Source organism: Microcaecilia unicolor, chromosome 7, assembly GCF_901765095.1.
Source record: "Microcaecilia unicolor chromosome 7, aMicUni1.1, whole genome shotgun sequence".
In the NCBI taxonomy this organism is placed as follows: domain Eukaryota; kingdom Metazoa; phylum Chordata; class Amphibia; order Gymnophiona; family Siphonopidae; genus Microcaecilia; species Microcaecilia unicolor.
The window spans coordinates 178,750,895-179,327,610 of record NC_044037.1 but is presented as its reverse complement, the minus strand read 5'-3'; the positions used below and the strand labels follow the sequence as shown (position 1 = coordinate 179,327,610).

Genomic DNA, 576,716 nt, shown 5'->3' with positions numbered 1-576,716 from the left:
ACAGAGAGTGGCAGGCGCAGCTCTGGCCACCTTGATAGGCATACTGGATGGATTAGGCAGGTCTCTATCTGCTGTCATTTACTATGTTATGCATTATTTTACAGAAAAGATGTTTTGTTTGTTACAGTTTTGATATACCACCCTTCTGTAGATAAATATGTGCACAAACAAATTGGCCCAAAATCCGTGAGTAAAATGTATCTTCAAACTTTGTCCCAAAGTGGTCAGTTTAAAAGTTGCCTTATAAATTAATATCATAATGCACATTTCAATCAAGGCTGTGTACTTAAACCTGAGGCAGCATATGATGCTTTTTCTTTCTCCCTGTATGTGTACTACTGCAGTCTGCTGGGAAAGAAAAAGAAACAAAATGTTTGTAAAATGGAGAAATGGTATGAAAGATGGGATTAAATTTTACATTTATTACTCACCTTTTCCAAATCCATCTCAAAACGAATTAAATTCAGGTATAATGGCATGGTGACAATGAAAATAAATTTGTTGCATAAAGAACAGTGGAATTGAGCCAACAAATGTTAGATGCTTTGATTCTATTAAGTGCAAGTGAACTTTATGGATCAGGGGAATAAGGTGAATAAAGCAGAGTGCCAGCTGATCCAAAACACTGTAGTTAACTTCAATTGAACATATTTATAAGACGGAGGTAAATTGGAAAGAAAGGGACTGTGGAAAAGCTTTTAAAACTCTTAATCTGTCTTTTTTCCAGTAATGGTCTTGTTTCTCTTTTAGGTTTGAAGTGTTGAGTTTTCTTTTGCTATGCTATAATTCGGCGATTGTCTACATTCCTGCCTCCTCATATCAATCCCTTTGTAGGATGGGTTCCAGGTAAGGCAGCTGTACCAACTGAGCCTTTTCTGCTTCCTTGAGGCAAATATTCCATCCCATTCTATCACTATGCCATACACATGGCTATATGTCTCAAAAATATTATGCATGTTTTATATTGTATTGTATTTTAATGTCCATTATTGTTTTAATGTCTATAAATATTTGTAATTCTGTCAATTTTGCTTGGAGATTATATAATAATCAGATGAATTATGTTTTGTGCTGGCCCCAAGTCTTCCCTCTGATCTGGTCCCACCTATGTAGAAACAGGAAGTTGTATCAGGGGGACGGCTTGGGGAAGGCACAGACAGTGTGTACGAGTCTCTACTGGTGAAAAATTGAAGGCTTTAAAAGGTATCGGGAGGTTGGGGGGAGTGGAGTTGAGACCTGATCGCCTGTGAGGGAGAGGAGGGATAGATGCTGGGTAGAGCATGGGATTGTCATGCTTACCTACTGTGGGCTTATGCTCACTCAAAATTGGGTGTGTGGCTATGCCCCTGTTTTAGAAATCATGTACAAATTGCGTAAGGCCTTGTTGAGTGGGAGCTGGGTGAGAGAAAGTGGAGAATGTGCATGGACAGCACAAACTGCATGATATGTTACTGTACACTTAACTGTTATGTCTGCCAATAGTATGGGTGCATTTAATGCAACTTCAAGAGGTGGATGTAAGTATGCCTGCACTACCATCAAGCAGTTTATGCAACCAAACAAAAATTGGCTGATGCCCTGACCCCCCCCCCCTTTTTTTTTTTTTTTTTTCAGAGCATCACCTGACCTCCCACACTTACTGTTGGTTTTCCCTGGTGGGATAGTATCAGAGAAGGAACTGTCTTGTGTTCAAAATAGTAAAATAATGGCTCTGACCCTTAGTGGTAGTCCCATTGTGCTATCCAAGAAAGTTTACTTGTCAGGAGAAAGTGTCATGTGATAAGGCTAAAGCTGTAGTTGCCATCTTGATACCCAAAACAAAGCAAACTATTGGTCCTCGCCAAGCCACACATAGGCAGTCCTTATTTCTAATAAGCATTTGCTGTTGTTTTGGGTGACTCAATATGATGGCAAGCTCCACCTACTGGCATCAGACCAGATAATGGGTCAAGCAAGCTCCCATCATCTCCTGTCAAGCCTCCTTGGCACCATCGCTAAAAGTCAAGCTGTCAAATTTCACCCTTATTTTGCAATTTGACCCCTAGCAGTTTCTCCATGAGGCTGCCATTTTAGACCTGAGAATGTTGTGGGGCAGGAGTATCTGGGGATTGCTCCTGTCAAGACACTATTCCACCAGAGAACAGGGGGGTCTGGTGATGCACTTAATGGGGAGTGGGCTGGGGAGGTTCCAGTAGTCATGTTTTTTTAAGAGCTAGGGCTCATGTTAAATGCATGGGCACATATTGCATATATACCTGCACATTGTGTCAGTGCATTTAGGGCCCTGTTTAGCCATGTTGTAGGCGCACTATTGTTTTTAGCACTGTAATGGAAGTAAATTTTGCTCTAACTAATTTGGTATGCAAAGGGGAGGATGGCACTTATTTCCCAGGTCCAGCTTGGCCACCTGGACTTGGGAAAGCATGTGACCACATTCCCACAGTATGGCTTGTTTACCTAAACAGAGAAGCATTCTGTAATTTTCCATAAAAGCTTTCTGTAACTTTCCTTACCTCTGGACATGAGTTAAGAGCCTAATAAAAAGGAAGGGCTTGTCACAGCAGAGTCGGGGTTCATCTGTGGGCAGACGTGTCATGTATACTCTGGAGGAAAGGAGAAACAGGGGTGATATGATACAGACGTTCAAATATTTGAAAGGTATTAATCCGCAAACGAACCTTTTTCGGAGATGCGAAGACGGTAGAACGAGAGGACATGAAATGAAATTGAAGGGGGGCAGACTCAAGAAAAATGTCAGGAAGTATTTTTTCACAGAGAGAGTGGTGGATGCTTGGAATGCCCTCCCGAGGGAGGTGGTGGAGATGAAAACAGTAACAGAATTCAAACATGCGTGGGATAAACATTTCAGAAGGAATAGATCCTCAGGAGCTTAGCCGAGATTGGGTGGCAGAGCCGGTGGGGGGAGGCGGGGCTAGTGCTGGGCAGATTTATACGGTCTGTGCCAGAGCCGGTGGTGGGAGGTGGGACTGGTGGTTGGGAGGAGGGGGTAGTGATGGGCAGACTTATACGGTCTGTGCCAGAGTCAACTGGTGGGAGGGTGAGGCTGGTGGTTGGGAGGTGGGAGTAGTGCGGGGCAGACTTATATGGTCTGTGCCCTGAAGAGGACAGGTACAAATAAAAAGTAGTACATAAGAGTTTATCTTGTTGGGCAGACTGGATGGACCGTAAAGGTCTTTTTCTGCCGTCATCTACTATGTTACTATGTAGAGGGTTTGTTCCTGGTTGTAAGGAGACTTTGAGCCTTCGCTGTAACGGACCTCCCAGCTGATGAGATAAGGGCCTGAGCTTCCTGACCAGTGATGATTGTATGTATAGTGTAATTATTGTTTCTTTCCTGGTCTAAGAACTCTTTGCTTAGATGTAGAGACCAGTGATGTAATGATTGTTTATACAGCTAACCATTGTATATATCCTAATCATTGTAGAATTTAGCTCCTCTAATAAAGGTTTTCATTTACTTATTACGAAACCAAAAGAATCCACGGTAATTATTGAGCAGTCTGTGTTAGTGAGACAGGCTGTAAATCCATAGCAGTTCATCTTGGCGACGGGCGTAGGGATTCGTACAAAGAATGACACCTTTGTAAGAGGAATGCAGGGGAGAGTTGAATTCCAAAGCTGGAATGAGGTTCTATATGTTGTTATAGCCACTGAGTGGTCCTAATGGGAGGAACAGGATTCCGGTTTAAAGGAATCATTGCCTTGCTGCAGGCAAAATGCTGAAAACAGAAAGGGAGAGGGAATTACTATGTAAAAATGAGTTTATCTTGTTGGGCAGACTGGATGGACCGTACGAGTCTTTATCTGCCGTCATTTACTATGTTAATATGTTTTGATTTCTTTTTCTAATTTCTGTATCTGAAATTCACCCCCCCCCCCCCCCCCCCGCCAAAACAGGAAGGCAGTCAGTCGGTCCACAAGATCCAGAATGGCAAAAAAGCGAACAAACCAGAATGTAGACTGAATTGATCCAAAGTAGAATTTATTGAACAAGCAGCAGACCCTGTATCTGTGAGGGAGAGAGATGTGCTTTTATCCAGCCTGGTGTTTGCAGTTACCCCACACCAGTTTGGTATTTCCAGCCCAATACAGGGCAAAACTTGGCTAAGTTGGGCGTATGTTTACCCCTCCAGTTCTGTTGCTCGTTCAATAAATTCTATTTTGTTTAAATGAAGTCTTTATTTACCTCGATAACGGAACAATAAACTCAGGAAACATTACAGATAATCTGAATTTGACTTATACAAGCATATTCCATCAACTTCAACACTTTTGTTCTACTTTATCAAGTTACATATAGAGATCTATGAGATACTTCAATTTTTTAATTTTTTACTGATGGATAACTTGCAATAAATTCTATTTTGGATCAATTCATTCTACATTCTGGTTTGTTCACCTGTTTGGCATTCTGTGTCTTAAATACTGCAGACCACACCAAGGAGATAATTCTATAAAAAGGGTGCCAACATTTAGGTGCCAAAACCAGGGCCGCTGAGAAACACTACCGAGGCTGGGGCAGGACTGCCTATCCTCCTATCTGGGCCACCGCCCACCCCACCCCTTTCCCTTCCCTTTCTGTATTTGCTCCTCCCTCAGGTCTTCTGCTCCTGTGTGCTGGGACCCGGGTTATCGCGTTAACTCAATCATCTAGGTCCTGGCACAGAGGAGCAGGAGAGAGACGGACCTGGAAGCAAGCAGGCAGGAAGAAGCTTCTCCCTCAAAACCTTGCCAGTGCTGGACCCCCCCCCCCCCCCCCACCCATTTTGGAGGGCTTTGCCCCCCACCACTCGGCGGCCCTCACAAGAACAAACGTAAATAACCTGAATGCTTGCACTTATATTCATAAATGCCAGTATTCCGGCTATGTGGTATTCTATAAAATGATGCCTAAACGTGATGGTGCGTGGTTTGAAGGTGGGCATACATTTAGGTGGTGTATAGACAGGGCTCACAGTTGCATGTGTAAATTATATAATATTATTTTTTGCACACTTATATTTAGTAATCTAGATGTGAGCGTTTAACGCCATCTTTGTGGCTGGTGTAAGTGGTTGCACTTAAAATATGCACATGCATTTGCCCTGCTATGCTAGTATTCTATAAAGGAGAGTAGGTCCCTACTTTCCTTTATAGAATAGGCTCCAAGTAAGCACTGCTTTATAGAATTACCCTTTACTTACTAAAACCTCTTATAAATCACACTGACCGAATGCATTGAGTTCATGTTTGCATTGAAAGGGGTTACAGAAACTCAAATTATTCTCTGAAGACATGCAGTTCACATTGGTCCACATATATGGGCAACAACCTGCTGACGTCACTGGCACAGATGTGTTCCAGAGCTTTCCAGCAAATTCTTAGAGATCTTTTCGGCATGCCTGGTTGGTCCTATGATTGTGTGAAATGATCAGTTTGCTTTCTAATGTCAGTATTACCTACTTATTGGGAGAAATAGCCAACTCTGTATATGTTTTTACATCAATGATTTATTTGCAGAGGTTTCAAGGCAGAATTAAAATTTTGGAATGGATATGTTCCCAACTCTGTGGGGCATGAACTTTATCAGTTGAGCACTTCACTAGACTTGTGTTCAGAATTTCAAATCTTCAGTGGCATAGAGCACAGTGTGTATCATGAAGGAAAAAGCCTTGGATATAGTGCTGACATTTAAAATTTGTCTTGCAAAACATCAGTAGTGGGCAAAAAAAACCTTCAAACATCCATGGGCACTCTTTGGGGCACAGGAACATTGCAGATATTCTGAAAAGGATCCCTAAGTTAACCTGTAATGCAGATCTCAGGGAATGTCAGTTTCATGTAATCCACAGAGCCTGTTTCACACAACAGCAGATGTTCAAGACAGGCAGGATAGATTCTCCCCATGCTTGAAGTGGCACAGAGCAGTTAATAACTTCTGCTGTGCTTTCTGAGGATATCCTGAGGTTTACACTTTCTGGATAGATCTTGCCAAGTTTTTTTTTTTTTTTTTTTTAATTTTTATTTATAATTTCAACATTTTATACAAGCATTCAATCTTGTTCAAGAAAAACAGAATATATATGGTAATTAATAGGAAATAAAACTCTCCCCTCGTACTCTAAGGGAGGTATAAAGAACATAATATTTTCAATTCTTTCCTAGACCACCAAAAAAAGGGGGGCATAACATTAATGATGGAATTTAAACATGTGGTAAACAAATTTTAAATGAATATGGCCTGGATAAACTCCACACTTTTATATATTAATCCTGATCTTATATTTTTTTTTTTTCGGACACTATCTGGTTATCTTTTTCATATCTAAAAAGACTCTCAGTTGTTCCGGTTCAAAGAACACATATTTTTTATCTAAGTAATTTATCATACATTTACAAGGATATGACAAAATGAATCTTGCCCCAAGCAATCGAGTTTCTTCTCTATAAGCTAAAAAAGCTTTTCTTCTATCTTGTGTGGTTTTCACCACATCTGGATATATCCATATCTTTTCTCCAAGAAACATTTTAGTTGAGTTTTTAAAGTACATTTTCAATATGGCATTTACATCCTGTTCAAAGACTAATGAAACAAGCATAGTTTTTCTAATTTGAATTTCAGTATCTGATTGTTCCAAGAAGGCTGTTAGATTTTGTAAATCTCCTGGAGTCTTCAATTTTTCTCCCCTTTTCAAATCTGGTAAGTAATATATTTTGTTAATTGGGGGAATCAATTCTGGGGAGTATAGAAGATTTTCCATAAGAAATTTTTTAAACAATTCCTTCGCATTAAATTCAGAGGAAACAGGAAAATTCAAAAACCTTAAGTTTAAACGTCTATTATAGTTTTCAAAGTATTCTATCTTTCGATGAATTGCCATCTTATCCTTAATAAGCATATCAGATTTCTCCTTCAAAGTACTTAAGTCTTGTTGAACAGCTATATTAGTCTTTTCAGATTCTTTTTTAAAGGTATCCAACGCCGAAGTTACCAAGTCTAATTTACTCACGATTGGGGTTACAACAGACGTTAATGTCTGTATCGCTGTCCAGATAGTGTCCAAAGTTACCGCCTCGGGGATCTTAAACTCCACTTTATTCAGTTGTTGTCCCAGGGCCTCATTTTGAGCTCCGGTGTACAGGTCTTCTGTTTCGCCGTCTTCCGACGTTTCTAGAAGTCCTAACCCACTTCTGAGGCCTGCTGGGCAAGGCGGGGGGTTAATTTCCGGCGAGGATAGTGAGGTCTCAACTCCCCGTGAAAAAGACGATCCACCTTCGTCCTCCACTGCGGGGAAACTCAAGCCGGTTCTACGTGGAGTGCTGGCGGCAAACCTCTCCATCGTCGTCTGCACTAGGGCGGCATCGGGAATTTTCACCGGTAAGCCCTTTACCACCCCTTTCCGTTTGGTGTGAGGCATTTTGTAGGAAACTTTGCTGTTGCAATCGTGCACCTAGGGAAAGTCAGCGTCGGTGTTGAGCGTCTGCCAATCCGTCCGCCATCTTGGAACGCCCCTCCTAGATCTTGCCAAGTTTTTAAGTTCTATCGTACATCAGCATAACCAGAAGGGTTTCTCATGGATATAGTGGTGAGTTTGGGGGTGCAAGGGGTGGGCTCATAACTGTCACGAAGGTGGGCTTAGTAGGCAATAAACATATACTAAGATTCTGGACACAAAGGAGTCATCTTCTTACACTTATTTTTATTTATTTATGTATTTATTGCATTTGTATCCCATATTTTCCCACCTATTTGCAGGCTCAGTGTGGCTTACATTATTCCATCATGGCGATCGCCATTTCCAGAGTGAGAGATACACATGGTATTATATTAGAACATGATTGACATAGTAGATTAAACAGTCAGTTATAAAGAGTTCATTATCGGAATTAGAGATAGGGTGGTATTGCGTTAATTCGTGGTAGAGTAGTCTTTGGTAGTCCAGTACAGTGAGTTGGATTTTATCTGGTTCAGGCTTGAGTTTCGTTGTGGTATGCCTTTTTGAACAGGTTGGTCTTCAGTAAACTCCGAAAGTTAGGTCGTGGAATTTTCTCATGGCTAGTGGTAAGGCATTCCATAGCGTGCTGATCTATTAGTGTTCCTGGGTGGTAAGTCTATGAGGTCTGACGTGTAGACTGGCGCCTCTCCGTAAATGATTTTATGAACCAGAGTGCAGATTTTGAACGTAATACATACTTTTATTGGGAGCCAGTGTAATTTTTCTCTTAGGGGTTTGGCACTTTTGTATTTCATTTTTCCTGTGTTTTGGGCTGTTTGGAGCTTCTAGATGATTTGTTCTTTACATCTGGCATATAGTGAATTGCAGTAATCTAGGTGACTTCGCACCATTGATTGTACCAGATTGCAAAATATTTCCCTTGGGAAGAAAGGTTTTACTCTTTTGAGTTTCCACTTTGCTTGGAACATTTTCTTTGTTGTATTTTTCGCGTGACTTTCTAGTGTAAGATTTCGGTCAATTGTAACTCCGAGTATTTTCAGGCTATCTGAAACAGGAAGGGTATGTTTTGGGGTGTTTATAGTGGTGGGTTTGCTCGTGTTGCGATGAGAGGATGAGGCATTGTGTTTTTTCTGCGCTATGTTTTAATTGAAATGCATCCGCCCATGAGTTTATGATTTGGAGGCTGTGATTAATTTCATTAGTGATTTCTTTTAGATCGTTTTTGAACGGGATGTAGATCGTGACATCATCTGTGTAGATGTATGGATTGAGGCCTTGGTTGGATAGTGATTTGGCCAGAGGTATCATCATTAGGTTGAAAAGGGTTGGTGAGAGCGGTGATCCTTGGGGTACACCGCATTCTGGTTTCCATGGTGCTGATGTTTTCGAATTTGATATCACTTGGTAAGTTCTTGCGGTTAGGAAGCCTTTGAACCAGCTAAGAACGCTTCCTCCAATCCCGAAGTACTCTAGGATGTTTAATAATATTTTATGGCTTACCATGTCGAATACGCTTATGATGTGGGAGGAAAGGGGAGTACATCTTACTCCTAAGTGGAGAAAACATTTTCTTTCAGTGTGAGAACCTTATATTCATACATTGCCTCCATGAGCCAGGAGTTTGAGTCTTAATAATTTGGTTTAGGTAGTGAGGAGATTTTTGATTTTAGGTTTCTTTGGTCCAACAGGGGTCCCATTGAAGATGTGGGGGGAGGGTGCAGTGAAAGGGTGTAGGGGGATGGGCTGAGCGGAGAAGGTTGTTCTCATAGGCAAAGAGTTATGAGTCACAACTCTTTTCTTTTTGAGAGATCTGCTGTTGGTGGTGGTGAGGTGGGGAGGTGTAGGTCAAGGGATAGGGTGGTTCATATGTTGAGTTTTACCAGGCAGTCTTCATGTACTTACATGCAATGCTAATAATATTGTGATTTTTCAGTTTGTGCAGTTATACTGAAATAATTGTTTTACACTAAATGTTTGTCTAAGGAAGTTTGTGAGGGTCTCTCATGTATACATTGGCATGTTGTGTATACCAGTCCAGTGAGAAATATTTGTAGATTTGTAGCAGGGTAATTTTGATGCTTATTTTTTCTTCTATTCTTTTCTCCATCATTAATTCTCGTTATAAACAATACAAACCCAAAACACAGACATTCAACAAATAAAGACCATCAAAACCCCTTCACCCCCGGTCAGGAGTGTAAGGTTTGACAAATATATATTACAGTAATCAACAGCGTTGGCTCATACTCTAAACCAGTTTTTCTCAAGTTGGTCCTGGAGTACCCCCTTGCCAGTCAGGCTTTCAGGATATCTACAATAAATATGCATGAGATTGATATGCATACACTGCCTCCATTGTATGCAAATCTCTTTCTTGCATATTCATTGTGGATATTCTGAAAACCTGACTGGCAAGGGGATACTCTGGGACCGACTTGAGAAACACTGATCTAGGCAATACATAGACATTGAACAGTTTGCTGCTCTTTAGAACCTTTGACTTATGGAATGGAGTTCATAATTAAGCCAACTCCTGATTATTCCAATCTAAAAATGGAGCACAAGTTTTGTTAAAGGCCTCCTTTTTTTATCCATGTTTTAATGCATAAATTACTTAAATAGTATGCTTACTAAAGATTTGACCTTTAGGGCACACCTCCAGTTCTAATATCTGGCTACTTCTCTAAGAGTGATAGCTAAATCTAATCTTGGTATCACTAAATTCCTCTAATGGGTCCAAAATTGTATTACTCAAGAATACAATTGAATAATCATGTATACAGAAGCACAGTCATAATTATGGTGCTAATTTTCAAAGTACTTAGACTTACAAAGTTCCATAGTAACATATGTAACTTTGTAAGCCTATGTGCTTTGAAAATGAGTCTCTGTGTCATTCTATTTCACTAATGCTCTTGCACTATAATTCAGAGTGTCCGTCTCTTCACTGACAACACTATTAAATCAATTTCAACAGCATTATGTCCTCAGAGTTAGGTGAAATTTAGCTAGACTTTTTGCCTTATCCTTTCAAACCCTGGTAGAAATATCAATACTTTGTTTTAACAATGAGGTAAGATTTTACTAAAAGCCAAGTCTTAAGTACTTCCCCTTTTATCTCTTCCTTGGTGCCAGCTTGTCCATTTGTTTTGCTTTCAAATCCTGATGGCTGTGGATTAGTTGTAGGCTCATGCTATTCTGTAAAGCCTGAGGTTAAGTAAATGTCTCAAGTGCACTGAAGTCAAATTCACAGCCCTTTATAAAATGTTTAGATTTTTACAGCAATGCACCAGATGCTGGTGAGTAAATTTAAGCATCTAGTACATGGAGGCATAATTATTTCAGACATCTTTAAGCTGATATGTTTATCCCCACCCCCACCCCACCCTTCTGGACAGTTTTTCAGTGAAAGTAGCTCTAATATGATATTGTCTGACAAAGGCAAAAGATCACCAATACTATCTACTACTACTTATCTAACACTAAACAGGTTTTTAAAAACCTAGTATTCTTATTTTAGAGAGAGAGAAAATACTTTGCTAAGCAATATTTATACTTTATAATGAAATGTTTGTGCTGTCTCTTTTATTGCTTTTACCAGGCTTTGTGTGAGTGGATTCCCACGACAACATGAGAAACACTGGAAAGAAGTCTGTGGGCGAATAGTACTGGACCCCAGTTTCATGGTGCAGCTGCTTACAGGGGTTTATCATTCTATGTAAGTGTTGTAAGACATAAAAGATGTAGCACATTCAGATGAATTTAAATTCAGATTTTATTCCATGACCAGGAGGACCATACAGTGCTATGAATTTGTGAACCCTGGATATAATAATAAGAATTTAAAGTTCTTATCGTGATGCCCTTATTTAATTAAAACCAGCCTTTCATTATGCAATAAAAACTTGATAAATCACAGTTCCATGTTAAAATTCAGAATCAGTATAACAAATAGTAAGTGAGTCTCTAGTTTTCTTTAGTGCTGTTAATTAGCTAACTAGAATTAGATGTTTAAAAAATTGGGTATTACCTGCTTCATTGAGTTGGAGCATAATTTTTATGTTATGATCAAAAGAAATATCAGAGGTGCTACAAAGAATAGTAGTTGATGCTCATCTGTCAGGACAGGATCCAGACAATTTTTTTTAACATTTTGGACTCCTTCCACTGTCAGCCTACAAATGGAAAACATTGTAGATTACGGTGACTCCAGGAGTCATTGTCTTGATGTAAGATAAGAAGAGTATATAGACTCTTGTGAAGCACAAGCCTATGCTGTTCAACATATTTATAAAATACACCTTGTGTATTTTTTGTTGCTCCATTTCAAAATGGATAGCAGAACTACAAAAAGCCCAGAATAAGGGCAATAAAAAATAAAAGGGGCTCAAGTGCCTTCTTTAAGAAAAAAAAAGTCTAAATAGATTAGAGTTTTTCATTTTGGAAAAGAGATAACTAGAGGAAATATGATAGAAACTTGTAAAGTCATGATCAGGGTGGAAAGGCTAAATAGGGGATGGTTGCTTTAACCTTTCAAACATGAACAAGAACATTGCTTGAAATCAGTAGATGTGAAAAAAAATTGTAGACAGTGTGGGGGTGGGGGGGGGGGGGTTCCACACAAAAAGCTGTGTTGCTAGGGAATGTAATCAAGTTAACAAACATGGGGCCCTTTTACTGAGCTGCAGTAACAAATGGCCTTAGTGCGCCCTTAGCGTGGGTCATTTGCATGTGCCAAAGCCATTTTTACTGCAGTCATAAAATATGCAATTTTCTATTTCAGTAATAGCCGTGCGCTAATGTTGCCATTAGCGTGTGACCATTTTAAAAAATTGTGCATTATCTGTGCGCCTAACCAGTTAGCATGCGAAAACGTAGATGCATTAACTGGTTAGTATAGAACACCCACTCTTCACCCTTGACATGGCCCCTCAAACACCGCCCCCCCCCCCTCCCCCCCCCCTCCCCCCCCCCCCAAAAAAATGTAAATGCATGCATATCCCAAAACTAATGCAGAAAGTGCATCCCTTGTTAGCCTTTTTTTGCTCCATTAGGTGTGTGTTAGTGCCTAATGCAACTTAGTAAAAGGACTTAGTAGTGGAGTTGAATACAGATTTCAACAAGTTCTAGAGAAAAAGCTATAAAAAAAAATTGCTAGCCTGGTCAACTTAATAAAGCCATTGCTTATCCCTGGAAATGATCTATCAGAAATGGATCTACTTTTTGGGATCTGCTGGGTACTTGTGACCTGGACTGGCTAGTATTGGAGAAACAATGCTGGACTTGATAGACCTTGCTATGAGTCTGCATGGCTTTTCTTGTGATCTAAATCAGGAAAATCATCTGCAAAGTTCAAGAGTCCTAGAATAACATCTAGAAATCTGCAGGCTTCTTTTGCTGCAGTTGATTTGAGAATTCATGCATGAGCCTTCAGGAAAATATTTTACCATTCACAGAAGTTGTTGGATTATGTGGTAAAAGGTTAGCATAGCTAGGTTTAAAAAATATTTGTACAAATTTCTGGCGGAAAAGCCCATGAAATGTTAAGGGAGATCATGGGAATATAACTGATCCTCCTTGTGGGCAAGTAGCATGGAACTGTCTATTTTTGGGGATCCTGTCAGGTACTTGTGATCGGGATTGGCCACTGTTGGAAATGGGATTCTGGGCTTGATGGACTTTTGGTCTGACACAGTATGGCAATTCTTATGCTGTTATGGGAGAAAAAAAGTGATGGAAATGGTATTTGTAGGAGGACAGCTAGGAACTGCTCTCTGGCAAATCTGAGGAGGGCAGCAATGTTAGTAAACAGCCTTTGGATGACCCACAAAACTTCTATAATAATGTTTTCTGGACAGATGAATCAAAAATTGAACTATGTTTCTTTTAATTTGGTTCATGCCTTTTTCAGTTGTAGCTTAAGACATGTTGCATTCAGCTACAGAAACAATTTAGTCACAGTAACAATTATTTTTTATTTTGAGGATACCAAACTGCCTTCCGGAGTAAGAATCACATCCCAACCATCGAGCATAGTGGTGTTAGTATCATGATGTGGAGCTTGATTTGCTGCACCAGCAAACACCCATCATTGATAGAACCATTAATGCTGTATTATATGAGAAATTGTAAAGGAGACCATCGGGCCTTCTGTCCCTAAGCTTTAGCTGATCTATTTATTTATTTGTTACATTTATATCCCACATTTTCCCACCTATTTGTAGGCTCAATGTGGCTTACATAGTACTGGAGAGACGTTACAGACTCCGGTGTAAACAAATACAAAGTGATGTTGTGGTAAGATAAAGTTCATGTGGCACAGCCACACTAGGGAATCGTACAATGGAAGAGTTGTGTTATATCCATTACGTTCTTTAGTTTTGTTGTGTTGCAGAGATCAGGCATTTATGTTGGATCGGTAGGGTATGCCTTTTTAAACAGGTTAGTTTTTAGTGTTTTCCGGAAGTTTAGGTAGTCGTTTGTAGTTTTCAAGGCTTTTGGTAATGCGTTCCACAGTTGTGTGCTTATGTAGGAAAAACTGGACGCGTAAAACAATGATCCTAAAATTCAAGTGCATTTATAACAGAATGGGTAAAGAGATTTTATGCTTTGAATTGGTCATGTCCTAGCCTAAATTCTGTTGAAAAATTGTGTCAAGACCTGAAACAAATTATTAATGCTAGCACTGAAGCCGTTCTGTATGGAAGAGTGGGCCCAAATTTATCAAGGGTGATGTGAGAGGACTGAAATAATTATGAAAAATACTTAGCTGAAGCTGCTGTTGCTTCAAAGAGGTGCTACCTGTTAGTGAATGAAGGGTTCATATAACTTTACAAGCAAGAGTGCTGATTGTTAAATCTTTTTTTATTTAAAAAATGATCAAAATATATCCTCTTTTTCTCTGAGATATTTAATGGATTATCTTTCTCTTTATTAGGGCTTAGATAAGGATCTAATCATGTTTTGAGTATAAATTATGCTGAAATATAGAGAATCCTAGGGGGTTCCCAAACTTTCCCTCACTACTCTGCTAGTCTAGACTGGACAGTTTCAATGCTAATGAATGATTGGAATCTTTGTAAAAAAAACTATCACTACCATTACTCTTATTGTCAACCTTTGAAAGAGACCAAGAAAAATCTATAGTGTATGTGCTCTTCTATAGCTGTGGGAAGAAGTAGTAGATTAAAGTAATATTTTAAAAAGACTGAAAAGGTGCAGTTGTATACTACAAACAATTTAATATAGGTGTTATACTCCACTCATAATCATAATACAATAAACACAGTAAAATATTAAAAACACATTTATTTACAAAATTCAACAAAAATCTGCCCCCTCACTTTCAACCTCCAACAATTCATAAAAGTACAAGTACTTCCACTTTTTGATATTATATAGCCGTAAAACAATCATATTTTTAGTTGTCTTTGAAACGTGCCGTAATTTGATATACTTTAACTTTTCTTGAAGACTGTCCCATAGCTGAGGGGTCAACCCTTGAAAAACAACTTTTCCTGTCCTATCCCAAGTAAACTCTGTGTAGAAGGGATAGGGAAGTTACCAGCAGTACTAGAATGGAGCAATTTGGTGGATTATTAAGGTATTAATTTAACCTTTAATAATGTGAGGTTGGATTATTTTAAAGTTCAAAAGGCCAAACAACCACCCTTGAATCAGATCCTTAGTTCTATTGGGAGCTAATGCAGAGCTCGTAGAAAGGTCTCTGGTTATTTCTGTTACTGTAAGTAGATCGGTATTCTTTGCAACCTAGAAGATGATTATTTTTTTATCAGGTCAAGATATATCACATTACTGATACCTTGTACCATTATCTTGTTCAGAATTGATCACTTATTTTGAAGCAAAGTTTATTCCTCTGTATTGCTGAAGCATTCAGTCAGATTTTGCTGCTTCTTGTCCAATACTTGCACTTTATGAACTGTACTTGAATAGACTTGAGCAGAGGCTCAGAAGTCAAATTTAAAATACGATCTTGCCCTGGGGAATTAAATGATACTGTAAGCATGGAGAGACATTTTCTCCCTGCTCCAGATGCCAGCCCACCCAACCTCCCAAACAAGCAAATAATTTCGTTAATTAAGCCCCCAGTTTCTTTTGGTAATGGCATCATACCCTTCTTCTCACCCTGGTTTCAGTGGTTTTAGCCTGCATCACATCCAGTTGTGTAAACACATGCAGAGAATTTCACTACTGCCAAATTGGGGTGAAAACCTACCAGTCTAATAAAATGACTCTCCAAGCTACCAAAACTCCTTCCTAAGCAGTAGATGGGTTGACCCTCTCCTTTATAGATAAGCATAAATCATTAAATATTATCACTTCTACCAGTGGCAATATTGTCTGCCCTATAAAGCTGCTCAAATATTTCCATAACCCCTCCCATGAACAGGATCAAAAAGCATTCATTTTTCACACACTATTTCCTAGACATAAACTGCCTTGCACGTCCTTACATTAAGAATATTGGAGGGCAGTTGGATGTGGTTTAGGATAGGGTTTATTGATACTGTGCTGTGTTTTTGATCAGGGGCATGAATGAACCTTGTATGCCAGACTGCATACTTGGACACTTTTGCGCTGCTTACTGATGAGTAGGAAGGGATGGGGCTTGGGGGAACAGTTAAAGGAAAAAGTTAAAATGTGCACTACAACACTAAAATGTTGGCTATCTCTTTTCTTTCCCTTGTGCTTTGTATGCCATTGCATTGTGCCATGGATGATATTCTGAAGTCAATAAATAGACTAAAATTAAAAGGTTACGTGATGCCGAGCTGGTGGAGTGAGCTCCCGAGCCCCCGTCCTCCTATTTCACCCTCTGGGCTAATTTTTAAAATTGTGTGGGCTGTAAGACTTTATCAGATTGCTTTGGGGGCCTCAGACACTTGCATTGATAGCACCCAGAGGATATGATGATGAAGCCATCATGGAAAGAGAAGAAGAAAAGTCGCTAACCAGAAACCAAGATGGCAGACAGACACAGCAGGAGCATCCTCAGTCAGTTCTGCTTGAGTAGCCAAAATTATCACTGAAGTCAGGGCCGGTCTTAGTAAGTGCGGGGCCCTGTGCAGACCAAGTTGGTGGGGCCCCATCCTAGCTCCCACCCTACCTCCACCCCATTGATACGATTATTCAATTTTTAGAAAATTTTTTATTTATGAAATTTCAAATAAAGACAAATGAAGCTAAACTTGTACAGAAAAACTGATTGAAATAATGAGCATAATGCTATCACGAAACCCCCCCTCCCCAGAAATTATTCAGTTCAAGTCCACTACAATTAGTAGTTCCAATTCTCATAACAAAGGAGAATAAAGGAAACATATTAAGAAAAGATCCAGTACTTTCAAATTCCCCTATTACTCTGTAACCCATCAAACCAGAGAGGCAACACAGAGATCCCCAACCCCAAGTAGCCAAAAAAGATGTAAGTGCATAGGTTCTCATTAAAGACAAAACCACAACACATTTACAGTACCAGATGTTTCCATAAATCTATATTAGAGATAGACTTTTAATTAAATTTAGATATTAGATATGTATCATATGACAAAGAATAAAGTGGTTGCTCAAAGCCTATACTAACAACAATCGCTCAACTGCAAAACACTATGCACAAATTTGTGCAAAAACACACTCAGAACCTTACTGTATCATAAATATTACATTGGGCAGACCCTAATACATCAATATACCACCCATAGGGAAAATGCAGACCGCCAACAATATGAAGCAAGGGATCATAATATCACAATTCTCATGTAGAGCCACAAAACACCCTTCCATAGCGTCCCTCCGGACCGGACCAGGATTGGACTGATGGGTTGTGCTCGCCTACCAGCAGGTGGAGACTGAGAAAAAACTCTGACTCTAGAGAGCCAATAGGAACCCTGGCCATGTGACCTTAGCCTCAGTATTTTCTCAGTCTCCCAGCAGGTAGGAAGTGAGCCCATTAGTCTCTCTCCTTTTCTCTTTAGATATTACAGATATTTGTGATAATTTTTCTGTGCCTGGAATCTTATTTAGAGGCTTGACAGGGTTTCCTTTCTCTTCTTTCTTTGACAGCCTCGGGGGTGTTAAACTCGGGTGTCTCGAGTCCACCCCCCTTCCTCCCTATCTCCCTGGCTTAGCAGGGAAGGGCCGTCCCTTTCTCTGGAAAGGTGTACCGTCTTTGGGAGAGGCAGCCACTTTTAACAGGTAGCTGCTTTAAAAGAATTAAATCAAATAAAAGGAAATTCAAAGAAGCAGCCTTTCTTTCCCCAGACTTCTAACGAGCAGGCAGCTCCAGTGTTTTATTATGATTGAGGGGTTATAAAAAAAAAAAAAAAAAAAAAACAGAAGAAAATAATTCAGTATCTGTGACTTTAAACAGCGATTTTTCTCATCAGATTTAATTTCCTCCATTTTCTTGCGTTTTGGCGGCGGCAGTTTAAACAAATGAAAAAAAAAAAAAAAAGAAAGGTGCGAACCGCGTAAGCGCGGCCACCTGTTTTTTCCGATATGGCTTAAAAGTTCAAATAGCTGCTGTCGGTCAGCGTCGCGCAGTTCACGCAGCCGGAACGTGTAAATTTTGCTCTCCCTTCAAGGTTTCTTCAGGTCCGGTGCTGCCTCCAGTTTTTTCGGGGCCTTTTTCGCCGGCTGTTGTTTCTTCGCCGTTCCACTGGGCTCCGCTTGTTCGGAGGTGTCGGGCGCGCTGTCGACGATCGCCACAGGGCCAGTGGCGCGAACGGCGGCCATTTTGTTTCTCCCTCCCTCCATCTTATCAGTCGGGGATCTCTCTGCTGAAGGTAAGGCTGCAGTTCATAGAGCAGTTCGGCTCCAAGATGTGTACACTTTTGTATGTGCTGAACGGCGTATTCTAAAATGCTCTTCACATCAGCAGGCAATATTTGGTTGAAAGGGGGCTCCTTTCATATATGGATATATAACAAGCTTTTCTTCTTTTAAATTTCTATGTATCACGGGGCTGTTAACACTAGTTTTTTCTGGTGCTCAGTCATTTTTCATTGCCTGGTGGAAAATCTACATCTTATCATAATATCATAATTCATTTCAAGCATTTTCCTCAATAGCTGTAGTATTATACAGTGTTTTAAGAACTTTAGAAACTTTCTCTATAGGCATAGAGTACATTTCTGTCTTTCTCATTCCCTGGTGAATAGGACTACATTGTCTAAGAGTCAATTGATTGGTACTTTGCAATTCTGACCATAATATCTTAGTTCCTTTCAAGCATTTTACTCCATGCCTATGATGTTATATAGTGTTTTAAGAACTTAACAGACACTCTCAATGGCTGTAGTGTTATACAGTGTTTTCTTTTTCCGACTTTAAGAAGCCTTCTCTAGAGGCATACAGTATATTGTTCAGATGCCATGGGGATATATCAGCTCTTTCATATTCTCTGAGGGACAGTCCTGTCTACCAAGCTCCCAGTCACTCAGCTGCCTTAGCAGGCATGCTTTATTCATGTCTTCCCTTCTTTTCCAACTGCCTTGAAGCCTCTCATATTTCATTTTAGCTTTCTTCTGGTTTTTACAGGACATATGGTCACTTAGAGAATAAAGTCATCCTTTCACTTAAAGATAGTGGACGGTCCTCAAACCATCTACTCGTGTTTGTCTCTACTCTATCAGTTCAGCATTGGCAGATTATAAACATCCTGGTCTGGTCCAGTATGCCTATACATACCATCTGCTATCTCTTCCTCTTCCTTAGAGACCTGATGTTATATCAAGCTTTCTTGAATTCAGATACAGTCTTGTCTACACTGCCTTCACCAAGTGGCTGTGGCACAACTTCACTTTTTTCGTTACAGGTAATTTCCAAGTTTGTCCTTTTTCATTTTCATTCTATGCGCCTTCACTCCAGAGTGTTCTTTCAATTGGAAGGGGATTCACTCACTTCCTGTGTATTTATACCATAGGTACATAAGTATGGTTATGCTGGGTAAGGCCTAAAGTCCATCAAGTCCAGCATTCATATCTAATGGGCATAGGTACATAAGTTTTGCCATTCTGGGGAAGCTCAAATGTCCACCTTTCTACAGCCAGAACAGCATTAAAGAAAAAAAAACAAAAAAAAAAACTCTCACGAGAGTATCGAACAGAAATCTCTGCTCCAAAAGCAAGGCTTTGCAGTAATTCTGCAAACTAACGCATACAATATTTGCCATGGCTGTTCACCACTAGGAACACCGGGGACCCTGGGCCTAGGTTCGGTGTTTTAACCTGAAACAAGCTCAACATTCATATCTATTGGGTGTGAGTCTGGTACTACTACTACTACTACTTAACATTTCTAGAGCGCTACTAGGGTTACGCAGCGCTATACAAATTAACAAAGAAGGACGTTCCCTGCTCAAAGGAGCTTACAATCTACATCTCAGTGAGGGGGGACGCATGACCGTGGTACGTGGATTAGTGGTATGTGGATTAGGGAGATCCAAGAAATTACAGGCCGGTGAATCAGACGTTCATACTGGGACAATTTTTTTCTGTCCGGAGCGTACTACCATAGCTGGTGGACTCCTATATTCAGAACTTTCTATATTCAGAACTTACCCAACTATGGAACGCCATAGAGATAGGGTTGGAGTTTGTAGCCCTATTTAACTGGTGTCCTTGGTCACCCTTCCTCTTCTCCTCAGGATCCAGAGAATGGCTAGTTTTTTGCTTATGCATTAACCGGTCATTTTCAGCAGTACTCTCTTTTCCGTTCTTTTATAGATCTAAGAGGATGTTCATTGCGCTCTTAGGGTCATTTCATTCTTACCTAGACGACTGCCTAATTGGAGAAAGTCTTATCAGCAGAGTTCTCAGGTCACTCACCGGGTGTTGCATTTCTTACAGTCTCTAGGTTGGGTGGTGATTGTAGCCAGGCCTCTCATTTGATCTCTCATTTGATCTCTCATCAGATATCTCTGATTTTCTCTTTGTTTAGTCAGGTTGGCGCACAGTCTTTTGTCTCCTCTGCAAACATCCCAGTTTATATTTTTCTTGGTGACCTTGGGCCTTCAGCCATTTCCTCGCTCTATTCTGCAGAATGCAATTTTACTTTCTAATGCCCAAGAAGGAATTTTCCTTCATCCTATTGCGAATCTCAGGGTCATCAATCGCGCTATTTAAGTGTCATCTAGTTATCTCAAGAACCTTAGTTCTGTCATTGGGATGCTTCGTGCAGTACACTTTTTGGCAGAAGCTTGTTTGTATATATTTTTTTTCTGGGGGACCTCAGCAATTCGTTTTACCTTCGGGTGAATTTTGTTTTCCCTACTGACAAACAAGGCGGAGAGAGCTATGTTGGTCCTTGCCATGGCAATGGGTTATGTCATCTGCCAAGGAGGAGTTAAGAGTATACTCTTGAGTTTGTACTCATTTTTTCTTAGTTGTGTCACCCTGCGTTTAGGTGAATGGACTCTCATTTTTTCAGCCTTACTTCCTCACTGCGACACTTCAGGGCTATCTCTTTTTGCCTTCAGGCTCACGAACATTTCTTGCTTCTTCCGTTCAGCAACAGTCTTGACGGAGACAGGGACAGATGCCAACGTCCAGCAGGGGTTTTTCAACCTTCTTTATGCGTTTCTTCCATCATCTCACTAGGTGTTTACGCAGAACCAAGGCACCCTTCTACATCCGGACCCCCAGTCACTCAAACTTATGGCGTGGTTACTGGGTCTGCAACATCTTTGATATTTTCGCAGGAAGTACTTCAAGTTTTAATTGCTTCCAGACAGAAATCTACATTAAAGTCCTATGAATCAAAGTGGCGACGGTTCACTCTGTGGTATTCCTCTCGCCACTTCATTCCACAAACAGTATCCATTTTGCATGTTTTGGAATATCTTCTGCATCTTGCGAAATCTTGTCTGTCTTACTCATCCATTAGAGTTCATTTGGCAGCTCTATCAGTGATGCATGATACTGTTGACAACCGCACGCTTATGCAGCATCCACTGTCAAAGCGGTTTCTTAAAGGAGTCCTGCACCTGTACCTCCCGCTTCGTCCACCAGCTAGGTGAACTAGGTGAACAGACTCTTAAAGTTCTGTTTTCTAGTAGCCATAACTTTTTCTATAAAGTTTTCCTCTTCAAGCAGTGTTTCCCAGTAGCCATTGCAGTAAGTAGATCTATGTGTGGAATACTTCTACGGTTGGTAACTTCTTTTCGGTCTGCTGTAGTTTAAAGTTTTCACCTTTCCCAATCGGTTTTTTCTTATTGGTTTTGTCCTTCTAGCCAGTAGGCTTAAAAGTTTTTCATTGTTTCTAACCCGCTATATCGCGAAGGATCAAGGAAATGAGAATGTCTATTTCTCTTCTCGCTGAGAGGGCAGTTCCACAGCGTATTACAACATATTCCACAACTTCAGAAGCGGGCTCTATTCTTACTACGGCGATTTTTGGTGCTCTCGGTGCACATTGGTAAGTTGGCAACTTAGTCCTAGTTTCATTTTATTTTGCTCATTGGGACACACTACATGTTAGTTGTCGCCAGGTGGCCTATGCAGCATGAACATTTCTTCAGTTTTCATAGGGTCCCTCCCTTCAGATTACTGCTTTGGTACTTCCCATCAGTCCAATCCTGGTCCGGTCCGGAGGGACGCTAAGGAAGGAGAAATTAGATCTTACCTGCTAATTTGCTTTCCTTTAGTCCCTCCAGACCGGACCAGGCCCCTCCCATGTTCTCTCTACTCTTTAGCTTCTTTTATTAAGTAGGAAGTGTATTCAGTAGGAAGTGTATTCATTCCTTTACGATTCGTGGAACAATACTATATATATACAGAACTTTACGTGGTCTATACCACTTCTCTGGTGGTTGCTGGTGAGCTCAATTGCTGGAATCTATCTATAAAACCTTAAATACGCCATACCACTTCTCTGGTGAGAGTTGTGGCTGAGCTCAGTTGCTGGAATATCTATAAAACCTTAAATATGATTTACCACTTTTCTGGTGAGAGTTGCTGGTAAGCTCAGTTGATGGAATATATATAAAATCTTAAGTGGGCCATACCACTTCTCTGGTGAGAGTTGCTGGTGAGCTATAAGACAAGTGAGCCATACCACTTCTCTGGTGAGAGTTGCGGGTGAGCTATATTATACGTGAGCCATACCACTTCTCTGGGGAGAGTTGCTGGTGAGCTATATTACATGTGAGCCATATCGCTTCTCTGGTGAGAGTTGCTGGTGAGCTATAGTACAAGTGAGCCATACCACTTCTCTGGTGAGAGTTGCTGGTGAGCTGTAATACATATCGGGCCATACCACTTCTCTGGTGAGAGTTGCTGGTGAGCTCTGATACTTGGCATTGCCGAGTGCTTTGTGGCTGCTAGGATTCCATACGGCACAGAAGGTCTTTCTTTCTTTCCTGCTTTGTTATTCAAATACTGAGGCTAAGGTCACATGGCCAGGGCTCCTATTGGCTCTCTAGAGTCAGAGTTTTTTCTCAGTCTCCACCTGCTGGTAGGCGAGCACAACCCATCAGTCCAATCCTGGTCCGGTCCGGAGGGACTAAAGGAAAGCAAATTAGCAGGTAAGATCTAATTTCTCCTTTTAGGGTGGATAGTGTTCACAATGAGTGCCTTTTATTAACGACCATATGTAGATCCTTCATGAGGCAGTGTGTCATGATTTAGGCTCTACACCCTTTCTGATGTTTTGGTGCCACCTCAGTAAGGCCAACACACAATCTCTCCACTGCAAAACACTATACACAAACTTGTGCAAAAACACACTCATAACCTTACCAAACCATAACAGTACTAATTCCAAGGACAGAACGAGCTACAACCTTATGCGTGGAAAGGCAACTAACTCCTGGTTTTAAATTAACAGACCCAAAAGTTTATACAGAAACACCAATTAATCACCATGCTTAGTGCAAATATACCTACAAAAAGATGGTAACCCCAGTGACAGAAGTGAGAGGGCATTGCTACCTACCAAGATGGGAAATGGTTGTCCAGACCCTATTTGGGCTGCTAGGGAATTAATGAAGAAACAGATGGGGGGGGGGGGGGGGATGTGGGGTCCAGTTCAGCCATTAGATATATTTTTTTCTCCATGGACAGTGAGGACTTCTACAGCCACCCAGATGGTGATGTTATTGCATGACAGCATCATGTCAGACGTACCTTCCAATGCTTAGAGAACTCCAAAGACCTTTGTGAGCCTGCGCAGGTGTTCTGTGCTGCTGCTAGTTACAGTAAACGTTAGTCTATTTAATCTGTGATAGCGTTCAGTTGGATTTACCTTCCTTTCATCAGTCACTCAGAAATATATACAGTTTTAATCTTTGAGATGTTCTTCGGCTTGCCAAAATTCAGTTCAGTTGAGCTGACAGAGTTTTCATCCTGCCTGAGGTAAAACCAGAATTAAACAATGACCTTCCTGTGACAGGAAAATGTTTGTGACAGATGCCTATGAATGGTATGTCTGTTGTATGGGAGAAAATCATCAGGTGCAGGACTGCTGTAAGTGCACAGAGATGTTGCCAAGAGCCAGGAAAATATGTCCTCCCAAGCAGGCTCCAGCAGTGCTGAGGAGGCAGAGTTTGGCACTAATGCTGCTTCATACTCTTTGCTGAAAAGGCACCAACAAGCCAATAAACAGAAACTGACAAGCTAAAAATGAATCATCTGCATGCATGAGATTGTCAGCAGAACATGTCAAAGGGATTCTTTATCAGGAAGGAAAGTGGCCAGTTATAAAAAGAGTGAATTGAGCTCATCTTCTCCTCTACTATCAACTCAGTTTCATGGCCAGGTCTCCACTGCAGCCTCATCTGATCATAATTGAGGTGTGGTGTGAATTCCTGAAGGAACACTATGGCACAGATAAATCAAAACTATGCTTTCCAGCCCTTAAGTCTTCTACTCGCAAACAGAAATGTCCTCTCTTCCTCCTCAGTGCTATCTTTAGAGGAAAGGTGGTTAGCTCTTTTTGACCAAGAATTCTCCTCTGCTAAATGGATGTGTGAGGTTTCTAGAAGCACATCAGCCTTTCTATTAGCAAATTGCTCCCCTGATCTACCATCAGACCCTTCTCTGCAAACAATGAAACTCAATCTGAAATTCCTACAGAACATTTTTAAAGTTGTCAGGAAGTAAGAGGCAGAATATGAAGTGGCTGAAAAATTAGGATGGGTTTTTTGACTACTGTCTGAGCTTCATCAACTCAATCATTTTCTGACTTACCCCTGTCCTGTCCCTCCGAGTCCGACACCGATTCACATAGCCTGCCTTCTGCCAGCATCGGAGCCTCTCCCTCAGACACGTCCTGCCTCCTCTAATGAACTTCCTGTCTTGCGCAGAGGTGGGACGCGTCTGAGGGAGAGGCCCCGCCCCGGCGCTGGCAGAAGGCTGGCTATGTGAATCGCCGGTGTCGGACTCGGAGGGAGAAATCCGCCGCCCTCAGGGCTTTTAAAACCAGCAACCACGCGGATGGGCGCGAGCGGGGAAAGGCGCAAAACTCACGCGGGAGGGGAGGAGGCAGGCAGAGAAAGGTATTTCAGGCATTGAGGCGCGCCGCGCGGGGCCCCCTTAAGCGCGAGGCCCTATGCGGCCGCCTCGGCCTAAGACCGGCCCTGACTGAAGTGAAACTAGCAATTGAGACATTGTTGGATAAAAAAAAATTGCAGAATATTCAGACAAGCTGGACGTTCTAGACAGCCTAAATTCTTTGAAAGGCGAGGTTACAATATGTTGTCAACAGGTGTCCGATCTTGAAAACCAAGTGCAACAAGTGACAACTTCTCAAAACAATCTATAAGCTAAAATCACCCCGATAGAGGGAAATCTGGATGACCTTGAAAATTGCATTTAGTAAGCTTGCATGAATCTATTATGGCTGCGACACTGAGAGGTTTCCTTGACATGGTTGGCAAAATCGCTGCAACTCCAGTCACTAGCAGGCCCTTTGAGACTTGAACAGGCATACCATTTGGGCCTGCGAAGAAATGCAGATGCATGTCCAAGGGTGGTGATCTTCATACTCTCAAAACTATGCACACAAGACAGAAATTTTATGCACCTTCTGCACAAAGGGGACATTAAGCTATGGTAACAAAAAGTTGTTGTACTTTCAGGATTTTACAGCTACAGTGACTGTAAGAAGTATAGTAAAAAAAAAACTGTCTCCCTCCTTCTGGGGGTCCAGCATCTCTTCTCCCCCTCTATTCCCCACTAGTGCTGTCAAATTTACGATTTGAATCAATTTGTTTCAGCAAAAAATTGGGAGTCCCAATTTGGGACTTCCCACCTCCCTCTCACTGTCACCCTAGCTGCTGCTGCTGTTGCTTCCCTCGGCGGCGGCAGCAGCAGCAGCAGCAGCAGCAGCAACAACAAAAGAAGATAAACCCAAAAGGGCCAGTCTCTCTATTGGCACAGGCTGCCGTCTGTGCCCCGGAACAGGAATTGACATTGGGGGCGGGATCGGCAGCCACACCAATGGAGAGTCCAGCCCTGTGTTGAGTTATTTTCTTATGACGCCGCTGCTGCTCTAGAGAAGCAGTGGCAGAGGTGTCGGGGTAGGAGGGGGCACAGAGAGGAGGCAGATGCTGGATTGGGAGTTACAGATGGGACAGTGGCTGGATAGAAGAGGTGGGGGAGAGAGAGAGGGAAAAAGCTGGATGGAAAGGAGACAGAAAAGGGGGGCAGACGCTGGATTAGGAGTTACAGAGATTGAACGGTGACTGGATAGAAGAAGTGGGGAGAGAGAGAGGGCAAAGGCTGGATGGAAAGAGGGCAGACAATGGATGGAAGGAAGGAGAGGAGGGCAGAGGCTGGATGGAACGGGAGGACAAGAGAAAAGGAAGGGAGATGCTGGTCCTGGGTGAGGAAAGACTAGAGGGGAACAGGGACAGGAAGGAAGGAAGAATAAGGGGAGAAGCTGAACATGAGGAGGGATAGGGATATAGAGATGTAATGCAGGGCATGGGGAGGGGGCAATAGAGACACAGAGGAGTGTTGCTGGACAGAGCAAGAATAAACATACTGAGTGGGAAGATGCTCAACATGGCAGGAAGATAGGGGCAGGAACACAGAGGGGAGTTGAATGATGGATATAGACACAGCAGAAATGCCAGATGGACCAGGAGACCCTGGCAAAAGAGTTTTTGACCCTTATAATGTATCTAATCATACTATGATATGGATTACTGTGGATATTGAAAGTGTGGTACAGAGAATCCAATATCCACAGTAATCCATATCATGTTTCTGGATAAGTGAACTTTTACTCCATGGGAATATGACATCAATATTTAAATCATGGCATTTTAAGTCTGATGCATGCTCCTCTAGGATCCTACTAAGTTATCTCTGAAAAAAATGTTTTGCTCCATCCCCTGTGTGATACATGGCATGAGCTGGAGGAGTGGCCTAGTGGTTAGGGTTGTGGACTTTGGTCCTGGGGAACTGAGGAACTGAGTTTGATTCCCACCAGAGGCAGCTCCTTGTGACTCTGGGCAAGTCACTTAACCCTCCATTGCCCACCGCATTGAGCCTGCCATGAGTGGGAAAGCGCGGGGGAAAAAAATGTAACAAAAAAAAAACTTGGGGGGGAGGGGGAAAATCGGTAGTGTTGGATCATCTTCCCATATGGGGTAATATCCAGTTTTCACCGGGCATGGAGAACAGTTTTATCTGATGTGCATAGAACGGGATTACACTGTTAGAACACATATTGCAGAACAATGGGTCCATGCACTTTTAGGCAGACTTTCAAAACCAACATGTTATAGGCCCCAGGGATTTTTTTTTTTGCTTACCAACAGTTACAATGTTATGTCATGTCCTTGGATCCTTGGAGTTTGGGGTTCCATACGGGTGATTATTTGAAAGAATTTTTGGCCAAGTTTTCAGAGGCTGGTTTTTCTGTGGCTGCACTTTATTGCAAATTGCAAAAGTTGTCAGTGATCAAAAGACTAGGATGTATTACGGGTGTGGTGGAGTATAGATTTAGGAATTGCTCTGGAAGCTTTGTATTTGGGTCAATTAATCAAAGGAATGCCAGAAATTTCAGTGAGTGTGGAATTGAGTTCCAATTTAGATTCCTTCATAGTGCCTGATTCACTCAAGAAAAAGGTTATAAGTTAGCCACCCCAATCTGTTTAAAGTGCACCCAAGGAACTAATTTTTTTTCATACATTTTGATCTTTCTCAACAATAACGTTTTTGGCATGCAGTACTGCGCTGCATCACAAGACTGTTATGCCATTCAATTCCTTTCTCGTCAGGTAGGCTACTCTTGGATAAATATAATGCATTTAGTCTCAACTGGGGTCACCTCCTTTTGCTTTGGAAGGTGGTGGGACTGGGTAAAAAATGATACTTGGTTTATGGATCAGCAAGGATGTGCTTTCTTTTTGGGTATGGTGCAACCATTATGTGCTTAAGTTTTTGAAGTAAAGGCAAGCCAAGTTTACTATTAATCATAAAAAGCTCTTATGTCTATTTGGTGGGTTCTTTATATAATCATTCATGCATAGGGCATGTAGTTTTTAATTCTCAATTCATTCTAATTACCAGAACCTAGGTTGGGGGGGGGGGAGACCCCCCCCATGCTATCCTTATTATAGCAAGAGCTTTAGGGTGGCTCCCCCCCCCCCCCCCCCCAAAAAAAAAAATGGCCACATGGCAAGTGCTTTACTTGCCTCCTGGCCATTTCCTGTAAGAAAGTGAGGCTTCCCTTTTACCAGCTGCACTAAAAGGGGGCCTCGGCGTGTGTGTAAAACATGGGCTGACACCAGCGCCAGCCCCCTTTTGCTGCAGCTTGGTAAAAGGGGTCCTTAATGTTTTTGTTGTAGTTGTTTCTTATTATCATTAGTTATACATTGTCTGACCGATAATATGGTATCCAATTGCTATTTTTAACTCACCACAGAGTGAGTAACTCGGGACTTGTTGGTTTAAATTATTATATTCTTTTAGTGAAAAAAGTACTTGGAATGTTATTCAGTTCTTATTAATGCTGAATGTCTTATATATTCTGCTTGTTTGACATACATGTTTAATAAACAGATTAAAATATGAACTTGCCCTGAGAATAAAAGAAATATCATTTTTTTCTAGTTACGAAGGGCTAGATGCACCTAAGTAACATAACCCTAAAAATCTGTGTGTACCTAATAGGAGTACATGATTTGTTAGTGCTTATTCAGTTGTTAGCGCACCTTAAATTTTATGCGTGTTAAAATTGATTTAATGGACGTTAACATACGGATTAAAGTGGGTTCAAAAAAATTCTGGTGGTGCACATCAATTAAAAAGGATGTGTTGAAACTGATTTTTATAGGGGTCACTGTTAGGATTGAACAAACGCTCAGTGGTGGTTGGCAATTTACTCAGACTGTCTGAACATTCCTGCTCATATATTGTGAAGACACACTTTGACCCCTGAGGCAGGCGCTTGTGCGCCGAAACACGGCCCGTGTCAGGTCTTTTTCACAATAAAGGACTGCCATTGTCTCTTTCTTGAAGGCCCAGTGTTGCTTTTTCTTGTCTATATTGTATGCTTGTATGCTGTATTACCCTCTCTTTTATGATTACGTATTGAAACAGATTTTTAAAATCTCTGAAAATGACCTGAAAACGAAACAATTTTTTTCCATGCATATCCCTAGAGCATTCCAGCATAGTTGATCAGTTTTGTGGAAATATTGCTTTAAGATTCTCTCCTGTTTTCTTTGCCAGTTGCAGCACATCCTATTATCCTGTCCTTATTACAAGCAGGATATGCGGCCCTCAGAAATGAGGGATGTTAGACAGTGTTCAGGCCAGAGGGGTAAAGAAGGGCCTCAGCATTTTCTAGAGAGGAGCAACATGCATATGAAGGACTTTGTCACCTCAGACCTATTTTAATAGTGAGCAAAATGGATTTGACTTTGTCTGAGACTTATGGCCCAAAACTTCTCTTTAAAAATTGTGGTTGAATTGGATCACTTTGGTATCAGACTTGTTTCCCCCGAGTGATCCCTTATTTAGGGTTTGATATATTTTTTAAGTTCTCTTAGTTATTGATACAGCTGCAACCTGTATCAGTGTATTGAGAGGCATGAAGGTATTTTGCGTTATTTTGCATTGTCTACTTTTTCTTTCAGTATCCTAGATGCAGAAGACCCCCCCCCCCCCACTCCACCTCTCAAGTAGCTTCAAAATGTGCCAGTGGTACAGCAGTAGAATGTTGAAAACATATGTAACTCATGTCTGATGTGCCTTGGGCCTGAATATGATCTCCCTAGTTGCATCACCTGTCAAAATTTGGTACCTAGAGATCTTGCCTCTGAACCTTTTCCTTCGCTGGAGGTTTCTACTGGAAGGACATCTTTCACCAGTTTTGTCAGAGAAATAGAAGAGAGTATATCATTTAAGTTAGAAAAGGACATAGAACCCACAGAGCAAGTTCTGAACAGCTTACATCTTACTCTGTTAGGTCTCATGAGTTAAAACAGGAAAAGTTAGCCACTTGTGATGGAAAGGCCCTAGACCTTGTTTGCTGTCCCACACAAAAACTGCTTGTATACTTATTGTCTGTCAGGCTTAAAAACCCAACTCAATTATGTTTTTTCTTAATGCAATTGGTACATATCACTGCTTTGTAGAGAGTAGGCCCATCTTGGTACGTTCTTTAATTGTTTGATATATGTAAGGCATGCTTCCTTTAGTGTTCCCACCAGCTTCCCCCTGTATCTTGGGCCTTGAGGTGGTTCTAATCCATCTGATGAAAGCTTTTAACCACTAAATTCTATGAGCTGAAGTACTTGACCTGTAAGGCTCTATTTTTTAGTATTGGCAGTGAGCTCTAGGCTTTACTGAGAGAACCACTCTCTAGAAGATTTTATAGCAAAGATTCTTTGTATGTATCCTACATTTCTGCCTAATATGGTACCGGATTCCCATCTTAACAAACATATTTTTTTCTCAGGTTACCTGTTCATGAGGTTGAATGTGCCTTGCACAAGCTTGGATTACAAAAGAGCTTTACCTTCTGCTTGGAGCAGACTGTGAAAACCTTAACTGGTCCACCTAACTTTTTGTTTGACCCCAATAAACCTGAGACTACCATAGCTTAGTGCATTGATTAATTGACTGACAGATTGCATCTTTTTCATTTATACCCAAACAGGGTTCTCTCTGTAAGGGCATGGCAAGGTTCATAATGTCAAAACCATGAGGTCAAGTTCCACAGAAGAATTAGTAGGACTGTGTCATAAACATTTGTCCATAAGTTCACATCTTGTTACTGTTTGCACAGAGACTCCTAGTCTGGTCAGTCTGTCCTTCAGAATCTCTTTGATGTTTAGAATCCAACTTCATCCCTCTCAAGAGTCCCCTGTTGCCTTAATTAAAACAAAACAAAAATATTATATAGGTGTGTTAACAGAAGGAATCCATATTTTGCTTCTCAGAGAAAACAAATTGCTTAACTGTAATAGATATTTTCAGAGGATAGGAGGATATTGGTCCTCATAGAACCCTCCCACCTGCCCCAAGAGTTGGCTTCTCCTGGTAATAGCTTTGTACAGGACTGAAGTATCCCTGTGCAATGGTGCTCTCTCAAATGTATGGTATATTTCTTTAGATAGCTCTGGGTTTTGTTTACTCATGCTAAGCTCTGAATAGGTTTGTATTTCCTGTGTGGGACTGGGCCACATGGGACCATGTATTTCCTGTGTGGGACTGGGCCACATGGGACCAGGTACATGATCCTTATAATCATGTACCTGGTAGGAAATGACCACATCTTGGTAGAGAATCTGAGCTGAGTCCTTTAACCGCTTTAAACAGTTCATGAACTGAAGGATTTGCAGACATTTCACACCCTCAGTAGATATTTACATCTCATTTGATCAGGAAGATTCCTCTTATAACAGGGGTTGGGAGAGAAGAAGCAGCACTATAAACTAGCTTCATGTGATGCTGTCTTAGATAGGGATAGAGGTTTTTCTGTATGCGTGACTTGCAGTGGTTTTCAAGCCTGTCACTAGGACATACTTAGGCAGTTGTTAGTGAATATGCTTAAGATTTCCATCCATTGCCCGTACTGTATGCAAGCCTGTCTTGTGCTTGTTCATTGTGGGTGATGTTACTCCATTGAGGACTGAGACCCTAATGTCTTCTGAGAGCACATTACAGGTAAGCAACTTTGCTGTCTAGACATAGGGTGATGTTTGAGGAATGTAGAAACAGGTCCCAGTGCAGATTTGTCCAAAAGTAGGTTTTTCTCTGGATTATAATTCAATTTGATCACTAGATATTTTGATAATAAAACATCCTTAATCAGTGATTTAATACTTTATAGTTTTAGAAGAAGACATTGCAGTTTTTAGGATCCAAAATGATGCTGGATAGTCCCACAAAGTCTTTATTTTCATTAGTCTGCTCTGGACCATCACTTGAGTACTTCTCAAGAGGTACCCATTTGATGGGATGAGGCATGTTGGAGGAGAGGAGCGAGGATGTAGCCCTACCAGCCATCCTGTTCTTAGTTAATTTAGTACAAACAATTGGCTTCTATTAAGTTGATGAAGGCAAAGCTTTAAATTTTTGTAGTAGACATCATGTGTTTCTCCGTAACATCTCTCCTCTGAGTAAAAATAATGCACAGATCACAGCCATTTGCGGGCTGTCTTACTGCTGATCTTTCTCCAAGCCCCTTGTCACACTTACCCACTTTAGCCCTTTTACACCACTATTCTTTCACCACCTCGTAAACTGCTGTTCAAATTACATTTCCGTGGTTATCAGGGATGATACAAAGAGTATAATGTGCCCTAGGCAAATTCTTAGGCTTGCACACCGTCAATAGCTGTTAGGACTCTAAGCTCTTACCTTCCATCCCAGTTTTTGTTAATTGTACTTAACAATTATGATCAATACCATCCTTCCTAAAATGATCCTGTAAACATGCACAAAACTATAAAAATGTGCACTGGTGGTTCTTTAAGTTTGTGTGGCTGGCAGGATCTATTGTTTTGCTTCAACTGCAGCTGTTCTTTGCTGCCCCCCCTCCCCTCCCGGTGACTGCCTGGTCTATCTAATGGCTCTTTACCCTGTGTTGTGACTCATCCACTTCCAGAACCCTAGACCGTATGTCACTTTTTGGGAGCAGTTTTACTTTTCATACTATTTTTCTAAAATTGCACTGGAATGCTTTCTTTAGGTGGATGCTCAGTATAGTTTACATTTGGAGCTTTTGGATGTTAATGAGCATATGAGGAAGAAAATATTTGATCTCATTGCACAGCAGATGCTAATAAAGTATGTGTTTTTTCTTTAGATACAATGGCGAGTGGGACCTCGGCCAGGAGGTGCTTGATGATATCATTTACCGAGCACAGCTTGAACTTTACTCGCAGCCATTACTGGTAAGGCAGGATGCCAATATAGTCTATTTGTTTCTTTTCAAAAAAGAAAAAAAACCTAATCTTTTACAGGTGTTGACTATAATTTTAGGAAATGTAAAACAGTATTGTATCAGGCTTCCTGAGGACGCCTGAGGAAATTAAAAAGTCAAGGGATAAGAGGCAGTGTCCTATTGTGGATTAAGAACTTATTAAAACATAAAAAAAAACAGAGTAGGGTTAATAGACAATGTTCTTGATGGAGAAGGGTAAATATTTAGTGGGGTTCCCCAGGGATCTGTTGTAGAACTGTTGTTTTTTAAACATATTTATAAATGATCTGGAAATAGGAGTAGAGAGTTGATCAAATTTGCTGGCAACACAAAGTTATTCAAAGTTGTTAAATCACAAAAAGATTGTGAAGAATTACAAGAGGATTTTGAGACAGAGACTGGGCATCCAAATGACAGATGAAATTTAATGTGAGCAAGAGCAAAGTGATGCATGTAGGGAAGAGGAACCCAAATATAGCTACATGATGCAAAATTCCACATTAGGAGTCACTACCCAGGAAAAGGATTTAGATGTCAACATTGATGATACATTGAAACTCTCTGTTCAGTGTGTAGCAACAGCTAAGAAAGCAAATAAAATGTTAGGAATTATTAGGAAAGGAATAGAGAACAAAACAAAGAATAATTTATAATGCCTTTGTATTGCTCCATAATGCAAATGCACATTCAATATTGTGTGTGATTCTGGTCACCACATCTCAAAAACAATGTAGTGGAGTTAAAAATTGTTTTTTTAATATTTATAGATATAATAAAAATAAATAAATATACAGAGGCAACCAAAATGATAAGAGAATGGACAACTTCCCTATTAGGAAAGGCTAAAGAGGCTAGTGCTCTTCAACTTGGAGAAGAGACAGCTAAGGGGGAATATGATAGATCTATAAAATACTGAGTGGAATCGAACAGTTAGATGTGAATTGCTTGTTTACTCTTTCAAAAAGTACAAGGACTAGTGGGCATGCAATGGAAGCTACTAAGTAGTACATTTTAAACAAACCACAGAAAATATTTCTTCACTCAACATATAATTAAGCTCTGGAATTTGTTGCCAGAGAATGTGGTGAAAGCAGTTAGTGTAGCAGGGTTTCAAAAAGGTTTGGACAGGTCTCTAAAAGAATAGTCCATAAACCATTATTAAGATGAACTTGGGAAATCCACTGCTTATTCCTAGGATAATCAGCATTAAATGTATATTACTTTTTAAGGATCCTGCCAGGTATTTGTGATCTGAATTGGCCAGTGTTAGAAACGGGATACTGGGCTTGATGGACCTTTGGTTTCTCCCAGTATGACGATGCTTATATGCTAATGTGAAGGCCAGCTAGTAGAAGTTCTTGTCTCCTGCTGTAGGATTTTCTGCTTCCTGTGGAATTGCCAAAAATGTAGGACCAAGCCATTTGGTTATTTTTCTGTCTCTTATGTTGATCAGCTCCAAAACCCACCCCTATTCACTTCTCCTGTCAGGCTGATAGAGTGGCTTCTCTTCCGTTAACTTTTCCACCATGATCTTGAGTTAATCATGGCTGGGCTGATGCATTGCTGGGATAGCAAGTTCTTTGCTTGGATGGAGGGGAGTCAACAAAAACTTGAAATGCATGAAGTCAGCATGGATGTGGGATTTTAGCCAAAGGCATTCTGTAGACTAGGCATAAGAACATAGAAGCAGATTCTGGAGGTCAGCCAAGGCTGGGTTTGGTGTGCCTCACAGAATGGGGAAAGAGGAGTGAGAGAGTTCAAAATAGAGGAGAGTATAGTGTTATAGGAAGAGACTGCCTGATTGAGAGACTTGAATAGCATAGTGGATGAGAGAAAAGGTAAAACAGTGGTGGAGAGAGCACATTCCTGAATATGTTGGTGGTTATTGGATAAGACTGTGGGGGAGGGTGATTTAAGTGTGAAAGTTAACAGACGATGGTCAGAGAGGGAGCTATTGAGGTGGAGAAGTTTGAGATGTAGCAGCTAGAGAAAACTGAGGCAGTGACCATGCTAGTGAGTAGGAGTAGTGGAGCATAGCTGGAGGTTGAATATGTGAGTTTAAGGCAAGAAACTTAGGCCCAGATACACAAAACTTTAACAACCCTTTATCGAAGAAATTGCCAACCGTTTCATGTACTAAAGCCCATTTTTCGAGGACCGTAGCAGCTAACGAAAATGGAATGCAGATGAGCAATTAGTGTAGAAACCCTTTTGAAATGACATGCACTAACGTTTTCCCGATTGGTTTAACGAAGGAAAACACCGCGAAATCTAACGAGAGGTCTGTACCTCTCGATAGGGCTCTCCGGCTAAAAGCTCTAATGTAGAACTAAAAAAAAAAAAAGAACAAGGGGGGTGAAAACACGCGCCAGGGGCGTCCTTTATTGATGCCCCAGGTCGCCGCTGCTCCCCGCTCCCTCTGCAAGCAATCCAGAAGTTAAAAAATAAAGGACCGGGAGGGGGCAAAGGCGCTCGTCAGGAGCGTCCTGTTTGAACGGCCTTGCTCCCCCCATCCCCCCCATCCCGTCCGAGGTCGCCGCTGCTCCCTGCATTATAAATTTAAAAAGCAAAACGAAGAAATCCTTACTTTAGAAGCCCTGGCCGGCCCCCCTCCATTCCTCTGTACTCTTCTGTCAACCCCACAGCTCCGCCTCCTGACTGACACCCTCCGCCCTGTGCCCCGCCTCCTCCGCGGGTCCTCGCCACCATTCCCCCCCTCCATCGGGCCCCCCTCCCTCTTACCGGGCCCGTGTAAGTAACGTCAGACGGGGGCGGGCCCAAAAGGAGAGAGACGCAAAGGAAGAATGGAAGACAGAGGCGTCAGCTGATCTTCTTGCCTGTGCAGCGCCTTCACATAGAGGCGCTGCACGGGCCCGGTAAGAGGGAGGGGGGCGAGGACCCGCGGAGGAGGCGAGGCACAGGGCGGAGGGTGTCGGTCAGGAGGCGGAGCTGTGGGGTTGACAGAAGAGTACAGAGGAATGGAGGGGGGCCAGCCAGGGCTTCTAAAGTAAGGATTTCTTCGTTTTGCTTTTTAAATTTATAATGTGGGGAGCAGTGGCGACCTCGGACGGGGTGGGGGGGGGGGCAAGGCCGTTCAAACAGGACGCTCCTGACGAGCGCCTTTTCCCCCTCCCGGTCCTTTTTTGAGTTTTGTTTTTATTTTGGGAGCCACATGTTTGTTTTTTTTGTTTTGACAGTGGCATGCGCGGAGCAGCCAGCATAACGCTTGGCTGCTCTGCGCATGCTTTAGGGGCCTTTTACCGACGGAGATTACGGACGTATGATACCTTGTACTTTTCAACATAAAAATTGTAACAAATCATCACATCAAATTGCCATGCTCTTTTTGTACAGAGGTCCTCAACGCAAGTCAACAAGTTTTAACATAATTCTCCCTTACTAACACCCCTTCCCTACACTCCCTCCCTCCCCTATAACTCCCCCCTCCCCACCCTTTGCCATCAGGTATAAACAAGACACCTCTAAAAATTTAACAGTTTGCTCCTGGCAGCTGGGGTCAGTGTATTTAAAAGTGGGCTCCAGGTATTTTGGAAGGTCCGTCCAGTTTTGGATTTAAAGTCTCTCACGCCCATTCTTTCAGTTCGCATGAGCGTTATCATACGAATCCGCCACTGAGCGTAAGATGGATAGTGATGTGATATCCACTCCGATAAAATCACTTGCTTAGTCACTATGATTGTTTTTTGTACAAATGCTGTAAATCCAGATGGTATGGGGTGGACAAATATTGGATGGCCTAACAACAATCCGGAATTATATTTCCACCTGGTCTGCCAAATGTCAGAGACGTATTGTATTATCTGTTTCCAGTATCGTACTATTCCTCTACATTTCCAAAGCATGTGTCCCAGGGTGGCCCCAGGTTCTCTACACTTGGGGCATTCTCCCCATGATGAAAGTCCTATGTGAAAAGCTCTTCTCGGTGAGATATATAGCCGAAGCGCCACTTTGTACTGCATCTCCCAGTGTGAAATCATAACTGATTGTTTCAAAGTTAATACGTGTCCTGTAAACTGAGGCAATGTAAGATCTATCGATATGTCTTGCTTCCATTGGGACAGTAGTTTAACATAGTCCAACTCCTGAGCAGTATCTCTGATTTGTCTGTGGTGGAATTTAAGTGGCACCCGTTGTTGCGCCGTTAAAGAATACGCCAAGGCCAATTCTTCTTGGACGTCTTCAGCCAGATCTTCCAAGGATAAGGATTGTATATAATGCCTGAGCTGACAGTAATGGAATTCATCTAAGGGGGATAGTCCATACTCTCCTTGGAGCTCCCGGAAAGGTTTTATCCGCCCCTCGAGATTGGCAGCTTGTAGTAAGTACACCATTCCTTTTCGTTTCCAACGTTGGAATGCTGGGTATAGGGTCCCGGGAGGGAAAGCCGGATTCCCACAGATTGATTGGAACGGAGTAGTTTTTGCAGAAAAGTTATGCAATTTACAAATCCATTTCCACACAGCTTTCGCCGAGCCCATTATTCCTGTTCTTTTTAATATGTATGGTATAGGGGGCCCAGACGCGTGTAGGTAGCTGCTAAAATGTACTTCTGGGTACAAGCCCAACTCTATTGATGTATCAGTGTAATCCTGAGTTCCCCGGAACCAATCATTGATGTGGCGCATTCCACTAGCCACTGTCATGTGTTTTATGTTTAGCAAGCCCAAGCCGCCATACTCCACTGGGACACACAATGTAGCATAAGGGAGACGAGGCCTTTTTTTCTTCCACAAGAAATTTTGCACCATTTTAATCAGTTTCCGCTCATCCTTCCTCTTTAAATATAATGGAAGAGATTGAAAGGTGTATAACCATCTGGGGGCTATGACCATATTGTATAGGGCAATTCTACCCAAGAGAGAAAGTGGAAGGGGCCCCCAGGCCTCCAGTTGCTTGTTACTGTCTTGCAGCAGCCTTTGCATATTATGTTCATAAAGCTTTGACAAGTCCATAGTAATATGTACTCCCAAGTATTTTAAGAAAGTTTGTGTCCATTGGAAAGGAAAGTTTCCTGACCATGTTGTCTGCACCTCCGGGGTCACCGGAAGGGCCATAGATTTGTGCAAGTTTAATCTGAAGCCAGAGTACTTCCCGTATCGCTCAATTATTTGTAGCAGAATCTTTAGAGTTTTAGAGGGCTCTCTCAAAATTACTAATAAATCATCTGCATAAGCTAAGATTCTAACATCCTGTCCTGCCAGACTAACCCCCCGGAGATCTGGAGCCGAGGAGACCCTTCGCAACAGGGGTTCCAGAGACAACAAAAATAATAGGGGAGACAAGGGGCATCCCTGTCTTATACCACGATGGATCTCAAACTCCGGCTCTCTGGAGCCATTTATCAGCACAGCTGCCCTGGGTTGATCATATAGTGTTTGGGCCGCCCGACTAAACCACCCCTCTATGGCCATGGCTGCCAAAGTCTGAAACATAAACACCCACCCAACCTGATCAAAAGCCTTTTCAGCATCCAAGCTCAGTATCAGGGTGGGTGCCCCAGTCTGTTGGCTAGCAGCCATGGCCATCAGGGTCTTCCTAATATTGTGGCCCGATTGGCGACCTTTCACAAACCCAACCTGCTCTGAACCTATTAATGATGGAAGGCATTCCGCTAACCGTTCAGCCATTATCTTTGCCAGGATCTTCGTGTCAACATTTAGTAATGATATCGGCCGATAAGATTCTACTTTATCTAAAGGTTTTCCGGGCTTTGGAATTAAGGTTATGAGCGCTGAATTGGCATAACTCGGGAATTCCCTCCTCTCCACCACCTCCCGGTAATATTCTAACAAAGAAGCCAGGGCCTCCCCTGTCAATAGTTTATAGTATTCCCCGGAAAATCCATCTGGTCCAGGAGCAGACCACAACTTCAACGTTTTAATCACGTGCTGTAACTCTGTCATTGTTAAGGGTTTGTTCAAATTCTCTAGCTGTGCCTCTGTTACCCTCTGTAGCCCCGCCTGGGATAGATATTCTCGTATTTCCGAATCGGGGAGAGGTGAGTTCTTTTGATAAAGTGTTGCAAAATATTTTGTGAATGCCTGTCCAATCTTTTGGCTATCAGTTAGTAGATTCCCGTTAACATCTGTCAGTGTGGTAACCGTCCTTGGGGCTCCCGTATTTTTAATCAGGCGTCCCAGCATTCTACCTGCCCGGTTACCATGCCTCTGTAGTTTATATTTATAAAAGAGAGCTGATTTCATTTCTTTTTCATGTAGGAGACTATTCAACGCCACCTGAGCAACTTTTAGGTTTTCTAGAGTTATTGCCGTCGGGTGGTGCAGGTGAATTCTTTTTGCCTTTTGCAATTGGCGTTCTAAACTCAGGATGGCTGCCATTCTCTTTTTATTTTTAATGGTACAATAAGCTATAATAGCCCCCCTTACAACTGCTTTAGAGGCGGTCCAAAACAGTTCAGGCTGGTGCATAGCATGCCAGTTATTGTATGTCATGTATTGTTCCCAACTTTTCCGTATGTGTACCCGCAGGCGTGAGTCCTGGTATAGGTGTGCTGGGAATCTCCACCCCCTGCTCCCCCTAGCCTCTGTGTTAATGTTAAGATCCATCCACACCAACGCATGGTCTGCCACTTCCTCTGGGCCTAGTGATGTTTTTTCTACCAGGTGAAATAGAGAGCGTGTCAGCAAAATATAGTCTGTTCGAGCAAATGTACCATGAGCTCTCGACCTGTGCTTGTAGTCTTTCTCTCCTGGGTGGTGTATTCTCCAAGGGTCTACCAGGTCAAGGGTCTTATTAAATGACTGAAATTCTCTAGCCCTTGTTCCCCTATATTGTGATTCTTTTGTACTTGAGCAATCTTGCCGAGGGTCAATCACCGCATTAAAATCTCCCACTACAATCATATTCCCATTCCTATTTTGCAAGCATTTCCCTGCTAGTTTTGGGAGGAAAGATGCATCATGATTATTAGGACCATAAAGAACCAAAAGTAGCAATTCCTTACCCTGCAACCATATATTTAACAATATGTAATCTCCCTTGGTTCCCTTATCTATCACAGTTGCTTTATATGGGAGTCCTTTCCTAAACAATACCGCCACCCCTCCTTTGCGGCTTTGAGATGATGCCGCAAATACCTCACCAACCCAATATTTTTGCAGTTTAGAATGTTCTAGATCAGTAAGGCGTGTTTCTTGAAGGCAAGCAATATCGGCCTTATGCCTCTTTAACGCTGAGAGAATCTTAGATCTCTTGATTGGGGAACTAATACCCCCAACATTCCATGATATTATCCTAGTGGACATCTCCCAGGGCTTCTGTTTTCAGTGACCAGTCTCCTCATTCCCAGCTTACTATCAGTACCCCCCAGCTCCAAGATCTCAGTCCCAAAACTTACCACTAGAAATCTCTTTAGTTCAAACAACTCCCCCAATCTGCCCTGCCTAAGTGTATTCCTAACCCACTGGTGCCCTGCTATTACTTTCATGTTTTTAACCCCTGTATCCCAACCTCCCTTCATATCCAACCCTATAGCCATGCTCCTAGGTCCAAGCCTGGAGCTGGTAAGAGATCACCTGAAGTGCTACGAGCCCTCAACTCCAATAAAACAATAACTTTAACATTATCTGCTCACCACTGCCATTATAGATTATAGTCTTATGGTCAGTAAAGTTACCATGCACTCTAGTCTCCTGCCAGGGCGTCCTGATCACGGAGACCAATTTTTGCTGCATCTGGTGTGTTGAATGACCGCCATTGTCCTTGAATTTGTACTTTCAAAGTTGCTGGGTATTGGAGAACAAAGCGGATTTGTTTTTGAACTAGCGTGGAACACAGAGAGTGAAATTTACGTCTCCGCTCCTGAACTCCTGTTGAATAGTCCTGGAACATCAGAATTTGTCGTCCTTCATGCTTTAACTCTCCCCTGCGGATCTTGAATCCTTGCAGTACTTCCATTTTGTGCCGATAATTTAACAGCTTTGCTATAATCACTCGTGGTCTTCCCTGGGGTTCTCTGCTGCGGCCCACCCTATGCGCTCTTTCAATGATCAGGGGCCCAAAGGAGTCTGATAGCGCCAGTTCTTTTGATAGCCATCCGGTAAGCCACTCCACCAAATTTTTATCAGGTATGTTTTCCGATAGACCTACAATCCGCACGTTGTTCCTGCGGGAGCGGTTTTCAAGATCCTCTAACTTGTCCGCATGTTCTTGGAGTTGTTGTTTGATATCATGTAAATCTACGCCATAGCCGCGGGAATCATCTTCCAGAGCAGATGCCCTGGTCTCAAGGTCCTCCGTTCGTGTCTCTAAGCCTTCCAATTTTGTGTGGAAAACGTCCAGCTTTTGATCTAGTGCATCCCATTTGGGTTGCCAAGCCTTTGCCACCGCCATAGTTAGCTGCTCGAGTTGCGACGCCGAAAAAGTCTGGCCTGCTAAAAGCGGGTCCTCCGCCATCTTGGATTCCAGAGTGGGCGCTTTAGTCTTGTCTTTTTCTTTTTTCCCCGTTCGTAGCGCCATTCCAGGGGGAGATTGCTTAAGATATTTGTCCATACAGGTATATTTCGCCCGATTTCGGTCTCCGGATTTTATGCTTTGCAGTGGTTATATAGATTTAGGAGCGAGGGCTCTCGAGCTGCAGCAGAACACGTCTGTTCAGCTCATCGCGTCACGTGATCTCTGAGCTGTTTTTTTAATGCATTCTTCGTTTTTTAAAATTTGCTAAGTACTTTTACGATTTTGATTTTTTTATGTTTGGTTGATGCATCTGGGCCTTAGAGACATGTGAGTCAGAGTGGTCAGTACTCAGTAGCATGAATATTAAAGTCCCCAAAAATAAGGAAAAAAGGAGGATGGTTTCAGAAAGAAGGAAAACCAGGAGACAATTGGTGAGAAAGGAAGAGAGGGACCTAACAAGGTGTCAATGAATAGCAGCTACCTGGAGTGAATACAATACATTCTCAGTGCAATGGGACAGTGAACAGCAGTGAGTCCCAACCCACTCAACACATCCACAAACATGCAACCATTTAAGTTTTTTGTTTTTCTTTATACCATCAATTTTCTAATTAGAGATCCTCTGTGTTCATCCCATGTCTTTTTGAATTCTATCTTTTGTCTCTACCATCTCTCTTGAGAGGGCATGCCAGTCATCAGCCACCCAATTTCCTGACATCACTCCTTAGTCTATCGCCCTGCAACCTCAATTCATGACCTCAAGTTTTACCATTTCCCCTTCTCTAGAAAATATTTTTTCTATGTTAATACCTTTCAAGTATTTAAATGTCTGTATCATATCTCCCCTATTGCTCCTTTCTTCTAGGGTGTACATATTCAGGTCTTCCTGTCTCTTCTCATGTCTTTTGGCACAAGCCCCATACCATTTTTGTCGCCTTCCTCTGGATTGCTTCAAGTCTTTTTACATCTCTAGCAAGATACGACCCCCAAAACTGAACACAATACTCCAAATGGGGCCTCACCCACTCCCCATTACCTGTGTTAAACCTTTCCCCAGCCTTCCTCATCTCCCAGCTCTTTCCCTATCCACCACTTCATCTGCTTCCAGTCCCTTTCTTCTGTCTCTTATCCACACCCGGTCTCCAGTTACGCTTTTTGTATCCTCTAGCTTTTTGTATTCTTCTCTTACTCATCTGCTTGCCAATTTGCCCCTCCCATATGGTTCCCAGCATCTTTATTCTCTCTCACCATCCACCCAGCATCTGCCCTTATCTCTCTTCTGCCCCGCTCCCCCTTCTCACGCCCTCATTATGCTGGAGCAGACATCTCTGATGTTCCATTTCCTGATCCTGGCCTCTTTGTAATTGCAGCTCAGACACTAGCAAAAATACAGGCAAGAAATGGGGATCTTTGAGCCCATGAGCACAGTCAAGGCTTGCCTTGTCCCCACCCCTCAGAAAGAGGATATCTGATATATAGAGCTTGACCTTGTTCATAAGTTTACAGGCCCCATACTTGATTTTGTTCACCTCCTGGCTGCCCCTCAAGTGCCTTCCACTTAGGCTGACGTCCCCTGAGGCTTATTTCGCTCTCCATGGGTTTTGGTAATGCTTATATAATTATTATATAATGATACCTTTTATTGGGCTAACTTAAAATGATATAGATGGATCTTGAAGCACACGTAGGTTTCTCTCTCAGATGCCATAAGATGAAATTCCAAATAGTTTTTTTTTTTCTTGGAAAAATATCACTTCATTATCAAGGCTCTGTTGAATGTATAAACTAGCAATTAGTTTAATGCCTTAAATCTTAGGTGCCAGGCATCCTACAGTATCATCTGGGCCTGAATAGAGGTCTCATATCTTTCTGTTTACAGCTTGCTTTGAGCAAGTTGCTGGCTGTGCACTCTGTGCATCTGGCTTTTGTTGGTGCACTTTCTGTTAAGGAACTTGAATTCCTTTAGGAAATGACTCATTGCACCATTAGGTTTTAAGAATGAATTATTGGACCCAAGGAGCCTGTTACCATTTGATACACACTATAACAATAAAAGTTATTTCTTGTAGGGAGAGATTTGCAGTTGAGTTCAGCAGATGGTAAAATTGCTTTTAGAAATCATTAAAGCTGAATTGGCAATAGGGCTATGTTCCCAACACGTTCTATTCCAGCTAGTGTCTTGGGGAGCAAAGCCTGGAGTATTTATGATCATAATAGATTTTCTTTCCTTGCCTCTGTCCCTACCTTAACTTGCATGTAAATTTTTAATAATTTAATTTACTGTTTGAAACACTTCCCTTGACTCACATAAAATAGAGATTTACTGTTGTAGATTCTGCACTGCCAGAGATGTCTAGCTCAGTGAATTCTCATGCTAATGTAAGAGTTTGCTAAAATTAAAATATGTTTGGGGGAAAACAAATTAGTGCTAAAGTGAGAGGGATGTGATTGTTTCTGATACCTATCCTTTTTTCTAATAGGTGTCAGGCTTTGATATTGAAAATACAGAAACATTCTGTTTCAGGTTCCAAGCTACACGTCAACAGAGGGATAACACAAGCATACATCTAGTAGTAGATTGAGATATGTTGATCTAATCACATTCAGCAAACAAGATACACTGGTCAACATATTCATATATCATATACCTCTCTTATTTGGGCTCTGCATATTCGTGCTCAGTAGTTCAAATCAATGGGAACAACTTCCCTGTACCCAGAAACCCCTCTTCTATTCCTTAGGCTTGATCCAGTTATTCAGATACAGAAAATGTCTGTCAGCAGACTGATTCATTAGTATCAGCTTATTTTATTCAGTGTCCCTTTATTTGCACAGAGGGTAAAACTCAGGTCTCCAGCCTATTAGTCCCTGGTTCAAGCCCCACTAGCAGCCACTCCTAACAGTTTGAATTACACCATCTCCCTTTGTTTTTTTTAGTGTGGGGAAGTGCATAGGTAAAAATTAAGTTTATTGTTTGGAAAATGTATCTGGCTCAATTTTAGAGACAGTTAGCTAAAGTGCTGGGCCTGTCTGTTGAGAAAGTGAAGGTAGATATGCCAGTGTATGGCTGCTGTTGTTTGTTGATGCAAATGACCAGCTTGGAACAGCGAAGGTTGTAAGAACACTTGATGAAGATTCTGTAGCTGAAAGTGCTCTTTGTGGGATTTATTTATTTATCTTTTAGGGAGATATGATTCATTAAATTAGGGATTCAGTACTGAAGAGTGTTTAGAAGGAGTTGTATTTCTTTGTGGAATATCAGTTTTACCTCTCAATCTTACAATCTCTTTGGGATATAATAACACACTTAACAGCAGTGGTAGCTATGAAATTGGGCAGGGTTCTGTATGTGCAGAGCAAGTTGCTAAAATATGTGCTAACAGGTACACATTGATTTCATGCCTAATTCATTAGAATAATGGCATATACGTGTGTACGTGTGCACATATACTTGTAAACAACAGAATTCCACCTAAGCTCGGTTCTGTAAATGTGTGTGTGTGTTTTGCAGGTGGGTGTATACATAAACAGAGTCTGAGTGAAGCATGAGCATAGCTCACATTTTGTGTCCACAACTCCAGCACTTAGGTGTGCACACACTTACGCCAGCTTTGTGGCTGGCATAAGTGCCCATATCAAACTTATAGATGCATATTTTCACTGTTACACTAGTGTTTTATAAAATGTTTACACTAGTGTTTATGTTCCACTCAGTGAAAACGGAATGTAGCACAGCGTACTTTACTTTTTTAGGTTTGTATTTTAGATTTATTATGTGCCTTTTCCATATCCAAGCCCAGGATAAATTACATGCAGGTACAGGAATTATTTCCCTTTCCAAATAGGCATACAATCTGTTGTACTCGAGTCAATGGAGGATGAAGGGACTTGGACAAGATCAGAAAGTTGTACACCCAATTTTACTACTACTACTACTACTACTTACCATTTCTAAAGCGCTACTAGACGTACGCAGTGCTGTACACTTGAACATGAAGGGACAGTCCCTGCTCGACAGAGCTTACAATCTAATTAGGACAGACAAACAGGACAAACGAGATAAGGAAATATTAAAGTGAGGATGATAAAATAAGGGTTCTGAACAAGTGAATAAGGGTTAGGAGTTAAAAGCAGCATCAAAAAGGTGGGCTTTTAGCTTAGATTTGAAGACGGCCAGAGATGGAGCTTGACGTACTGGCTCAGGAAGTCTATTCCAGGCATATGGTGCAGCAAGACAAAAGGAACGGTGTCTGGAGTTAGCAGTGGAGGAGAAGGGTGCAGATAAGAGAGATTTACCCAGTGAACGGAGTTCCCGGGGAGGAATGTAGGGAGAGATGAGAGTGGAGAAGTACTGAGGAGCTGCAGAGTGAATGCACTTATAGGTCAATAAGAGGAGTTTGAACTGTATGCGGAAACGGATAGGAAGCCAGTGAAGTGGCTTGAGGAGAGGGCTAATAGAGCATAACGACACTGGCGGAATATTAGTTGTGCGGCAGAATTTTGAACAGATTGAAGAGGAGAGAGATGGCTAAGTGGGAGACCTGTGAGAAGCAAGTTGCAATAGTCTAAGCGAGAGGTGATAAGAGTGTGGATGAGGGTTCTGGTAGTGTGCTCAGAAAGGAAAGGGTGAATTTTGGTGATACTATAGAGAAAGAAACGACAGGTTTTAGCAGTCTGTTGAGTATGTGCAGAGAGGGAGGAGTCGAAGATGACCCCAAGGTTACGAGCTGATGAGACAGGAAGGATGAGAGTGTTATCCACAGAAATAGAGAATGGGTGAGGAGGAGAGATTGGGTTAGGGGGAAAGATAGGAAGCTCAGTCTTGGTCATGTTTAGTTTCAGATGGCGCTGAGACATCCAGGCAGCAATGTCAGACAGGCTGGCTGATACTTTGGCCTGGATTTCGGCTGAGATTTCTGGTGTGGAGAGGTAGATCTGGGAGTCATCAGCGTAAAGATGATACTGAAAACCATGGGATGAGATCAGAGTACCAAGGGAAGAAGTATAGATGGAGAAAAGAAGAGGTCCCAGGACAGATCCCTGAGGTACACCAACTGACAGTGGGATAGAAGTAGAGGACGATCCACTAGAGTATACACTAAAGGTACGCTGGGAAGATAAGAAGGAAACCAGGAAAGAACAGAGCCCTGAAATTCAAGTGAGGACAGTGTATCAAGGAGTAGGCTGTGATCAACAGTGTCAAAAGCAGCAGATAGATCGAGAAGGATGAGATTAGAATAGAGACCTTTGGATCTGGCCAGGAACAGGTCATTGGAGACTTTAGCAAGCACTGTTTCAGTTGAATGAAGGGGGAGAAAGCCAGATTGAAGTGGATCAAGAATAGCTTGAGATGAAAGAAAGTCAAGGCAACGGCGCTATACAGCACGTTCAAGTATCTTGGATAGGAAAGGGAGGAGGGAGATGGGGCGATAGTTGGAAGGAGAGGTAGGGTCCAATGAGGGTTTTTTAAGGAGTGGTGTGACTACGGCGTGTTTGAAGGCATCAGGAACAGTCACAGTGGACAGTGAAAGATTGAGGATATGACAAATAAAAGGGATGACAGTAGGAGAGATGGTGTTAAGTAGATGGGTGGGAATAGGATCAGAGGAACAGGTAGTTAGTTTCGAGGAGGAAAGAAGATGTGTAGTTTTCTCTTCAATGATTTCAGAAAAGGAAGAAAAGGAGGCAGGGGTTGGAGGGTTGAGAGAATGGACTAAGGGAAGGAGAGGTGGAGGTGACCTGGTTGAGAATTCAAGTTTGATCTTGTGAACCTTATCATGAAAGTACTCAGCCAGAGTCTGGGGGGGAAAGTGAAGGGGGAGGGGGGTTGGAGGTGAAGGCACTTTGAGGAGAGAGTTCAGTGTGGCAAAGAGACGTCGAGGGTTTGAGCCAAGAGAATTTGTCAACTGGATGTAATAGTCCTGTTTGGCAAGTAAAAGAGCAGACTGGAAGGAGGTCAGCAAGAATTTGAAATGTATGTCAGCATGGGCATGGGATTTCAGCCAAAGACGTTCGGCAGAGCAGGCACAGGAACTTAGGTAGCGGATTCTAGAGGTCAGCCAAGGCTGGGGTTGGGTATGTTTTACAGAATGGGGAATGGGAGGAGCGAGGGTATCCAGAGCAGAGGAGAGAATAGTATTATAGGAAGAGACAGCCTCATTGACAGACTTGGATAACATAGTGGTAGAGAAGAGATTTGAAACACTGGAAGACAGAGTAGAAGGGTCAATAGCCTGAAGATTCCTAAATGTATTGGTTAAGATTGGACGGGACTGGGGAGGAGGGTGTTTAAGTGTGAAAGTTATCAGATGATGGTCAGAGAGGGGAAGAGTTGAGGCACAGAAACTGGAGAGTGAGCAGTTTGAGAAGAGGATAAGATCAAGACAGTGGCCATTCTGGTGAGTGGGGGCAGTGGAGCACAGTTGAAGATTGAAAGAGGATGTTAAAGCAAGAAATTAAGAAGCATAAGAATCACAGGGATCATTAGCATGAATGTTAAAATCCCCAAGAATGAGGGAAGGAGATGAAGGTTCAAGAAAGAAGGAAAGCCGGACATCAAAGTCAGTGAGAAAGGAAGAAAGGGACTTATCACTTATCAGGGGGTCGATAAATGACTGCTACTCGGAGAGGCAGAGGAGCAAATAGACAGATGGAGTGGACTTCGAAGGAAGAAAAACAGTGAGACTGAGGTGGAAGAAGAGGTTGAAATCTACAAGAGGGTGAAAGGAGTAGCCCGACACCAACTCCGTGGCCAACCGGGCGAGGAGTATAGGAGAAAAGAACCTCCATGGCATAGGGCTGCGACTGAAGCAGAGTCTTCAGGGTAAAGCCAAGTTTCAGTTAGGGCAAGCAGATGGAGAGTACGAGAGATAAAGAGGTCATGGATGTAGGAAAGTTAGTTACAGACAGAGCGGGTATTCCACAGAGCGCAAGAGAAAGGCAGGGAAGAAGGGGGGAGGAGAGGAACAGAAATTAGATTGGAGATATCATGCTGTGACATGCACAAATAGGATGCAAGCTGATGTGGAGGACCAGGATTGGGATTAATGTCCCCAGCAGAGAGCAGGAAAAGGAGCAAGAGAGTACGGAGAAGAGTAGGAGAAGTATGACGACAGCGACGAAGGCGAGATGTACTCGGATAGAAAGGAGCTGGATGAATGGAAGGAAGGAAATGTTGAAGGTTGAGAGCCGGGAAAAAGGAAGAGGAAAAAAGAGATGGTGAGATGATGAATACAGAGGGTGGACAGTGTGTTCCTGCAGTGTACAGTGGTTTCAGATGGAGAAACAGATTAGGAAAGGACAGTACCAAGAAGAAAAAGTGTACTGGAGCCATAAGTAGCAACTGGGAGAAAAATAAATGTAAAGAGAAAAATGCCCTGCGCGCGGCACCTAGAGCAGAGGCCCTGAGTGGATCATAAGCATTGCCATGCTGGGACAGACCAAGGGGTCCATCGAGCCCAGCACCCTGTCACCGACAGCGGCCAAAAGAACAAGCAATTTGTCCCGCCCATCCTAGAAATACTGTATTATTCCCTCGTCCATTCAATAACATTCTATGGCTTTTTCCTCCAGGAAGCCATCCAACCCTTTTTTGAGTCCGCTAAGTTAACCGCCTTAACCACTTTTTTCCAGCAGCGAATTCTAGAGTTTAACTACGCGTTGAGTGAAGAAAAATTTCCTCCGATTTGTTTTAAGTTTACCACACTGCAGCTTCATCACATGCCCCCTTGTCCTAGTATTTTTGGAAAGTGTAAACAGACGCTTCACATCAACCCGTTCCATTCCACTCATTATCATTATCGGAGTGGACCTGGGAGTCCCCAGCACACTTCTGAGATGAATGTGCAAATAAATTGGATAATGTGCTCTGAACCATCAATAATTGGGTACTAACAACCAATTATTGATTTTAATTGGCACTCTTTAAAATTTGCATGTGCATCAAGTCCCATGGCGCATATCTCAAAAAAGGACATGGCCATGGGCATATCGGGGGCGTACCGAAAAGTTGCATGCAGAAATATGAGAATACCGCCTAATCTTAATTTGGGTGCTGGCATTTACACCAGGTTTCTGCAGACATAAGTCTGGAGCCCAAAAGTTAGACACAGGATCCATGCTAAACTTTGTTCTATATATGTTGTGTGCCATTTATAGACTAGCGCTTAGCACTTAATTTATTCAACATCTAAGTTTGGCACCAATTGTTGAATTTCCTCCTTACTGCAGAGTGCTGAGGGAGTTCTTGAGAATGTATTAATAGGTTTAATGAACAGTTCACTCAGGGTATGAAGGTTCCTGGACACCCTGAAGAAAACAATTGGTCGCCTGCTGTTAAAGAAACCTGAATTGTATGTAAATCAGCTGGTGAATTATTGCTCAACTGCTCATCTGTAGTTTACTGGAAACATTTTGGAGATGGTATGGCATTCCAGTTGGAAGAGTTCAAGTTCCAATTTCAAATTTGATGTACCACCCTTTATTCAAGTCATCAAGACATTTTTCATAAGTATATTTAGGGTAATCCATTGGATAGCAAAAGAATATGGAAGCGATACAAACAGGAGGAAGGGGTAAGCGTTACAAGTCAAGAATATAGAAGAGAAAAAAGAAAGGGTTGCTCATTAATGTGAGATACTAGTAGCAGCGCTGCCCCAATACCTAGCTGCTAGGAGAGTATTTAATATCAAAGCCTTGTTGTAAAAAGTGGGTTTACAGGGATTGTTTAAATTGCTGGTGGGAGAATATCATATGGAGATGCAATGGAATTCCGGGCATTCCATAACGTAGGGCCAGCAATTCTGAACATAGTCTGTATATGTATCCAAAAATATGTGGCGGAAGGAGGGAATTGCCAGGTGGTTCTGCTGTAAAGAACAAAGGGTTTGGGTACTAGAGTAAAGGGTTAAATAGCGAGAGAGAAGGATGGCCCAAATAATGAATTTTATGCAATAATTGGAGAATCTAATAAACAACTCTGAGTTCAATTAGCAGCCAATGCTCCATCTTCAACAGCAGGGTAACATGATCAAATTTAATTTTTCCAGTTATGAGTTTCACAGCAATGTTTTGTATAACTTGCAGATGTCGAAGTTCTTTTTGACATAGTCCTGTAGTTAAATTCTTTTTGTTAGAAAATCTAATAATTATACAAGAAAATCTAATAATTGTACAAAAAGTATCCATTAACAGGATACATGTTTATAAAAGTATGAAACCAGAAAATAACAATAGAAAGTCTTCTCCATCTCACACAATAAACCAACTAGCATGAACAGCCCTCTAATCGATGAAGGGTTGATGTAGTCCTTTAAAGAGAGCATTACAATAATCCAGGTGAGTGATTACTAAAGCATGGATGAGTTTCTGGCTGATATAGATTATTTGCATAAATTTCAGTCATGATTTAGAGATATGTATAATGCTGAGACTTTGCTTTATTTAATGTTCAATGGATTACATATTGATTTTAGTGGCCCTCCTTGACTTTTTAGTTGCCTTTGTGATTGATCATGTTTTACTGCTTCATATGAAGGCAGCCAAAATCAAAGGATTGGTCTTAGAATAGTTTTTTGTCTTATGTGAGAAATTGTCTAGTGGCACCAGGTTCCTATCATTCCATAAACTTGTTCTCCAGGGGGTGCAGGGGAGGCAAGATTTGGGCCCAGCCTCCAGGTGGGGGGGGGGGGGGGGGGGGGGAGGCCAGCACCAGCAGCCTAGGTGAGATCCATTGTCTTTCTCTTCCTTCCAACCTCCCCCCCCCCCCCCCCCAATCCTCTACTTGCCTGGAGTCATTGAATGGCAGGCAGCAGCGATCAATAGTCTGCTCTGCTGGCCACGGGTCCTTCTTACCACTGCATTCTGCCTCCGCGGAAACAGGAATTTACTTCACAGGAGGTGGGATGCGGCAGGAAGAAGTACTCTTGGCTGTCAGAGCAGTCTCTGATCACTGCTGCCTGCCATTCAGTGACTCTAGGCAAGTAGAGGGGAGGGGGGCCTCCTTAATATTTTTTCCCTGGGCCTGGCTTTGTCTTTTGGCAGCAATGGGGCAGTTCTGTCTGTCTTTAAGTTCAATATGTTGGTCTTGAGTATTTTTGGGGGAGGAATGGCCAGTCATCTATATGTGGATGTTACAGGTGATGTTTCAGACCTGATCACAGGGTGTGGAGGAATGGGGAAAAATCTCTTTCCTCTTACTCAATCCCCACAGTCCCTGCTGCTTCTTCCAAGTTTGCATTCTGAGACTCACTTTCACAGTCACCTCTCAGTCCCTAAATTAGTCTGAATCCCTGTTTTTTTCCTCCTCAGGTATCTTTCTTCCCATCTTTATTTCCCCTCTCTGCTCTCCATATCCCTGCTTTCCACTCATCCCCTGGGTTCCGCCCCTTCCATTAGCAGACCTTTTTCTTCCACCAGTCTCCATTTTTTTCTTCACTGCTGGGATCTACTCTTTTCCTTTAGTCATCTTCCAAAATCACCTTGTCCCCACCCCTCTTTATGCAATGTGATCCCTTGTTCTTTCCTTTTCTCCACATTCTAATTGTGAATCCCTACTAACTCCTTCCTCTAGTCATCACTCCCTCAAATCCAAGTCACTTCTCTTTCACCCCCTGCTTTCCACTAAATTTCCAGTCTAATTCCCTCCTTCATGTATCTCCTTCCCCCTTAATGCCTTCCTTAGCATGTGCCTGCTTTCTTTTTCTCAATCACTCCTACTACCCAGCAGAGGTCTGCCTGCATCTTTTGAGCATGCTTGCATGCAGGTGGATGGGGTCTAAACAATAGCCGTAGCTGACACAATAGTTCCTATGTGTCCTGCGCAGCTGTGCAGGCATTCACCAATATTGGCCCCAGCACAGTTGGAGGAGATTGGTCACGGTTGTCCTACAGGGGATCATAGACTACACTCCCAGAAACCAGAAGAGAAATAAGTTATATGTTAGCAGAGGAGAAACAGTTGGCTACATGCCACAGGGCTCCGGCAGAAGAGGATATGGCAGTAGGCTGCCAGGCTTCATGTCACACAGGTTGAGATTCTCTGCCTTAACTGGAAATTATTTGAATGGTTCTTGAGTGGATTTCTTGGTATGATTGTTACCTTTACTATCTTTTTAATGGAGTTCCTTTCCTAATTTTATGACTGCTATTTTAATAGTTTTGTGTTTTTTTGTAAACTGCTTTGATTTGTCTTCAAAAAAGGTGGTATAGTATGTTTTAATACATGCTAAATGATGCAAGTTTCTGTGCTTGAAAAACTGGAGCTCCTCTACTCATAGAAATGAACTGGACTATTTTTTAGGGAGCATATTTTTATAGAACCCTCGTTGGAACTGGCCCATTTTTGAACTTTTTTACCAGTTTTACTTACACTTGTGGAAAATGTTCAACCCATTCCATTTTCAGAAAGTTATTTTGCCCACATACAGACAGTAAGACATTCTCAACTCCTTACATATAATTGAAAAATAACACATAAGCATAAAAAGCATGGATAAATGGGGACACCAGTAAGATTTTAATGTTCATATGACACTTGGGAACACATACTACAGAATGTTATATGCGTGAGAGAAAAGCTAGGGGCTTGAGGCTTGATATTCTACCAGCGGCAATTGGCGTTTAAACCCAGAAATTCAATGCCAAGTCATGTCCATGCACCGACATTGAATTTCCAGGTTTGTGAAGCCAGCTAACACGTATCTGGTTAAGTTCAATATTCAGCACTTAACTGACTACGGAGCACTGCATAAAGATAGGACTGACTTTTATGCAGTTCTGTTGATGTCATTACCCTGGCTGGTTAAGTGCTGAATATCAGCATTTAACCGGCCAAATACCAACTCCGCCTCTGGAACACCCCCTAAATAGCCGGTTTTCAGTTCGGCGCGAACCTGTTATTTTCAGCGGCACTAACTAGTTAAGTGCTGCTGAAAATTAGTGATTAGCCCTGAACAGGCAATTTAACTGTCCAGGAGCCATTTTTAACTAGTTAAATCACGTTAAATTTTAGGTTAACTGTGCTCCACTCAGTGGGAAGTGAATTCCACAGAGCAGGAGCCAGAGTGCTGAAAAACTATTGGCATGCCCACTCCAGATTAATTCTACTGGGTGGAAGATCTTAATGGTTCAACTAAAACTCTTCAGAAACAAGTAGCTTGCATATGTACTGAAGGTTGCCAGCATGGCTCAGTAATAAAATTGTGAACTTGAGCTTATGTATAGTTGGTAACCAGTGTTGGTCATAGAGCAGAAGAGAGGCATAGTCAAATCTAATATCTACTGTTAAAGGGTTTACATGTAGAAAATTCTAGATAGGTAGACATTTGAAGTGAACAAGGTACAGAGCCACCACTGATGTTCCTTAAAGCAGTGGCGTAGCCAGACCTGACATTTTGGGTGGGCCCAGATCTACTGTGGGTGGGCACTATGTATATATAGGTGTGAGTAGTGTTTTTGGGGATCCTAAATAATTTTTAATAAACAGTCTGCCCAACAGCTGTCCTACAGTAACATAAACCACATACATATTCTGAACCTATGTTGCAAACTTTAACACCACCAGTTCTGAACACTCAAATACCAATAACAGCACCTTTAAAAAGGCAATAGCAATACGTGTCCCGTTGGAAAAAACAGACTGATACAGATCCCCACAAACGCCACATGCCAGCAGAATCTCTTACCTTGGTCACATACAGAACACAGATCAACCATCATTAATTGCAGAATAAAGAACCAAAAATTTGAATTTGTCCTGTAGCTCGGCATCAGCCATACCCTTCCCTTCCCCATCACTCCATCCTTGTAGCCCACCATTGGCCCTACCCGCATCATCCAGAAAGAAACCCACCAGTGAGATGGAAGAGCCCCTTGCAGGATGGGAACGGCTCCCTTAACCTCCTGTAAACCTAAAGGGGGCGAGTCCCTGTACAAAGCCCCGTACATCCTGCCCGAGAGAACTGTTAGCGTCCGCTGGTAGAAAATGCTGCATGCATACATACCCCACTCTGCAGCTCAAAGGGTGTACGTGAGCTGCAGGGAAAGAGTGGCGCTATGTGCGCTGGCTGCAGGGGGAGATAGGCACTATGTGCATGGGCCACGAGGGGAGACACTGGCCCCTGGTGTGCAAGCTACAGCTACCAGCATGCAGTAGCAGCAGCCTTGATGACAGAGGTAAATACAGATGTGTACCCAATGCCCGATTTTCCGAGCGCTGCAGCAAGAATCTCAAACACCACCCACGTGCTGCTGCCCTTAAACCCTTCATACCTGTTGTTGGCTAGGGGCAGAGTGACCAGGTTGGGCAGCCCTCACAAAGCGCCGGTAGCGATCTGGCTGATCCTGTTGCCGGTGATGAAGGTTGAGGGTGTAGCCGGGGATATCATTCGGGACTCACTGAAGATCCCGCTGGATGCACTTCACGGTTTGGGCCGCTTCCGAGCACTCGCAAGAGACCGGGCAGAGCTGGCAGGAAGTCGGAAAGAAGAAGAGGAGGAGCAGCAGCAGCCTGGGCACCTTGCAGGAGACTCCTGGAGCCCACGAGTAGGGCTGCCCCAGGAGCAGGAGATCCGGCATCATGTCCGATTCAAAACAAGTTCTTCATAAATGGAGGTCAAGCAAGGAAAAAAAAATCGAAGAGAGATCGTAGGACCGACTGGAGAAGGTGTCAGAGCGCCCCGGCTTTCCCGCTCCCTGTTCCTTCCGTGCAGACCTGCCGGGTCTCAAGGCCCCTTCCTCCCAAAGGCAGGCAGGAGAGCTTCTGTTTGCTTGCTGCCGCTGTGATGGAGGTTTCCACATGGCTGCATGCTGTTGTGCAGCCTAACCGGCACCTAAAAAGACAGGCAGCGATTGGTGGGTCAGAGAGAGACTGGGTGGGCCTGTGTTGTGATTGGGTGGGTCTGGGCCCACCCAGGCCCACCCGTAGCTACGCCCCTGACTTGAAGGCTCTTTGGACTGTGTTTGCAAATGGATTTTTGTATGTATATCTTGTCAGGAATAAACATTACCCTTCTACCAGGGTATGCTAGAGCCTCAATCTGTGCTTCACTTGTATAGAATTCAAAAAAGCTTATTGCAACATTTGCATTGTTCAAAGAGAGCTACCTCCTGGAGTTTGTAAGTGTAGTATCAAGATTTTTTTTTTTTGTTACATTTGTACCCCGCGCTTTCCCACTCATGGCAGGCTCAATGCGGCAGGCAATGAAGGGTTAAGTGACTTGCCCAGAGTCGCAAGGAGCTGCCTGTGCCGGGAATCGAACTCAGTTCCTCAGTTCCCCAGGACCAAAGTCCACCACCCTAACCACTAGGCCACTCCTCCATTGGAAATTCCTTTTATTCAGGCTGTTGGCACCTGGTACAATTTGGACAATTTCTGTATCTTCAACTTTTTCTTGTTCTGTGATTACATTTGTTGGTATTTAAGAATCTTTCTCCACACATAGTACAGTATAGTCACTTGGTACTGACACCTCTGTTAGTAGTAATGTTCTTGTACTTTACCACAATGTCCAGGTTTCTTGCATCAAACTTTTTATTGTTTGAAATCAGAATGTCACAAGTGATCAGATCTTCTTCCTTCTCCACAATCCGTTAGGACCATGATTCCAGTGTGTGAGTTTTTTCCCCGCAGCAATATTAAGTGTTTTTACATAATTTTCAGTGGAAGAGATGTGCTCCCTTATTATTCCTTTTTGTATAAAGGCATTCTGACATCACCACATCACATCTTGCAATAAGATGCGGGACAGTTCAGTGCTGCAAAATCTTCATTTGTCTGTATTTATAAGGTTGTTTTTTCTATGCTGGCTATGAACCATCTGTAGTTCACTATCCTGTGCTGTAATTATCGATCTTTCTTCCTTAGATTTAAATTCTTGTCTCCTAAACCATTGATCTGTTCTTTGTTTCTGAAGTAAATTTCCTGTCATGCTTGTGTAGTAGTTAATCATTTTTCTTCATTTGCTGGTCAAAGTCCTTTAAATAGTCTCTTGTTTTGCAAATTTTGTTGCTTCCTTCCTCATAGGTGCTGGTCGATATTCCCTCATTCCTTCTGTCTTTTGGAATGCTTGTTAGTTTATGAATGGAGACAGATTGTGAATGTTTACTTTTGTACTTCAATACTTACTGTGTATTTGAATCTGTTAACCCATTAGTGCCCAATGTTCCCATCAATTTGTTCCCATATGGCTTATTATGGGAACATTGGGCACTAATGGGTTAATGCTGTTAAAATGTTGCTGGAAGCTGGTGAATATTGCTCTGCATATATAATCTTCTGTGTTCTTGGAATCATGTTACCAATTCGTTTTCAGTTCTTTATGCTTTTAAACCTTAACTACAACTGCACAAGAAACTGTCCTTCTCAATTCTAAGTTTTCTTTAGAAGGAACACCTTAAACAAATCATTTCAAAATATAAATGTACATCACATATCAAATGTCACTAAGGGCCATGAACTAAAATGCAAAGTATTACACTTACCTACTGTTGATCATTATCTGATCCATTGCACTATATATATATATATATATATATATATATATATATATATATATATATATATATATATATATATATATATATATATATATATATATATTTTTTTTTTTTTTTTTTTTTTTAATTATAGCAAGTGAAACATATTTTTATAAATTAATACTCATTCCACAGTAGATCAGGATCACATTCTAAAAAAGACAAGCATGGCATTAGTATTTAAGATGGTGGCAAACTCAATCATCTATTACAGTAAATCACATAGTGGCTCAGGATTAGTTCAAATACAGCTATGGTTACAATGAACTTTGCCATTCCACTTCTGCATTCAGTCCGTGAGGTGTAACTTTAAAAATCTCCAGTCTTCCTTGATTCTCAAAGTTATTGCCAAAACTGTATTCCAGTTCACCAGCAGACACATGAAATTCAGTACCGAAAGAATTTGTGTAATAAAATAGCATGAAGCTTAATGACATGACATAGTTACTGTGCATTTGCAAGAGGCAGAGCATGAAACTGAGGTTCTGGTGCTGAAATATTAATACACACCGCCTATTGTGTTCAGCAGTTTTGAGATTTCATTTTGATATCCACTACTGTTAAAATCCCTTCTTTCGTACAAGTAAACTGTGGTAAATGCTAAGAGACTACAGAGGTCATGTGGTAAGAGTAAGGTGGCCCTCCAGACCGAACACCAGAATTCCTTCTAGATTCTTTGTCTTTAATGATTTGTTCACCAGTCAAATTATCTTTGTCATGTCAGTATCGTCCTTTTTGAGGTGCTGAGAGGAAAAGCTTCATACTTCCGTTGCTCTACTGGGTATTTTGCCCAAAACTGTATATTCCATATCATCAAGCAGATCAATCCATAGACTGGTGGGTTGTGTCTATCTACCAGCAGGTGGAGATAGAGAGCAATCTTTTGCCTCTCTATATGTGGTCGGTCATGTGCTACCAGGAAATCCTCAGTATTCTCTGTGTCTAGCAGGTGTGTGGTCACACGCAGCAGTGCTGGCTTGGTCTCCACGCCTATTTACTTAGGCTTTGTTGAGTACCTGGGGTTGAGGGCTCTTCGTGAGCAAGTGCAAACCTGGTGGTGCCAGGTCCCTCCTTTTCTCCTCCCTCCCGCTGGCTCCGCTAAAATAAAACAAAAAACATAACAATCTTGAAGCAGTAAAGATTTTACTTGCAGCTGCTCACTAGGACACAATTCGTTGCAGCTCGGAGCAAGAAGCAGGTAATTTTACCTTTTCCTAGCGGGCAGGGGGTTCCCCAAACGTTTCCCTCGTGGATCATGGCGTCGGATGGTAAGGGCGTGAAAAAGCGCTCCCCGGACCGCAATCGCGCGGCTAGTGGGGATGCACGGGGATCGGAGGCAGAGAAGCCCTTTTTGGGTGCCCTTCCGGACTTTGCTGATTTAGCTGGTTTTTCCTCCGCCCTTCCGACGTTGGCTGCCCATGCAGCTCGGACGGCCTCTGGTATGGCCGCCTTTGAGTTGGGCAGCGTTAAGAAGATAGCAAAGTTTAAGCACCATGCTTCCCGCGTGGCTCCTTCGAGGAGTGACGCGCCGGACGCCATTTTGGATGCGTAGCGCGCCTCTCCCCCGCTCTGTGGCCCAGGTTGCAGAGGTGCACAAACGGGGTTTCTCTCCCGAGTTTATTTTGTTGCTGCATCAGGCCTTTCAACTGCAAAGCGCTGCTCCTGCTCCCCTGTCAGATATGGGGGAAGAGGCTTCCCTGATCAAGCGCCCTCGGGTGGATCTTCAGGTCTTGGGGGACTCTGTCTCCTCTGATGTAGATGAGGGCAGCGTTTCTGAGTTCTCCCAAAGGTCCCTTGGGGATTCTTTGGAGGAGGCTGATCCTCGCCCTGATGGGGGAGATGACCCCTCTGCAGCGCGGCTTTTTCGCTCAAAGGAATTGCCTAACCTGTTAGTTCAGGCTATGAGCATCTTGAGTATTTCCTCTCCGGAGGAAGGCCCTTCTTCAGCCTCGGCGGGTTCCGCTATTATGTTGGGAACCAAGCGCAGTTCCTGGACCTTCCACATCCATGAAGCCATGAAAACTCTAATTTCGGCTCAATGGGATTCTCCAGAGGCGAGCCTCAAGGTAGTCAGGGCCATGACTCGTCTGTACCCTCTTCCAGAGGGTGAACAGGAGGCCTTGCGCTGGCTGGCCATGGACAAAAAAGACGGCTTTGCCGGTGGAAGGTGGCTCTGCCCTTAAGGATTCACAGGACAGGAAATTGGAAGCGGCCTTAAAGTTAGCCTTTGAAGCGGCCGCCTTGAGTTTGCAGGCCTCGGTTTGCGGCTCCTATGTGGCCAGGGCATGCCTGACGGTGGTGCAGCGGGCCTCCCCCTCGGATCCTTTCTTGAGGGCGGATTGGCCGGTCCTGGAGTCGGGCTTGGCTTACTTGGCAGACTTGCTGTATGATGTCTAAAGGTATGTCTCAAACAGTCTCTGCCCGTCGATGGCTATGGCTTAAGCATTGGTCAGCTGACCATGCCTCCAAATCCCGCTTAGCCAAGTTGCCTTTTAAGGGCAAGCTGCTCTTCGGGGATGAGCTGGACAAGATCCTGGCGGATCTCGGCAGTTCTAAAGGCAAGAGGTTGCCGGAGGTCAAGGCAAGGACCAGCAGTGCTCGCCCTGGTTCCTCTAAGGGCTGTTTTCAAGAAGCCCGTCGGTATCGCCTGGGCAAGTCGGGCTCCTCCTCCTTCAAGCAGAGGTTCTCCCCCAGCATTCCTTTCGCAGAGACCGTCGCTCAGGAGGTTCTTCCTCCGGTCCTCCCTCAGGGTCTCGTACCCAATGACGGGGCCCTGGTCCATGGCCCAGAGCAGATAGGAGGAAGGCTGTCCTCTTTTCTGGGCAAGTGGACCAGGGTAACTTCAGACGCTTGGGTTCCAGCAGTCATCAGAGATGGCTACAAGTTGGAGTTCTGCCAGCCCCTGAGAGACGGGTTCGTGAACTCTCCCTGCAAGTCTCCCCTCAAAGTGGCAGCAGTTCATCAGACTCTGGACAACTTGCTCCGCCTTGGGGCGGTGGTCCCAGTGCCCGTAGAGCAGCGTGGCACAGGACGTTACTCCATTTACTTTGTGGTGCCAAAGAAAGGAGGCTCTTCTCGGCCTATTCTCGACCTCAAGGGAGTCAGTCGGGCCTTGCGAATACAGCATTTCCATATGGAGACTCTCCACTGTGATTGCTGCGGTACAAGAAGGAGAATTCCTGGCATCCTTGGAAGCTTATCTGCACATTCCCATTTGGCCGCCTCATCAGCGCTTCCTGCGCTTTGCAGTGCTGGGCTGGCACTTCCAGTTCAGAGCCCTCCCGTTCGGGTTGGCTACGGCTCCACGGATCTTCTCCAAAGTGATGGTGGTCATTGCGGCTTATCTCCGCAAGGAAGGAGTGCAAGTCCATCCCTACCTGGACGACTGGCTGATTCGAGCTCCCTCCTTTGCGGAGTGTGGGAGAGCGACGGACAGGGTCATTGCTCTTCTGAGCTCCCTGGGATGGATCATCAACCGGGAGAAAAGTCAGCTGCGCCCGACTCAGTCCCTGGAGTATCTGGGTGTTCGGTTCAACACCCAACCGGAGCCTCAAGCTTCAGGCCCAGGTGGGCCGGTTCCTAGCCTTCTCAGCTCCTCGGGCTTGGGATTATGTGCAACTGTTGGGCTCCATAACGGCCACGATGGAGGTAGTGCCCTGGGCCTGGGCCCATATGAGGCCACTACAGCACTCTCTTCTGAGGCGCTGGACTCCGATTTCAGAGGATTACGCAGTTCGCCTTCCCCTGGACCCGGCGGTGAGAAGGGCGCTAAGTTTGTGGCTGATGTCAGACAAGTTGTCAGCCGGTATACCTCTCACGTCCCCGGAGTGGATTGTGGCACGATGCCTGCTTGACGGGCTGGGGAGCCCACTGCCTGGGAAGGACAGCGCAGGGGATATGGTCACCGGCGGAGGCGAAGTGGTCCATCAACCTCTTGGAACTTCGGGCCATTCAGTTGGCGCTTCAAGCGTTTCTTCAGGTACTGATACTGAGGCCAGTTCGAATCCTGTCAGACAATGCCACGGCCATGGCCTATGTCAATCACCAGGGAGGTACCAGGAGCGCCCCCCTAGCCAGGGAGGCCATGAAGTTATGCCAGTGGGCAGAGGCGAATCTGGACCAGCTGTCGGCGGCTCACATTGTGGGAGTCCTGAATGTCGAGGCGGACTTTCTCAGTCTCCATACCTTGGATCCCGGAGAGTGGCAACTGTCTGCTCGGGTGTTCTTGGAGATCACGAAGCGTTGGGGCATGCCGACCTTGGATCTGGTGGCGACCTCGGCCAATTGCCAAGTGCCGCGGTTCTTCAGCAGGGACCCTCGATCTCTGGGGGGTCGATGCTCTTCTCCAGCAGTAGCCGGTACAGGAGCTTCTCTACGTGTTCCCGCCTTGGCCTATGCTGGGCAGAATTCTCGGCCGGGTGGTGAAACACCCAGGCCGGGTGGTCCTGGTGGGTCCGGACTGGCCCAGATGCCCTTGGTATGCGGACCTGATCCGGCTTTACATAGACAGTCCTCTGCGGCTTCCAGCGGAGCAGGACCTCTTACATCAGGGTCCCGTGGTGATGGAGGATCCCTCCCCCTTTGGTCTTACGGCCTGGCTCTTGAGCGGAGCGGCTGAAGAAGAAGGGCTTCTCGGACAAGGTCATCGCCACTATGCTGAGAGCACGGAAGCGCTCTACTTCTACTACATATGCCAGGGTATGGCGTACCTTTGTATCATGGTGCGAGGCAGGACCCTGTTGCCCTTCACGGCGCCAATTGCTTCAGTGTTGGCGTTCCTGCAAGAAGGCCTGGAGAAAGGCCTGTCGCTCAGCTCTCTTAAGGTCCAGGTAGCGGCTCTAGCTTGCTTCACAAGTCGCCTGAAGGGTGCTTCCCTGGCTTTTCAGCCAGATGTGGTGCGTTTTCTCAAAGGGGTTAATCACCTATGCCCTTCTCTGCACTCGATAGTGCCTACTTGGAATCTCAATCTGGTGCTGCGGGCCTTGCAGAAGCCGCCCTTTGAGCCATTATCACAGCTGTCTCTGAAGGACCTGACGTTGAAAGCGGTCTTTTCGGTGGCAATCGGTTCAGCCAGGAGGGTTTCCGAGCTCCAGGCGCTCTCGTATAGAGAGCCGTTCCTGTGGTTCAAGGAGGCAGGAGTGTCTATTCGCCCAGTGCCTTCCTTCCTGCCCAAGATTGTTTCTTGCTTCCATGTGAATCAGCAGCTTTGTCTACCCTCCTTCCGTAGGGAGGATTATCCAGAGGAGTATCGTGCTCTCAGATGCCTGGATGTTAGACGAGCTATCATCAGATACTTGGAAGTGACCAACAATTTCCGGAAGTCGGATCACCTGTTCGTGCTGTTCGTGGGCCCCCGTAGGGGTCTGCAGGCATCTAAACCTACCGTGGCACGTTGGGTCAAGGAAAGGATTGCGGCGGCTTATTTGGCCGCAGGGAAGGTGCCACCTATCCAGCTGAAGGCTCATTCTACTAGAGCACAGGCGGCTTCGATGGCAGAGTCCAGGTCCGTTGGAGGAGATTTGCAGATCGGCGACTTGGGCGTCGGCTCATACCTTCTCACAGCATTATCGCTTGGACGTGGCAGCACGGGCCGAGGCCCAGTTTGGAGTTTGTGTTGCGTTCTGGGATTTCCATGTCCCGCCCTGGGTGAGTACTGCTTGGGTACATCCCATCAGTGTATGGATTGATCTGCTTGATGATATAGAAGGTAAAATTATGTATCATACCTGATAATTTTCTTGCCATTAATCATAGCAGATCAATCCATAGTCCTTCCCGGATACCTGTACTGTTCTAGTTCAGTTATATTTCAGGTTCAAGTTTAGACTTCAGTTCCTGTTCAGGAGGACTTCAAGTTCAAGTTCTTCCACTTGGATTTCCCTGGAGTTGGGACGACTTTGTGTTACAGTGAGCTGCTGCTTCTTTCTCCCCGTTTCGACGGTGGTTGGATTCATAACTAAATTATGCCAGTGCTCCCTCCCGCTTCGTGCGGTAGTAGGGTAGCTTTGTTTCCCTCTCGCCAGGGCCGTGCCAACACGGTAAGCGAGGTAAGCATGGCAGGAGGGTGCCATCCTCTGGGGGGCGCCCCGCCGCACCATGCTTACCTCGCCCTCTTCTCCCCAGATACTTTTTCCTTTTTTTTTTGTTTACATTTACCTCTGTCCGGCGGCAGCGTAACGTTAGTGAGAAGGAGGCGGCGCTCCCCCGCCCCCGACGTGTCAGTCTTCCCTTCGCTCAGTTCCGCCTTCTTCTGACATCAGAAATGACATCAGAAGAAGGCGGGACACTGAGCGAAGGGAAGATTGACACGTCGGGGCGGGAGAGCGCCGCCTCCTTCTCACTAACGCTACGCTGCTGCCGGACAGAGGTAAATTTAAACAAAAAAAAAAAGGAAAAGAATCTGGGGAGAAGAGGGCGGGTAGTGTAGCGATCGTTTTCGGGGGGCGGGGCCAACTGCAGGGGGGCGCTGGAGACCCTAGGCACGGCCCTGCCTCTCGCTTTGGCGGTGATGGGTTAAGCCAGCTCCTCCCGCGGTTGCGGTAGCAGGACATGCCAGTTCCCCCCTCGTCAGCGGGTGTGGGTGCCCCCCCCCCCCCACTTTGGCGGTGGTTGGGTGACGGAGTGTCCCTTTGTGGGTGTAATTATCTATGTTTGGTGATTCCTGTGGATGGAGCTTTGATATCGACTATACTGAGGATTTCCTGGTAGCACATGACCACATATAGAGAGGCAAAAGATTGCTCTCTATCTGCATCTGCTGGTAGATGGACACAACCCACCAGTCTATGGATTGATCTGCTATGATCAATGGAAAGAAAATTATCAGGTATGATACATAATTTTACCGTGTATTGGAGCAATACGGTAAAAAGTAATCTAGAGCTAAAAAATCTCTCTTATTTTACTTCAAAAAGTTATCAACAAATGGCAAATTGAATTGCAACTTATCTGTGCCGTGCTGTAAGCTATGGGCTGTTCGTTGCTGCTGTCTCCCAGGGTGAGGTCCCGATGGACCTGTTTCGCGCTGGCTTTTTCAAGAGTCCTCACCAAAATTCCCTGGAAAGCTCTCGTCTATCGTCTATAGAGCAACGGAAGTATGAAGCTTTTCCTTTCAGCACCTCAAAAAGAATTGTGAAGGTGATTTCAATGTGTTTTTGATTCATGTTTAGTTTTGTTTGACAACCGTATACATTGAATCATATTCATATATTTGCACCTACATGTCAGTATCATCAACATTCAAGGTCAAGAAGGAATGACTTACAATTAATGCATCAGTCTTCAGCTGTTCTGAACCCAAACAAAATTGAAATTGTTTTTTTCAAAGTTATTAAAAGTAAAAAGTTACTTCCTGATGTGATTTTAACATCCTCATCCACCAAAAGAAGCCCTTCTATCCTTGAGAAATGTGCATAATTGTTGTCATCCAACCAACTTTTCCAGCTGTCAATTTGTCCAGAAGTGATTTCAGCTTCTCATCAGCATTCATGAAAGGTGTATCAAGCCCCTTAATTAGATAATTTGGGTCATTCAAATGAGAAAAATATCCTGCTAAATCAGTCATGTACAGGGCAAAATCTGCATTCTCAAATTTTCCACAGAGCTTCTTTTTCTTGGACTTTGAGAAAGCTGGTAACCTTTCTTTAGTGTTCTAGGAGCTCAGTAGAACCTTGACCTTCTGAATGCCAGAACTAACGTGCAGAAATATATTAAAGAAACACAGGTGTTTGAATGGGGGAGACATTTCATTTTTTGTGGGGGTGGGGGGTGTAAACGGAGTAGAGGCTGAGAGGGAGGTATATGAGGTGGTATGTGTTGTGGGGTTGTAGGAAGGAACAATGAGAAGGAAATGGCCATACTGAACTTATATGCACCAAATGAGGCTAAGGATAACTTCTTTCACTGTCACATGTTACACTTTGAGTTGTGAGCAAAAGGGTTGACCTTGCTGGTGGGGGAGGGAGGCAGGATATGACTTGCATGTTGGGAGAGGGGGATGGAATGGGTGGGGGGAAAATCCTTGGATGATCTAGAGGGGAGAGTGCTCAGGACATACGTGGCTAAACATGACTGGCTGGTGTGTTTTTCAGACTGTACCGACTTCTAGACTGCAAGACAGCTTTAGGTTTGGATTCCAAGCCCAAGTAAAAGGGGGAATTACAAAGTTAACAAAGGGAAAGGGAAATGGGACATGAAATACCGCTTTTCTGAGGAAATCATGCAGACTCATACTAAGATATCATAGAGAGCCAATACAAATTAACACCATCTACTCCTGTGTATCTGTCTTGGAATTTTTTCTGCTTGCCAAAATCTTGCTTAGGTGAGTAGGATCCCAGGAAAACATACGTAGTAAACTCAAAACGTATTATACTCTTGCATGGATATTCCAAATAAAAAGAAGCCCTCATTTAAAAATCTCCAGGAAGAAGTAGAAAAAATTGCTTCCGTCTCTTCTGTGTCTCATGACAAACCATAGGAAATACTATCAATTTACAATCCATATTTTGTCTTTCTCTTTTTTAAAAATATAGTTTAAGCATGCAGGCCCTATAAAAACTATTGCCAAAAGTCACAATCAGAGTTGCTCAAGAAACTTCAATATTAGCTACTGAATCTTGAGAGAATTCCATAGAGTCAACCATTATGTCTCCATCCTTTCCCAATGCCCCATGTCTCTCTCTGGTATGCTGAAAGAATAGGTTCTGAGATATCTTAAAATATTTAAACACCATTTCTTTTGGAGACATTCTCACTAGCTGGGGAAATTAATTTCTCAAATTAACATTCCTGATAGTTATTTTTATATTTATTTATGCATTCTTTGTATCCCACTGTTTTCCAAAAACAAGCTTCGGTTCAAAGTTGCTTACAGTTTACATTTAGGTGAATTTACAGTGGTTCTTTACATTTTTGACATAGAGAAATTACAGTGGTGGTTTACATTAATGACGTAAAGAGGTCATCAATAGCTTATGTGGTTAACTGTAGAATTTTTTGAAGTGGTAGGTTTTCAGTTCTTTTCTGAACTGAAGATAGTTAATGATACTTCTTGTGGCTTTTGGTATTGAATTCCACCATTTAGAACCTAGGTAGCTAAATTCTGTGTAGATGGTTTTGTAAGTTATGTTTCTGCAGTTGGGTAGATAGAGAAGTAAGTAGCTTCTGGTATCTTGGCTTGTATTTCTTGGGGATAGTTCGATCATATTGTGCATGTACACAGGTGCCATTCCAAATAATATCTTGAAAATGAGGTTGCTGGCTTTGAAGAGTAGTCTTGCCTTGGTTGGCAGCCAGTGTAATGTTTCGAGTAGTGGAGTTGCTCTTTTGTATTTCGACTTTTTGAAAATCAATCTCACTGCTATGTTTTGGATGGTTTGCAATGATTTTAGTGTGTTTTCCTTACACCCTATGTATGCTGTATTGCAGTAGTCTAGTTATAGTATCATTGATTGTATCATTATCGGGAATGATTGTCTGGGGAAATAATCTCTTGTCCTTCTGTAATGGAAGTGAATTTTAAAGATTGTTTTTCAACTCTGTCTTTGACCGAAAGTAACTTTTCTTGTAAATACAAAAATAAGTTGGAATGCAGAAGATAAGACACAGCTCTTACTAATTTGGTATGCAAAGGAGAGGATGGTTCTTGTTTCCAGGTCCAGCCTGGCCACCTGGAGTTGGAAATCATGTGATCATGTTCCCACAGTATGTCTTGTTTACTTAAACAGAGAAGCATTTTGTAATTTTCCTTAGCTCTAAACATGAGCTCAGAGCCTAATAAAAAGGGAGGGCTTGTCACAGCAGAGTGGGGGCTCATCTGTGAGTAGAAATACTGCGCAGAGGATCTGTTCCTGGTCCAAGAAGCTCCTGGCTTTTGCTGTGAACCGCCCCCCCCCCCCCCCAGCTGATGATAAGAGCCTGGATGTAAGGACCAGTGATGATTGTATATATAATGTATTATTGATTCTTTTCCTGGTCTAAGAACTCTTAGCATTGCTTAGATGAGACCAGTGATGTAATGATTGTTCAGCTAATCATTGTGTGTATAGAGTTAATCATTGTATATGTGCTAACCATTGTATATATCTTAATCATTGTAGAATTTAGCTCCTCTAATAAAGGTCTCATTTACTTGATACTAATCCATAAGAATCCACAGTAATTGTTGGGTAGTCTGTGTCAGTGAGGCAGACTGTAAATCCATAGCAGTTCACCTTCTCAGTTTCCATAATGTTCTGAAACATTTTGATGTTACTGCTGATATTTGACTGCCCAGTGTTAGATATTTGTCTAGGATAATTCCCAGTATTTTTAGTTATGTTTTGATTTGGTATGTTTGGTTGATTGTGAAATTTTAGTGAACTGTGGGGTTCTGTGAGCTGGAAAGAACCAGGAATTTATTTGAGTTTTCCATAAGGTCCAGGCCTGTTTTGACTTTGTCCAGTATTTCTGTGATGTTGTTAAAAGCTATGTGGATGGTGACATTCAAGTATTTTGCTGAGTGGTGCTATCATTACATTGAACAGTACTGGTGATACTGGAGATCCCTGTGGTACCCCACATTCTGGGATCCAGGAAGCTGATATTTGGTTGGACATTTTTTACAAAGTAGGATCTGGTCCTTAGGAAGCCATTGAACCATCACCACTCCACCTAGTCCCATGTTGTCGAGTAGGGCCATTTAGAGTAGTGTGTTTTACTAGGTCAAATGCACTTGACATATTGAATTGTAGTAGTAATATGTTCTGTCCTTGGCATATTAGCCTTCTGAACTTCATTATTAGGGTGGTTATGACCATCTCATATTTTCAACAGTTCCAATTTAGCTTTAATTCTGGAGATATCTTTAATCAAAGTTTTTGAACTTCTTGACTCTGCATAACTAAAGGCTTCAAACACCCCAGTTTGTTCTCTAAAGAGCCAATCTTCTGTAATTAATTCTCAAAAAGAAGTATTTTAGACTGCATATGCTTGTCTTGGGAGAGCAAAGAACTCTCCTCAGGAAGCATAATTTTAGCAGTATCAGAGATTGTAATCCAAATAGATTCCAAAGACATAATTTGTGGCTTACTCACAAGTGTTGCAGGAAACAAATTAACAACCCTGCCCTCTTCTCCACTCTCCAAACCAGCACTTGCTCCTAGGAGTAACTGGGGTAGCTCACCTTGTCAGGTTGTTATTAATCCCTCAAAGCCCGTATTTAGCCCCGCAGCATTCTCTATCAGTGCCAAACCCGGCACCAATACTTCCTTGTCCTTTTCAGTCCCCCAGGCTCTTTTCTGCTCCAGAAACTGCACAACAGGGAGAGTTGAACTAAGCTGCTCAAAGGTGTTGAGGGGGTGTTCTCACGTCTGGACTCAGTTACCTTCGGCCTCTGAGAGCATTTCGCCTCTCCTCCCAGGCCTTTTGTTCCCTGCGGACACTCTTCCATGCTGTCACTGCTCTTCTTGGAGGGTCAGAAAGGAATCAATGGGTTCAGCAACTGAAGTCACAACCGGGTGAACAGAATGCTTTGCCTTACGTTCCTTACACTCACCATCTCAAGGAAGTAAAGAAAATAGGATGGATACCGCCACCGCAGCTTGGCATGTGGTTGCCATCTTGGATCCCCGTCTGATAGCTGTGTTGATTTTAACCATACTTACTTTTAGAAATTTCTGAAACTTTCTATTTCTGGTGACATGACTAGATTATAAGCTCCATGAATCAGAGACTGCCTCTTAATGTGCATCTATACAGCGTTGTATATACCTAGTAGCAGAGTGGAAATGAAGAGCAATATAGTAATTTGCCTTTCCTGTCAGAAACATGTACATCGTTTCTCAGGTCCAAAATGCTAATGAAGACAGAACATTGTAGTTCTGTTATTATACCAGGTGTGTGTTGCTTATATTGGAAATTTGGGTTGTACTCATCTGTAAGTTCAGCCTGAAACTAAAATTTTTACAGATCATTTTTGCTGTTTTAGGTTGCAAATGCAATGAAAAATTCATTACCATTTGATGCCCCAGATACTTCTAAGCAAGGCCAGAAAGTGCTGAAGGTGGAAGTAACTCCCACAGTGCAAAGAATTTCTCGAACTGCTATCACCACAGCATCCATCCGCCGCCATCGCTGGAAAAGAGAAGGTAAGCATGCTTGCTCTGTTGCATTCCACATAGTCCTCTCCATGTTGCTCTTTCATTGTTATGTGAAGTGGCTTCTGAACTTGTGTGTCTAAAGAAAAGATTCTTGAAAACCTTTGCCACAAGTAACTGTACCCTCTAGTTAGCTGGTTTCTCTACTTTTGTATTTGGATGAGGTGGGAGAAAGACCAATATGTATGTGAGGGTGAAATAAAAAGTGTAAGAAGAGGAAATATAGCAAGAGGAGTCTCCATCCTTCAAGAAGTGGGTTGGTGTTTCTAACAGTAGTCCAAGAACAGTAGAGGATGACACAAATGACGATCAGCTGTGGTGATGGAGTCAGCAAATCTTTTTTAGAAGCATCAGCAAATGCTTCTAATAAAGATTTGCTGACTCCATTCCCATGGCTGATTGTCATGTGTGTCATCCTCTACCCTTCTTGGACTACTATTGTACGGACATAGAGGCTTTTTCCTGTTTTTGTTTCTGATTTGCTTAGTGTTTTTATTTTTATTTATTTTGACATTTGTTTATTGATTAGGGTCACAAAGCAAGTGGAAAGAGTGTGTGTGTGTAGGGGGGGATAACATGAGCTTTGCTTGGTCTGGTATTTGGTGTGCTTATACGGTGAGGAACAGAAGCATATTTCTTAAAAAAACAAACAAACATTTGTTATATTGGATATACAATGCTAATATATCAGTGTATCAAATTGCTCTGCATCAGACTGTCAATACTGCTGAATATCTACTTATTGACAATTACTTTTAAGACGGGACTGATTATTTGCGCTGATATCACCAGGACATTGTCCCATTTCTTAAAGCTGTTAATGCATTAGATTGGTTTCTTTCTCTTTTTCTCTACTTAACCCTAAGCGCCCATTCACTGTAGCTCACACTGCAGAATTGTGCAGTTAGGAGTAAAGAGGTTAAGAGGTGTATTTTCAAAGCCACTTAGACTTTCAGAGTTGCGTAAAGGGGCATTTTCGATATGATATCAAAAGTCTAACTTAGACGTTTTGCCGTAAACATCCCAAATCTGAATAGCACCGTTTGTAACAAGGTTTTGTGCTCTGTACGTTTATCTTTTCAGACCATTTTCGAGAAAAAAAAAAAAAGCACAAGTGAAAAGTGTAGAAAATCAAGCCGTTGGGATGTAGGAGGGTCCAGCATTTTTAGCAGACTGGTCCCCCAGACAACCCAAGAGAGCAATAGAGCACCCTAGGGGGCACTGCTGTGGACTTATAAATGCTCCCAGGTACAGATCTCACTGTTGCTCCCTTATCTTGCCTGCTGAGCCCTCCAAAACCCACCCAGTGCCCCCAACTGTACACTACCACAATAGCCCTTATGGGTGAAAGGGACACCTGTATGTGGGTACAATGGGTTTCTGGTGAGTTTTGGAAAGCTCACAGTTTCCACCACAAGTATAACAGGTGGGAGGAGGTATGGTCTTGGGTCCACCTGTCTATAGCGCACTGCACCCACCACTACACTATGGACCTGGCTATAACGTCTGATGATATCATAGAGGCTGGTGAGTACCATTTTTATTCACATTTTTTTTTTGGGGGGGGGGGGGAGTCAGTGACCACTGGGGGAGTATTAGACGGTCATCTCTGAATCCCTCCAGTGGTCATCTGGTCATTTAGGGCACCTTTTTGTGCCTTATTTGTTAGAAAAACAGGTCTAGACCAAAACATTGAATTGTTTGCCCTAGACATTTTGGTTTTGTTCCATTATGGCTATAAACACATCCAAGTGTTAGGCATATCGTAAGCCCTCCTTTGAAATGCCCCCGACACCCCCCCCCCCCCTTTGTGGTTTGGATGCATTGCAGACAAAATGCATAGATCGACATGTTCAAAGCAGGTTTCGAAATTACCAATTTGGATATTTTGAGAAGAAATACGTCCAAATGGTGCTTTGACACTCTTTGGATGTTTTTCTCTTTCAAAAATGAGCCCCATAGTACCCTATAGAACTTTGTAAGTCTAAGTGCTTTGAAAATGAGCCCTTTAGTGTTGTATACTTTTGTTTAATATGCAAAGAAAAAAAAACCTTGAGCATTTTCTCTGAAGGTAAGTGGAATTTCCATTCACTTAAGGGGTGATGTTGCCTTGATTTTATATTTCCAAAGCTTTTCTAGAAAGTGTTTGCGAACACTAGTGAGTATGCATCATAATTCTTGTACTTCTGCAGCTTCATGGCATTCCATGGTGACTTCATTTAGAGTGCTGCAGTTACCAGCTGCCCTTAAGAGTATATGGGGGTAATCCTGTAAATGTTGCCTAGTATTAGGCAGTGAAATGGTGGGCACTAAGCACAAATCCTATATTGGCATTTATGCACATAATTGCTATTATAGAATACTAGCATAAGTATTCATTTTAGAACCTAACTTTAGTAACGAACACTTACAGATATCAAAGGCTCACCGCTGTCAGTTATGTGCCTGACCCACCCATGCTCCTGCCCGGTCCATATCCCCTTGCATTTACATGCTTCAGAATAAGCACTAAGGTTATAGAATATTGAGTAAGTGTAGTTAGTTCACATAACTGCAAATTGATACCAATTAATGCCAGTTATCACCAATAATTGGATGTTAGTGCCAATTAGCTGCTAATTTGTCAGTTGAGTTATGTGCTTAACTATAGGTGTTCTAACATCTGTGCATGCAGTTTTGCGCAAGAAGCATACAATTGTACATGCAAGATTAGAGAAAGAGGGGGTATATGGCAGTTTTTTGTTATAAAAAAAATTTTTTTTGGCTACCAGTGTGCTCCAGAAAGTGTTTTTTTCTTAATAGCTGTTAATGTCAAAGTTTTTGCAAAAACCTGAACAAGGAATCTTTCTTTTTGGATGATTTTGTAGGTGAGTTTGCCATTTGTAGCCAGGAGTTCCTTTGAAGAGACCAGTCATTCAAGATTTTCTGGTTCAGGTTGTCCTAGATAAATTTCTTATTTAGATTTTTGCCAATTTTTCACACCATGTCAAGAAATTGGGCCAGTAGCTGCCAGTTTTTTTTCCCAGCTGGAGACCAATGATGTCCATCACAGTCCTATCAACTCTTCTTCAAGGTGCTTAGAATAGTAACGTGATGCCACCCTTAGTATCATCTGCTCAAGGATGTCATTGAAGGTGATCAAGTACTGCAAGGCTATGCTGGACTCCTGTATTGCAGAACTGAAGATTGGATCCACCAAACTGATGCCAAAGGCAAACAGGAAAGATTATGTAGTTGCATCAGTCAGTGGTGGCACACCTTTGCTGCATTCACTTCGGCAAGCTGCAGGCATGATAAATCTCCCACTTCTGTTTGAACATTGGTCGTTCAGTGCTTGAGCATATAATCACGTATGACCAAGAATTTGAAGAATTAACACCTCCTGTCAACTTTTATGCCTTGTTCTAGGAAAGTTGCATTCTGATCCACAAAGCAGCTGTACCTGGTCAATAATTTTTGCTTCCTTTCCAGGGCTTGTAATGTAATGGTCTCCAGAGGTCCAACTTCGGGATCCCTCAAAACCTGAGGAGAAGCCAATTTATTTGCTTTTGTACCTTACACCTTTGATTCTGTAGTTTGAGGAAGAACTTCAAAGCAGAGTAGCAGGGGAGGTAGCACCACATGTGAAGAATGCAGTGCAGCTTGCATTACTAGCTCTACCCCTCTTGGAGTGCATGATGACATGCCTTCAACTGCCTTCCTATTGATGTCAAGTGTGCTAAATTAGAGATGAGTTGGCTCAAATAGGAAAGATTTTCTCGCTTCATGATACTGTTTCGAGGCTTCAGGAATCAATATTCAGTGTTAAAGGGCAGTCGATTCTAGGTCAGCATGCATTCTGATCTCACATTATGAATTTTAAGAGTTTTATGCCCTGATGCTCAGAAATAAACGTGAGTGCTAGAGGTCATTAGTGCCGGACTAGCGCCCGTATTTATCTGTGCAGCATGCTCGGAGACCCTCGCCGCGGGAAGAGACAACACAAATGGCACGCTAATGTATGTAAGAAGATGTAAATGGGGGTCATCTCCTGTTCCCTCCGATGTTCAAAGAACAGTACAGGGAAGAAGGGCACCCATACCACTGCAATCCCTACACCAGCTCAAAGCTGGCATTAGGGTGTCTAGCGGTCCCTATTCTATTTAAAAAAAAAAAAAAAAAAAAAAAAGCCAGCCTGACGATTTTGGTCTTTGGAGAGGGTGGGGGGGGGGGGGTCTGGGATCCACCAGACAAGGGCTTTAGGTCTTTGGAGGAGTGGAGGAGGGGTCTGGGGTCCACCAGAGCTTTAGGCCTTTGGAGGGGTGAGGGAGCCTGGGGTCCATCAGGGCTTTAGATCTTAGGGGGTGGCTGGCCACCAGACCACCAGGGCTTTAGGTTTTTGGAGGAAGGAGTGGGCCAGGCCAGGTTTTCTTTCTTTTTTTTTTTTTAATTTAAGAGGGAAGAGGTTGGGGTTAGAACTGCGATATGTTTTTGTGCACATGCCCAGACACTACCCTCCCACTGACCCCCCCCCCCCCCCCCCCAATACTGAGTGCTATGAGCATGCCTACATTTGCTTCTTAGAGTTGTTCTGGGGCACTGTTCCAGTTCTATTTCTAGTTTTGAGCATCGGGGCCTTAGATCCCCATAAAGAATAGAGGGTATGGTTGTCAACCACCCACTCTCTGAGCTCTCTGCTCCATAGCAAGTACTTAAGAATGAAAGCTGGCTATGCTATCTAGATTTGAAGAAAGCCCACACTCACCTAGAAATATTTTTGCGTGTGTGTGTGTTTTTTTTTTAATTAAAAGAAAGAAGCCAAAAGTACAGAAAAGAGAATGTGGTTATACCTACAGTGATATGAAAAATTCTCCTCCCCTCCTGATTTTCCCTATTGTATATATGTCGCACTGAATTGTTTCTGATCTTCAAACAAAATGTAATATTAGACAAAAAGAACTTGGGTAAACACCTGTTTTAAAAACCTTTTGAAAAATGATTTCATCTTTGGTGCCCCAAATGCTCAAAATCATTGCTCATACTGTACCACAGAAAAACTTGATACCACAGTAATACAGCATATCAGGCAGTGGTCCTAGCAATCTGTGCCTGGATCAGTATTTGTCATAATTTGTTGTGCCAGTTTTTGCCAGCATATAAGGGATCTAACAGAAATAATGATCTGTTAAAAGAACTGGAACAATCTAACAGATAAGGAAACTCGGTGCAGACTAAAAAAAAAAATGAGATAAAGGAACATGAGTCTTATATTCATAAGCTCCCTCTCCCAGATTTTCTGTAAACCTTTGCAAATCTGGTAGCAGTTTATAAAACTGGGAAGCAGTGTGTTTAAGGCTGCATTATTTGGTGCAGGCCATTACATGATTGATCTTGCCTGTCATAATGCTATGAAAAAAAGGTAGCCTGGCGTTCAAAGCAGTGCTACTGTTGTATCCATTTAAATTTGTGAGAGACTGAGACACCTATATTTATTTTAAAAAAATTGTACATGCTTTTTTAACCCAGGTATGATAAAGTGGAAAAAATACAAAACATACATACAATACACATTCTTCTGGTCCATTAATAGGAATCCATCCACCTCTCCCATTGAACCCCTCGCCTTCTCTAAAACAGCTGAATACAAATTAACTTCACTGTCTGTCTTCAACGTGGCACTTTGGTTGAAACTGCAGCTGCTCCACAATACAGCAGCTCGGCTAATTTTTGGAGCTAAAAAATATGATTGCGTTATGCCACTAATCCCACCCACCCAAGCAAGCAAAAAAAAAACCATAGAACACACACCACATTGTTTGTGACAGTTTAATTGGCTCCCTATTAAGGAGAGAGTTGATTTTAAATTGGTAACATTAGTATATAAACGTTTGTATGGTATGAGTCCAGGTGGTTTGTTCACTATCTCTCATTTCCAATTAACCGTATAAATTCCCACTACCAAGCTTTGTTGAAACTTGACTTTCCTTCAGTAAAATCTATTTATTTAAAATTCTTTTTGGATATCATGGAATTAAGCAGTGGAATAATCTCTTGGTGGGTTTAAGATGAATTTCATCTTCATTTCTTTTATGAAAAGTTTTTAAAATGTATTATTTTAATTGTTATTATGATGCACTTGCTTAAATTGTAATATACTATTATTGTCAATTTGTGTATCTGGTTAGATGTCTATGATTTATCCACCTAGAATCTATTGATGAGATTAGTGTAGACTATAAATCACTAGAATAGACTAGAATAGGCCACAAGCTGGTCCTTAATCCTCAAAAGACAACAGCTTGTTGGATTTCTGGTCACCTAACCGCCTACTATTATTCACGTTCTATTTGATGTACCAGCTGAACCTGTCAGCAGTCCAAATACTTGGATGTGTTCCTTGACTCTAGACTGCCTTTTTCAGCTCAAATTGCTTTTGTTTTGAAATCATGTTTTTTTAGCACTTCACAAACTTAGGGCCCTGTTTATTAAGGTGAGCTAGCGTTTTTAGCACACGCTAAACATAGAGACATCCATATATTCTTATAGGTGTCTCTAGCATTTAGTGCACGCTAAGAATGCTAGCGTGGCTTAGATCACAGGGCCCTTAGGTTCGTTTTCAGTTATCTCGAGTTCTTCTCTTAACACCTTATTCCATGCTTTTATTGGCCCTCAACTTGATTACTGTAACATTGTGTATGCGGGCAATTCCAAATCTAACATAAAAAAGAAGCCAAATGTTACAGAATGCAGCTAAAGAGGATCCACGTACTCAATAGATCCCACAGGGCAGCAAACAGAGAAAAGAAGTGGGAAAAGTAAACCAGGCTTATCCAAAGAACTGGGACCAAACAAATAATTAATAATAAAATCAACACAGTTTATTAATGTTTCCTTAGAAATGACTTGACACAACGTTGTGTTTCGGCCTGGCGGCCTGCATCAGGAGTCTTATGTCTTAAGGAAAGACTGATGGTCTAATTTTACATTTAGGTTAAAAACAGAAGGCCTGAAATAGCAACATAAAGTTGGTCTTAAACTAGACCGTTGTGTCAAACCGTAAGGCACTGGAATAAGCACTAATGCAATAGTGAAGCAAAAAAAAAAAACAACACAGAATACAGCAGCATGAGTCTTGTGTAGGGCAAAGCAGAGACCATATCGCTCCCCTTGTCAAGAATCTTTACTGGCTCCTGGTTGAATAAAGGATACATTTAAAAATTTTCTTTAACACACAGGGCACTTCACATGGGTTTACCTGACTACCTTGCCCCGCTTATGATCCCTTACAGTGTGGTACTTTACCTCTATTCTATTAATGAATATAGACTTGTTCTTAGTAGTCCTGCTAAGGCGTATTGGGAATCTATTAGAAAGAGCGCCTTCTACTTTCTGACTCCATTTTTATGGAACAGCTTACCTCTCTGACTACATTCAGAGGCCTCTTATAAATAGTTTAAAAGTGGGTTAAAATCCACTTGTTCTCTCAGGCCTTTCTGACCTTAAAGTTTTTATTGTACAATTGCTTTGATTTGTGCTATAAAAAAAGGCGATTGTAACAAATACAAATAAACATGAATATATTTCACAGTACAGGTGTTGCTATTGAAAAGGCCCTATTTTTCCATTGCATTTTCTGAATCTGGCTTTAGTAAGTGTCACGCCAGAATAAAGAGAATTGTCTGACTAGATTTTAATGCCCTAGTCTTGCCATTCTATTTTTTTTAAACAAGGTAAACTAGATGATTTAAACCTGGTATGTTGAATAGCAACACTAACAGTTGAAATTATACTTGCTTAACTATTGGTAACCAGTGTAGAACAATGAACAGATATCTGCTTTAAAAGCATGGTTTTCTTGCTTTCTGTGATTTAGACATATCTTTAGCTATTCCTCTGTTGCAAGAAAACACCACCTCCAGTATAACACACACAACCTATGGGCCTGGCATCAGCTCCCTAAGTATTTACAAGGTATCTAGTCAGTGGTGTGCTGGAGCCGGTTGTTATGTTTTCTGAAATTTTGTGAGCTGGTTATTGCGCCAGATCAGCTAGGGCAGGAGCGATTTTGTGTTTCCCCTTTGTTTCAAAACAACTCTTAGCTAAGGACTTCTGTATATGTGACTGGTTACTCTTTGTCTTCAGAGAAGGTATAGTTTCTTATTTGCTTTAAAAAAAAAACTTCCATAAAGATACTTTTTTTTTTTGCCCTTTAGTTAACCTTTAAGCACTAATGCATATTGTGGGGCTGCAGGAGTGCAGGAACTATGGTGTTATGATCACAAGTATTTATAAACATTTTGTTAGAAAGTTCTGGAAATTGTCCACTTGTTGCCAAGTCAGTGATAATGAGATTAGTGATTTTCAGCTTTTGCAGGCAGGTAGCTATGCTTTATTTAAGGTAGTACTTCACTTGTTCCTGTTGTTCTAGCCATTATACTTTTATTATTTATTCTACTTGTATTGATTTTAGTATTTTGATTATTTTTTGGAATATTTATTTTTACTGTTTGTTGATGCTGTTGTGGTTTTGAAATATAGCACCTCACCTTGGGTTTAGTATGATGTAAAAAAAAGATGTCTTAAAAATAAGATGATGATATATTTATAAACCTGATAAACTACTGAGTACTTGAACAAAAGTTTCTAAATGTTCTGTGTATTCTTTGAAACTGTTTAGCTTACCAGCACCATTAAAAGCTCTGATTTGTAGCTTCAATTGACTGGAAAACATTGTGAGATCAGTTTTAGCTGTGGGTTGTTTACAAATATAAACCAGTGCTATCTGTTTAAGTACCGCTGCAGAAAATCTACAGATAAAGCTAAACTGATAGGATGTCAGTTTTAGAACTTTCAGTTTATGAAGTACTATCGAAGTAAATCAGTTTTTTTTTTATCCATGTAGCAGCTCAGTATTGATGCTTAAACAAATGTTTTTTGCTAACCCTGGAACACCTCTAGCCACACTTTTTTTTTTTTTTTTTTTTTTTTTAACCAATAGCTTTGGTCATTTAGGAGCCATTTTACCAAGCCACGCTAAAAAGTGGCTGGTGCTGTTGTCTGCACGTGGGTTTTTCTACTTTTAGTGTGGCGATAACCGGCTAGGTCTGCAGCACCAACACCCCCCCCCCCCCCCCCGGAAATTCAGTGCTGGTGGCTGGATACGGCCCTGGCATTGAATTTCTGGGTTTGCCAGTGACAGTGGGAATTACCCAGTCTAATTCCTTCAGTTTCAGTATCAGGGACTAAGTGTCTTCAATAGGTATGGAAAGTACAGAGAAAGCATGAAGCTGATTAAAAAAAAAAATAGAGAAAATAACTCCTCACTCCCTAACTGCTGACTAACTCAGCATCTCATCTCTAGTCATTCTGTGACACCTTTCAGATCCAGCTCCTTCACTCACTTTTGATGTATCTACTTTCAAGCTTCTTCGCTCACCTAGTGATGTCTCCATTTCCTAATTCCTCCAGTAACCCCTTAACCTCTTCTCTGGTGACTTGCCCATCTTGTCACTGCCACACTGAGGCTTCAGCATATGCCACTTCACTACCTCTTCCACACTACTGACGCTTCCGTTTTCTTGCTATATTTCTCCTCCTCTTCCTCTTTCTTACCCCAATGCAGGGACCCACTATCCCATCCTTTTCCTTCCCTTCCTAACAGAACCTGGTGCAGATTTTTCTTTTCATCCACCCTCATTTCTCACACCCCCTTACCAGTCCCCAACATTCCTGACCACGAGTGTAAGATATTTAAGGGTCCAGGAAAATGGGAGCCTGGACAAGCATCTCACAAGAGGGAATAAGTGTCATTGGGTGGATGACCCAATGGATGAGGAGGTGGGTTGTAGTGGAGAGTTGAACATTGAAGCAGAAGGTGAGCCCCTGGCGTTGGTGGGTGGATGAGCACTAGGAGATGATAGGAGAGGACGGAATAGACCTGTAATTGGGAAGGGGTTATCAGCCTGTGAAGAAAAGCAGACGTCAGTTTAGGGGTGCAGTGAAGCAGTACCTGGGGATGAGGCACATCCCAACTTGAAGAAGTCTATCATTTGGAGCATGCATGCTGAGCACCCTTGTTACTTGATTTTTAATACATCTATTTCACACACTGTTTACTATTACACAATTACTTAGTTTTTGTTTCTAACCTGAAATTCTTAGTGCACACTGTGTGCTCACACTGTGCTAGAATGCCATTTCCCTTGTTGAGCAAGTACATATAAACTTGTTGAAAATCATACTGGTCAAATTGACCCAAATACAAAATGTGGAATAATTTTGTTATGCATATCTAAAAAAAGTTAGGAGGGGAGACTATTATTGCATAGTAGTTCAATATTGGATCCTTTTCAGATTATTTTTATATATTGTTTTTAATTCATCAAATATGTGAACCTCTTGTTATGATGCACTTGAGTAAAATCAAATACATTTTTTGGAGCTAGAAAAATGTATTGCCACATTTTTCTTATGTCTGTTTTTAAGGCTGTCCTATGTTCCATTGGTGACACTCAACCTCTAGTTTGTACTTGGCTTTGTGACTGTGACCATGAATGAGAGGTTATTTCTGTACATAGCACAGTCATCTAAAGTTTCTCTTTACTTGTACCAGGGTCGTGATGCTTGGCAAGAATTGGAATAGTACAGAAGCACTAAAATATTGTATGTTGAATCCCAGATGGCTTTGACTTCTCAAACGAGGTTGACTTCAGCACTCCTGATTCCCTGATCCAACTCGGCTTCACAGACCTAGGGATCAAACATGAGCGAGAGGTACTGCTGCGCAGGACCCTTGAGCATGGCTCACCGGAGCCCATCTCTGCAGTGGCCACGACTGAGGGTAGGCCAGTGATGAGGAGGCAGAAGTCAGTGAGGCAGTTGCTGGAGGAAGAATCTGGTTCTTTATCCCCAGGCAAACTTACATTCCATTTTAGGGTGGATTTCCATTACCCTCAGGTGAACTAGCTTCTCCTTGCAATGCAAACAACCCCTATATGTCCTGCACCAGGTCAGGTACTATGTTTTGCTTTAAGTGTACAGGTCTGGATTTTGCATCCCTCTGTGCTGAAAAGAACAGCTTGGCATGGCTAAAGATGTTAAGGCAGAAGACGTTGTCCAAAAGCTACGCAGTTGCTTGGATATTTCTCATTACTGAGCATGTTTATGCTTATTTCAGAAAATAAAACACAGAATAATGTAGGTATCATTCAGCATAGTTTAGATAAGAGATATACAGATTTCACAGTCATTTTGCATGGGCTAAGGCAAGTACTGCCTGTTATCTGACTTTTAGTACTGGATGACTCTTCTCATATTTTAATTTCTAATCTTTCTGATATAAGACTTATCATCCAGTAGTTAATTTATATTGAATGGGCTAAGTGCTGTAACTGGAGATACAAAATCTTTGCTTCCAACCATCTCACTTTGAGTTGTGACTTGTCATAGGCCTATAATATTGAAAGTTGTTGCCAAAATAAATGTAGGCCTCCATAATAATTGGCATCTTCTATGAATGTGTGTGAACTTGATTTGAGCAGATAACTTACATCACACCTGAACCATGTTATATGGATCTGATCTGTGGCTTTCACACCTGGAAAGAAATGGGGAACACGAGCATTTCTCTCAGATCAGATTGTTCCTCTGAAACAATTGGAATTGCCAAGTTAATGGGTGGTACTTCAGGATAGTATACCACCAGATCTCCCTTCTTAGAGCAGTATTATAGGAGGATATACCATACATAGCTTTTTACAGAGTGAGTTTGATCATGCTCAGTATATAAGAAAGCCCTATTCTACAGTGGCTTTATCAGAATTAACCATGAGTTGCATGTGCATGATCTGAGGGATATGGCAAAGTCTTGCCTGCATTGTGATGAAAAAAAAAAACAAAAAAACAACCTCCCGAGAATGGTTGCTAGATTTCCTTTTCCTCCAGTTCTTTTGTCTTTAGCATCCCTGTTGTTTGGTTTGATCTTGGATGCATTTTATATGTTGGATTTATCATACGAGAATATGTGCCTTCTGTGTTTCTATATTGAGAATGCTTGCCATATATATGTCATTTAGTTTCAGTTCTGCTTGTGAGTATTTAAGTGTTCCCTAATTTGTGAATCACTGTGAAGAAATGAGAGCTCCCAATTGCTTGTGAGGCTTCTTTCTGACTTCCATTTAATTGTCTCCCAATATATGAATGAAAATGACACAGTTTAAAGTTGATGAACAGTGAATTAGCAGTTTGGAGCTCAAAAGATGTCATTTGTGCAACTGTTAAATTAGAACATTAATTTTCCACATGAAAGGCTGAAGCATTCAAGTGTTGACTTTCCTTTATATTCCTCTATAATCAGTGACAACACCATTCTGTTCCCTTATTTTCTGATAACATTGATTATATAAAAAACACATTTTAACCTTGTATTTTATTTGCTCTGTGTCGTAAGAGTGGGCAAAAATGATTTTTATCACTTGAAAGTGGAGCAGATATCTCATCTTTAAAGTATAAAATAGCAAAGTAATATATAATTGAATCATGTAGAAAATTATAATTCATATATTTTTGCATTGTGAATATAAATGAAGTTGGCAATACTGTGTAACAGGTAGTTAAGATGTTTCATTTTTAATCAAAAAGAACCACAGCCTGGAAATATTCAGAGCTTGTATTTATATTTTAAATGCAGGGCTGTTTTTGAGGGGGGTGGGTATTGAGTACCGGCACTTTTTCCATTGTCTGCTAAAATTGACCCATGGTCCCCAAGTTTTAATGAAAGAGCTCAGACTCTACACAACAATTCTGCCTTGCCATAGATTCTGTGACTGGTTGCAGGGGGCCTGGCTTTTGTGGAGTGGGACCCTCAGTGATCACCCCATTCCTGAAGGGTGGCCTGGCATTTAAGTATTGGCACCTTTTTTGCTAGAAAAAACGCACTGTTTAGATGTAATCGTTTACCTTTCCAAACCCAGGCTCAAGACAGATTACATCAGGTACAGTAGGCATTTACACTCCTCAGAAGGTTTACAGTCTTACAGCCTCATGTAATAGGACTGCATTAAAATCAGCATCAGATTTGTTTTATACATTTTTTAAACTTCCATGTTAATTTTTTACTTTATTCAGATGTGATAAGCTGACTATATGCAAATGAACAGCAAAGTAAAACCATGCTATAATGGAAGTAAAGTTTAAGAAAAAGGAGGTGAGCACAAAATCAGAAGTAATGCAGTAACTTTTGTTTTGACTTCAAAGTAAACTATTTCAACAATAATTTTAGCATTAAGAAGGAAGTAAAGTTAACCATATCTCCTGTTTTTAACTGAAGGTGGGGAGGAGTTTTCTGATCCAAGAACTCTTCTCTTCCACTCTCCTTGGATGGGGCACCCTTGGCCAAGGCTTCAGGCACGGAAAGCCCCTCAAGAAGAAAGCCCCCACAAACCTCTGACCAATATTAGTTACTTAATCCTGGGAAAGTGTCGGCCATCCCCCTCTTCAAACTGCTTTCATCTTGATAAATGGTGGCAGTTCAGCAGAAGTCAGTCTACTTCACCTGTGGAAGTCAGGTGAGGTTAAGCAAAGTTTCATTTCTCATGGTGAAGTGGAAAAGAATTTGCTTATTTTTAAAGCAGTATGCTGCAACAGAAGGCATGAATAAACATGTCAGTAAAGGCAAAGTTCCTCATGAGAGACTCCTGAGAAAATTAAAGTGTCATGGGACAGGAAACAATATTCTGTTGTGGATTAGGAATTGGTTATTGGACAGACAACGGAGGGTAGGGTTAAATGGACATTTTTCTGAACAGAGGAGGGTGAATAGAGGAGTGCTGCAGGAAGCTATACTGGGACTGGTGCTATTTAACATATTTATAAACTATCTCTAAATCGGAACGACAATGAGATGATTAAATTTGCAGATGACACAAAACCATTTAAAGTTATTAAAACACATGTGGACCGGGAAAAATGTCAGGAAGACTTGGCATCCAAATGCACATGTGGGAAGAATAATCCAAATCATATTTACCTGATGCTAGGGTCTACCTTGGAAGTCAGCACCCCAAGAATAAATTCTAGGTGTCATTGTAGACAATATGCTGCAATTTTCTGCCATGTGCATCAGCAGCCAAAAAAAGCAAACAGGATGCTAGGAATTATTAGGAAAGGGATGGTAAATAAGACAAGGAATACTGTAATGCCTCTGTATCGCTCTGTGGTTCGACCTCACCTTGAGTATTGCGTTCAGTTCTGGTCACCATATCGCAAAAAAGATATAGCGGAATTAGAAAAAGTTCAAAGAAGAGCGACCAAAATGATAAAGGGGATGTAACTCCCCTTATATGAGAAGTTAGGGCTCTTCAGCTTGAAAAAGAAATGGCTGAGGGTGGATATAATTGAGGTCTGCAAAATCCTGAGTTGTGTAGAATGGGTAAAAGTGAATTGATTTTTCATTCTTTCAAAAAGTAAAAAAGACTAGGGGACACTCAAGGAAGTTTCATGGAAATTTTTTTAAAAGAAATAGGAGGCAATATTTTTTCACTCAACAAATAGTTCAGCTCTGGAACTTTTTGCCGGAGGATATGGTAACAGCAATTAACACATCTGGGTTTAAAAAAGGTTTGATAGGAGGAGGAGGAGGAAATATTTTTTCACTCAACAAATAGTTAAGCTCTGGAACTCTTTGCCGGAGGACGTGGTAACAACGGTTAGCATATGTAGGTTTAAAAAAGGTTTGGAAAAGTTCGTAGTCTGCTATTGAGACAGACATGGGGAAACAACTGCTTGCCCTGGGATTTGTAGCATGGAATGTTGCCACTATTTGGGTTTCTGCCAGGTACTTCTGACCTGGCTTGACCACTGTTGGAAACAGGATACTAGGCTAGATGGGCCGTTGGTCTGACCCAGTATGGCTACTCTTATGTTCTTATGGAGCCTATGGTTCAGGAGAAACGTTTGGATGATCTATGCTGGGGTTATAATCCTTTTGGTGACAATATCTCTAACTTCATTAAGAAGGTCTTTGAAACCATCGAGTTACTGTCCCAGGCTACACTTAGCTCATCCTCCTCCAGGAGGTACTTTGATGGCGGGGAACGTATGACCTACTTGTAAGAGGGAGGCTGATTCTCCCCCCCCCCCCCACCCCAAGAAAGATAGCCCCTTGTAACCTCAAATCAATGGGTTCTCAAAATAGTCCCACACCAGTCCTGCAACAAATCTTCAAGTTACAGTTGTGAATGATTTTTTAGACAGAATCCTACCAGAAAAAGAACCAGAATGACCTTTCAGAGAGCAGATACTCTTAAGAGAGCAGATACCTTCAATACCCAGATACAACCAGAGATACCACGAACAGAACTATCAACAGACCAGGTCATTTTATCCAACCAGAGGAAGAGGTTACCCCAAACTACAGCAATGGTAATACAGACATCTAGAGAATGCAGGGAAGAAATCCCAGTGATCAACATCTCTAGTATTCCTCTTACAAATAACCAGATTCAGTTATTACAAAAAGGACTCTCATTTGTCCCTACTACGCCATACAATCCATTACAAACTAGGGTCGATTTATTCCGCTTCTATTGCAAACTTCAAATGCAACACTTCTTTTGGAATAAAGAATCCACATATGACTCTACAATATTGAAAAAAAAAAGTAATTGGATCCCATCTGGAAATCCTGATCCTGCAATTTTCACCTTTTATAAATGTGCTCTTAAAGACATTCAACACTTAGAACAAGACATCCAAATGCAAAAATTACCACAACTTGAAACCAGTTGAGTTTATAGAACTAAAGGCACTATCTCACAATATAGACATAGTTATCAAGCCAGCAGACAAAGGAGGCAGAATAGTAGTGAAGGACAGGAACAAATATATCTATGAAGTATACTAGATAAAGAATATTACGTACAGCTAAAAGAAGACCAAACGGCAAAATTACAAAAAGCGATCAAAGAGATTGTTATGTTAGCTCACGGAGCAAGCTTCCTTACATCCAAAGAAAAAGATTTTATATTAGTCACCTATCCTGTCACTCCTACGTTTTTCTTTCTACCCAAGATCCACAAATCCCTTATTGATCCACCGGGCCATCCGATTGTATCAGGGAATGGCTCCATGTTGGAACCTCTGTCACAATTCGTAGATCATTTCTTGAAGCCATATATACCACAAACGTCATCGTATGTTACAGACTTCTCCCACAATTTCACACTCTTTGAAGATTTTGATGGAGATCTCAGTGACTTTTTTTTTTAAGTCACTCTTGATATCGATGCTTTATATACTAATGTACCACAATTGGAATCTCTTTAGTTCATTGAAAATATACTGAAGGATAGAAAAATATTACACCACATTCCACATTTTTTGATTATCACCTTCGCTACTTTGGCCCTAACCTGGAATTATTTTCTATTCCAGGACACATTTTTTCAACAAATAAAGGGCATAGCAGTGGGCTCAGCAATGGCTCCAGAACTAGCCGATCTGTATATAGTACACTTTGAAGAGACATATTTATCAGATCATCCATATAAAACAGAGATTGTCTTCTATAAGAGGTATATAGATGACATATTTCTACTTTGGAGAGGCGAAGAGAGCAAACTTTTGGAGTTTTATGACTGGTTAAATCAACACGATAACCATTTACATTTCAAAATTCATTACAGTAATTGCCAAATTCTATATTTAGGCATATTGATCACTAAGACTACATATTTATTTATTTATTATCACATTTATACTCCACATTTTCCCACCTATTTGCAGGCTCAATGTGGCTTACATAGTACCGTAAAGGCGGTCGCCAGTCCGGTAGATATACAAATACAAAATAGTGTAGTGGTCGAATGAGGATCTTGTGTTTCAAGCACAAAGGGGTTAGAGGTAGGGAGGGTAAAAGTGTCCAATACAGTCCTTGGTTTTGCTGTGTTGCAGGATGTAGGCACTTAAGTTGGATCCGTGGGGTATGCCCTTCCGAATAAGTTGGTTTTTAGTGATTTTCTGAAGTTGAGATGATTGTGGATTGTTTTCACAGCTTTTGGCAGTGCATTCCATAGTTATGTACTTATATAGGAGAAGGTGGATGCATAGGTTGATTTCTATTTGAGACCATTGCAGTTTGGGTAGTGGAGATTTAAGTATGTTCAGGATGATCTGGTTCTATTTCTGGATGGTAGATTTATTAGGTTTGTCATGTATCCTGGGACTTCGCTGTAAATAATTTTGTGGACCAGGGTGCAGATTTTGAAGGTAATACATTCCTTGATTGGGAGCCAGTGCAGTTTCTCTCGGAGGGGTTTGGCACTTTCGAATCTTGATTTACTGAAAATCAATCTGGCTGCTGTGTTTTGGACGGTCTGAAGTTTCTTTGCAAGTTGTTCTTTACATCCTGCATAGATTCTGTTGCAGTAGTCTGAATGGCTTAATACCATTGATTATATTAAATTGCGAAATACTTCTCTCGTGAAGAAAGGTTTTATCCGTTTAAGTTTCCACATTTGTTACAAATGTTTACAAGAAACCAACAGATAAGAGCACTTTTTTTACATTTTGATAGCTCTCATAACTGCAGCCTCAAGAATAATTTACCTTATTCACAATTCCTCCGTCTTCGCCGTCTATGCACCAATTTTGGAGACTTTGAATCGCAAGCAGAACTCTTAAAACAAAGGTTAAGAGATAGAGGCTACTCAGAAGCATGCATACAAAGAATTATCAACAGAGCTAAAGCACAAGACCGAAATCTTATGCTAAGAAAGACAGAGGCCAACCGGACGTAGTATGTACCTTGAAGTTTTCAAGTTTCTCGAATCAATTTCGCAAAATTATTCTTAAGAGCTGGCATATTCTGGAAACACATCTGTGCTTTAATAATATGAGACCCACCATTGCACATTCCAGAAATAAAAACCTCAAGGATCGACTTGTACGTTCAACCTTACCCACAGCTAGCTTGGAAGAATACATCCGCACAGGCCATACTCACTGTGGAAAATGTACCATGTGCAAACATAGTCTGACGCTAGATAAATTTGAACATCCCACTACAGGAAAGACTTATCGACTTCATCACTCTACTGATTGCACATCCTCTAATGTGATCTAAGTGGATATTTGTCCCTGTAAGTTATTATACGTGACATAGACAGGCGAATACCACAATAATAGAACACAGATCGTGTATCAGCAGACACATTGTATTGGCACCTTTAGTTTTCCATTGGAATGAAACAAACTATACTATAGAAGATTTTGCAATTCTTTGTCACCAAACATGTTCCACTTAGAGCAAGAGGCGGCAATATAGATAGTATTCTTCTTAGAGTAGAACAACGTTACATCTTCAATTTAGACACATTTACCCGAGTGATCTCAACCTAGAGTTAGATCTTACACCATTCCTGTAAGTTTACTACTTCCACTTTACAATAAGTCTTTTAGCTCTTATTTATATAGGTGAGACTTTTCTTTATTCTTTATATCTTTGCGCATTATTCTGACGTACTTATTAATGTTTATATATCCAGCATAACATCGTTGACAAAAGAGGTTTATAAACTGAGACAGTATTCTATCGTAGATAGTTTGTCTTTATTTGTTCATACAGATTTTATTACCATATTAGAAACAAATGTCTAATGTAATCAGCAGCATAGTTAATAACATGTATGTCTTAATAAACTTACTGTCATTGTTATTTTACTTTTGATGTCACATTTTTAAAACCATGATGGTTATATTTATTTTATTGTTTCTTACATATATTGGTTAGACATTTTTGTACATATTTCTAATGTTATTCATATTTTTATTTTCTATTTGTTTTTATGTTCCAGAATACAGTACCATACACACTAGTTTCAGTTCCATAAACGCTAGCACTCTAGCCATACCCCTCTTCCCTCCCCTTTTTATTATAGTTTCATACTCCATTGTCATTCATCTGATTACATTCTACATTTGTATTTTTTTTAGTATTATTTTTTCCCACTACTTATTAGAATCTTGGCCAATGCTGTGAAAACACCTTTTAGTTTATTTTAACACTTCACGATTGCGTTTTTGCCTGTGATGTCATCAGCCATGTCACAAGCGTCCTTTTAAATACATTGCTCACAATGACAGTTCTTGTTTTTCCTTTCGGACCAGAGACGCAGTTAGTGTTAGTCCAGAGATCCAAACATGTGTTCTTCACTTCTGGTAAGCTTTTGGTTATCCAGTCACAGCATTACATTAGTTTCCAATTCACTTCATTTCACCGTTTACCTATCTACTGTTAGTATCACGGTTGTTTTAAATCCTGTTATTATTTAGCGATCTCTTTTCTCTGACACATTCTTCACAGCATTTATCCTAGATTCACCCCTCATGTGTTTTCATGCAGTTGAATGTCTTGCCTGTTAATGCTATATTGTTTTTCTTTTTCCATTGACAGAGTATTTCAGACTTTATTGCGGCGGCGGGGTTTTTTAATCTTCCCGCCAAAACTCGTCATCAGCATTTAATATACGTTTTTTCTAGATACAGCCCGTTTTTATTCCTCATTATTATAGTTTGTTTCACATATGCATTCGCTGATCACAAGATGTAATTCCTTTTTTGTTTTTCTACATTTTTGTATAATCTCCTTATTTATATAATAGTTTAATCAGCACAGTTCTAGCACAGTAGGACTAATATTCCGTTTCAGGTTGGTTAGTACGTTCGTTACTACTTTTCACCACTTGCCAGCTTTTTTAATATTAATTATCACTACCATCACTTTTCATTTCCATTATTCACGTTTCCCCTGCACTATACCTTCCTGCATTTCACTGTATGTTCTCTTTGTACTTGTTGCCATTTAAATCGTGTACTTTCCACTATTTTACAACACTACTCCATAATACTATGTTTTGGCCAGTCAGTATACACATTTTTTATCCATTTTCCAAACCTGCTCACATCACTTTTTAGTTTGTCAGTATATCCTTTTCCACCTGATTCTTTTTGTCTTACCATTTGTGTAAATCTGATTCAGTATACTCATTTTTGCATTATCTATCTAGGGTTTCAACCTAATTATCCCAGGCTGAGATATTAGCTTGCACTGGAACTTGAGATCCTATGGACCATGCCAGATTTTTACATGAGTTAAGGGGAGACACATGAGTGAGAATGCTGTGGAAGCTGGAAAGATATCAAAGGAAGGCTTACCCATTATAGGCCATTACGCAGTGGTAGGATGATATGCTGTCTATTGCAGTATCGTATGGCTTAAGAAAAGCAGAGGAGGCGAGTCTAAGCACCTTCTCTTAGTTGTAGGAGAATCTGCATTGGTCTGCTTGTGATTTATCAGCACGTTGGCTGGAGTTGATGGAAGGAGCCTCTGCTCAGACTGCCCTTTTGGCAGGGATTTGTGGGTCACTGTGGCTAGAGGTAGTTGGCTTCTCCATGGAAGATTCTTAACTGGTGTGTGTAGGAGTCGTTGCTTTCAGTGCAGAGGAGGTCATCTTGTGAGATTTTTCTAGGAGCAGTTTCTCAGTCTTAAAGCTCCCATAAGCGATTAAGATGGCTCCTTTGTGTTTATGGTGACCTTCAAGCACAGTGTTTACAGTCCTGATCGTGGTGAAAAACGAGGCATAAGATGCATTTACTTTGGGCAAGGATGAAATCCCGACTTTGGCGACATAGGGGTTGGTATTCAAAGACATCTGGGTAGGAGTGGTTCTTACCCGGTTAAGTGCTTAATGTGAGGAAGATTCATTCACACTAACTAGATAGTGTCACTGAATATTTCCTCTGATTGCGTCAGCAGGACTGTGGGCAGAGTTGGGTGGAGTTGGTGGTTATCTGAATGAGCAGCAATATTCAATGCTATTACCTAGATATTTATCTGGATAACTTAGGATAGCAAAAAAAAAAAAGCTGTCTTAAGTGTTGTCCTGATAGTGCCTCCAGCACCAGCCATGATCCAGATATTGCTGCTGAATTTCTGGATATTTTTTTGCCTGCAGCAGCCAGAGTTTAAGAAAAAGATGCTGACTGCCAGAGGCTCAATATCAGGGGGGGGGGGGGGGGGGGGGGTCTCGTTCTCTGAAGAAAGAATAGAAGCCAAAAATGACAAAAACCTTGTTGAAATCAAAAATATGGGAGATTCACGTCTGTTTGGCTGAGTAGAAGGGGAGCTGAGGAGATCGCTCTGTATGGGAAGAGCTGCCCATGTAAAGAACTTTACACTAAGGGCTCCTTTTACCAAGCTGCTGCAAAAGGGGGCCTACGCTGGCATCAGCGTGTATATTTCATATGTGCCGAGTCCCTCTTTTACTGCAGCGGGTAAAAGAGAAGTCTTTTTTCCTGCAGGAAATGGCCATGCGGTAAGTAAAGCACTTGCACGGCCATTTCGGGGGGAACCCTTACTGCCACCCATTGAGGTGGCTGTAAGGACTCCAGCGCTAACCCGGCGGTAACCGGGCAGCGCGCAGCACTGCTGGATTACCACCGGGTACACCCCGGCACTACAAAGATAAATATATTTTTGTAGCGCCAGATATGAGGGCGCACTAGGGATGGGAAGTACTGCCAGGCTGCTGCGGTAATCCGGCAGTACTTCCTGTTTAGCAAGCGGTAAGCCTGCGTTGGGCTTACTGCCAATTAGTAAAAGGGGCCCTAAGTTCTGAGCTCTGGAAGAGCTGCAATATCCGAGTGCCGTCAAATAACATCTCCAATTTGTTTGCCTGACTCAGTCCTCCTTGTTGATAGAAATTTTATAGGCCCACAGTCCCTGCTAAAACATCCAGGGTGGTATATAGTAAAATGATGTATGTTTTAATTTTTTTTAAACAAACATTTACAAAATACAGTTACATAATGAAATTCTATTATGCTTTATACCTACCAGGATAGATGCTCAAATAGGATAAATAAATTGCTGTGAAACTAACCTGGATAAAGTTAAACTTTTGTTTCTTACAGAATGTCAGGAAATTGAGTATATTCTTTAGCTCCGACAGACGCTTAGTCTGTATAATGGAAGGTATCACAGGAAAAGCTTGACATTGTCAGTGCTCCTGTCATATTTGAGAGCAAGATGGAATCTCGAACAAAAACCTTAGGGGTCCTTTTACAAAGGCGCAATGAAAAATGGCTTGCGGTAGTGTAAGCGCGGGTTTTGGGTACATGCAGATCCATTTTTCAGCGCACCTTCAAAAAAATGCCTTTTTATTTTTGCCTAAAATGGACGTACAGCAAAATCAGAATTGCCGCGCGTCCATTTTGGGTCTGAGACCTTACCACCAGCCATAGACCTAGCGGTAAAGAATTTGGGCAGTAATGACCTGCACACATCAGATGCCAGTTGTGCGCCAGAAAATAAAAACTATTTTTCAGACATGCGTAGTGGACGAGCGCCAAAATTGAAATTACCGCAAGAGCCACTCGGTAACCGGGCGGTAACTCCAATTTGGCATGAGTTGGGTGCGTGTAGGTGCCTACGTGGCTTAGTAAAAGGGGCCCTTAGAGACCTAGATACTGGATAACCAGTGCATCCTCTCCTGGAGATAAAAGTACTCTGTCCTTAAGACTTTAAAATTGTCAAAGAACCAACAATTTGAATTTAATTCATTCCTGAATAGGCAGCCAGTACTGTTCAACCAGGATCAGATGGGCAGCCACTCTCTTGTAACCCCTCAGGCCATAGCACATACAGCTTGTATTCTGGACCACCTCCAATCTCCTCACCTGCTTGCTAGAGAGACCCACTTAGAAGAGACTGCAGTACGTGACAAGGGTTGTTTCTCCTCCTCTCCCTCCCCCCACACTTGTCCTTGTGGGCTTTGGTTTTTCTAATGACTTTTGTACTTATTAATATTATTTAGACTTCCCCTGGAAGCTACGGACAGTTGGCAGTTGGGGACACCCTCTCCTCCTGATTGGTCTGTTGAATCAAGGGTCAACTGTATATGCAACAGTAATCCTTTCGAATCGTATTCCAACACCTGAAGATAATGCTGGCAAGTTTTCTTTTCCTTGCAGTGTGAGGATTTCTGTTTTATTCTCTGGTATCTCCACTTATAATGGTTCACAAAGGCATAAACTGTAGAAGAATAATTTTATAGTAAATGAATTGTCCTGGAGAGAAAAGGTCATTTTGATTTGATACTGGCAAGTGTAAGGCATTGTCTGTAAATGATGTTCAGTTGGATTCCTTTTCTTGATCTGAATTTGTCATTAAAAAAAAAAAAATAGAAAATGTAATTTCATGGATTGGAATAAATGTAGAATTTAGCCTTATGGAAGTGAATTGTAGGTTTGTGAGCCTTACAAAAGTTCTTGAAGTTTCTAGGATCTCAAAACATTTTCTAGCCTGTCTTAATGTTGAAGATCTTGGAAATTCTCTCGTCTCGTCTGTTATCTTGTTTTTCATCTCATTTTTAGCACGCGTTTTGAGCAGACTGAGTAATTGCATGGTGATGGCAGCTGAAAACTGGCAGAAAATCCTCTCCAACTCCCATCCCTTTCAAACTGATACTTAAAGTATTTACCGGCAACTAATGTCTCTGTACTTCACCAGAGCATTGTAATGTAGAAAATACCCCAAGCAAAAAGCACTATTGTCTTTCTGTAATGGATTGGAAATGTTGCAAGCCGTTTTTCTCTAGAGATGAGCCAATGAATCTGAAATGCCACTATTCTGAAAAATCACATATAGGTATAGTTATAATATCGCTATCACAATTAGACCCCAGTAAATCAGGGAATGAATAACAAGATAATAAATTTTATTTGAATTGTAGATGGGATTTGTGAAATTTTTTGACTCATCTTTTTTTTTCTTTAAATAATTTCATGGGAGGGAGCAGGGATAGGAATTTTCTGGCACATAATTCACAATGTACAACATTAGGGTTAGACCTTACTTTTCTTTCTGCTATGCTTCATATGTAATCTACAATGTATTTCAGTAAGTAAAATGATTGTTTCAGCTTCTGCTAATTAACTGTTGCCTCACAAAACACGTTACCATTATGAAAAGAGGGAGTGTGTGAACAGAGCTTGGAGAGACACCATTTATTTTGCAAAGTATATCATGCAATCCATTCAACTAAGGAGGCTTGAGTTGACAGAGGAAGTGTTGACTGCTTCTCTTTCTTGTTAAGTGCATTGTCATACAGCTTTGCATGGTGCTGCCCAAAAACTGAATGCTGTATCTGGGGAAATGAGGTAATCTTACTCTAATAGATTTTATGCTCTCTTCTCCTTTAGCTAGCATCTTTAAATCATCAATAATTTGTGCTGTTTCTGAATAAACTTTTTGTGGTAGAAGAAATGTATGCATTAATAAGAGAGTGAGCTCATTGTTACTTGAAAGTCTAACTCCAGTAATAGTATTCTCTAAGGACAAAGTCTTTCTGCACCGTTTCTTTCTTTGTTGGTCACTGATGCAGAAAATAACAAGGCAGCTATTTGAAATGTCCAAAAATGTGTCGGTTTTGTAAAAACAACATGGATGTCTGTGTGCCCTTATAAAAGAGGGTCTCAAAATGTGCCCATGTATTCTATGTCAGAACACAAACAGGGAAACAAACCTCTACGCCAAAAGGATCCAGCAGAGTCTCTGAACATTTGCATCAATAAAAGTAGGTTTTTATTACATCTCCAGTGTTGGATTCGTCCTTTTGATCTGCCTCTACTTTCCCATATATTCTGTATTCATGTTTGCTATAAAATATATTTGTATGTTGCAATTCTGTGTGAGCTGTACCCAGACTATAACCCCATGAATGTTTACATGCAGATTTCACAAAAGTACACGTGCTCTTTTTGGGACATGTATTTGTACGCATGTATACCCCTGCACCATTTTATATTAGACCTTTTCTGAATGTACAGCAGTATAGTGGAGAAGTAGTCTAATAGTTAGTGCATCAGCCTGAGAACCTGGGGAACTTGGTCCAATTCCAACTGCAACTCCTTGTGACTCTGAACAAGTCACTTAACTTGAATGGTGCGGCAAATGAGAGGAAGCCCATTCAATTCCTATGGGCTTCCTCTCACTTGCCGTGTGGGAATCGCTAGCGCGGCTTTATATAAGAAGCACAGAGTGTCTTGTGAAAGGCTTAACGCTCTGGCATGTTTTTCACATTCTGCTGCCTAAAAAATACAATTCAAAATGCATTAAAGTAGAAGTTTGTTTCATTGATCTATATAGATTGTCTACATTTTCAATATAAAAGAATAATTACTTTGAATAAAAGTAATAAAAATAAGAAACTAAAAAGTTTTCATTGCATAGCTCTTCACTTTTTGTCATAGCAAACCCAAATTGTTTCCATTTCCAAAAATTGTCTTAACGAGGGCCATCATAAGCTAAATAGTTTACCTGTACACAGTCACACTAGGTGAGCTGATTCAAATATTCCTGGATGAGGAATCAAGCTGTTCTTTTGTATGATGTAAATTTGAAGCAAAGGTCTATACTTGCTGAACATGGAGCTGCCAAAATAATTCTAGGACAGAGCTAAGCGACCTGTGGCCTGCCATTGAATTTTATGCAGCTGCGGGACCATGGAACGTATACACAGAAAACATAATTAAGCAGAGTTTTGACAATTCTGTATTTTTCAACTATTTTCAGAATAGTTTGTTTTCATTGTTTATAATTCAATTTTTACTTATTTATGTATTACAGAAGGTCTGTGGAGCTCTTTGCATTTCCAGCCCTCTAGGGGTGGTATTATAGTATTGACATTCATGCAGCCCTCTATGTATAAAGGTTGCCCACACCAGCTCTAGGGTAAAACTTTTCCAAAGTACAGATTGGGGGAAGGTTATAAAAAATTTCGGTGTGTTTGAAAATCCCTTGGGGTGCTATTAGATCTATCAGTGTAAAGTGGCACAGTCTGGCACCGCTAAAATACTGACTGGATCAGGCTATCCCTCCAAAGTGGGTAACCACTGGTTAGGGAAACTGCTGATAAAAATCACTGAGAGTCAATATTACTCTGAAAGTACTACAGAGGTCCCTGCTGAGACTGCAAAGAGTGTTGGCTGATCAATAATTTCACAATTATTCTGCAAATGTGGCCTATACAGGAAGACGGCAAGAAGGAAGTTACTGCTGAATAATTTTTGTGCCCAATAGCTATTGCAAATAAATGCTGAGATGACACTTCATCCATGTGGGACAATGATTTGTGGTCTGATGAGACCAAAGTGGAACACAGCCTATCACACTGCTGACATCATCCTTACAGTATAGCATGGTAATGGCAGCATTATGTTGAGGAGTTGCTGTGCTGCAGTGGAAAATTGTGAAGGTCTAAGGAAATGTGGATGGTGCAAAGTACTGAAGGAAAACTTTATTCCAGTTTTCCATAGATTTAAGAAAGGAGAGAAGATGACTCTTTCAGTAGGATAATGATCCTAAGCACAGGACAAAAGTAACAGTTGTGGGCACAGCAAAAAAAAAACAAAACCCCCAAAAAAGTGTCCTTGAGTAGCCCAGTCAAAACCCAGACCTGAATCCAATAAGCCAATAGGAAAACTGCGACCAGACTTGAAGACTGCAGTCCAGGCGTTTCCCAGCCAATTTGAAAGAACCTGAGTTATTTTGCTAAGCAATATGGGCAAAAACTGTACCATCCTGGTGTGAGTCATTTAGGGGATAAGTGTCTTTGTGAAGGGTATATGGGAAAGATCCTTAGTTCTCTTCCTTAAAATCCAGCATACACTTAACAATTGTGTAGCTGGTGAAGCTGAGTCACAGGTAGTGCTCAGGAGAAGAAGAAAAACTCCAGCTCCAGAATAAAGCAAGGAGGCCCAGAACAGGAAGAATAGGTTCTCCAGACTGTGCCTCCTTGCTTATGTTTAGGGAACTATTTTGCTTAGTTATTGATTTTGCCTAGAAGGCAGGACAGGCTCTTTTAATACAGATTACTAACTCGCTAGAGGGAAAGCTGAGCGCTGGGGCTGGTTACAGGGACGGGAGGCTGAATGAATCGCTGCTGCTGGCTATAGAGACAAGTTTGAAGGTATGTTTTAGGAATCTTTCATGTTTGAGGACCTTTGTACAAGCAGCTGACAAATGAGTTTGTGTAAATTCTGAGTATTTTGTTTTTCGTTTCATGAGAATCTCGGAGGTGCATCTACAAACGTCAAATCTAAGACCCCTGAGGAAGGCCTGTTGGCCGAAACACGGACCGCTTAGGGTCCCAATAAACTTTTCTGGTGCTCTTACTCCCTATGGTCTGTTTTGGTTCATCTTCCGCTCTTTTTGTGGTTTTCATTTTATCTTGCGGGAGATTTGGACTTTCTTCTTGTTGGCTTGGGAATCCTATACAGTGACAGCTAGATTACATGCTAACCAAAGGGAACTACCACCATTAAATTTTTACATGACATATAACAGGAAATTTTAACAAGTAAGATGACCCCATCGCCAAACCCTTGGGCAAAATCCCCAAAAGTCCTTACGGCGCCTTAGGGTCACCAAAGAAAAATCAGGAAAATAGATGAACATTAGAACCCAGAAATTGTTCATACACTGAGGTAATTATATAACACCAAATTTCTGTCCCGTTCAAGGGCAAAAGGTTGCTAACAGAGTAGATCTAAACACCCTGTATTTCCACCTTAGCCTGGATAACCCCAGACTTCTCCAAAGATATCTTCAGAATTTGCTATAGGGACAGGTCCGGCATCTTGATGGTGTCCCATATGGCATCATAGTCAACTACTGCTGGTTTCTGTAATCCACTGAGGGTGGCACTATGCCGTGGTGAACCAACCCAGCAGCACCAGAAATTGTTGCAGTGTCAAGCCTTGATCTCTGATAACCTCTCTCCCAGCTACCTCAAAAAGGGGAATGGGGCATTCCATGCTCTGGCTCCCCGCTCAATGAGGCTAACTTCTGCCCCCTCGTGGGCAGTGCAAAAGCCAACAAACTGCTTCCCAATCTCAGTGGAACCAGTCTATCTTCTGGGCTCAAAGACACCCACTCTGCACTAAGGCCCGATTCATTGAATGTCGGGCCCTCCAAAGGCACTGTAGCAGATTCATGGGTTGTGATGCCAGCAACCTCGAAGAAGGTCTGAATTGGCTCAAAAAACAGAACTTTGCACCCGCGGTACGTATCTGTCCTCTCTTCTTCCCCATTGTAGGAGGGAAAGTGGCTTAAAATAGACGCCAACATAGGCGCTGACTCACAACACATGCCTCAAACAGCATCTTGACTCCTGCAAGTTTGGGACATTCTTCGTCTGGTTTCTTCTCAGAGGCCTGTCTGATATGGATGGTCCTACAGCATAGCCCTCTGAATCACTGAAACACACAAGCCCCTCCACCACTAAAAGGTGGTGTCCCTTTGGAAGGGCAAGTGTTTGACCAACCCCAGTTATGCCCAAGGTGACCCCCAGGAGATGACCCAGACTATGTTTCTATAAACTTTAAGTGCCTGCAGGTTACTAACTGGCAATCAAGCTGCTTTTCAAACTACAAACCCTGATGGATGATGGATGAGCCTCATATGCAAAGGTTGAAGCAACCATTCTGGAGCCAGCAAGTTGTAACCTGCAAGCTATTTGGCAGTGGTTTCAACAGAAAACTGTATAGCCCTGGGAAAGTCTCAGAAAATAGCCTGGAAGTTGTTGCAGCTCAAAGAAAGGTCTGGTCTTGAGGTGGCCAATTGATATTGTTTGAACAATTAATAAATAGCATACATCTCTCCAAGCCACAGTGGGTACAAAAGAGCCTGTATCTTACTCTAGATGAAGCTGAAGAAATAGCAAAAATGTCCCATTAAGCCCAATGGGCACCAGAGTGCACTAAACTGAAGGAGATATTGGACCTGAATAATCGCAAGCCAAATGCTGAGTGCTCTCCATGAATGGAGGTGAAAGGTAGGCCTAGGCCTCCCTGTAGCCTTTCACCTTTGGAAGCCCTGGTCTGGTTTGCTTTGAATGTGGGGATGAAGGCTATTTTGACAAACTGTCAGGAAAAATGGAAGACAGATGGGGGAAACAATTGAGAAATATCCCATATTTGTAATTTTATAGACACTTCAGGTTCAGAAGATTACAAGTTTGTAATTCCAGTCAAGTTGGATCTCCCATCCAAGCTCTCATGGATTCAGTAAGTGTCACAACTTTTGTTCAGAAGGAGTTGCTACATGGGAGTGGGATTGATTATAAGCATTTAGCATTCCTAATGTATGGCCATGACATGTCCTGACAGCTCAGTTTATGTTGGGAATAGAGGATAGTCAAGGCAACCTGGACATAATAGTTCTCCCTATTCTTCCAAATCCAGTCATCCTGGATTGAGATGACCCAGGCTTTAAGAAACAACTTTCTAAAACTTGTTTTACCTTCCCATGACTTTCCTCTAATCTTTTATTGCCCATTTTGTTTTTAATCGACCCCCCCCCCTCCCTTTTTAGATTGATGTAGTATTGAATTACTTGTAAACTGCTTAGGTTTTATTATATAGGTGGTATTCCAAATAAACTGAACTTGAACCGATGTCATTGGGAGGAATCCTGAAATCGCAAACTGCTACGGGTGCCTGAGAAGAAGGGCTCTCAATGAGAGAAAATGCCTCAGGTACCATTATTTAAGCACCCCACTGACCAAGGAAGAGCCCTTATTAAGGATAAATGAGGGAAGTTTGAGGAACAAGAACAGAGAAAGAATGGCGGCTTAATCTCTGACCAGAGGGTCCAGAACTCAGGAAAGTTACAAGAGTGGTGGTACCTTAGAAAATTTTCACGCAAGGGGAAAAAACATTTGCAGAAATGAAGAATGGAAACCAGTATGAAAGGGGAACACATCAAACAAAGCTGCAGCAAAAACCTTTTATATTTAGTTGGTTATCACTGGTGATAGTTTTTTTCAAATGGGGGTGGCGGAGGAGAAAGTGAACCATTAGCCCCCCTGTGAGTAATGACGACAACTGAAGATTTTCTGGTACCGAGAGAGATGACCTCCAAGAGCTGAAGAGGGCCTGGTATTCAGAAGCAGTGCTGGGGCATCTCGACTTCTCAGCACAAATCAGCGAGGAGACCCTAATGTGGACAGGTGTTCAGCCCAGTAAGTTCAAAGTGAGGGGGATGGCATGTGAAGAACTAAATTTTCAGTCCTCCTTTTATTATCCAGGCCACCTTAACAAGTATATAACTGGGGAAGCAAAGTCAGGGGCAGGACTCAGGTGAAGCCCAGCTGGAGAGCAAAGCAGAGAAGCCCTCCACTGCTTTGTGTAAGGAGCATTTGTTGCTCAGCTATTGACATTGCCTACAAGGTACAACAAGCCTCTGTGTTTATTCTGCATTAGTGTCTCAAATTCTTTTGCTTCTAGAGCTGCCTCAATTGTTTGCAGGCCTCACAGAGACCAGAGCTAGATCATTCACCCACACTATCACGGTCTTATTAGAAAAGGGGCTTCCATCAAGTATTGAGTCAAGAGGTGTAAAGAATTATGCAATCAAGTAATGTTCCCTCTAAGCCGTATGGCTGCAGAGCCGCGCAGGTTTTTTAAAACTTTGGCATTTCAGTTTTGGACTTCCGCATAGCAAACCTACCGCTGGTTGGTACATTCATGCTCCCTTAGATCCGGCATCTCTCATCTCCTTCTCTCCTGATCTACCTTTAAACTTGTCTTCACTATCAGAAATGGCCAGTGGCAGCAGTAATTCACACATGCTGTCTACTCCCAACCTGGGAGTCTTCCCTTTGACATAACTTTCTGTTTCTGCAGGAGGTGGGCACATCAGAGGGAAGGCTGCAGGCAGCATGTGTGAATGGCTACTGCTGCTGCCAGCCATTTATGAAAGTGAAGACAAATATAAAGGTAGATCATTGGGGGAGTGGAGGGAGAGATAATAGACCACAGATCAGGTTGGGAGGGGGGAGACCTGGGGACTAAGGGGATAGAGAGAGAGAGTAGGAGAGATGCAGGACAGGGAGAAGAGGATAAAGTGGAGATGAAGAAAGAGAAGGGACAGGAGGATTGTGGTATATCATTTTGTTATCATATGAGGTGAGCGAGAGTGCTGTACAACTCAAGGGGGATGAGAAGACATCTTAAATAGCAAGTTAAATACCATTAGCAATACTTTGGTTATAACATATATTGTCCCAAGACTCCATCATATTTAACTGCCTATGTATGATTGGCATGATGGCAAATTGCCAACTAGTGTTTAAGCATGAATGACTATAACCTACACAGAGTGGTGGGTGCGGTTCTGACCGCATTCTTGGGCAAACTGGATGCACCATGCAGGTCTCTGCCATCATTTACAGTGTTACTACATGAAGTAGGAGAGAATGGGGAAATGCTGAGCAGAGATCCTGGGCTACAAGGGAGGGCGGTGTAAGGAAGGGCAGGGAGAGTGCTGGGCTATGGGGAGGTAAGGGAGGGCAGAGGAGGAATACTAAAAAGAAAAGGAACCAACATGTGATGATACAAGATGGAAACAGAGAAGTTGAAGAGGAGGTAAAAGGGACCGTGGGGAGCTAAGTAGAGGATAAGAGGCTGAAGGCGAGGGAAGGTAGATAGGTGGCAAAGAAGATAACTAGGATTGCTGAGGGGACAAGATGCAGAGGAAGGTATATGAGGGGATGGCATGGAGTGTGAAAGGTTAGAAATAGGGTTCTATAAATTGAATGAGAGAGAGAAGGTAAATAGAAACCTCGGAAGAAGTGAGAGAGGAAGGACTAAGGAGAAATGTGTGAAAGATGTAACGCTAGTAGATAGGTAAGAAGTGAAAATGGGGGATTAAGGACTGGAGGGTGGAGAGAAGTACTGAAAAGGAGAGGTAAACTTTAGCTATGAGTGGATAGGGAAGCACAGAATAATCTGTCCTGTGTATGCCTTTGTGAGCCACACTGAACCAGAAATGGTATGTGCTGGATATAAATGTTATTATGTAATGTAATAGAGAAATAGAAAAAAATGATAGGGAAAGAACAATACAAAACACAGATTTAGAGAAGGAAAGGCCAAGACACAGAAGCATTAACTGGCTACTTTCTAAAAGGATTTAGAAGATCAACAGGAGACTGAAAAGAGACCTGGACCACCCAAATTAAAAAAAAAAATAGCCTACACAACAGCAGAAAAGGATATTATTTGGGTTTTAGTGTTTAGAAAAATATCAGTTGTGAGCAAGCTTTTTTTTTTTTTTTTTTTTTAACATCTTTGCATTTTGGTCAGAACAGTAAGAAATGCATTTCTCCAGTGTTATTTTGCTTACACAGACTGTGGGTTTTTAGTATTTCTCTGTTTCTCATTTTTGGTCCTTTATTCTGTAATTAATGAGGGTTGGTCAGTCTTCTGCATGTGACTGAGGTGAGAGATTCTGGTGGTATATAATTTGTGTGGGGATCTGTAGGAGTCTGACTGTTTGGCTTTTCCAGTAGGAAGTGTATTGTATTCTATATATGCAGTTCTGCATTTTTAAAGGTACAGTTGTTGGCAATGTCATAGCCACGGGTGAGTAGGGGTCCATCCATTTTGGGTCCAGGCCCACCCATCAGCAGCACGCATGGTGTTGCAGATGGAGATGGCCAAGCCCCCCCCCCCCCATGTTGTCTGAGCAGCAGGGAAGTCAGTAACATGCTTCCAGCCACTGACGTGGCACCCCTTGCACATGTGCAGTTCATTCATGAGGGGAGGGGCAGTGAGGAAATGCATGGACCCATCCAGAAATGGACTTCTGGGTGCACTGCTGGTGGTTGGTATTTGTGTCTTAAGAACTGGTGCTATTAAGGTTCCTGTATAGGTTCTGAGAAGCTTATTTGCAGGATTTTGTCTTATTTCACGTGGAGACATATTTTCAAAGCACAGACTCACAAAGTTACATATTATGTAACTTTGTAAGTCTAATTGCTTTGAAAATGTGCCCGAAAGTATCTGGCAATGAAGGGATTTTGTGTATGACTGCACACATATTTTATGCACAATTATATTTTTATTTCAATAAAAAATGTTTACCTCAGTTTTTGTTATAATTTTTTTACAAATCGCTCACTGCCCCCCAGCCGAGGGATGCCCAAGCCAACTCAGTTGGCTGCTCAGAAGACACCATGACTTAAATATCTGCTTCCCTGGCTTAGGGGGAACATTGTAATCAAGACATTTTGGTTTCTTATTCTTATTGCTTTTTGAATAGTTTTATAATTTTGTTTTCATTTTGAAAGTGTAGAGTATGTTATGTAGATTGCACTTTGAAATATTTATATACAGCAGAATGTGAAAAATGTATAAGGGTGTACAGGCTTTTGCAAGGCACCGTAGAAGCAGTTTAGGCTTTTTTTCTCTCTGGGGGATTTCAAAAGCATTAGTATCTTTTGCAGGAGCATGTATGTCGTTAATTTAAAGGTCATTGCACAGTGCCTAATGCTCAGACAGCAACAAAACTGAAATCTAAAGATAACTTTTTTTTGGTTAGAAAGCATGATGACAGTTTTCCTTACATTCATCCATTTTATCTTAGATTGAAATAGTGCTGGTATAAGTTAATTTTATCCTGTATAGCAGCAGTACATTTAAAGAGAGTAGGAAAGATGCGTCGCACATTATAGGTGATGGCCACAACAGCACCTCTGAGGCTGATGCAGGAAAGGGTAATGTGTCAATTTGAAAGGTTCTGGGAACAGAGGTAAAACACAGTAGTTTTTCAGCAACTAGAAAATATCTACTGGTACTTAAATAGAGCAGAAATTTGATGTGTATTGTGTTGATGGAGGGGGGGGGGGGGAGAGAATGGAATGGAAGAGAGAAAAGCAATAAAATGCGCATATCATAAGCATGAATCTTGGCTAGTTTAAAACAAATTGAAGATGAGGGGAAAGGCTAACAATGGAGAAAGGATGAGGGGGGTACAACATAAAAAGGTATAATTTCTACCTGTAGAGGTGGTTCTATATGTAGAGAAGAAAAGGCCTTTTGTAAAATTATGCTACCATGTACATGTGTTTCACAGTTGGCACTGGTTCTAAAAGCCTATTTTATAACAGGGCCACCGAGAGACATAGCCGGGCCTGAGGCAGAACTGGACTGCTGCCTTCCTGCCGTTCCCGCCCATACGTCTTTGCCTCCAAGGGGGGGGGGGGGGCCTGGGCCTGGCAAGCCGCTTCCTGCGTGCCTGCTCACACGGTCTGCCCTCTCCTGAGCCTGTCTGCGCTGGGAATTAGTACCCAGATGATTGCATTAATTAATTTATTTGTTACATTTGTATCCCACATTTTCCCACCTATTTGCAGGCTCAATGTGGCTTATGCGATATTGCGCTAATGCAATCATCCACGTCCTGGCTGGTACACAGGAGCAGAGGAGGACAGACCCGGAAGCTTGCCAGGCCCGGGGAATTTTGCCCCCTTGCCTCCCCCTCTTGGTGGCCCTGCTTTATAACAACATTAGTGCCTTAAGTTGTCTTTATAAAAGAGGTTCAAAATATGCACTTTTTTTGACTTTGAACATAGGTGTACTGTTATAAAATTACCTTCTGAGTGTGCCAAGTGCTGACCAGTAGAACAAACAAAACCAGGAAAATGTACTAAGTCTAATAATGATAGAGGAGTGCCCTCAGAGATTTAAGCACCCACGTGGTAGTTACTGAAGACCACTAACGAATGAAACATTGCACTTCATTCATTGGGTTGCTCACTCACTGTTGTGGTATTTTATGTGCAGTAATGTGCTAGTTTGTGCTTATTGTGTGCCCCAATAATGCTAACCAAACAAATGTACTGCAATTCACCAACTTAGCCAGCATAAATGACAAATCAAATAAAACATGAAAAACTGATCACTTATCTTATGAGCCCTGCATTAGTAAAACCAGGCTGACCCAAGTCCCTGAGGAAAGTTAATGTGAAACCCGCAGAGTTGGGCGCACTGTTACATTTCAGGGGAGAGCAGTCTTGTCTTCATGACTATCGAGCGATTCAGTCATCAGAGCCCTTAGCATCTGGTTTTCTACTGAAACTTATCTCCCATAACCAGTTTTGTTACTTCTTGTGTGACCCATGCATATTTGCAGTAAACACAACTACCACATGTAGCATGTCCCCTCTCTTGACTCTCCACTTTAATTGTGTTCTGTTTAGATGATGGTTTGAGCACTATTAAAATTTTAAATATAAAATATTAATAATTTTTGGTATCTTTTGTAAATTTTAACTGCCAGACCCTTGACCATTCTTCTAACATTTGGAGACCCCTTCTCATGATTTCTACTCCCTCCAGGGTATCTACTCTTTGTGTCATCCGCAAAAAGGCAAACGTTTCCTTCTAACCCTTCAGCAATGTCCCACAAAAATATATTAAACAGAATCGGCCCCAGCACAGACCCCTGAGTCACTCCACTACTCACCTTTCTTTCTTCCGAGCGGATTCCACGTGCAAGCCTTAAGGCTTTAGAAGCAGTATACATTCACAGACAATAGGTACATTGCTGTTCCTGAAGGGCTCACAATTGCAAAATAAGAGTTAAAGTGGGATTTGAACCTGAGTCCCTTACTACCCCGCACTAACCACTAGGCTGCCCCTCTGCTTTGTATAGATGTCTGTGTGGCCATTTTCAAAGAATGCTGCAATACAGACATCCTTGTCCCTTGTTTTCTCCCATTCATAATTTGGATGTTCCAGTTTGTAACATGGATGTTCATTCTGGACATTTCCAGTGTGTGGACGACAATCTCACATATTTTTGAACAGGAAATCTTGACGTATTTCCTGTTCAAAAATGTGTGAGATGAACATTCGTTTTGGATGTTCTGACTTGGACGTTACTATTGTGACTTGGATATCCTTTTCAAAAATGCCCCTTTGTTATGTGGGCCAAGGGAAAAGTAGTGCATATATTTTCTGTTTGAAAATTGCCCATGATGACTATGCATCCCACCTTTACTGAGAAAGCTGCGTTTAGGGGTAAAAATGCCATCTATGTCCATTGTGTTTCATTCCTTCTTTAAAAACACCCTTGTAAACTGCTTTGATTGTAACCACAGAAAGGTGGTATATCAAGTCCCATCCCCTTTCCCTTTCCTTTTCTTGTGAACATCTTCCCTGCAATTCAGCTACAAGTGTGCTGGTTTGAATAAGAGCAATTTCAGACAGGCAGTTTACCTGGGTAAATCATTTTGAAAATTGTCTTCACAGTATAGCCAGACTGCCGATTTCTGAAAATGAAATTCAAAGTGCATTTTCAGCTCTGTTTATGAAATCATTTGACAATCTAAGGATTTTTATTTTTACAGTAGTCACACGGTGGGGAAGGGGGAGGAGAAAAATCTATTAAAATCTATAAATGTGTTATTTTTAAATAATGTATTCCATGACTGTGTCAGGCCTCTAACATTGGTCTTAAACCAAGGATGATGGGAACCACCGTTGCAAGTTATAGAAAACAACTGATTGTTTTACATGCTGTCAGGGTCTGCTTCTGATAGTGAATAGCCTAGTGGCCTTTTATATGTTTAATTTTATCTTTTGGTACTTGTTGAATGCCAAGTATGTCATGGGAGCATAAAATAACAACATGGCGTGCACAGTTGTGTAAAGCCTCAGTTTAAGAAACATGAAGACCATAAATTCATACACACAGACATATATGTATTTAGGTTTATAATGTATACAGTGAGCTGTTGGCAAGTGTCCACGGTTGCACACTACTGATTTAGGTAATGTTGCAGCATAACTAAAGAACTAATTTGTTCCTGTAAAGCAGTGGTTCCCATACTGCCATTCAGCTTATGAGTCTGAATGTTCACAGCACCTGTCCCTTTCTCCTTTTTGAGCTTCCTTTTAAGATCAGAAACCCATACAGAGTACTGGGATCTGTGAGACACATAGGGCCCTAGGCTGACTGCTGCTATAGTTGCTACCACTGCTGCCATCTTGCTTTGCATAATTTGGAAGATGAGATAGTAAATGAGAGAATGGGAGAGGAGATGATCTATTTACATTATCACCTAAGGTTTCATGCATTTTTAAGTGTTAATATTGGATTGTAAGTACAGGAAACTGAAGTTGTAGTTGCTAAAATCATATTCAGGCAGGTTGTGGAGTGATACTTAATGAACAATTCTGATTTCACCAACCTCTTATTGCTGAGTCTGATTTTGGGTTTGTGTTTTTTAGATGCTGAGGTTGTAAATGGAAGAGAGGACTCCATGAACCTAAATGATGCTGATGAAGGATTTTCTTCAGGTGCTTCTCTCAGTAGCCAGCCAGCTGGGACAAAACCACTATCCTCATCAATTCAGAGGGGCAGTACGAGGAAAGGAGTAAGCGGGCGTCCTGTCAGAGAAAAAGATGTATCTTCACTTGCAAAATCCAATGAGAGTCCTCGAGATGCCATTCCTCACAATCAGTACCTACAGCCTACAAATGAACCCCCAGCTGAAGCAATGGAGCTAAGCCCCATGAAAAAGCACCTGGGCCTCCCTGCTGGCCAGGTGGTGTCAAAAGCCACGAGTTTTAATCTAATCCGGACTGCCAGCACATCTTCGACCAAATCTTTTGAATATGTGAATGGTAGCCAAGGAAATGCCAGTGTTGCAGTTGGTGTTGAAGGTGTTACTAATCTGGCAACTGGAAATGCTAACCGGTTCTCAACTATCAGCCTACAGGAGGATAGGCTGGGACAAACTGGAGAAGGTAAAGAGCTTCTTTCTCCAGGGACCCCTTTGTCCAAGCAGTCTCGATCTCCCAGTTTTAATATGCAGCTGATCTCCCAAGTGTAGCTCTCTTCCTTCTCCTTGTAACCAAACTGTGCATTCTTGCACAAAACAAACATCTCAGTGTGACAATACTGTTGTGACTTGATTTGTCTCAATCTTAGTTATCATAACTGTGTTTTGTACTGAATCAGCAATAAGAAGCTCCCTTAACTCCTTTTAAACACGATTGTGAAGCAGTATAAAATGTAATGCCTTTGTATGCCTTCCTTTCTTCTTGGGTGATGTGCAATCCATCATAGGCTGATCAATCCCATTTCAACACTGTGAGACTGTGTAGATGCTATAGGAAATGGTGAATGTGATCCCTATGAAAGCTGAGGCTTTGCTAAGAAATTGAAACGGGTTTGTGATATCCATCTGCAGTACAAAGAAGATTACTGGATGAGAACTTTTTCTTAGGATCAGGAGTGCCTCAGATATATTTGTTAAAAAAAAAAAAACTGGATCTCTCTGAATCTGTGCAATCTGTGTTTGACAATGTATGGAAGCTCATTGTGACTCCTGGCCGTCTACTGCACCTTCTCTTCAAATTGTTTTGGTAGTTTTTCTTTTTCAGATTTTTTCCAAATGAAACATTCATATTCCAAAAATTGTGACCATGTTCCTCAACAGGAGAAAGAGCTATAGTTCTGTAAGGAAGGTTACAACACACAGTGAATGGCATTGCAGCCATGTTACCATATTATGTGTTTCCCTCCCCTTGAGCATGGAATCAGCCTACCTTTAGACTTAAATTGGAAAAAGCAATCATTTTATGTAGCGGAAAGCCAGGCAACAATTCTTTCTAGAAATGATTGATTCCCTTAGGTCCTTGTTGAGGCGTTGATATATTTTGTGACTTGAAATATATGTTCGGGTAAAGCAGGAGGGGGATCTTTCACCTGCCTCATGTTTTGTCAATTGAGCCTTCAATTGCTTTTCTACAGTCTTGCTAAGTTCAATTAAACAAAATGTAGGCAGAAAATCTTCAGTGCTGCCAGGTCATTCATTCTACAAGGAAATGGATCAAGGATGGGTAAATTACCTGCTAGACACCGTGTAATTGTGTCTTTCTACATTAAACAATATTGATTAGTGTTTTTTCCCCTCTATGAAGGATGTTACTGCCTTTTTAGTAACTAATCATTTGCATTTTGTGAAAACTTCTCAGAACTGGGCGAGGGTTGACCTTATCCACACTTGGTACTCTTTGGATCTTCTAGAAAATTTAGAAGGCCTATTGTTAAACCCAGTTTTTAAGGTGTGAGGATAACTTGCAGACATCATTGAGTGTCTGTTGTAGAGGTTATAAAGATGTTCAAGATGCTGTTTTTGATGTTATAAACTGTACTGTCTTGTACAGTTGCTGAAGAAGAGTCGCACTTCCTCTGTTAAATTGACCTGGTTTTTTGTCATAACTGCCAGAACCTATGATGGCACTGTTGCGGGCACATTTTTTTTTTTCATTATTTTACTGTGATAAGTAACCTATGAAGAATATATATATTTTGTAGACTTATTGAGAAACTTTATTGACTTAAAATAAGACAGATAATTCATGACATAAAGTGTTTTTGAGCTAGGCTAATGAAAGATGTTATGATTATAATACTTTAATTATGTGCTGCTGGTTATTCACCTACACCTATTTTTTCATCAATACAGGATATACTGCTTTGATGTTGAATCTTACCTCTGAGCTCTCATACAAATAGAGCAATGTTGGGTTTTTAAAAAAATGTCAAACCTACCTTTATGCCAAAAAAAGAGTAAGCTGTTATATGTTTTTTTCTGTTTACATTTTAATTACTGTTCAAGCTAACTACCGTGCTTTCTTTTTTGGTTTGCAAATTTTTATTACTATTTTTTTTAAATTTTGTGAGCAGGTAGTGTTTGCAGTTTTTATGTGATAATGGCCATCTTACCCAGGGTCCAAGCATATGTTACTTTTCAGTACTTGAGAACCAAGAGACCCGAGGTCAACATGGACAACATTCCTCCATATGACTTTCAGGCCATCATTTTAGTATTCTAGGAGCTGGTAAGTAAGAAGCACTATCAGTAGAGAAAAACTGAAGAAGCAAAATATGGAACCAAGTTTTTAGGAAGATAAATTTTTGCAAACAGTCTTAAGTAGATGAGGTCACTAGTATCTAGGAGATAAACATTCTGCTTTGTCATAGGATATGAATATTCCTGTTATATGTACATACATGTAGAATTTTCATATATATATATATATATATATATATATATATATATATATATATATATATTTAGGTAATCCAAAGTGAGAGCAGATACTCCTTTACTTTGTTTATCATGAGCAAACACAGAGATAAATTGTATTTTAAGAGCAATAAATTCAATCCAATTAGTCTGAATTGATATTGTATTAGAATAGCATTCCTACTTTAACAGCTATGTGACATTAGTTTGTTATAGACTATAACTGAGTTTGCATGCCATCAATTCAAAACCATAAAGGCTGTAGGAAAAATAATTAAAGAGTATGTGTTTGCGCACTGTAAATGTGCATTCATCTTATACTGTACAATAAAGCATTGATGCTTTTTACAGACATGTACTATAGTAAATGATGGCAGATAAAGACCAGTATTGTCCATTGAGTTTGCCCAGTAGATTCATCCAATGTATGTACATGGCATACACAAATTTCCCTATGCAACCCAACACTAAATCCCTGACCCCCATGCTACATATTAAGGCTGTTTGTGGATTCCATGTTACCTGTCACTCCGCTGTAGTCACTTCATTAGTAGTGTTAGTAACAACATATGTACCTGAGTTTTACCCACCTGCCCTTGCTGTCCACTCCTGCTGTATCCATCTAGCTTACCCCTTTTTCTTTGTACAGAGAAAGCCTTGTATTCAAGCAAGACAGTATATCTTGGCTCTAGCATCGCTATTATAGTCTTACCTTGGTCTAGAGTTAATGTATTTCAAACAAAATAGGAGAAGTTAAATAGGTAATGCACAGAAGTTGTACTTGCAGCCTAGTAACTTGTATTTTCATGCATTAGTTTACCTCAGAATAAAGTGGACGAGAAGGGGAGTAAAGCATTCCAATCCTATTACATTTCTGCATTTCAAATGCACAGAACTTAAGAGCTGTCAGTATGGGCAATCTCAGGGGTATCGAAACAATGGTTTGGTTGGAGAGGCCAGTCAAACCCATCTGTGGCCCCACCCCAATCCCTCTGGTTGCTGGTACTCTGTTGGGTAAAATATTGATGGGGCCATGGCCCTAGTGGCTAACCCAATTCCTCTGCCTCCAAGCAAACTAAGAATTTGGCTTTTCCAGCTAGAATCCATAACAATTTGTTACATACTACAGTGGTTCTTTATGATTTAGGCTCAACAGCCAGAAACTGTGCTGTATTAATTTCATTGGTACTGTTTGTTACATATTACCTTTCGTATTCTTTATCTGTGCAATTGGAGAGGGTATGGTAAGAAGTTAAATGTATCTACCTCCTATATTATATAATTTCTATCAGTCTGATAGAAGATTACTTTAATCTTAACCTAATCCTTGAAATAAGAACTGTATGAATGGAAATTCTGTAATCTCTACGAAAAGAAAAATGGGGCAATTTTGGTATGCATGAGCACTTGCAAAATGAAGACCCATCCTGTACTCTTGTAGATGAAAGTAAGACAAAGAGCAAAGATTTAATTTCATACCTTTATTAATTCTTCTGTTAAAATTCAATGATGAGGCTCAAGCACCACAGGCAGCTAGAAAGGGATATCAAACATATAAATGGTGAGTGACCGTACTCACCCGCAAATGCGCAGTAGAGACTTCCCTCTCTGTCCCGCCCCCGCATCAATACGTGATGACGGGGGCGGGACAGAGAGGGAAACTGCGCGAAGGGGAGGGAGGGAACCGCCGACATCGCTACCGCTCCCCCCCTGAGGTCGCCGCTACCACTCCCCCCACCCGGAGTCGCCGCCGCCCCCCCCCCTCCACCCGGCCCGAGCCCTCTCTTCGGTATTGAACTTACATCGCCGACACGCAGCAGGCAGATCAGCTGAGCTCCCGTCGGCCTTCCTTCCCTGCCTGTGACCCGCCCTCGCCAACGTTACGTCATACGAGGGCGGGACACAGGCAGAGAAGGAAGGCCGACGGGAGCTCTGCTGATCTGTGTGCTGCGTTTCGGCGACGTCAGTTCAATAGTGACGAGAGGGCCCGGGCCGGGTGGAGGGGTGGCGGCGGTGGCGACTCCGGGGGGGGGGGGCTGGAAAAACCCCATACTAGCCCGTTTTAACGGGCTCAACGGCTAGTGTATTAAAGATTTGAGGTCTGGATAAAATTACAGTATTTAATCTTGTTTTTATTTAATCTTTTAAAATAATGATTTTTTTCCTGTACTTTATTTCACAAATAAAGTAAAATGAGTTTTCCGTATGAGAAAAAAAATCATATCTAGCTAGCAAACTACTTATCAATTAGTAGACCTGTATTAAGATTCTTTTTCAATAAATTTTAGGTTACCCCATTTTTTTATTGTTCTTCTGTTCCACAGTGAAAATGTTAGACGTACAATACCTAACTAAGAGGCCCTTTTACTAAGGCGTGTAAGGCTCTATGCGTGCCCAACACATGCCAAAATGGAGTTACCACCCGGCTACCGCATGGCTCTTCCAGTAATTTCATTTTTGGCGCACGGCCAAAAAATTATTTTTATTTTCGGACGCGCATATCGGATGCGTGCCATGTGGCATTTGGAAGCACATAGGTCATTACCGCCCAGTTACTGTGTGAGACTTTACTGCTAGGTCAATGACTGGCAGTAAGGTTGCAGACCCAAAACGGATTTGCGGCAATTTTGATTTTGCCGCATGTCCATTTTCGGCAAAAAGTTTTAAAAGGGCTTTTTTACAGGCATGCTAAAAAATGGATCGGTGCACACCCAAAATATGCACCTACACTACTGCAAGCCATTGTTCAATGCACCTCAGTAAAAGAACCCCTAAGGGGGGGGGGGGTCTTATACTAAAGTGCGCTAGTGTTTTTAGCTCACACAAAAAATCAGCTAGTAGTGCACCTTAGTGAAAGACCTCTTAAAGGGCCCTTTTACAATGCCGCAGTAGAACTGCTGTGGCATTGTTGCACACCAATCCGACACAACTGAACTGCTGTGGCATTGTTGCACACCAATCCGACACAACTGCCGGAATGTTTAGAACTTTATTTGAAACTTGAGAAAATCCTATCCATCCTTTAATATATTGTTTATAAGGCAAAGATATTTTGCAGCTCACATAAATTCAGATTCTGTTAGCATTTGGCTCTTGCCATTCATTTGGTTTTGTGGACCATTATGTGGACTAGATAATGCTGGTAGAAAAGCTTGGTTTTCCTTGACATATTGTACATGCCAGGCCATAAGCTACAGTTGTTAGAGCAAACCATATCATCTGGCCAAAGGCAGGACATTAGCTTCACCTTATAACTCCCTTTATAGCAAATCCCTTAGTAATACTCTAGTAATACTTATCCTACTGGACAGGTTCCGACAGAATAAAGTACTTTTGTACCAAATCTATCTAAAGCACATCTATTGGCTTGTCACCCATTTATTATAAAGGGATGGCTGATGGACTATGAACATGATGACTTTTTCAATTCTATTGCAGTGGTCTTTAAATCATCATGAATTTTATATCAGATTTTGATGTTGGTTGATGATGACTCATCTTCAAATAGAATTTGTGCAGGATTAGAATTGTGCCAAGGAAAACAAGAAAACTGTATACTGGTGCATTCAATTTTAGAATAATCTTATACTTTGAAATAGTAAACCTAATGTTCACCATGAATAGATTCATTCTTTTATTTTTTTTTTTTTTTGGGGGGGGGGGGTAATCATAGAAGTTTATGGAACTAAGTGGTAGTAAAAATTAATCCCTAAGATATATTTTTAATGCTTTTATATTCAGGATTGCTTTTCTACAAGCAACATTTGCTAATTAGTCTTTAAGCTGAACCCTTAACTATTGTGTCTTATAAGATGAAGCTCCATACTACTTCTAGCTAACAGCTATGTATTTTGATTTTATTTGCCCAGATAAAATTACTCATTAAGATTTTGTTGCCCATTTCTTATATGATGGGTTTCAGAAGATATAGACTATTTTGCCCACAGAGTTTCCCTGGTGGTTTCCTCAGCATAAGAATACATTGAAGTAGCAATAAATGAATTGTATGCCAGCTCTGCCTGTGAGTATATAAACCCCCAAATTGGCATTATCTCTGGTCTGTCAGTGCCCATTGTTTCCATTTCTTCTACCGCTGCCATCCCTTGTACAAAGAAAGCAAGGCAGGAGCTTGAGGTTCCTGCTTGTCACTGGCATCATAGTCTCTTGAAACCCTGGGTGTCTGCCTTTGACTGACTGGATGGCAGAGCAGCCAGTAGGTGCACTAGCATGCTTCTGCATCTGCTTTCATCATAGCATTGTCATCCACTGAGGGAGGGAGGGACAACAACCACCAGTAAGGAAGAGTGGGTTGTATCAGATCACTAGTGCCACGTGTATGCATTTTTACACTAGTAGAACCGTTACTTGATAATGGCCAGGTAATGAATATGTCACTGTAAAAATACACATGTGGCACTGGTAACTTGGGAAAGCCATCCCCTCTTGTATAGCTAATATGATTCCCTCCCCTTTCCCCCTCTCCTCAAACCACAGATTGCAACGGGCCTTGAGCACAATCATGGCCCCTGAACCAAACAGTGTCTATCCCAATATTAGAACCCTGCCATAGTTTCATGTTGGACAGTTGCCTCCTATCTTGGAAACTGAATGTAGCCATATTGCCGATCTGCAGATTAGCTTGTCTTTGTGGCCATTTGTTACATATAATGGAGCATATATTCTGTGCCTTCCATGCCCAGCCTCTCATCTACCATCTCTTCTACCACCTGCCTTTACCACTGCATCATCTGGGTCCCAAGCATATTTATGTTGATGGCTAATGCCTCTGATGGAAGGCCATTCCAAAAAATCCACTAATCTCTGGATTAACAACAACAACAAAAAATGTATTTCTTCTCAGCCTGCCTCTCTCCAATTTATTCTGACCCTTTGTCCTTTAAATTTTGGACAGTGATTGATTTCCTAGTTAGTGTATGATTAGGTCAACTATAGTCTTATTCATTCAAATAGGACACATGCTTTCCACAAGCTTCATACATTTCGCAAAATATTCCACACTAGAGTGGGATGTTATTCTTTGGTATAGTTCCTGAAAATGATAGTAGCTTGTAGCTAAATATTTATAATTCACATTACTTCCAACAGTGCTTATTTGATTGTGTTGCTTAAATTAAATGTGGCAAAGTTATCTTGGATAAGAGAGAAGGTAAACGGTAACTCTACTCAGCCATCAAAAAATGTTTTTGTTCCTCTAAATAGAGATGTGAATGATTCCCTTCCCTTTCCTCTCTCTCCCATCAAGCTCAGCCAACACATTTGATTCCATTAGTTAGACTTGTTTATAAAAATGTTTAGTAATTATTTATGTGTATAGTTCCATATTTGCAACCACTGTGATCCAACAGTTGCTCGTTTTTTTTTTTCTTTTATGTGTATCGGTGGGGGTTGCTTGTTTAATCGCATTGAATCTGTGTAAAGGGGTTTTAAAAAGATGACGTGCTATATAGTAACTCTTTACGATGTATTTGTGTCATGATATTTAGGTTTGTTTCTGTAAAACTTAGAAACCTGTTATTTTGTTTTGTTGATAGTTATAAAAAAAACTTACAGAAATAGTTTTTAAAAATGTGACCACAGAGCAAACATCACATACGGAATTTTTAAAGCTGTTGTCTTTAAGGAGTAAGGAGAAAATTTTGTTTTCTAGAGAAATGTAATTTGACTTTCAAAACAGGATATTTTGGAACCTAAATGATAATGTTTTTAATTACTTTTACATTTGCTATGAACCAAACTATCAGGTATACCCCAAGTTGTCTTTTTAATGTTTGTAATGAACTGGTTATTTAACTCATTCTTTACTGTTCTTGAAATTGTACAAGGTTTGCATTGTTAGATTAAAAAATGGATCCGTCTTCAATAGTTCTTTTGCTTCTATTGGCTCTTTAGAGCACCAGTTGTTGAACTTACTCTCTTTGCCATCATGAAGTTTCATAAAAGCTTGTTGTATAGCAATGACCTTATTTGCTACAGACAATTTTGTTGGGCATGGTAAATACCCTTTTTCACCAGTGTCACCATGCATGCTGGCAAGAACCCACCAACCATTCAGGAATATATTACTTGTTAAAGGCTGAATAGGGCCAGTCTGTAATCAATACACATCTCTGCTGTGTTGTGTTCTGGAACCTAGGACCACTTAAACTCATTTTTCCAAGCTGAAGTACACACATAGTGAAGATCATGTAATTGGTGCATGTAAGCCATTCTCTTTATAACTGTTTTACTGAAAATTGTAAAATGCTGTTGACTTGTTGAAATGTAGTTACTGTCAACTATGTAAATACCTGCCTGAGATAGAGGAAAATATAAATTAAAGAATATTTTAAGTCACTGTAAATAAGAATGTACAAATTTCAAATCTGTCTGCAATGCAGAAAAGACTATAATACATTAAATAAATATTGTGCTGTTTCTTGGCAAACAAAGGTTTTGTCTTGATGTGACTTGACTTTGAGAGTGTATGGTTGTCATTAAAAAAAAAAAAACAGATGTACTGCGAGGATGAAACCCAAAATGTGTTTTGATAGTTATGTATAGTGAGTGTAAAGACTATATACCTGGCTATGCATCAATTTTGGCTCGAAGCGCAATGAAAAAAAATAGGAAACTTTAGCACTTATCATAAAATGTTACAAATCTGTTCTTTATATCACTTCTTTAGAGTGTTGTTTCTAAAATCTGATCTTTAGGATACCCAAGCCACTTAGGATTTTCAGCATATATACAGTGAATATACATCAGATACATAGGTATAGACCTAGTCTCCAATATATGCAAATGTATCTCATGCATATTCATTGTGACTATGCTGAAAACCTGGCCAAATAAAGATAGGTTTGGGAACCACTACCATAGTGAAGCTGCCAAATTTCATTTTGAAAGACAAAATTATGGTTAAGCAGCTAATTTTGAGATTGTATAGATAAGTTCTGGGTTTTTTTTTTTAACATTTTGCTAAAAGCAGTACATGAGAGAAACAGTTTGAAGAAAAAGTTCTCCATGCATGCCAACAACTTAACAGGCATGTAGCCTTTGACTGTGGGTCTATGAGTACCAGTTTCCAGTGGCGTACCAAGGAGGGGGGGCGGTCCGCCCCGGGTGCACGCCGCTGGGGGGGGGGGGGTCGCGCGCCTGTCGGCTCCGCTCGTTCTCTGCTCCCTCTGCCCCAGAACAGGTTACCTCCTGTTCCGGGGCAAAGGGAGCAGGGAACGAGCGAAGCTGACAGGCGCGCGGCACTCCCCAGCAGGTAAAAATGCACCTGGGGGGTCCTTTCGCTGGTGTGGGGGTGGGTTGCTGCACCCGGGGGGGGGGGGAAGGCGATTCGCCCCGGGTGCCAGCCACCCTAGGAACGCCACTGCAAGTTTCATTGTCATTTAAGATGATTTTTTTTTTAATTCATAGGTTTTCTGTAAAAGCATCGGTACCTGGTGAATAGAATTTACTAAAAAGTGAGTTTCATTTTTTCTAGTGCTCTTTTCCTTGACGGGGCCTGATTGAGGGTCTAGTGTTTATGAGTCATTCTGCAAAAGCCAATACTGTTTTCTTAATTTTACATATTTTGACCATTCACTTAGGGACCACATTTACTAAAATATGCTACTGTTAGCAAGCGAACTACTAGTTAGTTTCTACAGAGCCCTATTTACTAATAATATATGTTAATAGTTTTAACACACTTTAGTAAATCTAGCCCTTGATATAGAACAGTGAATCTCAACCCAGTACTCCGGACACACCAAGCCAGTCAGATTTTCAGGATACCCACAATGGTGGTAAGTAAGGCAGGTTATGATATATAGATAGACAACTGCCTCAGGCACCAAATGTTGAAGGCATCAAATACTTGGGCTTAATAGGAATCCGATTCTGCTTGCTATAGGGCTGTGATCTCTGGGGGAGAAATCCCCCTTTCCCCACTGTTCTCACACCCTGAAATAAGGACCATAAGGCTTGTGTAGTCTGCCCACATCTCTTCCTGCTTCGGTGTTATTGATCCTAGTTGCTCTTTGGCATTCCCCTCACTTTTTCGTTATCAGAAATCCACTGCTTATTCCAGGCTTTCTTGAATTCTGTCACTCTTCCTCCAGTACATTCCCTTGGAGACCATGCTATATCTCCACCACTCTTTTCTGATGTTTTATTGTGTAACCTCTTTGTCCTGAAAGTAAATTTGAAGACAGGCATGCCACCACTGTAGATGCGGTATGGGAAGTATTTAGTTGTTCAGCTGGACCTGTTGTACTTTGCATATTGTTATTCTGTACCATGAGGGCAGTACCCGCTATTGGGCCACTGATATAATATGTTTAAGTTTTAAATCCAAATTAAACTAAAGTTTTATGGTTCTGTAGTTTACAGAAGATTACTCCTCCAATGATACAGCTGACTAATGGGAATGCTTCTATGATGGAAAGCGAGTCTAGAGCCTTGGGAGTTATCTTGGACTCCTATCTCTCACCTTTGAATCTCAAGTTAACTACTTATGGAAAAGAGCATTATATTGTATGTGACAACTGAGGCTGATCAGATCTTATTTTTATAAATCCCATTTTGCCCTTTTAGTGCAAATGTTGGTGTTTTCCCATTTGAGTTATTGTAATTCTCTGTACATAGGGTGCTAAATTGTTGTACAAATTACAATTAATAAAAAAATAAATGGCAGTACGATTGGTTTTCGGTTTTAAAAAATATAGTATTTCTGAATGTTAAAAGACTTCATTGGCTTCCTGTAAAAGCACAGATTGTTTTTAAAGTTGTCTGGATAGTTTTTCATGTATTGTACAGTAAATACTTCAGAATTATTCAGTTTTTTTGTTGTTCTGTTCTTCTCTTCAGGTTCATGATAGTAGAGTTTTATTAAAATTTCCAGTTTTTAAAGGTGTACATTTTAAGTGTCAACTTGACGCTATGTTTTCCTTCCAGGCAGTTGCTATTTGGAACAAACTCCCTAAACAAATCTAGTTGGAATCAAATTATATGCGAGGAAGTTGAAAACCTTTTTATTTGATACATTTTAATATGTTTTTTCTTGATGGTTGATGTCTTTTATGTTTTCATTAATGATTGACGTATTTCCTCATGTTATCCGTGAGTATCTTATGATGTTAACTGCCTTAAACCTCTCGTTGGGACTAGTATGAACTACAAGTCATAGATTGGATTGAATTGGAATATTTCTCAGAATGACCAACAAGCTCCAAAAGCCTACAGTTTTTAGCCAGGCTTCTCTACTGTTCATAAGTTTAATAATAAAAAAAATGTTTGTGGGGCAGAAGGTGTGATATTACAAGCCTCAAGAAGATTCCTAAAGAAGGATATGGTGACTAATCCAACAGTGTTTGAGGCTCAGAGACCTATAGTTTTTATCAGGCGGAGTAGAGCTAGGCACAGGGAACTGCATATTAGAGGTCACAAGGCTCAAACTCTGGTCTGGGTCTAAATCTGTGCCAGAATCCTTAGTATTTTCTGCATGTAATCTTGCTACTTTTTGGGATCCTGCCAGGTACTTGTGACCTGGACTAGCCACTGTTGGGAAACAGGATACTGGGCTAGATGAACCCTTGGTCTGACCCAGTAGGGCTATTCTTATTTTCTTATGTTCAAACTGTACAATCAGGTTGATCTCAGGTCTCTCAGCATTCCTGGGCCAGAACATAACAAGGGAGGTGAGCAACTGTCCTTACTGTACAAACCCTCCCCATCTTGTTAGAGAGCTAGCTAGGGTTACCTCTGTGTATCAAGATGAGTCCGGGGTGTGAATACTATTGGTATGGTGATGCATTAGTTAAATAAGCATTTTAGGGCCAATCCAGAGCATCAGAGTAGCGTTCTCTAGGTTGCCTTATAGGATTATTTATTTGTTGTTTTTATCCCGCAAGACTGGTCATCAACTATCCTGTGCAGCATCTCCCAGATTCTATATAAGGTGCCCAGATTTGGGTGCACTTCAGAGATGTGTGTGCAACTTAATTGGCTAATGAGTTGTTAACCATCAATAATTGGATGCCAACAGCCAGTTATTGACATTAGGATTTACATGTGCATCTGGCTGTGTGCTATTCTATAACACTGTGTGTAACCCAAAGTGGGCGTGGCCATGGACATTCCAAAAAGTTATATGCAACTTGGATGCCAGGACTTACACCAGGTTTTAGCAGGCATAAGGTGGCACCCAGAGTTGGGCACAAGAACTGGCATTGAGCACTATTCTATAAAGGGTGCTTGCCCTTTAAAGAATAGCACTTAGCGTTGATCTTTTCTGGTGCCTATTTTGTACACCATTTATAGAATTCCTCCTCATATAATCAACATTGACCAAAAAAAACCCCTATAAAATATGCTCAAAAGTAAAACAAACCAACATACTGAGACAAAAACAGTAAAACAATCTCCTGCCCCTAAAAAACCCCAAACTAAAATAGATCACAGGTTTGCCCTGTTGCAGGAATTACCACTAGTGTTAGCAGAATCTGTGGTACTTCAGGAGTCAAACAGCACACACCAGAATGAGGGAGAAATCTTCTTTATTTGCCAGCAAACAAAGTAGGACATCAGCATTAAGTCTCTTCTTCAGCTCTCTCTGGATCCTGCATCTCTTGTCTGTCCTCTCTCTCTCCTTCTTCTGTCTGTTCCAACGTAAGCTGCCTCTGCTCCCAGTTATATACAGTTCTAACCCCCTCCTAGCCCCCCTTACTTTCCAGATGGTAAAGAATAGATTAATTACCCTGTCTGAACCAATCATCTCTATACATATGTTCAAAATATCAGTTACATAGGTTCCAGACATATCCTAAACTGACCTATGACCTGGGGCCTCTCACACTAGACAATTGGGCACCAGAACTCTTGCATTTTATTATTATTCACATAATCCCAGTCATAGCTTAAACTGGGTTCATTTAGGGGCTAAGAGGCCAGTCTGACATGTATTATTCTCATATTCCTAGTCAACTTCATACTAACTGCTAACTGAACTCTGGCATTCATTAAGGGGTCAAGGGCCAGTCTTACTTAATGGCATACATATCAGTTATTACTTTCAGAAAACCAGTCCTATACTTAGCTAATCAATCAAGGAGAAAAGAGTTGGCTAGTCCTGACCTTTTTCACCTATTAGCTTCCTTCACAGAACTCGCTAGGACTGTAGGTAATTCAAGCCAGATGCTGACCTTTTCAACTGCAGTCTTGCTTGAAAGTCAGACAAAGATATAACACTGGATTGAAAAGATATTCTACATAGAATTATTAATTACACAGAATAAAACATATTCTAAAATAAGCAGAAATCAAATTCCTTATAAGACATAATCTACATCTATCAAGAACTTCTTAAATCTATTTCCTTCTAAGCACTTTAAACCAATTCTTTTAAAACTACAGTATGTCTGCAACATGCCTTGTTCATAATGGTATACAGATGTGTGATAAATAATACCTATGAACTAACATTAACCCCAAAAAGGGACAGAGAGTGTTTAATTTCTCACTGACCTTTCTAACCTCTAGCCTAGCCGAAGTTAAACTTTTCAGCAATTAAAAACAGATGACATTCCTCCATCACTTGCAGGGTGAAAAGTTGAAATAGAATTATGATTTCTTTGCCCATGGCTGCCTCAGCCCGACTATAAAAGCTCGAGAAAAGAAAAGGTTTTTTTTTATTTATGCTTAAGTTGAAAGTAGTTGGTTTCAGCTCTCAAACCATTAGGCAACAAATTGCCTAACAGCGGTCCAGCCACAGAAAAAGCAGTACACAATGTAACAGATGACTTAGCCAGTTGAAGGGGTGGCACCACCAAGAAATTAGCAGGCGTTGACTGTAACAGACACTTGGGACTTATATCATACAAGAACCCCAGCAACATCAGCTGGCCTAATGCCAGTAAGGGCTTTAAAGATCAAGAAGCACACTTTAAATTTGACCCTTGAGCTATTGGCAACCAAAGCAAGGCTCATGCAGAGACTTCATATGTGTACGAGTACTACACCCTGTAACTGAACATCTGTATTTTAAGCAGTTGTAAAGCTTATATATGTATCACTGCTAAAACCAGTGCCATAGCCATACATGGTGCGTACGTTACATATGCACCCCCTCTCCACTGTTCCCTCTAAGCCATGTGGCTACATACCTTTTTTCAAACGCCGGTGAAGTTCAAGACTGCCGTACAGCAAAGGAAGCATTTCCACATCTCCCTCCTGCCACTGCTTCTCCTCCAAATGAGCAGTAGCTGCAGCAACACAGTATCCATTACTATCGCAGGGTCGCAGCCTCTATACACACGACTGCTAGTCCTGCACCTCTAACATCATCTTCTTGTTTCAGCACAGAGCTGGCAGCCATGTGAATAGAGTCTGTGGCCCTGCAAGAGCAATGGATGCTGTTTTGCAACTACTGCTCATTTGGAGAAGAAGCAGCAGCAGTGGCTGGGATGTCCAGGGGGAGGGGAAGAAGAGACAGGAGGGAGAGAGAAAGGGAGATGCTGTATGGAAAGAGGAGAGAGGGTGAGAAATGCTGTATAGGAGGGGGGAGACGAGGGCAGATGATGGAAGAGGGGAGAGCAAGAAGGCAGATACTGGAGGGGAAAAAGACAGGAGGGAGATAATGATGGAAGGGGGAAGAGAAAGAGGAGATGCTGTATGGAATGGGATGAGATAGAGAAGAGAGATATGGAGGAAGGGAGTAAGAGGAGAGAGTGATGGAAGAGGGAAACAAAGAGCACAAATACTGGATGGAAGAGAGACGGGAGGGAGATAATGAGGGAAGAGAACGGGGAAACTGATGGCAAGGGGAAAGTGGGCGAGGGCAGATGCTGGATAGAAGAGGAGATACTAATGGAAGGGGATGGAAAGGAGAGAGAGGGGGCAGATACTGGATGGAAGAGGGGAAAGAAAGGGGCCAGATGAGGGGAGAGAAAGAGGAGGGGATAATGGTGGAAAGGGGAGAGAAAGAAGGCAGATGCTGGATGGAAAGGGTGGAAAAAAAGAGGGCAGAGTTAGTGATCCACTGAGGAATAAGGGGAAGTGGAATAAGAGAGCCAGGGTGAGGGAAAGAAATGGAAAGCTACAGGTAGACACAGTTAAAAAAAAAAAAAAAAGGAAATTGAAGAAGATAGTAAGAATGAATTAAATTTGGACAGAGATGCAGACAAATAAGTTGAAGAAAGCAGAAAGGAAAAGCAGGAGAGAGAAAAATAACAAATGGAAAGGAAATCCTGGCATGAGAGAAGATGGAGGAAAGCAAAAACCAGAGACTGGGACCAACACCATTAGAAACAGTAAATGACCAAAGAACAAAGGTAGAAAAAAGAATTTTGCTTTTAGTTTAGGATAAAGTAGTGTGGTAGCCATTTTAATGAAGGTTAATAACTATAAATAGAAACTGGAAATAATGTGAAACTTTTTATTAGACTAATTTAAATACATTCTCCGAGGACAAGCAGGCTGCTTGTTCTCACTGATGGGTGACGTCCACGGCAGCCCCTCCAATCGGAATCTTCACTAGCAAAGTCCTTTGCTAGCCCTCGCGCGCCGATGCGCACCGCGCATGCGCGGCCGTCTTCCCGCCAGAAACCGGCTTGAGCCGGCCAGTCTTCTTTTCTCCGCGCTCGGGACGGTTGTGTTTCCGTTTCGTGCCCCGAAAAAGTCAACCTCGCGCGTCGTTTTCGACTCGTTTTGCTTCAAAAGTGTTGGAAAAAACCTCTTTTGGCTTTTTCCCTTCCTCTAGTTCGAGTTTTTCACCCCGGTAAGTTTTCTTTCGTCGTCGGGGTAGGCCTTACTTAGGCCCCGGTCGAAATTTCCTTCCCGCTTTTTTCTGCTGGTGCCAAATTTCGCCATTTCGTCTTTCGATCTCGCCGGCGTGATTTTTCCGCCCATGACATCGAAGCCTTCCAGCGGCTTCAAGAAGTGCACCCAGTGCGCCCGGGTAATCTCGCTCACTGACAGGCACGCTTCGTGTCTTCGGTGTCTGGGGGCAGAGCACCGCCCTCAGGCCTGTAGTCTGTGTTCCCTTTTACAGAAGCGGACTCAGGTAGCGAGGTTGGCCCAGTGGAACTTTTTGTTCTCGGGCTCTTCGTCGGCATCGGCACCGGGGGTATCGAGTGCATCGACGTCTGCAGCGTCCAGACCTTCATCCTCGGCGGCCAGTGCATCGAGTGCATCGAGGCATCGACCCTCTGCATCGGCGCCGAGACATCGGGTGACTGCATCGACGTCGGTGGTACCGGGACCTCGTCTGCTGATGTCGTCGGACGGTGGTGCTTCGTCTGGAGTGCAGGTGAGGGCTGTCCACTCCCCTGCTGGTGGCGGTGAGCCTTCGGGTGGGTCTCCCCCTACCCTGAGGGCTCCTGCGGTACAGCCCCCCCGAGATCGACCCTCTTCGGTCTCTGCCCTGAGGAAGAGACGGCTGGATTCTACGTCCTCCTCGTCGGTGCCGGGAAGCGCCGGTGACGTGCTTCGCAAAAAATCTAAGAAGCATCGACACCGGTCCCCTTCCCGTGTCGGCACCGAGAGCTCTGGGTCGCCGAGGGAGTCGGCACCCAGTAGGCATCGGCACCGAGAGGACCGCTCACCCTCTGTTCAAGAGGTGTCGATGCGCTCCACTCTGGACAGCCCGGAACAGCCTCCACGCCCGGAACAGGTTCTGACGTCGACGCCTGCATCGACTTCCATGCCTTTTTCTGCAGCCGCTCTGAACGAGAGCCTCCGGGCCGTTCTTCCAGAGATTCTGGGAGAGCTGTTGCGCCCTACCCCTCCGGTACCGGCGGTGCTTGCGCCTCCGGTACCGTCGAGCGTGGCGCCGGCTGGTCCATCGCCCGAGGTGAGGTCACCGGCGTCGGTGCCGCATGCGGTACCGACTGCCGTCGCCTCCCAGGAGGGCTCCCCGACTACGTCGGCGGAGGGAGCTTCGCCGATGCGGGCGAGGGAGTCTACCTCTCGACGCCCCCATCGTGGACATGGCTCCACGGAGTCGAGTCGGGCGCGGTTGCAGACACAGGTTCGTGAACTTGTGTCTGACACCGAGGGTGAGGCCTCGTGGGAGGAAGAGGAAGATCAGGTATTTCACTGACGAGGAGTCTGAAGGTCTTCCCTCTGATCCCACTCCCTCTCCTGAAAGGCAGCTTTCTCCTCCTGAGAGTCTGTCTTTCGCTTCCTTTGTCCGGGAGATGTCTACGGCCATCCTCTTCCCGGTGGTTGTGGAGGACGAGCCCAGGGCTGAAATGTTTGAGCTCCTGGACTATCCTTCTCCACCTAAGGAAGCGTCCACTGTACCCATGCACCATGTCCTTAAGAAGACATTGCTGGCGAACTGGACAAAACCTCTAACTAATCCCCACATTCCCAAGAAGATCGAGTCCCAGTACCGGATCCATGGGGACCCAGAGCTGATGCGCACCCAGTTGCCTCATGACTCTGGAGTTGTGGATTTGGCCCTAAAGAAGGCTAAGAGTTCTAGGGAGCATGCTTCGGCGCCCCCGGGCAAAGACTCTAGAACCTTAGACTCCTTTGGGAGGAAGGCCTACCATTCTTCTATGCTCGTGGCCAAAATTCAGTCTTACCAGCTCTACACGAGCATACACATGCGGAACAATGTGCGGCAGTTGGCGGGCTTGGTTGATGCGCTCCCCCCTGAGCAAGCCAAGCCATTTCAGGAGGTGGTCAGGCAGCTGAAGGCGTGCAGAAAATTCCTGGCCAGAGGGGTGTATGACACCTTTGATGTTGCGTCCAGGGCCGCTGCTCAAGGTGTGGTGATGCGCAGGCTCTCATGGCTGCGTGCCTCCGACCTGGAGAATAGAATCCAGCAGCGGATTGCGGACTCGCCTTGCCGTGCGGACAATATTTTTGGAGAGAAGGTCGAACAGGTGGTAGAGCATCTCCACCAGCGGGATACCGCATTCGACAAGTTCTCCCGCCGGCAGCCTTCAGCATCTACCTCTACAGGTAGACGATTTTTCGGGGGAAGGAAGACTGGTCCCTACTCTTCTGGCAAGCGTAGGTACAATCCTCCTTCTCGACAGCCTGTGGCCCAGGCTAAGCCCCAGCGCGCTCGCTCTCGTCAGCAGCGTGCGACTCAGCAAGGCCCCTCGGCTCCCCAGCAAAAGCAAGGGACGGGCTTTTGACTGGCTCCAGCAGAGCATAGCCGACATCCAAGTGTCAGTGCCGGGCGACCTGCCAGTCGGGGGGAGGTTGAAAGCTTTTCACCAAAGGTGGCCTCTCATAACCTCCGATCAGTGGGTTCTGCAAATAGTCCGGCAAGGATACACCCTCAATTTGGCCTCAAAACCTCCAAATTGTCCACCGGGAGCTCAGTCTTACAGCTTCCAGCACAAGCAGGTACTTGCAGAGGAACTCTCCGCCCTTCTCAGCGCCAATGCGGTCGAGCCCGTGCCATCCGGGCAGGAAGGGCTGGGATTCTATTCCAGGTACTTCCTTGTGGAAAAGAAAACAGGGGGGATGCGTCCCATCCTAGACCTAAGGGCCCTGAACAAATATCTCGTAAAAGAAAAGTTCAGGATGCTTTCCCTGGGCACCCTTCTTCCCATGATTCAGGAAAACGATTGGCTATGCTCTCTGGACTTGAAGGACGCCTATACGCACATCCCGATACTGCCAGCTCACAGACAGTATCTGCGATTTCAGCTGGGCACACGTCACTTCCAGTACTGTGTGCTGCCCTTTGGGGTCGCCTCTGCGCCCAGGGTGTTCACAAAGTGCCTGGCTGTAGTAGCAGCGGCACTTCGCAGACTGGGGGTACACGTGTTCCCATATCTCGACGATTGGCTGGTGAAGAACACATCCGAGGCAGGAGCCCTGCAGTCCATGCAGATGACTATTCGCCTCCTGCAGCTACTGGGGTTTGTGATAAATTACCCAAAGTCCCATCTTCTCCCAGTGCAGAAACTCGAGTTCATAGGAGCTCTGCTGGATTCTCGGACAGCTCGCGCCTACCTTCCAGAGGCGAGGGCCAACAACTTGTTGTCCCTCGTCTCGCGGGTACGAGCGTCACAGCAGATCACAGCTCGGCAGATGTTGAGATTGCTGGGCCACATGGCCTCCACAGTTCATGTGACTCCCATGGCCCGCCTTCACATGAGATCTGCTCAATGGACCCTAGCTTCCCAGTGGTTCCAGGCTGCTGGGGATCTAGAAGACGTAGTCCACCTGTCCACGAGTTTTCTCGAATCCCTGTATTGGTGGACGATTTGGTCCAATTTGACTCTGGGACGTCCTTTCCAAATTCCTCAGCCACAAAAAGTGCTGACCACGGATGCGTCTCTCCTGGGCTGGGGAGCTCATATCGATGGGCTTCACACCCAAGGAAGCTGGTCCCTCCAGGAACGCGATCTGCAGATCAATCTTCTGGAGCTGCGAGCGATCTGGAACGCTCTGAAGGCTTTCAGAGATCGGCTGTCCCACCAAATTATCCAAATTCAGACAGACAACCAGGTAGCCATGTATTACATCAACAAGCAGGGGGGCACCGGATCTCGCCCCCTGTGTCAGGAAGCCGTCAGCATGTGGCTCTGGGCTCGCCGTCACGGCATGGTGCTCCAAGCCACATATCTGGCAGGCGTAAACAACAGTCTGGCCGACAGGTTGAGCAGGATTATGCAACCTCACGAGTGGTCGCTCAATTCTCGTGTAGTGCGACAGATCTTCCAGGTGTGGGGCACCCCCTTGGTGGATCTCTTCGCATCTCGAGCCAACCACAAAGTCCCTCAGTTCTGTTCCAGGCTTCAGGCCCACGGCAGACTGGCATCGGATGCCTTCCTCCTGGACTGGGGGGAGGGTCTGCTGTATGCTTATCCTCCCATACATCTGGTGGGGAAACTCAAGCAAGACCGAGGCACCATGATTCTGATTGCTCCTTTTTGGCCGCATCAGATCTGGTTCCCTCTTCTTCTGGAGTTGTCCTCCGAAGAACCGTGGAGATTGGAGTGTTTTCCGACCCTCATCACACAGGACGAAGGGGCGCTTCTGCATCCCAGCCTCCGGTCCCTGGCTCTCACGGCCTGGATGTTGAGAGCGTAGATTTTGCCTCTTTGGGTCTGTCAGAGGGTGTCTCCCGTATCTTGCTTGCTTCCAGGAAAGATTCCACTAAGAGGAGTTATTTCTTTCTGTGGAGGAGGTTTGCCGTCTGGTGTGACAGCAAGGCCCTAGATCCTCGCTCTTGTCCTACACAGACCCTGCTTGAATACCTTCTGCACTTGTCTGAGTCGGTCTTAAGACCAACTCTGTAAGGGTTCACCTTAGTGCAATCAGTGCATACCATTACCGTGTGGAAGGTAAGCCGATCTCAGGACAGCCTTTAGTTGTTCGCTTCATGAGAGGTTTGCTTTTGTCAAAGCCCCCTGTCAAGCCTCCTACAGTGTCATGGGATCTCAATGTCGTTCTCACCCAGCTGATGAAACCTCCTTTTGAGCCACTGAACTCCTGCCATCTGAAGTACTTGACCTGGAAGGTCATTTTCTTGGTGGCAGTTACTTCAGCTCGTAGAGTCAGTGAGCTTCAGGCCCTGGTAGCCCAGGCCCCTTACACCAAATTTCATCATAACAGAGTAGTCCTCCGCACTCACCCTAAGTTTCTGCCAAAGGTTGTGTCGGAGTTCCATCTGAACCAGTCAATTGTCTTGCCAACATTCTTTCCCCGTCCTCATTCCTGCCCTGCTGAACGTCAGCTGCACACATTGGACTGCAAGAGAGCATTGGCCTTCTATTTGGAGCGGACACAGCCCAACAGACAGTCCGCCCAATTGTTTGTTTCTTTTGATCCCAATAGGAGGGGAGTGGCTGTAGGAAAACGCACCATATCCAATTGGCTAGCAGATTGCATTTCCTTCACTTACGCCCAGGCTGGGCTGGCTCTTGAGGGTTATGTCACGGCTCATAATGTTAGAGCCATGGCAGCGTCGGTAGCCCACTTGAAGTCAGCCACTATTGAAGAGATTTGCAAAGCTGCGACGTGGTCTTCTGTCCACACATTCACATCCCATTACTGCCTGCAGCAGGATACCCGACGCGACAGTCGGTTCGGGCAGTCAGTTCTTCAGAACCTGTTTGGGCTTTAGGATCCAACTCCACCCCCCGAGGGCCCTGTTTGTTCTGTTCCAGGCTGCACTCTCAGTTAGTTGGTAAATTTTTCAGGTCAATCTCAGTTATGTCCTCGCCGTTGCGAGGCCCAATTGACCATGTTTGTTGTTTTGAGTGAGCCTGGGGGTTAGGGATACCCCATCAGTGAGAACAAGCAGCCTGCTTGTCCTCAGAGAAAGCGAATGCTACATACCTGTAGAAGGTATTCTCCGAGGACAGCAGGCTGATTGTTCTCACAAAACCCGCCCGCCTCCCCTTTGGAGTTGTGTCTTCCCTGGTCTTTGTCTTGCTACATATGAGACTGGCCGGCTCAAGCCGGTTTCGGGCGGGAAGACGGCCGCGCATGCGCATCGGCGCGCGAGGGCTAGCAAAGGACTTTGCTAGTGAAGATTCCGATTGGAGGGGCTGCCGTGGACGTCACCCATCAGTGAGAACAATCAGCCTGCTGTCCTCGGAGAATACCTTCTACAGGTATGTAGCATTCGCTTTTTTGACTAACTGTCGGAGACCAAAGCCTCCTTTCTCAGGTCAGGACAGGATACCGTAACAGCAGCATACTGTCCTGACCAAGAAAGGAGGTTTTTGCCTTTGAAAGCTAATTGAAAAACATTTTAAGTTAGTCCAATAAAATGGTGTGGGTATTATCTTATTTTCCATTTTTCGCTTTATTCGTATTTGTTAATTTAAGTGATTGAAATATGCCAGTTTTTGACATTTACATTTGCTGTTTTTATATTTTGTACAGTACAGTGTATGGTATACAGCACTGCGTATGCCTTGTAGTTCCATAGAAATAAGTAGTAGTAGTAGGGACATGGCTCACTAGTTCCTCTGGTATTCACTGTATGCAGATTCTGGCTTTGAGGTTTGGTTTAACTTTTGTCTGCATATTTCTGCTTTTAGTTTGTGGTTACTTATGGTTTCTTTTATGACGCGGTGTTACCAATTAGCATGCACTAAATGCAAAGAAGCCCATTCAATTCCCATGGGCTTCTTTGCATTCAGCACACGCTAATCGGTAGCGCTGCTTTGTAAAAGGAGCCCTTAACCTGTACTGGGTGAGGATCTATACAAATTTGGCTTGTTTAGTTTTCCTTTAGGTTTATTCATGTTTTAGTGTGCACCACAGTAATTACGGTGCTACCTTTGACAGGTAGATTGTGTGACTCGTGGAAGTTACTGTTATTATGGTATGGTAGAATGGGTCCTGAGTGGCATTTTGTGTATTGTGTTCAATTCTGGTCGCCGCATCTCAAGAAAGATATAGTGGAACTGGAAAAGGTGCAGCGAAGGGCAACTAAAATGATAGCGGGGATGGGACGACTTCCCTATGAAGAAAGACTAAGGAGGCTAGGGCTTTTCAGCTTGGAGAAGAGACGGCTGAGGGGAGACATGATAGAGGTATATAAAATAATGAGTGGAGTGGAACAGGTGGATGTGAAGCGTCTGTTCACGCTTTCCAAAAATAGTAGGACTAGGGGGCATGCGATGAAACTACAGTGTAGTAAATTTAAAACAAATCGGAGAAAATCTTTCTTCACCCAACGTGTAATTAAACTCTGGAATTCGTTGCCGGAGAACGTGGTGAAGGCAGTTAGCTTGGCAGAGTTTAAAAAGGGGTTAGATGGTTTCCTAAAGGACAAGTCCATAAACCGCTACTAAATGGACTTGGGAAAAATCCACAATTCCAGGAATAACATGTATAGAATGTTTGTACGTTTGGGAAGCTTGCCAGGTGCCCTTGGCCTGGATTGACCGCTGTCGTGGATAGGATGCTGGGCTCGATGGACCCTTGGTCTTTTCCCAGTATGGCATTACTTATGTATATTTGTAGTGGTTTGTATTACTTCACGGTGTGCCTGGTACTGGATTTTAGATTACACCTTTCAGTAGTAGTTCAAGGCAAGTTACATTAAGGTACAGTAGGTATTTTCCTATCCCTGGAGGGCTTACATTCTAAGTGTTGTACCTGGGACAGTGGAGGATTAAGTGACTCGTCCAGGACCTCAAGGAGTGGCAGTGGGATTCCCTGGTTCTCAGCCTGCTGCTCTAACCATTATGCACAGCTAATACATATAACACATATTATCTATAGTAGCTGTTCCTAATGTTTAGTAACAGAGAACTAAAGGCTATCCTGTCTGGGCTGGGCAGGAAGTTACCAAGTGTACCTGAATTTGTATCTTGCCTTAAACTCAGATTTGGACAGGCAAATAATAAAATCCAATTAGCTTTTGTTGGTTTGTGCTTATCAGCCTCTCACCCCCTAACAAATACAGCTCTTTTGGGTTTCTACACCCCATGTGCATCACTCTACACGTTGCATTCAATTTTAATTGCCGCACGTTAGACCATTCTTCTAATTTATCTAGGTCACTTCTCATGTTCTCTACGCCTTCCAGGGTGCCCACCTTTTTGGTATAGTCAGTTTACTTTGATGTTTGCATATCCTTTATAAATTTGTATGACAATTTTCATAAGTTTGCATAACATTTATCAATTTATATCTCAAGTTTTGTCTGCAGTACTTACAAGGTTCATGGTGTACATATTTTTCAGTTTATTGGATAGGTGTATTTCAATGTGAATCTTAATTTTAAATGTTTTTATCATTATACCTATGAAACAACATTAGTATTCTATCAACTATTTCAATAATAGTGGTGTGTGCGAGAGCTTAATGATTAGGAACTGTCAAGTAACACTGACCCGGTAAAAGATGTACCCCCTGTTGAAAATTCCTGGCTAAAATCAAATTACATTACATCAGACTGCACAACCGATCTGAAATCAGAAAGAGAAGATTTCAACTTCTAACCAGATGAAGTTGATTAAAAAAACAACAAAACCCACCTGCCCCTAGAAATGATAGACTACAGGGGTGACCTACAAGCATGTATCCTTAAACAAAAGGAAGGAACAGCTTAGCACAGTTGAAGGTTATACAGTGCTATATCAGAGTTTATTTTATTATTCATTTCTTTTCTGTTACTTTTAATATGGATGCATCCACCCTTCGGTATCTATTTTGTACAGCATGAGGGTTGTGTCTTTGCATGCTGAGGAGGTAGAATGTTAGTATAGAGCTTGCTGGTCTGAATTTCATAGCAGGTTCGGAGCATTAGTGACCCAGATTATGCGAGTCTAATGGAATATATATATGGACTGGAGAGAAATATTGTGAGCAATTCTTTGAAGGATGGGTTACTGCAGCTTCCCATGTTGCATCTGCGTTAAGGATGGGGTTTGAGTATTTATTTTGTCTATCTTCTGTTTAAGAAAACACACTGTGACAGCAGTTTACCTTTTTTTTTTAACTTTAATATAATGCAATTATTAAGTTCAGAAGATTATAAACGTGTTTGCAGGGAAATACATTACAATTTTTAATTTTTTTTTACAAAAGGTTTTCACTGTACATGAATCATATTGCATTAACAAAAACTGAGAGATGGGATAAGAAATAAAGAAAATGAATAGATCTGTCAGAATGGGGGGGGAGCTAAGGAAAACTCAAAAGAAAGGGCTTCGAACCCTCTCCAGGGGCCACACTTAACTAGTCAGAATTTCAGTGGTGCTGCACGATAAATCTGTATCTATGTAAACCGTTTTGCATACAAATCTCTCGTGTATTTTCATTGTAATCATGAAGACCTAACTGGCTCGAGGTGCCTCCAAGAAAGTGTTGAGAGAAAAGCCATAAAGCATACAGGACAAACATTGTAAGCTCTATTAAGCATTATTTGGAAAGGCAGGCTAAAATCCCCAAATCATGTAAGCAAAGGCTCTTATCTGGATTCCCCAGCTACTAAGTGGCAATGTCAATAATAGATGCAACGGACACGGTGAAAAGGAATCTTTTTCAAAGATTTCCTGTGATCACGAGCGTAGTCCCACAGATAGTGATCAAGAAGAACTGGATTGACAATTTCATTCTTCCATCCTTTCTTCTCCAACAGTGCTGTTAGTTGTTTGCAAACTAATTCAACACACCAAATAGAACATCCTCTGATCTCCACCTCTTGCTGATCTCTGTACTGGAACATTTCTCCTATGTGAATATAACAAATTCTGTTAGAGAATTTTTATGGAAGAGCACTAGGATCAAATATGGTTCAGTATTAGGACTTGTAAGCTTGGAAACAGGCCAGCATAAGCAACCCAAAGCATGTATGCTTTTAATTGGTTTATCGAAGGTGGGGTTTTTTTGGGGGCAACCTCAGGTTAGAAATCTTGTTAACAGCCTAAGAAAATAAATCAGTTTCTCAAAAACCCTTCAGATGCAGTTTTGCAAATGTGTAGTTCCAAATTTGAATACACAGATTTTTTTTTAATTTTGCCATCAAAATCAGTGCATATCAATCTTTAAGTCTCTAAATCCATGATCTCAGCCAAATACAATTGTATCCCCCCCCCCCACACTCTGAGGCACAGAATAATGACACACCTATGGAGAGACCACCAAGGTCATTACCTCAAGTTTGGGGTTTGTAACCCCATTCGAGTTCCTGACCCACAGTTTGGGAAGCTCTGAATTAAAAAAAAATAATTATATGACCCCATTACCTGCATCCCACATGGGTCCATTTCATGGCTACAGCTGCTTCCTTTTCCTCTTCTCTATCCCTACCTCCCACTCCTTCCCTGGAGGCAGAATGGGTCAGAAACCTTTAAAAGGGGCCATCTGACCCCCCTGCCTTTTTCCACTTTCTGGCTGCTAGGACCTGACTAATTCCAGTGTGGTGAAAGCAGTAATAAGCACTTTCTAGCATGGTCATCCATACATGTGATAGCAAAAGGGAGGTCCAAAAGTACACAAACAGAAAAAAAAAAAAAAAGCACAGATGGGCTTTCAAGACTGGAACAGTAGAGAGTCCTTTAATCATACATGTGCCAAACTTCCTACAGTGGTGGTGTAATACGAGCTACAGCAGTATGTAATATGCTGGAGATGCTAACTCCTAGGGGAAATGGGTAGGTAAATTTTGTAAGGACCGATATTATGCTGTCCTCAAAGAACACCTGTTACCAGCAAATAACTTTCTGCAAAGACAAGCTGGATATGAAATCTTTATGCATGGGAATCCCTAACTAGTAAGGAAGACCCCCCCCCCCCCAAAAAAAAAAAAAAAACAACAAATTTCAAAGGGCAGCAAACTTGTTAGTGTTGGCAACAGGGTGTCTGTATATTTTTATTTATTAGGATTTATTTACTGCATTTTTGAAGGAATTCACTCAAAGTGGTGTACAGCAAGAATAAAGTAAAAAAAATAAGCAATAAACAAGTACAGCAATAAAAATATTCAAACAATACAAAGTATGGCATAGTATGCTATATTACAATGTCAACACAATACACAATAAAACATTTTTAATAGCAAAGGGTGTAAGCAAAGATGGAACATATAGATAAGACAGAGTTAACAGGAGTAAGAAAATAAGGGACTAGTTTAAAGAGTTGCAAATGAAGTCAGAAAGGTACTTGAACATTATCTTGGCTAGGGTAGGAGTGGATAAACATGTCCTACTATAATATGTGCAGCTGGTCCCATTTACTTCTTCCATTAAAGGCCTGGTTGAACAGCCAAGCTTCCTGAAGCAGAGATACTCTTGTGTTAAGTGAAGCCTTTCAGGGAGCGAATTCCGTATGGGGGGGGTGGGGGTGCTACTCCAGAGAAGGCTTGCTTGCAGGTATCATATCGTGTGATGCCTTTTGGAGAGGGTGTGGTTAGGGAAACTCCTTGGTAGGGCCGTAGCGATCTTGAAGAGGTGTAGAGGGAGATCCTGTTCTTAAGTACTCTGGGCCATTTCCTTTAAGGGCCTTGACGGTCAAACATTTGACTTTGTATTGTACCGGTAACCAGTGAAGTTTATGCAAAAATGGTTTGATGTGGTCACGTTGCTTACAACCTTGTATTAGTCTTGTTGCAGCATTCTGAATCAACTGGAGCTGGTGCAAACCCTTTGTAGTCAGGCCAGTATAGAGTGCATTACAATAGTCCAGTCTTGATGTTATCATGGCAATCACAACTGAGACAAGGCTTGCCTTCTCAATGTAAGGAGACAGGCAGTGTAGTTGTCACAAGTGATAGAAGCTGCTCTTGAAGGTTGCATGGATTTGGGGATCAGAGTAAGTGTTGAATTGAGCTCATATTTCCCAAAAGACATTTTGATGTCAGGTATGTCCCCACTTGTGTTAGGGACCAATAGAAGCTTGGTTTTACTTGGGTTCAGGCAAAGATTGTTTATTTTTAGCCCATTCTTGAATTGATGTTAGGTAGTCAGATTATTCAGGCTGTGTGGGTAAGTCGGGTTCAGTGGGTATGAGTAGCTGCACATCATCCGCATAGATGTAGAACCACATGTCCATTGACCGAATCAGCTTGGTTAGTGGCTTGAGATAGATATTGAATAGAGCTTTGTGGCACCCCACCGGTCAGTGCCCATGGTGGTGATGAGGTACTGCTGAACACTATAGACTGTTGCCTGTCTGATAGATAGGATCTGAACCAGGCAAGTATTGTTCCACTGAGATCTGTTTCTGCCAGTTGTGCTAGCATAATATCATGATCCACCGTATCAAGAGCTGCTGAGAAATCTAGCAGTACTAACACCGAGGCAAATCCCCTGTCATGGTTTCTGTGAAGATCATCTAGTAGGGATACAAGGACTGTTTCTGTTCCATAACCGGGTCTGAATCCAGACTGACATGGCTCTAGCCAGTTTCTCTCTTCTAGCCAATCATTGAGTTGATCATAGACTGTTTGTTCTATAATTTTTCCTAAAAATGGGATGTTGGATACTGGCTGGTAATTTGCAAGTTTGTCCTGGTCAAGGTTGTTCTTCCTTAGCAAAGGACACACCACTGCCATTTTTAATGCTGTTGGTAGTTGTCCATTAGAAAGAGAAGAGTTCACGATTTTTGTAGCGCCTTCAATGAGGCCTTTGCTTGCCTGCTGCACTATCTTTGATGGGCAGGGGTTGAGGGAGCAGGTAGTTGGTCAAAATTTTCTTAGGATTTTGTCAAGGCTCTCCTCTGTTATTGGGTTAAAAGAGTCCCATATGTCTGTGTCAGGAGGGGGCGAGTTTGTGCACTCTAGGTTAGCTGATTGGAGACTGGGTGGGACTGCCTGTAAATCATGGTGGAGACTTTAAATTTTGTTGGCAAAGTATGCAGAAAAATCATTGCAGTTGTGACTAGCAAGTTGGTTCTGTTGTTGGGGTTGCAGTAGGCTGTTTACTATGCCGAACAGGTGGTTGGTTGGTTTATTTATTTGTTTATTTATTGCATTTATATCCCACCTTTTCCCATCAATTTGCAGGCTCAATGTGGCTTACATTATGCCGTAATGGCGACTGCCATTTCCGGATAGAGAATTACAAGTGGTAGTGCATTAAGGCGCATAAATGGTAAAGTAGAATACAAAGTGTTATTGCATTGAAGTTCCTGAGTAATAGAGTGAATTATAACAAAGTTAGATAATCAACTATAGAAATTTCATTTCCGGCATAAGAAATAAAGTGGTAGTGCAAATTGCGTAACTTTCATTCCCCGAGGACAAGCAGGCTGCTTGTTCTCACGACTGGGTTGACGTCCACGGCAGCCCCCACCAACCGGAACAAAAACATCGCGGGCGGTCCCGCACGCAGGGCACGCCCACCGCGCATGCGTGGCCGTCTTCCAGCCCGTGCGCGACCGTTCCAGCTCAGTCTTTTCTTTTCCGCGCTGGAGAGAGCCGTGTTCGTCTCTCTCTCTCTCTGTCAGCCCCGGAAACCGGATCGCGCCTTAGACGCGAGTTTTTCTTCTTCTTCGTTTGTTTTTTCTTTTGTTCTGTTTTTTCTTTTCAAAAAAAAAAAAAGAAAACTTTGTTTTACTCCCCTCGTACGTGTAGCGGGGGCACCTCGTTGCGGCCTTGTGGCCGCGCGGTCGATTTCTTTTCGGGTGTGCTTCTTACTGCCACCATCGACGACTTTGACTTCGCCGACGCGATTTTTCCGTCGATGTCCTCGAAGGTCCCGAGTGGATTTAAGAAGTGTGGTCGGTGCGGCCGGCATATCTCGCAGACCGACACTCACGCTTGGTGCCTCCAGTGCCTCGGGCCGGAGCACGATACCAAGACGTGCACCTTGTGTCTCGGTTTACGGAAACGGACACAGGTGGCGAGGCAAGTTCTGCGGGACCGTCTTTTTGGAACTTGCGCTGGCCCCTCGACGTCGACGGCATCGGTGTCGACGGCCGGATCTTCGGTACCGGTACCGATGTCCACAAAATCGGCACCGACCCCAGGAGCACAGGTTCCGTTGGCCCGCCGGTCTTCCGGAGATGGCAGGGGTGAGCGGCCGCGCGGGCAATCGGCCCCAGTCACTCCCTCTACCCAGGGCCATCGGGACCGAACCCTGTCGGACCCAATCCCTCAAGGCCGAGGTGGATCTACCTCCTCCTCTTTGGTACCGCCGAGCGCCGATGACGGGCACCGGAAGAAAGCTAAAAAGCATAGTCATCGGTCGCCCACGGCGCATGTGGCTACCAGCTCCGGCTCCAGAGATGACTCGACGCCGAGGAAGCGGCAGCACCGGGAGGAGCGTTCCCCCTCGGTGGTAGAGGTATCGCTACGTCAGGGCACGGGCACTTTGGTGCCGTCTCCTGGACCCGAGCAGATTCTGGCACCGGCCCCCTCGCCTTTCCCGACAGCAGACCTTGACGAGTGCCTCCGAGCCATCCTTCCGGGGATCCTGGAAGGGCTGATGTGCCAGACTGTGCCGGCGCTGGGGTGCTCTAGCCCGGTGCCGAGGCCTTCGACGCCGGTCTCGACCGCCACGCAGGTGGAGTCCCCGTCGACGGAGGGAGCTTCATCCCCGCCGAAGCCTCGAAGTCAAGCCGGGCCCGGTTGAGGTCTGAGCTACAGGAGCTCATGTCTGACACCGAGGAAGAGGCCTCGTGGGGGGAGGAGGAGGACCCCAGATATTTCTCCTCAGAGGAGTCTGTGGGCCTTCCCTCCGACCCCACTCCTTCACCGGAGAGGAAGCTCTCGTCACCTGAGAGCTTCTCCTTTGCCTCCTTTGTCAGGGATATGTCTATCTGCATTCCCTTTCCCGTGGTCTCTGTGGATGAGCCGAGGGCCGAGATGCTCGAGGTCCTCGACTATCCATCACCACCTAGAAAGTCCTCCACGGTACCGTTGCACAATGTCCTCAAAGAGACACTGCTTCGGAACTGGTTGAGACCTTTATCTAATCCCACCATCCCCAAGAAAGCGGAGTCCCAATACAGGATCCACTCAGACCCAGAGTTAATGCGGCCCCAATTGCCTCATGACTCAGCGGTCGTGGACTCTGTTCTCAAGAGGGCACGGAGTTCGAGGGATACCGCTTCGGCGCCCCCGGGGCGGGAGTCTCGCACTCTGGACTCGTTTGGGAGGAAGGCCTACCAATCTTCAATGCTCGTGACCCGCATCCAATCCTACCAGCTGTACACGAGCATACACATGCGGAATAATGTGAAGCAACTGGCGGACCTGGTCGACAAGCTCCCCCCGGAGCAGTCCAGGCCTTTTCAGGAGGTGGGCAGGCAGCTGAAGGCGTGCAGAAAGTTCCTGTCCAGGGGTATTTATGACACCTGTGATGTGGCATCTCGAGCTGCGGCCCAAGGTATAGTGATGCACAGACTCTCATGGCTGCGTGCCTCTGACCTGGACAACTGCACCCAGCAGCGGCTGGCTGATGTCCCTTGCCGGGGGGATAATATTTTCGGCGAGAAGGTCGAGCAGTTAGTGGACCAACTACATCAGCGGGAAACCGCCCTCGACAAGCTCTCCCACCAGGCGCCTTCAGCATCCACCTCAGCAGGTGGGCGTTTTTCCCGGGCCCGGCAGGCTGCGCCCTACGCCTACAACAAGCGTAGGTACACCCAGCCGGCCCGAAGGCCTCATAAGGCACAGGGACAGTCCCAGCGCGCTCGTTCCCGTCAACAGCGTGCGCCTAAACAGCCCCCTGCACCTCCACAGCAAAAACCGGGGATGGGTTTTTGACTGGATCCATGGGAACATAGCCGCCATCCAAGTGTCCATACCGGACAATCTTCCAGTCGGGGGGAGGTTGAAAGTTTTTCACCAAAGGTGGCCTCTAATAACCTCCGACCAGTGGGTTCTCCAAATAGTGCGGTGCGGATACGCCCTGACTTTGGCCTCCACTCCACCAAATTGTCCTCCGGGAGCCCAATTCTTCAGCTCCCATCACAAGCAGGTACTTGCAGAGGAACTCTCCGCCCTTCTCAGCGCCAATGCGGTCGAGCCCGTGCCACCCGGGCAGGAAGGGCAGGGATTCTATTCCAGGTACTTCCTTGTGGAAAAGAAAACAGGGGGGATGCGCCCCATCCTAGACCTGAGAGGCCTGAACTAATACCTGGTCAAAAAGAAGTTCAGGATGCTTTCCTTGGGCACCCTTCTACCAATGATTCAGAAAGACGATTGGCTATGTTCCCTGGATTTAAAGGACGCATACACTCACATCCCGATACTGCCAGCTCACAGACAGTATCTCAGATTCCGTTTGGGAACACAGCACTTTCAGTACTGTGTGCTGCCCTTTGGGCTCACCTCTGCGCCACGAGTGTTCACAAAGTGCCTCGTGGTGGTGGCGGCGTACTTGCGCAAGCTGGGAGTGCACGTGTTCCCGTACCTCGACGATTGGCTGGTCAAGAACACCTCAGAGGCAGGAGCCCTTCGGTCCATGCAGTGCACTATCCACCTTCTGGAGCTGCTGGGGTTTGTGCTAAATTACCCGAAGTCCCATCTCCAGCCGGTCCAGTCTCTGGAATTCATAGGAGCGCTGCTGAATTCTCAGACGGCTCAGGCCTTTCTTCCAGAAGCAAGGGCACAGAACCTTCTGTCCCTTGCTTCCCAGACCAGAGCGTCTCAGCAGGTCACGGCTCGGCACATGTTGAGACTCCTGGGTCACATGGCCTCCACAGTTCATGCGACTCCCATGGCTCGCCTTCACATGAGACCTGCTCAATGGACCCTAGCTTCCCAGTCGTGTCAAGCCACCGGGAATCTAGAAGATGTCATCCGCCTCTCCATCAGTTGCCGCAATTCACTGCACTGGTGGACCATTCGGACCAATTTGACCCTGGGACGTCCATTCCAAATTCCGCAGCCCACGAACGTGCTGACGACGGATGCATATCGCCTGGGGTGGGGAGCTCATGTCGATGGGCTTCACACCCAGGGACTGTGGTCTCTCCAGGAACAGGATCGTCAGATCAACCTCCTGGAGCTCCGAGCGGTCTGGAACGCACTGAAGGCCTTCAGAGATCGGCTGTCCTGTCAAATTATCCAAATTCGGACAGACAATCAGGTTGCAATGTATTACATCAACAAGAAGGGGGGCACCGGATCTTGCCCCCTGTGTCAGGAAGCCGTCGGGATGTGGCGTTGGGCCTGCCAGTTCGGCATGCTTCTTCAAGCCACATACCTGGCAGGTGTAAACAACAGTCTGGCCGACAGACTGAGCAGAGTCATGCAACCGCACGAGTGGTCGCTTCATTCCAGAGTGGTACACAAGATCTTCCGAGAGTGGGGCACTCCCTCGGTGGACCTTTTCGCCTCTCAGACCAACCACAAGCTGCCTCTGTTCTGTTCCATACAGGCACACGGCAGACTAGCGTCGGATGCCTTTCTCCTCCATTGGGGGACCGGCCTCCTGTATGCTTATCCTCCCATACCTTTGGTGGGGAAGACCTTACTGAAGCTCAAGCAAGACCACGGCACCATGATTCTGATAGCGCCCTTTTGGCCCCGTCAGATCTGGTTCCCTCTACTTCTGGAGTTGTCCTCCGAAGAACCGTGGAGATTGAAGTGTTTTCCGACTCTCATTTTGCAGAACGACGGAGCGCTTCTGCACCCCAACCTTCAGTCTCTGGCTCTCACAGCCTGGATGTTGAGGGCGTAGACTTCGCTTCGTTGGGTCTGTCGGAGGGTGTCTCCCGCGTCTTGCTTGCCTCTAGGAAGGATTCCACTAAAAAGAGTTACTTTTTCAAGTGGAGGAGGTTTGTCGTTTGGTGTGAGAGCAAGGCCCTAGACCCCTCGTTCTTGTCCTACACAGAACCTGCTTGAATACCTTCTGCACTTATCAGAGTCTGGCCTCAAGACCAACTCAGTAAGGAATCACCTTAGTGCGATTAGTGCTTACCATCATCGTGTAGAGGGTAAAGCCATCTCTGGAGAGCATTTAGTCGTCCGATTTATGAGAGGCTTGCTGTTGTCAAGGCCCCCTGTCAAGCCTCCTGCAGTGTCATGGGATCTCAATGTAGTCCTCACCCAGCTGATGAAACCTCCTTTTGAGCCACTGAATTCCTGCCATCTGAAGTACTTGACCTGGAAGGTCATTTTCTTGGTGGCAGTTACTTCAGCTCGTAGAGTCAGTGAGCTTCAAGCCCTGGTAGCTCATGCTCCTTATACAAAATGTCATCATAATAGGGTAGTACTCCGCACTCACCCCAAGTTTCTGCCAAAGGTGGTGTCGGAGTTCCATCTTAACCAGTCAATTGTCTTGCCAACATTCTTTCCCAGACCGCATACCCGCCCTGCTGAACGTCAGTTGCACACATTGGACTGCAAGCGAGCTTTGGCCTTCTATCTGGAGCGGACACAGCCCCACAGACAGTCCGCCCAATTGTTTATTTCCTTCGACCCCAAAAGGAAGGGGGTCGCTGTCGGGAAACGCACCATCTCCAATTGGCTAGCAGATTGCATTTCCTTCACTTACGCCCAGGCTGGGCTGACTCTTGAGGGTCACGTCACGGCTCATAGTGTCAGAGCCATGGCAACGTCGGTGGCCCACTTGAAGTCAGCCACTATTGAAGAGATTTGCAAAGCTGCGACGTGGTCATCTGTCCACACATTCACATCTCATTACTGCCTACAGCAGGATACCTGACGCGACAGTCGGTTCGGGCAGTCGGTGCTGCAGAATCTGTTTGGGGTTTAAATCCAACTCCACCCCCCAGGACCCGAATTTATTCTGGTCAGGCTGCACTCTCAGTTAGTTGTTCTTCGTAGGTCAATTTCTGTTATACCCTTGCGAGGTTCAATTGACCTGGGTTCTTGTTTTGAGTGAGCCTGAGAGCTAGGGATACCCCAGTCGTGAGAACAAGCAGCCTGCTTGTCCTCGGAGAAAGCGAATGATACATACCTGTAGCAGGTGTTCTCCGAGGACAGCAGGCTGATTGTTCTCACCTACCCTCCCTCCTCCCCTTTGGAGTTGCGTTTTACTCATTAATTTGCTTGTCATTCAACTGAGCGGGAACGGTCGCGTACGGGCGGGAAGACGGCCGCGCATGCGCGGTGGGCCTGCCCTGCGTGCGGGACCGCCCGCGAAGTTTTTGTTCCGGTTGGTGGGGGCTGCCGTGGATGTCAACCCAGTCATGAGAACAATCAGCCTGCTGTCCTCGGAGAACACCTGCTACAGGTATGTATCATTCGCTTTAGTAGCAGCGAAGGTTAGCAGTCTAGTGTAAGGAGTTCGGTTTTGTCTAGTTCATGTAAAGCCTAGCTGTCTAGTATTTACGATGGATCGTTATGCCTTCTTGAATAGGTTGGTTTTCAGTAGCTTTTGGAAGATTGTTAGGTCATGCATTGTTTTTATGGCCTTTGGTAGTGCATTCCATAGTTGCGCGCTTATGTAGGAGAAGCTGGATGCATATGTGGATTTATATTTAAGTCCTTTGCAGTTGGGGTAGTGGAGATTCAGGAATGTGCGTGCTGATCTTTTTGTGTTCCTAGTTCAATTAGTAGCCTGTTCAATGCATTGAGAGAAATATTGTTTTTTTGGAGGTACTTTGTCATGTGATTCCTACAGTTTAGCCTGTCCTCATCCAGGCAACATTTACACCATCTCCTTTCCAGTTTCCATCCTTTGCACTTAAGGGTCTGCAGCTCTGGAGAAAACCAAGGTGAGAGTTTGTGACTGAGGCATATGACCTTTTTGAGTGGTGTAGTTTTCTCTAAGGTCTTAGCTCTAAGTGTGTATTCCAAATATCAACCTGTTCTGACACTGCAGTTGTCTTTTCATCCACATGTGGATAGTCCAAGGCTTCTAGGAAATTCTGAGCAGTCAGCTTTTTCTTGTCTCTGATCTCCTTCCAAACTCTGGGAGGTGCCATTTGTTTTGGGTGGTCACTTAGAGAAAACTTAATTAGAAAGTGGTCAATACTGCTTTCCTGGTATTCTGGGATATCAACTCCTTTATAGAATACCAAGTCTAGTATGTGACCCTTTTCATGTGTTGGCGAATTGATCACCTGTGTGAATCCTAATGCTATCATCGTGTCCAGGAAGATAGATGTGGAGGTATCTGGGGTTTCCATGTGGAGATTGAAATATCGCATGATCACCATCTTAGGATAATTCAGGGTCACTTGTGTAATCAGATCAAGGAGTTTTTGCATGGATAATATGTATTTGCCTGTCATTAAAAAAAAAATATCTGGCAATAAGAAAAAGCACCTTAAGGGTAAGGGAGATGAGGGTTGGATTCTACACTGCAAAGAGATTTTCCAAAACAGATTGATTAAGCTTACTATCATCCCAATAATGTTTGGGACTGGACCAATGGTTTATGTAAAATATTACCCTTCCACCATCTGGAATGTTCTTAGCCTTATACTAGGATACTGCCTATATTCTAGATCACTCAAAGCCCTCACTTAGAGGTTTGAGGGCCTCAGCCTTCTAGGACAAGAGAGACATCTACTGCTATATTTGAAAATGAAGGGCAGAAAGTAATGCCTCTTCAGAGGATAGACGTGCTTCCTTGGTACTCCAGTCACATACCTTGCAGATCATATGAAGACCAGGTCAGAGGTTACTGTAAAGGGTGCCTGAACTATAGAACAGTGGTCTTTATCTGATCTTATTCCCAAAGATTGTCTCCCTTGCAGGGCACATCAGCAACAGGGCTGTGCCAACACGGTAAGCAGGGTAAGCACCGCAGAGGGACGCCGACCTCTGGAGGGCACCGCCCAGATCTGCTCACTTGCAAAATCTTTTACCTGAAGTTGTGATTCTCCTCTCTCCCCTGCCCTTCCCTCTCCGTGTCAGGAAGTGAAGGCAGCCCAGCAGTGCTAACTGAGGCACACACGCTCTGCTAAAGTTGCTTCAAAGAGTACAACCAGTGCTATATATGTCTTTGGTGTGGGAAGAACTCATTCTGGGTGAGCTTGAACAACATTCAAATTAAAGAGAACAGGTTTGGAGGGAGGTGTGCAAGTGTGACTGGGGAGAAATAAAAAATAAATAGTGTAATTGTTTGTTAAAATCTGTAAGTGGTTCAAAGTTTTGGGTTTTTTTTTCTGAGCATGTACACTGAGCGGAGGGCATGACTGCAATGATGTGTGCATAATTATCAGGTAGCTACAGCTAAAAGCCATTTCTTTGGCTGCTGGTTCAAACACTAGGTTCAAAGAGGAAGTTTAGCTGTGTTTAAGAGCTGGTAAGTGAAAATCTGATTGCTTTTTTTGTGTGTAATTACTAAATGTTTATTTCTTATATATCTCCACCATTCATGATGTATTGTAAGCCACATTGAGCCTGCAAAGAGGTGGGAAAATGTGGGATACAAATGCAATAAATAAATAAATATAAAACATTCTGTTTGGTAGGAAGAGTTTGTGATATGTGAAAATACATTTTGCTTTAATTGCTAAACTTTAGAGTCAGTGCTTTTTTTGTGTTTGTTTTTATATAAAACATTCTCCTTGGATAGGAAGAGTCTGTGATATGTGAAAATACATTTTGCTTTAATGAAATTGCTAAACTTTAGAGTCAGAGACTTATCAATGAGGGATACATACAGTGCTTTTTTTGTGCCAGTACAGCATACCGGCACGTTTTTCCTGAGGTCCAGCTCACTTGCCCGCTCCCAACTGATAGTCTGCAGGGTGGCACCAGAGACCCTAGGCATGGCCCTGATCAGCAAGCCTTTCTTTTATATCGGAACTCATATCTAAAGCCTGTAGCCATATGTTTGCAGACACTAATATCTATTGCAGAAGCCTTGATATCATTTCAGAAACAAAAGGTCAAACAGAGCGTGTGTGTGTTACACTTCTTCCCCTTGACCACTAGTGACCTAAGAGAAATACTGCAATTAAACCCTTTACCTTGCACCAATAGTTTGTACTGGCACATGAAGGGCTGATTGTAGACTGTGGAGGACAGCAGCATAGCATTCTGATATACTGTTCTCCCAAGAAGGCTGTTCACTGGGAGTACCAAGGAGTGGCTTCTCATCCTCATGGCCTTTTTTGAGAGCAAAGTTGACTATAACTAACTAGTCATGTATTTTTTTTTTCATTCAGGGCCTTCTTAATTTGCTGGCTGTACAGAGAGGAGAGTCTCCCATATCCTTGATAGCACATCCTTGAACACATTTTGTGCATGAACACTGTCATGCCTTCCTGGGAGGGATGAGAACAAAAAGTCAGATTTCTGACCTGGGCTCATTCTCTAATGGAAATGGAAATGGAATGGTCTCAAGCCATTTCCCTTAAAATAACCCATGAAGGAGAAGTCATCAAGTGGAAACTTAATCCTTTCCTGAAGACAAGGGTTCCAAGGGAAGATCAGTTAATTCCTTTTTTTCAAAGAAATCTGATCTTTAAGATGAACTCCAGAAGTGCTCACATTGCATGTCAGAAAAGAATTCTGTGAGGAAAGTATGAATCTGAGCCTAACTAGAAGCAACCCTTGTCTATTGAGATCTAGACTTCAATGAAAACATGCGTTGGTACAACTTCCTGCTCTGATCTTATTCAAAATTAAGACTGAAAAGAGAAAAGTAGCCAGCATCAATTCTGATTCATGTCTGTGCACCAGCATTGAAACTGAACGTTTAGGTAATGCTTGATTCTCTAAAATGGGATACACCTGTGCCCTCAGTGCAGATGCAAAAAAATCATCAACACAGCAAGTTCTTGATCCTTCTCTTTGGGTCCTCCTTAGAGACCACTGAGGTCAATAATCTGTTACCTGCAATAGGAGTGGTGTCATCTCCTTGGGTCACTTGAGGGAAACTGATGGCTTGAACCTGGACTACTGGAGAGAGTTGTAACTACTGAGGTGTTGACAAGGATAAGTGGATCTCTGTGTGGGATCACATTGAGGAAGAAAGGGCTCCCCAATCCCAGCATCATGCTCATGCCAAAGAATCAGCCACTTAGTTTTTTTTTTCTAGGTAAGGCTGTTCGACTATTCCAATGGCCTCTCAATATTTGACCTTAAGGGTGACCAGTGCCCTCCAAATGTCAATACATCCCATGTCCATGCAGCTCAATGCCTCTGGATCTGACTCTCAAACTGTTCTTCACAGCTATGAAAGTCTCTAGATGTCATAAGCTGACACTTGTAGGACTTAGAAAAGAAATGACCAGGCCTGAAGCATGCCAGGTACCAGATATAGGTAGCAGTAGCTAATATGGTTCTGACACACTAACTGCACTTTTTGAAGCTGCAAGGGACTCCTTTTCTTTGGGAGATCAACCAAAAACAGTCAAAGCAAAATCACATTGTTCAAAAATCTTACTTGATGTAGGCCATGGATGCGTCAAAAATCTAAGCAGACTCAGGAATGATCTAAAACCTCCTCAAAGGGGCCAAAAAAAGTGGGCAACCCATAATACTCACAAACTAGTGACCAAAGGCAGACTCATCTGAAGGACTTTGTATCTAAGACTGTTGAAGCCCTAGTGTAGGGCAACTAACTTTCACTGTAAAGCTGACAGAACCCCCTGGTGGCTACTGGTAAAAGCATCCAGACAGTCACCATGACCACCTCTAGCTTACTACATACTGTATAAGTAGATATTTAAAACAAAAAAGGCACTTGTGGCAAAATTCTTACTCAGCAAGGCTTGTAGATACAAGTAAGACCATTCTCAACTAATTTGGCCTTAGATTAAACTTTTCAGTTAAAGGCAGTTTTCAAAAGGGATTAACCTGGGTAATAAAGGCATTACATAAATCGCTGCAGGTGAAAAGTGCAGTCCCTCAGCTGTTAAAGTTACCCAGGCACTTTCACTTGCAGGTAAAAGGGGTGAAGGGAAAAAATGTGTGCATGGCACTTTTATTTTGAAATCCCCATATCTATGTTTGTGATTGAGGTTCTTTCTTTAGTTTTGTAATTGTGATGCATTCCAGCCTGAATTTTAAAAACGGCAAATGCTGCTGGTCGTTTCCCTTTCAAAATAATCATTTGTTTCTTCCACACCAGAAACATACAAACCAGCCCCTCGTTTACGCCTAATAAAAATATAGTGGCATGTCATAGTAAATGATAGCAAAAAAAGACCAAAATGGCCCGTCCAGTTGACCCAATTGTACCACACTACAGAGATACTATATATCCCTGCTGCAAGACTGTAGGAGCTTCACTGCTTGTAGAATATTAATTCTTTTGTAAGTCAGTTACTAATGTTTTACATTTTGGTTCTCTACCATCCTGAGAATACAAGCTCTTACCCTTAATCTAACACCCAGCCTCTTCCTTTTCCATGTCTTACCGCCAACTATGTAGTAACTAGTAAAAAAAGCCCCGTTTCTGATGCAAATGAAACGGGGGCTAGCAATGTTTTTTTCTGTGTGCATGTGGGAGTGTGTGTGTCCCTGCCCTCTGGCCTCTCTCCCCTCCCCCCTCTGAGTCCTTCACTGTTACAGAGCCAGCGATTTGATTTCATGCTCTGCTGGTTTCCTTCACTGACTGTGTTACAGAGAGGGCGGGGCAGACACTCATAAGGAAACCGGATATCTCGCCCCCTTCACACTTCCGGCTGGAGGCTTCACAGAACGTTGGTGTTGCTTTTTATATAGAGAGATGTACACTGTTGGGCTTAACTAGACAATACCCAACCACCATCAACCTGTTGTTACAGACGTTTGTGAGGAGTTCTAGCTTGATGGTAGCTACTCTATGGCATACAGTAACATTAGATCATGCTTCCATTATCTTCTCTTTGGTTTTTGTCCCCTCATTTCTTACCTCTGCCCTAGAGGGAGTGATGGGCAAGTTATGCAACTGTTGATCATATCTGTGCAATAGAAAGCAACAGGGAAGACACCAGATATTCAGGTAGCAGCTATGCTACAGGCTGACTGAAACCAGTGGTTTTGGTTCTGGGCAAAACCAAATCCAGTGCCAAAATCCATGGCTCAGTTATGGCAAGAACCGAAACAGTGGCAGTAGCCCCACTGCCGGCCAGCCGCCCCCACCCCTCCTAATAGAAATCATGTCCCCCCACCACCTCATGGTAGGCCCTCTCTGGGCCTACCTTGTAAAAGCCCTGGTGGTCTAGTGGTGTCTTCAGGGCAGGTTGCTCCTTCCCCTGTCCACTGCACTGAAAAACATGGCATGGCAGCCATTTTGGAATTGGCCATTTGTGGATATCATGTTATGAGAATCGGGTGCTCAACATTCAGACTTTCTATCTAGCTATTTATTGAGTTTATCTTGTTGGGCAGACCGGATGGACCGTGCAGGTCTTTTTCTGCCGTCATCCACTATGTTACTATGTTATGTTATTACATTTATATCCCACATTAGACATGAATTAGGTTGAAACCTGGGAACATGTAAAATCTTTTTATTTCCTGTGTCTACATTAAAAGTAAAAGATAGCATGTAGGAATTTGCTCCTTTTGTTTTGTGGATTGCAGTGGTATATTATAAAAATGCACTTGCCTTTTTTATTACTACTATTTCACAGAGAGGTATTGAATAATAAGGGATGGGTTTCCTTCATGCAGAAGTTCTGTCCAGCGTCAGTCTAAATGTGCCAACATTGTCCAGTTCAACACAGTATTAGCCGCCAAGTTTATACAAAGTTAATTGTTCAGTGGAAAATATATCTGTTGCCTCAGGCTGCTTGCTATGTGAATATTCTATCACTGTTTCATTATTACTACTGAGTATTACATATTAAGGGCATTTGCTTTAAATATAGCTTTAACTCGTTTATCCAGTCCTTACATGCACATGGTGGGGTTTTTTTTTTTTTTAACCCAAAGGTGAATCCTAAGGGCGGTTGAAAAATTAAGTATAAACTGTGTTGTTTCTGACTTTACTTGTTTTGGATTAGGATTACCATATGGCTCCAGAAAAAGGAGGACGCATTGATCCAGTTCAGGTTTGCTTCCATTGCAGGTTTGCGTCCATTGAAAGCAATGGAAGTAAAACCCAGACTGGCTCAATCTGTCCTTTTTTTGGAGCCATTTGGTAACCCTATTTTAGACTGCTTTGGGTCCTGCTAATCTGTACATCTGCTGTTTTAGCAGAGTACAGAAGAAAATGATTTAGGTTATTTTTACTAGAATTTTTACTGCTTGTAGAATCTGGCTTTCTTTGGGGGAGGGGGAGGGTCAAGGTGACTGCGGCACGGCAAAGGCTGGGATGGAGGAGATTACTTGCGGCAGGGACGGGTGGGGATGGGTTAGATTTCTGTCCTCGTGCAACTCTCTACCTTAAATGTGATTAGTGCAACTTTATATGTTATTCGTTTCTCCACAGGGCGCCAGTAATATTTCTTCAGCAAAGGTGATACATGATCTGAATGATCGGCCTGACATAGTAATCTTAATGCTGTATTCTCAAATGTATGTAGTCTTCACAATAGGGAATGTAGTAAACCTGCGTAAATAATATTACAATAGTCCAGTGGGGAAAGAAAGAATCGATGCGTGGAACTTTGGTGTATCAAATAAATGACTGATTGCTCTCAATTGACGAAACATCAAAGTAAGGAGGGGTGACAAAAATTTCTTCAGGTATATTAGTGAAAGGGAATGACTAAAAAGGGAATTGTGAGACTAAAAGATACTGCAAACCGCTATGTAGATAATGATGATGAAAAGGCACATTTGCAAGATACTTTTGTTCTGTGTTTACTGAAGAAAATCCGGGAGAAGGACCACGATGGACTGGCAAAAGTTCATTTGAGAATGGAGTGGATATAGCACCGTTCACGGAAGAGAGTGTGTATCAACAACTAGAAAAACTAAAGATGGACAAAGCCATGGGACCGGATGGGATCCACCCCAGGATATTGAGAGAGCTCAGAGAGGTTCTGGCGGGTCCTCTTAAAGATTTGTTTAATAAATCCTTAGAAATGGGAGAGGTTCCGAGGGATTGGAGAACGAGACAACATGGGTTTACCAAAGGGAAATCGTGCCAAACGAATCTCATTGAATTCTTTGATTGGGTGACCGGAGAATTGAACCGTGGATGTGCTATAGACGTAATCTACTTAGATTTCAGCAAGGCTTTTGACACGGTTCCCCACAGGAGGCTCTTAAATAAACTGGATGGGCTGAAGATAGGACCCAAAGTGGTGAACTGGATTAGGAACTGGTTGACGGACAGACGCCAGAGGGTGGTGGTGAATGGAGTTCGCTCGGAGGAGGGAAAGGTGAGTAGTGGAGTGCCTCAAGGATCGGTGCTGGGGCCAATTCTGTTCAATATATTTGTGAGTGACCTTGCCGAAGGGTTAGAAGGTAAAGCTTGCCTATTTGCGGATGATACTAAGATCTGTTACAGAGTGGACACCCCAGAGGGAGTGGAAAACATGAAAAAGGATCTGAAGAAGCTAGAACAATGGTCTAAGGTCTGGCAATTAAAATTCAATGCAAAGAAATGCAAAGTGATGCACTTAGGGAGTAGAAATCCAAGAGAGGCATATGTGTTAGGCGGTGAGAGTCTGCTAGGTACGGATGGGGAGAGGGATCTTGAGGGTGATAGTATCTGAGGATCTGAAGGCGATGAAACAGTGTGACAAGGCGGTGGCCGTAGCTAGGAGGTTACTAGGCTGTACAGAGAGAGGTGTGACCAGCAGAAGAAAAGAGGTGTTGATGCCCCTGTATAAGTCGTTGGTGAGGCCCCACCTGGAGTATTGTGTTCAGTTTTGGAGGCCGTATCTTGCTAAGGATGTAAAAAGAATTGAAGCGGTGCAAAGAAAAGCTATGAGGATGGTATGGGATTTGCGTTACAAGACGTATGAGGAGAGACTTGCAGACCTGAACATGTATACCCTGGAGGAAAGGAGGAACAGGGGTGATATGATACAGACGTTCAAATATTTGAAAGTATTAATCCGCAAACAAACCTTTTCCGTAGATGGGAAGGCGGTAGAACGAGAGGGCATGAAATGAGATTGAAGGGGGGCAGACTCAAGAAGAATGTCAGGAAGTATTTTTTCACGGAGAGGGTGGTGGATGCCCTCCTGCAGGAGGTGGTGGAGATGAAAACGGTAACGGAATTCAAACATGCATGGGATAAACATAAAGGAATCCTGTGCAGAAGGAAGGGATCCTCAGGAGCTTAGCCTAGAATGGGTGGCAGAGCTGGTGGTTGGGAGGCGAGGCTAGTGCTGGGCAGACTTATACGGTCTGTGCCAGAGCTGGTGGTGGGAGGCGGGGATAGGGCTGGCCAGACTTATACGGTCTGTGCCCTGAAGAGGACAGTACAATTAAAAAAGTAGCACATATGAATTTATCTTCTTGGGCAGACTGGATGGACCGTGCAGGTCTTTTTCAGCCGTCATCTACTATGTTACTATCATGAAACTAACCTCGGTTAAATGAGATATTTGAGGCAGAAATGATAGAGAAGAGTCAAGAATTATGCCCAAATATCGGAAGCTGGATACTGGACTGACTGTTGACCCAAAACGAGTGATCGTCGGAGGAGACAACAAGGGTGTACCGGAAAACCAACATGCAACGGTTTTATCAGTGTTAAGTATTAATTGATGTTCCTTGAACCAGTTAGCAACAGGCTCAAGGCCCGCATGAAGCAGAGCAAAGGAAGGTGAAGATGGGGAAGTGGGGTAAAAATTAAGATATCATTTGCATAGAAATAAGTCAAGACCCCAAAAGATTGAATAAGCACAGCAAGAGGTCTCAGAAAAAGATTAAAGAGAAGCGGTAAAAGTATTGAACCCTGTGCTACTCCTCTGCGTATGATCATTGTGCCAGTAATTCAAACACAAACTGTCTTGGATAAAGACAGATATTCCAAGCGGATGGAAGCAGGGATATATTCTTGGCAGTGTGGTCAGGAATAACTGTGCAGGCCAGATGCAGAGTGCTTGGTCTTTTCTGCTGTCATCTACAACGTTGCTGTGGTTGGCTGTGTAGTACTCCTGTCAAATTGTCACCTTATATAAGGGTCATTAGACCACATTTCACTTATGGAGGAACACTGCAGACCTCACCTGCCCCTTCATCTCCTCACCACTAGGAATGCTCTCTGCTTATTTCCATGCTATCTTGCACTCTATTACTGTTTGCCTCTCCCACTTCCACTGGGAGGCCATTCAGTCAGCCATTGCCTTTTCTGTGAAGAAATATTTTCTGATGCATCTTCTGAGTCTACCTTCCAGGAGCTTACAAAAAGCAATTCTAAAGAAGCTACAAACCTTCTTTCAGTTTCTTCATTAGCTCTTCAGAATATCTCATTGCCCCGAGCTGAACCAGTGCTTGAGGAATTCTATAGTCAGCAAACATGGTTACTGTAGAAATATCATTGAAGCAGCCATCGCCTTTTCCTTCCAACACACACCATGTATCAGCCACCAGGATCTGGGCCCGTTTGTAAAAAGCCACTTGTTTTCCCTGGAAGCGAAACAAAATGGGGTTAGTTATGTTACCTAATCAATTACTTCCTTTTCTGCAAGAAAAGGACTAGAATGTCATTTGCAAGTCAACAAGGTCTACAGCCGTCCAAGCCTTTTAAGCGTGTCAAAAAACTACCAACATCTTGGAGTTTCACAATTGAATTTTCCTGATTTGCAATTGGAATCTAGCTTTACTGTTCCTAATTTTATTATGATTAGCTGAGAAAAATCAAGTTGACAAAGTATGACTGTATATCAGAATCATTACACTGTCAGTATTCATTGAGGTACTAATTATGGGTAAAAGACAGCTTGAATACTGATGGACAGCTTGAATAGTGATTGATAGCATGTTTAAGCTTTGCTGAATTAAATTTTTTTTTTTAATTTAGATCAGTTTTCAAATGTTAACAACACCATAACCTCCAACAAAACAGATTTATAAACATATCACCAGTTCATTTTTTCTAGCAAAAAAGGTGCCGGTACTCAAATGCTAGGCCATCCTTCAGGGGTGGGGTGATCACGGAGCGATCCACTCCACAATAGCCAGACCATGCCCCCTCCATTTTTCCCTATGCTTACACTGACCCTAACCCCTGATTATCTCAATCTAGCCTAATACTAGCACCTCCTCCTACCTCCTCTCCCTTATAACATTACCTATCTACACATCCCCACTACTCTGTTAAGCTTAACCTGCTTTCTCTGTACTATACTTTGTAATCCTACTACTATGTAAGCCGTATTGAACCTGCTATGAGTGGGAAAGTGTGAGGTACAAATGTAACAAATAAATAAATCTATGAGAAGGCAGAATTGGTGTGTAGAGCCTGAGCTCTTTCATTAAAACGCGGGGTCCACGGGTCAATTTTAGCAAACAATTGGAAAAGGTGCTGGTACTCAGTACCCCCAAGTACCCCCTCAAAGAAAACCCTGCATATCACCCAAAACCTGCACCCTGCTTCCTTCTCTGAAGCAGGTGCAGTCACTATCAACTCTCTATTAGTTGTCGTCTCCCCCAATATTCCCTCAAGATCTTCATGTGGAGGGGCACTTTAGAAAGGATGTCAATGTGGACATCTCAGTCAGTACGTCACAAACAGATATCCATCTCACATGTATTTAGAACAGGATACAGCTTGTTCTAAAATACATGCGAGACGGACATCCACGTTCTAGAAACATTCATTGTACAAACTGAAACATCCAAATTATGAAAAGATCAAAATGAGTGACATGGACGCTATATGACAGCAGAGGAATGCCGGTATTATAAATGGCCACACAGACACCTATGTGCAGGAATAGCTTAAGGCTGCCACAAGGTTAGCACCAGGTGGGTTTAAGGCGTTTCGTGACAATGACCCTGCATTTTTTTTAGCATTAAATCTTAGCTGCCAAATTCTGGACCATTCTCCAAGCTTTGTTAGATCCTGCCTCATGTTAGCCACATTATCAGAGGTATATTGCAGATTTTGATATCATCTGCAAAGTGGCAAACCTTACCAGACAGGCCTTCAGCAATATCACTTACAAAAAAAAAAAGGTTAAAAAGAACTAGCCCAAACCTTGCAACACACCACTGGTTAACACCCCTTTCTTCAGAGTGAGCGCCACTTACCACTACCTTCTGTTGATTTTCACTCAGTAAGTCACTTTAGGGTCCATATTGAGAGCACTCAGTGTACTTATTAGTCATCTACAGTGGGGGAAATAAGTATTTGATCCCTTGCTGATTTTGTAAGTTTGCCCACTGACAAAGACATGAGCAGCCCATAATTGAAGGGTAGGTTATTGGTAACAGTGAGAGATAGCACATCACAAATTAAATCCGGAAAATCACATTGTGGAAAGTATATGAATTTATTTGCATTCTGCAGAGGGAAATAAGTATTTGATCCCCCACCAACCAGTAAGAGATCTGGCCCCTACAGACCAGGTAGATGCTCCAAATCAACTCGTTACCTGCATGACAGACAGCTGTCGGCAATGGTCACCTGTATGAAAGACACCTGTCCACAGACTCAGTGAATCAGTCAGACTCTAACCTCTACAAAATGGCCAAGAGCAAGGAGCTGTCTAAGGATGTCAGGGACAAGATCATACACCTGCACAAGGCTGGAATGGGCTACAAAACCATCAGTAAGACGCTGGGCGAGAAGGAGACAACTGTTGGTGCCATAGTAAGAAAATGGAAGAAGTACAAAATGACTGTCAATCGACAAAGATCTGGGGCTCCACGCAAAATCTCACCTCGTGGGGTATCCTTGATCATGAGGAAGGTTAGAAATCAGCCTACAACTACAAGGGGGGAACTTGTCAATGATCTCAAGGCAGCTGGGACCACTGTCACCACGAAAACCATTGGTAACACATTACGACATAACGGACTGCAATCCTGCAGTGCCCACAAGGTCCCCCTGCTCCGGAAGGCACATGTGACGGCCCGTCTGAAGTTTGCCAGTGAACACCTGGATGATGCCGAGAGTGATTGGGAGAAGGTGCTGTGGTCAGATGAGACCAAAATTGAGCTCTTTGGCATGAACTCAACTCGCCGTGTTTGGAGGAAGAGAAATGCTGCCTATGACCCAAAGAACACCGTCCCCACTGTCAAGCATGGAGGTGGAAATGTTATGTTTTGGGGGTGTTTCTCTGCTAAGGGCACAGGACTACTTCACCGCATCAATGGGAGAATGGATGGGGCCATGTACCGTACAATTCTGAGTGACAATCTCCTTCCCTCCGCCAGGGCCTTAAAAATGGGTCGTGGCTGGGTCTTCCAGCACGACAATGACCCAAAACATACAGCCAAGGCAACAAAGGAGTGGCTCAGGAAGAAGCACATTAGGGTCATGGAGTGGCCTAGCCAGTCACCAGACCTTAATCCCATTGAAAACTTATGGAGGGAGCTGAAGCTGCGAGTTGCCAAGCGACAGCCCAGAACTCTTAATGATTTAGAGATGATCTGCAAAGAGGAGTGGACCAAAATTCCTCCTGACATGTGTGCAAACCTCATCATCAACTACAGAAGACGTCTGACCGCTGTGCTTGCCAACAAGGGTTTTGCCACCAAGTATTAGGTCTTGTTTGCCAGAGGGATTAAATACTTATTTCCCTCTGCAGAATGCAAATAAATTCATATACTTTCCACAATGTGATTTTCCGGATTTAATTAGTGATGTGCTATCTCTCACTGTTACCAATAACCTACCCTTCAATTATGGGCTGCTCATGTCTTTGTCAGTGGGCAAACTTACAAAATCAGCAAGGGATCAAATACTTATTTCCCCCACTGTATGTGGAACTGTGTCAAAAGTCTTGCTAAAATCTAATTACACCACATCTAACACTCTACCTTGATCCAACTCTCTGGTCATCTAGTCAAAGATATTAATCACATTTGTCTGCAAGACATTCAACACCTGCCTCACATTATCCACGGCATGGCACCCCTATCACAAATCTAGACTGATCTTTGTGAATCATTAATAGAAGATGGTTAAATTTGAGTTAAAAGTTTCATATCAAAGCCCAACAGTAATCTATATGACCTATAAAGCGTACTGCCTTTCCCCCTCTTGTGGAGGATCGTGATTCCCACCATCCTCATAAAGTGTGGCAATAGTGTCCCACGTAGCAGAGAATTAAAGCCCTCTGCCAAAGGGGAGACTAGTAACAGCTTAAAGGTTTTGTAGAATGTGGCTGTGTAGCATCCTGCCCAGACGTCTTGCTCACCTTCATATGTTTTTACAGGTTTTTGGCCAAACATTTCTTCCTGTGCCAGCTCTATCAGAACTGCCCTCACATCTTCATTTCCACTTTGGAGAGGTATCCATCTGCCACCTTGTATAGCCATTGCAGTGATAGCTCTAGGTCAGAGGCCACAGACAGATTCCCTCTGGAACTGGTACAGTTACATTTTAAGGTCAGATAGTGGGCATCACCATGATGCACTTGCTTAGACTCCCTTTGCACCACTGCAGGAAATATAAATATCCGCCCTGATATTAATATCCCCCGATATTCTGCTGTCGATGGCACTGACCTTGGAGGTTTAACGCTGGGCCGTTTCCGGTAACAGACATTGAAAACTTGGGGTTTTATTAGCCAGCTTTAACTTAACTGACTATCCTGCTTATTTTCGAAGGAGATGGGCGACCATCTTCCGGCACAATTCGGGAGATGGCCAGCCTTTTCCTAAGGCTGGCCAAATCGGTATAATCGAAAGCCGATTTTGGCCGGCTTCAACTGCTTTCCGTCGCAGGGCTGACCAAAGTTCAAGGGGGCGTGTCGGCAGTGTACCGAAGGTGGGACAGGGGCATGATTAAGAGATGGCAGGCCTTGGCCGATAATGGAAAAAAGAAGGCCGGCCCTGACGAGCATTTGGCCGGCTTTACTTGATCCCTTTTTGTTCACGACCAAGCCTTGAAAAGGTGCCCGAACTGACCAGATGACCACCGGAAGAAATCGGGGATCACCTCCCCTTACTCCCCCAGTGGTCACCAACCCCCTCCCATGCAAAAAAAACAAAACATTTTTTTGCCAGCCTCAAATGTCATACCCAGCTCCCTCCATCACAGCAGTATGCAGGTCCCTGGAGCAGTTTTTAGTGGGTACTGCAGTGCATTTCAGGTAGGCGGACCCAGGCCCATCCCCCCCACCTGTTACACTTGTTGTGGTAAATGGGAGCCCTCCAAAACCCACCCGAAACCCACTGTACCCACATCTGTGTGCCCCCCGTTACCCTTTAAGGGCTATGGTAGTGGTGTACAGTTGTGGGTAGTGGGTTTTGGGGGGCTTAGCACCTAGGTTGGCCGGTTGGTGTCTTGGCATGTCAGGGGGACCAGTGCACTACAAATGCTGGCTCCTCCCATTACCAAATGGCTTGGATTTGGCTGAGTTTGAGATGGTCGCCATTAGTTTCCATTATCGGCGAAAACCAATGACGGCCATCTCTAACGCCAGCCCGAATGTTGAGAGTTGGCCGGCCCCAACCGTATTATTGAAACGAAAGATGGCCAGCCATCTTGTTTCGATAATACGGTCGGGTACGCTACTTTACGGGGCCGTCATTATAGATGGCCGGCCCCGTTCCATTATGCCCCTCCACGTGAATATTCAGCGCTGCTATTTAGGTGGTCTGATTTGCCCACTAAACTTAACAAGCCAGCGCTTGAATATTTGCAAATAGCCAGTTAGCCGCTATGTACTAGGCACTAATATTCAGCGGACAGAACCAGCTATCTCGCACTGAATATTAGCGTTTAGCTGGCTAAGCACTATTTATCCAGCCAGGAGCTGTTCCTGGCCAGTTAAATAGCATTAAATATCAGTCCCATTATCTCTAAAGTATTCCCAGCCAGCTCAAGGAACAAATGCCAGGCTCAGGAACTAAAAAGATCAATTTTCTATACAGCAGTATTTAGTAATGCTGCTGAGCCAGCATGATTTAATGTATTCTAATTCTTGGCTTTGGCCAGACATCCTCTGTCATACTACAGTCTTAAGAATTTAATGTGCCTTATGAAGGAAGCTGTATGCTAAAACATCCCTCTGAACACACACTATCTTGGTAAAAATTGTTCCTTGGACTCCTCATTATTAACTATTCTTTTTTTTTTAATCTGTTCTTGTAACATAAAACCCTACATAAATCAGACCCTTGGCAGCTGATATTCTTGATTTCTTTATTCACTTACAGTAGCAGAGAGCTGAGAACCAGGGGAGCTTGGTTCAAATCCCACTGCAACTACTTGTGATCTTGTGCAAGTCACTTAACCCTCCACTGCCTCAGAATAAAACTCAGACTGTAAGCCTTCTAGGGACAGAAAAATATCCACTGTACTGGAATGTACACTGCTTCAATAGCTTTTGATCCTGCAGATGGTATATATGAAATTTAAAAAAAAAATTATACCACCTTTTCTGCAACGTGGCTAAGAAGTGGTTTACAAATAGCTAAGATAGAACATAAAGGAGTGAACAAACATGTGGATAAAGGTGAGCCGGTTAATATTGTGTATCTGGATTTTCAGAAGGCGTTTGACAAAGTACCTCATGAAAGACTCCAGAGGAAATTGGAGAGTCATGGGATAGGAGGTAGTGTTCTACTGTGGATTAAAAACTGGTTAAAAGATAGAAAACAGAGAGTAGGGTTAAATGGTCAGTATTCTCAATGGAGAAGGGTAGTTAGTGGGGTTCCCCAGGGCTCTGTGTTGGGACCGCTGCTTTTTAACATATTTATAAATGACCTAGAGATGGGAGTAACTAGTGAGGTAAATTTGCTGACGACACAAAGTTATTCAAAGTCGTTAAATCGCAGGAGGATTGTGAAAAATTACAAGAGGACCTTACGAGACAGGGCGTCTAAATGACAGATGACGTTTAATGTGAGCAAGTGCAAAGTGATGCATGTGGGAAAGAAGAACCCAAATTATAGCTACGTCATGCAAAGTTCCACATTAGGAGTCACAAACCAAGAAAGGGATCTAGGTGTCATCGTTGATGATACGTTGAAACCTTCTGCTCAGTGTGCTGCTGCGGCTAAGAAAGCAAATAGAATGTTAGGTATTATTAGGAAAGGAATGGAAAACAAAAATGAGGATGTTATAATGCCTTTGTATCGCTCCATGGTGCGACCACACCTCGAATACTGTGTTCAATTCTGGTCGCCACATCTCAAAAAAGATATAGTGGAATTAGAAAAGGTGCAGAGAAGGGCGACGAAAATGATAAAGGGGATGGGACAACTTCCCTATGAGGAAAGGCTAAAGCGGCTAGGGCTCTTCAGCTTGGAGAAAAGGCAGCTGAGGGGAGATATGATAGAGGTCTATAAAATAATGAGTGGAGTGGAACGGGTAGATGTGAAGCGTCTGTTTACGCTTTCCAAAAATACTAGGACTAGGGGGCATGCGATGAAGCTACAATGTAGTAAATTTAAAACGAATCTGAGAAAGTTTTTCTTCACTCAATGTGTAATTAAACTCTGGAATTCGTTGCCAGAGAATGTGGTAAAGGTGGTTAGCTTGGTGGAGTTTAAAAAAGGTTTGGATGGCTTCCTAAATGAAAAGTCCATAGACCATTATTAAATGGACTTGGGGAAAATCCACTATTTCTGGGATAAGCAGTATTTTTATTTTTGTTACATTTGTACCCCGCGCTTTCCCACTCATGGCAGGCTCATGTTTTGTACTTTTTTGGGATCTTGCCAGGTATTTGTGACCTGGATTGGCCACAGTTGGAAACAGGATGCTGGGCTTGATGGACCTATGGTCTTTCCCAGTATGGCAATACTTATGTACTTATGTAAGAAGAACAATAATGAGCCCTACAAATCATTTCTATGGTGCTACTAGACATACACAGCACTGTACATAAACATGTGAGAGGCAATCCTTGTTTCAGAGAGCTTACAAGCTATTCAAGACAGACAAACACAGATAATAATAAAGCACAAAAAACACAAGGAACATAAAATTAACCTCTAGTAAAAGGCTAGGGGGTTCATTTTCAAAAGAGAAAAACGCTATTTAGACGTTTTTCGTCTCAAAACGTCTAAATTGGTATTTTTGAAACCTAGTTTGCAGAAGTTTATCTATGCAATCCGTCTGCAGTATGTTCAAATCACAAGAAGGCGTGTCATGGCATTTTGAAGCCTGGATTAGGGCGTGTCTAACACTTGGACAATTTACAGCCATAGTAGAACAAAACAAAAGCATCCACGACTAAAACCAAGACGTTTTTGTCTAGACTTGTTTTGAAAACGAATAAGACACAAAATGGTGCCCTAAATGACCAGATGGTGAACAGTTAGGGATAGTGGGTTTTGGAGGGCTCAGCAAACAAGATAAGGGAGCAACGGTGAAGTGTGTACCTGGGAACATTTATTTGAAGTTCACTGCAGTGCCCCCTAGGGGGGCCCTATTGCTCTCCTGGGATGGCTGGGGGACCAGTCTATTAAAAATGCTGGCCTAAAACCAAGACGTTTTTGTCTAGACTTGTTTTGAAAACGAATAAGGCACAAAATGGTGCCCTAAATGACCAGATGGTGAACAGTTAGGGATAGTGGGTTTTGGAGGGCTCAGCAAACAAGATAAGGGAGCAACGGTGAAGTGTGTACCTGGGAACATTTATTTGAAGTTCACTGCAGTGCCCCCTAGGGGGGCCCTATTGCTCTCCTGGGATGGCTGGGGGACCAGTCTACTAAAAATGCTGGCCTCTCCTACATTCCAATGGTTTGATTTTGTGCATTTTTAACTTGTGCGGGTTTTTTTTAAATGGCCTGAAACAATAAATGCACAAAGCACAAAACCTTGTTCTAAATGGTATTTTCGAAAAAAAAAGATAGACGTTTTTCTTTTTTTCGAAAATGGATGTGTATTCTCTTCAGCTTTTGGACGTTTACTGCAAAACGTCCAAACTGCGACATAGATGCACTATCAAAAATGCCCTCCCACGTCTATAGACATTATGAACATATCAATCCAGAAATATGAATGAATGATGTACTTGTGACAAAAAAGGTATAGTCTCATTTACAGGGGTGCCTCTGCCTCTAAATATGTATTCCTCCTATGACATCCATCAACTGGACAAGACTTTTCCTAGAGGGTCAGTCTCTCAGCCTCCCTCAGTGTTGTCTCTAGCTGCGAACTGACACTAACAGCTAATAATCGGAAACTACTGGAGTTACTTGCCACTGATTTGCAGTTTCGTGCATAACTGCACTTAGGAGCTATTCTATAATGTTTGCACCTAAATTATATAGCACGTAATTGCAAGAGGGGTGTGGACATAGGAAGGAGCACAGGTGAAGCAAGAGAATGCCAAGCACCCACATACTAAGCTTTTAGAATATTGTCCGTTACCTCCATAACTGCCACATTTAGACACAAGCATTTACACCTACCACCGAACTAGCTTGTTCATAACTTTATGTGCGTAATTGCTGACTTACACTAGTATTCTATAATGCCAATTAAGTGCATAACTGCCATTTTAGAATCTATGCTTATGGCCAGATTCTATATATGGTGCTTTAAAAATCCGCGCGGAAACATTTCCACCTAAGTGTATTCTATAAGCAGAACCTAGATTTAAGCGCGATATATAGAATATGCTTAGACAATATCCTAGCGCCTAAAACTATGCATCCATTTACACCAACGAAAATGTGGCATAAATCCCGGCGCGTAGATTTAGGCACAGAAGGCCATATTCTATAACAACACATTTAAATTTTGGAACGCCCATGAAATGCCCATTTCCCCGCTCATAACCACGCCCCTTCTTGCCGACATGCATTAAAATTTAGGCGCAGTGCATTACAGAATACACTCAGGGAATTGTGCGCATAAACTCTAATTATTGCCAATTAGTGCTTATTATTGCTTGCTAAGTTGTGTTAATGCTGATTGGCTTGTTAAGCCAATTAAGTTCCGCGCTATAGACTACTGCTTGGATTTCAGCACGGAATGCTAGGCGTACTACATAGAATCTGTACACACTTTAGGTGCCTAACTCCAGGTAACCTGTACAGAATCACCCCCTTTATGAAAAGGGAAAATACTCATGAACAGTCTTAACTGGAGCAGAAAGGTATTCCATATTCTTGGGCCCACATGTGAAAAAACAGCTTTTGGAAATCAAAGCGAGCCTCTCATTGCTAGGAATCTGAAATACTGCTTGCTTTTCAGCTGGATTCTGTGCTTTGCTCTCTGCTGAAAGATAACCAGATAATCCTGAAGTGGCTTTTCAGCCATTTATCCACTAAAGTTGGACCGCTGAATATGTTGTACTAAATTTAATGGACTAGTTATCTAGTTAAGGGGTCCTTTTACTAAGGTGGATTAACGGATTTAGCACGCGCTGATTAGTGTGCACTAAATGATAAGATGCCCATTACACTCCTATGGGTGTCTTATCATTTAGCACGCGCTAATTCTGTTAGCCCACCTTAGTAAAAGGACCCCTAAGTTAGGTAAACTATTGATGCAGTCCTACCTAATTAAGTGGATAGTGCTGAGTCCTGGTGGTATCTGGTTAACTTTTAGCCCCTCCCTGGAATATTTTTGCTACCTCACAGACTTAACTGTATAACTTTTGGCTAGAAATGAAGATTTTCAGACACAAATTACGTAGTCAGCAGGGACAAAATTTTAAAGACAAAAATTGATATGGTTAACTTCCAATCTTACTGTACACCACCTTGAGTGAAATTTCTTCAAAAAGGCGGTAAATAAATCCTAATAAATAAAAAAGTTAACGGTGTCACATTTTGAATATTGGCCTTTGTTATTTTTCAGCTAAGGAACACTAATGGGCTCAAATAAAAGGAAAACAAAGCATAAAATCAAATGAGGATAGACTTAAAGATCTCACTATGTATAGCTTGGAAGAAACGCGGGAGATGAGAACTATGACAGACATTTAAATACATCTATTGCAAAAATGCACAAAAGGAAGACCTCTTTCAAGCGAAGGGAAGCACTATAATGAGGGGGCACTGAATGAAGGTGAAAGGGGACGACAGATTCAGGATTAAGGAAATATTTAAATTCACGGTATCATGGGTCAAGCACAGAGGATCTCTAAGGGAGAGAGAGGATTTTAGAGTTTAGTAGGTGCTATGGATGGGCAAGCTTAATAGAAAATGATGGCAGATAAAAAAAAAAACATTTGGCCTATACATAAGAGTAGCCATACTGGGGCAGACCAATGGTCTATCCAGCCCAGTATCCTGTTTTCCAAACAGTGGCCAAGCCAGGTCACAAGTACCTGGCAGAAATCTAATTAGCAGCAACATTCCACGCTACCAATCCCGGGGCAAGCAGTTGCTTCCCCATGTCTGTCTCAATAGCAGACTATAGACTTTTCCTCCAGGAATTTGTCCAAACCTTTTTTAAACCCAGATGCGCTAACCGCTGTTACCACATCCTCCAGCAAAGAATTCCAGTGTCTAACTATTCGCTGAGTGAAAAAATATTTCCTCCTATTTGTTTTAAAAGTATTTCCATGTAACTTTCTTGAGTGTCCCTCTAGTCTTTGTACTTTTGGAATCAGTAAAAAATGAGTACTTCTTCTCGTTCTACACCACTCAGGATTTTGTACACCTCAATCCTATCTCCCCTCTTCCGTCTCTTTTCCAAGCTGAGGAGCCCTAACCTCTTTAGCTTTTCCTCATACGAGAGGAGTTCCATCCCCTTTATCATTTTGGTCGCACTTCTTTGAGTTTTTTTTTAAATTCTGCTATATCTTTTTGGGGATACAGCAAATGGAACTGAACACAATACTCAAGGTGCGGTTGCACCATGGAAAGATACAAAGGCATTATAGTATTTTCAGTCTTATTCACCATCCCTTTCCTAATAATTCCTAGCATTCTGTTTGCTTTTTTGGCCGCCACCACACACTGAGCAGAAGATTTCAGTGTATCATCTACAACGACGACACCTAGATCTTTTTCTTGAGTGCTGAACCTGAAGGTGGACCCTACCATCAGGTAACTATGATTTGGATTATTCTTTCCAATGTGCATCACCTTGCATTTCTCCACATTAAATTTACTCTGCCATTTGGAAGCCCAGTCTTCCAATTTCCTAAGGTCTTCCTACAATATTTCACAGTTCGCACGTGTTTTAACAATCATTCCGATTTCCATATCATTTATAGATATGTTAAATAGTACCGGTCCCAATACAGATCCCTGCGGCACTCCACTGTTCACCCATTGAGAGAAATGACCATTTAATCCTACCCTCTGTTTTCTGTCCAATAACCAATTCCTAATCCACACCAGAACCTTGCCTCCTATCCCATGACTCTTTAATTTTCTCAGGAGTCTCTCAAGAGGAACTTTATCAAAAGCTTTCTAAAAATCTAGATACACTACAACAGGCTCACCCTTATTACTACCACTATTTAGCATTTTTAGGTTTAATAATTTTTATTGATGAATGCAGAGATAAAACAATTCCATGTTAAACAAGATAACTCAGGCAGTTAACATTGCAAACCTGTACTAATATAGCGAAACTGCTATCATCAATTTTTCTTTTTTTGTTTCTCCCCCCACCCTCCCCTCCCCCCTCCGTATTACTATATTAATTAACAATGGCATATGCATGCAAAAGTGTTGTACATAACTATTATCAATAAATCTGCCTGTGATTTTTGGAATGTATCAACTAGCAACCTGAACATTATGCAACAAAATTTAAAAATAAATATAAATCACTGGTGCCATTCTGTGTGCTTAGTTTTTATTCCATTGCTCTGCTATACTGTGGTTCTGCCAGTCAGCAAGTTATCACCCACCTAGCAGGAGAATCACATCGCATCTGTATGGTGCCACTATCTCCATCCTACTCTCATTAACTACCCCTCTCCCCAACTATACCTACCCCCTCTTCCCTCCCCCCCCCCTTACCACCCCCTCCCACGGTATCTTCCAGAATCAACCCACCTATAACTATTTAGCATTTTTATAGCGCTACAAAGCGTATCCACTTGTTTATTCACACCTTCAAAGAAATGAAGCAAATTGGTGAGGCAAGACTTCCCTTGGCTGAACCCATGCTGACTCTATTCCATTAAACCATGTTTGTCTATGTGTTTCTGTAATTTTATTCTTTATAATAGTTTCCACTATTTTGCAGCAACACCTACCAGAAATACGGCCTCGTCTCTGTAAGAAGGAAAATTTTTCACCACGAGCTGCAAAAGTTTCTGTGCACTTTTTTCACACTTTTTTATACAGTTGAGGTAAGAACCTCCAAATTTCTCAAGGAGAATATTTCCAGCTTCTCTGAGGACCCTGAGTCTCTCATCAATCAGTGGCATGGGCACCTCTGTGTCAGAATGGAGGACATGTTTCAGCTGATCCAGGGTTATGGTGGCATAGTACGAGGCTTTTGTGATAGGTATACCTAAGAAAAAAAAAGAAAAAACAACTAATCTGCACACACAAAACAATATTTCATGAGTATGTAGAAAATGGAGTAATATGAATTCTGAATGGTGCAGAAGACATTTCTCAGACATTCCTTCATGCTGTACAAATTTGTAGATGTGGTCCTAGGGAAGGAGAAGTAGAAAAAAATGTTGCTTCCTTCAGAAATGAAAAGCAAAGACTGATTCTTTGGTGAGAACAAATAAATAACTGCTTGTTAGGAGAAAATATATTTGATAGAAGGTAATTCTATGAAGAGAATGTGTAAATAAGCAGAATTTTGGCACATACACATCTGTGTGTGCACATATATGCCAATATTCTACAAGATGGCGCCTAAATGTGATGGCACAGTTTGAAGGTTTGTGTACATATGGGCAGAGTCTGGGCAGTGCATGGATGAGGCACACATTTGTGTATTTAAATTATAGAATACCATAATTTGTGTGTGTTGCTACAATCTAGGTTTTTAAATTTTACAACAGATATGGCTAGTATAAGTGGTCATGCTTAATTTATAAAAATGTATTTATGCTGCAATGCTAGTATTCTTTAAGGGAAAGTAAGTATCTAACTTTCCTTTGTAGAGGAGTAGTCTAGTGGTTATTGCAGTGGACTTTGATCCTGGAGAACTGAGTTCAATTCCCACTGCAGCGCCGTGTGACTCTGGGCAAGTCACTTAACCCTCCATTGCCCCTGGTACCTGAATATATGTAAACCGCTTTGAATGTAGTTGCAAAAACCTCAGAAAAGCGGTATATCAAGTCCCATTTCCCTTTATAGAATAGGCTCCAGACAAGAAACTTCTTGGTGCCCAAAAATAAGCACCCTTTATAGAAATAAACTACCCTCATAGTGCTAAAAATACACCCATAACCTTTGGCTAGCAATACATATGCTTTGTAAGCTGCTATATTTCAGGAGCTTTGCTAGACATAATGGGGACTTCTGGCACCTAAACCCGATACACGAATGCTTGTCCCTTATTAGTCTTCTTGTATCTGAAATTTTTATTTTTACAAATAATATGAAAACAAATACACAAAAGAAATATATTCAAGCAGTCTGTATAAGTACAATAAGAAATGAATATAAATAGGGGGAACGGGGGAACCCCCCCCCCCCAGGAAATATAGCCTAAGACCATGAATACCCAAATCCAAAGAACAGGGCAGATTACCTTATCATATAAATATAAGAAAAATAGTAAAAGAAAATAGGGGGAGGAGAGAGTACAGCCTAAACGATACCCTTCAGGCACATAAGCATAATGAGAAGGTGCGAGATTATGGATTCTAACGTTGAAGATGTACACTTAAATAGTCAGGATCACTAAAAATTACTTTCGTATTTAAGAATACAGTTACAAAGGAATTAAAAAAAAATTAGCCCCAGACCTAAAGTCTGGAGATGTTCCTTATTATTCTACTTGTCCCACTGCCTGTCAGAGCTGAGACTAGGGATCAGGCACCAGCTACACTGACAAGCCTGCGAGGAAGAGACTATTTAACAGGCCAATGATCAGAAGCAAACGCGGGCACTAGAGGATATTAGCGCCATACTAGCGCCCATGTTTGCTACCACCCCATGATCAGAGCCCCCGAGCACTTGTGGGCTCTGACCACAAGTAGCATGCAAATGCATGCTAAACAGGTATTTTATTATTTGTCCCCAATATCAGCGGGCAGCACGCCAAACCCTACACCAGCTCAAAGCTGGTGTTAGGGTTTGCAGAACATTGGGGAGGAATGGTGAGCCCTGTCCAGCAGCAGGCCCCCACCCTAAGCCAGCCCCCCCAAACAAGTTCACGGCGGGGTGGGGGGGGGGGGGGGGGGCTGGATATCCACCGGCAATGACATCACTGGTCAGGGCATATTTAAAGCAGTTCTGGATACTCCAGCGCTGCCTTTGCAACAAGGTCATTTTGTCTCCAAGCACTGCTTCAGCTTGGCCTGCCTTGTCTCCAGCCCAGCCTCTGCCTGTTCCTGCTTCACCCCAGGTCCCTGTCCTGCTAGGCCTGTCCCCAAGGGCTCTTTTCAGAGCCACCCCAGGTCACGTTCCTTCCCCCAAGGGCTCTTTTCAGAGCCACCCCAGGTCCCGTTCCTGCCGGGCCTATGCTGACGTGTTCTCCAAAAAACACAGAGACACATCCCTCACACCGGGAGTATGACTATTATATTGAACTCCAGCCAGGCAAGAAGCCGCCTCAGGGACGGGTATACCCATTCTACATTCTGGAGACCCAAGTCATGTCTGCTTACATCACTGCAGAGGGGTTTCATTCTCCCATCCAATTCCCCAGCCAGGGCATGCTGCTTCTTTGTGGGGAAGAAGGATGGCACCCTACCTCCTTGCATTCGCCCATCCAATTCCCTGGCCGGGGCATTCTGCTTCTTTGTGGGGAAGAAGGATGGCATCCTATGTCCTTGCATCAACTATTGTGGATTGAATGCCATCACGATCAAGAATAAATACCCGCTCCCTCTGATTTCCAAGTAGTTCAATCGCCTACAAGAGGTTCGCATTCTCACCTAGCTGAACCTGAGGGGAGCCTACAATCTGATTTGCATCCGAGAAGGGGGTGAATAGAAAACACCTTTTAACACCTGAGATGGCCACTACAAATATCTAGTTATGCCATCTGGACTCTCAAATGCCCCAGTGGCTTTCCAAAATTTTGTGAACGACATATTCCAGGACCTGTTACAAAACTGTCCTGGTATATTTAGATGACATTTTGATATTCTCCAAGATGCTTGCCCAACACCAGGAACAAGCCAATCAGGTCCTCCAATGCCTGCGGGAGAATCACCTATACACCAAATTGGAGAAAACTACTATCATGTTTATCCAGGGCTATTCGTCCACAGCCACATCTCTTACCGCCTTGACCTGGAGGCAAACTAACACCCGGGACTGGCCAGTGAAAGTGACATCAGCCTTTGACCTCCTGAAACAAGCATTCATGACAGCTCTGATACTCCATCATCCTGAGCCAAAGAAGCCCTTCTTCTTAGAAGTTGATGCGTCTTCTATAGGGGCTGGTGCCTTGATAACATTACGAATAGAAGGCCGCCTTAACCCTAGTCCCTGAAGAAAGAATACTGAAACCCGCGGCGTCAGGCGCGGTCAGGGGAAGGCGAAGAGTTTGAGATTTATTTTTAGACACAAAGAGAATGTGGACACAGCATGACTCAGATAAGTGTTCACTAAATATTTTGGCATTAACTGTCTTAGATATCATTGGTATTGACGAACATTGGGGCAGGTTGTACTTTTTTGAATTGTATATAAGGCTGGTTGGATATTGTTATTATTTTGTTTTGTTACATTTGTACCCCTCGCTTTCCCACTCATGGCAGGCTCAATGCGGCTTACATATTGTATACAGGTACTTATTTGTACCTGGGGCAATGGAGGGTTAAGTGACTTGCCCAGAGTCCAAGGAAGAATTATACCAGTCTGTTAGCACTTAGTCGGTGATTTACCACGAAAAAATGAGTAACCCGATGAAAGAAGTGCTACACCACTAAGCAACAGAAATGTGCTGTGCTTTTTATAGTGAGAATATCTGAGGGTGCTCTTAAAAAAGTTAAAAAGAAACAATAAAATTATTATTAGGTTTATTATATCCTGGTTGCAGCAGTTTGTCAGTTTTGATTTAACTACCAGAGATTAGAGGATACTTAGTATTGGTTAGATTAAAACCATGAGCAGAAAGGTTTTTTTTAAGTTATGATAATTAAGGGCAATAAGGACTTTTTTTAATTTCCTGATCAGTTTAGAGTGCTAGTGCTGGTCCAAGCGATTATTTTGCTTCAAGTTAATTATTGCAATGCTTTGTATGCAAATATCCATCAGAAACTTAAAATAAGCTTCAGCTTTTGCAGAATTGTGCTGCTAAGCTAATATTTAATTGTAAGAAGTATGATCACATTACTCCACTGCTTAAAGACTTGCCCTGGCTACCTATTCATGTCTGTATCGATGTTAAGGTGGCCTGTTTGATATTTAAAATCATTAATAGTTGTTGTCCTTGGATCATGTTTCATTGGTGATCTATCTAACTAAACACTCGGTGTCACATTTTAACTGTCTTTTAAAATTAGGATAACCAGCTGTTAATAAAGGTTTGTTTTGAACGTTTTCATGATAGTTCATTTAGTTACTACTCCAGTAAACTTTGGAATTCAATTCCAGTCCAGATTCAGAGCATGGATATTTATATGAACTTTCAAAAAGCTTTGAAAATGTATCTATTTAGCCAGTATTTCTGACTTCTGTAAGTGTTAATATATTTCTGTAACCCGCTTTGATTCTAATTCGGAAATAAGGAGGATAAAAATGCCGGGAATGGAAGTATTTGGGCGTGATCTCTGAGACAAACTTCTCTTTCTGTGCCCAGATATCCTCTGTTACCAAGTCTTGCTTCTATTCTTTATGCACCATTCGTTCTCTTTGTCCATATTTTGATGACAAGACTTGTGCTGCTCTCCTTTACACCAGCTTCTAAATTAGACTACTGAAATACTGTTTACTCTGGCCTTCCTTCCTTTCTTCTTACAGAGGCTTCAGTCCAAAACACTGCTATACATCTCCTCTCTCATGCCCACTGTTCTAATCGTATTATTCCTCTTCTCAACCACCACCTCTGGCTCCCAATCCCAAGACCAGCACAAGATTGTGACATTAACACACAGTTCTACATTCGGGACTTCTTCCTTACCCATATTTCCCCTCTGATAATTCCCTACTGGCCGACTTGCTCTCCACGTTCCTCCACTAGCAATCAGGTTATCCATCCCTTCTGTTCACTGTTCAATCTTGAATCTATCAGGCACTTTGCATTTGTCTTTACTGCTCCTTCTACCTGGATTGCTACCTCCTGAACTTAGAGCTGAGGTATCTTACCTCCATTTCACAGTTTCTTTGAAAGATCATCTCTTTTCCATGGCATTTTCTGGTGTCCCCTAATATGACTGTGGTGGTCGAACAGAGATACAGTTTCCATCCTGCTTTTATCTATCCCCTCTTTCTCTCGTCTTTCTACTATTCAGTAAAATATTGTAGTTCCTTTCCTCGCTTTTGATATTTATGTTATTATTAGATTTGTAAATTGCCTTGATTTGCATCCTGAAAGGTGATATACCAAGTGCAGAATAAAAGTAAACATAAACTAGTGGGGCTTAGGGATCCAATTTTATTATTTTTTGGGGTGGGGGAGGGCAAGATGGAAGAGTAAAGCGGTGGGCAGAGAAAATAGAATGCTTAGTGCCTACCCATACCAACTGTTGGCCCACCCAAAACCTTTGCTCTGGTGACTTCCGGGTGCTCATCGGAGCCTCAGCTTCGGTTCAGTAATGCGTTCTACTTGGCGTTTGGCTCGCTCTTCTTGTCTCCGTCTGCCTTTGACCCTGCCTGCACCTTGACGCTGTTCTGCTCACTGCCTGCCTTTGACCCTGCCTGGACACTGACCTGCTCTCTGCCAGCCTGCGACCCGGCCTAGACCCTGTCTTCACAGGCTCCTCCCAAGTCCTGCTGGCCGTCCGAACCTGAGGGCTCAATTCTTGGGAAGAGACGTTGGTATAGGTGAAGACTGTCTAGGCTTGCTGACTGCCTGCCTCTTCCCTTGGGGCCGGCATAAAGGCTTACAACTTCCTTGGTTCCCTGGTCATGACACATAAGCAGAGAAACCAATATTAATAGCTGCTTGGAGCCAAATGTACCCTTTATGGATGTATTGTTTCCTGCAATATCTGATGTGGTATTCCATTCAAGAACTGAAGGGGTTACATAGCCATGTTTTATGGAGCGAGGAAACATATGTTCTGCACTTACCTTCATCAAGGGCTCTATTCAGAGCAGCACATAAAGCCCAGTAGCCACTGTACGTTTCCCCCTTGTACTTCACTAAGCACTTGTGATCTTCGGTTTCAGACCAGAAGGAAAAATTCAGAGTATCGGCAACAAATACCCAGTTCACTGCATCTTCATCCACAGCCTGAGGATTTAGCTCATGCAGCGATTTCCAGCCTGCCAGAGTGATTTCTTTGTTACCCACTTTATCAACCAGCATCTCTGCTACTTTTCGTACTCCTTCTGGATCAATGAACACGTCTTGGCAGTTTTCAGCGATGAACTTTCCAGACTCTCTGGGAGACAGGGGTACTTCCATTTTGAATATCTGAGTTAAAAAAATGTCAGAAAATGTACATTTAGTGTGACACAGTGAGGGTTTCCTCCCTTTTCCTGCTGCTCATCTCCCGTTTCCATTCCTGTTCTCTTACTTTTCACCAGGAAGAGAAACATAAATGTCTGCTGGTAGCAGCTATTGTCTGCTAAGAAGCATGGGGCTACGTCCCCTATGGACATCAGAAGGGGAGTGGGGCCCAGCTGAGGAATGAAAGCTGACAGCCCTGTGTTTCTTCAGAGATTCCTCCTCCCATTGCTGCCACCATCAGTTGCTAAACTGGCCCCAACTTTCCTCATTTTCTGTCTGTAGAAAAAGGGACAGTGACTTGGAAATGGAGTTCTTGGGGGTATCCACTGCTAGCCTTATATCTTTTTTGAGTGGCAAGGCGAGGACTCCCTGTTACCCCCATATCTCAAGGATAATGGTTCCTTGCTCCTGCCTGCCTGTTTGTGCGTTGTCCAGTCACACATGCACAAATAGAAAGGACTGGATTAACACACTATTGGGCAATAATCAAATAAACATTTCTGGACCCCTTCCATTCGTTTTTATACTCCCCCTCACCCTCAGGGATCACCATTCATGAACTTTCTCCTTTTTAAAATCCCCCTGATCACCTCTCCTGAAGAAGCTGGGGGACGGGGCGGGGGAGAGGAATGCAGAAGCTGAGAAGCTGGTTCTGGGTGGGGCAACAGCAGGTTGTGAATGAGGGTGCTGAGCAAGCACAAGATCTTAGCCCTGCCTCCTATACAGAACCCAGCTGCAGGTGATGCTACTATGCGACCCGTGAGTGCACATCGATTTAGTTCTTGAGCTCATTCACAACTTGCTTCCGTACTCAGGACCAGCCCCTGCACCTTCCTTGGGTTGCTTTGGAGAGATGAACTGGTGAGGATAAAGGGGGAGCAAAGGAGGGGATGAAGGTTTGTGTTGTGGTGGATTTTCCCAAGGGCTGCTGAGCAGAAATGACATCCACCTATTTAAGAAGAGGTGAAGTATCTTCCACAACAACTGGTTAACCTACTAAAGAAGGAAGATGGCTAGATGGACATAACCCTCAGGTAAGTAAAATATTGAAATACTTGTACAGAAATGGGAAAATGGACAACATTTGGAAATTTATGTATACTAATTCTTATCGTATGGAAAATAAAGTCCCTGATCTAGAGCAGTGTTCTTCAAGACAAGGCCCGGGGGCAAATGGTGGCCCCTGGAGACCTCTGAGGTGGCCCCCATTGTCTTTCTGTTTTTTTTTCTGTTACTACTACTAATCATATCTATAGTACTACTAGATATACGCAGCGCTGTACATATTATATGCAGGTACTTTCTCTGTCCCTAGGGGGCTCACAATCTAAGTTTATTTTGTTTTGTACCTGGGACAATAAAGGGTTAAGTGCCAGGATCAAAGCCCACTGCATTAACCATTAGGCTACTCCTCCACTCTGCCTGTCTACCCAGGCCCAAGACAGAAACAAAAAAGTGGATTGGGCGAGAATGGGAGAAGAGCTGCATGCTTGAAGGACAAGGTATTTCTCAATAGACAAAGGAGAATGAATTTAGAAATGCTCACAACTTTGAAGATAACCCCCAATGAAGTTGGAAGGCAGACTGGTGGGAATGGATTGTCACTGATACACACTGCAAGCAGTGTTGTGGCCTGTATAGGAAGGTATTTGAGGGCTTGCCTTCAGCTCATTAGAATCCAAAGTGGCCCCAGCTTAAAAATGAATAAAGACCACTGATCTAGAGGCAATAATGGACTTAGTGATGGTCATAGAGACATGTTACATGAAGGATCATGACTGGAATAGAATTCTACTAAATTATGATAAAGTCTGGAAGGACATTATAGGATGGAAGGGAGGAGTGGTTATATAAAAAACATCATATTAGAGCAACAGAACTGCAGGACTAATGTGGTAAGAAGCAGACATTGTGGGTTAATCTGAAAACAGGGAATGTAACAGTATTAATAGTAGTATGATGACGATATAGAGACAAAAGCAGAAGAAATAGAGATTTAATTGAAGACTTTCTTATAAGTAGAGAAAGCAATAGGGACAGATGGACTATATCTGAGAGTACTGAAGGAACATAGGAAACTGCTGATGGTCTTGATGTCTGACCTTCTCAATGCTTTCCTGGAGTCAAGAGGTGGTCCCGGAGGATTGGAGACAGGTGGATGTGGCTCCTTCTCACAAAATCAGGAGGCAGTGGCTGGGAACTAGAGGCTGATTTGGAGGATCTCGGTGGCAAACAAATAAATGGAATCACTGCCAATAAAAAATAAATTAGTCTGATCCAGCATGGCGCATCTTATTTCAGAGAAATATAATGTTGAGAAGCAAACTGAATAAATTACACCATCTAAAAAAAAGTCAGTCTGCAAACATTGAGAGAAATTGTGACATACCTAGGTATAGAAAAAAAAATAAGGTAAACCACAAAGCTCCAAAATACTGCTCCACACAAATATCAGCACTTACTTCTTCAATGGAGACTAGGTACTATCATTGGTTTCTCATTGGCAGACAAAAAGAACTGTAAAAAAAAAAAAACCCAGACTACAAGCTTGGAGAAAAATGGCTATTCCAAAAAAACTGCAATACCATAAGCGGCAATCGCAAAATTCACTCAATATGGCAATATGTTCCAAAAACAAACTGTGCACAGCAAGAAAATAAAACAAAAAACACTCATCTTTCCATTAGAATGCTTCTTTAACATTCAATTCTGTCAGCAGACATTTGAAGAGAAGACACGTGAAAAAATCTGATGCCTAGTTCTGAAACCCCAACAAGGGCAGGGCGCCTTGTTTTGTTAAGCTGCATCAGGAGGTACTGCTTTCAAAATCACTCTGAAGCACAAAGGCTCCAAGATGGCGACCGGATTTTAACAAAAATGCCAACATACACTTCAACCAATCCAAACGCTAACATTTTAAAAGAAGCATGCTCTAAAAAATGCACTCCGTTCAATGGATGTATTTAAACCCATAGGTTCCAAAGTGCCCAACATGTAAATCCAGTGTTTTCTCTCCTCAGGGATTTCTTAACATCACCACCATGTGCAGTTACTTGTACTTGGTCAATTATCATATACATCATCTGATCAAAAGTGTGTTGAAACTGTACACAATGTTTAACAATAGGTGCTTCTAATTTACTGTGCTTAACACATTGCCGATGTTCAATAATCCTTGTCTTGAAGCACTGTGACAGTTGACTGATATACAGCAGGTCACAAGGGCACCTAATTATATAGATAACATTTTGGACTCGAATATGGTGGAATATTTTAAACTTATTTCCTGCTGGTCTCTATTCCATATATACACTCTGCCTTCCATAGTGTTATCACAAATGGAATATTTTCCATATTTGAAGTGACCAGATCTAATTGTGGGATGACAGCCATTCAATTCATCAATTCTTAAATTCTTCCCTACTGCAAGTCCAAATCAAAAAAATATCATCGATTTATCGATACCAACAATACATTCATTGATATCTAGCAAAACCATCTACATATTGGCGCACAAAATTTGTCATAAACAGGTTGGCAATAGGAGGGGCAAACGAAGCCCCCATTGCCACACCACAAATTTGAAGATAATATCATCAAACAAGAAATGATTATTATGTAGAGCAATCTTAGTTAAGTTCATCAAGAATTCTGTAGGGACTTGCCATGGACCAGGGCGTTGATTCAAAACTTCCTCCACAGTACACAATGCCTCACACTGGGGAATGGAGGTGTATAGAGATTGAACATCCAAAGTCACCAACACTACCTCTCCACATGGCGGTGATATTAAGAAATCACCGAGGAGAGAACAACGTTGGATTTACAGGTTGGGCACTCTGAAACCTAAGGGTTTAAATAAGTTCACTGAATGGAGTGCAGTTTTTTTACAGCATGTTTTAAAAAAAAATGTTAGACTGGATTGGTTGAAGTATACATTGGCGTTTTTGTTAAAATCCAGTTGCCATCTTGGAGCCTGTGCGCTTCAGAGTGATTTTGAAAGTTCCAAGTTAAAGTGCTACTTCTTGATGCAGCTTGGTGAAATAAGGCACCCTTGATGGGGTTTCTGAACTGTTCATCAGATTTTCACTTGTCTTCTCTTCAAATGTCTATTGACAAAATTGAATGTTAAAGAAGCATCCTAATGGAAAGACAAGTATTTTTGGTTCTGTTTTTTTTGCTTTGCATAGTTTCTTTTTAGAAATATTGCCACATTGAATGAATTTTGCGATTTATGCTTATGGTATTGCAGTTTTCTTGGAACAGTCGTTTTTCTCCAAGCTTGTGGTCTGGAGATTTTATGACTGTTTTTTCTGCTAATGAGAAACCAATGATAGTACCTGATCTCCACTGAATAAAGTAAGTGCTGATATTACGTGGAGCACAACTTTGGAGCTTTGAGGTTTCCTTTTTTGTATATATGGGTGTATCGCAATTTCTCTCAATGCTTGCAGACTGACTTTTTTAGATAGGTCTGGAGCAAGTCAATGAAAACATAACAATGAGAAAGTTAAATGGTGTTTAAATTATTTGTGGTAGTATACTTTATACAATTTTTAAAGGTGTGTTGCCCAACAAGCAGTGGTGCCTATTTGTCAAAGGCATATGTTTGCAGAGTATGATAATACTTGGGCAATTTTGGCATACGCATGGAGCCTAAAGTTAAATGGGGGCCTGCAGTCATGCCAAGTCTCCCTCCCCCACCATCCTCCTCCAAGAAGACTGAAACAAAAAACTCTTTTTTTTTTTTTTCTTATTGCCCTGTCCATGTGTGCTCCTTTTGCCCATTTAGTGATCCAATTTGACTCCCTCACAAACTTCTTGCTTTTGATGTACTTGAAAGTTTTTTACCTCTACGGCAGGGGTTCTCAACCCAGTCCTCAGGATACATTATGCCAGTTTAGTTCTCATGATATTCACAATGAATATGCATGAGATAAATTTGCATGCACTGCCTCCACTGCATGCAAATTTATCTCGCGTATATTCATTGTGTATATCATGAAAACCTGACTGGCTAGGTGTGTCCCGAGGACTGGATTGAGAACCCCTGCTCTAAAGGTAGCTTCTTCTCAAATTTATCTACTTAGATTTATGTACCACATTATCTGAGGCCACTCTAAGTGGTGTACAAAGCAAGCATAGACAGCATCACAATAGCAATAGGACAGCATATACTACATATCAGCTGATCCTCCTCCCTCAAATGCACATCGAAACAAATGAGTCTTTAAATCCCTCTTAAAACTACCCAGGTCCTTTCATTCCTCAGTGCAGCAGGAAATTCACTACACCACCATTGTGCCTGAACAAGTCTCAAGTTTATTAAAATTTGATTGATATACTGCCTATTACAGAATATCTAAGCAGTTTATAATATATTCACACATCTATCCTGGTGATGTCTTCCTCATAAAATTATAATTGGTACAAAACGTGCTGCCCCCTCTGAGGCAACAGTCTTCCTGGAGGATAACAAATCAATCTCTCTGCCAAACAGCTCAGCACATGGCCTTTCAGTGCCTTGAATGCTTTATGCAATAATAACCCAAAATCAGGGGAGAAAAACTCGCCCTGAGCACCCAGATCCCGTCCGGGGCTAGCTGCTCCCTGAATAGCCTCAATTCGAGGTCCCCCCCACCCCCCCGGGCTCAGGGCTCTCCGTCTCTACGGAGGCTGCGCCATGCGGAGAATTCAAAATGGCGTCCGCTGCCAGCTCTGAGTGGGAAGAATCATCGCTCGCAATGCTCGGACCGGCTCTTACACCTGTACAGCACGATTTACAGAGCCCTGCTGCTGATTTGCGCTTGCCACACCGGGAACAGCGCTTTACATTCTCTGCAGCCATCGCCAAAAACGGCGGGAAAATTCAAAAATGGCGGTTTCACGCCAAAAAACGCCCCGATCGCGGGCCCACCCCGGAGGAGTTAGAAAACACTCTTACCTCACCGGACCGAGTATCACAGCTCCGGTCCCATAGAAGAATCAAAGGAAAACCTCTGTTCCATTTTTTTTTTTTTTAACGCTGTGAGGAAAGCAGAGGTAATAAGAACTCCGGAGGCTCAGATGAGTGGGAAAGGCAGGGAAAGGCGAACCAATGTGCCTGCATCCACTGAGTGGGAAAGGACAGGGAAAAGCAAGCTAATATGTCCACATCCACGGGGGCATGGGTAAGGCAGGGAAAGGGCTAACCTATGTGCCTTCAAAGTGAAGCTGCTATAGCCTCTCACACCCCGGCTAACAACTGGCAAGCCAGGAGCCACCCCCAGGCAGATTTTTGATGGAGCTCGAAGAAGCTGCAGCCACCCTGCTTGGGGAGATAGAGAATACTGAAGAGGCAGTGGAGCTGGCTGGCCATGAGGCACTGTGAAAAGTTGAGTGCTCTCTATCTCCCCCTGCTGGTTGATGGACACAACCCATACGTAATGGCTTCATCTGCTTGATGACAAGGAAATAACAGATTCACTTCGGAAGGTGAACCCTAGACTGAACCAGTACTTACCTTAAGCTGCTGGGCTTGTGATCCACACTTTTTTGGGAACCTGGGGCGAGGCATGCCCACAAGGACACAGAGAAAAGCGAAGATTCTGCAGGGGCAGGATTTGCACAAGATGGCAGAGGCGCAGCCGATGCAGAGCCCGCTCTCCATACAGACGTTCGAGTGGGCACAAGAAATCTCACGATCGGTTTCTGCAGCGTTGGAGGATAGGTTTACTAAGTTGCAAGCCGCAGTTGAGGGAATTAATGAAAAACTTGACTCCCACACGCAGCGTATAACGGAGCTGGAACAACGAGTGTCAGCGGAGGAGGACGAGACAAAGGCTATGGCAGCCCAAATAGCTACGCTGCAGAAAAAGGCTGGAGACCTAAGGGACTGAATAGAAGAACAAGAGAATCAAAACACAAGGAACAATCTGAGAGTTGTCGGGCTGCTGGAAGCAGTGATGGACAAAAAAGTATATCAATTCTTTGACACATGGCTCCCGGAGCGCTTGGGCCTTTTTGGTGGAGAGTATAATTTCTGCTGTGATCTAGCGCACCGTATAGGGGCAAGGAATGATACCGTGACCAAGCCCAGAGCAGCAATTGCTCATTTTACTAACTGGCAAACGAAAGAACAGTTACTAAAAGCATACCGGGCCCAGGCATCTGTGGAATATGAAGGGCACAGGCTGCTCCTGTTTAACGACTACTCTACAAGGATGGCCATGTTGCGCAAGGCCATGGCGCCAACGTGCACGGCGCTGCACAAGAAAGGAATCTGGTTCACACTACTCTATCCCGCCAAGCTGCGTGTCTGACAGGTACAAATTCAAGGTAAGGTATACACATATGAGTTTGTCTTGGGCAGACTGGATGGACCATGCAGGTCTTTTTCTGCCGTCATCTACTATGTTACTATGTTAGTTTGAATTCCAAAGCCCCTTAATCAGTTTCACTACCATACTCTTCACCATTTACAACTGCTGCACATCTTTCTGTTGCAGCCCCATGAAAAATGTTATAATGATCCAACTGTGGCATTATTAGAGCCCTCATAAAAATGTTATAATGATCCAACTGTGGCATTATTAGAGCCCTCATAACCAATGCCAGGTTCTGCTCAGAGAGATACAGCCATAGTTGACAGATAAAGTTGCAGAACTAAAAAAAAAAAGAATTCCACACCACTATCAAGATACTTTCTGCAACCAGACCAGTGTTGCCAGGTGGGCGGTTTTACCGCCCAATTGGGCGGTTTTCCGCGACCCGCCGCGGGAAATTTTTGCCCGCGGCGGGTTGTGGTTTTTTGGGCTTCTTTTTTGTTTTTTGGGCGGTTTTTTTGGCGGTTTTTTTCGGCCGCTGGGGGTGGGGTTAGTGACGTTTTGGGCAGGGCCGATGACGTTCTGGGCGGGGCCGATGACGGGGGAGGCAGGGCCGATGATGTGGGAGGCGGGGCCAATGACGTGGGAGGCGGGGTTGATGACGGCGGGGGCAGGGTTGATGACGGCTAGGGCAGGGTTGATGATGGAGGGGTGGGGGTGTCGGGGGCGGGGTTTGAGTTTGGGCGGGTTTTGGGCTGGATTTAGGCTGGTTTGGGTGGGAAAAAAATTTTCCACCTGGCAACATTGAACCAGACCCAAAATCACAGCAGGACTCTAAGGGCCAAGTCAAATCCATTCCACAGGAGGTGAGGAGACTCTCAGTCAGTCTTTACAACATTCAATTTCAAATTTTGACATGGTTCTGCACAGATGACTTATAAATAAACTGAGTGCCCTCAGTATGGGCCTTAAAGTGACCGACTGGGTTAAGAACTGACTGAGTAGAAGGCAATAGTGGTAAATGGAGCTCATGCCGAGAAAAGGGATGTTAGCAGATTTGGCTCTTCGGCTTTTTAACATGTTTGTAAATGATATTGTTCTTTTTAACATTTTTGTAAGTGATATTGCTGATGGGCTCTCTGGTAAGATTAGCCTCTTTGCGGATGATACCAAAATCTGCTATAGGTTAGACACTCTTGATATGGATAATATGAGGAGCAACCTAGCAATGCCTAAAGAATGGTCCACAATTTGGCAGCTAAGATTTAACGCTAAAAAATGCAGGATCATGCATTTGGGCTGCAAAAAACCCAAGGGAGCAATACAGTTTAGGGGGTTAAGTACTTTTGTGCACTAAAGAGAAGCAGGACTTGAGTGTGATTATATGTGATGATCTAAAGGTGGGCAAACAGAAAAGGTGATGGCGAAAGCTAGAAGGATTCTTGGTTACAACGGGAGAGGAATGGCCAGCAGAAAAAAAAGAGGTGACAATGCCTTGCTACAAGTCTCTGGTGAGGTCTCATTTGGAGTACTGTATACATATTGGAAACCGAACCTTCAACAAGACATAAAACAGGATGGATTCGCTCCAGAGGTCGGCTACTAAAATGGTCAGTGGTGTTTTGTCATGTATACTTGAAAAGAAAGGCAGAAAAGGGGAGATATGATAAAGATGTTTAAATACCTCTGTGGCATAAATACACAGGAGGCAAGTCACTTTCAATTGAAAAGAAGCTCTAGGATGAGGGGCATGGGATGAAGATAAAAGGGGACAAACTCAGGAATACTTCTCTATGGAAAGGGTAGTGAATTCACTTAATGGCCTCCCAGTGGATGTGATGGAGACGAAGACTGTATCTGAATTCGAAGCAGCTTGGGACAAGTACATAGGATTTCTAAGGGAGAGGAAGGGATAGTAGATAGCATGGATGAGCAGACTGGATAGGCCTTATAGAGGGGCATAATCGAACGGGGATGACCATCTCTAAGGGCGCCCATCTCTAAGGACGTCCCAGCGAAGGGGCGGGGAAACTCATATTATCGAAACAAGATGGGCATCCATCTTTCATTTCGATAATACGGTCGGTGACGCCCAAATCCCAACATTTAGGTCGACCTTAGAGATGGTCATCCTTAGAGATGGTCGTCCCTGGTTTTCGGCGATAATGGAAACTGAGGACACCCATCTCAGAAACGACCAAATCCAAGCCCTTTGGTCATGGGAGGAGCATTCATAGTGCACTGGTCCCCCTCACATGCCAGGACACCAAAAGGGCATCCTAGGGGGCACTGCAGTGGACTTCACAAATTGCTCCCAGGTGCATAGCTCCCTTACCTTCGGTGCTGAGCCCCCCCCCCCCCAAAACCCACTCCCCACAACTGTACAGCACTACCATAGCCCTAAGGAGTGAAGGGGGCACCAACATGTGGGTACAGTGGGTTTCGGGTGGGTTTTGAAGGGCTCCCATTTACCACCATAAGTGTAACAGGTGGGGGGGGGGGGGGATGGGCCTGGGTCCGCCTGACTGAAGTGCACTGCACCCACTAAAACTGCTCCACGGACCTGCATACTGCTGTCAGGGAGCTGGGTATGACATTGAGGCTGGCACAAAATATTTTGAAAGATGTTTTTTTGAGGGTGGGAGGGGGTTAGTGACCACTGGGGGAGTAAGGGGAGGTCAACCCCGATTCCCTCCGGTGGTGACCTGGTCAGTTTGGGCACCTTTTTGAGGCTTGGTTGTGAAAAAAAATGGACCAAGTAAAGTCGGCTAAGTGCTCGTCAGGGATTCCCTTCTTTTTTCCATTATCGGCCGAGGACGCCCATCTGTTAAGCACACCCCAGTCCCACCTTCGCTACGCCTCCGACACAACCCGGGAACTTTGGTCATCCCTGCGACGGAAAGCAGTTGAGGGCGCCCAAAATCGGCTTTCGATTATGCCGATTTGGGCGACCCTGAGAGAAGGACGTCCTTCTCCCGATGTGTCGGAAGATGGGCGCCCTTCTCTTTCGGAAATAAGCCTGAAAGTCTTTATCTGCCTCCATTTTTCTCCTGCAAAGACCATCTGGTCCAAACACTGGGGCACCAGGATTAACATGTGTATATCAATGTTATCAGTCCAGCCTTACACATTGATAAACAGACTGGCAGGGAGGTACAGGCAATATTCTCTCCTAGGACCAGCCTGGTGCATGCAAATTTTTTTTCGTGTGAGTGACAATTTTTAAAAACCAACAGTTTTTGAGTGTCAGTATTAGCACAATTTTTTAAAAACTTGTTTAAGTTGAGTTATTTAAAGATTTTGTTTTATAATTTAATTTTGTTAGGGGGTCTATATTTTTCTGTTAGGCAAGTCTATGACCACCATACTGCCACATATTCTGCCCATCTTCCCACCTGTGAAATTATTCATACAAGGGCTGTCTCCTTCTAAAAAACAACCCCCCCCCCCCCCCCCATAACCTCAGCCCCACCAAATAGTCCTTAAATCCCCACCACATCCCCTCATTCCCTTCTTTTACCCCCTTATTCCCACAACCCTGTTAGGATCTGGTAACTGTGAGCCCCTGTGCCCCGACTGAGCACAGCAAAGATGGAGTGACACCGCACTCGGTCAGGCAGCCAGACAACCCCAAGCTTCACCTGGGAGACGACCACCGTTCCCTGAGAGTTGAGCCCTCAGGTGCAGGCGGCCACCAGGACTTCTGGAACCGGGGGGTTGCACAACCGCTGACCAGGCAAGCAAGCTGAACAGACACAGTCCAAGAGCCAGGAAATCCGTAGGGCAAAGAGTAGTCAAAAACAGTCTAAGGTCAAGGCAGGCAGCAAAACAAGCGAGGTCCGGGAAACAAGCCGAGGTCTGGAACACTGGATCTGAAGACAAGGAGCACCAGCGTGGATCTCAAACACAATTGAGGCCGAAGCAACCAAGGCCTGGAGGCAGGGCTTTAAATAGTGTAGGAATCAATCTCAAACAAGTGCAGCTGATCCAAGATGGCTGCCCCCATCAGCAGAGAAGCCCAACGCCCAAATATGGGCTTCCTTCCAGCAGCTGGCCAACTCCAAGATGGCCGCCACAAGCTGAGATGCCCATCCCAAGATGGCCGACCTATCCTGGAGAAACACCACCAAGATAGTTGGCTATCTCTGCCAGACAGCGCCTCGCCGGCGAATCGGCCGCGCAAGCCTGGAACCAGGTGAGGAACGTAACAACCCTCTACCCAGTGTTGCCCCACAATTAGGGACTATCACGTAGTAGCGCCCTCCCCCTGACCTCCCATCCAATCTCCCTATACAATAAATAGAAAAGAAAGACACTTCTATGTATCGGGCAAGGCAAGGCATTGAGTGGAAGATAGGCAAGGCTTCCAGTGCTCAAGGCAGGAATCAAGAAGGCAATACTGAAGTCAGGCAAGGCATTGAGGAGAAGGTAGGGTCCAGTGCTTCTTGCCGCCAGTCCTTAATATAAGTTTATCCGGTATGTGCGTGCACATTTTTTCTCATGGGTTAGGTTTGGTGTCCTGACTTTCCAGGTGCATCGGAGTGTTGGAGGAGGGGAACACAGGGAGGGACATGACAGTTTGTGAACCACCGTGTAAAACATGTGAACGATGCTCCTGGAATGAGCAATCGCTCACATGCTCACCATAGAGGGAACGCTGGGTACAGGTTGAACAAAGAAGGGGTCAGAACTGATCCATGAGGCACACCCTGAGCCAAGGGTCAAGCTCTAGAAGATTCATTTCCCCGCTCTCACCACGAGTTCTGCCCATCAACTTTGACTCAACCAACTGCAGTACTCTACTGCCAACATCTACCTTGGAAAGACATTGTACCAAAAGTCCCTGGCAGTGTCAAACACTGTGAATAAATTCAACAACAGCAAGACATCCTGATGGCTGCTAGCTAACATCTGATGTATGTCATCTATTTGGGCCACAATTTATTTCTGCAGGGGAATAATTAGTAGTAGCAGAGCACTAGTCTAACACAATCTTCTAACCAATGCACTCCACTGATTGTTTGAAAAGCATATCTTTATCGATAGCTTTTTCCAAGATGACGTCCGTGAGAGGAGGTGTGTTGTGAGCGCTCTTACTCCTCCACCGACCTTTGCTAAGCTTTCTTTCAGACCCCCTAACTTATGGGGAAAAGAAAGGGGAAGATAGGGTCTTGTTCCAGCTACGCGACAGACAATGATGGAGGCGTTTTGCGCCCCAACACAAAGACCACCGTTACCGACCTTGGTTGGGTCTCCGTTTTTTCTGGAGACTTTAGCTCCGAGACGGCCTCAACAAACGGCACCCCCGAGGCCCGTCGGAGGGATTGTCCCGCAAGGAGAGTTGCAGCTGATATCGGCAGCGTCTATAGGAGGCCCTGCGGGATCGTCCACGCCGGAAAATTTACTATCTGGATGTAGCTTAAGTGGAGTACTCCCCCCGGCTTCTCCTATTCTGGCGACTCCTGCGATGACCTCGGGCGGATTTGTGAGATCTGCCGTGGTTACGTTGGAAACCCTGGTGGAGGCAATCCAGGCCCTGAGCTCGACTGTGCAACAATCCACTAACTCATTTAAAGCTGAAGTAGCCGAAATTAAAGCTCAACACCATATCCTAGACGAGCGGGTGAAGAAACAAGAAGAAAAATGTGAGTTTAATAATTGTGAGATTAAAAAGTTAAAAGTATGTTCTGGAACACTGATTGCAGATACTGAGAAGGTTCAGAAGACTGAGTATCTAGAGAATCAGTTAAGACGAAATAACTTGAGATTCCTGAACTTTCCAAAGTCACCAACTCTACCTGCAGTAGAAATGCTGAGAAAGTATTTTTTGGAAGTGTTGCGAATACCAACTGATTTATTTCCACCAATAGTAACTCCACTCCTCTACTTTCCACCAATAGTAAAGGCATATTACATTACAGGATTGAGATTACCTTCTGTTCCAAATGTACCACAAAATTTAACTGATTTACTTGAAACCTCGTTGGAGGTAATCACAGAACGTACGACTTTAATTGTAACCTTTGCCATCGAGTCTGATAGAAATAATGCTCTGCGGCTTTACTTCAGAAACATTGGCGAGCATACAAGTTTATCCGGATTTGAGTAGATCTACACAGAGACGGAGAAAGGAATTCCTAGTGCTGAGGCCACATACTTTAGCACTGGGAGGAACTTTTACCCTAAAATTTTCCTGCAGATGTTTAATTTCTTTGAATTCAGTTAATTATGTGTTCTTTGACCCAGTTAAATTGGCACAATTTATTTCCTTAAAGGAAAGGGACACGGCTGAGCGGCCCTTGACTCCTCCAACGGGTAGCTGAAACCGCTGGTTGGTAAATGTGTTCTCCCTCTCATAATATTTCTTTTTGCTTAATAATGGGATAATTCCCTTTAATATTATTTCCTTATATCTTGGAATTATTTTGTGGACAAATTTAAAAGTTATTTTTCCTGTCATTTAAATTGATAGATTGGTATTTTTTATTTTTCTGGCATTTATTTTATGTAAATGTATAATTGAAAATTAATAAAGAGTAAAATTAAAAAAAAGAAAAGCATATCTTTATCGATTTAATCTGTTTAATAATCAAAACATCATCATGCTATATACTTAAACCCACTACTGGTTTTGTGAATATCACTTCTCCCGTATCACATAACTTGTAAGAACTTGACATTCATACATTAATCACCAGGTTCTTGTCCTTAAATCATCTCCTTTGCCTTACATCGCCTTGAATAGTTCGTTTTCAAAACGAGTTATTTAGTATCAAACTACTTCCTTCAAATCTAAGGCAACCTTGGCATTCACTGGGAAGTAAAAATAGTTCAAATATCAAAAGTCTCTTGCCATGCCGGGTGTAATAGATCCACTGTTGTCCATCAGTGGATCACATGAATGACCGAGGAACGGCATTATTTCAACTGACTAGTTGAGTTTGGCGGTTTCTGTGGACACCCTACTCCCATAAAGAGCCTCAGTCATTCATGGAAGAATGGCTGGCTCTCATGGTGGGGCAGGATTTCAGCAGTAAAGATGAATTTATTGCCTAGGTTACTATTTCTGTTTCAGATCCTACCTCTGGCCATACTGAGAGCACAACTGCTGTGATTCTAATCGGAAATCTCCAGTTTTGTGTGTGTGTGTGGGGGGGGGGGGGGGGGGGGGGGTCGCCCTTCTAGGTTAGCTAAGAAGGTGACGTGGGGCTCGGTGGATTTGGGAGGTAGGAGAATGCCCAGTTTATTGTGGTACTATTGGGCTGCCCAACTAAAACTTATATCTGGCTTGTGTCAAAAGGGCTCAAACACTATTCTGGAACAGCATCTTGTGAAGGATTTTCCCCTTGGGGCGGTTCTTTGGGCATCCCTCTCTGATAGTGCTTATAAGCAACTGACAACTAATCAGTTTGTTTCACACTTATTGTCCCTATGGAGCTATTTAAAACCAAAGCTGAGAGGTTCCCGTGCTCCCTCCTCTTTAGCATATCTTACTTAAGAGCCAGGTTTCCCTGCAGGTCTGAACCAGGGGTTGTTTAATGACTGGGCTCGCCAGGGTCTCCTTAAATTCCAGGATTTTCTAGATGCTGGGGAAATGCGTTCTTTTGGGGACCTACGGGAGTCCCATGGGCTATCTCCTACAGATTTTTTTTCCCTATCTGCAGGTGAAGCACTATATCTTTAGTCAAGGGTGGATGAGATCGGACCCTGATGAATCTGATAACATGGGAGAACCTATGGGCTTCCTTGGGGTTGCTCAAGTGAACCATTACTCATCTGTACCACTTTATATGGGGGACTGACTTTGTTCAATTTCCTTACATGCAGGCGTGGGAGAGGGATTTGAGGTGTGAATTGAGTGTGAGTGAATGGAGGGCAATATACGTGGAGGTGAAAAAAAGCTTCTATCTGTGTTTTGATTAAAGAAAATGCGTTTAAAATATTGAGTAGATGGTATTACACACCAGACAGAATAAGGGCTATGTTTCCAGGCTCTTCTGATTTATGTTGGAGATGTGGATTGGAGGTAGGCACCTTTTCCCATGTCTGGTGGTCTTGTCATCAGCTTCGAGGGTTTTGGAAAGGAATTACTCTAAAATTGTCCTCCAACCTTGAAGCATTGTTCCCCTGTGATCCTAAATGGTGCTTGCTTGGCTGGAGAAACCGAAGAAGCTCGAAGTGGCAGCGCCAATTCAAGCGCCTGTGCTTGGTGGCAGCAAAGACTGTTATAGCGGATCACTGGAAATGGGACAGAGGGCCCTCTCTTCATAGTTGGTTCCAGAAATTACATTTGTTGGGAGAAGTGGAGAAGTTGACAGATCGAAGACTGGGGCAGTATGACCCCATGGCAGATGAATGAGCACACTTGGAATGTTTGTTGAGGGACACTTGAGCGGACCTGGGGGGGGGGGGGGGGGTTAGGGATTGGTGTGCCTTTGTGGAATTATTATGGGGGCTTTTTAGACGGTGAGGGGGAGATACTCTGAAGTAACAACGGAGTGCTCAGATCTTGCTACCTTGGCACAGGGGAGGTTTGGGGGGGGGGGGGGAAATATGTGGGGCTTTTGTTCTGTATTCTGCAGATTATTTTATGATAACTATCAGGCTTATTTTCGAAAGAGAAGGGCGCCCATCTTTCAACACAAATCGGAAGATAGGCGTCCTTCTCCCAAGGTCGCCCAAATCGGCATAATCGAAAGCCGATTTTGGGCGTCCTCAACTGCTTTCCGTTGCGGGGACGACCAAAGTTCACGGGGGCGTGTTGGAAGCATAGCAACGGCGGGACTGGGGCGTGCTTAACACATGGGCATCCTCGGCCAATAATGGAAAAAAAGAAGGGCGTCACTGACGAACACTTGGACGACTTTATTTGGTCCTTTTTTTTTTATGACCAAGCCACAAAAATGTGCCCTAAATGACCAGATGACCACCGGAGGGAATCGGGGATGACCTCCCCTTACTCCCCCAGTGGTCACTAACTCCCTACCACCTTTAAAAAAATGTGTAAATATTTTTTACAGACTCTATGCCAGCCTCAACAAAAATTTAACATAAAAAAACAAACAAACAAACAACCAGTTAAAGGATAGAAAAGAGAGAGTAGGGTTAAATGGTCAGTATTCTCAATGCAGAAGGGCAGATAGTAGCATTCCACAGGGGTCTGTGCTGGGACCGCTGCTTTTTAACATATTTATTAATGATCTAGATATGGGAACAACTAGTGAGGTAATTAAATTTGCTGACGACACAAAGTTATTCAAAGTTGTTAAATTGCAAAAGGATTGTGAAAAATTGCAAGACGAACTTACGAGACTGGACATCCAAATGCCAGATGATGTTTAATGTGAGCAAGTGCGAAGTGATGCATGTGGGAAAAAGCAACCCGAACTATAGCTATGTGATGCAAGGTTCTGCGTTAGGAGTCACCGACCAGGAAAAGGATCTAGAAGTCATCATTGACGATACGCTGAAAATCTCTGCTCAGTGTGCTGCTGTGGCAGCAAAGAAAGCAAATAATATTAGGTATTATTAGGAAAGGAATGGAAAATAAAAACAAGGATGTTACAATGCCTTTGTATTGCTCCATGGTGCAACTGCACCTTGAATACTGTGTGCAATTCTGGTCACCGCATCTCAAAAAAGATATAGTGGAATTAGAAAGGGTACAGAAAAGGGCCATGAAAATGATAAAAGGGATGGGACGACTTGCCTATGAGGAAAGGCTAAAGCGGCTAGGGCTCTTCAGCTTGGAGAAAAGACGGCTGAGGGGAGAAATGATAAAGGTATATACAATGAGTGGAGTGGAACGGGTAAATGTGAATCACTTGTTTACTCATTCCAAAAATACTACGACTTGGGGGCAAGCAATGAAGCTACAAAATAGTAAATTTAAAATGAATCTGAGAAAATATTTCTTCACTCAATGTGTAATTAAACTCTGGAATTCATTGCCAGGGAATGTGGTAGAAGCAGTTAGCTTAGTGGGGTTTAAAAAAGGTTTGGATAGCTTCCTAAAAGAAAATCCACCACTTCTTTCTAGGATAAGCAGCATAAAACGTATTGTACTCTTTGGGGATCTTGCCAGGTAATTGTATTCTTGATTGGCTACTGTTGGAAACAGGATACTGGGCTTGATGGACCTTCGCTCTGTCTCAGTATGGCTACACTTATCTATATATATAAAAGGCAACCCCAACGTTCTGATGCCTCCACGGAAGTTGAGGCGCCCGAGATATCCGGTGTGCCCTGGAGTGTCTGCACCGCCCTCGCGTCAAAACGTCATGACGGCGAGGGCGGAGCTATTGACACTCGAGGGCCGAAACGGCCCACAGCGAACAAGGCAAGTAGCTTCGAGGGACGGAGGGAGGGGGGCCCCTTGCTAGCGCCCGTTTCATTCCGCTCAGAAACGGGCATTTTTTCCTAGTGTACTTATATACTTACGTACAAAATCTTTGACAACAATTTGGTTTCGTAGTTTAACAGGGATATCCGCCTATAAGAGGAAGGCATAAGAGGATCTCTGCCCGGCTTCGGAAAGACTATCATTTGCGCCTGGTGGAAGGAATCTGGTGCCTTCTCATTTGGTATTATGTCCATGTACATCACAGTCAAATGTGGACTGATTTTGTCTGTTAGAATTTTATAGAATTCAGTCCGAAATCCATCGGGCCCAGGTGCTTTCCCCAGTGGGCCTTGTACAATAGCCAACTGGACCTCATCTGGAGAAATGGGAATATTAATAGCTGCTAATTGATCAGGGTTAATCGAGGGGAGATCTAGATTGGAAAGATATAGTGAGCCATACAAGCCTGTATCGGCGATAGCATCATATAGTGATATAATACTGTCGAAAAATGTTTACAATTTCAGTGTCGGCATATGTACGAAGTCCCCCCTCCTTTTTTAACTGGAGGACTCGTTGCATGCCCATTTGCTGATGTATGAGGTGGGTAATAGTTTCCCACTTTTGTTACCATGAAGGAATAACTGGTATTTACAGTACATTTACATAAGTATATAAGTACATAAGTAGTGCCATACTGGGAAAGACCAAAGGTCCATCTAGCCCAGCATCCTGTCACCGACAGTGGCCAATCCAGGTCAAGGGCACCTGGCACGTTCCCCAAACGTAAAAACATTCCAGACAAGTTATACCTAAAAATGCGGAATTTTTCCAAGTCCATTTAATAGCGGTCTATGGACTTGTCCTTTAGGAATCTATCTAACCCCTTTTTAAACTCCGTCAAGCTAACCGCCCGTACCACGTTCTCCGGCAACGAATTCCAGAGTCTAATTACACGTTGGGTGAAGAAAAAATTTCTCCGATTCGTTTTAAATTTACCACACTGTAGCTTCAACTCATGCCCTCTAGTCCTAGTATTTTTGGATAGCGTGAACAGTCGCTTCACATCCACCCGATCCATTTCTTTTTGTTACATTTGTACCCCATGCTTTCCCACTCATGGCAGGCTCAATGCGGCTTACATGGGGCAATGGAGGGTTAAGTGACTTGCCCAGAGTCACAAGGAGCTGCCTGTGCCTGAAGTGGGAATCGAACTCAGTTCCCCAGGACCAAAGTCCACCACCCTAACCACTAGGCCACTCCTCCACTCATTTGTGATTTAATGGCCTATTGGTGTAGAAGTTCATTAAGCTCAGCCTGGGTAGCAAGTAGACTGGCCCTATTAAACCCTGTCGGGGAGGTCCCAAACCTGATTCTATCTTGACAGACTCTCCTCTCCAGCCACAAGATGTTCCTGTCTCTCATTTTATATTTGTGACTGAGATACACAATGATCTCACCCCTTAGAACAGCCTTAGCTGCTTCCCAAAAGAAGGCCGGTCTATCCAAATAAGCTTCATTGTAGCTATGACATTCCTGCCATTTCTGATTTAAAAAGTCATGGAAGGAAGGGTCTCTGTACAGCTCAGCTGCAAACCTCCACCTTCTCTGAGTCCCCTGTCCCGCCTCTGTTAGGTGCAGTTGTACCCAAATCATTGCATGATCTGATATGGCATATGCACCAATTTCAGCCCTGGAGATCTTAGAGAATAGCCCTCTAGATATTAATATATATAGTCAATCCTTTACTGAGTGGCGTGTGCCCTAGATAGATGAGTGTAATCATTTTCAACTGGATGCAACACTCTCCAAACATCAAGCATATTCAATGCATTACAAAGAAATGGTAAACCTTTGGAGTAATCCCAATTAGCTCCCAGTGGGGGAGAGGATTTATCCAAGGTAGGATCGTAAACAATGTTAAAGTCACCACCCATAATAATATTCCCGTGCCACAATGGGGCGAGCACATCAATCAGTGATCTATATATTTTATTATTAAACACATTGGGACCATAAAAGTTACAAAGCACAAACTTTTGTTTGTCCAACAAAATAATAGCTAGGACAAAGTGGAAAGCGAATGCTACATACCTGTAGAAGGTATTCTCCGAGGACAGCAGGCTGATTGTTCTCACTGATGGGTGACGTCCACGGCAGCCCCTCCAATCGGAATCTTCACTAGCAAAGTCCTTTGCTAGCCCTCGCGCGCTGATGCGCACCGCGCATGCGCGGCCGTCTTCCCGCCCGAAACCGGCTTGAGCCGGCCAGTCTCATGTGTAGCAAGACAAAGACAAGGGAAGACACAACTCCAAAGGGGAGGCGGGCAGGTTTGTGAGAACAATCAGCCTGCTGTCCTCGGAGAATACCTTCTACAGGTATGTAGCATTCGCTTTCTCCGAGGACAAGCAGGCTGCTTGTTCTCACTGATGGGGTATCCCTAGCCCCCAGGCTCACTCAAAACAACAACCATGGTCAATTGGGCCTCGCAACGGCGAGGACATAACTGAGATTGACCTAAAAAAATTTACCAACTAACTGAGAGTGCAGCCTGGAACAGAACAAACAGGGCCCTCGGGGGGTGGAGTTGGATCCTAAAGCCCAAACAGGTTCTGAAGAACTGACTGCCCAAACCGACTGTCGCGTCGGGTATCCTGCTGCAGGCAGTAATGAGATGTGAATGTGTGGACAGATGACCACGTCGCAGCTTTGCAAATTTCTTCAATGGAGGCTGACTTCAAGTGGGCTACCGACGCAGCCATGGCTCTAACATTATGAGCCGTGACATGACCCTCAAGAGCCAGCCCCGCCTGGGCGTAAGTGAAGGAAATGCAATCTGCTAGCCAATTGGATATGGTGCGTTTCCCCATAGCCACTCCCCTCCTATTGGGATCAAAAGAAACAAACAATTGGGCGGACTGTCTGTTGGGCTGTGTCCGCTCCAAATAGAAGGCCAATGCTCTCTTGCAGTCCAATGTGTGCAGCTGACGTTCAGCAGGGCAGGAATGAGGACGGGGAAAGAATGTTGGCAAGACAATTGACTGGTTCAGATGGAACTCCGACACAACCTTTGGCAGGAACTTAGGGTGAGTGCGGAGGACTACTCTGTTGTGATGAAATTTGGTGTAAGGGGCCTGGGCTACCAGGGCCTGAAGCTCACTGACTCTACGAGCTGAAGTAACTGCCACCAAGAAAATGACCTTCCAGGTCAAGTACTTCAGATGGCAGGAATTCAGTGGCTCAAAAGGAGGTTTCATCAGCTGGGTGAGAACGACATTGAGATCCCATGACACTGTAGGAGGCTTGACAGGGGGCTTTGACAAAAGCAAACCTCTCATGAAGCGAACAACTAAAGGCTGTCCTGAGATCGGCTTACCTTCCACATGGTAATGGTATGCACTGATTGCACTAAGGTGAACTCTTACAGAGTTGGTCTTGAGACCAGACTCAGATAAGTGCAGAAGGTATTCAAGCAGGGTCTGTGTAGGACAAGAACGAGGATCTAGGGCCTTGCTGTCACACCAGACGGCAAACCTCCTCCATAGAAAGAAGTAACTCCTCTTAGTGGAATCTTTCCTGGAAGCAAGCAAGATACGGGAGACACCCTCTGACAGACCCAAAGAGGCAAAGTCTACGCTCTCAACATCCAGGCCGTGAGAGCCAGGGACCGGAGGTTGGGATGCAGAAGAGCCCCTTCGTCCTGCGAGATGAGAGTTGGAAAACACTCCAATCTCCACGGTTCTTCGGAGGACAACTCCAGAAGAAGAGGGAACCAGATCTGACGCGGCCAAAAAGGAGCAATCAGAATCATGGTGCCTCGGTCTTGCTTGAGTTTCAACAAAGTCTTCCCCACCAGAGGTATGGGAGGATAAGCATACAGCAAGCCCTCCCCCCAATCCACGAGGAAGGCATCCGATGCCAGTCTGCCGTGGGCCTGAAGCCTGGAACAGAACTGAGGGACTTTGTGGTTGGCTCGAGATGCGAAGAGATCCAGCAAGGGGGTGCCCCACACTTGGAAGATCTGGCGCACCACTCGGGAGTTGAGCGACCACTCGTGAGGTTGCATAATCCTGCTCAACCTGTCGGCCAGACTGTTGTTTACGCCTGCCAGATATGTGGCTTGGAGCACCATGCCGTGACGGCGAGCCCAGAGCCACATGCTGACGGCTTCCTGACACAGGGGGCGAGATCCGGTGCCCCCCTGCTTGTTGACGTAGTACATGGCAACCTGGTTGTCTGTCTGCATTTGGATAATTTGATGGGACAGCCGATCTCTGAAAGCCTTCAGAGCGTTCCAGATCGCTCGCAACTCCAGAAGATTGATCTGTAGATCGCGTTCCTGGAGGGACCAGCTTCCTTGGGTGTGAAGCCCATCGACATGAGCTCCCCATCCCAGGAGAGACGCATCCGTGGTCAGCACTTTTTTGTGGCTGAGGAATTTGGAAAGGACGTCCCAGAGTCAAATTGGATCAAATCGTCCACCAATACAGGGATTCGAGAAAACTCGTGGACAGGTGGATCACGTCTTCTAGATCCCCAGCAGCCTGAACCACTGGGAAGCTAGGGTCCATTGAGCAGATCTCATGTGAAGGCGGGCCATGGGAGTCACATGAACTGTGGAGGCCATGTGGCCCAGCAATCTCAACATCTGCCGAGCTGTGATCTGCTGGGACGCTCGCACCCGCGAGACGAGGGACAACAAGTTGTTGGCTCTCGCCTCTGGGAGATAGGCACGAGCCGTCCGAGAATCCAGCAGAGCTCCTATGAATTCGAGTCTCTGCGCTGGGAGAAGATGGGACTTTGGGTAATTTATCACAAACCCCAGTAGCTGCAGGAGGCGAATAGTCATCTGCATGGACTGCAGGGCTCCTGCCTCGGATGTGTTCTTCACCAGCCAATCGTCGAGATATGGGAACACGTGCACCCCCAGCCTGCGAAGTGCTGCTGCTACTACAGCCAAGCACTTTGTGAACACCCTGGGCGCAGAGGCGAGCCCAAAGGGTAGCACACAGTACTGGAAGTGACGTGTGCTCAGCTGAAATCGCAGATACTGTCTGTGAGCTGGCAGTATCGGGATGTGTGTGTAGGCATCCTTCAAGTCCAGAGAGCATAGCCAATCGTTTTCCTGAATCATGGGAAATAGGGTGCCCAGGGAAAGCATCCTGAACTTTTCTTTGACCAGATATTTGTTCAGGGCCCTTAGGTCTAGGATGGGACGCATCCCCCCTGTTTTCTTTTCCACAAGGAAGTACCTGGAATAGAACCCCAGCCCTTCTTGCCCGGATGGCACGGGCTCGACCGCATTGGCGCTGAGAAGGGCGGAGAGTTCCTCTGCAAGTACCTGCTTGTGCTGGAAGCTGTAAGACTGAGCTCCCGGTGGACAATTTGGAGGTTTTGAGGCCAAATTGAGGGTGTATCCTTGCCGGACTATTTGGAGAACCCACTGATCGGAGGTTATGAGAGGCCACCTTTGGTGAAAAGCTTTCAACCTCCCTCCGACTGGCAGGTCGCCCGGCACGGACACTTGGATGTCGGCTATGCTCTGCTGGAGCCAGTCAAAAGCTCGCCCCTTGCTTTTGCTGGGGAGCCGAGGGGCCTTGCTGAGTCGCACGCTGCTGACGAGAGCGAGCGCGCTGGGGCTTAGCCTGGGCCGCAGGCTGTCGAGAAGGAGGATTGTACATACGCTTGCCAGAAGAGTAGGGAACAGTCTTCCTTCCCCCGAAAAATCGTCTACCTGTAGAGGTAGAAGCTGAAGGCTGCCGGCGGGAGAACTTGTCGAATGCGGTGTCCCGCTGGTGGAGCTGCTCTACCACCTGCTCGACTTTCTCTCCAAAAATGTTATCCGCACAGCAAGGCGAGTCCGCAATCCGCTGCTGGATTCTATTCTCCAGGTCGGAGGCACGCAGCCATGAGAGCCTGCGCATCACCACACCTTGAGCAGCGGCCCTGGACGCAACATCAAAGGTGTCATACACCCCTCTGGCCAGGAATTTTCTGCACGCCTTCAGCTGCCTGACCACCTCCTGAAAAGGCTTGGCTTGCTCAGGGGGGAGAGCATCAACCAAGCCCGCCAACTGCCGCACATTGTTCCGCATGTGTATGCTCGTGTAGAGCTGGTAAGACTGGATTTTGGCCACGAGCATAGAAGAATGGTAGGCCTTCCTCCCAAAGGAGTCTAAGGTTCTAGAGTCCTTGCCCGGGGGCGCCGAAGCATGCTCCCTAGAACTCTAGCCTTCTTTAGGGCCAGATCCACAACTCCAGAATCATGAGGCAACTGGGTGCGCATCAGATCTGGGTCCCCATGGATCCGGTACTGGGACTCGATCTTCTTGGGGATGTGGGGATTAGTTAAAGGTTTTGTCCAGTTCACAAGCAATGTCTTTTTTAGGACATGGTGCAAGGGAACAGTGGACGCTTCCTTAGGTGGAGAAGGATAGTCCAGGAGCTCAAACATTTCAGCCCTGGGCTCGTCCTCCACAACCACCGGGAAGGGGATGGCCGTAGACATCTCCCGGACAAAGGAAGCGAAAGACAGACTCTCAGGAGGAGAAAGCTGTCTTTCAGGAGAGGGAGTGGGATCGGAAGGAAGACCCTCAGACTCCTCGTCAGAGAAATATCTGGGGTCTTCTTCCTCTTCCCACGAGGCCTCACCCTCGATGTCAGACACAAGTTCACGGACCTGTGTCTGCAACCGTGCCCGACTCGACTCCGTGGAGCCACGTCCACGATGGGGGCGTCGAGAGGTAGACTCCCTCGCCCGCATCGGCGAAGCTCCCTCCGCCGACGTAGTCGGGGAGCCTTCCTGGGAGGCGACGGCAGCCAGCACCGCACGCGGCACCGACGCCGGAGACCTCACCTCGGGCGATGGGCCAGCCGGCGCCACGCTCGACGGTACCGGTGGCGCAAGCACCGCCGGTACCGGAGGGGTAGGGCGCAACAGCTCCCCCAGGATCTCTGGGAGAACGGCCCGGAGGCTCTCGTTCAGAGCGGCTGCAGAGAAAGGCATGGAAGTCGATGCAGGCGTCGACGTCAGAACCTGTTCCGGGCGTGGAGGCTGTTCCGGGCTGTCCAGAGTGGAGCGCATCGACACCTCCTGAACAGAGGGTGAGCGGTCCTCTCGGTGCCGATGTCTGCTGGGTGCCGACTCCCCCGGCGACCCAGAGCTCTCGGTACCGACACGGGAAGGGGACCGGTGACGATGCTTCTTCGACTTCTTGGAACGAAGCGTGTCACCGGAGCTTCCCGGTACCGACGAGGAGGACGTAGAATCCAGCCGTCGCTTCCTCGGGGCCGAGGCCGAAGGAGGTCGGTCTCGGGGGGGCTGTACCGCAGGAGCCCTCAGGGTAGGGGGAGACCCACCCGAAGGCTCACCGCCACCAGCAGGGGAATGGACAGCCCTCACCTGCACTCCAGACGAAGCACCACCGTCCGACGACATCAGCAGACGAGGTCCCGGTACCACCGACGTCGATGCAGCTATCCGCTGTCTCGGCGCCGATGCAGAGGGCCGATGCCTCGATGCACTGGCGGCCGAGGATGAAGCTCTGGACGCTGAAGACGTCGATGCACTCGATACCCCCGGTGCCGATGCCGACGAAGAGCCCGAGAACAAAACGTTCCACTGGGCCAATCTCGCTACCTGAGTCCGCCTTTGCAAGAGGGAACACAGACTACAGGCCTGAGGGCGGTGCTCGGCCCCCAGACACTGAAGACACGACGCGTGCCTGTCAGTGAGCGAGATTACCCGGGCGCACTGGGTGCACTTCTTGAAGCCGCTGGAAGGCTTCGATGTCATGGGCGGAAAAATCACGCCGGCGAAATCAAAAGCCAAAATGGCGAAAATGAGCACCAAAACTTTGAGGGAGAAAAAATCTCGACCGAGGCCGAAAAGAGGCCTACCCCGACGACGAAAGAAAACTTACCGGGGCAAAATCTGAAAATACGGGAAGGGGCAAAACGAAACCCGAGAGGGCTTCCGGAGCACTTCCCAAACAGTTTTAAAGGATTTTCCGAAGAAAAACACGTTGAAAAAAGGACGCGCGAGGTCGACTTTCCGGGGCTCGACACGGCGAAAACACGACCGTACCGAGTGCGGACGAAAGAAGACTGGCCGGCTCTAGCCGGTTTCGGGCGGGAAGACGGCCGCGCATGCGCGGTGCGCATCGGCGCGCGAGGGCTAGCAAAGGACTTTGCTAGTGAAGATTCCGATTGGAGGGGCTGCCGTGGACGTCACCCATCAGTGAGAACAAGCAGCCTGCTTGTCCTCGGAGAAACTACCATTAGTCCTCTGGATAGGTCCATGGTGTATTGTGTGTGTGGTACTAGTCTGCTTTTTTTCCTAAGAAAAAAATGTACTGGTAATAATGCAGAGCTAACCTTGGAGGATGGGGTAACCAAGCCCATCTCAAAAAGGCTATATCAGAACCAGGGCATGGTTAAGCATTTCTTTATTTCACAAGATTTATATCCTGCACTATCATCATCATTCTAGGTGGAGAACAAATTTACATACATAATATCAGACTGTATTAAAATAATAAAATTGTCAAACATATTAAAAACCATCCATAACAAGTGACCTGAGCTGCCTGTACCCGATCATGTACCACTATAATTAATATTACTTTGCAACATCAAAAAAATAATCAGGCCAGTTGTTAAGCTTGCTGAAATAAAACAGTCTTTTAAGCAATCTTAAAATCTTTTAAGCGTCTTAATGTAAGAATATTTGGGGGCAGAGCATTCCAAAATATAGGAACTGCAATATAAAATATAGCAGACTTGTATTCTTCGAGGTTTATTAACTTATAGGATAGGAAGGTACATCTAACAAGTTAGCTGTCAAAGAGCGTAGCGAACGGGAGAGGTTGATGCGTGTGCAAAGAAGCAGAAACCACTGTGGAAATCTTATTGGTCAATACTTTAGCCCACTTTTTAAAAAGCCCCGCTTCCCAAGGATATCTATCACAAATATGCATGAGATAGAACAGCATGCTTTGGAAATACAATATAGGCAAATCTCTCATGCATATTCATGGTGGTTACTCTGAAAACCAGATTGGCTGTGGGGTTCTCATAAAGGGTTGAGAAGCCCTGGTACTACTACTACTATTTAGCAATTTTATAGCGCTACAAGGCGTACGCAGCACTGCACAAACATAGAAGAAAGACAGTCCCTGCTCAAAGAGCTTACAATCTAACAGACAAAAATAAAGTAAGCAAATCAAATCAATTAATGTAGTACATGCTGTATGCTTAGAAATAAAGGAGATTTTAGATTCCCCACTTACTCCCTTTTTTGAGCCAGGGACTTTGCCAGCTGTTCCCAGACGCAGAGTGCTTCTCCTCATCTCCTTTCTTGCTTGCTTTCAGTATCTCCCAAGGCAATATGTGCACATTCCCTCTTTCCTATGTGGGAAGCACTGTGTGCTTATGTAACTCACCAGGCCCATGGACACTCATTCGAGGCTCCTGTGCATTGATTGGACTGTGGAGGTTACTAGGCCCATTTGCAGCTGCAAACTGTGAACTGAAGCTGGGAGGAAAGTGCAGGTCCCAACTTAGGATTGGAGAGCTAGGGGCTTGTGCTGACTTCGGCTAGGTACTTACCACTGGTGGCCTGCTTTTCATGAGGATTCTCTACTTTTTCCTTGCTGTGAGACGCGTCAGGGCTGCTGCTAGTGGCGAGTCCTGGTAAAGTGAGTTTAGGAGGGTAGTTCCTGCCAGAGCAGACCTCCCTCCCTTTCCTGATGAGTGAAAACTGCGTATGGCCTCTCAGCAGCTGCAGCATTCAGTAGCAGAGTGTGCTGGAAGTTGTCCCGGTTTCTGCATATGGTTTACGGTCTGTGTTGCAGTGATTTTTATAAATATAGCTATAGTTTACTCCACTTGCCGGGCTTTTAAAAGTAAGTTCACAGCAGTTTACAATCCAATAAAATAATGAAAAACAATATTCCGGACTGAATGAGCTAACACAGTTGCTCTAACTGCCTGAAATCTGTAACATGTTTGCAAGCGTTAGGGTGTGCCAAAGTCCTAGTTAGTTATAACCAGGTATTACTGTTAGCATATCGCAGGGCTTTTATTAAGCTGATAGAGAACTCCAAAGTATACAGCAATGAGCGAGCACATAAAAATAAAAATCAATAATTGGCTCAGGAGAGCCAGGAACGCTATAACTGGAACTCCCTTACAAAGTTCAGGGGTACAATTTATGGATAAGTTTAAAGATTTGAGGGATAAATTAAAATAAAACAAAACAAAAATTAGATACCTTTTTATTGGACCAACTTAATACATTTTTTGATTAGCTTTTGAAGGCAATACCTTCTTCAGATCAGAAATGAGCAAATGTTGACAAACATCAGAGTATATAAGTGAAACATGGGATTTGATATACAGCCTTTCTGTGGTTTCTGCAACTACATTCGAAGCGGTTCACATAGTATATACAGGTACATATTTGTACCTGGGGTAATGGAGGGTTAAATAAATGACTTGCCCAGAGTCATAAGGATCTGCAGTGGGAATTGAACCCAGTTCCCCAGGATAAAAGCCCACAGCACTAACCACTAGGCTACTCCACAAACGTATTCCAATGATAGTCTCACAGGGAAAGCTAGGGGTGAGGTGAGAAAGAGAGAGAGATGGATAGCTGATCAGAGGATGACAAAGTAGTATATAATTTTATTTTTTTGTAATGTGATAGGAAGCCCAGATCTTTGTTAAGTCTGGTGGGTATCAAAGTTTCCATATATTACCTTTAAAAAGTAGATTAACATGGCTACCACACCACTTTATCCAAGATTTTGGGGAAAAAAATAACCTCTTGATTTAGTAGATTCCATATCATCTGTGCACCTGTCACTTGGACCCCAGAAACCTTAAAGCAGGTTGTTTACAGTACATGCATCGCAGAGAGGTTTCTGATTAGCAGATCATGGAATCAGGTACATTCTTATTGGAGTATATAAGAACGCAAGTACATAAGTGTTGCCATACTGGAACACACCAAAGGTCCATCAAGCCCAGTATCCTGTTTGCAACAGTGTCCAATCCAGGTCACAAGTACCTGACAAGATTCCAAAACAGTATGATACATTTTATGCTGCTTACCCCAGAAATAAGCAGTGGATTTTCCCAAGTCCATTTAATAATGGCTTATGGACTTTTCTTTTAGGAAGCTATCCAAACCTTTTTTAAACCCCGCTAAGCTAACTGCTTTTACCACATTCTCTGGCAACAAATTCCAGAGTTTAGTTTAACTGAGTGAAGAAATATTTTCTCTGATTCACTTCACTCCACTCCACTCAGTATATTATACACCTCTATCATATCTCCCCTCAACTGTCTTTTCTCCAAGCTGAAGATCTAAAAGCCCTTTCATCCCATCCCCTTTATCATTTTCATCGCCCTTCTCTGTACCTTTTCTAAATCCACTATTTTTTTTTTTTTTTTTTAGATAAGGTGACCAGAACTGCACATAGTATTCAAGGTACGGTAGCACCATGGAGCGATACAAAGGCATTATGACATCATCGTTTTTATTTTCCATTCCTTTCCTAATAATACCTAACATTCTATTTCCTTTCTTTGTTGACGCAGCACACTGAGCAGAGGGTTTCAAACAATCGTCAATGATGACTCCTAGATCCTTTTCCTGGTCAGTGACTCCTAATGTGGAACCTTGCATCACGTAGCTATAGTTTGGGTTCCTCTTTCCCAAATGCATCACTTTGCACTTGCTCACATTAAATATCATCTGCCATTTGGATGCCCAGTCTCCCAGTCTCATAAGGTTGTCTTGCAATTTTTCACAATCCTCTTGTGATTTAACAACTTTGAGTAACTTTGTGTTGTCGGCAAATTTAATTACCTCACTAGTTATTCCCATTTCTAGATCATTTTTAAATATGTTAAAAAGCAGCGGTCACAACAGAGACCCCTGCAGAACCCCACTATCTACCCTTCTCTATTGAGAATACTGACCATTTAACCCTACTCTCTGTTTTCTATCTTTTAACCAGTTTTTAATCCACAATAGAACACTACCTCCTATCCCATGACTCTCCAATTTCCTCTGGAGTCTTTCATGAGGTACTTTGTTAAATGCCTTTTGAAAATCCAGATACACAACATCAACCGGCTCACCTTTATCCACATGTTCATTCACCCCTTCAATGAAACTTTACCTAGAACTGGGCATCCAAATAGCAGATGACGTTTAATGTGAGCAAGTGCAAAGTGATGCATGTGGGAAAGAGGAACCTAAACTATAGGTACATGATGCAAGTTTTCACATTAGGAGTCACCCCCCCAGGAAAATGATCTAGGTGTCATCATTGATGATATGTTGAAATCCTCTGCTCAGTGTGCAGCAGCAGCTAAAAAAGCAAATAAAATATTAGATATTATTAGAAAAGGAATGGAAAACAAAAATGAGAATATTATAATGCTTTTGTATCGCTCCATGGAGTGACCACACCTCAAATACGGTGTGCACTTCTGGTCACCGCATCTCAAAAAAAGATATAGCAGAATTAGAAAAGGTACAGAGAAGGGCAACGAAAATGATAAAGGGGATAGGACAACTTACCTATGAAGAAATGCTAAAGTGGTTAGGGATGTTCAGTTTGAAGATGGCTGAGGGGTGATATGAGAGAGTTCTATAAAATACTGGGCCCTGTTTAAGCTGCGCTGTAGGTGCGCAAACCTTTTAGCGTGCACTAACGCTAGAGACACCCCTAGGAATATAATGGATGTCTCTATCGTTAGCGTGTGCTAAAATGTTAGCGTGCCTACTGCGCAGCTTAGTAAACAGGGCCCACTGAGTGGAGTGAAACAGGTAGATATAAATCGCTTGTTTACTCTTTCCAAAAATACTAGGTCTAGGGGCACGCAATGAAGCTACTAAGTAGTAAATTTAAAACAAATCAGAGAAAATGTTTCTTCACTCAACAAGTAATTAAACTCTGGAATTTGTTGCAGAGAATGTTGTAAAAGCAGTTAGCTTAGCAGGGTTTAAAAAAAGTTTGAATCCTTTCTTAAAAGAAAAGCCCATAAGCCATTATCAAGATGGACTGGGGAAAATCCACTGCTTATTTCTAGGATAAGAAGCATACAATCTGTTTTACTGTTCTGGGATTTTACTAGGTGCTTGTGATATGGATTGGCCTCTGTTGGAAACAGGATACTGGGCTTGATGGATCTTCAGTCTGTCCCAGTATGGCAACGCTTTTGTTCTTATGTTCTTAACTAAAGGTATTTATTTTCTAGGACACGAAAATTTGTCACTTTTTTTTTTTTTGCATGTATCTTAAAAAATACTCCTGTTGGAGTCCTCTTGCGCCTTTTGATATGTTCTGAAAACATGAAGTAGATAGGACACTAACAAGGGCATTTTTGAAAGAGAAGGGCGCCCATTTTCCGACACAAATGGGCGTCCTTCTCTCAGGGTCGTCCAAATCGGCATAATCGAAAGCTGATTTTGGGCACCCTCAACTGCAGTCCGTCGCGGGGACGACCAAAGTTCATGGGGGCATGTCGGAGGTGTAGCGAAGGCAGGACTGGGGCATGCTTAAGGGATGGGCGTCCTCGGCCGATAATGGAAAAAGAAGGGTGTCGCTGACGAGCATTTGGTTGACTTTACTTGGTCCATTTTTTTTCATGACCAAGCCTCGAAAAGGTGCCCGAACTGACCAGATGACCACCGGAGGGAATTGGGGATGACCTCCCCTTACTCCCCCAGTGGTCACTAACCCCCTCCCATCCCAAAAAAAAATTCAAATTTTTTTTGGCCAGCCTCAAATGTCATACCCAGCTCCATCACAGCAGTATGCAGGTCCCTGGAGCAGTTTTAGTGGGTGCAGTGCACTTCAGGCAGGCGGACCCAGGCCCATCCCCCCCATACCCGTTACACTTGTGCTGGTAAATGTGAGCCCTTCAAAACCCACCCGAAACCTACTGTACCCACATCTAGGTGCCCCCTTCACCCCTTAGGGCTATGGTAGTGGTGTATAGTTGTGGGGAGCAGGTTTTGGGGGGGGGGGTTGGGGGGTTCAGCACCGAAGGTAAGGGAGTTATGCACCTGGGAGCAATTTGTGAAGTCCACTGCAGTGCCCTCTAGGGTGCCCGGTTGGTGTCCTGGCATGTGAGGGGGACCAGTGCACTACGAATGCTGGCTCCTCCCACGACCAAATGGCTTGGATTTGGTCATTTTTGAGATGGGCGTCCTCGGTTTCCATTATCGCCGAAAACCGGGGACGACCATCTCTACGGTCGATTTAAATGTTTTGAGATTCGGGCGTCCCCGATTGTATTATCAAAACGAAAGATGGACGCCCATCTTGTTTCAATAATAGCGGTTTCCCCGCCCCTTCACGGGGTCGTCCTGCGGGGACGCCCTCAGGAAAACTTGGGCACCCCATTCGATTATGCCTCTCCACAGGGGCAATGCTATAAGGGAAGACCTCCATTTGAGTGCCCTGATGTCACGCAGTGAGAGCCTTTTTACAACAGCATCTGGACGCCTAGATTCTGCTATACAATCCGAGTGAAGTTATCCCAGCCATAGACCTGGGGTAACTGTGATGTTGTAGATACAGCAGTGACAGTACTTTGTAAGCTGCACACAGGTGGGAGCCTCACCCAAGCTCTGCCCATGAATACCCCCCCCCCCTTTGCATTTACATGCTATGCTTCTTGTGTGCACTGTTACAGAATAGTGCTTAGGCGCCCTGCTGGCACTTCTGCAGGTAAGTGTACACTTATGCACATAAGTGCCAGTATGCTATACATTTATATGTGCAAGAGGTCCTTAAATGCAGGTGCCCAGTTATAGAATTATCCTTTAAGCAAACAAGCTATTAGACCTAGTAGTCTCATAAGCTACCTTTTTCCTTTGAAAAGTAGAATTAAAAAAAAAAAGGGGGGGGGGGATACTGTAATAATCCCATTTATAAGGAATTTAGGTGCTTATTTTCAAAGCACATAGAGGCCCTTTTGTTAAGCTGGGGTAAAATGTGGCCTGTGCTAGTTTGGACGTGTGAAATTGGAGCGCGCTGGGACATTTTCTACTGTGGCTGGGAAAAAATGCCTTTAAAAAAAAAATGGGGCAGTAAATGGCTGTGCACCAATCTGAAAAGTGGCACATGGCTATTTACTGCCTAAGCCCTTACTGTCACCCATTGATTTGGCACTAATAGCTCATGTGCTACTCGTGTGGTATGCAGCGCTGCGTATGTCTTGTAGTGCTATAGAAATGCTAAATAGTAGTAGTATGCAGGCAGTGTGTGCCAACGTGGCTGCGCTGCCGATGACTGCCAGGAATGCCCCCCGTGATAGAAAATTATTTTCTACCATGGGAAATAGCCTGCGCCAACTTTGAAATTACCACCAGGCGCTTGCGTTACCCCCGTGGTAGTGTCGATTTTACACGTACTACCTGTGCATTAGCCCTACCACTGCTTAGTAAAAGGGCTCCATAAACTTACAAAGTTACACAGCAACCTGTGTAACTTTGTACGTCCTTGTGCTTTGAAAATATGTATACCTTGCATAATACATTCCCCCCCCCCCCATTATTGTATTTTATATATATATATATATATATATATATATATATATATTGTAAACAGCACAGGTCATTTGAATAATCAATTCTAAAATACAAATTTGTTTACTTTACTGACTGGATCCCAAGCAACCAGTAGATTTACATAAAGACTTTCTCTTGAAGTTACTATGGGCCTCTTTTATCTAGCTGCACGGGAATGCCAACAGAGCCCATTCAAAGTGAATGGGCTTTGTCGGCATTACTGCACACTGAGCCACTAGCGCAGCTTGATAAAAGAGGCCCTATAATAGTTGTGTTCCCAGAAATTGGGAAGAGAGACATAAAGGTAGATGTTAAAACCCAGTTTTAAAAAAATACTGTAACTTAAAATATAGATGTTAAAGTGTATAGCTATTAAAATATTTTGGTGTTTAAATGCTTTGATGCAGTATTGGCTCAATTAATATTCTTTATTTCTCAGTATACATTTTTTAAACAGAATATTATTACTCTTCTCAATACCCTTCTTCAGCTAAGTATTAATAAAAGTGATTTGTTAAAGCACTTCATTTTTCTACAGTTTTAATAAAATCTTTAGTACATATTTATTTTTTTACAGGTTTCCATCTTTGAAGCTTATCCCTCTTGCAAGAGTTTAATTCAAATTAGTAGCCCCAGCACCCGAACAGTTCTCTGCATGAACTCCTGAGCACCTTCCTTGAACGTGCTTTTGATCAGCCAGTCGTCCAGGTAGGAAAACACACAAACTCTCAGGCTGCGTAGTGACACTATTCCTATCACTAGATAAAGACCCTGGGAGCTGACATGAGGCCAAATGGCAGGACACGGTACTGGAAATGGTGTTTCCCCACACGAAATTTGAGATCCCACAGGAAGTATCTGAATGTGAGCATAGCCAACTGTTTGCCTGAATCATGGGGAAAAGGGTGCCCAGAGTTTGACTACATTGGCATGTAGAAGGGCGAAAAGTTCCTTCTCAAGCACCTCCTAGTGCAGAGACCTGAGATGAGGTACTCTTGGCGGCAATTTGGAGGATGTTTTCATCAATGAAGTGCATAACCCTGATGGACAATTTGGAGAACTCACTGGTCGGAGGTTACAAGGGGCCACCTTGCTTGGAAAAAAAATTCGGCCTCCCCCCTACTGGCAGGGGGTCTGAAATGGCTACTGGAATGGAGGCTATGCTCTCCTGGAGCCAGTCAAACGCTCGTCCCTTGCTTTGACTGGAGTGCTGGCTGGGTCTTCTAGGTGCATGGCTGGAGAGGTAAGAGTGCTGGGGCTAGGCCTGCAGGGAAGGATGGGAAGAAGGAGTAAATCTACACCTTTGAGAGTAGTAGGTACCCTTTCTAGGCCCAGTAGCAACTCTCCAGGAACCATTCATAGGCTTTTTTTTCTTTTTTTGACAGACTCAGCTGTGGTGAGGAAGGAGAAAGGAGGGTGCTGGAGAGGGTAGAAGGGTGGGGGAAGGACCTGGAGTGACTAGGTGTACCCCCCCTAAAGGCGGAACTGCTCAGCACACACCCCTAGATCGACTGAACTGAGAAACCCAGAACAGGAGCTGTGTCCAGACGAAACCAGGAGCTCGTGAGAGACTATCCATCCGCCTGCTGGAGATAGAGAATACTGACTGGCCAAGAAGCATTCCATCGTATAAGCTAGTGCAATTTAGTGCTCTTTATCTTCACCTGCTGCTAGATGGACACAACCCACAAGTCTCTGTATTCATCTACTGCTAATGCTAAGGAAACAGCATTTCTTTGATTGAAGATTTTAACTGGTACCTACTACACTGATTTCAAGAAATCAATAAATGAACCTATATGTATGTTTTCCATTTGTGCTCCTCATTCCCAGGATTTCCTATTTTTTTCTTATTTGTGTCCCATAAATAAAGTAATAGATTTCATAAATAATCCTTACCTAGCCATGACTGTGGTACTTAAACGCTCGACGAATCTGACCTGTAACCCAGACTCAAGTTCTGTCAGGTGTCACTATAATACATGCGTATTTTCAACGCACTTAGACTTACAAAGTTACATAGCAACATATGGAACTTTATAAGTCTAAGTGCTTTGAAAATGAGCCCCATAAAATCTAAGAAAATACATATTGTTTTTCGGACACAGAGCCCTCAGTGATTGCACTTTCAGGCTAGGTTAACCTTTCACTCACTGACTCACTCACACACACACACACACCAGTAACATCCATTTCCTGAGGTTTAACTCCAATCTTACCAACACTCAACTATGGAATGTAATCTTTAGCTTTAAAAAAGGCAAAGCAAAACAAAGTTCATACATACTTCCTCAGTAAACAATTTCTGCTGATAAGTTTTCTCAGGCTGGGCTTCAGAGAATTATGTTTCTCTTAAGCCTTATCTTTTGAATTACAGCTAACATGGATTCATTTCAGCCTTATGCTCCCCAGTCACTCCCACCTCCTCCAAGATACATATAAGCAATCATAGCATAGTCCTAAGATTCAACTGGCCAGATCTGAAAAGGCAAAGACGCTGGACCTGTGGGCAGACAGGGGTAAAGGAAGGGAAAGATGCTGAACTGCAGGGGAGAGAGGGAGGAGAGAGAGAGGAAGAGAGGCTGGACTCAGGCATGGAGAGATGCTAAACTGGGGGGGGGGGGGAACAGGAAGGATGGAAGAGAGGGGTAAAGGTGCAGGAATGGGGGCATAGAGAGGGAGAGATGATGGAAGGAGGGACAGGAGGAAGAAAGGAGAGGGAGAGATGCTGGACATGCAGAAGGTTAAGGACACAGAGGGAGATGCTGGGCATGAAAGAGAAGCATAGGAACAGGGACATAATGAGCAATGTGTCTCTATTCTCTCCCCTCTCACAATGCTACAAATGGGCGGGGGGCATACCGGCTCCTTAGGGGATAGGGACGCAGAAGAGCAGTTATGGACTTGGGGGGGGGGGGGGGGGATATGGACACAGAGAGAGAATGCCAGATGGGGAGAGGGATAGGAACACAGAAGGAAATGCTGAATATGGGAGAGCAAGAGATAGGAACACAGGGGTGATAGAGACACAGAGGGATGATGCTGGACATGGGAGAATAAGGACACAGGCAAGGAAACAAGGGAGGGGGTAGCAACACTGGGCAATGATTGATATTGGGAGTAGGAGTAGAGATGTTGGACAGGTCAAGATAAGGACACAGAGAGATGCTATGCATGGGAGGAGTGTGGGGACATAGAGAGGGGAGATGGATGGACATGGACAGAGAAGTAATGTCAACTGGACAGAAGACGCTGGAAAGAGAGAGTTCAGAAAAAATGGAGAAAAGCAGAAACCAGAGACTGTGACTGACCAGATAATAATGATAATATTTCCTATTTAGTGATTAGAATGTGTCAATTAGAATATACATCTGCCACTGCTGGTATTAGACAAGGCTTGGGACCAGGTCTGAAATTTGGAAGAGAACCCTAACATCCACTATCAGGTTGTGCCACCTTCAAATTCTGGCAGGCCTGGGGCTCTCTGAGGCCAGGGGAACAAGGGCAAAAACCCTGGTTACACCCCCCCCCCCCCCCCCCCAACACCATCCTTGCTGTTTGCTATCTTTATGGTTTACACAGTACAAGGGGAAATGAATCTTTCTGTTTTTCTGGTATCATACTACATGCAAGGTCTGATTTCTTGACGTTCTAGTTTTAATATCTGCTTACAAATTTATATTTATACTTTGTGGTCACTTATTTTGTATTTGCTATCAGTGTTCTACCTGTATGACTGAGGTCAGGTATACTGATTGCATGAATTGTTTATGTACTGATCTGTAGTAATTTGTTTGTTTAGATGTATTCATGTTCTACAGCCTACTGTAATATTTAGGGCACTGCCTTTTCATAGGTAGGGTCCTTGTTTTGGAAGTTAGTGCTGTCATGATAGATTTGCTCTAGGTCTTGAGGAAGCTTTTTTTCAATGTTTTTGTATTACTTCACAATTGCCTAGTTCTGAGACGGTTTAAGTTGCTGTTACTGAGATTACACTAGGATCAGAAGTTTCACTGCTCTGCACCTATGTATGGGGTAGGGCTGTCTGTGGATGCAGTATTTATTTGGCGTACTACAGTATGGGGGGAAGCTTGTGTGTGTTGGGGGGGGGGGGGGGGATGCAGAGTACAACTCTTGCACTTTCCCTAGCCCTCAATATGGGCTGCAGACGCTGATGCGCTGGTTGCAGTTACTGATTGGTGTGGGGTATGGGTGGGGTTGCAGACGGCCAAAAGGTGGCAGGTTTTTCTCTTTCAAAAGTTGGTGACCCTAGCTTATCCTAGAACACACACCCAAAAGCTAAAAAAAAAGTCTTTCTTCCAATGCCTCTCACTCTGTTCGGATAACTGAATTCAGCTCCGATTTTCTAATCGAACTGCTCCGCCATTAAATGGAGCACCCTGTGGTGCAATTCACCTCAGTACTGCATGCAAGTGGGAGGGGGTATGTTATGATTGTGGTCATAACCCCTCTCAAATTTACCTTTTTCCTGGTGGTCAGCTTAGCTGGCTTCTGTTTTGTTTGTCTATCCTGTCTGAGCTGGCTCTCTCTCTCTGTGCTGGCAGCTTCCAGCAGCATGACTCTAATTGTCTCACTTTACTACAGCTGTGTGTGTGGACTGAGTTGGTCTACCTCTCTTTGGGTGTACTGGCTTCAAGTGCTTTACGGTGCTGCATTGGTGTGGGTTGGGCCTCTGTGGGTTTCAGTGTGCTACCTGGGTCTAGGGAGTGTGACATCATCAGGGAGGGCCTTGATGAGGAAGTGGTGTTCTTTCCTTCAGAGCCTTTGCAACGGTTGCGTTGGCTTTAGGTAGGGTGGTACAGTGTGCACTTCTGACTTTGTGTCTAGGTTCCCTGCTTGCTTTTGCTAAAGGTCCAGGTTAGTGGTTGTGCAGTGTGCACTTTGAGTTGTGTTTAGCTTTCCTGTTTTTCCCTTGTGGTTTTGGAAGCACCTTGATAGTTTGTGTCTAGCTTGCCAGAGTGGTGCTTAGGAAGCACCTTGTTAGTTTTGTGTCTAGTTTGCCAGAGTGGTGCTTAGGAAGCACCTTGTTAGTTTTGTGTCTAGTTTGCCAGAGTGGTGCTTAGGAAGCACCTTGCTAGTTTTGTATCTAGCTTGCTAGAGTAGTGCTTAGGAAGCTTGTTAGTTTTGTGTTTAGCTTGTTAGTATAGGGCTTAGGAAGTCCTTTTGTTAGTGTAGGCCTAGGAGTGCCCTGGTTAGTCCAGTTCCTTGGAGCACTGCTGTCTCTTCTGTTTCCAGTCCTGGTCCCTGTGTCATCTGGTATCCGGTAAGTCCTGCCGGCCACTCGAACCCAAGGGCTCAACCCTTGGGGGGGGGGGGGGGGGGGGGTAGTGGCCAAGCACAGGTGAAGCTGTACGGACCAGTCCTGTGTGCTCCAGTCCAGTGTGTGTCGGTCCGGTGTGTGTTCCAGTCCGGGGGATTGCAGTCCAGTGTTCCAGTCCTGTGTCCTCCAGTCCAGGGAATTCCAGTCCGTGTGTTCTGGCTCGCTGGGCAGTGCCTGCAGTCCCTGCTGGTGCCGGTGTGTTTGCCCAGCGTTGGTTGGTGGGTTTTGCCTGCTGCTGTCGCTCCTCGTCAGCAGCCCAAGGGCTCACGTTTGCTCCAGAGCCTGGCCCCGCAGGCTCTGAACCTGAGAACCTGACAAGGTAAAACACAGATCCTACGGACCCACAGCACTTTTTTATTTGCCTTCTCTGCTTCCCAGTACATGCCTCATCGCTTCAGTAATTAAATCGACCCTTCTACAACCAACTACCCCAGCAGTACATCCTGCACCCCTCGAGAGTGGGATGCGACTGAAGGAAGGCCTCCGAGGCTGCCAAAGCAGCTTGCTTACATTGCTGCCCTTGCCACAAAGCAGAGTAAGTTTTGACTGCCAGCTGGAGAAAAGAGAAGGGAGAGACAGAGAAAAGTTCGGAGGGGGGGGGGGGGGGGGGGGGGGGGGGAAGGCAAGGAGAGAGGAGTAAGTGCTTGCATTGAATGGGGAGCAAGGAGAGAGGGATAGATGCTGGCATTGAGGAGGGAGATAATGAACTGGTGGGGGGGGGGGCACCAATTTATAGGCTGCAGGGAGCGCAAGAAACTCTAGCGCCAGCCCTGCAGTAGTATGCCTGCTGGGCCGGGGGGGGGGGGGCGCCTTGGAGGGAGATGGCCATGTGCTGGGCCAGGAGGGGGTGCATTGGCGGGAGATGAACATGGAGATGTGCTGGACCGGGGGGGGGGGGGGTTAGTAAGACAGACGGATATGTTCTAGACCTGCCAGGATGGGGAGCACAACAAGGAATAGACACAGAAGAGATAGAGACCAGATCGGGGTGGGGAGTGGAACACAGGAGGTGAGATGCTGTATCCACAGATGGAGAGAAGGAGGTATGTCAGACCACTAGGGGGCAAAGGATAGAGAAGGAGAAATGCTGGACCTGTAGGGTATGGGAGGAAGTGAAGAGAGAGGGGAGTGATAGGGCACAGACAAGAGATGTTGGGCATGGAGTAGAAACAGTGACAATGCTGGGAAAACGGTGGAGAGGGACGCTAAGAGGGCAGATGCTGAACAGGGACCCAGAGGAGAGGTGCTGGACTGGACAGATAGGGATGCAGAGAGAAGATGGATGACAGTGATGGAGAGAGAAGAAATATCAAATGGATAGGAGGTCCAGGAAAAGCAGATAAGACATGGACCAAACTGAATGGAAAAATAAAATGTTCAGACTACAAAGGTAGAAAACAAATTATTTTGAATTATCAGTTGGAACATGTTAGCTTTGGGAAATATACATCTCTGATAGCTTGCATTTCCATTTCTGTTTCTCTAGTATTGCTGTATATGTTGATTCTGACTCCTTTGAGTTTTCTAGTTCAGATTTTTGCTTTTATGACTCTTACTAGTATGTGATTCCTGTTTCATATTGAGTGGAACATTTTCTTTGTTGTAGATATCACTTGTTTCTCTAGTGTGAGGTTACAGTCGATTATAACGCCGAGAATTTTCAGGCTGTCTGAAATAGGGAGGGTATGATCTGGGGTGTTTATATTTGTGGGTTTGTTCGTATTGTATTGGGATGAGACAATGTGTTTTTTCTGTGTTGAGTTTTAGCTGAAATGCATTTGCCCATGAGTTCATGATATTCAAGCTAAGCTTGATTTCGTTGGTGATTTCTGTCAGATCATGTTTGTAAAAATGTATATTGTAACATCGTCTGCATAGATGAAAGGGTTAAGGCCTTGGTTGGATAAACTGCTTTGAATGTAGTTGCAAAAAAAACACAGAAAGGCGGTATATCCAGTCCTATTCCCTGTTTTTTTCACTAGTGTATTGGTGTTTTAGGGTCAGGTGTAATATTTACAATAATATTACAGTGCTGCCTTTTCATAGATGAAGTTGTTTCTCTTTGCATCCTGGGAGTCAGTGCTGTTATGGTAGAGTAAGGTTCCGAGTGTGTTTTTGTACGAGATTGTGCTTAGTGTTTTGAAGCTGAGAGATTGTGTATTGGCCTTACTGAGGTGACTATCAGTTTGTGAAATAATCATTGAATGTACATACATGTGTCAATTTTCTTGTGAGATGGCAACTCTAGTGTGGATATTTGGTTATAGAAGGGCAGGTGAGGGAAGGGTGCAACAGTATATGTGGCAAGGGACTTGGAGCGGGGCAAGGGAGGTTTTTCTCTGTCAAATATTTGGCAACCCTAACTGCTGAGGTCTCCCTAGATACTCTTTCGCTTGCTATAGCCCATTAAGGGAAAATTCTGCTACCTGTAAATATGTTGTGATTTTGCCTTTAGTGAAATATGTCTTTTTGGGAACCTCTTAACATGACATCTTTTTTGGCTACTAGGGGATCTCTGGTGTTGCCTCTCCATATTGGTGAGTTGAGTTATGGGGGAATTTTAAAGTACTTTGCCCACATACCTGTATCTTTTCTTAGTTAATTACTGGTTTTCCTTTATTCTCTTCTATGTTATGAGAATTGGAATGCCTAATTGTAGTGGATTTAACCAGAAATTATTCAGTTCATTTTCATTGCTTAATATTAGGTTTCCTATGATTGCATTGTGCTTATTTGAATTAAGTTTTTCTGTACAAGTTTTGCCTGATTTTGTCTTTATTTGAAATTTCATAAATAAAAATGTTAAAACACATCTTGTCAACAAAGGGCGGGGTGGGGCTAGGCAGTGTGGAGCTAGTCAGAGGCGAGGGGCCCCACCAAACTGGTCTGCACAGGGCTCTGCAATTGCTAAGACCGGCCCTGTTCACTAGTGCTGTCCGATTCACTCAAAACTTTTTCAATTCAATTCAATTAGATTTGCTCCTATGAACTGGTTTTTCAATTTGAGTCTGCTGTACTGAAATATAGGGGCCCATAGCCTCAGACCTATGCTAATATTATAACAGACAAAGTAACACAACCAGGCAGCAGCAACTGAACATTTTAAACATTCATGAAAGCATTTGAAATGACAAGATAAACTGCACCAGTCTCTACTTTTCTAAAATGTCTACACTACCTCCACAGTTATTGTTCAGTATTATTCAAAACATATCCTCCCACCACCACCAGGTCTGTCCTTTAATGATGCCGCATGTTCAGAAATCAAAGCCATAAGCATAGGCTGTTATTCAAATACTAGTAAAAAAAGCCCCGTTTCTGATGCAAATGAAACGGGGGGGGCTAGCAAGGTTTTCTTCAGAGTGTGCATGTGTGTGGGAGTGTGTGTGTCCCTGCCCTCTGCCCTTTCTCCCTTCCCCTATGCTGTCTGTCCCCTCTGCTCTCTGTCCCCTCCCCCCTCTGAGTCCTTCAGTGTTAAGTTTCCTGCTGTTTGTTTGTGTTACAGAGAGAGTGAAGGCATCTGCCCTCTCTCCCCTCCCTCCTCCGAGTCCTTCACTGTTACAGAGAGCGCGATTTCGTGCTGTGCTGTGTTTTCCTTCACTGTTTGTGTTACAGAGAGAGCGAGGGCAGTGCAGACACTCATGGGGAAACCGGATATCTCTACCGCTTCACACTTCCGGCTGGAGGCTTCATTTAGAACGTTGGTGGTGCCTTTTATATATAGAGATTATCACATGCATACACCAGAACAATACACACACTGCAAAAGTAAACAACAACTTCTACAGAGTACATCCAAAATTTAATTTTTACTTTCTCATTTCCATCTTCCAAAATTCTAGACATCAGATGTACAGATCAGGAGGACCCAAAGCAGTCCAAAACAAGTAAAGTCAGAAACAACACAGTTTATATCAAATTGGTCCACCACCCTTAGGATTCACCTTTAGGTTCAAAGAGCAAAACCATGTGCATGTAAGGACTGGATAAACAAACTAAAACAAAGTTTAAAGCAAATGCCCTTATTTTTTTTTTTTGTTACATTTGTACCCTGCGCTTTCCCACTCATGGCAGGCTTACATGGGGCAATGGAGGGTTAAGTGACTTGCCCAGAGTCACAAAGAGCTGCCTGTGCCTGAAGTGGGAATTGAACTCAGTTCCCCAGGACCAAAGTCCACCACCCTAACCACTAGGCCACCTTAATATGTAATACTTGGTAGCAATAAAGAAACAGTGATGGAATATTTACATAGTGTATAATTATACTACAGCAAGAGGCCCTCAATGGATGCCCACCGGAAGGGTGGAAGGCCAGATTTTAGGACTCAGGCTGTAAAAATACCAGCTAGGTTTAAAAATCTATGACTGGCTGAGCAAGGACTTGCTTTTCCTGCAAGTTAATATGCGTTCTAGTTTAAGATCTATCCACTGGATATGCACTCAGTTACTCATACTACTCAGCTCCTCATTTGATATCCAGAAACCATTTATCTGTATATGTGTTGGTGTGATGTTTCTGTTTCTATTACAGGTGATATGTCTTTATTTTATATTTTTCTAGGTTTAATTGCAAGTGTATATTTATGGTACCATATAAATGACCTAACTGAGTCAGCAAGTTATTTATTTGCTTTTATGCATACCTTCCCTGGGGAGTTCTTATCAACTGCAGGGATGAGCGATCCCCAGAGGATGTTCATTTTATGTTTTTTATATACATCTTAACTGACTTATTTATGCCATTTTACTTTATACGGGATCCCTTTTAAATAAAAGCTGTGTATTGCTCATTGTTAAAATGTTTGCTGCTTTTACTGTTACGCTGTTTAAATTGATGTGACATTCACTTCTTTAGTTTCTTCATGAATATAAAGCCTTTATTTTTGAAATATCTTTATGGAGTGTGTGATGTCTGAAAGCGTTTCATTATTTCCTTGTCTAAGAAAGAAGAAATATTTAATAACCATTATCCGTTATATGGAAAAAATGCGAGAAATGCTCCCTTGAACTGGCCATTTGGGGGAGCATTTTGCGCTGATCATAGATTTGGTAGTATTCTTGAACAGAGAATTGGTGAAGCTTTCAGACATAAATAAGGAAAATTATGCATTCCACCTTCTGATTCCTTTCTATTTAACATAGGTAATCACTATAACCCCTTGAATGCCAACTATTGCGCCTTTTATCTCTCTGTCTTTCACTGCGAGTGATTGTGAGAAAAACTGGTGTAAACTATTTGTATGCAACGGTCCTGGAATGTATGCTTTGTGTGTTTGACTAACACCTTGCTTCAACTAACTCTTGCCACGTGGTGGTTTTGTCTTGAAGCGATATGCTTCTTCCTACTTCTTTGACTGATTGAAAAGGGTTACTTAAACTCTATGTGATGGTCAGTCAAGGGTGTCTGCACTTTTGAATGTTTTTTCTTCCATTTGTCTTTTTCAAGGAACCTTTTTCTTGCATTGCCATCTGAATATGCCTTGCTGCAATTCAGATGCATAATATTTTGTTTTTATTTTTTTTATTTTTTGTTTTTTGTATGCCTATTTTTACCTTACACCCTTCAGGGTGGTTTTCTAAATTTTTATTTTTTATTTTTTTTTATTCTCGATGCTTTGTTTCTTACCCTGCCTCCTTCCTGGCCCACATTTATACCCACGACCCGCCTCCTAGCATTATGACTTCTTTCAATAAATTAACCACATAAATTGCACTACTGGTCTGTTTAAGTTTTGCCTTTCCCCAGATGGATACAGGAATTCCGTTGACGTCCCTCACCGAGGAGACGACTGCTAGCAAAGAAGAGCTACCCAATAATGTATCTGATCTGAAGGCTATGTTGCAACAAAGAATCGCTAGATTAAAGGACAGATGCACAGACCCCAACATTACCCGGTGTGAGATACGAGACATTATTGAGCGTGAGTTTCAACAGATGCATCGATTGGTCCATGAGCGAAAGAGACAGGCTCTCCACTTACTGGAGTTGCAAGAAGCTTTGGCCTCTACCCTTCTTTCTGAATCATCTAGCTCGTAAGTCCTGCTGGCCTCCTGCAGCTGAGGGCCCAACCCTTGGTGAATGTTAGTCATCGCAGGTGAAGATTCCATACCTACTGGCCATAGATTGCAACGCATTATCCGTGCCTTTAGACCATTTTTGTTCACCATATTTTTGACCCTCCATACATCAATAACTCGAACAATCAATTTTTATTGTTAGTTTATTTGTACTCTTTTCTTTTGTTCCATAAACTTTACCATTGTTATTTAATCATCTCTTCGTAATGATTACCAATCTGTCTTGCACATTATGCAAGCCAGAAGTGGGGATATATTATGCAAATCCCAATTCCTAGTATTAAGAGGGTTGAAGTTGAAGCTCTGACCCCTACCAATCAGGAGATATAATTTCATATATACTATTGCTATTTATGTAAATTGGCTTTTCATTATTGAACCCTTATGGTTTCGCTTTTGCACTTAATTAGCACTGTTTTCTCCATGTTTACATTGTCTTTCATGTCTCTTGACATCTATATATTATTTTTGCTTATTCAGTTTACGCTGATTATGCCCACCAAGATATAGCAATGTATCATACAGGCATACAGTCATTTTGCTTATTCCTTTGCCAAACTCTGACTCTTGATGGACTAATTATGATTGTGCATGCCTAGAATAAAGACATGGAAAGATCCAAGTTTGTACACCACAAGTACGTCTTCAAGATCTATCCAGGCCCAAATGATGTTAGATCCCCCAAGGTTGTGGCAATAATCTTTACACCTTGCAAACTACTGGATCACAAGTTGTGGGTCCATGTGAAAGATATACGGGTTTACTCAGCCACAGAACCTGAGGTTACCAGCCTAACCATCTCAAGACCAGCCACTTCCTTCAGCAGGCCAGCCTGAAAACCCAGATCTCCGTCCAGATTCTTCAACGCTTCCACCGCCTCAACCATGATCGATGAAAGAGAATTCAGAACTGATACTTAATTTGAGAATTACTGTTGCTGTTTATGGACATTATAGATTCATATTTTGTTTTATTTTCAGTTTAGCAGTAATCCTGTCTAGATATTGAAAAGGTTTTATTTTTATTTTCCTATTATTTCCTTTATTGTTCTAATTGCTTTTCTAACAGTTTTCCCGTTATTTCTGTTTATGTAATTGAAATTGAAGTTGATATTGCTCAGATACAAGGGTAACATCAAACCCTAATACTGGCTAAGATATCATAATGTAGGTGTAAACTCTGTTAGTATCAACCAGTTATGCAATTGTTTAACTTTGGTGTAGGCTTACTTAAGCTGCATGTCTTTCTGTAGGTTTGACTGAGCTCCAAGTGGGGTAACGGATATATAAAATGCTTCCCATACTTCCAGGTCATTATGCATATGTCAAGATCCATGCATGACCTTTGTTAATATAAATTTTCCTAGGATTGACCATTTTTGCTGTATAAGGCAACCACATACTTGCTATCCACTTTTTAGTGCTCATGATTGGATGCCAATGATGAGTAATAGTAAGGTCCAGGAATTCCGACCTGTTTAAGGATTCTGAATACCTACAACCTAAAACAGCTTGCAATCTGAGTACTAACCATATATTTGTTGAGCCACCATAACAATGCTTAATCAAAACCACTATTCCTTCCGAGGACCACTGAGATAGATACATTAGATTATCTCTCCATGCGCTATGCAACAGATATAACAGACGTCATAGAAAGACCTGAAAGTGTTTATTAGTACGATCCACCTTAAATTGCTATTACCCACATATCTATACTTCATGAGATTTTGTAGATGAACTCATGGATTTGTCCCATTCATAAAACCTCTCTCACTACAGGTTTGAGTAAGCCTCAAGAGGGGTAACATCAAGATTAAGGCCCAAGGGGTTGGGTAATATAAAGGGAATTCCATATGCCCAAATAATATATCACCTGAGAATGAAGTTTCCTATCTTGCACCATACCTTCTAATAATTTGTAAGACCAAAACTCCCCCTCTCGTTTGATAGCTTGCCACCTTCTGGAATGGATGATGACAAGCTTGACGAGCTTGGTGTCACCCCTCTCCAGAGGGGGTGACAAGTGGGGAATGTATAATTATACTACAGCAAGAGGCCCTCAATGGATGCCCACCGGAAGGGTGGAAGGCCAGATTTTAGGACTCAGGCTGTAAAAATACCAGCTAGGTTTAAAAATCTATGACTGGCTGAGCAAGGACTTGCTTTTCCTGCAAGTTAATATGCGTTCTAGTTTAAGATCTATCCACTGGAATAGTGGTGGGCCAAGCTACATAGCTTTGTACAGCTGAAAAGCACTGACTGGGCCTGATAACCTACTAATGGCCTTATAGATGAGTCTTAACAAAATCAGGTACAAATTGAATGTAGCACTTATTAAAATGGAGTTTGTCTTTCTATAAGATGAAACTGAGATCATAAGATGATAAAAAAAAGAGGAAGTGAAACTGATATGCTAAAAATAAGATGTTCTGGCAGAAGAGAAAAACATGTTGACAAAAGAGGAAATTGCACAATAACTTGCAATAGCTAGAACGGAAGCATCTGGCCGGATAGGAAAGTATGATCTCAGAAATTGAGAAATATTAGAAAAAAAGGTACCTCACAATTGACTTGTATTGGGATCTGGGGCTATAAAAGAGATAAGATTTTGACAGAGAGTTGGAGTCTTCCCCAACACTTCTCAGACGGCGGAGCCCTATGCGATTGAACCCAGAATCTGTTTGATGTCTGTACTAAATTGAAAACTTGGTAAGAATAAAGCCTTCTTTCTGAAATCTATCTCTCTTTATTTTCAACTATTCTTTATCTGTTATTGATACTACAAACTAAGCCACATACACAACTGACACTTAGTGTGTATATAAATTACTGTTGCATTGTAATAGAATGCATGTGGGTACATAGATGACCAAGGATTCACTTAGATCCTGATAGACAGAAGGTCATGGCCATTATCCTAGAGTTACGCCTTCTGGTGCCTCCACAACAGAAATATCACTGGGATGGAATATCAAAAGAATTTAGGCAGGCGGCCCAACAGATAGTGGAAGCGCAGACCCTTTGTCCCTGGAGAAGGGTATTCCTGGGGCGCAAAGATGGCCTTTAAAATTTACAATAGCAAGCTGCCTGAGCCAATAGATTTATTTTCCTTTGAATATAATTAACTTTGTATTTATTTTATTAGGATTTGTTTACTGCCTTTTTGAAGGAATTCACTCAAGGTGGTGTACAGTAAGAATAAATCAAACACGAGCAACAGACAATTACAGCAGTAAAAATATTCAAATAACAATACAAAGTATGGCATAGTATACTATTTACAATTTCAACAAAATACTTAATAGAACATTTTAATTGACACTGTAAGGTATAAGCAAAGATGGAATATAGATAGGTAAGAGGAGTTTATTTATTTATTGCACTTGTATCCCACATTTTCCCACCTATTTGCAGGTGACTAATTTAAAGAAAGGTGCACATGAGGTCAGAAAGATGGTTAAATATTATCTCAGCTAGGGCAGGAGTATGAACTTGGCGGCTAATAATGTGCTGAACTGGACAACATTGGCACCAGTGTTGCCAGGTGGGCGGTTTTACCGCCCAATTGGGCGGTTTTCCGTGACCCGCCGCGGGAAATTTTTGCCCGCGGCGGGTTGCGGTTTTTTGGGCTTCTTTTTTGTTTTTTGGGCGGTTTCTTCGGCCGTGGGGGGGGCGGGGTTAGTGACGTTTTGGGCGGGGCCAATGACGTTCTGGGCGGTGTTGATGACGCGGGGGTGGGGTGTCGGGGGCGGGGTTTGAGTTTGGGCGGGTTTTGGGCTGGATTTAGGCTGGTTTGGGTGGGAAAAAAATTTTCCACCTGGCAACATTGATTGGCACTTTAGACTGACTCGCATGAAGGTAGCTCTGCCCTCATTATTCGATATTTGTCTTTTAAACAGTAGTAATACAAATTATCAAGTGCATTTTTATAATATACCACTGCAATCCACAAAACAAAAGAAGCAAGTTCCTACATGCCATCGTTTTCTTTTGATCCAAGCATAGGCAAAAAAAGATTTTAAATGCTCACAGGTTTCAGCCTAATGTTTAATGTGGGATACAAATGTCATAAATAAGTAAATAAATAGAAACTCGGAATGTTGAGCACCTGATTTTCATAACCTGATGTCTGTGTTTGTGGCCCTTTACTAGGAGCAAAACAATCTCTGTACGAATATAACACGTGCTAGGGTGCCCGCCCCTATCACCGGCCCCTCCAAATGACACACTGATTACGATTTATAAAACAAATTACTACTTTACCTATGAAAACTTATTCCGTTCTTATATTTCCTCTGTGTACATCTGATTCCGAATGCTGCACAAGCTGGCATGTTTAAAAACATAACAAGTGAGATGAAAAAAAAAAGCTTATCAACAATAAAGAACGCGACAACGTGAATACAGCAGCTGATAGGTTTATCATTTTTGACCCGCCTCCAGTTTTCATCCAACTTCCTTGCTCCTTGCATTGATGGCTTGCTTTGGCGCGGCTGCCGGTCCCGCCCCCTGATGTCAGTTCTTGTTCCGGGGCAGAGCCGGCAGCCTGCCTGCGCCAATAGAGAGGCGCTGTTGGTTCCTGCTGTGGTAAGTTTTTCTTGTTGTTGTTACTGCTGCAGCAGCTTGGATGACAGCGGCAGGGAACAGGGAGGGAAGCGGCAGTGCAGTAGCAGCACCAGCGGAATGGAAGAAGCAGTACGGGTGACAGCGGGAGGGTGCGAAGTGCCAACGGCTTGGGTTTCCCGATTTTTTTCCGAAAGAAAGTTTTCCTCAAAAGTAGAGAACTTACCCATAGAGACCAATCATATTATTATTATTATATTTGTATCCCGCGCTTTCCCACTCAAGGCAGGTTCAATGCGGCTTACATAGTAATAGGGAATACAGAATATTGTAGAGAGAGTAAAAAGTATAACCGAGTAGTAAAATAGATAATTAGGTAGAGATAGGTAGTGGAGAAGGGATTAAGATGGGAGATATAGATATCCTTGTTTCATTTTCTCAGCGAACAAAGGATGAAACTTGGTCACTATGGGCAGCTTCTGTACTTTTGAGAAGACTTTTTGTTTTGTTTTTATTTTCATAAATAGACCCCAGTGAACCAAGACGCCTTTCTGTGCACATATCGAACGAAAATAAAAAGCCAGACTACCTCTAAATTCTGTCATGCAAGAATACGGTTGGACAGATCAGTGGCGTGTATACCCCCTCCCCCCCCCCCCCCCCCCCCCCCGGATAAAAAGAATGCTTATTTTACTCTCATCCTCACCACTCTTATTCTAGACTTGATTATTTGGGGGGCTCTAAGGATATAGTCCCCATGCTACAATTGTCCATGATATTACTATATCGGACTGTGCAGCAATATTGTGCTTTAAAAAAGGTTTGGACGGCTTCCTAAAGGAAAAGTCCAAAGACCGTTATTAAATGGACTTAGGGAAAATCCACTATTTCTGGGATAAGCAGTATAAAATGTTTTGTACTTTTTTGGGATCTTGCCAGGTATTTGTGATCTGGATTGGCCACTGTTGGAAACAGGATGCTGGGCTTGATGGACCTTTGGTCTTTCCCAGTATGGCAATACTTATGTACTCTTAACTGAACTCCAAAGTGGCAAACAAAAACTCTGGAGATTGAATTCACCCCTATTAGCTGGTGATACATTTTTGAGTCATATTAAATAAACGTTAGATTACTTTTTCACTCGCAATGTCACTTGGGACCTGAGCTATTTCACTATCTAGGAATACTACAAAGCTTGGCTAAGGGATGAAGTGATTAATTACACTGCATTACAAAAATAAATAATAGTAATTATGAATTTAAAGCTATGGAATGTGAATTCACGCCTTGGAATCTGCTCTTTACAATAAATATGTTCCAAGCCAACTGTCTCAACTACAAACTTTGAAATTCAAATATAATCGTTTTTTGAGCCAGATAGCCTCGACTATACATTTTAAGCAGAGCTCCACATACTATGCTTTAGCTAACAAGGCTGGGAAACTATTGGTTTCATACCTCAAAGGTTGTAGGATTAAACAACATATTACAGCAATCAAACATTCTTCTAGCTCTGGCTCCGACATTGGTCAGCAGATATGGCCTCTAAGCAGTGGCTCACTAAATCACACTTTTGAGGGAAGCTGTTGTTCGGTGAAGACTTAGAAAAGAATGTGAAGACTTGGGAGATTCCAAATCCCAACGCCTTCCAAAGGATAAGCCCCAGGCCTCTGCCAGGGCCGCCTCTTTGAAGCCTCAATTTTGTGAGGCCTGGCAGTATCGCCCGGTCGAGCCTTGGCTGCTTTTTAGCGTCCCAGATTTCAAAAGTGCTCTTCCTTTCATCCTGACAAGAGGTCCTCAGGAACATGCATGTGGCTGGGAGCTCTGGTCCACTGTTTCGTTTCTTGGATAGTGGGTCGGCTGACCCTTTTCTACGAAGAGTGGGCCAACATTACTTTGGACCAATGGGCTCTAGAGTTGATTAGAGATGGGTACAGGCTGGAATTTTCCACGCCTGTAGGAGACGCCTTTTTGAAATCGCGGTGTGCCACAGCCACCAAGTGGGCGGCAGTGAACACATTGCAGTGACACCCGTTCCGCAGTCTGAGCTTCACACAGGCCTGTTTTCGATCTACTTTGTGGTGCCTCGCAAAGAGGGTTCCTTCAGACCAGTTCTCATCTTGTGGAAGGTAAATGAGTTTATGCGAGTGAGGCATTTCTGCATGGAAACTTTAAGGTCTGTAGTGGCAGTAGTCCAGTCGGGGGGAGTTCCTCATGGTACTGGATCTAAAAGAGGTGTATTTGCGTATTCCAATTTGGCCCCCTCATCAACGATTTCTAAGTTTTGTGGTTCTAGGTCGGCATTTTCAGTTACAAGCCTTGTCGTTTGGGCTGGCCATGGCACCACGCATGTTTTCCAAAGTAATGGTGGTGGCGGCTGCGTTCCTATAGAGAGAGGGAATCAGAGTACATCCTTATCTTGACGATTGACTGATCTGAGCAGATTCGGAGCAGGAGAGTCGACTTGCCACCGCTCATGTCATCGAGGTACGACAGTCTCTTGGCTAGGTGATCAGTTTTTTGAAGAGTCACCTGAATCCCTCACAGTTGCTGGAATATCTGGGGGTCTGCTTCGACACGGCTCAGGGGTGCGTTTTCCTGCTGGAGGGCAGGACGCTTAAGCTCCTGAGTCAGGTGCGCGGTTTATTGCGCCTTCCTCAACCCCATGCTTGGGACTATGTGCAGCTGCTGGGCTCGATAGCGGCCATCCTGGAGGTGGTACCGTGGGTGAGAGGGCTCACAGGCAGCCTCTGCAGCATTTGTTACTGGAACACTGGTCTCCAGTATTTCTGAAGTATCAGTGGCGTCTTCCCTGGCTTCCGGGGGCGCAGCGCAGCATAAGTTGGTGACTGTGTGAGGCCAACCTGCAGTGGGGGAATGCCGTTGACGACCCCACAGTGGTTAGTTGTGGTGACAGATGTCAGCCTTCCGAGTAGTGGGATCATTGCCTCCACCACTATTTGCAGGGTCGTTAGACAGAAACGGAGGCGGATAGGTCCATCAATTGGCTGGAATTGAGGGCAATGCTCAAAGCCTTTCTGGCATTCCGAACGAAACTGGAGGATCAAACGGTCCGGATTCTCTTGGACAATACAATGGTAATGGCTTACATCAACCACCAGGGCAGCACACAAAGCAGATCATTGGCCGCCGAGGCAGCAGGCATTCTGGAGTGGGCGGAGCGCCACTTCTGTTTTCGGTGGCCCACATTACAGGTTAGAACAACGTGCTCGACTTAGAGTGGGAGCTTGCGTCAGAGGCATTTCGCCAGATCTGTAGCAAGTGGGGGACCCCGGAGATCGATCTCATGGCATCCAGAGCAAATGCCAAAGTGGACCAGTTTTTCAGCAGAAGAAGAGAACTCTGCTCTGAAGGTTTGGATGCCCTGTCAAAATTGTGGCCGGTATCAACACTCCTGTATGTGTTTCCACCTTGGCCTTTAATCGGCCAAATTCTTCACATGATTTGTCACCAGGGAATTGGTAATTCTGGTGGCACCAGATTGGCTGCGTTGTCCTTGGAATGCCGACTTAGTACAGTTACTAGATGAGAAATCATTTTGACTTCCACTGTTGCCGGGTCTTCTGCTTCAGGGTCCAGTAGTCATCAAGGATCCCTGCCGCTTTGGTGTTACGGCTTGGTTCTGGAGCGGTCGAGATTGAGGAAGAAGGGCTATTCTGACTCTGTCATTGCCACTTTGCTGCAGGCCCGGAAGCACTCCACTATGACGGCGTATGCCCAGGTGTGGTGGTGTGAATGTTTGAGACGTGGTGTGATCCTCATGTTTGGTCATCTTTACGGGTGTTGGTGTCGCAGATGTTGGCTTTCTTGCAGGAGGGTTTGCAAAAGGATCTGGCGTGCAATTCTCTGCGGGTTCAGGTTGTGGCATTGGCCTGTTTTTGGGGGCGTGTGTTCGGGACTTCTCTAGCAGCTCATCCGGATATGGTCAGTTTTTTTGTGAGAGCTTTACACCTGCGCCATCCGCTTCATAGTCCGTGTCCTTCTTAGAATTTGGGCTTGGTTCTCCGAGCCATGCAGATGGGACCGTTTGAGCCACTGCGCCTAGCGTCAGAGAAGGATCTCAACTAGTAGACATGACAGCACATAGGGTGTCCGAGATCCAAGCACTGTCCTGACATGATACATTTCTGCAATTTTCAGAATCTGGTGGTGTTCTGAGAATAGTGCCATCTTTCCTGCTGAAAGTCATTCTGTCTCTTCATCTGAACCAGCCTCTTTTTCTTCCTTCGTTTCAGAAGGAGGATTTTCCGGATTCCTGTGCTCAGCTGTGCCTGTTAGATGTCCGCAGGGTTATTCTGCAGTATTTGCAGATGTCTAATGAATTCCAGTGTTTGGATCACCTTTGCAATCTGTTGTCTGGGCCTAGGCGGGGTTATGCTGCATCTAAGGCCACTATAAATTAGTGGCTTAAGTAGTCATAGTAACATAGTAAATGATGGCAGATAAAGACCTGAACGGTCCATCCAGTCTGCCCACCAAGATAAACTCATTTTACATGGTATGCGATACTTTATATGTATACCCGAGTTTGATTTGTCCCTGCCTTTCTCAGGGCACAGACCGTAAAAGTCCGCCCAGCACTGTTCCTGTATTAAAAGTTCTGAAGCTAACGTCGAAGCCCCTTAAAAATACACTCCAACCCATCCATATCTATTCAGCCATGATCAGGGCGCAGACCGTTGAAGTCCGCCCAGCATTGTTTTTACTGTCCAATTACTGGCCTCGCCACCCAATCTCCGCTAAGATTCCATAGATCCATTCCTTCTACACAGGATTCCTTTGTGTTTATCCCACACGTTTGAACTCCATTACCGTTTTCATCTCCACCACCTCCCTTGGGAGGGCATTCCATGTATCTACCACCCTTTCCATGAAAAAATGCTTCCTGACATTACTCCTGAGTCTGCCCCCCTTCAACCTCATGTCTTCTAGTTCTACCACCATCCCATTTCCGGATAAGGTTTGTTTGCGGATTAATACCTTTCAAATATTTGAACGTCTGTATCATGTCACCCGTTTCTCCTTTCCTCCAAGAAATCGATTGTTTTGGCGTACATCATGAAGGATCGGTCCCCACTGGAGGTGTTGAAGGCACATTCCACTTGAGTGTAGGCATCGTCATGGGCAGAGACGGGTATGTTTTCTTGCAGGAGATTTGTCGGGCTGCTACTTGGGCTTCCCGTCTTTCCTTTGTACGACATTATAGAATTGATGTGGCTGCACGAGACGACGTAAGGTTTGGGGTGGCAGCTTCGCACCCAGTTTAGGGAGTGCTTGGGTACATTCCACCAGTTTGTGGATTCATCTGCTGCTGAGGCTAAGGAAGGAGAAATTAAGACTTACCTGATAATTTTCTTTCTTTAGTCGCAGCAGATGAATCCAGGATCCCTCCCCATTTTTGACTCTGCTCCTGGTTTGTTTGTGGTTTTTGCGCTCTTGGTTTGTTTGTGGTTTTTGTTCAGATCTGGTTTTGCAGATACAGTGTATTAAAAAAAAAATTACAATTACTCATTCTAATATTACTGCTCAGGTTGAATGGGCAAGTTTGTTGTGAGTAAGGTTGGCAAGTGTAGTTGTTCCTTTTGGCTCTGCTTTGTGATTCGACATATACTGAAGGTTGAAGGTGCAGGACTTCAGGGTCATTGCCTTATTTTAGTGTTCTCTATCTCCACCTGCTGGTAGGCGGATACAACCCACCAGTTTCTGGATTCATCTGTTGCGGCTAAAGGAAAGAAAATTATCAGGTAAGTCTTAATTTTTCCATCTGTGTTATATGTTTACCTGTTCTCTTTGTGATCTCTTTGATAATATATAATTTTTCAATAAAGATGCTCAGACTTAAAAACAAAAAAAAAAAACAGCTAAAAATAAATAGTGCATAGTAATGACAGAGAAGTGCAAACTGTCTTCAGAATATACAAGGTTTGCAACCACAGCTACTTAAACTCAAGGTGTGGCCTGTTACCTCTTTTAGCATTCTGTGCTTAGAAAATTTGGAAAGTAGCACAGTTGACATTATTTGTTATATTTCATGCTCATGTCTAAAACCATTTCTGGTAGATGTACATTCCATAAACTGACATATTCTATTAATGACATAGAGAGTAAAATTACTTTTTTTCTACCTTTGTTGACTAGTCTTTTTTTTCTAATTATGTTGGTCCCAGTCTCTGGTTTATGTTTTTCTCTGTCAAGCTCCTCTTGCTGTTTCTCTAAGGCTTGGAAGATCCGATTCCCCAGAGACAAAGTAAGAGGTACTCAGTGGCTGCAAAATATCATTCCCAGAACAACACAAGAGGAGCTCGGCAGTCCCAACATATCGCCTCTCACAGAGAAACAGCAAAAGAGGCTCAACGGTTCCGTCAAATCACCTTAGTGGGAGCTTATAGGTTGGGGCCACCAGGCCCCTCTTAAATGTTTCTCCGAGGCTGGGAGGTTTCCAGCCCTAGAGAAACAGGATGAAGGGCTCAGCAGACCCGACATATCACCTTCCAACCCCAGAACAATAAGAGGTGCTTAACATCTCCAACATATTACCTCTGAGTGGGATCTTATAGGTTGGGGCCACCAAGCCCCTCTTGCTGTTTAAGAATCCCCTAAGAGAGAAAGGAAGAAAGTCTCAGCAGCACCAAGATACCAATACCTTCCCTCAAAGAAACAACAAGAGGAACTTGCCAGCCCCATTCAGTTCTCTAACGACACCTGCCAATCCCACAAACACTCCCTTCTCTGTTGTGCTTTCTTGTTTCCCAAATTTCCTTCACGCTATTTGTTCTCTCTCTCTTCCTACCCCTTTTTACAAATGCATACCTATTCCTCTCTCTCTTTTTCCCATCCTTCCCCTTCCCCTGTTTTTACCCCCAAATCTTCCCTCTGTACTCCACCCCTTTCTCCCCACCACCATCACTTTTCTTTTGCTATACCCACTAATCTCAGCGCCACAGTAGTTTTTTTTTTCCTTACCTAGTGCTGAGGTTGTAGTCTGAGGAACTGGAGCAAGGCTGCAGAATCAGCCTTGGCCTCAATTGGGTCTCCTGACTTGACTGCACAGCCAGTGGTTTGGAGGAGGCCAGGGGAAGGTGCTGCTTTCTGACGGTGGTGGGTCAACATGGAGCTCTACTTGGGCAGGGGCAGGTCAAAGAGTAAGGCTACAGCTGTGTTGTAATGGGGTTTCCTGACTCAGAGGATTTTTTACTAAGCTGTGGTAGCGTTTTTAGCACACGCTAAATGCTAGAGACACCCATAGGAATATATGGGCCTCTCTAGCTTTCAGTGTGTGCTAATCATTAGTGCGTGCTAAAAGTGCTTCCGCAGCTTAGTAAAAGACCCCCTCAATTTCCACAGCCTGGGGTTCAGAAGAGGCCAGAGGAAGGTGCTACTTTTCTGTCAGTGGTGGGTCAGCACAGAGCAGAGCTCTGGCAGTGGCAGGCCAAGGAGTAAGGCTGCAGCCAGGATAAATTGGGGTTGCCTGATCCAACCCACACAGCCCTTGGGTTTGGAGGAGGCCAGAGGAAGTTGATGCTTTCTGTTAGTGGTGGGTCAGCATGGAGTAGAGTTGCAGCTGCAATAAACTTGAGTCTCCTGATCCAACTTGCATGGCCCTGGGGTTCAAAAAAGGCAAGAAAAAGGTGCGGCTTTCCTGCAGTGAAGGATCAGAATTGGATCATTGCACAAAGCTACAGAGGCATGCTGTACAATAGAGCTCCTCTGTATGTGCTCCATGTAATTTCTGCCCCTGCTCCAAATTCAGGTTCCACTGTTGAAGGACTGCACACCCCCTGACAATGTCTCACTACTGACAGCTCCTCTACACGTGCCCTGTGTATCTCTGTGCCTGCTCCACATTGAACTGCTACTGCTGAAGGATGCATAAAAAAAGGGAGGGAGAAAGAGTTTGCTTTCTTGTCATTTGCCACGTAACCCCTGTAGGTGTCTTTTGTACCACATGTTGGGACACACTGAAATAGAAGAACTTTGAACGGATTTATTTGTACCCCTGAAACTGTGAATTGCAACCCAGGTTAGGGCAGATTCCCTGAGAAGTTGGCAGTGCTTCTGGTGCTGAAATTTTTTAACGTATCTTTCACATCAGCTTTGGATGTAAATGTGTACATCAGCCTTATTTGTTGCCACTTCAAACCAGAAATTGGGGCTGTGAGAAACATTTTTCAGACAAGTGTCTTTGATGTATCACCAGTTTCATTATTGAGGCATGTTGTTTATTTTGAATTATATGACATTGGAGCAAAGTTATATTTATTATGATGTAATGCACTGAACACTTTGGGTTGGACAAGATATTTATTTAGATTTTGCTCACACCTTTTTCAGTAGTAGCTCAAGGTGAGTTACATTCAGGTACACTGGATATTTCTCTGTCCCAGGAGGGCTCACAATCTAAGTTTGTACCTGAGGCAATGGAGGGTTAAGTGACTTGCCAAGATCACAAGGAGCAGCAGTGGGATTTGAACTGGCCACCTCTGGATTGCAAGACCAGTGCTCTAACCACTAGGCCACTCCTACTGCCAGGGTAGCTCGTGTGCCCAGTGGTAATTCTGAGTCTGGCATGTGCTGAATCCCGCGGTAGAAAATAAGTTTCTGATTTCTACCGCGGGGGCATTCCTGGAGGTAATCGGCAGTGCAGCCATGTTGGTGCACGCTGCATGGTTATGGCACAGGTAGCGTATGAGCCCTTACTGCTAGGTCAATGAGTGGCAGTAAGTACTCAGGCTATAAATAGGCAAACACTAGTTTTTATTTTAGTGCATGCCGATTCCCCAGCTTTCAGGGGGGAAAAGAGAGCTCTAGTAACCAAGGATAGACATACTTCCTGTCTGCAGCTGCCAATAGAGTGGGAAAGAACAGTAGAAAGTCACTTAGAAAATGAAAGAAGACAGAGTCAGACAAACCTTATTGGCATGACAATTTTACATGTGTTGCCAAAGTAAATACATTTAGCAATTACGTTTAAAAAAAAACAGACAAGTAGTGGGAGTTGAAGAGAGGGGCTAGGAAGGGGTGAAGGGGATTGAAAGAATTTACTGACTAGGAGAGAGATTTCTGATGTGAAAGGCAGGAGGAGGCAGAAAGCAGTTGTACGGGGAAAAGAAGCTGGGTGATGAGGACAAGCTGAGAGTGGAGCAGGAAAGGGTAAGTAAATTGAAAGGGGTTCCTGCCTAGGAGACAAAATTCTGCTGTGAAAGGCTGGAAGAAGCAGAAAGGAGGTATGAGTGGAAGATGTGCGGGGAGTGGAGCTGTGGGGAGAGGAATACAGGGGGCTAAGAAGAGGGAAAGGGGTTACTGACAGGGAGAGAGAATTATATTGTAAAGGGCTTGAAAAGGCAGAAAATTGTAAGGAGAAGAGAGGCTGGGTAATGGGGACAGAGGCTGGAAGTGGAGCTGTGGAAGCTATGAAGAGGTGAAGTGAATTGAACAGAGCTGGAAGTGGTTGAATACAGCTCTAAAAGGAAGATTTTTTTTGTAACCATTTTGTTGATGTAAACTAATGAGCATGCATGTATAAGAGAAAATACAAAAATATGTGAATTCATACAGTTTCAAGATAATGGTGTTGAAACTAAGCAAGGAGTACTAAGTGAGATGAAAAGACTCAATTAAAAAAATTCTGAAACTTTATTTTTCTTTCTAGTGAAATATAATTTTAGATTCTTTATCCAAATCAATGTCCTTTCTCATCACTGACATGATAAAAGTAGTACTGTATATAGCTTGTGAAAACAAACTAGTCATAAATGTATGACGGTATCACCTACAGCTTGTCCAAAAGAAATTATCATTGAAAATCAAGAGTTTCTTGAGACATTTAAATGACAGTGAATGACTCTCTGTTTTTGTTTGACCACAGTTAGGAATGAATCAACGAAAAATGCCGGAAGCAGGTGCCCTGCAGGTTCAGTTTGTGGGGGATGAAGATGTTCTAGATCACATCATTGATAAACAAGAAGGTACTGATGGAAGATACATTCTTAAACTGTATGTGTACGACCTAAGGGAAATTGATTAGGCTCCAGCTTTGATAATTTTTTTTCTAATATTGACACATTTTAAGGAGTCTGGTATTTAAAGAGGCTATAAAATAATCAGTGATGACTGATCTTGGGCATGCATCTTATTTTTTCCATCGACAAGCAAGATTGAGTTAGGCATACAAGTGGGTGACATCATCATGCTTGCTAGAATGGAAGAACTAGCTCAGAGCTTATAACTGAGCAGTTCTGAGCCCATGCAGTCCTTTCCACGCAAAGCAATCTCCTCAGTACCTCAGTTTTGTGTTTTGCACTCTGCTGAATGGACACAAAAGCAACTCTGTCTCTGTTTCTGATGTTTTTCTTTTTCTCATTCCTAAAAAAAAAATTTTTTTCCTTTTTGCCTTTTTGCATGTTAAAGATGTCCCAGATGATATTGGGGTCCAGGTCTTGCCTGCTGCGTTGAGCTAAAATCTAGAAATTTGGTACACATTCTAAATGTTTAATTTTTTTTGGACTGCCAACAGTAACCGGACTGATTGCAAGCTGTGTGGGTATACACAAGCTCATAAAGACTGCCTTGGCTTCTTCGGAAATCATTAGGAAGCACAGAAGAGGCTTTATGCTTGTCCAAAAATGAGAGAACAAGGTGACATCTGTGCAGAGATCAGATCAACTTGTATTTTAGCAGCTAGCTCTTGTTGCAAGTTCCATCTTCTTCCCTGTACAATGACTTCCATTTGCAAAGGCGAAGTACCAGACATTCTTGAAACTGAAGCAAAACTTTGTGGAGATTTCCAGGCACAAAATGAAACCATCTGAGACCTGTGCAAGTGTTTAGAACTTTTTCGCAACTTCTTCTAAAGCCTGGAAAAGCTTGTACATGTCAGCAAAGGCCTGCACAGCCATCTCCACATCAAAGAGGCTACATCAAGACGGTACTGCCAAGCATCATGTACAGCGTGGGCACGGATCAAGATGGCGTCGTGAACGGATGTGCGGCTCTGTAGCTCCTGAGAATCCTCACTGCTCTGGCAAGAGGTTCGTCTTCCCGATCCTAGGATGGGAAAGAGAAAGGGGAAGACAGTGGCTCCCTCCTCCGCGGTACCGCCGCAGACACCCACCACCCGCCAAATGACTCTTGAGAACTTTGGAGTTGGAGCCCTTGGAGAGCGGATGCCCACCTCGGCAGACTCGGCCATTTTGGGCCTAGAGCGCATCATTGAAGGAATGACGTTGAGTCCTCCTTCCTACACTGCTCCTCTGCGACCTGGAGACGATTTGTTGCCCACGGGGTCACGGCATTCTGAGACTGAAAACCCGGCGATGTCAGTGGAAGGAGGACCTATGGGCACCTCGACCCCTGGGAAGGAAACATCTGAGTTGCAGCGTGTGCCAGATACCGCTCCCCCAACCCGGGAGATCGTAACTGAGTACCGGAGGAATATTGAGACCTCCAGTGGTGACTTTAAACACACTATGGGACGCCATTCAAGGTGTGAACAATACCTTACTATTAATGAATACCTCAGTTAAAGGTGAAATAATGGAAATAAAAAAGACTAATCAGAAACTATCTGATCAAGTCCAAGAACAGAATGTGAAAACTACTAAAATGGCGGGAGAAATTGAAGAATTAAAAAATTTAACTACAGCTTTGATTAAAGAAAGAGAAATCCAAGAAAGAAAATTGGAATACCTTGAAAATAATGGACGCAGGAATAATTTAAGATTTTTGAACTTTCCGAAATCTCCTCTGATTACCTTGGTAGATATGCTCAAGAAATATTTTTGTGATGTATTGGGAATACTCGTTGAAGGATATCCTCCCATAACGAGGGCCCAGTACATAACTGGAATATCTAAATTGCCTAAAGAGCAATTCCAACCTGCTCCTAACCCCAATTTGAATTTGACAGAATTCTTGGAGAGTTCTCTTGAACTTATCACGGAAAATCAACACTGCTGGTCACCTTCACTGTTGAACCGGATAGAAATATTATTCTTCGGTCATATTTTCGCCACATTAATGACTCTTTCTTGAGATAAAAGATACAGGTTTTTCCTGATATGGCGCGAAATACGCAAAAGAGGAGAAAAGAATTCTTGATGTATATAAATCAAGAGTTCTTAAAATAGGGGGATCCTTTATGTTAAAATGTCCTTGTAAATGCTATGTCTCCCTTGTAATGGTGAATTTTGTTTTCTTTACACCCAAGAAATTATTAGAGTTTATTGAATCAAAAGAAAAGGCTGTTCTGCCTGTGGCTGGACCTCCATAGTTTAATGCTGTTTAAACCGGCTGTGAACATCCGTTTCTCCCTTCCATTTGTAATAATTATATTATTACATTACTTTATGTGAAATTTCTTAGTATTCTGATCCAGCTTATTGTGGACAAAGTTAATTATGTTTATTTCTATACTATATCATTTTGATATAATGTATTATATTGCTATTGTAATTTCTGATATTTCCAATACATGTATGTTTGTGGATATAAATGTAAAAATTGAATAAATAAAGAATTAAAAATAAAAAAAACAATCTACAGCGTGGATCATGGATAGATTGATAACAGTGCAAGATTTCTTACCTTGCTAACACAGATCCAGCACAGGTATCCTCTTTCTCCTCTGTTCAAAAGTCAACAGTTCAGCCTTATATTGCTTCAACTCCTACTGTACCATGGGACCTCAACATCATCCTTGCATCTCTTTATAAAGTCACCTTTTGAATACACTCAAGTATGCCACCAGGAAAGCATTTTCCCCAATTAATAGAATAAATGAACTTCAAGCTTTGATCTGTAAACTGTATTCCATCACAATAAGGTAGTTCTTTGTTCTCATCACAAGTTCTTATCAAAGATGGTAAGGAAATATTGCTTTATATGTTTTGCTCTAAATGTTATGACAACCCATGTGAGATGTCCTTCTACACTCTGGATTGCAAATCTATTCTTGGGAAATTCTGTGCCACCGCAGTGCACATTGAAGTATTTGCACAAAATTCTCCTTCTGTGCAGAATCTAGGAGGCAGTGGCAATTGCATTGTTACCCTAGCCCCACTATACCTGGTCAAAACATGGGAACTTAAAACCCTTTGTTGAACTATTTCATAGAAAAAGGACCAACCTATGGATGCGCAGCTCCGTATATCAAATGAGACAGTGCACGTATATATTATTCGGAACGGGTGAAATGAACACGGTATCTGATAGTGATTTCAAAACCTTTTATGACTTATTGGCTGCCAGATAGAACAAAGTAATTTTTATTTTAGTTACATTTGTACCCTGCACTTTCCCACTCATGGCAGGCTCAATGCGGCTTACATGGGGCAATGGAGGGTTAAGTGACTTACCCAGAGTCACAAGGAGCTGCCTGTGCCTGAAGTGGGAATCGAACTCAGTTCCCCAGGACCAAAGTCCACCACCCTAACCACTAGGCCACTCCTCCATGGCTTCATATGCCGAAAAACAACAACTGCTGTATAAATGCCGTGTAAGTGAACCGAATTGGCCACATAGTAGGTGTTCAAAGAGGTGCACCAAAGATCATGGACATCATAGGAGTCAATTTTTCAAAATTGTTGGGGGTGCTAAGCCCAATGGAAATAACCCCTCCCTTGACACACACAAGGAATTTTCTCAATATTAGGGGTGCTCAAGCACCCACAGAGTCTGCTCCTATGGTGGATACCAGAGGTCTGCTCCACCCAAGAAGCAGAACCAGAATCTTTTGACAATACACAAACCAAATACATACTAGTGGGGGGGAGGGGGGGGGAGGAAGAAGGATCATACTCTTTCCAGAGGCATAGCACAATATCACCAGCAACCACTGGGTGCTGAACGTCGTCAGGGAGAGCTATTGCATCTGCTTCCAATGCCCATCTCTACCGAGACCATCGTCCTCCTACACATTCTCTGGGGTGTCAAGTGCTTCAGAAGGTGCAAAGACTACTTCAGTTAGGTGCCACAGAATCTTTGCCCACTCCAGAAGTTAACGGCATGTTCTTTTCCCGTTATTTTCTCATCTTAAAAGAACCAAGGTTACCACCCCATCCTAGACCTCCAGAAGCTAAACGAGTACATCCTGAGGGAGAAGTTCCAAATGCACTCTGTGGGAACCATCCTACCTCTCCTACAACCCAGTGACTGACTGGCTGCCCTGGATCTTCAGGATGCCTATACACATGTTCCAGTACATCCATATCAGAAACAATACCTGTTCTTCTCTGTATTGGACATTACTAATAAAACGTCCTCCCATTTGGACTCTCAATAGCCCCTTAAGCCTTCACCAAATGTGTCGCCATTGCAGCAGCGCAACTCTGCAAACAAGGGTTTGTGTGTTCCCCTACCTCAACAACTGGCTGATTGTGGGTCGCTCACTTCAGGAGACACAGGCCTCATTCGACATGACTATGTCCCTTCTCTAGGAACTAGGCTATCTTATCGAACAAGTCTCACCTTTCACCAACATGGGCTCTGGAATTCATTGGCGCAGACATTCACACCATCAAAGCCAGAGTGTTTCTCCCAGCCAAGGGGACCACAATCATTATCGTCCATGCCTGACGCATCTCCACTCACAAGATGGTCCAAGCCTTCCTAAGCCTCGTGGGCACTTTGCAGCATTTGTCTAAGTGGTCTCCACCACCAAACTCCACATGCGGCTTCTACATTGGCATCTGTAACACTACTGGAACTAACACATCCAGCCTCTCATCCACAAGGTTGCAATCAATCCCTCCACCCAAGCTGCCCTCAAGGGTAACCTTACGTTCAGAACACCTTTCCAATAATCCCCACACCAAATGACTGTCACCACAGATGCCGCCAAGCATGACTTGGGTACTCACCACCTCCTTCTTTGGACAGGGGGCACATAGCTACCATCTATGTCGGGGTTACACATCAACCTGTTGGAAGTCAGGGCCATAGCCAATGCCCTGAAGGCCTTCAAGCCATAGATTTCAAGGATCTCTGTCCTCCTGCAAACTGACAATCAAGTTGCGATGTTCTATATCAGTAAACAGGGGGGACATGGATTCACACACTCTCTGAAAAGAAGTATGCCAGATCTGGAAGTTTATCATTTCCATCAACTGTCTCATTCATGTCACCTATCTGCGAGGGGAACAGAACTCCCTAGCAGATACCTTGAGCTGACAACTGGAGCATCATGGAGCAGCTCTTCTGTCTCTGAGGAACCCACCATGGACCTATTTACCACGAAGGGCAATACCAAGTGTCCCAGGTTCTGCTCCAAGAGACCATCTTCCAAGAGGTATGCACCTGATGCTTTCAGCATCCCTTGGAAATGGGAATTGTTTTACTCCTATTCCCCCACACTATTCATAGCAAAAACACTCTTGAAGATATGAGATAGGATCTTGGTAGTACTCATTACACCCTACTGGTCCTGACAGATTTTGTTTCTGTTTCTACATTATCTGGCTTGCTAACCTCTGGTCCACCTCTTGGTGGACCTCATTTCTCAGGACAATGGAATGATACTCCACCATAATCTCTGTGCCCTAGTGTTGGCAGCTTGGAAGTTGAAAAGCTAGACCTGCCTCCCAAGGTCACTCAAGTGCTTCTAGCCTGAAGAAGACCCTCCACTAGAAGTTCTTACTCTTTTAAATGGAAAGGGTTTAGAATCTGGTGCACATCAGTGGTATTAGACCCTCGCACATGTCCTATATCCTGCCTCCTTCAGTATCTCCAGACCTTGTCCAACATGGGACTTAGGACCTTCTTAGTCAAAGTTAATTTAAGTGCTATAGCGGTCTACAATGACCTCTTTCAAAATATACCCATCTCCAACCATCCTTGGATCACCAGGTTCATGAAAGTTCTTACCAACCTCAAGCCTCCAGTCCAGCCTCGACTGCCGTCCTGCAATACCACATCCGGACCTCAATGTGTTATTGAGTCAATTTTTTCAGACACCATTTGAACCTCTCTCCACAGTGCCCCTCAAATTCCTCACCTGGAAGACGCTCTTCCTCATGGCTATTGCGTTAGCGAACTCCAAGTGCTGATAGACCATCCCCTGTATATTTTCCTGCGGGATGATTACACCATCCTGAGGGCCTACCCCGAGTTTCTTACGTGTGCAGTAACATCAGCTTTCTGGTTTTCAAGTGACTTTGATTTAGTGCTCCTTCAGATCAACAGTTCTTGAAGCAGTTCAGAGAAAATGGTATGGAATTTGTGTTGTAGGACGTACGAAGAGACTTATAGGCATATTTTGAAAGCACTTAAGACTTACAAAGTTCCATGGTAACCTACGCAACTTTGTAAGTCTAAGTGCTTTGAAAATGAGCCCCTTACCGACCTGAACGTGTATACCCTGGAGAAAAGTAGAAACAGGAATGATGATATACAGATGTTCAACTATTTGAAATCCTCAAATTTACTATTTGAAATGTAATAATCCACAAGCAAATGTTTTCCAGAGACGGGAAGGAGCTAGAAGTTTAGGACATGAATTGAGGTTGAAAGGGTGGAGACGCAGGAATAATGTCAGGAAGTATTTTTTTCATGGAGAAGGTGGTAGATAACCTAGAATGCCCTCCTGTGGGAGGTGGTGAAGATGAAAACGGTAACAGAATTTAAAAAAATGTGTGGGATAAACATAAAGGAATCATGTTATAGAAGGAATGGATCTAAAGAAGCTTAGCGGAGATCAGGAAGCAACACTGGTAATTGGGAAGCAAAGCCAGTACTGGGCAAATTTCTACAATTTGTGTTCTGATTGTGGACAGATTCAGATTCAGCTTAAGAACTTGAAGAACAAGGCTAGCGCTGGGCAGACTTCTAAGGTCTGTGCCCTGATCATGGCTGAATAGATTTGAATGAGATGGTGTGGAGCTTTTCAGGTGCTTCAACATTAACTTCAGAAATTTTAGAACAGGTTCAGTGCTGGACAGACTTCTACGGTCTATGCCCTCAAAATGACAAGGATAAATCAAGATCAGGTATAAATATTAAGTATCGCATACCATATATAATGAGTTTATCTTGTTGGGCAGACTGGATGGAACATGCAGGTCTTTATCTGCCATTATCTACTATGTTACTATGTTTTTGATCTGCTACCTGACCTGTTATATTTGATAAGATCCAAATTTACTTTTTGCCATATAAAGTTTTTTTTTTTTTGTTATTTTTTCATTCTATTGGCATGCAGGGAGGTCTTGTTTTTTTCACCAGGCATCTGACTTTATGAATCAGCCTCTTACTATTATCAGCTGCCAAAACTATGGCATTCTTCCATGTACTGTTCATATTATTAATGTACAGGTGTTCGTCCACCTCTTGGTTGATGTCTTCCACATCTTATTGACAAGAGAAGCAATCAACAAGACTTACCATAATAATCAATAATAGGATTTCTAACATACTGCTAGTCACTTGATATTCTGACTGTTTTCTTGTTTACTGAATTGATTATATCCACTATGTTTCACTTGTTCTATATGTAATTAATTGTGTATCTACTCTTGAATGACGCTTGACATGATGTAATATTGTAAGCCACATTGAGCCTGCAGATAGGTGGGAAAATGTGGGAAATAAATGCAACAAATAAATATCCATAGTTATTTGGGGATGATCTGTTTAAAGGAGAAAAATTTTGTCTTAAATATATATTCTACCACAAAAAGACTCCAGTATTATTATATTTATCACAAAAACCTTTATATATTTAATTAAAACTTCCCACTCATATCATCCATTCACCCTTCTCATCCTGTGCTATAATAAACAATATTGCAAACACTTCACAATGTTCGCATTTTTTTCACATTTTCGCTAACAACGCAGAAGCCAAGTGGAAAGCGAGGCGTGAATTACTGCGTTGCAGAGACTGAGTTGTGTTCCTTTAATTGTTAGCGAAAATGTGAAAAAAATGCGAACATTGTGAAGTGTTTGCAATATTGTTTATTATAGCACAGGATGAGAAGGGTGAATAGATGATATGAGTGGGAAGTTTTAAATAAATATATAGAATAACGGTTTTTGTGATAAATATAATAATACTGGAGTCTTTTTGTGGTAGAATTGAAGTTTGACTCTGGGAGTTCAGTTTTATCCCCTGATTAGTAGTTTTGTTAAATATATATTGTCAGGATCATTTGCTGTATCCTCACAGCTCCTTCACCTTCCTAGTCTCTTCCTTCTCAGCACCGCATATCATCCACTCCCAGGGTTAAAGGTCTGCAAACAGTGTCTCAGGAAAACAGGAGATTCACTAAAAGTGCTTTATTACCTCCTTAATACATCTATTCTTCTTCAAGTCCTCCCAGACCTTCCCCTCTCCCCGGTGTAGACCAACTTTTAAACACAGTTCAATCTTGCTAGGACTCTCTTACCCTATTCAGAGTAGTCACCTTTTCCCTGCAGTTCCCTTTTCCAATTCTCCTTGCACAGTTCAGTGAAAGTGGGATTCCAACTGCAGCTCATTAAGCTGCTCAGTGTAACTCACATCATCAAAACTCCTCGCATTATTCAGTTTACTTAGGTGGTCACCTGCAGCTTACTCCAGCAAAGCTCTTTTCACAGTTCAGTTCAATTAAGTTTCTCACTGCCGCTCATATTAACAAAGTTCTTCACATAGCTCAGTGCAGTTAAATTTCACTCGCAGCCCACGTCAACCAAGCTCTACACCCAGCTTGGTTCAATTAAGTTTTCACCTGTAGCATACGTTAGGAACACTGCTTCCCCAATCTCAGTTCAATTAGCAATGTTTTCCCCTTCAGTTTAACTCAGAAAGTCTTTCCACTCAGTTCAGCTTAGCAATGCTTTTAACTCCGTTCAGCTTAGCAATGCTTTTAACACCGTTCAGCTTAGCATTGCTTTTAACACCGTTCAGCTTAGCAATTCATTCAATTCAGTTCAACATAGCACTGCTTTCACCTTTCCCATTTCCCCCCACAGTCTCATTTAGAAAGGCATTTTAAATACCGTATTTTTCGGACTATAAGACGCACTTTTTTCCCCCAAAATTTGGGAGGAAAATGGGGGGTGCGTCTTATAGTCCGAAGGTAGCGTTTTCGGACCTCCGTTCCAGTACTTACATGATTCCATGTGCCCTGGTGGTCTAGTGACGTCGGGGCAGGAAAGAGCCCCCTCTTTCCTGCCCATCGCGCTGCTCTCCGTGCTTCTCAATGCTTTCTGATGGTCTCGGCGAGATTCAAAATGGCCGCCGAGATTCTCGGCGGCCATTTTGAATCTCGCCGAGACCGTCAGAAAGCATAGAGGAGCACGGAGAGCAGCGCGATGGGCAGGAAAGAGGGGGCTCTTTCCTGCCCCGACATCACTAGACCACCAGGGCACATGGAATCATGTAAGTACTGGAACGGAGGTCCGAAACCCGGACAAGACGCACCGGAGCAGAGCACCTAGGTTTTAGAGGAGGGAAAGAGGAAAATTTTTTTTTTCCTATTTCCCTCCTCTAAAACCTAGGTGCGTCTTATGGTCCGGTGCATCTTATAGGCCGAAAAATACGGTAGTTCAGTTTAACAGCAATCTGGTCTAACTCACTTTCTCACTCTTAGACCTAATGACCCACCTCCCTCATTTGTCAGCACAAATTCTCCTGACATCCACCCACCGGGTCAGTCCACCAAGTCTTCATTCACTCTCTTGATCAGTCCATAACTCACTTTAAGAGCCCTCCACCAGCACTTCCATTTCCTCCTCATTCTCTCTTGCTTCTACCTCCTCCAGTTCCATTCTCTCCTCCCCTTCCTCTTGATCTAGGGGCTCCTCCCCTCCCACATCTGATGCCATTTCCCAATCAACCCCTGGCTCCTCCCTTTCTTGCATAGAATCCTCTCCATTCCCCTCATCCCTCTGCTGATGCTGCACTGCCTTCTGGGCTTTGTAGTTTCTTGGTTCCTGATTTCTCTGATGGTGCACTGCCTTCTGGGCTTTGTAGTTTCTTAGTTCCTGATTTCCCTGATGCTTCACTGCCTTCTGTGCTTTGTAGTTTCATTGCTTCTCACAATATATAATATATATATATATATATATATATATATATATATATATTTTTTTTTTTTTTTTTTTTTTTTAAATGAGCTAAGATGGGTGTTCAGTTTTGACTCCAAGCAGTCTGTTTGTCATGCAGGATGTTAACTTTCCTGCAGATGTTGTGTGATTTAGTCATAGATTTCATGTGGAATGTTTATCTTCCTTTTTAAAATGTCATGGACAAAATGGCTTCAAGAAATTTGTGGAATGAAGCATTTTAATTTTATTGTAGCAATAATTTCCAATGGGGAATGCATTTATTGCCAATGAATACTTTACTTTTTTAATGGCTCACAGTTTTAGTATAGGAATTTGGACTCCTTTAGATATAATAAATTTCAGTAACCACCATAAGGATTGGTGCAAATTTATATGATGAGTTTGCTTTGAACCTTTGTGGTTATAGTTGTTATCTGAGTGCTTTTTAGCAAGAACTAAACAAATTGAATCTATGCTTATTTGAACTGTATGCTATATGAATTGCTTATGGAAATAAAATGTTATTCTCTTTAAAATTTATTTTGATTGCAGGAGTTAAAATTCGGAAAGACTCTGCTCAGTGTGTGCTTAATGTGAAAACGTTTGTGAAGAAGAGAGAGCAAGTTTCTGAAGATGAAGCACAGGAAATCCTGAAAGAAAAGGACTATGTGGATGTTTTAGGAACTGATATCCAAGGTATTAAGCAATAATCTAGTTTATAGGGCTAAGTTGTGCTTTACTGAAGATATTTTAATCAGCATTTTAGCCAAGTTGTTGAGGAGCTTTAAATAAAAAAATATTCAAAATAATCTAGTTGGTTGATGTTAAAAAAAATAAAATAAAAGGGTGACTAGAAACCTGGTGGTGGAGGGGTTTAGAAATGTCATTTAGGTTGAGGAGGTGAAGGCCCAGGAGAAACACCTGGGGAGTTAGAGAAGATGACTGCTGAGCTCCAGCAGGTGCAGTCTGGATTAATGGTAAATAAGAAATTAACACACCAACAATTAGAAAAATCTGGAGAATTCTGGCAAGTAGCTTAATTTGTGGGTATTAAATTTTCCTACTGTTTCGTATTATGATTTATTTGAATATATAGTTTTTCAAATAAATCATAATTCGAAACAGTATTTGCCAGAATCGGCTCTTCCACCATAATAGGGTCCATTCAAGAAAGGTCATCTAAAGTTAGGAGCTAAACTGTCTTGCGCTAAGCCCGAATGTTATAATGGCTAACAAGTGCATAATTGCCATTTCAGCGTAAGACAATATTACACACCTAATATTTAGGCACGACCACTCATGCCATGTCTATGGCAGGCGTAAATGTGTGTGCCTAAATGTGGCAACTTGCACGCATAACTGATGGTATTTTGTAAAGTGTGCACTAGAATAGTCAGAACAGATGACCTGCCCCCTTTGCAGTTACATGTTAGACAATTTATGTGTGCCCGTTATAGAATAGGTTTTATATCCTATGGCTTACTTAATAACAATCCGGGAGCATTCAAAGACCATAATCCAATAAAAGACGGTTCCCAAATAACTACAAAATAGGAAGACCTCATCGGTGCCACTCTATAACGCAAAATATTCATCACTAGCAAGATTTATCCTCCTTCATCATTGGTCCAATTATTTTAATCAATTTTCACTTTTTAATTATCAAATGCTTAAATTCAAGTTTTCATTTCATATATAGTTTAAATTTTAATTAAATACTTACCTTAAAGTTGTAATCCTAGTCGGCTAGGGGATCACTTCTGACATAATTCATGTTCTGCCTCGTAGCTGTTTCAAGGATTGTCCCCATGTAGTAGCCAGTCCTGTCACTCTGATATAATCATTTGAATGTTAACTTGCATCTTAATTCGCATATAACTGCAAATTAGTGCCAATTAAGCCCCAATTCAAGGTTCAATTATATAATTAAGTTATACGTAAGTGGCACTATTTTATAACTGTGCTCGCCATTTATAGAATTAGAGGTTTCATCTGGAAAGTCAAGTACTGGTGAAGGGGGAATTCTGTCTGCTTGGATTATCAAATTTTTGGAACACTCTGTGGTGAAAGATGGTCATAGGGGCACACTGTTGGTGTGCTTTGTCTTTCTCTGAGATAGAAATCATGTCCTGCATTTGATTTTCTGATATAAATAGGTTTCGTTTTTGGACTCAAAATTTGGATTTTTCCTAACCTGTTTAAGACTTCACAGGGCAGAAGAAAAAAATGTCTAATGTGTCAAGAGGTTTTGACCTTTGGTGGCCTGTTTCTTCTTCACTTTCCTTGTAAATGTGTAGTGATTTTTGCCAGTACCGAGTATGTTTGTTGAACCTTGTCAAGTTCATTTGTTAAATACTAAGCAGATGGAACGTTCTATGGGTTAATTTGGTGGTGGTCAGAGTGAAGCAGAACAAATGTAAAATGGTAGATTACTTCAAATTTCCTTGGTTTCTTTTTCTTTTTTTACCCAGCTTCAGGGTTTTCCCTTATTTCACTCCTACTATCACCCCCACCATCTGTCATATCCTCAACCTCTCTCTCTCCACTGCAACTGTCCCAGATACCTTCAAGCATGCCGTGGTCACACCACTCCTCAAAAAACCATCACTTGACCCTACCTGTCCCTCCAACTACCGCCCCATTTCCCTCCTACCATTCCTCTCCAAGATACTTGAACGCGCCATTCACAGCCGCTGCATTGATTTCCTCTCCTCTCATGCCATCCTCGATCCGCTTCAATCCGGCTTTCGCCCCCTACACTCGACAGAAACAGCACTATCTAAAGTCTGCAATGACCTGTTCCTCGCCAAATCTAAAGGTCACTATTCAATCCTCATCCTCCTCGACCTATCCGCCGCTTTTGACACTGTCAATCACAACCTACTTCTCAACACACTGTCCTCCTTTGGGTTCCAGGGCTCTGTCCTCTCCTGGTTCTCCTCTTATCTCTCCCATTGTACCTTCAGAGTGCACTCTCATGGCTCATCCTCCTCCCCTATCCCGCTGTCTGTTGGAGTTCCCCAGGGTTCTGTCCTTGGGCCCCTTCTTTTTTCAATCTACACCTCTTCCTTAGGCTCCCTAATCTCTTCTCATGGTTTCCACTATCATCTTTATGCTGATGACACCCAGCTTTATCTCTCCACACCAGAAATCACTGCGGAAACCCAGGCCAAAGTACTGGCCTGCCTATCCGACATTGCTGCCTGGATGTCCAACCGTCACCTGAAACTAAACATGGCCAAGACGGAACTTATTGTGTTCCCACCCAAACCCACTTCTCCTCTCCCTTCACTCTCTATCTCAATTGATAACACCCTCATTGTCCCTGTCTCATTTGCCTGCAACCTTGGTGTCATCTTCGACTCCTCCCTCTCCTTCTCTGCGCATATCCAGCAGATAGCCAAGACCTGTCGCTTCTTCCTCTATAATATTAGCAAAATTCGCCCCCTCCTCTCCGAGCACACCACTCGAACTCTCATCCACTCTCTCATTACCTCTCGCCTTGACTACTGCAACCTACTCCTCACCGGCCTCCCACTTAGCCATCTATCCCCCCTTCAGTCCATCCAGAACTCGGCCGCACGTCTTATCTTCCGCCTCAACCGATATACTCATATCACCCCTCTCCTCAAGTCACTTCACTGGCTTCCGATCAGATACCGCATACAGTTCAAGCTTCTCCTACTCACCTACAAATGCACTCGATCTGCAGCCCCTCCTTATCTCTCTACTCTCATCTCCCCTTATGTCCCCACCCGTAACCTCCGCTGTCTTGACAAATCCCTCCCTTCAGTACCCTTCTCCACCACCGCCAACTCTAGGCTTCGCCCTTTCTGCCTCGCTTCACCCCATGCTTGGAACAAACTCCCTGAGCCCATACGCCGGGCCCCCTCCCTACCCATCTTCAAATCATTGCTCAAAGCCCACCTCTTCAATGTCGCCTTCGGCATCTAATCACTACACCTTTTCTCAGGAAATCTAAACTACCCCAACTTGACATTTCGTCCCTTTAGATTGTAAGCTCTTCTGAGCAGGGGACTGTCTTATTGTTAATTTGTACAGCGCTGCGTAACCCTAGTAGCGCTCTAGAAATGTTAAGTAGTAGTGGTAGTAGTTATTGGCTACGTGTTAATGACTAGTTTTCTTTTAATATTCTTTTCTTAGCAATCCTTTTACTAAGGTGCACTAACAGATTTGCGTGTACTAAATAAGACACTCATAGGAATATAAACAGGTGTTTTATCATTTAGCGTGCGCTAAATCCATTAGCACCCTTAGTAAAGGACCCCATAGTGATCTATATGTACAAACTGTAGGCCTTATTGTAAGTTGTTTTTTTTTTGTGTTGTTACATTTGTATCCTGCGCTTTCCCACTCATGGCAGGCTCAATGCGGCTTACACGGGGCAATGGAGGGTTATGTGACTTGCCCAGAGTCACAAGGAGCTGCCTGTGCCGGGAATCAAACTCAGTTTCCTCAGTTCCCCAGGACCAAAGTCCACCACCCTAACCACTAGGCCACTCCTCCACTCATCCCATTCTTAGCTAAATTTAGCTGAATTAATTGTAACAGCTTTTCTGCTGGACTGTTGAGGAACACAATCAGAATTTAGGAGATATTTTAGCACAGAGACGTGTTATCCTTACGTCTGAAATCCGTAGTAGGACACTTGATCAGGGGTCATTGTGCACGTTTCATTACATTTCGCTTATATACCACTCTATACCAAATGGTTCTGAGCAGTTTACACTAATAGAAAACCAAGGCAGACTCTTGGAATTTACATAAACGTAACAAAATTCACTAACAGAATTACATTCTCCATAAAATTCGCCTCATACTCTCTATAGGACTCTCATCAGAAAACCTTTTAAAAAAACAAGAGTTTTCACATTTTTTCTGAACAAACAGTAATTAGACAAATATGTAAAACGGGTAAGATGTGGGGGCTCGTATATTCGTTCACGTTGCCCTCTGTAATTTGGACTCTAGATTTTGGATACCCGCAGCTACATTTCTGTGGCAAGCCGCCATGTATGCGATGATCTCTCTGTTCATTACTGCCTTTGCAGCGCACCAAAATAGCTGCGGATGACCCAGGTGTTGCTGATTGTGAGTTAAATATTCTTTCCATCGAGAGATCAAATGAGAGTGAAAATCTTTATTTTTAGCTAGATAACTAATAAACTCCACCCTGGGGATATCTGAAATTTAGGGGTTGCTTCTAATCAATCCACACCATAGAGTGGTACGAGATTATTTTTGGACTATACTCACTTCCATAACCACAGAGAACAAGGAGGAAGAAAACAGTGCATAATTGAGTTATGAGAACATATCATGGTCCAGTGATCTGTGTGTGAAATATCTGTCACCTGGATGCAACAGTCGTCAAGCATCTACCAGTGAGTAAGAAGTACAAAAGGATTGGAGCACCCCATTACCTGGTCACGTTACCTGACCTTTTCCCCCATGCTGGTGTGCTATCTAATGCTGGTTCTGCTAGAATATTCGTCTCCCAGCACCACCAGGTCTTTATCCTGATAGGGCAGGAGTTGAGTCATCAAAGACAGGTAAAATGTTCTGTCATAGGGTGTCGATCCATATAACTTAAGCAAATTTCCCTGCCCTGCAGCCAGAGCTTCAAAAACAGATATCTACCTTTGTTATCCCACAGTAAAACTTTAGATGTACAGGCTAAGTGTTTATGGAGTAGAATCATTACTCCCTCCTCCCTACCTCCAGAGGAAGCAAAATGTACCTCCCCCACCCATGCTGTCTTAAGTTTCTGATGTTCACTGTCTGAAAGGTGGGTATCCTGAATACAGGTAATATCTGCCCTTGTCTCTTTAGGGCAGATAATATTTTCCTATGCTTAATTGGGGAGGAAATCCCCCCCTATGTTCCAGGTGAGTAGCCTACATTGTGGAGGAGACATCCATATAAAAGAGCAATTGTATCCCGTGGAAAAGTTTTTGTCTGAGGCTCCCAGCCTTCACTTCAGTCCCAACAAAGGTCCAAATGCCACCAGTTTCCACTGTTAAATTTTTAAGGGGGAGCCACCCTTAAGCAAAATCTAGTACCCTATCTCCACCTATTCTTTCATGCAGTCTACTGAATTTTGGGTGTACTCTGATACCATGAGAATAACCACCCCTACCCCAAATCTCAAACATAGAGCAGCTTTTAAACTAGAAACGGGGGGTAAGGCTGACAGTCACTCAGAAGTGCATGGTTTGGGATAAGGTATCTTTTAAAGATATCACCAAAGAGGGAAGATAGGGTATCCTGATAGCGAGGTTGCAAAGAGACCGTAGTAGATCAGGTTGTCCTTAAATAAAATAAAGCAAAAGATTGCAAATTAATACTGTCAAGTACTGAGCATGATGTAAATAGGAAAACAAGCATAGTTTGAAATGTCTATATGTGAATGCCAGGAGCCTAAGAAATAAATAAGATGGGAGAATTAGAATATAGTGCACTAAATGAAAAATTAGATATAATAGGCATCTCTGAGACCTGGTGGAAAGGAGGATAACCAGTGGGACACTGTCATACCGGGGTACAAATGATATCATAGTGATAGGTTGGATCAAATTGGTGGAGTGGTAGCATTGTATATTAAGGAGAACCTTAATCAAATAGATTGAAAATTCTGCAGGAAACAAAACACATCTTGGAATCACTATGGATTGAAATTCCATGTGTAAAGGGGAAAGGATAGTGATAGGAGTGTACTACCGCCATCTGGCCAGGATGAACAGATGGATACAGAAATATTAAAGGAAATTAGGGACGCAAACATACTGGGCAGCACAATAATAATGGGTGATTTTTAATTACCCCCGATATTGAGTGGGTAAATGTAACATCGTGGCACGCTAGGGAGGTAAATTCCTAGACAAGAGAAGGAAAAATTCTAGACCTAGTCCTTAGTGGAGCACATGATCTGGTGTGGGAGGTAATGTGCTGGGGCCGCTTGATAACTGTGATCATAATGTGATTGAATTTGATATTAGCTTTGAAGTAAGCATACATAGAAAATAAAATACATTAGCGTTTAACTTTAAAAAAGGAGTCTATGATAAAAGTTTTGACCCTCACAGCCGCTTTTCTATCAGGCGTGGATGCTATTCAAAAACACCATCCTGGGAGCCCAGGCCAAATATATTCCATGTATTAAAAAAGGAGGACGGAAGACCAAACGACAGCCAGCATGATTAAAAAGTGAGGTGAAGAAAGCTATTAGAGCTAAAAGAAAATCCTTCAAAAAATGGAAGAAGGAACCGACTGAAAATAATAAAAGAAACAGCATAAGGAATATCAAGTCAAATGCAAAGCGCTGGTAAGGAAGGCTAAGAGGGACTTCGAAAAAAAAAGATTGCGTTGGAGGCAAAAACACATAGTAAAAATTTTTTTAGGTATATTAAAAGCAGGAAGCCAGCAAAAGAATCGATTGGACCGCTAGATGACCGAGGAGTAAAAGGGGTGATCAGGGAAGACAAAGCTGTAGCGGAGAGATTAAATGAATTCTTTGCTTCGGTCTTCAGCAAGGAAGATTTGGGTGGGATATTGGTGCCAGAAATGTTGTTCAATGCTGACGAGTCAGAGAACCTGAATGAATTCTCTATAACCTGGAGGATGTAATGGGGCAGTTCTACAAAGTGAAGACTAGCAAATCTCCTGGACCGGATGGTATTCATCCCAGAGTACTAAGAGAACTGAAAAATGAAATTCTGGAGCTATTAGTAATATGTAATTTATCCTTAAAATCGAGCATGGTACCGGAAGATTGGAGGGTGGTCAATGTAACACTGATTTAAAAAAAAAAAAAAAGGTTCCAGAGGAGATCCGGGAAATTATAGACCGGTGAGTCTGATGTTTGCCAGGCAGAATGGTAGAGACTATTATAAAAAGCAAAATTACAGAACATATTCAAAAGCATGGATTAATGAGACAAAGTCAACATGGATTTAGTGAAGGGAAATCTTGCCTCACCAGTCTACTACATTTCTTTGAAGGGGTAAACAAACATGTGGATAAAGGTGAGCCGGTTGATATTGTGTATCTGGATTTTCAGAAGGCGTTTGACAAAGTACCTCATGAAAAACTCCAGAGGAAATTGGAGGGTCATGGGATAGGAGGTAGTGTTCTATTGTGGATTAAAAACTGGTTAAAGATAGAAAACAGAGAGTAGGGTTAAATGGAGAAGGGTAGTTAGTGGGGTTCCCTAGGGGTCTGTGCTGGAACCACTGCTTTTAAACATATTTATAAATGACCTAGAGAAGGGAATAACTAGTGAGGTAATTAAATTTGCTGACGACACAAAGTTATTCAAAGTCATTAAATCATGGGAGGATTGTGAAAAATTACAAGAGGACCTTACGAGACTGGGAGTCTAAATGGCAGATGACATTTAATGTGAGCAAGTGCAAAGTGATGCATGTGGGAAAGAGGAACCCAAATTATAGCTACGTCATGCAAGGTTCCACATTAGGAGTCACAGATCAGGAAAGGGATCTAGGTGTTGTCATTGATAATACAGTGAAACCTTCTGCTCAGTGTGCTGCTGTTACTAAGAAAGCAAATAGAATGTTAACATAGTAACATAGTAAGTGACGGCAGATAAAGACCTGTACAGTCCATCCAGTCTGCCCAACAAGATACTTCATATGTATACCCAAGTTTGATTTGACCCTGCCTTTCTGAGGGCACAGACCATAAAAATCTGTGCCAGAACTGTTCCTGTACTAAAAGTTCTGAAGCTAACGGCCCCTTAAAATTTACACTCCAGCCCATCCCTATCTATTCAGTCACGATCAAGGCATATAATGTTAGGTATTATTAGGAAAGGAATGGAAAACAAAAATGAGGATGTTATAATGCCTTTGTATCGCTCCATGGTGCGACCGCACCTCGAATATTGTGTTCAATTCTGGTCGCCGCATCTCAAAAAATATATAGTGGAATTAGAAAAGGTGTAGAAAAGGGCGACGAAAATGATAAAGGGGATGAGACGACTTCCCTTTGAAGAAAGGCTAAAGTGGCTAGGGCTCTTCAGCTTGGAGAAAAGGCGGCTGAGGGGAAATATGATAGAGGTCTGTAAAATAATGAGTGGAGTTGAACTGGGTAGATGTGAAGCGTCTGTTTATGCTTACCAAAAATACTAGGACTAAGGTGCATGCGATGAAGCTACAAAGTAGTAAATTTAAAATGAATCGGAGAAAATTTTTCTTCACTCAACTTGTAATTAACTCTGGAATTCATTGCTGGAGAATGTGGTAAAGGCGGTTAGCTTAGCAGAGTTTAAAAAAGTTTTGGATGGATTCCTAAAGGAAAAGTCCATAGACCATTATTAAATTGGACTTGGGGGAAATCCACTATTTCTGGGATAAGCAGCATAAAATGTTTTGTACTTTTTTGGGATCTTGCCAGGTATTTGTGACCTGGATTGGCCACTGTTGGAAACAGGATGCTAGGTTTGATGGACCTTTTGTCTGTCCCAGTAAGGCAATATCCTCTACCTCCCACCATATCTTCCCCATGAGTTCCACACCCATGCTCAGTAAGATCCACAACACCCTGCCCAGCCAACCCCCCCACCCCTTTATCACTTCTCCCCTGATATCCATAAATCTCTTCATGACTGCTCGCTACCCGGAAGCGTCGGCGAAAAGATCACTAAACGCTATGGGGTCCCTACCTCCCACTAGCCTCAATGAGTATGTGAGCAACTAAATCAAGCAACTTTAGTGCTTCATGCATTGCTGCTTCCTTGTCATCAGTACCAGACCAGTCTAGACCAATGGGTTAAATCCATCCACCAGCGGAAGGAGACAGAGAAAATTTCTTAAGGGTATCGTGCAGATTGGAGTGCTCAGTATTTTCTCTGCCTCCTAATGGATGGTGGACGGATGTGCAGCTGCTCGTGGATGGCTGGCTAGCTCCTGCCCCAGCTCTGCTGGGGACAGTTGAGTAAGGGGTCTGCTGGTGACCCAGCTTTGGGTCCTGTTTAGATGATAACTCTGTGCTCCTGGGGCACATATCTACCAGCTAGGGGATACTTAATGTACTGGGTCCCTCCCTCCCCTTTCTCACCTGAGGCCTTTGAGGCTCGGTGGACTTGCATGTGGCACAGTGCAAGCTAATATTTCCTGCTTTTGGTCAAGTATATCTGCTCTTTTCAACCTCCAATGTGAATTATGACGGCTGTGTGGTTTTAGCTGCATGTGAGGTAAGCTTTTTTTTTTTTTGTGGTTGGAGTTGGCAGGACATGTGTGCGGGCATTCTGTTTGATTCCAGACCTACAGTCTGTTCTATTTGCCTTGCAGCTGATTTCTATTTATTGATAGTATTCTGCCTTTGGAAGACTGACTTTCTGTCTCTTTTCAGCCATCCTGGCTTCCTTCAGGAACTTCTGCCTTCCTGTCTCTGGGCTAGTATGTCACAGCTAGTGACATTGAGCATTACTCCTCCTCTGGATTGAGCTTTCCTCCTTCTCCAGCTTTGGCTTCTGTAGCCTTTTGCGCCATCTCTAGTTTTCCTACTGAGTCTGTTGGGGACATTTGAGACTTGATCCTTCTCGGGAGGGCTAGCTTGCTCCATTTCTGAATGGCGAGTCTTGCTTCTTCCTTGGATGGCGAGTCTTGCCCCTTTTTTTCTGGAGGGTGAGCCTTGCTCCATCTCTGGATGGTGAGCTTTCCCCCATCCCCTGATGGTGAGCCTTGTTCCGTCTATCACGGGCAGGCTTTGCTCCGTGACTGGAGGTAATACTTTCCTCTTCTGTATCGGGCGAGTGAGCTTTGCTGTATCTCTCGACATTGAGTCTTGGATGTTGAGCCTTGTCATCTCTGGGTATCTAGTCGAGATCTTTGCTGGATGTCGAGCCTTGCTCCTCTTCTGGATGTCGGAGCCTTGCTCCTCTTCTGGATGTCGGAGCCTTGCTCCTCCTCTGGATGTCGGAGCCTTGCTCCTCCTCTGCATGTCGGAGCCTTGCTCCTCCTCCTCCATGTCGGAGCCTTGCTCCTCCTCCTCCATGTCGGAGCCCTGTTTCACTGTTGGAGGGCTAGTCTGTTTTCACCTCCAACACTCAAGCCTTACTCTGTTGCTGGATGTCAAGCCTTGCTTCATTTTTGGAGGTCATGCCTGGTTTCATTTCTGATTTTCGAGTTTTTCTCCTTCTCAGTCTATCCGGCTTTGTTTTCCTTTCTGGACGTTGAGACTTGCTCCATTGTTAGAGGTTGGGCCTTGCTGGACCCCTGACTGTGGAGTTTTATGCTATTTTTGGGTGGTTGCTCCTTCTCCATATCTGAGTGTTGATGCTACTCCAGCTCAACATGTTGAGTCAGGCTCCATTTCAGAAGGTGGGCTTCCCTCATTTCTGGCAATTGAGCCTTCTTCCGGCCTTAGCTGTTGGGCCTTCTTTGTCTCTGGCCGCTGGGCCTTGCTCCATTTCTGGGTGCTCCACCTTGCTCTGTCTCTGGAGTTCCAGTCTTGTTGCTTCTCTGCTGGTTGAACTGAGCGCCTTTTCAGAAACATGGCTATGGGGTGCTCCGCTGTCTAGGCAGTTGACTTTGGTGCTGTCTCTGGTGCTGCAACTGGTACTGTTCCAGAGTTTTAGTCTAGCCACTTCTCTCCGTGTCTGCCGTACCCTTCGCTGCAAGCTTTCTTCTCTTGTAGTGGGCTCCCTGAGGTTCACTCTTGTCTGCTTCATTTCTTTTCGTCCTCCTTTGGGACTGTGTTCTTTCTTGGTTGTCTTCTCTGGTGATTACATAGTAACATAGTAGATGGCGGCAGAAAAAGACCTGCACGGTCCATCCAGTCTGCCCATCAAGATAACTCATATGTGCTACTTTTTGTGTATACCTTACCTTGATTTGTATCTGCCATTTTCAGGGCACAGACCGTAGAAGTCTTGCCCAGCACCATCTCCGCCTCCCCTCACCGGCTCTGCCACCCAATCTCAGCTAAGCTTCTGAGGATCCATTTCTTCCGGACAGGATTCCTTTATGTTTATCCTACGCATGTTTGAATTCCGTTACCGTTTTCATCTCCACCACCTCCCGCGGGAGGGCATTCGAAGTATCCACCACTCTCTCCGTGAAAAAATACTTCCTAACATTTTTCTTGAGTCTGCCCCCCTTCAATCTCATTTCATGCCCTCTAGTTCTATCGCCTTCCCATCTCCGGAAAAGGTTTGTTTGCGGATTTATACCTTTCAAATATTTGAACATCTGTATCATATCACCCCTGTTTCTCCTTTCCTCCAAGGTGTCTCTTTGTTCTTGGAGGTGGTGGTGTAGCACTCATTCTCTCTGGTGTGGGACCATGGGTCCATCTCTCCTTAGGCCATACTCCTTGACCTGTAGAGATGGTCTTGTCTGATGGCCAGGCGGTGGGCCTTGAGTGTGGTCCTATTTCTGTTCCTTTTCCTAGATGGAAGGGTTTTCCTTTGTGTTCCTCGTCAAGTTCAATTTCCTTTCAGTAGGGGACCCTTTGCTTATGTGATGCCCTCCTACGTTCTGTTTATGGGACGCAGTTCTCTTAGTCCTACAGTCACTTCTTGTGGTTCCTCTTCTGTATTCTGGGTCTCTGGTCACTGGTTTCCTTACAGAGGTTTGTGCTTTTCCTTTGTTTCGAGTGTCTGTTTTCTGGGTGTCTGTGCCTGAGATGAGTCCTCTTCAGTTGCTGTTCAACCTCTTTGTCGATGTTTCCTTTGTCCTTTGAGGCATTGGTGTTCTTCTGTTGATTGGGTTCTTTTCCTCCCCTAATTCTATGACTGCTTTGCTATATCTCATTGGTCTGGACTGCTCTGGTATTGATGACAAGAAAGGAAAAATAGTTTCTTACCTGATAATTTTATTTCATTTAATCGTACCAGATCAGTCCAGACGTCCACCCTATCCATTTTTTTCTTGGTTTGCGTCCTTGTTGTTTCTTGTAGTGTTTGACTCTAGTGTCGGTGATTGGGTCCAGTTCAACTTCTTTTCAGGAAGACAGGATTCATCCTTATTCTCCATGCCACTTTGCAATGCCAGCTCTAGACAGCTCTCAATTATCTTTCCATGCTGAGCCGCCACTTCTGGTACAGGACTGTGTTGGCATGACGGACAGGCAGTCTGAGTGGTGCTTCTTCTTCCCTTTCGATGGGTGGTTTGACTGCTGTTGGTCACACAAGAGCCCGGAAGACTTCCCATCTGGTTGTTCTTGGGGTGCCGGTAAGTTCTGTTTTCCTGTCTTGTTTGTAGCAATTGAGAGCACCATTGCTTGGCTGTTCGAAATACTGAGCATTCCAGGCTGCACAATACCTTTAAGAGGCAAAGTACTTTGAACTATTTTCTCTGTCTCCTTCTGCTGGTGGATGGACATAACCCATTGGTCTGGAGTAGTCTGGTATAATCAAAGGAAAGAAAATTATCAGGTAAGAAACAAAAATGTTCTTTCCTAGATGCTACAAAGAGCGAAAAAAGGGGGGGGGGGATAAGGGACACATCTTTGGATAATAACTACTGATAAGCTAATCAGTCAAGTCAGACATGAAATACAAAAAGCATACAGAGCTTACAATACAAGGAAAGAACACGATGCATTCTTGCTGCAGTTCAGAAACCTGTAAGTAGACTCCATAGCCCCTTTAAGCTACCAGAGTATTAAGGCAGTCTTGGGCCGCTGGAACATGATCATAAGCCATTCACTTGCCTTTCACATAAATTGGTCCATAGGGTGTTATTTTGCACTGGTCTGCCTTCAACACCCCAAGAAGGTAAGGAAATAAATATGTTGTAGGCTGAAGAGAGCACAGGGACCCCACTCTCAGAGCATCGCATGATCTCCTTACAGGTCAGTTTTCAAACTTCGTTATCGGTGTTCCTTTTAAATGCCAGTTGTGTTGTTTAAAGATATTCCCAAATATTCAGTGCCACTTGATAGCCAGATGATTTGCACTGAATATCCAGCTATAGTGGTGGCTGGTAATGTTATATCTGATACTGGCAGCTTTCCAAGCTGCCTAAGTAAGTGCCGCTGCATATTGGACCATTAATCAGAAAATTCCTTGCAGTCCTGAGATTAGAATGGAAGCGCAATTACTGTCTACATCGATTGAAAGGTTATTTAAGTTTCTTCTTCTGCTGCTGTTGCTGCTGTTCTTCTCATTTCTAGAATGTAAACAGCTTGATTATGCTTTACTCTGACAGAGCAGTGTGGTTTCCTACTTTTTACTTGCTCTAGAGCATTGGTTCCCAGACCTCTCCTAGTAGACACCCAGCCAGTCAGACTATCGGGATATCCTCAGTGAATATTCATGATAAATCTGCATGCAATGGAATTAATGCATGTTAATTTCCCTCATATTTATTGTGGATATCTTTAAACTTGACCTGTTCTGAGGAACCCCAGATAGTCTCGGCACCACTGATTTACGGTGAACTTCAGCACAGGTATGAGTAATATCTACATTATGGAAGATTTTGGATACTAAAATCCCATTTATTATGAAGGTTAGTATTTTACTGGGCTAATCAGAAAATGGACTTGTATCAAGGATGATATGATGTAAATTGATTTCATTTATTGGTAAATCATGATTTACAACACTAGTCAGGAATAGTTTACATTGATAAGTGAAACAGTATATTGAATTTTATTTATTTTTTATTTTTTTTATTTGTTGCATTTGTATCCCACATTTTCCCACCTGTTTGCAGGCTCAATGTAGCTTACATGATCGCCAATTCCGGTAAGAGAAATACAGAGTGGCCAAGTGTTAATGTTCATAGATGACAGAGTATATTAAGTATTCAAGGAGAGAGAGTTAAGTTTTGTCCAGTTCTGGTAGGAGTTTCGATTGTGTTGCAGGGTTCAGGTGTTTAGGTTGGATCATTCTGGTATGCCTTTGTGAACAGGTTGGTTTTTAACGATTTCCGGAAGTTTGTTAGGTCGTGCATTGTTTTCATGACGTTTGGAAGTGCATTCCATATTTGCATGCTTATATAAGAGAAGCTGGATGCATATATTGTTTATTATTTTAGTCCTTTGCAGCTAGGGTAATGGAGATTTAGGTATGTACGTGCTGACCTTTTTGTGTTCCTGGTTGATAGGTCTATAAGGTCTGCCATATAGACTGGGGCCTCGCCGTGAATAATTTTATGAACCAGGTTACAGGTTTTGAACGCAATTCGCTCTTTGATTGGGAGCCAATGTAGTTTTTCTTGTAAGGGCTTGGTGCTTTTGTATTTCGTTTTGCCAGATATGAGTCTGGCTGCGGTGTTTTGGGCAGTTTGGAGTTTCTTCATGATTTGCTCTTTGCGTTCAGCATAGATTGCATTGCAGTAGTCTAGGTGACTTAGAACCATTGATTGTACCAGGCTGTGGAATATTTCCCTCGGGAAGAAAGGTTTTACGTTATCTGCCTGGTATAGTTTTGAAACTTAGTTTATTTGAGTTTAAACACAATCCATATAGGGCCTAATACACCACAGATCCTGCTATGGTTTAACTTTTATGACTTATTATACAGTCGCCAGCAAATTTAAAAGTTTATTTAACACTAGTAAAAAAGGCCCGTTTCTGACACAAATGAAACGGGCGCTAGCAAGGTTTTCCTCGGAGTGTGTATGTTTGAGAGAGTGTATGTGAGAGTGACTGTGTGTGAGAGAGAGAGTGAATGTGCGAGTGTATGTGTGTGAGAGAGAGTGAGTCTGGGTGCGAGTGTGTCTGTGAGAGAGAGAGTGTGTGTGTGAGAATGAGAGTGTGTGCAAGTGCGTATGTGAGACAGTGAGAGAGAGAGAGTGTGTGTGAGACACAGACTCTCGGTGAGACTGAGTGTATGAGACCAAGAGAGTGTGTGAGTGATTGTGTGACACATTGTTACGTCTGTGCTTTCCTCACCCTCTGGTGGCCAGAACAGGTGGCTGCTATGGACCATACCCGTTCTAGATTTTAGCTGAGTCCGGTCCGGATCTTCCAGGCTGCCAGGTTTGCTTGCTTGGATTGAGCCTGCACAGCCACCATAGCTTCCTGGTGATTGCTGCAGCTGAGTCTTTCCTGTCTGGGCTTATTAGCCATTTTGAAACTCTCTGGCTTTGCCTTTGCATTGCGTCTTAGGCCCTGGTCGTGGGTGCTTGTGCACTTCTGCCTGAGAGACTTTGTCTGGACCTGTTTCTGTGTTTGCTGGTTTCCTGCCTTTTGAACCTTGCCTGATCCTGGACTTTGCTTTGCTTGCCGCCTGCCTTTTGAACCTTTGCCTGGACCTGGACTTTGTTTTTGCTTGCAGCCTGCCTTTTGAACCTTTGCCTGGACCTGGACTTTGTTTTGCTTGCCGCCTGCCTTGTGAACCTTGGCCTGGACCTGTCTTCTGCTTGCTGGCTGACCGCCAGAAACCTAGCCTGGATTTGCCGGTATGTCTGTTCTGCCTTGCTTCTGGTGTGGGGTGGTTTTGCCTGCCACTGCTGCTCCTCAGCAGTGGCTCAAGGGCTCACAAACCCAGTTCCTGTTTAGTGAACGTGACAGAATGCAAAGGCCATGAGCTCGGTAAGATTACCCTACCAGCTGGGGTTCCAGCCTATGACTTTTTGTTCTGTTGGCAATCTGGGTCTCTGCCCGAATGTGGTGCCTAGTGCCAGTTCAGAGTTCGGTCTCGACCCAGTTTCTGACCTTTATTTTTGGATAGCGCTCCAGGAATACCGTGATAAGCTTTTGTCTGAGCCTGCCTTGAAGAATACTACTGAAGCTGCAGCTGAGAGAAGGCATGTCGGCTTGCTAGGGGTCCTTAATTACCCAGTTTCTGCTATTGATCCTTCCATCATGCTCCATGAGTACCGCCACAGACTTCTCTCTGATTACACCCTGTGGTATACTCCTGAAGCTGACGCTGAAAGACAGCATTAGGCTCGCCTGCTGCCTCTGTGGAGCCCCGGTGCAGTTGCTGAGTTCCAGCCCAGTGCCTGAGCCTGCTCTGAGTTCCAGCCAAGCGCCGGAGTCTGCTCTGAGTTCCAGTCAAGCTTCTGAGCCTGTCCTGAGTTCCAGCCAAGCTTCTGAGCCTGCTCGAGTTCCAGCCAAGAGGTTCCTGAGCCTGCTCGAGTTTCCAGCCAAGAGGTTCCTGAGCCTGCACTGAGTTCCAGCCAAGCGCCGGAGTCTGCTCTGAGTTCCAGCCAAGCTTCTGAGCCTGCTCTGAGTTCCAGCCAAGCTTCTGAGTCTATGCTGGGTTCCAGTTCCTGCCTAGCTGCTGAGTCCATGCTGAGTTCCAGTTCCAGCCAAGTTTCTGAGCCTGTTTTGAGTTCCAGCCCAGATTAGCCTGAGTCTGCTCTGAGATCCTGCCAAGCGCCGGAGTCTGCTCTGAGTTCCAGTCAAGCTTTGGAGCCTGTCCTGAGTTCCAGCCAGGCTTCTGAGCCTGCCCTGAGTTCCAGCCAAGAGGTTCCAGAGTCTACGCTGAATCCCAGCCAAGTGCCTGAGCCTGCTCTGAGTTCCAGTCAACTGCCTGTCTGTTTTGAATCCCAACCCAGAGGATGCTGAGTCTGTTCTGAGTTTGAGCTTCAGCCCTGCTGTTCCAGAGTCCGCTCTGAGGTGGAGTTCCAGCCCAGCTGTTCCTGAGTCCACTCCAAGGTTGAGTTCCAGCCAAGCGGTGCCTGAGTCTGCTTCGAGGTCCAGTCCTGAGAGCGGTCCGAGGGTCAGCTTTGATGCCTGTCCGGATGTCAGTCTTGACTCTGGTTCCAGCTTCAGCCAAGTTACCCCGATCATGCTTTGAGGCTCCTCCGTAGATTCCACCATTGCTACCCGTGGAGAACTGAATTCCCCGTGGAGGTAGGGGGGGGGGTCTTGAGGAGGAGGTACTGTTACGTCTGTGCTTTCCTCGCCCTCTGGTGGCCAGAACAGGTGGCTGCTATGGACCATCACCCGTTCCAGATTTTAGCTGAGTCCGGTCCGGATCTTCCAGGCTGCCAGATTTGCTTGCTTGGATTGAGCCTGCACAGCCACCATAGCTTCCTGGTTTATTGCTGCAGCTGAGTCTTTCCTGTCTGGGCTTATTAGCCATTTTGAAACTCTCTGGCTTTGCCTTTGCATTGCGTCTTAGGCCCTGGTCGTGGGTGCTTGTGCACTTCTGCCTGAGAGACTTTGTCTGGACCTGTTTCTGTGTTTGCTGGTTTCCTGCCTTTTGAACCTTGCCTGATCCTGGACTTTGCTTTGCTTGCCGCCTGCCTTTTGAACCTTTGCCTGGACCTAGACTTTGTTTTTGCTTGCAGCCTGCCTTTTGAACCTTTGCCTGGACCTGGACTTTGTTTTGCTTGCCGCCTGCCTTTTGAACCTTTGCCTGGACCTGGACTTTGTTTTGCTTGCCACCTGCCTTGTGAACCTTGGCCTGGACCTGTCTTCTGCATGCTGGCTGACCGCCAGAGACCTAGCCTGGATTTGCCGGTATGTCTGTTCTGGTGTGGGGTGGTTTTGCCTGCTACTGCTGCTCCTCGGCAGTGGCCCAAGGGCTCACAAACCCAGTTCCTGTTTAGTGAACGTGACACACATAGAGAGTGAATGTGATACAGTGTGAGACACAGTGTGTGAGAGTGAGAGAGAGAAAGACATTGACTGTGAGAGAGAGAGAGTGCGTGAGAGACAGAGTGTGTGTGTGTGTGACAGAGATGCCCCCCCTCCCTCCCTCTCTCTGGTGTCAGGCCCCCCCCCTCTCTCTCTGGTGTCTGAGCGTTACTGTGCAGGACGCTGAGCTCTGGCTTTGCTTCAAGGAACTGACCAATCCTATTTAATAGAATGCACCTCCAACATTCTGAAGCTGCGAAACCTCGTGTGGTTGGTCACTTCTGCCTGTGACGAACCCGGAAGTACGTGATGTCAATTCAGGAGATGGATACAGAGAGCAGGAATGCCTCAGCCATGCAGTCAGCTTCAGAATGTTGGAGGTGCGTTTTATTATATAGGATAAGCGTTTCTATTCTGCTCTACTTGCAGTTCAAGATGGATCACAAAACATTGTTAATACAAATCACAATTCAGAAGTCAGGTACAACAGACTGCAAAATACAAAGTACAGATAAATCACAAAATGAAAGGTTCAAGCGGAACCAATAAACTAGATAAAAATAAATAGCTTAACTAGCATATAAATCAAATATACCATAATATCGCCCACACTGAATCATATTGAATAGCTTGGGATTAAGGAATTATATTGAATAGCTCATTTACAGGAACTTGCAATTAATACATCTATGCTAGCCCAATATGATCCCAGCCTCAAACCAATCAGCATCTTGGGTATGTTCATGAAAACATTATTTCATTTAAATGACATAACTGTTCCTGAAATCTATAAGGTAATTGTTTGAATTTACAAATAACTCAACTTAACTAGCTACCCATGTTTTGAGAGCCTTTCTAAAGTCTTTGTAGGAGGACAATCTGCAGGTATCCAGGTGTAAGAAATTCTAGGCCCCAGGGCCCCAGCCTGTAATAGTTCTTTTCCTAGTCTCATTCAGTCAAAATTGTTCTATAGTTTGTAGAACCAGACAGATTTCATCAGATGAGTGCAACAGTTGGTTATGGGGTGTGTAGTGTTTCAAAGTGGCACACACAAATTAATTATTTTTGTATTTGTTTTTCTCCGAGGACAAGCAGGCTGCTTGTTCTCACGACTGGGTGACGTCCGCGGCAGCCCCCACCAACCGGAAAAAAGCTTCGCGGGACGGTCGGGACGCAGGGCACGCCCACCGCGCATGCGCGGCCGTCTTCCCGCCCGTGCGCGACCGCTCCCGCCAGTTCCTTTTTTTCCGCGACTGGAGAGAGTTGTGCTTTTGCCACTCTCTCTGTTTTCAGCCGCCGGATTTTCTCGATCGCGTTTACGCGGATCGTCGCTTTGCTTCTGGTTACCGTACGGTTTCCCTTTTTGTTTAAAAAAAAAAAAAAAACCCGGCGCGTGTGGAGCACGCGCTCCCCTTTTTCCCTCGCTTCTAGCGGGGACGCCACGTTGCGGCCTAGTGGTCGCTCGGTCGTTTCTTTTTCCGTGGTGTGATTCCAGCCACCATTGACGACTTGGACTTCGCCGACGCGATTTTTCCGTCGATGTCCGCGAAGGTCCCGAGTGGATTTAAAAAGTGTGGTCGCTGCGGCCGGCCGATCTCGCAGACCGACACCCACGCTTGGTGCCTCCAGTGCCTCGGGCCGGAGCACAATCTCAAGTCGTGTTCTTTGTGTCTAGGTCTCCGGAAACGGACTCAGGTTGTGAGGCAAGTTCTGCGGGACCGTCTTTTTGGAACTTGCGCCGGCCCCTCGACGTCGACCTCGACGGCATCGGTATCGACGGCCGGTCCTTCGGTACCGGTATCGATGCCCGAGACATCGGCACCGATGGCAGCGACCCCAGGAGAACAGGTCCCGTCGGCCCGCCGGTCCGCCGGTGAGAGTGGGGGGGAGAGGCCGCGTGGGCAATCGGCCCCGGTCACTCCCTCAGCTCGTGGGCCACAGGACCGAACCCTGTCTGACCCGGTACCTCGAGACCGAGGGGGATCGACCTCCTCCTCCTCCATGCCTTCCGGCACCGGTGACGGGCATCGGAAGAAAGATAAGAAGCGCCGTCACCGGTCGCCCTCGGTGCATCCGGATGTCGGAGAGGAGGCGACGCCGAAGCGTCATCGTCGAGAGGAGAGGTCTCCGTCGGTTGTGGAGGTACCGACGCGTCGGGGTTCCGGCACCTCGGTGCCGTCTCCTGGCCCCCAGCAGCTTCCGGCACCGACACCCTTACCGGCCCCACCGCCTTTCCCGGCAGCGGGCCTAGACGAGTGCCTCAGAGCCATCCTTCCGGGGATCCTGGAAGGACTGATGCGCCAGGCTGTGCCGGCGCCGGGGGTGCTTGCGCCCTCGGCGCCGATGACTGTGGCGCCGGTGAGCTCTAGCCCGGCGCCGGGGCCGTCGACACCGCCGCCGCTTGCGGCGCCGGTCTCGACCGCCACGCAGGTGGAGTCCCCGTCGACGTCGATGGAGGGAGCTCCGTCCCCGCCGGCGCGGGAGTCCACCGCTCGACGACACCGAGACCTCGGTGCCTCGACGTCGAGCCGGGCCCGGTTCAGGACTCAGCTACATGAGCTAATGTCCGATACCGAGGATGAGGACTCGTGGGGGGAAGAGGAGGACCCTAGATATTTCTCCTCAGAGGAGTCTACGGGCCTTCCCTCGGACCCCACGCCTTCACCGGAGAGGAAGCTCTCACCTCCTGAGAGTCTCTCTTTTGCCTCCTTTGTGCGGGATATGTCTATCAGCATTCCCTTCCCCGTGGTCTCTGTGGAAGAGCCGAGGGCCGAGATGCTCGAGGTCCTCGACTATCCATCACCACCTAGAGAGTCCTCCACGGTGCCGCTGCACAATGTCCTAAAGGAGACGCTGCTTCGGAACTGGGTGCGACCATTAACTAACCCCACCATTCCCAAGAAAGCAGAGTCCCAGTACAGGATCCACTCTGACCCAGAGCTCATGCGGCCCCAATTGCCCCATGACTCAGCGGTCGTGGATTCTGCTCTCAAGAGGGCACGGAGTTCGAGGGATACCGCCTCGGCGCCCCCGGGGTGGGAGTCTCGCACTCTGGACTCGTTTGGGAGGAAGGCCTACCAATCCTCCATGCTCGTGACCCGCATCCAATCATACCTGCTCTATATGAGCATTCACATGCGGACCTATGTGCAACAACTGGCGGACCTGGTCGAGAAGCTCCCGCCGGAGCAGTCCAGGCCTTATCAGGAGGTGGTCAGGCAGCTGAAGGCGTGCAGAAAGTTCCTGTCCAGGGGTATTTATGACACCTGTGACGTGGCATCTCGTGCTGCGGCCCAAGGTATAGTGATGCGCAGGCTCTCATGGCTGCGCGCCTCTGACCTGGACAACCGCACCCAGCAGAGACTGGCCGACGTCCCTTGCCGGGGGGATAACATTTTTGGTGAGAAGGTCGAGCAGATGGTGGACCAACTGCATCAGCGGGAAACCGCTCTCGACAAGCTCTCCCACCGGGCGCCTTCAGCATCCACCTCCACAGGTGGACGTTTTTCCCGGGCCCGGCAGGCTGCACCCTATTCTTTTGCGAAGCGTAGGTACAACCAGCCGGCCCGAAGGCCTCGTCAGGCACAGGGACAGCCCCAGCGCGCTCGTTCTCGTCAACAGCGTGCGCCTAAGCAGCCCCCTGCGCCTCCACAGCAAAAGCCGGGGACGGGCTTTTGACTGGATCCATGGGAACATAGCCGCCCTACAAGTGTCCGTACCGGACGATCTGCCGGTCGGAGGGAGGTTAAAATTTTTTCACCAAAGGTGGCCTCTCATAACCTCCGACCAGTGGGTTCTCCAAATAGTGCGGTGCGGATACGCCCTGAATTTGGCCTCCCTGCCTCCAAATTGCCCTCCGGGAGCTCAGTCTTTCAGCTCCCGCCACAAGCAGGTACTTGCAGAGGAACTCTCCGCCCTTCTCAGCGCCAATGCGGTCGAGCCTGTACCACCTGGGCAGGAAGGGCAGGGATTCTATTCCAGGTACTTCCTTGTGGAAAAGAAAACAGGGGGGATGCGTCCCATCCTAGACCTGAGAGGCCTGAACAAATTCCTGGTCAAAGAAAAGTTCAGGATGCTTTCCTTGGGCACCCTTCTGCCAATGATTCAGAAAAACGATTGGCTATGTTCCCTGGATTTAAAGGACGCATACACTCACATCCCGATACTGCCAGCTCACAGACAGTATCTCAGATTCCGCCTGGGCGCACGGCACTTTCAGTATTGTGTGCTGCCCTTTGGGCTCGCCTCTGCCCCACGAGTGTTTACAAAGTGCCTCGTGGTGGTGGCGGCGTATCTACGCAAGCTGGGAGTGCACGTGTTCCCATATCTCGACGATTGGCTGGTCAAGAGCACCTCGGAGGCAGGAGTCCTCCGGTCCATGCAGTGCACTATTCAACTTCTGGAGCTGCTGGGGTTTGTGATCAATTACCCAAAGTCCCATCTCCAGCCTACTCAGTCTCTGGAATTCATAGGAGCGCTGCTGAATACCCAGACGGCTCAGGCCTACCTTCCCGAAGCGAGGGCTACCAATCTCTTGGCCCTGGCTTCGCAGACCAGAGCGTCTCAGCAGATCACAGCTCGGCAGATGTTGAGACTTCTGGGTCATATGGCCTCCACAGTTCATGTGACTCCCATGGCTCGTCTTCACATGAGATCTGCTCAATGGACCCTAGCTTCCCAGTGGTTTCAAGCCACCGGGAATCTAGAAGATGTCATCCGCCTCTCCACCAGTTGCCGCACTTCACTGCTCTGGTGGACCATCCGGACCAATTTGACCCTGGGACGTCCATTCCAAAATCCGCAGCCCACGAAAGTGCTGACGACGGATGCATCTCGCCTGGGGTGGGGAGCCCATGTCGATGGGCTTCACACCCAGGGTCTGTGGTCCCTCCAGGAAAAGGATCTGCAGATCAACCTCCTGGAGCTCCGAGCGATCTGGAACGCACTGAAGGCTTTCAGAGATCGGCTGTCCTGCCAAATTATCCAAATTCGGACAGACAATCAGGTTGCAATGTATTACGTCAACAAGCAGGGGGGCACCGGATCTCGCCCCCTGTGTCAGGAGGCCGTCGGGATGTGGCGTTGGGCGTGTCAGTTCGGCATGCTCCTCCAAGCCACGTACCTGGCAGGCGTAAACAGCAGTCTGGCCGACAGACTGAGCAGAGTATTGCAACCGCATGAGTGGTCTCTCCATGCCAGAGTGGTACGCAAGATCTTCCGAGCGTGGGGCACCCCCTCGGTGGACCTTTTCGCCTCTCAGACCAACCACAAGCTGCCTCTGTTCTGTTCCAGACTTCAGGCACACGGCAGGCTAGCGTCGGACGCCTTTCTCCTTCATTGGGGGACCGGCCTCCTGTATGCTTATCCTCCCATACCTTTGGTGGGGAAGACCTTACTGAAGCTCAAGCAAGACCGCGGCACCATGATTCTGATAGCGCCCTTTTGGCCCCGTCAGATCTGGTTCCCTCTTCTTCTGGAGTTGTCCTCAGAAGAACCGTGGAGATTGGAGTGTTTTCCGACTCTCATTTCGCAGAACGACGGAGCGTTGCTGCACCCCAACCTTCAATCCCTGGCTCTCACGGCCTGGATGTTGAGGGCGTAGACTTCGCTGCGTTGGGTCTGTCTGAGGGTGTCTCCCGGGTCTTGCTTGCCTCTAGGAAGGATTCCACTAAAAAGAGTTACTTTTTCAAGTGGAGGAGGTTTGTCGTTTGGTGTGAGAGCAAGGCCCTAGAACCTCGTTCTTGCCCTGCACAGAACCTGCTTGAATACCTTCTGCACTTATCAGAGTCTGGCCTCAAGACCAACTCAGTAAGGAATCACCTTAGTGCGATTAGTGCTTACCATTATCGTGTGGAAGGTAAAGCCATCTCTGGAGAGCCTTTAGTCGTTCGATTCATGCGAGGCTTGCTTTTGTCAAAGCCCCCTATCAAGCCTCCTACAGTGTCATGGGATCTCAACGTCGTCCTCACCCAGCTGATGAAACCTCCTTTTGAGCCACTGAATTCCTGCCATCTGAAGTACTTGACCTGGAAGGTCATTTTCTTGGTGGCAGTTACTTCAGCTCGTAGGGTCAGTGAGCTTCAAGCCATGGTTGCTCATGCTCCGTATACCAAATTTCATCACAACAGAGTAGTGCTCCGCACCCACCCAAAGTTCCTGCCGAAGGTGGTGTCGGAGTTCCATCTTAACCAGTCAATTGTCTTGCCAACATTCTTCCCCAGGCCGCATACCCGCCCTGCTGAACGTCAGTTGCACACATTGGACTGCAAGAGAGCATTGGCCTTCTACTTGGAGCAGACACAGCCCCACAGACAGTCCGCCCAATTGTTTGTTTCTTTCGACCCTAACAGGCTAGGGGTCGCTGTCGGGAAACGCACCATCTCCAATTGGCTAGCAGATTGCATTTCCTTCACTTACGCCCAGGCTGGGCTGACTCTTGAGGGTCATATCACGGCTCATAGTGTCAGAGCCATGGCAGCGTCGGTGGCCCACTTGAAGTCAGCCACTATTGAAGAGATCTGCAAGGCTGCGACGTGGTCATCTGTCCACACATTCACATCTCATTACTGCCTCCAGCAGGATACCCGACGCGACAGTCTGTTCGGGCAGTCGGTGCTGCAGAATCTGTTTGGGGTGTAAATCCAACTCCACCCTCCAGGACCCGAATTTATTCTGGTCAGGCTGCACTCTCAGTTAGTTGTTCTTCATAGGTCAATTTCTGTTATGCCCTCGCCGTTGCGAGGTTCAATTGACCTGGGTTCTTGTTTTGAGTGAGCCTGAGAGCTAGGGATACCCCAGTCGTGAGAACAAGCAGCCTCTTGTCCTCGGAGAAAGGGTATGATACATACCTGTAGCAGGTGTTCTCCGAGGACAGCAGGCTGATTGTTCTCACCTACCCTCCCTCCTCCCCTTTGGAGTTGTGTGTTTCATCTTTTGCTAGTTATTCAACTGGCGGGAGCGGTCGCGCACGGGCGGGAAGACGGCCGCGCATGCGCGGTGGGCGTGCCCTGCGTCCCGACCGTCCCGCGAAGCTTTTTTCCGGTTGGTGGGGGCTGCCGCGGACGTCACCCAGTCGTTAGAACAATCAGCCTGCTGTCCTCGGAGAACACCTGCTACAGGTATGTATCATACCCTATTTATTTAAAAAATGTATATTCTGCTTACATCTAAGCGAATTACAAGAGCACATACATAATCCAATGTAAACAAATAAAATTCAAATCAATACAAAACAGAAATATAACAGATTGACCTCATATGGTGCCACCATATAAGATTTTTAAAACGAACCGCATCAGTGTGATGATCTAAGTGTTCTAGATGGGCAGTATGGCGTTAGATATCAAACGAGGAATAGGGGTTCACCAGAAATTGTGATCTTAATGTACTAAGAGGAGTATTTGATATGTGATGCAACGTATGATTGGTAGCCAGTGGGCCTCCTTCAGTAGCAGTGTAACTTGATCATATTTCCTGTGCCCAGTGACAAGTTTGATAGCTGTATTCTGTATTATTTGAAGACTTTTAAGTTCCTTGGCCTTGATTCCTTTGCAGAGAGCATTGCCATAGTCAAGTTGGCTGATCACTAAAGAGGAAACAAAAATATTTAATAGTAAGTGATGGCAGATAAAGACCTGAATGGTCCATCCAGTCTGCCCAACAGTTACATTCATTCTCAATTCTAGATTAAATCAACAGTGAACATGATATTATTTACTTGATCATGGTCTTTCTTTGTTGTCTCCGGGACATAGACCTTAGAAGTGCGCCCGGTTCTGTCCTTATGTTCCAACTACTGGAGTTGCCGTTAAAGCCCACTCCAACCTATCTGAATCCGTCCTGTCATTTGCGGGACACAGACTGTAAACGTCTGCCCGACACTGTTCTTGCATTCCAAATTACTGGAGTTTTGTCAAAGCTCTCTACAGCCCATCCTAAACTGGATTGCTATATGCAGGACTCAAACCATACAAGCCAGCTCAACACTGGCCTTAGTTGATATAGCCAGAGTTGCCATCTGAGCACCACTTGACATACAAACCCATATGCAGCCCTTTAACTTTTCCTTTTTATACATTCATTTTCTAATTAGAGATCTTCTGTGTTCATCCCACACCATTTTAAATTCCGCTACAGTTCTCCACCACCTCCCTCGGGAGGGCATTCCACATCAACCACCCTCTCCATGAAAAAGAATTTTTGACCTTACTCCTAAGTCTACCACTCCACAATCTCAATTAATGTCCTCTAGTTTTACAGATCGAAAAATTCTAAGCTTGTAGAATAAGCATTTGAATAATTCCAAGATTTGTTAAGAGAATGTGAAGGAGTTATCAATGATTACTCCTAGAACTTGGGACTGAATATAGGAGAATGGATATGATAAGAGTCATGTCAGAATGATCTATGAAAAGAATAGCCTTAGAATTATTGGGATTGAGAGCAAGCTTATTATCTCTAAGCCAGGATGTGATGTGAGATCATTTGCAATTTATATCTGTGATCTGCAGAGATTCAGAAGAGTTGATGGTGCACAGACCCTGAATATCATTGACCTAGACATATGCTGTAAAGTCTAGTGACTGAAGCAGTGTTAGGAATATGTTGAATAATGTAGGTGCTAAGATGGATCCCTGCAGGACCCCCGAGGCTAATATAAAAGGTGACAAGGTGAATTCACCAACTTGAACTGTGTAGACACAATTAGATAGATGAGAGGTAAACAAAGCAAGAGCAGTGCTCTTATTCCTAGCTGTTGTAGTTTTTGTAGTAGAAGAGAGTGGTCAACCAGATTGAAAGTGGCAGCAAGATCGATGGAAAGAAGGAGAACAGATTTGGTATGATCTAAGTGATAGAAGTGATGCCCAGCATAGTTGTTTCTGTGCTGTGGTGGGGTCTGAATCCTGTTTGGTTAGGGTGAAGTTCATTTGTTTGCTTTAAGAAATCTTATATCTGTAAATGAACTCTTGATTCTAAGATTTTTGCTGTGAATTTGAGGTTAGCAATAGGATGGAAATTGGCATAGTCACTTGAAGATTTGGTGGTATGTTTAAGTTTTGGTCTTATTGTGGCTGTTTTCCATTCAGTCGGTACATAGCCTTCAGCGAGGCTGGAAGTAAATGGATAGTAGACATGGATGTAATACTGTTGAAAACTTCATGAGGCTGGACGGGAGGGGATCTTGAGAGACAGTGGCTGTCTTCACAAATCTAACAGAGAGAGGCTGTGGAGCATTGGGAAATTGAAGTTAGCAAAAGAACTGCATGGTAGTTTAGTAGGGTTGGTGGGTGAAAGAGTGGATGAAGCTGGAACCGCAGGCAAGATGTGGTATAGAGCTAGTAGCTTTTGCTCAAAGTTAGCAGCTAGTGCTTGGGGATCTGGCAAGCTGAGTTCATGGTAATGTGGGGAGATGTAACTGTTTTAAGTATATTATAGAGGGTAGCAGTGTTTGGTGCATTCAATATTTTCTTGGCTTAAAAATGTTTTATTTACAGGTAAGGAGAACTATCTTGTATGAGTTGTTCATGTATGCCATATGGGCAGTGGGAGTGTGTTGGCATCTCCATCTGCATTCAGTCTGAGCAGTTCTTTGAAGTGTTGAAGGTCATGTGTGAACCAAGGTTCTCTATGGCTGGAAGTATGAGAAGAGAAGGTTAGCTTCATAGATGCCAATGAATCTAAATCAGTATGAAAAGATGTCATCAATGTAGTTAGCCTGTCATCTAGTGGCAATGTGGCAAAGCTGTTGATGTCTAATCCAGATTAAGTAGTGTTTCAGCAGTAACCGTACTAAAGATCTCTATAGGTGGAGTTTGATGATGAATGGGCAGTGGTAGAGATGGTTATAATGTAGTCAAATAGAGAATGATCTGTCCATGACAAAGAAAAAGTTAAGAATTTGCTCAGAGAGTGGATCACGGTTGTGGACGAGGTCCAGTGTGTGGCCTTTCGAGGTGGGTGGAACCCTGAATGTGTTGTGAAAGATTTAAGTCCAAGATGAATGTGGAGAAATCTTGGGCAGAGGGAGAGGTGAGCCCATCTACATGGAGATTAAAGTCTCCTAATATAATCAGAAAGGGAGAATTGATGCAATGATCAGGTAATAGTATTATGAAGTAGTTGGGGGGGGGGGGGGGGGGTATATGAGAATAAAGTCTGAGAGAGGGGACGTACTGAGCCTGAAGCTAAGAAATTTGAGGAGAGGGTAAGCTTGCTGTGAAAAACAAGAGCGTTGAAGTTATGAGGAATAGATCACTGCAAGTCCACTGCCTCAACAGGTGTTAAGATTATTAACATGGTTCAGAAAACCTGGAGGTGTATCCTGGTTGATGTAGGCATGTCTGTGTTAGTGAGCTAGGTTTCAGTAAGGCAAAGAAGATGCAGTTTATATGCTAGGATAAGATTGTATATAAGTTGAGATTTATATTTATATTTTTTATACATCCCTTTACAGTTATTGTCTATAAGATGAGATTTGCCATGTGTAGAGCTGGAATTGAACAGACCTATTGAGACACAAGCTAGTGGGGGCAGGCTAAGTTCTGCACTGGAGGATTGTAGTGGGATAGTAATAAGATTTCTTACCTGCGATGGTGAGAGAGCGTCAAGGCAGGGAGGGCCTGAGACTGCAGAATACAGGAATAGGCTGAACAAGACACACAGTAAGGAGTGTAAAAATGAAAAAGGTCAAAGTCCAGCACTCAAAATGCCTTAATATCTCAAAAAAATAGTGAGAAATGGGTGTGCACAAAGGAGCAGGTCTTGCACACTCAGGGCTAACCAGTATAATTTAAATAGATAATGGGTGGCCCCATCCATTTTTATTTCACCCAAAATTAGTTTGGCTGCTATATTTTGTGAAACCTGTAATTTTTACCAGAATGGCATAAACCCAATGAAGAAATATGGCAATAATCTAGATGGGATAGGACAGTGGCTTGAATAATTAGTTGCAAATGCCTCTCTTCTAAATAATGAGCACTGTGATGCTTTTGTGGTCCTGTGCTGCTGAAGGCTGTGCTGCTTCATGCCCCATTCAGCAACAGGAAGCACACACAGAGGGGCAGAACGGCAGGGCCTTCATCAACATGAGCACAAAAGCTCCATGGTACTCAATATTATTCTTAAATTTTCTGTCACTACACCAGCAAGAAGGGAGGTTAGAAAGGGAGAGATGCTGAATCTGGTGGGAAGAGAAAAAGAAGAGGAAGAGAGGCTAGATCTGGTGGGGGGGGGGGGGGGGTTGGGAGGTAGAGGAGGAGATGCAGGATTTGGGGGAATGAATAGGAAAAGGAGAGATGCTGGACTTGGTTGTGGGAGCAAGGGGGAGGAGAGTGAGAAATGATGGTTCTGGAATGAATGGGGGAGAGAGTGGGCTAGGGAGGGATGGAGTGGGTAAGAGTGTACCACGAGGAAGGAGAGAGAGAGTGTGGAGAAGAGGAAAAGGAGGCGAAGATGTCAGATGGAAGAAAGAGAAGAGGGAGTTTGAGGAGGGGGAGATAAAGGAAGGAGTTCTGAGAGAAGAGGAAGCCTCTCTGGTTAAGTAGGCATTATTTTCCTGGGGGACTTGCCGACTTAAAGCTTGAGATAAAAAAGAAATTTATAAGTTCATTGAAAAAAAAATCAGTTTTAATTTTATTACAGAAGTGAACGTATTAGCTTACTTAAATAGTCTAAACTTATTTTCCTGTAGGTTAAATTTAGTTGTTACAGTCCTAGAACAGTAAGTGGTAGGTATTAGGTAGCTTATCAGGTCTAATTTTTTTTTTTTTTGCTTTACTTTAGTCCTCTTTCCCACCCACAGCACATCTCTTAATTTGTAACCTCTTTTCCAAGAGAGTACAAGATTTATATGTTTTTACCACAGGATATTTTCATCAGCAAGTGATTCATCCCAAAACAGTGATTTATTTGCAGTTCAGTAAGAAGCAAATACAAAAGCATAAAATATACAAAATAATCTTAAGGCCCTTTATATTGGTTTAGGTATCCTTTCTCTTAGCAAGTTTAAATAGCTAAACAATTCACCAGTATTAAGATAGCAGTCCAGCAGTGCAATGGATGCTATCCAGCCTTTGTATTAAGTGCCACATGTATGATTACCTCCCAGTTGGTGAGAGGTCATATGCATGTACTCGGTGCAAAGAGCTCCTAGGTGTCAGAGAATGAGTCTGGTCTCTTGAGACTAGAGTAGCAGACTTTGCAGAGGCAGACAGAGAAGTATATAGAGGAGGCCTACAGGGATATAGTAGAGAGGTCCCAACTCCAGCCTGGCAGTCTCTGTGCTGTCTTAGGGGGGAGAGAGATCACCTGACAGGAAAGCATAACATTGGTGAAGCAGGAAGCAATCATTCTCCGAGGACAAGCAGGCTGCTTGTTCTCACTGATGGGTGACGTCCACGGCAGCCCCTCCAATCGGAAACTTCACTAGCAAAAGCCTTTGCTAGTCCTCGCGCGTCCATGCGCACCGCGCATGCGCGGCCGTCTTCCCACCCGAACCGGCTCGTGTTCGTCAGTCTTCTTTTGTCCGCGCTCGGTACGGTCGTGTTTTCGCCGTGTCGGGCCCCGCAAAGTCGACCGCGCGCGTTCGTCGTGTTGTTAAAAAAAAAAAAACCCATTCTGTGTGGAAAAAGACTCTGTGGTCTTTTTTCCCTCCGCTATTTTCAGCTTTTTTGCCCCGGTAAGTTTTCTTTCGTCGTCGGGGTAGGCCGCTTTTAGGCCTCGGGTCGAAGTTTTCTTCCCCTTGTTTTTTCGGTGCCTTTTCCGCCATTTCGACTTTTGATCTCGCCGACGTGATTTTTCCGCCCATGACATCGAAGTCTCCCAGCGGCTTCAAGAAGTGCACCCAGTACGCCCGGGTCATCTCGCTCACTGACAGGCACGCGTCGTGTCTTCAGTGCTTGGGGGCTGGGCACCGCCCGCAGGCCTGTAGTCTGTGTTCCCTTTTGCAAAAGCGGACTCAGGTAGCGAGATTGGCCCAGTGGAACGTTTTGTTCTCGGGCTCTTCGTCGGCATCGGCACCGGGGGTATCGAGTGCATCGACGTCTTCAGCGTCCAGAGCTTCATCCTCGGCCGCCAGTGCATCGAGGCATCGACCCTCTGCATCGGCGCCGAGACATCGGACAGCTGCATCGACGTCGGTGGTACCGGGACCTCGTCTGCTGATGTCGTCGGACGGTGGTGCTTCATCTGGAGTGCAGGTGAGGGCTGTCCATTCCCCTGCTGGTGGCGGTGAGCCTTCGGGTGGGTCTCCCCCTACCCTGAGGGCTCCTGCGGTACAGCCCCCCCGAGACCGACCTCCTTCGGCCTCGGCCCCGAGGAAGCGACGACTGGATTCTACGTCCTCCTCGTCGGTGCCGGGAAGCTCCGGTGACATGCTTCGTTCCAAGAAGTCGAAGAAGCATCGTCATCGGTCCCCTTCCCGTGTCGGCACCGAGAGCTCTGGGTCGCCGAGGGAGTCGGCACCCAGCAGGCATCGGCACCGAGAGGACCGCTCACCCTCTGTTCAGGAGGTGTCGATGCGCTCCACTCTGGACAGCCCGGAACAGCCTCCACGCCCGGAACAGGTTCTGACGTCGACGCCTGCATCAACCTCCATGCCTTTCTCTGCAGCCGCTCTGAACGAGAGCCTCCAGGCCGTTCTCCCAGAGATTCTGGGAGAGCTGTTGCGCCCTACCCCTCCGGTACCGGCGGTGCTTGCGCCACCGGTACCGTCGAGCGTGGCGCCGGCTGGCCCATCGCCCGAGGTGAGGTCTCCAGCATAGGTACCGCGTGCGGTACCGGCTGCCGCCGCCTCCCAGGAAGGCTCCCCGACTACGTCGGCGGAGGGAGCTTCGCCGATGCGGGCGAGGGAGTCTACCTCTCGACGCCCCCATCGTGGACGTGGCTCCACAGAGTCGAGTCGGGCGAGGTTGCAGACACAGGTCCGTGAACTTGTGTCTGACACCGAGGGTGAGGCCTCGTGGGAAGAGGAAGAAGACCCCAGATATTTCTCTGACGAGGAGTCTGAAGGTCTTCCTTCCGATCCCACTCCCTCTCCTGAGAGACAGCTTTCTCCTCCCGAGAGTCTGTCTTTTGCTTCCTTTGTCCGGGAGATGTCTACGGCCATCCCCTTCCCGGTGGTTGTGGAGGACGAGCCCAGGGCTGAAATGTTTGAGCTCCTGGACTATCCTTCTCCACCTAAGGAAGCGTCCACTGTACCCATGCACCATGTCCTAAAAAAGACATTGCTGGCGAACTGGACCCAGCCTCTAACTAATCCCCACATTCCCAAGAAGATCGAGTCCCAGTACCGGATCCATGGGGACCCAGAGCTGATGCGCACTCAGTTGCCTCATGACTCTGGAGTTGTGGATCTGGCCCTAAGGAAGGCTAAGAGTTCTAGAGAGCATGCTTCGGCGCCCCCGGGCAAAGACTCTAGAACCTTAGACTCCTTTGGGAGGAAGGCCTACCATTCCTCTATGCTCGTGGCCAAAATTCAGTCTTACCAGCTCTACACGAGCATACACAAGCGGAACAATGTGCGGCAGTTGGCGGGCTTGGTGGACAAGCTCCCCCCTGAGCAAGCCAAGCCATTTCAGGAGGTGGTCAGGCAGCTGAAGGCGTGCAGAAAATTCCTGGCCAGAGGGGTGTATGACACCTTTGATGTTGCGTCCAGGGCCGCTGCTCAAGGTGTGGTGATGCGCAGACTCTCATGGCTGCGTGCCTCCGACCTGGAGAATAGAATCCAGCAGCGGATTGCGGACTCGCCTTGCCGTGCGGATAATATTTTTGGAGAGAAAGTCGAACAGGTGGTAGAGCAGCTCCACCAGCGGGACACCGCATTCGACAAGTTCTCCCGCCGGCAGCCTTCAGCCTCTACCTCTACAGGTAGAAGATTTTTTGGGGGAAGGAAGACTGTTCCCTACTCTTCTGGCAAGCGTAGGTACAATCCTCCTTCTCGACAGCCTGCGGTCCAGGCTAAGCCCCAGCGCGCTCGCTCTCGTCAGCAGCGTGCGCCTCAGCAAGGCCCCTCGGCTCCCCAGCAAAAGCAAGGGACGAGCTTTTGACTGGCTCCAGCAGAGCATAGCCGACATCCAAGTGTCAGTGCCGGGCGACCTGCCAGTCGGAGGGAGGTTGAAAGCTTTTCACCAAAGGTGGCCTCTCATAACCTCCGATCAGTGGGTTCTCCAAATAGTCCGGCAAGGATACACCCTCAATTTGGCCTCAAAACCTCCAAATTGTCCACCGGGAGCTCAGTCTTACAGCTTCCAGCACAAGCAGGTACTTGCAGAGGAACTCTCCGCCCTTCTCAGCGCCAATGCGGTCGAGCCCGTGCCATCCGGGCAAGAAGGGCTGGGATTCTATTCCAGGTACTTCCTTGTGGAAAAGAAAACAGGGGGTATGCGTCCCATCCTAGACCTAAGGGCCCTGAACAAATATCTGGTCAAAGAAAAGTTCAGGATGCTTTCCCTGGGCACCCTTCTTCCCATGATTCAGGAAAACGATTGGCTATGCTCTCTGGACTTGAAGGATGCCTACACACACATCCCGATACTGCCAGCTCACAGACAGTATCTGCGATTTCAGCTGGGCACACGTCACTTCCAGTACTGTGTGCTACCCTTTGGGCTCGCCTCTGCGCCCAGGGTGTTCACAAAGTGCTTGGCTGTAGTAGCAGCGGCACTTCGCAGGCTGGGGGTGCACGTGTTTCCATATCTCGACGATTGGCTGGTGAAGAACACATCCGAGGCAGGAGCCCTGCAGTCCATGCAGATGACTATTCGCCTCCTGGAGCTACTGGGGTTTGTGATAAATTACCCAAAGTCCCATCTTCTCCCAGTGCAGAATCTCGAATTCATAGGAGCTCTGCTGGATTCTCGGACAGCTCGCGCCTATCTCCCAGAGGCGAGAGCCAACAACTTGTTGTCCCTCGTCTCGCGGGTGCGAGCGTCACAGCAGATCACAGCTCGGCAGATGTTGAGATTGCTGGGCCACATGGCCTCCACAGTCCATGTGACTCCCATGGCCCGCCTTCACATGAGATCTGCTCAATGGACCCTAGCTTCCCAGTGGTTTCAGGCTGCTGGGGATCTAGAAGACGTGATCCACCTGTCCACGAGTTTTCTCGAATCCCTGTATTGGTGGACGATTTGGTCCAATTTGACTCTGGGGCGTCCTTTCCAAATTCCTCAGCCACAAAAAGTGCTGACAACGGATGCGTCTCTCCTGGGATGGGGAGCTCATGTCGATGGGCTTCACACCCAAGGAAGCTGGTCCCTCCAGGAACGCGATCTGCAGATCAATCTTCTGGAGTTGCGAGCGATCTGGAACGCTCTGAAGGCTTTCAGAGATCGGCTGTCCCACCAAATTATCCAAATTCAGACAGACAACCAGGTTGCCATGTAATACGTTAACAAGCAGGGGGGCACCGGATCTCGCCCCTGTGTCAGGAAGCCGTCAGCATGTGGCTCTGGCCTCGCCGTCACGGCATGGTGCTCCAAGCCACATATCTGGCAGGCGTAAACAACAGTCTGGCCGACATGTTGAGCAGGATTATGCAACCTCACGAGTGGTCGCTCAATTCTCGTGTAGTGCGACAGATCTTCCAAGCGTGGGGCACCCCCTTGGTGGATCTCTTCGCATCTCGAGCCAACCACAAAGTCCCTCAGTTCTGTTCCAGGCTTCAGGCCCACGGCAGACTGGCATCGGATGCCTTCCTCCTGGACTGGGGGGAAGGTGTGCTGTATGCTTATCCTCCCATACCTCTGGTGGGGAAGACTTTGTTGAAACTCAAGCAAGACCGAGGCACCATGATTCTGATTGCTCCCTTTTGGCCGCGGCAGATCTGGTTCCCTCTTCTTCTGGAGTTGTCCTCCGAAGAACCGTGGAGATTGGAGTGTTTTCCGACCCTCATCACACAGAACGAAGAGGCACTTCTGCATCCCAGCCTCTGGTCCCTGGCTCTCACGGCCTGGATGTTGAGAGCGTAGACTTTGCCTCTTTGGGTCTGTCGGAGGGTGTCTCCCGCATCTTGCTTGATTCCACTAAGAGGAGTTACTTCTTTCTGTGGAGGAGGTTTGCCGTCTGGTGTGACAGCAAGGCCCTAGATCCTCGCTCTTGTCCTACACAGACCCTGCTTGAATACCTTCTGCACTTGTCTGAGTCTGGTCTCAAGACTAACTCTGTAAGGGTTCACCTTAGTGCAATCAGTGCATACCATTACCGTGTGGAAGGTAAGCCGATCTCAGGACAGCCTTTAGTTGTTCGCTTCATGAGAGGTTTGCTTTTGTCAAAGCCCCCTGTCAAGCCTCCTACAGTGTCATGGGATCTCAATGTCGTTCTCACCCAGCTGATGAAACCTCCTTTTGAGCCACTGAATTCCTGCTATCTGAAGTACTTGACCTGGAAGGACATTTTCTTGGTGGCAGTTACTTCAGCTCGTAGAGTCAGTGAGCTTCAGGCCCTGGTAGCCCAGGCCCCTTACACCAAATTTCCTCATAACAGAGTAGTCCTCCGCACTCACCCTAAGTTCTTGCCAAAGGTTGTGTCGGAGTTCCATCTGAACCAGTCAATTGTCTTGCCAACATTCTTTCCCCGTCCTCATTCCTGCCCTGCTGAACGTCAGCTGCACACATTGGACTGCAAGAGAGCATTGGCCTTCTACCTGGAGCGGACACAGCCCAACAGACAGTCCGCCCAATTGTTTGTTTCTTTTGATCCCAATAGGAGGGGAGTGGCTGTGGGGAAACGCACCATATCCAATTGGCTAGCAGATTGCATTTCCTTCACTTACGCCCAGGCTGGGCTGGCTCTTGAGGGTCATGTCACGGCTCATAATGTTAGAGCCATGGCAGCGTCGGTAGCCCACTTGAAGTCAGCTACCATTGAAGAGATTTGCAAAGCTGCGACGTGGTCATCTGTCCACACATTCACATCTCATTACTGCCTGCAGCAGGATACCCGACGCGACAGTCGGTTCGGGCAGTCAGTTCTTCAGAACCTGTTTGGGCTTTAGGATCCAACTCCACCCCCCGAGGGCCCTGTTTGTTCTGTTCCAGGCTGCACTCTCAGTTAGTTGGTAAATTTTTTAGGTCAATCTCAGTTATGTCCTCGCCGTTGCGAGGCCCAATTGACCATGGTTGTTGTTTTGAGTGAGCCTGGGGGCTAGGGATACCCCATCAGTGAGAACAAGCAGCCTGCTTGTCTTCGGAGAAAGCGAATGCTACATACCTGTAGAAGGTATTCTCCGAGGACAGCAGGCTGATTGTTCTCACAAACCCGCCCGCCTCCCCTTTGGAGTTGTGTCTTCCCTTGTCTTTGTCTTGCTACATACGGGACTGACGAACACGAGCCGGTTCGGGCGGGAAGACGGCCGCGCATGCGCGGTGCGCATGGACGTGCGAGGACTAGCAAAGGCTTTTGCTAGTGAAATTTCCGATTGGAGGGGCTGCCGTGGACGTCACCCATCAGTGAGAACAATCAGCCTGCTGTCCTCGGAGAATACCTTCTACAGGTATGTAGCATTCGCTTTATAGCCTGGACTTGCCCACCAGGGGATTCAATGTCCTATTACACTGCAGATGTGTCTCCAGGGGCTTCTGCCCTGGTGGGATGAGTTAGGATGGTTGTTTAGTTGGAGATTTGATAGGCATGCAAATAAGCTGTGTTACTGGTCAACATGAGGATTGCTTGGTCACTTGCTTGTCTGTTGTGAATGTGGTGGATCCCACTCATCACCTAGATAACATTTTAGTGTTGAGAAAGTGCTCCTTTTCTTGTTACTTACGGTTACCGGTGTCATAGGAGAGTATGAGAGGGAGGTTCTGGAAGCCAAATGTAGGCTCTTAGATAGCAAGTTGAAATTCAGAACCTTCAGAAGTGCTCCCCTTTTCACACCCAGGACCCAAGAGCAGGGTTGTCTCAAGGGACTGTGGTGCTTTCAGCCAGCTGTTGGTTCTCTCTCTCTCCCCCCCCCCCCCCCCCCCATCTAGTTCTTTGTTTTTATTCACCAAATTCTATATGGTTCTGCCCCATCATATATGAATAATCTTTTGAATTACCCCCATGTAATGCTGAATCATTATCCAGAGAATATCTCATCCTGCATTTCCCTATTTGTAGGAATGTAATCTATAAAACAATTCACAATGCCAGTTTCTCATATCAAGGTATTAAAATTTGGAATTCTCTACCAAACGCAATTAAATGCACAGATTACCTGTCCTTCAGAAACCTACTGAAAACTCATTTTTTTTTTCAATTTACTCTTTCAGAAAACAAAGAATTCTGTTTGAACGCTATCCATTCATACAATTAATTTCACTTCTTCTTTCCTCCCTTATCATATCTAGCCCAAATTGTACCCATATTTATTCATCTTCACTTCTTTAAACTTAATTATGATTTAAACGTCTTCTCTATCCATCTACCCTTAAGAACAGTTGCATCCAGGTTAATTCACCATGTTATATTTATTGTACTTTATAATCTGTTTAATTTTTAATATGTTTCATTCATTTAATTGTTTGTTATGTAAGCATCATTGAACCTGAGTCACTCTCAGGCTAATGTGGGGAGTGGCCTAGTGGTTAGGGTGGTGGACTTTGGTCCTGGGGAACTGAGTTCAATTCCCACTTCAGGCACAGGTAGCTCCTTGTGACTCTGGGCAAGTCACTTAACCCTCCATTGCCCCATGTAAGCCGCATTGAGCCTGCCATGAGTTGGAAAACGCGGGGTACAAATGTAACAAATAAATAAAATTAAATAAATAAATCTACATTTAAAGGTGTTTTTCCCTCCCAAACACTAGCAGCTGGAGGACCAAGTTTTGGCCACTGGAGGGGAGAGCAGATGAGGCAGGCTTTCAGCGCCCTTGGGCTTGGTGCCCTGAGCCAATGCCTCATCTGGTCTGTGCCTTGAGCTGGCCCTGCTGAAGAGGTAAGCAGAGCTCTAGAGTTTTAATGCATGGTGAGACAGTGGTGCAGGGATGAAGGATTTAGATTCAGTAGGAAGTAGACAACATTCTGGGGAAGGGGAGATTATCCTGCTTATAATCGAAAGAGAAAAACGCCTATATTGCGACCCAAATCGGGAGATGGGCATCTTTCTCCTGTGAGCACCGAAATCGGTATAATCGAAAGCCGATTTTGGGCGTTTCCAACTGCAATCCGTCGCGGAAACGGGTAAAGTTGACGGGGGTGTGTCGGAGGCGTGGTGAAGGCGGAACTGGGGCGTGGTTATCGGCCGAGGAGAGATGGGTGTCTTTAGCTGATAATCGAAAAAAAAAAGGTGTTTTTACCGCGATTTTGGGTCACTTTTTTGGATCCTTTTTGTTTTTTTCATGAACAAGTCCCAAAACATGCCCCAACTGACCAGATGACCACTGGAGGGAATAGGGGATGACCTCCCCAGACTCCCCCAGTGGTCACTAACCCCCTCCCACCAAAAAAAACCCACTTTAAATACTTTTTTCCCAGCCGGTATGTCAGCCTCAAATGCCGTACCCACCTCCATGACAGCAGAATGTGTTCTATCCTGTGACAGCCTTTCCCTTGGTCTGATGTGGCTCTCGGGTGAGTGTGACACCTTTTCTGTTATGTGCACTGCAGAGTCACATCAGCAATGCATTGTGGTGGGTGTAGGGTATTCGGCTCCGTGATTCCACTAGCTTGTGGCAAATGCTCACGATGTTGGTAGTTGGTAGGCTCTACTCCCATGGTGCTTTTCCCCCTGCTTACTGGGTCAGAGTGTGACCTGTTTTGTTTCCGGTAGTCCATGAGGTAGTGGCCATTTTTGTAAGCCAGTTTTAGATCCCTTCCACGTGTTAGCCACATTACAGAACTTAGTTCTTACCTTGAATGTGACTGAAAGAGGGCATTGTACACCATTCTGCCAGCTCTGACCTACTGCTCATCTCAGTACCAGGGAGACTCGTTGCCAGTGGGGCACAACCTCTGATCTGCAGTTAACTGTGAGTAAGCGTGCTTATTCCAATAAAGGACGTTTTCGGAGAGATTAGTCCTCAGGTGTCAACTGGTGTGCCAATGTTATATAGCAGCAACAAGTCCTAGAGGCCTGCGTGTATGCAGGTCCCTGGAGCACTTTTAGTGGGTACCGCAGTGCACTTTAGCCAGGTGGACCCAGGCCTATCCCCTCCTACCTGTAACACGTGCTGGTAAATGGGAGGTCTCCAAAACCCACTGTACCCACATGTAGGTGCCTCCTTCACCCCTAAGAGCTATGGTAGTGTTGTACATTTGTGGGTAGTGGGTTTTGGGGGAGGGGGGTTGGGTGCTCAGCACCCGTGGTAAGGGAGCTATGCATGTGGGAGCGTTGTCTGAAGTCCACCGCACTGACCTCTAGGGTGCCCAGTTGGTGTCCTGGCATGTCAGGGAGGCGAGTGTACTACAAATTGTGGCCCCTCCCATGACCAAATGGCTCGGATTAGGACGTTTTTGAGCTGGGTGTTTTTAGTTTCCATTATCGCTAAAAAAAAACAAACGCCCAGCTGAAAAACGTCCATTTTTTCAAAAATACGGTCTGTCCCGCCTCTTCACGTACCCGTTTTCGGACATAGACGCCCATGGAGATAGGCGTTCGCGTTCGATTATGCCCCTCCACGTAAACTGCTCTGATTGTATTATTTTAGAAGGGAGGTATATCAAATACCATAAATAAAATAAAATGGAGAGATTGCAACAATGACAAAAAAGCAAGTCATGTGTCTTCAAGGGAAGAGAAAATAGAGTAATGATTACACATTATCCCTGTCAACTGCTAAGCAGGTTGTATAAAAAGATCAAAATAAAATGTATAATGCTAAGATTTAAATGATTGTTTTATTGAAAAAAAAATTTCAAAAGTTTATGTAGTTCAAGATCTGTGTTGTCACTGGTTCTGTAGTGACTCATCTCTTAAATTTCTTTTTCAACAGATCCCCTGAAAAGTGGATCCAGTGCTAGTGGTAGTGAGGTTTACACTTTTCAGACTATTAAACGATCTAACAAGATGGCACAACTAGGTAAGCTTTCTGCTGTTTTTTTTTAGAACTGGAACGTAATACTCAACCTAGTCCTGGTCTGCATTTCTGGATGGCTGCAATTATTTAATAGCATGTATGGCTTGCATATGCTAAGTACAGTCTCGTGTATATTCTAACTATAATAATAACAAAGGTTACTAAACTGTTTTAAGCGCAAACATGGGCTTAACGAAGGAAAAAAGGGCCTATCACAAAACACATTAAAGTCTCCTAATGCGCTAGTTTGCCTCTTAGCGCATGCTAATCACTCGTTCTTTAATTTTTTATATATACATATTTTTAGGAGGAAGTGTGGTGTGGGCAAGGAATAGGTGTGGAAATGTTATCCAGCTATCATGTTCACATTAACGCACACTAATTTGATAATGTAGACTTAGTGTGGGAGCACTTACTGACAGATTCTATATAGCATACCTAGATTTCCGCACGGAAATCCAGGTGTATTTTATAACAACATGCATACATTAATTGATTTATCTAGGTGATTAGCTTTAACAGCTCTCAACAAGCAATAATGAGCACTAATTGGTAATGTATACGCACAACACCTTAAGCTTATTCTGTAATGGACTGCATCTAAATTCTAATGCATGGAGAAAAAAAGGGCTTGATTAGAGGTGGGGAAATTGGCGTTTCGTGGGTTCTAAAATTTACATGCATAGTTATAGAATATGGCCCAGTGCAACTAATTCTACATGCAGGGATTTACACCACGTTTTCATCAGTGTAAATGGGTGCGCATAGTTCTAGTTGCAGTGAAGTACGCCTAGGCTTATTTTATATACCGCGAGTAAATCAGATTTTATAGAATAAGTCTAGGTGGAATTGCTTACTGCGTGGGAGTTTTAGATGTCCTATATAGAATCTGGCCCTTAGCGCCTAATTCACATAGCATATAAATGCAATGAGGTGTATACATGGTTGGGGCTCCCACCTATGCATGTAACTTTATATGCATCCCTGCAGCATTTATGTACCTGCAATTATGTCAGGTCTATGGCTGGTGTAGCTGCCAGTGTGTTCATGTTAAGCGCCTGAAAACTGAGTTACTCTGGTATTGTATAATTGAATCTGGATGCTCAGGTGCCATTATAGAATTGGCTCCCAATATGTGTCCTCATGGCACTCAAATGGAAATGCCCAGTTGTAGAATTGCCCCCATAGTGTTATTGTCCAGTAAAGGCTGCTTTCAATAGAGCTGAAAGGAGAAAACTACTGGTCTGAAAATAGATATCGCTACTTATCTGTATTCTTTAGGTTCATCTAATGATTTTTAAAAAACATTTCTACATGTTTTTAATATTTTCAAGCCTTTTAAGCACTTTGGTCTGAAGACCTACTTCTAGCCACATATCACAGAGAAAAATAGTGAAGCTAAATCCAGAAACCTTTTGCATTTCAGCTTCTGAATTGGCTCGAACACCAGGGAAGCATGTGACGTTCGGTTCTACAGAGAGCCCCCAGGAGGTCATCAGTCCTCCCCAAAGTATCAAGAGTGAGTGAAAGTATTTGCTGGATCTTTCATCTGTAGGAATAAAGTAAATGCCGCAGTTCATTGCTAGTGCCTCAGAGTTCAAGCTGCAATTATCCATGAATTATTTATGGTAAGACCCAAAGCAGGTGTACACTAATGATAAAGAAATTTAAAAGAAATGCCTCTAAGCCAACACCACCGCCTTTAAAGAGGTACCTCAGCCTTGCCGATTTAAAAAGTTGGAAATGCTATTCATCAATTAATAGTGCTATTATAAACTACTGAACATCATCAGGCACAAAAATATTTGGACGACATCTCCATGATTTGGAGCTCTGGATTTAATTTACATCTTTTCAGTAGTAGCTCAAGATGAGGTACATTCAGGTACAGCAGGTATTTCCCTGTCTTCTGGGTTTTTACCTGAAGCAGTGGAGGGATTAAATGGCTTGCACAAGAGCACACAGAACATTAGTAGGATTTGTGTTCTAGCTTTTAAGCCCACTGTTCTGATCAAGATGTTATGCTTCATGCCTCCACTCATTTATTTTAAAGAGGGCTGATAAAACCCCAGGTTGCAGGTTATTCAGTATCTTGTGCCGAGTCAGACAGAAACACTTGTTTTTGGCACCATCCAGTCTTGGAAGAGATGCTGTACACTGTCCAGTCCTTGGAAGAGATGTTGCTGCAAAGGTTTGGTAAGAGTCGCCAAGCCCAAAACTTCCATAGTCTTGGAAGAGGCCCCATCTAAGCCTGGTATGAGCCACTGCAGCTTAGGCTACCTACTGTCTCTGAGCCTGGGAAGACTCTGCTCATGGCTGGGTTTGGATAAACCCACCACTAACTTTGCAGTTTTTCCTGTAAACTATAACAACAACATCTGGTAGATATGTACCAAACAGGTATTTAATGGCAATATGCATCACAAGAAGCAAATTTTCACATGTAGTTCATAAGGCTATGGATGCTTCCAGTCTCCTTTTGTCTCCAAGTAATCTATGGTAATATATCCTGCATTGGCCACCAGTTCTGTAAAGTATTGATTCCTTTCCTCTCCCTCTTCCTCCCAAATCCTTGAACTTTCTATCTTCTCTGGACCCTTGTTCCTGAGGTGGCAGATAATGCGGTCCAGAATAGTGCATCATTTTCCTCTTCTGCACAGAGCAAATCTTACAGTATAAGCCTTGAAATAACATGCTCTTGCAGCTTGTACCTTGAGACTGGTTCCATGCAGCAGAGGAAACTGACAATATTTAATATGGCTTGCGATGCGAGTGAATGAGCAAGAGAGCCAGTGATGAGTGCACAAGCTAAGAAGGACCCACCCCTTAACTCCAGATGTCAGTCCGCAGATGAATGTTCCTTCTGTTTTTTTTTTCTGGTGCATGTGTAGGTGTTCCTTGTTGGGCACATAATTTTTGCCCATCATTAGCCACTGCTACCATAATACCACCATTTAGCTTGTGCGTGGAGGTGGGCTGGCAGCAGTGGTTTCTCCTTCATACTGTTCTTGGCTTCCAGATCTCTTGTCTTTATGCATCTTTTACTCACTCTCCCTTAGCTTTTGACATCTGCTCTGCATCTGTACTCATTTTTCTATCGTCTGCTGTTCCATTCTTTTATCTCTTAACATCTCCATAGATGTACCTTGAAGTAAGTGTGCCTTATCTAAAGTTAGTGAAAGATGGTGGCCAAACCAGAGGTAAGCTGAAGCGCACAGGGAGATGTATTAACTAGGAGAGAAAGAGGAGGCAGTAATGCCTATTATAAGGTATAAATTCCTTAGCATCAGCAGCAGATGAATCCAAAGACCTGTGGGTTGTGTCCATCTACCAGCAGGTGGAGATAGAGAGCACTCATTAGGACGTGATGCTGCCTGGCCAGTCAGTATTCCTATCTCCAGCAGGCGGATGAACGTGTTTCACAGGCACCTGGCTTCATCTGTAGTGGTTCCTGTTCTGACTTGGCTAGTTCAGTAGAGCTGGGGGTGTTCTGACTGAATGGTGCCAGCTTCAGGGGGGTACACCTGGTCACCCCCAGGTCCCTCCCTCACCCCGTTCTCCTCTCCCTAACTTTGTTTGGCAGTTCTGCCTTCCTAACAGCTCTGCCTCTAGCTCAAACTGGGGGGGGGGGGGGGGGGCTTGCACTTCTGCTTTGGCTGTTTAGGGAGAGAGAGCTTCCTGCAGCTTTACACCCTGCGTTGGTGAGATCGCTGGTGGTGAGTATATTCTCTTTCTTTACTCAGTGTAAGGCAAGGGGGACAAGTGCAGGGGGATGCAGGAAGCAGGATTTAAAGGACCGTTCTTTTCAGAGTTATAGCAGCAGAGTTAGTGAAATGCTGCTCCTGCTGTAGGAAGTGGCAAGCAGTGTCCGGCCTGTGCTCCACGGAGAGTTCGTGACCTGAGCCCTTAGAAGGGTGGAAGCAGTGGTTTCCCACATGCAGGAGCCATGCTCTTCCCTTCGTGCTAAAGAACCGGTGGCCATTTTGTCTGGGTAGGGAGCGATCACCGCGGTTACCGTGGCTCTGCCATTTTCTGCTGCAGTTGCTCTTCCTGCTACTGCGGACTACACGGACGTCAGGGGCGAGACACTGGGTACATCCTCCAGGGGAAACATGGCCTTCCCCTTCTCTCTGGAGTTTGTTTTATTGATGCACCGCACCGCCTTCTTAAAGCATGCTGCGGCTGGGTCTGACAGCCTGCCTACCTGCAGTCACAGAGCCTGCTCCTCCTTTGGACTCAGACTCTACAGAGAGGGTAGCTCCTGCTTCGAAGTGGGGGCGTTGGAGGGCAGTATCTGAGGGGGAATTTGGACACCCCTGCCTCTCTTGCCCCTTCAGATAGGGGTGGAAGTTGTACTTCCTTGGCAGCGCCGGATTTAGAAGGACTCGAGGTTTCAGACCTTCAGAATTTGGAGTTAGATGACCCCATCCATGGGGGTTTTCATAGAGAGGAGTTGCCCTCCTTTTATCTCGAAGGCCGTAGAGGCTTTGAATATTTCTTCTCCTGAGGTTCAGTCCACTTCTTCTGCTAATCCTAAAATGACCAGCACTAAGAAGCCCTCTAAGGCTTTCCCAGTTCATGAAGCTGTTCATGAACTTATTTCTGCACAATGGGCTATGCCTGAAGTGCACCTCTGGGTAGTGAAGGCCGTGGCTCGTCTTTACCCTCTTACTTGGGAGGAGTTAGACCGTTTACCTAGCGTGGCTACCCTGTTTGCAGCTGTGACTAAGAAGAGTACCCTGCCAGTGGAGGGTGGCATTGCCTTCAAGGTTGTACAAGACCGGAAGCTGGAATCCATTTTGAAGATGTCTTTTGAGGTGTCTGCCTTGTCTTTACAGGCAACCATCTGTGGCTTCTATGCTGCCCGTGCTTCCCTTTTGTGGGTGTAACAGGCGGCTGATGCCATGTTGGACTGAGGAACTCGGCCATCCTCTGAGTTTCTGGACTTGGAGACTGGGCTGGCATACCTGGTGGACACTTTATATGATTTGGTATGAGCTTCAGCTAAGCAGATGGCTTTTGGTTGTAGTTGCGTCACTGAGCAGCAGATGCAGCATCTAAGCAGCATTTGGTTAAGTTACCTTTTAAAGTAAACTTCTCTTTGGGGGGGACTTGGAGAAGCTGGTCAAGGATCTAGGGGATTCTAAGACTCAGCACCTCCTGGAAGACAAACATTGGTGGTCTTCCAGGCCCTCTCAGCAGCGGCCATGTTTTCGAGATGATAGGAGCTATCGTCCTGGTCGCCCTTCTAGCACGACCAAGGCTCATTATCAACCTTGGCAGTCCTTTCGACAGGATAAGCATTCTTCCACGAGCTTTTACAAGTCCTATCCTCCCACTCGACCCTCCCAGTGATGGGATGCTGGCCCACTCCTTGGTTCCTGTAGGGGGGCGGTTGTCCCACTTTTACGAGGAATGGGCCAAACTGACATCAGAAGTATGGGTCTTAGATCTTATTTGAGATGGTTACAAGCTCGAATTCTCCTCTCCCATCACAGATTTTTCTTGACTTCCCCGTGTGCTGCTCCTCAAAACAGCAAGCCGTCTCTGCCACTCTACGGCAGCTTCACCATTTTGGGAGCGGTAGTTCCTTTTTCTTCACTGGAGCGCGGTCAAGGACTTTACTCCATCTATTTTGTGGTCCCCAGAAAGAGGAGTTCCTTTTGTCCAATCCTAGACCTTCGTTGAGTGAGCAGGTCTCTGAGGGTGCGTCATTTTCACATGGAGACCGTACGCTCAATCATCACTGCGGTTCAGCCAGGGGAATTTCTAATGGCATTGGACCTCAAAGAGACCTACTTGCATGTTCCCATCTGACTGCCTCATCAAAAGTTTCTACTGTTCGTGATTCTGGGTCAACATTTCCAGTTTTAGGCCCTTCCATTTGGTCTTGCTACCACTCCACGCACCTTTTCAAAGGTCATGGTAATGGTAGCAGCCATGTTGCGATGGGAAGGAATTTGTGTCCATCCCTATTTGGACGACTGGTTATTTCATGCCACCTCTGTCCAGGACTGTTTGCAGGCCACTTCTCGGGTTCTCTTCTCCATTCCCAAGGCTGGGTGATCAATGCGTCCAAGAGTCATGTAGTCCCAACTGAAACTATGGAATGCCTGGGAGCGCTCTTCAACACAGCCCAGGGCCGAGTTTTCCTGCCCCGGCAGAGGTTCATCAAGCTTCAGAGACAGATATGACTCTTATTCCGGATTCCCGCTCCCGGGATTACACCCAGGTTTTAGGGTCCATGACAGCGACTCTGGAGGTAGTCTTGTGGGCCCGAGCGCACTTGCAGCCTCTACAACAGTCCTTGTAGAGCCGTTGATCTCCTGTGTCAGAGGATTACGAGGGTTGCTTTGACAACCGTTCACACGTCACAATCTTCACTAGTGGCTCCGTTCCAGCAATCTAACTCAGGGTGTCTCTCTGTTAGCTCTAAACTGGACAGTACTGATTACCGATGCCAGCCTGACAGGATGGTGAGCACACTGCCTGGCCCGTTACAGACAGGGCCGGTGGGTCCGCGACGGAAGCTCTTTGGTCCATCAATCGATTGGAGCTCCGGGCAATTTGCAAGGCGCTGCTGGCCTTTCAGGATCTCCTTCTGGGAAAACCAGTACGAGTCCTCTCGGACAACAGCAGTGGCATATATCAACCGCCAGGGGGGCACTCACAGTCCTTTCTTGACGGAAGAGGCAAAAAATCTTCTGCAGCTGTCTGCAGTGCACATCGACCTTCTTAGCCGCACCACTCTGGATCCGGGAGAATGGGAACTTTTGCTGACGGCCTTTCTGTTGATCATACAACGCTAAGGGACTCCTGTACTGGACTTAATGGCGACATTTGCCAATGCCAAGACAGGAGCGCGGCGTCGAAGGACTGGATGCTCTTCCACAGCCATGGCCAGCGGAGGTTCTTCTTTATGTATTTTCCCCGTGGCCATTGATCAGCAGGCTCATCGGGGCCAGGTGGTGCTCGTGGCGCACAATTGACCCAGAAGGTTGTGGTTTGCGGTTCTCATCATACTATTAGTGGACAAACCAGTCTGCTTTCCTCTCTCCACCGATGTTGTCCTTTGTCGGCACCAAGGAGCCTCAGTGACAAGCTTAGGGTGAAGGCCAAGAAGCATCATCATCTTTACCCCTCGACGCATAGTGCCGGAAGTTCCAGGACATTGAGGGATTTGGCACCTGAGAAGCGTTTGTGCCTAGAGGACCGCTCTGTCGCCATACAGGAGGTACCGATGCACTTTTCTACTAGCAGCCATCAGCTGGTTGCGGTATTGACCCTGACAGTCCTACAAGCTGTCTCAACCGGAGCCCCAGCTTTTTCCGATGTCGGCCTTTGATGAGCGTGTCTGGGCCTTGCTTGCTGAGCTGTTTGATGCATAGGCACCGTGCTTGCACTTACCCTGCCTCCCGTTGTAGCATCGCATGGCCCTCAGCCAGCAGTGCGGCCTCCAACACCAGTACCGTGTGCGGCCCTGGTGTCGACTGCCACCTAAGCCAGGACCCCATCGATGTCGCTGGAGGAAGCTTCACCGGAGTCGAGATGGGAACTGACTCCTCGATTCCATTCTCAAGAACATATTTTCACTGCATTGAGGCAGGCTCGGCTTGACCCTCCCATAGAGAGGTTTTGTCACCGTTGAGGAGTTCTCATGGGAGTCGTGGCAGGATCCCAGGTACTTCTCCTCAGATGAGTCCTCCACACACACCCTAAGTTCCTACTGAAAGTGGTGTCGGAGTTCTATCTGATCCAGTCCATTGTCTTGCCAACATTCTTTCCCTGACCTCATGCCCATCCTGGCAAAAGCAGTGTGCACACCTTGGATTGCAAGAGAGCATTGGCCTACTACAATGGAGTGGACCAGGCCCCACAGACAGTCCACCCAACTTTTTATTTCTTTTGATCCGAACAGGATGGGGGGTCACCATCAGGAAATGCACCACTTCTAATTGGCTGACAGATTGCATTTCCTTCACATGCCCAGGCTGGGCTGGCCCTAGAGGGTCATGTCACGACTCGAGCCATGGATGCGTCAATATCCTTCTTGAGGTCAACCTCCATTGAAGAAATTTGCAAGGCTGCTATGTAGTCTTCAGTCCACACATTCACATCACACTACTTCCTTGAGCAGGATACTTGACGCAACAGTCAGTTCGGGCAGACAGTGTTGCAGAATCTATTTGGGGTCTAGAATCCAACTCCACCCTCCTAGGCCTGCTTTATTCTGTTCCAGGCTACACTCTCATTCAGATTGTACATAGTTTCAGTTTAATCTGTGTTATGTCCTTGCCATTGCGAGGCCCAATTGACCAATGTTTATTGTTTTTGGTGAGCTTGGATGTAGGGATTCCCCACTTGTGAGATAGATAGGCCTGCTTGTCCTTGGAGAAAGCGAAGATACTTACTGTAGCAGGTATTCTCCGAGGACAGCAGGCCTTCTATTCTCACAATCCCACCCACATCCCCTTGGAGTTGTCTCCCTTATTATTTTTCCTTTTTTGCTGTTACACTCAACTGAGGTGACCGTATTCTTTCGGCGGTCGAGAAGGCACCTGTGCATGTGTGGTAGAGTGTGACTCGCGCTCCAGAAAGCTCTTATGCTTGTCATAAGATCCAGACTGGGCAACATGGCCTGCGTTTCCCACTTGTGAGAATATAAGGCCTGCTGTCTTCGGAGAATACCTGCTACAGGTAAGTATCTTCGCTATTTGCCAGCTATATGAAAGAACTGACACCCAATTTCTTTATCTGTGAAGGAGAAATTCTTTGTTAGAAATGACAAGCTGTGTTGGAAAATATATTAACATACTTCAATTTATTTTTGAATTTAATAGAGAGTTTGACTTCAAAGAAAACTCCATCCAAGGTCAGTACAATATGTATGTATGTATATGTCTGTTTTACTTAAAGTAAGAGCCAGAATCTTTTTATAGTAATATAGTGTTAAGACTGGAGAGTTTTTTTTGTTCTTTTTTGGAAAAGTCTCTGCCTATCAGAAGCCTGGTTTAACATTTTTTGTCTTCCATGACTCAATGAAGGGGAGTACAACCAAAAACTATCTAAAAATATTAGTCTTAAAATTTACTTACGGTTGTGACTTGGTTCTCTTATTGCGTATTAAAGCTTCTTTGGTCTTTTATTTGGCAGTCATTTGATTTAACAGGTTAAAATTTGATCAGAGTGCTGAAGGACAGACTTATTCTCTCACGCCAGGTAGTACATATGTTAAAGTGAAATTGTTCAGCAACACTCAATCAGCTTTATGAAAATCATAAATCATATGTTATCTTTCATTCAGGGGTCAGAGAATCTCATATACAAAACGCCAGGGAGCCACAAATCAAACGCCTTCTATTGCACAGATTACCAACTTTCTCAAGGATTCTGTTCTTTGTGATTTAGGATTGTCACCACTAGCATACTTCCTTTTGCACTTGAAGAAAAAGTAATAGCAGCCTATTGTAAATAGAGGGATTGTAGACTTTTCATGCAAAAAATAGTCAGACAATGCATTATAAGCAGGGCTTACATAAGTACATAAGTATTGCCATACTGGGAAAGACCAAAGGTCCATCAAGCTCAGCATCCTGTTTCCAACAGTGGGCAATCCAGGTCACAAATACCTGGCAAGATCCCAAAAAAGTACAAAACATTCTCTACTGCTAATCTCAGAAATAGTGGATTCTCCCCAAGTCCATTTAATAATGGTCTATGGACTTTTTCTTTAGGAAGCCGTCCAAACCTTTTTAAAACTCCGCTAAGCTAACTGCCTTTACCACATTCTCTGGCAACGGATTCCAGAGTTTAATTACACGTTGAATGAAGAAATATTTTCTCCGATTCATTTTTCATTTACTACATTGTAGCTTCGTCGCATGCCCCCTAGTCCTAGTATTTTTTGGAACGCGTAAACAGATACCTCACATCTACCCGTTCCACTCCACTCATTATTTTATAGACCTCTATCATATCTCCCCTCAGCCGTCTTCTGCTCAAAACTGAAGAACCCTAGCTGCTTTAGCCTTTCCTCTTAGGGAAGTCGTCCCATCCCCTTTATCATTTTAGTCGCCCTTCTCTGCACCTTTTCTAATTCCACTATATCTTTTTTGAGATACGGCGACCAGAATTGAACACAATATTCGAGGTGGGGTCGCACCATGGTGTGATACAAAGGCATTATAACATCCTCATTTTTGCTTTCCATTCCTTTCCTAATAATACCTAACATTCTATTTGCTTTCTTAGCCACAGCAACACACTGAGCAGAAGATTTCAACGTATCATCAACGACACCTAGATCCCTTTCTCGGTCCGTGACTCCTAACATGGAACCTTGCATGAAGTAGCTATAATTCGGGTTCCTTTTTCCCACATGCATCACCTTGCACTTGCTCACATTAAAAGTCGTCTGCTATTTAGACGCCCAGTCTCGTAAGGTCCTCTTGTTATATTTCACAATCCTCCCACGATTTAACGACTTTGAATAACTTTGTGTCATCAGCAAATTTAATTACCTCACTAATTACTCCCATCTCTAGGTCATTTATAAATATGTTAAAAAGCAGCGGTCCCAGCACAGACCTCTGGGGAACCCCACTAACTACCCTTCTCCATTGAGAATACTGACCATTTAGCCCTACTCTTTGTTTCCTCTCTTTTAACCAGTTTTTAATCCACAATAGAACACTACCTCCTATCCCATGACTCTCCAATTTCCTCTGGAGTCTTTCATGAGGCACTTTGTCAAACGCCTTGTAGGCATGCTACAGGTACTTATATCAGAGAATATTACAAGATAGTAATACTCTGGACTCGTGTCTAGATGGTGTACCTCTGAAGCCCAATAAAAAGCTAACTGTGCTGGAAAAAGGAAACCATGCCACAGATGGAATATATATTGTTTATTATGTAAAGAAAAAAAAATATATAAACAGTACTGAAGCAAAATGCCAAGCAAAATACAAAAATAACTTGCTATAAAAATAGATTATCACCAGAATAGATAATACAATCTGATTATCCTAATACACTAACTAAAGGAATGATTACACAACCCAGTACAATCCTGAATTCCTAATAATTTAAGAACTTATTACACGTCTTATGCAAAACACAATGATCAGCTGAATACACAGACCAGAAGTCCTGACGTAAACCTATCTGTCTCAGACAAACTAAGGACTAATTATCCCTGACTATAGGTAATATATCCTGTTATCTCACTTTGCCGTCTGACCACAGACTCCCAGTGATAGAGAAGCGGGTTTTTCCTCTGAATCTCTAGCTGACAACCTCAGCGAGCCTCCCAGTCTAGGAATAGGTTCCAGAGTTCAAATCTGGATGCAAATGGTACAGTCTTAGATAAGGCCTGATGTTGTAGCTGAGCAGGCCTTGTCAGTTGGTTACAAGGCACGCAGTTCACTGGTGTTAGGTAAATCGGTCTCTGGCTCTTTCGAGCTTTCTGTTCACCTGCAAATCCTCCGGTGTTTCTCTTCTGGTGTTCTCATCTTACTGAACTTCCTTCAGTCCAAACCTTTGGTATCCAAGCGTCAGATGATACCTGTGGACCTATAACATATGATGACATAATGTCCAGCCAGCTGCATGGTCAAGAAGAGAGCCTTTGTTATAGATGGTATGCAAACTCCCTGTCTGAGGCCATACTCCTCCAATGTTCTCAGGAGATAACTGGGCTAGTTTGCAACAAAGAATATGTCCTTGGATGAAGTAATCTTGCAATGCTCAACAGTAATTGGTCTTGGCAAGAAAGCCGGATTCTGATAGTTACAGATGTATTCAAGGCACAGGCTGTAGAATCCATATTGTTATAAGAATGGTTCAGGCTTGTATAGGCCAAGACCAGCAAAGGAGAAATTTCAGGTAAATACCCCTACAGCCTTCTGAAAATTCAGATACACAATATCAACCAGCTCACCTTTATCCACATGTTTGTTCAACCCGTCAAAGAAATATAGTAGATTGGTGAGGCAAGATTTCCCTTCACTAAATCCATGTTGACTTGGTCTCATTAATCCATGCTTTTGAATAATTTATAGTAGTCTCTACCATTTTGCCCGGCACCGACATCAGAGTCACTGGTCTATAATTTACTGGATCTCCTCTGGAACCTTTTTTAAAAATCGGTGGTACCACGCTCGATTTTAAGGATAAATTACATATTACTAAAAGTAACTCCGCAAGTTCATTTTTCAGTTCTATCAGTACTCTGGGATGAATACCATCCTGTCCAGGAGATTTGCTACTCTTCAGTTTGTAGAACTTCCCCATTACATCATCCAGATTTACAGAGAATTCATTCAGTTTCTCCGACTCGTCAGCTTCGAATACCATTTCTGGCACCGGTATCCCACCCAAATCTTCCTCAGTGAAGACCGAATCAAAAAATTCATTTAATCTCTCCGCTACGGCTTTGTCTTCCCTGATCACCCCTTTTACTCCTCGGTCATCTAGCGGTCCAACCGATTCTTTTGTCGGCTTCCTGCTTTTAACATACCTAAAAAAATTTTTACTATATGTTTTTGCCTCCAATGCAATCTTTTTTTCGAAGTCCCTCTTAGCCTTCCTTATCAGCGCTTTGCATTTGACTTGACATTCCTTATGCTGTTTCTTATTATTTTCATTCAGTTCCTTCTTCCATTGTCTGAAGAATTTTCTTTTAGCTCTGATAGCTTCTTTCACCTCACTTTTTAACCATGCCGGCTGTCGTTTGGTCTTCCTTCTTCCTTTTTTAATACGCGGAATATATTTGGTCTGGGCTTCCAGGATGGTGTTTTTGAACAGCATCCACGCCTGATGTAAATTTTTGACCCTTGCAGCTGCTCCTCTAAGTTTTTTTTTTTTTTTTTTCACTGTTCTTCTCATTTTATCATAGTCTCCTTTTTTAAAGTTAAACGCTAACATATTTGATTTCCTATATATACTTACTTCAAAGCTAATATCAAATCTGATCATATTATGGTCACTGTTATCAAGCAGCCCCAGCACCATTACCTCCCGCACCAGATCATGCACTCCAGTAAGGACTAGGTCTAGAATTTTTCCTTCTCTCGTCGACTCCTGTACCAGCTGCTCCATAAAGCAGTCCTTGATTTCATCAAGGAATTTTACCCCCCTAGTGTGCCCCGATGTTACATTTACCCAGTCAATATCGGGGTAATTGAAATCACCCATTATTATTGTGTTGCCCAGTTTGTTTGCGTCCCTAATTTCCTTTAACATTTCTGCATCTGTCTGTTCATCCTGGCCAGGCGGACGGTAGTACACTCCTATCGCTATCCTTTTCCCCTTTATGGCATTTCAATCCATAATGATTCCAATATGTGTTTTGTTTCCTGCAGAATTTTCAATCTATTTGATTCTAGGCTGTCTTTAATATACAATGCTACCCCTCCACCAATTTGATCCACCCTATCACTACGATATAATTTGTACCCCGGTATGACAGTGTCCACTGGTTATCCTCCTTCCACCATGTCTCAGAGATGCCTATTATATCAAATTTTTCATTTAGTGAAATATATTCTAACTCTCCCATCTTATTTCTTTGGCTCCTGGCATTCGCATGTAGACATTTTAAACTATGTTTGTTGTTCCTATTTACATCATGCTCAGTACTTGACAGTATTAATTTGCAATTTTTAATCTGTTTTTTTATTTTTATTTAAGGACATCTGATCTACTATGGTCTCTTTTTCAACCTCACTATCGGGATACCCTATCTTCCCTGTTTTGGTGATATCTTTGAAAGATACCTTATCCCGAACCATGCGCTTTTGAGCAACTGTCGACCTTCCCCCCATTTCTAGTTTAAAAGCTGCTCTGTCTCCTTTTTAAATGCCGATGCCAGCAGCCTGGTCCCACCCTGGTTAAGGTGGAGCCCATCCTTTCGGAATAGGCTCCCCCTTCACAAATCTTGGGTGCCAGGTATCCATGGTGCCTGGGATTTGTCTGTCGCAATTGTCATTCTCATGCTGCTGCAGTTAACAGCTCTTTCCTGTACCTCTGCAATTTTCAGTTGCATTTAAGCCATGCCATGCTTGAATTCTCACTCTGGTCATTGTGGGAGTTAGGAACATCACATGGCTCAAACTTATTAAGAGCAGTACAAGTGAAGAAACAGAAACAGTTGATAGACAGCAGTGGTGCAGGAAGGAGACGTTGTTGGCATTGGAGGGTAAGTGCATAGGCTAGAAGGGATATCAGATACCAGAAGCAAATGGGAACCTGCAAAATTAAGGGGGCGGTGACTTGACTGATGGGTGGTAAGGTTTAACAATGGGAGGGAAACTGGTGGAGGGATGACTTCTGAGGGTGATGGTTGGATGACTGGTTAGATATGGGTAGAGGAATGGCTGGATTAAGGGTATTGAGAGAGAGAGAGGGAAACTCGTGGGCATGATGATGGGGTGATTGGATGTTTGGTTAGCAGAGGGTGGAGGAGGGTGGTTGAAACTGGTGTGTTGAAAGAGGAAGACTGGTGGAAACTAGAAGGAGAGAGACTGGAGACAGGCTGGAAGATAGAAAGGGGGAAATTGCTAGAGATGGGAAAACAGCATTAGTAAATCAGGCTGTAAAGCAGCTGCAGCAGAAATTGGAGAGGGAACCTCCAAAAATGTAGTGACAGGGAGGTTAAGAGCACTTTCATCTGCTGGCTGTAAACTTTTTTTAGCTGTTGCCCAGATCCATATAAAATTTGCCAAGACCTGCATTATAGGTTATAACTGATTTTTGTAGAACGGAAACATGCTGGGACATGAGAACGTGAAAATTTGAAATGTTTTTTACAGTATTGTGACCTGCCAGCAGAGTTTTGTGCTGTGCAACAGAAAACAATTTTGAGTATGTCACACAAGTGATGTTTGGCCCCTAATCCCAGTCATCTGGAAGATTACAAGTGGGGCAGTTGGTGACAGGAGAAAATCTCTCTCAACTATTCTGCCACACTCACATGCCAGTTTTCAAAGATATCTGTTCCTGATTATTTAAAGTTTCTGTCCCTCTTCTGAGTCCACATGGTCCATCCTTTTGTGCTCTTGCTTTTGATTTGTTTATAGCCTCTCATGCAAAATTCTTCTAAAAATCATCTCTTGAGAATGATATATACATCGGTTTGTAAGCACTATAGCTAGTTTCAAAATTGTTCTGCCAGTCGTGTCAGCTAAGTTACAAGGGAGCATAAAATCAAAAGTTTACTATGCTGCTTCCGAGTTCACTCTTTCTTTTAAGGAAAAAATGCACTTAATCCTTGTTGTAGTTTGTATATATCCAGTTTTAAACTTTTACATAAAATTTCTTCTGTTTCTGGCATAACTGGTTTTCTTCCATGTATATAAGAATATGAGTTTGCTTTCAAGATTTGGCCCGCGCTACATTGCTGAAACGTGGAACTTTTAAAGATGTTACCAGGTTTATGCGCTCCAAGGAGATTCGTTATAGATGGCTGTTCCCCTTCGCGGTGTGGATTACAGTGGATGGAAAGTCACGGAAGGTCGTAACACCTGAGGAAGCGTGGTCGGTTTTGAGAGCTTTGGGCTGCAAAGACGTCCCACCACAGAATCTGGACCAGCGGGACCCGGCTATTCCTAGACGAGACTCTGCCTGGCAGGTGGCGGTCGGGAGAGGAAAGAATAAAGATAAACAGGCGTCTTGAAATGCTTCATGTTGCGGACCTAGTGCCTGCCTGGGGAGTTCCGATTGGCAACATGGAGAGGAGGAACCGGTTCGGTCTTCTAACACACGAGGAATGATAAACATGTGACGGAGACGGAGACTTCATTTCAGACTACTACTTGAGTTAACTGTTGAGGACTAGAATTGGACCCAATGGATGGAGAGGTGTTTGGAGAGGAGGTTGTTAGAGATCTGGGGTATCTGGGCTCAATGTGTGGTCTGGTACAGTGAAGACTGCCAGGTTGGGCCTGGGCCCCAGATTGAGATAATAGACCTTAAAGAATGTTTAATGTTGCTGTAAGCAAAAGGGCAGGAGGTGGGAGGGTGGAAGTGCGCCTCTCTCTTTGTGGAAGAGGTAGCTGAAATGAGGATTTGGGAAAATGGGAGGGCAAACGGGAGGGTATGTGACCCGGGAGGGATGGGGAATAAGGGGAGTTTTTGGGAAGGATTTAGGAGACCAAAGCTCTGGTATGGTGCGTTTAATTTCCTACCATAGCTGGTCTTTCGATTCAGGGATCAGCAAAGGGAGGGGGGGAAGGGAGGGTGGATCGGGGGAGGGCAGGATTAACAGTGGGGTCGTGGAACATAAATGGTCTCAACCATCAAGGGAAAAGATGTCGAGTATTTAAAGAGCTGAACAGACTAAAGTGGGATGTGATACTGTTGCAAGAGACGCATTTAAGACCGAGGGATGTGCACTTGCTGAGACATAGATCCTATAGGATCACTTTGACACACCAGGGACGGGAACCTAGAAGGGCTGGAGGGGTGGCTATTTTGGTGCGGCACACCTGTGGGTTGCGCATACAGGAGGAGTTTCGAGACTCAAGTGGTCGTTGTGTGGGCTTTAGGGGGCTCCTACAGGACAAAGAAGTTACAGTTGTCAATATTTATGCCCCAAATGAAGGTCAGAAGCAGTTTTTTGATTTATTGAAGGAAGAAATTCAGGGTTTTCTTAAAGGCCAAGTAATAATAGGCGGGGATTTTAATATAGCCCCAGATGCGGAGTTGGATCACTCCAAGGGGAGGAGTGGTGCAGGAAGATCGGGGCGTAAAGCATTACTATCTTTCTTGAAGGGGTGTGAAGTGGTAGATGGATGGAGATTGTTGCATGGAACTCAAAGAAATTATACACATTATTCGCATGCCGCCCAATCATATGCCCGTTTAGATAGCATTTGGGTACATCGCAATAATTGGCATCTGTTAGAGGTGGCGGAGATAGAGCCATGTCAGATCTCCGACCATGCGGCGGTCTGGATAAGGCTGAAGGGGTTGGAGGGTAGAAGGAGGGGAGGACATTGGAAATTAAACGAAACATTATTGGGAGATGAAATAGTGAGAGAAGAGGTAAGGGGAGCTATAAAGGAATTTTACCAGTTTAATGATAATGGGGAGGTAACAGATGGGTGCCTCTGGGATGCTATGAAAGCTGTGGTGAGGGGAGTCTTCATCAAATGGGGGGCTCGGAAAAAAAGGGAGAGGGGACGAAAATCCCTGGAATTACTTACACGCCTTGGGCAACTAGAGAAGCAACATAAAAGAAGACCCACCAATAAGTTGGGGGAGGAGCTCAAAAAGGTGCGGGGAGATCTGGCACAACTGCAAATGATAGATATGGAGTACATGCAGACTAAGTTAAAGCAGAGAACTTTCGAATTTGCGAATAAATCAAGTGGGCTCCTGGCGCGTAGGTTACGGGCTAGGAGGGTCAAGGCACTTATCCAAAAATTGAAAGATGGTAAAGGTGGGTGGTATTATGATGATAAAGATATAGCAGAAAGTTTCAGACGGTTTTATGAACAATTATATACAGCAGAGAGGGAAATAGACAAGGGAGGAATGGGGCTATTTCTGGATCAGTTACAGTTGGGACATCTAGATGCAGCGGTACAGGCGCGATTGGAGGAGCCGATCCGATGGGGGGAGGTGAAGGGGGTAATTAAGAACCTACCTAATGGTAAGGCTCCGGGGTTGGACGGCTTCACCGCGCGGTTCTTTAAATGTTATGTAGAAGAACTAGGGCCACAGCTGGTTCGCCTAGGGAATGGAGTAATAGAGGGAAGAGAGCTGGCGACCTCAATGATGGCGGCAGGGATCTCTCTGATATTGAAACCAGGTAAGGATCCCACTAATTGTGGGTCATATCGTCCTATTTCGCTGCTGAATGTGGACGCCAAGATAGTGGCTAAGGTGCTGGCAAACAGATTGGGGCGGGTTCTGCCGGGTCTCATAGGGGAGGATCAGTCAGGGTTTATACCGGGCCGACAAGTGGGGGACAATGTACGACGTACCCTGCATTTACAGTGGGAAGCACAACAGCGGCACCCGGGAGCCCTGATGCTGGCGATAGACGCTGAAAAAGCGTTTGACAGGGTGGAGTGGGAATTTTTGAGGGAAGTGATGAGGCGTATGGGTATCGGAGAAAACTTTAGTAGGTGGATAGCAGCTCTCTATAGAGCCCCAGTGGCCTGTGTGCAGGTCAATGGCCGGTATACACCATTTTTCAAGATAGGAAGGGGAACCAGGCAGGGCTGCCCCCTGTCGCCACTACTGTATGCTATTTATATAGAGCCTTTGGCAGAGATGATACGCACCCATCCTGAGTTTAGGGGCATTAGAGCGGGAAAGAAGGAACATCGCCTGGCTTTATACGCAGACGATCTGTTACTTTATGTGACGCAGCCAGAAAGGACACTTGAGGTGGTGGAGGATATGCTGAGGGAGTTTGGAAGGTATGCTGGTTTGCGGGTTAACATGGACAAATGTGAAGTCTTGGGGATCTCGGTGTCACAGGAAGAGGAAAATAGTTTGCTAAGTAAGTTTGCCTTTAAATGGTCAAAAGATTACATTAGATACTTGGGGGTTCTTATTCCCAAAGATTTAAACCAACTTTTTACTCTTAATTATGGGAAACTATTAGACCGCATTCGAACGGAATTATCTCACTGGAAGGGAATTTGGCTGTCCTGGTGGGGGAGGATGGCGGTCATTAAAATGAACACCCTACCAAAGCTATTGTTTTTGTTTCAGTGCCTCCCGGTGGCAGTGCCGAAGGGGACGCTGCGGCGGCTACAACGTCAGATTCTGCAGTTCGTTTGGGAGGGGAAACACCCCCGGTTAGCAGGGAAAGTATTGTGGGGGGAAGTAGACAGAGGAGGAAGAGCAGTACCGAAGCTAGAATGGTACTATCAGGCGGCGCAGGTTAAAATGATATTGGAGTGGGAACGGGATCATTTAAAACCAGTGGTCCAGGTGGAGCAGGAGTATTTTCCAGGACGGCGATTAAATTCGCTATTATGGACTACAGAAGGAACGGGGGACAGGCTGAAGGGGGTGGATAACCCATTCTTTAAGCACCTACTGCAGGTCTGGGAAGAGTTTAGGCGCCAATGGGGACAAGGAGAGGGGGTATCTACGAGAGCGGGTATTTGCTGGGAGCCGAGATTTGGAGCAGGGAGGGACAATAGGGTCTTTCGGAGGTGGGACCGTTCGGGTCTCTCGAACTTTCGGGACCTGATGAGGGGGGATAGGATCAAAAACTTTGAGGAATTGCAACAACAGTATGGTCTCCCGGAGGGAGACTTCTTTGCCTATGCGCAGGTTAAGTTATTTATGGGTGCAATGGGTTGGAGAGGGAGTGGAACACAGGAAAAGGAGAGTTTGGAGAATTTATGGGGGATACTACAGAGGGTGCCCAGATCTATTTCAGTACTTTATAGATTTATCAGAGGGAGTGATCCAACACCATTTCGTTTTCAGGGGGCGTGGGAATCAGATTTAAACTGTAAATTCAATGATCAGGAATGGGAAAAGATATGTAGAGAGGTGCAGCAGGCCTCCACATGTGCATTAGTACAGGAAAATGCGTATAAGGTACTCTCACGGTGGTATTACACCCCTGAGAGGATCAAGAAAATGTACCCCGCTGCTTCTGACCGATGTTGGAGGTGTGGACAGGATAAGGGTACCTTTCTGCATATTTGGTGGTCCTGTGCAAGACTGCTGCCTTTCTGGGTAGCGGTGATTACAGCGATGGTAAAAATGACCGGAGACTCCATGGTGTGTAGCCCGCAGGTGTGTTTGCTTGGATTGCATAATGACAGAGAATCTTGGGAACGGAGTAAACTAGTCCGCTGGGGTTTGGCGGCGGCTAAGTGCCTGGTCGCACGGAAGTGGAGAGACATCAATCCCCCTTCCATGGGCGAGTGGAGGGGGAAGCTTGAACAATTTATAATGATGGAGAGACTCACGGCATATCGCAGAGATGGTGAGTTGAGGCGCAGGAGGGGATGGGCTCAGCTAAAAATGTGGGTAGAGACAATACAATCATAAAGGGAGGTGGGAGGTGGGTAGGGGGGGGAAGGGAGGGAAGGGAGAAGGGGAGGGAGGGATGGGAGGGAAGGGATATAGGGAGCTGCAAAGGTCTGGATAGGAGTATCATTTGCAAAGGGAGGGAGGGGAGGAGGATTGCCCTTTCCAGTTTGCAGAGGATACGAGGATTTGAGTTTGCTTGTATGGTTAGTTATTGTGTTACTGTTGGGGCATTAGTGAGGAACAGATGGGATGACTCTGTGTTAAATCCTGAACAACAGTTGATGTTTACACATACTATGGTGTGTATGTTTTTCAAGCTTACTTAATAAAAACATTTAAAGTGGAAAAAAAAAAAGAATATGAGTTTGCCATACTGGGTCAGACCAAAATTCCATCTAGCCCAGTATCTTGTTTCTAACAGTGACCAATCTAGATCGTATTCTTTGATCACTTCACTTTGGTGATAAATAGTGGCTTTTCTCCGGTCTCTTTTAATAATGGTTTATGGACTTCAGCTCCAGGAATGTATCCAAACCTTTTTAAAGCCAATTATATTAACTGCTTTTACCACATCCTGTGGCAATGAGTTCCATAGCTTAACTGTGCATTGAGTGAAAACATATTTTCTCCTATTTGGTTTAAATGTGTTGTTGTGTAACTTCATGATGTGTCCTCTAGTCTTTTGTTCCTTTTGAAAGGATAAACAATCAATTTGCATTTACCTTTTCCATTTCACTCCAGGATTTTGTAGACCTCTATCATATCTCCCCTCAGTGGTCTCCTCTTCAAGATGGAGAACCCTAATGTCTTTAGCCTTTACTCATATGAAAGAAGTCCCTCCCCCTTTATCATTTTGGTCACTTCTCTCTGTACCTTTTCTAATTCTGTCATTGTCTATCATTTTTGAGATGCAGTGACCAGATTTGCACAAAGTACTCAAGGTGCAGTCTCACCATGGAGCAATACAGAGGCTTTATGATATTCGTTGTGTTATTCTATAATAGTAAAAGAGGCCCGTTTCGAACAGAAAGGAAACGGGCGCTAGCAAGGTTCTAGGGCCCCCCTCCCCCTCTCCCCTCTCTCTCGTCTCAGGGCCCCCCTCTCCCCTCTCTCGTCTTAGGGCCCCCCTCCCCCTCTCCCCTCTCTCTCGTCTCAGGACCCCCTCCCCCTCTCTCTCTTGTCTCAGGACCCCCCCTCTATTCGCGCCCCTCCTCTCCTCCGATTTCCGCCGCCCAGGACCTCCCTGCGAGTGCAAGGAAGACGTGTGCTGTTTTAAAAGTTTTACCTCCTGCTCGACCGCCAACACTGAAGTGCAGCAAGTACAGACGCCGCTTCAGACAGGCTGTGGTTTCAGCTGTTCATCTGGTCCTGCTCTCATTTCCTGTTTGCGGAAACTGAGAGTGATTGCGATTGCCTGTGGTTGGTCCCTTCTCCTTCTGACGTTGCGTTTCTTTCCCTGGCAACTATACAGAGTTCCCTCGAGGGCGGGGCAGTGATCGGGAGTGCGATTACGAACACTACACGGCTTCACTGCCACACTGCTACGGAGTCAGCTTCAGAACGTTGGAGGTGCGAATTATTATATTAGATTCCTTTCCTAGTAATTCTTAACATTGCTTTTTTGGCTGCCACCACACACACAGCAGGAGATTTCAATGTGTTTCCCACAATTATATTTAGGGGGGAGGTCATCAAGCTGCATTAGGGCTCTTTATTTGCCTCTTAATGCATATTCAAGGACACCAATGCATGTTTGATTACCATTATCATGGTGATAACCAAGTTGCCATGGTATATAATACTGAGATGCAAAACATGCAAATTCATGTAAAGCAGCTCATTATTGTATAATTCTATAATGTGCAAACTGGGGTTATGTTATTTTACTGTCCCAGGAACATCAAGCCTCAAAGTAGCCAGAGGCTCCTGGGCCACATCATAAAGGGGCAGTGGTGCTGTATTCCCCTCCCCCCCTCTCCTGATCTGAATCTCCAGTGCCCAAAGGTCACCCCCACATTCCCCCGGAGGCCTACTGGCACAAATCTAGTAATCTACTTTGCCTCAGGGCAGGAGTGAGACACTATCTGCAATATGGTGCTCCTAGCAGTAGTCTTGTGGTACTCTAGAGATAAACAAAAAAGGAGGAAGAAGGCAAAATCCTCACGGATGAGTAGACACCATATAAATGAGTGAGGTGAATACAAGGAGGATATTCAAGGACTTTTTTGTAACAACACATCGAAGGACCCAACACAGCATGCATTATGTCACCATCTTTCCAGAGTTGTTATCGCAAAGCAGAGCAGTAGCGGCTGATTCACATACGGGTTGGATAACCCCTTAGGCAGGCTCACACCGAAACATGGCTTGCAACCAGCATTTATTCATTTACTGCACTAGTCAGCAGGCTGTGGTACTGTGATCACAGGAGCCAACACTGTGGATGCTTAAGCACCCCCAATATTGAACAAACTCCTTGACAGTCTCCATGGAGAGGTAGTTTCTGTTGAGTTTAGCACCCCCAATAAGTTTTTGAAAAGTTGATTCCTGTGACCGCACTACTGCAGGTTGGTAACTCCCATGGAAAATCAAAGTGCCATAAAAACTCACATTTTAACGCATCTTGATAACTTCCAACTTTTAGAAAAATCATTGGTCCCAGTACAGATCATAAGAATAGCCATACAGAATCAGACCAATGGTCCATCTAGCCCAGTACCTGACTGAATCCCAATTAGTATGTTTCATGCTATTGATTCCAGGGACAAGTAGTGGCTTTCCCTATGTCTATTTCAATAGCACACTCCACTGCATGCAAACCTCTCTCATGAATGTTCATTGTGGGTATCCTAAAAACCTGACTGGCTGGGGTGCCTCCAGGACCAGGTTTGGGAATCACTGCTGTAAATGTTATCAGTGATATTCAGTTATATATAAAAAGTTTTCTCCGAGGACAAGCAGGATGCTTGTTCTCACATGTGGGTCGACGTCCGCGTTGGCCCAGGAAACGGAGCAAATTTTTTGCCCAGAGTCCTCGTCCGCGACGAAGTAACAGGATCTTTTTTGATCTCCTTGTTTTTTGGCCCAGGAACTAGAGCCTGACGACTTTTTTGTCATTTTCTTAAAAAAAAAAAAATTATTACCTGTAGTTTCTTTTAGTTTTTGACTTATTTTTAAGTTTACTTTCTTTTTCGACGCCGTGCGGTTGGGTTTCTCCCTTTTTGTGCCCTTCGCGTGGTTTGATTTCGCTGAAGCCGTTTCTCCGTCCATGTCATTGAGGACACCCAGTGGCTTCAAACGTTGTACTCAGTGCAACCGGACCATCTCAGGTACCAATACCCACATCTGGTGTATCCAGTGCCATGGGCCTGACCATAGCCCAGCTGCTTGTAGTCTGGGTCTTCGTATGAAGAAACGGGCCCAAGTGTCTGGAAGCCCAACGAGAAAAGCTTTTTTGGGTTCAGTCCGGTCCTTCAACATCAGTACCGAGGTCGGCAGCATCGACATCGACAGGAGCATCAACGTCGGGAGGAGAGGTAATGGGTTGTGGGATCTCAACGTTGTTCTCACCCAGCTGATGAAAGCTCCTTTTGAGCCACTGAATTCCTGCCATCTTAAGTACTTGACCTGGAAGGTCGTTTTCTTGGTGGCTGTTACTTCAGCTCGTAGGGTCAGTGAGCTTCAGGCCTTGGTAGTGCATGCACCTTATATCAAGTTTCATCATAACAGAGTAGTCCTCCGCACGCACCCTATGTTCCTGCCAAAGGTGGTGTCGGAGTTCCATCTGAACCAGTCAGTTGTCTTGCCAACATTTTTTCCCCATCCTCATACCCACCCTGGTGAAAGCAGTTTGCATACCTTGGACTGCAAGAGAGTATTGGCCTTTTACGTGGAGCGGACAAAGCCCTTCAGACAGTCCACCCAGTTGTTTGTTTCTTTCAACCCCAACAGGAGAGGAGTCGCCAACGGAAAATGCACAATCTCCAGTTGGCTAGCGGATTGCATTTCCTTCACTTATGCCCAAGTTGGGCTAACTCTAGAGGGCCATGTCACGACTCATAATGTTAGAGCCACGGCTGCGTCAGTGGCTCACTTGAAGTCAGCCTCCATTGAAGAGATTTGCAAGGCTGCAACGTTGTCATCAGTCCACACATTCATATCTCACTACTGCCTTCAGCAGGATACCTGACGCGACAATCGGTTTGGGCAGTCAGTGCTGCAGAATCTGTTCGGGGTTTAGAATCCAACTCCCCCCCACCAGGCCCATTTTTGTTCTGTTCCAGGCTGCACTCTCAGTTAGTTGTGTATGGTTTCAGGTCAATCTAAGTTATGTCCTCACCGTTGCGAGGCCCAATTGACCAATGTTCATTGTTTTGAGTGAGCCTGGGGTGCTAGGGATACCCCACATGTGAGAACAAGCAACCTGCTTGTCCTCGGAGAAAGCGAAGATACTTACCTGTAGCAGGTATTCTCGAAGGACAGCAGGCTGATTGTTCTCACAAACCCACCCAACTCCCCTTTGGAGTTGTTACTAGTTTGTTGTATGCTTTTTGATTTAACTAAGGGGCACGCTCACGTGACGGGCGGGAAGTTGTCCATGCATCATTCACGCACCAGAAGACTCTGGACAAAACTTTTTATTTTTGCTTCAAAAAATTTGCTCCGTTTCCTGGGCCAACGCAGACATCGACCCACATGTGAGAACTATCAGCCTGCTGTCCTCAGAGAATACCTGCTACAGGTAAGTATCTTCGCTTTATAAACCACCATTCTGGCTAAAAGGATGCCCAAAGTAGCGTGCAATATAGAAATATATTTATTTGCTTTTGTGTAAGTTATATGCTGAGGAAATATGGGAAATATTTGATCTGCTAGTAATTCTTGCTTTGCTTTATTTGTACTTTGGCTTAGTGTACCTTTAGTTGGATATGCCAGAGTAGTCAAGATGTTAGAATAAACTTTTGTTATAGTAATTCCAGCTTTTGTAGCCTATAGTTTTATGGAGACATTTCTTTGTTTTTATAGGGTGGGAAAAATGCTTTTGTGTCAACCACTCCTCACAGACTAAGGAAAAGGCTAACAGGTTGGTACTACCTTTTATCACGTGAAGAAAATTTAGATTGTTCAAAATAATTATATATTTTTGTTTAGATTATCCCAAAAATGCACTGTTCTGTTGTGTATTTGCTGGTAAGGTACAGGTGATGAATTTTACTCCGTGTTAAGCAGACATATAGTATCTTCACATCAGTCAGATTTTGATCCATGATTTTGGTCTGGCAAAATACGAATTCTATAGCCAGTGGTGACCCATCAAGAAATCTTTGGGTCCTGCACTTTTCAGGTGATCTTTTGAGCATAATTCTCAATAGATTAATTATGTCTGCATTTATTAAAATTTTGCTATACTGGCTAGCTAAGAAATGTAACGGTTGTTTACAAATACAGATCAACTAAGAACAAGAAAAGAATTACATATATTAAGATAGGAAAAAGTTTCAATCATCTCAGATACATACATTCCCTCATCAAACAGAGCTGTATCAGAAATTATCAGGTACACTTCAATCTTCCCTCTCAGCTAGCAAGACCTAAGTTCCAAAAGCATATACAAATAGGTTTTCAGCATAGTTATACATTTTAAATTTGTTGCCAATGCTGGCCATTATCAGTTTTGCAAAACTGTGATTTTTTCCTCACCCTTCATTGAAAAATCATCAGGCAGATCATGTGACTCTCATTTTCCTAGCTTTCACTGTCCTTCCTTCCTTGAAACCCTAGGGCACACTCTCACTCAAAGAGGTTTAATTGACAGGAGACGGTGGGAGTGTGCTTGGCCCATTATCTGGCCTGAAGCCAGTTAGTGGAGTTTGCCACCATATTGAATCACCCAAAACAAGAGCAAACGGTTATTAGAAATAAGGACTGCCTATGCGTGGCTTGGTGTGGACCAATAATTTGCTTTGTTTTGAGTTTATCAAGATGCGACTGTCAACAGATGAGGTAGTGCATTTACATTATGCTGATACACAAGCTACTTCTTTCGTCTCAGCAGGAATTTCATTATGGAACGCTCTCCTTGGACATCTTCGCCTTTGTTGATAGTGTGGTGCAGTTTAAAAAATTATTGAAGACTAGACTGTTTGTGGCTGAGCTTTTCTGAACATTTTGTTGATGTTCTGAAGAATTTGTCATAATGTATGCTGATATGTACTGTTTTTGTGCTATGACGTGTATTGGATTGTGAATGTATTCTTGGAAACCACCTAGTTTTAGGTGGTCTATAAATTTTTAAATAAATAATATAAATATGGCATCTTTGGCTTCAGCCTTGTCATGTGATGCCATCTCCTGTCAATTAAACCTCCTTGTTCTCACCTTGCTGTGCTTCCTCCCACCTTCCACACATAGCACACTCCCTTTGCTTTGCCCCCTCCCACAAGATGCACTCCCCTTGTTTTGCCCCCTCCCACAAGACACACTCCTCTTGCTTTGTCCACCTTCTACAAGACACATCAGTTTGTTCTGACTGCTCCCCCCCCCCCCCCCCAGTGCCCATGCAGCCAGCATTGGCTGCAGCGCTGTCCCCTCCCCTGCAAAAATCACATAGGAGGAGGAGCAGGAAGTGAAGTCCTGCACACTGGGTCACTTCCTCTTCCTCTGTCTGCTTAAGGTCCAGCTGTGTATATGAACTGCGCAGTTGTTGTCTGGTCTAAGTCAGCAGAGGAATGGAAGTAACCCAGTGTGCAGGGCTTCACTTCCTGCTCCTCCTGCCACATGATCTTTATAGGAGAAGGGGAGAGAGCAGCCGATGCCATTCTGTGGGGGTGAGGAATTCTGCACTACGCAGAGTTCCCTCAGGAGTACAATATGTAGTTGTATACAGTTTGCATGTAAATAATGATTTTGCCACTTATTTCCCAATTTTAAGTGTGTTTTGTTTAGTTATTTTAATAGGGAAATCTAGTGCACACTAAATTTAATGTTCACTGACTAATTAAGGTATGATAAGTCAATTAGTGTGCATTAATTTAGTGACTAACCAACCAAATGCACATTAAAGAACTCTTTGTTCCTTGTGGTCATGTACATTTTGCAGAATCTTTTTCTTAGGCCTGAGGGTGAAAGCTAGAGGGCAGCCAGCTGCAGAACACCTAGGACAAGGGTGGGCAACCTTGGTCCTTGAAGGCCGCAACTCAGTCGGGTTTTCAGTTTTTCCCCAATGAATATACATGAGATCTATTTGCATGCATTGCCTCCATTGTATGCAAATAGATCTACTACTACCAGTGGCGTAGCCACAGGTGGGCCTGGGTGGGCCAGGGCCCACCCACTTAGGGCTCAGGCCCATCCAACAGTAGCACATGGTAATGAAAATGCTGCTCTCCACAATACTGGCACCTTCGCATGCTCAGTTTTCAGCGCATGCCTGCTGCAGACTACCAAGGTGGAGACTGGAGAGACGCATTTTCCCACCAGCTGAGATATTTTTTTGATGTGGGGGTGGGAGAGAGAAAACATTTGGTGCCCTCCCACTTCTTGCCTAGGCCTACCCAAAATCTGCTGTCTGACTACGCCCCTGACTACTACTACTACTTATCATTTCTATAGCGCTACTAGACATACGCAGCGCTGTACACTTGAACATGAAGAGACAGTCCCTGCTCGAAAGAGCTTACAATCTAATTAGGACAGACAAACAAGAGATAAGGGAATATTAAAATGAGGATGATGAAATAAGGATTCTGAACAAGTGAAAAAGGGTTAGGAGTTAAAAGCAGCATCAAAAAGGTGGGCTTTTAGCTTAGATTTGAAGACGGCCAGAGATGGAGCTTGACGTACCGGCTCAGGAAGTCTATTCCAGGCATATGGTGCAGCAAGATAAAAGGAAAGGAGTTTGGAGTTAGCAGTGAAGGAGAAGGGTGCAGATAAGAGAGATTTACCCAGTGAACGGAGTTCCCGGGGAGGAATGTAGGGAGAGATGAGAGTGGAGAAGTACTGAGGAGCTGCACAGTGAATGCACTTATAAGTCAATAAGAGGAGTTTGAACTGTATGCGGAAAGATAGGAAGCCAGTGAAGTGACTTGAGGAGAGGGCTAATATGAGCATAACGATGTGGTTTAATGCTCTGAGAATGACCTGGCCTGTTTGTTCCATCTTTCCCTCTCGTGAATGCAGTTCAGAGGACTGGACCGTTACCAGTTCTGTGAAATAATCTTTTTTGCAAATGAACAAAAGCTCAGGGAAACAGTCACCCAGGCCTTTCAAGGATTAGGAAAAGTTGCTTTCAAGGCCTGCTCTAAATGTTCTGGTTTAAAAAAAAAATTATTATTATGTCAAGTACAACTTTGAAAGAAATAATAGCAATGTTAAACATGTTAATTCATCATTAGCTAAGCAATGCTAAAATGAAAATAAGCAAAACCATACAGTCACAAATTGATAGAGGAAACCAAAGAGAAACTCCATGAAGAAATGAAAAATAACAAAGACTAATTAAAAGAAAAGGAACAGAATGCTGCAGATAACACGTGAAAACGTATTTTCAAAGCACTTAGACTTAGACTTACATAATAACCTATGGAACTCTGTAAGTCAAGTCTAAGTGCTTTGAAAATGAGCCCCTGTAATGACCTACCAGTCGAGGATGCCACAGAAAAGACCTTACCCTCTAAAAAGAATAACAGTTGAGCCAGTTCATACAAAATATATCTTTTCCCTTCGTAGGTAACTGCCCCGGTCTTCTATAGTTCTCAGGCCCCATGATTTATTGGATAAATGAGGGCTTGTGCAGTAAAGGCAGGGACTACAGTCCTGTTACAGCGTATACATTGGAGGAATCCTAAAAACACAACTGTGTTGTGGCCCTGGAGGACCAACCCTCAAATCAAGAAAAAAATAACCAGATCTGAAATCTTTTTATCCTTTGTACACTGCTATATTTTAGTGCACTAAGCTGTGGAATAGAATATTAAAATTCAAAGATTTCTGTTAGAACTTCTGTGGAACAGAACAAAGTACTTTAAAATGGATATTATATATTGGTGAAACACAGAATAGTGAGATACATTTCCATTTGATGGGTATTGACGTCGGTATAGGTTTACTGTAAGAAGGTCCTATTCCAATGCCTCTGAAAGCAGTTCCTGTATCACTGTGTTCCTTTTGAAACTGAGGAGGCAATTCTATTACATGGCACCACCATTTAGATGCAAAATTTAAGTGGGTAGTGCACCCACTCTATACCAGTACTTATGCCATTATAGAATACCAGCGTAAGTCAGCATCAGTGCACCTACGTTTAGGTGCTAACATTTATGACAGGTCTATAACTGGTGAAAGTGTTAGCACCTAAACACGACGTTTATGCATGTAATTCAGTGTTCTGTAAACACTAAGTGTGTAAATGCCAGCCCTGACTATGCCCTTCTCACGTCCCTCCCCTTTGCATTCTCCCCTGACAGTTAAGTACTAAGATATTTTAGAATGTAGTTCATACTGGTAAGGTGCATTACTGCCATTTACATTTGTAAATAGTAGTATTCTCTAAATTTAAGTGTGGAAATTGTAGGCAACCTATTATAGAATGAGGAGGTGAGAGAAAGTGCGTCTATGCTTCAGCTGGGTCTCCTAAACAGCACTTTTGGTTTCTCTGTAAAACACTGCAAAACATAATCGCCAAATCTTATTTTTAGCTCCAGATTTGTATTCTGAAAGTGAGAGTGAGTATTCTGCTTCAAATTCTGAAGAGGAATTGGCAGAGGAACTAGATGAGACCGTTGAAGTCTTAGAACCAAAAGCGCAGACCAAAGCAAGGCTAACATTTGCTTCCAACAAAACACCAGCTAAAAGATCCAAGAGAGGTGCCACAGTGAGTGAAATGTAATTATTTTCCTCTCCCCCCCCCCCCCCCCCCCCCCCCCCCCCCCCCCATCACTGGATGTTAGTGCCCAAAACAGTACAGTCATTTATGATTTCCTATTTTTGTTTATGAAATATTCAGGTCAGCATAGTCTTCCTTATTTCCACTGTGAGGCAAGTAGAAAGGTCTGATCAGAACTTTCAGGCTGTATTTAAAAATGAAAATATGTGTGTCCTTTGACTTTGAAAATCCACTGTCATCCATGGAGTGGAAGTACCTGTGTATTTTTCACCAGTGTGGCCATAAAATTACCCCCATAGCAATAGCGTAGCAAGAACAACATTGGGGGGTGGGGGGAGCTACACTGACCATGGCTAGGCACTAAACACCCCACCTCCCCTTTCCTTTTCCCTCCTCACTCCAAATTAAAATTACCTTTGCTGGCAGGAATCCCCAAGCCCCATCAGCTGTAGAAATCCAGAGCCACCCAGATCACCTAAAGCATTGCTGTCAGCAGTTCAAATTGCCACTGCTGTCTGCACTGTGAGCATGCTCAGTTCTTGCACAAGAATTGAGCATGCTCACAATGCAGTCAGCAGTGGCAGTTTGAGCTACTGATGGTCACACTTTAGTGATCTGGGTGGGTTCTGGATTTCTACAGCTGGCAGGGCTTAGGAATCCCTGCCAGCTACAGAAAGGTATATCTGGCTGATGGGCGGGCCTGAGGCAAAAAAAAAAAAAGTGTTATGCCCCTGCCCCCTAGCATCCATGGGGAAGAAACTTGGTGTTCTGAGGAGAATAGGTACAAGAAGACTTACTTTATGGCTTTGTAAGTGGATAGGATTTGTTTTCTTGGAGGAAAAAAGAGCAGATATAAAGGAAATCATTTAAGTATTTATCAGTGTCATTGGAAAGGTAGTGCTAGATGAGGCTCCCTTTGTTTGAGATTTAGATTTGTATTTTGGCTACCGAAATTAGCATGAAAACATTTAATGTCATTGTTGTGTCCTACTATCTGTCTTCTTCAGAGTGACCTGGTGGAAAACTATTTTGAAGCTCACAGCAGTTCAAAGGTGCTCACTTCTGATCGAACATTGCAAAAACTGCAGACACCTAAGTTGGATCAGGTTTGTGTGCTGTGCAGGTTGAACTTTAATATTAATAATATACTGCTTTTCATGGTAAAACCAACCCAAGAGGTGTGCATGAGGGCTCTTATTTGAGTAGCTGTGATATAGGCATTACTGGAGCATGACACTTTGGGCCCTGTTTACTAAGACGTGCTAGCGTTTTTAGTGTGCACCTAAAGTTAGCGTGCTCTAAATGCTAGACACCCATAGATTCCTATTCCTATGGGTGTCTTTAGCGTGCGCTAAAAACAATACCGCACCCTTTAATATCTAGCAGTGAAGGTATGGGATGGGATTCCATACCAGATAAAGTCTACTTTTTCTTCTCCGAGGACAAGCAGGCTGCTTGTTCTCACTGATGGGTGACGTCCACGGCAGCCCCTCCAATCGGAAACTTCACTAGCAAAGGCCTTTGCTAGCTCTTGCGTGCCCATGCGCACCGCGCATGCGCGGCCGTCTTCCCGCCTGAACCGGCTCATGTTCGTCAGTCTTCTTTTGTCCGCGCTCGGGACGGTCGTGTTTTGCCGCCGTTTCGTGCCCCTCAAGTTGACCCTCGCGCGTCTTTGCGATTTCGCTAAAAAAAAAAAAAAAAGAGACCTTGGTCTTTGTCCCTTCCCGTGTGTCCAGTTTGTTTCCCCGGCGTAAGTTTCCTTTCGCTTTCGGGGTAGGTCTTTTTTGTGGCCTCAGTACGGGTTTTTTCTCTCTCCCTTATTTTTGATGCCCTTCGTCACCATCGCGAATTTTGATTTCGACGGCGTGATTTTTCCGCCCATGTCATCGAAGTCTCCCAGCGGCTTCAAGAAGTGCACCCAGTGCGCCCGGGTAATCTCGCTCACTGATAGGCACGCGTCGTGTCTTCAGTGTGTGGGGGCTGAGCACCGCCTGCAGGCCTGCAGTCTTTGTGCTCTTTTACAGAAGAGGACTCAGGTAGCGAGATTGGCCCAGTGGAACGTGTTGTTCTCGGGCTCTTCGTCAACAACAGCACCGGAGGCATCGAGTGCATCGACATCGACAGCATCAAAGTCTTCGACCTCGGCATCAACTGCATCGACGGCATCGAGGTTTCGACCCTCTGCATCGTTGGTACCGAGACATCGGAAGGCTGCGTCGGCATCGGTGGTACCGGGACCTCCGCTGTTGCTGATGTCGTCAGACGGTGGTGCTTCGACTGGAGTGCAGGTGAGGGCTGTCCATTCCCCTGCTGGTGGCGGTGAGCCTTTGGGTGGGTCTCCTCCTGCCCTGAGGGCTCCTGCGGTACAGCCCCCCCGAGACCGACCTTCTTCGGCCTCGGCCCCGAGGAAGAGACGGTTGGATTCTACGTCCTCCTCGTCGGTACCGGGAAGCTCCGGTGACATGCTTCGTTTGAAGAAATCAAAGAAGCATCGACACCGGTCTCCTTCCCGCATCGGTACCGAGAGCTCTGGGTCGCCGAGGGAGTCGGCACCCAGTAGGCATCGGCACCGGGAGGATCGCTCACCCTCTGTTCAGGAGGTGTCGATGCGCTCCACCTTGGACAGCCCGGAACTGCCTCCACGCCCGGAACAGACTCTGACCTCGACGCCTGCATCGGCTTCCATGTCTTTCTCCACAGCCGCTCTGCACGAGAGTCTCCGGGCAGTTCTCCCGGAGATCCTGGGAGAGCTGTTGCGCCCTTCCCCTACGGTACCGGGGGTGCCTGCGCCACCGGTACCGTCGAGTGAGGCGCCGGCTGGCCCTTTGCCCGGGGTGAGGTCTCCGACATCGGTACCGCTTGCAGCCGCCTCCCAAGAAGACTCCCTGACGACGTTGGTGGAGGGAGCTTCACCGGTGCTGGCGAGGGAGTCTACCTCTCGACGCTCCCACCGTGGCCGTGTTTCCACGGAGTCGAGTCGGGCACGGCTTCAGACACAGGTTCATGAACTTGTGTCTGATACTGATGGTGAGGCCTCATGGGAGGAGGAGGAGGACATCCGATATTTCTCTGACGAGGAGTCTGATGGCCTTCCTTCTGATCCCACTCCCTCCCCTGAAAGGCAGCTTTCTCCTCCCGAGAGTCTGTCTTTCGCGGCCTTTGTCCGGGAGATGTCTACGGCCATCCCCTTCCCGGTGGTCGTGGAGGACGAGCCCAGGGCTGAAATGTTTGAGCTCTTGGACTATCCTTCTCCACCTAAGGAAGCATCCACAGTACCCATGCATCATGTCCTAAAAAAGACATTGCTGGCGAACTGGACCAAGCCTCTAACTAATCCCCACATTCCCAAGAAGATCGAATCCCAGTACCGGATCCATGGGGACCCAGAGCTGATGCGCACTCAGTTGCCTCACGACTCTGGTGTGGTGGATCTGGCCCTAAAGAAGGCTAAGAGTTCTAGGGAGCATGCTTCGGCGCCCCCGGGCAAGGACTCTAGAACCTTAGACTCCTTTGGGAGGAAGGCCTACCATTCTTCTATGCTCGTGGCCAAGATTCAGTCCTACCAGCTCTACACGAGCATCCATATGCGGATAAATGTGCGGCAGTTGGGCTTGGTGGACAAGCTCCCTCCTGAGCAAGCCAAGCCATTTCAGGAGGTGGTCAGGCAGCTGAAGGCGTGCAGAAAATTCCTGGCCAGAGGGGTATATGATACCTTTGATGTTGCGTCCAGGGCCGCTGCTCAAGGTGTGGTGATGCACAGACTCTCATGGCTGCGTGCCTCCGACCTGGAGAATAGGATCCAGCAGCGGATTGCGGACTCCCTTGCCGAGCGGACAACATTTTTGGAGAGAAAGTCGAACAGGTGGTAGAACAGCTCCACCAGCGGGATACCGCTTTCGACAAGTTCTCCCGCCGGCAGCCTTCAGCATCTACCTCCTCAGGTAGACGTTTTTATGGGGGAAGGAGGGCTGTTCCCTACTCTTCTGGTAAGCGTAGGTACAATCCTCCTTCTCGACAGCCTGTGGCCCAGGCTAAGCCCCAGCGCGCTCGCTCTCGTCAGCGTGCGCCTCAGCAAGGCCCCACGCTCCCCAGCAAAAGCAGGGGACGAGCTTTTGACTGGCTCCAGCAGAGCATAGCCGACATCAACGTGTCCGTGCCGGGCGATCTGCCGGTCGGGGGGAGGTTAAAAGATTTTCACCAAAGGTGGCCTCTTATAACCTCCGACCGGTGGGTTCTTCAAATGGTCCGGCAAGGATACACCCTCAATTTGGCCTCAAAGCCTCCAAATTGCCCACCGGGAGCTCAGTCCTACAGCTTCCAGCACAAGCAGGTACTTGCAGAGGAACTCTCCGCCCTTCTCAGTGCCAATGCGGTCGAGCCCGTGCCATCCGGGCAAGAAGGGCTGGGATTCTATTCCAGGTACTTCCTTGTGGAAAAGAAAACAGGGGGGATGCGTCCCATCCTAGACCTAAGGGCCCTGAACAAATATCTGGTCAAGGAAAAGTTCAGGATGCTTTCCCTGGGCACCCTTCTTCCCATGATTCAGGAAAACGATTGGCTATGCTCTCTGGACCTGAAGGACGCCTACACGCACATCCCGATATTGCCAGCTCACAGGCAGTATCTGCGATTTCAGCTGGGCACACGTCACTTCCAGTACTGTGTGCTACCCTTTGGGCTCGCCTCTGCGCCCAAAGTGTTCACGAAGTGCCTGGCTGTAGTAGCAGCAGCGCTTCGCAGGCTGGGAGTGCACGTGTTCCCTTATCTCGACGATTGGCTGGTAAAGGACACATCCGAGGCAGGAGCTCTACAGCCCATGCAGATGACTATTGGACTCCTGGAGCTACTGGGGTTTGTGATAAATTATCCAAAGTCCTATCTTCTCCCAGTACAGAGACTCGAATTCATAGGAGCTCTGCTGGATTCTCGGACGGCTCGTGCCTATCTTCCGGAGACAAGGGCCAACAATCTGTTGTCCCTCGTCTCCCGGGTACAAGCGTCCCAGCAGATCACAGCTCGGCAGATGTTGAGATTGCTTGGCCACATGGCCTCCACAGTTCATGTAACTCCCATGGCTCGTCTTCAAATGCGATCTGCTCAATGGACCCTAGCTTCCCAGTGGTTTCAAGCTGCTGGGGATCTAGAAGACGTGATCCACCTGTCCACGAGTTTTCTCAAATCCCTGTATTGGTGGCCGATTTGGTCCAATTTGACTCTGGGACGCCCTTTCCAAATTCCTCAGCCACAAAAAGTGCTGACTACGGATGCGTCTCTCCTGGGGTGGGGAGCTCATGTCGATGGGCTTCACACCCAGGGAAGCTGGTCCCTTCAGGAACGCGATCTGCAGATCAATCTCCTGGAGTTACGAGCGGTCTGGAATGCTATGAAGGCTTTCAGAGATTGGCTGTCCCACCAAATTATCCAAATTCAGACAGACAACCAGGTTGCCATGTATTACATCAACAAGCAGGGGGGCACCGGATCTCGCCCCCTGTGTCAGGAAGCCGTCGGCATATTGCTCCAAGCCACATATCTGGCAGGCGTAAACAACAGTCTGGCCGACAGGTTGAGCAGGATTATGCAACCTCACGAGTGGTCGCTCACCTCCAGAGTAGTGCGCCAGATCTTCCAGGTAGATCTTCTTGGTAGATCTCTTTGCATCTCGAGCCAACCACAAGGTCCCTCAGTTCTGTTCCAGACTTCAGGCCCACGGCCGACTGGCATCGGATGCCTTCCTCCTGGATTGGGGGACGGCCTGCTGTATGCTTATCCTCCCATACCTCTGGTGGGGAAGACTTTGTTGAAACTCAAGCAAGACCGAGGCACCATGATTCTGATTGCTCATTTTTGGCGGCGTCAGATCTGGTTCCCTCTCCTTCTGGAGTTGTCCTCCGAAGAACCGTGGAGATTTCCGACCCTCATCACCCAGAACGAAGGGGCGCTTCTGCATCCCAACCTCCAGTCTCTGGCTCTCACGGCCTGGATGTTGAGAGCGTAGACTTTGCCTCTTTGGGTCTGTCGGAGGGTGTCTCTCGTGTCTTGCTTGCTTCCAGAAAAGATTCCACTAAGAGGAGTTACTTCTTTTTATGGAGGAGGTTTGCCGTCTGGTGTGACAGCAAGGCCTTAGATCCTCGCTCCTGTCCTACACAGACCCTGCTTGAATACCTTCTGCACCTGTCTGAGTCTGGCCTGAAGACCAACTCTGTAAGGGTTCACCTTAACGCAATCAGTGCATACCATTACCGTGTGGAAGGTAAGCCGATCTCAGGACAGCCTTTAGTTGTTCGCTTCATGAGAGGTTTGCTTTTGTCAAAGCCCCCCCGTCAAACCTCCTACAGTGTCATGGGATCTCAATGTCGTTCTCACCCAGCTGATGAAACCTCCTTTTGAGCCACTGAACTCCGGCCATCTGAAGTACTTGACCTGGAAGGTCATTTTCTTGGTGGCAGTTACTTCAGCTCGTAGAGTCAGTGAGCTTCAGGCCCTGGTAGCCCAGGCCCCTTACACCAAATTTCATCATAACAGAGTAGTCCTCCGCACTCACCCTAAGTTCTTGCCGAAGGTAGTGTCGGAGTTCCATCTGAACCAGTCAATTGTCTTGCCAACATTCTTTCCCCGTCCTCATTCCTGCCCTGCTGAACGTCAGCTGCACACATTGGACTGCAAAAGAGCATTGGCCTTCTATCTGGAGCGGACACAGCCCAACAGACAGTCCGCCCAATTGTTTGTTTCTTTTGATCCCAACAGGAGGGGAGTGGCTGTGGGGAAACGCACCATATCCAATTGGCTAGCAGATTGCATTTCCTTCACTTACGCCCAGGCTGGGCTGGCTCTTGAGGGTCATGTCATGGCTCATAATGTTAGTGCCATGGCAGCGTCAGTGGCCCACTTGAAGTCAGCCACTATTGAAGAGATTTGCAAAGCTGCGACGTGGTCATCTGTCCACACATTCACATCTCATTACTGCCTGCAGCAGGATACCCGACGCGACAGTCGGTTCGGGCAGTCGGTGCTTCAGAATCTGTTCGGGGTTTAGAATCCAACTCCACCCCCCTAGGCCCATTTTTTATTCTGTTCCAGGCTACACTCTCAGTTAGTTGGATAAGTTGTTAGGTCAATCTCAGTTATGTCCTCGCCGTTGCGAGGCCCAATTGACCATGTTTGTTGTTTTGAGTGAGCCTGGGGGCTAGGGATACCCCATCAGTGAGAACAAGCAGCCTGCTTGTCCTCGGAGAAAGCGAATGCTACATACCTGTAGAAGGTATTCTCCGAGGACAGCAGGCTGATTGTTCTCACAAACCCGCCCGCCTCTCCTTTGGAGTTGTGTCTTCCCTTGTCCTTGTCTTGCTACATATGGGACTGACGAACACGAGCCGGGAAGACGGCCGCGCATGCACGGTGCGCATGGGCGCGTGAGAGCTAGCAAAGGCCTTTGCTAGTGAAGTTTCCGATTGGAGGGGCTGCTGTGGACGTCACCCATCAGTGAGAACAATCAGCCTGCTGTCCTCGGAGAATACCTTCTACAGGTATGTAGCATTCGCTTTATCTGTTATTTGGAAAACTCTTCAAGGCTTTCATGTATTCTTGATTTTAGTCTGAGACGTGATAAGTTTTTAAATATTTTTTGGATTGGGATCCTGTAATTCTGTCTGATTGAGATGCTCCTCTTCTTGCAATCCGCAATGAATTCATATGGAGATATGGCGGAATTTAAACTATGAATGGAATGGATATGCATCCTACTCGAGAGTCAGCTAGCCCTTTGACTTTGGACTAAAAAAAAAAGTAATAAAAACATAATGGGGATAATATTGTAACCTTCTCTAATGATAGACATGAACAATTAAGTGTGAGTGACGACAGAAAAAGACCTGAATGGTCCCTCCAGTCTGCCGAACAGTCACATTCATTCTCAGTTCTGGATTATATCAACATTGAACGTGATATATACTTGATCATGGTCTTTTTTTGTTGTTTCTGGGACATAGACAGTAGAAGTCCGTCCAGCTCCGTCATGTTCCAAGGTGGATGTGACTTTGTACAGATAGCATACTTAGTATTCTATTCCTAGAAATAGTGTGTAAAGGCAAAACAAAAGTTGTAAGAATGCTTTTTATTAATGGGTTTTATGTAGTTGTGGGGTGGTGAAAATGAACATTTTCTTCAGTGTTACTGTAGCCAGTGCTCTGTGTGACTGTTGATGGGAGCTAGGAAGTAATATTTTATTATGTTAAACCTGAAGTAGCTGCATTGGTGTTCAGTAGAATTTAGCTCAGATCTTCAAATGTTTGCAACTGGGTTGTCCAAAATACTCCGCCAAGCCACTGTTATAAACTAGAAAGATTTCTGAACTCATCTCACCAAGCTCTGGTAATAACTTGTCTCTCTGTGCCTTCTAATTTCCCTTCATCATTTTGCCTTGAGTTATTTTGTATCAGAATTCTGGAATAGTTTAAGATGGATTATCTTAAATAATGAAAGAGAAGGGGGTCTTGAATAGGGTAAGGCAGACAGTGGAAAGGAACTTTACGCTAGGTAGGATATTGATTTGGGATTGAGTTCTGGGTCCACATGTGATATTAAATAGTCATTGTATTTTATGATTTTATTAACTGGATAATATATTTCATGCATGTGTTTTGTAATATTCTGTGTGCTTTGTGCATTTTGCAAACCACTTTGGGGCAGGAAATCAGATGACAAATGATAAACTCTGATTTACAGAATCATAATGCCTTTTCCCTCTTCTTCTCACTCTCAAATTTAGGAAACATTACGCAACCTATTAGATAAGGTTCCCCCTACTTTCTCTGCAGAACTGAATCAGTTAAACCAACAGTATGAAGACCAATTTTATAAATGGATGTTGCAACTGCAGTAAGTATTTGAAGGGGTTAAGAAAAGGGAAACACTAGGTTGAATGTGATGCTACAGATGAACAGTCTGATATTTAGGCTTAACATGATTGTTTGACCCATTAGTCAGGTTCTGCTTGAGAACTCCAGTGTGTGTTCTGTCATGACTATGACTTTGATGAGTTCTCTGTCTGATTGTGTCCAGTTTAGCATATTTTCTGATGTTGAACACCATATGTATCACATAACGCCTCAGTTCTGCCCCTAATATCTATTCAGGGTAACCCTGTGAATCTTTGGATAGTCCTGTGAAGCACTGCTCAGGCCCTATTTTACATGTGCTCCTATATTAGCAAATGTCTTCTGGTAATTAGGTTCCCACATGTCTTGGGGAAAGAGCACTACCTTGAAAACATTTTCTCTGGTGGGTTTGGGGGCCACAGAGACTGTACAGGAAAACCCATAATTCTTAGAAATGTACAGACAGACCAAATGCAAAAATAAATAAAAAATGTTGAGATCCCAGATCTGTTACAGGTACAGAGTTAACTAAACAGTTTATTAGGAAAGATATTGGTGAACTAGGGATGTGCACAGAAAAAAGTGATTCATTTTGTACTTTCTTCCCAATTTTTTTGAGGCATTTTCAGTTTGCTTCACACATTTGTGGTGTTAGAAATATTTTTGTAACACACAGGGGCTCATTTTCAAAGTACTTAGACTTACAAAGTTCCATAGGTTACTATGGAACTTTGTAAATCTAAGTGCTTTGAAAAAAACGCCTCACATTTATTGGTTAGCATGTGTTAAATCAATTTAGTGCGCACTGATTTTTTTAAAGGCACTTTAATGAATGTACATACCTACTGCAAAAAAAAAAAAAAAACAACAACAAAAAACAAGGATTATTCAAATAAACTATTATCAAGATTTACTTTAAGTTGGGGGAGCTCCAGTAACAGATCTATTTCCAGCTGCAGACTGACTGCATAAAATTAAACAGATATCTTATCCACTTGACATTTATACGTATTTTCAGCAACATGATCCATGTGAGTGATGTTAAAAATTCAGAAGATAAAGTGGAATGGATATCTATTTGACTTTCTTGCCTGTTACTTGTACAGTGCCACTTAAATGGATAAATTATCCATTTAGTGGTTAGCTATCACTGCTTAAATTGATAACTTTTCAACCAGTCCCAGAATGACCGCTACAGTGTCAATTTTTTAAATGAATAACTCTGGCCATTTTGTTACACATCCACAGTTATTCATATATACGACCTAGATTTAAAAAAAGAAAGCACTTAACTGGTCACTACTGCCATCAGCTGTAAAAGTGCTTTTGAATATTGATTGCAGTATATCCACAGGATGATATTAAGATGTGGGACAGGGTTATCACACAGATTTGGTCTGCTGTGGTCCTTAGTCAGGACTCCACTACAAAAAAACAATTACAATAAGAAAAAAGAAGAAAAGATATATATAGGAGAGGGAAAAGGGAATGGGACTTGATATACGGCTTTTTTGTGGTTACAATCAAAGTGGTTTACATATGTTCAAATACTTATTTTGTACCTGGGGCAATAGAGGAGACTTTGGAGGCATATTTTCAAAGCACTTAGCCTTCCAAAGTTCCATAGGTTTCTATGGAACTTTGGAAGGCTAAGTGCTTTGAAAATATGCCTCACTTTTAAATATTTTTATGTGAAGGAGGGGATGTTCCGTATACCAGGTCACTGCCCAGGACTTGAGAGCTATATAATATGAACCTGCTGATGTAAACAGCTCCTCATAACAGCTCTTTTGACATCATATATCCTCTCCTGTGCTCGTATGTCTAAACTGTGAAAACAGTGTTCACCATATAAACATAAATCTCTCCTCTATGTAATACTATCCATCGCTGTTATGGATGAGCAAGAACCAATAAATAGTGTATGACTGTAGTTAAATTTCTTCTGATAGGGCCAGGAGAAAGCAGCATTTCTCTATGCCATGAGTGCCTGCTACAATGTGGTCTGCACAGCCCAGTAATTGAAGTCAGTCATAACTTCTCAATGACGTTACATGGAAATACTTTTAAAACAAATAGGAGGAAATATTTTTTCACTCAATAAATAGTTACGCTCTGGAACTCATTGCCAGAGGATGTGGTAACAGCGGTTAGTGTATCCTGGTTTAAAAACGGTTTGGACAAGATCTTGGAGGAAAAGTCCTTATTCTTCTATTAAGATTAAATGATTGCCATAATATTCTTATGCACCTTATTTATTATCTATATTCAGATTTCCTTATCCCATTAATGTGATTGTTGTTGTATTATATTGTAAGCCACATTGAGCCTGCAAATAGGTGGGAAATGTGGGATATAAATGCAGCAAATAAATAAATAAATAAGACAGACATGGGGAAGCCACTGCTTGCCCTGGCATTGGTAGCATGGAATGTTGCTACTATTTGGGTTTCGGCCAGATACTTGTGACCTGGATTAGCCACTGTTGGAAACAGGATCCACCACCAGTACTCTGTGTGGCCCTCCACCAGCACACAGGCACACACACTGACATATGTAAATGTTGCAAAAATAGTGCAGCATTCACATACGCAAAACAGCAGTGGATTTCGCATTGGTGTTTTGTGTATGTGAATGCTGCATTAATCTTGATATTGCCCTTGACATATCTTTTATCAGATAGGAAGTGCTTTCTTTACTTTGGACCTGTTGACTGAGACTGATGTTCTGGTGTTCTGGTATTCTCAACTAGACTGGATTGAGTTTGACTCCTGAGGCAGGTGCCTCTTGTGCCGAAATGCAGGACTGCATCAAATCTGTTTCATTCACACCTACAAGAGAGCATTTTTTGCAATATCATTATACACCCTTGAGTTGGAATTTTATTGGTTGTCCTCCAATTTGCTTTTGCTTTTTTTCTTTTTCTTGGTGGGTGTGCTTGGGGATCTCTCTCTTTTTTTTTTTTTTTTTTTTTTCATATACCTCAATGCTACTCATGCCACACTCCCAACATGCCTCTTTTCAAAACCTATAAATCTTGGTGTTGCCAGCACATCCACATGGATTTCATGCAAAAGGCTTCTAAAATATTGGCCTTACTATATTATAGTAAAGCTTATTTTCAGAGCGCATTTCTTAATGCTGATTTTGTTATATTAGCCCCCACGGTGATCATCAGCACAAACCTAATTTGGGAGAAAGTATTGTTTATAACTGTAAAGTCCTATTGAAATTTTGATGCAGTCCCTTAGAAAATAGGTTCAGAGAAAACAAAATAAATTCAAGGGTCTTACTTCACTTTCACACCTTGCTTTTCTTTCTTATAGACTGGGGTTCAATATAGTGCTTTATGGACTGGGTTCAAAAAGAAATTTGCTCGAGAAGTTTCGTACTACTATGCTACAGGATTCAGTGCACATAGTCATCAATGGCTTCTTCCCAAATATAAGTGTGAAATCTGTAAGTATCAATATTTTAAATGTTTGTTTTTCATATTTTTCCCATTTTTTTTAATGTTTGAGTTTTGTAGTGGGAGAAGTAGCTTGTAATGCTTTGCTAAAAATATTGATCTAATATATCTGACTTTTAATAATGCGGATCCACCCTGTACTTGTTTCTTGTTCTCTTGCAGGTTTTATATGATTTATGGTGATCTCCTTCCCTCTATCACTGTCTGCCTAATTCATGCTTGAATTTCCTCACTTCAGCTTTACCTGATGATTTCTTGTCCTTGCCCTTTTCATTCTGTTGAAAATCCTACATTCTGGTCCTTTTTTTGTGGAAGCATGCTAGATATTTGAAAGTTTGTATCTCCTCCCTCTTTACTTTGTTCTCGAAAGTACATCTTTAGTTCCTTCAGTCCCCCAATGTATGGCTTTTCATGCAGGCAATGCATCATTTTTGATGGATCTTTTTGAATTTCTTCTGCCTTCTTTTGTTTCAATGTCCTATATGTAGATGTGATCCCTTCACTTAAGCATATCATCAATAGTTGGAATAACCCATGTGGAGTTCCTCAGGGTTCTCCACTCTCGCCTACACTGTTTAATGTTTTTCTTCATTTGCTGGGTTCAGTATTGACTAGGGAGGGTTATTTTACTCACAGTTATGGAGAGGATATCAATGTGATGATTCCTGTTTATTCTACCTTACCTCAGGCAGCCCCAGTGATACAGAAATGTATAGCATTGATAAGCTCCTGGATGTTGCAATATAAATTCAAGTTGAACACTGATAAAACTAAGTTTTTATTTATTTTTTTATTCTTTATTTTTGCAATTTTTTACAATACATCACACAAGTATCCACTAGAGGGTGGCCAAGCAATGCTGATTTTTTAACAAAGGTTCCAGAGGAGATCCAGGAAATTATAGACCGGTGAACCTGACGTCAGTGCCGGGCAGAATGGTAGAGACTATTATAAAGAACAAAATTACAGAGCATGTTCAAAAGCATTGATTAATGAGACAAAGCTAACATGGATTTAGTGAAGGGAAATCTTGCCTCACTAATCTATTATATTTCTTTGAAGGGGTGAACAAACATGTGGATAAAGGTGAGCCGGTTGATATTGTGTATCTGGATTTTCAGAAGGCATTTGACAAAGTGCCTCATGAAAGACTCCAGAGGAAATTGGAGAGTCATGGAATAGGAGGTAGTGTGTCCTATTATGGATTAAAAACTGGTTAAAGGATAGAAAACAGAGAGTAGGGTTAAATGGTCGTAAGAATACCTAACATTCTATTTGCTTTCTTAGCTGCTGCAGCACACTGAGCACAGGGTTTCAACGTATCATCAACAACGACGCCGAAATCCCTTTCTTGGATAATCCTTGGTTGAGAAGAGATTTGAAACACTGGAGGACAGAGTAGAAGGGTCAATAGCCTGAAGATTCCTAATCGATAGTACCGAGACTAGACCTGAGAACTGCAACCAAATATATTGGGCTATATAACCACGCCCATGTATCTAGACCAGCCTGTGGCAAAAGAAATGACAATCATCTAATCCCAAACTGTAGACGTGAACACTGCTTTATTCTCACCCTTAGATGTGCTACAAGCTTTTCTCGAGCAGAAGCAGAGTCTTGTTCAGGGCTTCAGCTGAGACAGCGAGTTTATCAGGATGGAGGTGACAGTTATCTATAAGCAGCCTAAGCACTGGGTCCATAGCATCGGTAATTAGCCTTGATCATTAGCTTTTTTCCCTGTAACAAGTTTGTATAGGAAGGCCCAGTCCTTGGCAGGGAGAGAGTCTCCTTAGAGCTATCAGTAAATCTGACTGCTCTCTTATTATGCCAAGCGAATTCTCTCTGGAGCTATCAGAAAATCAGACTACTCTGTATCTGTCCCAAGTGCAAACTCTTTTCTTTGTCTTGAAAGGTTACGAGCAGACCTCGATCCATAGTCCTCAGATGTCTCTTCAGGCCCAATCCGAACACGCATTCTTGCTGTCTGAATGATGGAATCGAGGCCTAAATGAACAAAGAAGTCTAGTGTTGATCCAGACAACACTCCCTGGGCAAGTTGGCCCCTCCAAGCAGGGCACATTGGTGTTATCGCATACTTGGGGGTAATAAATCTATCCAGGAAACAGCTTCACCCCCTGAGATGAAGTGCAGATGGTCTCTGTGCTAACAGTGTCCTTGGTCAGCAAGCACTGTCTGGCTGATAGAGAAAGAGGAAATGTACAAGCAGCCATCTTACTCTTGTTCACACAGATTCAGGTTCAGGCCTGTATGTGGACAGAGGCCTCAATTGCAAACAGGGTGACACACACTTGGGACACACCTACAGAAGTAGAGGTGGTGGGAACTGATACACGGTAGAGAATTTGAATATCGCCTGTAATAACATTAAGGTGTGCAGCCAAAATCCTGGATTACTGTCAAGACGGTAGCAGGAAAGGTGTTGAAGAGGGTAGGGGCGAGGAACCCTGCGGTATGCCAGAGGGTACTGGAAAGATAGGTGACAGGGTGTTAGAATGGGATAGTAGAAAGGTGTGATTAGCAACTGGTGAACTAGGAGAGGACAGTGCCAGAGTTTCCAATGGAATGAAGGCGGTGGAAAATCGGAGTGTGATCTACTAGAGCAAATGCAGAAGAGAGATCAAGAGAGACAAGAACCACCGAATCGTTCTGATTAAGGAAAAGTGAATGGAGTTGTGGAGGGTGAGGAGGAGAGGTTCAGTGCTGTGCCCCCTTTGAAAGCTGTTTGGAGAGGTTGAAGGGCATTTGTGTTATCAAGGAAGGAGCCAAGTTGTAGGAGAACAAGTTTCTCCTGTGCTCAAGATTATTTTTCCCTGTGTGTGTCACTTTGCACTTGTGTACGTTAAATTTTTGTCTGTCAGATGCCCAGTCTTCTAATCTCACAAGATTCTTCTGCAAATCTTAAGTACATAAGTAATGCCATACTGGGAAAAGACCAAGGGTCCATCGAGCCCAGCATCCTGTCCACGACAGCGGCCAATCCAGGCCAAGGGCACCTGGCAAGCTTCCCAAACGTACAAACATTCTATACATGTTATTCCTGGAATTTTGGATTTTTCCAAGTCCATTTAGTAGCGGTTTATGGACTTGTCCTTTAGGAAACCGTCCAACCCCTTTTTAAACTCTGCTAAGCTAACCGCCTTCACCACTTTCTCCGGCAACGAATTCCAGAGTTTAATTACACGTTGGGTGAAGAAAAATTTTCTCCGATTTGTTTTAAATTTACTACACTGTAGTTTCATCGCATGCCCCCTAGTCCTAGTATTTTTGGAAAGCGTGAACAGAAGCTTCACATCCACCTGTTCCACTCAACTCATTATTTTATATACCTCTATCATGTCTCCCCTCAGCCGTCTCTTCTCCAAGCTGTATAGCCCTAGCCTCCTTAGTCTTTCTTCATAGGGAAGTCGTCCCATCCCCGCTATCATTTTAGTCGCCCTTCGCTGCACCTTTTCCAATTCTACTATATCTTTCTTGAGATGCGGCGACCAGAATTGAACACAATACTCAAGGTGCGGTCGCACCATGGAGCGATACAACGGCATTATAACATCCTCACACCTGTTTTCCATACCTTTCCTAATAATACTCAACATTCTATTCGCTTTCTTAGCCGCAGCAGCACACTGAGCATAAGGTTTCAGTGTGTTATCGACGACGACACCCAGATCCCTTTCTTGGTCCGTAACTCCTAACGTGGAACCTTGCATGACGTAGCTATAATTCGGGTTCTTTTTCCCACATGCATCACCTTGCACTTGCTCACATTAAACATCATCTGCCATTTAGCCGCCCAGTCTCCCAGTCTCGTAAGGTCCTCTTGTAATTTTTCACAATCCTGTCATGATTTAACGACTTTGAATAACTTTGTGTCATCAGCAAATTTAATTACCTCGCTAGTTACTCCCATCTCTAAATCATTTATAAATATATTAAAAAGCAGCGGTCCTAGCACGGACCCCTGAGGAACCCCACTAACTACCCTTCTCCATTGTGAATACTGCCCATTTAACCCCACTCTCTGTTTCCTATCCTTCAACCAGTTTTTAATCCACAATAGGACATTTCCTCCTATCCCATGACCCTCCAATTTCCTCTGTAGCCTTTCATGAGGTACCTTGTCAAACGCCTTTTGAAAATCCAGATACACAATATCAACCGACTCCCCTTTGTCCACATGTTTGTTTACTCCTTCAAAGAATTGAAGTAAATTGGTCAGGCAAGATTTCCCCACACAAAAGCCATGCTGACTTGGTCTCAGTAATCCATGTCCTCGGATGTGCTCTGTAATTTTGTTTTTAATAATAGCCTCTACCATTTTCCCAGGCACCGACGTCAGACTCACCGGTCTATAATTTCCCGGATCTCCCCTGGAGCCTTTTTTAAAAATGGGCATTACATTGGCCACCCTCCAATCTTCCGGTACCACGCTCGATTTTAAGGATAAGTTGCATATCACTAGCAGTAGCTTTGACATTCTCTGCAGTTTAAGGACTTTGAATGTTTCTGTGTTGTCTGCAAATTTGATCACATCACTCATTACTCCTGTTTCCAGGTCATTTATAAATAAGTTAAATAGCACAGGTCCCAGTATTTGCTTTCTGTTGAAATTAATTGGAGGTTAAACTTTAAATAAATAAATGAAACGAAACAAAACTTGGAATTGTATGTTGAGATTTGCACGTGTTATGCAGACAGCAGCAACGTCTCCATGTTTTATTGATTCAATTTTTCCATTGCAGATTTTGAATACCATAATTGAGGAAGTGCTAAACCACACAGGAGGCTTCCGCAACCCTCTTGATCAGCTGGATTTCATAGTTAAAGCATTTAAAGAAGGTAAGACAGAGTGAAGAGAGCAGGATTTCAAATTGTGGGACTGCTGTCATTTGGATTAGAGTAGCTGGATTTATCCTAGACAAACCTGAGTTGACCAGGCTTTGACTCTGATAACAGAGTTTGTGTATATTACTCCTGGGGAAATTCTGCGCAACTGTGTAATGCAGAATTTGTGCAGAATTCCCCACTTAAGCAGAATGCACAGAATTCTTCATTTCCTGCACAGTATTCTGTACAGGCTGTCCTGATTGTCTGGGCAAGTCACTTAACCCTCCGTTACCCCTGGTACAAAATAAGTACCTGAATATATGTAAACCGCTTTGAATGTAGTTGCAAAAACCTCAGAAAGGCGGTATATCAAGTCCAATTTCCCTTTCCCTTTAAGCTATGCAGCTGTGTGGAGGCCCGTGCAGTCCAAAGGAAAAGTAAGGCCCATGACAGTAAAGGAGGAGGATGCAGCCGATGTTCATCTGTGCAGCTCCTCCTCTTGTCGTGCCATCAGGGAGGGGGAGAGTGAATGAAGAAAGGTGAATAGGATAGTGCGTGCTGTGGAGGGGGGGGCGGGGAAGGGGAAGAGAGGGCTAGAGAAAGGTGAATGGGGTGGGGTGTACCATGGGGGCTGGAGAAAGGTGGATGAGGTGTAGATGTGTGCCATGGGAGGGGGTAGAGGGCTCAAAAAATGTGCATGGAGTTGTATATGCTATGGAAGGAGGGCTTCAGCAAAGTGGATGGGGTTCTGTGTGCCATCAGAGTAGGTGGCATGGAGAAAGGAGGATAGGCTGGTCTGTGTCATGGGGAGGCTGGAGAAAGGTGGATGACTTGTGTGTGCATGCCGTTGGAAGAGAGAGGGCTGGAGAAAGGTGAATGGGGTGGGGCATGCCATGACGGTGCAAGAGAAAGGTGGATGGTATGTATGTGTGTGCACACGCACATGCTTGCCGTGGGGGGGGGGTCTGGAAGAAAGGTGGATGGTGTGTTTGTGTATGCCATGGGGGGGGGGGGGGTCTGAAGAAAGGAAAGGAGGATGGTGTGTTTGTGCGCGCCATAGGAGTGGACTGAAGAAAGGAGGATGGGTGTGTGTGCGCACCATAGGGTGGCCTGGAGAAGGATGGATGGGGTGTGTGTGATAGTACGTATGTGTGTGTGTGTGTGTACAATAGGACCAACAAGGAATAGAAATAGTTTACATGTTATATCTGGAAATAGTACCCATGCAGTCCTCCTTGCCTGTATCTGTAGTGATGTGTTGGGTTTTTTTTTTTGTTTGTTTGTTTGTTCTTATAGATCCTTCCTTGGAGTTCCATCTGCTCATCCATAACTTGGACAGCCAAATGCTGAGAGGGGATAAAAGCCAGCAAATACTTGGCCAGTTGGCATCTGTTCCCAATGTACATGTAATAGCCTCCATTGATCATATTAATGCACCACTCAGTGAGTCTCAGTTCTTCATCTTGTTCCATACTTTCAAAGAGGAAATGCCTTTTTAAAATTAAGTTTAAACTGACAGTAATCTGCATTTCTTTCCAATGGCAGGAAATGGGTATCAGATAAACACAGCCACTGTATTTTGGATATGCAGCCTTCCATTTGTTCTCACTGGATTTTAAACTAGCATACTCCCATTTTTAAACCATAATGTCCTTTCAGAGGTGGTTTTATTATGGCTGTCATTTAAAGTTTTATAAAAAATAAGGAGGGAGAAAAGATGAGGTGCATAAGCCTCAGTACTTGGAAAAGATACTGATTGCTGAGGCTTGTGGTTCCCATTTGGAGTGGGGAGAGAGGAAGGGGGAGAAAGCAGCCTCACTCAGGGGGTCTTTATGCCTGAGGGCAGCTGACACTGTTAGAGTCACCACCTGAGTAGTATGGCGGGCTTCTTCTCCATGTGTGATCAGGAGCTATCTTTAGCAGTGGCCATGGCTGCAGTAGGATATAGCAGTCTCTGTTCTTCCAGCTGCAGGAGCACTGGGGCGTGGGGTCACATGGTTGCTGCTGCTGCAGTTTACTACTCACCAGTGGGAACAGTGGCAATTTAAGAATCGGAGCCTGCCATTTTGGTGCCTGTGCCTGAATTGGAACAGAGATTTTCTGTACTGCCGGAGCTCCTGGAGCTCCTCATCTTCTGTTCTCCCACCACTGTTAGCAGAGTTCATCTTGGTGATACTATGCAGCAGCCTTTGTGGGAGGGCTGCATGTTGTCTGTCTTGGGTTGACCAGTGAACACTGTCCCCCAGATCTTCAGCCCACAAAAAACTCAGATGGGAAGGTTTGGACTAAGTCAAGGAGTTTCCCCTCCAGGATTGACCCTAGAGTACTTGGTGGAGAATGCTTGCAGCCCCCGTGAAAGTCTGGAGCTGGAAGGAGGAGAACTTTTGCTTCAGAGGGTGAGGAATCTTTAATCGTTCACCTGGTCCTTCCTCATCTTGCAGGTTAGTGTGTCTCCATATATCGGAGTGAGTAGTCATCATCAGTGGAAGGAGGACACTAAAAATGACTGTTGATGTAGCATTTAATTTTAAAATAGGAGACTATGATTAAAATAAGGAAATTTAGAAAAAAAAATGGTTACCCTTTAAAAATAGGCTGGATTAAAAAAAGTCAAAAGAATACCAGTCAGCTGCCAGTGTGTTTTACTGGTGAGATGAAAGAGACAGTGAATGCCAAAAGGGCATCTTTCAGAAAATGGAAAACAGCACCTAACTAAGAGAATGGGGCTGAGAAGTAAACACAGGCAAGCTAGATATAAAACAGTGATAAGGCAGGCCAAGACAGAGTATGAAAAGAAGCTTGCCATAGAGGCAAAAACTAATACTAAATACATCTTCAAGTACATTTGGATGTACTTGAGACTGTTGCGTTGCTATATATCAAGGGGTAAAAGGAATGTTCAGAGGGGATAAGGTAGTATCAGAAAAACTAAATCTTAGCTTGCACTAAGTGCCACGTGGCCCATAGGTATAAAATAGGATTCCCAGTATTTAGTGTATGCTAATGTCCATTGGTGCTAAGCTTTAGTAAAAGAGCTCCTAAATTAATTTTTTTGCCTTCAGGATGTCAATATATGTAGTGAAGTAGGGCCAAAACCATATAGATTTTCTAAATTAAGTCTATTGATGCAAACTGCCAATCAAGCACATAGCAAAGGTAAACTACCGCTCTCTTCTTTTGCATGGTTTTGGCCCTACGTCACTAAATATATTGACATCTGTATTTCATATTAACAGATCACTTTCAGATTCCTGATGCAGGCACTTTAGCTGAAACACGGCCCATGTGGAGTCAACATCAGTATCATCAAGTACTTTTTGCTGTTGTTGTCATCTCCACTGTTCTGTTTGACTTGTGCATTGTATGGAGACGAGTTCTTCTGCTTTGTTTAGGAAATATGACGGGGCATCGGCACTTTTAAATATTTTTATTTTTGTTACATTTGTACCCTGCGCTTTCCCACTCATGGCAGGCTCAATGCGGCTTACATGGAGCAGTGGAGGGTTAAGTGACTTGCCCAGAGTCACAAGGAGCTGCCTGTGCCTGAAGTGGGAATCAAACTCAGTTCCTCAGTTCCCCAGGACCAAAGTCCACCACCCTAACCACTAGGCTACTCCTCCAGCATTGACTTCCAGTTTTCTGCCAAATAATGTTTAAAATCCTATATTATTTCTCAACAGATGCTACATTTTGGGCTCCCCTCTTTTCTATATACTTTCCTTATACAATATGCCCCTACCTGGTCTCTTTGCTCTGTGTATCAGCATCTGCTGGTTGTCCCCACTTATCTACAAATATGCTCTCATTTCATGCAGTTGTCCCCACATTGTGGAACTCCCTACTCTTGGATCTTCATGAGAACTCTCAATCAAGACATTTAAAACGTTACTTAAAACCCATTATTTTACCCTGGCTTTTCCATCAGTGGGATGATAAAGTAGTTATTTTAGAAGCTCTATTTCTGTTTTGGATGTCAGAAAACCAACATTTAGATTTCCATATTGCATGGATATCTAAATCCCGATTTTATAAAACCAGGATTTATATGTCTAAAACTCCAGTATGTCCATATAGCAATGGGTTGTGTTTTGGGAAGGCCTAGGGAGGGGCAAAAAGATGAATGTCCAACTCCAGTTGCAGAAGGAGGAGGGACGTCCATGTCCAAAAAGATGAACATCCTTGTTTAGACCTGGAACTTAGCACATCTAGATTACAGAAAGGTGTTCTGATTGAAAGTTCTCCACTGAAGGAAGTAAGGGAAGTCACAGTAGGTATTCTTCTGTCCCTGGAGTGCTCACAATTTAAAAAAAAAAAGTAAAAAAGTTGCAAACAGCTACAGTGGAATTTGAACCAGCAACCTCTGGTTCTCTGCTCCGGTTCTCCACTGGGTGCTCCACCTATTAGACTACTCCTCCACATGGACATCTGTGTGGCCATTTTGTAATATGGAAGTTCTTCAGCTGCCACACAGACATCTATGTCACTTATTTTGCCCTTCTTTATAGTTTGGACATTTTAGTTTGTAAAATGGATGTTCATGCTGGACATAGCCAGCACTTGGACGTCCATTTCTTATGTATTTTTAAACAGACTGTATACTGGCAGATCCTATTCTAAAATAGATGAGAAATGGATGTCTATATCTTATGTACAGACTTAGATGGCCATATTCTGAGTTGGACATCCTTTCTAAAATTCCACTTCATGCTAGTATCAGATAAATAAAGTTTTGACTGTGGCTGCCTTGCAATGGCTTTTTCACACATGTCCTTGTGACTCTATGTACATCCTGGCTTCCTTGTGCGTCATAGACTTAATTAGTTAATTCCCATTTATTTTTCCTCTGCATACCCAAACTTGTTACATTTTATTGTAATCTGCTTAGATGTGGGTTGTTTGGGGGTTTTTGTTTTGTATTTTACTATTTGTGGTATAACAAATAAAAATAAAATGTGGATTGTAACCTTTCATTTAAAACTGCTGTAATATCTGAAGAAAGAGGGTGACTAATGTAATACCAGTTTTTAAGCAGTTTCTAAGAGCTATATAGTGTTTCAGAGAGCTATATAGTGGCAAGCCTGAAATCTGTGCCAGGCAAAATTGTAATGCTGGTCTTTAAAAAAAAACAAAACAACAACAATTTGTGATCATATAGTTAGACATAGCTTAATGGGAATGAATCAACATGGGTTTAGCAAAGACAAGTGTTGCCTTAGCAATTTATTGGATATTTTGTATAAACATAGAAGATATAGGGAGTGGAGGAATGGCCTAGTGGTTAGAGCACTGGTTTTGATAGCCAGAGGTGGCCAGTTCAAATCCCACTGCTACTTTTTGTGATCTTGGGCAAGTCACTTAACCATTACCTCAGGTACAAAATTTGATTGTGAGCCCCTCTAGGGACAGAGAAATACCCAGTGTACCTGAATGTAACTCACCTTGAGCTACTACTGAAAGGTGTGAGCAAATATAAAATACAAATAATAGGGCAAATTGACAAACTAAATAGTGTCATCAGAGTACTGATAGAAATTGCAGATCTATTATTAGTAATTTGTAACTTGTCCCTAAAATCAAGCATGGAACTTGAAGGTTGGAGGGTGACCAACATAAGGCCAAGTTTTATAAAGGTTTACCCAGGAAATTATAGACTGGTGAGCCTGATGTCGGTGCTGGTCAAAGTGACAGACACTGTTATAAAGAACAAAGTTATTGAACATATATATAGGCATGGATTTAGCCAAGGGAAGTCTTGCTTCACTAATCTGCCCCGTTTTACTCCTCGATCATCTAGTGGTACAATTGATTCTCTTACCAGTTTCTTGCTTTGAATGTACCTAAAAAAGACATAATGCTGGGTTTGATGGACATAGGTCTTATTGGGCCTAGTATGTTTTATATTCTTTTTCCTGAAGCAACAGTTTAGTAGTCCTGAAAACTTGCATCTTTATTTTTTTTATCAAATGAAAACCAACAGACTAGCTAGGTAGAGATGAGACCTTTATTTAACAAATGTTTAAAGATGCAAGTTTTCAGGACTGCTAGATTAAAACAGTGCTCCTCTTTATTTTTCAAAAAGAAAAATAGAACAAGAACTTGAAATTATTTGGCATATGTTCAGCATCTCTACGCTAAACTGTTTTATGCAAATATCATTGTAATCACCTGGATTTCCCTGACTGCTGTCTGCATCTCTGCCTTTTCCATATAGTGTGGGATCAATCCAAACAAAGTCTCTTTAACTGGCTGTGGTATGAAACCACCACCTACAATGCATATGTGGAAGAAACCTCCTATGAGAACTCCTTGCTGGTGAAGCAGACAGGAGCTCTGGTCCTGAGCTCACTAGTCCACGTCCTTCGCAGCCTTACTCCCAATGCCAGGTAGGATTTATTTGTTTATTTAACAGAATTTGATGTACCACTCTTGATAGGATACAGCAGAGAAATGGGAGAATGAAAAACAAAGGACAAAAAAAGCACGTCGTTATGACTGAAAAACCTATCAAAGGAGGGAGAGAGATTGCACAATTCCAGCCAATAGACCAATAAATGGAGAAACAGGAGGAGGGAAGGAACAAATGATAAAGGTATCCTGTGGCCTCCAGCCCTGGGACTTATAATTATGCCCCAAATCTAGGCGTAACAACGTTAATGAGAAATCATATGTCTTATGAAACAGCCATGTTTTAATGACTGCTTTGAATTTCTTGTTTGTTTATTATTTATTGGGATTTATTTACCACCTTTATGAAGAGATTCACCCAAAGCAGTGTACAGCAGGTACAGTTTAACATAAACATTACAATTTTGTTAACAGCATAACAATAGTAAAATAACCAAAAATAAACATAAATACAATAAATGAGGTAAACTTGAAAACAGTAAACCTAATGGTAGAGCTACCATGAAAGAGTATCAAAAAATATGCACATGGTACAGAGTCAGTTGGGATAATTTGATGATTAGCTAAACTCAAGGCATGCTCATTGTATAGTGAGATAAGGAACTGATCTAAGATAGTGTGTATAGCAAGCTAGTCCAGGTGCAGAATGAGTGTATAGTCAGTCATCCTATATATTAAAGGCATGGGAGAAGAGCCAGGCTTTCACCTGCTTCCTGAAATAGAGGTAGTCTCGAGTTATATGTAGCCCCTCTGGGAGTAAATTCCAGAGCGTGGGGTCTACTCCTGAGAAGGCTTGCTGGCAGGTATCACATTGTACAATTTCTTTTGATGAAGGTACAGATAGTGATGATCCTTGAGAGGACCTTAGAGGTCTTAAAGATGTTTGTTGTTGTTTGCCCATTCTTGAGTTGCGGTTAGGCAGGCAGTCCAGTTTACTTAGAGCTGTGGGTAGATCTGGTTCAGTAGGTATGAATAGTTGCACATTATCAGCAAAGATGTGGAATTTTGTGTCCAGTAACTGAAGCAGCTCAGGCAGAGGCTTGAGGTAGTTATTAAATAAAATGGGAGACAGAATGGATCTCTGTGGCACCCCACAGTCCAGTGCCCAAGGTGATGATGTGCTGTTGCTTAACAGAACTGATTGTTGTCTATCTGACAGGATTTGAAACTAGTAGATAATGTGCCACTGATACCTGTTTCTGCCAGTCTTGTAAACATGATATTATGATCCACAGTGTTGAAGGCTGCTGAGAAATTGAGCAACACTAACATTGAGGCAAATCCCCTGTCATGGTTTCTATGCAGATCATCAAGAAGGGATACAAGAACTGTCTCTGTTCCGTACCCAAGTCTGAAGCCAGATTGACATGAATCTAGCCAATTACTTTCAATTAGCCAATCGTTGAGTGCAGACTGTCCATTTTATATAAGGTTTGCCAGGAAAGGAATGTTAGAGGCTGGTCAGTAGTTTTTGAGCTTGTCCTGGTCCAGTGAGCTCTTTTTCAGTAGGCGGCGCACCACAATTCTTTTTAGTGTAATGGCAGCTGCCTTTCCATAAGAGAGGAGTTAACAATTTTAGTGGCCCCTTCAATGAGGCCTGTGCTCGCTGGTTTTACAATCTTTGCTGGGCAGGGATCAAAAGGGCAGGTTGTAGGTCGTAAACCTTTCAGGATATTTTCAAGAACTTTCTCTGTTACCTGGTGGAGTCCCAGATAGCTGTGAATGGCAGGGAAGAGGGAGTGTTCTCTTTATTAGCTGGTAGGAGCTTTGATGAGACTGTCTGTAGGTCCTGATCGAGACCTTTAATTTTGTTGGCAAAATAAGTGACAAAATCATCGCTGGTTAGTTGTGACTGGGAAGGCTAGTTCTGTTGTGGGGTTTGCAGTAGGCTGTTTACTATTTTAAGTAGCTACTTGGTTGAATTTGCAGCTTGTTCTGTGTGTTGAGAAAAATATTGTATTTTGGCTGTTGTTATGGCCTGGCAGTACATTGTCATGTGTTTCTCATAGTTGAGTCTGTCTTCATCTAGATGAGATTTTCTCCATTTTCTTTCAAGTTGACATCCTTGACTCTTAAGGATCCGCAGTTCTGGGGAGAACCACAGGGAATGTTTGTTTGTGGAGCACAGGACCTTCTTCAGATAGGCCATTTTTTCTAATGTCATTACTAAGCATGCATTCCAGATGTCAACCAGTTCTGACACTGTCGTCATCTTTTCATCCATATGAGGGAAGGACAAGGCTTCTAGGAAATTTTCAGCAGTCAGATTTCTCATGTCTCGGATTTTCTTCCAAACTTTGATTGGGCCCATCTGTTTTATGTAGTCCTTAATAGAAAATTTGATTAGGAAATGATCAGACTATGATAGGGGTGTTATATCTATGCCACCAACCTTGTGTTCCAAGATGTCAATCCTTTTGCAGAACACCAAGTCTAGCACGTGAGCTAGGCAGGGTATTCCTAAGCATGGGAGCTATGCAACTAAAGACAGTTCTTCAAGCTGTTAAGTCTCAGTCTTGTATATGGTGGAATCATCAATGTTAACCTGTGAAGATCTACGAAAGGGCTTCACATTTAATTTTCCCATTTGTGGAACAGTATTCAAACTTAATGGAACTTATGTGTTTAGCTGCAGCCGCTAAATGTACAGTATAAATCCCCTAGTCATGAATTTTCAGTGGTACTATATGGACAGTTTGTTGAAAATTCTTACAGACAACCCTAGCACTATCTGGATAGTGCTGGGAAGAAGCGAAGGCATTCTGCCCAACTGTATGCATAGCCAGTGATATCCAGCCACTATCTGTATGGCTAATCAGTTTGTTAGGACAGAGGTTTTGCTGTCCTAAAAAAATCCGCATGGAAATCAAATTGTATTTCCCAGACTTCATACTTCATCATAAAGCCTTTATTGCTCAACAGGGATGTCATTGGTGTTCCTCTAATACAGATTATGTCCCGACTTGGATATCTATAGAACAACATATAGTGCAACCCTTTCATCTTTCCCATCTTCTTACATCTACATTAAGAGTAGCTCAAAAAGAAAATATAATTATCACTAACACCAAAATATGCCTTTTATATCTAGACAGTATTCTTGACCATCCACTAAATAAATCCTTACACTCCTCACTGTGGTACAAACCTTTCTACTGGAAAATATGGTCTGATTGTAACATCTGGTGTCTCAAAGATATATACAATAGCAAAGAACAATCAATTAAATCATTTTCAGATCTACAAACTAAATATCATATTCCTTCTTCACAACACTACAGATGGTTGCAATTATCACATTGTTTAAAATCATTTAATAAAAAAAAGAAATCTCTTTCCAGTTCAGTTCCCACAATCTTCCAATTTTGTGAGAATCTGCTTCACACATGACACGTAGCATCCGCGTTATATAAATTATTTTTTATCTTCCATTTATAAAAAACATAACACTCTTATACAAACTTGGGAGAATGATATGCACACTTCAGTTCCTGAACATATTAAGGATAAACTTTGGTTTTCTCTTATCAAACCATTAACATCTGCTAGCATTTTACAATCAGTGTTTTTCCTTTATCACAGATCTGTGTGGACCCTGAGAAAATTACACTCTGCACACCTAACATCCACAAATTTATGCTGGCATTGTAAAGGAGTTTATGGAACATTAATGCACATGTTATTTGACTGTCCTCAAATACAAATATTTTGGAAAGCAATATGGAGCATCATATGCAAAATATTTGAATCTGACATTCCATTAACTTCCTCATTAATAATTTTGAAATCCTGTTCTCCAGATTTTACATTTTCTCCTAACAATTACAAATTATATGATATATTAATTACAATAGCACAACGCATGATTCAATCCAATTGGAAAACATCTTCAATGTTAAATGAACATTTTTGGTGGCAATCTGTTTTAATGTATCACAAGCTTGAGCTGGCTTCTGCCACTTTCACAGGATCAATAATTAAATATTATATGGTCTCCGATTGCTTCCTATCTTGCATCCAATACCTATGAAACTACATAAATGATAATAAATATATGTTTTGAAAATATAATTATAACTAAACCTGTATAATACCTTGGTGCAACTTACTCTTATTTGTATTTCCATAAGTTGTCTTTTTTTGGTTATTGTTATGTACTATATACATTTCACTAAAACCAATAAAAAAAACCAAACCAAATTGTATTCTATAACAGTGCGCATAACTTAATTGGTTAATTAGCTGATCAGCGCTGTTAGTTGGATATTAACAAGCAATTTTCAGCACTAACTGACATTAATTGAAATTTATGTGCACAATTCGCTAAGTTTATTCTATTACGTTTTGCGCCTAAATTCTAAGTCGCATAGTTGAAAAGGGGCATGACTGTGGGCGGGGTATGGACGTTTTCTAAAATCTATGCGCATTATTATAGAATACACCTGATCTACGCTTAATTTAGGCATTGGGATTTACACCAAGTAAAACATGGCATAAATGGCTGCGACAAAATTTGATCGTGTGGAGAGGCACTCGGCGTATTCTATATACCGCACAGAAATTTAAACCTATTCTATAAAACATAGGCATGCTTTAGAGAATATGCCTTGGCAGAATTTTGTTCCGCACAAATTTTTTAGGCACCATATATCGAATCTAGCCCATAGTAGCTAAATATTAGTGCTATCTGTATAGTTGGGCTGTAAGTAAACTATTTAAATGCTATAGCCAGCATTCTTTGTTGGTTGCAGGATTTAAATATTGACCCATACATGGTCAAAAGCTATTTGTCCAAAGTAAGAAAGGCTTAGAGTGTTTCAGGGGCAGAGTGAAAAATTATATAGAGAGCAACAAAATTGAGCCACTTCCCATATAATTTATACGTCAATTGAAAGCTGCCAGGTAACAGGTACAACTTTTTTTACAAAGTATATTTGGCACTTTTATGTTACTTCTGCAGAAACATACGTAGTTTTGTACAAATAAATTTTCTATATGTTATACAGCTGCTGCCATCACATTGAAAATTTACCTCCTTATCTTAACTATTCAAAAATTAAGGCTACAAGCATAATCATGTTCCTGAGTAAAACTTTAGAAGCTAGAACTGGCTGACGTGGCTTACAGAAACTTGAGAGATGTTGGCTTAGACGCATGGGCAATTCTATAGCTGGATGCTAGAAATTGTGCCTGATTTATGTGTGCTGAGTGCTATTCTATGAAAACACATGCATACATGTTTTTTTTTTTATAGAATACTAGTATAAGTCAGCAGAAATACACCTACATTTTGCTGTGCTCACTTACCCAATGTCAAAATAGCAGGTATACATGTGTTAGTCTAAATGAGGCATTTTAGTGCATAGCTTACAGTGTTCTGTAAGTTTTTGTGTGTGAATGTTGAACACACCTATGTTCTTCCTTCTGTGTACGTCCTCTTGCATTTATGTGCTAAGTGAATTGCACGATAAAGTTACAGAATACTGCTTTATGCCCAACAAGCACTTAGGCATGTAAGTGCTAGTATTCTATAACTTGTGCACACACTCAGCATGTAAAAGTAGATGCCAAGTTAAGGAATATGGGGGATGCTGCCATGAAAACAGTTCTTTCAAGGGCTTATATTTTTTTTCTCACTTGTAGCCCTTGTTTTTTCTCAAAGGACAAGCAGGGTAGCAAGCCCTCACAGCGTGGGTGACATCACTGTAAATCTGAGGTTCTTTCACCTACTCAGATTTTCAACATCATCTACTTTAAGCATGTCCTCGTATAGAGCTGCAAAAGACTCAAACTTTGCTCACAGCTCCTGTGGGAACTCATTGTATTCCTCCACGTGGGTCTCGAGGCCACCTACTCAGGAGCTCAGATTGTATATATCCTTATGCAAATCATCAATTTTACCAGTAATGTCCTTCCTCGTTTCTTTAAATTCTGCCCAGAGTTCCTGCAGAAGGCATTTTAGATCAAACCGTGAGTACCGCCACAGCCCTCCTCTAACTGACTTGTGAAACTCTCTGCTTTTGGGCTCCGTGCCATGGGCAGGAGAAGCAGGCTGCGATCCCATCTCACTCCCCAGCTGGCGAAACTGGCGCAGTGTCTTCTTTACCATGCTACATCTCCCTTTCTGCGCCATTAGCACACCAAGATGTTTGTAGTGCCAACAATTTGTTCAGTTGAAATAAGTGGGTGTCAAGGGATTTTGCTTTTTATTCGGGTGAGGTTTAGGAGTTCTGCATTAAACTGCCATCCAGAAGGCTGACGGCACTTCTTCCTCCTGCTGTGACAACTTTTATCCTACTATCCACAGAGAATATCTACTATAAGTATAAACCTAATTTTACAGTTTGCTGTGTTCACAGTGCATAAATTTCTCTTATCACTAGTATTATATACCAGTCCTGGTTAGAACAATCTTGTTGTTGGGTAGTATCATAAAAGGTGCCAACATTTTACCATTTGTTGTGCTGCGAGAATAATATGGAGTTCTTAAACTTCTTACTACTGTGTTTTGGGTATTTTTCAGAGGAATATTCCGGCTTTTGGCAGAGTATCAGCTAGCAAACAAGGATAATCCATCATACACAGGTATTTGATATGCAGATACAGCATACAGCTGTTTTTATTCCAGTGTTTTGGTTTTGTTTCAGGAATCTTTTGTCTTTGTAAATATTGATAGGCTTATCTGAGTGATAATAGCCAAAGGCAAGAGCAGTCCTACTGTATCCCATGATCACTGGTGAACCCAATTCTGCAAAATATTTTGGATGCATTCTGCAGTGTTGGGCCCCCACTGACATCAATGCAATGAGGATCATATATTGAAGTGCATCATTTTACACACATAAATTGGGAATTTTGCTTGCAGTTTTTCGTCCATGAAAATCAATTGGGTAGAAAAATAGTGCAAAATAACATTTGTATGTTCAACAGTTTTATTGATGACCTTATACAAAACAGATACAACTATAAATCTTGATATGCAAAGGTCCAACTTGTCAGATCTTATATACGAAAGTCAATAGGATAAAGTCTGTCATCAAATTATTTTCCGTTTTTCCCTTCTCCCCCTGGCCGAACCCCCTTTTTATGACAACGATTTTATCAGTGTGAAGTGGGAGTATAACAAAGACAATATGGTAGAGGATCCCGGGTAGTCCAACACTAGCTGTGCTGGAGTACCCCCAATCCTACAACACAAAATCGACATCAGGTATGTAACCACTTTGCTCCAAAAGCGTCTTATCGAATCGCAGATCCAAAAAGCATGGTAAAAAGTATTATCTGTCACTTGACATTTTAAACAAAGGGGCGATGGCAAGCCCCCCATGCAAAAAAGACAAGCTTGAGAACAATAAGCCTGAAATAGGACTTGAAAAGAACATTTTCTATAGCTGGTATTGCTAGTGAGTTGCAGCATGCCCTGAATAGACGATAATATATCCCATGAATTTAAGGGTACCCCAAGATCTCTCTCCCATTTATATTGAAGGGGTTCTAGCACTCTCAAACTTCCACGGTGACTTATGAAGCCCTGAGACAGTAGTCATAGTAGGTGAGATAGCATTAAAAAACCCCACATACTGGCCCCAATATGAAGTCTCAGTGAGTCCTTAGCTAGGGAGCGCACATAGTGTTTTAACTGGCAATAAGTGAATGTATCACCCCATTGAAGACACTCCTGACCTCTCAGCTGTGCTAGTGGCCAGAGATCACCTGCCGGATCTACAACGTGTTCTAGGAGTCCCAGGCTCTCCCAACGGGCAAAGACTGAGCTATCCAAACTGGGTTGAAAAGTAGGATTGCCTCGCAGGGAGAGCAGGTCAGTAACCCGCGGGTCTCCGCCTAGTCCCTTCACTAATATTCGCCACGCCTCTCTCAAAGGGCTTAAAAGCACACTTTCTCAAATTCCTAGGGATTACAGACTGATCAACCTGCAAAAGAGAGAGCAAGTTGTAAGGGGCAAAATATGCCATCTCTCCAAAGGAGTAAAATAGCTTTGGGAAAAAAGCCAATCCCGGACATGCCGTAACAAACAGGCATTGTTATATAACTTCAAATTAAGCAAACCCATTCCTCCCTGAGTCCAATTCCCCGAAAGGTATTGGTAACGCAATTTCAGCTGCTTTTTCGCCCAACAGAAGCATTGAACCAGTTGATAGAACTTCCAAAAGTCTTTCTGTAGTAAGCGTAATGACAATGTTTGAAGCATATATAGCCATCTAGGCAAGATCACCATCCTAATAAGACAAATCCGCCCTTCTAAAGGCAAAGGTAGCAATTGCCAACTTTCCAGCTGCCACTCTGTTGTTTTCCATCATCCATTTCACATTGATGCAATATAGTTCAGCTACATTAAGTGTTAGGAGAGTGCCTAAATATTTAAAAAATCTATTCGCCCACCATAAAGGAAAGCTATCCAGCCAGAGAAGTTGAACATCCGGAGTAGATGCCAGTGCTTCTGACTTATCTAGATTCAAACAGAACCACGCAAAGTCTCCAAATTCAACAAAAGTCTCCAAAAGAACACTCAAGGACCCACAGGGTTCCGTTTACAGAACCAGCAAATTGTCAGCAAAGGCCTCCACTTTGAAAACCTCTTTTCCTATGGCAACTCCGTGAATTTCAGGATTAGAGTGGGGATTAGAGTGGATATCACGCAGAAAAGAGTCTAGCATTAAAACAAAGAGAAGACGCAACAAGGGACATCCTTGCCGGGTCCCCCGCCCAATCAAAAGATCCCCAGAGACAGACCTGTCCATTAACCATCACTCGGGCCCGAGGAGAATAGTAAAGTGCCCAAACCACTGATACAAACCAGCCCACAAATCCATAGGCCCCTAAAGCACAAAATCCCAGCGAACCCGTTCAAAAGCTTTCTCAGCGTCAAAGCTTATTAATAAGGATGGTTGAACACAAGTAGTCACCTTTCCAATGATACCAATATGCGCCTGAGATTCTTAGCCACCGAGTGGCCTTGTACAAACCCTACTTGAGATTTCATGAATAAGAGAAGGCAGTATCCACCCCAGCCGGTTGGCCAAGATTTTTGCAAACAATTTCACCTCGTAACTTAACAGCAAAATTGCTGTATACAATTCTGGGAGGGTAGGATCCTGGTTCGGTTTAAGTAGAACAATAATTTGTGCTAAGTTCAAATGATCCGGCAGCGATTCTGCCTCCACCCAGACATTAAACATATTAGTCAAAGGGGTAACGATGGAATCACCCAAAATTTTATAAAACTCTGCCCTAAAGCCATTGGGGCCCAGCCTTTAGCCCAGTGTACTTCATCTGAATGAATTTGTGCGTTTAAAAAGTCACGATCCGTAGTAGATAGGCGAGGTAGATCTAAACTATCCATATAAAAATGACCAGGGAGCCCATCGGACTCAGGGGGCATATATAGAGTTTGGTAATAAGTTTTAAAAATATCACAGATAGCTGCGTCGGTATGCGCCAAATTCCCAGAAGTATCCTTAAGAGTAGTAAATGAGCTGGTCACCTGTTTCCTAGCTATAATTTTCGCTAACAATTTGCCACTTATTACCATACTTATACAACTGATATTTATAAAAAGTCTGTGATTTCATTAAATGTTCATGTTCATGCTATTTGCACCGATAACAATTCCTGCTTAGTGGCCGTGCTATGGCGGACCACAAAACTCTTGCGCAAGCCAATTAAACGGCTTTCCAACCTAAGTAGCTCTTGATCTTTGACTTTTTTAAGGTGACTAGAATAACTTATGATGTCTCCATAGGCGCCCGGTATAAGAGGCTTGGAGAGGCTAAGCCTCCCCCCTGCTACAGCAGAATGGATCAGCTGTGAAGTCCAGCTGCTCTGAGGGGATTAAATTGTTGATTTACCTCCATCCTCACAGCAGGAGCTGCAGTGAAAGCCCTCTAGCAGTTGTAGAAATTGGTTTATGGTTTGTTTACCTTACTGCTGGGAAAGCAGGGGGGGTTGGCTGGAGGTGTCCTGGGTTGACAGGGAGATATTTAAGGAGGATGACTTCCTGACCTGTACTGAGGACAGATAGCAGCAGAACGGATACTGGGCCAGCATGATCAGAAAAAGTCACCAGACAACAAAGGTAGAAAAGATCATTTTATTTTCATTATAGTGTTTGGAATATGTCCACTTTGAGAATCAGGTGCTCAACATTAAAAGTTTATATTTATTTACTTATTTATGGCAATTTATCCTACATTAAACATGAATTAGGGTGTTTTGTGACTCTACATGAGAATTGTGATGATATGATCCCTTGTTTCATATTGTTGACAGTCTGCATTTTCTGTATGGGTTGTATATTGGTGTATTAGGAGGGGCATAATCGAACAGAAACGCCTATCTCCATGGGCGTTTATCTCCGAGAACGGGTCCGTGAAGGGGCGGACCGAATCGTATTTTCGAAAAAACATGGACGTTTATCTTTTTTTGAGCTGGGCGTTTTTGTTTTTCAGCGATAATGGAAACCGAAAACGCCCAGCTCAAAAACGAATAACTCCAAGACATTTATTCGTGGGAGGGGCCAGGATTCGTACTGCACCGGTCCACCTCACATGCCAGGACACCAACCAGGCACCCTAGGGGGCACTTTTACAAAAAAAAAAAAGATAAAACAGCTCCCAGGTGCATAGCACCCTTCCCTTAGGTGTTGAGCCCCCAAAATCCCCCTCAAAACCCACTGCCCACAAGTCTACACCATTACTATAGCCCTAAGGGGTGAAGGGGGGCACCTACACGTGGGTACAGTGGGTTTGGGGGGCGGTTTGGAGGGCTCCCATTTACCAGCACAAGTGTAACAGGTGGGGGGGGGGGGGGATGAGCCTGGGTCCACCTGCCTGAAGTCCACTGCTCCAGTGACCTGCATACTGCTGCCAGGGAGGTGGGTATGACATTTGAGGATGAAAATAAAAAGTTGTGAAACGGCATATTTTGTGGTGGGAGGGGGTTCGTGACCACTGGGGGAGTCAGGGGAGGTCATCCCCGATTCCCTCCAGTGGTCATCTGGTCATTTAGGGCACTTTTTGAGGCCTTATTCGTGGAAAAACAGGGTCCAGGAAAAGTGCCCTAAATTCTCGCTAAAAACGCATATTTTTTTTCCATTATCGGCGAAAGGCGCCCATCTCTGATCGGCAGATAACCACGCCCCAGTTCCGCCTTCACCACACCTTCGACACGCCCCCATCAACGTTGTCCGCATCCGCGACGGAGTGCAGTTGAAAACGTCCAAATTCGGCTTTTGATTATACCGCTTTATTCGTTTTTGAGAGATAAACGTCTATCTCCCGATTTGGGTCACAATATAGGCGTTTTTCTCTTTCGATTATAAGCAGGTAGGTCTGCCCGGTGTAATATTTATGGTACAGTAAGGTTCTGAGTGTGTTTTTGGACAAAGTTGTACATAGTGTTTTGCAGTTGAGCGATTGTGGTTAGAATATGCTTTGAGCAACCACTTTATTTTTTGACATATGATACGTATCTAATATCTAAATTTAATAAAAGGTATTAATAGTGACTTTTAATTTTAATTTATTTATTTTTTCTGCATGATATCAGACAATTATGGATTTAAGTTTCACCCCTGGCCCCACCCCCTTTAGCCTCCCCAGACAGTTGGGCCACCAACCGCCTATGGATGTCTCCTTGCAAGACAGCTTTGGCCGCCTCCCAGTAAAGAACTGCTTTAGAGGCAGAGGCTTGGCTAAATTGCTTGTACTCATTCCAACACGTTAGTAATTTTTCCTGAAATTACACATTGCAATATAAATGGCACGGAAAGGTCCAAGCTGTAGAAAAGCGCATTGCCCCAGCGAGCCGCCAATCCAACCATACTGCTGCATGGTCAGAGATTGCATGTGGGCCTATCTGAGCATTAACAATATCTGATAGCAAAGAGTGTGAAACCAGGAGATAATTTATCCAAGACTGCGTTGTGTGCACGCGGGACAAATGTGTATAGTCTTTGTCTAAAGGATGCAGCACGTACCACACATCTAGGAGATCGAGCAGCTTGGAGAAGTTTGGCAGCCTCATGTAGCCCAAGTTTTTGAGTAGGACTTATCCAGCTCTGGATCCCAAACCATATTAAAGTTGCCCTCCCACCCCCAGGAGTAAAATAACAGAACTTTCACCAGATAGAATTGACAAAATACGTTTATAAAATGAGATGTCTAACTGGTTAGGGGCATAAATACTACCTACCAACACACTTTGTCAAGCTATTGTAGTCTTGCAAAATAAATCGGCTCTCAGTATCTTTCATTACATTATGTACCTGAGTAGCTAGTCCTTTTCAAAATAATATGGCCACCCCACGTTTCTTTCCCACCACCGGGGTGGCTACACAGTCTCCCACCCACTATCTCACCAACTTGGAGTGCTCCAGGTCATTAAGATGGGCTGCAAAAGAGCAACGTCCGCTTTAAGACGTTGATCCGTTGTAGAACCTTAGAGCGCTTGATGGGGGAATGGATACTCCCTACATTCCAAGTAATAATTTTAACCATAACAACATTTCTCACAGCTTATATCCCACAATATTCTTATTAATGAAAAGGGGGAGGCTTTCCCAGCCTTCGACCTCCACCCCATAGGTACAAAGAACAAAAAAAAAGAACAACCCAGTAATGTGTAATACATGATAAGTCTCCATCTTGACAAATATAACCCTTAGTCCCAATCTGTCTCAAAATCCACCCCGGTACCCCGTTCCCCAAACGGAAGTTCCGAATCGGAACAGATCACTCTTCAACGCCTTCCCCATCGCATACCCCGCATTATCCACTAGATTAGAAACCCATTAGAAAAAACTTATCTACATCCCAAACAGATCTCACCAAAGCCACACCCAGTCACAAACCAACCAGTCCCCAAGTAAAGCCAACTCCCCAAGCAAACAGTCATACCCACGTACATTCCATCTCCACATTCCAATAATAGCAACAAAGTATCCCCCACTCAAGAATCTCTCGAGCAAACATACAGACAAGCACACATACCATCCGCGCAACCCAATGGTAACTGAGTAATGCCCCTCATTCAAGAACTTCTCTAGCAAAATACAATCTTACACACATCCTCATCGCCACAACCCAAGAGTGGCAAGGGGAATCCCCTTGCCCAAGCACCCTCCTAGCATTCTCAAGTTGACAAGACTAAAAATAAAAATAAAAATTTTTTTTTTTAAATCTTTTTCCTTCTCTTTCTCTACATCTGTGATATGAGTCAACGTGCAAAGGCAGACTCCTCAAACTAGTTAAGCTTCCTCTGCTGTATTCCTCAGAAGGTGCCAAGACACTGATGGTCAATAAGACCGAGTCAACACAAACTTTTCCATAGAGCACCAGGGTAGGAGTCTTGTCATCGATTCCATGGCCATAATGCCTCTAACGTAACAACTCTGCAGTAGATCAGTGATCAGGACTCTCTCCATGAGTGTGCCGCTGTTCCAATGTGTTCAAAAATTTCTGCCCCTCCTCCACCGATGAATGCATCTTGGTTTCAGCTGGATAGGTAGCTCTCAGTTTAGCAGGATACTGAAGAGCGAATCGAATTTTGTGGGCAAACAGTTGTGAGCAGATAGGTGAAAATCTCCATTGTTGCTCCACCACAGCTGCTGAGTAGTCCTGGAAACACAAAATTTTATGATTCTCATAGCAAAGTTCTGTTTCTCCACGCAAAGCCTGTAGGATAGTAGACTTATGAGCAAAGTTAAGCAAACGGCAGATGACTACTCAGGGTCTTGTGGATATCTGTTGGCGGGGTCCCACTCGGTGGGCCTGTTCCACTTATTTTAAACCCAGTGAGGCTGGAAGCTTCAATTGTTGGGACAGCCAAGACTCCAAAAAGCCCCGCAATTCTCAGTCCTCGAGGGTCTCAGGCAGACCTACAAAGTGAACGTTATTCCGTCTGGATCTGTTTTCCAGATCCTCAGTTTTATCCTCGTGTATGGCCACTAATTTCTGCAATCGAGAATGTTCTTCCTCCATTTTAGTCACTCGGTCCTCAAGCTCCACATGTCTCTGTTGATATGTTGCCAGATCAGTACTGAACCGTTCCAAATTACTGTGCAATTGCTATAATTTGGAGTCGATAGGGCTTAATCATTTGTCTAGCAAAGTTTCCATAGCCTCAGTTACCTCGGCCACTACCTCTGCCAACCAGGCCGACCCAATCGTTTAGGCAACCGGACTTGCAGGGGCTGCCATTTTGTCATCATGCTGTCTGAGTTTGTCTTTGCAGAGCCCTTTCACAGCCATAGGTGGTAAGAAAGCTAGCAAACTGCTCTGTAGCAAATGGGGATCCAGCCCAGGCTGCTGGAGCAGAGACATTTGGTTCCAATATGCTGCTATCTACGGGATTTGCAATGAGGCGGCAGGAGCAGAGTTTTCAGCAACCGCTCCTGATCATGGCATCATGTGATCTCCTCACAAAATAAAATTGAATAAAATTTCACACACTGAAAACTGCACAAAAGTTTATTTAGTGTGAAGGGGAAAAATTTTACAAATGGCACCTTACATGCTAAAGCTTCAAATAGTGTATTTCAAATAGCGCCCGCTACTTGGAATTTTTAGTGCTCAAAGTACCATATCGTAGTATTTTCTACATGGTAGAAAATTAACCTTGATGTCTTGTACTGGGGAAAGGACAAATATCTCTGTAGAATTCATAATATACTGGGATGTAGGACCAATGAGTAGAGAGCCAGTCTCATGCTGAGAATGTGCACTAACTGCTCTTATCACACTATCTGGTATTTCAAAAGTAGCAATACTTTAATCTGTTAACTTTATATTAATATTCACTTTTTTAAAATTCTTTAGGCTCTTGCTCAGCCATACCTCTGAACTTCTGGGTGTAGTAGTGTTAGCAGATGTTACAAATTATCTCACAATGTGAAGTTTTTGTAGACATATTGTTCTTGATTATTGGGCAAGCAATATTTCATTTTGTCTGTGAGCAGATATGAATACTAGTTCCAGAGTGAACATCCATTACCCATGACTGGTATGTTTGTCTCCTGTCACAGGCCTTTCTTTCCAAGATTTTTATCAGCAATGTCGTGAAGCATTCCTTGTAAATAGTGACCTGACTCTCAGGGCTCAGCTGACTGAATTCCGGGACCATAAACTCATTCGTACCAAGAAGGTGAGAAGGAATTGGAAGTGTACTTGCTGCTTGTGAGCAACAGCATGGTACAATAAAAGCTCCTTTTCAACAGAGTTTATACTGCAGGTTCTAAAGCACTAAGAACAGAGAACAATGGAAATAATGTGGATTTTTACTCCCTTTCTTACCTGAGAGAACTGAAACAATGTAAGCCAGATTGGTTATAGATTTAAAACAACATACATTTTGGACATACTCTCACTTATCTGTATTCCTCACTCCTTTCTGCCCCCTGTGGGTTGCAGCTAGAGGAGATCACTGGAGAAGGGAGGGGAAGAGTACAGCTGCTTATTAGTGTCTATAGAGCCAGGGATCACAATCTGGGCAGGATTAAGGCATGAGCTAACTGCTTGGACATTTTATGTAGGCTAGCCTTTCCTTCATTCTGTTTTGTGCCCTAACTAGGAATATGCCTAGGCCCAAATGTTTAGGAAAGACCCCAGTGACATTTATAACAGGGGCTTCAGTAAATATGCCAAATGACAAGAGGAGTTCAACAGCATCAACACCATAGAACATCAATAGGAAAAGAGGATGAGACTTGATATACTGCCTTTCTGTGGTTACAATCAAAGCGGTTTAAGTATTATATACAGGTAATTATTTTGTACCTGGGGCAATGGAGGGTAAAGTGACTTGCCTAGAATCACAAGGAGCTACAGTGGGAATCAAACTCAGTTCCTCTAGTTCTCAGGCCACTGCACTAACCATTAGGCTACTCCTCCACTCCAATACATCTATCAAGAAAATTGAATAATCCAAATTACTACAGATCGCTAAATAGAAAATTCATGTTAACAGAATACCTGGTCCCAGTCACATAAACAGAACACACAGATTCCAAATACAGAATAACTGACCACAAAATAGATATAGAAATATATAGACAGAAATTAAACTGAAACCTCAAGAAGCCATCTTTCAATGTATTTCAGCACCAGAGAAGTAGAAAAGGCTGTATTTCCCCCTGTGCTGTGCAAAATATAAAGATAGCAGATGTCAGAGATGGTGTTTGGGAGGGGGATGCAACCAGGGCAATTGCCTTTGACCCTCTGGCCAAAGAGGGTCCCAAGTCTGCCTGAACCTGAAGAACACATAGCTTGGTAGTGAGCATTGGGGTCTCCTTCCATTCCCAAATTTCAGCCCTGGATCCTAGCCAGCTCTGACATATGTACATTCCAGAGTCTGACATATTCTAATCACTAAATATAAAATAAAATAATTTTTGTACCTTTTGTTATCAGGTTATTGTATTTTAATTGTATTAGTCTCAAGTCTCTTGTTTCTACTTTCCTCTGTCGTCTTTTAACTGTTACCATTGTCTCCTGTCCATTGACATTTCTTCTTTCTCCATGTCCATAATCCATCATTCCTCTGTGTCCCAATCCTCCCTCCCATGTTCAGCATCTCCCTCTCTGTGTTCCTAACTTCCGCTCACGTTTGGCATCTTCCTTCATTATATCCTTCCATATCATCAAGCTGATCAATCCATAGACTGGTGGGTTGTGTCCATCTACCAGCAGGTGGAGATAGAGAGCAAACTTTTGCCTCCCTATATGTGGTCATGTGCTGCCGGAAACTCCCCAGTATGTTTTCTATCTCAGCAGGTGGTGGTCACACACAGCAGCAGCTCTGGCTAGGCCTCCAAGCCTAATTTTTAGGTTTTGTTGAGTGCCTGGGGTTGAGGGCTCTTTTGAGCAAGTGCAAACCTGGTGGTGCCAGGTCCCTCCTTTTCTCCCCCCTCCCGCTGGCTCCGTTAAAAAAAAAAAAAAAAATTTTGAACGTCCTTAAAGGCGTTTATTTCGACGTTTATTTAAACGTTTATTGCAGCTACTCACTGGGACACCAGGTCGTTACAGCTCGGAGCGGCAAGCAGGTAATTTTTACCTTTTTATAGCGGGCAGGGGGTTCCCCGATTCTTCTCCTCGTGGCATATGGCGTCGGAGGGCGAGGGCGCAAAGAGTCGCTCCCCGGATCGCTTGAGCGCTTCTAGAGGGGATGCAGGGGTCTTAAAGCCTGATTCGCCCTTGTTGGGTGACAGTTTCGTGACCGATGAATGTCCCGGTCCTTCCTCCGGCGTGGCGGTTTTTCCCGCCATAAACGCCCATCCCCCGCTCCTCGCCTCCGCCATCTTGGCTGGCCACGCGGCTCGGACGGCTTCTTCTTGGGCCGCCCTTGAGGTTGGAGACATTAATGCCATGAACGCCCTTAATTTGGGCGACGGCACAAAAGCGGCTAAAGTTAAGCGCCGTTCTTCCCGCGCGGCTCCTTCGCGGAGTGTCGCGCCGGACGCCATTTTGGATGCGCAGCATGTCTCTCCCCTGCTCTTGCGAGCCCCGGTTGAGGGTGTGTCTAGGGCTGTAGCCCAGGCTGCGGAAGTGCACAGTCTGGGGGGTTTCTCCCCCGAGTTTGTTTTGCTGCTGCATCAGGCCTTCCTTATGCAAAACGCTGCCCCTGCTCCCTCGTCTGGTAAAGAGGTTGAGGTTCCCAGAGGTAAACGCCCTCGGGTTGATTCCCAGGCCTTGGAGGACTTTGTCTCCTCCGATGTAGATGAGGGCAGCGTATCTGAGTTCTCCCAACGGTCCTTTGCGGATTCCTTGGAGGAGACGGATCCCCGCTCGGATGGAGCGGATGACCCCTCTGCAGCGCGGCTTTTTAGCTCAGAGGATTTGCCCAACCTGTTGATACAAGCCATGGACACTTTGAAGATTTCCTCTCCGAAGGACGTCTCTCCCTCAGCCCCTGTTGGCTCTGCCATTATGCTGGGGACGAAGCGCCCGCCTAGAACCTTCCACGTGCATGATGCCATGCACACCTTAATTTCGGCTCAATGGGATGTCCCTGAAGCTAGCCTTAAAGTGGCTAGGGCTATGTCCCGCCTCTATCATTTGACTGAAAGTGAACGTGAGGCCTATCTGTGGCCTACCGTGGATTCTTTAATCACTGCGGTGACTAAGAAAACGGCGTTGCCGGTGGAAGGTGGCACGGCCCTAAAGGACGCCCAAGACAGAAGATTGGAGGCGGCCTTAAGGTCGTCCTTTGAGGCGGCTGCTTTAAGTTTGCAGGCCTCAGTTTGCGGCTCCTATGTGGCCAGGGCGTGCCTGACTATGGTGCAGCGGGCTTCCCCCTCGGATCATTCCTTGAGGGCTGATTGGCCGGCCCTGGAATCGGGCTTAGCCTATTTGGCAGACTTGCTGTATGATGTCTTGAGGGCCTCAGCTAAAGGCATGGCTCAGACAATCTCTGCGCGGCGGTGGCTTTGGCTGAAACATTGGTCTGCTGACCACGCCTCTAAATCCCGCCTGGCTAGATTGCCTTTTAAAGGCAAGCTGCTCTTTGGGGTCGAGCTGGACAAAATCGTGACCGATCTCGGCACGTCTAAGGGCAAGAAGTTACCAGAGGTCAGGGCTCGGGCTAGTACTCGTCCCGGTACCTCCAGAGGACGGTTTCAGGAAGCCCGTCGGTACCGCCCGGGCAGGTCGGGTTCCTCTGCCCCCTCTTCCTTTAAGAGGAATTTCTCCCCCAAGCAGCATTCCTTTCGCAGAGACCGCCGTCCCGGAGGTGCTCCCTCCGGTCCTCCCCCAGGGTCTCGTACCCAATGACGGGGCCTTGGTCCACGCCCCAGTGCAGATTGGAGGACGGCTGTCCTCGTTTCTGGGCGAGTGGACCACAATAACTTCAGACGCTTGGGTGCTGGAAGTCATCAGAGACGGCTACAAGCTAGAGTTCTGCCGACCCTTAAGAGACGGGTTTGTACTCTCTCCCTGCAAGTCTCCGGTCAAAGCTGTGGCAGTGCAGCAGACTTTGGACAATCTGATCCGCCTGGGTGCGGTCGTTCCGGTGCCAGAAAGTCAGCTTGGCAAGGGGCGTTACTCCATTTACTTTGTGGTACCAAAGAAAGGAGGTTCTGTCCGGCCTATCCTCGACCTCAAAGGGGTCAATCGGGCCTTGAAAGTGCGGCACTTTCGCATGGAGACTCTCCGCTCTGTTATAGCGGCAGTGAAGGCAGGGGAGTACCTGGCATCCTTGGACATCAAGGAAGCGTACTTGCATATTCCCATCTGGCCTCCTCATCAACGCTTTCTGCGTTTTGCAGTCCTGGGCCGACACTTCCAGTTCAGAGCCCTCCCGTTCGGGTTGGCTACTGCTCCGCGGACCTTTTCCAAAGTAATGGTGGTCATCGCGGCCTTCCTGCGAAAGGAAGGAGTACAAGTCCATCCTTATCTGGACGACTGGTTGATCCGAGCCCCCTCTTATGCAGAGTGCGGCAAAGCTGTGGACCGGGTAGTTGCTCTTTTGAGCTCCCTGGGATGGATCATCAACTGGGAGAAAAGCCAGCTGCGCCCGACTCAGTCCCTGGAGTATCTGGGAGTTCGATTCGACACCCAAGTGGGCAGAGTGTTCCTGCCAGACAATCGGATTGTCAAGCTTCAGGCTCAGGTGGACCAGTTCCTAGTAGCCTCTCCTCTTCGGGCTTGGGACTATGTGCAGCTGTTGGGCTCTATGACGGCCACGATGGAAGTAGTGCCCTGGGCCAGGGCTCATATGAGACCACTATAACAATCTCTGCTGCAGCGCTGGACTCCGATGTCGGAGGATTATGCTGTGCGCCTTCCCTTGGACCCAGCAGTGCGCAAGGCGCTGAGCTGGTGGATGCAGACAGACAAGTTGTTTGCGGGAATGCCTCTGGTGACCCCGGAGTGGATTGTCGTCACAACGGACGCCTCTTTGTCGGGCTGGGGAGCCCACTGCTTGGGAAGGACAGCGCAGGGGCTCTGGTCTCCTGCAGAGGCAAAGTGGTCTATCAACCTCCTGGAACTCAGAGCCATTCGGTTGGCGCTTTTGGAGTTCATCCCGGTACTGGTGTTGAAGCCGGTACGGGTCCTGTCGGACAATGCCACGGCTGTGGCCTATGTCAACCGCCAGGGAGGTACCAAGAGCGCCCCTCTAGCCAAGGAGGCTATGAATCTATGCCAGTGGGCAGAAGCGAACCTGGAGCAGCTGTCAGCGGCCCACATTGCCGGAGTCATGAATGTCAAGGCGGACTTTCTCAGTCGCCATACCTTGGAGCCCGGAGAGTGGCAGCTATCTGCTCAGGCGTTCTTGGACATCACGAAGCGCTGGGGCCAGCCGAGCCTAGATCTGATGGCGTCATCGGCCAATTGCCAAGTGCCGCGCTTTTTCAGCAGAGGACGGGACCCTCGATCCCTGGGAGTAGATGCTCTTCTCCAACAGTGGCCAACTCAAGAGCTTCTCTATGTGTTCCCGCCCTGGCCCATGTTGGGCAGGGTGCTAGACCGGGTGGCAAAGCATCCCGGCAGGGTAATCCTGGTGGGTCCGGATTGGCCCAGACTTGCCTGGTATGCGGACTTGATCAGGCTCTCAGTCGACGATCCTCTGCGGCTGCCAGTGGAGCAGGGCCTGTTACATCAGGGTCCCGTGGTGATGGAGGATCCCTCCCCCTTTGGTCTTACGGCCTGGCTATTGAGCGGCAGCGTCTGAGAAAGAAGGGCTTCTCAGACAAGGTCAACGCCACTATGCTGAGAGCGAGGAAGCGCTCTACTTGTACTGCTTACGCCAGGGTTTGGCGTATATTTGCAGCGTGGTGTGAAGCAGGCTCACTTTCTCCCTTCACTGCTCCAATTTCTTCAGTGTTGGCGTTCCTGCAAGAAGGTCTGGAGAAAGGCCTGTCGCTCAGTTCCCTTAAAGTCCAGGTAGCGGCTCTGGCTTGCTTCAGGGGCCGCCTGAAGGGTGCTTCCCTGGCTTCGCAGCCAGATGTGGTGCGCTTTCTCAAGGGAGTTAATCACCTGCGCCCTCCTCTGCACTCAGTGGTGCCTGCGTGGAATCTCAACCTGGTGCTAAGAGCATTGCAGAAGCCGCCTTTTGAACCCTTGTCGAGGGCATCTCTGAAAGACCTGACGTTGAAAGCAGTCTTTTTGGTGGCTATCACTTCAGCCAGAAGAGTTTCCGAGCTCCAGGCGCTCTCATGTCGAGAGCCCTTTCTGCAGTTCACTGAGGCAGGAGTGATTATTCGCACAGTGCCTTCCTTCCTGCCCAAGATTGTTTCTCGCTTCCATGTGAATCAGCAGCTCTGTCTCCCTTCCTTTCGTAGGGAGGACTACCCAGAGGAGTACTCTGCTCTTAAATATCTGGATGTGAGACGAGTCATCATCAGATACTTGGAAGTGACCAATGAGTTCCGGAAATCGGATCATCTGTTTGTCCTGTTTGCAGGTCCTCGTAAGGGTCTGCAGGCTGCTAAGCCTACAGTGGCAAGATGGGTCAAGGAAGCCATTGCAGCGGCTTATGTGGCCGCGGGGAAGGTGCCGCCTATCCAGCTGAAGGCTCACTCCACTAGAGCTCAGGCGGCCTCGATGGCAGAGGCCGGGTCCGTCTCCTTGGAAGAGATATGCAAGGCGGCAACTTGGGCTTCGGCTCATACATTCTCCAAGCATTACCGCTTGACTGTGGCTGCACGGGCGGAGGCCCGGTTTGGAGCTTCAGTGTTGAGGTCAGGGATTTCAATGTCCCGCCCTGGGTGAGTACTGCTTCGGTACATCCCACCAGTCTATGGATTGATCAGCTTGATGATATGGAAGGTAAAATTATGTATCATACCTGATAATTTTCTTTCCATTAATCATAGCTGATCAATCCATAGCCCCTCCCAGATATCTGTACTGTTTTTATTCTGGTTGCATTTCAGGTTCAAGTTTAGTCTTCAGTTACTTCAGAAAGACTTCGTGTTCAAGTTTTTTCACTTGGATTCTTCAAGAGTTGAGACGAGTTTGTGTTACAGTGAGCTGCTGCATTCCTCTCCCCTCCGTTTTATGGGGCTGGATTGAGATTTAAATTCTGCCGGCACTCCCTCCCGCTTCGTGCGGCTGTAGGGCAGCTTTGTACCCCTCCCGCTTCGGCGGTGTTAGGGTCAGTCAGCTCCTCCCGCGGTTGCGGTTGCAGGATAAGCCAGATCCCCCCGCATCGGCGGGTGTGGTGTCCCTCCCCCGCTCCGCGGGGATGAGCTGGACAGATTCCCCTCCCCCACTTGTGTGGAGATGAGCTGGGTTAATTCCCCTCCCCCGTTTCGGCGGTGGTGAGCTGGGCAGAGTGTCCCTTCGTGGGTGTAATTCTCTAAGTGCTGAGTCCTGCGGATGGAGCTTTGATATCGACATACTGAGGAGTTTCCGGCAGCACATGACCACATATAGGGAGGCAAAAGTTTGCTCTCTATCTCCACCTGCTGGTAGATGGACACAACCCACCAGTCTATGGATTGATCAGCTATGATTAATGGAAAGAAAATTATCAGGTATGATACATAATTTTACCTTATCCCTCCCCCTGTGTGTAGCATTGCCCCTCTGTATACCTATTCCCTCCATATCCGCTATCACCCCTCTGTGTCCCTGCCCCCCCCTTGTTTAGCATCGTCCTTCTCTATTCTTCCATGCCCATCATCACCCCTTTCCTTTTCAGCAGTCCAGATGCTTGGGGTTATGCATTCCTACCAGCAGATGGAGACTGAGATCACATGACTGAGAACCATATAAGAAAGCTGTTTAGTCTCCAGCAAATAATGGATGTGTGAACCTGTGGTGTCTCAGCCGGTCTGGTAGGCCCTGTGGGGGGGGAGCTTTCTTGCCTGAACTTTCAAATATGTGGGGTGTTTGGTTCCTGGGTACCATTTTTACCCTGGGGGTGTTAGAACCAGATGGCTGGGTCCGTCCCACCAAGAGGACTGCATTGTGCCTTGGCTCACAGTTCTGTTCGGGAGCCTTGAGTGCCTGCCTCTCTTTTTGAGCAACTTTTATCACAGCTTAAAAAAAAAAAAAGTGAGAGAGAGACCTCAAGCCTAGTGCAAAAGTGGCTACTGTGTCTTAGCTGTGCTAGTGATCCTCTGTTTTTTCCTTCTCTCTCTTGTCAGAGGGTGGGGGTGTGGGCGCAGGGGGATTGGAGGCTTCTAGCTCACAGTGTACATACTGCTGAGAGAAAGCGGCAGCCTCAGCACAGACCAAAGGTGGCTTGTGGGAAGTGGCTAGAGCCAGGGAGGAAGGCTGGTGTGGGTGCAGCGGCGGTCCAAGTTTGGTGGGAAATGCTGCTATTTTGGATGTAGCCCCTGTGTTGGATCAACTACCGCATCTTGGGCCCTCTCCCTCTCCTGCTGGTGACCGTGATTCCCTTGGGAGAAGAGGTTCACTGTTCGAGTTTATCTGGGCCATGTTTAGAGCATGGAAGGCAGAAGATGAATCTGGCACAGATATGAGGGAGAATTGCTAGGCTGAGGGATCTGCTCAATGGCCCAGAATAGATTGGGCTGAGGAAGCTGATCGGAGGAGGACATTATCTCTCAGAAAGAGGATAAATTTTCTCCCCTGGAATCCATGGAGGTGATCTTTCTACTGGGGAAGATCCTTCAGTGGTACTAATTTTCCATGGAGAAGAGTTAACAGAGCTTATTGCTCAGGTTTCTGTGATTCTTAATCTTGAGGAGGACCCTCAGGTGGACCCCTCTAGGAAAGTAGATCCTTTGGTAAAGGGGATTAGAAAACCATCAAAATCCTTCCTGATACACCAGGATCTCTGAGACATGGTGCAGGCAGAGTGGATATCTCCTGATTTGCCATGCAAGGTGGCACGGCTATGACTAATGTACCCGATTCCAGCAGAGGATAAGAAAATTTTGACGCTCCCCCTAGTGGATATGTTAGTCACCACAGTGACAAAAAAGACTACTGTCCGGACCTCTGAAAGATCCTCAGGATCACAGAAAGGAGATCTTGCTTAAACTGAGCTTTGATCTTTCAGCTCTTGCCCTTCAGTCGTTGATTTGCAGTGGATTGATAGCTAGAGCTTGCTTTTGATGGTTGGAAAAAATTCTGGATAAGCCATTGTTGGGGTCTGGTTTGGTCGATAAAAAAGTGGCAAAGATTGAAATGGGTTCCTCTTCCTTGGCTGATGCTCTCTATGATTTATTGAAGGCCTTAGCCAAGAATATAGCCCTGGTGGTGGCGGCCTGTAGAGCTGTGTGGCTCCATGGTTTTCCAGCAGATGTGACTTCCAAGTCCAAGCTCTGTACTCTGTCTGAGGCCGGTTTAAGGATGCCCGTCAGTATGGACCTGGTAGGGTCAGTAGTAATCAGCAGGGCCATTTTCTTTCAGATAACTCACTTTTCAGTCCAGTCAGTATGGGGGAGCAAACTCTGGTTTGGCCCCTTTTGGACAGTCTTGGGGTTCTCCCTCTGGTGGCATTAGATGCTTGGCGTTTAACTAAGGGAGTTTTAAAAGAGGTGGACCCAGATTACGACGGACCTGTGGATTCTCAAGGTGGTTCAAGATGGATATATGCTGGAATTTGATCGACCTCTGCTGGATCTTTTACTAGAGAAGCACTGTCGCTCTCGCTGAAAAGCAGTAATAGGTAGTGACACCTTTCAAAGACTGATTCAGCTGTGAGCAGTATGCCTGTTCCTCTTTAACAGTGGTTCTTAACCATTTTTCAGTCAGGGCACACCTGACAGACAATGCTCGTATATATGAGACACTTCCTTCATGACCCTCATGGACCTTTAGTCTAATATAATATGGCAGTTCTTATGAATGAATTGCAAACATCCACAAAACTCCCCCAGCAGCAGATGCAGATCATATCTATCACATTTTCTCCATGGAAGTTATACAAAAAAATTAGACATTCATGGAGGAGTGGCCTAATGATTAGTGCAGTGGGTTGCAGACCTGGGGGATTGGGTTTGATTCCCATTGCTGCCTAATGGTCGTCAGTGAGTTGGGATCCTGGGAAACCATGTTCAATTCCCTCTGCAGCTCCGTGTGACCCTGGGCAAGTCGTGGAGGGGCATAATCGAACGCGAACGCCTATCTCCATGGGGGTCTATGTCTGAAAACGGGTGCGTGAAGAGGCTGGACCGACCGTATTTTCGAAAAAATGGGCATTTTTCAGCTGGGCGTTTGGTTTTTTTTTTTTTTTGCGATAATGGAAACTAAAAACGCCCAGCTCAAAAACGTCCTAATCCGAGCCATTTGGTCGTGGGAGGGGCCACGATTCGTAGTACACTCGCCCCCCTGACATGCCAGGACACCAACTGGGCACCCTAGAGGTCAGTGCGGTGGACTTTAGACAACGCTCCCACATGCATAGCTCCTTTACCACGGGTGCTGAGCACCCAACCCCCCTCCCCCAAAACCCACTACCCACAAATGTACAACACTGCCATAGCTCTTAGGGGTGATGGGGGCACCTATATGTGGGTAGAGTGGGTTTTGGAGGCCTCCAATTTACCAGCACAAGTGTTACAGGTAGGGGAATGGGCCTGGGTCCACCTGGCTGAAGTGCACTGCGGTACCCACTAAAAGTGCTCCAGGGACCTGCATACATGCAGGCCTCTAGGACTTGTTGCTGCTATATAACACTGGCACACCAGTTGACACCTGAAGACTAATCTCTCCGAAAACGTCCTTTATTGGAATAAGCACGCTTACTCACAGTTAACTGCAGATCAGAGGTTGTGCCCCACTGGCAACGAGTCTCCCTGGTACTGAGATTAGCAGTAGGTCAGAGCTGGCAGAATGGTGTACAATGCCCTCTTTCAGCCACATTCAAGGTAAGAACTAAGTTCTGTAACGTGGGTAACACGTGAAAGGGATCTAAAAGTGTCTTACAAAAATGGCCACTACCTCATGGACTACCGGAAACAAAACAGGGCACACTCTGACCCAGTAAGCAGGGGGGAAAGCGCCATGGGAGTAGAGCCTACCAACTACCAACATCGTGAGCATTTGCCACAAGCTAGTGGAATCACGGAGCCCAATACCCCAGTGGTGTTCCAAGGGGCGCTGACACCCGGGGCGGATCGCCAATGCGCCCCCCCCCCCCCCCGGGTGCAGCGCCCCCCCCCATGCAGTGCGGACCCCCCCCCCCGGCGAAGGGACACCCTCCCCACCCCAGCGAAAGAACCCCCCCAGGTGCACGCCGCTGGGGGGGGGTGCTGCGCGCCGGTCAGCGTCGTTGGTTACTTCCTGTTCTGGGGCAGAGGGAGCATGGAAACCAACGACGCTGACCGGCGCACCGCCCCCCCCTTGGTACGCCACTGCAATACCCTACACCCACCACAATGCATTGCTGATGTGACTCTGCAGTGCGCATAACAGAAAAGGTGTCACACTCACCCGAGAGCCACATCAGAACCAGGGAAAGGCTGTCACAGGATACAACACATTCTGCTGTCATGGAGGTGGGTACGGCATTTGAGGCTGGCAAAAAAGTTTTTAAAGTGGGTTTTTTTTGGTGGGAGGGGGTTAGTGACCACTGGGGGAGTCCGGGGAGGTCATCCCCAATTCCCTCCAGTGGTCATCTGGTCAGTTGGGGCACTTTTTTGGGACCTGTTCATGAAAAAAAAGGGTCCAAAAAAAGTGACCCAAAATCGCGGTAAAAACGCCTTTTTTTTTATTATCAGCTAAAGACGCCCATCTCTCCTCGGCCGATAACCACGCCCCAGTTCCGCCTTCACCATGCCTCCGACATGCCCCCGTCAACTTTACCCGTTTCCGCGACGGATTGCAGTTGGAAACGCCCAAAATCGGCGTTCGATTATACCGATTTGGGCACCCACGGGAGAAAGACGCCCATCTCCCGATTTGGGTCGCAATATAGGCGTTTTTCTCTTTCGATTATAAGCAGGTTAGTCCTCCATTGCCCCAGGTACAATATGAGCTACTTCGATTGTGAGTCCATTAGGGATAGTACTAGTACCTGCATAGAAAATTGCATTTGTTAACCGCTGTATACCTATGTGAAGGCCTCAGCGGTATATCAAATGTGATAAATAAATAATAAATACTCTCATGCCATCTGAGTAATAGCAATAAAAAATCTCTCCACTACCAGGCATACTGTGAAATAATGCAAAACCTGGGGGGAAAAAATCCTAACACTATACATGTAGCAAACCTACCATACAACAGTAGCATTAATTCCTATGATTCAAACATGAACCCTACGTAAGGACAGACAGCATTACAGTATTGCACAGGATCCTAGAACACCAATACACCTACTAATAGTAAAATTGAACACTGGGACTGCTAAAGAATTCTATACAGAAACTACATCTCTGCCACATGCAAAAACACAGACCCTCGCCAAATACAGAACAAGGGATCACAAATTTGAAATATAAATAGGAAAAACAAAACTTTAATTGGGAAGCTCTAGAAGTCAAACTAGCCTTGTACCACAACATAGGGTGGACTGACTATTTGGGCAACCAGTCAGTGCCTTAGGACTCAGAGCAGTTGGAGGGCCCAGCACTTCCTGCCCCACGTGTTAATTTCTAATTCTGCTTCCCCTTCGGGTCCAGCACTACTCATCTCTCTGAACTCTCTGCCCCCCCCCCCCCCGCCCCACCCATGGCCTGGTATCACCTCCTGTGGATGGGTGGGGTAGGAAGGGGGACAAGGAAGGAAGAGAAATGATTTTGGACCCAGGGGCAGTAGGGAAGGAGGAAACAGAGAGGGAGAGATGTTAAATGCAGGGAGGGAAGAAAGTGATGGAGACATGTTGGATCCGGGGGCAAAGGGGAAGGAGGGAGATAGATGTTAGACATGTGGGGAGGGATACGGGAAAGAAGAGATATGGATAAACATTGGACCTGGATCTGGGGGCCGTGGGGAAGAGTGATATTATACACAGGGAGAAATAGAAAGAGGAGAGATGGAAACCTGTTGGACCTGGGAGTGGCGGAGAAGGAGATGGAGAGGAAAGGGGTAAGGAAAGGAAGACAGATGGAGAGACGTTGGACCCGGAGACATGGGGAAGGAGGAACAGATGGAGGGAAGGAAGGAAGAGAGGTGAAGAGATGTTGGACGTGGAGGTGGGGTGGAGGGGAAGAAGGGAGAGATGTTGGATCCCAGGGAAGGGAGATAGGGAGAGAAAAAGGGAGAGATATTGAACCTGGGAGCAGAAGGTAGAGAGGGAGAGATGCTGGACTATGGGTGGGGACAGCGATGGAGTGGAGGGGATATCAGACTACAAGGCTGGGGGGGGGGGGGAGGCAATACTGGGAATGTTGAAACCATATGGGAGAGGCCATTGGGGATATTATCAAGGTGATGAGAAGGAGGAGGATAGTGAGTACAGAGGATAGACATGTATTGGGGAGTAGATGAAAAATAAAATGGAATAGGAGGCTAGGTAAGGGGTGAGACCAGAAACGGGAGAGCTATGGGGTAAGAGAAGGAGATGGAAAGTTGATAGGTAGGTGAAAGGAAACAGGAGATGGAGTACTGAAAGGTAAGAAAGAGGGTTAAGCTTGAGTGAACAGAGGCAGAAAAGAAAAAAGGGAGGAAATAACTAAAAGGGAAAGATAGGTGAGTCAGAAGGGTATAGTGAAGGAATGGAACAAGACAAGAGGAAAGGGTAGCAATGATGAATGGACAACTGATGGAAAGAGCAGAAAACAGAAAAGAGAAACCGGGACCAGCATGATGGGGAAAAAATGTCCAGACAACAAAGGTAGAAAATAAGTTTAATTTTGAATTTATTAACTGTAATATGTTAGCTTTGGGAAATGTGCATTACAAATGGCTTTGTATTATGTGCATTACAAATGACTTTGTATTATGTTTATGCATTTATTTTTATTTCTTCAGTGGTGCGATACATGTTGAGTTTGACTTCTTGGGGTTCCCAGTTCAATTTTTTTCTTCGTATTTCTGTGATCCCTTGTTCTGTATTTGATGAGGGTCTGTCTGTGTTTTGGATATGACTGAGATGTGATATTCTATATATAGTTTCTGTATTGAACTTATTAGCAGTTTCACTTGTTCTGTTTTGCCTGTAGTTGGTGTATTGGTATTTTAAGGCCCAGTGCAATAGTTGTAGTGCTGCCTATTCATAGGTAGGGTTCTTGCTGTTTGAATCATAGGATTAGTGCTATTTGTCATATGACATGTTTGGTACGTTTATGTTAAGTTAGGATTTTTTTTCAGGTTTTGTATTTCACAATGTGTCTGGAAGTGGAGAAATTTATGTTGCTAGATGAATGAGAATCAGAATATTTTTTTTGTATGGTGACTTCCATCGGGAAATTTCCTAGTTCTGATCTGCATCTGTTGGTGGGGAGAGATTGGATTTTTGTGGATGCAGACCATATGTACATTTAACTCGTACCAACTGCTGTACTGTGTCAGACCAAAGGTCCCTGACAGTCATGTATGTACTGTGTCGCATATGTGAGCATCATCATTCCAAATGAAAAAAGGTTGAGCCTCAGCAGCATTTAGAAACTAAAATAACATGCAGATCATTCCGGTTGTATACTTTGGATGCACCATTAGCAAAATTTAATGATTTTGTATATTTTTACATCAGGTTTTTGTCTAAATTGTGTTTTAGAAATATTACAACAGATGCAGAGCCAGTAATCTGTCAGATGGAGAGGGAATGGCCCTTATTGCCCGGGGGCCCAGATCCTTGTCAGTCCACCCCTGCGTCCCTCCTGATAAGTCCAGGACCTTTTCTTTGTCCTCCTTCAGAACCCCTGGTCCAGCAAACCTGAGTTATGCACTGGTGTCTGCATCGGTAACATGCTGCCTGGGCCAAGGCTGATATTTCCCGCTGCTTTGTCCCATCTGTGTGTAAACAGAAAGTTACATCAGAGGCGTGGGATGGTGCAGAGGTAAGGATTCAGCTTGGCCTAAATAGCGTCTTACTGCTGTTGCTGCTGCTGCTGCTGCTGCCGCCAGCACTAGTGAAGAGTAGGTTTTCTGGACCGGGGGTGCTTAGGGGAGGAAAAGAAGGTGGTAGTGTATGGGAGTGGTTCTGTATCTGCAATGGGAGGGGAGAAGAGGGGAAAAAAGGGAGAGTCAAACTCAAACATATCATCACCGTGGAAAGCAGACTGCGGAGTACCACAAGGATCACCGTTATCACTGACCCTCTTCAACTTTATGATGATCCCATTAGCCAAGTCCCTTTCCAACAATGGCCTTAGCCCTTTCATCTACGCAGACGATGCCATAATTTACATTCTCCGAGGACAAGCAGGCTGCTTGTTCTCACTGATGGGTGACGTCCACGGCAGTCCCTCCAATCGGAAACTTCTCTAGCAAAGTCCTTTGCTAGTCCTCGCGCGCCCGTGCGCACCGCGCATGCGCGGCCGTCTTCCCGCCCGAAACCGGCTCGAGCCGGCCAGTCTTCTTTTGTCCGCACTCGGTACGGTCGTGTTTCGCGCGTCCAAATTTATTTTGACGTGTTTTTTTCTTCGAGAAAAGTCTTTAAAAGTGTCGGGAAGTGCTCCGGAAAAACCCCCCGGGTTTCGTGTCAACCCCTTCCCGTACTTCCAGCTTTTTGCCCCGATAAGTTTTCTTTCGTCGTCGGGGTAGGCCTCTTTTCGGCCTCGGTCGAGATTTTCTCCCTTAAAAATTTTTTGGTGCTCCTTTTCCGTCATTTCGGATTTTGATTTCGCCAGCGTGATTTTTCCGCCCATGACATCGAAGCCTTCCAGCGGCTTCAAGAAGTGCACCCAGTGCGCCCGGGTAATCTCGCTCACTGATCGACACTCGTCGTGTCTTCAGTGTCTGGGGGCTGAGCACCGCCCTCAGAACTGTAGTCTGTGTTCCCTGCTTCAAAGGCGGACTCAGGTAGCGAGATTAGCCCAGTGGAACGTGTTGTTCTCGGGCTCTTCGTCGGCATCGGCACCGGGATCTTCGAGTGCATCGACGTCGTCAGCGTCCAGACCATCTTCCTCGGCCGCCACTGCATCGAGTGCATCGAGGCATCGGGCCTCTGCATCGGCGCCAAGGTATCGGGCGACTGCATCGACGTCGGTGGTACCGGGACCTCGTCTGCTGATGTCGTCGGACGGTGGTGCATCGTCAGGAGTGCAGGTGAGGGCTGTCCATTCCCCTGCTGGTGGCGGTGAGCCTTCGGGTGGGTCTCCTCCTGCCCTGAGGGCTCCTGCGGTACAGCCCCCCCGAGACCGACCTCCTTTGGCCTCGGCCCCGAGGAAGCGACGGCTGGATTCTACGTCCTCCTCGTCGGTGCCGGGGAGCTCCGGTGACATGCTTCGGAAGAAATCGAAGAAGCATCGACACCGGTCGCCTCCCCGCGTCGGCACCGAGAGCTCTGGGTCGCCGAGGGAGTCGGCACCCAGCAGGCATCGGCACCGAGAGGACCGCTCACCCTCTGTTCAGGAGGTGTCGATGCGCTCCACTCTGGACAGCCCGGAACAGCCTCCTCGCCCGGAACAGGTTCTGACGTCGACGCCTGCATCGACCTCTTTGCCTTTCTCTGCAGCCGCTCTGAACGAGAGCCTCCGGGCCGTTTTCCCAGAGATTCTGGGAGAGCTGTTGCGCCCTACCCCTCCGGTACCGGCGGTGCTTGCGCCTCCGGTACTGTCGAGCGTGGCGCCGGCTGGCCCATCGCCCGGGGTGAGGTCCCCGACGTCGGTACCGCGTGCGGTGCCGACTGCGGCCACCTCCCAGGAGGGCTCCCCGACTACGTCGGCGGAGGGAGCTTCGCCGATGCGGGCGAGGGAGTCTACCTCTCGACGCCCCCATCGTGGACGTGGCTCCACCGAGTCGAGCCGGGCGAGGTTGCAGACACAGGTTCGTGAACTTGTGTCTGACACCGAGGGTGAGGCCTCTTGGGAGGAAGAGGAAGACCCCAGATATTTCTCTGACGAGGAGTCTGAGGGTCTTCCTTCTGATCCCACTCCCTCTCCTGAAAGACAGCTTTCTCCTCCTGAGAGTCTGTCTTTCGCTTCCTTTGTCCGGGAGATGTCTACGGCCATCCCCTTCCCGGTGGTTGTGGAGGACGAGCCCAGGGCTGAAATGTTTGAGCTCCTGGACTATCCTTCTCCACCTAAGGAAGCGTCCACTGTTCCCTTGCACCATGTCCTAAAAAAGACATTGCTTGCGAACTGGACCAAGCCACTAACTAATCCCCACATTCCCAAGAAGATCGAGTCCCAGTACCGGATCCATGGGGACCCAGAGCTGATGCGCACCCAGTTGCCTCATGACTCTGGAGTTGTGGATTTGGCCCTAAAGAAGGCTAAGAGTTCTAGGGAGCATGCTTCGGCGCCCCCGGGCAAAAACTCTAGAACCTTAGACTCCTTTGGGAGGAAGGCCTACCATTCTTCTATGCTCGTGGCCAAAATCCAGTCGTACCAGCTCTACACGAGCATACACATGCGGAACAATGTGCGGCAGTTGGCGGGCTTGGTTGATGCTCTTCCCCCTGAGCAAGCCAAGCCTTTTCAGGAGGTGGTCAGGCAGCTGAAGGCGTGCAGAAAATTCCTGGCCAGAGGGGTGTATGACACCTTTGATGTTGCGTCCAGGGCCGCTGCTCAAGGTGTGGTGATGCGCAGGCTCTCATGGCTGCGTGCCTCCGACCTGGAGAATAGACTCCAGCAGCGGATTGCGGACTCGCCTTGCCGTGTGGACAATATTTTTGGAGAGAAGGTCGAGCAGGTGGTAGAGCATCTCCACCAGCGGGACACCGCATTCGACAAGTTCTCCCGCCGGCAGCCTTCAGCCTCTACCTCTACAGGTAGAAGATTTTTTGGGGGAAGGAGGACTGTTCCCTACTCTTCTGGCAAGCGTAGGTACAATCCCCCTTCTCGACAGCCTGCGGCCCAGGCTAAGCCCCAGCGCGCTCGCTCTCGTCAGCAGCGTGCGCCTCAGCAAGGCCCCGCGGCTCCCCAGCAAAAGCAAGGGGCGAGCTTTTGACTGGCTCCAGCAGAGCATAGCCGACATCCAAGTGTCAGTGCCGGGCGACCTGCAGGTCGGGGGGAGGTTGAAAGCTTTTCACCAAAGGTGGCCTCTCATAACCTCCGATCAGTGGGTTCTGCAAATAGTCCGGCAAGGATACACCCTCAATTTGGCCTCAAAACCTCCAAATTGTCCACCGGGAGCTCAGTCCTACAGCTTCCAGCACAAGCAGGTACTTGCAGAGGAACTCTCCGCCCTTCTCAGTGCCAATGCGGTCGAGCCCGTGCCATCTGGGCAAGAAGGGCTGGGGTTCTATTCCAGGTACTTCCTTGTGGAAAAGAAAACGGGGGATGCGTCCCATCCTAGACCTAAGGGCCCTGAACAAATATCTCGTAAAAGAAAAGTTCAGGATGCTTTCCCTGGGCACCCTTCTTCCCATGATTCAGGAAAACGATTGGCTATGCTCTCTGGACTTGAAGGATGCCTACACACACATCCCGATACTGCCAGCTCACAGACAGTATCTGCGATTTCAGCTGGGCACACGTCACTTCCAGTACTGTGTGCTACCCTTTGGGCTCGCCTCTGCGCCCAGGGTGTTCACAAAGTGCCTGGCTGTAGTAGCAGCGGCACTTCGCAGGCTGGGGGTGCACGTGTTCCCATATCTCGACGATTGGCTGGTGAAGAACACGTCCGAGGCAGGAGCCCTGCAGTCCATGCAGATGACTATTCGCCTTCTGGAGCTACTGGGGTTTGTGATAAATTACCCAAAGTCCCATCTTCTCCCAGTGCAGAGACTCGAATTCATAGGAGCTCTGCTGGATTCTCGGACGGCTCGCGCCTATCTCCCAGAGGCGAGAGCCAACAACTTGTTGTCCCTCGTCTCCCGGGTGCGAGCGTCCCAGCAGATCACAGCTCGGCAGATGTTGAGATTGCTGGGCCACATGGCCTCCACAGTTCATGTGACTCCCATGGCCCGCCTTCACATGAGATCTGCTCAATGGACCCTAGCTTCCCAGTGGTTTCAAGCGGCTGGGGATCTAGAAGACGTGATCCACCTGTCCACGAGTTTTCTCGAATCCCTGTATTGGTGGACGATTTGGTCCAATTTGACTCTGGGACGTCCTTTCCAAATTCCTCAGCCACAAAAGGTGCTGACCACGGATGCGTCTCTCCTGGGGTGGGGAGCTCATGTCGATGGGCTTCACACCCAAGGCAGCTGGTCCCTCCAGGAACGCGATCTACAGATCAATCTTCTGGAGTTGCGAGCGATCTGGAACGCTCTGAAGGCTTTCAGAGATCGGCTGTCCCACCAAATTATCCAAATTCAGACAGACAACCAGGTTGCCATGTACTATGTCAACAAGCAGGGGGGCACCGGATCTCGCCCCCTGTGTCAGGAAGCCGTCAGCATGTGGCTCTGGGCTCGCCGTCAAGGCATGGTGCTCCAAGCCACATATCTGGCAGGCGTAAACAACAGTCTGGCCGACAGGTTGAGCAGGATTATGCAACCTCACGAGTGGTCGCTCAACTCTCGGATGGTGCGCCAGATCTTCCAAGCGTGGGGCACCCCCTTGGTGGATCTCTTCGCATCTCGAGCAAACCACAAAGTCCCTCAGTTCTGTTCCAGGCTTCAGGCCCCCGGCAGACTGGCATCGGATGCCTTCCTCCTGAATTGGGGGGAGGGCCTGCTGTATGCTTATCCTCCCATTCCTCTGGTGGGGAAGACTTTGTTGAAACTCAAGCAAGACCGAGGCACCATGATTCTGATTGCTCCTTTTTGGCCGCGTCAGATCTGGTTCCCTCTTCTTCTGGAGTTATCCTCCGAAGAACCGTGGAGATTGGAGTGTTTTCCGACCCTCATCACACAGGACGAAGGGGCGCTTCTGCATCCCAACCTCCAGTCTCTGGCTCTCACGGCCTGGATGTTGAGAGCGTAGACTTTGCCTCTTTGGGTGTGTCAGAGGGTGTCTCCCATATCTTGCTTGCTTCCAGAAAAGATTCCACTAAGAGGAGTTACTTCTTTTTATGGAGGAGGTTTGCCGTCTGGTGTGACAGCAAGGCCCTAGATCCTCGCTCTTGTCCTACACAGACCCTGCTTGAATACCTTCTGCACTTGTCTGAGTCTGGTCTCAAGACCAACTCTGTAAGGGTTCACCTTAGTGCAATCAGTGCATACCATTACCTTGTGGAAGGTAAGCCGATCTCAGGACAGCCTTTAGTTGTTCGCTTCATGAGAGGTTTGCTTTTGTCAAAGCCCCCTATCAAACCTCCTACAGTGTCATGGGATCTCAATGTCGTTCTCACCCAGCTGATGAAACCTCCTTTTGAGCCACTGAATTCCTGCCATCTGAAGTACTTGACCTGGAAGGTCATTTTCTTGGTGGCAGTTACTTCAGCTCGTAGGGTCAGTGAGCTTCAGGCCCTGGTAGCCCAGGCTCCTTACACCAAATTTCATCATAACAGAGTAGTCCTCCGCACTCACCCTAAGTTCTTGCCAAAGGTCGTGTCGGAGTTCCATCTGAACCAGTCAATTGTCTTGCCAACATTCTTTCCCCGTCCTCATTCCTGCCCTGCTGAACGTCAGCTGCACACATTGGACTGCAAGAGAGCATTGGCCTTCTACCTGGAGCGGACACAGCCCCACAGACAGTCCGCCCAATTGTTTGTTTCTTTTGATCCCAATAGGAGGGGAGTGGCTGTAGGGAAACGCACCATATCCAATTGGCTAGCAGATTGCATTTCCTTCACTTACGCCCAGGCGGGGCTGGCTCTTGAGGGTCATGTCACGGCTCATAATGTTAGAGCCATGGCTGCGTCGGTAGCCCACTTGAAGTCAGCCTCCATTGAAGAAATTTGCAAAGCTGCGACGTGGTCATCTGTCCACACATTCACATCTCATTACTGCCTGCAGCAGGATACCCGACGCGACAGTCGGTTCGGGCAGTCAGTTCTTCAGAATCTGTTTGGGCTTTAGGATCCAACTCCATCCCCCGAGGGCCCTGTTTGTTCTGTTCCAGGCTACACTCTCAGTTAGTTGGTAAATTTTTTAGGTCAATCTCAGTTATGTCCTCGCCGTTGCGAGGCCCAATTGACCATGGTTGTTGTTTTGAGTGAGCCTGGGGGCTAGGGATACCCCATCAGTGAGAACAAGCAGCCTGCTTGTCCTCGGAGAAAGCGAATGCTACATACCTGTAGAAGGTATTCTCCGAGGACAGCAGGCTGATTGTTCTCACAAACCCGCCCGCCTCCCCGTTGGAGTTGTGTCTTCCCTTGAAGTGTATTGTCTTGCTACATACTGGACTGGCCGGCTCGAGCCGGTTTCGGGCGGGAAGACGGCCGCGCATGCGCGGTGCGCGCGGGCGCGCGAGGACTAGCAAAGGACTTTGCTAGAGAAGTTTCCGATTGGAGGGGCTGCCGTGGACGTCACCCATCAGTGAGAACAATCAGCCTGCTGTCCTCGGAGAATACCTTCTACAGGTATGTAGCATTCGCTTTCCTTACAAAACCAAATTGACAGAAATCGCCAACAAAATCGAGCTAAGTTTGAACATCATGGACTCATGGGCCAACGCATTTCAACTAAAACTCAATAAAGAAAAAACACATTGTCTTGTCCTCTCATCTCACTACAACACGGACAGCCCCACAAGCATTGACACCCCAGGTCATACCCTCCCTATTTCAGACAGCCTGAAAATCCTCGGCGTCATAATAGACCGCAACCTTACACTGGAGAGCCAAGTAAAATCCACCACAAAGAAAATGTTCCACTCAATGTGGAAGCTCAAACGCGTGAAACAATACTTCCCGAGGGATACCTTTCGCAACGATACAATCAATGGTAATAAGCCACCTTGACTACTGCGATGGAATCTATGCAGGATGCAAAGAACAAACCTTAAAAAAACTGCAGACTGCTCAGAACACGGCAGCCAGGCTCATATTTGGAAAAACACGATTTGAAAGTGCAAAAGCCCTCCATGAAAAACTACACTGGCTCCCAATCAAAGAACGCATTGCCTTTAAAATCTGTACCATGGTCCATAAAATTCTCTATGGCGAAGTGCCTGGGTACATGACAGACTTAATCGACCTACCAACCAGAAACACCTCCGATTCAACACGATCATATCTAAACTTACACTACCGAAGCTGTAAAGGTCTGAAATATAAATCTACCTATGCATCCAGCTTCTCCTATATAAGCACACAATTGTGGAATGCACTACCAAAAGCCTTAAAAGCAACCTATGACCATCTACCGGAAAATACTAAAAACCACCCTGTTCAAAAAAGCATACCCTCCCGATCCAACCTAAAGAACTGACCTTGGCTACACAAGAAAACCGAAGCATGTATGAACACAACACTACTCTCCCACCTTATGACTATTACTGTGACTTTGCCATTTAAATTACATCTTATCACAACATCACATTGTATTTGTTTACACCGGAAACGGCAAACACCTTTCCGGTACTATGTAAGCCACATTGAGCCTGCAAATAGGTGGGAAAATGTGGGATACAAATGTAACAAATAAATAAATACCTTTATAAACAGAAAAAAAAAGCTGCTCTGTATGCCAGCCCTGTGCCATACCTCCCAAATTGCCTCTCAACATCAGTTTCAAAGGGTCCAGGACCAGACCACCAGTAAAGAGGGTGTCATCACTCCTACTGAGCCCTCTTCAGTTTTGGCATCTGCTGCCTCCAAGGAAGAGGTAGATAGGAAGATTGAGGAGCGACTTTCCCAGCATGTAGCTGAGATCATGCAGCACCACAAACAACATCAAGACAGATGGAGTTCATACTAATCCTTGAAACCTGTGCAGTGCCTGGAGGATTCTCCTTAGCACCAGTACCTTAAAGGGTAGGTGAGCTGATATCATCTACTCCAATATCCTTATCAAGTGCATCAGGGGAGGAAGCTGCCCTAAGACATGATCAAGAACAGTAGTTTAACTGCCAGCAGTCAAGAAACATTTTCATTTTGGTCGACTTCTAGCCAGGCACAGACCCAGAAGAACCCAGGTCAGAAATTCCTCCGCTCTCTATTCCTTCCGCCCCCCCCCCCCCCCTTTCACCATAGAAAGCGTAGGCGGTGCCTGTTCATGGCTTCATATGTGAATAAGACGTATGACTCCATGCATAGAGTCCAAAAGGCTCCCAGATTCAATAAGCAAAACTTCCTTACCAAAACCAAAGGAGTCATATTCCTCATATGCTATATAGAAACTGAGGAGGTCCTACATAGCATGAGAAAGGATATGATAACATGGTAGTTCCAAAGCTATAAACTGACTGATCTAGGAGAAGCTTTTCCTGTGCAGGCACCTTCTGGATGATGTTAACTACTTGTGAAGTCTTGCTACAGTAAGTAACATAGTTTTCCATTGGCAATAATACTTATTATAAGAATAACTGAAAGTCTATCCTTGGATTAAATTGTTTGTTAAAATTGTATAAAAGTTATAATCATGGATGATTTGATATTTTTTACAGGGTTCTGATGGTGTGGAGTACTTACTGATCCCAGTAGACTTTGGAACATTGCATGGTTTCTTCGACATGGAGGATAAAGATGTGTGAAACAATTCTCCTTTCTCATCCTATGAGCAAATCAGTAGTACTTGTACTCTGGAACCATTGCTACCTCTTTGAGCTGCTTTCTAATAACATGGCTCTTCAACCAGCTGGAATCAAAAGGAACTTCGGAAAACTAAAAAATGATCTTGAATGTCTGACCTTTGCCACAGCTGTACCTAAAGTTGATATCTTATATAGTAAAAGCTAGTTCTGGCAGACGAGATACTGAATTACAGCAGAATGAACTTGCACTTCGCTGGATATAGACTATAGTACTAGGCCCTAATTTTTATCATGAGTACAATATCAAGAAGAACTTGACAAAGAGAAGTGAGTACATATGCCATTCATATACAGCAAAAACAAACAAATGTCTTTAGGATATATTTTACAATAAGATTGTCTTCTAAGAGGCCCACGAGGGAGGGGGAGTCAAGTTTTTAAAAAGTCGAGGGCAAGGGGGGGCACTCAAATCTCTCTACAAGTGGACCAGTAGGACCCAACCATAAGGAACATCTTGAAAAGTGACCCCTCTTCCCCTCTAAGAAAAACCACAATTGAAAGTATTTATAGAAAGCATAAGAAGTATTCTGAAACTTAACCACACTTTCACAGGGAAACCACAAATTAAATTTAGTTCCAAAAGTAAGCGCACCTGGCATAAATTGAGAAACTGCTTCTTCCTTTCTTGTGTTCTCTTACAAATGCCAGGAAATATTTGAATCTTACCACCCAGAAATAAAGTAGTTTGATGATAAAAGATATAGTCACATAATAGAACCATTATCTTGATGAAAATGAAGGGAACCAATGAGGTACCCCTTATAAGACCTTCATCATCTAGTCTCTCCAAAGTCCCAGTCAGATTCAAAGAGTCACTGACTGCTCTCCTTGTTGCATTCCTTGATGTTCATCAACTGACTTCCGTACAACAGTCGGCAAATAATGAATCCTTTGTAAAGGAGGTAATGTAGTTTCTGGAAATCCTAAAACCTAAGAAATTTATTAAACAAATCTCTGAGAGTGGATGCAGAAGTCTGAGGCAAATTCAAAATATTTAAATTCAGCTCTGACATAGTTTTCCAAGTTCTTAATCTTCCTTTTTGTTAGAAGCTTATCTTGTATGAAGGAAGCTTGTAAAGCTTTCTGCTGATGCTTTCCCAATTAAGTCCCCCAGCTGCTGCATTTGGCCAGCCAATAAACTTTCCACTGACTGAAATCTTTTGGAATGAGAAGCAGATTTGGGGAAGAGGGGCCAGTGCATTTCAAATCAAGTCCAGGGTAAATCTGGGCTTATCAAGGACAGTACAGCTGTAAGCATTTTTGAACAACTTGAGGCAGACACTTGTATTGTAGGCACTCAACAAACCTCCAGTTCTGTCCTGTGATATCCTTAGTGGCAACTTGAAGCTGTCACTTTCAACAGCCCTTTAGACAAAGAAATGCTGTGTAGTATACATTATTGACAAAGAAATGCTGTGTAGTATACATTCTTGATGGTAAGGAATACACCACAGAACATCTTGCAAGAATTCCCCTTGTAGAATCTCTGGTGCAGTGGCAGTTTCCAGCAATGGCTCTGCAAGTTGCTGAAGGCATACCTTGCTCCAGCATAGCTAACACATCCAGACGAGATGGCACAGACTGGATAAAGAAGTAACATAGAGCCAAAGCCAATTGTCTGGATTCTGTTGGGAAGGAGGAAGGGGGCAGCGCCAACACCAACCAAACATAACCATTCCTTTTTACCATTCTTGTCACTAATAAAGGTCAACGAAAGCCATTTCATAAGGGGCTCTGACTCACACAGCTAGTTTGACACCATCTTCAGCCCCCATGAGTTAAAGAGGTGACTTAGGTCTAGTATTTTTCACTTTTGGCTGGTGGTTAGCCCTTTCAGAAGGGTTAAATTAGTTTTATTAGCATATTTTTATATATTAATATATTATTTTGTATTCTACTCTGAGTGATCTCTTATGAGGTCTGGACCATGGTGTATGAAAGCAAAATAAAAATAAATGCTGAGAGACTGTCTTTACTGTATAAGCATGGAAGCTAAATTGAAGAAACTCATGTTCAAAAGGTGATAGTTGGTGTACATCATTAACTCCAGTTAAACATATTTTAAGAAAAAGTGACAGAAGCATTAGAGATGCTGGTGTCCTTTTTTGATGGTTGTGAAGATTAATTCCTGCCATGAAGCAGTTTCAAGTTTGAACAGAAAACAATTAATGAACTATGAACAGCCAGGCTGCCACTTTACTGCTGGGAAATATTAAAGATGTCAAATTGAAAAAGTTAAAATGTCTGTATTATCCTCATGTACTTTGTAGCATCAACTATCTGGTGTATCTTTTGTACTTGAAGTTTTATTAAAGGGGAAACCACCAGATAAAACTAAGAAAGTAACTGCCTTCCTTCCACATCTGCCTGCAGTAAAGACAAGGTTGTGAAAGTAGCATGTTTCACAGAGAAGATGGGGGTGCTGGGCACAGCAGCTTATAGGAGCCAAAACAGTGGCAGAAGGTAGGCATATATGAAATGGAAGTACAAAAGATTAATGGCAGAAGGAGGGAGAAGACTACAGCTCATGCCAGACATGAGTCAGTACAAGTTATAAAGAAGTGGTTGGGCTAAGGCTAAGTGGTCCTTGTTTGTCAATAATTGCTGTGGATCAGCCTGTTTTGTTTTGCATTGAAGACGTTTCTAAACCCTTAAACATCATACCAGCTTTTCAAGTTCCCTTTTATTTTTTCTACTCTTCCTGGTCTGTAACAGGTTAGACCTGGCTTTGGCTCTATTCTCCTTTTCTCATTCCCTCCACCCTTACTGCCTAGTTTTCCACAGCCTTGAAGGATAAGGATGTATAGGGAGAAGGGGGGGCCCTGGGTAATCTGAAGGAGATGGTTCAGCTGAGAGTTTCTCCTTGTCCTTTTCCCAAGTTTGTGCTGTTGTTGCATCAGATGTTTTGCCTGAAGCAGGGGACCTCCTCAGTAACACCTTCCCTGTTCCCACCTTTTGGGCAGTGTTTCCCAAGTCGGTCCTGGAGTATCCCCTTACCAGTCAGGTTTTCAGGATATCCACAATGAGTATGCATGAGAGATTTGCATAAAATGGAGGCCATGTGTCACGCTGGTGAGGAAAAGTGAGCCCTTGGGCCACTGCCGAGGAGCGGCAGCGGCAGGCAAATCACCCAAACAGGAGGCAAGGCATACCACAGACAGACGGGTACAGGCCGGACTGGAGCAGCTGGACTGGAACAGAAGCACTAAGCCGAAGCAGGAGAATAGTCCATGAATTAAACAGAGTCTTACCGGCAGGCAGAAGGGAAACCAGGAACCCAACAGAGTCTATAGGCCGGCGGCAATCAGTAGTAACCCAGGAATCCAGCAGGGACTTGGGCAGGCAGCAGAAAGTAGAATAAACCAGGAAACAAGCAGAGTCTTGGGCAGATCGCAGAATAAACCAGGAAACAAGCAGAGTCTTGGGCAGGCAGCAGACAATAGAATAAACCTGGAAACAAGCAGAGTCTTGGGCAGGCAGCAGACCGTAGCATAAACCAGGAAACCAGCAGGGTCAAAGACAGGCAAAGCAAGCTTTCAGGGCAGGAACCGCAACAGACCAACAAGGACAAGAACACAACTGAAGACCTCTGTTGCCAAGGCAAAGTAGAAAGTTTCCAGGTGGTTAATAAAGGCAACATACAAGGGAGTTCACCAGGTAAGGGTGCTGCTTAGTTCCAGAAATCCCAAGCCAGTCTGGAAGGCTGGAAAATCTGGACTGGACCGGCATGACTTCTGGAACATGGGAAACAGCAAACAGACAGTCCATCGCAGCCACCAGGTCTAAACCTCAGGTGGCGAGATGCATGAGAGCCTGAAACGGCACAATCGTGACACCGTGTATGCAAATCCATCTCATGCATATTCTTTGTGGATATCCTGAAAACCCGACTGGTAAGGTGGTACTCCAGGACTGACTTAGGAAACACTGCTTTTGGATATCAGGGCCCAGATGGGAGAAGGACAGGGACCAGGGCAAATGGTCCCTGATCTCCAGGCCAGAGTATCTTTGGGCAGTCTGGATAGGCCATATGGTCTTTATCTGCCTACATTTTTCTGTTTCTATAAACAGGATGGAGTCAGTTCAAGGGTGGCTAAGACTTAAAGATCTCAATATGTATACTTTGGAAGAAAGATGTAAGAGGGGATCTATGAGAGAGGCATTTAAATACTTATGCGGCATAAATGCACAGGAGGTGAATCTCAGTTGAAAGGAAGCTCTAGAATGAAGGGGCATAGGATGAAGGTGAAAGGGGACAAATTCAGAAGTAACCAAAGGATATAGTTCTTCACAGATGGCCTTCCAGTGGAAGTGATGTAGATGAAAACAGTATCTGAATTCAAGAGAGCTTGAGACAAGTACATTGGAGAATGATAGAGAGAATAGATGGCATGGTTGGGCAGATTGAATAGGCCATATGGTCTTTATCTGCCTACATTTTTCTATGTTTCTATGTTGGGATGGCTCGTGGTGATTTGGATATAATTATCCCAGGGGAGGATGCTGAAGGAAAAAAGTTATCATCTCAACAGGTTAGTTTAGACTCTCAGGAGGACCAAGAATTTTCATGTAATTACCTAGATATAGTACTTGTCTTCTGTCGAAGAGGGGAAATCATTGTTGTTCTTTACCTAAAGGATGATAAAGGACTGTTTGGCTCAACAAGCTAGGTACTGTCTGCCAAATGGTGATTTAGCTACTAAAGGCACTAGCAACCACTTTAGTATTCTGGAGCCTTAATAGATACCCAAGCAGATGTCATTATGTATCTCATGATCAGAGCATGTAATTCCTTCATGGTGTTGCTAGGCCATATAGCAGCCACAATGCATGTGACTTCTTGATCAAACTTCTGCAATCCAACTTCAGAAGACAGTAATGTTCTAGTGAGAGTAAGTGACCCAAAAGTTATCTACCCAGATTTCAAGAACAAAAACAAAACAATGTTTTGCTGTTGACAGTTGTGACAGGTCCAGGTTGTGCCCTGTCATGAGGGTGTAATAAGTGAGAGCAACAGGATGCTAATTCCTTGCTTTAGGTTCAAAGATAACTACCGGTCCCATAAAGACTTGCACTAGAGCAGGAGACTGAAAGAGCCTGGTGTAAAAAGGGAGGGCACTTGGAGATATTCCAGATCATGAGGAAGGATCGATTGGAAGACTTGTCTTAGGATGGGAGATGGAGATCTGAAAATCTGAAACACCAGAAGGAGTTAAGCTTTATGTTGGGAGAAGGCAAAGCAAGAGTGTTCTGTCTGGCCCTAATTAGCGGGGAGGTAAAAGGCTAATGAGAAGGGAGAAAGCCTATAAGAAGTCCCCTGAGAGGAATGCAAAGTAAGAGAGGAAAGGAGGGGGAGAAAGGAAGCCCTTACAACTCTGGGACCTGGGGAAAGTATGGCCAGAGAAGCCCTGTTATGAAAGCTCAACAAACTTTGAAGTCAAAAGCCCTCCAAATTAGAACCAAAGTCTAACAGATGGACAAAGGAAAGAAATATAAAAGCAGGATTGAACAGCTATCTGAAACAAGGACACTGGTTCTCTGTTATTTTTCCTTTTGAATGATGTAACAGCCAGGGGTGGAAGATAGTACCTGTACAGTTCTGGTGTGTTTGAAGAATTACTATCCAGGGGAGGAGGTTGTTAGCCTAGGAGCTCTTAGCTCTTACTGAGAAGGGGCCAGCCATTTTGTATTTTTTAAAGTAATCATAAAAAGAAAACTACTCCAAGAACTTGTTAAAGTGATAATTGGTACAGTCATTGGGAAGGCTGGCAGCTAATTTGCATACTCTGATAACTCTAAGAGTGTATCTGTTTTCTTGTTCCTTCTCTGCAATTATGAGAGCCAAAAGGTTCTAGATATCAAAGGCTTTATTGTTGCTCACAGAAGAAGTAGTGCTCTACTTGCTTGAAAGTGAAGTTTAATCTGTGTAGGAATTTCACCCAAAATGTGTTAGTAAGCAAAGATATGGACTACGGTTGTTGATTGACACATCTGTGTGAATTTTCCCTGATTCATTTATTAGAGCCGAATCCTTAACTTCTTAGTTTCGAAGTGCCAGTGACCAGTACATGTCCCATAAGCCAATGACAAATCCTTACACCTCAGCTCAGAAGGGCTGGTGATTAGGACTTTGTCACACAGTATAACTTAGGGATTTGTGTTCCAGCAACATTAACACCAAGTGGTTTTTAACCACAGATGCAGCCAGTACAATATTGGAGCGCCATGTCCTAGTCTTTGCACTTACATTCAAAAACAAGGGGTATGCTCAAATCATAAAGACTGTATATACAATAAACAAAGCAATTGGGAATAAGCATAAAACGATCATATACAATATTTTTCAGAAAACGGGCTCATTTTTGAAAAAGAAAAATGTCCAAAAAATGGCACAAAATGGCAGATGGACATTTTTTCTTCTAAAAACATCCAAATTGCTATTTTCAAAACACAGTTTTAAGACGTTTTTCTATGCAGTGCATCCAAATCACAAAAGGGCACGTTGGGGGTGGAATTTGGACGTTCCCACAACTTGGATGTTTTTCTGCCATAATGGAACAAAGCAAAAATGCCCAAGACTAAAAGTTGTACGTTTTGGTCTGGACCTGTTTCAATAACAACTAAGTCATAAAAAGGTGCTCTAAATGACCATATGCTTACTGAAGGGCTAAAGGCATGACCCCCTTACTCCCCCAGTGGTCACTGACACCCTCCCCCCCCCCCCCCCCCGAAGATGTGAAAAAAACAGTACCAGCCTCTATGATAAAGTCTAATTAGAGCAGCAAGCAGGTCCCAGGAGTAGTCTAGTGGTCTGTGCAATGTACTGTAGAGAAAGGGATCCAGGCCCATATCCCACAATAACTGTTATATATACCCTTAGACACTGGGAGCAGTGAGGCATCAAGTGGGTCTCCACCTGTCTTGAGGCCTCCTGCTGTGCACACCCCCGGGACTGTCCATCGTCGGATCCGACCCAGAGGTGACGTCAGGATTTGACGTCCTTATCGGCACCGAGAAGCCTTTGTGACATGCTTTGGGCAAAGGACAACAAGCATCTTCATCGGTCACCTCATTGTGCCGGGAGCTCTGGGGCGTCAAAGGATTCAGGACCCGAGAAGTGTCAGTGCTGGGAGGATCGCTCTCCCTCCATATAGGAGGTGCCAATGTGCCTGTCTCCATGCAGCTGAGATCCTGCTTCCGCATCGACCCCATTGATTCTGCAACCTGCGCTTCAACCGTCACCCCAGTTTTTCCCGGTGTTGACACGTGATGAGCGCATCTGGGCCTTGCTTCCAGAGCTGCTGGATGGTCTCAGGCAGCAGTGTGCATCGGTATTGGGGGTGCTTGCGCCTGCCATAACTCCTGCTGTGGCCCACCTGGCCCTCAGCTTGCAATGTGGCCTCACAAGTGGTCTGCCAATATGGGCATAGCTCACAAGATCTTCAGAGCGTGGGGCACCTCCACTGTGAATCTTTTTGCTACTCAGATCAACCACAAGGTCCCTCAGTTCTGTTCCAGGCTTCAAGGCCATGACAGACTAGCATCAGATGCTTTTCTCAATTGGGGGACAGATCTTCTATACGCATATCCTCCAAAACCTCTAGTGGGAAAACCTTTGTTGAAATTCAAGCAGGACCATGGAACCATGATTCTGATCGTGCCATTCTGGCTGCGGCAGATATGGTTCCCTCTTCTTCTGGAATTATCCTAAGAATTGTGAAGACTAGAGTGTTTCCAACCCTTATCATGTAGGATGAAGGGTCGCTTCTGCATCCCAACTCCAGTCTCTGGCTTACTTTCGGAGGGTGTCTCCCGGGTCTTGCTGGCTTCCAGGAAAGATTCCACTAAGAGGTGTTATTCTTTTAAATGGAGGAGATTTGCCATCTGGTGTGAGAGCAGATCCCCGTAGTTGCTCTACATTGACCCTGCTCGAATACCTTCTACACCTATCAGAGTCTGGTCTCAAGACCAACTCCGTAAGGATTCTCCTTAGTGCGATTAGTGCTTATCATCAATGTGTAGAAGGTAAGCCCATCTCTGGACAACCTCTAGTTGTTCACTTCATGAGAGGTTTGCTTTTGTCAAAGCCCCCTGTCAAACCTCCACCAGTGTCATGGGATCTCAGTGTCTGATTTTGATCTCAACAGGATGGGGGTCGCCATCAGGAAGCACACAATTTCAATTTGGCTGGCAGATTGCATTTTCTTCACTTATGCCCAGGCTGGGCTGGCCTGGCCTTGGAGGGTCATAAGTACATAAGTAGTGCCATACTGGGAAAGACCAAAGGTCCATCTAGCCCAGCATCCTGTCACCGACAGTGGCCAATCCAGGTCAAGGGCACCTGGCACGCTCCCCAAACGTAAAAACATTCCAGACAAGTTATACCTAAAAATGCGGAATTTTTCCAAGTCCATTTAATAGCGGTCTATGGACTTGTCCTTTAGGAATCTATCTAACCCCTTTTTAAACTCCGTCAAGCTAACCGCCCGTACCACGTTCTCCGGCAACGAATTCCAGAGTCTAATTACACGTTGGGTGAAGAAAAATTTTCTCCGATTCGTTTTAAATTTACCACACTGTAGCTTCAACTCATGCCCTCTAGTCCTAGTATTTTTGGATAGCGTGAACATGTCATGTCACAGCTTATAATGTCAGAGCCATGGCTGCGTCAGTAGCCCATTTGAAAGGCTGTGACGTGGTCTTCAGTTCACACATTCATATCTCATTACTGCCTTGAACAAGAAACCCAATGTGACAGTTGGTTCGGGCAGTCAGTGTTGCAGAATTTGTTTGGGATCTAGAATCCAACTCCACCCTAGTAGGCCCGTTTTAGTCTGTTCCAGGCTGCACTCTCAATCAGATTGTATATAGGGTCATGTTAAGCTCTGTTATATCCTCACCGTTGCAAGGCCCAGTTGATCGATGTTTGTTGTTTTTGGTGAGCCTGGATGCTAGGGATTCCCCACTTGTGAGAAGATAGAAGCCTGCTTGTTCTTGGAGAAAGCGAAGATATTTAACCTGTAGCAGGTATTCGCTGAAGACAGCATTCTTCATATCCTCACAGTCCCATCTCCCCTTGGAGTAGTCTTCTTGGTTATTTTTACTTTATTTTTTGCTTTAGTATTAAACTGAGGAGACCGCGCTCATGCTGCAGGCAGGAAGGCACTCGTATAGGCGTGGTGGAGTATGACTCATGCTCCACAAAAGCTCTCTTTTTTACTCTGGCAAAAGCTAGGCCGGGCAACATGGATCGGCGTCACCCACTTGTGAGAATATGAAGCCTGCTGTCCTCGGAGAATACCTGCTACAGGTAAGTATCTTAACTTTATCATAAAGCCATGTAAATGAAGCCTAATGTTTCAGTGAAACACCTGCTTCAGAAGCAATGAAATCCTTAAATATAATAGACATAACAGCACACAATGAGCAAATGGAGGGTATATTCTTCAGGCTTTTGTCTTTTTTGGTCCTCAGCTTTTTTTCCCTCCTTTTTCTTTGGTTTTCTGCTGTATTGCACTTTAAATCACTCAGCAGCTAAGCAGAGCTCTGAGGACAGACAGGAAGGATTTGGGGAGTTTGCTGGTCATGCATGCTGTACCTATCTAAATATGCCAAAGGTATCAATGTGAACAATATACATTTCTTGCACAATTGCAGGAACCAAGTCTGATTTCTAAGAAACTATTTCTCAAAAATATGTTTCATTAAAAATATATAGAGAAAAAGAACTCATAACGACCCAAACCCACACACCTTGCTGGTTCAAATTCCAGCACTCAATAAATGTGGTTGGTCCATCTGTAACCATGGGTCAAAAATCTTCCCTCGGAAAATAAACATTCAGAGGATCTAAAACAATTTTCAGTTTTATTATACTTTTCACATCCACTAAATCGAGCAAAAAAAAGTTTATAACTTAGCCTGATTTGCAATGCACAGCTGATTTTCCATACGGCTGAGGTTCTGACGGGCACCCGTTTCATGGCAGCTTCCTCTGGAGACTCAGCCAAGAAATGTCCTGAAAGAAAATTCACGGTCAAAAATGGGAACGCCTATGTTTACAGCATTAAGTCTTCATATCTATATTGTCGAACCTACTAATGCTGTGTGTTCATGTTCTGGCTTACAGCAACATCTGTGTTTAAAATGGCACCTGCTATTTAAAAGGACGCTGTCAAGAAAATGCATCAAAGTGTCAAAAAGGTCAGCCAATCATATCAGGGCTGACATCATAATCTCAGAACTCACTCAGTTGTTAATCAGATGACAAATGATATTCACTAAACACTTTGTTTACAATTATTCATTTTTTAAATAGTCTTTATAAGAATGCAGCCCAATGTAATACATAGGCTCTACTGTGTTAAGGCGATGTATCCACCGCTGTTCCTGTTGTTGTAATAATAACCTGTCTCTATTGCCTTCTCGTATAGATTGTTCAACGTGAGTAATAACCCAACACTTAAGCGATTCAAATGCATGGTCTTAATTCTTACAATGTGATGCTAAAGGAGCACCTATTTTATCGTGAATAATGCTGGATTTGTGTTCACTCGGACGTATAGACAAACATCGGGATGTTTTGCCGATATACAACTTATTGCAGGGACACAGTAGAGCATATACCACATGGTCAGTGCTGCAAATGGTATTGTGTTGTAGCCAATATATCCTACCATCTTTGAGATTTCTAAAATTGGTGCATTCGACAGAAATGCTACAGAAAGAGCATTGATGACACTTTTTGTGTCCAGCACTGTTGGGTATCTTGCAAGCATCTTCGGTTGGCATTGCTGCCGGGCTTAGAATCTCCTTTAGGTTCTCATCCCTGGAATAAGCAATTCTAAGAGCTTGTGTAGAAAATATTGAATGTGTTTTCATGATGTCCCAGTTCTTTTTTTAAGATTGTCACCACCTGAGAGGAGAGGAAGTGACATCACTGGCAGCAATGGTCGCTTAAAAAGTGAGCTCCTGTTCCCCTTGAGATTTAAGCGGGGTTACATCCCATTAAATAGCTTTATACACGACGCATCAGCTGAGAGACTGTTGGGGAGGTCAGAGGCATTGATTTCTTGATACTCGGAAGATGAGCCGACAGTCTGACCTATCTCAATTTGGATTCTCGAATGCAACCACGGACCGCATGGCGAACTTGGTGTCAGAGGCCCCGCAACCAACTCAGCGATCAGAGAGCTCGTCCCTGAATGACCTGTTTGGGTCGAATGTCGAGTTGGATTGCGTGGAGGTATCACCTCTCTTTGAGGTCAAGGAGTGGTTGCTATAAATTAGGGGAGATTTGAAAGCGGTCCGCGCCAACCTGGCATCCCTGGGGGCGGATTTGTGTGGCGAGATCCGAGAACTGGGAAGGAGAATGGAAGAAGCAGAAAATCGCATAGATGAGCAGGTGGCAGAGCTAAGTGCGATGAATAATTGACTCTCTGTAACACAAACGGATCTGCAGCAACTTACCGAAAAACTTGACCTCGAGAATCGCAGTCGGCGATGGAATCTGAGGTTCAGATGATTACCTGAGGTGCCGCTGTACCAGGATTGAGAGGCAACAATAAAACAGCTGGTCGGCGCGCTGCTTGCTGAAGCAGGAATGGTGATCGATTCGGCTGTGATCGTATTGGAGCGTTCCCATAGAACACTGGGACCTGCAAGAGGCAATCTTTCAAAAGACATTATAGCCTGCTTTCAGGACTTTAAGATTAAGGAACAAGTGATGCAGGCGGTGCGCAAGGTTCATAACTTCAAGTGGGATTCCTACGCCATTGATATCTATCAAGACTTAGCCTCTGCTATTTTGAAGCGCAGGGCTGCATTGAAACCGGTCACACTAAAACTCCAAGAAATGGGGATCAAATATTGCTGGAGGTTCCCGTTTGCCTTAGCTTTTTACAAAGACGGACGCATGCACCAAGTAAAATCTGTAGAAGAAGCTCAGCAGGCTCTACCTGATGGGAAAGAGAAGGAATCTTCATCAGCTCTGAATACCTCTAGAACGTCCTCCTCAGCAGGGCGTCCACAGTGGCAACAGATAGAGAAGGGCCATAAGCGCCTGCAGCGTCAAAACTCTGATGGTCAACCCGCATGATGGGAGTGGATGTACTTTCTATTCTAATCAGTACAGACTCACAGTTTGGTTTGAGCTTGTTTTGACTGAGCAGCAGTTGACTATGTAGCTGCATTGTTGAGTATATTAAACTTAGTAAGATGGGATTTACTACTACTATAAAAGCAAAGAGGAGTAGGGAGAATGTTTCAGTTTCTCCTATTTGAGACCTCTCTGCAATTGGTATAGAGAGGATTTTGATGTTAGAGGGGGGATTTGGAGGGAGGGAGGGGTTGAGGGAAAAGACTATTAAAGTATGCATATATCTTCATAAATTATATCAGCTTAGTGTCTTGATGGGGAAAGGGGTTAAGGAAGAGCAATGCAGTCTGAGAAAAGTAGAGAGAGCGGGGCCTGTGCTATCCTGTTTAATATGTTTTAATCTGTATACAGATGTCTAGAGTAAATTTGGTTAGTTTGGATGTAAGAAGCCAATGAAGCGCCAGTTACTATTTAGGGAATTGGGGCGTTTGAAGGCAGATATAGCTTTTATTCAAGAAACACATTTAAAGCCATCCCATGAAATCCTTTGCAAACATCGCAAATATCCTTATCAATACTTTGCCTCTAAGAAGGATGGTACTAAAACTAGGGGAGTATTGATTACTCTTAGTGAGTCTCATCCTTGGAGCATAGATAAAGTTGTTCGGGATAGGGAGGGAAGATATCTGTTGCTAGGCATCTCTCTAGGGAATATAAAGTATACCCTGTTAAATGTTTACGGGCCTAATGTTGATCATGGAGATTTTTTCCAGCAATTAATTCAAGTAATATTGAAACATAAAATGGGTCTACTGTTAATAGGTGGGGATTTTAACTTAACTCTTAATCCTTACTTGGATAACTCCACCAAAAAAGTGATATATGCAAAATGAGATTGCAAGCTTTTTTGTGCGTTCCTGGAGAGGTGGCAGCTGTCCGATTTTTGGAGGCAGGCTAACCCAGTCGAATGGGAATATACATGCTTTTCACAAGTTCATCAATCTTTTTCACGTATTGATCTTTGGCTGGGGGATGTGGAGCTTGGGCATGAGATTCTGGAACATCAAATTGTAGGCCGCACATGGTCAGACCATAGCCCTGTGGTGCTGCAATTGAATCTCCCGGTTTGGCAGAGAGATTGACCTGAATGGAGACTAGATGATTCTATTCTATCAGAGGTGTCACACATTTTCCAAGTAGAATCCCATATTAGGGAATATATTCAATTTAACAATAATAATGAGGTGTCTTTGGGTGTTTTGTGGGACGGGATGAAGGCGGTATTGAGTGGCCATTTTATAGCCCTGTGAAGGCTCACGTGCAGCGGGAGCATAAGAAAGTTGAGGATGCATTAAGGGGAAAACTATTAGAGGTGGAGAGATTGCTCTATGGGAAGACTCGGCCGCCCTCGCCATTGTTATTACAACAACTACATCAGATACAGCATGAATTGCATGAGCTACAGCTGGCTGATATTGTTGAGCAGTTACAGCGAGCTAGGCAGTGCCAGTTTGAGTTTGGCAATAAATTGAGCAGGCTTTTAGCTCACAAGCTCAAGAAACAGACCTTGCGAAATCATGTTTCTAGCCTTAAAGTTGAGGAAGGTAGAATAACATCAGATCAATCACACATACAACATCGCTTTCAGCAATATTATGAGCATCTTTATACTCCTGATGTTAATCCTTTGAGAGAGGAGGTATTCGAATATTTAAGCAATGTTGAGTTACCAGTGCTATCTGAAGGGGCTAGGCTTCAGTTGTCCTGCCCAATTGAGCTGGAAGAGGTGACCCAGGCGATCCACACTCTAAGTAAGGCTCCAGACCCAGACGAATTTTCCAATAAGTTTTATAAGGTCTTTGCAAACATCTTGAGTCCACTTCTGGTCCGCCTATTCAGTTCCTTTAGTGTCGGCCAGCCGATACCAAAAACCTGGAATTTGGCGTCTATTTCAGTGATCTTAAAACCGGGTAAAGACCCCTTGAATTGTGGGTCCTATCGACCCAGCTCATTGTTGGGAGTTGATTATAAAATCTTTACTAAGATTCTGGCCACCAGTTTGCAAAGGTACCTTCCCTCCTTAATACAGGATGATCAAGCAGGCTTCATTGTTGGCCGGCAGTCTTTTGATAACATAAGACGGGCCCTGCATCTTATATATTATACTAGATTGGCTAAAATTCCCATGGGCTTGCTTTCTTTAGGCACGGAAAAAGCGTTTGATAGGGTTCACTGGCCATTTATGTTTGCAGTTTTAGAAAAGATGGGTTTTACAGAACAATTTTTTTCCTGGCTCCATCTTATATGCGGAACCCTGCGCTTCAGTGAAGGTCAACGGCAGAAGTTCCCCCTCATTCCTTTTGTATAGAGGCACGAGACAGGGATGTGCTCTATCGCCATTGCTTTTTCCGCTGATGGTGGAGCCCCTGGCTTGTTCTATTCGAGTGCACCCAGAAATTACAGGATTATGTGTACATGGTCGAAAGTTATGCTGTTTTGGAGTCAAAAGTTATGCTGTTCGCAGATGATATTCTGTTAGCACTAACCAATCCCGTAGTCTCATTTCAAGTGTTGTCCTCTTCGCTACAACAATATGAGCAAGTCTCGGGCTTTAGAATCAACATGGAAAAATCGGAAGCTCTAAATGTTAGCTTGCTGAAAGCTCAGGTGCGACATCTAAGTTCTCATTTCCCCTTTCGCTGGGCGAAAAAATCCATTCGTTATCTGGGAGTTAATTTGACGTCTGACTTGAACAATCTATATGATGCAAATTTTCTGGGGAAATTAAGAGAGCTTTTCATGGAGTTGGAGCGTTGGGAGGGCTTGACGATCTCGTAAATGGGCCGCATTAGTGCAGTTAAGATGGTAATCCTCCCTAAATTGCTATATTTGTTTCTGGCTCTTCCCATCTCTCTGCCAGACCGGTTCTTTCGGAACCTGAGATGAAAAGTTTTCTCCTATATTTGGAAAAAGAACCCGCCCAGGGTGCGTGCAGAGATGATGTTCCAGAGGTGTGAGCAAGGAGGAATGGGGGTTCCCTCTTTTGTAGATTATTATCAAGTAGCCCATCTCCACATTTTGGCAGAATGGCTCTCTGGAGCAGGCAAACCTTGGACGCAAATTGAGCGGGCATAGCTAGCTCCGTACCCATTAAGAGCTGTTCCTTGGATGTCAGATTGAATGTTGAACGGATTGGCTCACAAGGCCTCTCCGCTTCTTCGATGGCCCCTGCTGACTTGGGTTGCACTCCGGAAAAAGTTTTTTCCGGGCCAAAAATATTTTTTGCAAATGTATACTAGATTTGTCCCGGGGGAGGTGGATCCATGTTTTTCTGTGTGGGAAAAATTGAGATTGTGTACACTGGACCAATTTTGGAAAGAGGTTGAGTTTATCACATTTCAGGAGAACTTTGAGGAATATGGCCTCTCAGCCACTCATGCTTTTCAATATCAACAAGTGCAGAACTTTACAGCTAGACGAGCTAAAAAGGAATTAAGCTTAGCTGAGGCACCCTTGGAGAGGGCATTGAGGGGTGGAGCGGGTAGGGGATGTATTTCTAGAATATATAAAGCTCTATTAAGATACAAAAAACCTTTTATGTACTATCTTTCCAGGTGGGAATCTGTGCTAGGTACCTCACTTGCATATGAACAGTGGGAGATCATGTTCAAATCTGTGCTTAAAGTTTCGATATCTAGTGGCTTGATGGAGAATGGACATAAGATCTTATATCATTGGTACTATACGCTCAAGCGGCTATCTAAAATGTTTCCTGCACACTCAGCCTTGTGCTGGAGAGGGTGCGGAATGAACGGTGATACGATACACATATGGTGGACTTATCCCCGTGCCCAGGTTTTTTGGACTTTGTTTTTGAAATTTGTGTCTAATTTATCGAAGGTCCAATACCCTTTAAAAATGGAATATTGCCTGCTGCATGCTAGGCTTGGGGGAGGGGTGAAGCCTTCCATTCATCAGCTGATCACTTCACTGTTTGTGGCTAGCAAGTTGGTGCTGGCTGGTGCCTGGAAGCAGCCAACTATAGCAGGCTTTCGGCAGGTTCTGCAGAAAATGGACTATATTCACTTAATGTCAAAGCTAACAGCGTTGCACAGTGGGCACATAATACCGTACCATCGTGTATGGGATCCGTATGTACAGTGGGCCTCTGGTCCCGAACTCTGCAAGCTGTTGCAATCGAAGAGACACTAGAGGGGAATAATCAAACAGCGCCGGTGAAATACATGGCCGGCGATGTATTTTGGCGGTGCCGCATACAGCTGGCCAGACCCGTATTTTCGAAAAAGATGGCCAGCCATCTTTTGTTTCGATAATACGGTTCCAGCCAGCCAAATGCCTTGGATTTGGCCGGGGTTTGAGATGGGCGGCTTCGTTTTTTAGCGATAATGGAAAGTTATGTCGGCCATCTCAAACCCCAGCCAAATCCAAGGCATTTGGCCGTGGGAGGAGCCAGCATTTTTAGTGCACTGGCCCCCCTGACATGGCAGGACACCAACCGGGCTCCCTAGGGGTCACTGCGGTGGACTTCAGAAAAGCTCCCACGTGCATAGCTCCCTTACTTTGGGAGCTGAGCACCCTCAACCCCCCCCCCCCCAAACCCACTACCCACAAATGTACTGCACCCACTAAAACTGCTCCAGGGACCTGCATACAGCCTCTAGGACTTATTGCTGCTGTATAACTTTGGCACACCAGTTGACACCTGAAGACTAATCTCTTTGAAAAAGTCCTTTATTTGAATAAGCACATTTACTCACAGTTAACTGCAGATCAGAGGTTGTACCCCACTGGCAAAGAGTCCCCTGGTACTAAGATGAGCAGTAGGTCAGAGCTGGCACAATGGTGTACAATGCCCTCTTTCAGCACCATTCAAGGTAAGAACCACGTTCTCTAACGTGGCTAACACAGGAAAGGGAACTAAAACTGGCTTACAAAAATGGTCACTATCTCATGGACTACAACAGGAAACAAAACAGGGCACACTCTGACCCAGTAAGCAGGGGGAAAACACAAGGGAAGTAGAGCCTACCAACTACCAATACCTACACCCACCACAATGCATTGCTGATGTGACTCTGCAGTGCAAATAACAGAAAAGGTGTCACACTCACCCCAGAGCCACATCACAAGCAGGAAAAGGCTGTCAGAGGACAGAACACATTCTGCTGTCATGGAGGTGGGTACCGCATTTGAGGCTGGCATACAGGCTGGAAACAAATGTTTAAAGTGGGGTGTTTTTGGTGGGAGGGAGTTAGTGACCACTGGGGGAGTACGGGGAGGTCATCTCCGCTTCCTTCCGGTGGTCATGTGGTCAGTTTGGGCACCTTTTTGAGGCTTGTTCGTGAAAATAAAAGGATCAAGTAAACCCGGCAAAATACTGCTTAATGCCATATTTTTTTTTCCATTATCAGCGAAAGCTGGCTATCTGGTAGCCACGCCCATACCTGCCCATGTCCCGCCTTCGCTTCGCCGCCGACATGCCCCTTTGAACTTTCACCGGCAAGGCGATGGCAAAGCGGCGATGCTGTAAAAAAAAAGCAGCTTTCGATTATACCGATTTCGCCGCTTTCCCAAGATCGCCGGCCATCTCCCGATTTGTGTCGGGAAATGGCCGGCGATCACTTTCGATTGTGAGCTGGTTAAGCTTTTTCTATGTATAGAGGGAGCCGGGGAAGGGTGAGGGGGGGGGGGATGATAAGTTACTTATCTGTGTATTTTGTTATATGGTTTACTCTTTCTGTAATGGAAAATTCAAAATAAAATATAAAAAAACAAAAAGATTGTCGCCACCTCTTCCCCCCTGACTTGTAACACAAGACAACAGTCTCAATGGACTTGTCAACACTACCAGATTATGCAACCGTACTTCAAGTGGTAGTAGCAACAAAGGTTCTTTTTTAGAATCTCGCCACCCCAGAGGTCAAGAGGAAGCCGAATCAATTGGAGACAATGGAAAAGTCAAACCGGACCTACACATCCTCAAACCAGATCCAGACAACAACTTCAGCAGTGGTAGTTAATCTTTCTTCCACAATTTTGGAGCAAGGTGACCTCTCCTTGCTGTCAAAAGGTTTATCATTAGTACCATCTGCTCCCTTTGACGAATTCCAATTTCGCATTGATTTGGAAAGGTTCATTAGGAGACTACAGTTACATATATTTTTTTCTACTAAGGAACAATCTGAAGACCCTTCATAAGTATTGGTTCGGTCTAATTAGACCCTCCCATGACCTTTAGACCCTGTCGTTAAGATTTTCAAAGAAATAGTATTGTGAGACTTCAAAGCACTTAATAAAAAAGCATCGATATTATGACAATTTAACCAAAAATGAGAGACATTCTTTAAATGTATTAAACTCAAACCGTAACATAACGATCGGCAGATAAAGGAGGAGCTGTGGTTGTCCTGAACACAGATGATTATATTGCAGAAGTATCTACTCAACTGGCAGACACCACAACGTACGTGAAATTGGATGTAGATCCTACCATTGAAATCCAAGAGGAGATAAAAATTCTCATACAGGAGGCTTGGGAACAAGGGTTTTTGACCAAAAAAGAGGTTATATTTCTTAATTGTACACATCTGAGGACTCCAGGCCTCTATATCCACCCGAAAATACACAAAAGATTTGACAAGCCTCCTGGTCAACCTATGTTATCATTGAGAGGCTCCTTATTAGAGCCTCTATGCATATTTGTAGACCATTTTTTAAAACCATATGTTGCCCAGTCTACATCATTTGTGAAGGACACCACACACTTCTTCAACATTTTACATGAAATGCCGGTTCTTCCCAATACTAATATTTTGATGGTGACTATGGACATAAAATCTTTATACACATCTATTCCTCAGTCACAGACATTGGAAGTTATTTGGCATGTGTTAGAAGATCGACCGAGACCAGAAGAGATGCCCTCTGAATTTCTATTTGAACTATCGAAATTAGCACTGAACAAGAACACTTTCTTGTTTCAAAAGACATTTTATTTACAAACAGCTGGAGTAGTGATGGGGGCGACCTTTGCATCCACGATAGCCAACCTGTACATAAACAGCTTTGAAAAGAAATGGTTAGCAGATTCACCCTCTAAGGATAAACTTCACACCTGGAAACGATATATAGATGATATTTCTTTGCTCTGGTCAGGTGATACCGGACAATTAAAAGAATTTATCAATTGGATCAACACATGTGACCCTGCCATTCAATTCACTGAAGAAGCTGTAGGACTTAATGTCCACTTTTTGGATATATCTAGTCATCCTTGCACATTGAAAAACAACTTGCCTTATTCGCATTTCTTGCGCCAGCAAAGAATTTGTAGTAAGATGAATGATTACAAACTTCAAACAAAACAATTAACTATGGTTTGAGAAAATGTGGGTACCCAAAACACATTGTAAAAAATGCATATCTTTGAGCAAAATATAATGACAGGGATTTACTTTTGTCAACCACTTCATCTAGTGGTGTTGGCAATTCCTTTGAGACTTTTGTCTTGCGTTACAAATCAAGGGGGGAAGAGGTGGTGACAATATTAAAAAAGAACAGGGACATCATGAAAACACATACAGTATTTTCTACATGAGCTCTTAGAATTGCTTATTCCAGGGATGAAAACCTAAAGGAGATTCTAAGCCCAGCAGCAATGCCAACCGAAGATGCCTGCACGATGCCCAACAGTGCTGGACATAAAAAGTGTCATCAATGCACTTTTTGCAGCATTTCTGTTGAATGCACCGATTTTAGAAATCCCAAAGATAGTAGGATATTTCACCTACGACACAATACCACTTGCAGCACTGCCCATTTGGTATATGCCTCTACTGTGTCCGTGCAATAAGTTGTATATCGGCAAAACATCCCGACATTTGTATATACGCCCGAGTGAACACAAATCCAACATTATTCACAATAAAATAGGTGCTCCTTTAGCATCACATTGTAAGAATTATGACCATGCATTTGAATCACTTGTGTTGGGTTATTCCTCAAGTTGAACGATCTATACGAGGAGGCAATAGAGACAGGTTATTATTACAACAGGAACAGCGGTGGATACATCGCCTTAACACAGTAGAGCCTATGTATTACAATGGGCTGCATTCTTATAAAAAAAACTATTTAAAAAAAATGATTAATTGTAAACAAAGTGTTTAGTGAATATCATTTGTCATCTGATTAACAACGGAGTGAGTTCTGAGATTATGATGTCAGCCCTGATATGATTGGCTGACCTTTTTGACACTTTGATGCATTTTCTTGACAGCGTCCTTTTAAATAGCAGGTGCCATTTTAAACACAGATATTGCTGTAAGCCAGAACATGAGTACACAGCATTAGTAGGTTCAATAATATAGATATGAAGACTTAATGCTGTGAACATAGGCGTTCCCATTTTTTACCGTGAATTTTCTTTCAGAACATTTCTTGGCTGAGTCTCCAGAGGAAGCTGCCGCGAAACGGGTGCCCGTCGGAACCTCATCCGTATGGAAAATCAGCTATGCATTGCAAATCAAGCTGTTATAAACTTTTTTTTTGCTCGATTTAGTGGATATGAAAAGTATAATAAAATTGAAAATTGTTTTAGATCCGCTAAATGTTTATTTTCCGAGGGATTTTTTTGACCCATGATTACAGATGGACCAACCACATTTCAATTGAGTGCTGGAATTTGAATCAGCAAGGTGTGTGGGTTTGGGTCGTCACGAGTTCTTTTTCTCCCTATTTTTTTTTTAATGAAACATATTTTTGAGAAATTGCAGACTTGGTTCCTGCGATTGTGCAAGAAAAGTATATTGTTCACATTGAAACCATTGGCATATTTAGATAGGTTCTACTCAATTGATGGTATATTGATCCTGAAGGTTGTAGCATGTATGCTGTACCCCTGATTCCTGCCAACTGAGCTTACACCAAACCTGTATGCAGAAAAACATTGATCTCCAGTATGCAAATAAAAGCTAAGTGATACTCTTTACCTATGCTAAGTGTCTGAGTGTTATCTGCAGATATCTTTGGGAAACTAAGAGAATTGTAATAGTCATGACTAGCAGTATAGACTGCAAACAGTGAAGAGCTTACAGCGGGCTGCCTAATAACCAGGATGAGCAGGCAGGATAGGTTGTGGGCCAGTGGCAAAGAGCTTATAGTAAAGGCTGTCTAGTGACTTAGCCAATTGCAGCGGCTGTGAGTTAGTTGCGTGCAGAGCTCACAGTGTAGGCAGCTTTCATATCAGCCCAGCAATTTATATCTTTGTGTCAGAAGATAACAGGAAATTCCTACTGTTCTGTTCCACCAGCCCAAGCAACTGCAGACAAATAACAGACATTTTCAATATGTACTTGAGCAAGGACATCAAGCCTATCCCCCCATTTTGCTAATATCCAAAATTCTGCAGGCAATAAAATAGGCAAGGATTCCCTAATCTTTATAGCCCCAACTTGGCTTCATCATATCCTTCAATCAAGCCTTGCCCATTTGCCTGTCCTTGGAGACTATTGTTTCTTTCCATTCTGCTGCCCTAGATGCTGGCTGCTACAAACATAATAATCAAGTTCCATCCATCAGCCCACTTATGGAGGTGACCACTAGCCATAGTATCTTTAATTATCTGTTAATTCTATAAGACATACACCAAAGGAGCAGTTTTAGGGAGCATGACATTCTTCTTGGTGCACCACATAAGGGCACCAATTTTGCCTCCCTATGCCACTATTTTATACTGCTCTGGATCTTGGTAATGTTTTGCCCTATTCAGATACAGGTAGTATGAAGTTGACAGTATCTATATACCCTGCTCATTCCTCCTTTGTTCCCTGTACCACTGTGTCCTCTGAAAATTGGACTTCTAAATGTTCGCTCTTTGTACTCAAAAGTGTACTTAATTGATGATCTTGTTAAAGCTTCATAACTAGATATGCTTTGTTTAACTGGCTTTCTGATGCTGATTTTTCTTACTCAAACCAAGCTTGTCCTCCTGAATATTGTTGCCTGTTTTCCAATCATCCTCACAAAAGGGGTGGCAGCTTAGCTGCTGTTTATGCTGAGAATTCTTTATTCTTTCGTTAATATCACATATCTCATCAGAAGTAGAAGGCCTGTCCTTCTATGAAGATTAAAAGGCCCCCAGCCACTAGCTTTCCTACTAATTTATCAGCACCCCCATGCTCCCTGTCACTGCTCATTCCTTATCCTCATTCCTTACAGACTCTCTGTGACTTGCTTTGTTGCTACTTCTTGAATCCTCCACTGTTCTTATTCTAGGGGACTTTAATCTACATATGATTAAGCTCCCTAATCCTGTAGCTAAAAATCATCAAATTATGCCACGTGTTTCCCATATCCAAATTATTCAGCAGTGAGAATAATCTAAATATGAGAAGAATTTCTTATGTCTGAGTTTGAAGGTCTCATGTAGAATACTTTGGAAAGCAGTGCTCTGTGTTGGTTGGGACAAAACCTGAACTTTTGGTGAAGGCACTCAGAAGAAAACAGATTATTTTTTTTTTGTTACATTTGTACCCCGCACTTTCCCACTCATGGCAGGCTCAATGCGGCTTACATATTGTATACAGGTACTTATTTGTACCTGGGGCAATGAAGGATTAAGTGACTTGCCCAGAATATCAATTCAAGAATGGGCTAAACACAACAAACGTTGCCTGAACCCAAGTAAAACAGAGCTTCTCCGAGTCCCTAACACAAGTGGATATGGGATACATCCCAGGATACTGAAGGAACTCAGAGAGGTCCTGGCAGGAACTCAAAGATTTAATAGATCTTTACAGAAGGGAGAGGTTCTGTGAGATTGGAGACGAGCGGATGTGGTCCCTCTTCACAAAAGTGGAGACGGGGATGATGTGGGAAACTACAGACCGGTAAGTCTCATGTCAGTGATAGGAAAAATAATGGAGTCTCTACTGAAAGAAAAGGATAGTTAACTTTCTAGAAGCCGACGGGTTACAGGACCCGATGCAACATGGCTTTACCAAAGGAAAATCCTGCCAAACTAATTATTGACTTCTTTGACTGGGTGATTTATGTAAATCCTTTTGTGTAGGGGTTTTTGTTTTTTGGAGTGGGATAGCCTATGATGTAGTGCCATCAAAAGCAATATTGAGCATTTGTGCCATAAGGTTTGTTTGTCTTTTTTCTTTCTATGGTCCTGTGGCATATTTAAAAGAGAGTATTGCTGTGTTTTTCAGTGTTCTGTAAACAGCATCAGGTTCACTTTGAGTGTTCAAGTTAGATTTTTTTCTCTCTCTCTCACCTTTTCTCTTTTATTTACCTGCTTTACCTTTTTTTATCTCTAGTATGCTAGAGCAGAAGTTTTCAACCCAGTCCTTGGGATACACCTAGCCAGTCTTTTTCAGGATATACCCAATGAATATGCATGAGATATATTTGCATATAATGAAGGCAGTACATGCAGCTCTATCTCATGCATATTCATTGAGGATATCCTGAAAAACAGACTGACTAGGTGTATCCCAAGGACTAGGTTGAGAATCACTGTCCTAGAAGGAACCATAAGTGGAAATGTATTTCTCTCTCTCCTTTACTTAGCTCATTTGGACAATTGGGGAATATTGCAAGACACCAGAGATTCTTGTTGTTTTGAAGAAGAATTACATTGGTTTTGTGCCATATAGTTTGAGGATTGTTGGTTGTGGTGGGGAGGGGAGGGATAGTAAGATAGCTGAAGACATGGAGAGAAGACTAAGTGGTAAAACATATGAGGGGACTCAGGAGCTGTGGTAGGGGAGGTGTTCTTGAAGAATATGTAGGATGGATTGTATGTTTATATTTATTGGCATTTGTTATACTACTGTTCAGCAAAGGCAAACAAAGTGGTTTACAGACTAAAAAGAAACAGAAAGGTACTACAGTTTATCAAAGGAAAGTGAGAGATAGAAAATGATAAGATAAAGAGAGACAAAAAAAAGAGAGAAAGAACTTAAGGCTGCCTAGATGCCCCTATGTGTCCCGTGCCCCTGTAAAGGCCTGAGGATGTATGAGGATGACTGTTGAGTCAAAACTGAAGTGCAAAGTAGATGTTGGGTCCATATGCAACTCCACACGGGAGTAGTATTTGCATATTTTTGACAAGCGGCAATGTCTACTTCTAGTTGCATCAGCAAATCAAAATTGAGGATCTGCCCAGGCCACACCTACTTTCTACTCAAACCCCTCTCACCTCTGCCCCACCCAAACCCTACCCCTTCCTGCCTGCTCCTTTTGATGACATCTTAGTGACTTAATAGCCCCACCCAAAACCCTGCCACTTTTGGTGATATCACAGGAAGTGATGTCATAACACCACCCAGGCCATGCTGTTTTTTCAAGATGGTGGCAAGTAGTGGTTGTACTAATCCAAGATGGTGGTGTCCATAGGGGTACTTTCTATTTTACACTACTCACCACCATCTTAGATGAGTCATGTGACAGGAAGTGATATCCATCGCTAGACATAGCACCCTCCAGTTTATTTTCCCTGTCTTTAAACTGTTTCTTTTTATGTATTTTTTCAATCAAGGCCATGGCATTACTACAAGCCACTCACAGGTTTTTTTTTCTGTGTGATTGCCCTTCTGCTCGTCTTCAGTGCCTGTTCGTTTTTTTCAGCCCTCTGTTTTTACAACTTGTGTCAGTAGACAAGATGTTTTGCAAAACGTCTGTGTGTTTTGTGTGACTGTCTGAAAAGGCTTTTTTTTTTTTTTTTAACAAAATGAACTTATGCCATCTGTTCATGTTTGCAAACTGTTTGGTTTTAAGACAGCCAGGCACTACTTCCCCTCATAGCCACAAGCCTTTTCTGACTAGTCCAGAGTTAGCATCAAACAGCTGGACTAATAGACACAGATCACTCCGCCTGTGATTTACGCTAACAGCAAAACACAACATATCCTCTTCCCTTTCTCAGCTTAAGCACTAAAGTATGTTCATTTAGGTTGCTTGCCAATATCCCCACACCCCTTCTCCTCCTCCTCCTCCCCTAAGAGACCATCAAGGACAACCCCTCAATCCCGAAAAAGCAGCTGTGTGGTTACAGTTTAAGACATAGAAAACTCAGAAACATACATTAACACTGCTTTTGTGTTTACAGAAGTCTCTCTGAGTAGGAACTCTAAAATAGGATTTTGTGTAACCACCACTACCCCTCTCACTTCTCCTCTCTCATGGCTTCAAGAAGTCCTACACACTCCTCCTTCTCTTCAACACTATCAGCAGGGCTCCTTTTACCAATGAGTAAAGGGGGCAGCTGCCCGGGCCTCTGCATATAGGGAGCCCAGCCAGATTCACAGAGAGAAGCCTGTGGGGCTGACGCAGGCAGCAGATGTGCATTGTTGATGCCATGCCATCTGCAAAGGTGCTGAGGTAGAACGGGGAGGGGGTGTTGCTAAGTCATGGGCGGGGAGCAGCAACACGGCTACTTCTGAACTGCTTTGGGGGGCCAGACAGGGAGGGCCCAGTTTTTTTGCCATCATGTCTCTATTACTGATGTGTGGTCCCTTGTTTCATATTTGTTGGGTGTCTGTCTGTATTTTCTGCTTTTAACCAAGGTGCCAACATTTAGTTCTGTGTAGAGATCTGAAGCAGTCCACTTCTTTCTTTCTTAATTTTTTTCACTAGGTGGTCTATTGAAGTTCTAGGACCTGGTATAATATTTAGAGTGCTGTCTTTTCATGGATAAGTTTGTTTCTCTTTGCATCCTGGGAGTTAGTGCTGTTATATCTGAGTGTGCTTTGAGGGATTGTGTGTAGGCCTTACTGAGATTACGCAGAAACAAACAGGCAGGGTCGTGCCTAGGGTCTCTGGTGCCCCCCCTGCAGACTATCAGTTGACGCCCCCCCCCCCGGTGTGGCACAAGATGGCAAGGCTTACAAGCCTTTCTTGCGAAATACTTGATCGCAAATAATTTTTAACTGTGAAAATGATCGCTCACCACTTGCCACACTGACAGGAATTGTCAGCAATATTCTTAGAAAACAAATTGCTATACATTGCAAAATAAGATAGCAGATGTAAATTCTCAAAGTGGACATATTCCAAACACTAAAATGAAAATAAAATGATTTTTTTCTACCTTTGTTGTCTGGTGACTTTGTTTTTCTATCCATATTGGTCCCAGTCTCTGATTCTGCTGCTTTCTATCTGTTCTCTTAACTCCGTTTCCAGGGCTTCCTTTCCATTTATTTCTTTACTTTCCTCCTTTCTTCTTCATTTCTTGCCCTACATCCATAAGTAAAAGCTGTGTCCTCCTCTGTGGAATTGACTGGAGGAGGTATAACGTGGATCCAGCTTTTGCCTATTTTCTCCATCCATTTACAGTTTTTCTCCTCTCTTCCCTTTTCCTCATCTCCATCCATGTGCAGTTTATCTCCTCTCTTCCCTTTCCCTCATCTCCATCCATGTGCATCTTCTTCTTTTTTTCTTTCCTCACCTCCATCCATGTCCAGCACTTCTCCTCTCTCATCCCCTCCATCCATGTTCAGCATTTCTCATCTCTTGTCCCTCCCCTGTATCCATATAAAGCAATAATTCTCTCTCCCCTCTCCTCCATCCAAGACCAGCATTTCTCCTCTCTCCCCGCCAACTCCTCCATCCATCCATGTCCAGAGAATCTCTCTTCCCTGCCCTTCCCTCTCATCCATGTCCAGCGATTCTCCTCTCTCCCCTGCCCTCCCCTCTCATCCATGACCAACGATTCTCCTCTCTCCCCTGCCCTCACCTCCCATCCATGTCCAACGATTCTCCTCTCTCCCCTGCCCTTCATGTCCAGCGAATCTCTCTTTGCTGACCTCCCCTCCCCTCCATGTCCAGTATGTCTCCTCTGCCCCCTGCCCTCCCCTCTCATCCATGTCCAGCAATTCTCTCTTCCCTGCCGTCCTCTCCCCCCCTTCATGTCCAGCATGGAGAGGAGAGGGGAGGGAGGTGATATGCTGGACATGGAGGGGAGGGCAGGGGAGGGGAGAGAGAATTGCTGGACATGGAGGGGAGGGCAGGGGAGAGAGGAGAATCGTGACTTCGGGTAAAAGATTTTGGAGCGCGAGAGCAGGAACAGAAGGGAGCGGGCAAGTAAGCTGGACCTCAGGAAAAAGGTGCCGGTATCGGCACAAAAAAAGCACTGTATGTATCCCTCATTAAGTCTCTGACTCTATAAAGTTTAGCAATTTCATTAAAGCAAAATGTATTTTCACATATCACAAACTCTTTCTATCCAAGCAGAATGTTTTATATTTATTTATTGCATTTGTATCCCTCATTTTCCCACCTCTTTGCAGGCTCAATGTGGCTTACAATACATCATGAATGGTGGAGATATATAAGAAATAAACATTTAGTAATTACACACAAAAAAAGCAATCAGATTTTCACTTACCAGCTCTTAAATACAGTTAAACTTCCTCTTTGAACCTACTGTTTGAACCAGTAGCCAATGAAATGGCTTTTAGCTGTAGCTATCTGATAATTATGCACACATCATTGCAGTCATGCCCTCTGCTCAGTGTACATGCTCAGAAAAAAAAAACTTTGAACCACTTACAGATTTTAACAAACAATTACACTATTTATTTTTTATTTCTCCCCAGTCACACTTGCACACCTCCCTTCCAAACCTGTTCTCTTTAATTTGAATGTTGTTCAAGCTCACCCTGAATGAGGAGTTCTTCCCACACCAAAGACATATATAGCACTGGTTGTACTCTTTGAAGCAACTTTAGCAGAGCGTGTCTGCCTCAGTTAGCACTGCTGGGCTGCCTTCACTTCCTGACGTGGAGAGGGAAGGGCAGGGGAGAGAGGAGAATCACAACTTCAGGTAAAAGATTTTGCAAGTGAGCAGACCTGGGCGCGCCCTCCAGAGGTCGGCGCCCCCCTGCAGTGCTTACCCTGCTTACCGTGTTGGCACGGCCCTGCAAACAGGAGACAGTTTACTGCAGAAGCAGTGATCCAAGGAAGGACAAACACATCAAGAGTTTATACAAATGTCAGCTTTAATGGAAACCGGACCTAACCTGGCCAAGTTTCGGAAAAACCTTTGTCAGGAGTCTAGAAACAATAAATATTATAAAATCAATAAATATATAAGAAAGATCATCATTAAAATAAATAAAAATAATAGTAAGAGTTCAAACTTTGCCACACCGGTTTCCAGAATACATTCACAGATTCAATGTATGTACCTCACTACCCTGTCAACATATTTAAACAAATCTCATAAATATCATTATTACTACCCATAATGTATAGCTTCAAACATGATAAATTTCCTATCCATATAGAGCCTTTATTAAAATAAAATTATCAATAACAATATTCATATTAATTGGCTCATAGAGTAAAAACAATGCTAAGCATATAGACAATGACTATCATTTTAACTTAATACACAAGTATATAATCCAGCAGATTAGCACAGTCCCAAAATAAGTGAAAGAAGGACTCTAGAATCAAAATAAATATAAAAAGTCTTCATGCAATTCAAAATAAAACATCAAACCAACCACGACTGGAGCACAGACCATAGAAGTCTGCCCAGCCTTGGCTTTGTTCTCCAACTACTGAAGCTGAATCTGTCCTGCCATTATCAGGGCACAAACCATAGAAGTTTGCTCAGCACTGGCTTTGCTTCTCAGTTACTGGTGTTGCTGTTTAATCACCGCTAAGCTTGTTTAGTTCCATGCCTTCCATATAGAATTCCATTGTGTTTATTACATGCACTTTTGAATTCTGTTACTGTTTTCATCTCCACTACCTCCCACATGAGGGCATTCCAGGCATTTACCACCTTCTCTGTGAAAAAGTACTGTCCTCTAGTTCTACCACCTTCCTTCCTCTGGAAAAAGTTTGTATATTAATACCTTTCAAATATTTGAATATCTGTATCATATCGCCCGTCTCTCCTTTCTTCCAGTGTGTACATCTTCAGGTCATCAAGTCTCTCCTCATCGTCTTATGGCGCAAACCCCATACCATTTTCATCAATTTTTTCTGAGCCGCTTCGTCTTTTTTCTTCCTTTAGGAAGATGTGGTCTCCAAAACTGAACACAATACTCCCAAGTGGGGCCCAGCCAAAAAAAAATCAATCAGATTCGTTTGGCAGAATTTTCCTTTGGTAAAGCCATGTTGCCATGGTTATCTTATAGCAGACTTTTATCTGATCGGGTTTAAAAGATAAGACACTGCCTCTTGAGGGTTTTTTAAAAGATAGTTGAATTGTTTCAAAAGATGTGTACTTGGCTTAGAGTTAGTAAGTGCTTGAAATAGTTGTTTAAAATATGAAACATGCCATGATACAGAAATCCATTTTTAGGTTCATGTAAAGCATTACGTGTCAATAAAAGTAGCCAGCAGCCTTTCTTCAGGCCTCAGTCTCTTCACCACTGTGCCAAATTTATACCCCAAATGCCCCAGGAGGAAAATCTCACTCATTGGCCTTCTTTCTCACTCTTTGGGATGGACCACCCTTGGCATCTCTGCACTCTGGTCCAGCATCTTTCCTTCCCTTCCTTCTCCTGCTCCAGCAGCTTCCTTTCCCTCCCCCCTCCAACCCCACTGCTTCCAGCAAAAAATAAATAAATATAGCACTATTGGTGTGGAACTGCTGTCTAGGATGCACAGCTGATAGCTCTACTGGTACTGCCTCTTCTGATATGAACTTCCTACTTTTAAGGTGAAGAACCAGCAGAGTCATCAGTGTGACCTGGACAGTGGATCCATGACTTTATACCACATTTGTTTCAGTGGGAAGCAGCTTGGCTGTCAGGGGACTAAGGATGATGCGCTGATGGCCCTGGGGAGCAGGGCATCTATAAAAGATTGACCAGGTCCCCATAGGTGGATAAAGTGACCCTATCTGCATGCCAGAGCAAGCCCTGCTAAAAGAACGATGTTCTGTATTGTGTGAGAGAATCCCCTTCCTCTGGCTATGATGATGTTTACTGTATTTTGTGAGAGAGGACAAGTCTCAAGTTTTTATTGTAACAAGCTTAGTTAATAGGCAGGCTAGAAATGTGTAAATATGTAAATAAATGTACAAGGTGGCCAAAGAGATGAGAACCTTTTAAAATAAAATAGCCTCTTTTTGTGTCCGCATGCTAGTGTTGAGGTCTACAAAATCCTGACTGGTGTAGAACTGTTAAGGTACTTAGGTAACAGAAAAATCACTTATGCAGTAATTACTCTGGACTCGTTTGGCAAAAGAGGATGATCAGTACCTAATTGGCCTTAGGTTCATGTAAGGCTGACTCCCAATGAAAGGAATAATGTCAAAATGGAAATATATTATTTATTATATATATATACACATAATTAGCAATATAGCCAAGCAAAATGTTGAACAATTTGTGCCGTCTGTGCATGCCTGCAAACTGTTTCATTTTAATACGAAACTAAATAAACCAGAAGATGCCAGTATATAAAAAAAAAAGTGGAGAAAAAGAAAGGCCTCAGTTAGACACAACTATATGCCACAAAACCATCACAAGACTTTCTGGAAAAAAAAAATCCACTCATAACAATAAACAAAAAAAGTTACAGATTCAGTGGCATGAGGCAGTGCTCTTCAACAACCACTTATACTAGAGCAGTTCAACAATTTTCCATGCTCATCCTAATTGATATTCCACTTATCTGCTGTAGAAATACTGTTCTCTAAATTAGCAGTTCATCATCAATCCATTTTGATGATCCATGCAGACATCATGAAACTGCAACAAGGCATACACCTGACGGGAGTTCCCTGTTTCACAAATCACTGCTTCAGGGGTGAATGCTCTATCTTGCAGCCCAAAAATAAAGATAAAAATAAAGATAAAAACTGACATCACTACCAGCTCCACCTACTATAAAAATTCACCAATAGGCTTCAAAGAAATGTCAACCATTCAATTCTGACATTCAAATCTGTGGGGTTCCACTGTATTGAAGAAATATAACCACTTTTGTTCCTGCTGAAGTAACAATTTCTTCTAATTGCTACTGCGATCATATCGCTGGATTTGCTCAAGCACCACATATTACAGTTCCAAGAAAAATGACCTTTAGACATACAGTAAGAAACTAAAGGAGCAGTCATTTTCTTAGTAGTCAGACATAACTTATGTTCTCTAAGCTGCACACATAATGTTCTCGGGGTTTGTCCAATGTATAACAGCCTACAAGAACAGTTAATTGCATAGATGACATCAGCAGATTGGCATGTAGTATAATGAGTTAATGCACAAAGGAAGGCTTTGTTCTGAAACACGACCCATGTTGGGTCAGGATCATTTGGGTCAGGACTATTTACACCAGTATACATCTATTTGAACAGCCATTGAAGAATAAAGAGTTTTTTTAGACTTTTGGACTTCAGTCTCACTTTTTTGTTTTTTGCCTGATTCATCTTGGAACATTTTACTTCCACCCTCTTGATTCTCTGTGGTTACTGTGGAAGTTTTGTGTCCCCCCCCCCCCCCCCTCCTTTTTTGGCTTTCACTTACTCTTGGTGTTTTGCCCGGAATTTTTATCAGCGGAATTCTTAGTAACAGATTGTCAGTTTGAAGTTTATGATTGATTTCTTTTCCAAACCTGGTATTTTGCTTAGACTCATCTTGTCAATATCTGACCTGATATTATTGACCCCTGAGGAAGGCTTTTTGCCAAAACACAGCCCGTGTTGGGTCAGGATCATTTGGGTTAGAACTATTAATGCTAGTATACATCTATTTGAACAACCATCTAATATAATAATTTGCTACTTGAACGTTCGAATGTGTCTCACTGGGATCATAACCACCTGCTGACATCACTGGCCACACTAGAACCCTGCTTGCCTGATGTCAGGACTCATGAGGTGGTTACGATCCCAGTGAGAGAGCGGGAAGCGCGCGACCGGCAAAAAGAACAGCGGACAGTTGAAGAACAGCGGGAGCGGGCAGAGACGTCACTACGTGCACGTCGCCCCCCTCCAAAATCGCCAACCCCCCTCTGCTACCCTCCCCTCCCCCTCTTACCGGGGTCCCGGCGGCAGCAGTGAAGAGCGAGCAGGCTCGGTGAGTCTGCTGCCTTCCCTTCTCTTCGCCCTGAGCCTGATTCATCTTGGAACATTTTAGTTAGTTACACCCTCCTTGTTTCTCAGCATTTACCAGAATGCAAATCGTGAAAACTGGTGATCGCCAGCATAATTGAGCACACAGTACAGTGGCCACACTTTCAGTGCCCCCCCCCCCCTTCACTGTGGCTTGGGATGAACAAGTCTTGCGCCAAATCTCACTTTTGCTCAAATGAGCACCAAGATTCCAATTGTGTGCAAAATAAGAATGTGATTGAAGTATGGCTAAGTGAGGACAAATGGCCTTGGTTAATTTATCTGTTAAAATGGAATATTTGGTCACAAAACACAGGACATCAGATCTTTGTTTATCATCTTTATGTTCCCAACAGAGCTTCTCTAGGATTGTAATAAGCTCGCTTTGCCGCCCTCCTAATAAGGGATGAAGGGTAACCCCCATCAATAAATTTAGAGTTTAACAACTCCGCTTTGTTCTTGTATTCCTCATCATTGCTACGTATGTATCTATACCGCAAGAACTGGTAATATGCTATTCTTTCCTTCATATGGCAAGGATGCATGCTGGTAAAATGTAATGAAGAATTTCTGTTTGTATGTTTAGGAAATACTGCAATAACAAACTTATCCAAATCAAAACATATTTGGACATCCCAAAACATGATAGTTTGAGAATCCACCTTCATTTCAAATTTTATAGAAGCAAGACAACCATTCAGAAATTGAAAGAAATTGATGCAACAGCTCCATGGAACCTTTCCACAGACAAAAAATGTAATCTATGAAGCAATACCAACAAATCACATCTTGATAGAAAACGGAAGCATAAATGTTCTTTTTTCAAACAAAGTCCAAACAAAAAAACAGCACCACGGGCCTTTAAAAATGAAACACAGTTCTTTAATGAATGAGCCTTGACAAAAAGACCTGACCCGACTCGACAAGTGCCTTGTTGCTTTGTAGCTTTTACTATATGAGATGTGGGGTAAGGAATAATATATTGTAGAGGAATATATTCGAGTTATTCCCCAAGTTTTCCACGTCATCACTGTGACCCCTGATGCAGGTGCTAGTCACCGAAACACGGCCCGTGTCGGGTCTTTCTGTCAAGGCTCATTCATTAAAGAACTGTGTTCCATTTTTAAAGGCCTGTGGTGCTGTTTTTTTGTTTGGACTTTAGTTTGTACTTCATTCCCTCTCTTTTGTTATATCCTTCTTTCAAACAGAGCCATAAACAAATTGGGCACCAAGGGCACAAACGCTGCCCCCCTCACTACCTCTGAAACTTGTTGGTAAAAATGTCCATCAAATAAAAATTAATTCTGACTCATGGCCACTTCTGTTAAAGATAGTAAGCATTGTGTGGGCACTAGAACTGGACGGGGTTGCTATTCCAGTACTTCCACCAAAACCACCAAAACTGTCTGCTGGGGAATAAAGGTATTCAAAAAGCAAACATTAAATGTAACCAGCAAAACAGGAAAAGAAGAAGAGAGCTGCTTCTGTGCTGATGACAATAATTGCAAAAAATGAGTGGTATCACATTGCTTCCCCCTTGTAGCCACAAACTTCTAACCAGTTCAGAGTTAGTAGTGAACTGCAGTACTAATAGACAGATCAACTCCAGCCGATGATTTACACTAACAGAAAATCACAACATGGCCTCTACAAACTTGTTAAAAAAAAAACTCCAATCCTCTCCCAATCCCCACCTTCTGCAGCCAAAAGAATGCTGTCTCCTCCCAGCAGAGCACCCCTCCCCTCGCACATCAGACATAGTGCCATTAAGATTTCTGAACTTTCAAGGCTGTCAGGAAGAATCATACACAGCGCAGGACCAAAACAAAAAATACATTTTACACTTTAAACGCACATGTGCATTGAAAGCCCCTAATTCGTTCATAAATGTGACTGTTTAGATGTTACAAAAGCTGCTTTTGCTGCAGAACTGATGCAGAATGCAATACAAACTAGCTTTCCTGTGATACTGCCAACTGTACTGTCGTTCTAAAGAATAATTTTTCCCAGACCTTAAAGCGTGCATGTAGTGTTCATTAGAATTAACTGTGATGTTAGAAGCCAACTCTGTATGAAAGAGTTTTACTTGAGCCCAGCGAACTCTCCCCAAGGGGTGATTTGAAATGTGAAACAGAACTGATTTTAACCTCATTTCCCCTTATATAAAGCTGGCAATGGTCAGCATTTTTTTTTAATGCTTACATCGCTGGCTAAATTCGCCCCCAATATTCATATGGGTGGGCTGGGTGGTAGAGCTTACGCAGGTCCAGCTGATATTTAGTCGGGGTCTGCATAAGAGTTATGCAGCCCAGGCTGAATATCAGGCTGGGACCCACATAAGCTTTTGTTAAACAATTTGAGCCTGCCCTTGAGACCTTGATGCATCCCTCTCTTCAGCCCATAGCCACAAGCCCCTCCCCCAAACACTCCCCGACCCAACCCCTCAGTAGTTCAGGTAGGCTCCATGGGCCTACCTTGATCCCTGGTAGTCCAGTGTTGGTCATTGAGGGCAGGAGTGCAGCCCCCTCACTCCTGCCCCTTGTGGCACTTTCCCAAAATGGCTGCCATGACCTCTAATGGCAGCCATTTTGCAAAGGCACCACAAGGGGCAGGTGTGAGGGGGCTCTGCTTCTGCCCCCAGTGACCACCACTGGACCACCAGGGATCAAGGTAGGCCCAGGGATCTTACGTGAACTACTGAGAAGTTGTAGGCAGGGGGCATTTTGGGGAGGGGGATGTGGCTTGAGGCTGTGGGCAGGGGAGGGTGAGAGGGGAATGTGTCAGGGGCTCAGGGGGGCTCAATGAAAAAAAAAAGTTGTGAGTCCTGGCCCGATATTCAAGCTGGGGCCCTAAGCTAAGCGGGTGAATTTAAGACAGCTTTTGACCTGTCCTAAATCCACCTGCTTAGCTTATATGGACTTTGGCTGAATATCTCCAGCACCCGCATAAGCCCTGGCTCCTACCCAACACCGCCCCCTGGCCCACTCCTGATCGGCCCACTTTTTGGGGGGACGTTCAGAGGTGATATTCAGCAGCACTGCCCGAGTTAGTGCCACTAAATATTAGTGGTTGGGCGGCGACAGGCGATTTAAGAAGGCTAGAACCTCTCCAGCCCACTTAAGTAGTTCTGAATATCAGCCCCATTATCTCTGCACACACTTTACTTTGCAAAATCATTCATTCATTAGGACACCTTACAGCACAGATTGCTTGCTTTAGTAGTTTGTGTGAAAAAATATGTACAGTACAAATCTCAAATCTTTATACATAGGTTGTTTGCTCCAGTAGTATTTTTTTTCCCTTCCCAACGGATGCAGTGTTACTACAGAGTGTCAGTAGAACTAATATCTCAGAATGTTGTTGTTTTTTTTCTTAACTGATGGACCTGAAGGACTCCCAAGTTAGACATTTTTTATTTGAACCAATCACTCTGTCTTTTACTGTTCATAAAATTCAATCTGCCACAGAGTTCCCCATTCAGGGAGGAAGCAAATTCTCAGGACACATTCTGAAGCCATTTACAGCACCAGATTGACACTTTCAGAGTGACCAAAAAGGTTGTCTGACCTTTTTAGGCGTAGAGGACTACCCATCTCATCAATATAAGGTAATTGCAAATTGTTTTATTGCAACAAGATGTATTATAGCAACTAAATGGCAAGCTAAGATGCAAAGCATTGATAAAGAAGGCTAAAAGAATATGAAGAAAACTTGCCACAGAGACAAAAATTCATAGTAACACCTTTTTCAGGTACATCAGAAGCAGAAAGCCTGTGAGGGAATCTGTGGGACTGTTAGATCGTGAAGGAACAAAAGGGGCACTTAGGTAGTACAAGGCTATAGCAGAGAGACTGAATGAATTCTTTGCTTCGGTCTTTAAAGAAGATGTAAGAGATCCACCTGCACTGGAAATGGTTTAAAAGGGTGATGACGTGAGGCAGTGGCGTTCCTAGGGGGGCTGACACCCGGGGCGGATCGCCAATGCATCCCACCCCCCCCCCGGGTGCAGCGCCCCCGGAACAGCGCAACGCCCCCCCCCCGGCGAAAGAACCCCCCCGGGTGCATGCCGCTGGGGGGGGGGGTGCCGCGCGCCTGCTGGCTCTTCGTTTTCATGCTCCCTCTGCCCCGGAACAGGAAGTAACCTGTTCCGGGGCAAAGGGAGCATGAAAACGAAGAGCTGACAGGCGCGCGGCACCCCTCCAGGGCGTGCACCCGGGGCGGACCGCCCCCACCGCCCCCTCCTTGGTACGCCACTGCGTGGAGGAACTGAAAAATAATCTTGGTGAATCTGGAAGATGTACTGAGACAAATCGACAAGTTAAAGAGTGATAAGTCACCTGGACTGGATGGTATACACCCCAGGATACTGAAAGAACTGAAACATGAAGTTTGCTGATTTCATGTTTGAGTTCTTTCGTTCTGTAGTTAAAATCATCTGTAGTGCCTGAAGATTGGAGGGTGGCCAATATAACACCAATTTTTTAAAAGGGTTCTGGGGTGATCCGGGATATTACAGACCAGTAAGCCTGACTTCAGTGCCAGACAAAACAGTGGAAACTATTATAAAGAATAAAATTACACAACATATATACAAACATGGTTTAATGGGAAAGTCAGCATGGGTTCGTTCAGCCAAGGGAAGCCTTGCCTCACAAATTTGCTTCATTTTTCTGAAGTCATGAATAAACATATAGATAAAGGTGAGCCAATTGGTGTAGTGTATGTAGATTTTCAGAATTAAAAAATCATGGGATAGGAGGCAATGTCCTTCTGTGGATTAGGAATTGGTTAGTGGACAGAAAACAGAGGGTAGGGTTAAATAGCCATTTTTCTCAAATGAGAAGGGTGAATAGTGGAGTGACACAGGGATCTGTACTGGGACCAGTGCTATTTAACATTTATAATGATCTGGAAATCTGAATAAGGAATGAGATTATTACATTTGCAGATGACACAAAACTATTCAAAGTGATCAAAACACATGCGGATTGTGAAAAATTGCAGGAAGACCTTAGGAAACTGGAAGACTGGGCATCCAAATGACAGAAGAAATTTAATGTGAATAAATGTAAAGGAAAACACATTGGGAAGAATAATCCAAATCATAGTTACCTGATGCTAGGAGTCAATACTTGAGAAAGAGATCTAGGTGTCATTGTAGACAATACACTGAATGTTTTTGCCAAGTGTGCAGCGGCAGCCAAAAAAGCAAACAGGATGTTAGGAATTATTAGGAAAGGGATGTAAAATAAGACCAAGAAAATTATAATGCTTTTGTATTCCTTCATGGTGTGACCTCACCTTGAGTATTGCATTCAATTCTGGTTGCCATATCTCAAAAAAGATATAGGAGAATTAGAAAAGGTTCAAAGAAGAGCGACCAAAATGATATAGGGGATGGAACTCCTCCTGTATGAGGAAAAGTTAAAGAGGTTAGGCCTCTTCAGCTTGGAAAAGAGACGGCTGAGGGGGGATATGCCTGAGATCTACAAAATCCTGAGTGGTATAAAATGGGTAAAAGTGAATCGATTTTTCACTCTTTCAAAAAGTACAAAGACTAGGGGATACTCAATGAAATTACATGGAAATACTTTTAAAACAAATAAGAGGAAATATTTTTTCACTCAAAGAATAGTTAAGCTCTGTTGCCAGAGGATGTGGTAACAGCGGTTAGCATATCTGTGTTTAAAAAAGGTTTGAATACGTTCTTGGAGGAAAAGTCCATTGTCTGTTTTTGAGATAGACATGAGAGAAGCCATTGCTTGCCCTGGGATTGGTAGCATGGAATGTTGCTACTAAACCCCCCCCCCCCCCCCCCCATCCACAGCACCTTAACAGGAACTAAACAAGAAACGGAGGAAGAAGAGAAAAAACTTTTTAAAAATTGTTTATAGATCATTGATTGATGATGATGAGGCTGCGCCCCCGAGGATTCAAGTTCTCCAAATATGGCTTTCTTAGATCCTTGTATTTAGCAACCCAGTTTGGCAGACTGATCATCTCCATTATCTTTCTATGCTTTTGTACTTTTTCCTATCAATTTTCTCTTATTAGTTGGAGTTCCTTTCATCTACTATTAAATTTTGATTTTATTTGTTAACTGCTCTGATTTTATGAAGGGCAACATATTAAATCTGCAATAAACTAAACTAATTTTACTGAAGGCATGATAGACTGCTGAGTATGGAGGGGTTGGGTATAGAGGGGTTTTGTAAGAAGAGGCTCAGCAACCTTTATGCTTTGAATAAATTAATAACTATAAGGAAAAATGAATGAGTGAAGGTTGAATGGAAAAATATCAGGCATGGGTACATAGACTTTAATGGGGAATACTAAAACATGTAATGGTTGTGCAAGTATGCTGAAAAAACACGTAGGTACATGACTACCATCACTACCTGTTTGGTTAAGCAGGAGTATGGAAGCTTAGAAAGAGAGCATTAGAGGCGTGGCAAGATGGCATCCTAGCTGGTCTCGCAAACAATTCCTCCATTTGCTGGCAATTCTTCTTGCTTTTTCTTCTATTTTCCGAGATGCCTCATACAAAAAGGAAAGGGACGACAAAGGGGCAACCGCCGTTAGCCCTAACGTCGTCCTCAATCCAGCAAACTTTGAACTGTTTCGTGAGAAGCTTACCCTTGGAACACGGATCGGCGAGCCCCGTGCTGACTGACGTCAAAGGAGTGATGCCAATCTTGGGGCCGGATAACACCCTTTCGCCGCCAGAGCTAAATCCACCTTCGTGTCCTGCTGCTGCCAGAGTGGAGATAGCGGGCCAAACTCAGACCGAAGAGTCTGATAGTTTGAGCCTGCTTGGCGGTATCTAGAGCAAGAGACGCCCCAGGAAGTGACTATGGAAGTTATATGGAAAAACGGTCCAGAGATTGACTTCTGAGGTGGCTAAGTCAACTAGAGAAATGACTACAATTGTGAGTAAATTGACAATAATGTCAGAATCATTGGATCATGTTAAAAAAGAATCTACTAACCAAATATTTCAGTTAAAAGAAGATGTTAATACAGTGAAAATTACTGTCGATGCTTTAGTTAAAGTGTTAACGGCTCATAAAATAGAGCAAATAGAAAATTACAATCGACGACTTACACTTAGATTGTTGAATTTTCCTATATCACCAGCTTTGACCCCTCAGGATTTCCTCAAAAAATACCTTCAAGAAATTTTGAAACTATCTCCAACAGATATTCCCCCATGTAATAAAGTTTATTATTTACCAAATACTCGAAAAAATGGAGAAGCTTCAGAATCAGCGAACTTGGTGAATATGCCATTACAAGCTGGTATTGACATGCAGAATTTAACCGCATTCTTGGAAGATTCTATAATTGAAATATCATCCAGAGGAACTCTGATAGTTTCCTTGGTATTTGAGCAGGACTTAAATATGATAATGAAATTGTACTTTAAATACTCTTCTGCTTTGTTGTGCGGTCAGAAAATTTGGGTTTACCCGGATGTTACAAAGATGATGCAGCAGCAAAGGAAACAATTTTTGTCTGAGAGAAGAAGTTAAGGATTAGGTGCAACTTTTACACTGGTATATCCCTGCAAATGTTTGATCCGTATGTCAGGAATTAAGTATGTCTTTTTCGAGCCAAACCAGTTAAGGACATTCCTGGACTCAAAAAAAAAACCCATCTAGCCGATTGACAGGAACAACTGAATCAGCGATAAATTAAAGATAGTGGGATAAAGAACAGGACTATGCCAATTTGGACTTTGTTAACTTAGTTTGAATTTTCTTTACTTTTTCTTCTAATAATTACTCTGTATTGCCTTACAAACTAGTATTTGTTTGTAATAACTGAAAATTAATAAATAAATGAAAAACAAAAAAGAGAGCATGAATGCATATGTTTTTTGGCCCTTGGCTAGAAAAAGGTTGAACTAACTTGCACAAGACACTTTGTTTCAGCCCCTTCCTTTTACTTTTTTTTTTTAATAATTGTTTTTATTGACATTTTCCATACAAAGCAAAAACCAAGAGTAACACATCAATCTGGTCACAATCACAGCTATACAGCGTTAATATTACCCTCCCCACTACAGAGTATCTCAGATATACATAAACACCTCCCTGCGCTGGAAATCCCCCGCCATCCACCTGTCACCCTGATAATCCCCACCACTCTAAGTAAGGGGTCCATGTTTTTAAGAACCTCACCAGTCCACCTTGCCTTAAGGCTGTAAGTTTATCCATTAGACAACAGTAGTCCACCTTAACCAGTACTTGATCCACGGTGGGTACCGCGGTTTGCTTCCACAGTCGTGCAATTAATATCCTGGCTGCTGTAACAATATGTGATAAAAGGCATTGGTGTGAGCCGCGGCCATCCCCCGTCAGTACATTCAACAAGCATAGACCAGGATTTAGCGTGACTGCAGCTCCCAGACCTCCCTGCAGTCGTGCCTGCAAGTCCCGCCAAAACTGCTGTATCACCGGGCAATCCCACCACACATGCCCAAATGTTCCCACCGCCCCACACTTGTGCCAGCAACTCGCCTTGCCAGTTTTAAAAAATGCGGGACAGCCGGCTGGGGGTCATATACCACTGATACAGCATCTTATACCCATTTTCCACCAGGGGGGTTGCCACTGAGAAGGACAACAGTCGTTTAAATATCTTTCTCTATGTGGTCGGGTCATATGTAGTTGCAAGTAAAGTCTCCCATTTATGAGTACATTTATCTAGAGGTAGAGCTCTGTAAATCCGAGAAATCTCCTCTCTCCCTTCTCCAGATCTCATTGCCAATTCCAGCTCCGTGACAGACAGGGACAGATCCCATCTGGCTTTCCTCTGTACAAAGTCTCTAATCTGCATATAATGAAATCTGTCCCTATCCGCCGACCCAAATTTGTCCTTTAAAGTTTCAAACGAATGGCACTTCCCGTCCTCCCAGATCTGTCCCAACAGATGCAGGGAAGCCGCTGACCAGTGCCCATACACCCCTTCCACTCTACCAGAGGCAAAATCGTCGCATACACTATAGGTGTAGTCAAGTGATACTTACACCCCGGGAACCAAACAGCTCTACACCTTGACCACTCTCCCAGGGCAACCCCCATTTGACCCCTCAAGCCTGACAGAAGTCCTCTCAACAGCGGTAAGAGAAGCCACGCTGCAGCCCATATAGGCACCCCCTTCAGTCCCCACTGCGCTGCATAAGTCCATAATTTAGTTGGCCCTCTCTGCACTGTAGCCAGCATTTGGAATAAAGCAGCTCTATAATATAGCCCAAAATTAGGTACCTCCATACCCCCATCTTTCCTAAGTTGATATAGAATTCATCTATTCACATGAGGTGGTCTCTTACGCCAAATAAAGGCAAACATTTTCTTAAGTGTGTGAAAGAAAGTATGCAGGATAGGAACCGGCACTGCCATAAATAGGTAAAGCAGCTTAGGAAGCAATGCCATCTTTACCGCTGCTATTCTACCCATCCATGACATTCGCAACCCCCCCCCCCCCCCCCCCCCCCCATCTCTCTAATTCTTGAAACAGTTCCTGCAACTTAGGGATAAAATTTTCCTGAAACAAATCCCCAGTTTTCGGTGTCGGATTAACCCCTAAGTATCGAATATATCTAAGGAGTGGCCTAGTGGTTAGGGTGGTGGACTTTGGTCCTGGGGAACTGAGGAACTGAGTTCGATTCCCGATACAGGCAGCTCCTTTTGACTCTGGGCAAGTCACTTAACCCTCCATTGCCTGCCGCATTGAGCCTGCCATAAGTGGGAAAGCGCGGGGTACAAATGTAACAAAAAAAAAAAAGGGAAGAGAGATTGTAACTCATCTTGTAGCCCTGCTGGGAATTGTATAGGCAGAATCTCCGACTTTTGAATATTAATCTTGAGACCTGCTACCACTCCATACCTCTGAAGAATCTCCCTCACTGTTTGCATGAAAGTCTCTGGGTGCGATAATGTGAGCAAAACATCATCTGTATAAAGCATAAGTTTGGTTTCTTGCCTCCCTATTCTGATGCCCTGCACCAAGGGATCATTTCTAACTAGAATCACCAGAGGCTCCATGGCTAATGCAAACAGCAGCGGGGACAAAGCGCACCCCTGCCGTGTACCTCTAAACATTTCAAAAGGTTCAGTGTTAGTACCATTGATCCTCAATTGAGACAAAGGTTGTCGATAGAGAGCTGAAACCCAACATAAGAATTGGCCACTAATGCCCACTCTCTGCAACAATTCGAAAAGGAAGGGCCACAACACTCTATCGAATGCTTTCTCAGCATCTAGTGAGAGAAAGACTGCTGGTTGTCCCACCTGCTCAATCCTGTCCAGTATATATTGTGCACGTCTGGTATTGTCAAAAGTTATTTGCTATAAACCCCGCCTGGTCTTCATGGACCAAGCGGGGCAGCACTTTTTGCAACCAGCCGGCCAAAATTGTAGTTAGGATTTTATAATCCGTCCCTAATAAGGATATTGGCCGGTATGAACTACAACTTTGTGGGTCTTTATGCGGCTTAAGAAGCAAGACCACATTGGCCAACCTCCAAGACAAGGGAAGAATAGTATCAGACCAAATATCATTGAACATTCTAAGCAGTATTGGTGTTAAAATAGAATTACAGCATTTATAAAACCGGTTGCTATAGCCATCTGCTCCCGGTGCTTTTCCCCCCAGGTAGACCCTTAATAACCGAGACCACCTCCTCCAGTTCTATGGGTGCTGACAACCCTTCCTGCTCTGCCCCCCTCAGATTCGGCAGGTCCACCCTATCCAAGAGGCGCTGTATAGCCTCCTCTGAGAGGTGGTCCTCTGGCTGATATAACTTCTGATAATAGTTTACAAGTACTCTCTGGATATCCTCCATTTGATCCCAGCTCTGCCCCTCCTCATTTCTCACTCTACCAATGACATTACGACCCTTGAGTTGTTGCAATTTATAAGCTAAGAGCTTGCTAGCTTTATTATTAAATTCATAATGTTCCTGTTGTACCCGTTGCATTTGTTCCTTAATAATTGTGAGTTCCAAAGCTAATAACTGTACTCTAGCCCTGTGCAGGTCCTCTTGCTGTCTGGCTGTAGCTTGATGCTGTTTGATAGACAAACTATACAACAGCTAGATATGCTTAAGTTCTGTTTCTTTCTCCCTAGTATCTTTCTGTATATATAACTGCAATGAGATCACTTTCCCTCTAATCACCGCTTTCAAACTCTCTGGCGCTACTTCCGGTGTATCATTAAATTGCAATCACTTTCCCTCTAATCACCGCTTTCAAACTCTCCCATAGGGTCTCTGGCGCTACTTCCGGCGTATCATTAAATTGCAAAAACTCCCTAAGTTCCCCCTCAATTCTCTTAACATTTTTTGGATCACCCAGCAATCCATCAGGAAACTGCCAACTTCGGAGCCCTCTGGTCAATGGAAATCCCTGTAATGCTATACTAATTGGAGCATGAGCCGACCAGGAGCGCATGTGAATCTCTGTAGATTCTGCCTGAAGGGCTATTCCTGCGCTGCCCATCCACATATCTATTCTCGAGTATCACGTGGGGCAGAAAAGCATGTATAGTCCCTCTCGTCCCCACGCATTACCCTCCAGATATCCCCCAGTCCCCAATGATTCAAGAATTGGAGTAATTTATCCCGTTCTGACTGGGCGTATCCAGCCGTCCCGGTTGTCTATCATCAAATTAAAATCTCCACCTAACAGTATCTCCCCCTGCACATATTTCGAGAGATGAGTGCTAAACAATTCATAGAATTCCCCCTGGGATTGCTTTGGAGCATAAATATTAACTATAGTATAAGCTTGCCCCCCAAAGGTTAGTACCACAATTGCAAATCTTCCCCCAGAATCCATATTAACCGCCTAAATCTCCCATGTGCGGTCTTGTTTAAAGAGTATCCCCACTCTCGCTGTTTTTGCCTGCTGCTTATTAGATGCTAAGTATTGTGGAGGTATCTAGAGTTACGTAACAAATGTTCGTGTCTGAGGAGCAAATGTGTCTCCTGAATCAACATTATGACCGCTCCCACTCGGTTCGCTTCTCTAAACAACCTCTTACACTTTATGGGAGGGTTAAGGCCCCGTGCAGTCAAAGATATACAAGTGATGCGAGTCATGGGGGTTCAAAGCATACAGAGCTATTATCCTTCCCTATGCTCTTATAGGGCCTCCAGCGCATGTAATTACTAATCGCTTCCTCCTGAGATACCCCGATTCCCCATCCCCCCACCCTCCTTTTACTTCTAAAGATTTTAATATGGTACACAATACCCAAGCCAAGATTGACCTTTTTAATAGTTCTTTGGGGCAAAAACAACCTTCTACAGCTTCCCCATCATAATCCTGTGGCTTGTAAATTGATTTCTGCCCCGTTTATCTGTTATTACAGATATTTCATTGGTCCACATCTGTTTGAAATCCTTTTGAAAAAAGTTTCATGACCATTTCTAATTTTCCAGATGTGTAGAGGATTCAGAGGTGTCACATTGATTGATCTGCCTCATATGGTTCTATGAAAACTCCATTTGCAGCTGAGCACCAAGGCCTGCAATCATGTATCACTTTTCGCTGTGTAGGTGTAAGTACCACCACCATTTAGACTTTAAGGTGTGGTTAAATCTCCACCACAGCTATTTTGAAAACTCTTTAACCTTGTCAGTATTTTTTTTTTAGGCACACAGCCTAAACTACTTTTTCAAAGGCTTCAACCACTTGCCAGATTTTTGTTGACTCACAGCCCACACATATTTCAAGAGGATGTCAAATCGTTAGTATGTATAACTGTCATAAGCTAACACTGAGACCCACTGAATCTATTTGCCATTGTGCATCCTCCTCTATAGTTTTTTTTTTTTCTTTGAAAATGCATGTAGGTCAATGAAAGGTATGAGTGTCTTGCTCTTTGCGCCATTCCATTACTTGTTTTCTTTTCAGATCCTTATGGATTTCTAGAGGCACTGAACAGGGACACAACACTACCTAAACTTCCTAAAGCCTTCAACTCAAATAAATTCTGCTTAGCATTTTCTTGTACACGATCTTGTAGAGGCTGCACACACTGGTGCAACCCCCGCTTCCTTTTTTAAAAACTTTCAAGAGCATCCAGCTGTGAAAGTTTATTTTAATTTTTTTATTGTGTGTAGAGAGATGACCTTGAATAGGTAGTGCATGGTTTGTTTGTGTTTTTTTTAAATTACATTGCACTTTTCCCCCTCACTCACAAAAAAGTAACCAGTTCCCCCCCCCCCACCCTACTACTACACAGCACCAGGGCCGTGCCAACACGGTAAGCGGGGTAAGCACCGCAGGGGGGCGCCTGCCTTCAAGGGCGCCGCTGCAGTGCTGCCCCACCTCCCACCTACCTTTAAAAATTTTTTTGTGAAGCCGAGTTGCAGGCAGCACCTCGCGTCTGCTCGGCTACTTGTAAAACAAGTAAATCTCTTCTCCTCGTCATCGTCGGGCCTCACTGTGTCCCACCCTCCTCTGAGGTAACTTCCTATTTCCGCGAGGGCGGGAGACAGTGAGGCCCTATGATGACGAGAAGAGTTTTATAAGCAGGGCAGATGCAAGGCGACCTCAGGTATGAGTTTGAGTCCCCACCACCTGATCCATCCTGGGGTCTGCGCTGGTAACCTGAGCCCCGGTGGCAGGATCGGGTTCTTCTGCCTTCCAGAGCAGCTCCCGGAAAATAGGGATTTATTATTACACTCTGAACAGCTTTCCGCGAGCGATCAGAACTGTTTTTAAAAACTGCCATGCAACCCTATGCAACCCCGGCGAACAGCAAAGTAAATATTTGAAGGTTCACGCATTATTTTGGAAGCGAGGGCGCGCTGGGCGCTTTCTGAGGTGCTGTTGTTGGTGCGGGGGACGGGTCATCTGTCAGTCAGCAGAATAATAAATCTATCAGTGTGGGAAAGCTCTAACCAAGTAAACTTTTGTTTCATACGTGCAGGGTGGTTTGATTTTTCACTGTTGAGACAGAAACCCTCGGGAACTTCGTGACCCCAAAGGTTCCAAAATACAATCTTAGTACCGACAACCTAATTCCTTGAAGGTATGGAAAGTAAGAAAAATGTGCACGCAAATTATTAGCACTCTCTGCGTTGCACTTGTTTCATTTTTTCTAGTTAGCACCTGGGCTTTTTCTCATCCTTCTGCCTTCCTTGCAGATCTATAGGGACGCAAGAGTCAACTTTTCAAAATATTTGGGGATGCTAAACTCAATCCCAATAATAAACTAAATCCTAATAATAATAACACAAATGAGCCTTCATAGTCACGATGAGTAAGTTTGATGCATACTGGGGTGCTACTGCACCTATTGCACCCTCAAAGCTGAGATGCCTATGATGGAGACCCAGACCCTGTTCACCCATCTGTAGGAAAAACTGTTTGGTGTCTGTTGAGAAGGTAGGTGTGTCCTGCCGAAATTTTTATTAGCTGAAACAGGACATCTATTTAATAGTTATATTACCTTTTTTTTTTTGCGTGATAGAGTAGATTCAGACATTTGTACGTATTTGGAATCCATTTGTTCCAAGTATCTGGGGAAACGAGCCGAGACTGTCCACAAATTTGCAGTATTGAGCTACGCATTGTCTGGTGGTGCCTCGAAGTGGAGGTGCACCGACTGCATTTTATGCTAGACGGGGGGGGGGGGGGGGGGGGGGGCGCGCCAACTGATAGTCTGCAGGGGGGCGCCACAGACCCTAGGCACGGCCCTGCACAGCACCCCCCCTCCAAGAAACAGATTTTGACTTTTAAACTATCCAGTCACAAATACAAGTGTGCTGCATCTTCCACAGTAAATGACATGCAGCAGACATGTTCTACAGCAGCCAGGGCTTTTTTTTTTTTTTTTGAGGGGGTACTGAGTACAGGCACCTTTTCTGTTGGCTGTTAAAATTGACCCATTGACCCCAAATTTTAATGAAAGCTCAGGCTCTACACACCAAATCTACCTTATCATAGATTCTGTGACTGGTTGTCGGAGGCCTGGCTATTATGGGGTGGGTCCCTCAGTGATCACTTCACTCCTGAAGGGTGGCCTAGCATTTGAGTACTGGCACTTTTGCTAGAAAAAAACAAAACACAGCAGCACACATATCAAGTGCTTTGTAGAAGGGAGAAGAGAATGGTTTTGCAGAGGTGAGAGGGGCCTTAGGAATCTTTAGGGTTGTTATGGTAACCAGTATTTTTGTCATTAGAAAGGTAAAAGAAAGGGGAGGGGTATAGGTTTAGTTGTAATAAATGGATGAAGGCTTTACGGGGGGGGGGAGGGAGCTTGAAAAAAAAAAAAAAAAGGTTCACTCACCCTATCAAGCTACTGACAGCATGACGTGTCAGCATGTCTAGCATCCTTTAAAATACTTTTTAGGTAAGTAAAAACCAAAGAACTTTTCTTCCTGCATAGATATACTCTTGCAAAAGTGTCTGTTTAAACGTCAGGCTGTTGAAGACACTTTTATAAACATCTGTCTGACAGCACAAATTTTAAACGGGTCTGTTTAAGAAAAAAAGACATCAGAGAGGCTTTAAAAAAAAAGTCAACCACCTTCAGCAATATTGTAAAATGTATTTTTTTTTTCTGAAGCGTGAAAAACATGTAAAACATTGTGTATGAAAAGCAAATGTCTTTCATTAGGGAAAGAGTTTGTAAGAGGCCAAGGGACAAAGTGAATAGACAATTTTTCTGTAGGCAGAGCAGGGGGTAGTACGAAGAGGTGAGTATGCTGTTCTTAAAAATAGACAATTGAATAAAGCAGAAATGCTGTGATCTGAAAGAACACAAAAGGTTTAACCCCCCCTCAGTCAAATGCCTTTCGTTCATCAACACTCCTATTGAGAGATAACAAGCCATGAAAGTCTCAAACAGGAGGCAGAGTCATCCGCTTTTGGTCGACTGTAAAAATAAAAAGGAACCAAACTTTGCATACTCCATAGCTGTAGGGGGCGTTGTCCAATGACAGCCATTTCCTGTCACAAGGAACACTATGCTTACCCCATCTTGGATTTCTGATGTCACAGAAAGTGATGCTATGGTTACCACCATTTTAAGTTCTGTGACTTATGGGCACCATTATCTTGGAAAAGGGGCATGGCGTGGACATGATTCCTCTGACATCACCAAAACAGGTAGGGTTTACAGAGGCTTTATGTTATTCCAGTGATGTCCTCAAAAGGACCTGGACAGGAGGAGTGGGTTTTGGGTAGAAAGTGGACATGGCTTGGGTTGGGAGTGGCACTTGTCAAAACCAATTATGCAGACTGTTTGCAAAAGCCCATGAAGCATGTGCATTTATAATCAGGAATGTATAGGGTGCTTACATTCTTTTATAGAGTACTAATGTAACCAGATATGTGCATGAGCACTTACAGCAGCCCTAGATCTGGTGTTACTGTGCACACAATTAGGGGAGAGACAGAATTACTATGTTATGCATGAATTCTCAGAGCCTACCCATCTATTCCTACATGCTATTGATGATATGCATGTAGTTCTTACAGACTAGTATGTAGGTGTGTAGCCAGCATTTACACATGTAAATGATAGCATACATGTAAATGATAGCATCTTCTTTATAGTATTACCCTCTAAATGTAGTGGATCCACTAAAGGGTAATTTCCATCATGGTGAAATTCAAATAAAGTATATCCTGCACATATCCTCAATTAGGCCTCTGGTAAAACAATGCTATATAGGAATCATAAAAAGCATTACTATTCAACTGTTAAGTCAAGTGCCCAAATATGTAGTACTTGTGAAAACTAGCTTGTTATTAAGTTTCATGCAAAACAAATTATGTAAGTTTAAACTTTATTAAAAAGTTCTCAGAAGTTACAAAGTAAGGAAGCTGAACATAACTGTACAGTACAAATTGGAACATACAGTTGTGGATGAAAAATGTCTTCCCATGTGGAACAAATGCATACCACACTCCTGGACACTGGTTATATTTGACCCCTCAAGTGCTTTATTTAATCAAGGTCTGCATTGCAAGAATGAACTATGATCCTTCTCAGGGCACATTTTACAGTACTCCGTATAAGTTTACGTTCAGATAGTACGTTTTCACGTTGTAATTGTTTACCTTATATAGCAGGACTGTTCCTCACACTCAAATCTGTTGCAAGTACAGAAATAGATATAAAAATAACCGGTGACAAAGAACCCCCTCCCCCCCCCCCCAAAAAAAAACTGACCAATGGACACTGTTACAATAGTGATTCTCAAACTGAGGGCAGGTGGGGGGCAATGAATCAGAGAGTACAAAGTATTATATTTAAATGTAACTACAGGACACTGCTGCAATTAAGCATTACTTTTTTTTTTAGTGGGGGAGGGAGGGAAGGCTGTGTGCAGAAGTCTGAAAAACCACTGTGATTATTTACTATAGCGAACTGATTTTGAAGAATAAAAATAAAATTCAGCACTTTTTAAATGGCGATTGTAATTCACTAAGTACTGCAGCAGTGGTCACTACAGGAGTGTCATGTCTACACTTGGACTGAAAGCCCAGTTCCTATCACTTCATTAGTGCATTAAAATATGAAAAGGGAACTTATACAACTTCCAAAAATAAATCAGCCTCTGAAGACAATTACAGTGTACAAACAGTCTTAAGAGGGGAAAAAAAAAAAAAAAAAAAGACTACCCCCCCCCCCCACCCAAATACCTGCAGTAGTCATCCTTAAAAACATACTGGTTTTGAAGTAGCAGTTTGAGAAAGGCCAAGGATGGCAGAAGCAACATGCAGCATTTTCTACTACACAAACAGCAAACATGAGTGATTACATACATGGTTTGAGTGGATATATCCAAAATGTAAGAAAAATAACTACTCATGGCAACATATGCAAACCCAGAACTACATAACATCCCCATTATGAATTCTAATATAGCCATTCACTCTAACAGTCAAATGATATTTTATTCATAAAGTTCTGGCATGACAGAAAATTTTGGTTCAGATTATGTACCTTTGTGTGTGGAAATAAAAGTTGAAAACACCAATCCTTGGCCTTACTCCCAAGAGTTCAAGGAAAACATCAGGCCTTTTTAGAGAAGGACCAAACATTACTTGATGGCAATTCAGTATTATATTAAGTCATTTATAAGATAAAAATGGCAAGAAGCCTAAAAGAACTCGTCTTTGACTTGCCAAGAAAAGTATGGTGCTCTGACTTATGAGAGCATATTCTTTAAATTGTATCAAGCTGCATTATTATTTTTTTTTTTAGCATAATAGCATCCACTCAGTCTAAAGAATTTTAAATACAGTCCCCAGTAAGAAGTTCCTGAATTACATATTTAATATTGATACAGGATAGTAGAAACTTGCACAGTCTGCAAGAATCTTACTTCATTAAGATCATATCATTAACTAATGAAGACAACACAAACAGCTTTGGGAAGGTAGAGAGCAGTAGTGTTTCAGCCATAGTCCTGCTTTGTGGGAACACTTGTGATGCCCCAAACATAACAGGAAAACAGGTACTTGACATTAATTTCTTCTGCCATGCACATATGGCCAGAATCTTTCTATATATGCATATTATTCTTTAGCTGCAGACGTGATCTTTAGGAAAGCTGGAGGAGAGCTTCAAATGTAGACAAATATCCCTAGGAAAGACATCAAAGTACCACCACCTACTGCTGTAAGAAAAAAAACCATTATGACAGACGAGTTTGCCACACAATCTGTTTAAGTATTTTAAGTGGTCCTCCTCAACTCATTAAAAAAAAATTTGATTTAAGTCATGTTCCTGCAGACAAAATTGCATGCTTCCATAACTTTACACTAAATCATTACAATGCTTTATATATATATTTAAAAAAAAAAAAAGAGCCAGGAATAAAATTGTTCATTTGAAAAGGCCCCAAACCACATTATTACAGTAGAAAATACAGGCAGAAGGTAACAAAAAAAATGTTAAGGTAACATAGTAGATTCCAATCTGGAGACCTGGTGGTACTTAAACATGGTTTTAAAATTAAACCTGACATTGTCAATATAGAAAACCCCAACTCAAAAATGCCATGAAAGCCCTTATATCATGCTTGATACAGGAGGTAGGATGCAATAACCAGGACACACAATGAGACATGACAGTTTTATCTACAGCTCCTGTGTTTGCTTACTGAGAACACTGACAATTCAATCACCCTCTTCGGTTTCAGATTCTGATTCTGTAAAACATAAAAAAAAGGCACCTACATTAAATATCCTCCTAAAAATTAAAAGTTTAAAGGTTTACTTCCAAATTGCAAATGTTTTCCAACTAATACATTTTGATCTACTTTAAGATAGGCCTTAACTCTCAGGCTCCAGGTTGCCACAGCATCTGAGATTTTCATACCCTGAATGCTGCTTCTGTAGATCTTTCAGCAAAGCTGACCTTTTCCAGAAGGGGCCTGCAGTGTATTGCTCTTAGGGGGCCTTTTACTAAAGCTTAGCTCAAGTAACCTGTAGCAGGGTCCATAGGAATAAAATGGGCCCCGCTGCAGATAACTCTTGCTAAGCTTTAGTAAAAGACCCCCTTAACAAGGCGTGGAGTGGCGGCCTAGTGGTTAGGGTGGTGGACCTTGATCCTGGGGAGCTGAGGAACTGAGTTTGATTCCCACTTCAGGCACAGGCAGCTCCTTGTGACTCTGGGCAAGTCACTTAACCCTCCATTGCCCCACGTAAGCCGCATTGAGCCTGCCATGAGTTGGAAAGCGCGGGGTACAAATGTAACAAAAAAAAAAAAAAAAAAGCTACACAGTGCATGAACTGGCCTTGCAATACTGTGCTGATTTTGAGCTGGCACAACTATTCATTTAAGTGCCAGCATTTAAACTAAGAAATCCCAAATCAGTGCAAGGAAAAAATATCCTTGAACTTACAAAAAATTGTAATCACCACTTACTAAGTCAAGGAAACAACTGCATTGTTATCCTATCCATGCAAGTGTTTAATCAAAAATGGTGGGACTAGATATCTTTTTTAAGCCCGGAACAAATGCAGTCCTTGTTTAATGTATTTGTTAAAAGTTATAAAAGTAATAAAAAAAAAAAAGAGGACATTATTGCATTAACAATGGCTGATAACTAGATGGACTAAAAAAGACCTAAGATGTCACAGAAACCCTATTTTTCAGTATCTTCCAACTGACTCCAGTTAGCTTTCATTGGTCAAAAACCTCCATCAAAACAGCAGGCTTCATATTCTCACAAGTGGGTCTACGCTGATCTGTGTCGCCCGGTCCGGTATTTATGCCACAGTAAAAAGTTAGAGCTTTGTGAAGCGTGAGCCGCACTCTATCGCGCATGCGTGAGTGCCTTCCCGCCCGTCGCACAAAACGTGGATCCCTCAGTTCAATATGAAAGCAAAAAAAAATTCAACCCAAAGAACTCCAAGAGGAGGTGGGCGGGATTGTGAGAATATGAAGCCTGCTGTCCTCGGAGAATACTGCTAAAGGTAAGTATCTTCGCTTTCTCTGAGGACAAGCAGGCTTGCATGTTCTCAGAAGTGGGGAATCCCTAGCATCCAGGCTCAGTGAAAACAAATACTGGTTAATTGGGCCTTGCAACGGTGAGGACAACACAGATTAACCTGAAACTATATACAACTGAGCAAGAGTGCAGCCTGGAACAGAATAAAATGGGCCTAGGAGAATGGAGTAGGATTCTAGACACCAAACAGATTCTGCAATGCTGACTGCCCAAACCAACTGTTGCGTCGGGTATCTTGCTCAAGGCAGTAGTGAGATGTGAATGTGTGGACTGAAGACCACGTCGCAGCCTTGCAAATCTCTTCAATGGAGGCTGACTTCAAGTGGGCTACCAATGCAGCCACGGCTCTGACATTATAAGCCGTGACATGATCCCCCAAGGCCAGCCCAGCCTGGGCATAAGTGAAGCAAATGCAATCCGCCAGCCAACTGGATATGGTGTGTTTCCCGATGGCGACTCCCATCCTGTTGGGATCAAATGAAACAAAAAGTTGGCGGACTGTCTGTGGGGCCTTGTCCGCTCCATGTAGTAGGCTGATGCTCTCTTGTAATCCAAGGTGTGCAAGCTGCTTTTGCCAGGATGGGCACTAGGTTGGGGAAAGAATGTTGGCATGACAATCGACTGGATCAGATGGAACTCAGACACCACTTTCAGTATGAACTTAGGGTGTGTGCAGAGAGCTACTCTGTTGTGGTGAAACTTAGTATAAGGTGCATCCACTACTAAGGTCTGAAGCTCAGTGACTCTATGAGCTGAAGTAACAGCCACCAAGAAAACGACCTTCCAGGTCAAGTACTTCTGATGGCAGGAATTCAGTGGCTCAAACGGAGGTTTCTTCAGCTGGGCGAGTGATGTTGAAATCCCATGACATTGGTGGAGGTTTGACAGGGGGCTTTGACAAAAGCTAACCTCTCATGAAGCGAACTACAGGCTGTCCTGAGATGGGCTTACCCTCTACACACTGAAGATAAGCACTAATTGCACGAAGGTAAACTCTTACTGAGTAAGTCTGACAGCTGAGTTGGTTTTCAGACCACACTCTGATAAGTATAGAAGGTATTCAAAAGGGTCTATATGTAGGGCAAGAAAGGAGATCTAAGGCCTTGCTCTCACACAGGACAGCAAACCTCCTCCATTTAAAAATGCAGCACCTCTTAGTGGAATCTTTCCTGGAAGCCAGCAAAACCAGGGAGATACCCTCCGAAAGACCAGAGGAAGCGAATTCTACGCTCTAAACATCCAAGCTGTGAGAGTCAGAGACTGGAGGTTAGGATGTAGTAGGGATCCCTCGTTCTGCATGATGAAGGTCAGGAAACACTTAATCTCCATGGTTCTTCGGAGGATAATTCCAGAAGAAGAGAGAACCATATCTGCCGCGGCCAGTATGGCACAATCGGAATCATGGTTCTGTGGTCTTCCTTGAGTTTCACCAAAGTCTTTCCAACCAGAGGTATCGGAAGGCATCTGATGCTAGTCTGTTGTGGGCCTGAAGACTGGAACAGAACTGAGGGACCTTGTGGTTGATCCGAATGGCAAAAAGATCCACCAACGGGGTGCCCCACACTTGGAAGATCTTGCAGGCTATGCCAATATGGAGAGTCAACTTGTGCAGTTGCATTATCCTGCTCAGCCTGTCGGCCAGGGTGTTTGCGCCTGCCAGATATGTGGCCTGAAAACATGCCGTGTTGGCGAGCCCAATGCCACATCCGGACAGCCTTCTGATACCGAGGGCTTGATCTTGTGCCCCTCTGCTTGTTGGTATAATATATGGCAACCTGTTTGAATCAGAATGATTGACAAGATAGCTGATCTCTGAAAGCCTTTACAACGTTCCAGATTGTTTAAAGCTCCAGGAGGTTGATCTCAAGATTTATTTCCTGGGCGGACCAAGCAACTTGAATGTGAAGCCCATCTACATGAGCTCCCCATCCTAGGAGAGATGGATTCGTCATCAGCACTCTTTGTACATAAGTACATAAGTAATGCCACACTGGGAAAAGACCAAAGGTCCATTGAGCCCAGCATCCTATCCACGACAGCGGCCAATCCAGGCCAAGGGCACTGGCAAGCTTCCCAAACGTACAAACATTCTATACATGTTATTCCTGGAATTGTGGATTTTTCCCATTTAGTAGCGGTTTATGGACTTGTCCTTTAGGAAACTGTCTAACCCCTTTTTAAACTCTGCCAAGCTAACCGCCTTCACCACGTTCTCCGGCAACGAATTCCAGAGTTTAATTACGCGTTGGGTGAAGAAACATTTTCTCCGATTTGTTTTAAATTTACTACACTGTAGTTTCATCGCATGTCCCCTAATCCTAGTATTTTTGGAAAGCGTGAACAGACGCTTCACATCCACCTGTTCCACTCCACTCATTATTTTATATACCTCTATCATGTCTCCCCTCAGCTGTCTCTTCTCCAAGCTGAAAAGCCCTAGCCTCCTTAGTCTTTCTTCATAGGGAAGTCGTCCCATTCCTGCTATCATTTTAGTCACCCTTCGCTGCACCTTTTCCAGTTCCACTATATCTTTCTTGAGATGCGGCGACCAGAATTGAACACAATACTCAAGGTGCGGTCGCACCATGGAGCGATACAACGGCATTATAACATCCTCACACCTGTTTTCCATACCTTTCCTAATAATACCCAACATTCTATTCGCTTTCCGAGCTGCAGCAGCACACTGAGCAGAAAGTTTCAGTGTATTATCGACGATGACACCCAGATCCCTTTCTTGTGGCTGAGGAATTTGGAATGGAAGTCCCAGAGTCAAATTGGATTGAATTGTTCACCACTAAAGAGTGTACAAGCTCTGGGGACACTTGGATGACATCTTCCACACTCCCCGTGGCTTGATGCCATTGAGAAACCAGGGTCCATTGAGCTGATCTCATGTGAAGACATGCCATGGGCATAGTGTACACTGTGGAAGCCATGTGGCCCAACAATCTCAACATCTGCCAAGCTGTGACCTGAGAGGAACGAACCTTGGATGCTAGGGAGACAAGTTTGTTCGCTCGTGTCTCCAGATGGTAGGCTCGAACCTTTCTGTGTGTTGAGCAGGGCCTCCTATGAATTTCAAATCGTTGAACAGGGTGGAGATGGGACTTGAGGTAGTTTAAAACAAACCCTAGTAGCTCTAGCACCGAACAGTCATCCGCATGGACTCCCGAGCACTGTCCTCAGAGGTGCTCTTTACCAGTCAATTGTCGAGATGGACTCCCATTCTTCATAGTGACACTGCAACTACCGCTAGACACTTGGTGAAGACCCTGGGAGCTGACGCGAGGCCAAAAGGCAACACGTGGTACTGAAAGTGATGTGTTCCCAGCCAAAATCGAAGATACTTCCAGTGGGCTGGAAGTATCGGATGTGAGTATATGTATCCTTCAAGTCCAGACAGCATAGCCAATCGTCCCTTCTGAATCATGGCAAGAAGGATGCCCAGGGAAACCATCCTGAACTTTTCTTGAACTAGGAATTTGTTCAGGGCCCTTAAGTCTAGGATGGGATGCATGCCCCCCGTCTTTATCTGCACAAGAAGTACCTGGAATAGAATCTCTGCCCTTCTTCCCCTGGTAGAACAGGTTTGATCGCACGGGCCTTTAGAAGGGCAGAGAGTTCCTCTGCAAGTACCTGCCTGTGCAGAGATCTGAATGAATGAGCTCTCGGTGAGCAAGTTTGGATAGCCAACTGAGGGTGTATCCGAGATGGACTAATTGAATAACCCATCAGTCGGAGGTTACAAGATGCCAACTTTGGTGAAAGCATTTTAACCCCCCCTCCCCCGACCGGCAAGTCGTCGGGATGGACATTGTGGCTATGCTCTGCTGGAGCCAGTCAAAAACTCATCCCTTGCTTTGACTGGGGAGCAGCAGGGGCCTTAGACACACACTGTTGACGTGAACGAGTGCATTGGGGCTGAGCCTGAGCAGGCTGACGAGCCGCAGAAGTGTACCTACGCCTGGAACAGTAGTACAGACCACTCCGTGGCTTGTCAAAAAACCTCCTAGATGAGGAGGCAGAAGCAGGAGCCCGGTGGGGGAGAGAAGATATGGTATCAATGTGTTTCTTGATGTGGTTGGTGACCTCCTCCACCTTCTCTCCAAAAAGGTTATCCCCCCGGCAAGGGGCATCCGCCAACCTCTGCTGAACAGAATGTTCCAAGTCAGAAACACGCAGCCATGAGGGTCTGCGCATTGCTATACTGATCCTGGATGCCACATCAAAAGTGTCGTAAGTGCCTCTGGTCAAGAACCTTTGCCACACCTTCTGCTACTTGAACAACTGGCGAAAAGGCTCAGCCTGCTCCAGAGGGAGCGTATCAACCAAGTCTGACAGCTGTCTCACCAAGTTTCGCAAGTGAATGCTCGTGAAGAGCTGTTATGACTGAATACGGGGGATCAGCACTGAAGCCTGATACATCTTCCTCCCAAAGAGACCAGGGTTCTAGCTTCTCTGCCTGGGGGAGCAGAGGCATAGTCCCTAGTACTCCTGGCTCTTTTGAGAGGGGATTCCACCACCAAGGAATCATGAGACACCTGCACAACAGGAGGCCTCGAGACAGGTGGAGACCCACTCAATGCCTCACTGCTCCCAGTGTCTTCAGGTCTCAAATCAGCCACACTTACCGAGGCTCCCGGTGCGATGCTCAATACCTCCAAAATCAATGCTGACATCGAGGAACCAGACCTGGCTCCAAACATCTTCTTTCGTTGAGCATCTCAGGAAACCTGAGTCCTCTTCATGCGAGAATAGAGAACACAGTTAGCAGGGCTATGGTCGGACACTGCAGACACCAAGAATGGGCGTCCTTCCCTGAAATGGTCTAGTTGCGCTGGGTACAGCACTTGAAGCCACTGGGAGTCTTTGTGGACATGGATGAGAAAACCTCGCCGGCCAAATCAAACAACTCAATGGTGCCTGAAAAAGAGGCAAAGGCACACAAAAAAGAAGGGAAGAACCAAGATGGAGTCAGAACCTAAAAACGACCCGGAACGTCAAAGATAAAGGAAACTTAAAACCAGGCAAAACTTGTTTAAGAAATAAAGGCAGGTCTAAAGAGGTTAACAAAAAGAAAACCCAGAATGAAAAAAAGACAAAACAGCCGAAGGCACTCAAAAAAGCTCTTTCAGACCAGATGTGCAAGGAGAGCGATTAAAAACACTGCTGCTCTGGACATGTGAATTAAAAACACAGTTGCTCCTCACACGGAAAGATAAAACTGATGGCTTAAATGCCGGACCGAAGCAAATCGGCATCTACATGCTTGTGAGAACATGCAAGCCTGTTTGTCCTCAGAGAAAACTTTTTATAATTTTGCTAGTGACAAAATTCAAGTGACCTTAAAACTTCCAACTGCAGCTCTACCTTCTAAATCAAAAACATTTATCTGTGCCCAATTATGGCCCTCCGTTTCACTCATGCAGCTTCCTCAGGGGCTCTGTTTTATATATAATCTCAACATTCATAATTCCATCTATCTAGTTATCAGCCACTTAACTTGATGGTTTCCTTGACTCAATAAGTGGTAAGCATTTAAACAATCACATATTCAATGTTATGCTATATGTCACTTATTAACTAAGTATTTAGTGTAGCATGTCATGCTGGCACTGTTTAAGCAAAAAACAAGATTGTGAGCCTTTAGGGACAGAGAAAGTACCTGCTTATAATGTGTGATTGTTCTCCACCTTGAACTTGGTTAAATGGATTATAAATGCCAAAATTAAATTAACCTGCAGAATAGGTGTAAAAAATTATCTGGATAGTGACTGAATAAAATTGTCCAAATAGCCATTATAAAGCCTACCTCACTCTGCCACACACCCAGCCTCCTATTATGGAGAGGCAGTAAGCCATTTCAGCCTACTACCCATATATGAATAGTGACATTATGCATCCACTGGAGGCTATTTCTTTGTTTTGGTACTGGTTTCAGTATCCGAATAAAATTTATCAAGGTCTGGCTTAACAAAACTCACTCATAATAGAATACATATTTACTCGTCAGATGATAAACCTATCTTTGCTGCTATCAGTTACCCTTAAAATTAATACGCTTTGGTTTTGACTAATTCGCAATGTGATTAATGTTAGTTTTTCTAACAGTCATAAAAATGTGAGTAGCTAAGGATATTAGTAATGCTGTGTTGGTCTTTTTTTTTTCTCTCTTCTTAAGTACCCATAGCTACACTTGTCTGCAAGAGTTTAGGAACCCCTGGTCAAACTGTGACTCAAGTGAACAGAAGCTCACAACTGCTACACAGAACAAAATTACAGGACATCTTGCAGAAAATGGGAAAATTAGGTTCTTACCTTGATAATTTTCTTTCCTTTAGTCACAGCAGATGAATGCATTAAGTGATGGGTTGTATCCACCTACAAGCAGGTGGAGATAGAGAACACAGAAAGCACATGGTGTTCCTGGACGCCCAGCACCCTCTGCCTTCAGTATATGAAATTTCCAAAGCAGAGTGAATAAAAGGCAAAATAACAAACTTGCCTCACAGAGAACAAACGCCGCTGAACCGGAGCAATAACCAAACAAAGGAGGGACGTTATCAACCTCCTGCAATAAAAAACAGCATGTATGGAGGGGGGCGTGTCAAGTTGGCGTCGTGAGGCGGTTGGTGTGCAAATGCTGTGTCTCTGCTGGAGGCTTTTGGAAAAAAAAAATTTACCTAAATGAATAATGCCCCACACCAAAAGGAAAGGAATACTGAGACGTCTTCCTCATCGGTCCAACAGAGCATAGACTGCTACCTTGCCGGAGCCTCAAATGAGTCTGAGGCAGTAAGACCCATAGCGCAGTGCCTTGAAGGAGAGGAAACCGCGCCAGGCCAGGAAACATCTCTGTCACATCCCACCTTTAGAATCCAATATTCCTCCATGCCCAGCGTTGAAAGCGGTAATGAGAGACAGCTTTCAGTCTACCATAGGTGTTGGTGAAAAGCTGCCGGGTGGGGGTCTACCACTGCGACGGAAACGGAAACAGAGGCCCGAGAGTTGATTGGGGCCTCCGGAACAACAATGGAGATAAGTCTTGAGAAAATCTGGATAAATGCAATGGATAATACGCTTCAAAGATCAGCAGGTGAGATTTCGGTATTATCTCTCAAGTTTGAAGAAATTGCTAAAACAATAGATGCAGTGAAAGAGGATCTATCTTCTTGTGTCAATCTGATGCAAAAAGACATTAATCAATTATAAGAATTTAATTCAAGTGTGGTAAAGGATAAACTGGCTATTCATAGAAAAATCGAACAAACTGAAAACCACAATAGACGCTTAAATCTTCGAATACTCAATTTCCCTAAATCACCACGTATTTTACCTTTAGACTTATTCAAAAGATACTTGGTTGAAAATTTGAAAATTCCTTTGACTGCTATACCCCCTATAAACAAAATTTATTATATTCCGAAAAAAACTAGGAAAAATGAAGCGGAACATAGACCAGTGGATAACCCGGATTTGAGTAACATTTCGGAAATTTTGGAACAGACGATAGATAATACGTCGGAAAGAGCAACATTATTGGTCTCCTTTGTATTTGAGCAGGACCTCAATAATATCTTGAAACTTTATTTTAAACATTCTAAGGACCTGTTTTGGAGGCGGGAAAATTTGGATTTACCCCGATGTTGCCAAAGTAACCCAAGAGAGGAGGAAATTCTTTTTAGAAATGAAACAGCAAGCTTTGGACATTAGTGCCTCGTTTTTCCTTGCCTATCCATGTAAATGCATGATAAGATTTGGAGAATCAAAGTACACATTTTATGCCCCTGAACAATTAAAAGTTTTTCTAGATTTGAAAAGGCTTAAATAATATTGGACATGTAATGGAAGAGTCTCCAATCACTGCTTTACCTAAAATGTATAATATTTCTTAGTAATCCTTCATATTTGGACTTATGCCCCCTCAAAGTGGTCTAAGAAAGTGAATATTTTATTTTCATATTATATAATTTTTCCTATAATGATACTCTACACTGTGTTTCTGGAAACAAGTTTGGTTTTGCAAAGTTGTAAATTTATAATAAATAAATAAAAATAAAAAAACAGCATGTACAAACTCTGATAGCTTGTCTTCAAGTACTCCTGATGAGGCACAATGTCTGTATGCAACATCTGTACAAAAAGTAGTCAGGCAGGGAGGGATCATGGATTCATCTGCTGTGACTAAAGGAAAGAAAATCATCAAGGTAAGAATCTAATTTTCCCGTCCTTGTCATCAACAGCAGATGAATCCATTAACTGATGGGATGTACCAAAGCACTCCCTAAGTAGGGTGGGAACAAGCAACTCCACGTGCAAGCACTTGCGCTCCAAAATGCGCATCCTGCCGCGCTGCCACATCCAGCCTGTAATGCTGCACAAAAAAGAGAGCCGAGAAGCTCAGGTAGCAGCACAACAAATCTCTTGAAGAGAAAAGACAACCGTTTCAGCCCACGAAGACGACATTGCCCTCGTAGCGTACGCTTTAAACGCTTCAGGCGGCGACCGCCATGAAATCAGATAAGCAGAAAAAAATGAGTTCCTTAAGCCAGCGGCCTATAGTGGCCTTAGACACCGGAAACCCCCATTGGGGACCTGCCAAGAGAACAAATAAATGATCCGAATTCCTAAACTCATTTGACATCTGCAGATACTATTACAGAGCCCTGTGGACATCCAAAAGGCGCAATTGCCCAAAGGAGTCCAGAAACTCCTCCTTACAAAAGGAAGGAAGAAAAACGGGCTGCTTCAGGCGAAAAGCTGAAACCACCTTAGGCAGAAAGGAAGGTACCGTATGAACAGTTACCCCGGATTCCGAGAACTGTAGAAAAGGATCCCGACAGGAAAGAGCCTGAAGCTTAGACACTCTTCTTGCCGATGTCACTGCCACTAAAAAACCTGTCTTGAGAGTCACATCCTTCTCAGAAGCTTAAGAGGCTCAAACAGGGATCGCTGGAGCACCTTCAACACGAGCTCCAGGTTCTAAGCCGGACAGGGCGACCGCAAAGAAGGACGGAGACGAAGCACCCCTCTGAGAAATCGGACAATATCCAGATGAGCAGCAAGGGACAAACCAGAGGCTTTCTCCCGGAAGCAGGCCAACGCTGCCACTTGAACCCGAAGGGAATTGTAGGCCAGGCCCTTTTGTAGCCCGTCCTGCAAAAAGTCCAGCAAAAGCGAGACTGTCGCCAGAGTAGGTGAGATAGACTTTGGAGTACACCACGCCTCAAAAGTGCGCCAGATCCGAGTATAAGTCACAGAGGTAGCCCGCGTGCGAGCCTGCAAGAGCGTGGCAACCTTATTAGAATAGCTCTTGTCCCTCAATTGCGCCCTCTCAAGAGCCAGGCCGTAAGACCAAAGCGGCAAGGATCTTCCATAGTCACCGGACCCTGAACTAAAGTTCGGAACCCAAGGCAAAGGAAGAGGCGCATCCCACCAGCATCCACCGGAGATCCGCGTACCACGGACGCCTTGGCCAATCCGGGGTGATGAGAATCACCAATCCTCGGTACAGGCGAATCCGAAGTAGTACTCGCCCTATCAAGGGCCGAGGGAACACATACAGGAGGCCAGAGGGCCAAGGTTGATCCAGGGCATCCAACCACGCCAAGCAAGGATCTCTCCATCTGCTGAAAAAGCGAGGGATTTTGGCATTTATGCCATGAGGTCCAAAGCCTGCTGTCCCCCATTTGGCACAAATCTGAAGAAAAACTTCTGCCAGTTCCCATTCCGCCGGGTCGATTTGATGTCTGCTGAGGAAATCGGCTTGTACGTTGCTCTGACCGGCTATGTGAGCCACGGGCAGCAGCTCTAGGTGGTGCTCGGCCCAGTTGCAGATCTGAGACGCCTCCGCAGCCAGGGCCCTGCACTGAGTGCCGCCCCAACGACTGATGCAGGCCACTGCTGTCGTGTTGTCCGACAGAACTCGGACAGGAAGACCCTTCAGCATCCTGTGGAAGGCCAGAAGAGCCTGGAATATCGCTCTCAGTTCCAAGCGATTGATGGACCATCCCGCTTCCGCGGTGGACCACAGACCCTGAGCATAGCGTCCCCAGCAATGAGCTCCCCAGCCTGAAAGGCTGGCATCCGTTATCACCAGACACCAAAAAGGAAGAGCCAGTGGCATCCCATGCCACAGCATGCTGTCGGAAAGCCATCAATCCATACTGCGCTGGACCGCAGAAAGCCACCTTAGTCTGCGTTGGTATTCCTGGGAAATCGGAGACCATTGCTGAAGCAGAGCAAGCTGCAGCGGCCTCATGTGAGCTCTCGCCCAGGGAACCACCTCTATGGTGGCCATCATCGATCCCAGGAGCTGAACAAAGTCCCAAGCTCGAGGGCGAGGCATCCGCAGGAGCAGGCAGACCTGATTCTGAAGCTTGAAACGCCTGTTGTCGGGAAGAAAAACGGACCCCAAATACTCGAGAGACTGAGAGGGGGTCAAGATGATTGGGCATATTGACTACCCAGGCCCGGAGTCTGAAGAACTGAAACTCTGGCTGTGGCAAGTCGGCTTTCGTCTGCCGAATCCGCTCTGATGAGCCAGTCGTCGAGATAAGGGTGAACTCTGATACCCTCTCGCCTGAGAAAGGCAGCCACCACTACCATCATCTTGGAAAAAGTCCGAGGGGCAGTTGCCAGGCCGAAGGGCAAGACATGAAACTGGAAATGTTGGCTCAATACCGCAAACCGGAGAAACCGCTGATGCGGCGGCCAGATGGAAATATGCAAATACGCTTCCTTGAAGTCCAGAGATGTGAGAAACTCTCCCGGCTGTACCGCTGCAATGACGGAGCACAGGGTTTCCATAGAGGTGTCGCACTCCTAAGGCCTTGTTGACTCTGTGTAAGTCGAGGATAGGTCTCAACGACCTGCCTTTTCGAGGCACCACAAAATAGATGGAGTAGCAACCGCAGCCGCGTTTGGCGGGAGGAACAGGAACCACCACTCCGAGCTTCAGCAACACCTGCAAGGTCTCATTTACCGGTGCCCGCTTGATGGCAGTGCTGCATCGGGACTCCAAAAACGTCTCCCCCACCGGGGCAGCGAATTCTAGTCGGTAACCTTCTCTGATCAGGTCCAGAACCCACTGATCCGAAGTAATCTTGGTCCACTCCTTGAGAAAGCGGGAGAGACAACCCCCTACTGCAGGAACCGACGAGTGGACTGGTGTCCCATCATTGTGAAGGACGCCCCTGAACTCCTGGACGTTGCCCGGACGCCGCAGCGCGTTTGTCTGATGAAAGTAGTTCCTCTGCTGGAAACGGGTACGTTGACCAAACCCCGCAGAGTGCCCCGGGCGATACCTGTGAGCTTCGCAAAAACGTGGCCTGGAAGAGGAGGGAAAAGAAGGACTTTTGGAAGAAGGCTGCAGCCTATCCTCAGGCAAAGTCCCCTAGGTCCTTAACAATCTTCTCCAAATCCTCCCCAAATAAAAGAAGGCCCCAAAAGGGTAACCTCACCAGTCTTTGTTTAGAGGTCATGTCAGCTGCCCAATGCCGGAGCCAAAGAAGGTGGCGGGCAGCAACCGCCACCAACATCTGCTTAGCTGAAGCTCTGACCAGATCATAAAGGGCATCAGCCAAAAAAAAAGACAGGGCAGACTCCATACGCGGGCCGACCTCAGCGAGGGAACCCGCTCCATCGGTGGGCTGCTCAACCGCCTGCTGCAACCAGGGAAGGCAGGCCCGAGCTGCATAGGAACTGCAAATAGCCGCCCGGAAGGACAGGCCCAAGATTTCAAAGGACCGCTTCAGCGCAGATTCCAGCTGCCGGTCCTGCATATCTTTCAAAGCGACCCCTCCCTCCACCGGGAAGGTAAAATTATGTAGCATACCTGATAATTTTCTTTCCATTAATCATAGCAGATCAATCCATAGACTAGTATGTTCTCTATCTCCACCTGCTGGTAGATGGACACAACCCAGTCTATGGAATGATCTGCTTGATGATATGGAAAGTAGTCTTTTTAGTCACAGCCATGACTAATGCATCCACTTTAGGCATCCCAAAGAGGGCCAACTGACTTTCACTCAGAGGGTATAGGTGACACATAGCCCTGGCCACCTTCAAGGGACCATCAGGGTCAGACCATTGAGCTGAAATAAGCTCTTGGATGGAAGCATGCACGGGAAAAGCCCGAGAAGGCTTCTTAGTACTAGCCATGCAAGGATTAATAGAAGAGGCAGCGCCCTCAGCAGGATCTTCAATACAAAGGGCCTGTAAGGCATCAGACATGAGAGCTGGCAGCTTGTCGCGGTGTAAACTCCGAACCGCTTTAGGGTCATCCACGTCTGGATCATCAGTCTGTGAGGGCCTGCCAGACCTCTCACACTCCCCGAAACTAGACCACGGGGGAGAACAGGGTGAAGAGTCCCCCTCAGACAGAGTAGTCACTCGTCTACACTTAGCATCAGCCAAAAGCTCAGGGGAAGAAAAGTCTCCAGCAGATGCTGGGCTATCAAGAACTGGAGGCAACCCAGTCCGAAAGGAATTGTCTGGAGCCTCAGGCAGTGCTCTTTTTAACATAAAAGCCTTATGCATCAGCAGAACAAATTCAGGGGAGAAAAAAACTCACCCTATGTATCCACCCCCACATTGGGGGAAGCAGAGGCAATAGCTCCTCTAGAAACCTCGAAACGAGGCGTTCCCCTATATTCAGACCCCTCCGCAACCACGAGGGCCGAGTTACGCAGCTCCTCCAAGATGGCGCCCGCTGCCAACTCCATTGGGCGGGAAGAATCACCGTCCACCATGCTCGTGCCAGCATTAGCATCTAGGCAGCATATGCTGCAAAGCCCCGCTGCTGATCTGCGTTTCCCACAGTGGGAGCAGCACTTAACCCCTTCAGCAGCCATCAAATACAGAAAACAAAATGACGCCTTCATGCCAAAACTTACCCCGCACACAGCGCTGTCAGCGGGAACCTCCCTGGAGGAGCTGGGCACCACTCTCATCTCAGGAGACCGAGTCTAACGAGCTTCGGTCAAGCTGCACCAAACCAAGAGTTCTGTAGAAAGCCTCAGAAATCACAACGCTGAGAAAGCAAGACTTTTTTTTTTACTGTGAGGAAAGTTAGAGGCAGGCAGCCACAGAGGAACTCCGGGAGGAGGGGGAATGGGGTAAGGCAGGGACAGGGAAAACCAAGTATGCCTTTGAAGTGGGCACCACCAGCCACAACACCCCCTGCTCTATTGGCAAAGCACAGGAGCCACCCCAGGCAGAAATCCAGGAGCTGAGAAAGTGACGTCCACACCTGCTGGGAGATAGAGATATACTGAAGGCAGATGGGGCTGGGCGTCCAGGAACACCATGTGCTTTCAGTGTTCTCTATCTCCACCTGCTTGTAGGCAGATACAACCCATCAGTTAATGGATTCATCTGCTGTTGATGACAAGAAATTTAATGTTTAGCTAGTAGCTTTTTTTTTTTTTTTTTTTTTTTAAGTAAACAGGTTCAAAATAAAAAAACTGAATATGGCAGGCGCAACAGTCAAATACTTACCAAACGGGTGTTTAAACACCTCTTATGGCAGAAATAGCTGGCTACAGCAAATGTTTAGAGCAGCGGCTCCCAAATAGGTTTGGAAGCTATCCATACATCACATGTCACATATGCAGATACCATGTGGCCAACTGACCAAGTTTACACTTTCTTCTGGTGTGAAGAGCACAGACAGGAATCCAGTTTGCTTTGCTGCAGTCTTTCCCCAGTGTGCCTGCTGCCAGTGGTTGAAAGGACCAGGCAATTGCTACTTCCGTTTCCCCACAATCCCTACCATCAGCCAGGACCCTGTTAACTCTCCCCATTCCCTACCTGCTACAGCCTGCTCTCCCTTGTCCTATCACCTTAAGTCTGAATCTACTCTCCTTCCCTCTACCCTGCCGTCACATATCACTGTGGCCACTGACCAAGCAGGAGGAGACAAGAGGAGGAAAAATTGGGTTTTATCGGGCCATTAGTCTGATAAACCCCTTTTCTAAATTAATGGTCCTGTAAATCAGTAGATCAAAGCAAAATACCAGCATCTCCAGATGACCTCCAAGAAACACATGGAAGAACCAAATTAAATAGAGAAAAAGGTGGAGTTAAAAATGGAAGATTAATACCTTCCTAAATAAAGAACACAATCATTCCCCATATGTTATTGATCAGGCAAGTGAATAAAATCTTCCACAGAGTAGCAAGGGAGCCTAACTACAAAATCAGAATTGTTCCAGCTTGCTGTGAAGAGATATCAAGTGTATTTTAATGGGGTTGAGCCTGCTAGGAGAAAGAATATGAATGCTGCTTGGTGGAATCAAGTCATATTGAGCTTATCAGCAGGAAAAGTGTAAGTATAGAGGGTAGAAACCTGGCCAAGAAGAGTGAACCCTGTGGGATGAAGCCTGGAGAAAATGAGAGCTATGAGGGAGCTAGGGTATCAGCCAGGACAGTTAAAGAAACCAGGTAAGAGATCAAGCTTTGGAGGAAAGGGTCATGAAGCTAGGGTCACACTAGGGAGGGTAATATGGCTATGGGGGAAGAGAATGGTTATAGTGGAGTGGAAAACAGGAGGGACAGTAAAACTGGGGAGTGGGGTTAATTTATGAATTTTTCATTTAGCTCATGTCTTTTATTAAGCATGAGGAGCAGAGGCTAGCCTTATATATACCCTGTTTCCCCGAAAATAAGACATCCCCTGAAAATAAGACCTAGTAGAGGTTTTGCTGTATTGCTAAATATAAGGACTTCCCCGAAAGTAAGACCTAGCAAAGTTTTTGTTTGGCCCCGATGGGACATGGACACAGAAACCTTAATTTTTTTCGCTGCAACCCAAAGACGAAATAACATAAAAGAAATGCAAGAAATAAGACTGAGGTGGAAAATCTATCGTCCAGCGGACTCCTACCATCCTCCTTCACGCTTTTGTGAAGATCAACTACCGGTAAGTGAGCCCTGAAAGAAAATAAACATCCCCCTTGCAGAAATAATAAAAGAAAAGAAAATGAATAACCGAGCCCTTTCGGCACTGCTCCATCGCCCAAGGGCTAAGTCAGACTAGAAGGATTGAAAGTGTTGTGAATGTACAGGAGGAGCGCATAAAGCGCCACCAACAGGGAACGGAGCTATCGTAGAATTTTTTTTTAATGTTTGTAATACGGTAGGGATGATTCTGCGCCCTAAGCCCTCTCACAACCTCCTGAGACCCCCAGCCAGAGCAGCATGGCCCCACATTCCATTACCTTCCCTAGTTCATACCCCTCCTCCATTCCCAGCCCTGCTCCACTCGAGTCCTGCGGTCACTGTGGGCAGATAGGCGAGCCACGGCCTACCTCTGCAGGATACCGCCCCCCACTTCAATACTGTTCCCGACCGCCACAGTCCCCCTACTACTCCCGAATAAGACATCCCCTGAAAATAAGACCTAGCGCATCTTTGGGAGCAAAAATTAATATAAGACACTGTCTTATTTTCGGGGAAACACAGTACTTACAGTATTTCTGGAAGAAAAAAAATTGCACTTTTTTATTTTAAAAGTTATTTTGACAAAGCATGCTGAAATTAAAGAGTAGAGAACTCCCTCAGGAGGATCAAAATATCAGAAAACATTATTCAACACCCCCACAACAATACAGGAAATTAGAGAATACTTTTAGAAAAAGCATTTGGCCCCTAAAGAACATTAAATGAAAATGCTCAAATAGCGCTTGCTGAATCCTATACTGCTGAAGGGGAAAGAATAAAAGGGCTATTTAACCTGATTATATTTTCTGGTCCTTTCCGCAAGACATGGTTAGTGGTGTAGTTATTCCCCATTTATAAAACAGGGAGAGGGGTCTAGCACTAACCCAAGAAGGAACTGTCAATAACATTAGAAACTGCTCTATACTAATGTGCTCAAATATTTAACAGCAAGTCTGCACAGAAATCTGATTGGGTTGATTCTCTGAACTGACTACCTTATAATTACCTGCAAACAAAAACAACAAAAAAAACACCCCTCTACTACCTCAGAGAATATTTGCATGTTTTACTGATTCACAAAAAGCCTTTGGTTCTATGTGGCATCCTGGTCTTCTCAACCTTACACTTCTGTAAAATGGAACTGGGGCAAGTGGAGGGGAGAAACCGATGAAAACTAAGTCATTTGTAAGAAACATTGAGCTTCAGAACAAGTAGTTACAGAAGCAGATAATGAAGAAGGTGGGATCAAGCTACATCAATGATCTCCCCACAGTACTGGATACTCAGCCACAGGACAAAAAAAAAAAAAGATGACAAACCAAATGCCTATGATAGACAGATCAATCCAATTAACAATGCAAGACGTGTTCTAATACTAAGTTACTGATGAAATCAAACATATAAACGGCGAGTGACCGTACTCACTCGCAAATGCGCAGTAGAGACTTCCCTGTCTGTCTGTCCCGCCCCCGCGTCAATACGTGATGACAGGAGGGGCGGGACAGAGAGGGAAACTGCGCCGCCGAGGTTGCTACCCCTCCCCCCCCACCCCTCCACCCGGCCCGGGCCCTTTCTTCCCTTCTGAACTTAAACATCCATTCGCCGAACGCAGCAACGCACATCAGCTGAGCTGCCCCTTCCTTCTCTGCCTGTGTCCCGCCCTTGCTGACGTTACTTCACAGGAGGGCGGGGCCACAGGCAGAGAAGGAAGGGCCCACGGCAGCTCAGCTGATGTGCCTTGCTGTGTTCGGCAAATGGATGTGTAAGTTCAGAAGCGAAGAGAGGGCCGGGTGGAGGGGTGGCAGCGGTGGCGGCGACTCCGAGGGGGGAGTGGTGGCGACCTCATCGGGGGGGGGGGGGGGGGGGGGGGGTGGTTGGCGGGGAAGGAAAACTCCAATACCAGCCCGTTTTTACGGGCTCAACGGCTAGTAATCATATAACACATCAAATTAAACTGAGGGGGGGGGGGGGGGAAAGACTTCAGAGGCTCAGATCATATGCACCCACTTTTTCACATAGGAAAAAGGCTGAGCAATTTTTTCATGTTTATTGTTTATACTTTCTCTTCCTTCATTGTATTAAAATTTTCACAATTAATTTCTCTTTCACAAACAAATTATCGATTTGGAAAAAGTTAGTTACCTGACCCCCAAAATCAAAATTTTCACTTAAAAATAAATTTCCATTTCAGAACAGAGTGCACTGTTTCACAACAGCTTCATCAGGAGAGACACCAACTCCACCATCTTATCATGCCCTTCCAACCTCCTCCCAGTATTTTCAGAGTTCCCATTTGTGGGTAGTGTTTAGTGTCTGCCTATCCCTGCTGCAGCACAAACAAGGAAAAAGCATGGGGCAGGGGCCAAACCAGATAGCCAAGCACTGACTGTAGGATTACCAGAAGCCTCAGACATCAGGGACAGAGCGTCTTAGTTTTACTCCAACTGAATGCAACAAGTGTTCCCAATAACCTGGAGCTGTTAACCTGATTAGGGATTCCATCAGTAAGATCATCCCCAGCCAATCTCACTGTTCTTCCTTCCTCCCTCTACTGACACTAATGTGATTCCTTCCCTCCCCCCCCCCCCCCCCCCCCCCACTCCCTGTGAACTGCAAATTCATATTCCCTCCCTCCAATAACTCCAGTAACAAACCCATCACTATTAAATGTTTGTTTATGTGGCTATGGGGAATTTTTAGAAAGTGACGTCGCTGACCACATTTCTGTTTCTTGGTTTAAGAAAGCTCTGGTTAAATACCAGCCAGCACAGAATTACATCCTTATGTTTGAAGCCTGGAGCCAGGATATTAGTAGACCCTTTTGCCATTAATCATACTTGCTAAGCATGATCCCTGACCCGGCCCATAGCGCCAAACTATTGGAATATCACTATCATGTGACCCACAGAGCTTACTTTTCATAACAATGAGCTATTTGTGCTGGTTGCACCAACTCCTCCCACTGTTTAAAGTGTGCCATTCAGGACAATACTTTATCATGGTCTCTGGCAGTGTTGACGTATACGTGCTTTCTGGGTGGCTCTCCTCACTTACCTTAAAGCGACTTTTGGGTCATTCTTAAGCCTCTCCCTGGAAGGGATCATTTTTAATATCAGTTCCTTCTTTGGGGTGCAGTCTAGTGGTCAGCGAAGCTTTTTCAGCAAAGCCTTTATAGTAGGGAAGAAATGTACCTTAAACTATTGGGTGTTGGACATGCCACCTACATTCGTTCTGATATTGGCGAACAAGCTACATGCTTTGATGTTGTGGGAATTCCATGAAGCCAATCATTTGAAGAGACTAAAGCACTTTCTAGTCATTTGGGAGCCATACTTATAACTCAATCTCTCCTAGAGCTCACAGTCAAGTTTTAAATGCTTTTCAGCTTGCCCCTTGAGTACCTTCAGGGTTGGGTGGTGGTGGAGCGGTGTCACTCTTGTTTGTACATTCAGGGTTTTCAGAGTCCAGAACCCGATTGCTATGGGCTTTTATGGCTGGGGTTTGGAGTTAGAGTGGGAGGATTGTTTGTTGGGATCTTTTGTACTGCCTGGATTCCTCTTGTTAACCGTTGCTTTGGTTTCCTGTGTTATTATGCAGTTTTTGAATAAAGAGATTTAATAAATGCATGTTTATGCAACATGTATAACTGTCCTACTGGCCACAAAACATCCAGTGATGGAACATTCCCCCCCCCCCCCCCCAAAGTCCACTGGGCCACTTAAAGTGCCGCCTCTTCTCCCTCCCCTCCCCCCGTGTAGCCCAACATTAAAATTCAATACCCCTTGTTCTGTTGGTTATTTTATCTGATAAAACCTTACCTTCTTCAGCATTTTTAAGCCAATCAACAAATTTTTTCATTTGTTCCAGGAACACACTTTTTCCTTTTGCAAGATGTGCATCCTTATACCACTTCAGGATAGGCTCCTCGCTCAGAACTTCAGCTGCAAGACAAGTTATTACAATGAAAACATTTAAGCAAGACTGGCCTAGTGGTTTGGTAGTAATGTTGTTCTTGTTCACTTTCCATGTGAAGGACTAGTGTTCCACTCTTGGGTAAGGTCTTATTCCCCTGGGCTGGCTAGGGACACTGCACAGGCAGCATTCACAGCTCCTGGTAGGTAGTCCCCAGTCTTCATACAACAGCAACACCTAGTAGCTTGATGTAGGGATCCTGAAGGAATGTTGATGCACTGCCCCAAACTGTGTGCCCCAAACTGTGTGATGTGCTAGAATCACTGGACCTAGAGATGGAAGTGGAAGGGGATATGAAAATAGGGGTGGGGGTGGGGAGAACTACTGGGCACTTGTCTATGAATGCTCCCAACACTATTAGCCAGTTCCATTTCTAACTGAGCTGGAAATCCAACAGGAGAAAGAAATTACTGGGCCAAACCCATTCCCAAACATTCTTTTCCCTTCTAGAAGAAAAAAAAAAATCCCAGTCATTCTTCATAGTAACTTGCAGAAACTCAAACTTTCCACTCACAGATCCTTTGGAAGAATCCCACTCATTTCACGATGACACTATAACCTAGTGGCCATATTCAAGCCTACATTAGCCAGGTTCTGAGAGCTGGTGATAGTGACTGGACTATATCTGGGGTAGAGGTAAAAAAGGAGGGGGGGGGGGGTGGAGATTCCTGGTAGCTGCAAATGAAAGTCCAAGATGCTACATCCCAGCCTTGGTTCTCAATGAGAAAGAAAGCCAGAACCCATAACAAAACATCGTTAATTCTTGTTAAACCAATTTGTAAGGAGCAATGGATTTGATAAACCACCTTTCTGTGTGTACAACCAAAGTGGTTTACATATACTATATGTCACGCTTCACTTATGATCAGTACAAGGTACCACCAGGAACAATGTTTTTAATACTAGAGCTTGTGTGTTCCTTACACAAACAGAGAAATGCTAGGTATAACACTTATGTAAAAACCCATTTCACCGATCAAAGGGTTTTTTGGTCTACTATATACATATGGGCTATCCAAGAACCCAGTTCACTGCTGTCCCACACACAGTAAGAATGTCCTCTAACAAATAAGAAGGAAAGAAAGAAGTACCTTTATAAAAAAGCACCACAATTTTCTGGAAGGATTTCATGAAATGAATGTTGTCATAACAGTACTCCTGGATCTTCAGCAGCAGTGTCAGCTCAGACTGACCTTGGGTAGTGAAGGCAGCGAGGAGAGGGCTGTATTGCTTTTAAAGGGGTGAATAAAAAAAGTGTCACTTAGAGAATTAAAACAAATGATTTTAAATAAACTGTTTAAACTGTAAGAACCCACATCCCTTTGGACTTTATATTATTGAAAATTAATGTATCCATTTTCAGCACCACTTATCCAGGTAGGAGCGACTTACCCGGATAAGTGCTGCTCACCAGTGCCGATCAGTAATTTTCAGATGCATTATCCGGATAATACTGCTGAAAAAACACCAACTACCCTAGCAGAGGAGAAGAAACTAAGGTGGAGTGGAGGAGTGGCCTAGTGGTTAGAGCACTGGTCTTGCAATCCAGAGGTGGCCGGTTCAATTCCCACTGCTGCTCCTTGTGATATTGGGCAAATCACTTAACCCTCCATTGCCTCAGGTACAAACTTAGATTTCTTGGGACAAAGAAATATCCAGTGAACCTGAATGTAACTCACCTTGAGCTACTACTGAAAAAAGGTGTGAGCAAAATCCAAATAAATAAAATAAATAAATAAGACAGTTACCCAGTTAAAGGCGATATTCAGTCTGCTAACCGGGTTATTTATTTATTTTTGTTACATTTGTACCCCGCGCTTTCCCACTCATGGCAGGCTCAATGCGGTAGGCAATGGAGGGTTAAGTGACTTGCCCAGAGTCACAAGGAGCTGCCTGTGTCGGGAATCGAACTCAGTTCCTCAGTTCCCCAGGACCAAAGTCCACCACCCTAACCACTAGGCCACTCCTCCAAAAAGGATACCAAAAAGGCTGTCTTGATTTTATCCAGGTAGGTATCCAGGTACCTGAATTAGTGCTGGTGGCTGTATACCTATATTGAGCATCTGTATCCAGGTATGGTCCAGATCTGAATATTCAGGTATAAAAAAAACAAACAAACCTACAGCAGCTGGCACTGCAAAAAAAATAAAAATAAAATAAAAATGCTGGCTGTCATGAGTTGAATATTGCCCCTTAAATGTCACAGAATGGATATCTTCCACTAAATGGTGGAAATAAATGTGACAAAAAAATGTCATAGCTGCCACATGAAACAAATTGCTACTGTATCCATCTCGTACCTTCAAATGCTTGATGGCTTGCTCCGTCACCAATTCTTCCTTTTTGTTCCACTCTACACAGCTCATTACACTAGTCCATACAATCCCAATCACAGTTTGCTCAGAAATGTTGTTTTTCTTCATCTCTTCTTTTACATACAAACTGATCTGGAAAGCAACATTTCAGGAATAAACATGTCTTATCATATAGTGTGACCCCATTGCAAGTCACGTTTGCTGGAAGTACAGATAAACAGTTCACAGAAACTTAGCTCCATGTGAAAAGGCTTTCCAGGTATTGAAATATAGTCTAGATTAGTTTCCTCTCTTACACAACTCACTCAAATGTAAATATACCTCTCCATCAAAAATTCTGCACAGTAAACAGGAAAAAAAAAGTGCACTGTTGATACAATGCAAGTGGAAACAACCTGGATCAAAATATGAAGCAGAAAGACTAGCATAAACTGAGGACAAATACTGGGTTGAAAACAGAAATGTTTTATGCTTTGAATTATTAAACCATAAATGAATAAAAAGAATTTTCAGCCTGTTCCTTTCAGGGAATAAAGTTAAAATTGATGTTGAGTCTTCTACATGTACTTACACAATCATAATTATGATACTGAATTAAGTCAATATACAAAAACATGGAACCATACCATAGTTATCTCCAAACTTAGTACAATTTTAATCCAGCTGCATTTCCCCATATTAAAAAAAAAATTCAGAAAGAACTATAATTTGGGTGAAAATGACCTGAAATGGCCCAGAAATCTCTACTGCTTTATAGGAATGCACCTAATGAAACTGATTATGAAGAGGCTCATGACTTTTGGTTCATACAGCATTTTATACTTTTCTTAAAAATTGACAAGCATTTGGAAAAAAGTGTATCTAGTCCCCCTCCCCTCAAAATCAGTATAGGAGCATTCATTTGTACAAGAGTATCTGCATTTAAAGCCTGCACACTTCAAGAATGTTACAGCATATATACAATACAAAAACACCCTACAAAAATGAACCAAAACTGCTTCCTTTTTGTAGGGGGAGGGATTTTTTTTGTAGTTTATTTCATACGTAAGTACATAAGTAAATAAGAATCGCCATGCTGCGACAGACCAAGGGTCCATCGCGCCCAGCACCCTGTCACCGACAGCGGCCAAAAGAACAAGCAATTTGTCCCGCCCATCCTAGAACTACTGCATTATTCCCTCGTCCATTCAATAACATTCTTTTTCTTCCAGGAAGCCATCCAACCCTTTTTTGAAGTCCGCTAAGTTAACCGCCTTAACCACCTTTTCCGGCAGCGAATTCCAGAGTTTAACTACGCGTTGAGTGAAGAAAAATGTCCTCAGATTCGTTTTAAATTTACCACACTGCAGCTTCATCGCATGCCCCCTTGTCCTAGTATTTTTGGAAAGTGTAAACAGATGATCCACATCGACCCGTTCCATTCCACTCATTATCTTATAGACCCTCTATCATATCTCCCCTCAGCCGCCTTTTCTCCAAGCTGAAGAGCCCCAGCCTCTTCAGCCTATCCTGATAAGGAAGTTGTCCCATCCCCTGTATCATCTTTGTCGCCCTTCTCTGCACCTTTTCCAATTCCACTATGTCTTTTTTGAGGCGTGGCGACCAGAATTGAACACAATACTCGATGCGGTAACACCATGGAGCAATACAATGGCAGAATAATATCTTTATTTTTGTTTTCAATTTGCTTTCCTAGCCGCAGCAGTACATTAAGCAGAAGTTTTCAACGTATCATCAATGATGACACCTAGATCCCCTTCTCGGTCCGTGACTCCCAACGCTGAACCTTGCATGACGTAGTTATACTTTGGGTTCCTCTTTCCCACATGCATCACTTTGCACTTGTTCACATTAAACATCATTTGCCATTTAGACGCCCAGTCTCCCAGTCTTGTAAGGTCCTCTTGTAGTTGTTCACAGTCTTCCCGCGATTTGACTACTTTGAATAACTTTGTGTCATCGGCAAATTTGATTACCTCACTAGTTACCCACATCTCTAGGTCATTTATGAATCTGTTAAACAGCAGAGGTCCCAGCACTAATCCCTGAGGGACCCCGCTAACTACCCTTCTTCTAAGGATTACTTTGAAGTGTACAGCATATATACAGACAGAATTGTACACTTAAGAAAAACTTGTGTATTAGAGGGCCAGAATTCATGCACACACACTGATGTTTGAAAATAACACTGCCCTAGTTATTTGTCTTCCCATATTTTCAACACTCAAATCATGGAGGTGTTCTTACATCCTTTAAGGGTTCTCCACGTGACATCTGTTCCTGCAGTTCTTTCTGCAGCTCCTTGCGAGCACCAATGGTCTGTTGATTCCGCACATACTCCGAGAGTTCCTTTAGTCCTGCATCAGTGAAGTATTTCGTGAAGTGTTCAACACTTTGCTTGTTGGCTGGAAAAAGTTCCTGAACATTTAAACAGATTGGGTTACGTTTGTGCCATATGGTGGGTTACAAGTACAATTGCTTTTATTTGTGTTGTGAAACAACTCACTTATGCTTATAACTGCCTACTCTAGAATCAAGTTTAATAAAACTGCTCATTAAAAAAGAAAATTGGTCCATAAACTCTTGGCACCATTAACTAGAATGCACTATGAAACATTTATACTCGTATGTATTTAGAAAGCTATTTCATAATCTTCATTTCTACTGCCTATACACTAGTTAGAACACTCTTAACAATTACACACAATACAGGGCTGATCTGATGGAGCACGGGTACTGCTGTATATTGTCTTACATTAGACTTGGTTTCTACTCATCAGGCCAAAAGGGGGTGGTGGGGGTGTTGGATTCAAGAAGCATCAAGGTCACAAAATAAGCACTCAGCAGTGCCATTTCTTACCATTAGTCTGTTGTCCATGTTGACTTTACGAAGACTAGCAGCCACTGCATTAATATCTTTTTCATTGATCCACGATTTAAAAAGCTTTACAGCAAAGGCTGCAGACACACCTAAACAAAAATGGAACAAAGACAGATGCTTTTAGGAGAAGAAATAAAATCAATTCCGAGCCTCTCTGCTGCAATTAGAAGCATGAAGACCTGTGCTAAGCCAAATTTAAGCTGGTGGTATGGTTTCCTCCTTACTCCAGTGATTCCTCTAAATAGCTGGTTACTCAACACTAGAAGCTGTAAAAGAAGCAAGCAGTGCACATTTTTGTGCTGTGGAACCAGGAGCTGGCTCAGTGATTATGACAATGGTCCTTTACTTCAAAAGTATGAACCTTTTCAAAACTTACTATCTGAACAGAATCAATGATTTTATTATCTCCAAACATATCTGAAATTAAACATGATCTACATCTCACAATAAGCTTGATGTACAATGATGCCTATACCTTCTAAAAATACACCCTTTCCTAGTCTTCCTTTCTAGTCTTGCACATTTGCCTACCATAGAAGGCTATGTGGTTTTCTGCCATCCTAGGTAGCTCATTGTTGACACCCCACCCCCTCACGTTATTTGTGCTTGGGGCTGGGAGCCTGGCTGATATCAAGCACAGTGGCAGCTCTAGCACAGTATACGTCCAAGCACTGATACCTCAATGTTCAGTTTCCTGCTCTATTCAGAACAGCGCCATAAAAATACTGCCAGAACAGCATGGGGAAGAACTCCCTAATGATCAGCGCTAACATGCAAATTTAGGTGAGTTAGCATTGATCATTAGGGACTTGAGTGCATGCCCAGGCACAATCCTCCCTGCAGAAGAGGTTTGAAAGGTCCAGGACTTTTCTCCAGCTGGAAAAACGCCTGGACATGTCAAATCTAAAGCCCTGGAGATCCGGTGGACCCCCAGAACCCCCCCTCCACCAAAAAAAAAAAAAAACATGTAAGGGCATGGAGGGCCGGTGGACCCCTCCAAAAAAGTAAAACCCCTGGTGGTCCAGTGGTACCGTCCCACCACCCATGAAAGCTAGCCCTGGTGGTCTAGCAGTGGACCCCCTCAACCCCATCTTAACTTCAAGAAGGAGGAGGAACTAGCATTCCCTCCCTGCTACTGCCAGGACGGGATGCCTTCTCAAAATAGTGGCGCTGACATTTTGAGGAGGTGCCCCGTCCCATCAGGAGGGAGGGGAATGCTAGTAGTAGCCTCTCCTCCTTCTTGAGGGTAAGATGGGATTGGAGAGAGGGGTCCACCTGGATTACCAGGGCTAGCCTTCGGAAGTTGGGGAAGGTCCCACTGCACCACCAGGGTTTTTACTTTTTTTTTGATGGGGGGTGGTGGTTACATCTTTAGGGGTCTAGGGGTCCACTGAACCTCCAAGGCTCTTATATGTGCTTGAGGGTGGGGTCCTGGGGTCCACTGGACCACCAGAGCTGTGATGGCTGGTCTCCTCTATTCCTCGCCTGCTCGGCAAACTCTAACGCCAGCTCTGAGCTGGCGTAGGGTTTGCTACAGGATGAGTGCCCTTGTTTGGTATGCTGCCTGCTGAGTATTAGGGAGGAACGCAAGAGACAATCTTTTGCATGCAATTTGTGTTCACAGCTGGCGAGCTTGTTTCATGATCTCACTGGCTCTGATCATTGTGTGCTGGCAAACGTGGGTGCAAACTCAGCACTAATAGCCTCTAGCGTGTTCTGATCTGGGCCTTACTGCGTACTCAATTTCTACACAGCACCTCTCCCAGCAGCAGGGACTGAGCATATAATCGATTACTGCTAATCCTCACTCATTGGCAGAGCTGCTAATTGTTCAAATTCAACAATTCTAGGCTCCCTTCCCACTTAGGTTAAGTACAGTAGTCAACTTGCAGGGATCAAGGAGGTGCCCAAGACTTTTTGTGTGTGTGTGTGTGTGTGTGTGGGGGAGGGGGGGGGGCTGTGAAAGGAGCAATGACACGGGAAAATTAGGTTCTTACCTTGGTAATTTTCTTTCATTTAGTCATAGCAGATGAATCCATTATGAGTGGGTTGTGTCCATCAACCAGCAGGGGGAGATAGAGAGCACTGAAAAACCATAGTGCCTCATGGCCAGCTAGCTCCATCTGCCTCTTCAGTATTTGAAGCTTCCAAAGCAGTGTTACACCGCAAAGCATAACAACTTGAACTTTCCTCACAGCGGATGAACGCCCCAAAAAACTGGAGCTATAACTCAAAGGAGGGAATGAACTCATCCTCCTGTAACTGAACATAAATACTGAAGACTGTTTTCCAACTTCTCCCAATGAGGGAACATATCTACAGGAAAAACTGAACATAAAAGTAACATGAATCACACAATGAACCACCGAGGGAGGGCTCATGGATTCATCTGCTATGACTAAAAGGAAAGAAAATTACCAAGGTAAGAACCTAATTTTCTCTTCCTTGTCATCAAGCAGATGAATCCATTACGAGTGGGATGTATCAAAGCAATCCCTAGATAGGGTGGGAACAAGCCACACCACGCGCCAGCACTTGTGCTCCAAAATGCGCGTCTCTCCTGGCAGCCACATCCAGCCTGTAATGTCGGGCACAAGAGAGCTTCGAAGCCCAAGTAGCTGCACTACATATCTCTTGAAGAGAGAGTGCTCCAGCTTCAGCCCAAGAAGAGGAAATCGCTCTTGTGGAATGTGCCTTAAAGGCTTCAGGCGGAGGCCGGCCAGATAACAGATATGCTGAAAAGATAGCTTCTTTGAGCCAACGGGCTATAGTGGCCTTAGACTCTAGAGACCCTCTGCGCGGACCTGACAAAAGAACAAAAAGATGGTCAGAGGTCCTGAAGGTATTTGACATGCGCAGATATTGCAACAGAGCCCTTCGCACATCCAGAAGTTGCAACTGCCCATAGGCTTCTGGAAACTCCTCTTTAGAAAAAGAGGGCAGGTAAATAGGCTGGTTTAGGTGAAACGCTGAAACCACCTTAGGCATGAAGGAAGGCACCGTACGTACCATTACTCCAGACTCTGAGAATTGCAGAAATGGGTCTCGACAGGACAGCGCCTGGAGCTCAGATACCCGTCTTGCCGATGTCACAGCCACCAAAAAGACCGTCTTTAAGGTCACAGCCTTCTCCGAAGCTCACCTAAGCAGCTCGAAGGGCGAACACTGAAGGGCCTTTAAAACTAACCCCAGGTTCCAGGCCGGACACGGGGCCCCAATGGGAGGACGGAGCCAAAGCACCCCTCTAAGAAACCGTGTCACATCAGGGCAAGCAGCCAGAGAGAGGCCAGCGACCTTCCCTCGAAAAAATGCTAAGGCTGCCACTTGAACACGCAGGGAATTATAGGCCAAGCCTTTTTGTAAACCACCCTGCAAGAAGTCAAGTATCGGCGAGACAGAAGCCCGCATGGGTGTGATCGCTTTAGAAGCGCACCAAGCCTCAAATTGGTGCCAAATCCTGGCATAAGCCACGGAAGTGGAACGCTTGCGGGCCTGTAGGAGAGTGAAAATGACTTTACTGGAATATCCCTCGTCTCTCAATTGCGCCCTCTCAATAGCCATGCCGTAAGACCAAAGCGGTAGGCGTCCTCCATGGTCACCGGGCCCTGTGACAACAGGTGTGGTACCAGAGGTAGCGGCAGGGGATCCTCTACCAGCATCCGCCGAAGGTCCGCATACCACGGCCTCCTGGGCCAATCCAGAGCAATGAGAACCACCTCTCCTTGGTGGAGCCGAATCTGCAGGAGTACTCGCCCTATCGAGGGAACACATACAGGAGGCCCTGAGGCCAGGGTTGAGCCAAAGCATCCAATCCTGCCGAGCGAGGATCTCTCAGTCTGCTGTGGAAGCACGGGACTTTGGCATTTGTGCTTGACGCCATAAGATCCATTACGGGCTTTCCCCATTTGGCACATATCTGCAGGAATACTTCGTCTGCAATTCCCACTCCGCTCGGTTGATTTGATTCCTGCTCAGTTAATCGGCTTGCACGTTGCTCTGACCTGCAATATGAGCTGCTGAAAGAAACTGCAAATGAAGCTCGGCCCAGTGGCAAATCTGCGCGTCCTGCGCTGCTAGTGCAATGCACTGAGTGCCTCCTTGGCGATTTATGTAGGCCACTGCTGTCGTGTTGTCCGACAGAACTCTGACAGCCAACCCTTCCAGAGTCAATTAAAAGGCCAGAAGCGTCTGGAAAATCGCTTTCAACTCCAAGCGATTGATGGACCACTCCGACTCCTTGGGTGTCCAAAGACCCTGGGGGCATGCCTTCCCTGGCAATGTACACCCCAGCCCTTCAGGCTGGCATCTTGTAACCACCAGGCACCAATTGGGGAGTGCTAGCGGCATTCCTCGCCGCAGCATGCTGTCTGAGAGCCACCACTCCATACTGAGCCGGGCCGCAGGGAGTCACGTTGAGTCTGCATTGATAATCCTGAGATATAGGAGACCACCATTGAAGCACGGAACACTGCAGAGGTCTCAGGTGCGCTCTCGCCCAAGGCACCACTTCCAAAGTGGCCGTCATCGACCCCAACAGCTGGACTATGTCCCAAGCTCGCGGGCGAGGCATCCTCAGGAGTAGACGGACCTGGTTCTGAAGCTTGCACCGCCTTTGCTCGGGTAGGAAGACCATCCCTGAAGCTGTATTGAACCGGACCCCCAAATATTCTAGAGATTGAGAGGGGATCAGGTGACTTTTGGCTATATTGACAACCCAGCCCAGAGATTGCAGTACTGAGACCACTCTGGCTGTAACCTGATGACTCTTCTGCAGAGTCTGCTCTGATAAGCCAGTCGTCTAGGTACGGGTGAACCCGGATACAATCTCACCTGAGAAAAGCAGCTACTACCACCATTACCTTGGAAAAGGTTCAGGGAGCTGTGGTGAGACCAAAAGGGAAAACATTTCCAGTTTCGGGCCTTGCCATCACCGCAAAATGCAGAAACCTCTGGTGCGGGGGCCAAATTGGAATGTGCAAGTAAGCTTCTTTCAGGTCCAGAGACGTGAGAAATTCTCCTGGCTGTACCGCCGCTATGACGGAGCGCAGGGTTTCCATGTGAAAATGCCGCACGTTCAGATATTTTTTGACTTCTTTTAAGTCTAGGATAGGCCGAAAAGACCCTCCTTTTCACGGCACCACGAAGTAAATGGAGTAACAGCCAGAGCCGCATTCAGCGGGAGGCATGGGGGAAACCACCCCTATGTGAATCAAGCCTTGCAAGGTCTCCTCTACCGCTGCCCGTTTGGCGGCAGAACTGCATCGGGACTCCACAAACACGTCTCTTATCAGGGCATTGAATTCTATTCTGTAGCCTTCTCTGATCAGGTCCAAGACCCACTGATCTGAGGTAATCTTGGCCCACTCCTCGAGAAAGAGGGAAAGTCATCCCTGCTATCACAGGAATCGAGGAGGGGGCTGGTGCACCATCGAGAGGGTCGCCCTTGAACTCCAGGTCTTGAGCCTGCTGCTGCGGAACGTCTGTCTGAGCAAAAGGAGTTCCTCTGCTGAAAACGGCCACGCGAAGTGAACCCAGCAGAACACCCCAGGCGGTACCTTCTAGCTTCACGGAAGCGAGGTCTGTAAGAGGAGGGAATCGCCTGACCCTTGGAAGAAGGCTGCGGCCTATCCTCGGGTAAGTGCTGGGGTTTGGCATCCCCCAGGCCTTTTACAATTTTCTCCAACTCCTCACCAAACAGGAGAAGGCCTTGAAAGGGCAACTTCACCAACCTTTGCTTAGAGGACATGTCAGCTGCCCAATGCCGTAGCCATAGAAGACGGCGAGCCGCCACCGCTACAGCCATCTGTTTAGCCGAAGCTCTGACCAGATCATAAAGGGCGTCAGCCAAAAAAAGACAAGGCTGACTCCATCTGCGGTGCCACCTCCGTAAAGGGCTCCGCTCTATCTCCGGGCTGTTCGACTGCCTGTTGTAACAAAGCAAGGCAGGCTCGGGCAGCGTAGCAGCTGCATGCAGATGCCCGTAAGGATAGGCCTGAAATTTCAAAGGACCGTTTCATAGCTGCCTCCAGGAGACGGTCCGGCATGGCCTTCAGGGCAACTCCTCCTTCCACTGGGAGGGTAGTTTTCTTTGTCACAGCCATGACTAGGGCATCCACTTTAGGCACTGCTAGGTGCACCAAATGCTCAGAGCGTATAATTGCCCCATAGCCCTGGCGACTTTCAAAGGCCCCTCAGGGTCAGCCCATTGAGCCATGGAGTCATGCAAAGGAAAGGCTCGAGCAGGCTTCTTAGTACTTGCCATCCTCGGATTACCGGAGGAGGTCTCAGTACTCCCAGTGTCTTCTACAGAGAGGACCTGCAAGGCATCAGTAAATAAGCGCTGGCAGCTCATCGCGGTGGAAAATCCTCACCGCGGAAGGCTCATCTGGATCCGGTAGCAATCCTGCACCTTCTTCTGGCTCTCCAGACCACGAAGGCCTGCCAGACCCCTCAGAGTCCTCACATCCCGACTGGGGGGGGGGGGGGGGGGGTGCGCCACTCTCCGAAGGGGAATCCACCCTTCTGCGCTTGTCTTGCGGCCATCTGTCAGGGGAAAACGCGCCTGACTAAGCCAAGGCCAGACTCCACTGGAGGGGATACAGAAAGCAGGGCCGCAGGAGATCCCTGCGGAAGAGCTCTTTTTAACATGTATGCATTATGCAGCAATAAAACAAATTCAGGGGAAATGGCTCACCCTGGCCTCCCGGTTCCAGTCCGGGGGAAACAGCTCTTTTATTAGCCTCTACACGAGGCGCCCCTCCAGGCTCAAACCCCTCCGCCTCAGCGGGGGTCACGTCATGCTGCTCCAAAATGGCGCCCGCTGCCAGTTCCACGGAGCGGTAAGGAACATCGCTCGCCATGCTCGGTCCGGCTCTACCGTCTGAAAAGCACGCCTTACAGAGCCCCGCTGCAGATTTGCGCTTGCCACAAACGGAACAGCGCTTAACTTTCTCAGCAGCCATCACCGAAAGCAGCGGAAATTCAAAATGGCGGATTTGCGCTAAAATCGTCCTGAACGTGGGCCCTCCCCGGAGGAGCTACAAAATGCTCTTACCTCACCAGACCGAGTCTCCGAGCTCCAGTCAGGCTGCACAATCAGAAGAAAACCTCTTTTCTGGGATCGCAGCGCCAAAGCGCGACGTGACTTTTTTTTTTTTTTTTTTTTTAACGCTGTGAGGAAAGTTTGAGGCAACAGCGAAAAAGGCAAATTTCCAACTCCAGAGGATCAGTAGCGTGGGAAAGGCAGGGAAAGGGCGAACCTATGTGCCTGCATCCACAGCGTGGGCAAAGACAGGGACATGGCTTGCCTATTTGTCTACTTCCACATCGGGGGCCGGGTAAGGCAGGAAAAGGGCTAACCTATTTGCCTTTAAAGTGGGCACCATCAGCCACAACACCCCTGCTACAACTGGCAAAAGCACAGGAGCCACCCCAGGCAGATTTTCTGAAGGAGCTTGAACAAGCTGCAACCACCCTGCTGGGGAGATAGAGAATACTGGAGAGGCACATGGAGCAAGCTGGCCATGAGGCACTATGGTTTTTCAGTGCTCTCTATCTCCCCCTGCTGGTTGATGGACACAACCCACTCGTAATGGATTCATCTGCTTGATGACAAGGAAATGGTAGATTGATTCTGCTATCTTGTAAGACAACCTGGGATGCATGTACGATAGTACCAGTCCTGTATACAGAGCTATACTGTGCATTCCAAGAACCTACTAGCCAACATCCTGCCTTGTTGTGGCTCCACTTATTGTAGAAATAATATTCTTGTAATAATTACCTTCTTTAACCAAGTTTTCATTATACAGACTGTTAAGAATAGATGCAGAAAGATTTCCGCTGGCCAGAAGAATACCGGTCAACATGGCCAGTTTGTTCCGCTCAGATTCGGAAAAACCCTTTAGAAACAGCAACAACTGCAAAACACAAAGTTAAATTCAAGCAAAAAACACAATCTATCTTTCCTTTTAGGATATCAAAATTTCAAGCAAGCACATATTAACATTATATGGCAGATTACCTCAATACCGGTCTCATCTGTTCAAGTGGCAATCATTCCTAATTCTACCATGAGACAAGGCATCTACCAACACTTAAATGTAACTGAGTGCAGATGGCTTCCTCTTTTTGTCTTGGCTGTCAAAGCTAATGTATCACTAGACTGAAAAAAAAGTCAACATAGCATTTAACTTGTATAATGAGCTTATGTAAATTGTATTATGTTTCAGTCTATAAACTTAACGCATCAGTAAACAGTTTACTTTTACTAGTAAAAGCCCTCCAGTGCTTCTGACCACACTAGCAACTCATTTTAATTGAAGTTTGATTGTTGTATATGGACCCCTTGCCCCTTTCTCACTTCTGATTATGTTATGGAATTGAACATTTAGAAAAGATATTTTTGTGCATAGTGCCTCAGTTGTATTGTCTCCCATTGGGGATTTAGCAATTGAAAATATATGTTAGCTTTTCAGAGGCTGAAAGCTTGGCTATTGAAGTCTTTGGGTCTTAACATTTTTATCATGTACTTTGTTTCCTTATTGCCCACACCAGACCAGTCCAGATGAGTGGTTTATATTCCCCTGCAGGCAGAGAAAAACAAAGTCTCAGAGCTGACTTCACTCTCTTTACAGGGGGCTGGTGCTGCCTTCAGCTCCTCAGCATTTCTCTGACTCCAGCAGATGGTGCAGGCCGAGTAGGGTGCTCCTGGCAAGGTCAGAGGTCCCGATTTCCAGTGCTACAGAGACCAAGTCCAGGGACACTGGGGGCATGGCAGAACCCCTACACCTCCAGTTCTGCAAGCTAGTATTTCAGCAGGCAGCCTCACAGGCATTGAGCTATTTCCTCCCCTCTCCCAGCTAGGGGAGCAATAATGAGAACAACCTGCAGAACCAAATGTCTGCCCCTCTACATAAATGAACTTTTCCAGAGTAACTCTAATGCCAAATTTGGCTTGTAATATCTGAAACATTGCTCCAGCTTGAGAATATTTAAAAGGGAAAAAAAAATTCCTGCTTGGTCAATCAACCGTGCCTTCAAAATCTGTTTTGAGCCCTTCCTAGCCCTAATCAGTGTCCATGCACAGAAACAATCACAGGTTGACCTCAGCAATGTCTGAGACAATATAGCATTCCACCAACTGGGGTAAGAAGAGGAGATAGCTGGTTCAGCAGAGAACCTGCCTCAGTGGGGAGTAGAGAGTTGCACGGGGACAGAAATCTTACCCATCCCCGCCCGTACCTGCTGGAATCTTACCCGTCCCCATCCATCCCCACTGGAATCTTACCCATCCCCACCCATCCCCGCAAAAATTTAAACCATCCCAACCCGTCCCCACCCGTCCCCGCAAGAATTTAACCCATCCCCACCCATCCCCGTAAGAATTTAATAGTACATAAAAGAAAGATCCAGTCAGCTCCCTCAGTCTCTTTCTGGATTTGAGCCACAGCACTGTAGGCAAGGAAGGAACGGAAGTTGGAACACTCTGGTGCCCACATGTAAGATTTGTCTCTGATTCACTGGCAGTGTGTGCTGAGAGGCTGCCACATGCACGCGCCAGTAGGTCAGGTGACATCTGATTCTCGTGCCTGTGTCAGAGCTGAGGTCTGTGCACCAGCCTGGGAGCAAAGAGGATTAATAGTAACAAAGTAAGTGACAGCAAATAGACCTGAACGGTCCATCCACTCTGCCCAATAGTCACACTCATGATCAATTCATCATTAAATCAACGAGTGTGATATTATATACTTGATTATGGTCTTTCTTTCGTGTTTCTGGAACAAAGACCACAGAAGTCTATCTGGCCCCATCCTTATGTTCCAACTGCTGGAGTTGCCATCGAAGCCCACTCCAGCCTATTCATGTTCTCATTTGTGGGACACAGACCGTAAAAGTCTGTCCAGCACTGTCCTCGTGTTCCAGCCACTGAAGTTGCTGTCTAAGCCCTTTCCAGCCCATCCTACACCAGATTGCCATGTATGAGACACAGACCATACAAGGTATCAGCTCTAGTTCATCACAGTCAGAGTTGCCATCTAAGTGTCACTTGACATATCCACACACATGCAGCCATTTAAGGTTAGCTTTTATATAACTTCCATTTTCTAATTAGAGATCCTCTGTGTTCATCCCACGCCTTTTTGAATTCTGTCATCATTTGTGACTCTACCACCTCCTTAATGGAAGACTTTCCACATTTATGCTGTTAAAGCAAGGAAGAAGAGGAGGTGGAGGAGACAGCACTCAAATAAATTGGTATTCGGTAGATGAGAGGCTGGTGCAGGTGCAGCTTACACTTCCACGGGAAGCCCACAGAACTGGTTCCATCCCCGCGGGAACCCCGCAGGAACTGCCTCCGTCCCCGCGGGAACCCCGCAGAACTGGTTCCATCCCCGCGGGAACCCCGCAGAACTGCTTCCTGTCCCCGTGGGAACCCCGCAGGAACTGCCCCCGTCCCCGCGGGAATCCTGCGGGTTCCGCGGGATTCCCGCGGGGACGGAAGCCGTGCAGCTCTCTAGTGGGGAGGCTGTTGGGAGATCTCTATACAAGACCAAAAACTTGTGGGCAGATTAAATGGCTGGTTGAGTCCTGCATGATGGAGAGTGATGCTAATTGTATTGGAACTTTATGAACCGAAATTCAGAGGCTGGTTGAACTTTTAGGAAGACCACCCACCCATACTAGTCTTGGTTGGTCTGAATTAAGACTGCATGCACAATTCTATTCAGGTAGCTCTCTCCATTCCTCAGGGAGATAGTCCTGAACACTTGGTTTGACTGGGACAGACCATTCCTTGTTGCAAGCTGCTGAGTTATGGCTGTGCTCCTTTACAGAACAGTCTTCTCAACAGGTGATCAGATACTACCCAGGGGGACTTCTCTTCACCTTCAGTGTAGGCTTCAGGAGCAATGTTAGGTTTTGCAGTGGGGCACAGGGGGTTTTGAAGTGTTGAGTCTACTTGTTCTCGGGGTCCCCATGCAGAACACTTCTCAGGTAGTTCCTGCATGGATACCCAGGGAAATTCCTTCCAAGAATTACCACCAGATATTTTTCAAATTCAGTACCTTGGATCCCTCACCTAACTTAACACTCCCTGATGGTCTAGTGGCCTCTTCGGAGGCAGAAAGAACCCTGTTTCCTGCCTGCTGCCGCCACTCTCTGGCTGGGCGCTTCTTCAAGCGGTAATTTTGTGAGGCTGTCGCAGGAAGTCTAGGTGGCCATTTGCAAGAAGCGGTGGTACCAACTCAGAGCAGCAGTAGTGGGCAGGAAAGTGTCAAGTTTTTTTCCTGCCCCAGAGGTACTCTCAATGCAGCTCCTCATCATAGTTTCCCGGTGAATGTGGGCTGGAAACAACTATGGCTGGGATGTGGGTGCAGCGGGGGCTCGAAGAAACAAAAACTATGGATGATGTGTGGGTGTGGCGGGGGGGGGGGGGGGGCTATAAAAAAGGTGGATGCTACAGGTGCTGGGAAGGGGGTTGGGAATAATATAGACTGTGTATAGGGAGGGGGGCTTTAACATTGCTTAAATTATGACAAAATGGAGAATTTTGTGCGCAGATTTTCTTGTGCAGAATTCAGCAGGAGTAAATCAATGGTATGAAGCATTTCTTCTGCAGAGTGATGGACAGGTTTGTGTGACAATCCAAGAAGCAGAGCAAAGTGCCATATTTTTATTGCCTCTTGACATGGGAGAAGTCGGTCCCTCCTTTGCTCGTTGATGCAAATGCATCACCACTTAAAGCGAATGCTACATACCTGTAGAAGGTATTCTCCGAGGACAGCAGGCTGATTGTTCTCACTGATGGGTGACGTCCACGGCAGCCCCTCCAATCGGAATCTTCACTAGCAAAGTCCTTTGCTAGTCCTCGCGCGCCCGCGCGCACCGCGGATGCGCGGCCGTCTTCCCGCCCGAAACCGGCTCGAGCCGGCCAGTCCAGTATGCAGCAAGACAATACAAGGGAAGACACAACTCCAAAGGGGAGGCGGGCGGGTTTGTGAGAACAATCAGCCTGCTGTCCTCGGAGAATACCTTCTACAGGTATGTAGCATTCGCTTTCTCCGAGGACAAGCAGGCTGCTTGTTCTCACTGATGGGGTATCCCTAGCCCCCAGGCTCACTCAAAACAACAACCATGGTCAATTGGGCCTCGCAACGGCGAGGACATAACTGAGATTGACCTAAAAAATTTACCAACTAACAGAGTGCAGCCTGGAACAGAACAAACAGGGCCCTCGGGGGGTGGAGTTGGATCCTAAAGCCCAAACAGGTTCTGAAGAACTGACTGTCGCGTCGGGAATCCTGCTGCAGGCAGTAATGAGATGTGAATGTGTGGACAGATGACCATGTCGCAGCTTTGCAAATTTCTTCAATGGAGGCTGACTTCAAGTGGGCTACCGACGCAGCCATGGCTCTAACATTATGAGCCGTGACATGACCCTCAAGAGCCAGCCCCGCCTGGGCGTAAGTGAAGGAAATGCAATCTGCTAGCCAATTGGATATGGTGCGTTTCCCCACAGCCACTCCCCTCCTGTTGGGATCAAAAGAAACAAACAATTGGGCGGACTGTCTGTTGGGCTGTGTCCGCTCCAGGTAGAAGGCCAATGCTCTCTTGCAGTCCAATGTGTGCAGCTGACGTTCAGCAGGGCAGGAATGAGGACGGGGAAAGAATGTTGGCAAGACAATTGACTGGTTCAGATGGAACTCCGACACAACCTTTGGCAAGAACTTAGGGTGAGTGCGGAGGACTACTCTGTTATGATGAAATTTGGTGTAAGGGGCCTGGGCTACCAGGGCCTGAAGCTCACTGACTCTACGAGCTGAAGAAACTGCCACCAAGAAAATGACCTTCCAGGTCAAGTACTTCAGATGGCAGGAATTCAGTGGCTCAAAAGGAGGTTTCATCAGCTGGGTGAGAACGACATTGAGATCCCATGACACTGTAGGAGGCTTGACAGGGGGCTTTGACAAAAGCAAACCTCTCATGAAGCGAACAACTAAAGGCTGTCCTGAGATCGGCTTACCTTCCACACGGTAATGGTATGCACTGATTGCACTAAGGTGAACCCTTACAGAGTTGGTCTTTAGACCAGACTCAGACAGGTGCAGAAGGTATTCAAGCAGGGTCTGTGTAGGACAAGAGCAAGGATCTAGGGCCTTGCTGTCACACCAGACGGCAAACCTCCTCCACAGAAAGAAGTAACTCCTCTTGGTGGAATCTTTCCTGGAAGCAAGCAAGACACGGGAGACACCCTCTGACAGACCCAAAGAGGCAAAGTCTACGCTCTCAACATCCAGGCCGTGAGAGCCAGGGACCGGAGGCTGGGATGCAGAAGAGCCCCTTCGTCCTGCGTGATGAGGGTCGGAAAACACTCCAATCTCCACGGTTCTTCGGAGGATAACTCCAGAAGAAGAGGGAACCAGATCTGACGCGGCCAAAAAGGAGCAATCAGAATCATGGTGCCTCGGTCTTGCTTGAGTTTCAACAAAGTCTTCCCCACCAGAGGAATGGGAGGATAAGCATACAGCAGACCCTCCCCCCAATCCAGGAGGAAGGCATCCGATGCCAGTCTGCCGTGGGCCTGAAGCCTGGAACAGAACTGAGGGACTTTGTGGTTGGCTCGAGATGCGAAGAGATCCACCAAGGGGGTGCCCCACACTTGGAAGATCTGGCGCACCACTCGGGAGTTGAGCGACCACTCGTGAGGTTGCATAATCCTGCTCAGTCTGTCGGCCAGACTGTTTACGCCTGCCAGGTATGTGGCTTGGAGCACCACGCCGTGACGGCGAGCCCAGAGCCACATGCTGACGGCTTCCTGACACAGGGGGTGAGATCCGGTGCCCCCCTGCTTGTTGACATAGTACATGGCAACCTGGTTGTCTGTCTGAATTTGGATAATTTGATGGGACAGCCGATCTCTGAAAGCCTTCAGAGCGTTCCAGATCGCTCGCAACTCCAGAAGATTGATCTGTAGATCGCGTTCCTGGAGGGACCAGCTTCCTTGGGTGTGAAGCCCATCGACATGAGCTCCCCATCCCAGGAGAGACGCATCCGTGGTCAGCACTTTTTGTGGCTGAGGAATTTGGAAAGGACGTCCCAGAGTCAAATTGGACCACATCGTCCACCAGTACAGGGATTCGAGAAAACTCGTGGATAGGTGGATCACGTCTTCTAGATCCCCAGCAGCCTGAAACCATTGGGAAGCTAGGGTCCATTGAGCAGATCTCAGGTGAAGGCGGGCCATGGGAGTCACATGAACTGTGGAGGCCATGTGGCCCAGCAATCTCAACATCTGCCGAGCTGTGATCTGCTGGGACGCTCGCACCCGCGAGACGAGGGACAACAAGTTGTTGGCTCTCGCCTCTGGGAGATAGGCGCGAGCCGTCCGAGAATCCAGCAGAGCTCCTATGAATTCGAGTCTCTGCGTTGGGAGAAGATGGGACTTTGGGTAATTTATCACAAACCCCAGTAGCTCCAGGAGGCGAATAGTCATCTGCATGGACTGCAGGGCTCCTGCCTCGGACGTGTTCTTCACCAGCCAATCGTTGAGATATGGGAACACGTGCACCCCCAGCCTGCGAAGTGCTGCTGCTACGACAGCCAAGCACTTTGTGAACACCCTGGGCGCAGAGGCGAGCCCAAAGGGTAGCACACAGTACTGGAAGTGACGTGTGCCCAGCTGAAATCGCAGATACTGTCTGTGAGCTGGCAGTATCGGGATGTGTGTGTAGGCATCCTTCAAGTCCAGAGAGCATAGCCAATCGTTTTCCTGAATCATGGGAAGAAGGGTGCCCAGGGAAAGCATCCTGAACTTTTCTTTGACCAGATATTTGTTCAGGGCCCTTAGGTCTAGGATGGGACGCATTCCCCCTGTTTTCTTTTCCACAAGGAAGTACCTGGAATAGAATCCCAGCCCTTCTTGCCCGGATGGCACGGGCATCGACCGCATTGGCGCTGAGAAGGGCGGAGAGTTCCTCTGCAAGTACCTGCTTGTGCTGGAAGCTGTAAGACTGAGCTCCCGGTGGACAATTTGGAGGTTTTGAGGCCAAATTGAGGGTGTATCCTTGCCGGACTATTTGGAGAACCCACTGATCGGAGGTTATGAGAGGCCACCTTTGGTGAAAAGCTTTCAACCTCCCTCCGACTGGCAGGTCGCCCGGCACGGACACTTGGATGTCGGCTATGCTCTGCTGGAGCCAGTCAAAAGCTCGCCCCTTGCTTTTGCTGGGGAGCCGAGGGGCCTTGCTGAGTCGCACGCTGCTGACGAGAGCGAGCGCGCTGGGGCTTAGCCTGGGCCGCAGGCTGTCGAGAAGGAGGATTGTACCTATGCTTGCCAGAAGAGTAGGGACCAGTCTTCCTTCCCCCGAAAAATCTTCTACCTGTGGAGGTAGATGCTGAAGGCTGCCGGCGGGAGAACTTGTCGAATGCGGTATCCCGCTGGTGGAGATGCTCTACCACCTGCTCGACCTTCTCTCCAAAAATATTGTCCGCACGGCAAGGCGAGTCCGCAATCCGCTGCTGGAGTCTATTCTCCAGGTCGGAGGCACGCAGCCATGAGAGCCTGCGCATCACCACACCTTGAGCAGCGGCCCTGGACGCAACATCAAAGGTGTCATACACCCCTCTGGCCAGGAATTTTCTGCACGCCTTCAGCTGCCTGACCACCTCCTGAAACGGCTTGGCTTGCTCAGGGGGGAGCGCATCAACCAAGCCCGCCAACTGCCGCACATTGTTCCGCATGTGTATGCTCGTGTAGAGCTGGTAAGACTGGATTTTGGCCACGAGCATAGAAGAATGGTAGGCCTTCCTCCCAAAGGAGTCTAAGGTTCTAGAGTCTTTGCCCGGGGGCGCCGAAGCATGCTCCCTAGAACTCTTAGCCTTCTTTAGGGCCAGATCCACAACTCCAGAGTCATGAGGCAACTGGGTGCGCATCAGCTCTGGGTCCCCCATGGATCCGGTACTGGGACTCGATCTTCTTGGGAATGTGGGGATTAGTTAGTGGCTTGGTCCAGTTCGCAAGCAATGTCTTTTTTAGGACATGGTGCAAGGGAACAGTGGACGCTTCCTTAGGTGGAGAAGGATAGTCCAGGAGCTCAAACATTTCAGCCCTGGGCTCGTCCTCCACAACCACCGGGAAGGGGATGGCCGTAGACATCTCCCGGACAAAGGAAGCGAAAGACAGACTCTCAGGAGGAGAAAGCTGTCTTTCAGGAGAGGGAGTGGGATCGGAAGGAAGACCCTCAGACTCCTCGTCAGAGAAATATCTGGGGTCCTCTTCCTCTTCCCACGAGGCCTCACCCTCGGTGTCAGACACAAGTTCACGGACCTGTGTCTGCAACCGTGCCCGACTCGACTCCGTGGAGCCATGTCCACGATGGGGGCGTCGAGAGGTAGACTCCCTCGCCCGCATCGGCGAAGCTCCCTCCGCCGACGTAGTCGGGGAGCCCTCCTGGGAGGTGGCCGCAGTCGGCACCGCATGCGGTACCGACGTCGGGGACCTCACCCCGGGCGATGGGCCAGCCGGCGCCGCGCTCGACGGTACCAGAGGCGCAAGCACCGCCGGTACCGGAGGGGTAGGGCGCAACAGCTCTCCCAGGATCTCTGGGAGAACGGCCCGGAGGCTCTCGTTCAGAGCGGCTGCAGAGAAAGGCAGAGAGGTCGATGCAGGCGTCGACGTCAGAACCTGTTCCGGGCGTGGAGGCTGTTCCGGGCTGTCCAGAGTGGAGCGCATCGACACCTCCTGAACAGAGGGTGAGCGGTCCTCTCGGTGCCGATGCCTGCTGGGTGCCGACTCCCTCGGCGACCCAGAGCTCTCGGTGCCGACGCGGGGAGGAGACCGGTGTCGATGCTTCTTCGACTTCTTCCGAAGCATGTCACCGGAGCTCCCCGGCACCGACGAGGAGGACGTAGAATCCAGTCGTCGCTTCCTCGGGGCTGAGGCCGAAGGAGGTCGATCTCGGGGGGGCTGTACCGCAGGAGCCCTCAGGGTAGGGGGAGACCCACCCGAAGGCTCACCGCCACCAGCAGGGGAATGGACAGCCCTCACCTGCACTCCAGACGATGCACCACCGTCCGACGACATCAGCAGACGAGGTCCCGGTACCACCGACGTCGATGCAGCTATCCGATGTCTCGGCGCCGATGCAGAGGGCCGATGCCTCGATGCACTCGATGCACTGGCGGCCGAGGATGAAGGTCTGGACGCTGACGACGTCGATGCACTCGATGAGCTTGGTGTCGATGCCGACGAAGAGCCCGAGAACAAAACGTTCCACTGGGCCACTCTCGCTACCTGAGTCCGCCTTTGTAACAGGGAACACAGACTACAGTTCTGAGGACGGTGCTCGGCCCCCAGACACTGAAGACACGACGAGTGCCTATCAGTGAGCGAGATTACCCGGGCGCACTGGGTGCACTTCTTGAAGCCGCTGGAAGGCTTCGATGTCATGGGCGGAAAAATCACGCCGGCGAAATCAAAATCCGAAATGACGAATTTGAGCACCAAAAAGTTTTAGGGAGAAAATCTCGACCGAGGCCGAAAAGAGGCCTACCCTGACGACGAAAGAAAACTTACCGGGGCAAAGACTGAAAAATACGGGAAGGGACAAACGAAGCCCGGGGGGCTTCCGGAGCACTTCCCAACAATTTTTTAAAGATTTTCCGAAGAAAACACACGTCAACGAAAAAAGGACGCGCGAGGTCGACTTTCCGGGGCTCGACACGGCGAAAACACGACCGTACCGAGTGCGGACAAAAGAAGACTGGCCGGCTCGAGCCGGTTTCGGGCGGGAAGACGGCCGCACATGCGCGAGGACTAGCAAAGGACTTTGCTAGTGAAGATTCCGATTGGAGGGGCTGCCGTGGACGTCACCCATCAGTGAGAACAAGCAGCCTGCTTGTCCTCGGAGAACTGTATGAATAAACTTCAAGAGAATCAAGCATGTGAAGTGCAGAAATGACAGCCTTGAACTCTATACTGCTGATGTAGAAACACTGCTCAGTAGGAGACTATAAACCTTGAGTGTACAGGTATAAAAAGCTATGGATGGGGAATGTAAGGAGAAGCATCTATTTTAAGGACAATATTGTGACAAAGCTCTTGAAATGGTTGACGTGGGCAGATTAGCCCCTTTGCCAAAGAAGACATTTTGATATTAATCTTTTTGGCCAGGGTATTCAAACACTATTCTCACTGTAGTTTGAGGTGCTATTTATAATGGTCTCATGTGTGGCAAAATGTATCACATGGATGGAGGCACCATATCACCCAGGAGACAAGAGTGTTTCTGGCTGTTACTGAGCAAGCCTGAGTAAGATGTTTACTGTGCTTCTGTCTTCTGGGAAACCTGTCCTGGCCACTTTGATGTTTAGATTTGATGAACTGAGCTGACTGCAACACAGATTTTACCCTGTTGAGGAGGAATCTCAGATCTCAAAGCTTCTTCTGTGGCTTGGAGAGTTGCTGGTAGGGAATGCAGCATGGATCCCGAGACAAGTCAATAATCCAGATATGGACAGAGAAAATGACTGTTCCTGTAATGATGAGTAGTAACAGCAAGGCAACCTGAGAATACCCTAGGTGTCACTGACAGGCTGAAGAACAGTATTCTGTTTTGGTAGTGATGATTGATGAACTTGATTCTTACAAACTGTCAGTGGTCTACATGAATTGAAATGTGTATGTAAGCTTCCTTTAGATCTAGAGAGGCTAGCCAGTGATCCTGATGGAGTAAGGGAAGGATGATGGCAAGTGTGCATTTTGAACTTTTTTTTTGTTATGAAAACATTTGGATTGCCGAGATCAAGGATGGGTAGGCAGCCTATTTTCTTTGTGATCAGGGGAAAAAAAACAACTTGGAAGTCCATGTTTTGTTGATCTGGAAGCACAAATTCCAGTTTTATTTCACAAGCACTGAAGATTGGTACTTAAAATGGTAACCTACAGCTGTGAAACTTGCAGCTTGCTCTGGGGCAGGAGTTGTGTAACCATGTTCTATGATCTGTAATACCCAACAATCTGTTATGGATTATTAAGCCATTCTAAAATACTGAAGTCTGTCTCCCACTAGCACACAGTCAAAAAGCAGGACTGGACTTGCTAGGGACAGTCTAGGCAGTTGCCAGTCTTGTCCTTTTGTGGCCTCCGACATTGACAATAAGGGTGGAGAAGCAGATGTCGATTAACTGCTCTTGCGTAAGGCTGATAATGTTGCTGTAGCTAAAACTGAAGTAATGATTCAATTTCTTGTGGACAAACTGTTGAGACCTAAGGAACAGATAAAAGACCAGATAATTAGAACAGATCTCAGATTGTACAGCAATTATCCTTGACTCAAGGCATAGCATCTTTTACTTCATCTCCAAATAAATTGTTCCCTAGACAGGCATCAGCAAGATGGTCATGAAGGTCTTCATAGAATCTGGACACTCCTAGCCATGCTATTCTTTTTGCCCTAATAGCAAAAGCTGCTGGTTTAGGAAGATGTGTCATGGGTATCCTAGGTGGTGCAAGAGCACTCTTGTAAGTCCAAATATAGTCATATGATCTACTGTGGTTGAGCCTTCTTAAGTGTTGCACAAGAAGAGCATGGAGGTAGTGCAAAATCTGTAGCTGATGGGCTAAATATTTTAGACCTTCCTTCGGTAGGTTTCAAAAAGCTTGTATTTCCCCAACAGGGTTTGCAAATAGGACCCGAATGACTTGGCCTTATAAAAAAAAACAACATCTAAGCCTACATACAAGTGAGGGAGCTGGACGAACCTATTTCAACTTCAGACATCTAGATGCTGGTTCAACAGAGGCTGGGGTCTTTCAGTTATTGAATGCCCTAGAGTACCTGATGAATTAGATGTGCAGTTATTTCTTTTGGTGTAGTCAGGGCCTGGAGAATGACTTAGAAGTTCACTTTATTACAGGCTGCTGGGGTAAGACTTAGTAAAGCTTTACATATTTTGAGTAAGAACTTTGGACAGCAACGGTCTGGTCATTGGTGTGATTTCCAGTGTAGAGCTTTGGGGGTTGACTTCTATGCACTCATGCATTGAAGAATCTTCTAGATTTTCACCATTCACAGAGTATGACAGGCTCTGGAAGGTGCAAGTGTCGCCTGAGCCCAGGTGCATTCTTCTACTGCGAAGTCCCAGAAATCTTGAGAAAAAGGGAGGAAGACTGCTGAATATGGATGACGGTCTTCTATAAATGTTCTGAAATTCTCTACCTGAGGCTCTGTTCTGAAGCAGAAGTGAACAATTTGAGCACTAGACGGAGCAGTCCTGTGAGGAAGCTGACCTATAGTGGCAACTAGTGCTGCAAATTTAGGAGATGGTGGCATTTGACTACTCTCTAAATCCAGCTTCATTCTACATGCAGAAAGCAGAACAGAACACGGATAACAAAAGGTTAAGATATGTCACTGCTGCTTCCCTTCCCTGTGTCTGTTTGTAGTTGGGCAGCCTTAGACGGTATACAGTTCTGCCGTAACTTTTGAAAATTTTAAGGTTTGCCCCTTTGTTGGCCTATGGCTAGACAGCGTGAGGTGAAGCACCACATGGAGCTATTTTCATTGCCTTATTTACAGGGGCAGAGCATTTCTGAGTGCTAGAGCAGGATATCTGGGAGGAACCACTGTATTTATTTTCAAAGTGTGTTTATTAATAATTGCAATAATACCAGTTTCAAAATATTTTTCAGCACAATATATCCCCCAACCCACCCTGCCTCCCATCCCCCACAGCATTACATCATATACATAATGTATCACCCAAGAATACCAGATGAAGGTAGGTTTTGGCTCTTATAACCATCATCCCTCCATCCCACTCAATCAACACACATACCTCCACCCTCCCTTGTAGCCACCGATGTCTACTACATCATGACCTGAAATCAATTTAACACCAAACTCTGGGCCTTAGGAGAAAAGGAATGGATATAGCAATTTCATATTCAGGGGGTTATTTTTGACTCTAAACTTATATTTAAACCACAAATTGATGCCCTTATCTGTTCATCTTTGCATTGCACAGAATTCAATCGGTCTGTCCTTTTCTCTCTGTATCATCTATTTGTTCTCTTGTTCTTACTATGGTGATCTCCTGAATGGACTACTGCAACTCTCTATACTGGTCTTCCTCTATACTCCATTAAGTGCTTTCAATTGATTGAATCCATGTTTGTTAATCTTATCCATCGCACATGCCGTTTTGATTAGGTCAACCCCCCCCCCCCCCTCCTTAAACTCAAACACTGGCTCCCTGTCTCAATTAGGGTCCGCTTTAAAATACTCACGCTTTTTAAGAATCGATCTGCAGTTGCTCCAGTTTACTTATCCAAACTACTGGTTCCCTATTGTCCTGCTCAGTGTCTCCGCTCCTCATCAGATAATCTCCTCTATGTACCATTCCCTTCGGCTCTTCATCTCTCACTTTCTCAAGACTCTGCTTTCAACTACCTAGGTCCCAAACTGTGGAATTAATTGCCTTCTTTCCCAAGGATGCCTATACTTCTACAATCATTTAAGTCCCCTTCTGAAAACTCACCAATTTTCTGAAGCCTTTAATTAAGACATAGGTTTATTTACAGCATTTTCAGTTTTGTGTTCATCTTCCTCTGTTTTCCCACTTGATCCCTTTTGTCTTTTCTTCAACTCTCAACCTACTTCATCAGCACTGTTCTATTGTTTTAGGTTATAGTGTAAACCCGCTTAGTCACCTATCCAGGTTCAATTTTGCGGTATGTCAAAAATACGAAAATTATTATTATTTGTTACATTTGTATCCCACATATTTGCAGGCTCAATGTGGCTTACATAATACCGTGAAGGCATTCGCCAAATCCGGTACAGGATAGGTACAAAATGTTGTATTGGGATTTTATATTTAAACCTTTTTGTTAAATTCTGTGCAACTGTTTATACATCACAAATAGAAAACAATAACAACGAGCAACTATAATAATGCTTTGTAAAGTGAATGATACATACCTGTAGCAGGTGTTCTCGGAGGACAGCAGGCTGATTGTTCTCACGACTGGGTGACGTCCGCGGCAGCCCCCACCAACCGGAAAAAAGCTTCGCGGGACGGTCGGCACGCAGGGCACGCCCACCGCGCATGCGCGGCCGTCTTCCCACCCGTGCGCAACCGCTCCCGCCAGTTGAATGACTAGCAAAAGATGAAACACACAACTCCAAAGGGGAGGAGGGAGGGTAGGTGAGAACAATCAGCCTGCTGTCCTCGGAGAACACCTGCTACAGGTATGTATCATTCACTTTCTCCGAGGACAAGCAGGCTGCTTGTTCTCACGACTGGGGTATCCCTAGCTTTCAGGCTCACTCAAAACAAGAACCCAGGTCAATTGAACCTCGCAACGGCGAGGGTACAACAGAAATTGACCTACGAAGAACAACTAACTGAGAGTGCAGCCTGACCAGAATAAATTCGGGTCCTGGAGGGTGGAGTTGGATTTACACCCCAAACAGATTCTGCAGCACCGACTGCCCGAACCGACTGTCGCGTCGGGTATCCTGCTGGAGGCAGTAATGTGATGTGAATGTGTGGACAGATGACCACGTCGCAGCCTTGCAAATCTCTTCAATAGTGGCTGACTTCAAGTGGGCCACTGACGCTGCCATGGCTCTAACACTATGAGCCGTGACATGACCCTCAAGAGTCAGCCCAGCCTGGGCGTAAGTGAAGGAAATGCAATCTGCTAGCCAATTGGAGATGGTGCGTTTCCCGACAGCGACCCCTAGCCTGTTAGGGTCGAAAGAAACAAACAATTGGGCGGACTGTCTGTGGGGCTGTGTCCGCTCCAAGTAGAAGGCCAATGCTCTCTTGAAGTCCAATGTGTGCAACTGACGTTCAGCAGGGCGGGTATGCGGCCTGGGGAAGAATGTTGGCAAGACAATTGACTGGTTAAGATGGAACTCCGACACCACCTTCGGCAGGAACTTTGGGTGGGTGCGGAGCACTACTCTGTTGTGTTGAAATTTGGTATATGGAGCATGAGCTACTAGGGCTTGAAGCTCACTGACCCTACGAGCTGAAGTAACTGCCACCAAGAAAATGACCTTCCAGGTCAAGTACTTCAGATGGCAGGTATTCAGTGGCTCAAAAGGAGGTTTCATCAGCTGGGTGAGGACGACGTTGAGATCCCATGACACTGTAGGAGGCTTGATAGGGGGCTTTGACAAAAGCAAGCCTCTCATGAATCGAACGACTAAAGGCTCTCCAGAGATGGCTTTACCTTCCACACGATAATGGTAAGCACTAATCGCACTAAGGTGATTCCTTACTGAGTTGGTCTTGAGGCCAGACTCTGATAAGTGTAGAAGGTATTCAAGCAGGTTCTGTGCAGGGCAAGAACGAGGTTCTAGGGCCTTGCTCTCACACCAAACGACAAACCTCCTCCACTTGAAAAAGTAACTCTTTTTAGTGGAATCCTTCCTGGAGGCAAGCAGGACCCGGGAGACACCCTCCGACAGACCCAACGCAGCGAAGTCTACGCCCTCAACATCCAGGCCGTGAGAGCCAGAGACTGAAGGTTGGGGTGCAGTAACGCTCCGTCGTTCTGCGAAATGAGAGTCGGAAAACACTCCAATCTCCACGGTTCTTCTGAGGACAACTCCAGAAGAAGAGGGAACCAGATCTGACGGGGCCAAAAGGGCGCTATCAGAATCATGGTGCCGCGGTCGTGCTTGAGCTTCAGTAAGGTCTTCCCCACCAAAGGTATGGGAGGATAAGCATACAGGAGGCCGGTCCCCCAATGGAGGAGAAAGGCGTCCGACGCTAGCCTGCCGTGTGTCTGAAGTCTGGAACAGAACAGAGGCAGCTTGTGGTTGGTCTGAGAGGCGAAAAGGTCCACCGAGGGGGTGCCCCACTCTCGGAAGATCTTGCGTACCACTCTGGAATGGAGCGACCACTCGTGCGGTTGCATGACTCTGCTCAGTCTGTCGGCCAGACTGTTGTTTACGCCTGCCAGGTATGTGGCTTGGAGGAGCATGCCAAACTGGCACGCCCAGCGCCACAGCCCGACGGCTTCCTGACACAGGGGGCGAGATCCGGTGCCCCCCTGCTTGTTGACGTAATACATTGCAACCTGATTGTCTGTCCGAATTTGGATAATTTGGCAGTACAGCCGATCTCTGAAAGCCTTCAGCGCGTTCCAGATCGCTCGGAACTCCAGGAGGTTGATCTGCAGATCCTTTTCCTGGAGGGACCACAGACCCTGGGTGTGAAGCCCATCGACATGAGCTCCCCAACCCAGGCGAGATGCATCCGTCGTCAGCACCTTCGTGGGCTGCGGAATTTGGAATGGACGTCCCAGGGTCAAATTGGTCCGGATGGTCCACCAGAGCAGTGAAGTGCGGCAACTGGTGGAGAGGCGGATGACATCTTCTAGATTCCCGGTGGCTTGGAACCACTGGGAAGCTAGGGTCCATTGAGCAGATTTCATGTGAAGACGAGCCATGGGAGTCACATGAACTGTGGAGGCCATGTAACCTTGGAGGATGTAATGGGTCAGTTCAGCAAGCTGAAGAGTAGTAAATCACCGGGACCTGATGGTATTCATCCCAGAGTATTAATAGAACTAAAAAATGAACTTGCGGAGCTACTGTTAGAAATATGCAATCTGTCCCTAAAATCGAGTGTAATACCGGAAGACTGGAGGGTAGCCAATGTTACTCCGATTTTTAAGAAAGGTTCCAGAGGAGATCCGGGAAATTATAGACCGGTGAGTCTGACGTCGGTGCCGGGCAAGATGGTGGAGGCTATTATTAAGAATAAAATTGCAGAGCATATACAAAAACATGGACTGATGAGACAAAGTCAGCACGGATTTAGTGAAGGGAAGTCTTGCCTCACCAATCTAATGCATTTTTTTGAGGGGGTAAGCAAACATGTGGACAATGGGGAGCCGGTTGATATTGTATATCTGGATTTTCAGAAGGCGTTTGACAAAGTGCCGCACGAAAGACTCCTGAAGAAATTGCAGAGTCATGGAATCGGAGGTAGGGTATTATTATGGATTAAGAACTGGTTGAAAGATAGGAAGCAGAGAGTAGGATTGCGTGGCCAGTATTCTCAGTGGAGGAGGGTAGTTAGTGGGGTCCCGCAGGGGTCTGTGCTGGGTCCGTTGCTTTTTAATGTATTTATAAATGACCTAGAGATGGGAATAACTAGTGAGGTAATTAAATTCGCCGATGACACAAAATTATTCAGGGTCGTCAAGTCGCAGGAGGAATGTGAACGATTACAGGAGGACCTTGCGAGACTGGGAGAATGGGCGTGCAAGTGGCAGATGAAGTTCAATGTTGACAAGTGCAAAGTGATGCATGTGGGTAAGAGGAACCCGAATTATAGCTACGTCTTGCAAGGTTCCGCGTTAGGAGTTACGGATCAAGAAAGGGATCTGGGTGTCGTCGTCGATGATACGCTGAAACCTTCTGCTCAGTGTGCTGCTGCGGCTAGGAAAGCGAATAGAATGTTGGGTGTTATTAGGAAGGGTATGGAGTCCAGGTGTGCGGATGTTATAATGCCGTTGTATCGCTCCATGGTGCGACCGCAGCTGGAGTATTGTGTTCAGTACTGGTCTCCGTATCTCAAAAAAGATATAGTAGAATTGGAAAAGGTACAGCGAAGGGCGACGAAAATGATAGTGGGGATGGGACGACTTTCCTATGAAGAGAGGCTGAGAAGGCTAGGGCTTTTCAGCTTGGAGAAGAGACGGCTGAGGGAGATATGATAGAAGTGTATAAAATAATGAGTGGAATGGATCGGGTGGATGTGAAGCGACTGTTCACACTATCCAAAAATACTAGGACTAGAGGGCATGAGTTGAAGCTACAGTGTGGTAAATTTAAAACGAATCGGAGAAAATTTTTCTTCACCCAACGTGTAATTAGACTCTGGAATTCATTGCCGGAGAACGTGGTACGGGCGGTTAGCTTGACGGAGTTTAAAAAGGGGTTAGATAGATTCCTAAAGGACAAGTCCATAGACCGCTATTAAATGGACTGGAAAAATTCCTCATTTTTAGGTATAACTTGTCTGGAATGTTTTTACGTTTGGGGAGCGTGCCAGGTGCCCTTGACCTGGATTGGCCACTGTCGGTGACAGGATGCTGGGCTAGATGGACCTTTGGTCTTTCCCAGTATGGCACTACTTATGTACTTATGTACTTATGTATGACCCAGAAGTCTCAACATCTGCCGAGCTGTGACCTGCTGAGACGCTCTGGTCTGCGAAGCGAGGGACAGGAGGTTGTTGGCCCTCGCTTCGGGAAGGAAGGCCTGAGCCGTCTGGGTATTCAGCAGAGCTCCTATGAATTCCAGAGACTGGGTTGGCTGGAGATGGGACTTTGGGTAATTTATCACAAACCCCAGCAGCTCCAGGAGTTGAATAGTGCACTGCATGGACCGGAGGGCTCCTGCCTCCGAGGTGTTCTTGACCAGCCAATCGTCGAGATATGGGAACACGTGCACTCCCAGCCTGCGTAGGTACGCCGCCACCACCACGAGGCACTTTGTAAACACTCGTGGGGCGGAGGCGAGCCCAAAGGGCAGCACACAGTACTGAAAGTGTCGTGCGCCCAGGCAGAATCTGAGATACTGTCTGTGAGCTGGCAGTATCGGGATGTGAGTATATGCATCCTTTAAATCCAGGGAACATAGCCAATCGTTTTTCTGAATCATTGGTAGAAGGGTGCCCAAGGAAAGCATCCTGAATTTTTCTTTGACCAGGAATTTGTTCAGGCCTCTCAGGTCTAGGATGGGACGCATCCCCCCTGTTTTCTTTTCCACAAGGAAGTACCTGGAATAGAATCCCTGCCCTTCCTGCCCGGGTGGTACGGGCTCGACCGCATTGGCGCTGAGAAGGGCGGAGAGTTCCTCTGCAAGTACCTGCTTGTGATGGGAGCTGAAGGATTGAGCTCCCGGAGGACAATTTGGAGGCAGGGAGGCCAAATTCAGGGCGTATCCGCACCGCACTATTTGGAGAACCCACTGGTCGGAGGTTATGAGAGGCCACCTTTGGTGAAAAAATTTTAACCTCCCCCCGACCGGCAGATCGTCCGGTACGGACACTTTGAGGGCGGCTATGTTCCCGTGGATCCAGTCAAAAGCCCGTCCCTGGCTTTTGCTGTGGAGGCGCAGGGGGCTGCTTAGGCGCACGCTGTTGACGGGAACGAGCGCGCTGGGGCTGTCCCTGTGCCTGACGAGGCCTTCGGGTCGGCTGGTTGTACCTACGCTTTGCAAAAGAATAGGGTGCAGCCTGCCGGGCCCGGGAAAAACGTCCACCTGCTGAGGTGGATGCTGAAGGCGCCCGGTGGGAGAGCTTGTCGAGAGCGGTTTCCCGCTGATGCAGTTGGTCCACCATCTGCTCGACCTTCTCACCAAAAATGTTATCCCCCCGGCAAGGGACGTCGGCCAGTCTCTGCTGGGTGCGGTTGTCCAGGTCAGAGGCACGCAGCCATGAGAGCCTGCGCATCACTATACCTTGGGCCGCAGCACGAGATGCCACGTCACAGGTGTCATAGATACCCCTGGACAGGAACTTTCTGCACGCCTTCAGCTGCCTGACCACCTCCTGATAAGGCCTGGACTGCTCCGGCGGGAGCTTCTCGACCAGGTCCGCCAGTTGTTGCACATAGGTCCGCATGTGAATGCTCATATAGAGCAGGTATGACTGGATGCGGGTCACGAGCATGGAGGATTGGTAGGCCTTCCTCCCAAACGAGTCCAGTGCGCGAGACTCCCGCCCCGGGGGCGCCGAGGCGGTATCCCTCGAACTCCGTGCCCTCTTGAGAGCAGAATCCACGACCGCCGAGTCATGGGGCAATTGGGGCCGCATTAACTCTGGGTCGGAGTGGATCCTGTATTGGGACTCTGCTTTCTTGGGAATGGTGGGGTTAGTTAACGGTCGCACCCAGTTCCGAAGCAGTGTCTCCTTGAGGACATTGTGCAGCGGCACCGTGGAGGACTCTCTAGGTGGCGATGGATAGTCGAGGACCTCGAGCATCTCGGCCCTCGGCTCTTCCACAGAGACCACGGGGAAGGGAATGCTGATAGACATATCCCGCACAAAGGAGGCAAAGGAGAGGCTCTCGGGGGGTGAGAGCTTCCTCTCCGGTGAAGGCGTGGGGTCCGAGGGAAGGCCCGTAGACTCCTCTGAGGAGAAATATCTAGGGTCCTCCTCTTCCCCCCACGAGTCCTCATCCTCGGTATCGGACATAAGCTCATGTAGCTGAGTCCTGAACCGGGCCCGGCTCGACGTCGAGGCACCGAGGTCTCGGTGTCGTCGAGCGGTGGACTCCCGCGCCGGCGGGGACGGAGCTCCCTCCATCGACGTCGACGGGGACTCCACCTGCGTGGCGGTCGAGACCGGCGCCGGGCCAGAGCTCATCGGCGCCGGGGGTGCACAGCCTGGCGCATCAGCCCTTCCAGGATCCCCGGAAGGATGGCTCTGAGGCACTCGTCCAGGCCCGCTGCCGGGAAAGGCGGTGGGGCCGGTAGGGGTGTCGGTGCCAGAAGCTGATGGGGGCCAGGAGACGGCACCGAGGTGCCGTAACCCTGACGCGTCGGTACCTCCACGACCGACGGGGACCTCTCCTCTCAACGATGACGCTTCGGCGCCGCCTCCTCTCCGATGTTCGGATGCACCGAGGGCGACCGGTGACGACGCTTCTTGTCTTTCTTCCGATGCGCGTCACCGGTGCCGGGAGGTATGGAGGAGGAGGAGGACGATCCCCCTCGGTCCCGAGGAGCCGGGTCAGACAGGGTTCGGTCCCGAGGGCCACGGGCTGAGGGAGTGACCGGGGCCGACTGCCCATGCGGCCGCTCACCTCTACCCTCGCCAGCGGACCGGCGGGCCGACGGGACCTGTTCTCCTGGGGTCGATGCCATCGGTGCCGATGTCTCGGGCATCGATACCGGTACCGAAGGACCGGGCGTCGATACCGATGCCGTCGAGGTCGACGTCGAGGGGCCGGCGCAAGTTCCAAAAAGACGGTCCCGCAGAACTTGCCTCGCAACCTGAGTCCGTTTCCGGAGACCGAGACACAGGGAACACGACTTGATATTGTGCTCCGGCCCGAGGCACTGGAGGCACCAAGCGTGGGTGTCGGTCTGCGAGATCGGCCGGCCGCAGCGACCACACTTTTTAAATCCACTCGGGACCCTTGAGGACATCGACGGAAAAATCGCGTCGGCGAAGTCAAAGTCGTCAATGGTGGCTGAAATCACACCACGAAAAGGAAAACGACCGTGCGGCCACTAGGCCGCAATGCGGCGTCCCCGCTGGAAGCGAGGGAAAAAGGGAGCGCGTGCTCCACACGCGCAGGGTTTCTTTTTTTTTTTTTTTTTTAAAAAGAAACCGGACGGTAACTAAACAAAGTTAAACAAAGAAAAAGCACGATCCGCGTAAACGCGATCGAAAATCCGGCGGCTGAATCAGAGAGAACGGCGAGGCACGACTCTCTCCAGACGCGGAAAAAAAGGAACTGGCGGGAGCGGTCGCGCACGGGCGGGAAGACGGCCGCGCATGCGCGGTGGGCGTGCCCTGCGTGCCGACCGTCCCGCGAAGCTTTTTTCCGGTTGGTGGGGGCTGCCGCGGACGTCACCCAGTCGTGAGAACAAGCAGCCTGCTTGTCCTCGGAGAATGCTTTTTACTATGTAAGCAGCTCTGCTTATCACAGTTTATAATATTCCTCTTACATGTTCTTTGTAATGCTTTTTTTTTTTTTTTTACTACTATGTAAGCCGCATTGAGCCTGCTGTATGTGGGAAAGCATGGGGTACAAATGTAATAAATAAATAACCCACCACCCTCTACCCTTCCAACCCCAACAGCAGCAGACGTCTAGTCTAACACTCCAAGGAGCCCTAATCCACCCTGTTAAAATGTTCAGGGGTACAAAATACAACCTGCTCAGTCTGTATGCCCTAGAGTAGGAGAAATATGCCCTATGGAGCACTGCTATTTTTTAATCTGTGGATGAATAATAAGTCATCAACAATCTCAGAATTCAGTCTAGCTATTCTGTCTTCCACATTCCTTCCTGCAACAGAAGGTTGGTAGCAAGAACAGGATGCCGGATGCAAATTATGCCAGTTCTGGCCAGCACTTTTGCTTGCTTTTCCAAAAAAATGAATATATTGTCGTCTGCATTAGAGAATGACATGGGGACAAAATTTGTCCCTGTCCATTCTGTCTGTCCCTACCCCATCCCCACGGGTTCTGTCCCCGTCCCCGCGGGCTCTGTCCTCATCTGCAAAAAAGTCTCACTTATGATTTTATATTTAAAATCTATTAAAGTATAAATAGAAATATGTTGTGCCATTGTTTATAAATGACAAATAGGAAATACAATGAGCAACTATGACAACCCCACCAACACCACACCCTCTACCCTTCCAACCTCAACAAATAGCTGACTTCTACTACCCCAAGGAATCCTAATCCACCCTGTTAAAATATCCAGGGGTACAAAATATAACCCATTCTGTATAAAGCACCATTATGATTTTTTAATCTGTGGATGAATAAGTCATCAACAATCTCAGGATTCAGTCTGGCTCTCCCTGTCTTCCACAGTTCTTCCTGCAATAGGTGTCTTCTCAGACGTGCTGGTAATAGGAATGTACAGGATCCCCCCATGCAAAAATCTGCCACTTGTGATCATTTTTTTTTTTTTTGAAAAATCAAAATATCGTTGTCTGCATCACTCAAAAATAGATAATGGTCTAGGTCATTAACAGGCTTCAAAGTAGAGACTGACACGGAGACAAAGTTCGTCCCCATCCCCATGGGCTCTGTACCCATCCCTGCCCCGTCCCCACGGGCTCTGTACCCATCCCTGCCCCGTCCCCACGGGATCTGTCCCTGTGGGCTCGGTTCCTGTCCCTGCAGTTATCACAATTAACAGGCTTCAAAGTAGAGAATAACACAGGGACAAAGTTCGTCCCCATCCCCGCAGGATGTCCCCATAGATATCATGAGTCCCCATCCTCGTGTCATTCCCTAATATGGAGACCCATCACATGAAGAAGAAAATTCTGTATTTATAAAAATAAATCTCAGAAAACAAATATGCTTGTTGGTTGCAGGCAAATCTGCCTAGAACTTTTGCAATTAAGTAGAACACGTTTTAAATAAATATAAGCAAATGAAACAAATGTGGAATACCTTTTTGACCTCTTCTTCAAAACCTTTTTCCAGGTATTTGTAACGTCTGATGAGCTTGTTAAATACCTGCAATACACAAAAGTACACTAAAAAGTATCCTATTTTTTTTTTTGAAAGGGGGAAGAGAAGAGGAGGAGGAGGAGGACACAAACAAACTACAGCTGGAGTATGCTATTTCAACTTGAGTTTCTAGAAACAGATAAGTAAACAACACAGTAGGTATGTTGGAAATCAAGACAAACTACCAGGATGTGTTATTCTAATCTAGATCAACTATATCTAAAAAAAAAAAATTATGTTAATTCTAGCAAAAAACTAGATTTGTTTTATGGCAAAGCAAAAGCACATTAAAATAAGACTGAATGGGGAGAGGTAGGAGAGATATGGGAAAATTAGGTTCTTACCATGATAATTTTCTTTCCTTTAGTCATAGCAGATGAAGCCATTACGTATGGGTTGTGTACATCAACCAGCAGGGGGAGATAGAGAGCACTCAATTTTTCACAGTGCCTCATGGCCAGCTAGCTCCACTGCCTCTTCAGTATTTGAAGCTTCCAAAGCAGTATGGCAAACCGCAATGGGAATAACATGAACTTTCCTCACAGCGAACGATGGCCCCTTAACAAGGGCATACACTCCAAAAAAGGAGGGAATGAACTCATCCTCCTGGAGGGAATAAACTCATCCTCCCAAAACATGAACTGGAGGGAATGAACTCATCCTCCTATAACTGTAACAAGAATCCTGAAGACTGTTTTCCGACTCCCCAAGGAAGGAATATAACTTCAGGAAACAGCAGCACCTAAAATCAGAATCACTGCAATACAATCATACACGGAGGGCTCATGGCTTCATCTGCTATGACTAAAGGAAAGAAAATTATCATGGTAAGAACCTAATTTTCCCTTCCTTGTCATCAAGCAGATGGGATGTAACAAAGCAATCCCTAAATAGGGTGGGAACAAGCCACACCACGCGCTAGCACCTGTGCTCCAAAACGCGCATCCCTCCTGGCAGCCACATCCAGCCTGTAATGTCGGGCGAAAGAGAGCTTAGAAGCCCATGTTGCAGCACTGCAAATCTCATGAAGAGATAGTGCTCCAGTTTCCGCCCAGGAAGAGGAAATCGCTCTTGTGGAATGTGCCTTAAAGGCTTCAGGCGGAGCCCGGCCAGACAGCAGATATGCTGAAAAGATAGCTTCTTTGAGCCAACGGGCAATAGTGTCTTTAGACGCTGAAGACCCTCTGCGAAGACCTGCAAACAGCACAAAAAGATGATCAGAGGTCCTGAAAGAATTTGTAATTCGCAGATACTGCAACAGAGTCCTGCACACATCCAAAAGGTGCAACTGCCCAAATGAACCTGGAAACTCCTCCTCAACAAAGGAGGGAAGAAAAACAGGCTGGTTTAGGTGAAACGCTGAAACCACCTTAGGCATGAAGGAAGGCACGGTTCGAACCGTGACCCCTGACTCTGAGAATTGCAGAAAAGGGTCTCTACAGGACAGCACCTGGAGCTCTGACACCCGTCTCGCCGAGGTAATGGCCACTAAAAAGACGGCCTTCAGTGTCAAATCTTTCTCTGAAGCACACCAAAGCGGTTCAAAGGGAGCCCCCTGAAGGGCCTTCAATACTAACCCCAGGTTCCAAGCTGGACAAGGTGCCCGCACGGGACGACGGAGCCGAAGCACCCCTCTAAGAAACCGTGCCACATCTGGATGAGCAGCTAAGGACACGCTTTCAACCTTGCCACGCAGGGAGGCCAATGCTGCCACTTGCACCCGCAGGGAATTATAGGCCAAGCCTTTGTGTACACCATCCTGCAAAAAGTCCAGAATCGGCGAGACAGGAGCCCGCAATGGAGAAAGCGCTCTTGAAAAACACACCAGACTTCAAACTGGTGCCAAATCCTGGCATAAGCCACGGAAGTGGAGCGCTTGCGGGCCTGCAGGAGAGTGGAAATGACTGTTTGAATAGCCTCTCTCTCTCAATTGCGCCCTCTCAATCGCCATGCCATAAAACCAAAGCGGCAGGCGTCCTCCATGGCCACCGGACCCTGTGACAACAGGTGCAGAACCAGAGGTAACGGAAAGGGAGCCTACAACAGCATGTCGGAGGTCCGCATACCAAGGCCTCCTGGGCTACACCGGGGCGATGAGCACCACGTCTCCAGGATGCAGCCGAATCCGCAGGAGCACTCGCCCTATCAACAGCCACGGAGGGAAGACATACAGCAAGCCCAGGGGCCAGGGTTGAGCGAAGGCATCCAACCCGGCAGCGCGAGGATCCCTCCGTCTGCTGAAGGAGCACAGGACTTTGGCATTGGAACTGGTCGCCATAAGATCCATCACTGGCTGCCCCATTTGGCACATATCTGCAGGAATACATCGTCTGCTAGTTCCCACTCCGCTGGATCGATCTGATGCCTGCTTAGATAGTCGGCTTGCACGTTGCTCTGACCTGCAATGTGAGCTGCTGACAGGGACTGTAGATGCAGCTCGGCCCAGTGGCAAATTTGTTCGGCCTGTGCGGCTAGAGCTGTGCACTGAGTGCCGCCTTGTCGATTTATGTAGGCCACTGCTGTTGTGTTGTCCAACATCACCCGAACAGCCAATCCTTCCAGGGTCACTTGAAAGGCCAGAAGAGCCAGAAACACAGCTTTCAACTCCAGGCGGTTGATAGACCACTCCGACTCATCGGGCGTCCACAGACCCTGGGCATGCTTCCCCTGGCAATGTGCACCCCAGCCCTTCAGGATGGCATCTGTCACCACTAGACACCAATCGGGGTGCGCCAGCGGCATTCCCCACCGCAACATGCTGTCCGAGAGCCACCACTCCATACTGAGGCGGGCCGCAGGGAGCCAAGAAAGTCTGCACTGATAATCCTGAGATACTGGAGACCATCGTTGAAGTAGAGAATACTGTAGAGGTCTCAGGTGCGCTCTCGCCCATGGCACCACTTCCAAGGTGGCCGTCATCGATCCCAACAGCTGGACAATGTCCCAAGCTCACGGGTGAGGCATCCTCAGGAGCAGACGGATCTGATTCTGAAGCTTGCACCGCCTTTGTTCGGGAAGAAACACATAGCCCAAGGCTGTGTCGAATCTGGCCCCCAAATATTCTAGAGATTGCGAGAGGGTCAGGTAACTTTTGGCCATATTGACGACCCAGCCCAGAGATTGAAGGACTGAAACCACTCTGGATGTAGCTAGATGACTATTTTTCTGAGTCTGCTCTGAAGAGCCAGTCGTCTAGGTACGGGTGAACCCAAACTGGCACAAGCAACACTTGCCAACGGTTCGTTCCATCACCAGTGCAAAAAGCAGGGGATACAGGACAACCCCATCAAGTCCCCTGCTCTGCTCAAACTGTTGAGAATTAGCCCTATTAATGCATACGCAAGCTTGTGGCTTAGCGTAGAATGCTGAGACCTGAAAATGGGAGCCCAGAACAAATTTGGACAGAACCACATCCATAAACATCCAATGGGTGCAGTCGAGGCAGTCGAAGGCATTCTCAGCACATCGGTGTCTTGAGTGGAATGAGTAGTTGTGACCAGGTCAATTGTTCTGATTGTCATCAGAGGTTTGCCTATCTGGTCAAGATCGACCAAGGAAGGTAGGATCGCAGAAAGCCTACTGGCCAAAATCTTCACTAAAATTTACACATCTGTATTCAGCACTGAGATAGGGTGATAGCTCTGTGTGCCAGTCCTTTCTGTGGCTTAGGGATCACTGCAACCCAAGCCTCCATCATAGACAATGGGAAAGAGCAACCTAAATGAACAGCATTCAAGAGAAGTAAAGGAGCAAGCTCAGAAGTGAAAATATTTAAAGAATTCCCTTGCTCAGACAAAGAGAATCAATGGCCAAGTCAATCCCAGAGTCTGCAGTAAATAATTCACTGTAAATATTCCCTAAACTGCTCCCATATCTGAGTGGTACGGTCAATAAAATGCCAATCTTTGATTTTATATATTTCAATCAGCCTGCTGCCTATAAAGACAAAGGCCACTTTTTCTGTGGAGTACTTATCTAATTGCAATCTGCTTTTTTGTTTTGTTTTTCTGTGATTTTTTATAGAAAATGTTTAGCTTTCAGGTTAGTTTGCTCTGATTTGTCAGTTTGCTCAAATTTTACTGATTGAAACTAAGAATATTGCATTCTGCCTATTGTACTGTCTGCCTGAAAATTTATTGTGCAACTGTTCTCCTTTTTAATTTTCTTGCTTCACTGGAGATTAAGACCCTCTCTTAGGTGATTTTAACGTGCCTTTTGATATATCTTTTCACCTTGTCAGTCATCAAAAATAGGTCTGGCTTAATGTTTTGTTGGCTTACTCTTAAAACAAATTGTTAAAGATACAACACATCAAGCAGGACATACTTGATTTTTGTGTCTGAAAATTTTGGATATAGCGAATGATACATACCTGTAGCAGGTGTTCTCCGAGGACAGCAGGCTGATTGTTCTCACGACTGGGTTGACGTCCACGGCAGCCCCCACCAACCGGAACAAAAACTTTGCGGGCGGTCCCGCACGCAGGGCACGCCCACCACGCAAGCGCGGCCGTCTTCCCGCCCTTGCGCGACCGTTCCCGCTCAGTTGAATAACAAGCAAAGGAATGAGGAAAAAAACACAACTCCAAAGGGGAGGAGGGAGGGTAGGTGAGAACAATCAGCCTGCTGTCCTCAGAGAACACCTACTACAGGTATGTATCATTCGCTTTCTCCGAGGACAAGCAGGCTGCTTGTTCTCACGACTGTGGTATCCCTAGCTCTCAGGCTCACTCAAAACAAGAACCCAGGTCAATGGAACCTTGCAACGGCGAGGGTATAACAGAAATTGACCTACGAAGAACAACTAACTGAGAGTGCAGCCTGACCAGAATAAATTCGGGTCCTGGAGGGTGGAGTTGGATTTAAACCCCAAACAGATTCTGCAGCACCGAATGCCCGAACCGACTGTCGCGTCGGGTATCCTGCTGTAGGCAGTAATGAGATGTGAATGTGTGGACAGATGACCACGTCGCAGCTTTGCAGATCTCTTCAATAGTGGCTGACTTCAAGTGGGCCACCGACGCTGCCATGGCTCCAACACTGTGAGCCGTGACATGACCCTCAAGAGTCAGCCCAGCCTGGGCGTAAGTGAAGGAAATGCAATCTGCTAGCCAATTGGAGATGGTGCGTTTCCCGACAGCGACCCCTTTCCTATTGGGGTCGAAAGCAATAAACAATTGGGCGGACTGTCTGTGGGGCTGTGTCCGCTCCAGATAGAAGGCCAAAGCTCGCTTGCAGTCCAATGTGTGCAACTGACGTTCAGCAGGGCGGGTATGCGGTCTGGGAAAGAATGTTGGCAAGACAATTGACTGATTAAGATGGAACTCAGACACCACCTTTGGCAGGAACTTAGGGTGAGTGCAAAGCACTACTCTGTTATGATGAAATTTAGTATACGGAGCATGAGCTACCAGGGCTTGAAGCTCACTGACTCTACGAGCTGAAGTAACTCCCACCAAGAAAATGACCTTCCAGGTCAAGTACTTCAGATGGCATGAATTCAGTGGCTCAAAAGGAGGTTTCATCAGCTGGGTGAGGACGACGTTGAGATCCCATGACACTGCAGGAGGCTTGACAGGAGGTTTTGACAAAAGCAAGCCTCTCATGAATCGAACGACTAAAGGCTCTCCAGAGATGGCTTTACCCTCTACACGATGATGGTAAGCACTAATCGCACTAAGGTGATTCCTTACTGAGTTGGTCTTGAGGCCAGACTCTGATAAGTGCAGAAGGTATTCAAGCAGGTTCTGTGCAGGACAAGAACGAGGTTCTAGGGCCTTGCTCTCACACCAAGCGACAAACCTCCTCCACTTGAAAAAGTAACTCTTTTTAGTGGAATCCTTTCTAGAGGCAAGCAAGACACGGGAGACACCCTCAGACAGACCCAACGAAGCGAAGTCTACGCCCTCAACATCCAGGCCGTGAGAGCCAGAGACTGAAGGTTGGGGTGCAGAAGCGCTCCGTCGTTCTGCGAAATGAGAGTCGGAAAACACTCCAATCTCCACGGTTCTTCGGAGGACAACTCCAGAAGTAGAGGGAACCAGATCTGACGGGGCCAAAAGGGCGCTATCAGAATCACGGTGCCGTGGTCTTGCTTGAGCTTCAGTAAGGTCTTCCCCACCAAAGGTATGGGAGGATAAGCATACAGGAGGCCGGTCCCCAATGGAGGAGAAAGGCATCCGACGCTAGTCTGCCGTGTGTGTGCCTGTAGTCTGGAACAGAACAGAGGCAGCTTGTGGTTGGTCTGAGAGGCGAAAAGGTCCACCGAGGGAGTGCCCCACTCTCGGAAGATCTTGTGTACCACTCTGGAATGGAGCGACCACTCGTGCGGTTGCATGACTCTGCTCAGTCTGTCGGCCAGACTGTTGTTTACACCTGCCAGGTATGTGGCTTGAAGAAGCATGCCGAACTGGCAGGCCCAACGCCACATCCCGACGGCTTCCTGACACAGGGGGCGAGATCCGGTGCCCCCCCGCTTGTTGATGTAATACATTGCAACCTGATTATCCGAATTTGGATAATCTGATAGGACAGCCGATCTCTGAAGGCCTTCAGTGCGTTGACCGCTCTGAGCTCCAGGAGGTTGATCTGAAGATCTTGTTCCTGGAGGGACCACAGTCCCTGGGTGTGAAGCCCATCGACATGAGCTCCCCACCCCAGGCGAGATGCATCCGTCGTCAGCACTTTCGTGGGCTGCGGAATTTGGAATGGACGTCCCAGGGTCAAATTGGTCCGAATGGTCCACCAGTGCAGCGAATTGCGGCAACTGAGGGACAGGCGGATGACATCTTCTAGATTCCCGGTGACCTGGCACCACTGGGAAGCTAGGGTCCATTGAGCAGATCTCATGTGAAGACGAGCCATGGGAGTCACATAAACTGTGAAGGCCATATGACCTAGGAGTCTCAACATCTGCCGAGCTGTGACCTGCTGAGACACTCTGGTCTGGGAAGCGAGGGACAGGAGGTTGTGGGCCCTCACTTTGGGAAGAAAGGCCTGAGCCGTCTGTGAATTCAGCAGAGCTCCTATGAATTCCAGAGATTGGACTGGCTGGAGATGGGACTTTGGGTAATTTATCACAAACCCCAGCAGCTCCAGGAGGTGAATAGTGCACTGCATGGACCGGAGAGCTCCTGCCTCCGAGGTGTTCTTGACCAGCCAATCGTCGAGATATGGGAACACGTGCACTCTCCCAGCTTGCGTAGATACGCCGCGACCCGCACGAGGCACTTCGTGAACACCCGTGGGGCAGAGGCAAGCCCAAAGGGCAGCACACAATACTGAAAGTGTCGTGTCCCCAGGCGGAATCTGAGATACTGTCTGTGAGCTGGCAGTATCGGATGCGAGTGTATGCGTCCTTTAAATCCAGGGAACATAGCCAATCGTTTTTCTGAATCATTGGTAGAAGGGTGCCCAAGGAAAGCATCCTGAACTTCTCTTTGACCAGGTATTTGTTCAGTCCCCCCTGTTTTCTTTTCCACAAGGAAGTACCTGGAATAGAATCCCTGCCCTTCCTGCCCGGGTGGCACGGGCTCGACCGCATTGGCGCTGAGAAGGGCGGAGAGTTCCTCTGCAAGTACCTGCTTGCGATGAGAGCTGAAGGATTGGGCTCCTGGAGGACAATTTGGTGGAGGGGAGGCCAAATTCAGGGCGTATCCGCACCGCACTATTTGGAGAACCCACTGGTTGGAGGTTATTAGAGGCCACCTTTGGTGAAAAAGTTTTAACCTCCCCCTCCCCCCCCCCCCCGATTGGCAGATCGTCCGGTACGGACACTTTGATGGCGGCTATGTTCCCATGGATCCAGTCAAAAACCCGTCCCTGGTTTTTGCTGTGGAGGCGCCGGGGGCTGCTTAGGCGCACGCTGTTGATGGGAACGAGCGCGCTGGGACTGTCCCTGTGCCTGATGAGGCCTTCGGGCCGGCTGGGTGTACCTACGCTTGTTGTAGGCGTAGGGCGCAGCCTGCCTGGCCCGGGAAAAACATCCACCTGCTGAGGTGAATGCTGAAGGCGCCCGGTGGGAGAGCTTGTCGAGGGCAGTTTCCCACTGGTGTAGTTGGTCCACCAACTGCTCAACCTTCTCACCAAAAATATTATCCCCCCGGCAAGTGACATCGGTCAGCCGCTGCTGGGTGCGGTTGTCTAGGTCAGAGGCACGCAGCCATGAGAGCCAGCGCATCACTATACCTTGGGCCGCAGCTCGAGATGCCACATCACAGGTGTCATATATACCCCTAGACAGGAACTTTCTGCACGCCTTCAGCTGCCTGACCACCTCCTGAAAAAGCCTGGACTGCTCCGGGGGGAGCTTGTCGACCAGGTCCGCCAGTTGCTTCACATTATTCCGCATGTGTATGCTCGTGTAGAGCTGGTAGGATTGGATGCGGGTCACGAGCATTGAAGATTGGTAGGCCTTCCTCCCAAACGAGTCCAGAGTGCGAGACTCCCGCCCCGGGGGCGCCGAGGCGGTATCCCTCGAACTCCGTGCCCTCTTGAGAGCAGAGTCCACGACCGCCGAGTCATGAGGCAATTGAGGCCGCATTAACTCTGGGTCTGAGTGGATCCTGTATTGGGACTCCACTTTCTTGGGGATGGTGGGGTTAGATAAAGGTCTCAACCAGTTCCGAAGCAGTGTCTCTTTGAGGACATTGTGGAGGACTCTCTAGGTGGTGATGGATAGTCGAAGACCTCGAGCATCTCGGCCCTCGGCTCATCCACAGAGACCACGGGGAAGGGAATGCAGATAGACATATCCCTGACGAAGGAGGCAAAGGAGAGGCTCTCAGGTGGCGAGAGCTCTCTCTCCGGTGAAGGAGTGGGGTCGGAGGGAAGGCCCACAGACTCCTCTGAGGAGAAATATCTGGGGTCCTCCTCCTCCCCCCACAAGGCCTCTTCCTCGGTGTAGGACATGAGCTCCTGTAGCTCAGACATCAACCGGGCCCGGCTCGACTTCGAGGCACCGAGTCCTCGGTGGCGTCGTCGAGCGGTGGACTCCCGCGCCGGCGGGGATGAAAATCCCTCCATCGACGTCGACTCCACCTGCGTGGCGGTCGAGACCGGCACCGTAAGCGGCGTCAGCGTTGAAGGCCTCGGCACCGGGCTAGAGCACGCCAGCGCCTCCATCAACGGCACCGGGGGCACAGTCTGGTGCATCAGCCCTTCCAGGAAGGATGGCTCGGAGGCACTCGTCAAGGCCCGCTGTCGGGAAAGGCGAGGGGGCCGGTAGAGGTGCCGGAATCTGTTCGGGTCCAGGAGACGGCACCGAAGTGCTGGTGCCCTGACGTAGCGATACCTCTACCACCGAGGGGGAACGCTCCTTCCGGTGCTGCCGCTTCCTCGGCGTCGAGTCATCTCTGGAGCCGGTAGCCACATGCGCCGTGGGCGACCAATGCCGGTGCTTTTTAGCCTTCTTCCGGTGCCCGTCATCGGCGCTCGGTGGTACCGAAGAGGAGGAGGTGGATCCCCCTCGGCCTCGAGGGATCGGTTCCGACAGGGTTCGGTCCCGAGGGCCCTAGGTAGAGGGAGTGACCGGGGCCGATTGCCCACGCGGCCGCTCACCCCTGCCATTTCCGGAGGACTGGCGGGCCAACGGTACCTGTGCTCCTGGGGTTGATGCCGTCGGTGCCGATTTCGTGGACATCGGCACCGGTACCGAAGATCCGGCCGTCGACACCGATGCCGTCGAAGTCGAGGGGCCGGCGCAAGTTCCGAAAAGACGGTCCCGAAGAACTTGCCTCGCCACCTGTGTCCATTTCCGTAAACCGAGACACAAGGTGCACGTCTTGGTATCGTGCTCCGGCCCGACGCACTGGAGGCACCAAGCGTGAGTGTCGGTCTGCGAGATATGCCGGACGCACCGACCACACTTCTTAAATCCACTCGGGACCTTCGAGGACATCGACGGAAAAATCGCGTCGGCGAAGTCAAAGTCGTCGATGGTGGCGGTAAAAAAATCACACCTCGAAAAATAAATTGACCGCGCGGCCACACAAGGCGCCCCCGCTAAAAGTACGAGGGGAAAAAAGTTTTTCTTTAAAAAAAAAAAAAAAAACAGAACAAAAGAAAGCAATCAAAGAAAACAACGAAGAAAAAACTTGCGTCTAAGGCGCAGTCCGGTTTCCGGGGCTGACAGAGAGAGAGACGAACACGGCTCTCTCCAGTGCGGAAAAGAAAAGACTGAGCGGGAACGGTCGCGCACGGGTGGGAAGACGGCCGCGCATGCGCGGTGGGCGTGCCCTGCGTGCGGGACCGCCCGCAAAGTTTTTGTTTTGGTTGGTGGGGGCTGCCGTGGACGTCAACCCAGTCGTGAGAACAAGCAGCCTGCTTGTCCTTGGAGAATGCTCTCTACGCTCCAATATTCAGGATTTAGGTTGGTCAGACCATTTTTGGATTATATTTGAATTGCCAATAAATTTCATTCCAATTGCAGATAACAATCAACTGTGATGGTCAGACCTCAATTTGAAGTAAAAGATTTGAAGATTTATGGGGACCTAAATTAACTTTTGCCGATGACCTTGACAAGACGATATGGTTAAACAATGGACTAATTCTCCAAGTGAGGCATTAGATGTAATTACTCAGATAGTGGTTGTGATTAAACAAACTAGTATACCTGGTATGCAGCATCTTGGGAACTAAGAGTGATCGAGCGCAAATGGGGGGGGGGGGGGGGGGGGGGGAAGACTGGCATTTTTGATTTGCTTCAGTTGAAGTTGCATGAATACAATGCAACATGATGATACTAAGAAGTTATACTATCATGAAAAAATTCTTCTTTACCTTTTATGCTGACATAACGGGCGACATTTACTGTAAAATCCTATTTATATGCAAAGTGATGCACTTAGGGAATAGAAATCCACGGGAGACGTATGTGTTAGGCGGTGAGAGTCTGATAGCTACGGACGGGGAGAGGAATCTTGGGGTGATAATATCTGAGGATTTGAAGGCGACGAAACAGTGTGACAAGGCGGTTGCCGTAGCTAGAAGGTTGTTGGCTGTATAGAGAGAGGTGTGACCAGCAGAAGAAAGGGGGTGTTGATGCTCCTGTATAAGTCATTGGTGAGGCCTCACCTGGAGTATTGCGTTCAGTTTTGGAGGCCATATCTTGCTAAGGATGTAAAAAGAATTGAAGCGCTGCAAAGAAAAGCTAGAGAATGGTATGGGATTTGCATTACAAGACGTATGAGGAGAGACTTGCTGACCTAAACATGTGATACTCTGGAGGAAAGGAGAAACAGGGGTGATATGATACAGACGTTCAAATATTTGAACGGTATTAATCCGCAAACGAACCTTTTCCGGAGATGCGAAGGCGGTAGAACGAGAGGACATGAAATGAGATTGAAGGGGGGGAGACTCAAGAAAAATGTCAGGAAGTATTTTTTCATGGAGAGAGTAGTGGATGCTTGGAATGCCCTCCCGCGGGAGGTGGTGGAAAAGAAAACAGTAACGGAATTCAAACATGCGTGGGATAAACATAAAGGAATCCTGTTCAGAAGGAATGGATCCTCAGGAGCTTAGCTGAGATTGGGTGGCAGGGCAGACATACGGTCTGTGCCAGAGCCGGTGGTGGGAGGCGGGACTGGTGGTTTGGAGGCGGGGATAGTGCTGGGCAGACTTATACGGTCTGTGCCCTGAAGAGGATAGGTATAAATCAAGGTATACACAAAAAGTAGCACATACGAGTTTATCTTGTTGGGCAGACTGTATGGACCGTACATGTCTTTTTCTGCCGTCATCTACTATGTTACTATGAGGCACATTTTCAAAGCACTTACCCTTCCAAAGTTCCAAAGGATGTGGTTGTTCCAGATTTTTATACTTGCTAATGCTATGATGACTTTATACTTGATAAAAAAACAAACATAACCTTGTTTTTTTATGTGTGTTTTTTTGTTTAAACTTTAGGATTAATGAATATTTATAGTTTCTTTAATAAATAAAATAAAAAGTCACAATGACATAGATTTTAAACCCAAACATTAACATGCAGCCTTGCATGCTGCACTCTTTCAGTCAACATGCAAAAAAAAAAACATATTAAAAACTGAGGAGTCGGAGTCAGAGTCGGAGGTACCATAAACTGAGGAGTCGGAGTCAGAGTCGAAGGATTTTTGTACCGACTCCACAGCCCTGGTGAGAGTCACTGTATGAGAGAGAGAGAGAGTGAATGTGCAAGTGTGTGTGTTTGAATGAATGAGTTAGTGTGCGCACGTGTTTGAATGAGAGTGTGTGCGTGTGTGTATGTGAGACAGTGACTGTGAGAGAGTGTTTTTCACACAGATACACTGTGTGTGAGAGAGTATGTGTGCAATACACAGACGCTGTGAGACAGAGAGTGTGTGTGAGTGACTGACAGAGTGAATGTGATACAGTGTGAGAGACTGTGTGAGTGTGAGAGAGAGAGAGAGACACTGACAGTGTGTGTGTGTGTGTGTGACAGAGATACCTCCCCCCTCCCTCTGTGGTCTAAGGACCCCTCTCCCCTCTGGTCTGAGTACCCCCTCCCCACGTGGTCTCAGGACCCCCTGCCTCTCCCCCTCTCTGCGTGGTTGGCAGCACCGTGCGAGTGTATGTGTGTGACAGAGAGTGAGACTGGGTGCGAGTGTATCTGTGAGAGAGAGTGTGTGCGATTCTCCTCTCTCCCCTGCCCCCCCCTCCAGCAACCCTGCGATCCTCTCTCCCCTGCCCCCCTCCAGCCACCCAGCAATTCTGCTCTCTCCCCTGCCCCCCCCTCCAGCCACCCAGCGATTGTCCTGTGTCCCCTGCCCCCCTCCAGCCACCCTGCGATTCTGCTCTCTCCCCTGCCCCCCCCCTCCAGCCACCCAGCGATTGTCCTGTGTCCCCTGCCCCCCTCCAGCCACCCTGCGATTCTCCTCTCCCCTGCCCCCCCTCCAGCCACCCTGCGATTCTCCTCTCTCCCCTGCCCCCCCCCCTCCAGCCACCCAGCGATTCTCCACTCTCCCCTGCCCCCCCCTCCAGCCACCCAGCGATTCTCCACTCTCCCCTGCCCCCCCTCCAGCCACCCAGCGATTCTCCACTCTCCCCTGCCCCCCCTCCAGCCACCCAGCGATTCTCCACTCTCCCCTGCCCCCCCCCTCCAGCCACCCAGCGATTCTCCACTCTCCCCTGCCCCCCCTCGATTCTCCACTCTCCCATGCCCCCCCTCCAGCCACCCTGCGATTCTCCTCTGTCCCCTGCCCCCCCAACCACTCAGCGATTGTACTGTGTCCCCAGATTAGATCCGTTGAAGCGGCGGTGAAATTGAAAGCCCTGGGTGTCCACGGAGTCAGCTTCAGAATGTTTGAGTTCGTTCCCTCAGTCCTGCCTTCTGATTACCCGCCCTTGACGTCATCACGTTTTGATGTGAGGGTGGGGCAGAGAGAGATGTGACACCGTTACGAACCCTTCACTGAAGCCACGGAGTCAGCTTCAGAACGTTGGAGGTGCTTTTTATTATAGCAGATAAATTTTAGGACAATTGTTCAAGCAGTGCTGCTTCTGCAGCTAGATTACTGTAATTCTTTTTATTATGGAGTTTCATCTGGGCTGCAGAGATGCTTAGTTTCTACAAAATACAGCAGCCAGATTGATCTTTGGATTGAATAGGTTTGATCCGTATTTAAAATTATTACCTTGATTTACAAATCTACATATGGACTAAATTCTGAGGGAGTGGGGGGAACTATTAGCTGTATCATCTCAAAGTTGTCAACTATGCTTTTCTAGGACACTACATTTAGGTTTCCCTCCTCTTAAAATGTATATTATATATACCTATTTTTAATACTTTATTTTCAGTTTGAGATATTTAGGAATCTGTTGCCCTTCCTCTTTCCGTTTCAAACTTTTTAAAACATTTTTTCATAGTTTTAAGATGCTTGGTTTTATAGATGAGAATTATTAAATATAATGATTGTACATTTCTTTTCAATAGAAGAGTTTTTCTTTGTTTTTATAAACTAGAAGTCCATTATGAATAATATGTGCGGTATATAAAACAAATAGCAAAGCATCAAGTCTATTAAGAATCAAGGCATGAATCAAAGTTTTCAGGGCAAATGGCAGCAAATATAGTTTTAGGGACATAATTTTGTGCAAGATTTCTAAACTGCCAATGAAAATATGAAGTTCTTCTTTATCATTTAAATGTCCTTAGTGGTTTTAATTGACAATAATTGGTATTACAGTTTGCCCTAGAAATATTTGTGGTGGGGTTCAAGGATTAGAGTGGGAAAGCAAAGTCCCTCAGTCTTTTCCACATTAAGGTATAGTCTGATAACCATAATGCAAATGCCCTGTTATGTCCGGATGCTATATCTCTTTGTCTTAACAATCCAAACCAAAGCAAACTTATTTTCTCAACTGAAAAGGCATGGCTTCTCTGCAAGCTGGATTTCGCCTACAGTCAGGGGTGTGCTGGTAAATTGTTAACAGGGGGCTCTCTCTCGCCAGCAAAGTAAAAGAGAATTCAGGAGGGGCCCAAGCCCACATTTTGGGATCCATTTGTTAAAGTAGCCACAGAGAACCGGCTCCCAAAATTCTTAAAAACTTAAAACGGCTCTCGAGAGCCTGCTCCAGCACACCACTGCCTACAGTGGTAGATACTAGGCCAGTGAGTGAAGATAACTTATTGGCCCAAAGAAGAATCTACAAACAAGAAGTTAATAAACAACTATCAGCACAAGCATCATTCATCTATGCTGCACTTATCAGCAAGCAATATGAATGTGCCTCTGTTGACAACAGACTGTGCAACACCTGTGGCTGCAATTGTGGCTAACTGGGACTGTGGCACTCAGGCATCTGTCAGCGCAACAACGCAACAGTTGCCTTCTACTACAAAACTGAAGGCCTGATTCTAGATTAAGTTACACAGTAGCTTCATGTTCAGCAATATATGTATACGAATCATACACAGAGGTCTTACAAGTAAAGCACACCAACACATTCTCCAAAAGAGCCAGCCATATACAATCATTACCTGAGCAAATGCTTGCATGGTCTCTAAGTCTTCCTGCGCTGCGAAGACGCAGACATCAGTGCGCATCACGTCATCTGCCAGAGTCCCTCCTGGGGCTGCAGAAGTTTGAATAGTCAAGAAATTATTTTGTATTGAAAAATCTTGAAAATATTTTTAAGAGGCATACAATTATGTTTACATACTTAAAAATGCACAATTTAATGTTTTACAACTAAAAATACATATTAACCCTTCATATCAATGAACTGAACCCTGAAGCACTCACCCAGCATTCCACCAGCCACCAGGATGTCAAACAGGGTCTCTGCATAACGGCGATAGTCAAGTTTAGCTCCAGAAGCATCAAGAAACTTAGCTACTGCTTCCAAATCGTTACCAGTCTCATTTAAGCCTTGAATAATACAGTCTTGAAACTGAGAAGGGTCAAATCTCTCTTTTTCATCTGCAATTATTAAAAAAAAAAATATATATATATATCACACCCATGAACAAAAATAGACCTAAAAGAAAAATCAAAACTAGATAGGCTAAGAGACAGATTCATCAAAAGTCTATGGAGTGAAAAATTCCTCCAGATGTTACCAGTGATGGACCCCTACTTCCAATGGAATGGAATAAAATAGGCAAAATAAATAAATAAATGTAAAAAACAAAACCCCTAGCTCATTTTATGTTGATAAAAGTCAACCTAAAAGTTAACTGAACAAGAACTAGAAGAAAGTTCCTGGTGACTTAAAACACCTCCACAAAACAATTTCCAGGAAGAACACAATCTTACCTTTCTCAATTCAGTCCTGCAACCACCTCCCAAGGCCAAGGACCTCCTTTGGTCCCTTTCCAACTCTGCTTACCAACAATGCCTTTTTGAAACCCCTGAACATATTATGCCACATGGTTCATTTTGCTAGAGATCTCCACAATACTGTACACTCAGATATTGATTATTCATGTATGAGGTTACTTATTCCATGAAACCTTGAAGTACTCTCTTCACTGCCAACTTCCATTTTGTTCAATTAATAACTAAGACAAAGTTAGCCTTATAGAAGAGATACTTAAGGTAAGGTAGAAAACTATGGTTAGGGTAAAATGATAAAAGGATATAAGCAACCAAACTCAAACCTTAATACACCTACTGAAAAAAAGCAATGAAAATAGATGATGGAAGGAAACAAACAAAAAAAAAGCATCCCCAGGTATTTTTGTCCACTCAAGTGACTATATTCCAGCTGCCAATCAGCAAGACTGCTTGTGGTATCGTTATCTAGGACAGCTTTTGTCATCTTCCCAAAATGAAACATAACAGAAGATCAGCATATAAGACCTCCTGCTCAGCCTGGGAGGCAGATAGCATTTACTAGTTCTCAACTGAATGGCTTATGTAACTAAAATGAGAAGCAGGTGCATCTTATAGACTAGCCAGTTTGAGCCAAGAGCTTTTGAAGACTGGAGTCTTGTAAGATGCATGAAGCAGTTCAGAAGGTGGGTAACTACACATGAAACATAGAAACATGACGGCAGATAAAGGCCATATGGCCCACCCAGTCTGCCCATCCTCTGCAACCCCTAACTCTTCCTTTTCTTAAATGATCCCCACAACCTCCACCACCCTTTCCATGAACATACTACTTTCTTAGATTACTCCTAAGCCTATTTCCTCTTAACGTCATCATATGCCCCCATGTTCCAGAGCTTTCCTTCAGTTGAAAAAGGCTCACTTCCTGTACATAAATGCCCTTGAGATATTTAAACGCCTCTTATCATGTCTCCTCTCTCCCAGCGTATACATGTTGAGAATGGATTGGGGAGGAGACGAACGGGAGAATAAAGAAGGAATTGAAAACTGTAGAACTGATATGGACTGATAGTAGCATAGTTCAACTACCTGAAACTGTGGTGAGAATCCAGACAAGATGATCTATGAATAATTAAGTCCATTCACACCAGTGGTGGTACATGAAGATCCTTCCCTGCTCAGGCCTAGGATGATGTGTTAAGCTTCAGCAATTTCTCAAAGTGTTCCTTGGAAGCCCTTTGAAGGGGTATGGTAACTAAGGTCAAATACAGACCATCCTGGAAGGCTGAAACGTTCTGATTTTTGAATGTTGAAATGTCTAATGTCAAAATGTGTCTCCTTAGGGACTGACCTGTGTCTTATATAACCTGCAGACACTGCTAGCTTTTCAAATTTCTTCAATAGAGGCTGACCGCAAGTAGGCTACATTTTGAGCCTTGATAAGACCCTGCAGGGTCAGCCCAGCCTAGGCATAAGTAAAATAAATGCAATCTGCGAACCAATTAGAGATTGTGTGTTTCCCGTTGGCGACCCCCATCCTGTTGGGATAAGAAAAAGTTGGGCGGAATGTCTGTGGGGCCTTGTCTGCTCCATGTAATAGGCCAATGCTCACTTGCAGTCCCAAGGCGCTCTCACCAGGATGGGAATGAGGTCGGGGAAAGAATGTTGGAAAGACAAGCTACTGGTTCAGATGGAACTCGGACACAACCTTTGGCAGGAACTTAGGATGTGTGCAGAGTACTGCTCTGTTGTGATGAAACTTAAGACCACTGACTCTACGAGTTGAATTTAACAGCCACCAAGAAAATCACCTTCCAGGTCAAGTACTTCAGATGGCAGGAATTCAGTAGCTCAAAAGGAGCATTCATCAGCTGGGTGAGAACGGCACCGAGGTCCCATGACACAGGAGGAGAGCTTGACAGGGGGCTTTGACAAAAGCAAACCTCTCATGAAATGAACTAGAGGCTGTTCAGAGATGGGCTTACTCTCTACATGGTGATGAAAAGCACCAATTGCACTGAGGTGAAACCTTACGGAGTTAGTCTTGAGACCATACTCAGATAGGTGAAGGTAATCATGCAGGGGCTGTGAAGAGAAGGAAATAGGATCTAGGGCCTTGCCCTCACACCAGACAGCAAACCTTTTCCATTTAAAAAGAGTAGCACCTCTTAGTGGAATCTTTCCTGGAAGCTAGCAAGAGACAGGCTCAACATCCAGGCTGAGGGCCAGAGACTGAAGGATAGGATGTAGAAGAGATCCCTTATTCTACGTGATGAGGATCGGAAAGCACTCCAACCTCCACGGTTCTCTGGAGGATAACTCCAGAAAGAGAGGGAACCAGATCTGCTGAGGCCAGTAAGGCATGACTGGAATCATGGGCTCCGCAGTCTTGCCTGAGTTTCAACAAAGTCTTCCCCACGAGAGGAAAAGGAGGATACGCATACAGACCTGTCCCCCAATGAAGGAGGAAGGTATCCAATGCTAGCCTGTCGTGAGCCTCGGCATAGAACTGAAAGACTTTGTGATTCATGCGAGAGGCAAAGAGATCCACTGAGGGGGTGCCCCATGCTCTGAAGATCTCTCTGGCAATGTCCATGCTGAGACCACTTATGTGGTTGCATAACCCTGCTCAGTCTGTTGGCCAGGCTGTTTACTGCCCACCAGATAAGTGGCTCGAAGGTACATGCCATGCCATGCCAGCAAGCCCAATGCCACATTTGGATGGCCCTCTGACACAGAGGGTGAGATCCAGTGCCCCTCTGCTTGTTGGTGTAATACATGCAACCTGACTGTCTGTTTGAATAAGTACAATTTGGTCTCTGAAAGTCTTTAGAGCATTCCAGATCACCTGAAGCTCCACATTGATCTGCAGATCCATTTCTTGGGCAAAGCACCTTGAGTGTGAAGCCCATCTACACGACCTCCCCAAACCAGAAGAGATGCATCCGTTGTCAGCAATTTCTGTGACTGAGGAAATTGGAATGGAAGTCCCAGAGTCAAATTGGATTGAATGGTCTACCATAGAGAGCAAGCAAGCTTTGGGGACACTTGGATAACATCCTCCAGACCTCCTGTGACTTGGCACCACTGAGAGGCCAGGGTCCATTGGGCAAATCTCATGTGAAGGCGTGTCATGGGAGTCACAAACTGTGGAGGCCACGTGGCCCAACCACCTCAACATCTGTTATGCCGTGACCTGCTCAAATGCTCGATCCTGAGAAGCCAGTGCGACTAGGGCATCTGCTCTCGGCCCTGGGAGAAAAGCGAGAACCGGCCAATGATGTGCTCTTCAGCTGCCAATCATTGAGGTAAGGGAACACGTATATCCCCAGCCAGCGATGCTTCAACTAATGCTAGGCATTTGGTAAACACCCTGGGAGCTGAGGCAAGGCCAAAGGGCAACACGCAGTACTGGAAGTGTTGTGTTCCCAGCCAAAATCGAAGATACTTCCAGTAGGCTAGAAGTACCAAGATGTGTGTATATGCGTCCTTTCTGGAAGTATCGGGATGTGCGTATATGCATCCTTTAAGTCCAGAGAGCATAGCCAACCATTTTCCTGAATCATGGGAAGAAAAGGTGCCCTGGGAAGCCATCCTGAACTTTCCTCAGACCAGGAATTTGTTCAGGACCCTTAGGTCTAGGATGAGATGAGTATTACCCCCCCCCCCCCCCCCCCAATTTTCTTTTGCATGAGGAAGTACCTGGAATAGAATCTCTGCCGCAAGGACCTTTAGAAGAGTAGAAAGTTCCTCTGCAACTACCTGCGAGTGCCGCGAGATGAAGAAATGAGCTCTTGGTGGGCAATGTGAAGGTTTCTGATACCAATTTAGGGCATATACTACTACTACTAAACATTTCTAAAGCGCTACTAGGGTTACGCAGCGCTGTACAATTTAACATAGAGGGACGGTCCCTGCTCAAGGAGCTTACAATCTAAGAGACAAGCGGACAGTCCGATAGGGGCGGTCAAATGGGGCAGTCTGGATTTAGTGAATGGTAAGAGTTAGGTGCCAAATGCAGCATTGAAGAGGTGGGTTTTAAGCAAAGACTTGAAGATGGGCAGGGAGGGGGCTTGGCGTAAGGGCTCAGGAAGGTTGTTCCAAGCATAGGGTGAGGCGAGGCAGAATGAGCGGAGCCTGGAGTTGGCGGTGTTGGAGAAGGGTAGAGAGAGGAGGGATTTGTCCTGTGAACGGAGGTTACGGGCGGGAACATAGGGGGAGATGAGGGAGGAGAGGTAGTGAGGGGCAGCAGACTGAATGCATTTGAAGGTAAGAAGGAGAAGCTTGAATTGGATGTGGTATCTGATTGGAAGCCAGTGAAGTGACCTGAGGAGAGGGGTGATATGAGTAAATCAGTTTTGGCGGAATATGAGACATGCCGCAGAGTTCTGAACAGATTGAAGGGGGGATAGATGGCTAAGTGGGAGGCCAGTGAGGAGTAAGTTGCAGTAGTCAAGGCAAGAGGTAATGAGAGCATGGACGAGAGTTCGGGTGGTGTGTTCAGAGAGGAAGGGGCGAATTTTGGTGATGTTAAAGAGGAAGAAGCGGCAGGTCTTGGCAGTCTGCTGGATATGCGCAGAGAAGGAGAGGGAGGAGTCAAAGATGACTCCAAGGTTGCGGGCAGATGATACGGGGAGGATGAGGGTGTTATCAACTGAGATAGAAAGTGGAGGAAGAGGAGACGTGGGTTTTGGTGGAAAGACGATGAGCTCGGTCTTGGACATGTTCAGTTTCAGGTGGCGGTTGGACATCCAGGCAGCAATGTCGGATAGGCAGGCTGATACCTTTGCCTGGGTCTCTGCGGTGATGTCTGGTGTGGACAGATATAGCTGGGTATCATCAGCATAGAGATGATACTGAAAACCATGAGATGAGATCAGGGCGCCCAGGGAAGAGGTGTAGATTGAGAAGAGAAGGGGTCCAAGGACCGATCCCTGGGGAACACCAACAGATAGGGGGATAGGGGTGGAGGAAGATCCATGACAGTGAACTCTGAAGGTGCGGTGGGAGAGAGAGGAGGAGAATCAGGAGAGGACAGAGCCCTGGAACCCAAAAGAGGACAGTGTGGCAAGAAGTAAGTCATGATTCACAGTGTCAAAAGCGGCGGATAGATCGAGGAGGATGAGGATGGAGTAGTGGCCTCTGGATTTGGCAAGGAACAGGTCATTACATACTTTAGAGAGTGCTGTTTCTGTCGAGTGAAGAGAGCGGAAACCGGATTGAAGTGGATCGAGGATGGTATGAGAGGAGAGAAAATCAAGGCAGCGACTGTGAATGGCACGCTCAAGTATTTTGGAGAGGAAGGGTAGGAGGGAGATGGGGCGGTAATTGGAGGGAAAGGTAGGGTCAAGTGATGTTTTTTTGAGGAGAGGTGTAACTACGGCGTGCTTGAAGGTGTCAGGGACAGTTGCAGTGGAGAGAGAGAGGTTGAGGATATGACAGATGGAGGGGGTGACAGTATGAGAGATGATGTTAAGTAAGTTGGTGGGGATGGGATCAGAAGAGCAGGTGATGGATTTCGATGAGGAAAGAAGGCGAGCGGTTTCCTCCTCGGTGATGGCAGGAAAGGAGGAGAAGGAGGCCTGGGTTGGTTGGGTGAGGGAGAGGGTTGCAGGGTGAAGAAGAGATGGCTTGGTAGTGAACTCAAGGTTGATCTTTTGCACCTTGTCGTGGAAATAATCAGCCAGTGATTGAGGAGAGAGCGAGGGTGGGGTGGGAGTGGAGGGCACTTTGAGGAGGGAGTTAAGGGTGGAGAAGAGACGACGGGGGTTGGAGCTGAGAGAATTGGTCAATTGGGTGTAGTAGTCCTGTTTGGTAAGGAAAAGGGAGGAGTGGAAGGAGGATAACATGAATTTGTAGTGAAGGAAATCTGAATGAGTGCGGGATTTCCTCCAGAGGCGCTCCGCAGATCGGGTGCAGGAGCGAAGATGACGGATGCAAGGGGTCAGCCAGGGCGTCCAGAGCAGAGGAGAGAGTGGCATTGTAAGCGGAAACAGCCTTGTCGACAGACTCGGAGGACATGATGGAGGGGAGGAGATTAGAAATATTAGAGGATAGGGTGGCAGAGTCGATAGCCTGGAGGTAGTGGTTAAAGTTGGACGGGGCTGAGGGGGGGGGGGGGGGTGAAGTGTGAAGGTGATTATCGGAGAGAGGAAGATTTGAAACATGGAAATTGGAGGGAGAGCTGGAAGACGAGAGCACGAGGTCAAGACAATGGCCGTCTCGGTGAGTAGGGGTGGTGGAGCAAAGCTGGAGGTTGGAGGAAGTTAGAGTGAGGAACTGAGAAGTGTGAGGGTCGGACTGGTCATCAACGTGCATGTTAAAATCTCCGAGAATAAGGGACGGAGATGAGGGTTCAAGAAAGATGGAAAGCCAGGCATCGAAGTCTGTGAGGAAGGAAGAGAGGGGTTTATTAGGGGGGCGGTAAACGACAGCCACTCTGAGTGGTAATGGGTAGAATAGTTGGATGGAGTGAGCTTCAAAGGATGAGAAGCAGTGAGACTGCGGTAGGAGGAGGGGTTGGAAACTACAGGAGGGCGAGAGAAGTAGCCCAACGCCTCCACCGCGGCCAGCTGGGCGGGGAGTGTGGGAGAAGAGATAACCTCCATGACAAAAGGCCGCGACTGAGGCAGAGTCATCAGGGGAGAGCCAGGTTTCAGTTAGGGCGAGCAGTTGAAGGGAACGAGAGATGAAGAGATCATGGGTGAAGGGCAGTTTGTTGCAGACCGAGTGGGCATTCCACAAGGCACATGAGAAGGGGAGGGAAGAGGGGGGGGGGGGAGGAGGGGAATAGAAACGAGATTGGAGACATCACGGAATCGTTTGCATGGATAGGAGGAGGACAGGTTAGGGGGGCCTGGATTAGGATTAATGTCTCCCGCGGATAGCAGGAGGAGGAGCAAGAGAGTGCGGAGGAGGTCGGGCGACGAAGGTGACGAAGACGGGGTGCACTGAGGATGAATGGTGATGGGTTAATGGTAGGAAGGAGGTGTTGAAGGTTAAGAGCTAGGAAGGAGGAGGGGGCCAAGAGAGATGGTGAGGTGGTGAGGGATGCCGTAGTGAGCAGGATGGGAGGGAACACGGGTGGGCAGTGAGTTCCAGCGGTAGACACCTTTACAATTGTGCTTGTGCTGTTTTTTTTTTTTTTAACCAACGAAGACTGTCAACAGTTTTAATGACATTCCATATAGCTGTCTGCCAAAAAATAACCACAGGATAGCCCCTGAGGCAGCCCTTCTTGGGCAAAACATGGCCAGTGTCGGCCAATGCAAGGAGATTGTTATTTATATGAATAAAAGTTTTAATGTCTATCACAGATCTGCTTTTTTCATTTCCCATCTTGGAGCCTGCGGATTAACTGCCTGTTACTTATGAGAATATTACAGCCTGCTTGTCCTCGGAGAACAATGTTTACTAAGATCATGGAAAGTATTAGCGGCCAGGCAGTTGGAAGATTATTTGCATCAACATGATCTGCTCCTGCGAACACAATCAGGTTTCAGGCAAGGTTTCAGCACTGATAAAATTTACTGTTAGCTCTACAGTGAGGATGCTACAGGGTTCACCCCTTTCCCCAATTCTTAGTGTTTTAATGACAACTTTGGGGGAATTTTTTTGATCTTTCCAAAGATTTATTTATTTAAGACATTTATACCCCACATTATCCCAAGTTATAATCAAGTTCAATGTGGCTAACAATTGAGATTAAGTAGGCAATAAGTGTACAATAATCTTATAATACTGTCAATATCTGAAGTATAGATAAATAAGATACAGCGTGAACTATTCGAATAAGTAAGGACATAGTTCATAAGTTATATGCACGATAACATGCAAGTTTATCAATGGTTTATGAATTCCAGGATTAATTAACTGTGAAAAGAAATATCTTAACATCTTACGAAACTGCATGTAATTTACATTGATGGCTAGCACATTTCGGAAGAGAGTTCCAACATTTACTGCCTGATAAACGAAATCTGCTAAAAGAACTGATTTGTAGACAACATTTTTACAATTTGGAAAGTGGAGTCTAAGGTAAACCCTGGCTCCAAGGAAAGTGTTACACAGGGAAAATTCAACAACATAGTGCATGCAATCTTGTAACCTGGGGCCAAGCCGTGTAAAATTTCGAAGATGAAACAGAGCTTGAAGGTGACCCTAGATTTCATGTGAAGCCAATGCATGGGACTCACTAAATAAAACAAGCCGTCGTATTTTGTGCTGTTTGTAGCCTTTTCATGATCCACTCCTTGCGACCTGCATAGACAACGTTGCAATAGTCCATTTGTGACAAAATCAGAGACTGTATAATGTGTATTTATATGCAGACAATGGAAAAAATTTCTTACCCAATCATTTTCTTTCCTTTAATCCATCCAGATCAGTCCAGACTAATGTGTTATGTCCATCCATCAGCAGGAGACAGAAAATAGTTCCAAGTAATTTGTCCCTTGAGTATTGTGCAGCCTGGAACGTTCAGTATTTCAAATAGTCAAGCAATGATTCTCTGTACTACTACAACAAAAAGTCAACAAAAAGTTAACCATGGAAGCCACACGCATCCAGGATGAATATACTAAGGAGCTGGACAGGGGAATGGCAAAAAGCGATTCGCCACATGGCCTGTACTCTTGACCTACAAATCTACCCCGCATTGGAGAAAGGGGGGGGGGGGGGGAGGGAAATCGAGGCTCAATCGGAAGCAGGAGCATATGTAGCTGTCATAGCAAGGTGACATGGAGAAGATGGATCCTCAGATGACAAAACTCTGTCGCTGCAGTAAGGACGACTGCAACCATGGGCAAAGATGAAGGTTGACACCCAAAGGAACCTGAACTAGATGAACTCTAAAGGGAGGACATCTGGACTGGTCTGGTTGGATTAAAGGAAAGAAAATTATCAGGTTAAGATGAATTTCCCTTCCTTGTCATCCACCAGACCAGTCTAATGAGATGTAGCAAAGCAGCGTCCCTAATTAGGGTGTGAAAAACCCAAGAACGAAGATCCTGTAAGACCAACAGTGGAAGACTGAGCATCTCCAACTGAAGGTATGGGCAATCATCCGAGGAAGAGGCAAGGCCACAAATAATCACCCAGAGCCCACAGCAAATAGACTAGGCTAGTGTTTCCCCAAGTCCAGTCAAGTTTTCAGGATATCCACAATGAATATGTATGAACCTGATTTGCATACATTGCCTCCATTATAAGCAAATCTTTCATGCATATTCATTGTGGATATCCTGAAAACCTGACTGGCAAGGGGTACTCCAGGATTTGGGAAAACACAAAGGGCCTAGTGAAGAGGGAGAAACACTTTTGCGCCAAGAGGAAGATGTAACTCACCAAGTGAAGAGGGGGAGAGAAAACCCCCAGAGAAAGCATGGCGATGAAAGAAGACACTGTGGAAAATAAGGGCTGAGCTGTAGACTGGAGACCTGGCAGGCAACCCTATGCAGAAATCACAGAAAAGGAATGTGTCTATTCCTGACCAGTATGCGTGAGCACTCTACAACAGAGGGGCACAGATAACCAGGACTTCCTCTTTACCAGGAAGAACCCAGATAAATGCAAAGACATAATTTCAGCCTGGGAAAGACCTGATGAAGCCAAGAAACTTCTACCTGCTAGGCAAAAAGTAGCATGCCCCACCAGCAAGGAAAGCCAAGCAGGTACCCCAGCAAGAAAAAGTGCAAACTAAGTGAGCACAACATCCATCAAGGGGCTGAGGGAAGCAAATCAAAAATGTGCGGGGAAAACACGGGTCCAGTACAGCTGCCAGAGCCTGAACGAAATGCTTGTACCCCCCCCCCCCCCCACTTTGACGGTGCAGCAAAGATAGAGAACTGGCCAAGACATGTGGAAACAGCCACTGAAAAGAGACAGCTGCCGGCTAGAAAAGAAAAACAGCTCTGCAGACATACCTGCACAGAGTTTGCCGAGACTAAATGAAGTAGGCACTCAAAGGACAGGCACAGTCAGCAGGAATAGAAAACTGAATATTTGCTGTACTGAATGCCACAGAGAAGCTCCAAAGCCATGAAGAACTTCAGTTTCAACATTCAGGGAGTGGAAGGTGTGGGGAGGGAGAGAAGAGAGACCTGACACCACCAGGTGTCACCCATGCTGGTAGGTGAGGGACTTGGTACCACTGAGTACCAACCATGCCCAGCCAGACAGAGAACAAATGAGCAAAGACCACCAACTAAATCCCCTGCTCAACTGCCACTGGGCCAGGAGCTGCCAGACTAGCAGCAAGGAGAAGCTTTACAATCTGTCCACCATCTACTAGGAGACACAGAAAATACTGAAAATTCCAGGCTGCACAACATCCTTAAGTAGCAAATTTTTTTCTCTGTCTCCTTCCACTGATAGATGGACACAACCCATTAGTCTGGATTGGTTTGATGGATGACAAGGAAATAATCTTACTTTCATTGTCCAATCAGTTGAAGATAGTGTAAGTGAAATAACTATTTACTTAGTTCAGGGCTGATGGAGAAGTGTGCTTCCCAATATAAACTAAAATTAAATACTAACAAAAGGATTTTGTGTGCGCATCCCCCTACCAGGGGTCCTCTCAGCTCATCTTTGTGTAATTTGCTTTATGTTGGCTGTTCTAAGACATCCTTGAAACGTCTTCAGATTTGGCAGAACACAGCAGCAAAATTGATCTGTGATAGACATAAGTTTGATCATGTAACTGCTCTTTTGCAATATTTTCATTAGCTTCCAATGGAGGCTAGATGTTAAGCTCTGCACTTTAGTGCACAAGTTGTTCTATGGCTTTGTTCCAGACTATCTAGTAGAGTTATTTGCTGTGGGCATTGTAGGCCATTCAGTCAGATCTAGGGATTGTTGTTTGTTGCCGTTTCCTACTGTAAAAAATGTGAAATATAAATCATTTCACGAATCTGGCTTTGTTTATTGTTCAGTGCAATGTTGGAACTTCCTTCCTTTGGAGCTGAGTTTAATAACTTACAAAATCTCAAATAAGAACCTAAGCATTGCCATACTGGGACAGACCGAAGGTCCATCAAGCCCAGCATCCTGTTTCCAACAGTGGCCAATACTTGTAGCCTGGATTGGCTACTGTTGGAAACTGTCTGTCCCAGTATGGTAACGCTTATGTTCTTATGTTAAGACCTACTTAAATGCTGTTTATCTAAAATAATTTATTGAAACTATTTGATGGATTAAGAAGAAATTAGGTCTTACCTCAATTTTCTTTCCATTACTTCTTCACACTATTCCAGGACGAGTGGGATAGTAATGTCCATCGACCAGCAGGTGGATATAGAGAACAAAGATTTGAGCTGTAACCTATATACCCAGGCCCCTAGCTCAGCTCCTCACTAAAATTACTACAGAAGCAGGAGAACCCCAATCATAGAGCCCACTGAACACCAAAACCACTAATCAAAACACCGTGGGTAGATCAGCTCACTGGTCAGAAACGCCAAGAGGTCTGTCAACAGCGCTGTCCTCTGGGCGGGACTTCCAACTCACAGACATTGCCTGCTGACCCAGCTGAATAGTCACCAGCCATAACAGCAAATCTGCCCCGCAATGCAGTCACTTTCAGAAACATGGGTGGGCTCCTGGAATAGTGTGAAGAGCTAATGGAAAGCCATAACGGCAAATCTGCCCCACAATGCGATCACTTTCAGAAACATGGGTGGGCTCCTGGAATAGTGTGAAGAGCTAATGGAAAGCAAATGATTACGACCTAATTTCTCCTTCCATTACGTATCTTCCCACTATCCCGGGACAAATGGGATGTCCAAGCAAACCCTACGCTGGTTGGTAATCCATTTCTGTGGTTCTCAGAACTGCAGAATTGAAGGCAGCGTCTCTCTGGCCCGCCACATCCACCCGACACTGTCTTGTGATGGTATACAATGTAGCCCATATCGCCGCCTGGCAGATGCCCAATGGCACAAGTGAGGCCTCAGCCCATGAAGGCACCATCCAATGTGTCAAATGAGCCTGCACCACCAGTGGAGGCTGCTTGCCCACCAGCAAAAATGCTGTTGCCACAGTCTCCTTAATCCAATGTGCTATTGAGTGTTAGGAGGCCATCAGACCCAATTTCTGCTTGCTGTACATTAGAAATTATCCGTCTGACCTCCTGAAGTCATTAGTGACCTCCAGATACTGCATAAGGACCCTGCACATGTCCAGAAGCCGCAAAGAAGCGAACTGTGTGCCCAAATCCTCCTTCCTGAAGGATGGAAGTTTGACTGACTAATGTGGAAAGCAGGTAACACCTTAGGCAAAAACGAAGGCGCTGTTTTGGAGGGAGACTCCTGCTTCCGTAAAATGCAGAAACGGGTCCCAGCAAGAGACAGCCTGCAACTCAGACACCCGTCGCGCTGATGCACTTGCCACTAGGAACACAGTTGAAGGCAAGATCCTTCACTGAAGCTTTACAGAGTGTGTTTGAACAGTGGATATAACACCTGAAGAATGAGGTTAAGATTTCAGTCCAGACAAGTAGCCTGAAAGGGGGGACTCAGCTGATAAGACTCCCTTCAAAAAATGCACATCTGGATGAGCTACCAAAGACGAATTCTGCAACCTGCCCTGAAAACAGGTCAGTGCCGCTACTTATACCTTCAAAGAGCCCAAGGCAAACCCATGTGGAGTACCACCTGCTAGAAGGCCAAAATGTGACCCACTGAAGCTGAGTAAAGGTCTGTGCCTCACTCAGCGAACCAACTCACAAATGTACGCCAAACCAGAGCATACACCGCTGACGAACGCTTCAGAGCCTGAAGCAAGACCACAATGATGGCCTCAGAATAGCCTTTCATCCTCAGTCGGCCTATCCAAGGGTCAAGCCGTAAGGGTGAGGAATCCTCCACGAGGACCGGCCCCTGCTCCTGGTGAAACCGCAGCAGCTCCCCATCAAGACGCACAAGGTCAGCGTACTAGTCTGAGGCCAAATCTGGGGCCACCACCATCATCATCACGCAGCCCCAGTGAGCTGCCACTTGCCACAACAGCCTGCCCATCACCGGCCACAGCAGGATGGCATATAGCAAGCCTATTGGCCATACCTGAAGCAGAGCGTCCAAGTCCAATAAGCCCAGATCCTACCACCGGCTGAAAAATTGTGGGGCCTAGGAATTCACCCTCGGGGACAACTCCCACTCCCCCAAATTGAGAGCATGCCAGCCTCAATATTCTGCGACCCCGCTATGCGTGCTGCCGACAAGCAAAGGTGATGCTTCTCAGCCCAGGCCATTAGCAAACTGGCCTCCAAAGCCAGTATACTGCTGCGAGTGCTCCCTTGCTTGTTGATGTACACCACTGCCGTGGCATTGTCCGAGAACACGCATACTGGAGGCCCCACCCCTCCCAAAAGAGGAGCAAATTCAACTAGCACCTTGCATAATGTCCAAAGCTCCAAGTAATTGATCAGCCACCGGGTCTCCTTTGAGGAACAGGTACCCTACGCACCCCAGCCCTTAAGGCTGGCATCTGTTGTCACCACCAACCAGTGGGAAATTGGAAATGGGGACCCCCCCCCCCCGTGCCAGATGCTGCAGCTTCAGCCCCCAAGCCATGCTCTTCCTGGCTGGTGCTGTCCAATCCTTGGACACCGGAGACCATCAAGCGAGTATAGACCATTGCAATGGAGGCATCCGTACTCGCGCCCATGACACCACTTCCATGGCTGCTGTCATAGATCCCAGCACCTGAACATAGTCCAAGGTGTGCAGGCAACCACACTGGAGCAGGGACCAAATCGGGCCCACCAGCTTCTGCTTTCTGACTTTGGTTTTGTATCAAACAGCACACCCACAGGAACTCCAGCTGTTGAGATGGAACTAGACAACTCTTGTTGAAATTGATCACCCAGCCCAATGACTGAAGAAGAGAAACAACCTTGTGCGTTGCCTCCACTCCGTCCTGGTAGGACGACGCTCTGATCAGCCAATTGTCCAGGTACGTGTGCACCTGATCACCCTGCTGCTGATGCAGAAATGCCGCCATGACCAGGATCTTGGAAAAGATGTGTGGTGCCATGGCCTTGAATTGAAAGTGATAGTCCAAGACCGCGAAACGCAGGAACTGCAGATAAGGAGGCCAGATGGGAATATGTAGATATGCCAGAAACTCACCCACCCTGAACAGAGGTGATGACAGACCACAGGGTCTCTGTACAAAAGTGAGGGACTGAGGCATCGATTCACTCCTCTGAGGTCCAATACCAGACGCACTGAGTCCTTTTTTGGCATCATGAAGTAAATGCTATACCAACCCCCAACCCTGCTTGGCGGGTGGTACAGGGACAATGGCCTGCACAGCCAACACTTGAGAGTGCTCTGAACCAGGGCTGCCTTGACAGTCCCTTGACAAGGGAAGTGTAAGAAGGGAAGAGCAACTGGGCGGGAGAATTCCAACTTGTAGCCTTCTTGATGTCGAGCACCCACTGATCCGAAGTAATCTTGGCCTACTCTCCTCGATACGCCATGAGGCGTCCCCAACAGGAAAAGGAGAGAGGGCCAGCCTGGTGGAGGACACAGAGCGTCCTGTCCATCCAATCTCTTGTCACCCCGAAAAGACAACTGCCTGGATGAAAAGCGCACCCTCTGGCCAAACTGTGACCTCCCTGTACTTCCAGCTGTCCTGAAGCTTCTGCCATTCCGAACTCAGCACGCAGACTCCAGATTGAGGCTCGTCTTCCGGCAACCTCTGTGGCTTCACTTCCCGGAGCTCCTTCATCAGATTGTTGAGGTTCTCACCAAACAGCCACTTGCCCTGAAAGAGCAGCTTCACTAGATACGCCTTAGAAGCTGTGTCCGACGACCAGTTTTGCAGCTACAGTTGATGACGGGTGGCTACCGAAAGACATGCCCTTAAAAATGCCTGCATGCCACAGACCTCGTCCACCAGGTAAGCCAACCATGCTTCCAGCTCGGTAAAATAAACAGACCTGGCTGCACCAGTCCGAAGGTGCCACTATAGACAGACCCGCGCCACAAAGGAGCTGCACACTGAGGCTGAAGACCCAGCACCGCCACCTCAAAGGCTTGCTCAAGCTTCCTATCTTGAGGTCCTTTAAGGCAATACCCCTCTCTACGGGAAGAGTTGTCTTCTTGGTCACCGCAGTAACTAAGGAATCTACCTTCAGAAGGCAGAGCTTGTCTTTCCCCTCCCCCACCAGTGGGTACAAATGGGCCATGGCCCTCACCATCTAAAGACTCGTGTTGGGGACACTCCATTCAGCTGAGATAAGGTCCTGAATATCTGGATGCATCAGGAAGGCCTTAGAAAGGGCTGAAGGTCAAGCATTACCACCAAAGAGTGCCCAGGCTCCTCACTAGATAGTGCTGACTCAGAAATGAGTGAACCCAACTCACCCCTGTGAAACAAGTGCAGGACCAGCAGGTTGTCCCCTTCCCCTGGCGGAAGCTCGCCCCCTCTTCCAAAAGGTCTCTCAGGGACACACTCTCAAACTTGAGAGGTCACCTCCAAATCCAGCGAGCCACGAGACCAGGAATCCTCCTGGACTCCAGACCAATCCACTCGGGCCTGCAGGCCCCAGCACATCCAACTCTACTGGATCCTGTCCAGCTCGCTGCTTCAACAAGGAGGCCTGATGGAGCAAGAAACTCCGGGGAAAAGGGTATCCCCTGAGCCTATCCCGCTCCAGGAGGCCCCCCCATGGGAATCGCCAGTGGGAGGGCACGCCTCATTCTCACCCCTAACAATCAACGCACCAAAATGGCGCCACTCCTGCCTGAGACAATGCACGCAGCCGGTGCCTGGGAGAAACAGCAGTTGATGCAAGCCCCCCCCCCCCTCCTGCAGAGCAGAATCCCCCCACCGCTGCCTCCACAGGATGAGCAACCTCCAGTCTGCAATCTGTGCAGCAGCCAGACACCGCACCTCGAGCAGCGCTTCACTCCTGTTGGCAACGACATTAAGGATCCGTCCAAAACCAGCAGCGCTAGGCCCGTGAGCCACTTCCACACTCGTCACTACCCTCAAAGCTCCATGCTGATAGAGCGACGCAGTACCCAAGGGAAGGTGGACACCCACTGGTCTGCCCTGAGCTCTCCTCTGACCCACCAGAGAGCAGCGCTCACTGCTTCACACGTGCAGGGCTAAGAGAAAAACCATGCCCTGTCCCTTCACGAGGCCCCAGCGGCTGACTGTCTTGTTACAGGGTATTTACACATTTTTTTTTTTTTTAGTGCTGTTAAACAGGCTCCTAGGGCAGAAGAGGACAGCCATACACGAAAAAACCTCAACCGAGGCAGAGAGACACGGACCCGGCCCCACCAGGTATGACACCAGCACTCAGACCTTTTGGAACCCTCCAGGTAACCAACCCCCAGCCAGAGCCCTGGACAAGACCTCAGGAAAAGAGACAAAATCATGTCTATCCACCTACTGGAAATAGATTGTGTATGATGTTGTTTTCCTTCCTAGTGTTGGCCTAGCTCTTATTTTATATTGTAGTCCGCATTGATCCTTTGGTGGTTTATAGTGGAATAGAAACTTTATTGTATTTGAAAAAAAGATACACTTTAAATATTCTTTGACAAAATGCCAATTGTCTTGTGTGAAAGAAAAGCCTGTACAGAAAAAAATAAATTTAGTATTTATCTTTTGGTACAGATATCCTAACCACAGCAATGCCTTTTTTTATTGCTGTAACTTAATGCTTCATCAGGAGAGTGCAATTAAGGAGCAGACAGGATTGCCATTTGTGTATAAGGATCACTCCTGTAGAAGTCTGGGCATTACAATGGAAGTAAATTAGGCAACCTCTAAATAGCTGCCTTGCCAAGGTTATCATTACTCCTGTTCTTCACTTTCTATACCCTGCCATCTTGTGCACTGTTTCTTTTAAACTTAAAAAAAAAAAAAAAAAAAAAAAAAAGTCAGTCTCATTTTTGCTCCTGGCTGGGAAGACTGTGGTAAGCGCACTGGTAATGCCCCCACCCCACTAGTCTTATTGTAAACAGGAAATGAGTCCAGAATGTGTCACTACAAAGTAAATATAGAACATAACCCAACTGGCCAATCCAGTCTACCACTTTGGGTGGAAAAGAGCATAAACATTCTCTCCACTCCCATGTATTACCAATCTGTCCCAAGCTTGTAAAATTCAGTTATAGTGCTGACAGGCTTATTCCAGGTCTTGTAATTTTCCTCTTCTGGTTCTTACAAGACCCATGCACGTCATCATCCAAATTCCCTTGCATTTCCTACCAAAGTTTATAATAAATCAGCAAACTAGGGAGGTTACTGCCAAACATCCAAACACAATTTGCACACCAACAGTGTTATAACTACTGTTGTACAATATACATCAGATTTCTTGAAGTTCAATACAGTTATATTGCCATTTTCTGCCCACTACTTTGTCTTTTCTTTGGCCCTTTTAAGTTTAATAAGAAATAGCACATACTCAAGCCCTCTCCTTTTTCTTGCTACCCTCTACCTGTCTTACCATCCTGTTCTGACTGTCCCATGTTCCTGTTGGAAACAGGATGCTGGATTTGGTCTGTCCCCGTATTGCAATACTTATGTACTTATTCGTGTAATTAAACTCTGGAGTTCATTACCAGAGAACATAGTAAAAGCAGTTAGCTATCTTATCATATTTTTTTGGTGGTCACTACCTCTGCCAGTAGGCCACCAAATATATAAAAGATATCATTGGGTGGATTACAATAACTGTTGTCAAATCAAAAAGAACCTATGGAAGTGCAGAACTCAAAAAAGAAGTGTCACCATTGTATTATGTTGGTAATGGGAATCCCCCCCCCCCCCCCTAAAACAAATGTATCAGCCATAATCTGTTGGCTGCCCTTTATGCTTGGGCTAGAATTGCCCCACACTGCTAGTTTTGGGATCCATATACTATTTAGCTTCAAGACACAAAGCTGAAAGGGAGCTTGACCAAGTACATTTACTATGTAACATATCCTCCCTGTCCCAAAAAAACAAAGGAAAAGTGATTTAACAAGTTTCTAGGAGGGGAAAAGTGATTTAACAAGTTTCTAGGAGGGGAAAAATAAAATATACATCGAAAATCTTAACTGCCAGAAATTCGCAACTTTATTGCAGTTAGTCTCCCAGTGGCCTTGATCAAAATACCCTAAATGATCTAGCAGGATGAGCACAATGTATTCTTTAAAACTAGGTTAGATCATTAATTCTTGGCAAAAATATGGACATTTGCATTGCTTCTTACCAACTCTTTCCTGTTCATATCCCAGAATTAAAGGCTTATAGAAATCACATATTAAATATGAAGCAGCAGTCTTTAAATTATACAATTTAGTTTGACAAAATGAATGCTAACATGCATCTGACATGCTATACTAAGCACTTCAGCAGCACTAGCCACCTTTGCTAATTCAGCAGACAGAAAAATCAACATTCTTCATGTCAAAGAAAATATCAAGTGAAGAATCTGAACAGAAGTTGAAAGGATTTAGTGACCAAAATGATAAAGGGGATGGAACTTCTCTCGTATGAGGAAAGGCTAAAGAGGTTAGGGCTCTTCAGCTTGGAAAAGAGACGGATGAGGGGAGATATGATTGAGGTCTACAAAATCCTGAGTGGTGTAGAACGAGAAGAAGTAAATTAATTTTTTAACTCGTTTCAAAAGTACAAAGACTAGGGAGACACTCAAGGAAGTTACATGGAAATATTTTTTAAACAAATAGGAGGAAATATTTCTTCAGTCCATGAATAGTTAATCTCTGGAACTCTATGCCGAAGGATGTTGTAACAGTGGTTAGCATATCTGGGTTAAAAAAAAAAAAAAAAGGTTTGGACAAATTCCTGGAGGAAAAGTCCATAGTCTGCTATCGAGACAGACATGGGAGGTGACTGCTTGCCCTGGGATTTGTAGTATGGAGTGTTGTCAAGATTTGGGTTTCTGCCAGGTACTTGGGCTACTGGGCTAGATGGGCCATTGGTCTGACCCAGTATGGCTACTCTCCTGTTCTTATGTAGTCTTCTATTTCCCTATTCTTAACACTGTAAAGCCAAGTTACTCACCTGTAGCAGCTAAGAGGACAGCAGACCTAGTATTCTCACATGCGAGTGATGTCATCCAATGAAGCCTGCTGGGGACACATTGAGGCCTTTAAGTTAATTAACCCAAAAGCGAATGCTAAATACCTGTAGAAGGTATTCTCCGAGGACAGCAGGCTGATTGTTCTCACTGATGGGTGACGTCCACGGCAGCCCCTCCAATCGGAAACTTCACTAGCAAAGGCCTTTGCTAGCTCTCGCGCGCCCATCTTCCCGCCCGAACCGGCTCGTGTTCGTCAGTCCCGTAAGTAGCAAGACAAAGACAAGGGAAGACACAACTCCAAAGGGGAGGCGGGCGGGTTTGTGAGAACAATCAGCCTGCTGTCCTCGGAGAATACCTTCTACAGGTATGTAGCATTCGCTTTCTCCGAGGACAAGCAGGCTGCTTGTTCTCACTGATGGGGTATCTCTAGCTCCCAGGCTCACTCAAAACAACAAATATGGTCAATTGGGCCTCGCAACAGCGAGGACATAACTGAGATTGACCTAAAAACTTATCCAACTAACAGAGAGTGTAGCCTGGAACAGAACAAACATGGGCCTAGGGGGGTGGAGTTGGATTCTAAACCCCGAACAGATTCTGAAGCACTGACTGCCCGAACCGACTGTCGCGTCGGGTATCCTGCTGCAGGCAGTAATGAGATGTGAATGTGTGGACAGATGACCACGTCGCAGCTTTGCAGATCTCTTCAATAGTGGCTGACTTCAAGTGGGCCACTGACGCAGCCATGGCTCTGACATTGTGAGCCGTGACATGACCCTCAAGAACCAGCCCAGCCTGGGCGTAAGTGAAGGAAATGCAATCTGCTAGCCAATTGGATATGGTGCGTTTCCCCACAGCCACTCCCCTCCTGTTGGGAACAAAAGAAACAAACAATTGAGCGGACTGTCTGTTGGGCTGTGTCCGCTCCAGATAGAAGGCCAATGCTCTTTTGCAGTCCAATGTGTGCAGCTGACGTTCAGCAGGGCAGGAATGAGAACGGGGAAAAAATGTTGGCAAGACAATTGACTGGTTCAGATGGAACTCCGACACTACCTTCGGCAAGAACTTAGGGTGAGTGCGGAGGACTACTCTATTATGATGAAATGTGGTGTAAGGGGCCTGGGCTACCAGGGCCTGAAGCTCACTGACTCTACGAGCTGAAGTAACTGCCACCAAGAAAATGACCTTCCAGGTCAAGTACTTCAGATGGCAGGAGTTCAGTGGCTCAAAAGGAGGTTTCATCAGCTGGGTGAGAACGACATTGAGATCCCATGACACTGTAGGAGGTTTGACGGGGGGCTTTGACAAAAGCAAACCTCTCATGAAGCGAACAATTAAAGGTTGTCCTGAGATCGGCTTACCTTCCACACGGTAATGGTATGCACTGATTGCGCTAAGGTGAACCCTTACAGAGTTGGTCTTGAGACCAGACTCGTACAAGTGCAGAAGGTAGTCAAGCAGGGTCTGTGTAGGACAAGAGGGAGGATCTAAGGCCTTGCTGTCACACCAGACGGCAAACCTCCTCCATAAAAAGAAGTAACTCCTCTTAGTGGAATCTTTTCTGGAAGCAAGCAAGATATGGGAGACACCCTCTGACAGACCCAAAGAGGCAAAGTCTACGCTCTCAACATCCAGGCCGTGAGAGCCAGAGACTGGAGGTTGGGATGCAGAAGCGCCCCTTCGTCCTGTGTGATGAGGGTCGGAAAACACTCCAATCTCCACGGTTCTTCGGAGGACAACTCCAGAAGAAGAGGGAACCAGATCTGACACGGCCAAAAGGAAGCTATCAGAATCATGGTGCCCCGGTCTTGTTTGAGTTTCAACAAAGTCTTCCCCACCAGAGGTATGGGAGGATAAGCATACAGCAGACCTTCCCCCCAATCCAGGAGGAAGGCATCCGATGCCAGTCGACCGTTGGCCTGAAGTCTGGAACAGAACTGAGGGACCTTGTGGTTGGCTAGAGATGCAAAGAGATCTACCAAGGGGGTGCCCCACACTTGGAAGATCTGGCGCACTAGTCCGGAATTGAGCGACCACTCGTGAGGTTGCATAATCCTGCTCAACCTGTCAGCCAGACTGTTTACGCCTGCCAGATATGTGGCTTGGAGCCACATGCCGTAACGGCGAGCCCAGAGCCACATGCTGACAGCTTCCTGACACAGGGGCGAGATCCGGTGCCCCCCTGCTTGTTGATGTAATACATGGCAACCTGGTTGTCTGTCTGAATTTGGATAATTTGATGGGACAGCCGACCTCTGAAAGCCTTCAGAGCGTTCCAGACCGCTCGTAACTCCAGGAGATTGATCTGCAGATCGCGTTCCTGGAGGGACCAGCTTCCTTGGGTGTGAAGTCCATCGACATGAGCTCCCCACCCCAGGAGAGACGCATCCGTAGTCAGCACCTTTTCTGGCTGAGGAATTTGGAAGGGGCGTCCCAGAGTCAAATTGGCCCAAATCGTCCACCAGCAAAGGGATTTGAGAAAACCCGTGAACAGGTGGATCACGTCCTCTAGATCCCCAGCAGCCTGAAACCACTGGGAAGCTAGGGTCCATTGAGCAGATCGCATGTGAAGACGAGCCATGGGAGTCACATGGACTGTGGAGGCCATGTGGCCAAGCAATCTCAACATCTGCCGAGCTGTGATCTGCTGGGACGCTCGTACCCGGGAGATGAGGGACAGCAGATTGTTGGCCCTCGTCTCCGGGAGATAGGCAAGAGCCGTCCGAGAATCCAGCAGAGCTCCTATGAATTTGAGTCTCTGTACTGGGAGAAGGTGGGACTTTGGGTAATTTATCACAAACCCTAGTAGCTCCAGGAGTCGAATAGTCATCTGCATGGACTGTAGAGCTCCTGCCTCGGAAGTGTTCTTCACCAGCCAATCGTCGAGATAAGGGAACACGTGCACTCCGAGCCTGCGAAGCGCTGCTGCTACCACAGCTAGGCACTTCGTGAACACTCTGGGCACAGAGGCGAGCCCAAAGGGTAGCACACAGTACTGGAAGTGACGTGATCCCAGGCGAAATTGAAGATACTGTCTGTGAGCTGGCAGTATCGGGATGTGTGTATAAGCATCCTTTAAGTCCAGAGAGCATAGCCAATCGTTTTGCTGAATCATGGGAAGAAGGGTGCCCAGGGAAAGCATCCTGAACTTTTCCTTGACCAGATATTTGTTCAGGGCCCTTAGGTCTAGGATGGGACGCATCCCCCCGTTTTCTTTTCCACAAGGAAGTACTTGGAATAGAATCCCAGCCCTTCTTGCCCTGGTGGCACGGGCTCGACCGCATTGGCGCTGAGAAGGGCGGAGAGTTCCTCTGCAAGTACCTGCTTGTGCTGGAAGCTGAAGGACTGAGCTCCCGGTGGACAATTTGGAGGCATGGCGGCCAAATTGAGGGTGTATCCTTGCCGGACTATTTGGAGAACCCACTGGTCGGAGGTTATGAGATGCCACCTTTCAACCTCCCCCCGACCGGCAGATCGTCCGGCATGGACACTTTGACATCGGCTATGCTCTGTTGGAGCCAGTCAAAAGCTCGTCCCCTGCTTTTGCTGGGGAGCTGTGGGGCCTTGCTGAGGCGTACGCTGCTGACGAGAGCGAGCGCGCTGGGGCTTAGCCTGGGCCGCAGGCTGTCGAGCGGGAGAATTGTACCTACGCTTACCAGAAGAGTAGGGAACAGCCCTTCCCCCATAAAAACGTCTACCTGAAGAGGTAGATGCTGAAGGCTGCCGGCGGGAGAATTTGTCGACAGCGTTATCCCGCTGGTGGAGCTGTTCTACCACCTGTTCGACTTTTTCTCCAAAAATGTTGTCCGCTCGGCAAGGGGAGTCCGCAATCTGCTCCTGGATTCTATTCTCCAGGTCGGAGGCACGCAGCCATGAGAGTCTGCGCATCACCACACCTTAAGCAGCGGCCCTGGACGCAACATCAAAGTTATATACCCCTCTGGCCAGGAATTTTCTGCATGCCTTCAGCTGCCTGACCACCTCCTGAAACGGCTTGGCTTGCTCAGAAGGGAGCTTGTCCACCAAGCCCGCCAACTGCCGCACATTGTTCTGCATGTGGATGCTCGTGTAGAGCTGGTAGGACTGAATCTTGGCCACGAGCATAGAAGAATGGTAGGCCTTCCTCCCAAAGGAGTCTAAGGTTCTAGAGTCCTTGCCCGTGGGCGCCGAAGCATGCTCCCTAGAACTCAGCCTTCTTTAGGGCCAGATCCACCACACCAGAGTCGTGAGGCAACTGAGTGCGCATCAGCTCTGGGTCCCCATGGATCCGGTACTGGGATTCGATCTTTTTGGGTATGTGGGGATTAGTTAGAGGCTTGGTCCAGTTCGCCAGCAATGTCTTTTTAGGACATGATGCATGGGTACTGTGGACGCTTCCTTAGGTGGAGAAGGATAGTCCAAGAGCTCAAACATTTCAGCCCTGGGCTCATCCTCCACAACCACCGGGAAGGGGATGGCCGTAGACATCTCCTGGACAAAGGCCACGAAACACAGACTCTCGGGAGGAGAAAGCTGCCTTTCAAGGGAGGGAGTGGGATCAGAAGGAAGGCCATCAGACTCCTCGTCAGAGAAATATCTGATGTCCTCCTCCTCCTCCCACGAGGCCTCACCATCGGTATCACACACAAGTTCATGAACCTGTGTCTGAAGCCGTGCCCGACTCGACTCTGTGGAAACACGGCCACGGTGGGAGCGCCGAGAGGTAGACTCCCTTCGCCAGCACCGGCGAAGCTCCCTCCACCGACGTCGTCGGGGAGTCTTCCTGGGAGGCGGCCGCAAGCGGTACCGATGTTGGAGACCTCACCCCGGGCAAAGGGCCAGCCGTCGCCTCGCTCGACGGTACCGGTGGAGCAAGCACCCCCAGTACCGGAGAAGGGCGCAACAGCTCTCCCAGAATCTCTGGAAGAATGGCCGGAGACTGTGCAGAGCGGCTGTAGAGAAAGACTGGGAAGCCGATGCAGGCGTCGAGGTCAGTCTGTTCCGGGCATGGAGGTGGTTCCGGGCTGTCCAAGGTGGAGCGCATCGACACCTCCTGAACAGAGGGTGAGCGATCCTCCCGGTGCTGATGCCTACTGGGTGCCGACTCCCTCGGCGACCCAGAGCTCTCGGTACCGAGGCGGGAAGGAGACCGGTGTCGATGCTTCTTTGATTTCTTCAAACGAAGCATGTCACCGGAGCTTCCCGGTACCGACGAGGACGTAGAATCCAACTGTCTCTTCCTCGGGGCAGAGGCTGAAGAAGGTCGGTCTCGGGGGGGGGGGGGGGGGCTGTACCGCAGGAGCCCTCAGGGCAGGAGGAGACCCACCCGGAGGCTGACCGCCACCAGCAGGGGAATGGACAGCCCTCACCTGCACTCCAGTCGAAGCACCACCGTCCGACGACATCAGCAACAGCAGAGGTCCCGGTACCACTGATGTCGACGCAGCCTTCCGATGTCTCGGTATCGACGATGCAGAGGATCGAAGCCTCGATGCCGCCGATGCAGAGGTCGAAGACTTCGATGCTGTCGATGTCGATGCACTCGATACGTCCTGTGCTGTTGTCGACGAAGAGCCCGAGAACAAAACGTTCCATTGGGCCAATCTCGCTACCTGAGTCCTCTTTTGTAAAAGAGCACAAAGACGGCAGGCCTGCGGGCGGTGCCCAGCCCCCAGACACTGAAGACACGAAGCGTGCCTATCAGTGAGCGAGATTACCCGGGCGCACTGGGTGCACTTCTTGAAGCCGCTGGGAGACTTCGATGACATGGGCGGAAAAATCACGCCCGCGAAATCAAAATTCGCGATGACGACGAAAGGCACCAAAAATAAGGGAGAGAAAACCCGTACCGAGGCCAAAAAGGCCGATCCCGAAAGTGAAAGGAAACTTACGCTGGGGGAAAAGCTGGACACACGGGAAGGGACAAGACCGAAAGGTCTCTCCTTTTTTTTTTTTTTTTTTTAGTGAAATCGCGAAGACGCGCGAGGGTCAACTTGAGGGGCACGAAACGGCGACAAAACACGACCGTCCCGAGCGCGGACAAAAGAAGACTGACGAACACGAGCCTGTTCAGGCGGGAAGACGGGTGCGCATGGGCGCGCGAGAGCTAGCAAAGGCCTTTGCTAGTGAAGTTTCCGATTGGAGGGGCTGCTGTGGACGTCACCCATCAGTGAGAACAAGCAGCCTGCTTGTCCTCGGAGAAACTGTATTATATACAAGCTAGTTGTTAAAGCGCACCCTGAGAACAAAACTGGGCCTAGGAGGGTGGAGTTGGATTACAGACACCAAACAGATTCAGCAAGACTGTTTGACCGAACTGGTTGTCATGTTGGGTGTCCTGCTCAGGTCAGTGGTGAGATATGAATATGTGGACTGAACACCACATCACAGCTTTGCAAAGCTCTTCAATGGAGGCTGATCTCAAAGTGGGTTACTGATATAGCCATGGCTCCAACATTATGAGCAGCTACATAACCCTCAAGTGTCAGCCCAGTCTAGGCATAAGTGAAGGAGATACAAATCTGCAAGCCAACTGGAAAGAGTATGTTTAGCAATGGCTACTCCCATCCTGTTTTGGTCAAAGAAACCAAAAAGCTGCGTGGACACTGTGTGCTTTGGTCCGCTTTAAATAGAAGGCTAAAGCTCGCTTGCAGTCCAAAGTATGCAGTGCACTTTTGCCAGGATGGGCATGATTTTGGGGGGAAAATGCGGGCAGAACAATTGACTGGTTAAGATGGAAACTGACACCACCTGAGGAAAACCTTAAGGTGCGTGCAAAGAACTACTCTGCTGTGATGAAAGTGTAAGATGGATTAGTTACTAGGGCCTGAAGCTCACCGACTGTGAGCTGAAGTGACTGCCACCAAAAACACAACCTTCCAGGTCAGATACTTCAGATGTCAAGGCATCCAGTGATTCAAAAGAAGCTTTCACCAGCTGGTTGAGAAAGACATTAAGATCCCATGACACAGTAGGTCCGATAGGGGGTATGTCAACAACCACCCTCTCATGAATCAAACAACTAGAGGCTGTTCAGACATGGGTTTACCCCCTCCCCCCCCCCCCCCCCCCCCCCCACACACACAGATGGTAAGCATCAATTGCACAGAGATGAACCCTTACAGAGTTGGTTTTCAAACCAGACTCAGAGAGGTGCAGGAGGTATTCAAGCAGTTTCTATGTAGGAAAAGTAAGAGGATCTAGGGCTTTGTTCTCACAACAGATGGCAAACCTCCTCCATTTGAAAGATCTCCTCTTAGTGGAATTTTTCCTGGAAGCCAGCAAGATTCTGGGCACACCCTTATGCAGATTTAAGGAGGGAAATTCTATGCTTTTTCAATATCCAGGCCATAAGGGCCAGGGACTGGAGGCTAGTGTGAAGAAGGGACCCCTCATTCTGCGTGATGAATGTAGGAAAACACTCCAATCTCCATAGTTCTTACAAGGTCAACTCCAGAACAGGGAACCAGATCAGCCTTGGCCAGAATGGTATAATTAGGGTCATTGTTCCTTGATCTTGCTCAAGTTTCAGCAAGGTCTTCTCTATGACAGGAATGGGAGGATATGCATACAGACTCTCCCCACAATGGAGGAAAAAGGCATCCGATGTTAGTCGGATGTGATCTTAGCCTGGAACAAAATTGAGAGATCCTTCTGTTGTGATGAGAGAGATTCACCGAGTGGGTGTCCCACTCTTGGAAGATCCTGCAGGCTATGATCATGTTCAAAGCACTCATAAGGTTCCATTACCCTGTTCAGTCTGTCCACTGGGCTGTTCTTGCCAGCCAGGTACGTGGCCCGCAGAACCATCCAGTGAAGGATGGTTCCCTGGTTCCTGGTGTAAGTACGATCCTGTATTCCCTCCTCCCCCCCCCCCCCCCCCCCCCCCCCGCAAACTGGTTGTCAGTTTGAATGAGAACATTTTGGTTCAGCAGCCAATCTCTGAAAGCCTTTAGAGCATTCTAAATAGCACTTGGCTCTTCACATCAGCCTCCTGAGAAACTCATGCCACTTAGGTGTGAAGCCCGTCTACATTAGATCCCCATCTAAGGTTGGATGCTTCTGTTGCCAACATCTTCTGAGGTGGCAGAATTTGGAATGGAGTCCCATGGTCATATTCAGCAGAATTGTCCACTAGGTTCCCTGTAGCTGGAGATCACTGGGAAGCCAGAGTGCATTGGTGCTTAGGCTTAAGCAGGCCTATAGAGTCCCATGGTCATGTTCATCAGAACTGTCCACTAGGTTCCCTGTAGCTGGAGACCAGTGGAAAGCCAGAGTGCACTGGTGCTCAGGCTTAAGCGGGCCTATAGAGCAGTGTAAAATAAAAACGCGAGGAGCCAAAAAAAAAAACAAACCTAAGAAAATAATTAGGGGAAATACAGAGGAAAACAACTGAAAATAAGCACTAAACCTGCACAGGAAAGCAACTGAAAAGTGAAAGAACTATGCACTGGAGACCACAAAAATGTGTCCTCCCAGCTCCAAGGAACAGAACAGACTGAGGTACCCATGCTCACACATTGGGCGGGAAGGCACTTGTGCAAGCGCGGTGGGACACTGCCAGAACTTAAAGCTATGAGAACTAGGCAAAATCTGCACCAGGCTTCGCCGGATGACATCACCCACGTGAGAATACATTAGGGGACTGCTTGTCCTCAAGAAAATCTAACTAGGTAAAGCACTGCCTGCACAGACTACCAGAAGCTGTACTGCATGAACCTTTACTCCCAGATGGGCTTTTTCCTGAAAGCATGAGTAATATTAATATGCTTTATTCCAGTCACATACACAATAAAAAAATTAAAAAAAAAAAGGATAAAGCAAAGAAACCTAAAGCAAAGCTCATTCAATGATATTTTGAAGAACTGAGCTAACTGCACAGTTCCATTAACATATTTACCTCTTTTCCTAGTCTTAAAACGCTGGCCGGATAGCGTTGGCTTCTGCTGCTTTTGATTATTCATAAAAGACACCCTGTGAAGAAAATTAATAGTCAGATATTTTCAAAGTGCAAGATCTAGGTCAGGTATTTCATTGTATTTTAACCACCCATTTCACCTGGCTTGCCCTGATAACCAAGACATCAGGCACTTTATAAGCACCTATTAAAAATAGGTCACATCTAAAGATGACCCACAAGGCTTAGAACCTTCAGCTCCAATTTCAAGATTCATTTATTTAGTAAATAAAAATGACAGCACCACAAAGAAAATCAGAACCAAGTGGGTTGGACATGACCAACAGCTGCCCTAGATCTACCATGCAATTAAAGATATTTTCATCAGAGTGTAGCGAGCCTAGGAGATTAAGGGAAATGTTTCCTCAAGTATTATCATGTCTTGTATTCCTTTGAAGCATAGGCTTCTAAAACTGAGATACAGCAACATTTATCTGAAGTCAGCCTGCTAGGCCTTACAGAGGCTCAGAATCTCTTTAGAGCAAGAAATACAGGTCAAGGAACTGAGTAAAACTATTCAGTGACTCAAAACAGGTAAATCTCCTGGGCTCAATGGCCTGATAGCAAATTTTTACAAAACCTGTTTGGGTATACTGGCTCCCATATTAACTAAGGTACAGGATCTCCTATGCTAGAGGTGAAAATACAGGGGGTTTTACTGGGAAGGGTTACCTGCCAGCAGGCATTATGGACACCACTACACAAGCACAGAAGGTGGAAATCTCATCTTAAAGTTTTCTGTGAGCTTTGAGCCAGTTGATGGGAAGCAAAAACATCTCAGTGCTTGCCTCAATATCTGTTTTTACTCCACTTGTGCTGGGGTGGACACCAAGTTTTTCAGAACCAGGAGCAGAGAGGGATGGCATACGTACCAGGAGGGAGTCCTTTGTTTCTTTTCAGATCTAGACAAGATATCACAAAAAAGATTTTTACACCTATCTACAACTTAGACATCTGGCTCAGGAGGAACCATTCAGGAATGTTCCTAGAGACCTTAAATCCATTTGAGAAATTGCCATCATGTGGGGTACATCAACCCCAAATGATGTCAACCCTTTATGATTTACTGGGATAGCATGAATCTGATGGTTCCATCATTTATTATGCATTGGGAAATGATTTGGGATGCCCTTTTACAGAACAGGAATGGGCTAATGCTTACTTGAACACGTTTCACCTTTTCATTTCCACTGACTTAGTGGAAAATGGGGTGAGAAAAAAAATCATCACTGTATAGGTGGTACCTTCCTCCCACCCAAATAGCATGTTTTGATCTGTCACAGAACAGCACTTGCTTGACAGGGTACCTATCTACATATCTGGTGGGGATGCCCCTTTGTTAACTATGGGAGGGCTGAGCAAAGTTATTTTCACACGTTTTCTATCCCAATTAGAGTGAATCCAGCTCTCCTTTTACTTCATATCCCACAAGAAGTATTGAAGGTGACCATTACATTGCATAGCATCCATCTGGCATCTGGGGGAGAGCTGCAGAAGTGCTTTGTGGAACATGTAACTTTCAGCTCAGATGTGGCAGAGCTGCAGCTTTAACTTTATGATGGCAACTTCTCGGTGTTCTTTTGATGCACTTCACTAATCTAAGATGGACCGATGTTGATGTTGTATTTCGCTCTTATGTTATCTGGCATTGGAGAGCTATTTTTCTACGCTGTTTCAGCAGTATATGATGTGCGCTCTTGGCTCTACAGTGGAAGTACTCAGAATCGGCCTGCAGGGCAGATGGAGAAATGAAGCAGCATCATCTCATTTTGCACATCCCACAAAAGTGGGAGAGAGTATAAAGAAAGGATAAAAAGGTTAGGGTTCTTCAGCTTGAAAAAGAAACAGATGAGGGGAGATATGATTGAGGTCTATAAAATCCTGAATGGTATAAAACGAGTAGAAGTAAACAAATTTTTTACTTGTTCCAAAAGTACAAAGACTAGGGGACACTAACAGAAGTTATATGGAAATACTTTAAAAGCAAATAGGAGGACAATTTTTTTCACTCAACGAATAGTTAGCTCTGGAACTCTTTGCTGGAGGATGTGGTAACAGCAGTTAGTGTACCTGGTTTAAAAAAAAAAAAAAAAAAGATATGGACAACTCCCCCTTCATTATCTCCTCAGACCCTTGCTGAATTCTTTCACAACAAGGTTGAAAAGATAAACCTTGTTTTCTCTACCTCACCACCTCTCCCCTCCACTAGTCCGTTCCCCTCTCTCTCCTTCCCCTCATTCCCTTTCCTCCTTTCCTGAAGCTACTATTGAGGAAACTAGACTTCTCCTTTCTTCCTCAAAATGTACCACCTGTTCCTCTGATCCCATTCCCACCCACCTTCTTAAAGCCATCTCTCCTGCTCTTATTCCTTTTATCTGTCACATTCTCAACCTCTCACTTTCCACTGCGACTGTCCCTGCTGCCTTTAAACATGCTGTGGTCACACCTCTCCTTAAGAGGCCTTCACTCGACCCTACTTGTCCCTCTAATTACCGACCCATCTCCCTCCTTCCTTTTCTCTCCAAATTACTTGAGCGTGCTGTTCACCGCCGCTGCCTTGATTTTCTCTCCTCACATGCTATTCTTGACCCACTACAATCTGGTTTTCGCCCTCTCCACTCAACCAAAACTGCGCTTACTAAAGTCTCCAATGACCTATTACTGGCTAAATTCAGAGGTCAATATTCCATCCTCATTCTTCTTGATCTTTCCGCTGCTTTTGACACTGTCGATCACAGCATACTTCTCGATACCCTGTCCTCACTTGGATTCCAGGGCTCTGTCCTTTCCTGGTTCTCTTCCTACCTCTCCCTCCGCACCTTTAGTGTTCACTCTGGTGGATCCTCTTCTACTTCTATTCCTCTGCCTGTCGGCGTACCTCAGGGTTGTGTTCTTGGTCCCCTCCTCTTTTCTATCTACACTTCTTCCCTTGGTTCATTAATCTCATCCCATGGCTTTTCCTACCATCTCTATGCTGATGACTCCCAAATCTACCTTTCTACCCCTGATATCTCACCTTGCATCCAAACCAAAGTTTCAGCGTGCTTGTCTGACATTGCTGTCTGGATGTCTCAACGCCACCTGAAATTAAATATGACCAAAACCGAGCTTCTCATTTCCCCCCCCCCCCCCCCCAAACCCACCTCCCCGCTCCCCCCGTTTTCTATTTCTGTTGATGGCTCTCTCATTCTCCCTGTCTCCTCAGCTCAAAACCTTGGGGTCATCTTTGACTCTTCTCTCTCCTTCTCTGCTCATATCCAGCAGATTGCCAAGACCTGTCGTTTCTTTCTTTACAACATCCGTAAAATCCGCCCCTTTCTTTCCGAGCACTCTACCAAAACCCTCATCCACACCCTTGTCACCTCTCGTTTAGACTACTGCAATCTGCTTTTTGCTGGCCTCCCACTTAGTCACCTCTCCCCTCTCCAGTCGGTTCAAAACTCTGCTGCCCGTCTCATCTTCCGCCAGGGTCGCTTTACTCATACTACCCCTCTCCTCAAGACCCTTCACTGGCTCCCTATCCGTTTTCGCATCCTGTTCAAACTTCTTCTACTAACCTATAAATGTACTCACTCTGCTGCTCCCCAGTATCTCTCCACACTCGTCCTTCCCTACACCCCTTCCCGTGCACTCCGCTTCATGGATAAATCCTTCTTATCTGTTCCCTTCTCCACTACTGCCAACTCCAGACTTCGCGCCTTCTGTCTCGCTGCACCCTACGCCTGGAATAAACTTCCTGAGCCCCTACGTCTTGCCCCATCCTTGGCCACCTTTAAATCTAGACTGAAAGCCCACCTCTAACATTGCTTTTGACTTGTAACCACTCGCCTGCACCTACCCTCCTCTCTTCCTTCCCGTTCACATTAATTGATTTGATTTGCTTACTTTATTTATTTTTTGTCTATTAGATTGTAAGCTCTTTGAGCAGGGACTGTCTTCTATGTTTGTGCAGCGCTGCGTATGCCTTCTAGCGCTATAAAAATGCTAAATAGTAGTAGTTCTTGGAGGAAAAGTCCATAATCTGCTATTGAGACGGACATGGGGAAGCAACTGCTTGCCCTGGGATTTGTAGCATGGAATATTGCCATAATTTGGGTTTCTGCCAGGTCACCCAAATTGGCCACTGTTGGAAACAGGATACTGGGCTAAATGGGCCATTTGTCTGACCCAGTATGGCTACTCTTAAGTTCTTAAGTATGTTCTTATCCTCTGGTGAATTTTCTCCAGGGTTATGCTAACAGAAAATATTCTTTACTGCCAAATAACCTTAGTAATAAGAGGTGATCTTTCACATCTCCTTCAAAAGGAAGGCATTGTTACGTACAATAATACAACCATCTGCAGAGTAGGTATGTTTCCTATAATATTGTACTAAATTATCGTAACAGGATGTTTAGATGTGTGAAAATCTCAAGCTTGTACAGGAGCAATCATGCCACCTGCAATTTTGCTTCACTTTGGACAACTGTGCAGGACCTTAAATTCAATAAAGTATGCCAAATTAAAGGTGACAATTCTTGAAACACCAGCTTTCACTGCAAATTTAACAAATACAGTACATAAGCACACTGCTATGAGCAATTACTGACATTTTTTTTTAATACAAGAACCCTGCATTTTGTTTACATAAATGAACCATGGCACAAAATCCTAACTCAAAAAACCATGAGTAACTAGTTCTCTTATTGGATGTCCCCCTTCCCCACCTTGTTGCAAGTACCAAAGCTAAGCTCTGTTTAAGCAACCCAGTCACTAGATGGTGCTACAAACTATACAAGACTGAACTATGGGTACATAATTATTAGTGAACTAATTTCTTCTACCTCTCTAACATACAGTTGTTTAGAGTGGAGACACTATCCTATATAGTGAAACCTCGGTTTTCGTCGACGGATTTCGTCGGTTTTGGTTATCGTCGATTTTTTTCGCGAAAGTTTAGTCTCGGTTTTCGTCGGTGTGCCCAAGCAGCTAATCTTGCGTTCTCACGTGTCGTTCTTCTGGGGCGTTGTTGTTTTCAGTTGTGGGATCACACTGCTGCTGTTTTCGGACCCAAATTTCGTCGTTTTGCCACAATACTGCTGCTACTGATTGAGTGCCTGTATCAAAGTCCCTGCAGATACATAAGGGCCCAAATTTCGCCGTTTTGCCACAATACTGCTGCTACTGATTGAGTGCCTGTATCAAAGTCCCTGCAGGTACATAAGGACCCAAATTTCGTCACTTTGCCACACTACTACTACAGCTGGTTGAGTGCCTGTATCAAAGTCCCTGCTCTCATCATGGGACCCAAAAAAGTTTCTATGGGCAGCAGTCCTTCAAAGAAGAAGGACAGGAACACGATTGAGTTGAAGAAGGAAATCATTGAAAAATACGAGAGTGGCATTAAGATTGCTGAAATCGCCCGCATGTACGGGAAGTCACCATCCATGATAAGTTCAATCGTTGCAAAAAAGGAAGCAATAAAGGAGGCAAAAGTAGCAAAAGGTGTGAATGCGATAACAAAACAGATCACAAACAACTGAAGATGTGGAACAGTTACTATTAATTTGGATCAATCAAAAACAGTTAGATGGTGATTCTGTTTCTGAGGCCATCATATGTGAAAAGGCCAGACTGCTGTATGCCGATCTCATAAAGAAAATGCCTGGGACGAGTACTACTTCACTACGTGATTTTAAGGCCAGCAGAGGCTGGTTCTAAAAATTCAAGAGGCGCACTGGCATACACAGTGTTACTAGGCACGGAGAAGCTGCGAGTTTGGACAAGCCTGGTGCTGAAAAATTTGTGTCTAAATTCAAAGATTACGTAGAGGCTGAAGGATTCATCCCCCAACAAGTCTTCAACTGTGATGAAACTGGCCTGTTTTGGAAGAAAATGCCAAAGAGAACATTCATTACACAGGAGGAAATGGCACTGCCAGGACATAAGCCTATGAAAGATAGGCTTACTCTTCTGTTGTGTGGTAATGCTAGTGGTGATTGTAAAGTGAAGCCTTTACTGATGTACCATTCAGAAACTCCTAGAGTATTTAGCAGAAACAATGTGATCAAAAGTAAACTGTGTGTGATGTGGAGAGCAAACAAGAAAGCATGGGTCACGAGGGCAATTTTCATTGAGTGGATGAAATGTTTGGCCCAAGTGTGAAAAAATACCTCCAGGAAAATCACTTGCCCCTTAAGTGCCTCCTATTAATGGACAATGCTCCTGCACATCCTCCAGGTTTGGAAGATGCACTGTTGGAGCAGTTCAGTTTTATCACTGTGAAGTTCTTGCCCCCTAATACCACACCACTCATCCAGCCCATGGACCAGAATGTCATTTCCAATTTCAAGAAACTGTATACAAAAGCATTGTTTCAAAGGTGCTTTGAGGTGACATCAGATACAGAATTGTCCTTAAGAGAGTTCTGGAAAAACCATTTCAACATTCTCAACTGCATCAGCCTCATAGATAAGGCTTGGCAGGGAGTGACATCCAGGACGATAAACTGTGGATGGAAGAAATTATGGCCAGGATGTGTGCATGAGAGAGATTTAGAAGGGTTAGATCCTTCACCTGATGACCCTACACATGTTGTGCAGTCAATTGTTCATTTAGGTAATTCCATGTGTTTGGAGGTGAGTGGTGAGGATGTGGAAGAGTTGGTGGATGACCACAGAGAAGAACTCACCACTGAAGAGCTGCAAGACCTTCAACTAGAAGTGTAACAGACGGCAGATGAAGTTGCTTTGGCTAATGAGGAAGAAACGGTAGAGAATGTGCCTTCTTCAAAGATTAAGGACATCCTCTCCATGTGGAGTAAAGTACAGGTGTTTGTGGAGAAAAATCACCCAAAGCTGTTCCAAGCCGTGTCTGCAACTTGTTCAATGATAATGTGTTGCCCCATTTTAGGCAAATCTTAAAAAGGCGACAAACAAAACTCTTTGGACACGTTTCTCATGTGGCATGACTCTGAAGCTGGTCCTAGTGGCAAAAGAACAAGAGGGGAAGTGACCCCCCCCCCAGATAGTGTCCTTATGGAGGGGGATCCCCCTTCCAAACAATAATCTCTGCTCCTCTCTCTCCATCTTCCATACACCAAGAAGAGTCTTCAGAAAGGTAAATGCCATGTTAAATGTTCATTTATTCTATACACTAGTCTTTTTTATTCATTTAAAAGAAAAAATTGCTTGTTGCCTTGGTTTTCGTTGGTTTCGGTTTTCGTCGGTACGAGGTTTCACTGTACAATAAAAAGCACCTCCAACGTTCTGAAGACGGCAGCGTTGCAGTGAAGCCTGAAGCGTTCATAGGCTTCGTAATAGCTCCGCCCTCCACAGGAATCGCACCACTCGCTCAAAGCCCCGCCCTCGGAGCCTGCCGTCCTCTGAGCCCTCCATTCATAGGCTTCGTCATCGCTCCGCCCTCAACAGGAATTGCAACACTCGCTGTCATAGCACTGCCCTCAGAGCTCTCCCGCCCTCGGAGCACAGCTGATCAGAACAGCCAGCTGGCTAAGTTGCTCACGCGTGTTCCGCCCCTCACGCCGTGTCCGAACACAACAAAGAGCTGCCTCTCACTCAGTTCCTCGAGCTGCTCAGCAAACAACCGCCCGAATCTGTCCCTCGCGCTGAAATCCTCCTCTCGCTTAAAACCTGACGCCTCACTTGCTTCCTTGCGCAGAACTCCTAACTGGACACACTGCTCTGACAGAACTCCACCTGCAAAGACACTGGCCGTCACTACACCAGCACAGCTGCTGAATAAAGAAAATCTGACCCCTGTGCTGCTTTGCCTCGCATGTATTCAAGTCTCCTACACTACTCCAGGCTCCATCACTGTGGGAACAGGAGGTGGTAAGGTGCTGGGCTGGACTGCAGTGACATTCTCACACGCACTCTCTCTCACAGTCACTCTCTCTCACACACACTCTCTAAAACATACACACTCTGAGGAAAAGCTTGCTAGCGCCCGTTTCATTGCTCTCAAATGGGCCTTTTTTTACTAGTGTCCTATAACATAGGGGCCAGACAAAGGTATATAGTGGTATTTGTTATATTCCCTTTAATGAATGGGCAAAATTTCTACAGCAATTAGAACATACAGGTTCTTGATGTATATATAATAAATGTTAGTATTTGCCAGCTTGAGCAAATCATCACTGGGTCATGCCCAGAGGTCAGCCATATATTCCTGAGCACCTATTAACCACAGGTATTGACCCTTAATAGCTTAGCACAGAATACCCATACTGGGTCAGACCAACGATTCATCTTGTCCATCCTGCTTCCAATTGTGACCAATCCAGGTCCCAAGTATCTGGTAGAAATCCAAGTAGTAGCAACATTTCATGCTACCAATCCCGGGGTAAGCAGTGGCTTCCCTCATGTCCATCTCAATAATAGACTATAGATTTTTTTCCTCTAAGAACTTGTCCTAACCTTTTTTTAAAACCCAGATATGCCAACTACTGTTATCACATCCTCTGGCAATGAGTTCCAGAGCTTAACCATTCTTTGAATGAAAAAAAAAAAAAAGATATTGCCTATTTGTTTTCAAAGTATTTGCATGTAATTTCGTGAGTGTCCCCCTGGTCTTTAAAATAATTTTTTTTTTTTTTTAAATAAATCTTTGACTTAACATCTGTGCTGTTAACAAGGAGCAAATAACCACAGCATAAACCAGATTAAGTACAGTACAAACATTTTTCCATTATTCTCCCCCCCCCACCCCCCCACCACCTATCTGGTTAAATGTTGCAAAGGTAGGATACCAGAGCTTGGAGTGTAAGTTCAATTCAAAATTCAGCTACAGGCTGTAGTGTCGCCCAAAACTGTTCCCAGCGGAGTTGGAAAGCTTTCCCTTTAGTTGAGGTTGTGACTTCAAAGTCTCTCCACAGAAAGCAACGAGATCATCTGTGAACGCCAACTATACTACTGTAGGACAGTGGACACCCACCAGAATTGTAGAATTGGACACCCACCGGAATTGTAGAATTACACATTTGGCCAACAGGACGGCCCGTAGAAGAAAGGCCATCATGCCAGGAATAGTTGGAGCCGTAAGATTATAATCCTCAAACAAAAAAGTGTCGGGGCCAAACACACTGGTCGTTTCCACTGCACCATCGTTGCCTTCAGTAGTTTGGCCCAAAATGCTTGCACCATCGGACAGCACCAGAACATGTGACCCAGACTCGCTGGGATGTGATTGAATTTGGGGCACTCTGCCGACGTTGTCAATGTCGCCCGTTGTGCTCAACAGGCATTGTGCTCAACAGGGAGAAATAAAGGCTTGGAGGATAAACTTGTACTGCATGTCCCAAAACTTTACATGAGATTGCAGCGATGAACTGTTGACAGGGTGTGTTGTAGTTGTTCAGCTGAAATGGGAATCTTCAAATCTTCTGTCCCCTTCTTTTTTCAATCTACACCTCTTCCCTGGGCTCACTGATCTCATCTCATGGTTTCCAGTATCATCTTTATGCTGATGACACCCAGCTATATCTCTCCACACCAGACATCACCGCAGAGACCCAGGCCAAGGTATCGGCCTGCTTATCCGACATTGCTGCATGGATGTCCAACCACCACCTGAAACTGAACATGTCCAAGACCGAGCTTATCGTCTTTCCACCAAAACCCACTTCTCCTCTTCCTCCACTCTCTATCTCAGTTGATGGCACCCTCATCCTCCCCGTTTCATCTGCCCGCAACCTCGGAGTCACCTTCGACTCCTCCTTCTCTGCACATATCCAGCAGATAGCCAAGACCTGTCGCTTCTCTCTCTTTAACATCAGCAAAATTAGCCCTTTCCTCTCTTGAGCACACCACCCGTACTCTCGTCCACGCTCTCATTACCTCTCGCCTTGACTACTGCAACCTACTCCTTACTGGCCTCCCACTTAGCCATCTATCCCTCCTTCAATCTGTTCAGAACTCTGCTGCACGTCTTATATTCCACCTGAACCGATATACTCATATCACCCTCTTCTCAGGTCACTTCACTGGCTTCCAATCAGATACCGCATACAGTTCAAGCTTCTCCTTCTTACCTACAAATGCACTCAGTCTGCAGCCCCTCATTACCTCTCTACCCTCATTTCCCCTTACGTTCCCGCCCGTAACCTCCGCTCACAGGACAAATCCCTCCTCTCAGTACCCTTCTCCACCACCGCCAACTCCAGGCTCCGCTCATTCTGCCTCGCCTCACCCTATGCTTGGAATAAACTTCCTGAGCCGTTACGCCAAGCCCCCTCCCTACCCATCTTCAAATCCTTGCTCAAAGCCCACCTCTTCAATGTTGCTTTCAGCACCTAACCTTTATACCTTTCAGGAAATCTAGACTGCCCCTATTTGACTGACTGTACATTTATCCTTTAGATTGTAAGCTCCTTTGAGCACGGACTGTCCTTCTATGTTAAATTGTACAGCGCTGTGTAACCGTAGTAGCGCTTTAGAAATGTCAAGTAGTAGTAGTAGTCTATAATTAATATCTTCTGTCGATTCTTGCAAATATTTGTGGTGATATGCCAGGGGGACTCAGATTTTGAGAGTTTAAAGTGATGGCCTCATTGTAATGTATCCTGCACGTCTTCACAGAGATCTGTCCAAGGGAGGCTCCGTGTATAGTGGTGAAGCAAATAATAGGCAAAATGATCCGCTGGCGGGAGGTCATACTCCTCCCGCAAACTGTCGAATGATTTCAGAGACTCATTGTCCAAGAGCAGTTGTGACAGAATGTATTCCTTTTGATCTCCAGCTGGCAAAAACAGGCAAATCCGTTCTTGGGGGAAAGTCTGGGTTATGATGACCAGATAGGGAGTAACTGCTGCTGAAAATCTGCATATCCAGTGCCAGACAGCCCATGACGATTGAATGCATGGATTCCAATGGAAATGCTTAGGAGTACAACCCGGTATTGTGTGAATTTGCCACCTAAAATGTTTATCTGAACACAATACTGGCTCCAAATGAGAGAAATTTTTCAGACCTTGGTATCACTCATTTACAAGCCTCACTATGGAAGCAACATTCAGATATGTTTAGCATTCCTAACCCTCCCTGCGATCTAGGCTTTTGTAGTGATATACGGGCTCACTTTCCTTGCCACAAGTACTCCCTCAACAATCATCTTCAAATATATCGGAAGCATCCCCTGTCATACTATATAGTGCTATGCATCCTAACAGTGATAAAGGAAGTGCTCGTCACATCTTCAGTGTTCACAGTGCTGAGGACAATAACGGTAGAATATTCCTTGCATACAGCCCCGAATGTTCAGCGAGAATATATACCCCCAAATATTTGATACACCCCTCCGCCCAACTAATTGGAAATTCCCCAGGCCAGAACAGTGTGTAATCTGGGGTTGAGATGGCAAGGCCTGAAATTTCATTTTGTTAATCTTAAATCCCGACAAATTCCCATATTCCTGCAGAAGTGTTAACAACTCTGAGGGAGGTGCTAGGATCAGACAGCAATAACAGTAACTCATCTGTGAAACTAACATTTGTCATTCCCCTCAACTAGCTGTCCTCTTCATCGTGCAGAGAAGGGGATCATAAGTACATAAGTATTGCCATACTGGGAAAGACCAAAAGGTCCATCGAGCCCAGCATCCTGTTTCCAACAGTGGCCAATCCAGGTCACAAATACCCGGCAAGATCCCAAAAATGTACAAAACATTTTATACTGCTTATCCCAGAAATAGTGGATTTTCCCCAAGTCCATTTAATAATAGTCTATGGTCTTTTCCTTTAGGAAGCCGTCCAAACCTTTTTAAAACTCCGCTAAGCTACCTGCCTTTACCACATTCTCTGGCAACGAATTCCAGAGTTTAATTACACGATTTCTCCGATTAGTTTTAAATTTACTACACTGTAGCTTCATCGCATGCCCCCTAGTCCTAGTATTTTTGGAAAGCGTGAACAGACGCTTCACATCTACCTGTTCAACTCCACTCATTTTATAGACCTCTATAGATCCAGTGTAACTATTATAAGAGAAAGGGTGACAAAGGGCATCCCTGGCTGGTGCCACAGTAGATGGGAAAGGTTTCTGTCCGGACTCCATTTATAAGAATAGCTGCTCTGGTATCTGTATACAGGGTCACTACTGCCTGTGTAAACCACCCCTCCACTCCGATATATTTGAATGTACCAAATAAAAAGGATCACCGCACCCTATTAAAGGCTGGTAATCAAGAGAGGAATGTCGGACTTTTCACAATAGGTCATTGTTGAAAGTAGTTTGCGGTTGTTCAATACCGATTGCCTACCTTTTACAAATCCCATTGGTCTGAATGAATGATATCCAGCAATATTGCTGCAAGTCATGTAGCTAAGATCTGCGAGAATATTTTTAGATCTACATTTAATAAGGAAATAGAACGGTAGAGTGGAGGAGTGGCCTAGTGGTTAGGGTGGTGGACTTTGGTCCTGGGGAACTGAGTTCAATTCCCACTTCAGGGACAGGCAGCTCCTTGTGACTCTGGGCAAGTCACTTAACCCTCCAATGCCCCATGTAAGCCGCATTGAGCCTACCATGAGTGGGAAAGCACGGGGTACAAATGTAACAAAAAAAAAAAAAAATACCTGAGAATCTTCTGGAGGGCAAGTCTATTTAGGTAATGAAGTGATTAACGCTCTATTTTCATGGTGTGATAGTTCCTCTAAGTACTGCTTTACCTGCTGGCCAAGAGAGAGCAAGGTTAGAAATGCGGGCTGCATTATTGCTCTCATAATCCAAACCATTGCTGTTGCAGATATTTTTGAAAAATCGGGGGAATTTTGCCAGTATGAGGCAAAAACAGATACCCCCCCTCTTAATCTATCCATATCATGTTAAGGTCTGACAGCTCTTCCGGACCTATACAAGCAGACACCACTCTGGAGAACAGTTCTGTACTGAGAAGTACGTATCCCCCAAGAGTGAACGGTGTGCCCAGGAAACATGCGTGCAATCTCTCTCTTCCAGGTGTAGGAGGCACCACGGATCTAAAAGATAAGTGTTTTACTAGAGACCGCTGGATGCCCATCCTCAACCAGCAGCTACTCATCTATTTGCTCACTCTCCCATGCATCTTCATTCCTGAATAACCAGATAAGGCTCATCTGCATTTCTGTGTCTAAGCCTCTAAGACCACACTTTCTGCATTTGGGGCACCCCCCCTTATAACAAGATAGTGAAAAGTATTCAGGAAACAGTTCTTATAGATTAATTACATCTAAAGAGGACATTCACAAGTAGTAGCTTTTCCAAAGTTCAGGTGAAACAGCAGCTGATGAGCAGGACATTCACAAGTAGTAGCTTTTCCAAAGTTCACCTGAAACAGCTGATGAGCAATAAGTTTTCTATTACCAGTAATCATAATACACCAGAGTAATTCAGGTAGCATCTGCTGGTGAAGCGTGGAGGTGATTTAGAAAGTAACAAAACCATAGAACGAAGGCAGTAACTATTAGAGCAGGACAAGTAACCTAATACAAAAAACAAAGCTCTAATATCTAAATGCGTGCTTGTGAAAAATGAAGAAAAAGCCCTCAGAAACCGTGGGTAAAATACCCAGGGTTTAGTGCGCGGTTATGTTATTTTTATAACACACGCCACGATTCTATCATAGGGCAAAAAACTTCATTTTTTGGTAAATTCACTGTTCAATAGCCTCTAATGTGGCTTGTAGAATGTGCCTTTTCGTGAATATATTTTTTCTTTTTTTCAATAATTATTTAACAATCCAACATTTGAAATGCTGTACGCTTTCACTAAACACATTTAAAGCACTCCGTTCCCGATGAAGCCAGGTTTTGGGTGAAACGGGTTCCCGTTGAACAGATATTGAAGAGTGCCCAGCTCTCAAAGCTAAGTACAACAGACAATGTTGGATTGTTAAATAATTATTGAAAAAAAGAAAAAATATATTCACGAAAAGGCACATTCTACAAGCCACATTAGAGGCTATTGAACAGTGAATTTACCAAAAAATGAAGTTTTTTGCCCTATGATAGAATCGTGGCGTGTGTTATAAAAATAACATAACCGCGCACTAAACCCTGGGTATTTTACCCACGGTTTCTGAGGGCTTTTTCTTCATTTTTCACAAGCACGCATTTAGATATTAGAGCTTTGTGATTTAGAAAGTCCTGTGCTGCCTCTGATAATTCAGAACACCACCTGCCTTGGGTGCAGATTTTGAGTATTGCTGGATATAAATCAGCATGAATTTTATGGTTGTTTTTTTTTGTGGAGGGACGCATAGATGGGCGTGAAACACCGGTGTTGTGCTTGCAGTGCACTGGAAAAGTCCTGAAAATTTTTTTATAGGTGCTCCCTTGTATGAAGTGCGTCTCGTTTCAGGCGATATCCACGAAGAATCTCCACTTTGTGGACATAATTGTGGAGGAGTGGCCTAGTGGTTAGGTGGTGAACTTTGGTCCTGGGGAACTAAGGAACTGAGTTCGATTCCCGGCACAGGCAGCTACTTGTGACTATGGGCAAGTCACTTAACCCTCCATTGCCTGCTGCATTGAGCCTGCCATGAGTGCGAAAGCGTGGGGTACAAATGTAACAAAAAAAAAAAATCTTTATGTCGACTGCATGAGGTTGCCCGTGGCCATCTTATATCTGGCCCATGCAGTGTGCTCTCCAGGCAAAATGCGCCCATACTATCCAACAGGGAGAAAACTCAGCTGACAACCATTTTTCCAGGTCCATAGCTAAGGTTCTCGCCGACACACTCTCTGGAAGGCCAATTATTTTTAGATTCCCACGGCAAGACCCGTTTTCTAGGTCTTCTAACTTTTCAGCTTGTTTTGCACTTGCCGCTCCAGGGCAGAAAGTGATGCAACTAGGCCAAGAGTCGCATCCTCAAAGACCTACTTTGCTCCAGTTCTCTTACCCGTCTAGTAGTATCCATCAGGATCGCTTCAGAACTAGTAAGTTGTTCCAAAAGTTGCCCAAACTTGGGTTCTAATGCCTGGGTAAACTGGGTGAAAGATAGTGGAATCGAGTGCGGGGTCCGCAGAGAGGAGTGCAGAACGTCTGCTTCCTCTCACTGCATCATGTGATCTTTTTTTACGTTTTAAAAAGAGTGAAAAACCTATTCACTTTTACCTGTTCTACACCACTCAGGATTTTGTAGACCTCAATCAGAGGGCTCAGCTCTCTTTTCCAAGCTGAAGAGCTCTAACCTCTTTAGCCTTTCCTCATACCATTCCCTTTATCAGTTTGGTTGTTGTTCTTTGAACTTTTTCTAATTCTGCTGTATCAGAGATACAGCAACCAGAACGAATGCAATACTCAAAGTGAGGTCGCACCATGGAGAGATACAGAGGTTTTGTAATATTCTTAGTCTTATTATGCATCGCTTTCCTAATAACTCCTAGCATCCTGTTTGCTTTCTTGGCTGCCGCCACAAACTGGGCAGAAGATTTCAGTGTATTGTCTACAATGACACCTAGATAAAAGCATCACAATCTATTCCCTGGAATCTGTGCATCATGTTTTATCTTAGTTGCGCACACCCCCAGTTCTATCCCATTTCAAACAATAACAGATATAAAGATCAAACACTGTACATAAGTACATAAGTAGTGCCATACTGGGAAAGACCAAAGGTCCATCTAGCCCAGCATCCTGTCACCGACAGTGGCCAATCCAGGTCAAGGGCACCTGGCACGCTCCCCAAACGTAAAAACATTCCAGACAAGTTATACCTAAAAATGAGGAATTTTTCCAGTCCATTTAATAGCGGTCTATGGACTTGTCCTTTAGGAATCTATCTAACCCCTTTTTAAACTCCGTCAAGCTAACCGCCCGTACCACGTTCTCCGGCAATGAATTCCAGAGTCTAATTACACGTTGGGTGAAGAAAAATTTTCTCCGATTCGTTTTAAATTTACCACACTGTAGCTTCAACTCATGCCCTCTAGTCCTAGTATTTTTGGATAGCGTGAACAGTCGCTTCACATCCACCCGATCCATTCCACTCATTATTTTATACACTTCTATCATATCTCCCCTCAGCCGTCTCTTCTCCAAGCTGAAAAGCCCTAGCCTTCTCAGCCTCTCTTCATAGGAAAGTCGTCCCATCCCCACTATCATTTTCGTCGCCCTTCGCTGTACCTTTTCCAATTCTACTATATCTTTTTTGAGATACGGAGACCAGTACTGAACACAATACTCCAGGTGCGGTCGCACCATGGAGCGATACAACGGCATTATAACATCCGCACACCTGGACTCCATACCCTTCTTAATAACACCCAACATTCTATTCGCTTTCCTAGCCGCAGCAGCACACTGAGCAGAAGGTTTCAGCGTATCATCGACGACGACACCCAGATCCCTTTCTTGATCCGTAACTCCTAACGCGGAACCTTGCAAGACGTAGCTATAATTCGGGTTCCTCTTACCCACATGCATCACTTTGCACTTGTCAACATTGAACTTCATCTGCCACTTGCACGCCCATTCTCCCAGTCTCGCAAGGTCCTCCTGTAATCGTTCACATTCCTCCTGCGACTTGACGACCCTGAATAATTTTGTGTCATCGGCGAATTTAATTACCTCACTAGTTATTCCCATCTCTAGGTCATTTATAAATACATTAAAAAGCAACGGACCCAGCACAGACCCCTGCGGGACCCACTAACTACCCTCCTCCACTGAGAATACTGGCCACGCAATCCTACTCTCTGCTTCCTATCTTTCAACCAGTTCTTAATCCATAATAATACCCTACCTCCGATTCCATGACTCTGCAATTTCTTCAGGAGTCTTTCGTGCGGCACTTTGTCAAACGCCTTCTGAAATCCAGATATACAATATCAACCGGCTCCCCATTGTCCACATGTTTGCTTACCCCCTCAAAAAAATGCATTAGATTGGTGAGGCAAGACTTCCCTTCACTAAATCCGTGCTGACTTTGTCTCATCAGTCCATGTTTTTGTATATGCTCTGCAATTTTATTCTTAATAATAGCCTCCACCATCTTGCCCGGCACCGACGTCAGACTCACCGGTCTATAATTTCCCGGATCTCCTCTGGAACCTTTCTTAAAAATCGGAGTAACATTGGCTACCCTCCAGTCTTCCGGTATTACACTCGATTTTAGGGACAGATTGCATATTTCTAACAGTAGCTCCGCAAGTTCATTTTTTAGTTCTATTAATACTCTGGGATGAATACCATCAGGTCCCGGTGATTTACTACTCTTCAGCTTGCTGAACTGACCCATTACATCCTCCAAGGTTACAGAGAATTTGTTTAGTTTCTCCGACTCCCCCGCTTCAAATATTCTTTCCGGCACCGGTGTCCCCCCCAAATCCTCCTCGGTGAAGACCGAAGCAAAGAATTCATTTAATTTCTCCGCTACGGCTTTGTCCTCCTTGATCGCCCCTTTAACACCATTTTCGTCCAGCAGCCCAACCGACTCTTTGGCCGGTTTCCTGCTTTTAATGTATCTAAAAAAGTTTTTACTATGTATTTTTGCTTCCAACGCTAATTTCTTCTCAAAGTCCTTTTTTGCCCTCCTTATCTCCGCTTTGCATTTGGCTTGGCATTCCTTATGATCTATCCTGTTACTTTCAGTTGGTTCTCTTCTCCACTTTCTGAAGGATTGTTTTTTGGCTCTAATGATTTCCTTTATCTTACTGTTTAGCCACGCCGGCTGACGTTTAGTCTTTTTTCCCTTTTTTCTAATACGTGGAATATATTTGTCCTGAACCTCCAGGATGGTGTTTTTAAACAGCATCCACGCCTGATGCAAGTTTTTTACTCTGCGAGCTGCTCCTTTCAGTCTTTTTTTCACCATTTTTCTCATTTTGTCGTAATCACCTTTTCTATAGTTAAACGCTAGCGTACTTGATTTCCTAGTTTCACTTCCTTCAATGCCAATATCAAAACCGATCATATTATGATCACTGTTATCAAGCGGCCCTCGTATCGTTACCCCCTGCACTAGATCATGAGCACCACTAAGGACTAAGTCTAGTATTTTTCCTTCTCTTGTCGGCTCCTGAACTAGCTGTTCCATGAAGCTGTCCTTGATTTCATCAAGAAATCTTATGTCCCTTGCGTGTACAGATGTTACATTACCCCAGTCTATATGCGGGTAATTGAAATCCCCCATTATTATTGTGTTGCCCAGTTTGTTTGCGTCCCTGATTTCCTTTAACATTTCCGCATCCGTCTGTTCGTCCTGGCCAGGCGGACGGTAGTACACTCCTATCACTATCCTTTTCCCCTTTGCACATGGAATTTCAATCCACAGTGATTCCAAGGAGTGTTTTGCTTCCTGCAGAATTTTCAATCTATTTGATTCAAGGCTCTCGTTAATATACAATGCTACCCCTCCACCAATCCGATTCACCCTATCACTACGATATAATTTGTACCCCGGTATGACAGTGTCCCACTGGTTATCCTCCTTCCACCAGGTCTCAGAGATGCCTATTATATCTAATTTTTCATTTAGTGCAATATATTCTAACTCCCCCATCTTATTTCTTAGGCTCCTGGCATTCGCATATAGACATTTCAAACTATGTTTGTTGTTCCTAAGTACATCATGCTTAGTACTTGACAGTATTAATTGGCAATCTTTTGTCTGATTTTTATTGTTATTTAAAGATACCCGATCTACTACAATCTCTTTTGCAACCTCACTATCAGGATACTCTATCTTCCCTGTTATGGTGATATCTTTGAAAGATACCTTATCCCGAACCATGCTCTTTTGAGCGACTGTCGGCCTTCCCCCCATTTCTAGTTTAAAAGCTGCTCTATCTCCTTCTTAAACGCCTATGCCAGCAGCCTGGTCCCACTCTGGTTAAGATGGAGCCCATCCTTTCGGAATAGGCTCCCCCTTCCCCAGAATGTTGCCCAGTTCCTAACAAATCTAAAGCCCTCCTCCCTGCACCATCGTCTCATCCACGCATTGAGACTCTGGAGCTCTGCCTGTCTCTTGGGCCCTGCGCGTGGCACAGGTAGCATTTCAGAAAATGCTACCCTGGAGGATCTGGATTTCAGCTTTCTACCTAAGAGCCTAAATTTTGCTTCCAGAACCTCTCTCCCACATTTTCCTATGTCATTGGTACCCACATGTACCAAGACAGCGGACTCCTCCCCAGCACTATCTAGAATCCTATCTAGGTGACACGTGAGGTCCGCCACCTTCGCACCAGGCAGGCAAGTCACCAGGCGATCCTCACGTCCACCAGCCACCCAGCTATCTATATGCCTAATGATCGAATCACCAAGTACAACAGCTGTCCTAACCTTTCCCTCCCGGGCAACATTTGGAGATATATCCTCGGTGCGAAAGGATAATACATTGTCAAATTCATCTGCCAGTTAAAGTCATTAAGATTCCTTTTTTCAGTCATTTTAGTAATAGCATTAATTCATTACTATAACCACATACAAAATGACTATTGTTTCAAGGTCACAGTATTTTATATCAGCATTTCTAGCCCATCCAGTAAGTGGCAACTGAAGCAGCACTACTTGAACAGGATGCTTGCTCTAACTTGGCCTGCCCTGACTTGCCAGAAGGTGGGGATTGCTAGAAGTCAGCATGGCGTTGAGATTGTGTGAAAATGTAATTGCAGGCAAAAACGGGAGAAAAATCTGCTAATGTATTTTTTAAAATTTTAATTGGCAAGAATAGGCTTACATGCATACATCACCAATTTATGTGGTGTGATTCTTTTTGTAAAGCAAATATGGAACATACTACAGTAAACATTTCAAACTGAGGCAGAAACAAATCTATTTTAAACCATCATGTTTTTACCTTCCTCATGTTCTCTTTACAGTCCAGCAAACATTAGAAGACTAGTCAAATGCTAAACAATTTTACTTGACTTCAAGGATAATCACTTCACAAACCTGAAAATCAGTTGAGTCATTTTAATATGCTTTCAATGTATTAAGCAGTAGTGCCACGATATGCCATTCTTGATAATAAAACTGGTAACTATGGTGGACTAGTTCTCTATACATTAATTCCTTATGTTCACTTGATTTCAGGAGACATCAGTTCAGACTGCCCTCCATCACAAACTCCACAGTTACTAATCTATGCTACCACATTATCCTGCTGTACACTGCCTGTGTGGATTCCTTCAAAAAAGGCAGTAAATAAATCACAATAATACATTTAGGTACTATCACAAACTAGGCCCTGCAGTAAAAAAAAGAATTAGTACACATATAACTGTAGCTGACAGATGTTCTTGTGGCAAATTAGCTAAATGACCAACAAAATGCATTTTCCTTTGAACAAAGTCTTCCACTATCTCCCCTCCCCTTTAAAGATCACATCCTTCCAGCTACACTTCAGAACTCGTCCATAGCACCACATTCCATTTCAAAACTTTGTACTTTAAGTCTGCTTTACATGTTCTGCTTCTGAGAATACATGTACACTCAGTGGACATTATAAAAATACAATGCAAATCCTACTGAACACTGTGGCCCTTGGTAATAAACCCAGTTATCTTTAGTCCAACACTATTTCCTTATGTTCAATAGGGAAAATATATAACCAACTGAATCCTGAAGCGTGACCCAGTGCTGTGCAGCAGCTAGCTTCTGGCCACGCAAAACAAGGCTATTGTCACTAACAGGGTCCGCAACGATTTCATCAGTTGGATACCAGAAGCCAACAGCAAAGCTCCTACACGATTAAAGGACTCACAAAACATGGGGGAAATGAAAACAAAAACATCTTTCACATACGATTCCCTCTTAGGCAAGTGGAACCGATTGCCGCCTTCCTCTTCCACTTTACCTAAGGCCCAATGAACTCAACCGAAAGTCACCCTTATAGAAGGACACAGCATTATTCACACCAAGCCCGTTAACACTACTAGATGCTAGGCCCCGGTTTAAAGGGGATGAACCGATTCTCGGCACAGCGAGGAGAAAAAAAGCTCCTACTACAGGGTCGACACCATGTCAGCATCTGTCGTGATAAGTTATAACCAGCTGCATTTTCCTGTCGCTGTGGGAGTCAACTCGGAAGTTACCACCCCCCAACCCCAGATGCCCAGCCAGTTTCAGCTAGCGAGAGCAAAGAACAAGAACCTTCACTCGGTCTCAGCCCTTCCCCTAGAGAGGTTACACTAGGAAGATAATTCACTATTCCGCCCCCCCCCCCTCCCTCCGCCTAATAGGCTCAGCTCGCGGCCGAAAGAAAACAAAAATACACAGCAAAAGAAGGAAAAAGGTGCTAAAGCTGTGAGGGGTCAGCTGGACCCAGTTGCAGGGCGCCGGGAAGGCGCCTCTTCTCACTTACTCTCACCATTATTTGGTCAAAGGCGGGCGGGTAGCCGTGTAGCTGGACTCCCCGCACCCGGTCACCCCTCCACCCCCTTCCCCGGCACTTCCTTGTTATCAGACCTCGGAAGCGGCCCGCCGCACTCGCGAGCCCCCCTCGTCTCCTTACCTAATTAAAGGCAGCGAGTAAACAGGCCAGAAACAGACAAAGCCAAGCGCGAGCCACTAAACCTCCAGCTACAGACAGAAGCGCGAGGGAGCAAAGAGGCGGAAAGCAAGCGCGTCACGGAGCGCGTCACCACCAGCATAAACACGCCGGGAGAGTCCACGCGGCGCGCAAGACCGGAAGGGGGGGAGGCGGTGGACCAGTCTAGATCCCGCACCCACACAAAAAACCCTTATGTCACAAACCTTCCGACCTTTACAACTCAGACGGAGTAAAAAAAAATTCCCCTCACTTCATAGACTTTGATTGCATCCGCAAGATTTGGAGTAGTATCAAGTAAACACAAACAACCTTACACCCCCCCCCCCACACACACATCACTTTCCGCAGTCCCTGGAAAATGGGTGCTGTGCATTGCCATCCTTGTCTTCGTTGACCTTAATAACGTCAGTTGCACTAGAGTTAGAAAGACATCGTAGGTTTTCCTGGCTGAAGCTGAGTGCTGACTTATCTTTTGGCTCCTTTGTGTAAAATGGGGTGGGGTGGGGAGGGGAGGGGGAGTCCTTTTCAATTTTAAGCGCATCTCGAGTGAGAGATGTTGAGCTGGTTCCGGTTCAGGCCTGTCCCGGCCGACAAGATATAGAATAGGATCTAATTGTTGCAATTGCTATACTGGCCACGGAGAAAACTGGAATCGTAGGCTGTGTGATAGCTCTGGATCAATGAAACGAGATACTTTGATACGTGAGCGTAGGGAAGCCAGATTCGGAGGAAAGCTGTCTTTAGCTTTTGGGGGCTGTGATTCATTTCTTTTTGTGCATCGGTCGGTCTTGTTATTATCTTCTCTGCCGCCCACAATTGTAATTTACCGTTTTTTTAATAATTTTATCTTTCTATTTTTAATAGCTTTATGCATTGGTTGTGCAACTTTATTGGGGTATGTAATTATCATATTCCATGCACCAATAAAGTAACTGATTCTATTATCAGGCCTGTCTCCCTAGAGACAGGTTTTTTTTCCTGCATCACAGTCTGTTCATAATCTGCCCCCGCATCCGCTACTCTGTAAGGTATGCGCAGGTTATCCCCTTTGAAGGAAAGTAATACAGCACTAACACAAGAGAATTACAGTACAATTCAAAAAATCCGGACAGCACAGGGATTGGGTCAGTCCGGACTTTATGGATTCTCAGGCAGTACTTTTAAAATTAAAATGTAAGGAAGAATAGAGGAACAGGCAAATTTTGTTGATTTATTCATTAACAAATACAGAAAACAGGAAAATATACAAAGAAACTTAAATATTGTATTATATCATTTAAAAAAACATAGTTCCTCTTTTACTAAGCCTTGCTAGCAATTCCTGCAGTGGCAAATGAGGGGAAGCCCGTTTAATTCCTATGGGCTTCCTCTCATTTGCTGCGTGGGAATTGCTAGCATGGCTTAGTAAAAGAACCCCTTAGGTATTTTACTGTAAAATTTGTTTTTAAATGTTCATTTTTTTCTCTGCATCTCTTTTCCCCATCCAGCGCCACCTCATCCCTGTTTCTGAGGCTTAAGAAAATGCCAGAGCCCAAAGGAGTTGGCCGAGGGGCCTGAGCAAAAAGGAGGGTACCCCTAAGGCCCCCTCCCCTTGGCTACACCCTCCGTGGCATGGTCTGCTGACTTTCCCCTACTGGCCCTGCCCAGGGCTCGCTCTCACTCTCCCCAACCCAATCTCTGGTGTACCTTTTCAAAAGTTAGCAAGTCTTCCATGCTGCAGCACTAGCAGCAGGCTTACATGCTGCTTCCGGCCTGCACCGGGCCTTTCCCTCTGATACATCCAGGGTTGCCAGGTGGAAATTTTTTTTCCAGCCCACTGGAGCCCAAAAAACAGCCCAAAAACCGCCCAAACACAAACCCCGCCCCTGACACCCCCACCCCCGCGTCATCACCCCCGCCCCCGCCGTCATAAACCCCGCCCCCGCCGTCACCGGCCCCGCCTCCCACGTCACCGGCCCCGCCTCCCCGTCATCGGCCCCGCCTCTTACATCATCGGCCCCGCCTCCCCGTCATCGGCCCCGCCTCCCACGTCACTAACCCCGCCCAAAACGTCATTAACCCCACCCAAAAACGTCACTAACCCCGCCCCCCCGCGGCCGAAAAAACCGCCCGAAGCACAAAAACCAGCCCAAAAAACCGCAACCCGCCGCGGGCAAAAATTTCCCGCGGCGGGTCGCGGAAAACCGCCCAATTGGGCGGTAAAACCGCCCACCTGGCAACACTGGATACATCCCTCCAAGAGAATGGCACGGGGATGATACATCCCTCCTAGAGAAGGGGACGGGGACAGACTAGAGTTTGCGGTGATGGGGACAAACTTTGTCCCTGTGTCATTTTGTACTTTGAAGCCTGTTAATGAAATGGACTGTTATTTGTGTTTGAGTGATGCAGACAAAGATATTTTGATTTTTTGGAAAAAGAAGCAAACATGCTGGCCACAACTAGCAAAATTTGCATGGGGGGATCCTGTACATCCTTCTACCAGCACATCTTCTAAGAAGACATCTTCTATTGCAGGAAGGACTGTGGAAGACAGGAGAGCTAGACTGAATCCTGAGGTTGTTGATGACTTCTTATTCATCCACAGATTAAAAAATCATAACAGTGCTTCATAGAGCATATTTCTCCCCTCTAGGGCATACAGAACGGGTTGTATTTTGTACCCCTGGACATTTTAACAGTGTGGATTAGGATTCCTTGGAGTAGTAGAAATCATCTTGTTGGAGTTGGAAGGGTAGAGGGTGGTGGTGAGGAGGGTTATTATAGCTGCTCACTGTTATTATTGTTTTCTATTTGTAATTTATACACAATAGTTGCAAAGCATATTGTTCCTTTTTATACTTTAATAAAAAGATTAAAATATAAAATCATAATTGTTTGAGGCTTCTGCAGATGAGGACAGAGCCCATGGGGATGGGACGGGGTGGGGACAGAGACAGGGCCTGTGGGGATGGAGACAGAACCTGCGGGGATGGGGATAAACTTTGTCCCCATGTAATTTTCTAATCCCAACCCTTTTGATGCAACACCTTAGTTTACTATGGAATTCACTGACCTGTGCTACATGAATAATGCAATTTGCAATTAATTTCCTTAGCTGTGTTGTCCATAAGGATTAGTGGCTTAGGGCTAGATTCAGTAAATAGAACTCAAAATTCTGTGCCGGTGCTAAGAGAAGTTCTTTAGAGGGTGTGTACCCTTTAACGCCGATTCCTGCGCCTAAATTTAGGCACCAGACTTATGCCTGCTGAAACATAATGTAAATGCTGGTGCCCAAGTTAAGCACGCTGAGGCCATATTCTATAATTCTGTGTGCAACTTTTTGGAAAACCCCTGACACGTCCATGGCCACACCCCTTTTTGAGTTATGTACTAGTAAAGTTAGGTGCCATGCTTTATAGAATAGTGCATAGCCAGATGTGCGCACAAATTTTAATGAGGGCCAATTAACTTCAATAATTGGTTGTTGGCATCCAATTATTGATAGTTAAGGGCTTGTTTTTCAATTAAATTACACACACATCTTGGGTGTGCAATCTGGGTGCCATTTAGAGAATCTGGGGGTTAATGCCTTGGAGAGCTTTCTTAAAGGGGGCATTGGTATGAAATTGCACCTACACCCCTGTGCTGAAAGCAAGAGATCCCCCTGCCATCGGACATCCACCCCCAAAGGAATTACTCTCCCAAGAGAGTTCCCTGATGTCTAGGGTAAGGGGAGTGGAGTGATCCCCAGGCTAATCTGCCTCCTCTAGTGCCGGGGTTGAAAATATTGCTGGCAGACACCTAATGATAGTCTTGTGGTCAGGGCTGTGTGAAATCAGTTCTCTAAACCTTCTACACCAACTCCTCTAGTTTTCTACTGCCTGACTGTGACTCCTTTATTTGATTTACATAATAGTAAGGTGGTTTGCATGCTTTATGTCATTATTATGTATCCTATCGTCATTTAAACTGACGTGCATTACGGTAGTATGTTATTACCGTTTAATGCCATAACGCATTGGATTCTCCTTCGCTTTTTCTTGCAGAACTCTTGTAGCTTGGAAATATTCTTAAGTCTCTGCATGTAGTGCACATTTCGATAATGTTAAAAGCCTGGGGACTGAAACCTTTTCAAAAAACCTTCATCTTTCATTCCTGTAAGTGTTTCATGGTTGATTTTGAGATATGCTTCAGACTGTGGTCTTGCTGAAATATCCAACCTTTTTCAGTTATCCTTTCTTTCACATGCACAATATTTCCTGTGCTACTGGTTGTGTAGTAGTGTAGTGAGTGGTTAGTGCAGTGGACTGAAAAACAAGGGACACAGATTCAAATCCCACTATAACTGTATTAGTGGTATTTTTACTAAGGTGCGCTGAAAAATGGCCTGCAGTAGTGTAGACACGTGTTTTGGGCACGCGCAGAATCATTTTTCAGCGCACCTGCAAAAAATGCCTTTTAAAAATTTTTGCTGAAAATGGACATGCAGTAAAATAAAAATTGCCGTGCGTCCATTTTGGGTCTGAGACCTTACCGCCAGCCATTGACCTAGCGGTAAAGACTCACCGAACACTCATCCACTCTCTCATTACCTCTCGCCTTGACTACTGCAACCTACTCCTCACTGGCCTCCCACTTAGCCATCTATCCCCCCTTCAGTCCGTTCAGAACTCTGCTGCACGTCTTATCTTCCGCCTGGACCGATATACTCATATCACCCCTCTCAAGTCACTTCACTGGCTTCCGATCAGGTACCACATACAGTTCAAGCTTCTCCTACTAACCTACAAATGCACTCGATCTGCAGCCCCTCCTTACCTCTCTACCCTCATCTCCCCTTAAGTTCCTACCCGTAACCTCCGCTCTCAAGACAAATGCCTCCTTTCAGTACCCTTCTCCACCACCGCCAACTCCAGGCTCTGCCCTTTCTGTCTCGCCTCACCCCATGCTTGGAATAAACTCCCTGAGCCCATACGCCAAGCCCCCTCCCTGCCCATCTTCAAATCCTTGCTCAAAGCCCACCTCTTCAATGTCGCCTTCGGCACCTAACCACTTTACCTCTATTCTAGACTGCCCCAACTTGACATTTCGTCCTTTAGATTGTAAGCTCCTTTGAGCAGGGACTGTCCTTCTTTGTTAAACTGTACAGCGCTGCGTAACCCTAGTAGCGCTCTAGAAATGTTAAGTAGTAGTAGTAGTAACCGGGCGGCAATGACCTACTCGCGCCAAATGCCACTCAGGTGCGCATGGCGGATGTGTACCAAATATGAAATTAGCGCAAGGGAGTCGTGCGGTAACTCCATTTGGGCGCACGTTGGGTGCGTGTATACGCGGCTTATTAAAAGGGCCCCTGTGTCTTTTATTCTGGGCCCCCTCCAAGAACAGAAAAATACTTACTGTACCTAAAGATATAGGACACCTGCAAGCCTGAAGGCTATTGAAGTGTACATTTAGGTACAGTAGGTACTTTTCTGTTCCTGGAAGAAGCACATTTAGGAAAAAAAAAGAGTTACATTGGGATTTGAACCTGTGTCCCTTGGTTTACAATCCATTGTATTAACCACTGGGCTACTCTTCTGTTCTGCAAGGATGTCTTTGTGGCCATTTTCATAAGAATACTGCTAGACAGTTTGTAAAATGGTTGTTCAGGATGGACACCCTTATGTGGGAGACATCCATGTATTTTCGAACAGGTGACCGCAACATCTTTCCTGTTCAAAAATGGCTGTGAGATGGATGGGGTTTTTTTTGGATGGTTTGTACTGGATGTTTTTTTGGCACTTAGGTGTCCTTTCAAAAATGTCCCTCAATGTGAAAAAAGGTCCAAATCGCTATTTTCAAAACACATATTTCTATGCAGTTCATATGCAGTGCATCCAAATCACAAGGGGGCGTGTTAGGGGCAGGATTTGGGCATGCCCAAAACTTGAACGTTTTTCTGCCATAATGGAACAATCAAAAACATCCAGGGCTAAAAGATGTTTTGTTCTAGACCTGTTTGAATCACAACTAAGTCACAAAAAGGTGCCCCAAATGACCACTGGAGGGGTTAAGGCATAACCCTCCTTACTCCCCCAGTGGTCACTAACCCCCCTCCCACCCCCAAAGATGTGAAAGAGAAAATGAGGCATATTTTCAAAGCACTTTGGGAGGCTAAGTTCCATAGGTTTCTATGGAACTTTGGGAGGCTAAGTGCTTTGAAAATATGCCTCGATCTATACCATCCTCTAAGACAGCTTCAGATGTTATGGCCAGGCCTGTTAGCAAGCAGGTCCCTGGAGTAGCCTAGTGGTCTGTGCAGTGGACTGTAGAGAAGGGAACCCAGGCTCATATCTCACTCTAACTGTGATAGAAAGTGTGAGCTGCCCAAAACACACCAAAAACTTATTGTACCCACATATAGGTGACATCTGCAGCCATAAGAGCTATTGTAGTGGTGTACAGTGGGGTTCTGGTGTGTTTTGGAGGGTTCACCATACAATATAAAGGGGTAACAGTGAGATGTGTACCTGGGACCTTTTATGTGAAGTCCACCGCAGTGCCCCTAGGGTGACTTACTGCTCTGCTGGGATGTCTATGTGGCCAGTCTACTAAGAATGCTGGCTCCCCATACATCCTAATGGCTTGTTTTTGTGCATTTTTCCCTTGGATGTTTTTTTGTTAATGGTCCAAAAAGATAGACGCAAGGAGCACAAAAACATCTAGCAAATGGCCATTTTTGAAATAAAAAGAATTTTTTTGGTTTGAAAATCGCTATTTTTGCCACTTGATTTTTGGACATTTTCAGCAAAATGTCCCAAATTGGGTTTAGATGTCATATTGAAAATGCCACTTCACATGCAGTCTCTTCATCATCAATCCTCTGCTTCCCAAGAACACTCTATATTACTTCTATTTACTGTTAAAAGGTCTGTGCAGAGCACAGGTACAAATCAAAGTAGGGTTTACACAAAAAGCAGCAAATATGAGTTATCTTGTTGGGCAGACTGGATGGACCGTGCAGGTCTTTTTCTGCCGTCATCTACCATATGTTACTATGTTACTAATTTTTTAATTTATATAAAAATTTGTACTCATCTTTTTTCAGCATCAGGTTGGGGACAATAATCTGACATGAGTCATGTTTCGCCTACAGCTGGATCAAGGAGTGTCCTGTGCAACATAAATGCTATGAATCAAAAATTCTCAAAAAAACTCACAAAAAATTCTTTTAACTTTTATAAAATTTAACTAACTATCCAGCTTACCCAAAATTTATAAGTCTTGCCAACATGACAATTCTTCACTGAGCGTCAAGATGGCAGTGGCGTTTTTTCCTTTTGTTTTATACTTCCTTTGTTTAAAAATCACATGATCAAGGACAGCCAATCACAGATTTCCAAGAAGTTTAAACTAATGTCATCCACTCTATTTCCATATTTAAACCATGAGGAACCACCATATTCAAAAATCAATCTCAGCTCATTATAATTTAATACTTTGCCATAATGCCCACCCTCCCATACTTCTGTTAGTTGACGTAGCTCTCCATCGGATATCACTGACTGTATGGCTCTTACTTCACCAATGATCCACAAGAGGAGCCTGGATGTTATTTGTTGTAATTTGAGGCTTACGTTCAGATGCAACTTGACTGCTCTACTGCTGCAGCCAACATATATCAAGTCACATGGCAAAAGAATGATACACACCACATTATGACTTGTACACAGTGTATTTGGTTTTGCTCTAGTCGTTACAATCTTTGTTGGATCTGTTCATTCCATACCTTTGACAATCTGGCTACACCACTGAAATTTCCTACATTGAGCATGCTCTCTCTTTTCATCATCTCCATTACGCTCCTCATATCGTTGAGCTGCTAAAAGTTCCCCCAGACTTTTCCCTCTCTGTTATGCCACTGTAGGGGGTTCTACATTGCTTCTTAATGTATTTAACTAGCATACTAAATATTTTCAAATATGGTATGCATGTACTACTACTACTACTACTACTATTTAGCATTTCTATAGCGCTACAAGGCATACGCAGCGCTGCACAAACAAAAGGGAAAGGTAAATGGGACTTGATATACTGCCTTTCTGAAGTTTTTGCAACTACATTCAAAGCGGTTTACATATATTTAGGTACTTATTTTGTACCAGGGGCAATGGAGGGTTAAGTGACTAGCCCAGAGTCACAAGGAGCTGCAATGGGAATTGAACTCAGTTCCCCAGGATCGAGGTCCACTGCACTAACCACTAGGCTACTCCTCTTGATGATTGTAATTTCCTGCAACAATAATTCCCACTGTGCAAATCTCCCCCTTTGATTTCCTAACAGCTGTGTTTGGATATCCCCACTCCAAAAAATGCTGTTTCAGATCTTCAGAATAAACTTGATAATCATCCAGAGAAGAACACACTCATCGCAATCTCAAAAAGTGACTCAGAGGGAGATTATATTTTAAATTATAAGAATGAAAACTGTGGAATTGCAATTATGTGTTTCTCTCAACTGCCTTATGATATAATGATGTAAGCAGTTTGTTATTTTTCTTCATAATACAGAAATCCAAAAATTCTATTTTTAGAAGTCATCAGAAACTGTAAATGAGGGTTTAGTGTATTTGACCATTGATCAAATTTCAATAAAGCTTGTTCAGAGCCTCTCCATAAACATATCTCATCTAAAAAGTCTTCTAAAATAAAACCAATTAAAAATTTGATGTATGATATAAACATGTTGATTCAAACTGTGCTACATGTTGCTACTGACAGGGTTAAACTTGCCCCCATGGCTACCTCTCATATCTGTTGAAAAAATTCCCCTGCATACTAAAAATAATTTTGTTTGATACTGTGCTCCTCCAGCCTCACCAAACAATCAGTGGAAATCATTTGGATTGATCCCTGTTCTTGTAACGTCTGGTGTATAGTTTTCAGTGCTCCCTCCTGTGGAATATTAGTGTACAATGAGGTCACATCCAATGTAACTAATCATGTGGAATGTGGTATTTCCCCCAATTCTTCTAATATGCGTAATAAATAAGACAAATCAAAAAAGATGTAATTTTCAATGTCTCTGGTTGTAAAAAGCAGTCAAAAAATATAGATAATGGCTCCAATACTGGATCTTGAGTAGACACTGTCCCCCGGAGTCTATATAGCATGCCTAGTGTTCTGTGCCAAAATCCAAGCGTATTCTATAACAACGCGCATAATTGGCTTAACAAGCCAATCAATGTTGTTAACAGCACACCTTAGTAAAAGGACCCCTTAGGTATGGCCATTTAACCAGTGGCAATGTGGTGCAAATGCTCATGCCTAAGGGCCTCTTTTTATCAAGCCGCGCTAGTGGTGCCCATGCAGCAGTGCCTTCAGAGCCCATTCAAAGTGAATGAGCTTTGTCGGCATTACCGTATCGGGAGCTGCTAATGTGACTTGATAAGAGGCCCTAAATTAGGCATGGATCTCACCTTATTCTATAATTACATGTGTACCTGACAGGAACACCTCTGATCTGCCCATGACCCTTTCATTTCCATGCTCCTTTTTTGATGTGTGTAAAATTCTAATTAGTGCCAATAATTGCTTCTTAAAAAGCTAATTATTGGTGCTAATTAGCTCATTGGTCAATTAAATTGTGCATGCAAATTGGGTACACCCCCAATTTGGCATGTGCAATTTTTAGCGCTTTTTATAGAATTCAGGGGATTGTGACATGATTTCAAAATATCTCCATTATTTTCAATAGCATCCAGATCTCAAAGTACTAAAACTTTGAACGTAGATATAACCCCCGGGGGATATCACTAGGATTGTGGTTTACAAATTGATGTATCTGGATTGGGTGGGTTGTCATGAAAATATATCTTTAACTGTAATTTCTTCACAAAACAAAAAAAAAATGCTATGCTCAGCTGGTACAAATCCAAGTCCCAAGTTAAAAACCTTTAATTGAACAGAAGAAAGCTTTTAATTCTCATTTTCCGCCTCCGCTGAAGATGCAGCTTCATTAATTGGATTTAAACTTGTTATCATGTTCAAGTGTACAGCGCTGCGTACGTCTAGTAGCGCTATAGAAATGAAAAGTAGTAGTAGTAGTTATACCTCCTATGTTGTGGGCATATCAAAGCAGTTTACAATAAAAATAGTCAACAATAAAAACAAGGAAAAGGAATGCCAATTTATGGCTAGGAAAGAACTAACTACCTAAGTCCATGCTAACATATGACTCGGAGAATGAGACAAAAAAAACACGTGTAGAAAGACAAGAGAAGTGAAACAAAATTCAGTTAAAAATAAATATACAGAAAGTGTTCTGATAACCCTGGTCTCTAACCATGACTCTCTTACTCAACACCCTCACTTATCACCCCTACCACTGCAATTTCCCCACCCTTAGCTGTCTGTTTGTCTGTCCAATTTAGATTGTAAGCTCTGTTGAGCAGGGACTGTCTTTTCATGTTAATTTGTACAGTGCTGCGTAAGTCTAGTAGCGCTATAGAAATGTTTAATAGTAGTAGTAGTAATTGCAGAATCGGTCCAGTCCTAGACTGCAAAAACCTGTTGAAAAAAAGGTGGGGTTTTAATAAAGCATGGACAGACGTATAGGACGTTTCGAGCCGAAGGTGTTGTGGTAATGAGTTCCATAGTGCCGGTGAGGTGATATAGAAAGCACTGGATCTAGTAGATTCTCATTTAGCTTTTGAAGGATGTGTCTCTACCAATCTATTGTCTCTCAATGAGCGAAAAGTACGAGAGGGTGCATAGGGGATCACTAGGGAAGCAAAATAAGCAGGGGAACCATTATGGAGAATCTAATGAGTTAAAGCAGCTGATGGAGAAGCAGTGAGATGTGATCAAAATGAGATGCATGACAGAGTATGCGAGCGGCTGTGTCCTATAATGTTTGCAATCACTTAAGGTTAGTTTTTCTAATCCCTGCATAGACAATATTGCAATAATCATATCTGGAATGTAGAAAGGCATAGAACAAAGAGCCTGGGTTGTGTTTGGATTGTATATTTTATAAAATATGCATATACATGCATGCTTTACATGCCAACATTTATACCTGCTCTTGGCTTTGATCTAGCTGCTATTTCTATATGATTTGTGCTAGTATTTTATGAAGTCGTATAAGCACCTATGTGTCTTTATAAGATAGACTAAAAATAGGTTCCTGTGTGGCTTATATGTGATGTGTTATAAAATTATCTGTCGTATACCTAAGTGACAGTATTCAGCTATTGTGTAACAAAGAGAGGGAACTAAGTACAAAAAGAATCCAAGCAGAAAAAACAGCACAAAGGGCCTTTAAAAACAAAGGGAACACAGTTCTTTCATTAAAAAAATCCTTTAATAATGAACTTTGATTGAAGAAAGACCCGACACAGGCCGTGTTTCGGTGCTACTGTACCTGCGTCAGGGGTCATACCAATGACAAGAGAGGTTTCTACAGACAAAATTCAAATGTCTGATGTTTTCAAAAGTTGTCTATGATATATTCCTCCGAATGTCATACAATGTGGAGCTCATGCACACCATCAGTGTGAGTATCAATTAGACAAAAAGCTTTATTATTATTAAATGATTTTTTTAATGAAAGAACTGTGTTCCCTTTGTTTTTAAAGGCCCTTTGTGCTGTTTTTTTTTCTGCTAGTATTCAGCTATTGGACATCTAAATTAAACACCATGTCTTTTACTAAGTGGCAGTAAGCCCAACGCGGGCTTACTGCTTGCTATTCTGGAACTACTGCTGGGCTACCGCAGTGGTAGTTCCGCCCCCAGCATGTGCCATTTCCAGTGCTACAAAATATTTATTATTTTTGTAACACCGGTGTTTACCTGACGGTAATTGGGCAGTGCTGCGCGCTGCCCGGTTACCTCTGGGTTAGCACAGGAGCCCTTGCCACCACCTCAATAGGTGTAAGTAAGTGCCCCCCCCCCCCCCCCCCCCCTGAAATGGCCGTGCAGTAAGTAGTTCACAACCATTTCTTAAAAAAAAAAAAGACAGCCTTTTACTGATGCAGTAATAGGGGGCCTCAGCGCATGTGAAAAACACACGCTGATGCTAATGCAGGCCCCCTTTTACCACAGCTTAGTAAAAGGGGCCCTAGGTGAGCTGCATAAATAGCAAGTTACATGTGAATATTCAGTGGTGCTGCCTGAACAAGTGGAAGGCAATTCTATAAAGGCGTAGTTCTGGCTTCCAAGATGGTGCCTTTTGGGAGCCTATTCTACAAAGGACACTAGGTGCCTACATTCTTTTATAGAATACTAACATAACAGCACAAATATGCACATATAATTTAAGCATGACCACTTACACCAGATCTGGCCCATGCCTGAATTGCTAAAAAATATGCACAACTTATAGTATTCTATCATTTACATGCTTAACTGTGTACCCTGCCCACAGTCTGCTCAAACTCTGCCTATGTGTAATATCCACCTTCAAAGTATACATCATACATTTAGGCGCCATATTATAGAATAGTGCAGAGTCGCACATATGTGCGCATGTATGTGCATATATGCCAGTATTCTGGTAATTTCTTGCTGCTTAAGTGTAGGATTTCTCCTTATAGAATTACATAGTGTTGGGGCCTGCTTACAATTATCACACATTTATTATTATTATTAGGATTTATTTACCGCCTTTTTGAAGGAATTCACTCAAGGCGGTGTACGGTAAGAATAGATCAAACATGAGCAGTAGGCAATTAGAGCAGTAAAAATATTTGAACAACAATACAAAATATAGCATGGTATACTGCTTGCAATGACAACACAATATGTACTAGAACATTATAATTGGTAGTGAAGGGTAAGGCAAAGTTGTAACATATAGATGAGTAAGAAAGTAGGAAGAATTAGAAAGTAAGGTGATTGATTTGAAGAAAGTTGTACGTGAGGTCCGAGAGACGGTTAAATATTATCTCAGCTAGGGTAGGAGTGGATAAACATGTCCCGCTGCAGTATGTGCAGCCCGAGTAAATCCTTGTGCGTGTGAGTGAGACTAACAAGTTAGTTACTTCTTCCATTAAAGGCTTGGTTAAAGAGCCAAGCTTTCACCTGCTTCCTGAAGTAGAGGTAGTTTTGTGTTAAATGGAGCCTTTCAGGCAATGCATTCCAGAGTGTGGGGGCTACTCCGGAGAAGGCTCTCCTTTGGAGAGGGTGTAGTTAGTGAAAGTCCTTGGGAGGACCTTAGTGTCCTTGGCAGTGTGTGGAGGATCATCCTATTCTTCAGATACTCGGGGCCATTTCCTTTCAGGGCCTTGAATTAGATAATTATCCTTGTTAGAGCTTACCCCAGCTGATTATTGCTGGAACACCCATGTTCTTGGGTTTGTTTCTTACACTAATAAAACAAATAATACTTAACTCAGAAGTGAAATAAAAAAGAAAAGTTTATTCTAGAAACAAGTAAATAGTGGCTCAAGCAGAGGCTTATAGCAAGTCTGAAATACAGAAAAGAAATGGTTAGAGAGACCCCCTTGTCTCCAAGCCAATTCACTGCCTTGGGAATAAAGAAGCCTCCCAAACATATATTTCTCTCATTTTTATACAATTTGATTTAGTACATGTTATACAATAATCCGGAAACTAATTACCATCTTAGCACATCCCATTAATCAATCATCTACCTTTCTATTCCAAAACATCTGACTTTTATCCTATCAATTGCTAGTTCATATCCTAATGCCGCTCAACAATCTCCTTGCAGCTACTAATCGGCAGCGCTAACCCGGAAGCCTCTCCTCTGCTTCCTGGAGGGGGGGGGGGATGAAATAAATCTTACAGGTAACCCTTGTTTCATTACTCAGAGGGGTGCAAAAATCTTCTGTTCAGAATTACACAGGTGTTAATTTAAATGGTCTAAGAAACCACAGAATAGTGAGGGAAAAACAAAGGAAATTACAAAAAGAACCTTGTATTTAAAATGTCCTTTAATAATTCCAACAAAAACAAAATAATTCAACTACTACTATTACTTAACATTTTTAGAGCGCTACTAGGGTTATGCAGCGCTGTACAGTTTAACAAAGAAGGACAGTCCCTGCTCGAAGGAGCTTACAATCTAAAGGACGAAATGTCAAGTTGGGGCAGTCAAGATTTCCTGAATAAAGGTGTAGTGGTTAGGTGCCGAAGGCGACATTGAAGAGGTGGGCTTTGAGCAAAGATTTGAAGATGGGCGGGGAGGGGGCCTGGCGTATGGGCTCAGGGAGTTTATTCCAATGATGGGGTGAGGCGAGGCAGAAAGGGTGGAGCCTGGAGTTGGCGGTGGTGGAGAAGGGTACTGAGGGATTTGTCTTGAGAGCGGAGGTTATGAGTAGGAACGTAAGGGGAGATGAGGGTAGAGAGGTAAGGAGGGGCTACAAATCGAGTGCATTTGTAGGTTAGTAGGAGAAGCTTGAACTGTATGCAGTACCTGATTGGAAACCAGTGAAGTGACTTGAAGAGAGGGGTGATATGAGTATATCGGTCCAGGCGGAAGATAAGACGTGCAGTGAAATTCTGAATGGACTGAGGGGGGATAGATGGCTAAGTGGGAGGCCAGTGAGGAGTAGGTTGCAGTAGTCAAGGCGAGAGGTAATGAGAGAGTGGACGAGAGTTCGGGTGGTGTGCTCAGAGAGGAAGGGGTGAATTTTGCTAAAGTTATAGAGGAAGAAGTGACAGGTCTTGGCTATCTGCTGGATATGCGCAGAGAAGGAGAGGGAGGAGTCGAAGATGACTCCGAGGTTGCGGGCAGATGAGACGGGGACGATGAGGGTGTTATCAACTGAGATAGAGAGTGGAGGGAGAGGGGAAGTGGGTTTGGGTGGGAAAACCGTAAGCTTGGTCTTGGCCATGTTCAGTTTCAGGTGGCGGTTGGACATCCAGGCAGCAATGTCAGATAAGCAAGCCGATACTTTGGCCTGGGTTTCGGCAGTGATGTCCGGTGTGGAGAGATAAAGCTGGGTGTCGTCAGCATAAAGATGATATTGGAAACCATGAGATGAGATCAGGGAGCCCAGGGAAGAGGTGTAGATTGAAAAAAGAAGGGGTCCAAGGACAGATCCCTGAGGAACTCCAACAGAGAGCAGGATGGGGGTGGAGGAAGAACCATGAGAGTGTACTCTGAACGTAAGGTGGGAGAGATAAGAGGAGAACCAGGAGAGGACAGAGCCCTGGAACCCAAATGAGGACAGTGTGGCAAGAAGTAAATTGTGATTGACAGTGTCAAAAGCGGTGGATAGGTTGAGGAGGATGAGGATGGAGTAGTAACCTTTGGATTTGGCAAGGAACAGGTCATTGCAGACTTTAGATAGTGCCGTTTCTGTCGAGTGTAGGGGGCGAAAGCTGGATTGAAGCGGATCGAGGATGGCATGAGAGGAGAGAAAATCAAGGCAACGGCTGTGAACGACGTGTTCAAGTATCTTGGAGAGGAAGGGTAGGAGGGAAATTGGGCGGTAGTTGGAGGGACAGGTAGGGTTAAGGGATGGTTTTTTGAGGAGTGGTGTGACTACAGCATGCTTGAAGGTGTCAGGGATAGTTGCAGTGGAGAGAGAAAGGTTGAGGATATGACAGATGGGGGGGGGGGGTGACGGTAGGAGAGATAGTGTTAAGTAAGTTGGTGGGGATGGGGTCAGAGGAACAGGTGGTGCATTTCGAGGAGAAAAGAAGATGGGCAGTTTCCTCTTCGATGATCAGGAAAAGAGAAGAAGGAGGCCTGGGTTGGTTGGTTGAGGGAGTAGGTTATAGGGTGAAGAGGAGGAGGTGGTTTGGTGGAGAATTCGAGGTTGATCTTCTGCGCCTTGTCGCGGAAGTAGTCAGCTAGTGATTGAGGAGAGGGTGGGAGTGGGGGCGGAGGGCACTTTGAGGAGGGAGTTAAGGGTGGCGAAGAGACGACGAGGGTTAGAGCTGAGAGAATTAGTCAATTGGGTGTAATAGTCCTGTTTGGCGAGGAATAGGGAGGACTGGAAGGAGGATAGCATGAATTTGTAATGGATGAAATCAGTATGGGTGCGAGATTTCCTCCAGAGGCGTTCAGCCGATCGGGCGCAGGAGCGAAGGTATCGGGTGCAAGGGGTCAGCCAGGGCTGGGGATTAGTACGCCTTGTGGGAGGGAGATGGATGGTGCAAGGATGTCCAGAGCAGAGGAGAGAGTGGCATTGTAAGTGGAGACAGCCTTGTCGACAGACTCGGAGGACATGATGGAAGGGAGGAGATTAGAGATACTAGAGGATAAGGTGGAAGGGTGGACAGCCTGGAGATTCCTGGAAGTAGTGGTTAGTGTTGGGCGGGACTGCGGGGGAGGGTGATGAAGTGTGAAGGTGATCAGGTGATGGTCAGAGAGAGGAAGAGCTGAGGCGCAGAAACTGGAGGGTGAGCAGGTAGAGGAGAGGACGAGGTCAAGACAGTGGCCAGATTGGTGAGTAGGGGTGGTGGAGCTCAGTTGGAGGTTGAACTACAAATGATGGTGACATAAACGATAAGACTCAATGGAGTCCCTTTACAAAGGTGTGCTGAAAAATGGCCTGTGGTAGTGTAGACACGGGTTTTGGGCGTGCACAGAGTAATTTTTCAGTGCATCTGTAAAAAATGCCTTTAGTTTTGCGGAAAATGGCCGTGCAGCAAAGTTCACGGGGGCATGTCGTAAGCGTAGCAAAGGTGGGACTGGGGTATGCTTAACACATGGACGTCCTTGGCTGATAATGGAAAAAAGAAGGGCGTCCCTGACGAACACTTGGGTGACTTTACTTGGTCCTTTTTTTTTTACGACCATGCCACAAAAATGTGCCCTAAATGACCAGATGACCACCGGAGGGAATCAGGGATGACCTCTCCTTACTCCCCCAGTGGTCACTAACCCCCTCCCACCCTAAAAAAAAACAACTTTTTAAATATTTTTTGCCAGCCTCTATGCCAGCCTCAAATATCATACCCAGCTCCATGACAGCATTATGCGGGTCTCTGGAGCAGTTTTAGTGGGTACTGCAGTGCATAAGGGCACTATGCACCTGGGAGCCTTTTCTGAAGTCCACTGCAGTGCCCCCTAGGGTGCCCGGTTGGTGTCCTGGCATGTGAGGGGGACCAGTGCACTACGAATGCTGGCTCCTCCCACGACCAAATAGCTTGGATTTGGTCATTTCTGAGATGGGCGTCTTCGGTTTGCACTATCGGTTTCTCTAAGGACGACCATCTCTAAGGTCGACCTAAATGTTGAGATTTGGGCGTCCCATATTATCAAAACAAAAGATGGACGCCCATCTTGTTTTGATAATACAGGTTTCCCCACCCCTTCGTGAGGACGTCCTCAGGAAAACTTGGACGCCCTGTTCGATTATGCCTCTCTATGTCACACAGGTTTAGTAGTGAGCGTTTATTAGTTGTAACTCAAATCACAACAAATATTCAGAGTGTGAGTTTCCGGTAGCTGGGCTGCCTCACGCAGTTGGTGGTCAGACCAGATATTCAATGCCAGGCTGTTTCCTGTGACCGGCATTGAATATCTGGGTGTTTTTTGGCCAGTTTAAATTTAACCAGCCAAGCTGATATTTAATGCTGGCCGGTTAAGTTTAAACCGGTCAAAGATATTTCAGTTATTTCAGCGGCCTGTTTTGGATGGTAAACTTAGCTGGTGATACGCTGAATATTGGCGGATAACCGGTTATATTGTACGATATAACCAGTTAGCCCCTAAGCACTAACTGGCAATATTCAGCAGGAGATAAGTGACTATCTCCTACTGAATATTGCCGGATAGTCGGTTAAGTGCCATTTAACCGGCCAGGAGTTGTTGCTGGCCAGCTAAGTGGTTTTAAATATAGGGCAGATCAAGCATAATAAATATAAACATTGTAAAAGGAAGGAAGAAAATTGGTACGTTGGTCCAGAAAATTAGAATGTACAGGAGAGTGTTAAAAGCACTGTCTCCATGGTAAAACTTTGAATTCCAGTAGGACTGGTGGAAGGAGACAGTGTAGCCAGATTCAAACAGATTTTAGGAGACTCATTTGCTGGGTCCTGCTACATACACTTAGCCAAGAAGAGGGAAATTGGAGGACAAAATCCATAAGACACTAGGAGGAAATTCTATAACTTGGCGCATCTAGTTAAGCATTCTGATTTTGCCTGCTGAGCACCAAGTCTGTAATGGTATCTGTGCACCAAGATGCCGTTATAGAATTCTAGCATAAACCAAATTGGTGCATCTAAATTTTAGACATGAACATTTACTAAAGGCGAATGGTGGATGTAAATGAATTTGTCTAAGTGCATCATGCAAAGCATGTAACTTAATAGTATTCTGTAAATTGCAGGCATATGTTAGAGACACAGCCATGCCCCTCCCTTGCTCTGCCCATGTGAATGCCCCCTCAAACTGATGTGCTATAGTACTTAACCTCTGTCTTATAGAATAACGCGTCGTGCTCATATGTGTATAAGTGGTCCTGTTTCTGTGTATGTATGCATGCAAAGTACTACTACTACTACTACTTAACATTTCTAAAGCGCTACTAGGGTTACGCAGCACTGTACAATTTAACATGGAAGGACAGTCCCTGCTCAAGGAGCTTACAATCTAAAAGACAGGTGTACAATCTAAAGACAATCTAAACAATCTAAAGACAAGTGTAGAGTCCGTCTGATAGGGCATACTATATTTCACGAAAGGTTAGGTGCCGAAAGCAGCATTGAAGAGGTGAGTTTTAAGCAGAGATTTGAAGATGGGTAGGGAGGGGGCTTGGCGTAGGGGTTGAGGAAGATTGTTCCAAGCGTAGGGTGAGGCAAGGCAGAATGAGCGGAGCCTGGAGTTGGCAGTGGTGGAGAAGGGAACTGAAAGGAGGGATTTGTCCTGTGAGCGTAGGTTACGGGCGGGAACATAGGGGGAGATGAGGGTAGAGAGGTAGTGAGGAGCCGCAGACCGGGTGCATTTGTAGGTAAGGAGGAGAATCTTGAATTGTATGCGGTATCTCATCGGAAGCCAGTGAAGTGACTTGAGGAGAATTGCCTTTTCTCTGACTTATCATCCCTTGTGCCAAGCAGGGGAAACTTAAGAGCAGAAATGACAAACAGAAATCACAGGGATGATCACTGCTGCCTTTATTTATACACTCTTCTGCCAAAAGACAGGAGAGGTGGTAAAAAGACTAGAGGAAGTGGATTATTAGATATGTAGTACCTAGGTGTGCAGGGGAGATGTTTTAATTTTATAATCAGTCAGTTTCTTCCTGTTCTGCCTCTGTTTGAATCTGACCTAATTCAGGCCAGGGTGTTACAAATTTTAATTTAAAGCTCTCCATAGGTTGCCCTCTATTTGATTCTCTCTCCTAGATGCATAGCCATTGTGGACATGAAAAGCAAGGACCAAGGTCCTTTCTGGAATCTGGTACAAGTGGAATTTTGTCCTAGCTAATATATGCCATGCTTGAGCAATAGCAGGAACTTCCTTATTTTTGTTACATTTGTACCCCACGCTTTCCCACTCATGGCAGGCTCAATGCGGCTTACATATTATATACAGGTACTTATTTGTACCTGGGGCAATGGAGGGTTAAGTGACTTGCCCAGAGCCACAAGGAGCTGCCCTTATGAGGGGCTATCACCACTTGTCAAGCCTCTTAAGACTTGTTAACTGTAAAGTCTCAATGTCTTGAAGTATAGCCTTGGCACACCAGAACACACTTGAAGTCTCTTTATTTTCTGAAGTTTCTTTTATTGAATAAATACAGATAATTTACTCACAGTCAGATGTTCAGAAGTGTGGCCCCAGGGCACAGAGACTCCATAATTCTGAGAGCTGTAGTGGTTAGCGGTAGAAATCTGAAGAGAGGCAGCTTTATTGCAGAGGTGAGAAATAGTTGAACAGGTAGAAGTAGCTCAGAGCTGGGTGACTGGAGAGTGCAATATCTTATTAGGAAGATATATTCAAGGTAAAAAACCAAATTCGTTCCAAGGAGTGAAGCAGGACAAGTGCTGTCTGAAGCAAGATGGAGAATGCCTTATGGCGAGAGAGACATGGAGGTCAAGAAGGCTCACACAGGTCCAGGGAGGAGGAGGTAAAGACCAATGGGGACAGAGCCTGCCACCAGGTGGCAAGGGTGGTCCTAGAGAACGGCCATCGATGGGAGGGAAGGGTTATACCTGGCTGACCTCTCGGGACAGAGATAGTAAGAATGACCAGGAAATGATAGCAGGTAGACAAAGGAGCCAAGCTTGGCTGAGAAAGAGAGGACGTCTAGGCAGCAGCACAACCAATAGTAACAGTTCTTATATAGATAGGCAAGTGTGGCTGCATTGCCTGTGAACTACATTACACACAATTCATTGCTCACGTATCTTTGCAGTAGGAACTGCAGCAGTGAAGATCCTTAGAAGTGAGAATGACAGTAAAGGCATTAAACACATTATAAACTAGTGCAAGGCTGTCAGAGGACAGAACATCACTATTCCCACAGAATTTGCATCAGGGAATCAAATCTATTGTTGTTGCAGAGCCACTGGGCTGACCTAAGGGGAGCAGATTTAAGAGACACAATTAGCTGTGCCAGGCACTGGGTGGATAAGCAGAGAGGAATACAACATTCATAGAGGTGGAGAATGAAATGGTTTGTGGTGAGGGGAGGGGGGCAGGGGGACTGGGTATGGAAAGGAGAAACTATGCAAATATAAGGTTAGCTGTTGAAACTGGAGGAATAATGAGGAAGTAGTGCAGCATGTGCCTCTGGCACTTTTCTGACTTGTGGACCTTGCAGAAAACCAATGAATTAATAGCTGAACCATTGAAATTCTTTCAGTTAAACAGGAAGTAAAAAACACCAGCTTGTAGGGTGTCAGAATGCTTTGGCTTAGTCTGCAGAAGAAATGTCTGCCAGCCAAAATTCTTGCCATTGAACATGATGCACTGTTGAATGTTAATAGTGGCCCTTTTACTAAAGCTGAGCGCACGCTAATGGGAATTTGCGTGTTCTAAATGCTGCACGTCCTATTTTATACCTATGGGCTTAGTGTGTGCTAAGCTTTATAAAAGGGGCCCTTAGTAACCTTTACAGTTTCCCATTCCTGCTTATAATCGAAAGAGAAAAACGCCTATATTCCGACCTAAATCGGGAGATGGACGTCTTTCTCTCGCGGGTGCCCAAATTGGTATAATCAAAAGCCGATTTTGGGCGTCTTCAACTGCACTCCGTCGCGGGAACGAATAAAGTTGATGGGGGCGTGTCGGAGGCGTGGTGAAGGCGGGTCTGGAGTGTGGTTATCGGCCGAGCAGAGATGGGCGTCTTTAGGTGAAAATCGAAAAAAAAGGCGTTTTTACCGCGATTTTCGGTCACTTTTTTGGACCCTTTTTTTTCACAAACAAGTCCCAAAAAAGTGCCCCAACTGACCAGATGACCACTGGAGGGAATCGGGGATCACCTGCCCTGATTCCCCCAGTGGTCACTAACCCCCTCCCACCAAAAGAAACCCACTTTACAAACTTTTTTTGCCAGCCTGTATGCCAGCCTCAAATTCCGTACCCACCTCCATGACAGCAGAATGTGTTCTATCCTGTGACAGCCTTTCCCTGGTTCTGATGTGGCTCTTGGGTGAGTGTGACACCTTTTCTGTTAAGGGCACTGCAGAGTCATATCAGCAATGCAAAGTGGTGGGTGTAGGGTATTGGGGTCCGTGATTCCACTAGCTTGTGTTACATGCTCACGATGTTGGTAGTTGGTAGGCTCTACTCCCATGGTGCTTTTCCCTCTGCTTACTGGGTCAGAGTGTGCCCTGTTGTGTTTCCGGTAGTCCATGAGGTAGTGGCCATTTTTGTAAGCCAGTTTTAGATCCCGGTCATGTGTTAGCCACGTTACAGCACTAAGTTCTTACCCTGAATGTTGCTGAAAGAGGGCATTGTACACCATTCTGCCAGCTGGGACCTACTGCTAATCTCAATACCAGAGAGACTCTTTGCCAGTGGGGCACAACCTCTGATCTGCAGTTAACTGTGAGTAAACGTGCTTATTCCAATAAAGGACGTTTTTGGAGACATTAGTCTTCAGGTGTCAACTGGTGTGCCAAGGTTATACAGCAGCATCAAATCCTAGAGGCCTGTGTGTATGCAGGTCCTTGGAGCACTTTTAGTGGGTACCGCAGTGCACTTCAGGCAGGCGGACCCAGGCCCATCCCCCCACCTGTAACACTTGTGCTGGTAAATGGGAGGCCTCCAAAACCCACTGTACCCACATGTAGGTGCCCCCTTCACCCCTAAGAGCTTTGGTAGTGTTGTACATTTGCGGGTAGTGGGTTTTGGGGGAGGGGGGTTGGGGGCTCAGCACCCGTGGTAAGGGACCTATGCATGTGGGAGTGTTGTCTGAAGTCCACCGCACTGACCTCTAGGGTGTCCAGTTGGTGTCCTGGCATGTCAGGGGGGCGAGTGTACTACGAATCCTGGCCCCTCCCATGACCAAATGGCTTGGATTGGGACGTTTTTGAGCTGGGCGTTTTTAGTTTCCATTATCGCAAAAAAAAACAAACCGCCTAGCTCAGAAAGGACCAAATCCATGGGCATTTGGTCCGTTCAAACCATATTTTCAAAACAAAAGATGGACGCCCATTTTTTTCGAAAATACGGTCTGTCCCGCTTCTTCACGTACCTGTTTTCGGACATAGACGCCCATGGAGATGGGCGTTCGCATTCGATTATGCCCCTCATTGTGTACTAATATGCAAATTTCAATTAACTTTTTTTTGGTGTGTAGCTTTTTTCTCACTTATATACTGAGATACATGGATCAACAAACAAAATGAAATGAAACCTCTTGTTTATTCAATTCCATATTAAAATAACTATTTCTCCCCATTTGGATGTATTTGTTGACCAGGAAAAACAGCCTGATGAGAAATGCCTTGTTTTTGACCAACCCCTAGAATTAAAGTTTGTCCTACTCAAGACTTTTTGACTCCTGACCTTAGTTCCATGTGAAAGGCTTGATGAATAATGAGGAAACAACACTTCAGAAATATGGTGTAGGCTGTGTTTATTAATTATGGGATGTCTAGTAGCACTGTGGAAAAGACAGGCAGTGCCAAGCCCATACACACATAGCTTTTCACAGTCCATCTTGCTTCATTTATAGTTTGCTACAGGCAGTGAGTACATTTGTCTATTTCATTACAGTAGAACTTCAAATTGTGGGTTATAATAATCATTTGGTTAATTTCAGTCTGGTTGATATGAAATATTATGACTAATGGCATTTCCCCTTTTTTTCATCTTGCCTAATGTCATCGCAGACACAGAGCTTCAAATTCTATAAATGGCATCTAAAGTTAAGCATACAATAGCGTGCCCAGTTAGAGAATAGGGTTAATTATGTGCATAACATAATTAGGTAATTGGCACTAAATTGACAGTAAATTATTTTTGTTACATTTGTACCCTGTGCTTTCCCACTCATGGCAGGCTCAATGTGGCTTACATATTGTATACAGATACTTATTTGTACCTGGGGCAATGGAGGGTTAAGTGACTTGCCCAGAGTCACAAGGAGTTGCCTGTGCCTGAAGTGGGAATTGAACTCAGTTCCTCAGAACCAAAGTCCACCACCCTAACCACTAGGCCACTCCTCCCTATCCAATAATTATCTCCTAATTGGAGATAAGTACCAATAATTGGGGTTAAACACTTTTTCGTTGCCATCCTGGGACAGACTGAAGGTCCATCAAGCCCAGTATCCTGTTTCCAACAGTGGCCAATCCAGGTCACAAGTATCTGTCAAGATCTATCCTAGAAATAAGCAGTGGATTTTCCCAACTCCATCTTAATGGCTTATGAACTTTTAAGAAATTATCCAAACCTTTTTTAAACCCTACTAAGCTAACTGCTTTTACCGCATTCTCTGGCAACAAATTCTAGAGTTTAATTACACATTGAGTGAATAAATATTTTCTCTGGTTTGTTTTAAATTTACTACTTAGTAGCTTCATGTGTGCCCCCTAGACCTAGTATTTTTGGAAAGAGAAAGCAATCAATTCACATCTACCTATTCCACTCCACTCAGCATTTTATAGACCTTTATCATATCTCCCCTCAGCTGTCTTTTCTCCAAGCTGAAGAGCCCTAGCTGCTGACACTAATTAGTAGTTGCACATGTAACTGACTTATGCCTCTAGTATTTTTGGAAAGAGAAAGCAAGCAATTCACATCTACCCATTCCACTCCACTCAGCATTTTATAGACCAATAATACGGGGCTGGCCTTAGAGATGGCCGCCCATATAGATGGCTGGCCCCGTTCGATTATGCCCCTCCACGTAACATGGTAGATGACAGCAGCAAAAGACCTGCACGGTCCATCCAGTATGCCCAACAAGATAAACTCATATGTGCTACTTTTTGTATATACCTTACCTTGATTTGTATCTGCCATTTTCAGGGCACAGACCGTAGAAGTCTGCCCAGCACTAGCGCCGCCTCCCACCACCGGCTCTGCTACCCAATCTCGGCTAAGCTTCTGAGGATCCATTCCTTCTGAACAGGATTCCTTTATGTTTATCCCACGCATGTTTGAATTCCGTTACCGTTTTCATCTCCACCACCTTCCAGATTTGGCACAACTTTCCCATTATAAAATGCTAGCTTGGCACCCAGTTTTTTGGCGCCTAACTTTTAGCAACCTATATTGAATTTATCCTACAAAGGTAATTTGATAACAGGATGCCTAAGGGAGGAGTCCATAAAGGCACCCATTTTATAATGACAACATAGACACCTGCATTACAAATGGGTTCCTAAAACCAGCCATTTTAGGCTCTAACTGCACACATGTATAGCTGCTTTAGAGAAGGTGTAAATCAGGGCTTAGCTTACAAACAGGGAATGGATTTCAGAGGCTAAAGACCCCCCTCCCCACCTTTAACAGGGAACATAAGCACAGGAAATGACACCACCTTAAGTATAGGGAAAGGCTGGATATGGCTGTGAGCCCATGTAGCTATTAAGCAGTCCTACAAATCACATGAACATCTGAAATAGAGGCAGTGGAAGACAGAAGCATAAGAACATAAGAATAGCCATACTGGGTTAACTCAGACCAATGGTCCATCAAGCCCAGTATCCCGCTTCCAACAGTGGTCAAGAAACCTAATTATTAGCAACAATTCAAGCTCCCAATCCCAGGGCAAACAGTGGCTTCCCCCTTGACCATCTCAATAACAAGACTATGGATTTTGTCCTCCAGGAACTTGTCCAAACCTTTTTTCAACCCAGATACCACATCTTCCGGCAGCGAGTTCCAGAGCTTAACTATTCTTTGAGTGAAAAAATATTTCCTCCTATTTTTTTTTAAAGTATTTCCGTGTAATTTCATTGAGTGCCCCTTGATCTTTGTACTTTTTGAAAGAGTGAAAAATCGATTCACTTCTACCCGTTCTACACCACTCAGGATTTTATAGACCTCAATCATATCCTCCCTCAGCCGTCTCTTTTCCAAGCTGAAGAGCCCTAAGCTCTTATGGGAGGGTTCCATCCCCTTTATCATTTTGGTCGCTTTTCTTTGAACCTTTTTTAATTCAGCTATATCTTTTTGAGATATGGTGACCAGAATTGAACGCAATATTCAAGGTGAAGTCGCACTGGGGAGCGATAGAGAGGCATTATAATATTCTTGGTCTTATTTAGCATCCCTTTCCTAATAATTCCTAGCATCCTGTTTGCTGTTTTGGCTGCTGCCGCACACTAGGCAGAAGATTTCAGCGTATTGTCTACAATGACACCTAGATCTTTTTCTTCAGTGCTGACTCCTGAGGTGGATCCTAGGATCAGGTAACTATGATTCAGATTATTCTTCTCAATATGCATCACTTTGCATTTGTCCACATTAAATTTCATCTGGCATTTACCATTTCTCTGGTGAAGCATGGTGGTGGTTGCATTATGTTATGGAGATGTTTTGCAGGAGTGAAGTCAGGGAGGCTTGTGAAGGTCAAAGGAAAGATAACTGGTGCAAAGTACAGGCAGATCCTGAAAGAAAACCTGGTGTGGAGGAGTAGCCTAGTGGTTAGTGTAGTGGACTTTGAAACTGGGTTTGATTCCCACTGCAGCTCCTTGTGACTCCAGCCAAGTCATTTATTTAACCTTCCATTGCCCCAGGTACAAAAATAAGTATCTGTATATACAGTATACACTATCTAAACTGTTTTGAATGTAGTTGCAAATTAAAAAAAAAAACCCACAGAAAGGCAGTATATCAAGTCCCATGCCCTTTCCCTTCCAGTCTGCCAGAGACCTGAGAGAAGATTCACCTTTGAAAATGAGCAGTCCAGTGAAATCCTAGACCTGAATCAAAAAGAAAAATCTGTGGCAGGATTTAAAGACTACAGTTAACAGATGATCCCCAGCCAACTGGAACGAGCTCCAGCCATTCTGTCAAATAGAATAGGCATATTGTGCTCTCTGTGTGCAAAGTTTACTCCTGGGGGAATTCTCTGCAACTGCGCAATGCAGAATTTGTGGAAAATTTCCTCCCACCACAGAAATTTTCAGTGGCCTGCAGAATTTGGCCAGGCGTCAAAGAAAGTACAACCTTTGGAGCTTTTCCTCCAGCCCCCTTCCCCATTAGATCCTCTGAATTACTCTGCCAACAGTATTCCTGCAGAACCCAGAACAGCTCATACTGTACATTTTAGGCACTGTATTGTTAGTGTGTTTGAGCCTTGTCTTGCAAGAATGAGAATGGGAGCTCAGTGAGAGAACACAGGCACCCTGTAGATTAAACACTGAGAGTCATATGCTGCCAAAATGTACAGGCTGTTCCTGGCACTGAATGAAGACTGTAGGTAGAGTAATTTGAAGGAACTAATGGCTGAGAGCCCTGTGCAGCTTTTACATTTTGACCACAGCCACTGACTCCTTTGGGGAATAACTATCTGGGGTTTTTTTTTTTTTGGGGGGGGGGAGGAGGGGAGGGGAGAACAGCCTCACTGTCTGCTTGAGTGTGAAGTGAACTACTCTGTTTGAAAGGGATGCAGGCTGAATTGTGGCATATGATGGGTGTCAGATCAGGCTGGATGGCTGTTTGAGGAAGGGGAGGCAAAGTTGGCTGACTGGTTTAGAACAACTGCCTAGCTGAGAGCTGGCTGAATGACAGTGTGACTGGTGGTGGGAGGTGGAGGTGGGGGTGGGGGAGTTGAGGAGAATGGCTGACTTGTTGGGGATAACTAGCTGACTGGGAAGAGACTTGAGGATAACCCGAGTATGAAAAGAGAGAGAGAGAGAGAGAGTGTGTGTGTGTGTGAGTTACTGGGGGTTGGGGAGAGGAAGAATAGGGGTCACAATCTGAGTGGTCTGTTGTTTTATGGTAAGGGCTTCTGTTTTTTTTTTTGTGGATTTCAAATCAGTAATTCATGGAACCTGAGAGAACCTCTGAGCTGCCACCAGCATTGACGTCTTGAAACTGCTGCCATTTTTGGCAGCACCAGATAACCAGTGTGTTGCTTGTCAGTATTAGCAGCTGCAAGAATTCAGCAGTGACTGCAGCTCCAAGCTTTCCTTGAAGTCCACCAATTGTTAAAGTAAAATCCCTTAAAAACCATGACCTCTAATTATGATGCATATTACAGTGCTCCTGGGGGAGTTCTACCCTAAAAAATCCTGCATCAAGAAATAAATGATTTTTTTTCTCTATTATAGTTTAATTCATTATGACTCAGACAGTGGTTACTTTATGTTGTTATGAGAAAGCTGCATTTTTTTGTAATTTTCAAAATCGTGCACAGAATTTAATTTCATTTTTTGTTGCGCACAATTCCCTCAGGAGTAAAAGTTGGTAGACACATCAGAAAAGATGCTGCTATTGATGCAATGGGGGTGTGAAGACTTATGCAATTAACACATTTTGGTTTCCCATTCTTATTTGTATCTTGAATATTTCTATAACTGTTCTTTCACATTGAGGGGTCCTTTTACTAAAGGGTTGCCACGCGGCAATGGGCTTGCTGTGTGGCAACCCAGAACTACTGCCAGCCCAACGTGGCCTCTGGCGGTAGTTCTGCCTTGAGTGCGCACCATTTCTGGCACAATGACAATTTTTTACTTTGGTGCTAACCCGGTTGTAATCACGTTGCCCGGTTACTGCTGGGTTACTGTGGGAGCCCTTACCATCACCTAATACAAGTAACTCAGGCTCTAGCTAAGGTACATTCACAGTAGCTCAGGTACTAACTAAACACTCGTTACGTTTCGGAGAAAAGCCCTCAGAAACCTCAGATATTTAGTCTCAGGTTTTAAACACTGTTACAACGATTTCACAATGTATACAGTGTTCAGTTTCTATCATCGGGCATAAAAACTCCGCTAGCTTGTAGGTTAAAGATCCTAAAGATCATGAACTGTCAATTTTTCAATATCAGAAAAAGCACTTAGCTTTAACGCTCCAGATTTGAGGATCCACCAGTCAGTCTTAAAGTTCGACAGGGCCACCATTTCACACTTTCACGGCTTCGTCAGGAACTATTGCTGGTTGGTATCCGCAGGAGTAAATGTTTTGGTCATGGAACTCTGTTCTCAAAATGGCGTCAGTGACCTACCGCATGGCCACACAGTACGAGTAATCTTACCACATGGCCATGTTTTTAAAGGGGCTTTTTACCTGCTGCAGGAAAAAACGGCCCCCGCCACTACCACAGGACCCTTTCCCCCCGCAGCTAGGTAAAAGAACCCCTGAGGGTAGATCCATGAAACGAATGACTAATGCATCTTGCATTGCACTTTTCAGAAGCAGAATGTCAAAAATAAACAAGTGTGAAGACTAACATCTGTTAATAGGAGCTAAACATTTGTATTTATTATATATGCATACAATTAATGATTTTAGGTTATGATTCTTTTTATTAGAACAAACACTGAAATTTATACAAAGATGCTGAACAAATTTAAGATCAATTTGACTACTCAGCTTCTTTTAGAATTACTAGTAAAAAAGCAGCTGACCTTAAAATCCCATACATATAAACCATTGCTCTCCTACAGTTTCCCAAATTACTTTATTAAAAAAAAACCAGATAGAACACCATCTCTAGAGATCACTGCATTTTCCAGTCATATAAATGATAAGACTGTTTAGAGATTGCCACAAAATGGCCAACTTTGCATGAATAACTCTGGGAAATCAAACGTTGTCACTTGCATTTACTCTATGTGACTATAAACATCCTTAACATAACCTGCCAAACATACAAACCAATAAAGAGAGATTATAATAGCAATTATAAGCTAGTGGAAGAGTGAGGTTTGATGTGGTGGGGAATGGTTGATTATTAATGAGATTACACTGCAATGGTTATAAAGTCAAGAAATGCATACAACCATACCATGCTGCATGAACAAACCACAAGGGTTTTCAGAGTGATTCGTTGGATTTTCTGTAGCACTGTACAGAATAAGGAACTGTGACCTATCCCAGTGAAATATTTAATAACAAAATCCATTTTTTTAAAAATGACTTTTTCGGGGAGTTGCCATTTATTATTTAGCATAATTTTAACAAGAAACAGTACAGCTATTGAGGGCAATTTCCAAACCTGTGGGGGCAGGTGGATAGTCTGCAAGTGCTTTTACCCACAGATTTTGTACCCCGTTTTTATGCAAGTACTTATTCCAGCCAAAACAACACATGTTGTTTTGAAAGTGTAAAGCTAATCTGCCCCCATCTTATGACAAAGAAGTTAACTAGCCTAACCTGCCCCAATAATACAACCTATAAAGTGTCCAGTATCCAGAAAGCCCTTTTACCTGGTAAATGGCTTCTAAAATTACCCTCCTTATGTGCACCTGAATTATTGGCTGTCGTAAGAATGTAACTTTTAGTTATTATTTATGCAAGTGTACAGAAAAATCTGCACACAGAAAGTCAAATAACTATAACAGCAAACTGTTAGTTTGATAGTGACTAATAAATGTAATTACATTAGTCTGACAGAAGGGTAATTAGTAATAGAAGTGGTTAACAATTAAAGAGTAACTGTATATTTTTATACCACTAGACAAATCTGTCAGCACTCCAGTGTCATTCTGCAAAGGAAACCCTAAAATACTGTAAATAGACCAGCTGCAGTTGTAGCATGCATGCCAGGATATGTGGAGGGTAAATTTATAATGTTGTATTTATTTAAAAAAGACATCCACACTAAGTATCAAAAATGGGTTCCAACCAGAGGAAAAAGTAAAAACTCTAAAAAAAAAAACAAAAAAACACCCTCCATATACTCATGTCCCTTTTCAAATTATCAGCAAAGCAGTCTGGAGGGAAATAGCAACACAAAACCAGAAGTGCAGCAAAACAGTGAAGAAGGCCGCAGATGGAAAATGAGGTGCAGGCAATCATGAGAGGAAGCAAAATGTATTGAGGGACCCAGTAACAATAAATAAAGGTACCAAAAAAACCTTTGTGTCTATAGCGAAGATTCAAAACTTTCTGTGCTGTAAAGAAACAGCCTTGACTCTTCACTATAGACGCAGAGGGTTTTTTGGTACCTTCATTTATTTTTACTGAGTGAAGACCTTCATGAGAAGATATATTGTGCTGCAATTCCATCTGATAGAAACATAGAAACATGACGGCAGATAAAGGTCATATGACCCATCCAGTCTGCCCATCCTCTGTAACCCCTAATTCTTCCTGTTCCTAAGCGATCCCACATGCTTATCCCATGCCTTTTTAAATTCTGGAGTCCTCGACTCCACCACCTCCACCGAGAGGCCATTCCATGCCTCCACCACCTTTTCTGTTAAATAATACTTCCTTAGGTTACT

General features: G+C 44.9%; 4 protein-coding genes across 13 annotated transcripts in view; 2 read left to right on the top strand and 2 right to left on the bottom strand.

Moving 5' to 3' along the window:
• Positions 1–110,505, top strand: part of FAM126B (family with sequence similarity 126 member B) — a 213,258-nt gene extending 102,753 nt beyond the window's left edge. For all 4 annotated transcript variants that reach the window (XM_030209927.1, XM_030209928.1, XM_030209930.1 and 1 more), the window contains 5 exons: positions 751–846; positions 11,059–11,175; positions 32,751–32,838; positions 68,806–68,965; positions 106,091–110,505. In XM_030209927.1, the coding sequence (XP_030065787.1) occupies positions 751–846; positions 11,059–11,175; positions 32,751–32,838; positions 68,806–68,965; positions 106,091–106,695 (1,066 nt within the window). In that variant the 3' untranslated portion in view covers positions 106,696–110,505. The remainder of the gene's footprint in view (positions 1–750; positions 847–11,058; positions 11,176–32,750; positions 32,839–68,805; positions 68,966–106,090) is intronic.
• A 20,829-nt stretch (positions 110,506–131,334) lies between these two features.
• Positions 131,335–219,878, bottom strand: C7H9orf64 (chromosome 7 C9orf64 homolog). 6 transcript variants are annotated; one of them, XM_030210099.1, is made up of 6 exons: positions 219,761–219,878; positions 172,943–173,061; positions 170,459–170,804; positions 164,338–164,597; positions 151,471–151,666; positions 131,335–132,060 (listed from the first exon to the last, which is right to left on the bottom strand). In XM_030210099.1, exons 3-6 carry the CDS (start codon positions 170,793–170,795, stop codon positions 131,831–131,833), a joined length of 1,023 nt encoding a protein of 340 aa, XP_030065959.1. In that variant the 5' UTR covers positions 170,796–170,804; positions 172,943–173,061; positions 219,761–219,878; the 3' UTR covers positions 131,335–131,830. The 6 variants fall into 6 exon arrangements, with proteins under 6 accessions (XP_030065959.1, XP_030065955.1, XP_030065954.1 ...); XM_030210095.1 differs by having other exon boundaries at positions 172,943–173,089; positions 219,766–219,878; XM_030210094.1 differs by lacking the exon at positions 219,761–219,878 and adding an exon at positions 198,096–198,176 and having other exon boundaries at positions 172,943–173,089.
• A 132-nt stretch (positions 219,879–220,010) lies between these two features.
• Positions 220,011–375,006, top strand: ORC2 (origin recognition complex subunit 2). Of its 2 annotated transcripts, none has more exons than XM_030209630.1 (17): positions 220,011–220,089; positions 229,952–230,051; positions 240,658–240,801; positions 280,547–280,633; positions 282,057–282,149; positions 289,471–289,502; positions 305,669–305,726; positions 310,339–310,514; positions 311,534–311,632; positions 319,294–319,403; positions 322,729–322,861; positions 327,632–327,728; positions 329,013–329,159; positions 333,928–334,099; positions 340,645–340,706; positions 349,162–349,280; positions 372,538–375,006. In XM_030209630.1, the coding sequence occupies exons 1-17, from the start codon at positions 220,015–220,017 to the stop codon at positions 372,622–372,624; spliced, it is 1,791 nt and encodes a 596-aa protein (XP_030065490.1). In that variant the 5' UTR covers positions 220,011–220,014; the 3' UTR covers positions 372,625–375,006. The 2 variants fall into 2 exon arrangements, with proteins under 2 accessions (XP_030065490.1, XP_030065491.1); XM_030209631.1 differs by lacking the exon at positions 220,011–220,089 and adding an exon at positions 220,140–220,217.
• A 46,677-nt stretch (positions 375,007–421,683) lies between these two features.
• Positions 421,684–546,029, bottom strand: BZW1 (basic leucine zipper and W2 domains 1). The gene is made up of 12 exons (XM_030208793.1): positions 545,935–546,029; positions 524,449–524,522; positions 495,986–496,162; positions 495,721–495,815; positions 480,673–480,738; positions 457,274–457,409; positions 449,470–449,579; positions 448,857–449,027; positions 446,595–446,741; positions 445,386–445,524; positions 444,141–444,263; positions 421,684–424,068 (listed from the first exon to the last, which is right to left on the bottom strand). Exons 2-12 carry the CDS (start codon positions 524,510–524,512, stop codon positions 424,037–424,039), a joined length of 1,260 nt encoding a protein of 419 aa, XP_030064653.1. The 5' UTR covers positions 524,513–524,522; positions 545,935–546,029; the 3' UTR covers positions 421,684–424,036.
• Positions 546,030–576,716: the final 30,687 nt, after the last annotated feature.

Bases quoted from the DNA above. Each gene is read 5' to 3' on its own strand.
- C7H9orf64 (XM_030210093.1), bottom strand. From the start codon at position 198,116: ATGAAAAGCAGGCCACCAGTG. The intron at 170,805-198,095 runs GTAAGTACCTAG...TTTTTAACTCAG, and splicing joins TGAAAAGCAGGCCACCAGTG to ATATTCAAAATGGAAGTACC. The intron at 132,061-151,470 runs GTTTGTAGCTTC...ATATTCACATAG, and splicing joins AATGAAGAAACTGAAAGAAG to GAGAAATGTTCCAGTACAGA.
- ORC2 (XM_030209630.1), top strand. From the start codon at position 220,015: ATGTCAGTTCTTGTTCCGGGGCAGAGCCGGCAGCCTGCCTGCGCCAAT. The intron at 220,090-229,951 runs GTAAGTTTTTCT...GTTTGACCACAG, and splicing joins CGCTGTTGGTTCCTGCTGTG to TTAGGAATGAATCAACGAAA. The intron at 230,052-240,657 runs GTACTGATGGAA...TTTTGATTGCAG, and splicing joins CATCATTGATAAACAAGAAG to GAGTTAAAATTCGGAAAGAC.
- BZW1 (XM_030208793.1), bottom strand. From the start codon at position 524,512: ATGAATAATCAAAAGCAGCAGAAGCCAACGCTATCCGGCCAGCGTTTT. The intron at 446,742-448,856 runs GTAAGAACACCT...GTTGCTTTCCAG, and splicing joins GTGGAGAACCCTTAAAGGAT to ATCAGTTTGTATGTAAAAGA. The intron at 444,264-445,385 runs GTACTTCTTTCT...CTTGTCTTGCAG, and splicing joins TGTGGTGCTTTTTTATAAAG to CTGAAGTTCTGAGCGAGGAG.